At 38.0% G+C, this 566801-nt stretch overlaps 2 protein-coding genes and 2 long non-coding RNA genes across 6 annotated transcripts; 3 read left to right on the top strand and 1 right to left on the bottom strand.

Moving 5' to 3' along the window:
- The first annotated feature begins 111916 nt into the window (after positions 1-111916).
- On the top strand, positions 111917-133416 carry LOC104912268 (uncharacterized). Of its 2 annotated transcripts, XR_014885239.1 has the most exons (4): positions 111917-112045; positions 118627-118745; positions 122993-123323; positions 124121-133416. It is a non-coding gene; the product is annotated as an uncharacterized LOC104912268 (long non-coding RNA). The 2 variants fall into 2 exon arrangements; XR_014885238.1 differs by having other exon boundaries at positions 122993-133416.
- Positions 133417-143855: 10439 nt separating this feature from the next.
- Positions 143856-189899, top strand: PTBP2 (polypyrimidine tract binding protein 2). 2 transcript variants are annotated; one of them, XM_085231703.1, is made up of 14 exons: positions 144328-144459; positions 145510-145540; positions 157655-157730; positions 170054-170226; positions 170643-170786; positions 172948-173112; positions 173185-173295; positions 179747-179942; positions 185345-185499; positions 186927-186960; positions 187408-187500; positions 187845-188061; positions 188158-188235; positions 188385-189899. In XM_085231703.1, the coding sequence occupies exons 3-14, from the start codon at positions 157709-157711 to the stop codon at positions 188515-188517; spliced, it is 1521 nt and encodes a 506-aa protein (XP_085087829.1). In that variant the 5' UTR covers positions 144328-144459; positions 145510-145540; positions 157655-157708; the 3' UTR covers positions 188518-189899. The 2 variants fall into 2 exon arrangements, with proteins under 2 accessions (XP_085087830.1, XP_085087829.1); XM_085231704.1 differs by lacking the exons at positions 144328-144459; positions 157655-157730 and adding an exon at positions 143856-143963.
- A 13575-nt stretch (positions 189900-203474) lies between these two features.
- LOC104912271 (uncharacterized) lies at positions 203475-254763 on the top strand. The gene is made up of 8 exons (XR_014885237.1): positions 203475-205896; positions 213554-213681; positions 214208-214340; positions 217193-217266; positions 220940-221180; positions 226498-226603; positions 228506-228711; positions 240978-254763. It is a non-coding gene; the product is annotated as an uncharacterized LOC104912271 (long non-coding RNA).
- On the bottom strand, positions 248590-566028 carry DPYD (dihydropyrimidine dehydrogenase). The gene is made up of 23 exons (XM_085231702.1): positions 565795-566028; positions 544917-545027; positions 524867-524949; positions 488082-488169; positions 476470-476631; positions 468871-469067; positions 465230-465311; positions 462032-462119; positions 424558-424665; positions 421195-421364; positions 417790-418000; positions 409916-410100; positions 402730-402945; positions 375521-375685; positions 355982-356050; positions 352128-352211; positions 337123-337243; positions 336107-336226; positions 311907-312049; positions 293642-293821; positions 260996-261139; positions 253210-253350; positions 248590-251003 (listed from the first exon to the last, which is right to left on the bottom strand). Exons 1-23 carry the CDS (start codon positions 565831-565833, stop codon positions 250833-250835), a joined length of 3078 nt encoding a protein of 1025 aa, XP_085087828.1. The 5' UTR covers positions 565834-566028; the 3' UTR covers positions 248590-250832.
- Positions 566029-566801: the final 773 nt, after the last annotated feature.

Below are 566801 nucleotides of genomic sequence, written 5' to 3'. Positions count from 1 at the left end.
CCAGTAGAGGAATTTCTATATTACAGATCTGAATACAGTCTGCTTTGTATGCTCATGAACCAGCTCTAGGACTTGAAAAAAAGCTGTCATATATTCTACATTGGTTAATTTTTCATTTCTCTGGCACCTTGGTGAAAAGTAGTCAACACAGTTAACAATATATGTTGTGCAACAATAAATATTTTATTGGATATATAATCTACACAATTTACAAGTTTGGTTTTTCTCTAGGAGTCTGAGTAAATCCATAATTTTGAATATTTGGTGAAAACTCATTTTTACAGTATATTACTCTATGATCACTTTGAAACATATGATTGACTTTTTAATAGGAGCTATAGATATTACTTTTGCTTTTTTTCTAACATTATTATATTCTAATAAAGCTAGTATTTTGTGGAAAGGGTGGGTTGAGCAAGAAATATGGGGGTTTCATCCTGTGATCAGTGTGTAATTCATATTAGTAGTAAATTTCTTACGCAAGATAACTTGAAGTTTTTTCTTTAAATATGTCTCTCAACACATATATCTGTATAATCTATACATGAATTTGATATACAGTTGTTCTATTGTATTTTCTATTTTACTCTGTTGGAATTAATACATTTATTTACTTATGTCTAGTTTGTAGCTATTATTCTTGCTTTAAGCCCATTGTAATGGTGGAACAAATTTTACTATCTCTTACTCCATTATTTCCACTCCATGCTTATAGGTTTGTTTTTGTTCATTGTTTCATGTATAGGAAAGTATGGCTGGAGATTGTTTGCTTTCTTTATATATTAATAGATTAGGCTTTTACCTAGAAACTCTAGTTGATCTGGGAGACAAAAAGATAAATGACTCTGTGCAGAGGGTATTGAACTCCTATCGCTATATTGTGATACATTTATTCTTCTTTAATGTATTTATCCTCACTGTGTGCCTGTGAGATAGGGCAGCTAAGTCATACTTATCTCAAAGATGTGGGATTAAGCCACAAAAAACCCTAAGCAACTTGACTAAGGCTGCTCAGGATGTTGTAGCAGAATAGTGAATGATCATAGTTCTGAGTAGTGATGTTAAGTGTGGGATCATTCATCTTTTGTTTGATAGGTTCAGAAGCTTTGCTTTCTTTTTGATTAAATAAAATTCCATTTGAAATAAAGCAGCACTTGTGAAAACAAGTATCATAGTCTGCCAGCCAAGAGGGAAGTTTTAAATACAGTGCTACTTGTTGTGTAATTTCTCATTGTTTTTTTCCTGATGGTTTTACCATTTTCAAAGGATTGACCAAGTATTTTGATGGTGCATTAGCTCCTATTTGTACGTAAACAAGATTGTGAATAGACGAAGTGGCAGCTGATGACTGTGGATGGGTTTCAAACATGTAGAGAGCAAAATATCCTCATGTCTTCCAAAAGATGAGCTTAAAAAGATGGACAGTGCATATCAGAGAAAAGCCCAATAGAGTTGGCAGTATTTGGCCTGATTCAGAGCAGAAATGAAAGCTCAGGTGCTCAAACAGTTTGAAATTAGACTGTTGAATGTTTTCAGAAAATGATTTGTGATTAAAGCAGGTGTGTGCAGATTCTAATGTTTGTTTCTGTGAGAGAAACTCACTTGTATCTGTTAATGAATGCATTTGTTCCAAAACTGGTGACCTAAATACCAATGCACATTTGAAAAATTGTATTAGCTCATGGTTTAGCATTGCCACATATCACAGGAGCTATCGGTTGTTTCTCCAGATGAAGATGAATGTATTTGTTGTTGACAAAACAACAAGTTGTCTTTATTTTTGTAACGGAGAATTTTAATACTGCTTCTTTTAAATGTCATCCGCCTTCCCAATATTTTTCTTTTCCGGCTTGTCTGCTCTCAAAAACTCAGGATGAAGTAACCTTACTGAACACAAACAGTTCTTGAAGTTTCATTAACCTCCTCTTGCCTCTTTGTGTGCGCTTAGTGACTAGGAGATCTTTACAACCACTTTAAAAGTGATTATTGTTCTGACAGTAATCTCTGCGAGGCTTGCTGTCTCGCTGTTGAACTGAATGGGCTGAGCACAAGACATTATCTTGTGTTTTAGCTAGGAACAGTAAGACGGAGATAAAGGAATTCAATCATCTTGCTATGCTAAATAGTAGAATTTCTTTGATTTTTAGACCCATGGATCTTCATGTAAAACTACTCCTGTGATTTCTTTTTCCTTTGCTACTGCCTTTTTTTGTCTCCCATCTTCTTTTCCCTCTTCTTTCTTTCCCTTGTTTAAATATATGGCTGTCAGTGAGCTGCCCCTTGCTTATCATCCGTAAGCCCACCTTTCAGAAAGATCTACCTTTTTGCCGTGTCTGAAGTCAGTAGGAGTTAGCCTTGTCATCCTTTATGAGAGCCCCATCATTGACTGTAACCCCATGGTTGACTGCTGTGTTATGCAGAACGAGGCAGGCTGCAAGGATGTCAGATGCGGTATCGAGTCTGTGCTTTGACAATTGGAAAAGACACTGAGAATGAGATTTCACAATCCCAGAAGACCTTCGAGTGATCAATGAACTCTGAGTAAGTGAACTAGTAAGTGAACTTCTGCTTGTATAAGGGCAAAATCAAATTAGATCCATCAGCTGTTTCTGTCCTGGATAGCCACTGTCATCTAGAAATTATACAATAAAGAAGTAACTAAATCTGATGCATGAGACAGAGGATCAATGATGTGTTAGAATAAATGCAATGTAGCAGTAAATCAACTACTTAAAACACAAAACATACTGTAAAAATATTGCCAATAAAGAAACATTTTCTATTTTCAAAATTTGTGAATATTTGCAGTACTCAGCAGACTGTTCGGGGAATAAATTCTGTTCAAAGTTCCCTTAGTAAACTACTAATGTTCCCAGTCTGAGCTTTGATGCACTAATATGATACAGGCTCATCACATTACAAGGCAGTGTTCCGACGTGAAAACGCTTGTCTAGTTATTAATAATTGACGGAGCACATGATGTTATTCACTACAGGAGCCTGTTAACTGAGCATTGGCAGCAGAATACAGTTGCAGGGAATAGCCTATTCTTAAACATAAAATAAAAATCATCAACTAACCCATTTAGTTTCCATTCAGCTCCTGAGGCAGTGTCCCCCTAACATAGTGGGAGCAGATTGTTGCGCTTAGTCTGAAAAACGCCATCTCAAAGTCTCATGTCAGATCTTGGGGAACCTCCACTGTACCGGTTTGTTAGAGGGGGGAATTATTGCAGTTAGGACTCAAGTGAAGCCCCTAACAATAACTACCATTTATTAATTTGTGTTGAGATATTGCAGAGAATACCAATCAAGACCAAAGCCGCTTGTGCTTATCTGTACACCGATGTTCATCGATGTGGTGCTTACTTCTCTGTCTACCTGATGTACCAATGACAGCGGTCACAAAACAGTCAGCTGAGTAGGATCTGCTGATGGCTATGGTTTGAGAAAGCTGAAATCCTGGTTTGCCACTCAGATCCGAATTATTAGTTTCACCCACATCCTAAGTTATTATATAGAGAGGCAAGAACAAGGCAATTCTTTTTTTCTAAGAAAAGAAATGATATTCACAACTTAAAGCTCTTTGGTCCTTAATTGATTCACAATCAATCTGCAATTGTTCTTGGATCTTCAGGGACAAGAATGTCTAAAATATCCTGGTTTATCATTAAAATTAACAGATTTATAGAGCTAGTATTTTGTAATCAGTATAGCCTGTTCTCCCAAGTGGCAGGTGATATTGATGTCATGTCTGCAAAAGGGGGGCTAGATGGTACAAAACTGCTGTATTGTAGCAACAGTATTGATATCAGTGAAATGGAGCTTTTTGTGGTAGTAGGGACCTTGGGAAGGGATGTGTTCTTTTTGTTGTCTTTGTGCGTGTGTTCCTCTTTCAGGTTAATCTTATTTAAAAATGATTAACTTTATGCCAACTAACTGGCAAGATGAAATTTTTTCTAATAATAAAACAAAAGACTTGTAGACAGTACTGAGTTGCAGCATCTATGGCATCTCATTATGGTGTGGCAAAAGGTCCCTTGATGCTATAGTATATTCAGACCAAACGTGTTCTTCTTCAGTTCTGTTCTTAATTAGCAACAAAAAGATGAACAATTTTGCTGTCATTGCAACACAATAGCAATCTGGGCAAGGCAATGCCCAGTGAGGCTTGCCTTAAATCCTGTAGCACTAAATGCTCAAGCAAAAAATGCCCCCACCCCCCACCCTTTATTTTGATTTATTAACTTGAGATAAATGATTTGGCTGTCAAAGTCTGTCAGTGCCGTGCAATGAAAATAAAATCAGTGGCAATGCCCTATGTGTGAAGCCACTCAGGGTATGTAGCCTTAGACATTAACACAGGAGCTCCAATCCTAGCTTTCTCCCCACCCCCATTCATTAGCTTTCTAAATCCTCCTGTCTTTGTGGAATCACTGCAGCAAGTTGAAAATGATATATGTAATGAAAAACCCTGTCTGCCTAGTGCAGAGGTGTGGAGAAAAAGCCTGTGCTTGGCAGTCACTGCTGTGCTGATTCCAGCAATGATTAGTACAGACTTTATTCGGAAAGCTCACCAAGAGAAGAATATTAAGGCACAAAAGGGAACCTCGTTGTTTCCGGAGATTTTGTGTTTGCCTGCCTCGTTTTGTTTTCTCTTTCAGTGCTGTGAAGAAATGCACTCGGAGTGGGAAAGAAACGCAGATGTTTTTGATGTTTTGTCATAGTTTGGGGCTATTTTCAATATTATGATACAAATACACCATTATCTTTTCAGTATGGGTACCTGAAGAGCAGAAAACTGTGCAGGTTCTGTTTCAAATGCAGGCAGAAGCAGCAGCACAGCTTTCTGTTTTAATGCAGTTCAACTTGGAAAATGATATGTGTGGGAAAATACCAAAGGATAAATATTTCTCAGATTTTGTGAACTATGTGCACACAACAGTAATTTAAAGAAATGTTTTTATACTCTTCTGCATAATACACAAGATTTGATTTTTCAGGAGGACTAGATTTCAAAGCACCAAGTCAATGAAAATGTGAGCGTTCAGCATCTCTGAGTGCCAAGCTATAATTGTACTTGATAAGCCAGTGTAAGGGACATGGATGATTTAAAAATCTTGTGTACAACAGAGGGCTCAAGCAGATTCTGCCTCTGAGAAGCAAAATCTGTCTCATAACTATACAGCAAGTATTTTCTTGGTAGGAATGTAAATTTACTTCAGATACAGCATAAACTAAGAGGCCAATAATATAGCTTTAGAGTTTGAAGCTCTATGGTCATTTGGTTTCAATGAATGAATCTATGTATACAAGATGAGGTTTGGGCACATCAGGTTTAATGTATTTGCATTCACTCATACTGTGCTAGACTGTTCCCTCAGGTTTCTGGGCCCAATTTGTCCATTTCTGAAGATCTTTTGAGTCACTGGACAAAGACAGATGCTATTCTTGACTACTGGATGTTATAATCAGATTGTGTTGAAGATGCGTTTTAATTGATTTCATATTTGTCCCATATAATGACATACAATAAAATTGTTTATATCCTGATATACCTAGTGGTACAAATGGAGATAAAAGCTTGCTTAATGCCTAACATGCTGGAAACTTGTATTATGAAAAAATCCTTGACCCAAAGTGTTATGTAGTTTCAACTGATGTGATGTGAGAAAGTCAGGAGGAAGGATAATGGAAAGCATAGAGAAATGAAATGAATTGCCAAAGTTCTGGCTGTTGGATTCCAGTTTGTAATCCAGTCCCTGAGCACCGAATCACACTGCTTACCGAAGGCCAATTTGTGAAGGAATGAGCTCCTACTGGGAAGCAACCGGCTAGTACATGCCTATTGACTTCTCTGCCAAATCTTCCCTATCTTGGCTTTGTAGTGTGCTTTAACACTCAGTACAGTGTCCAAAAATGTTTACAGCCCAACACAGAGGTGGCAACAACCTAGGAAAAAGCCACAGTAGGCCCATTTTTTCCATGTCTTCTGGATACGTACATGCATGCTCGTTGAGAAGGCAGAATATAGATTAATGTCTTTCTCAAAATCCAGCCTCAGGTATTAAAATGATAGGTATTATACATATTTTTAGTGTATAAGAACCCTGGACAAAATGTGCCTTTCAAAATGCCTACTCCTTCTCTTACTCCATTGTATGTTTTACTTCTATAATCTCAGCACTGGATTTCCTGGACCCAAAGGCATTGTGCTTTTGTTAGGGTTTGTTGTCAGATATTGCAGAAGAGTGAATTGTTTCTCCTTTAGAATTGAGCAAATATGGATATGTTTTTGCTTCCAAGTTCCATGTCTTTTAAGCTCTTGTGATGTTATTTGAGATTCTTTTAAAAAGAATAATTACTATCAGGGTGGTAAGTGTCAGAATCCACTGTCTGTGCTGTCTAGTGTCCTTATCAATGTGATTACTTCATTACATATATTAGATACTGTAATTTTTTGCTTTGAGTACAAACCTCAGAAATGCTCTCAAATTCTGACTCCTATGTTCTATTCTGAAGACTGGAGGGTGTTCTGCTCTGTTGTCTTTTCCTTTTCTCCCCCTGACAATTATACTACAAATAAGCTGAGAGGAACAGACGACAGCCAAACGGAAAGTCCAGATTGCATGGTGTCCCATCCTCCAGCCCTCAGCTTCTTGTTCCACCAAAACTCTTTTGCTTTCCCCTTTGATTCACACAAATCTACCTTCAGAATCCTTCAAACATTGCAGTGCATTAAGCACTACAGCAGATGGTGCTTTTTGACGATGCCTTTCTACATGAAGTAACATTTTGTAGTGTATGCTGCATTATCAAAAAATCAAACATGTAATTATGCAAATATGTATGCCTTTATAATAATCAAGTTTTATTGTAAATGGTTGATGCACATCAATTTGATCCTGTAGTGCTGCTTTAAGTGCAGTTTAAGTGGCTTTTCAGTGTACCCAGAGGCAACACAAATGCATCTCTGGAATATTAATAAAATTCTGAATCTTTGAGACACCAACTGGTACAGCATTGCTTATACTGATTGAAACTAAATGCTAATCCTTTCTTTTATTTAAAAAAATCCCCTTTGTTATTTAAAACACTGATATTAGTGCAATATGAAGGGCCATTTTATTTTAAATTGTATTGTAATGTAGGTGTTAAAATAATGCCTAATCATACTACATTCAGATTCCACAATGTAAATTTGATGAGACATGAATCCAATCATTGTAGGGCCACGAATGCAGGAGTGTATTTTAATATGTCCAGTTTTTCTAATTCTGTAAATTTATTAAGGAAATATCTGTTTTCAGGTTTCAGTGCTGAATGCTAGAGCTTCCAAGTTACTGATTGCTGAATGCTCACTGGAGACAATTTTGCCTGTGAAATTCAATAAGCTAAATACTCATGGAAAAAAAAGAATCAGCAAGGATTTTGACATCTATAATGAAGTGTAAACTTTATTACTGATCTAATCCTGGCTTTTATCTGTTGGTTAACTTCATTGGTCTAATGACAGCCATCTCTCTGAATGCACACATACGCATTCTGCTGCGGTTCGAGTAAGCAGATGGGCTGTGGCTACAGATAAACCAAGACTGTAAATTACATTTTGCCTTGTTGTTCCTCCTGTTCCGAAAGGCAGGACACAAAAGAAGGAGATTACACAGCTTGAGAGAAGGCCGTAGCTACATGATATCCTTCTTACTAGTTCCGATAGGCTGGATGCTTATTTTTGGGTTGCTAAATATCACGGCTCTGCTAACATGAACGCAGGTTCAGAAGGTAAAGGATGTGTGTGCCTTGCTCCTTGTGATTCCCAGGCTTTCCCCACAGTTAATTTCCTGTGGACTCGGTGGAGCTCTATAGGGAGAGCTTTAGCTCTGTAAAAATTTCTGCTTGATTTTGGATCTCTGTTTTTAATGTACTTTCTTTAGTGAATCTCTTTCCCTACTGATGTTTCCTCTGACGCTACACTTTGTCCATTCCCTTCCTCCTTTCACCACAATTTTTTTTTTTTTTATCTTCCTCTAGTGTTTGTGCTTCACTGCCTGATTTCTGTGTTGATCTTTTTATTTTATTTAGTTTAAAATATTGCAGGAAAAGCTGCTCTTGTGAAATTTCATCCGGATTGCTTTCAAACCAGCTCCTGTCCTGGCATTACCAGTGCTGAGACAATCCTGAGCCCAGAGGAGAGGTGGTCCTTAGAGGATCAAAAATCAGCTTCAGAATACACCCGAAATGTTGGCAAGTGGAACATGGATATAAAGGCACAACCAGCAGCATATGAAACCTTCCCACAGTTCTATAATGATCTGGTATTTTAAGGGTGTGAGTGATTATTTTCTCCTCCTTTGAAAGAAGGGATTTCTTTATCCTTATTTAGCATTCTTATGATACTAAAGAAAGGGAGAGACATCATGCGTCTTCAGAAGGCACGAAGGCCCCTAAAATTTGCAGTACATTTTTGCATATTTTCTTAACACACATCTCATAAATCCTAATTTTTGAAAAGCTGTTGTGAGAAAATTCTGGGTCAATAAACTGCCTTCTCACACTGAGAGAGCAGCTGGCTTAGAGGAATCAGGGAGGCTGAAAAACAGCTCAGAGATTTTCTGAAGTGAAAAAGCTCTCTGGGAACTTCAAATTAACAGCAGCGTTTTCACAAAATTTCAGAAAATGAAGTATATAAAGAAACTGATCTGTTGAAGTAAATGTGATTACCTTCAAGTGTTGCAACTTTGTTCTCGTGTATGCAAACCAGAAAGTAAAATTCATTAGCAACAACAATGAAACTTGCTGACTTGCTGTTTTTATCAGCTGTGAACACTGTGAACCTTGTTTGTTTTTTGCACAAGATGCTGTTTTATTTTCTTAAATGAAATTTATGGTAAAGCTACTTGATTTTTAAAAGCATATCTTTTAACCAAATAGTATCTCTTTAAGTATAAATTCTGCGTGTTTGTAGCATTAAACTACAGAAGCTGCCTGAGTAAACTTATTTGATTATTCATAGATGAAAACATCCAGATTGTTGAAACTCAATGGGCAAATGGTTTTCATCAGTTCCATAAATCTGTTTGTATATGAAAAATCTATAAGTACTATTACCTTTTGATTGCATTTAATATTCAGAAACCAAACAATACCCTGCTCAGCTTCCGATTTTATTTCAGTTGTATGGCATTTCAAGCTTAATTTAAACACAGTAATAGCAAAATCTACATCTAATGCCTTGATTTCAATTGCAAAGTAATTTAGTCCAATGTATACTTTAAGAAGTGTTTTTCCTTAAAGGTTCTATGTCAGGGTATGCTTCAGATATGCTTTTTGTAAGTCTTATTTTCAGCAAATCTTTAAATAGTCCATAATACTTTAATGCAAATTTGCACTATTAAAGAAAGAAATAGAAATCAAAATACATCTTCATAAATGAGAGTTTTAAATATATAACTAAATATCTGTAAACTTGTAAAAGAAAGTATTTTTTGGAAAAAAATCAAAAATATTTTTAATGCCTGTGGTTTGATATATATATATACATATACAACATATATACATGCACACAAACACAAAATATTAAATAATATGCAATATTCTGTCATTAAAGAAAATGTTGAGATTTGAGGTCAATTAATACAGTATTTCATAAAATATTTGAATTGCCAGGCTGCATTGGTCACAAAACAGTGAATAAACCATGAAGTAAATAAAACTCAGTAATTGCCTGGTGTTTTGTTCCATACATGAAAACATCTGATTACTGATGGGGCTAGCAATTTGATGCAAAGTCACATGCAAGCAAAGAGGCTTGGTTCAGGCACAAGGGATTTTAGTTGTAGCTTGTAGGTATATACGGTGTATAGGCTCTCTCTGTCTCTTGTTTTTTATTGGTTTTTCATTTTTCAAATCTGCTTGTAGGCTTTACCTTCTATTCTCCCTGCTCCACTGGTCTGTTCTAGACTGCAGTCACTTATGAGTAACATGTTTTAGAAAGAATTTAAGCAAGGTTTTTATGTATACTTTTTTTATGTATGTATTTTATTTATACCCTGCAGAGCCCAGACCCTGAAGAATAATCCCTCCCTACTTGGCACAGTGTAGAACAAGCTCTTAGATTTTTGGAGAGGGCATCTGGGAAAAAGAATGGTAGAAGAAGACACTGAAGAAATTGAGTCTGGTGAACGCTACCAACTCCCACTTTACTATTTCCCTCTTTATTTTTTTTCCACAGATAAATTGAAGATAAATACAAATTTTCTCCATGGAGAAATTTAAGTGTGGGAATTCATTGCTTTGTACTGATTACTTTCACTCTCATTTTGTATAAGTTTTTTACAGATGCATTATAACAAATCTTTTTGTCACTGAAATGCTATCTACAAAAAACAATGATAAAACTATTTTCTCCTCTTGCAGTTTTCCAACAAATTCTTCAGCCATAGAACTTCACATGAAGTCCTCTGCTGCGTCATCATCTGACTTGTAGCACGACGGAGGAGTCTGGAGCTGATTGTAGTTCATGTCCCATGTGGAAGCCATCAGTGCAAGGCCGTGCCAGGCTCAGTGCACTAATCCTGGAGGATCAGCTTGGCTCAGCTGCTGGCAGTATGAGCAGAAAGTCTTTTCCTTCTCCTATGTAACCTATTATATGAAATAGTTTCTCTGGAGAACAGAATTGAAGCTTGACTTCCTCAAGCCCGTGTATCAGAATGGTCAGCTGCCCAGTGGCCCATGTATTTGTGAGTGATGAGGTCAGGGATGGTTCTTTCAATTGCAAAGGGATGACTTTGCAGTAGTAACACTGCTCTCTTCCGCTTTTGATTTAAAATTGGAAAAGAATGAATTTTCTTCTAAATACCACTCTGAAACAAGTATTGATGTCTCTCTTCTGGAGAAACAACTCTGTTTTCAGACTAGCCCTGTATTGCAAGTCTTGGGTCTGGATTTTTCTCTGACCCTAGAATTCTGATGAACTTTCTAAATGTCTCTTTTGCAGTGTTCTTAAAACAACAAACAACAACAATAAACAGAGGCTGAATTTCAAGAGAATTTTCATTGCTATTTGCTGAGAAAGAATTGTTTTACATGGAATTTTTTTTTTTGTGAACTCTCACTTTGCTTCTTCATGAATTTGGTAGTAGTGTTGTTTTTTTTTTTACCCCTCCCCCCACTATCCCCCCCAAAAAAAGAGAGAGAGAGAGAGCTGTGTGGATGAGCTGATTTTCTTTGTTCCACTCTTCCAGCACCTTCTCCCAAATAACTGTGGAGCTAATTGGCCAATTTTGATCAAGATTTATGCTGCAATACTGCTCAGGGGCCATTTCGTAGCCTGTGCTTGGGTCACTGCAGTGTAATGGCAGCTGTCTAATGTACTTTAAAGAGGACCAAAGAATGTATCTACCTTGGGGTGGCTAAGTTAGCCAGAACTGACAATCAAATGTTGAATAATTAAATTGTTTTAGCTATTAATTGTAAGTGAATGTTGTTTTTAATTGCACTTTAATAATGCCATGCCCTTTATAGCCAAAGTTAATGTTTTCTGTCTCTCTGTTTTTGAAGTACATGTCAGTTTAATTAAACTATTAATGGTAGACAGATTTTTAAGTACTTTATATTCTTCATTAAATTGTATCTGTTCAACAAGCATAAGCAGGAAAATAGACTCAGTTAGGAGCGGATTCACGTTCTGCCTGATAAATCATTCATCATCAGATAAGATGATGAGGCATGCTTGTTTTTCTGTAGGCTCACAATGATAAACAAATCCACTTTGAAATTATAATATTTATTGAGTTTGTAGCAAAATAAACAAGACTGTTTTTTAATATTAACAACAAGCCTGAAAGCTGTTTTTTGTGTTTATGGCTGGTCAGTGAATGGAAAGCAATATCTTGATGGTCTGAGGCTTAGTGATAGTTCATTTTGCTTGAGGTGCTTGTTAGTAGAATATTGCTCTGGTCTAAGATATAGTCTTTGCAGGACCATTCAACTGCAGTAATGATGCATATTTCTATTATTTCTCCGGTGTAACCTAATTGCATCTGAAAAGAATTAACATTTCTATTTGGCAGGAATTATATATTTGTAAAGCAAACGTTGAAGAAGTTTCAATCCTTATCCTTCCAATCCTTCCAATACAGTAAGTGTGATGAAAACAGCTTTTTGAAGATTGTAGAATAGTGAAGTTATGACAAGGTCATTTCTTCTCTGGTGGTGAAGCCTACAAATCATAATGGGCTGTTAATGGGCTAACAGGCAAAAATTTGGAAACAGTGCAGCAACTGCTCATGATACATTCCTGCGCATATTATACAGGCAGACAAAGATGTAACTGGTTATAATAGAGACAACAACGTCCTTCCTTTGTGTGGCAGATCAATCAATAGCCAGGCATGTGATCTTGTTCACTATTATGTTAGTAATGAAACCTTCTTGTGATGTGACAACTGTGGAATAACATTTGGTCACAAAGCTGGTGTTAACAAGCACAACTGGCACTCTGGTAATTAGACTGATTTCTGGTCTACTTTCACAGATTGTCGATAAATGCAGTAAACAACAGGCTGCTTTCTTTCAGAACAAGTTATATGAAGTCGTCATCCATTTGGCGGTGTGTACCGTACTCTCCTTCATTTTTTTATCAGACTGTGGTAGGCTGCAATGTGCATACATTTCCTTATAAAATTGTGTTTCACTGTAGAAACATTACATGTGTTATTCTATCACTATTACATGTAATGATCACCTAATTAACCTCAGTTGCTTTTTTTATCCCTTGAGAAGAACACTAATTTCTCAGTTACAGGTATGCCTGTTAGTTAGACAGAGATGTTCTTCCTCAAATTTTCAGTATTATCCCCTCTGATAAAGCTGTGTCTGCTGTGGACAGCCATTAATATTGTTTAGAGAGAAACTGAAATTTTAGAGGCTATGGATTATCCTTGGTTTTAAAGGTCAAGAAGATAGAATTCATATAAAATTGTAGTATAATTTGATGCATTAAACAAAATAACTAAATTCAGCCTAGGATGTGCTAACCAGCTTTTCCATCATCAAGTTAGGATATATTTTGGCAAATATATTTTGGTGTCTTTTGTTTTTCTTTTATACACAAAATACTGCAATGTAATTTGGTCTTTTTGTCTACGTGGCAGAGTAAGATGGAGCAAGAGCTCCTTCTTTGGGTTTGGTACCTCCTCTAAGCCTGTAGCCTGGCTCTGCACATAGGAAGCGGGTGAGTGCTATAGTTCTACCTGTCTCTTTTTCCTAAGATGATGAACAATGTGTTCTGAATTTGTTTTGCATGGACTGCAAGGCACAGCTTAAGCTGCAGGCACTGTCACAGGTATGTCATAAACCAGCAGGAGTTCCTATGTTTCCTGCCCTTTCAGGTGCTTTCAGGAGCTGGAAACAGTGAGTTGGGGGTGATGAAACAGTGTCAGTGTTGTGGTGTGCCTGGGCACTCTGCTCAGAGCTGTCTGAAGCTGAAGTCCAGCTCCACGCAGATACTCAAGGATCCTTACTGATACTATTTGACTGGGAGGTATTTCTTCGTCATATTGAGCCATGTTTTGACCATTTGCTGTAAGTTCACTTCATAAGATCAAGAGAGCAGTGAGCATCTCATCATGGCTGTTATCAATGGCTGCCAGATCTTAATTCCCTGTAATCAATGGAAAGCGGTAGGGAGGAGCATTTTACAGTAGGTGCTTAAATTTATTCAGGATTGAGGCAGGAAGATGCCTCATTAGCAGTCAATGAACATAAAAGTAAATCCACACTTGTAAACCATGGAGAGGATTTTGGACAAGATTACCCTGCAGATATCAAGCTGCAGATATCAAGAAGTAAGAGAGAATAAGTAATAGTGAACATGGAATACTAATCTGAATTGATGGAGACAAACATAAGCAAACATTGCTCTTCAGAAAACTTACTGTTCTGAGAAACCATTAAGAAAGGACTTAAAAGTGGCTTTTTAAAGCCTAAAAATTTGTGTGGCTGAAATGCCTATGCTCTCCTAGGGTTACAAAAAATAAAATGGAAAGATATGGGATTTTGTCTGATACAGCAATCTATGAGTGTACCAAAATCCCAGGTGCTCAGGTAAGGACAGGTGTAAGTATTGCTTCTCTGACTGGAGACTGCCTGAAGATGGTGGTGTGATTTTTGAGTGAGATTTCATATTGCACAATTACATGGTAAGTTGGTGGGAAGGGACTGCAGGAGGGCTCAGGTTGACATCCTGTTCAAAGCTGGCCGGCAGCGAAGCGAGGCCAGATTGTTCAGTTTGTTCTCATCTTGTCCTGTGAACCTCCAAGGATGGAGACAACACAAGCTCTCAGATACTCTGCTCCCCCGCTGATCTCCTGCATAGAGATCACATTTTTGAAGTATAAATATTTCACCAGTTTCTTTGGCTCCAGAGTGACTTTGTTTGAAGCTAGTGCTTCTTAGAGCTACACAGAGATTTCGATAGCCAAACGTATTGATAAAGGACTGAAACCTTCGGCTGATGCAGCATGGAGATTACATTTATCTGTCAATGGGAGTCCATAAGCAATGAATCTTTCTTGCTGCTGGAAGTCAGAGAAGTCTTAGCTGCTAGAAGAGACTGGACTCAAGTACTTTTTGCAGTAGGTTAGAAGTATGGTAGTGCAGTTTAAAAAACATATGTGAAAGTGGCATGTATTTAGAGAAGCAAGCCATACACTTGGAAATAGCTGAAAGAACTAGCTGAAAGGACAAGGAAAGATTTTACCATTCATGTAATCTAGGCCCAGCACTTTTGAAGAGGTTTTACAACACAAACAACTGTGTCTAAGAAAGGGAACACTGTTTCCAGCTATGTAGCTAGAAAATCTTACCCAGAGCATTGTATATTGAGATCTCACCAGTGCACTGCCTGTAAAAAAAGGTTTTGTTTGGGAAAAGAACAGTGTTCTCCCTTCTTAATCTATATTTCACATACTAAACTGATTTCTTTCATAAAATTGAATAAATTCTATTTCACTAGCTTTGAGAGGAATAGAGTACAGTTAATGACAGTGAAGTTGCTTTGCCATGGAATGTTTATTCACCATCAGCTGCTTCTATATTAAATTGTTCCATTTACAAGCTACTATAATTTTTTTTTTTTTCCTAAGTGCCTGATGCTCTGTCTAGTTGTGGAAAATGAAGCTCAGTTGTTTATGACCTGTATTGCACTTCATCACTAACCTTCAACAAGTGTACAAGTTCTGTAATGAGAATAAAGCTTCACTGGAGGTGACACAGCGTGAGGCAAAATATAATGCATATTACTGTTGCACACCTGTGCTGCCTTTCCCTTGCTTATTTGAGATCAAAGTTTGCCTTTCTAGCAGACAAAATATTAGGTACGGCTTAAGGAACCAATATTCTCTAATTGACATACATTGATCATTTTAATGTTAATGAACAATATGGACGTATACTGACAAGTGAGTAGACACTTTAGTAGGCACATAACCACAGGAACAAGGGTCATTTTTCTGACTATAACACTGGTGCTGTCTGCAACAGTATTCCCCTGGAGAAGCTGGCAGCCCATGGCTGGGACAGGTATACTCTTTGCTGGATAAAGAACTTGCTGAAGGGCCGCACCCATAGAGTGGTGGTGAAATGGAATAATCCAGCTGTGGCATACTGTCATGAGTGATGATCCCCAGGGGTTGGTACTGGGGCCCATTCTGTTTAATACCTTTGTTTATTGGTGATCTGGATGAGGGGGTTGAGTGCACCCTCAGCAAGTCTGCAGATGACACAAAGTTGGGAGGAAGTAATCTATCTGAAGGTAAGAAGGCCATAGAGCAGGATCTGGACAGGCTTGATCACTGGGCTGAAACCATTGGGTTACAGTTCAACAAGACCAAGTGCTGGGTCCTGCACTTCAACCACAGCAGCCCAAGGCAATGCTACAGACTTGGGACAGAGTGACTGGAAAACTGTGTAGAGGAAATGGTCCTGGGGGTGTTGGCTGACACTTGTCTGAACATGAACCAGCAGTGCGCCCAGATGACCAAGAAGGCTGATGACATCCTGGCTTGTATCAGAAATAGTGTTGTCAGCAAGAGCAGGAGAGGTGATTGTCTGTCTGTACTCAGCTCGGGTGAGGCCACTCCTTGAGTACTGTGTCCAGTTTTGGGACCCTCACTACAGGAAAGACATGGAGGCACTGGAGCGTGTTCAGAGAAGGACAACAAAGCTGGTGAGGGGTCTGGAGCAAGGCTTATGTGGAGTGGCTGAGGGAACTGGGATTGTTTAGTTTGGAGAACAGGAGGCTCAGGGGAGACCTTACTGTCCTCAATAACTACCTGAAAGGAGGTGAGGTGGGAATTGGTCTCTTCTCTCAGGTAACTAGAATTAGGATGAGAAGAAATGGCCTCCAGTTCCAGGGGAAGTTCAGGTTGGATACTAGGAAAAACTTACTCTCCAAATGAATGGTCAGTTACTGGAATGAGCTGCCCAGGGTGATTGGGTCACTATCCCTGGAGATGTTCAAGAAATATTTAGATGTGATACTAAGGAGCATATTGGTGGTAGGTGAATGGTTGGACTAGATGATCTTAGAGGTCTTTTCCAGACTTCTATGATTCTATTCCTTGAGCAGCTGTATAATTGAACTTCTAGACCCTCTAAATATAAAGAGTGCAAGTGTTTGTATTGTTTAATAGCAGGCAAAAAATCTCATGAGTAAGGCTAGGTCTGCTCTTGACCTTTAGGAGAACAAATTTTGAGATTCTCCCCGCTCGCTGCTTGTCAGACTTGTCCTCAAAGAAACACTTCTTGACACTTTACCTCACTCTTAACAGTTATCGTCCAGCCTTTATCTTTCCTGTGGAAATGATTAGTTAAAAATTTATTAACAAAAAGATACCTGGACATCTCAGGTATTTTTTCATCTTTTCAGTCTGGTTTTGATGGCTGTAGATGCATGAAAGACAGTGGAGGAAGGAGACTGCTGATCATCAGTTTTCTTATTACAACTCTCCACGTTTTCCAGCAGCCTTCCACATAGCACACCATGCAGCCAGACCTGCTGGCAGAGTAGGTGGACCGTGGTGGCTGGACATAAGGGACCAGCACATGCATTTCAGAGGGTGGTGGGAAGTAGCTCATGGCACCAAGGCCCGTCCCTGGGAAGCTGTTGGTTTGTATTTGTCAGACACATTTGGGATGCATTCAGCAGGTCAAATTCATCACCTGTGGCATGCCCATGTTTGTGAGAAGTCCTACTGCTGTTCAGATGGCAGCTGGGAACCGTTTCCAGGGTAATTTAGACATTTTCAAAAGAAATGATGAAGGTGGCGAGTCTTTCAACACTTAATTAGAGAATTAAACTCTCTTTCTTCAGAGGTACAATATCTGTCCAATTTCCCACAGAGAGTTAAATCCTGAATTTCTAACTTGTCTGGATAAGGCAACTAGCCAGAAGAAATAAGAGATCAGCTGAGGAGGTTTTTAAACTAGGTTTACTGGGGAGCCTCAGGCTCCTTCTGGCTTTTCAGGCTGAAGCAGTAGCCAAGAACATTTATTCCCATTTCCACTTGGCAAAGATTTTTTTTCTCCCAGATATGGGCTTCATTGCAGTTACTTCTTTTCTGTCTTTCCCAAATTCAATTACTGAAAAGCTACTTTCTGGTTGCCTTTAGCTAATACTCTGTCCATTTCAAACAGATGTACAAAGATTTGATATATAACAGCTTTTTGGCTCAGTGATGAACCTGACCCAGTTCAACCTGAATGAGACAATTAAAATAGATTTTTTAAAAGTAAGGAAAAAAAAGAAAAGAAAAGAAAAAGAAAGAAAGCATTTTATTCTACTTCCAAAGAACAAGAATTAAGTATTTTGGGATTTTTTTTCCCTCTTGTTTTAGTAAGTATCCTTATGCCATCATGATGCATTTTCATTTTAGAAAGTTGTATTCAGGAAAAAAAAAAAACACTTTTGTATCTCACTTATAAAGTGCTGAAAAAGTTTTTAACATTCCTCCAGCTCTTTTAGCTCCAGAACAGCAGTGGTTTGTTCTGACAGTGACCATGCCACGGGCCTGGGAAAGGAGGGCCATCTGGTGATGGTTGCTAGTGTAGGCACTGCTGTGAGTGCCAATGGGGCCTGCACAGTCCCACATGTGCTGCTGCTTTGCTCCTTGGCCCCTCTAAATTGATTTCTGACACTTTCCATCGTTGAGATGAATTTCTGTCTATGGAGCTTCTTTGGTTACAGTCTAGGTAGGGCATGATAAAAGAAAGAGGTACTTAGGCCCACAATTTCTTTAATGATTTTATGAGACTCTAATTTCTTTATCTGAAAATATATCTGCGGAGGAAACCTTTGCTAATGTAGCAGTCACAGTGGTATCTGCATATGTGTGCAGCCAACTTGGATTCTAGGGGCTGCTGTGGTGAACCTAAGCTGTACCTGCCCCAGGAAGATGTGCACCATGAGAGGAGCACATTTATATAGTTAAGAGCTTATATATTGCTGTGTGCGTTTTATTTCCTTCTGATCACCTCAGCGTGCTCCTTGGACAGAACACAGATGAGCAGCTGGAGCCCATGAGGGCATACTTGGGCTGTATCTTCCAGGTTAGTTTCACCCGAAATCCCAAATCCCATTTGTGTGCTCCAAGACTGCTCCTCAGTGTGCACTGCAGTGGGGACAACTGACCCCTGCTGTGCCTCCAAAGTGAGTCCCCCCCTCTCCAAATTGGGGCATGAGCATCCCTGCTCACACAGCCTCAGCTGCTTGAGCGGGGGTGTCCACCAGGATAAGGAGGTAGTGGACACCTGCACGGCCCCCAGCCATCTAGCAGGTGGACCACAACCTCCATGTGTCCTCTGGGTGCTTCTGCTAGCAGCTGGCATGGGGTCAGTTGTGCCAGGGAGGAGCATGCTAAGGTGAAGACATGCACTGCTGCTCTCCTGATTCTCCACTGTTTGTCTCAGTCTCTTGTGTGACTGAGGCTTTTCTCTACAGAAGCCAGATCCTACCTTCCTGTTGCCCATCTGAGTTTCACTAACTTTTGGGTAAATTGCAAAGCCTAGTTTGTTTGTAGAGTTTCTGTTGGGAGATGGCTTCATGACGCATTAAAGTTCCTGTATCAATTGGAAACACTGAGCCTATTTAGTTAACATTTTAATTTTTCTTGGATTTATAATTGTTCTCATGTGTCAAGGGGTCGGTTTAAATGGCTTGGTTTAGCTGGAAAAGCCAGCAACAAATCCAATCAAGTGAGTATCTTTCAGTTTCAATGGCTTTTCCTCTCCTTGTTTCAAGCCCAGAAGGAGGCCTTAAAGTTGATGAGAAGATAAATTCAATTATACTTAAAGCTGACTTTGGCTCTTAGCTCTCATACTACCTTTCCCCATCTTTACCATCCATCCTATCGCAATCGTTTAAATTTGCCCCAATAGTAGTTTGCCTATTAGCTTTGCTAATGAATTTACTAGTGCAAAAGACCACTTGCAGGGCTGTCCTAAACATAATGAATGTAATTATTTAGCACAAAACCAGGGCAGCATCTTTTTCTCTCTTGACAAGAATAATTCTTTATTCTCTCATTAGCTATGTGCCTTGGTCTCAGTAAACTAGTTATTGACCTGCTCATTTAAGGAGCTTCACTCTAAATGCTTCTTCCCTTATTTAACTCAGACAAGTTCCTATAATTTCCCCTCACCATGCAGTGCTAGCCTGTAAAATGTAACCATTGTTCATTTGTTGTGAAGAAAGCTGGAAGACAGGAAGCTGTTCTTAGATGGATGCTCAGGCTCCCAAGCCCTGCTTGCTTGTCCCTGGTTATAATGGATACAAAGCTGTATGGGGCTTAGTAGACATCATGTAAACTCTATAGGAAATCTGAGCCAATGAATCATGGAGACAGACCCCTACTGAGTATTGTGTGTCTGAACAGACTGCAAATAGATAGAAAAGCAGCTTAAGCAAGTGGCTTTCATATGACAAGAATGCATAAATTAGAAATGAATTGAGAGTATCTGTTGTCTTAAGGCTGTTGGATTTTTACTTTCAGTGCTATTGCGCTGTTGTGACAAACCACTAATTGCTCTGGCAGCTGATGAAGGGTGTTTTGCACGTGTGTGGTTTCCTTCCCTCTTTACATGTTATGCGCAGGATTGAGTAGGCTGATGCCTTAACCCAGCGGTGCCATTCCCAACTACCTTCTTATCATGGACTGACAGCTGGGGCATCATTGGAGGCACCTGCCTAAAGCATGGCACCTGGAGAAAGCTCACTATAACAATGTCAGAGCTTTCCAGGGACGACTTGCCTCCCAGGCAGGGTGCACAGGTCCCTGCTCTGCAGTGGCTGTCCCAGGATGGAGTAGTCTATTTTCATCTGGCAGCAGGCTCACATCCCCAGACTTGGAGAGTTATTTCAGGTCCTTATGTCTTCCAGAGCTTGACTGAAGCTGCATCCACCACGGCCTCAGCAGCAGCAGAAATTTTCTGTGCTCTGTGGCTGTGGGTGGAGGCAGTCAGATAATAAAACACTACTGGGGTCAAGGGCTCCATGCAGTGCCTAACCATAGATTTCCAGCTTGGGTTTTTTTTTTTTTTTTTTTTTTTTTTTTTTTTACTATTTTCTGGCTTTTTTTAGCCCCATTTTTGTAAACTTCACCATTTCCTAAGAAGAAATATCCTGTCTATAATTGTTCACAGATTGTGATAATCATCTGTGGGCAGATGGCCCATAGTCTGTGGTCCAGCAATTGTATGAAAGAGACAGACAGCAGCCCTCGGTTATGTTTATAAATACTGGTACTGCAGCATTGCTGTCTTTCATGGCTCAGTGTGGGCTGCATCATGTCCTGCTGCTACCATCTCTGTTCTCCTCTGACTCATTTGTGCCAGAAGCCCATGTGAAGTCCCTGACTATGTCTTCTCTGAATGTCCCCAGTGTGTTGGTAGCAGCATTGCCTTGCTTGTGTGGGCTGGTGCTGCTTCAGCCCAAGTATACAGGGGGCTAGAGGGAAGGGCTGGTGGGGTCCCCAGCTTGCCAGACACCTGACCGTGCCCTGCATCTCTGTTGGTGTATTGAGTGTTATGCCTACCATTCCCCCAGCCAAAACACATTTCAGCTTCGTATGAAATGCCCATGAGGCCCTGCAATGTGCAGGCCCTGGAAGCAGTGGTGGGGAGTATGGACAGCTTGAAGTACACATGACATGTGGTGGCTGCAGAGTGTCTGTGTTATTTCACCTGCAGCAAGTCTATGGAAATGGGGCTTGCACAGCATAATATAAAAAAGCATCAAATTTTGTTTTAGAAGTGCATATAAATTTCAAACCTACTCACTGCAGAAATTCAGTGCAAGTTATTCATACTTAAGAAGGGAAAATAAGGTGCTGTATTTTAGCTGCCTCATTTTCTCAAAATTATTCTTAAAAATCTACTGTTTTTAATAGAAAAGCTTTTAGGGCAAGCATTTGCTACGAGGCAGCTTACTTGCAAGATGTTTTTCCATTTCTCCTTGGTAGATTCAGAAAATAACTGCTTTATTTTAGCCTAGCGTTTGTCTGTTTGAATGTAATTGTACTGCAAAAACTTAGCAATAAACACCTTCACCTTAGGGAAAGCTGGTTAACAATTTCATTGCATTTTTGTGTTTGAATAATGATGCTTTAATATATCTTTTATTGACTGTAATTTCCACTATCCTTAAAAGAACAACTTAGCTTCACGGTGAGTGAATTCTGAACTAAAAAAAGAGACAAATTAAGAAAAAGTCTGTTGGCAGTGGAGAACGGCAGCAGGACAAATTGGTGTTACTTAAAAGTATTGTTCAAAGCAGCAAGGTCTTCAGCCTGAGATTTAGAAGGTTTTGTGGCTTAATTTTGTTCAGAAGCGTTAAATCACAGCTTCCTTGGGTTTTGTTGGTGTGTGTAAGGCTCACAACTGATTGTGTGGATGAGCTCTGGCTTCACAGTCACAGCTCATGGAGTTGCCCTGGGCTGTGCGGCTCTGCGGAAATATGGGAGATGTGCACACTGGGCTCTGGATCTGTCTCTGTTGCTCTGAAGGAGCTGGAAAAACAGAGTTGCTGAGGAAATTGCAGGAAAGCCTCATTACTTCTTGACTTGCTGTTCCCTGAAAGGCAGAACTAGTTTTGTATAGCAGCAGATCTGCTAACGGCACCAGGTTTCAGTTGTAACAGCAGCAGCTGACATGAAGGCAGCATGTATGGAATGCAGTCCCCTCCTGCCCTTCACTTGGTGATTGTGATTCTGCGGCACCATGCTTTTCTGGCTTGTCCATACTTTTCTAGTTCTGGTAGCTCTCTTTGCAAATCCTCATTAGTTATGAAATATAAGCAAAGAAAGGAAGCAAAGCGATCACAGTCTGAGTCCTGCCTACAGATCTTTCTTAAGTCACTGTTTCTCTATGAAAAATGATCTGGCAGTGAAATAGTATATTGCAAATTGCAAGGGGAAGATTAATATGTCTATTGTCTTGGTGAGTTTTCTTATTATATCAATAGTGTTGAGACCTTACGTTTAGCTTGTTTTCAGAGATTTGATGTAACTCAAAGAAATATGATGTTAGTTTGATTTCATGAGTGTGGTCATAGACTGGTCATTAATGTGGGTTTATTACATTTATTTATCTGCATTTTGACAAAATCAGCCATATATCGAGCGATCATTTATAACATAGTTACTGCACTCTCACAGAAAAGTAATCACTAAAATTAGGAGTAGGACAAAACGCTGTGTGCGTTAGGAAACAGTGCTCTTATGAGGTCTGTCAGTGCAAGACAGAAGAGTGATAAAGGCAATAGGAAAATGTATTCCCCGAGATTTATATTTGAAATTTGAACACAAAAGATGAAGGGCCTGGAATCATTTTTACTTCTAGAGGGAATGTCCTTTTTGAGGGTTAAGGTGCAAGCTGTTTCTTCATCTCTAGCAGTGGGCTTTGCCTCCCACCCACTAAGAGAAGAAAGTGCCCTGCGACACTGCACAGACCTTTGGTGAAGTTGCCTCTTTCAGTTGCACTTCAGGAAGCCTTTTCTTTTTGCAGCTTGTGAGGCTCTCGGGAAGTCTCATTGGAACTGTTATTTCAGCCTCATTGTCCACCTCTGGCATGGTACCTGAGCTGGGACCCTCTGTACAGCAGCAAACACAGGTGTGTGTGTCCCCTGTCGCAGGCACCCCGTTACTTAGTGCTGAGTGGAAACCGAGACAAAAAGCCCTGTAATCACAAAGGCTTATGCTGTGTGCTCTGTGATAACTTTGAATCTGTGATTTATTTTCTTTTCTGCAGATACATATTTGTATCTAAGCCTATCCTTTCAAGCTCCTCTCACAAGATTGATCATTCCTTGGCGTCCCAGGAGAAGGGGGTCACTGGGGCAAGGAGGAGGAGCCCAAATCACAAGATTATACAATGCATAAACACTTTAAGAGTCAGTAAGTGAATGCAATGTGCTTTGCTCCAATACTCATCAAACAGAAAGAAGAATCTGTCTCAGCATGCCGTAAGATGATCATTAATTTTTAATAGTGTTAATGTTTATTAGTGACAGATGATTGACTTTAAGTGCCTTACAAATAATAAATAAATTATGTGGATTTGGGGCATCTGCCTCAGATTTGTATGCAAAGCCAGTGGAGCTAACCTTAGTGGTTTTAGAGAAGTGTTGCTTTGATTCCTGAACATATGCCATGGCACAAACTGTACGACTTCTCAGATTTTAGCTCTGATAAGTCTGGAAGGCCTCTCTGGCCCCTTTCTGAGCCCACATCGATTATTTGGGGGCTCAGGGTGACAGGAAAGCTACTTGCAGTTATTTTGGCTAATGCGGGACCACTGGAAGGTGCATTATTCACTCTGAGACTCTGCAGGATTTCATAACACTTAAACACCTGTGTCCATCAAACAGAACACACAGGATCTCAGCTAGAGCCGTTCTTGACTTTGTAATTTCATTGACTGACAGTTTAATATCTATTTATTTTCACATCTGACTCCAGTAGAGACAGGCTGGTATCCTGAATGTCAGGATATTATGCTGACAACTGTGTTTTTACATTACTATAACAAAAAAAAAAAAAAGATTCTTCATAAGTAAAGAGGTTCTTTTCAAGCACAGAAACCATAATAAAGACCAAAGACACTTCATATAAAATTGGTAGTAACTAGCAATGTGTACATATTTATAGAGGAACAAGGGCACTCTGGTTTTAGACTTCTGTGCAATCTGTCTTGTATACTGTGAAATGCTATCTAATTATATTGTTTAAATAACTGGAATGACTGCCTTTACCATGGACTCTCATAAATAGCACTATTTTTTCTAAGAGGAGATGTTTAAAATTGGACTCATTTTGATCAAATTTTGTTTGCTTTCTAAACAGAAACAAGTGGTTTATCTCATCCCAATTGTGCAATATTGAAACTCCTTAAGAGAATGTTTCAAGAAAAGAGAAATGTGCATGTTTCACCAATGTTCAGGGAAAAGAGCGGAGAACTGCTTCTATGTTGGGCACAGGCCAAGTGGCTGATGACTCTGTAATAATGTTCTCCAGATGTGAGGCAATGAAACCAGACCAAAATGGCTGTTTCTAACTTACTGTCATTCAGTGCTTACTATATAATCAGAAAATTTGTATTCAATTCCACTTTAGTTCAATGGATTGAGATTAATATTGTAATTATCTTGATTCACAGAACTTTTTAGACCCAACTCTTTTGGGTTTTCTCAGAGCACAGTACTACACATCAGCCCTAATTACACGGTGTATCTGACGGGGAGCTGCTCTGTAATCACACACAGTTGCATTCCCTGAACTACTGGATGTTATGACAGCGAGAAAGGAACACAACAGCATTTGGTAAAACAGTTCCAGACACTGAAATTTAATTCCACCTTATCCAGGGAAAAAAAATGCCCCTTTGGTGTTGGGAGTGGGTTTCTGCATTGGAATCTCAGGAATGATTGCCCAAAGTCCACCCTAATTGAAATCTGGGTGCTGCACATCTCTTGGACCTGCTGTGGACTGACAGCGTAGCTTGTGTTGTCTAGGTGCAACCACCTCATTGTAATCAGACACCAAATGTCTTCAAAACTTGGTCCTCTGGAGAACGTTGGTGTACCTTGCTACCACGGTACTGTGCCAATAAAGACTTATGTGGACTCATCTTGGTGATCAAAGGTAAAGAGAAACATTATGTTGGCATATTTTTAGGCATGTAACCAGAAGGGTGAGATTTTACAACTTGAAAGCAAAGATTTCTGCACAGCTAATCAAAGAGGCAATATATTAAGTGCTGGTAAATCTTGGTGCTCTGCTTATATTTACCAGTGTCAAGAGTATAGCAGGGACAAATGGGAATCTCACATGATCCTAATGTTCCTATTTATATACACATAAAATAGAACAGGGTTTTAAAAGCTAATGCAATTTTCTATTATAACGATACCCTTAATAACAATATGGTTTCACTGCAGAGATATAAACAAATATGATAGAAAATGAGTTAATGCTATAAAACAGATGCATTGTTTTTGGAATTTGAAGGACACTTGCCAGAAAGCATTTACCAACTTATGCAATCTGCAGCAAATGAAATAAAAACTTAGCTTCTGCTGTTGCCTGGATATAATGTATTTATTGTGCGGTTTCCTTATTGCTGTGGATTTCTAACATCATTAGTAGTTTATGTTGTCTGGTGAACAATATATGACCTAGAGTTTACTAGAACTTGCTAAACAAATGTTGGAATCAGAAAAAGGATAATACACTTTTTTAATCCATTGAAAGATACTGCACCGATAAATAATGTGTTTCTACAGTAGCGCTACAGCCAGTGTTAGATACGCTGTGATTATCTCATGCTTTTTATTGAAGTCTTCTGTTCTGATTTTGCATATTCTTTGCTGCCAGCTGAATTGAAATGAACTGTAATATCCAATTAAAAATTAAGTTTGTCTGCCTTAGATTACTAATGTTAAAAATATTGCAGATGAAAGTAGAATTGACCTGAACCTAAAACACATCCTATGAGCATGTTGTAACTAGAATGTATTTATAGAAAATGTTATGGACTTTATTTATGAAATTAGTCTTTTCTTCTTCTTAATCTGTCCTTTCTATCTTTGCTTCTTTAGCTCTAGCTTTACCTGTAGCACACTAGCATTCCCACAAGAGGAGCTGTTTTGGAAGCTTTTGCCTCAATTCTTTGCTGTCTGTGCAAAGAACTGTTCTACTGTTAACCATTTAACTGTATTTTGTTGCATAAATGACCATGTCGTTCTATTTTGTTATGAAAACCTGTAAGAAGAGCCATGTAAACGGGTCCCTGGATGGTGTTTACTACTGAGCTTGTCCTTACCATGTCTTCATTTATCTATATTTTTGATATGTGAGCAATCTGCACTGGTTTACACGTGAGATGAGCTGCAGCTAGTGCGGAGCATCCCTGTGCCTCTGGGGCTATGTCTGCTTTCTGGGACTCCCTCCCTCTGTGGCTGTAGGATGCCTGAAGAAAGAGACTCACCCGCCTATGGGGTGGCTGGGCTATGGTGTGTATTGCCGAAGGGCAGGCAGATCATCATCAGGTCAGAAAATTAGTATTGTCCTGGTTTCAACTGGGGCAGCTGATTTTCTTGTGCAGTGAAGAATTGCTTGTACATCTTCTGTCATGACTGACCCCTCCAGCTTCCTGCCCATTTGAAGGGCCTCAGATTGTGAACTTCTCTCCTCCTTTCTTGTTCTTCTGTTCTGCATGGACTTGTGGGGCACGCTGAGCCCTGCTGCCCTGGTAGATGGCTGCAATAGAGACATGAGAGAAACAGTATGTATATCTGTACTTAAATCCCTCTGGCTTCCTCTCCTTAACGGAATGGATTTTTTTTTCCCCTGGTGCTCCCAGTTGTCTTCATTTCACAGATTATAAAGGCAAAATAGCACAGATGCTCTCCTTATTATAAAAAATGCGGTTAGGTATGTAAAATGTCAGTCTGGATGCTTCCCTTGCCTGTTTGATGCAGGTTTAAATCTCAGGCAGGGTATATGTGATACCAACTTGCCTTGAGTGTAATAAGGAAGTAATTACTCAGCTGTTGGAAAGGTCCTAATATCATTACAGATAATCTGAATGTCCAGGCAATATCTGGCTATTATTTGAAATGGTTTCAAAATGTTTTTTTTTTTTCCAAATCTCACATTCAAATCCCATGGAACTAATATGAGTTATCATAAAGAGTGATATGAGATAATTCTAAATGTCAGTTTAGCGTATTTTAGCCCATTGGATCTTTAAACAGAGTTGAGTAACATCTTTCATGAGGTAAATGTCTTTTTGGTAAACTGAAAGGGACAATAATATTTAAAGGTCAGTTAACGTGGAGAGTTGATTCTAGTTATTGTTATTAAAGATACAACTGTATTACCTTTACACAACATTATCCCACAAATCCTTATTAAAATGTTGAGAGCAAACCACATCTTTTCCTCCCTCCCTCCTCTCTGCCATAACTGCAAGATCTTTGGTTTGACTTTCTTTTTTCTATGTGTTTTTTCTATGAGAAAAAACCTCTCATTTCTACCTTACATTTCAGCCTCCCACGTATGGCATGAGCCACCCTGCAAACAACTGTTTAATAGTTTGAAGCTTCTTAGGAAATGGTAGTTGATTTCAATTTTTTATTTAAAGAAGAAATTGCAGTGTATTGTACAACTGCTACTGCATTTAATTGAAAGCAGGTAGGTTATCTGCCCATCTATCTGCCAATCCATCCATGGCCAGTTGGCATTAATAGCCTGAAAAATGCAACAATTCATGGACGCACAAGCACCCCAGCACTAGCCTGCCAAGGATCTGCTGGCAGAGTGTCCCAATGCCATGGTACTGCCTAAGGAGGGGTCTGTAGGACACTGCTATAGGACTCCTCTGCCCCTAGCTCTGTTACTTTGTCTTGTGCGCAAGTTGTGCTCTGCCCAGGTAGTCAGGCCCCTGCACCTTAGCCACCTCTTTACAGAAACTGTTGAATATGGAGGATGGACAGCTGACTGGACAGAAGATTTGATTTGTGCTGAAGTGTGTGCCCGGATGCTACTCAGTGCTGAACTCAGTCCTCTTGTTATGAGCCGGTCCTGAGCCAAGCAATGGTGCCAAGTAGTTGGTGCCCTGCATTCCCTAATGGGAAATGTAATGTGTGGTTGGTGAGATAGCTTCCAAGAGCAGACTGCTGGCTGGCAGATTTTTTTCCTACATCACCTCAAAAAGAAGTTATAGTTTCTCTTTACATCAAACCAGAAATATAAAACAGTGCAGGCAAAATAGTTCTCTGTGAGTTGTGGCTTTGGTGGGGCATATCAGTGCTGTTTTGTCACCTCTTGCGACTTATAGAAGCCAACATTTGGTGGGCAGTGCTCTCTGAGGTGGGATCTTGAAGGGGGAGGCAGTTCCAGCATAACAACACTGCCTAAAAACTTCATACATTGTGTTGTGTTGTACTTGGAGAAAATGAGTTTGTTCTTTGTTGCCTTTGGGTAGGTACTGTTAAGGAGTGGAGCAAAATGCTTGCATCTCACCAGGAGAGAGAGTACTGCCTCAGAACTGGACCCATGGACATGGCCAGCACCCTGCCCTGCTCACTGGCCTGCTTGTGTGGGCTGGGAGCATGGCAGGACCTCGGTGCCAGATGCAGGCTTGGGCACTGGTGAGAGCGGGCCGTGGATGGGTGGCATGGTGCACACTGGGAGCTGCAGGATCTCACTGCTTCTTCTTCCAGGTAAGTGATCTGCCCCCTGCCCTCTAGATGCGAGGAAGAAAATGAGAATAAAGAGTTGAAATGCTTTTATTTGTGAAATACTAACTTTCTGTAATATATATTCAAAAGCAGATACTCATTTAAAGGTTATATTTAATATAGTGCCGCACCAGTTTTTCTATTTTATTATTATTTTCTTATATATCTTTCCACTTTCTGAGGCAATGCTCCAGTGACTACTGCAATATAATAGCTGCTTTCTCTCTCAGTACACAATTTGACAGCATTTATTCTTTCCTTCAGTGAACATAATTACTTCACATATGGAACCTGTGATAGCCTACAGGCATCTGAGAGAAACCAGAATCATACAATCTGTCCCCTTTGTGAGCTTAATTTACATTCACAAGTGTCATTTTAATAGTGCTGGCAACATGTAGGATAAAAATTACAGGTCAGCTGCAGCATGTCACGGGGAACTGTGCTTAAGTCAATAACATGGTATTATTACATTCTGGATAATTTTACAAGGTAGATCTCACAGGAGGAATTTGACCCCTATTTCTTTAGTTTTCTGCCTTTTGGTTTCCTCCATGAAGTAATTCATTTAGAAATGGATGTTGCAAACCTGCAAACATGTTGACGTGGAGGTTAGTCAGTAGTAGGCATTTCCAAATCTGAATGCAACACCTTTCCCTTACAGTAACTTCTAGCAGCAATTACACCATGCATATGGCATATTTAAAATTTTATACTGTTAATTATTATTAATATTATTTTATCTGTATAATAAAAATACCAAGGGTCATAGCCTTCTGTTTTTAATTTCATACAATTGTTAAAAGTTTTGGTTTTCTGCAGTGGATTAGTTTCTAGCCAAGTAATGCAGCATCAGGCTAGGCATTTTATAGACATTTTATTGGAGAAAAATAAGCGTCACAAAGACATGTTGTGTACAGAGCTATGTAGAACACCTTATTTAAATTATATTTTTATAATGTCTGAAAGTAATATCTAATTACTCATCCTGGCACCTGTAATACAAATACAGATGTGATAAGCAATCTAATAATGCAATAGCTGGTTGTTTTTGATAAAAAATCAGTTTGGGTACAGAGCCAAATCCAAATCAATCTCAATTACCATTACTGATTGCATTTTTTTTTCTTAAAAACCAGCAAACAAAAAAAACCCAAAACCCACACACGCACAAAAACAAAAGAGCAAACACACACATTACTGCAGTTTAAATACATTTTCAATTTGTTTAGAGGAATTGCTCAAAGACTTGCATAGTATGTCTATAGTAGTCTGATATTCAGAAAGTCCAAGTACATACAGACAGGGAAAATACATCTCCAGATGCATCCCTATGTGCGGGCATACCCACACATGCTCACTCTCTGAGTCATGCATTCATTCTCTCCCCTGAAGTTTGCATCCCTTTCTTGCTGTAAGCATTTTTACTGCCTCAAGCAACATGAGGGGAAAATGATCTTTTATTTAATGATGCACTTTGGTATCACCAACAGTGTTGAAATTCGAGTGCAGAACCCTAATTAAAAACCAAACAAATGAAAAACTCAAAACATTTTATTCCTTTGAAGGGGATAGACAGATCATACTTGGATATTCATCTACTAAAAAGTGTGACAGACCACCAGCAAGAGATTGGAATGACCTCCGTGTATTTTCTTGGTGAGCTGTCTGCTGAAGTATTCTGCCCAGGCAAAAGATGGTCAAAAATTAAAGTAGGTTGAAAAGAATGGAATAAATGGTGTGAGGTCTGGGAAATGTTTTTCTGTGAGGGACAGGTCAGTCTATTAACTCGACTATGTAAGTACCTATGTACTGTGAAGATGCCTGCTACCTGAAGACTTGGAATATAGCTAAGGATGTGGAAAGTATGAAGTATGTATAGAAAGATCTAATGATTGCACCAGGAAAATTAAAACTGAAATCACACATCTTTGAGAGTGGAGATAATTTGGCAGTGGAAAGGACTTGTATTGGGACTGGTGAATTACCTATCAAAACTTCATGTCTTCTCCCTGATCACCAAGGCCAGCATGAACAGGAATGGCTCAGTACTCCCTCTGGAATCAGACTGCATATTAGGAAAAGTGGTCAGACTCTGGAATAGGCTTTCTAGATAAGTGGTTCATGCCCTAAATCTTGTCAATGTTCAAGAGACATTTGGGTAATGTCCTTGATAACGTCAACATTTGGTTAGTCCTGAGGTGATCAGGTAGTTGGTTTTGATCATCTTTGTAGGTCTCTTCCAACTGAACTGGTCTAATTCTAAATCCATTAACCAGTGGCTTGAGTTTGGAAACTAGTGGGCTCTGTTTCATTGCCAGTGTTTTGCTGGTCAGACCAATTGTAATCATACCTGCAGGCCTTAGTCCCTCAGAAACTATACAGCCAAACTCTGAAGTATTTGACCAGCCCTTCCTTGGGAAAACTGCCATTCGTGGGAGTGGTAGATTTTCCCCTGTGAGGGCAAACTGTATATTGTGTTCTTCAGATTCTGAAATAGCAAAGTGCTTGCCTTTCAGATACTTTTTACTGTATCTGGAGGTTCCAGTTCTGTTTTCAGCTCTCAGCTGGTGCAAGGGTGCAGGCTAGGGAACAAAGAGCTACCAGAGGCAGGCTGGAGATATTCATTCTTCATCAGGAGCACCCTGCATTCAACACACCTCACTTAGCAAAAAAATCCTGTGACCAAAGTATTAAATATACATATGCATACATGCACATATATTTTATGTTCCTAATGATCTACACACTGAATTGTTCTACCAATGAAATACCTGACAGATAACAACTTTCATACTTTTTGATGATCTTTTATGATCTACAGTTCAGTTGCAGATGTGGTATCTTTTGTTCACCAGTTGCGTGAGTGTATCTTGTCCTCCTCTCCTTCAGATTCTGTCTTCTCTCCCAGCTGACTTTAAGGTTTATTACTTGTTTGATCAATGGTCACCATATCTAGTTTTCCTATTTTGGAAAGGAAAGAAATAAAAAGGTTTACAGGTAAGATTTTCCAGACAGGTGAAAACCAACTCTGAGGCTCTGTCTGCAAGGAAGTGGTGGCATACTGGCCTGTGGGCATCACCTGTTGGTGCTGCGTTAGCAAAGTGAGCTGATCATTATGGTTCTGCTGCCAGCACAGACCCCCTCCTGCACTAAGAGAACCATGTGCTGGGCTGGGGATGCAGCACCCACTGGGGTTTGCCAGGCAGCTCTGCCCTGCTGCTAGCTCTGCCCACTGTGGCAGGCATGAGAGTCCTGATTAGTATGGGCGGTCTTTCATATTGTGTTTTCTGAGAGATGGATCAAGAAAAATCTACAGATTATGCATATGCCATTTTAATTTATCAGAGAGGATGAAGCTGAACAGAGTTTGAAGTAATATACATTTTAAAAAGATGATGAAATGTTTTTTCTCCAAAACTGGCATGCAGTCTTACTTCCCTTAGTTCTCCTCCTCCTCCTCCAAAAAAAACACTCTGCCAAGACCTTGTCTCTGATTTGTTCATAAATATAATATCAAACACCTCTTCTGTGCCTCTGATGTACATTAGAGAGTCCACGTGCCACTGTGCTGATTCATCTGGAGGATGCCCTGCCTGTGAGTGGCTCGGCACAGTGTGGGACAGGAGAGGAATCCGATAGTGAGAAAGGCAGAGGTGACAGCATAATAATGAAGGAATTTTTCCCCTCACACCGCTTCTGGTTATTTATTCTTCTCTCTATGTTGCCTTTGGTTATTTCTCTTCCTGAAATGAAAATAACCTGGCAAGAAAGCAATGTTTCCACTCCCATTATTTTTTAGGCAAGAAACTAGGCATGTTTTGTTGTTGTTTTTTTTTTAAGTGCTAACTGATGGTTGATTATTCACCAATATTTTTTGTAGAAACAAGGCTTGTTAACAATGGTGACATTCTTAGTGATGCCATGATATCCCTGTGTCATCACTGCTTGATTTATCAGCCTCTGAAGGATTCTTTTGCTGAAAAACTTACTATGGCTCTTTTGTTTTGGGGCTGACTTTATATATGAATGAGCTTGCTTGTAAATTTGTATGAAAATAAGGAACACAACTGTTAAGATGCTTCCTCTTTTTTGGGATTTTGACTCTAATAACACAGAAACTCTAGCCTTGAAGTTCTGCGCTTTAAAGCAACATGCTTCAAAGAGAAGTGTTCTAATTAAGAGCAGTTCAGCTACAGACATCCTACACCTTGCATCTATTTACTCCCCTTCAGGTTCCTGAATCACTTCTCTCATTTCCATGTTACTTTCTGCAGTGCAGTTCCTGGCAGCCTTCCCCTCCCAACATGGATGTATGCTGTGGTCCCCAGCCTGCTGCCCAACACTCTGCAGCCCTTGCTGCTGCCCAAGACCATGCCATGAGGCTAACCTTGGAGCTGTTGTCACTCAAAGTGTCCCCATAAATGGTGTTGCTTGCAGCAACATGCCACCAGTGCCACATCTTGTCCCTTCTACCTAAGTCTTTTGGTCTGGTGAACGTACTGCACACAGCCAGCTACGCCATAGAACATTTTTAATCTTACTGCCTTTTGTGTGGCTGTCATGAGTCTGTGAAGGGTTGAAGCCCCACACAGTGCAGTGGAAGCATTGTATTTGAGTCTACTGTGTCACCCTGGCCCTGGGGAAAAGGGGCCAGTGGGATTGATTTAAAAGGTGTCTTTTAAAAAGGTTGGCAGTCCTGCCTCAGTTCAGAGCTGCTGTGGGTGCTTCTGATTCCCACAGGGCTCTTTGGGAAATGCAGATGCTTTCCAGCATTAAGTCCACAATGGGTGTTTTGTGGTGTTAAATCCAGCTCATGAGGATGAAATTGTGTAAATAAGAGGAACAAAGCTTCTTCTTCTTCTGGCTGAATCCCTCAAATCATGTCATCTCTTGAAAAACCACCTTATCCTGCTGTGGTCAGAGGTGGGAAAGCACATTTTAAGGGTCAATTAGGAGCCCTTTATGTGGCCTGTGGCCATTTAGCCATCAATAAAACACGAATGAATGCCATGGCAACCCTGGTGGCACGTGGTGCACAGGCTACCTCTGAGGCCACCAGTGCCTGACATAGGCAGAGCCCTACAGGAAGCCTCACAAGCACAGGCAGGCCTGCAGAAGACAATGGCCTGTCTTGGACAAGCATCTGAGTTCGCTCAGCATGCAGCACGCTGCCAGGCATCACAGTTTGCACTGCTGCGCACCACCCTGACACCCAGACCAGCCTCTCCGTGGGTTTCCCCTGAGCTCTGATCCCTGCTTGACCTGCAGGAAAAGCAAACTGTTCCACAGTGCCTCTTTCCCTTAAGAGGTCCCAGAGGTGCTGAACAAAATCTAACCTTCAGTTACCCCTAGAGCAGACCCATAATCACAAGCAGGTTTTAATCAGAAACTCTGTGGATTTGCCTCCTGCGATGGAGCTGCTCTGCTGTGTGAAACCTGAAACAAAATGTTTATTGAGGAAGCATTAGATAAGTCACAGATTAATTACGATTGTCAGGTATTATTCATCTGTAATAAGAGTGAATTCTTCACTCAAGATTCATAGCAAAATAACATTGTTTTTCAAATAGAAGTAATTTAAATTGAAGTAAGACCTTCTAATGCCACCATCTGTACAAGTAAATTACTTTCAGAGTAATTAAATATGCATATCTGGGCTGTGTACTGTACTGATGAACCAAGTTTTATGGATGCAATATGCTTATAAATCCCCTAGGTATTAAAGATGAAGAATCCATGGCATTTTGCATTCATATAACCATGAATAAGAAAAAAATATTTTGTCTGTTGCATAATTTTGGGGAATATATTTTTATTAACTTTTCCTAGTTAATTAATATTTTTGCCAAATAGCAAGTATGATCACCATATTTATTAGTCTGACATTTCACGGGGACTTAAGGCTCCATAAGATATTTTAACGTTGCATGTGTGAATTTATGATTGTGACACACTCGCTTATCTTCTGCAGGTTCCCAGGAAGCAGAGCAACACAGTGAAACTGAAATCATTATGTTGACTGAATTTGTTACCACTGGACTCGCCCCACCATGAAATAGCTCTGTGCAGCCAATTGGGATTCATGGTCACAGCCCTTTATTGGATCATCAGGGTTTATAGTCCATAACAAATACAAATACAGAAAGGAACAATAACAGTTTGATACATCTGACCTATTATCCCACCTTACCAGACTCTGTCTGTGTCGTGAGTACCAAAATAGCGACTGGCTGAATGCTTTCTAAGGGCTTTCTGTTGTACAGACAGATGGGAGAGTTGTGTAGGAAATAGAAACTGTGCCTCCAAACACAGTGCTCTTGGCATAGTCTTCAGTGACTAAAAACCACCCTTATGCTTACAGCACATTGTTTGTGATTTATGTAAAATAGTGGCTTGTAGGGAAGCTTGGGAACTTTGCTGGAAGCATCTGAACATTGCAAAAATGTTTGGTTTAAGAAATAACTGAAGATTGTTCTGCGGAGTACTTCAGAAGAAATCTGAAATCCCAGCAGATGATCCCCTTTAAAACAGCAAGTATGACTGACTACCTGCCACCAAGACGCAGGAGCAAACTCAAGCATAAAAATTCACAATTGGCACAACCTTTGTTTGCAAGTCAGCCACCCTGTTCTGCGTGACTAGTCTGATCTTTACATATTTTATGTCAATCTATCATTTTTTCTAAAATGTAAAGAGGATCCCTGTAGTCAAGAGATTTAGTCTGTCTATAGCACTTACACAGTTATCTGTTCTGATTAATCTTGGGAGGCTGGTTATAGACACAAGAGTTAAATCAGTTCTTTTTGTACCTCAGTGATAAAATAAAAAATGATGATTTAAAACTCAGATAAACAGGAAATGATGAGGGCTTGGTAATTCCATTCTAAGACTTGTATGAACCATCTAAGACTCACACAAACATGTAGGAAATGGCAAACTGTGTGTCCTCAAGGTCTTCCCTTTGAGAGAGGTTTGTATGTATTTTAAATCATATTTCACGATAGTTGGAGATACATGTTTATGTATGTGTCCAAAAAGAAAACTGGTAGAAAAGTCTGTGCCAGTTGACATTCCTGAAGTTATCTGAAGTTGAACTACATATTTTCTGATCTAGTGCTAAGGAATTATTTATCAAAAGAATCAATTCTATCCGGTATAATCATTCACGCTTATTATACTGAAGGTAGCCACTCTCTGCACATATAGTCTTAATGTTTGGGCGTTGCTGCCATCTTTGTGCCCCTTGGCCACAGATCATGCCCAGCCTGCAGACAGACTCTAGTGCTTCACATAGTCCATTTTCAGGGGTTCCTTTTCTAGAACTGTCACTGGGAGACCAAGCAATTTTTTTTAGTAGGCTTTTCTAGCAGAGTTGAGGTTTGAAAGAAAACAAAGCAGGAATTTGGGTGTGGACGAGCTTGGTGAATCCTTGAGAAATGTGTTTTGGTGGATAGTTGTACGGAATTGCTCCTAGGAGAGCTATATATAAAAGATTTTTATAGTACCTTTGAGCAGACCTGTTTTTCAGGTCAAGGTTTGACCCATAATAGACAATATAAACAATATATACAATCATACTTACCTCTTTAAGGCAGTGGAGTACAGGTTGGAATTTAAAAGTAGTGTAGAACGGCAGCACTAAGACAGGAGAGCATGTGAAAGAAATTCTGCGTATTCAGAAATTGAAACACAGATTTTTGGTTTCTGAATGGTTGCATGTGAGTTACTTCCTTGATTCACATTCAGGTTTATGCTAAAAAATTCTCAGATCAGCACTGTTAGGGTAAAGTAGCACAATTTCCAATAATTTGGAAACTGACCTTTCAGTGTATTTGAAAATGCTGTTGTAGGACAAGAACATAAAAATCTTCATGTCTTCCTCTGTCTTGGGTGCCCCATAGTTCTAAGAGAGGCAGGAGCATTTTTTCCATACCCTTTCCCCCCCATTTAGCTCCTAGGTACTTAGACAAAATTGAGTAAAGAAGCCTTTACCTAAGAACCTTTTTACTGGTTGCCATGCTTTTAAAGCTTTAAAAGCTTTTGCTGAAAAGGTGCCTATTTTCTTATCACTTTTTTTTTTTTTTCCCTCCAGAAAAAGGGCATCATTTGAAGTTCTTTTTTGGCAGCTGTATTTCATCATGATACATTATGTCAGGGCACATCAGTCACATGAAGATTTTATGGGGAAAAAAACATATCCTTCTTAGATGCCCCTCTCTGCAGCCCCCTTCAAAACACAGTGCTTTTTCAAGAAACTCTTCAACTATCAACAACATTATGATACTTGAATCATCATGGGTGTAATGGCTTCATCTTACTCAATTACATAAATGCTACTTAAAGAAGGAATATAGAATTTAATGTGGTGAATTTTGTCATTCTAAAAAAAAAAATTGACCATTTTCACCTTTTACTGCTGTTTACTTTTCAGTGGTGGGGAAGGGCTCCTTCTGTTCCTTATTTTACCATAAAATGAAAAACATTCTGAATTCAAATGAAAATGAGGTACCTTGATGAAAGTAAGCTTCAGGTGTTGCACACTAAGCATTGTACATTTCTGTTTGCTCTGATCCTCCAGCACACATAAGATTTCACCTCTTCACCTTTGAACAAGATTGCAATAACTTTGATCTTTTCAATTTTGTTCAACTCCAGGGAAGGAGCAGCTACTTGAAACATGTTATCATTTAGATGTTCAGAGATTCTTTAAAAAAAAGAAAAGAAAAAAGAAAAAAAAGGAAGCTGTACCGTGAACTAAAAGCTGTAGATTTTTAACTTGAGCAGTAGCTTTTTGTAGCTGACATACTATGCTTTAACATCAAAAGCTGTCTCTATATGTAGAACAAAACCAAACAAAATGCAGATTTTAAAAGCACTCAGAATTATTAAACATGAATTTTATTTTATGTAAACGTTTATCTGCAGACCTGATGATCCTTTCCCAGGTCAAAGCACAAGCTTTGTGTTCTTGCTTCTTTACTTATGGCCTAAGTCTGTTACTGAAGCCTCTGTACTACTGTGATATTAATTCATGATACTGACAGTTAATCTATTTTTATAGCTGTTATTATCTGAGCAAAATAACAAACTCAGTTCTTCATTTTCTCTTCAAGTCTGAGAACATACAACAGTGGGAGCAACGTTAAAGTATGATATTTTCAAGATCTCACATGGCTTAGCAATAGTTCTTATGATGATTATCGCCATGTGGCACTCAGGTAGGTTCTTTTTTGTATTTTTTGTGTTTGTTTGTTTTTTTCCCTATTACAAGCAAATTTTTCACCTAAATACTTAAGAAATTTAAATGACAAACTTTGTTTCAAACTACTTTTCACTTTCTGAAGAACAAAGTGTCTGTAATGTCCTAGGAAGTGCTAAAGATGAATAAAAGCTTGCATTTTCATTTTTCTTACCAACTGTACTCAGACTTGCATTGTTTCATCCCATGTCTTTTGTAACAAGTTTGAAGTTCTTCAGGGCTGTTCACTGTGCCCACTGTAATAGTCAGCTGATGGATCTTTTTGCACAGCAGTGCAAATGAGGACGGTTTCCCTCTTCCAGGACATGCTGCTTGTTGACTTCCATTGACAAGCCGTTGGAGACAAGTTGATCCCACATTAACTTGCTATAACATCTGATTCTTCCTGTCTATACTAAGGATTACTTAGACAAGAGGTTGTCTCCTAAATGTTGTCTACAAAAAGATCTAAAGTCCATTTTAGACCAGTTGTGAGCAATTACTCATGGTTAATATTAGGGATAAATGTAAGTTGAAGTACATGTTGGTTCCCATTATATTGCCCAGGTACCCAAAACTGCAGCATCTGGTCCAGAAATTATCTGCAAGTGAGACACAGGCTGTGGCTCACAAATCTCAGAGCCTAGAAAATCCTCTCATATCTCAGTTTCTGCTAGCTGTAGCTCCAGGCTCTGTCTATAGATAAAGGATTAAGCTGTCTATGGTGTCCTTCTGGAAGTCTGCTGAGGGTATGCACCCCCAGGAAACACTGACATTCCTTGGATGCTCCAGCAGTGAGAGCTGGTGAGAAAAGCTCATAATTTTGAGGTGATTTTGAGGTGTCTGTCTCTGTCCAGGTTCAAACGATACCACTCTACTCTATGGAAATAATGTTCCACTTTCTTTCCATTTTCCTGTTTTTTCCAGAAAACTGCAACAACAAATATTCAGTCTGCAAGACACCTAGTGTAAAGATTATAACAGAACAATAGAATTTTTTCAGTAATATATTATAATACTAATTTTCCTGACCATATGCAGGAACAGTGTACAGTATCTTTTTAAAATCGATATTATCTAGATTTTTTTAAGAATAGTTGGTAGTTAAAAGCTGTCCTTATTGTACTGAGGAAGTAAAATCCACACTTGTTAGGCTCTTATTTCATCCTCTTTCCTAAAGCCTCACCCCTTTGGCCCTGCTAACTTTCATGTCCATAATGAACTCCATTTAGCTTCCCTGCAGTAGGACCTTGTCTTTGTTAATCACTGACCCAGCGGCATGAAGCTGCATGGGAGAGCGGAGTGGGGTTTTTTTTCTGGATTTTCTCCACTTCCTTCAGCAGTTATAACTTCTAAGAAACTGCAGAACAAACAAGTATGAAAGATCAGGTAGACGGCCTGGAAAAAAAAAAAGTTTAAAAGATGTCTAATTCATACTACTCAGTTTTCTGCTGTTGCCAAGTGCAGACTGACATCTGACATCTTAGAAAGACTTTATGAGATTAGCTCTTCAGCGATTGATTGCTCAGTACTGTCTTCTCATTCAGTAATGTCAGTCTTTTTTTCTTCACATTGGTAACCATATTTAAACTTCTCATGGAGATCAGCTGAGACCTCATAGCGCAAATCTCATTTAAAACCACTGGAAATGATTTCACTTTGGCCCAAGTCACAGTATAACACTTCTCCAGCCCTGCTGTGAGTCAAAGGCATTTTCTGGGCTGTTACTTTTCTGTGCTGAGCAACCTCAAGCAGCTTCCCACCACCCCTTCTTTATTTGGCTCAGCAGTCACAGCTCTTCATAAACACACACGCACACGTTCTCCTTCGCAATGTCCCCCTCAAAAGCTGGGGATACCGGTTCCTCCTCAGGCAATGTGATTCATATGTTCTAATTCATAGAAGCTAGTAGTACTTTTACATGCTCCTCATTATGAGGATCTTTTCTACCTGATAAAAAATAAATTATGTCAGATACATGGTACTCAGCTACTGGTATACTTCTCAGGGTCAGTTCCTTTCCGCTTGTACTTGCACACTATATATAAATCAGATGAACAAGTAGAGCAGTGCCACTTTACACTTGTGTTGCTGGGATGCAAATGATGGTAAGATTTGTCAGGTGGAGCAGAGTCAGCTCACCCTGACTCATAACACAAATGCAGTGCAGCTGGAGGAACTTGGTCTGGGCTGAGGTACCTCCCTGCCAACTGGGTAAGTTGAAATGCTGATGATAGAGCTTGTGATCTGTTTCAGGTAAGGTGAAGGTCAGCAGTCCACTGAAATGCATTAGTCCTTTCTGAAGAAGAGTGGTGATGTTCCCTAGGATGCTGTACAGACAATGTTTCCTTGCACAGAGGAGCTCTGCTGGGGAGCAAAGAGCAGGCTGAGTGGTGGGAGAGAGGTGTAGAGACAGCAGCAGTATTAGGGGTGGCAACAGGCTGGCAGACACTGTGGAGCAGAATAGCTACCTTTTTTTTTTTTGTGTGTATTTAACATCTTGGAGATATTCCTATGAAGCAAAGCTGCTCGCTCTGTGTCACTGACTGTCTCCCTGATCTTCAGTCTTCCACTAAAAGGCTGCACCAGCCATTCCCTGTGCAGTGTAGATTTGAGCACCATCTGAAAATAAGAGTGTAAAATTAGGAGAAGGCAATGCTGAGCGCTGTGCAATTTCTAGCTGGTGTGGTGGACCCACTTCTTACATTCAGCAAGGTAATTCAGCACACATGTAACCTAATAGCAAGTTCTGCTAAAACAATGGGGGTTATTTGTGTGTATATAAATACATATGTGTGCTAAAGTGCTCTGCTGGGCTGGGGCCAGCATGCCCAGCAGTGCGCAGGCTGAGCCCTTCCAGATGTCTCTAAAGATAAAATGAAAGGAAAGCGACAGTCAGTCCTGCTTACATGGAACCCAATCCAGCTTTTAAAAGGCTGCTTTTGATAATGAGGTATTTTATGTACTGTAGCAAGATGTGAATTATAAAACCACTAATAATGTAGTTCAGTCAGGGTAGCCTTGAAATTAGACCCCTAACAGAGAGGTTGCACTGCATAATGATAGTACAGTACCATTTGTTTCAACACATTTAGCACTTCAGAATGGGATTTTTTGTTAAACACCAGATGTTCTAATGACCTGAGTGTTGACTTTAAAAGAAGACACAATAGAATAGTGCATCAAGGTCAACAGCACAAATTAATCTGTATTATTGTGCTGTCATATTGAACCGTGTGCCATATATGAGCAAGATCTATGCTAGTGCTTTCCTTCTGTGCAAATATTTTTCTATGTGAGTGGGGAGGCTTTCAATACAGAGATCTCGAGCTCATCAAACCCTCATTTCTCAATGAAAGTACTCTGATTCTTGCTTTGATATTTTAAATTGTAAGCATAAGAACCTTACAGAGGATAAGGAATGTATGGGAATGCAATAGTCAACTAGCAGAACTGGAGAGTGACAGCAACACACTGAAAAGTATGTCTGTCCATTGCAAATTTAGTTTTTAAGGACTTTCAAAAAAATGATCGGTGTTCCTTGGTTACGTCTTTTCCTGGATTTTTAAAAGTTATGAGGCAAAAATGAATAATCATTTACAAACAGTTCAAGTAATGGTTTATCTGAAAGGGACCCTATGTTCCTCCTCTTCCCTGCCCTGCAACTTCTAAGCTATTGCTGCAAGATGGCAGAATGTCAATGCCCCCAAAATTGAACCTGTGATTTGTTTTTCTTTGATTTATGGGCTTGTAGTCAATAAACTTTATAAAGGAAAGTATCAGACTGAGCAATCAATCAAAGATAAGCAGATTCTTGTCCTTTAAAAGCATTTCACCCCAGTAAGCAAGGACCTCATTCATCTTTTACAACCACTCTTGGAGCTTTCAGCAGAGAAGGACTCGCTGCTGACTACAGCCAGTTCTGCTGAAAAGTCCCCTTGTTGCATTTGAGCTGAGATTTTTAAAATTCATTGTAGCAGTATGCTTTGCTTCTGCATTATTTGCTATCTCTAAAATGGTAGATTGTTTGTGCATCATTCCAAAAGGTAGATCTTGCTATGTAGTGAGAAAGATGCTTCTGTTCTTGACTGTCAGGCATGGACTATTATTTTGTGAAAATAGTATGCATTTTCTTTGTTATTTTACAAAACAAAGCAGAAAAAATGCGTACCCGTTTGTTCTCTTAGTAGTACGTGAATTTCCCTTCGAGTAACACAAATGTTATCTTGCATGTTTTGCTTCTCTGAAGCACAGATGGTGTGCATATGCAGATTGGTGATTTTCTAATCAATACAGTGACACTTGGGAATATATGTAAGTATTGTAATAATGCATTAGTCAGGAGTGATGTTGTAACACACTGAGATCATACATATAAATCTAAGACACCACGTCTAGACACCCCGGGGAAGATGGCATGCCATGGGTTCGAGCAAGCATTAAGGAAGTGCAATATTTCAAATATGATGGGAAAATAATGCAATTTGCAGACTTTAATAAAATCATTGGGGAATTAATTTCACTAAGGGTACGCTCTCTCCCAAAACATTCATGTTCCTATGTTTGCTTCATGGATAATCATAACGAGAGACACTTTACCTGCTATCTCAGGCATAAACACAGTGCAATATCTATGAATTGTGCTATATCCTTAATGTGCTGAATATGAAAATAATCCCTTTATAGGCAGTGCAGTAGCAGCGTAAAACTGCATTATGCAAACAATGCACAGGCAGCACAAACCTTGGAGATTCAGAATTTGAAGAGCTTATAAATTAATCTCATAAGTGTTGATTTGAGCATGCTCAGGGAGAGCACTCAGCTGTAAAACTTGACCAACCTAACATTCCTGGCTTTAATTATTAGTTTTTGATGCTCAAATATTAAACAAAGATGTGAGATTTACAGCTCTTCTGCTTGTATAGGTTTCTTTTTTTAAGAAAATATATATTTTAAGAGAATCTTTGCTGCCTTTGGCTGCTTTTGGTTATTTTGTTGTTTTTGTGTAGCTGTGGGTGTATAATTTCAATCAGCCAACCTCCTTTTAAATATTTGCCAGCTGATAACTACTCACAAGCAAGTAGCTTGCAGTACCATGCCAGGAATGTTGTGATAAAAATGCCTGTTTGAACCTGGTCAAGGATGACAATCACAACTATTTCAAAGTGAGAAACTTGAACAGAATACATAACACAACACTGCGTTTAGCTTTCTGCTGGAAGTTGAGAGGTTCCTGTAGCAATAATCCTCACTGGTATCTCCATCAGCCTCATCACCTCTTCTGAAAGGCTTATAGTAGAAAATCTTTAATACATCTGAAGATTTTCTATTAAAATGTAATCAAGTCAAATGCTAGCTGCGATCAATCTCATTAATTCTACAGCTATAGAAGTTAGTAAATGAAGGAGTTCAGGCTTTGCAAATAGTGCCAAAAATTTGTGTCCTAACTGAACTTTGTTCCAGAAAATAAGAGGTGTGTGCATTGAAATGGAGTAAACATTTCTGTATCAACATTTCAGTTTCAATATCCAAAATTTCAGTATTTTCCCCTCCCCTTGTTTATGTATTCCTCTCTGTTTTATAAGGACGCTAATCCATAATCCTGTGTTTGGTTAATGATATAAAATAAAGATACTTTGAAACCAAAACCTGAAATGCGATGGGTTTAAAGGTAACTGGTATTTAAAATGCGCAAGAGATTGTTGGGAGTGGTAGCAGGGCTGTGAAGCCCCTCAGCAGGCAGACGTGAAGATAGCTCCCCTCCTTCAGCATGGTAAGACACCACTCATGCTTGAGCTCTTCACATTTCAAAGGCAGGTTTCATAGTCTAGGACCTTCAGAGATTCTGAAAGGGCCTTAGGGCTTGTTTAGGGGCAGAGATCTCTGCAAAATAATAATAAGGAACAGCTTTCATGAATCTCCATGGAGATTTCTTCCCCCTGAGCATCTTCCAAGGCCTTTGCCACAGTCGGGGCAGAGTGTCTCTGTTTTTAGACTGATCTTCCCATTGCCCTCTGCCTCTTCCCATCTAACTAATGCTACCCCACTATGATTATTATTCTTTATTATATATTCATTTACACAGTTCTCATTAGAACTGTGGAGTGCCGTAGCATATTAATAATCGTTCTTTAACCTTATTTTTGCCCTCACGAAATGTCCTCTAGACTCTTCCTCTTTCCTTCACCTTCTTTCACTCTGACACTTGATCTTTGTTGAATTTCTGTTGTTTTCTTACCAATACTTCATCCACATTGATTACTGTCATTCTTCATATTGCAGTATTCTGAAATCCACCCACTTTAATCACTGTCACATTAAAATGCACTCATATTTTAATTTGGAGATGTTTCGCCAAATGCCAGTTCTTGTGAAGGAAATCACAAGGTTCAATAAACGTAAACCTCACTGCTTTCTAGAGTAGGAACCAAATCCTAGTTCTTTTTTTCTTACAGCAGCTACTGTTGTGTAACATCAACATTTTCTTAAAAATCTGTTAGATGGATCTCTGCAGTATTTCTGGTATGCAGAGAGCTTCCACACAGCTCCTCTGGGCCATGTACATTTTTGTTTACAATCCTGGTTACATCCCACCATGTCTGTTCTTCAGAGACATGCTTGCGCTCCTTCTCATGGAGGTCTGCAGCAGAGGAGCTGGGCTTACCTTTTCTTCTGGTTATGTACCTGCACGTGCTTTGCATCAAATTTCTCTGTGATCCAGATCTCTTAGTGTGAGGGTGTAAATGGTGGTGCTGATGGGGCTATCCGCTGGGGCTCTATGGAGCCGCACCGTGATGAGTGGTGGGAATCTCTCAGAGCCTGCTTACTGCAGCACCATGCCTAGGGAGCATGTAGCATTCACTTGATGGTCGGTCATCATTAAAGCTGGATGTGAAGAATGTCTTGTCATCCTGTAGCAATATCAGGCACTAGGCACTTTAACCTTGCTTGCCCTTTCAATGTGCTCTTTCACTAATTAGATGAATAAGAGTTTTATTGGTGTTTCTTGACCCAGATCTTTTATGTGACAATTGTGTTTATCCATGCATTCTAATGCCTTACATTTTGCTAATCAATACAGCTTTCTCTATTTTAAAAAAGCTGTAAATGTTTTTCTAGACCTACTGTCAGATCCTATAAAAAATGTTGTCAGATCATATAAATAATGCTTGTCCTGAAAAACTACTTGATTCTGAGTTTGCTTTTTTGTTAGTCAAATTCAGTTCTCAGGTAAGTGCAAACATGATTCTGTTGCATGATACCTCTTTTTTTCCTCTGCTTATACACAGAAATGATATAAATAAGTGGAGAGTGGCGACCTTCCGTGCTTACACTGCATCTGAATTTTTCTCCAAATTTTTATCCAGTTTTTCAGGGTAGGATTTAACTGACAAATGCAAGAAAACAATCTTTAACAAGCTGTATATTCTCATTTTACCTCAGATAATAGAGATGGTTATGGAGTAGTGATGGGAATGTCTAACGTTAAGCAAGTCTGAAAAAAAATGTTATATGAATTGATGCCATTAGGATGAAAGTAAAAATAATAAAAAAAAAAAGTTTAAATCTTGAATATCCACTTCTGGTCTCCACTGCAACCTCTCCCTTCCCCCAAATATTCTGCAATGTGCGTTGTTCAAAAAATAGAATTTTAAGACAAGGTGACAAAATATTAATATTCAAGGTTAAGGTCATTGTTCCATCTGTTGTCTTGTTGTCTTCTGTCTTTTACACAACTAATGTTATATTGCATGTGGAACTGAAAAGGACCATAAGACCAGTGCAGTGATGTTCCCTCTAGCCTGACACACTTGTAGAGGCACTTTTCAGTGTAACTTCTGCTACCTTTGACGTTTCCTTGCCATATGTTCCAGACTCTGTACCAGCTTCTTCTTATTTTCCATTCTGAACACAGACAAAAAAAAAAAAAGTAATCCAGTTTTCGAACCCAAATCTGATGAGATAGTACTTTAAAAGACATTCCTTATTAGCTGTCTCAATGTTAAGATTCCAATATGAGCCTTTGGATAGTATGATAGATAAATTTCCATTTAATCTATTTATATATAAGACATGAAATCCTGTTTTGAATGTCTTCACACAGCAAGCATTTGATACTTCAGAGGCTGCATAGCAAATCTCAAGACAGATTCCCTCTATGAAAGTATAAAATCAATTCATATACAAACTCAGGTGTGATAGTGGCTTTGAAGGCTAATTTTTTTATGCTAGCCTTGTACAAATATAGCTGAGAAGGCAATTGGTATGTTTCTCTTTTGAACTGGCATGTTTGTTTTTGAATAATTATTTACAAGTAGCTTTTTTATTTTTACTATTATTTGCCTTTCATTGTTACTGAGAACAAAACATTAGATTGCTCAATTGCATTTTATGTGGGAAGAAAATAGGAGTTACAAGATGGTCAGTCTTTGACTTTTTAAGGAAACAACACACAGAAGCTAAGCAACTTCAATTACAAGTTACAGAAAATGAATATTTAATGTTTTTTTTTCCTTAAATGCAGCATTATCTCATAGCTTTGGTTGACTTTCTCCATGAAAAGTACTTAGGCCTATTTTGCATATAAACTAAACAGAAAGTATTCATTTCTTCTTGTCAAGGGAATATCGTAAGAATTTGTGATAGGCGTCTAAATGCGGAGGTAAGTAATAAGCAGGTATTGACTTCTATTGAGATCAGTATCGAGATTTGTTGACCCAAAGAGGTTACAATTGACTGAAGAGTGGGGCAGTAAATCTTGTTATTGAACAGAAAGCAAAAGTCAATATATGTATTATTATAAACATTTTTCTTTTGGTAGAGATAATAAGGGCGGAGTGGTTTAAGACGCTAGATTTATTTGACCATGATAGCATACAGCTTCTGTTATTCAGTCAAAACATATAAATGCCTTCTTTGTGTGTTGATTATTTTCAGTTTGTTTTACATTTATTTATTTTTAATACAGCTTCACCAATCATGCCAAAGCAGTAAAGTCTACATCAACTTTCACGTCGTAAACCCTTATTCTCATTGTTTTATAACTCAGCTATAAAGATTATTTTCAGATTGAAATTTGGCCTGCAAGCTCTTTGCCTAAGAATCATTCTTTTCCCCAGAAGGGTAAAAGGAATAAAGAAGATCTATTGAACTATTTATTGAATCTTAGAGGAGCAAAAAAAGATGTGTTGTGATTTTTATATAATTCAAAATTTAGATTGTATTCTTTATTGAACACTATTTTCTGCATAAAGCAAGGATTTACTTGACTAGAAAGGAGGAGACTGCAAATTTTATTCCAGTGCTTTCAAACATTTGCTAATATTAATCCAAGCTTTGTACTGTAAACACGTATTTTTATGATTTTTGCTTTTTAGCCCATTCAATTACGGTCTGGTGAGTGCATTATATTTTAGTTTATTGCTTGGAAAAAACAAAGAAGAGACAGCACAGAAGAAAACAGAAATCTATCCAGCTCAAAATATTAAACTTATTAATTAAAATCACGTATAAACCATAGTCAGAGTGTCTGAAGAAGTAAGTGTCGAATTACTAGTTTATAACCTTTATATCTCTTGGTATCTCGGCTGCTAGTAGAAATGATCCTTCATACTTCCAAAAGCCTCTAACAAAAACCACTCATTTTCCATTGAGAAAACCATCTGCCTACTGCCTTCCTTCACTGCCATCCTCTTACATTTCTTCAGGATTCACGAGCTTCAGCTAATTTAGAGTACTTCACTGAATCTCTTTAGCAGCTCAGGCTACAGTAATCATATCAAGAAAATTTTCTGCTCTTTGCACTGTCTTGCTGTGAAATTTAGAAGCAAACCCAAGCCAGCATTCCATGCAGCATTTCATACTGTGTACAGTGCATGGCTCCTCTAGCAGAATGGCACTGTGCTGGGAGCAGAGCTTCCTGATGCAAAAGGCAGAGAGAGAATGACTTCATCCAAAATCCTGGCCCAAGTTCTGCTCTGCTCTATGCTGAGAAATGATTTTCCAAAGTAAGCACATTGGATTTTTAGAAAAAAAAACAGCATTTACCTGTGTTTTGCTCACATTCTTACTATTTCTGTCTATTGACACTAATAAATCAGTTTCCATTTTTATGCTATTATAAAGGCCATTGATTAAAACCCTCTGTGGCCACAAAGTCTCCACCAATTTATTCAAACCTACAGAAACTTCAATGGTTTCTGCTCATAAGATAGTTTGCAAACTTCCTCTATGGATATGCGTGCTGTTTAATGGCACACAAATTAGCATGTCTTCTTGTTGGTACTGATATGATACTGGAGGCAGTTGCTGATACAGGTCATTAGATGGAAAGAAAGGATCTCAACTATATTCATGGTGAAAGATGTTTGAATTCAGCAGAAACAGGTCTGAGAATACCAAATGAACCTTTAATATCAATACCAAATCAACCTTTAATTGAATTTTTGCATTGTTAGTTCTGAATTATGACTTCTTGGGGGGAAATGGATTTTTATCTTTTTTTTTTTTTTGTATTTTTTTTTTTTTTAATTTTTCTTCCAGAAAATCAGCTGCTTTTTGGTCTATGAGCTGTTTAAAGACTTTTTTTTATCTCTGATGGTCTCCACGTAGTAGTTGCTTATAGCAAGTGAAGCTGTGAACTGGCTTTGTGAAGTAAATGAGAAAATCCACCTATGATGGTATTTTTTCTCTGATACTCAGGTAGAGTAATTCCAACCTTTCTGAATGAGGTATCTCTTTTCAAATGTTATAGAAGGGAAGCATTGTGTAAATAAGATAATAAGAATAACAAAAATATTTATGGAAGTGCTAAATAACGGTTTGACTGTCCCATCTGAAAAACAGCTGCTTTTCTAGTTTGAAAATAACATTTATGTGGCTGTTCCCAGGTGCTCAACATGACCTGCTTTGGTCATTTTTTGTTTACAGCATAAGGTAGCATGGTACCAGGGTAGCACTGCACAGATAGAGAAAGCGGCTTTTAAAACAAATGTACTAGGATGGGTCTTTATGGGATTTATTAACTAGGTGCTCACAAAGATGGTTGTTTTGACTATAATTGTTCTTCCTGACTTTTCACTTTGTTCAAAAAGTGCTGTGCTTAAACTAAAGGCGTGCTGCTCTTGCCACTGTTTGCCAGTGTGATTAATAGTAGAATAATGTCAAGTCAGACAAACTTAAACCTGTAAAGTAACTCACTTTTTAAAAAAGAAATGAGAGCAGTGAGTTACGTGGGTGAAAATCTTTCCAGTATCACAAGGCTGGAAAGCCTAAAGGATGTTTTTATTACACTCAGTGGAGGATGTTAGAAAAACGAGAAGTTGAAGAGCAAAAATGTGATTCTAGCTGACTCTTGATCTTGCTGGGTGAGGCTATGCTTTGATTTCTTCCAGACAAGCACAGTACACGTTTGTGCTACTGCATAAAACATTGCGTAATTGTGAGAGTAACACCCCGAGGTTTCTCCCTCTGGTCCTGGTCCAGCCCAGCCATTAGGAAGAATCGAGATATGGCGGCCTTCGCTCAGTTCTGCCACGTGGCCTGCACATGCTCCTATTCTCGCTGCCCTTGGCGCGTATTTTCTGGCATTGCTCTTGGATCTTCTGGGGAGAAAGAACAACAATATTTTGTTGAAACAAATTCACGAGTCAGGCCAGATCGTAGTCTTTTCTTCTCACCTGTGCTTGCAGCCTTATTGTATTTAACGGCACAGTTGAGGGCTTTCCCCTCTCTGCTCCTTGTCACTCAGAGATATTTAAAAAAAGATGTAAAATGACTATTTTTTGTGCTTAATCCTTGATCCCTTCTGTCCTCTGCCCAAGCTCACTTATTCACCAGAAATAGCAACACTATTCTGTATTTTTCAGCTCTGGTTTATAGCAATTTTGTCTTTTGCCTTGGAGAATAAATGATTGTTCAATTCAGACATTCAAAATTAAAGTGAAGTTGCCAGTGGAAACGGGTAACTCATTATACAATGAGTGAGGACAAATAAAAGGTGCCTGCATATAATAATCAGAAGACATTGACTTTTGTTGAGGTCAGGATCACAATTTATTAACCCAAGAGGTAAATATTGAGCAAAACTTTGGGCAGCTTTTTTTCTTTGTAGTTCAGAGAAGACAACACAGGATTGACTAAATAACTTCATCTGCCTGCACAGTGAGACAGAGACTTCTGCATTTTGCCAGCAGTTTTGTGTTCATCTGTTGTTCTGGCTCTCCCAAGGGCAAAGAGATTTATTATGTGTTTTGGAGAAATATTAAAAGTTGTGCTGATTGCTGTTGCTTTGTTGATGATTCTGCTCCTGATAAGGGACAACTCATCTCCTGAAGCAGGTTTTGCTTCCAACCTCTTTGAGTGCTCCAGCCCCAACCTAGCTGTATCTTCCTCTTCCTTTTGCCATCTGTTTCCTTCTCTCCCCCTTCTCTTTCCCTCATCTTGTGTTTTGTTGGATAACTTGCCTTCTCTCTCTTGCTGTCCTCATTGCTCTCCTGCTTGTTTCTTTGCACCTGTGTGTTCCTCACAGGAAGGACTTTTGTTGTTAAGAGTTTGATTTTTACGAGGCAGCGCCAGACAGAAGTGTGTTTCCATACTTCTTTAAACATTACAAAATAACTCCAGTGAGTTTTTAGTGGGCAAGAGCTGCTTAGTGAAAATTGGAAACGTGCTTTGAAAGCAATTTCTACCGAAAAATCCATCTGTGAATAAAGAACTGCACAGTATTAGTATTGAATTTTTATATATGAGAGCAAAGTCCTAATTCAACTTTTATTTGTGGATTTTTAAGGAAGTTTGTGTGGAGTTGGGGGCACCTGTATGACAAGCATAAGCACTGAAAATAATCTTTTCCTTGTTATTGTTGCAGAGTCTTTAGAACAAACTCGTATATCCCTGAGCACCAGTGAGTGGATGACAAGCAAGCAGGAGACAGCCACCGCCAGGTAGCTTAATGCTCGGTGAGTTCTGGGAGGATCTTTCTTGTTTAAGCTCACATTCTATGGCTCCTCTGAGCTGAGGAACACAAGTGGTGACAAAGACTGATTGAAGCATTTTAATCTCTTTGTGGAGTTAGAGACTTAACTGCAAGATTGCTTCTCACTGATATACCTGTGCCTGGTGTAATGCAGCTTGCATCACCTGATCCTGAAACACCCATTATCTTCACAGATGAGGTCCATAAAACATTTTCAAGATCAGATCAAAGTGAAAGGGCCAAGAGAAATAGGTTTAAAAGCCTTAACACATCTGCCAGTGGACACAACAGTCCACACAGCAATATTTATACGCATAATTTAAAATAATTGGCAAATTCAGGAAGCAGAGCAAAGAGCAAAATGAAGCTACTTAGCTAATTATTTATGAGTGCCTTGTGTCTCAGATGCTTCTATAAGGAAAATCTTGCCCATTCAGTACTTCATTAAATGCTAAAGCTCAAATGTGCTGTTCCTTGCTCTAAATGAGGATCACACATTCAGTCTCTATTTAGCAAGCAAAATTTCTGTGTTTTTAAATTTAAATAATTTGTCTCACTTTACTTCCCAGTGCTCAGATGAAGACTCTATCCCTCCCTAGACTCTGCCACTGCTCAGTTGCCCTCTAAGTATTTTGTAAGAAAGGTCATGGTCTCACAACACTGACTCTTTGCAGAGTTCAACTGGTTCTTTTTTTGTAGGATAAAGTCATTCCCCATCTCTGCAGCGAGGGAGATCCCCTGGCAGCAAAACAAATGTGGTTAGTTGTGTGTGGCATGAACCTCAGCTGCATAGGGAGCTGAGGTCCAGATAACATGTAATGGCAATGTATATATGTAGAATTTCAAGGCTAAACCATCAGTCCCTCTCAAGAAATTAAACTATGAAATGTTTTATTTTGCCTAGGGAAAGTCTATTTGGGTCCATCATCTAGTTTCCAGCAAAGTGCAGTAATCCCCCTCCCCCCGTTCCTTAGTAGGATGAATGTCATATAAAGAGGTCAAAAAGACTACCAGTGTCATGCCATAAATCAGTGGTTCAGCTTAGATGAGAGCCCAAAAGGCTTCCGCTCATCTGGTGTAAAATGACTCGTTCAGCTGCAGTCAACAGAGATTTGACAGCAGCTGACTTGCCCCAAGAGCTTCTGAATTCCCACTTTAGATTTATCTAACTGGTTTTTCAGATACTACTCTCTGCTGTCAATTCAGGAGATTTTAGTAATAACCTTCTAAAAAATGTTTTTCAACTACAACTTCATAGGCTATCCATACTTCCCCTCTGCCCACAGATAATATATTACATGTATGCAGTTATAGAAATACAAGTAACCAATTTAGTTTAATTTAAATTTAGATTTTGCCCTAAACAAATACTGATGTGCCCCGTATATTTCTACTGCCAGATCATGATTTACTAACTCCATTTTGGGGGTTAAGGAGAGCATGACCTTGCTCCATATTAATATTTAAAGATTACCTTGCACATGAAATCAGATGCTGACACAAGTCTCACAGGACTAAGAGGTTTTTAATCTTTTGAAGAAGCAGTGCCACGTTGAAATATGTATTACTACATTCAGAGCAGAGCATGTAACAAATGTCCCACTAGCAGGCATCAGAGACTGCAAATTTCGTTCAGCAGTGCAATCTGCTCTGCAAATATCAACTTTTTTCCTAGAATGGAAATTGCCGTGCCACAAAGGCTGATGCTTGACATCACAGCAAAGGCCAGCAGCATAATCTCAGACATTGCAGTAAAAAGGGTTTGCCATCCTGTCCTAAATGCAGGAGCTATTTAGTGCCCTTTTCAAAGCAATACATAGATCTTACTCTTTCAAAAGGTGAAAGTTTACTTACATTTCTTATAAGTGCAATTTAGAACAGTTAAGGAACCATGTGATTTTTGATTTTTAGAGGTAAATAAGCCTAAAATGTGAAAAGCTCCTGATTTTCTTTTAATATGGTTAATTAAAAAGAAAAGCAGAACTGTTTTAATAGAAATTGTAAATAGGTGATGTTTGACATAAATGACTAATTTCAAGACATATTTAAACATTGCTGTTTTCTTAGATTAAGCTTGAATGTTTCTGCTTTTATCTATCAGCATTTTAATTCATTTCTGCCAATATATTTGAGCCTCGGACAAAGCACGAAGTGGCAAGCTGTAGAGGAGATTCACTTCTCATTGCATTTTGGGAGTACTCAGTTGGTATGAAATTGCCATGGTCGAGGTCTTTGATTACAATAGCTCCTGTATTTTGTAAGCATCATGGAGATACTAAAGGACTTGAAAAGAATGACACAACAGCTCTTCTTTTCTCCTTTGGGACAGGGACAGAGATCAGGGCAGGGACAGAGATTGGCAGCCTGCTGTTCAGAATACTCTGCTCCCGGTCTCTTGTGTCCTATTTGATAGGTAATTGCAGAGGGTTCCCAGCTGACTGATGCCTCTAGGAGATTGCTATAGTGCTACTAGAAAACACCAATGTGGTTTGGAAGAAACAAAGACCTTAGATTGACATTCGAGAATTTTCAGTATTAGAAGATTCTAGCCCTAGAGGAATTTAGAGCCCATGAAGATGTCCCTGCACACTTTTTTTCCGTATCACCATCTGAAACAACCTCTGTATTTGCCTGTAAGTTTTTATACACTTTCAGCAGACATTAAAAGCGAAAATAACAAGATCTGCTTGGAAGTTACAAAGGCTGTGCAGATAGAATCTGTGCAAGGAGGGTAGGACCATCCCCCCTGGGACAGGCAGCCCTGCTTGCTTCCTTGTGCTGGGTGCTCCTAGCCCAGCAGCCTCATGGCACTGGCCAGGCTGCTTGTTGAAGGCAGGTTAGTCATAACCTAACCCTGGCAATTGCCAGAGCAGAGTGCATCACCTTTGCTCCCTTTACAATCTCTAGAATCTTGTCACCTTCATTTTCCCATAGCATGCACACCCCAGACCTCTCTTTCACCGTTTGTTCCCCTCCCAGCAAGATAACGAGGCTTGGGAGCAGATGCCACAGAAATGTGCGTGCCTTATAATTGAGTGAGAGCATAAATGGGAACAGTAAAAATAGCACAGACTTCTGCTTTTAGTGCATCCCAAACATTTGATGTTCATCAGCTACCCCATTTTCTTCTAAAGCTAGTTATCCTCTCAGATATTTCTAAGTTATCTTCTAAGATAATTCTTTGGAGATAAAACTTACTACAGGTGAGCTGGTCACAAGAATTTGAGCTATTTTATCCTAGATTAGTGTTTTTCTTGGCATGACTTACTCACAGCGTCATACTGATAAATCTCAAAACAGTTTTTCAGTGAGTCACGAGTGCAACAGTACGGCACAATTCCCTTCACAGAAATAACAACTGCAAATGCATTAAAATATAGAAAGAATTTGAGAATCTGGAGTTCTTTGCAAAATCTGCAATACTTTTATACTCAACGTTGCTGATAGTACAAATGGGACTGAACCAACTGATAAGTGTTCTGTCTGGTCCAATGAATTCACTTACTGTTTATGATCCCTCTAGTCACATTTTTAACTGTTTTGTCATTCCCATTAAACCTTCCTAAATATTCTTCTAAATGGTTCAGTGCTCTCGTCCAGGAAGCTTGTGAGTTTGTGAGGATTTGTACTTGATCATGAATGATTCATGAAATGAGCTTAAAAAACTAAGTTTAACATCTTATTCAACGCTGAGGAAAAAAGAGCATCTTCTCGCAGACTTGTAGAGACTTGGCTGAGGAGGAAGCATCTCAGTGTCTCATTTTAAACACTGAAAATCAGAGCATCTGTTGCCTTTCCAACTAAACTCATATCTACTAAGAAGCAAGAGGAAGCATTTTAATTTGCTGCTGTAGCCAGGCTAAAAATAACGTCATTTTGTTTTTCATTTTGCTAAAGCATTTTACCATACACATGACGACATGGCGTAGTCATACTAGCAGTGTCCAGCTGAAAGGCAATAACTGGTTGTTATTGTTTATTAATGTTGGCACTTCTCCTGCACATTAAATCACCTCTATTTTTCTCTATGAGTTATATGTGATATCAGGTCTTATTTTAAATTGTTTATGGTTGATTCTGCAGCAACATTTCTGTATCTTCCTTAGAACAAAAAAAAAAAAAAAAAAAGCCCATAAGCTGCAGTGCTAGGAGCCTAGTGCCTTTTTTCCTTCTTCTCTTGACCTCTTTGTGCTCTGTAATGCTGCCCAACAGGCACAAATGCCCTGTTCTTTACTACATCCTTTCTAAAATATACATATGGCATTCATATTCTGGGAACATTTCCCTGCTGTGCGTATTCCATATAGATGATGTTCATGTCTTAGTTTTCGCACCAGTGAAATGGGGATAATTGTGTCTCTTTGATGTACTGATAAAAGTGCTTTGTGAGAGCTAAATATTTCTTTGTGGAACGGGAAATAGTGTGTTTGGAAGCTCTGTATAGCAAGGAGTAGGAGGAAGAGACACGGATCGGATATGAAAAAAACAGGAGCAAAGAGAGGAGAGGATTGACTATGGTTGTTCCCTTGCTGTTCTTTGTCTCTCAGCTCTGAAAGAGGATTTTTCCTCTTCTTTTACTGAATGAAAAGAAGAGGCACCCGCAGAGAAAATAAAACACAATAAACATGACCGCGCTACAGTGAAATATATATTTTGCTTGTACAATAGACATTTTGATCCAGAGTCATAAAAAGTTTAAACATAACCCGTGCATTAAAATCAATTCAAATATTTCTGTTACTAAACCTCAGGGATTTTTTTATTTTTTTTTTAAATTGTTGTGCTTTGTATTTTTAAGCTGGAAAAATTCTGATCTCATGGTTAAGAGCATTAAGACAAAAAAGAAATGGAAGTGCTTCTAAACAAGGTCTTCTAAGGTGTCCCCTAGGACTCTGATTTTAAACTGGTCTTGCATTAATTGCCATTTCTCTGGCCGTTTGTCAGACCATTGCCGTGCTGTTTTAAGGTCTTGATGCTTTTATCTAGCCCTCCCCTATTCTCTTTTTGTTCTTTAGTGAGGATGAGAGGAACGCTTACAGTATGCAAATACATACTGCTTTCTCTGCTTCTTTATTTAGAGACATAAAAGGATTTTTTTTAAAGGCAAGTTGAATATAAGGCAATAAAGACGTAAATCTTCAGAAGCAGGCAAGACACACTCCCTTTGCACTTCACAAATGAAGCATGGTTTTTGCAAAGAAAGAGTTTGTTAGGAGAACCACAGAAAGCAGGATTTCAATAATGATTTGCAAGAAAAAATTCTGTAACACATGGCACCGTGCTTCCTTCAGAACTGCAGTTCTCTTGGGACCAAATTCTTTACTACTTAATCACTGCAGTAATTAGAGATGATGTTGGCAAGTGTTCATTGAACGTTGTGTCATTTTACATCTTAAAACATTTTGGCGTTACTTTCCACTTCCTTTCTTCAGTGTGTTCTAGTCCACCCCCTGGCTGATTAGGCACAGATGGCCTTTTCTTTGGTACCAGGTCAGTGTTGCAATTAAGAACTCTGTTGGTCTGCACCGATAAAAACAAAGACTAAATGATTAGGTCTATGGCTTCAACATTAATGTTCCACCAAATATTTTTTTACAATTACTTAGATGTGAGCAGCATGATATGAGACAGATCCCCAAGTGAAATAGAAAATTCCAGCCACAGAAATGGCCTTGTCCTGCAGAGAACCCTGAAAGTAGCTGCAGCAGAAAGGTGTGAATGAACACCAGTCTGAATGAGCAGGGCTCTGTAGGTGCAAAATAATAATGCAGCACTAGCCACGTGTGTGAGAGGCCCTGGTGATGGGAAGCAGCTCCATTGGCAAGTGCATGCTGAGCCTGCTGTATACCAGCCCCACAAGCGGCACCCTCGTGTCATTGTCCCTTCCTCTCATCGCTTCCCACAGAAACCTGACAAAGTGGTATTGGGAGAGGAGAAAGAAAATTAAAAGGATGCTTCACTCAAATCTGCCACTTAAAAATCAGCTGGTGGGCAATGGGCTGGTATTTTTATAATAATAATGGTAAAAGATGGTGGTCTGACTTTTCCACATTTCAGCTCTGTGCCTGTAGCTGCTACTTCAGAAATGTGGGAAAGAATCTTCTTACAGAAAATCACAGCAGCTGAAAACTGGGTTTGTGAAATACCATTCAGTTTTCTAAAGTCCAAGAACAGTTTAAAGTTTTAAACAACTTATCCAGGTAGCAGTTCAGAGTAGAACTCTGGACTATTATTTTAGGTTTAGTGTGTCCTTCTGCATTTCAGCTTGTACTAATGTTTGAAAATGGTGATAGTTGCATTTTTAAATAATCTTTTTGAGGGTGCAGCAACAGCATGGCTGTGATGGGTGGCTCTCCCTGACCCCATGCATCTGTGCATCCTTCTAGTTGGGTACACCATCAAACCCCACTGAGGTGTCATTCACAGTTTGCTTTGGTCTTGGCCAAGCAGTGATCCCTAATTTTCTCTTCTTACAGGTCGAAACAGAGAATCTGTAAAATTTACTATTCAATTTAAATGGCAATCTGTGGGATTAATGACCTTTAATAGGAACAAGGTGGTGGATTATAATGTCTTATAAATACTTTCAGTAGAGAAAAACACACTGTAAAAATTATATGACAAACATTTAAAAAGGGGGAAAAAAAACAAGCTTAGTAACACAAAGAAACAGGAACAGCTATTATACTCTTAAATTATCTCTCTGCAGCCTGCAAATCTTTGCTTTGACTCATGCATACGATGCATCTAGCAAAGGGATAAGTAATCATTTTTTACTGCTCAATTATAATTGATACACTACTATATCATTTTAAATGTATAAAAACTGAAGTATACCCACAAAAACAGCAAAAAACGGTAGTGAGGAAAAGCATATGAAGTGTGGTAGAACTTTCTAAAGTGTTTTTACATATCCCTTGTGTTCATGTGTATGGAGAATCCACCTATTCTATCAAGGGCTTGAAAACTCTGTGTGTGTGTACACTTCTCTCTGTATAATTTAGACAGAATATAACCCATATATTTAATGAGGTATGCCATGAACCAAATAGGTAATGATGGCATAATACAAACACTCTGCAAGACACTGAAACTCTTGCAAATTAACAGCAGTCAGATGTCTGTGAGTTAATATGCACACGTACATACATGACTGCTGACTATGCCATGTGTGGAAAAAACACTGGCAAAGTTACCCAGACATCATCACTGCTCACCAAGATGCAATAGTAGCACTGAGGTCATTCTGATCAGCACATGTCACTGAACAGATGCTATAAGAAAGGAAGAAAGTTTTAAAAAACATATCTGGGAACAGTAAAAGAAAAATTCCTTTTTATATAGGTGAGCTGTGAAAGTTTGGGGACCTGAAATCTGACAGGCTGTAACAATTAATCTAGAATTAACCTGGCACTCTGTGGTTTGGGAGCAGACAAAAAGTCTTAATGAAAATTGGTAACACGTAATAACTCAAAGCTGATTGAAGGAAATTACTGTGCCTTTTAATTCTGCTTACAAGCCTTTTCTGCAATCTCAGTTATATTTCAGAGGTAAGAGATAGCATCTATTCTTCCTGCAATTAATCCATATGTTCAGTTTGCATGGTGTTTTTAGAATTCCACTGAGAACAAGAATTAATGGGATACTGATATCTCCAGAATGAAACTAGCTCTGACAGTTCTGAGAACATTCTGGTGTGAGGCTGATCATTCTGCTACTATGATAAGGACATCTAACAGTCTATTAGTGGCCTGATACACTAGATGACAAGTGCTGGAATTGTTTGAAGCTGGAATTTAGATTGCATCTGGCTGTTTCCTTCCTTTCTCTAACAGTAGATCTTAAAATTCCAGAGCAGTGGGTAATCAGAAAATACGTGTGAAAAAGACATTATTTATGATTTTGTTTTCTACCCTGAAATAAATTTGATTTATATTTTTTTCTTTCATTTTAGAGTTTCTCATAGATATAAATCTTCCTAATAACGATGCACTAGTTTTGTGCTGAAAGTTGTCTCTCTCTCTTTGTTGCATTTAAAACATATGCTCTACTGATGCCAAAAAGGTGTGTATTTTGAAGGTTTTTATGTTACCATTCTTAGTGTCTTTCCCTAGATACCCAGGTAAGGCCCTGGCAAAAGCTGCCCAAAGGAGATGTGGGTGGGTGGCAACCTGCCGTGGGAGGGGGTTGGAAATGGATGATCTTTAAAGTCCCCTCCAATCTCAGCCATTCTATGATTGCTTAAGAAAAGCCTTTCAAAAATGTTAGGTATGAATACCTCATCTTAACTCTGTCATTCATCCCTTGCCTCTAGACTAATTGTACAGCAGGTGGATTTCTGCTCAAATGCAACGTTACAGGCACAGTCCCTGTACTGCCTGATTCTAGCAGGAACCAAGTTCCAGCCAAATTCAGCCACAGAGTGGGCAGCCCTCCCTGGCACCAGCTTCTCCCCTGGAGAGAGGAATAGACTCACACCATCTTCAGCACTCTGCCATGCCGTGTGCTATTTTTTCACTAACAATAAGAGCATCCTTGTAACGCTTGAAGTTTGAGATAAAATATCAGCTTGGAAAGGCGAAAAGTATCCTCTCCTCATTGAAATAAATATATGGCCTATTTTGTCTCTGGAGGATCACTGAAACCCTTCTCACTCTCTCCCACAAAATAGAATTTGGATTGTGCAACAGAAAAGAAAGACAATTATAAACTGGATTCTTCTTTTGGTCACTTTAAATCCACATGGTATATTTTGTATGCTATTCCTTATGCTGTCAGACATACAGGATTCTATCGTGTTGCAAAAATCCATACTCTGTAAAAATGAGCTTTACTTTTTAAGTCATGTCACAGTAAATTGCCTGTGAGTGTGTTATAAAAATTGCCATACTTCCTGCGGGAAAAGTGCCGGAGAAGTAAATTTCCTATCTTATTTTATTTTATTTTTGAATTTCTCTCTGTGGCTTCAGAAGAAAGGAAATCTTCAAAACTTTAAATGATTTTTATTCATAAAAGCAGTAAACTCAAAAGTGTATCTTCTGTATCTAAACGTTTTTTACCTGCAGTTCTATGTTACAGCAGTGGCACAGTTTCCAGATGTGTTTCTTATACACATGGATTAAAGTAAACATAGCTCACTGAGCTAAAATTACCAACTAAAATCACAGTACTTTGGAATATTTGATGTTTTTCCTAGTAAAAGTTTAATGATTTCTGTTTTTGAGAGTTGTATCCAAACTGCATGCTTTTAAATCAGGAGGCCAAGTTCAGCACAATTGAAAATCAGCTATAATTGTACAATGGCTTGTGGCTGTGTTAGAGTTATTAATTGAACCTCTATATGTACTCTCTCAAGAAGTGTCTCTCTTGTTGGGAGTTGCAGCAGAGAGGTCAAGGATTCCATATACAGGGAGGCTGAGTTACCTTCTTGGTCTTTGATGGACCTTACCAGGTCTAGCTCTGTTACCATAGTTTCCATTTTGTTCTCTAGAGGGCAAATAGAAGCATTTCAGTGTGTAGTTTGCAGAAGCCTTGATGTTGATTGACATAAGTTTCCTGCATGTGGTGAGGTTTAAGGGAATGAGAAGTAACTATGCAGAGGTCTGTTGTGTGCAAATAAAAATAATTTGGTTTTTTTTCCTGCTTGCTTTCAGTCATATCACTCTTCAGAGAAGCTTGAACTATACATTTCAGTTACCAGCTAGGTAAATGATATTTTCAGTGCTATTTTATGTCTAGTTATTGCATATTCTGGAAACAGCTGCTGTGTGTCCTTTAGTGGGCTTGTTGAGACTGATGCCTCTTGGCTATGGCCAGTACTGCGCATCCTATAGACATTGTTCTTTTTTCACTGCCTTCCAATGTCTGTTCGCATACTTCCTGCAGGTCCACTTTACAGTTCCATAGCACTTCTTCTTTACTGAGGCACTACGAAGTTATAAAAGCACTGGATGCAGTTAACAGTAATACCTCTTCTGCAGAAACAATAATTGCCTTCAAACATCCTTTCCCTCCTCCTTCCTAAAATCGCTGTTCCTTCCAACACAAGTAAGGCTGTGAGAAATACATGGACAAGTCTTTACTGTCTATCACTCTCCCTATTTCACCATCAGTGGCAATTTCAAATCACTTTATTCTCAAGCCAGTGTCATTCCCACTTCCTTCGCTGTCTCTGGCTAGTGGTCAGGACTTCAGAGTTAATGCAAGTATTATTGTGTAGAAGCAGTATTCTCTATCACTGTTCCTTTTACCTTAATAAATAGATGCTATCTGCAAGAGAACAAAAGCAGTATGTGTTTTCTTTTAATTTATTTTGTAGCCACTGTTAAAAGGTAAGGAACTCATTATGTTCCAGTCAGACAGGAAGTTTTATTTACTATTCCTTACCTCAATGCAGCCATGGCAAATTATATCAGCCTTTCAATTCCTGCATTATCGTTACTTCCCTACTTTCATACCCTTTCCAGAATTACACTACCATTGACCTGATGAACCCATTTTCTTTTAAAATCGCTCCTATTTTATGTTTAGAGATTGCTTGGGAAAGCTCAACAGCAGCAGCTAAAAAAGCAGGAAAGTTTGCCTTGTAAAATCAAAAGGTCAGAGTCTATTTTCAGGTTCTTGTTTGGGGCCACTGCTGAAGAAAGCAGGGAGCCACCTGAGCTCACTTTTCCTGAAGCCAGGGAGAACATCCACTGATTCACCTAAGCCTCCTGTTTCATCGTAGCTGCTGGAGAGGACAGGAGCAGATTTTACTCTCAGGACACATCCGATTCATATTCCACATTCCAGAAGCTGCCATTCAATTTTGTGCAGTGACTTTGAAGTGAAGGGACTCTCATCCTTTCACAAACACTGTCAACTAGCCTGATATATGAAACTCAAGTGAATGGATGACAGTATGATAGGGATCAATGACTTGGAGGTTTATTTACTTCTTCTACAGAGATCAGAACTTTCAGTATGACCTGCCAACAAGAAGCTTCTTCCATTTCAGTCTGCTGTTCAACTATCCCTGTTAACTAAATCCATATGGAGCAATAGCTGATAACCTGCTGAGATACAACCCGGCGTCCCTAACCCTAAATTCAGTACTTGTGAACTAAATCTATTGCCCCACGCCCTAGCCACAGGATTACTTTCCTTTTCTTGAGATTGCTTTGCCTGCTTGCTCCAAAGCAAGCTTTAGCACTCTAAAGCCTCCAACTTTCCAGCTGAGCACAGCAGCATGAGGACTGAAAATTTTGTCTTTTCCTGAGTTTTCAATAGCTTTTCTTCTTCAGCCTAAGCCTCTACCTGGCTCCCTGCATCTCAGGCTTCTTCCCACATCTCTACTCCTACCCATTCTTCTACTTCTCCACTCTTTCTTGACCTTTCTCTCTTCAGCACTGGGCAATATTATCCTAAAGACCGTTATTTTACATGCTCAGCTGTCTTGTGCATGGAGACAAAGAACGGTCCTTGCTGGAACAGGTCAGTTTAGAGCTCATCTGTGTTACCTAACTTAACAAGGTTGCACTAAAAGCAACCTCTCATTCTTTTTCTCCTAGAAAATGACTAAAAGCTTGATTAGCTAATCTTAATTATCTACCCTAACTAATCATGCTGTCAATAAATAAATAGGTTGCTATTATACAGCTACTAATATGATAAATTATTAGACTCTATTGAAAAAATGTAGTCTTCTGTTGAGTACACTCTGAATTGTTGCTGCTCAATTTGCTATGAGTTGTGAATTTGCTCTGAGTTATTTTTACCATTTGTGTACTGCCAGGCTTTGTATCATGTTTTGTGCAAGGACTCAGTTGACCTTTTTCTTTTTTGTTTATAGCTCCCTCCAAGGAAGCTGCCTGCTGTTCCCAGGTTTCTCTTTTCCTCTCAATATCATCATTAGCTATGAGTAATGCAAATGACTGATTTAAATTCTTTATTTTGCAGGAAAACTTTCTGCTGGAACTTGGGTCTGGCCAAGGGATGTCTTTTCTCTCCCTGGAGAAATCCTTTGTCCTTCAGATGATGGCAGATGCTCAAAAGGAAACCTTCTTGGTCTTGCGGTGGTGGTGGAAGAAGTTAGTGCAAGCTGCCATTTGGTGCTACCTGTGAGACCACACATAAATTCTTCATGGTGCTGTCTTTCTTGCAACAGGACAAGTCTTTGATGCAGTTCAAGATGCATCAAGTGATGAGTAGAAATGTGTTTGTCTCCAAAAAGGTGACAGTTCAGCTTTTTGTTAGTGTAGATGAAAGACAATTGCTCTATTTCTATCCTCAAGTCTGAATGATTTTCATTAGATTTGCTGTTAGTCATTCTTTGCTGACCAGAAATTCAGCATAATGGTTTCCCAACACTTGGTCTTTCCTTCACCAGTGGTAACTTCTAGCATGTTTGTGAGTTTTTCATTTGAATGAATTTTCTGTCTGTTGGCAAAATATAGGAAAAATCAATAGCTATTAAGATTTGTAATACTGCGGAATCCAGCTGGAAGAAAAACTGAAGACTGGTTATTTATTCATATTTTTGAGTGCCAGCATTTGTTAGCTGCCCTCACTTCCTCCTGCTTTTCCCCCAGATTTTCGGTCAGATTTTGTTGCCAAAGGCTGAGCAGAGGACCATTTACCCACTGAACTCACTTGCATTCTGCACTAGTTCCTTGTGAAAGTACCTCCAGGTACTTTCCGAGGGCTCACACTTTTTGTTCAAGAACAAGTTAAGGAAAAAAAAAAGAGTTACTGTGGGTTTTAAAACCCATTTTCTTTTTATCTAGTGTTCTGTTGAAGTTTTTCTCCTAAGCAGCTTACGATAATATAAACAACCTGCAGAAAAACTCACTGCCAATCTGCTGCTATAAATTCCTACAGGTCCAGGGGCTTCAGGAGCTGGATATTGCACCTACAGGCCTTGGAGTCAGAGATAAGTATCAGATAATTCACTACTCCAAAAAGTACTGCCTTATATTCAAAATGGAGAGTGGGAGCAGGAAGGAGAGAAGGAGCAGCCAGGAGGCATGCTGGGAGGGTGGCAGGAGTTGGGTACTCAGCATACAGTTGGGGAATGATGATTCTGGGACTTCCAGCCCTACAGATGGATAAGTGCTTGCCTCTCCCCGCACTCTGTAGCTGCACATCTCCTTCCTAACTGCAAAACATAACTTTCCTTCCTTCAGTCTGAGTGGATCCAGGCCATCTCCCCAGCCCCGGGGCTGTTTTAGCAGAGGCAGCAGCTGCACCAGCCGCCCCAGGTGGGTGAAGCATCTTCCTGGCATGCAGATTTGAGTTTCTCTCTCCAGCAGCACTCTGCTCTTAGTGCGCTGATGGCACTGCAGTCATGCTGTAGGAGAGTGAGGCAGCACAGTGCTGCTGTAGTTTTTGGAGGTTTTCAGGAATAATGAGCAAAATCTAATTAAGAAAAGTGAAATACGGTAGGCTAAGCCAGCTGCATCAGTGTGTGAAATGGAGCCATGCAAAACAAAACATTTTACAGTGGCTGAGCTCTGCAGCCTTAGAATGATGCTGACAGACTTCTCTGCCATCAGAGAGCCAACACTCGGGCAGGAGCTGCCAGTACATAGGGCCGTTACTAACCAGGTCTGTGCTGTGCCTGGAGCCCTCTCTCGCTCTAAGCAGCTCCTGCTCCAAACCAGGGAGGGTGGAGCGCGTCTGGCCTGACCATAGTAGAAGCAACAGAGGAAGAATGGCAAGGGGACAGTGGGGCAGCATCAGTGTGACAGAAGGATGAGGGAAGTGAAAGAAAAGCTGGGCAGTGAGGGGGTGAACAGGAAGAATAGGTGGGAGTGAAGCTGAGGGACTAACCAGCTGAGGGCAGAGAGGCTGCTCAGAGCAATCTGTGTTTGTTATCTGAAGAGCTGGGTTTGGCCTGGTCTGCTGGAAATGACTGCTAGAAAGCTGCTCTGCAGGGCACTAGGGGGAATCATGCTGAGCACAGGCACAGGGCCACCACCCCATGGAGCTGTTGGAGTGTTTCAGTATGTGCACATGTGCACTTGTCTCTATAGTGCCACTTTCTGTGTTGCACCAAAACACCACTGTTGAGGGGTTTGGACCAGATGAACTTCAGATGAACCTTCCAGCCTCAACTATTCTGCAATCAACAAGAAGAAAAAAAACTTCAATACAAGGTGATTGGACTTGTTCTTCACGATGCTACAATTTATGAAATGGTAGAAATAATTTTACTATTTGAGTTGTCCTGAAAATTTGAAAAAAATATTTTATTTCATTTTGCTGGAGTTGCATCTTTTGAATCAGGTAAGAGTGCCTGCAAAACCCTTAAAATGTTGTTAATGTTATAATTGCAGTTCCTTCTATTTAAAAGTTGGAGAAAGGATATCCTGAATGTTTGACAGTAAGTTCAGCATAAGTGAAGCTGCTTTCAAGTGTGCTGGAAAAGATATCCACATTCATAGGATTAGTACAAAAAGAACGTATCTTTATATCTAAAATCCTGAGGCTAATTTGTCTTGGTTCCATCTCTCCAACATTTTTTGTAACAAATTGCTTTTGGCAGGAACACTTAATAATGTTTCACTGGTAAAATGCTCACAAGAAATTCCCTGCTAGGAAAATTATCTGCAGTGTCTATCACAGTAAGGACGGATGTGAAATGTCTGAGGGCAACTTTACATCTCTCTCCTTCTTCACACTTCCTTGATAAACTTTCCCGGAGTTTAGTCTACTTGAAGAGCTGAACAACTGTCATCATCACCTGAAGGACAACACCAAAGCCAAGATGGACCTGCTGTTGAGAGCTGCACAGGGAGATCTCATCCCAGATCTCACCACTGCAAGTTATGGTAGGAGGTGGTAAGGGCATGGACGTGTTGGCTGCAGTCCATTTTGGTTCAGTTTTCAGTACTCTGCCATTCCTCTACTCAGGTAAAAGCGTGTTTAAACATTTCAATCTATTGCCCCAACAAAACCTGATGTATTTATTATATTGATCTTAGTCTTAGTGGTACCTCGTAGATCTGCTCCTGCATCCCAAAAGCAAGACACTGCAGAGCCACCGTAAGATTCATATTCAGATTTTTTGTTTGTTTGTTTTCTGTATGGAAGACTTTTATTTTGAATAAATAAAACACACTTAGATGTAAAACAAACTTGTGTTTGATAAGTGGAAATATTTGTGAGTGTGGTTGTTCACATAGGTTGGATATCTACATGTGTTGCTCTGTTACTCACAGAAGGGTTTTGCAGCAATGCAAGCTATGGCTCACAGCTATCCATGTTCTGTGTCTAATGCCCTCTGCTTGAAAGGGATGCCCTAGAAGTCAGTTCAGAGAGGCTGGGTGGCTAAATCCAGGACATGTTTTGTGACATGTCCTGGATTTTTTCGTTGGCCAAGAACACTGGTTCTGATGTCTCATGTAGCATCTTTCCATTGGGAATTGACACAGAAAACCCATTACAAGAGTTTCAATCATATTCAATCATATTCAAAGGGTAAGTTATAATTAATTTGCACTATTCCTCCACTTGAGTATGCTGAACTATGCACTGATGTCGCACAATGAAATACCTACTGTACGTAATTATATCTGCATGCTAAGTAGTTTTGCCCAATGCAATCTCCCTTGGTCAATAGGGTGTTTCCTGTTTTGATGTTCCTGTGAAAATGTATTGTGTCCTATGTGATATCTTCAAAATGAGGTTTATTGGCTTTAGTAGTTTGAACTTGCAGTAAAGACTTTTAAAGAATGAAATTCTTTGCAAAAACCAAAGGCAGTAAAATATATCCAGGTAGTGTTTGATGTGTGCCTCGTGTATGCATGTTCTTACTCACTGTGAATTTATATAACTGATTTCATTTTTAGTAACAAAAGCACAGAAATACCTCCGGACTAAAACGGAACCATTTCCATTCTTTAGGCTTTGATATTGTGTTGACTATATGTTGACTTTCTTAGTGAAACTACAAAAAGCATCAATGACATTTTTGGTTTTCTCCAGTAGCATGTTTTGTAGTAGTTCTCTTTTTCCTCATATGAACTGTTTGTTTTCAGGCGAATACAGTTGTAGCTGTTCTGTTACAGGCCGCTTTCTTCTGTTTTGTGCCATGTTGTACAGGTACAGATTTCTGACAGCTGCAAAACATGCCTCAGATAATTTACTGATTGGTACCTGTATGACAAGCAAAACCCTTGGAACTCCTCAGTGCTCCTGAGGCAGGAACCTCCTTGGTGCTTGGTTCATAAGGGCAGCTTGGTAGGTCTGCATGAGTGTTCTCACAGTAATGTTGGTGGTTGTAATGAAGTATGCATCTTTTTCAAAGTTTGACCTTGACAACATAAATGAATATCAAACTTCTCAGGGACTGATACCTTGTCACAGGTTTTGCTTAATCTGACATTTTCTCCTGATGACTCTCTGCCCCACCCATATGGCAGTTTTCCATGCCTCTTTTTTTTTTTTTTTTTTTTTTTTTTTTTTTTTTTTTTTTTTTTTTTGTGATAAGTGAGCATCTGCAGCTGTTCTCTCATTGCAAAAACCCCTACACAGCTGGGGAAGCAGCTCCCAGCTGGCTGTGTCTTCACTGCTGGCCTGCAGAGAGACCTGGGTCTGTTGCAGGCAGGATGGTGCCCACCTCTGCTGCCCTGTTCCAGCCTTAGAGCTTGGTGAGGCTCCTGTAAGCCACTCTGCTCCCCTATTCCCCATGCGTGATGTAAGGATGAGGTAAATCTGTGGTGCTGCATGGGGTTTGGCAGCCAAAAATGTGGGCTGTGTTAAAATGCGCTGAGAAATGCGGCTTCTTCAGAGGGCTGGGGAAGGGCAAGCAAGCTGCAGGGTAGCATTTCCTTGAAGTAGGATTGTAGTGAGCACTGCTATGGTGGTTTCTGACACGGCATGCTGTTTCCCTTTTCTGTGTTAATCGCAAAAAGAGAGAAGGGATTCTAATAAGGCTAGTGAATTTAACAGCTATATTTATGGTTACTGAAGTGCTGCTGCATGCAGTTCTGCACCTCTCAGAGGACACTGCTGCAAAGGGGAACTTCTGATGTTGTTCTTTCATAATGAACCTTTTACAGCCTTTTCATATTTTTAATATCTGTCAGGAAAGAGCACTGGCCGGAAGCAGTATGCACAGAAGGATTATGCATAGTCACAAGGCGGAAGCATTGTCTCTTGGAGTGGCAGAACAGTGTGCATCCCTCAGGTGCCCCACAAATCTGTGAAGAAAGGCCACCCTGGGAAGGTGGGGTTACTTGCGCTGATTCAGTGCACTGGATGAACTTGAGAACAGGTTCTCCATAACTCTCAGGTGGTCTTTGCCCTTCCTGCTCTCACTCCACACATGCCAAGACCCTCTCACTGGAGAGGAAGGCCTCATGCATGGCTGTGGCATGAGGCAGCTGGCAGCACGCTTTTGACACTGCAAACAACTCAACTGAATGCTTTCTGGATGTAACTGAGGTAATCGAGCCCTAAAAGCAACTGGGATGGGGAGGAAATAACTAAAACAACCTCAAAACCAACTTTAAAATTCTGTCTAGAGCTATTCTCAACCTCGGCGAGCTGAGTTCTCTGACAACAGAAGTCATAGTTGGAAAAATTTCACATAAGAAGCATAAGCACAGCAGGCCTCTGAAACAGTGGGGCTAAAAAAACATTTTTAAAGGTCAGAATTACTATAGAACATTAATTAGCAATCAGATAATGCTCAAATTGCCTTAGCAAATTTAGAAGCTCTGTAAGGATGCATGCTGCATTGAGTGCAGCCACATGCAAAGAATTTGGATACTCTAACCAAAAAATATGTCTTGCTCAGAACAAAAATAGAAAAACATGATGAGAAAACAATATGACTTCCTTGAATTAATTAGGAGGTGGTAGGGAGAGTAAATAAGCTTTTGCAGAATTAAGTATTAATGAACCAAATAGGAGTAAATAAACCGGGAGTCAGATTTTCTGCAAGTGTTGAAAAGAGAAGGTAGATAATTCTTTATTTTAGCAGTGTTACTTCAGGTGTTAGCAAAAGGTAAAGTGCCTTTGAAGAGAGAGGGCATTAGAAAACAGATGAGTACATTTAAAAATTCCTGATCTCAAACGTGGTCAAATCCTTTCCACTGCCAGTAGGGATGTCTTTATTTGGTCCTTAGAGTTCAGGTAGCTTTCAGAGATTTCAGGGACAGTGGATGATGTGCATTTTTAGGAGAAGTGGAAAAGGCTTACTGAAACTTTGCATATGTTTATTCATTGCTCTTAAATTCAAAGTAGAACAAAGCTGGATGTGTATCTGTTGCAATATAAATGTTGCTTTACTACTATCTTTGACAATATGATGTTGGCTAAAGGTATAATTTAATGATTTCTGTGAGTTATTTCTATTTATTAATTATATGTGTATTTTAACAAGACAATAGCTGTTGGAGGTGAGTGATACTCATGTTCTAAGTTTTTCTTCTTATGTGGGGCTGAATGGCAGCAGAACAGAAGCTGAGTTTTGAAGATATTTATGTTTAGTGAGTTGGCCCCACTGGTTGTAGATGGAAAGAACTGAAACAACCAAAACTTAGGATAGAATTTGGCTTCTGTTTCTGGCCTTTCATATTGCAAAAGAGTGCAGGATATCTGAACCTCTTTGTATTTAACCTATGTAAAAAATATAGATGTTTTATAGGTTTTTTGATGCATTTGGTATATTTTGATAAATATATACGCATATAATGTAGTTTATATATTCCCCTAGCGGTATTTGCCAAGAAATACTTTCAATATTGAAATGAAGTCTTAAGCTATGTGTTATAGGGGGATATGGAAACTATAGCCAATTTGTCTTTAACTGTGAGAAGTTTCTAGTTAACCTTTTACTGCAAATACCTAGGAAAAGAGTATAACAAGAGTTGGAAAGAGGGCACATCTTCTAAAACATGGAACAGAGAATTTGAAGTAAACTGTGTCTGTTTTCCATTATGAAGTTCCACTAAATTGGCTTAACAGCCTGAGATTAAAACAGCTGAAGATTTCTATTAATTTTTTTGTTATTTTTGACAGGGACATGTGGACTGAGGTGAGAACTCTCCAAAGATTATCTGACAAGCTTTTAAAGAATCCCATTTGTTTTCTTGACTATGTCTGTTTTTACCCCAGTTTAGTCTTGTCACGAGCCCATTAGCTGGAATTTTCATATCATGGATTAGAAGGGAAATTAGACTACAAAAGTAGCACTCATCATCAGTCAGTTTTCAGTGTATATAATAAAGTTTGCAATATGCAAATTTGAGAACCTGTAGCATTGTGCATATGATAAATTTATACACATACACATATATAAAGCAACGTTTCTTTGCAATGAAATTCATAGATCTGGAAGAGTTGCAAATACCAATTTGGGGTAATAATGTAGAATATCACTAATATATTTGCAGTTGCAATGTTTCTTCAGTAAACTTGCATTTGACAGGATATGTCAAGTCTGTGATTTGTGAAACAGAATTTTCTTTAGAAAGAAATTACTCAAAAGGTTTTAACCTCTTATTTCCAAGAACATAAGCATCCAGAAAGCTTACAAAGCCTTGTGGCCACAAAATACTCAGGCACTCTAGATGTGCCTAAAAACCATGCACTGAGTACAGTGAAAACTTGCACAGATGTAGTAGGGTTTTCAAATTCTTGACTTTATTGAAAACATTGTGAGACTAACTCTTTAGGACATTTAAATACTCCCATCCTTTTTCAGATGCTCTAAATGAAGAGAACAGACTGGACTGAAATGTACTTTTTAAATCATATTTTTCAAATCTCAAGATAAATAATTTCAGCCTCTCCTGGATGAAAATTTAGACAGTGGAATTTGCAGAGGTGCTACAGTAGTATGTCATCAGTGACAAGAGATGGAGGGGATTCATGATTTGATCATTAAGTGATGCCCTGGCATTATTCTGTACTGGGAAACCTCAGTTTGGCAAGTACTTGGAGAAAAAAAAACATTGCAAATATTTGGACGCTATGCTATTACATACTATTAGCCATTGTTTGTCCTCTTCCTGTTGCTTTCTTTATGATATTATAAGTGAGGGCTAATCTGCTAGCGTCCCTCTGTCCCTCTCTCTCTCTTTCTTTCTTTCCACTCCTTTTTTCTATCATCTTTTCTGCAGGTTCTGAAACAAGTGGGATTTTAATCATTCTGTTCTCTTCAGTTAGAGCTCCCAAACCATTTTGTATTTGATGAATGGTGTGAGAAACATCCTGTAATCAAAGAAAAACAACTCCTATCATGTCACTATTCTACTGGAGCTCCCAAATATGCCTTCAGGAATTTGCTGCATTTCTGGGCCCACAGAGTTTTATGGAAAACCAGTTGTTTTTTACAGCTCTTTAAACTATCCAAATTACTGAAGGAAAATCCTTTTCCGTATCCTTTCCAGGTTGTATGGGACACATGAATGCATTTCATACCTAATCAAGTCTAAAAATCCATTTTCCCACTTCATTTCTTGGATGGATAGAAAATAAATATCTTTATAAAACTGGTAAATGACGGTGGCAATATTTCTGAAGAATTATTTTATAAGAAAAGGAAAAGGAAAGTTCCTCTCTCAAAACACAGCTTTTCCAAAATCCTATTGTTTCCCAGTGCAATATTCTCTCTCTAGCTACAAGACTCTTTTCTTTCAGTAAATGTATTATAACCCTTTCAGTTTGTTATGTTTTACGTACTCGACACCGTGAATCTCTAAGAAGGTTAGGGGTGAATAACAATTTAAATCTACTTTCAAATACGCTGAAAAGCCTGTTATAGATGCAACCTTGAACTTTAATTGTATAACAACAGCTACTTTCTTAGCATTCACAGAAGTGACAGAGCTTCTTGCATTTAATTCTGCTTGGACTTCCTGGCTGTGTTGGCAACTGCACTATCTTCTGGCTCTACAAAACTGCAAAAAATAAAAATGCCTAAGACTACATAATATGACATTATAAAATCTATTGATATTTGTATTGCTGAAGGTTTTTAACATATTTGAGTTGGAGAAGTTAATCTGTCTAGTTACGTTTTTCTTCCTGCTATTTTACCAGGCTACACAAGAGGCTGCTGAAATCCAGCATTTGTTTTCAGGTATACATTGATGCTTTTTAAGGAAATGATTGTAAGAAGCCAGGGAATACTTTGAAGCAAAGTTGGTTATGTATTCTCCAGTGTTATCATGAACTAAGGAAACAAGAGTAGTAACTGCTTGTGACTGTAGACCTGTTCAACCCCAGAATAGCTGCATAGAAGACCAAGATTTAATTTTTTTGTTTGCTTTTTTGCTTTATTTTACCAGCCCAAAGCAATGTTATCTTAGGCCTGCTGAGTACAGATACATAAAAAGCTGCCTTCAAAATATTTGATCAAATAATTCACCTCTTGGTTAGATAAGAACATACTTACTGTTCATTTTCATTAAATCAAGGATGACATCTGAGTGCATCTGCCTTTACTGGATCTTTTGCTCAAAGAGACAAGGTGTACAAAGGAGAGCCCTATAATCCTACTAGTTCTCTCTGGAATAGTACTTGAGAGCCTAAGGTGACTTTCTGAGTTGTTGATTCTTGAGTGACAGCATGTTTTCTCTCTGTTAGATGAAAAATCAAAATAAATTTGAGTTCTTTATAGTTTGACACTACCATTTTTGGCTAGGATCACCTAATTATAACTTAGTAGAATATACAGAATAGCACTTGCTTAAAATAAATAAATAAATAAATAAATTAGTACCCAGAGCTACACTGAAAATCTGTGATCTCTAGGTAGAAATTTGAGATCTTTGTATCTCCCTCCTCTTCGTTCAGAAAATGAGAAATGATTTTTAAAAATGAGATATGTTTTGTAAGGTAATTATCTAATTTGGTAATTTAGCTAATGAAATGCAGCTAAGTGAATATGGCACATTGTATTATTTAGCAATAAGATATGTGTCCTCTTTATGAGTTTTATCAACAGTGTCAGAGAAGGAATGTGAGGAGGAATACAGTGGTTTTAGAACTGGGAATGTTGTATTCTATTGCATGCTCCAGTCCTGAATAACTCTGACTTACACCAACTCCTAAGTCAGCTCAGCCTCTTCCACTTACTCTAAACTTCCCCATCTGAAAGGGAGATTCATTTCTAGGAGGCGTGTAGTGAGACAGTCATCATGGCATGGGCTTTTGACTTATTAAACAGTTACATGCTAAGTCCCTTTATGTTGCCACAGAAGGAAGAAAAATTAAGTAGACTACATCTAATACACTACACTGAATACAGTATAGCTTTTCAGCTACCCTATGAAGCTGCTAGAAACTTCTAAAAATGCAAAGAAACACTTTAATTCATTAAATATTTTTCTTTTGAGCTATATTGAACGATTATGCTTCTTCAGAAGTGGTTCATTTTTGTGAGCAGGATATTAATAATTTATAAGTGTGTTAAAGGTATTGATCATACAGGGGTAGAAACATTATGCTTGAGTTCCTCCTGTAATCCATTTAAAAAAAGGAAGCAAATTGCTTCAGTTTACCATTAAAACTTGAGGCTGGCAGACTGTAGTAGGAAACATATGTAAAGTTGTTTTTCCACTTTAACTGCAGTCATACATTGTTGATGTAGTGGTAACATAAAATAATTTGTGGGCCTACGTTGCAGGCATTTCAAACAGCAGGCTCTTCCTCTTCCTCCTGTCCTGTCCATGTGGTTCTGTGGCTCTGCCACTGTCCTTGGGTTGATTTCCATAGCAATGGCAGAAAGTCTTCATTTCTTCTATTTGCAGCCCTGTCTCTGGGCTTATGACACCACATCTGGTAGTCAGCAGGCTCTGTGTGAGTTCTCCTGAGGAAAAGATGAGGATGTCTGCTGAGGGCTGGAGTTCTAGCTGATCTCTGTTGTCTCCTGCCCTGACCATTTTCTCATGTTGAAGCCAGGAATCGACTTGCGTAGGACCTTTTGCTGCATCTGGGACTTAGCATTTTTCTGACTGAATTGTTTCCTGATTTTATCATAGTTGTATAAATAAGGCTTCAACTCTGAGGCCCAGGACTGCAGGATGTTTGTGGCGGGAAGGGACATTGTATTTGACACCAATAAATGCAATTCCTATAATTCTATTCCAGTTCTAATGGAGAAGGAAGAATGATATAAGCCAAAGGAAGTAAATGATTAGTGAATAATTTTATTAATCAGATTCCTTCTGGAGCACAAGTCTCATTATTTGTTTATCAGCCAGGCTTCTACTAAATCTATTCACAATTTAAAAAAAAAAATAAATTACCAAGTGAACAGTATTGAACTGGTCTTTAATTAGGGCAGCTGAGATGTCTTGTATAATTAACTGGGCTTTGTTCATAATTATTTTCTGGTAGTTGAAATTGTTTTCTACAGGTAACCAAGCAATGGTAATGGTCACACCAAGAAATGATTTTTCAGTGCAAAGTAACAGCCGGGCTTTCAGTGCTTAAGTTCTGTGAGACCTATTTGTTCCACTGACAGCTACAAGTAATTTAATCATATCAATTTGTCTTGGCCACAGGAAAGGTTTATTTATTTATTTTGTTTTATAAAATTAGATCTTTGTAGAAGTATGAATCCAAATCTTTAGAATATATCTCTTCTATCTTGTGCTTTGTGATGGTCAGCAGGAGCTTATTCCTTGAGTAGACACGCCTGAGTCTTAACATATAATTATAATGGCAGGCTGTCCAGGAGTTTCCTCTCTCACAGACCTGTAGATAATAGTAGTGGAAAAAGGACAGAGTCAATGGCTCTTACATGCATGCTATTGCCTCTCCCTTCTTCCTCACTTCCAGTGCTGGCTTAGGACACAGCTTTAGAGAGCTGGAGGAAAGCCATGCCATACCTGTGTTTTATTTCTTCAGGGTACACCTAGTCCTTCCTGGGGGGGGTGCAGCCCATTGGAAATAGCCTTTTGGTAGAGCACTGCTTGTTTCCAAGAGAACCAGTATCTGCTCTAATCTAGGCAAATCATAGGCATGTTACAACCTGAGGTTTTCTGGGATTCATTATGAAGCCGCATGAAAGATTATTTGGGTTAAACAGGTTCACCACTAATTAACACCTTTACTTCTAACAAAGTACCTCTTTGCTCCTAGGGTTAGGCAGAATGTGAGAAGAAAAACAAGCAGGGAGCCTTCTGCTGGCTCTTTCAGGGCTGAAGCAGAAAATGAGCATATGCGAAGTTTAGGGAACAGAGCATCAGCCACACTGCTGAGCAGGGAAACAGCTGTAACTCAAATGCTCGATAGTAGCTGAGTACCAAACTCTCAGCACCAAGGAAGCAGGATTGAATTGGTATAGCTAAAATCAGTTTGTTTCTAAAACTCTTGAGTCCAAAGTACCTGCAGTTTGGTTCTTGTACAATTTTCTGTGAGATTTGATTAATGTGAGTAGTCACCCCCCAAGAGATCTAGGACTGTGCTACACAGCTTTCAGGCTAGAAAGTGGAGAATGAAGGTCATTAAAATTATTTATTTTCTCTACCTGGCAATGGATTCTTAAGCTGCTGCTTTATAAGGAGTCTGGTGAAATTGGCTCAGTCTCTCTGATCACTGTGTTGCCGGCAGTGAAGCTGAAGTCCATAAGTAGTAGAAACCTTTCAAAGTGTCAAGAAGATGTGAACAATGCAACTACTTACTCCAAATCTTAATCAAAGGACGTGTGGTACCCCAGAGTGCCCTGCCTGTCATTCTCATTTTTGTCCAGTATATGAATCAGCTGACTCTTATGTATGTTTTGTTATTAAGTAATGACTAATTATTTTTTTCACATTTGAATTACTTGCAGCTCTCTTTAAAGTTTAGTCAGTAAGAAGATTAAAACATAAATGCCATTAAATATGCTTTAAATAACAGACCTATTGAAATATTTCCAGGTACTGTATCCTCTTAAAAAATAATCCCCATTCAAAACAGATAGAAAATGTCATCTGTATGAATGTCTTCTGAGTTTAAGATTGGATTATATGGGGAATTATGTAGAGTAGCTTTGGAAATCTGATAATTAAAAAACTTTGGGCTCTTTTATTTATGACATTTTAAGCTCCTGTAACACTTGTGGAAGTTTTCAGTGTTATACGTGAACTGTTAACCTTGTGTAAAATTTTCCTGGATAACTTCACGTGTATTAAGGGTCATACCAATGGGCCTTTCTGAAAAGCTGGATTTGCTAGGATTTGAAGGTGATATGTGGATGTGTGTGAGGTTAAGGTGGGGGTGAGGGTAGATGAGGCTGTTGCTCTCAGCTATCCCATACAGGATGTTTGCTCCATAGCGCACATAGTCAGAGAGTTGCCAGGTGTTATTGTTAACTGTTACAGATCTCCTCCTGAGCCACCCTGTATGAGAATACTATGACATCCCTAGATAGAAAATCTCAGCACTTCAGTTTTATTAACTTATTCATTAATTTATTAACAAGTATTGTGAGCCCTGGGAGTCCCTCTCAAATGGGCCAAATAGTCCCATTACTTCTACTCTACGTTTTCTACATTTCATTGCAATGGAAAAATGCTTGCAGAGGATCAGGACAGGATTTCTCAGCTGCCCTAAGCTCTGTAGCTCATGCCAGCATGGAATGCCAAAGCATCTGTGGGATGTCTGGGCCAGTCTCAAATACTTCCCCCACAGGGCTGATACCTTAGCAGGAAATTAAGGGATCCTCAAGTCAGTCTGAGCCAGGGATGAGGAGTCTTTTCCAGGAAGAGCAGAATGGATTTTTCCCCAAATGTTGGATGTTCTGCTTTTTGAGAGTACAACCTTTGGACCAGCTTGGCCTTTTGTATCGCATATATCTTTGGAAAAATGCCACATAATGTAGGGAGGGAGAAGGGAGGGCCATGAGCAACCCTAGAGCTGGGGTTTGGGTTTGCCACCTTGCTCTTCCCAGCTCTCAAGATGAAACAAGCACCTTGTTGCAACCCCAAAGCAGAATATGGTGTCTGTCTGTGGTTATCTGTGCAGCCAGTGCTTCAGGGGGCCATTAGTGCATTGCTATCCAAGCCTTCTGTGAGGCAGGACATGAACTGGAAGACATCTGCTTATGTAGAAGTGCTCCTGATAAGTATTGACCAGGGAATTTATCACAAATATAAAACGAATCTATGAACTAGTGGGAAACATTAAAGCAAACATGTTTAGGACAGAGGCTTTCAAAGTAGGCCAGGGAAATTCTTATTCCAGCAAGAGGTGACACACGCCTGTTCTTTCTTCAGCTGGCTAAGCAACAGCGGGAGTGTTTCCTACTAAACAGCCTCATTAGCATAAGAATAACTACAGGGTAAATTTTCAAGCTCATTCCAAGTGAATTCAAGGGGAGGGGGGGAAATATTCTTTTAATATGCGCAACTCATGCAAACAATGATATGAAACTAATTCATTTCATCATATTATCACCATATCATATTAACTTAAAAGAAATAATAATACAACATGGAAATGTTTGCATATTAGAGAGAACTCTCATTGTACCCTATTAGCACCATATCGTATTAGTATTGCATTAGGCTATTATGCTCCAGTGCTAAAATGATGAAATCCCACTGTGAAAACTGATATTGAATTCTTGTAATGTTTCAGAACCATTTTTAGCACTGCATATAAATAATTCATGGAAGCAGATCTAATGAATTGATGAAAACCCCCCATCCCTTGACATTGCGAGAGTATTTATGAATGTAAAGTCATGAACAGGCTTTTTTTTTTTTTTTTTTTAATTATTATTTTTAAAGAAGATGAGCTTGGACTGAACTGTCTGGCTTATCACCAGACCCAGTTTGCCCGTTTTGTCACACAGAGCAGCGGGCTGGGTGGCCACATTTCCCTGTGGAGATGGTGCCCAAGAAGCACCTGTCCCAGGGCTGGCAGAGCAGAACTGATCTCTCCCACACAGAGCTGCAGCCCTGCCATGACACGCTGCAGCGCGTGGGCAGGGAGTCCTGCTGGGCACTGGGGCACCACCTCGTTGGCTGTCGGAATCGTTGGCATCTGAGACTAATGGTAATTTGTTAATGAGAGTTATGTATTTAACTTGGAAGGTTTGTGAGGAAATAGCCTGTAACTAGCACAGCATTTGTATCCTGCAGTGTGACTGTTACGGTATTTATTAATAAATGCTGTGCTGAACTTTGTTTTATATAGATGTGTTCTTGTAAACCATATCTCAATGACTGTTTAGGAAACCAGTGTCTGGAACAAAGGCAGGTGTGATGAACTAGTGAGAATGAACTCAGCTTTCAAAGGTCCCATGAGGAGCAACTGAACCAGACACCATCACCCGGCTCTGTGCCCAGGAATAGGAGGAGTGCTTGTTCTGCTTCTTGCAGCAGATGTCCTGCTTGCTGTTGTCTGAGTTAGCTGCCTTTTTTCGTTCTCTCTCCAGGCTTACACTTCAGCTATCTCTAGCTTTTCTGCTGGAAGCATGTTTCCGTGTCCAATTCCATGCAGCACTGGTGACTCTTCAGAAACCACACAGCTCCCTGGGCTACTGGAGAAACAGAAACACAGGACTTCTTCACAAATCCATCAGCTTCCTTTTCACAGGGGTTTAAGCTGAGAGTAAGAGATGCATGGAGAGCAATGCTGGCTTACTGTTTCCTTTGCTTCCCCAAAAGACATGAGGATGCTGGCCTGCTGTGATTCCTACTGCTAGCCTCTGGGATGGGAGCCCTTCTGGGTCCAGGGATGTTGTGTCTTGAAAGTTTATAGTGCTCTTCAGGACTGTACTTTCTTCAAGATACCTCTGCTGTGCTTGCAACAAGAAATATAGATCAGGCAGAGGGAAAGACAATATTTTTCAGTGTAAGAAGCAGCAGTCTGGGGGAAGTTTCTCTAAAGGTCAGCAGGAGTCATCCACTCTGAATGTTCTTCCCTAGTCTAGAGATTTCATAGGAAAAAATTCAACATAGAGCTATGGGATGCTTCTGGTTTTGCAAGGTACAAGGTCAGCATGTTTTTGACATTGTTTTCAGCAAAGAAGTTGACGAGTGAGATGCCAGGGACAACACTATGCAAAGAAAGAGTAGGAGAGGAGATGTGAAATTTACAGTATGTTTTGACTCTTCACATATATGTTGTACACACAGCTTTTCTTTTAAGACTGAGCTGAAAAAAGAACCAATTCAGGAGAAGTTTGATACTATGGTAGTGGGGAAGTGTTTGTTTTTTCTCTGCTCCTTTTTTTCTCTCCATGCAGTTTTGGTTTTCCAGCCTTTCCTCCAGAATATATGGCTGCTATTGGTGCAGAGATGCTATAAGAGCTCTATTTAATTCTTATTTTTTGTGTCCAAAACTTGAAAAATGAGCAGTGCTTGGAGTTCATCCCAGCTGCTTCAACCATTTCTAGTTTTCACTGATGCTATTAAATTACATGTACACATCACTAGTGAAAATAATTTTAGTTCTTCCTATAGTTGGGATATACACTTTATAAATAACATGCTAAAGAGAGTTATTTTTGGTGTATTTTTCAGTTGAGTACCAGTCTTCATGTTTTTTTGTAGTTTATGTAGAGGAGAGTTCTCCTCTGCAGAATTTCGGAGATGTTTGTATGTTCCCTTAGTACGTACTAAAAGTAATGCATTTTTACTTTGGCACATGAACCACATTAGCAGCACACGCTGGCTCTACTCCAGCATTTATCTCACTGGAATGTTTTTTAAATGCGGATGGGAAGCAGACCTTCAGTTGTCTAACTGAACTGTCAGTAAACTCTTGCACTGTGATGCCAAAGTATTACTTTAAATAATTGCAATAGCTTCTTGTAGCTTACTGAATTTGTTTATATGGGTCAGTATGGCCCGATATCTCCCATTGAAGGTCTTCTCTAACTAAAGCTGTGAATCCTTTTAAGTGAACATGACAATTTATGAATAGTTGCATAGCTACAAACATCCAGTGTTTAGGAAGTACAACTTAACCTCCAAATGCTTACTGCTATAATTACCACTGAATATCACCCTAAGATGGGAACAACTGTTGCTGGTGAAGAACGATACATCTTATGATACATCTCATTCCAAGTGTGAGGGAGAACATTCCTGAGATGCTCCCAGTGCCAGGGGAGCACACTGGTAAGACAAGATGAGGAAACTGTGAACTGTGCTTGTGCATCCACAAGAGTCCCCTCTGTCCTTGCTAGTGGCACCTGCCACATGTTGAAGGGGTGAGTTTCTGTGGTGGAGAGATACTATGTCTTCTGGTCATGATGAACTCAATGCACTGCATGTCAGCCAACAGGTAGGGCAAACGATAAATTTAAGAGATGTTTTTTACTTTATTAACTAAAAAAATTGTATGTGCTTTAATGCAAATCTGGCAGCTTCAGTGGGATATCTAATAGGAAGTGTTATTACAGATTGGACTTGTTCGGTGCTGAAGTTGTTTTCAACATTCATAAGCAACTCTTCCAATAACTTACTGAATCTCCAGTAGAGATTGATATTCCAATATCATACTGTTTTCTGGGCACAAATGTTCAAGATTGTTTGCCTCTGTAAAAACATATTTTGATCATGAGTTTGGATATTGGTCCTGCTCCCCAGTGAATTAATGCAACTGGTGTGATTTCAGTTTTGTCCTTCCTTGAATTTAGCTGCTGTGGGGATGGAAATGCTTGCAGTGTAAGTAAGGTAGCAGGTCTGAAAATTTCTTGGTTATATCAACCTCTTCAGAGCTCCATGGTTTTTACCACCTCACCCAAATACAGACAGCAGGTCTCCTCCCTGCTTCTTCATGCTTTGGTTTCAGTGCAGGTGAAGGATATACATCTGCTTTGTGCATTGTAGCAGAGTATCAGGAACAGCCTCATGGGGCTGTGAAGGAGCCATCTAGGCTGGATTTCCAGATTTCCTCCTTTTCAAGTGGCCTGAGTCTCTACATCACAGTATAGTGCAAAAATACTTCAGCAGTAACTGGGTTATATTTCTCTAGGAGTTGTTCTCTGTGTGTGCTGTTTTTCCTTCATCCTGCCAGTGAGCACTGGGAGACTGGGGAAGGGCCAATGTCCGGGCTTGTTTGGGGTCAATTTTTCTACGAATATCTGTCCTACACTTTTCGTTCTTTACCTCAGATATCTCTGTCCAGAATCCCATAGCCTGTATTTCACTGCTAATTCACATTTCTGACCCTTAGAATTTTAAGCTGGACCACCAGTAGTATTGATCTATGCTTATCTCTGCTTCTAAGCAGAGACAAACAGATTGAAGATATCCATAGCCCCATGTAAGCTACATGGCACACAGCTAAGCTGCAAATTTTTTTTGTTTGCTTTATTCATGTATACCTCAGTGAAACACTCCCTGTTTTCCAGAGCATCTCTCAAATGTGTGTGTGCTCATCACAAGGACAGGCCTCAATCTAAGCTCTCAAAGAAGGACATGGAGCTAGAGGAGCTTGGATCCAGTGGAGCGTCTGTCCTGTCCATCTGTCCGGGGTATGGCAGCACGGAGGTAGCGGCCTCAGGCTGACAGTGGAGCAAGGATAAAGCGTTACTGCCATCCTTTTTATTAGAGAAGAACAGGGTCTGCAGGAGCTGTCTTTGGGCTTTAGAAACAAAAGCTACAGTGCCAAGATGCTCCAGGAATCTGAGCAGCTACTTGGACCATTTGGCTTAGATGAGGAGGAGTCATCAGTGTCTATTTTTTGTGTTAAGTATTACAAGCATACATCTGATGAAACGCTAAATGAGCCATCCCATGCTGCTACTAGAAAGATTTCACTACATGGAAAAACAGCCGGATGCTCATTTACTACACACACAGAGGCAAAATTTATCAGAAGAATGACTGTCTTCTATCGCGCTAATATTTAAAAGAAAGATCAAGATTGGGGCTGTAATAAGGAATGAGTATAAGTTTGTGAACTTATGTGACGAATGGGGATGGGGAAGAAAAAGGGTATGAGAATACAGAGGAATACACCAGCTTGGCAATGAACTGCATGGAAGACATGCTCTACAGAAAAAAAAAAAAAAAAAAAAAAAAACCATGGAGGAGGAAGATAGGGAAGCAGCTTAATGTCTGCAGGCTGTTTAGGAAGTGCTTCTTGGAGGGGGAGCAGAAATGCCATTTCCCTGTTTTGTGTACCATGGGACCCTGTTCCTTCAAGGATACAGGAACAAAATCATGGATATGAAGTGCACATAACTGCAACCAGAAATCAGTACTTGTAAGGGTGGACTTGGTAACACCACAGCAGCTGCATTGTCCTCCATGGACTTGTCACTGGCAGTGTAGCCCAAAAGCTCCTGGGACAGTGCTCCCAGGACAGGACTCCTGGCAAAGTGCAGGGACAGCCCAAGCTGTAGCAGAATCCTGGCGAGCAGAAGATGCTCGGCACCTTCTCCAGCACAACACTCTGCCAAGTAATACTGAAAGCCCAACGGTAGCATGCCTATGGATTTCATATGGATTTCACGCAGCTTTAACAGGCTTCTGAACAGAGAAAACATCCTGCCTTTGGCAGGAAAATAGTTGAATTGCTTGAAGTCCAATTACAATCAAATCTTGTTAATTTGTGCCCATAACTGGAAATTCAGTGAGAATGACAAAACTTTAGCAAGTTACAGAGGAAACGGTACACACATTTTAAGAAGTGTGGCTAATGCATTACAGAATTCATTATCACCTTACAAACTTCTTCACACTCTGGAAAGGATGAATGCTCTTAATTCATTTATTTTGATAAGGTTTGTTTCTTAAACATCTTTTGTTATAGCTGATAAATTTGTACTGTAAAAAAAAGTAATGAATTGTAATTAAGGAGACATTATAATAGCCTTCTCTTATCAAGTCTGTGCCATTTTTTTTACTACAAACTGCAGCAGGCAGGGATAGAAGTGAATGTGCTTCACTTCATTTTGCTCACAAAGGCACTGACTTAGCCAGCGCTTGGCAAATCCTTTCTGCAAAGTGGCAATACCAGGGACTTCATTTGTCATCCTGCTGGGAACTGTTGCTTTTAAAAGAAAAAACAAACACAAAACAAATAGCTCTGATTTGGTGTAATATGTTTAGAAAATAAAACAAAGTGAAAAGGAATCTCTATATCAGGAAAAGGGCATCTCTGTCACACTGAGAATTGACACATGGAAGAGGTTTGACTGTTTATTACTATTCTTAAAATCTTACCAGTTTTTTTCACTGTTAACATATTGTATCTCATTGAATAAGTAATACAGTTTTGAGGAAAATATGTCAGATTTGCGGATCAGAGGTTCTGCAAAAATGGGATTTGAACCTAAGTGCAGTAACCTTGAGGCAAAGCTGCCCTTCCTTGAATACCAAATGTGAAATGAGGCTAATTACCATAGCCTGCACTGTCTCTTTGATTCGGATGGCAATTGAGGCAAAGGTCAGCTAATGGCATGAATCTTTATACCGATACCTGGGCCAGCTCAGGCTGCAGACAGGCATTTTCCTTTCTTGCTGGTAGCACAGTGGCTGTAGATACCTGTATCTGACTGTGTACCACTTGTAAATCTATAATTAATTACCATAGGTTAAACATATTGAGGAAATAACTGGAGTCTTTTTGAGGAAATGTAATTGTCAATACAGCGAGACCCCTGAAATATGGATTCAGCAACGATTGCTATTGCAGAGATGGCGTTAGACGAGTATCATTTTGTCAATTAACCTTTTACAATTCATAGTTTATTATAGCCTAGAACAATCCATTTCTAAAGACCTTTTTTTGTTTTTTTTTTTTTTTAAACATGACTCTTGCTGCTTTAAACACTTACTACCTGCTCTTTAGCCTTTGAACATAGATGGTTATACTGCTTAGCATAATGTATAACCCTAGGTCACAAAGCTAAAGCAAACCCTTTTAATTTATGGAGGATGTCATTTTAGCTGAATATTTTGAAGATGGCAGAATTTCCTAACTTTCTGATGGCACAATGAGCAGACCAAGGATACAAACGTATCTGTGTCCCTGGGTCCAACCACTTTACCCTACTATAATTTAAGCTTTAATTTTGCAACCTACAGTGCCCTGTCTACTTAGCCAAAGAAAAAAACATTCTTGGGACTATGTAATAGAGACGACTTCTGCTATAGCAGATAAAATGACAAAGTAATTATCATAAAAATGGTTCTTTTCTAAAAATACTTAAAAAAATATCTATTGTAGGAAAGGGAACAGACAGTAGTTTTGAGGAAAAACACATGGAAAAATAGTATGCAAATACAATTATTTTTCTACTAGAAATAGCGTTGCTGTATAGCTGCAGAGGTAGAAGGGTAGAAGAGACAAGATTTGAAGAGAGAGGTAATATTTTTTATTAGAACAATTGACAAAGTTGAAAAAAGCAGCAATGCTTTCAGGGGGCTTGTGTGTCTGAAAGCTTTTCCTTCCCCCCCCGCCCCAACAGCTGGTCTAATAAAAGATATTCCTTCTGCCTGCAATCCTTGTTATTTTTGTGTATAGCCATCTCAGCACGAACCATTTGACCACTAAAAGGAGAAAGAATTCTACAATTCTTAAAACTGATATAATTTGGTTAAAATTGACTCTGCAATACTAAAAAATGTAAATGCTTCATTAAAATCCTGAGCACTTGGGACTGACTTTGTGTTTTAAAGAGAATAATTGCAACTTATTAAGAAACCACGCATATATGAGAGAATGTGGTCAACTCTTCCCTTCAGTAGCTTTGAAGCAGCAGTAATCTAACAAAGCACCTTGCTCTTGCTGTGCTGACAATGAGTCCAATGTACAAAAAAGAAATTAAACAAAAAAAGACATTTTAATTTCAAGGTTCACTGGAAAAAAACATGAAAAAAAAATCAATGTTTGCCAAAGAGAAAGACAAACTCTAAAGGGAAATGAAAAAAAATGTATTTACAAGATTCACAGAGAACTTTATAAATAATGGGACAATTAAAAAAGAAAAAAATAAAGAAAAAAAATGTGTTTGTTTTAGCTCTAAATATGCGGTTTGTATTCCCACTAAATCCATTACAATGAGATGACCTGAAGGAATCATCAAATTATACTGTTAACAGCTCCAGAATTTATTAGGAAAAGCAAAAATAAATAAATAAATAAATAAATAAATAGAAATAATAATTAAAAAAAAAACCACCGAACCAAACAATAAAAAAACCAAGAAAACAAACAAAAAAACCCCACAAGAAACAAAAACCAAACAAAAAAAATCCAACAAAAAAAACCCACCCAAGTAGCCTACCAAAAAGCCCTGAACAACAAACATCGAAATCCCCTTCTGTGAAAGCATGAATGATTGAGGCTGAATCTGGACTTGATTTCTCCTCACCCCTCTTCTTGCTCCAGCTGCTTTGTGGCAGTGGCCTCCCCTCCCTGTCCCTTTCAAGGGCAGTGCTCATTCCTCTATCGTGAACATGAGGGTGCTTGCATAGCTTTAATCTCCCTATTGCGCTGCTGTATTGCCCAGAGTGATGGTCCCTGCAGTCCAGTACTTGCCTGCCTTCCACCTGGCACCACAACACCCTGTGAAGGCATGGTGCAGGGCTGTGCCCCAAGTCCAGGAGAGAGAAGTGCTGAAGTTTATTGTCTTATGTATGCTCTAACGATGCATTTGATTAGTTAGCTCCCAGTCTGTCCCCCTCTGTGCCTTTAGTGTGGGCCTGTGGCACGCTCCATCCCCAGCTCTGCTCCAACCTCAGATCCCACCCCAGCCCCAGACCTGCCTTCCTGGCATTTACCAGTCAGGCACAGCCAGGAGCCCTGTGTGTGGGCTGGCTCCTGCTGCTGGGAGCACCAGACTGCTGGCAGGCAGTGGTCATAAATGTATTTCTTTCTCCTAGTTATTTTTTTCCCCTGTTTTCCACCTAGTCGTTCAGTTTTTCATCACAACAGAATGATAAAAACTCACTGCACTGAGACTCTCTTAATCCAAGGCTTTCCAGTGCATGCTGAGAGCAATGCTGAGCTGAATGGGAGAAGATCATGATCCCCAGGAGAAAACCGGTGGGTTACCTGATGGATCAGGCTTTGTGCTTTTGCCATGCTGGCTCTGACTGCACAGTGACTGTGCATGAAGCCTGTAGAGAGAGCTACAGCTTCAGCTATCCATGTGGCACAAGCATGTGCTGCACTATCGCTCCACATTCAGCCAATGATTGGGAGCTCTGAATGGCTTTGGCATTTAATGCTGTATGTAAATCAAACCCCTGCTTCCCAGCAGCATGTCTCTGCAGCCCTGGCGGGGCTGTGGCTGTGGGCCCCTGTGTGTGTGGGGCAGGCAAGGTGGTTCTGGCTGCTCCTGCACCCATTGCCCAGCTGCACCTGTGATGACAGGCTTGCTCACTGCATCAGACTGAATAATGGTCTGCACATGGCTTTTGATTACATTCTGCAGGCATGTGGTTTTCTCCCAGGAACTTGCTCTGGGGTGGGAAATGCAGGGATGAACAGAGTTGGCACAGGATCCTCCACTCCCTGCAGCTACCCTGCACCTCCTTCCTAGGACTATTCTCCTCAGGGGTTAAATTGGTTTTCCACAAGAACTAGTGCTCTGGGTCAGGCTTGTTCTCTCTTCCAGGCTGGTAATGCCTTTCTCCCTATTAGTTTTCTGTTATTCAGGGCTTTCTGTAAGGATGTTTAGGTTTTATATGTACTTTGTCTGATGTAAAAAACACTTTATAAACTTTATCCATTTAATTCTGCTACACTGAGTGCTCTGCTGTAGGAGCATTATCTTCACTTTACAGATAAGGAGATTTACATTCACACAAAGCCATACTGGAATTGGGGTAAGGACCAGGCTCAGGGCTCCAGATGTGACGATAACCTGCTGTGTGCTTAAGGTGGTAGATTGTGCAGCTCTGCACTGCAGGTCAGGCGATGGATTTCCTTCTTTCAGGCTCCTTTTGCTTTCAGATTGGGTTAAACCTCATTGGATGTTTACCCTTCATTTCAGGGAGTAGATCGGGTAAGATTCTTTACGAAACAAAAGCAACTCCAAACTGAAAAGCAGGAATGTATCACCCACCACCCACAACTGCATGCATAGATTAGTTCAGAAATGTGAACTGGAGGTTTTGCTTTGTAGAGTGATGTGTTTATGTGCGTGAGAGGAAGAGAAAAGAAGAGAAAGCTGTGAAGCATAACAGCTCATGGAGGGAACTGTGCAAATGCTTTTCATTAAATTTTCCCATGACCACATCTCTGAAGAAAGTGACTTCTTGGCTAACTGCTGGTCTGTGTGAAGGACTTCAGTAAAGACCTCATCTCTGGTGTTTAAGTAGGTAAGCAGGAATGTATCACACAACTTAAATACTTCATTTGATCTTCCAAACTGAAAAAAAGAACAAAAACCCAAAAACCTTTCTTAGTTCTTTTTTTTTTTTTTAATACTAATTGCATGTGTCAGTAGTGATCACAGTATTTAATTTACAGCCATTAAGCCAGACTGCCAGATCAGCATAGAAAACATTTACAAACTGTGGGCTCATCTAAGCACATCAACTATGCTTTGCTAGCCTCAGCCCTCCCGAGCATGCATTGATGCTCTTGGGTTTGGAAATGATGTAGGTGCTGCTTGGCTGGTTTGCATCTTACTCGAAGAAGGTTTTAAAGAACTCAGCTCCTGAGATAGACAGAAATTTAATGATTTAGGTGAAGCAATGTCTTGTCAGCCGTGGAGGGTTCAGGGTCTGTAAATCTGATCAAATGCACTGAACACAGTTAAGGCTGGATTCACAACTCTGGAAGGAGAAATCATTTCTTACTGGACAAGAGGATTTTATACCCAATAATTAGGCTAAATGAAGCTGTTACACAGAACAGTGGAAAAGAGCCATATTTTGCTGGCGTGCTATAATATCACATAATACATAAATGTGGTGTAGGTGCTGGTTTCTCCTTCCAAAATTTTTGTTACAGCCCTGAATGACACTTCTTTCTCTGCCAATTCTTCTGCTCTCTTCTCTCATGCTGGCAAAAATATAGCAGGACACCTAGAACTGTAGACCTTGGCAGGATGGTGTGAATATGTTGTACGCATATATGCTGATTAATTCATTGCCTTAGCAACTGAAAAGTCTCTGATTATTTTCTCTTGTTTATTGGCCCTTTCAGAACTAATGCAAGGAGTGAAGATCATATAGCAAAATACAGCATCCATTAGCTGCTTGCACACGCAAGAACAAAAAATCTTCTTTGATCCCAAAAGAATACCTTTTTCACAGGAGTCAGGTAAGTGTTCTTTGAAACACCAGCCTAATAGCCCTCCTATACTCACTGAGTACACACTGTTACCCCATTAAACTTTCTATTGCACCACCAGTAGCAATGTGCATCAGCTTCCTGCTGTGACATGGGTGTATGGATGGTCACACAAAGTACAAAAGAAAAAGGACTCTTGCTTTTGGAGAAGGGTATAAAGATGGAGCCTTGAAGGTACATTGTTGATTTCTGTTGAGAGACATCCAGAAATGCTTCTCCCTGACATTCTAATGTCAACCTCCCCCTGTGCAGACAGCTGGGGCCACATCCTAGCAGTGCTTCTCCGGTCTTGTGCTCCTGCACCTATTTACCATTCTTCATTTGCTTGATTTTTATGGCCACATGCAGCACGGACCTCGCAACAACCATGTAGACATGCCCCTCCAGCCCAGCCCTAGCTAATCTAAACAGTACCACACTGATGTGAAGGTGACTGATGAGAGCAGTGCAGAAGTGCTGGACGAGTACTGGGCAAATGAAGCAAGAAGAACTGGCTCATTAGATGGGAATGTCTCTGTTCAAGACCAAACATTATGCTAATGTTTCACTTTTTGAGTTACTTCTCATTTTGCTCAGAAAAGTAACTAAAAACTTTTTGCTGAAATCATTGCTACCAGGTGAGTTCACTGCTTGCAGTTCTGTGGGTATGAACTATGGCAGCTATGTTCTTTCCAATTCTTTTTGAAATATTTTTCCTATTCTTTTTGAAATTCTGCCTGGTTTTCAAGGTAGAGCAACAATGTCCCTCATTCATTTGGTTTTTCTTTTGTTGCTGAGCAAATCCAAAAGTATTACCTGAACTACTCCTCCTGGGTACCTCCCTGAATTTCCGAAGATTTTCACATGTGCATCTCATGTGAGAGACCTAACAGAAGTACTGACAATTTCTTCTGGAAGACTTTCCAAAAAGCCTCCTTTTCTACATCAATTCACGGTTTCAGGCTCTCAGTGCAGCTCTCCTCTGTCCCCAGACACATCACATGGAGTCTTAAAACTTGAAAATGTCCAGGAAAAAAGGTGTTCCTTTTTGCCCTGGCATGTCTTGAAGTGTGCCTGCCCTGAAGAGGTTTTGCAGCCTTGTTTGGGTGAGTGCACCTCAGCAAATGGTCCCATGTCTCCCAGAAAGGATGGGAAGTCCCTGCTGTTTATGCCACCTTCTCTACAATAACTTCACCACCTTTAAAGTAGCTGCTTCTTTATTTTTCTATTTCTGTGCAAACACAAACTGCCTTTTGGTAAACTGAGCTTAGAAACATCTAGCAGTGCTGTCAAGAGGAATCTACACTTGCTTCAAGGAAAATACATGACTCATCCCTGAGTCCCTTCTGAAGCTGTCTAGAGTGAAGTCCAAACCCCTATGGCTGGGATGAAGCCAACTTCCAGCAATACTTCTGCATATATTTTAAGTCCAATCTGAGTGCCTATAGACGTTTCACAGACTGAACTCAGAAATGTACTCCTTGACACAGAGCCACCATCTTAAAGGTGTTGAAGTACACATTGTGTATGCCTGAGGCAATATACAGAATTAATGAAAGGAATGCTGCATACTCCAAGCTTTGTAGATCATAACATGAAATAATATTTGGATTTTTTCACACACAGTTTTTTCACATATATGAAAATCCTGATTCAAATATACTAATAACTAAATAGTAATTCTAATTCTGGTGAGACAATTTCATGCTAAGAGATTTTCTTTAAATTTGCAGCTGTTGGTGATTAGAAGTGTTTTGGGAGTATTGGTTTTGAAACAGACATTCCTTTCCCACTACATATTGCTTGTGCTGCCTTTTCAAAAGATCAGCTGTTTGATGTGAGATATTGGTGAGAAAAAAAGAATAATATTTGAGTTTTGAGCTATGAAAAATGTGTTTTTATAAAAGGAATGCAATACATCCTGAAGCTCAGAGCTCACAGAGCTCTACTGATTGATACCCACAGAGGACTTAGTCTTCTACCCTAAACCACTCCCGTTCCTGCAAGAAATATGGAATAATAAGAGGGTTGTTGGCAGAGTACCAGGTAAACGTTGCCATGGGCCCAAGAGCTTTCCCTGTCCCTAGAGCTCTTTTTTGAAACAAGCAGATGACTATCAAATACAAGCATATTTACTTGATGCAAACAGCAGTATGATGTTTGCAAATGCCTCCTTCTGTTTCCAGCTGCAGTACAAATAACAATTTGCTGCCTGTGATAGATTGATTTCCTCCAAATATATTTTTACCCTTTTTTTGGCTGTGAGTAGTTTCTGGTGGTGGTTTATGTTTATTTATTTATTTTTGGTGGGAGGAGGACTGGGAAGCTAATGCTTTTGAAGATCTTCTTGGTGAGAGACAGCCAATGATCCTAAAAAGAACTTGGGTAACACAAGCTAGCTAATTTTTTTGTCTCCATCTGTCGGTGGAAGATATATATATATATTTCCTTTGGCCTGATCCATTTGGATAGTATTGAAAACCTAGTTCAAACACCTATTTTGGTCAAGAAGCACTTCAGGAAATTACCAATGCTGCTTTGAAAGCCCTGCCTATTTTACAGAGAGGAAATACTTAAAATTCAATCATATGAAACTAACTAGATATATTTGAAATATTGATTACATATATCTTCTGGAATAGGATAATGGGATATTCCTGGATGCTATATGCATGTTTATACATTTTTGAAATGTTTGATAAATGTGCACCCAATCTTTCTTTCTGCTAATAGACCATCATATTTCTTCCTAAGAAATGAATTATTTGACCAGCGATTCAAGTGGCTGAGAGAAGGCCATTTATAATGCTGCATCTTCAGCTAGTGTTTTGTCAGCTAGTAATCCTTAACCTGGAAAACGGTTTCACTGAAAATGACTGTTTGTCAATGTTAATTGTTGCTTTGACTATGCTTTCCTTATGGCAGTCTTATCCATCCTAAAAGATGTATTTTATATAAAATATTGATAAAGCATAAATAAAAAATAAATGAAGGGAAATCCTCATGAAGCAACACCTGAATAGTATTTATGGAGATGCTATTCCTGAATTTCAAATTTGGAAATGCAAAAATGGCGTATTGGCAAAAATAAAGAAAATACTTTAAAAAGTGGAATTGGCTAACCCATCCTATTCTTTGTTCATAAAACACGTTGTCATTCTAGACTAGTGTCGATTTTGCCTATTGTTTCTCTTTTAACATTATCTCACTTTTGACTATTTTTGTGTTCTGCATCACTTGTTTCGAGTAAGGCTACTTTTTTTGTTTCTGCAAATTGCTTATTTAAGAGATTTGACAAATCACAGGTTGTAATAACAATAGTTACTTTCAGCTGGCCTTTCTTGTCTTTATTAGCCCCAATCTTGTTATTTGTACACTATGAGCAGCACTTCTTCCTACAATCACAAAATTGCAGTACTAAACTTTAGAGAACAGAGATGTTCACTGCATTTATACACAGCCAAGAACACCGAGCATTGGCAAACAAACCATGAAAACTTACAGTTGAACTTTGCAGAAAAGCTGCTGAGGGTTAGCTTGCTCCTTGGCAAGTCTTATTTAAAAAAAAAAGAGCATTCGCATGCATACTTTCAAAAGCTCAATAAAGATCAATAGACTGTATAGCCCTATGTCATTGATGTAAATCCAGGCACACTGAGTGTGAGTCACAGCCCTTAATAGAAGTCATAGTATCCAAATTTTCTTTCTAACCAGCAACTAAAAAGTGGTAATTTGGAATTTCCATCCACTTTAACAAACAGCGCAGATTTCTGTTTGTCCTGCATCTGACATTTACAGTCGCTCTAAAGAAGGAACATTTTCAAATGGAGGCCTGCTTTCAAAAACAGAGAACATACACTGCATCCACCTATCAGTAAAATCCAGCCTTGCATTTTAATATGATTTCAGGCTGAGGAAGCCTGAACCTTTTCTGTTGTAGATTTTTCTGGAAATTACATTCACATGAAGTAGCAGTGGGTTGTACAGCATCTGTTGACACTGATGAGGAGATTCTCTGATCTATATTACGGAGTAAAGTTCTTCCTGTTGTGTTAACACTGTATCTTTGTGTAAGGCAGAGGTGAGGAACTTCACCTAAGACACTACTCCTACCCCTAACTCCAGGCTGTAGATTTCCCAAGAACTACTGGGAAGGTGAATGGAGATAAATATTGCTATGAAGGGAGTAATGGATACTATCGGTCCTTCAGTAAGATATGTACTAGAAGCTCTGTTAAAAGAAAAATGAATGGAAATAGCATTGTCAGAAACTGACTGTGTAGAAAGAGCCATCAGGCAAATTATGTTCACCTGATGAACTGATAACTCCTTCTTCTCCCTTCCTTCCCCCACTGTTACCTGAGAAGGTGAGCAGGGTCTCTGGTGGTGAGAAAGGTTAAGAAGAGGATTTGGTTTACTTTTTGAATACATGAATTTGTAACTCAACAACCTATTCCTGAGCTAAAGGAACCGGGAAGGAAAAGCTGTCAATGGAGTAAGTAGACATTATGGCTTAATGTTGTCATTTTCAAGACTGAAAGTACTGTAATTTGCTGCGTGCTTATCAAAGTTGAAACAGTCAGTCTTCTAATATATGGAAAGTTTTATGGGGATAGTTTTTTCTTCTTTTTTTTTTCTTCTCAAAAGCTTCTGCTGAAATAGAAAAATATCTCTTCTGTAAGTGAGAAATATCCACTATCTTTCGCCTTTAGCCATATCACCATCTAAGCTTGTCTGGGAGCCAGGAATGTGTCTCTGCTCTGTATTTTGAAGCATCTTGTTCATTCTTGGATAGAACTGATGAGGATCCACTATAGGTCTATGAAACTTCAGCTAATTGATAAGTCCTGCTGGTGTTTCAAAGGAGGAAAATACGAGTTTTGTGAGTGTACAATCAACAGCTGCTGATACCCAGCTAATTTAAGGAAAACCTTGGAAAACAATGATAAGCTTTTGAGTTAAAAGTCCAGGTGCAAGAAGCAGAGAAGTGCAAATACCTTCAATTTTCTGTATTGCTTAACTACGTGCAGTTTTTCTCTCTGAGCTGTGTTTCACACATTCATATCACCTCCTTGGGATGCTCATGCTCTCCTCAAGAGAGACTGCAAGCCCAATTATACATCTGGACCTCAGCTGTGGGCAGCAGCAGGCATGGTGCAGAGGCTGAGGACTGGGGTTAAAGCTGCCCCAGCAGGTGCCCCTGGCCTACAGGAGCAGCAGGTAGATCTGCAAGGCAGCACAACACCAGCCTCCTGCGCAGACTAATAGACATCTGCCCACAGGGGCGAGTCTTATTTCCTTGGAAATAACAGATTGCCAACATTTTTCATTTCTGTAGGTTCTTTTCCTCTGGTGCCCATATTGATCTGTTCTGCTTGGCTTGCTTTCAGAAATAACATTTTTATGCATGCAGCTCATCACCCTAGGGTCCTCGCTTGTGCCCATAGGGCAGGGTGGGCCAGGGTGGCATTTTGGTGTGTGACATCAGCACTTGGGGGCACAGGTGCATCTCAGACTGCTGCTGTTGAGAATGATCCCTGGAGAATGTACAGACAATGCTTACGAGAGGATAGTTGTGCTAAGAATAATGAATATCAGCTACTCCATAGGGACTAACTTAACTGGATACTTAGGTGCCTGATAATTAAGGAAAATGAAGATCATTAAGTAACTGCTGACACTACCCTTCTCTTCAGTGTGGCTTCACGCAGGAAGGGGGCAGGGGATTCTATGAGCCACCTGCAAGGCCCTCATATGTCACAAATCAAGTTTCTGTCCACCACCCCCTTAGGTAGAAGCTCTTTCAAATGACAGTGAAACATTAGAAGGAGGGAAAGATTTTTTTTATTATTTTTCTTTCCCCTTTCCTTGCTGGTTTCTGAAAAGTGTGGTTTATAAGCTGTCAATCATTTCCAATGATCTCAGTCCGGTGTTTATTCAAAAATCACGTTTGGTGTAGCTGGAAGTGTTGTTACTACCTGATGAGCAAGTCTGAATGCTGAAAATGAAAAATGATTGACATTATTTAAGGCAAAGAGGGAGACTCTTCATCCAGCAGAAGCTGCCACTGCAAGAGATGCTGTTATAGCTTCTGACACTGATCATGATGAGTGGTGTGTAATGTCAGTAAAAGATGAGAGGCTACAACAACAAAGTGAAAAGGAAGCCTCTGAACACGAATCCCATGGCACCCTGGTAGCAGTTAATAGCCATGACTTTCCTAGCTAGAAATATGACTAAAAAGGTCAGGCATATATTGGTTAACTTATCATCTATTCAGTAAATAAACACAAGAACTTGATAATTAGCAATCTATTACTTGGCTCCAGGTTAATTTTTTTATGTTTAGTTCTTATTTCCCATGGCTGCTGGCAAATACGTTATGTGCTTTTTTTTTTTTTTTTTTTTTTTCCCATTTCAGGTTTTCCTTTTGGTTAAATATAGTAGATATTTACAGAGAGTATTTCATAGCAGAGCTACACATGGTCCTGAATAGTTTGAGCTACTCAGGGGTAATACTGCATCTTCGGCATCTTTCTAGCAATACTGAGCAAAAAGTTTCCTTGTGCAGTTATGTACTTCCTTCCTGAACAGTAACATAATTTTAGGTGTAATACTTCCTCCCCCAGTTTGTTATAAATCCCTTGCTAGGTGTACTGCAGCAATGTGAGTCCGATATGGACAAGGCTAATGGGAAGCAGCTTAGGAGACATGCACAGCTGGACCATGGCCCCTGAGCTCCCAGAAAGCCCTTGAGCATGGGACAGCCATGGCACCTGCCTCGATTTACCATGGATGAGAATCCTCCTGTGGAGCAGCCTTTCATTAGCTCACAAAATGTTACAGTTCACATTTCTTAGGTGGTATTTTTCTCATGCTTCCTGGAAGACTGCTTATTTTTAAGCCAGAATCTAATTCTTGTCCTCCCAGTTCTAGTCTTGCAAGTGAAATTAAGGTCCCTATTAAATTGTTTTGTAAGTGGTATTAACATTTACACTGCAATGCTTGAAATAGAGCCTCTAGTATGCATTAGAAATAAAATGTGATATGGTTATATTCACATACTTTCTTGACATGTGCACACGTGACCAGAGTCTAGTGGAAAGCAGACCCAGGAGTGAAACATTAAGCACAGTGCATTGCTGTGCCCCGATTTACAGCACAGCAGCAATCACATACCTATCCCCAAGACATATCCATGGGATGTGCTGCTCTGCTCACTGCCTTCAGGGAGTTGGGTACAAAGTCAGGGATGTGCTTCAACTCCTTCAACTGCTGAATTTACCATTGGGCGATAGGTGACCATATTTCTGTTTTCCTTAAATGCAAGAACTCTCCATGTTGTTCTTTTGGAGACAGTGAGTTCAACAATGCAATATTTCTTCATTAAAGTGCTTTCTCTCACATGGAGAATTTTACATGTGTTTTTCAAGCAGCTACCACAAATCTAGTTTAAGGGTACACGTTTTCATGTGCTCAGAATTTTTTGAAAAAGAGAACAGTTGTCTTCATTTTCTCTTTCCCTGCTTGGTGTCCTTTAAGTGGGATATGTGCCTGTATCTATGCTCAGGGCTTGTTGGGGATGTGGATCTGCTATGAAGGAATGGATTACTGCTTCTGTCACTCTGCTACCCATGAAAGTTGATAGGGAACCGAGTGCTATGCTATTTGAGTATGTTAAAGCATGACTAAAAAAGAAGTTAAATATCTGTAATGAACAAGACAAATTTCCTCTTCCAATACTGTGGATGGCTTGTCACAGGGAAAATATTTCAGAGATTGTGTGTGACTACACAGATGTCCACAGATGAGCCAGGATGCCTAATTCATTTCCTTCCCCCCTGACCTTTCTGGATGCTTGCCTTACACAGTGAGCTCAGCTCTCCGCATCTGCAGAACCACATTGTGATTTGTAAAGCATCTACTCCTGGGTCACAGGAATTGGTGCATGTAGGCTCTTGTAGAGCTAGTGTGTATGTTAGCCAGCATTGTGCTCTGCGTGCCATTAACTTGTCATTTCCAAAGCTATCTGCTGTGTGGTGCCTGGAGGTTACAGTTATTTTAGACCATAAATTCCACATTCCTGTTGTATTTCTGCACTGAAGGTGATGCTCTGTACCATCTTCTCTACTGCAGGAGATAGTAGTAGTATCTTTCTATTATTTGAGAATCGTGGAGAAACCTCTTGCAGAAACCCTGAGAGAGCTCCTTGGTTTCCTGTGAGATGTGACCACCTCCGAACACTGTGCATCTCTGCAGTTTGTGTTGCTTTCTTCACACCAAAACAAGGTTTTCCTTCTTACTCCATCCTTCCCCTTAGGAATTGCCCTCAGCTGAAAGATTCTTCTGCAAGGCCATGACTCTTCAAAGGGGACCCTTCCTTTGTACAACAGCTTTGATACAAATGAACGTGGGAGGTTTAACTGCCAGATAAAAGTAGAGTGCATTAACCCACACAATCGCTCTAATGAAGTCAGAGGTGAAGCTGTGAAGTCTGGGTCACAACTAATGGATGAGCCATTAACACCTCTCAGGCATAACGGCACTTAAAAAATATCAAACAGCAAAAATATCAAACAGCAAATACATTTAGTGACTTTCAGGTGTAGAACTAGTCATGGTGTTTTGAGAGCAAACAGTCACAAAAAGCTCGCAATTTCACTGTGTCTCCCCTACAATGCTTTCTGCATTTATATGTTAAGGTCAACTCAATTCTGGAAGATTTTTGCCATCATAACCTATCAGATGACAGGTAACTTAAAAAAAAAATATTTTATGTGCTTTACATTTTGAGAGCTTGTATTGATTCAGAAACATTACTTCAGAACTCCAGTTCAGATCAGCATTTCCATACCAGTAGGCATTTTTACCAGCATATTCACTGAGTTTATTGCAAGAGGTTTGAGATCCTTACTCTACTAGTAAATCCTTTCCAGTAGGGATAAAGTAATTTCTCCCTCTGATGCTAAAGGACTGGATTAAGTGCTGTTACTTTGCACCGTGAATCTGAGCACCATGGTAGAGAGGCTGGGGAGGTTATTCCAGCAGAAAGTAAGGTTTGTAGATGTTTTACTGCAGAAGTTTGTGTTTCCCTTCAGCTGCTGAAAAGCCTGTGGGCAATGAGCTTGCTTAGGTAACTAAGATGTTGTTGAATTCTGAAGGCCCTTTCAGAGGATATCAGACTCTTACCAGCAGGCATTTGTCCCCTTGGATTGGGCTGCAAGACTTTGTGGAGGAGAAGATCAGCAAAAAGGCTCTGCAAAATTTGTTGAAGTTATTTATTCTCACAGCATCCTCTACAGAAGGCCTGTTTGTGCTGCACACTATGCCCTGACCCACGGTGCTGTGATGACTGTGGCCTGTGCATTTTCTCCAGAAAGTAGGCATGAAACAATATCAACTTATGCTTCCTGTGCTTACCCATGAGGATGTTAGAGGGAACAGTGTCAAAAACCTTGCTGAAGTCAAGGCAGACAGCACGCACTACTCCCTCCTCATCTACACAGCAAGTCATTCCATTCTGGAAGGCTATCAGATTGAGTAAGGAAGATTTCCCCTTGGTGAGCCTCATGATGCTGCATGCGTTCCATGATGCCGCCACTCTTCTCATCTCTGCGGTCCTTCTGTTCTGGGCACCCTGGGACATGTTTCCTTTGTGCATGGGGAGTGCTGCCTGCCCACAGCCAATGGTACATCTGCATCCACGGTCTTGCTGCAGCTCCAAGAGTTCGCTCTGTGCACCTCCCAGCCCTGTGAGCCCAAGGAGCACTTGCAGGTCAGGAAGGCATCTTAGGAAGTTGTGTTTCCATTCCTTCTAGCAACTTGCTGGTCTAAAACTGAAATACTGAATTGCTATTTAAGTCTTCTTTGTGTCATTGTTTCTACACTGAGCAAACACTGCATGCTAAATTCACAAAGTGGGACAAGAACTTAGCAGCTGTAATTCCTATAAAAGCGTTGCATGGTGAGAAGCTGCATTTTGTGTCTAATTCTCCAGTGCTGTCTTGGATTTCTATTGCTACCTGTGTTTAGAAGGAGCTACTGCTGCAAAACTGCTAAGTGTTTAGGCTTCCTGATGAATCCTTAGGGTATAATTTAAGGAAACAGGGTCATGTGTTGGACACTGTGTCTTGCACAATGGTGTCATTATCTCTTATGTATTAGCTTGCTACTAAAGCTGACATCTAATTAGCACCAAGAAACTGATTAACTCTCAGTAGGGTCAAGAGAAAGAAGAAAAATAGATCTCAGGCAAGCAATTAGGTCATTTATTTAATAAATTAAAATACTTGCGATTATAAGCCCACTCTAGCATTTTTTTCTGTATTGCACAGCTGATGACAGAAACAATGACAAAATTCAAAGAGTAAACACAACACTGTGTTAACGGCAGCAAAATCAAAACATGCAGGCAAAAAAACCCACGTTTGAGCTTTCTCTAATGGACAATTTATCATCCAAAACAGATGCATTCATTAGGAGAAAAATTGCATTCAAATATCAGTAAAATAAATGGAGTCTGTTCAGATTTCGTATTCTTGCAATTGGACTGTTTCATGCTATGGAAACTAAGTAGAAGATGATTCAATGCATGCTCGTGACATGGCAGACATTTACATTTATTATGTAGCTTTTGCAAAATAATCTGACCTGCCATTTTTGAGCATTCTGATAGATGTTGAACAGATAATGGTATCTTTTTATATGCCAACCTTGGCAATTAATTTCTACACTTTTTAAAAATAAAGCAAAACTTTTTTTTCCCTGTGACAATGAAATGAAAAACGCATTCATGTATGCTAATGGGTGGTACATTCTTCTCACAGAGCTTGTTGCTTTCTCCCCTCACTGCAGTGCCCCACAAGGGCTTGTTGCTTCGTGCATTAGCACTCTGCAGCTTTCTAACAGGCAAGCCGCCCATACTCCCTTCTTGCATGCTCAGTTTAAAGCATTTCTTAATTGGGTTCATTTAAATGCTAATTTTATTGAATTCAGACTCCTCTAAATCACTGAGGTGAGTTCTTGCCAGGCTTCTTCAGTAATAATAATATTTCAAAACCTTTGAAGTTTGGAGTAGGTTTGGACAGGGACTGGAAGGGCTTCCTGTGCACCCAACATTGCTGTGGCCCACGAGGATTCTCCCGTTGTGCCTTCCCCTGGCCTCCTTCACAAGCCCTTCTCCTCCCTGCTGCAGGCTCACCTGCTTCACCCACTGCTTTAGTGCCGGCACTAAAGGTGTTCTCTGTGGTTCTATGTGGAGGCTTCAGACTGTGCTGGAGACTTGCACACTGCAGTTTCCATTTCCACTTACTTAAAAGGTAAAACTTGTGCGTGCTGCAGGGAGCTGCTGTTGGCTCCCTGTGTTTTTCTTAGCTGCACCAAGTGTATGTTCAACTCTTGCTCGAAACAAGAGATACAAAAGCACAGTAAGAGCTGAAAGGGACATCCAGCCCTTTCCTAAGGCTCTGGGCTGCTTTGGAGCTGGCAGTGACAGGTGAGGGGCCAGCTTTCTATGGGCACTGTGGGGTGGTAGCTTGTGAAATCTGGCAGGGTCCTGCCCCATAAGCAGCCACCCATGGATGTGCTCATCTCAGTGCTGCTGTCTCTATGTTGTAGGTGGTCCTGGCTGAGAGACCCATTGAAAAACACAGTAATCAATGCAGCAGTGGCTCTTTAAAAACAGGAAAATAACCACACAACCTTTTTTTCCTCTCCTTTTAATATTATCTTCTTGTTATTAAAACAAATTTATCAAAGACAGAGTAGTGTATGCAGCATCAGTGAAAAATTCATCTGGTATGTAGTCTTAAACACTTGATTTTTTTTTTATTATTGTTTTTTTTGAGACTGTCTTGAAAAAGTTGTCATAAACACCAACAAATGCAAAGCAGTTTTCAAGATGACTTTTTGTTATAGGCATATTCCTGAACTATTCATCTGTGTTAAATGCATTTTGCCTTGAATCATATGTCATGTTGCCAGAAAAGAGTTGTTTCCATGCCAACTCATTTGCAACATGGGGGAAAAAAATCAAAGCTACTAACATCTGCAAGATGTCAGTACTGATATAAGCCACTTGCAATGAAAAACACAGAGCTGCGGGAAGGTTTGCCAAATAGGCACTATATATAGGGTAGAATGTCATAAACTAATCACCGAACAGTGCATTTCCATTCCTTTTTTGGCTGTATTCTTGAGCTGATCTCTTTGCCAAAAAAGGCTTGCAGCAAAAGGAGCATCAGTGGCTTCCACGTGCATTCCTCCTGTAAAACAGGAATTACTTGGATCTCTCTTTTTTTCTCGAGCCTCCACAAAAGCCACTTAATTTAAAACACATAAGAACTAGCACAAGAAACTGCTGCTTCACTTTCCATACTATTTCCTTTCAATTCTCCGGCTGCGGGGTCTCCTTTCATAAAGATCCTATTCATCAGCAAGATTAATGAGACCTCGTGTCTGAAACTGTGGATTCCATTTCGCAGCCACTATTTCCTCTGCACTCTTCCCACTCCCCCACCCCTCCTTTTTTTTTTTTATAAAATAAGATTGTTCGTTTATTACCTGAGTATTATGAAATGCCAGAGGCTGAGGCTCTGAAGCCCGAACAGTTCAAATATCAACTTATATTTAATTTTGAGATGATCCGGGCATTGCTGTATTGCGTGAGCCATCAGAGGCAGCGATACTTCTCCTTTTTTCTTCCTTGGAGGTATGAGAACTGTTTTAATTTCCTAAACTATTCCATAATACTGATGCAAATCTGTTATTTCTATCTGGAGCCTAGCCAATGCTCAGTGCGCCTGTTGCATGGCATCTGTTGTCCCCTTATCTCTCACTGCATTGTGTCATGGCACTCTTGCAACGATGGATGGGACTGAGGCAGCCTTCCCTAGGTGATGCTTGGCTGTCTGGTGTACTGTCTGGCAGAGGCTGGAGCATCCCCTACCCATGAGCATCCCTTTTGACTCTGGGCTCATGAGCTGGAACCCCGGTTTCCTGCTCAGGAGTGGGGCTGGAGCATTGTCTCCAAAGGGCTGCCTGTGCAGCACGACCTATCACACAATACTTGGGCTTGTGCCTCCAAGTTATTTGTAATTGCTGAATTTCACAAAGGAATATTCATGCTTTCTGAGTATTGCTTACCCCATGAAAGCAATTACCAGAATTGTCACGGAGATGTTATGCAGCAGTGAACGGAGAAGAGTTAATTTCATGGGAGTCATCTTTGCATAAGGGAGATTTGAAATATCAAATTGAAACATTCATGGCAAACCTTTCATAAAGGAAAGGTCCTGTCTTTTCTTACTGGTAAGATGGGGGTGGGGAACAACTATCTGCTGCATTTCAGATATCTCCATAATTTTGCGTCTGCTATTGTTAGAATGATAAAATTCTCACACAGATCATCTTTGTACTTCATAAAGATCTCAATCCAAACTCATCTACTTTGCTTTATTAAAACTCCTCTGCTAAGGCTCTTTAATAGAAAGTTATCACAGGCAAGCAGAGTTGAGAGCAATGTAGGAACAGATTCCTACAGCAGCTTATTTATGTCACTGAGTTTTGCACGATAAAGCACAAGTAAGGCCACTTAAGGATTTTCAAAATTACCCAGATCTGTTTTGAGTGACAGTGAGACGCTGTGAGCTTTGCTGCTACTGAGCAGAAGTTACAGTTCTAACACCACAGCCGTGCAGCACTCACCTGGTAATGTCGTTTTCCTGTGCAACTGAAGTGTGTGCATTGATATGTATGTACATACATACATATCTATTACATACATTAATCTATACATTAAAGTTATTAATAGGCTGGGTAAACAATATGAAATTGGCTTCTGTCTGAAATATATTGTAGTTAAATCTGGGACAAATGTAATTGAGAGAGATTAGAGGCCATTTCCTTTTTGCTCCTTGCAAACCATGTGGTTTGTGCAGCTGGCAGCAGCACCCTGTGATGGAATGGGTCCTTTTCCCTCTGTTTGTACCACCTCAGCAGAGCAGGAAAGCATCTTCAGAAGAGGAAGATATGACTGTAAAATTCTTAAGAGTTCATTGGAACTCAGTCAGGTGAAAAACCTAGAAATGCTATAAATTGGATTCTTTTAAAAATCAGATTTCAGGTTGGCAGTGTCCTGTGCTGTTACATTTAGAATTCTAACTTGGATGTATGTAGCAGTTTGCCTATCTCAACTTTCCAACAAGTGCAGCATCCCTCTCAGTAACACGAGCAGTGAGGTTTGAACACGCTGAGCCTTGAAGAATATCGAGCACGTGTTAAGCTGGGGTTCGGCTCCAAGCTGCAGTGCAATGGGACACCAACTGCAGAAGGGAGCCATGCTGCGGTGGGGCCGTGAAGTGCTGCTGAGGTGCTGTATTCACATGGTGCTTCAGGCCTTGCCCAGTGCCTGAAGGCCAGCCTGATGCAGGAGTGGGGCATCACGGCACAGATTGCCAAGCAGCCCCAGCTGGTGGCCAGGAGCTCCTGACAAGTAGCTCTGCATGATTCTCATTCTGTAGAGGTAGGCAGTGGCAGTCAAAGCAAGCCTGGCAAGCGTGGCCTGGCTGCACACCCAACTGAATGTTCAACCACCTTGTGTTCACCACAGCAGGTTTTCATCTGAATGTGAAATTTGAACTTCTGGCTTAGCTGCTGTGTGTGCGCTGTGGCTAATGTGGAGCACCATGCCCCAGGGTAGCACATTCAGTCTTTTTTCCCTTTTGAGAGCTGTCATCCAGTGTGTATCTGCTATGTAGGAAACTCTCTCTGCTCAGCAGCAATTGTACTCTGCTGGTTTTGTTGCGTTGGAAGCACAGGGTTAGTTGTAAATTCATATCTGTCTGCTACCTATGTCACCTTGATGAAGCCAAGGACTATCATTGGTCCCTCATTTTAGAAATACGAGGGCTGTATGGCACTGATCTGGTAATGTTGCTTTCCTTACTCCTGTACACAGCAGGGTTGATCCAAATGGCCTTTCTATACTTCAAAGAAATAAATAAAAATTTCAGGATCATTTGTTTTTATCGAGAAAAATTATTTGTTTCTACAACTCAGCTGCTGTTCAAAAGACCTGAGTTTGCAACGAGTTATTTTACTGTAATTCTGATAGTGGTGGTGAGGGACCAACCTGCAGGTGGGGACAATTGGTGCCTGTGGGATGTGAGGATGTGTCACGCACACTGCCATCCAGTCATCATCTTCAGTGCATCCCCCAAGACTCTCCTTTCTTAGACACATCGCTGTGATTAGATTCAAGTTGGTTTCTGTGATCTTTTATGTCTTCTCTTTATAATAAGAAACTTTCATTATGCTTTCACCTGATAATTTAGTATTTTTGATCTGTTTTGGAGCTTGCCTTTGAACTTGGAGCCTTTGAGCATGTTTTTCTAACTTAGTTGAACTTTCAGATACACACTTCAAGAAAATCCTTTTCAGAGGGTTTCAAACCGACTATTCAAATAAGATCTTTCAAAACTAATGATTTGTATTTTGATTGAAACTGGCTTTTACATCAGAGCGACTATTTCCATGAAACTGAGTACAGGATGAGCATCCTACAAATATTCTCTTCAGTCTCCTGGTAAGATCACACACTATAGTCAATAGCTTGTATTTCTTTGTGTGGTTTTTCTAATGCTTCAAGTGAGGGAATTGCTCTTTTTCATTCAGAGAAAGCATGCATGGTCCTCAAGTCTCCATGCTGAACATTAAGTCTCTTGGATAAATATACCAGCTGCTACTATTGGTACTAAATCTTGAGCACTTAAATAGTAAAAAGCTCAGATGTCAGGTGCTATCTTAGGAAATCATTACCTTTCCTGTCAATATTTTTTGCTAAATTCTTTTTGAATAAGTCTTAAAAACAAAAACAAAACAAACAAACAAAAAAAACAACCTGAACCATTCCAGCCTCCAGAAATGATATGGAAGTCCTGGCCCTTGCTGCCTTTTTCCTACTAAATCTCACTTCTTTAAGTTTGATTTGATCTTGATGAACTTCAGTGGAAGAGTGCTTCTTCAGACTATGAAGGGTTGTGTAAAGCTCTTACTTAAGTGTCATAAAGATCTCTCTTTATGTCTTACTCTATTACTGGGGAGGGAAAAAAAACCCACAAAAACAGAACAGTAAATCAGGTTGTCATTAGTAACTCTTTCAAAGTTACTGCAGTGAGATTTCCACAGTACTAGTACTTTCTTCAGTTAAAACTTAGTTTTAAAATACAGTAATCAGTTGTATGCTCTTCTTCCAGCTCTTCCTCACTATCTGGATAGCTTTTAAGGACCTTGCATACTATGTTATCTTCATCTTAATTAATTGATTTTACTTTCCATCATTTTGTGTCGTAGGAACCTTACATCTATGTTTCAGAACAGGTTTTCCCAAGTGGTCAGTCACAACTCAGCTAAATGAGGTTTGTAGGGAGATGTATTTAAATATTTTAAAAACAAACAAACAGAAAAGCAACAAAGCAATCTCTGAAGCATTTCTTGTCTGAAGAAAGATTTGTATAGCCAAACTGCTTTTATCAATCATCTCTATTTGCATGTCTAGCATAAGATGCTACTTAGACATATAGGCCTCATTTTGCTTGCATTTTTTAGGTCGTTATGGTTATAATGATTCTCATTGCTATATTTAGGCACTTTGTTTATTTTAGGTCTAACAGTGCCCACAACATGTCATAAAACTTTGCAAACACTTGAACACACAATTGTGAGACATTTGTAATCATCTGTTCCCAGGATCAGCATCTGACACTTGTTTAAATGCCTTCCTGCCCACATAGGGAAATATTTATGCTTTAGAACCACAAAGGCTCTAAAAGTATTTGCATTCCCTCCTCCTTTAGTAGATGACAAGTATCTCTTCTGTGTCCCTCAGGTGTGTTTGCTTTGTATGAAAAGCCGTGCATCAGAGGGTTTGATCAAGCAGTGTTGGTTTAGCATGCAGTCAGTTTCAGATTCTACTTGGAGAAACAATGGTTCAGCCATAATTTCTGCAAAGACTGCCTTTCTGAGATGTTTCTGAGATTACTAAACCTCCGAATACTCTGAGTCAAATAAGTATTTAGCTGTGTCTTCATGAAATCAGGCTTTCACTTCCTGGTGGAACTCCTCATTGCATCGCAAATAGCACTCCTTTGCAGAGATGCTAAAAGCACTCTTTTTACTTTACTCTTGTAAAACCAGCACCATTCCACCAGGCTATCTGCTGCATGTAGGGGAGCCCTACATCAACAATAAATGTTACTCCACTTTTTGCTGGTAATTACAAATGTATCTGCTTCGATTTCTCCAGAATTCTGTGTAAATGCTTTGTTATTCATTGTTTCAGCACAATTAAAGTTCCCTACGCTGTTAGCAATTTAAACTGTCAGGTTGGAGCACAGGTATTATGGAGGAGAATCAGTGGAGGAGGGCTAGAATTAATTCTGTGCTGAAAGAGCTGTTCTAAACAGAAATACTGCTGATGTACTTTCCCTTTTCACCTTACTGAAGAAGATTATTTATGCATCACCTTGGTTTTACTGTAGTCTGTGCAAATATCATTCTTGCAACAACCTCAGGCTATGTATGCCATATTTTAATACTACAAATATGCAGTTGTTATGAGCATGCTTTACTGATGTTAAATGCTTTGATCAAAAGTGCACTAGACATTGTGTCTGAGCAGCAAAGGAACACACAGAACATTAATTGCTATTGCCAGTGTAAAAGAAAACCAAACAAAGCCAATGTTACGTTGCACAGTCAGCTCTGGATATAGCATTCCTATTAAGAGAAGGGCTATTAAATTTAAAAAGACCTAATACATATACTTCTTTTTAAAGTTTAATCTGGTCCTTGAGAACCTTATGAGGCCATTAACACCAAGGAGAAATCTACTGTCAAGAAACAGCAGTAAGGGACTAAATTGAAAGCAGAATGGGAGAGTCTCACTGCTACACTGCACCAATTATATCGCCACGTTGTTTCTTGACTGCAAGACTGATAGGGATCTACAAATGCGTAGATCCCAAGGGGCTTGAGCATGTCTAGTGAAAATTGGAAATCAATAGAGTCTATAATCGCAAGCAAACGGCATCATTTTCATTGGGGTGAATGATGGCACATACCCACAATAAAATGCCATGGATGTTGGTCCATCAAGAGTATTTGTTGAAGCTTTTTGCTAAACATGAGAAGCACAACGACCTTGGTTTTTTTTTGGCATATTAAGAACATACTTGACTCTTAATTAACAAAACAATAGTAAAATATTCACTGACCTTTCAATTCAGATAGACATTTTGTAGCTTAAGAGGAGAGGATTCATTTTCTGGATGTGGATTTTCAATATACTGGCAGTCCTGCTGAGAAGGCAAATGTTTAGTTTCCAGTTCTGTCAGTAGACTGCAAATTCATCTCAGGTATGGCTTGAAACAAGCTTCATCTCCAAAGCTGAAGTAATTTAGTGCCCAGAGTTATTCTGTCCTGGCTTTTGCTTAAGTACAGGCTACCAATTCAATGTGACGATGAGAATTACTATCCACTAGGGGCCAAACTATGCCCACCAAATGCTCGATTTCCTTTCTGAAGTACTTTTATTCTCCTAGTATTGCAAATGCAAGGTTTTCTGGCCTTTTTTCTTTTTTCTTTTTTTAAGCCGACTACTTCATGTATTCAATTCCAGGCTGTCCTTGAGCTTTCTAAGGTATAGTTCACTCATTCTAGAGAAATACGTAACAATTATGAATATTATGACCGTATTTGTCTATGGGGCATGCAGGCAAGGTATAAAAGTCAGGTTATTGTTGATGAACTTAAAAGATATGTCAGTTTTCAGAGTTGGGGAAAATTATGCCTATTGATGGCTCAAAACCATTTTTTTTCCTGTATTGTGAAAGGTCTCATCAGGAGATGATTTGGTAAAGGTCTGATTCAAAGCTCCATGAAGTCTGTGGGCATTCCCTCGGACTAGACCTCCTCCTAGAACATGTGCACCTGAACAACTTATGCTGCCTTCAGTATTTGAGAAAGCTGACAAATGGAGGAGAGCATTTGTTCTGCTGAGACACACTGGACAGCACCTTTAAATTTCTGTTTAAACGTAATGTTCTTTGTGGTCATTTGCAAATAAAATCTAATGCTGTACGCTATTAGCAGGAATTTAGTATGACTGCCATCCTGTATCTCTTCACAGACTCTAAAAACAAGAATTCTGAGGTCATTCTTGAGCTTTTCTTTCTCCCACAAGGTACCAGCAAATGAGCTATTGGATTAGTTACAGCTTTCATTAAAATGTAATTAAAAGATGTCATACTTTTATAGTCGGACTCAGCTGTAGCCAAACATATGGGCACAGTAAAACATTTCACAGAGCTGAAAGATTTTGTCGTCCTGCTGAGAAAATGATAGCCTTACAGCTTCTCTCTTAATTATTCTAAAATTAATAATAACAATTGTTAAGGTTCCCCTCATTCTAACAGAGAAGCTTTTAATATTGCTAGCTGAAATGCTCTGTGGTACAGGTAGTTAGGCTGCTATGCATATAGAGATCCCAAGCAGCTCGGAGTCATCCTGTGTGCTCTGTGTTTCCAGGTGCCTTACTGCATAGAGCACACATATGAAACATTGCATGTGTTCCAGGGGAGGGGCTTGAACCTCTGCCACCCCCAGTCTGAACTAAGTGACCTCATCACCAGCTCTGGTGTGCTGTTTTGATTTCTCACTTTTGGAACTGCTCTGTTGGATGACTCTTGCTCTGTCCAATGACTTAGACTCCAGAGCAGGGAGTGGCCGTGAGGCTGCAGCATGTGCAGTTTGATGCCAGCTTCAGGATGTTTTGTGCCTTGGCAGTGAATGCATGAACACGGGGGCTCTGATGGTGAGGGGGTGTTCCTGCGTTGGATGCCTTGCCCTGGGCTGCTCATTAGCAGCGGTTCAGCTCAGCCGGCTCTGCCCAGCAGCAGCAGTGCAGTGCCTGTTGGCTGGGCGGCTCGGAAGTTGTTCTGGGGACATCGGCAGGCATCCAGCAGCGGGACCCACACATGCATAAAGCAGTGGATTAGTGTTGCTGCTGATCCTGCTTCTCTCTGTAGAGCTGGCTTTAGGCATAAACAAACGGTAGAAGATTGCTTGGGGAAACCCAGTGTTAGCAAGACGTGGGCCTCAAACCTGATTAGAAATCATCTCGTCCTTTCCTCTTCCTCCTCACACTTGGGCAGCTGAGGAGGAGAGTCAGGCAGCTGCTGTCCTGCTTGGCCAAGTGCCGCGGATCATTGCTCAGGGACAGCACTGCCTCTTGCCCCGCCTCTGAGCAAACAGCACCCAGCTCCATGTCCTGCAAAGGGCAAGTATTAGCCCTTTCTTTTCCAGAAGAAAATAACGTTTCAGCTCCTCTGAAGATCCTATCTATATGCAGTGTACTCTGTATGCCTGCAATCCAGTGAGGGTATTTCTGAATTACAAGTGCAGGGGGAGTTTGTTCTCTGAAAGTAATCAGTTGCCAAGATTTGGGGGAAATGCTCATTTCTTCTAAAGGCTTCACAAAGTGTAACATAAATGCAAAAATTTAGCTTAAACATGCATTGAATATTGTTATTTACTTTTTTGACTTACTTGTAAAATTTGTTTAAAAATGAGAAATCAAATAATGAACCCCTAGCAGGTGCGGGAAAAAAATAGGATGTAATAAATAGCCTTAGTGCAATCTATTTGCATGGATTACCTGAACGTTTATAAGTAACTAATCTGTTCAGATGAACCAGAGTCAGCCTGCGTATGTGAAAAGTGCAGAAGCTGCAGAATATAATTTGAGACAGAATTAACGACTCTGCACTAGCATCAAATATTGCTGGTTCCAGGAAAAAAAGACTTTGTGTCACCTTGTGTATAGTGCTGGGATATTGAAAGCACTTGTTCAGCACTGACACCACATGCTGTATGCGGGCAGCATGAAGAGCTCTACTCTCATCGGTGTTAATATGAACTAATTGGTGTCAATAGCTGGGTCACAAAGAGGTGGCGCTGAGGCACAGGGCTCTTCTTGGTGCAGCAACTCATGCAGTGTGGCTGTGTTTATACCCATGCTCTTGCTGTAGAGCAGCAATGTCCCTGCTGCCATGTGCCTGGCTCAGCCGGCAAGCAGCCTACTGCTCCAAACACCACATGGTCACACGGTGTGGGAATGGCACTGCTGCAGTGCTGGGATGAGAGGAAGGTCTTGGTGAGAGAGTGAGATCAGTAGCATTGGTGGGATTTGAAGTATGGGAAAGAAGTAGTATGTTCCTGTGCTCTCTTGACTGGTAAATAGGGAATGTTTCCACTTCACAAGAGCTGCTTTCCCGTAGAAAGCTATCAAGGTACAACCTTAAACAAACTATCTCGTCCAAAGGACTGTACCAAATCCATTTCAACGGGAGCATGCCATCTCAGGAGGCCTGGCTGTGAGACTGGCTCCTTTGAACGCCACGAATTCAGGATGGACAGAGGGCAATGCAGTGGTTACAAAGCACACAAGTGGTGGTCAAGTAGTTTTATTGGCTGTACAAACTCCAGATAAGTGATATAGTATGGGACTGTCTGTTCGTGGACATCTGTCTAGAGATTATTCCCTAACAAAAGAGTCTGAGAAATCATTCATGTGGTTTGTATTCATGTCAGGTTTTGGTCACAGACAAATTCACACATTCAGCAATGTAGTTAATCTCCTAGATACCCACCACAGAAGAATAGGGATTAATACATTTATCTTGTAAAACAATGCAGTCCTCCTCTGAATTACAAGCAGAAATTACACTGTAGTTATCAAATATGCTCAGTGAGGTTATGAATCAAGTCCCCACATTGTTCAAATTCCCAGCTCTTATCATTTGGGAGGCTGCAGACACCGGTGTGCCAGCTGCCAGCTGGGTGTTCTGGAGGCAGGGAGTGCCTCCTGCAGCAGGAAATTCTGCAGGAGGGCAGGCAGAGGGCTGTGCTTTGCAAATGTCACCTAGAAGTCCAGAAAAGATACTGGGAGACGCCCTTGGACGCGGTCATCCATAAAGTCTTCATGAAAGTCAATGACTATTGCAGCGCAGATTGAAGCCATCGCTTACATGGCATGCTGCTGTAATAAATCTGTCCTGTGGATGTGCGTGGGGCTGGCGGCTGTCGTGCTGCACAGTGCTGAAGTCTCTGTTAAATCCAGACAAGCTTCCACTAATCTAAACCTAAAAAATCCCCCAGAAATAGAAATCAGAAGACCAGGGTTACTTACAAGAAATCCACTGGCCTGTAGTTTTGAAGAGGAGAGAGAGGAAGGGCTCTTTCTTTTCCTGCTCATTCTAAATGTATGCGGCACATATATTTATAGATCAATGACACCTTTGAGGAAATGCAAGTCTTGCAGTGATTAACAGAATATTTATTTTCTACAAGCAGTGTTGTAAAATCCACATATTTCCTGCCTCCTAAATTATAATTAATCTCCTTGCACGCGTTGCCCATCTCAAGACTTCCGCAGTGCAACATTGGTGTTTCTCATTAAAATGAATCCTGGAGGCACTTTGTTATTGTTTAGACTGTGAAAACCACTGACAATTTTTCTCCCCTCTCTGTGTGTTTTGTAAGTGCTAAACGCAAAAGGAATTTAACACATTATATAAAAGACTGTACATTAATAATACATGCCAGACCACAAAAAAAAAGAAAGTAAAATTGTTGAATGGTAGTTGTATAAGTCAACAGCATTCAGGAAAAGGCAGTCTTCCTTTAATCTTTGCTACAAAGCAATGCCCTCATAGTAGACAGTATCATCTCGTAGTCGACCGACTCTTGCTTTCTGCGCTGCTCTGCTGTGCCTTTCCACAGTGCTTCAGGGGTTATTTCGACAGCAGTGCAGATGACAAGTCTTGGATTAGTGAAACTTTTCAATTCTATCTTTGTTTTTAAAAAGGCTGCCTGCTGTATGAGAGCGCTTGTATGGCCTTTTATGCATCCCCTTCTCTTGCCATAGGTAATTATTTATTAATGTAAACCCTGCAAGAAAGATTGACTATGTCAAGAGGAGAGCAAGGAAATAACAATCTAATAAAATTCCATCTCAGTGCCCTTGTCTCATTCCAATGAGAGTCAATAGTTCAGGTTTGTGCCACGTTGTATTGGCTAATTCCCAAATTGAAAACCGGTTTTGTTTAATAGTGCTAAGACGACACCAAAACAAGCCTGCTGCTAGGATCCTCTTTCTGCTAATTGATCAGAGTTGATAACATTAGCGCTTTTCTGCATATAAGCCTGTGGCAATTCTGCAGTATTTACACAATGCTGAGGATTATGGCTAGTGGAGCTGATGACTGCTGTCTGAAACCAGCTGTCATGTGATCTAAATGAACAAGGCAATACACATTAGGAAAGAAGGCTGACTTTGGTTATGCATTTTGTTTTCCTCCCTGATGTCCTGGCAGTGCTGTGAAGGTCTTTCAGGAGTCTCTTGACTCTGACATTTTCTGCTTTGCCCCTGCTGCATGCTGGGACTCGGCCAGGCACAGATATGTCTGGGCAACATCTCAAGGCAGCAGTACTGGGGCTCAGAGAAGGCTGGAAGATCAGGCTTTGTTTGAGTTGGCAGCTTGCTTACATTTCTGGCTGTGCATCTTTCTTCTGAGCTGCCATCTTCTGTGTAGGCTCTGATCTATCTGTTTGTGGACCTTGTTCCCCATTAATTCATTTTACTGCTCCTTGCCTCTGTAGATGCGGTCCATCCACAATCCCCTGTGACAGCAGCTTCCAGACACTTGCTGCTCTCTGTGTGAAGAACCGCTTTCTTTCATCTAAGAGGTGAATCTTCTTTATGGCCCACCAGGTGCCTCCATGTTCTCACAGTGCAGGTACGAATTAAAAAAACAAAACAAAACAAAACAGAGTGCAGTTGACAGGTTTCCCCGTGAACTAAATTTGACTCTTACAGTGTCCTGAAAGGTCAGTGTACAGCAGGTTCTGCACAGACTCATGAAAGATGATGTTTGGAGCTATTGGGAAGCTTTGCAAGAGCTCTTCCATTACGTCTACATTCTGTTGGTTTCAAATAACTTCTAATGAGTTTCAAATGACATTCTTTTGGTCATTCAGGGAAGGTTGCTGGGATCACAAATGCAACAGCTCTGTAAGTTTAGTTCATTTTGAAATAGCAGGTCCTCATTTGTGTATGGGAATGGTTGTATAGCCGATCAGGTAACAACATTTCCCTTATGCCAGAAAAACTTTGTGTTAGCTTCTGAGAAAAACTTCATGAATTCCTCCTTGGGTTTTTAATTTTTTTTCCATCCTAATGGCAAAATGCCCAGTGTGAATCAAATCCTTCAATTCAGTTTCCAAAAAAGAAGGAACTATTCTGTATGCCTGAAGTATTAATTAAAAAGAGGCAAAAAAGAAAGATTTGGACAGGTCCCAAACCAGCTCCTCAAATATAAATGTCTGCAACTGTCATATGAACTTCTCAGTAAATGAGACTATAATCCTTCCTTCCTAAAGTGGAAATACTACTTGATTAGCCCAATTAAGAGCGGATTTCTGACAGAATATTACTTCAGGGTACAGTTTCCTAAAGGATGAAAAAGTGCCAATTTAAAAACAACTATGTGTCACTAACATTATTAAAAAATGGAAACAAGGCCTGACATAATAAATTAACTACTAGAATTATATATTGGCCTTCAAAGCCATACTAAAGATACAGAGCAATTAGGCTATTTTTACAGAATGAATTGGTAAATCAATATCCTCTATACAGCTTTTAATTTGCACAAGTAGAGCATGATCACTGATACTGTATTTTAGTTTGTCCAGTTATGTTTTTTTTTTAGTTGTTGTTCTGCTTTTGCTTGTTTGTAAATGTTATTGTAAAGCCTTCTTTTAGCTCACTATGCTTATAGAGGGGCTGAGCACTTGCTGACCTGAGACCCTTTTCTCCTGGCACATCCATTGACATGCTGTTTCTTTTTTAAGAGGTCTGCAGTTTTTTAATTCTGGTGAACGCTGGCAGAAGCTGTTCTGAGCAGATGCCTACCCAGCTATCAGCACTTGAAAGGCTGGGCCTATTGCTGCTCTGTGGTCTCTGCCTTTGGGTTTGAATCCTGGAGTCCCCGTGCCCATTCCCCAACCCACCTGTGGTGTGGGGCAGGTTCCCTCTGTTTAACTTTCTCAAGACAAGGAGTATTAATTTTCCGTGAAGATTTCTGTTGCACAACATCCGTGGGATTTCACATTGAAAGATTGTTTATACGTGCAGCCATGCTTATTTTCCAGTTGCCCAAATTAAGACACTCTATAAAGAAATGTTCGTTTATTAGCAACTAGTGTTTGACAGTTTATTTCATGTAAGCCTCCAGCTTTCCTTGGCAAGCTGATTTGCATAATGTGTTATTATGTCTAAATGGAAAACTAAATGCCTCCATGTGGTCTTTAAATGACAAGTGCTTGTCAGCTTCATGCAATATTCAGAAGTAATAGATCCAAATCACAACTGTGCTCGCTGTGATGTATAAAGAGAAAAGGAAACACAACCCCAAAAACTTGTTGCATATCCTTCCTTGACAAATTTACACTTTGGTGCAGAATTGGCAATTCGAGTTTTAATGTGTTAAACGCTTTAGTTCAACTGTGAAGGAATTTACTACTGTAGCTTTAATCTGTGCTTCTTTTGAGTAATTACAGCTCACACCACTTTTTTTTTTTCTTTTCTTTTCTTTTTTTTTTCCCTGTTTATTTTCCCTCTCAAACAATGCAGTTCAGGGAATAATCTTAGAGTGGCAAGATATGCCCAAGAAATTCTGCCTTAATTACTTTTGCAACCATGAATGCTCTCTGGCAATGCTTATAATAGCTTTGGAATATCTGTTATGAAGTTCGCATCTGGAATAGTCCTTGGGTTTGAAAATTGCAGAGCTGCATATTGAGTTTATGCTGCCTTAAGGTAGGAAATGGGCATGTTTGTGTGTGGGTACAGGCTGCTGGAGGCTTCAGAAATGAAAGCTTTGTGAGTCAGTACTCAGTAAGAGTTCCTTCTGCATATTTTGCTTGCGTATTTGTGGTGTGCTGCTCGTGGCCTTTCAGACTGCCTCCATCGCAAGCACACCTGGAAGGAGGAAGTGCCTTCTGCTGAAAAAAAGAAAATCTTGAATTCCTGGTGCTTGATGAGAAGGGAGTGGAATGGTGGGTCCCCGAGCTGGCTGTGCTGCAGCTGAACCACGGCACTCAGCACAGCCAGGATGGCTTGGGGCTTAGGTGAGGCTACATCCTCTTTGTGGTACTGTTGCTTGTATCTCTCATGAAAGGTTAAAAGGTACACAGTGTTTCACATTTGAGATTAATTTTTAACATTCAAGATGGATGGATATCTCGTTTCCTGCTCATTGAGCTGCAGAGGTTATTTTCTGTTGCTGCTTTTGACATTGGTAAAGGCTTTTAAAGGCAGCATCAATTGATTGCAATGGTTTGGAGCTCGATGTTCAGTCGCAAAAGTTTGGCTTTTCTTTTTCTTTCTTTTTGTTCTGTTTTGTAACAAAAGCCCAGATTAACAACAGGGAGAAAAGAGAACAAGGTGAGAAGGAACTTTCTGTCTGGGATAAACAGGCTCAGTGCACGTAGAGTTATCACCAGTCCAAGCCTCAGCAGAGTGTTGGCATATTTAATTTTTTGCTTCCAACTGCACTTTTTGGTTGCTCGGCATTACAGAATAAGGAGCTAAGGAGAAGTAGTTAGAGGACAGGGACACAGAGGAGAGAAGTATGTGATATATTGTCACAGGAGGCAGGAGAGTGGCCAGGGCTTGTGTCACCCCTTGGGTTGTGGCATGGCTGGGGCATTCCCAGCACTTCCCTTGCTGGGGGCAGGCAGATGGGTGGGTCATTGCGTGCTTTGACCAGCAGGAAATGCTTTGAGTGTGCTCAAATATTTTGAATAGTGTGTATGTCAGCCATAAAAACCCCGGTATTAGCTGGCAGATAGGTGACAATTGGCCCAAAAGAGCTCTGTTTCCATGGAGAGGTATTTCTAGTGAAGGATTTAATGTCTGTGATGACCGTGCAAACAGCACCCTGTGTCACAGCTGCAAGAGGTGCCCTGCATGTGCTCTGACATGCAGCAAGGTGCATGCTCACATTCTGCTGCTCTTCCACATCTTCGGCTCAAAGTAAAACCCGCCCTGTGCTTTTTTGTAGCTTCATTTTTGTGTCCTTTGAGCACAGTTTTTTAAGTAGAGCAAGAGTTATCTCCTTGTATCCGTGCAGAGGGATGTACGTAGGAGAATCGCTGTGTATGGAGGTGTGTGGTTAAACTTGCCAGTGCCAGGAAGTAACAAAGGGCAAAGCTTTCTGTTGCCTTCCTGCACATCTTACTCTTGTCAACAGTTCAGGTGAAATTGTCAGAAGGAGACGGCAATCAGGCTGGATCCCAAGGCAAAGTGTCCAACAGAGCGAACTTTTAAAAGTGCCACGACTGATTTTAAAGCTATTAAAAGCCAAGGCAGTTCTTAAAAACTCCTCACCTTTCTCAGGGTAGCCTTAATTATGTATGTAAAATTGTCAATGAAGAATGCAGCATTTAAGGAACTCACGTCGAGTTTCAGTATTTAGTCCGGTGATATTAAAATGAAACAGGACCAACTTTGCAGGGGGCAATTATAACACATTACGGTGTGAATCGCACACTGTGATTAAACTCATAGGAGGTACTCAGCATCAGCATTTGCTTTGAAAGGGGCACTGATTACCATTTGTGCTATGCATTTTGGTAATCAGAAATCATTATGGAAAGTATTACATCAACTAAACAAATACCCCCTTAGCAGCATGAAATATACAGATTTTTAATTAAAAAAAAGAAAAAAAAAAAGAAAAGAAAAAAGAACAAAAAGCCATAGCTAGCCTTATATATGTAAGGTTTTTTCTGCACAGCTCCTACACTTGCTCAGCAGGCTGGATCCGCACACCATCAGGCTGAAGCAGGACCACGTGCTGCCAAATGAATGATTTGAAGTTAAAACACCTCTAGAGGGGTTGGGTTTTTCTTTCACATCTTAACTTCAGACCACTTGCAATTACATTATAAACCATCAATTACTTGTGATTTATAAAAATAGCCTTGCGAAAGAATTAAACTAGCAAGAGGTGTTAACATTTGCTTTAGAAGTCCTGAGTTACTCCTATTAAAAGGCTTTCCTTAGGATTTAAGATAGAGGAGTCTTAAGGTTCTTACTGTCATAAAATACCAACAGGCCTGTGTTGCGAAGGCACTATATTTTTCTGGCATATTTTGACACCTAGATCTACTAATATTGTCAGGGATTTGGAAGTGAGCCTTTGTATCAGGGCGTTAAGCACTTTTATTAAAGCATTTTTGCTATTGGCTTCTGAGGACATTCCACCTGGGCATGCTGTGCTGCTCCTGACCCACCACACATCCGCGCAGGCACTGCAGCAGCATGGGGCAATGGTGGGTGCCAGGAGATGCCATTGCTCACAGCAAAACTTTGTAGCGAGCCAACAGAAAACAAATAGTTGCTCGCTCAGGGCTTGCTTTCTGCTTTTCTTTGATAGAATGCAATCTAGAGAAAGTGTAATGTTAATCCCATAACATTTCTGGCAGTTGAGCACTCTGTGATTGCTTTAGAGATGCAAACTCATCTTCACTGTATCTTGATGATCTTTCCTCCTTTTCATCCTGCCGTACCGTTTTGATTGCTTAACATAAGGTCTAATGTCAAGTAATAATAAAGCAATTACAAGAAATACAATTCATTCTAAACTGCATTAAGGAAGAACTAAATTAAGGCACATAATTAACAACAACAACAAAAAAGATACATTCGGGACAAAATGTTTTAACCCCTATATTTCTTCCAGTATTAACTACTGTGGTGTTAACTCAAAAATGGAAAAAATATAGATTATACACACATGCACAGTAGGGCTTTTGGTGATTTATGCAGGGAAATTCACAGGTCTTTTATGCATGATTCTCTCTATGTAGTAGTATACTCAGTTTAAACTGTTCTGCTAATTTTTTTTTTTCTTGTCCACTTGGCCCAATTATAAGTGAATTGTACTGAAGGCGGCTCCAGTAAAAAACATGAAACAGCTCAATATTTCAAGTTGCCAGTGTTTCTCTCATATTTGTTCTTTTTAATTAGAGAGCATACCAAGTTCCAACCACAGGACCCAGTCATTTATTAAGTGATAGAGAAGCAGCAGTATTTTATTGACTAATTCCCCAGGCTTTTATTATGTTTCCTAGCAAAATGTGATTTATAGGAAAGTTAATAAAGGTATCTTCACCTGCTGCACCTGGAGACAGGACATCTACAAGAGGAAGACATTTAGACTAATAAGTGAAATCACAAATCTGGGAGATGAAATTGGATTTTATTTCTGGGAGTGTCAGAGGATTGATGAAGGTTCGAGTGTTTAACATCTCCATTCTTTGCTGATTTTGCCTATGAAATGAAGGTGATAGTTACCCTGGATTTTCAGAAAAGTTATGCTGACTGATTATACATTACGTATGAGTTTTTACAGATTGAAAGCTGAAAAGCATCATTAAAGTGCTGTTTCTCCTATATTACTTTCCATTTCCCCCTCACAAATGGTTGAAATAATTATTTTCATTTACCTCACTCTTGAATTGAAAGTAAACTCTTCAAAGCAGTGTTCTGCTTGGATTGATTCTGACACACATTTCTTGCTTTGTCTCCTTCTCATGCCACTCCTGCAGTGTCCCATGCATGAGTGCAGCACTGGGGTTACGGGGCTGGGACCTGAGATCGGTGTTTGCTGCATGCCCTACAGGCAGCCTCAACCACAGTTAGAGTACAACGGGATTGGACAAATGCAATTAAAAATAAATACATAGATTCTGTTTCTTAATAAGGTTAGGCATGCAATTGTGTGATGACTAATTTGTGTGCCTAATTACCATGATTGTATGTGCAAATCGAGTAATTATGTAAGTAAATAACCATAATCAGTTATTTTCATGGGTAATTATTCAATTTTAAGTACAATGGCAATAATTGGGTGTGCAAATTAAGCATGCAATTGTGCATGCATATTCAACACACACTTGTGTGTCTAATCTTTTCATACACTGCCTGCTTCTGATGCTTTTTCTCAATTTCCGTTGGATTTGTGGTGCAGCGTTAACAGGGATGCTGCTGGGACCAGGGTTTGGGAGTGCTCAGTGATCAATAGACGTGCACATGGCCCACTCTCCTGAAGGAGGGCTTTGCAGGTGTGCATTTTGCTACTTGGGCAAGGAAAACTGAGAAAGATTGAATAAATAATTGCATTTGAAATATACATATATGTAATTTTGTAAACTATTATGAACTTTTCACATGTTTGTGCTTCTATATACACAACTAACTTGTTTTTCTAAATGCTAATAACAGTGTCTTTGTTTTCATGCTGTACAGAATGGGAGGAAATGTCCTTAAGCTGTTGCAGAAGAGGAATATGCTGTACCAGCCCACCCACCATACACGTCTGATTTACAAAAGTACTTCATCACTGATCTAATTTGAGTCCATTTAAGGTATGTAGATAGAAATCCTATTGACCTGATTACAAGTAAAGTTTATCACTGCCAGGTGTTTTTAAACACGTCACTCTATTCATAGAATCATTAAGGTTGGAAAAGACCCCTAAGATCATCTAGTCTAACCGTCTGCCTATCACCAATATTGCCCACTAAATCATGTCTCTAAGTACCACATCTAACATTTCCTTAAACACCTCCAGGGATAGTGACTCCACCACTTCCCTGGACAGCCCGTTCCAATGCCTGACCTCTCTTTCTGAGAATAAACTCTTCCTAACATCCAACTTGAATCTCCTCTGATGCAACTTGAGGCCATTGCCTCTTGTCTTATCTCTGTTACCTGGGAGAAGAGGCTGACCCCCACCTTGCCACAATTGCCTTTCAGGTAGCTATAGAAGGTAATAAGATCTCCTACGAGCCTTCTCATCTCCAGACTAAAAAATCCCAGTTCCCTCAGCTATTCCCCATAAGACTTATGATCCAGTCCCCTCACCAGATTTGTTGCCCTCCTCTGAACATGCTTCAGGGCCTCAATGTCTTGTAGTGAGGGTCCCAAAACTGAACACAGTACTCAAGGTGTGGCCTCACAAAAGCTGAGTGCAGGAGGATGATCACCTCTCTGCTCCTGCTGACAACACTGTTCCTGATACAAAACTTTTTGGCTACCTGAGGGCACTGCAAGCCAGCAATGCCAGATTCTTCTCCTCTGTACAGCTTTTCGGACACTCTGCCTCAAGCCTGTAGCTTTGCATGGGGCTTTTGTGACCAAAGTACAGGACTCAGCACTTGGTCTTGTTGAACTTTATCCCATTGGCCTCAGCCCATTGATCCAGCCTGTCCAGGTCCCTCTGTAGGGCCTTCCTACCCTCAGGCAGATCGACACTTCCTCCCAACTTTGTGTCGTTTGCCAGCTTACTTAGAGTGCACTCAATTCCCTCATCCAAATCATCCTAATCAATAAAGATATTAAGCAGGATGGACCCCAATACCAACCCCTGAGGAACACCACTTCATCTATCTTAATGATATGCCCATACATTCAGGTGTTATCCTTAGAGGTATATACTCAGATCCTTCTGGAGTCAGGAGCCAAAAGCTGTTGCTGATGGCACAGCACAGCCCCTGGAAGCAGACCTGGTCATTTTGGTGCTACTGCAGTTCAGGTCTGTTCCAGGTGACGCTGCTGTCCTGGCCCTGGTGGTGTGGTCTGTGGGTGCTGTGTGACTCAACCCAGCGAGCAGCAGCTGCTCTGACACCTTGGCTACAGCACTCTGTGTTGTCTAAAGAGCTGCTCTTGATCAATACCTCTCCTCCCCATCTGTGTGAGCAGCGGGGAGGGAGAGGGAATAATCTACCTCAGAAAGTGTCTCACTGCTCTGCTTAGCTGAGGGATTTAATTTCCATTGTTTGTCTCCTGTGTCTCTTTCTGTTCTTGATAGATTTCCCCAGCCTCACTGATGCTAATCTCATTGTCCAGGAATCAGCAAAGGGTAATTAGCCTCTGTGATAATGATCTATCTGTCACAAGATCATGCCCTCTCATCACACACCATCTCAGATGTTGTCTAACCTAGCACAAGAATATGGAGCACAGCCATGCACAGTGGTGAGCGGCAGCTGCCGTTCTCTGCTCAGTGGGTCTGGGCTGCCTTCACTGTTGAGACAGGGAGAGTTCCTGATAGGCAGAACCTGGAGACAGCAGAAAAGAAAACCAAATAGTACTTTATGGCTAAAAACATGACAGTAACAACAAGAAAAAAGTCATCTTGTTTTGATATTACTGTGGAAAAGTGTTTGACTTTTTTCTTTATTTGTTAGCTATGCTATGAAATTACTTCTCACAGCATGGCGCGCCTTCTGCTTTTGATCTTTCTATTCTTTTAACATAAGAAGACATCTTGTTTTCATTGAAATGAAAGTTCTTGTTCAGGAGCAAAGCATTTCTCCTGGCCATTTCATTTCATAGGTAGTATTTAAATTTTAGGTTTAGAAGCATTGTGAATTGAAAAGATAATGTCTGCAAAAGCAGAAAGGTGTATACAAGTAAACAAACCAGTTTGCACCTCCCAAGCTCTTTGCTCTCTAGAATGGAGGCAGAGGTGCCCAAGTGTTCCTTCAAGTGCCTTCTTTAGCCATCAGATCAGCCTGGCCTCCTACACGCAATGAGAACTCACACACATCAGAAAGGGGCATGCTCAGTCCTTTATTTCATGGCACTGAAAAGCTGAAGAATCCATTCTTTATGAAGTACTGGAAACTTTCTATTAAAAATTCAGTTATACCTTCACAGGAGGGCTTTATTTTTAAATTGCACCTATCCCACTCATAACATAGCTATCTTTAAATATACATAGACACACAATGACTTTGAACTACAATATCTGGAGAATATAGTTTTCCAGATATCTATAAATGAGGATAATTGTGCTGGCCTTCTATGCAGTAATATGACACTGAAGCTGAAATGGGGAGAGAAATCACTAATTATAAACAATAAACATTGGATGTTGTCATTTTACAATTCTGCTGACTTCACAGAGCTGCAGCTGCCTTATGGAAAGTCTTACAGAACTATTCTTTGTGTCAAAACAATTCTACTTATGTAGCCTATATTTTCTATATTTCCTTATTCTGTGTTACTAGAAGCATTTGCATTAAAAAAATATCTTTGTTTCTTAAGAGTTCATCTGTTCTGCTGCTTAGTGTGCAGTGCTGAGAAAACAGAGATCGGCAGGAACAACAAAAGCCATTTCCCCAGGTTAAGAAGTCTATTGCCATAACAAACAGGAGCAACACAAGATTGCACCTGACCTGCTGCCCTGCCTTCTCCTTTCCCAGAGAGATTCAGTCAAAGATATTGCTCAGGTCTGACAGGATGTGACCTTGGGGTACTCCAGAGAATTCAGGACAGGTTGGAATTCTATGTAATTTCTTTGGAGCTAAAGTGTTACTGCAGTCATTCATAAAAACCTTCCATTTGAAGGGATATTGATCTCCCGTAATGGCAGAATAAATAGCTAAGCAGGAATCCTAAGCAAGCCAGCTTTAACGTTATTCTTTCTTAGCAATGTGCAGACACTGTAATTTTATGCACATTCAGGAGCCTTTTCTAAATGACCTTAGTGTGTGGAGGCTGGACCACAGCTGTCACACAGCAATTTGGGGATGCTACTGAGTATAACTGTGCTGCACAAAAATACGATGTGTTGCTGCTATTTCTGTAGTGGCAGTGCTCCCCCAAAATTCAGTATCGTCATCCCTGATGCAGCATCTCCAGGTATCAATGCCTGCCCGAGTGCAGTGTTATGCTAACAGGTAGCAATGCTGCAGTCTGCAGCCAGTGCTGCCTGCAAGCTCCCTGCTGCCTCATGTCATGGGGTTTCTGGTACAATGTAGGGCTTGGTGTGGTGGGAATAGCAGGGAATGCTACGGTCACCTGTGCCTGAGAACAGTCTACAAGTAACTTTTGAGTGCTTGTCTGCTGATGAGGAGATGCTTGCAATGCAATTGGTTTTGTGGGCAGCAAGGAAAGGCAGGTGTCTTCCTGGTGGTGTTGGCAGCACCTTGTGTTTCTTCATGGCTTAACCAAAAGGAAGCAGAAGCCCTTGCTGGAGAAGCGTGAATGTTGCTCCACCAATTTTGATTCAGAAAAAAACCCAAATCATTTGTGAAGAAGTAACAACAATGTTAATTTAGTAGGCAGCTAAAACTACAGCCAGTCACGTGTCTTGGAAATTGCTACTAATCAAATTTTGCCCATTTTTCCCAGCAAAATGCTTTCTGTCCTGCTGTTTGTCATGTCTTGTTACTTCTGATTATACTGTTTGAGACTTATGCCTTGACTTAAATAGAAAAGCACTATTATTGCAGCAAAGCTGTTACTTGTTTCTTTAAGGCCACTTTTAGGCATCCAATGGTGGAAGTTCATCCTTTTGTTTGTACAGTGCTCAGTTCAGCTGATGTGGTATTGAAATGTGAATTGTAAATGAGTCAAGCACCCTGTTTCATACAAAGCCTTGCCCTGTCCTCCCTGCAATGACAAGGTTGCTGGTAAATGGGAACTTGCTTACAATGGTGTCTGAGACAGCAGTGAGCAGTGCGACCATCAGAACAGCACTAAGCCAATCATTCCACTTATTTACAGTGGGTTTCTATTTGAATTTCACACGTGTTTAAATTGTTACACTATCAGCAGGTGGCTGTGTCCCTAATTCTTTTTTTTTTTTTTTTTTTTCATACAGGACTTCTTTGCTTGCAATGTTTGTATTTCACATATGATGAAGAACTTCAAGGAAGAACTTTACCATGACAGAGTACTGGAATAGGCTGCCCAGAGAGGTTCTGGAGTCTCCTGCTCCGGAGATATTTAAGACCCATCTGGACACTTTCCTGTGTAACCTGCTTTAGCAGGGCATTGGACTAGATGATCTCCAGAGTCCCTTCCAGCCCCTACATTTCTGTGATTCTGTGATATCTGTGCACTTCTACATGTGTAGGATGAATGAGAGCTCTGGAACAGGGCTGTAGTTCACCAGGAGATGAGACAAGGCTAAGATGAGAACAAATAAAATAGTAAGAGCAATGCTAGTAATGAGTTAAGATAGAAAACTGGAAGACTGTGAACTTGTTGTTTGCTTGTGCTTATGCTACAGTCTCTGAAACCACTCAAGACGTATGAAATGCGAAGCAATATGAAAGAAATCTGTTTTTTTTGGTTCATCCCAGAAATTATAATTTCAAGAGATAGTAGAATTAATTTAATTTGTTTATGTTGTGAAGAGCTTAGAATATAATGGAAATGTGATTTTTTTAAATTGCCAGGGGTGCATGAGCAACTGCTAGCGTGATGCCTGGTAATGCACATGGAGGATCAGGGGGCAAAATCCCAACCTTCAGCCTGGGAGGTCCTGAGGTAGCTGCCAGCACTGCATGTATGCTGCCCATGGCAGCTCAGGACAGAACTCCTCCCCTGCTTCATACGGATCCTGCTTGCTTCCTTAGGATGCCTTGGGGAACAGCCTGGCTCCTTGGCATGGCAGCTGGAGCATCCTCTTCTTGTTCTGTACCTGTAAAATAATTCAGGGCACCACCTGCAGAGAATCACTGTACTGGGAAGGCAATGAGGAGACTCTCCATGGCCCTTTGCTGGAGGGCAGGATTTGCCTCTGCATTTCTCTCTGCTATCATCTAGCTATAAAACACAGGAAATAATCTTTTCCTATGTCATAGGGATACAGGCAGCTCAATTAAAGTTTATGAAGCGTGATCTGAAATCTTTAGAACTAGAGCATTATGGATATGCAAAGCAGGACTTTAAGTTATTCATTACCATTTATTATACTTTGCATCTATTTTCTTTTTTTTTCTAGAACAGAGGCTTGATCAAGAAATATGCCTGACTTCCTGAGAATTAACATGATTTTGAGGAGAAATGTGGTAATTGTTATTTATACATTATAGTCTCCCTAGCATATCATTTCATCCACATATCTAGAATAAGTTACATTGACTGGATGGTAGGATTGTGTGCTAGGATTTCTTTCTAGTTCCAAAAAAATTTGATGCTCATGTACACTTTTTCTATTGAGATATGCTTAAAGGTATTTTGTGACGTAACATCTATTTTTTCTATTGACAGTGATTTGTTTGTGGTCACATAAAATATCTTCTAGATTGGATCTGAGAACGAACATTAAGGATTTGTTTACTAATGATTTAGGAAAGAAGATTTACTCTGCTTTAAAGGCAGCTAGAGAGACTCATTTGGTTGGATTATAGATAGTAAGAAAGAAATAAAACTCAAAGCCCAATATTTAATACATCAGTGTCACAAAAGAAAAAAGCGACTGACAAAACAGGATGCAATAACCATAGGGCTACTGGTTGCCTGCTTAAATGGTTGAGCTAAAAGAGTTGTAAACAGAGCCCACCTGTCCATGCTTTGCTTTTCAGAAAGCCCAGAAAAGGAAGCTTTGAATTTTGCCAGGTAAAATGTTTTCTGCTTACTTGCCCGCTCTTTCTCATCTCACTGATTTGAGTAGTCCTGCCAAGTTTCATGAAAACAGAATCCTTAACTGTCTCCAGATACTCTGCTGGATCATTTTAGCTCCATTATTTCAACGGAGCTGTATAATTTTGCATTGGCAGAGCATTGGTCTTCTGTATTTATGCTCACCATTAAACCAGGAAATCCTTATCTAACATATCTGGTTGTGTAGCAGTTATGACATTATTAAGAGCAGGTGAAGCATCTCCAGCCTTCTCTCATCCCCAAATCGAATCTGAGCTTTCTGGTTCATTGTTTGTACAGAATGTAATGCTAATGTTCTTTTTCTAACTTGATTTGAGTTGCTATCACGGCCCTGAATCAGCTGTGGAGCCCCTGTAGCAATGAACAAGGTAAAGTATGTACCTGGACTAAAAATAACAAGGTGATACATTGTGACCTATCACATGTTCTTTCTGTATTTGTATGAAACAAAATGCATTAGCAGTGAATAGCACCTTACTATGGAGCTCTTAAGAATCGACATAAAGCATGTTTTGTTGGTGTTGTCACAGTAAGAACCGGGATCACGACAACTTATGTGATAGCACAGCAGAAGCAGTAGAAACGTTCAGGATCCTGCCTCAAAACTTGCTGGCATTTACCTGAGATAAAATAACATCTATGTCTTGAAAAAAAAACCATTTCATTCTTCTTCTGCTTCACATTGATAAGTCCTGATAATGAATGAATAGCTGCTATTTTAATGAAACATCAGGCATTTACAGAATCGGAGGACTGTGTTTATAATTACATTATAACCACATTTTTTCAACCATTTTTTCTTAGATTTTGCATCTAGAGATGCCACACAAAGGAACTGCTAAAGGCACATTGGTTGTAGGCTTAGTGCTGCCTCTTCAGCTTTCTGGCTTTTGAGCTGGGATTTAATCATAAAGCTCCAGCTGAACTTTGTGGGCTATGTACTTAAAAGATGATCAGGCACCTTTAAATCACTTTAGCCCATGGGCCCAAAGGAGAGAAAAGTCAGATCGGGAGTGCATACAGATGCTCCAAAGCTTTTTCATCCACATGTGGGCAAACTTTTATGCTGAAGCTATATTAAATTGCTTAAGGCAAACAAAGCTACTTTGTTAGGTATACTTTTAGGTAGTCTTAAAGTTTATTTTTACTTGATGATGACATTTGCATTGGGAGTGAGGTACAAAGCCCACAAGGGCAGCATCAATAGAATAGATATTGAAAAGAGAAAAAAAATCCATTCTTTTAAAGTCTTCTATACTTGTAGATGCGAGACCTACTCCTGCAATAAATGAAAGGGTGATAAGGAAATGTGCTAGAGGATGGTGAAATGACATAGGTCTGTGAAATATCATACTCACTTCCCAAATTTGTTTAAAAAAGAAATAACAGAACACATTACAAAATAAAAATGAAAATCCCAGGAAAACAGTACAGTCAAATTTGTTCTAGAGCAAGACCTCTCCCCTTCCTTTCCTCTGGAGTAGGGGGTTACAGGCATGATGGTGTAAAGCCACCCCTGCTAGACTTCAAACCTGCAATCTACAAGTGCTCCTCAGGAAGGTCTGCAAGGAATCTCAAGCACCAGGTGGTGTGCAGCCGACATGGCAGGGACCATCTGTAGGATTGCCCATGTCCTGGGCAGAAAGAGTCTCTCACAAGGAAAAGGTTTCATGTGGTTACTGCCATATCCAAGTGGCAGCTCATCATCCCTCAAGTTTAGATTGCTATGGATCAGGAGAGCTTAGAAAGGCCAAGGAGAGAACACAGCTAAACATGACTGGATTTCTTTACACCTTAGAGACTGTGTAACGCACAGCCAGGCATGAAGTGCAATTAAATACTGTAGAAATGCTTTTTTGGGGTGTTTGGGTTAGTGTGAAGTGACAATGTGTCTTAACTTCAGCTGGAATTAAATTGTTTTCTTCATAGTGTCTGGTATGATGCTATGTTCCAGTTCTAGGAGAAAAACAATGTTGATAACACACTGATATTTATAGCTGCTGTTAAGCAATGCTGTACAGAGCCAAGGCCTCTCCCAGCGAAGGGCTCAAGGAGCTGTTGGGAACAGAATTAGGACAGTTGACTTAGACTGGCCGAAAAGATATTCCATACCATATGACATCATGAGAAAGGAATTTTAAATGGAATGGAAGCTCATTTCACTCTCTTCACTGCTCAAGGGGCATGCCGGCCATCAGCTGTTGGGTGGTGAGCCATTGTTTGTGCATCACTTGTTACAGACAAGTATATATATATACATATACTTGACAGGATATATATATACATTATATATATATAAGCACATATATATAGTTATAACTATTATCCTTTTCTTTTTCTCTATCTCAGCAAACAGTTTTATCCCACAAGTTCTACGCTGTTTTCAGTTCTCTGCTCCATCCCACTGTGAAGACGAGGAGTGAGGGAATGACTGTGTGGTTCTGAGCCACCTGTGGGGTTAAACTGCAAAGCAATGATAGCTTGAGGGCAGCAGAAACCCCCACAGAGCTTGGCCATGTCCTCACATCACTCTTCATTGCAGCAGCTACCTTTTCTCTCTGCAGAAAACCTCCAGAAGTCAGCTGTAACATCTGCAGTTTTTCGATCTCCTGAGATGAGAGAGGGATCCTGACTGAAGGACTTGCAGGTATGAGATAAGGCAGGCAGGTAAGAGACAAGGCGGCCACCTCTGTTGATCCCTCATCCTCACGCGTGGTAGTAAGGAAAAAAGCTATGAATTACAAATTATGAATTTTGCTTTGGGTGTGGACTCACTATTGGTGATGTGAGTGAAGACCTCAGGCACTTCCAGGCTGGAAGGGAAGAATGGGGCCAGATGCACATGAGGCAGTCAGAACAGACAAAGCTCTGTACACCCACAGCCTGCTGGTGAGCACTGGGTTTTGAAAATGGAGGAAGGTAAAGAGAGTACGAATGCAGATGGCCGTGGCTGTTGTACACATGGCCATGGTTGGCTCCTCCCTATATTCTCTCTAGCGAATCTTGCTTCCTTGTTCAGCGTTTTCATAATTAATGGCATATTATAACTACATAACCCACTGTCTTTTCTATCCCTGACCCACTTCCCAGAAGCCCCACTCTTTTCCATCCCTTCTGCCCCTTCCTGCCACTATAAGAGATGAGCAGAAGCAGGCTCTCCTTCTCCGCCTCTCTGGCTCAGGTGACCTTCCCACAGCTGCCACTTTGAACCTGCCTCACTGAGGGGGCTTGTGCTCTCTGCAGATCTAGAGGAGTGGGACTTGGCTCCAGCAGGCTTGCAAGTGCACCCCTGTAGAGAGGAGCACGGATAAATGGAGGATTAACTACAGCTACAGGTCTGCCGTCAAAATGTCTGAAAAGCCTGTTTTTTAAACAACCTGATTGCATGTGGGAGAAATTTGAGTGACCTGCACTTCTTAGCTCTTTTTTTGTATTTTGTGGTATGTGTCAGTGAATAGAACTTAATAATACTTCACCCATATGAACCTCTGTGATTGCGTGCAGTTTCAGGAGAAAAACAAAATTAATTCTCTCACTTCATAGTAGTTTTTTGGATAATAGGCTGACCTTTTCTATTTATTTTGTACATAGAAAACACTACTAATTCATTAAGATAGGGATCTGCAGATTAATGTTTTAAGTGATACTGAAAACAACAAATTATGTTATTTACAGAGATTTGAAATTATGCTTATTTGAGGCTGTGAGTGCACAAAATTCAAAACATAAGAATAAAAATATCTGCGACAGAAGAGTCAAATCTTACAGGTTTCTGAAATTTGCATAATATGAAAATCAACAACAGCAATGCTCGTGAAGAAAACAGATAATGTAAAATGGTATTGGTTCTTATTCTGATTGCAAATCAACCATTAAGTCACTATCAGTCTATTGCTTTAGTTTAGAAAACCATTATGTAGATGAAATATACTTGTTTTCAGGTAATTCTTTTAATGATTAAGTTTGCTGGTACATCACCATGAGGTGTCACAGTATGATGATAACCAGCAAATATAATAAAACAGTAGTTACACATAACAAATACTATTGCAAGTAGATCAACACTATGTTTTCTATGAGAGACACTGTTGAGATTTGTCTAAAGATTCAATATAATTTTTAATTTTTACTATTAAATAATTGTTACATCTTGAGAGAGAGAAATTTCTAGGGATGGGAGCTGCATTCATTGTCATAATCAACTCCAAGTGCTCATCAATGACTGCTCTGGGATATTTTGGCTCACAGGGCATTGTTTGCACCATTACCTCAGTTGTTGGAATTCTTTGGTACATCCTTTCTATTAGAAAAGGTCTAGATACACTGAAACATTGCACATTTATAAAGCAGATGAAGAAACTAGTCAGGAAGCTTGCTGACAGCAAATTTCGTTTAGCTAGTTTTACTATAAGCAATTTACTCTGCATGTGCATTTCTGCATTCAAATTGTTCTTTATTAAGATCCTTCCCTAATAATATAAAAATGTGTTTATAAAGCCTGTAAGTGGTTTCTGTAATAAGATTTTTAATGAGTTGGAATATTAAATTAAGTTTTGTAGAAATGCTTGAGGTGTTGTTATAACTAACTTACAAACTGTACACCATTAACTTTATCATATAGAGTAATTTTGGTTTCCATTCAAGCAATATACAGCTCCAAAGTACTAACTGTCAGATACTTTGCACTGCAAATGGAGTTTTGCTGACTATTTAGCAATAATATCTGTGGTTATGACATCTGAACCCTGCTGGGAGAGCAATTCAGCTAGTTGGTCAGCCCAGGGGTGGGCTATGTTGTCAGGTCCTGCGCTCCTTGCTGGGTGGCATAAAGCAGAGCAGCCCAGCAGCACCACAGGCTGCTTAGCTGGCACTTGACTGAGACTGGCTGGCTCTCTGGGGTTTACATTCTCTCCCCTTTGCTTGCATCTGGGTTTCCTTAAAAGTAAGAAAATGTGCAGAGATCCCCAAATATTTATTGTCCCAATGGACAGTGTGCCGCAGACGAAGCATAGCTAACTGTAAGCTGCTCGTGTGTAAATAAAAGTGATTAATGTGATTGCAGAACAAGCAGCAAGCTCAGATTTTTTCAGTTGTGTTTTTGCACTCTATAGCTAATACAAAATCATCTAACATAAGATGTAAAACTTAGATTATGGTTCTTCCTTACCCCCACCTTTTTTAAAAACTTCTACTTATAGTACAGAGAACTCATGCTCCTAACTTTCGAAAGGCAGGGAAACTGCCACTTTGGGGTCTTCCAGAACAACTGATTTTTGCTTGTGAGTTGCTGCCCTCTTTGTTCCTGGCAAAAATGCTGTGCATTGATGCAGATGGTGGTGTAACTAGGACCTGTATAAGTCTTATCATCCAGCCAAATGTGCCTTTGCCATAATGGGCAATATTTTTCATAACCTGGTAGATGAGGGAAAGGATTGTGCAGCTCTTCACTGTTTGGACAAGAGGGCAACAGCAGCTGAGGAGTGAAACAGTGCATGACACCTCATTTGGATGGCAGGAGTTGTCTAAAACAGATGATGTGCTACTTTTCCTAGAGGTCTTTAATCTCATTTGTAAATCTACAGATGCTTTTTGTTTCTTATTCACATTTTACTTCACTTTATATACTCTTCATTTACCTTCTCATTTCTTATTCTTCTGACTTATTCGAGGTTTGTCATATCAAGTGGCAGGTCAGTGAAAAAGCTCCCACTGAGTCGGAAGAAAATGTGTTTTGTCATTATTTTGATTTTGACTTTGAGAAGTTTGAGCGACAAGCTCTGATCTTCCAAACCCTGGTGATGTGACAGTGGGCCAGTCACAACAGCTTATCCTGTCTCAACTCCTTCATCTACAAAATGACAGTAAGGATATGTACCTCTGCCAAGTGCAAGGAGAAGAAAGAACAGCATTATAAATAAAACCAAAGTATTACTATGATCTATTGTGTAGATTTAGCATCCAGCATTAGTTGAAGTTTCTAACCCCAGGGAAGCATGGAGCTGCTGGCCATGTAAGCTGGAAAGTGAAAAGCTATCTGTCACTCTGGCAAATTGTGCATCTCAAGTGGAGATAGCAACAGATAGAAAAAACACTACACGCCATAGCGATGGCAATGACTTTCTTGTTTCAAGCAGAATTTGGTTAAGGTATACTGTTATTACTGCTTGCTTTAAATTAAAATACATTAAACGCTGCCAGTAAACTGAGAGCTGGCAGCATTGAGAAACACAGAGCTGCTGCTGAACATTCTGCAAGGCTAACTGCAGTTATTGAGGCACTTACCATTGCAGCAAATGGGCTGCAACACCAGATTTTAAGATATCGGGACTGTGCTGTTAAGCTGTGGAGCATCTCAGATGTGCTGCTTCTCCTCATGAGATTGATGGGGATTCTGCTGTGCTCTCCACACTCCAGTGCAGAGCACTGCAGGGCATTCTGCATGTTGAGAAAGGTCAAAACAAGACTACATCAGCCTCTGAACCTAAAAACTCTGAACTCTTTTCTACCTATTAGGATGAATGAAGAAAAGCTGTGTTTTGATGTGTGACATCCCAAAGAATTGCTTAAGGCAGACGAGAAAGTTACCGCTACTTAAAGGAAGGAATGCTGTCTGTAAGCAGGATCTCTCAAAGCACAGAGCACAGCCTGGCTCCAACAAGCTGCCTTCTAAACAGGAGCTATCCACACTGATTTGGTAATGAGGTGCTCATCTCTACTGTCATTAAAATGTTTCCGTCTTTTTAATTGGTTAAAGAAAAGTCTATTGTTTATTGTAAGGTATTACAGAAATTGTGTTTAAAGAAACGGAACATGGCGTGTGCTACCAGTAAATGTTACCTTGTACAATTCATAACCTGTAACTTGCATTGTTGCAGCTTGTGGAGGAATATGAGAACTGCTTTTGGCAGAAATAAACCAGTGCAGCTGGGAAGAGGCTGCTCCTGCTACAAGCCTGCACTGTGCCCAGCTGTGCATCTTCAGCTCTCTAATTCAAAGATGGGTTATATAAGCTCTTGACCTGTGCTCATTTGTAAATATTACAACTTGCTTCAAGTCACTAACTGCCCTGCTTGACTTCAAAAATATTATTTCTTGCTTTGTTTTTTTTTTTTTTTTTTCTTGCATTAAGATGGTATTCTAGACGTTGGCTTCTAATATCCTGGCTGCTATGTTATCGGCACTGATATTTTTTAAAAAATAAGCAGAAAAAAGCAAAATATTTTATCTATTTGCTCATGTCTTCACCCATGCACGCTCATTCTGATAACTCTGATACAGTACTTCTGTAAGCTGTAATTTTCTTTTTATACCACATTAAATGAAGGGTGCCCAGAGAAAATGAAAGATGACTTGCACTGATCTGGGAGAGGAAGGTGGTACACAATGAGCCTGGGACTGATCCTCTTAATGTCATGCTGATACTGATGATATACTCAAGTACTGCTTCTCTCTTTATAAGGATGTAGACTGGGGAAAGACAGTAAGGTGAAAGATGGCCATGGAGTGTGACTCAGGGGATAAGCATGTAACTAAAAGCTTGCTGTGTCTCAGCTATGGTCAGCATTGTGACTGCTAGGAATTTCTCCTGGCAGTTCTACCAGGCTGTGAAAACCAAATATATGTAAAGTTACTGTTCTTCTGCTTTTCCTCTCACCTGAACAGAAGTACTGTTGTGTAAATTTAACAGTTTCACAGAGGGGCTTCTGATTCTCTCCTTCTTGCTCTTTTCAGGAATGTTATTTTCTAGATTTTGTTAAAATCTTAGCGAAGGATGAATTAATACAGTATAAAATCTTTTTCAATTCAAGTCACAATTAGAATTTCTGCTGGTCCAATTGGTTTTGAGGTAAGTAAAAACCTGGACATATGACCTGTTTGCCTGATCTCCAAACTCTGCTTACACTTGTGACATTTAATAAGGATCTTATGTATGCAGAATTAAGAAGCCACATTCTGCAGCAAGTTCTGTGTGCCTGAAATGCACCATCCAGGCAACATTTTCAGCTTAATTAAAATCTGAATGCTTTTATTAACAAGCTATGACAATTGCAAACTTAGAGAACAAACCAGAAGATAACTTTTTCAGCTGTTTCCTTTCTGTGTGTTCTGCTAATGCAGGTTGCCCAAAGGTACCTCTTCCATGCAGAGCCTAGCTTAGCTTCTATATAAACTGTGCTGCTCACCTTTCCATAGCTGGAAATAGGTGCTGCAAAAGGGCTCTGGTAATGTGCATTTAAGGATTATTACAGCTGCTGAAATATAATGCTGTGATTTTAGTCACCATTCCTGCAAACTCTCTTAACAGGAGCCATTTTACAATGAAGTATCTTGTTGAAGCCAAATATTAATTTACAAAATCCAAAATTGACAATAGTAAATAAAGAAATAAAACTTCACTTATCCTAAAATAAAATGCAAAAGCTTGTCCTTCATATTCTTGCTTCTCTATATTGTGCTGACAGGCTGTGGGTGGCTACCTAATCCATACTGCAAGGAAATGTGCTCCCTGAGTTCCCAGGCTGCATGACAAAAGAACCAATGACTGGGAAATTGGCCTGCTGGCTTCCCTTCTTCCCCCTTCCCTGTCTTGTGGATTAATCTGTGGGTCACTCATAAACTCATTACCATCTCATTTTGCCCTAATACTTTGTCTTATCTGTTATTGACTCCTAACTCTTTTAGGAGGTAATTTCAAATTTTCCCTTCTGGATGATCCAGCGTCCTTACTTTTTGGGAGATGCTTGTAGATGCGGTAGACTTGGTGCCAAAATCCTTTCTGTCTAATGTGACTACTGAAATCATCGACCAATAAGAAGTGAAATACTTCCTTTGGAAGATGATGTCCAAATCTGCATTTAATCTATAAATGTGTCATACTTCATATAAACCTGTAACTGGGATTGATGCTTGTGGCTTATTAAATCTTCATAGACACTGTATATGATGGTGTATGGGAACTGTTGATCACAGTCTGAACCTCTAATTGACCACCTGAGGCAAGCAATAAGTCAGCTGCAGGAGCACAGGTGAAGGCAATTCACCTGCGCTACTGGAAGGGGTGGAACATGGCTCCACCTCTCCTAGACCCCATTTAAGTGCTGACTGCCACTGAAGAAGGATCTCTTTCTGGAGATCGCTCTTTGTGGAGTTTATTGCGAGTCTACAACATTAGTGAGTGTTTTTCATTTATTATCTTTCCATCGTGATAATCCTGCCTAGCCTAACCTCTGTACGCCTATTGATTGTACAGATGGTAATGAACTATTTTAGGATGATAATAAGTTTGGGTTGGTAGACTCCCCATTGTATTTTTTACAGATACTCTGACAGTCACTAAACAGTTGATGACAATCCTAATATGTATATACTTAGGCTGACTATTCAGCTTGAGTTTAGTAAGGGAGGTTGTGCTTCTCAGACAGCTCGTGTGTTAGGCTGTCCCTACCTCCAGCAGTGAAACAATTTTAAAAGTATTTTTTTGACCAAAATGGTTGGGAATGCTGAGAATATACAGTCGAACACCACCACCACAGAGGAAGGAGACTGTAGCCAATGTGAGTCTAGGCTTTCTTGAATATTTGGGGATTTTAAATATAGCTTTTTAATGTCCTGTAAAATAAGTGTTTTAATTAATTTCTACGTGGAGTATTTTATTGTTGGAGATATTGAATTCAAAGGCATGATTGTCCTGTTAACAAAGAATCCCACTGTCACTATGACAACTCTCAAGGTACTGTAGTGGTGAGAGTGAAACCCTGAGCTGCTGCTTCTTTCTCTGCTACTATGCTGCTCTATGACCTGAAATGAACCAGTATGTCCAAAAATAAAGTACAATGATTACTACGCATATAATGGATTTTTATGAAGGACTTATGATAATTTTTACTGGTTACCACATGTGATATTTGACATATGATCTTTGGATGAAAGCTAATGCTCAAATACATTTGCATCAAGAAAAATAAGGCCTCCTAACATATGGATGCTGTTAACTTGTTAATTCTGGTGAACTCGTACAAGGAAAATAGAGTGAAAATGACTGAAAGGGGAGAATGTAGAAGAGTATGGGTATTACTCCTGCAATTCTTGTTGGCTTTAAAGCTTTGCTACTGTAAAGCTGCACTATTAATGCATTGTCCAACTGAATGTGGTCTTAACACTGTGCTGCATAGGGTTTCACATCTAATTCTGAAAGTGACAGTGTGAGGAAGCATGCTATGAGTAAGTTAAGGAGCTAGGTACTGTGATAGCCTTTTATTCTACAGTTTGCCAGTAATGAAAATATGTGGTCTCTGAACAAGAACATGCTGTATACTGAAATTTTCCCTTTTCAACTGAGCATGTAAGTCTGCTGTTTCTCTAGCAATAAGAATATGCCTTTAGCTTTGTTAGATAATTAAAAGCTAGAGATTTAAGACTTAGGTCTGGTGGTCTCTAAGCTTTAAGCCTGAAGATCGCAGCAACATTTTGAGATATGAATACAGCTAAGAACGAAAACAAATGCAGGGCAATTAGTGTCTGGAAAGAAATAACAATTCCCAAAGCCAAGAAGGAAGTTGAGAGAAATGTAAACAGAGTCTCTACAGCTCTTAGGATCGTGTTTGTGTAGAGCCCTGTTTTGTTCAGCAGTGCGTGTCTGTAACGGGAGGGAGCTGCATTGCCTCAGGTTGGGTTGGAGCTGTGAGATACCTTGTGCCTCTGAACATGCTGCTCATCCCTGAGTGGGGTCAGCAGCCTTGCCTCCTTCCCCAGCCAGCAAGCTCGCGTGCCCCAAAGCCAAGGCTTAACTCTGCCTGCCCCTGTGTAAAAGCCAGAGGAATGTGACTACCCATGCACTCAAGGCCCCCTGAAAACCTGCATCAGGAGCACAGCATACTAATGTTTTGATTGCTTATCACATGACAGCAACTTCTTAGACATTCGGTGCTAACAATGACTGTAAATTTTGCCCTTTTAATATCATTTTTTACATCTACTATGTCACCACATCAGACAGCAAGCATTATATCAGACTGATATCTGAAATGAAAAATAAGTAAATGCTATAGACATGTAAATTTGCCATATAGAAGATTGCTACAATCTAAATCTTGAAGACACTGGACTATACAACTGATGGTATTTGTTGAAGTTGCTGCTATTCATGAAAGAAGTTGGTATGATAGGTAGTGTTTATTCACAAAATGCAAATATCTTTTTTTAGGGTTTAGATATTGCAAAAAGTTAATAAGATATTAAGTCACAAGTGGGCAGAAATTCTCTGAGGTTTACCAGCAGACAGTTAATAATGCAGTGTGACAGGCTGCTCTTGTTCTCCAGCTACATCAGCAGTCCTAAATGACAGCAGGCTACACAGAAGATTACTCCCAAAATTATAAAGTGCTTTAGTTATTGGAAAGTCAAATGCAAGGGCTTTTTTTTTTTTTAATGACATCCATTCTGGAGGTGTAATGAACTTAACTGTATTATTTCAGACTTACTAACTTGTTGCCTTTTTATCCAGCACCTGTTTTCAGATTTTCAGAATCAGCTGATGCACTTTTTACACATTTCTGAAACTCTTTACATCACATAAGAAAGATAGCTGCATCCATGTTATATGGTTGATAGGTAAATTACAAATTTCAAATGGAAAACACCATTTAGTTGAGAGAGCAGCATTTGTGCCCTCAGAAACATTTGGAGTTTTCTATTATTTCCAGATTTCAAAGACAGGGAGGGTTAGACTTGACAAGGAAAATTACTAGGTCAGATTTGCCTCCTATGTATACGTACTGAATCTCCCACTAACACTACAAGAATCACACTTCTGTGAAATTGATATGCTAAAAAGTATTTCAGATGAATAGATCTGAAAGAATAATTTTATCCAGAATATTGAATACAGAAAGATGTTTAAGTGATGCCAGTTAATCTGCTGCTAGGCAAATAAAGGAGTGGGAAGAATGCGTATAGCAAAGCAATTAAAAACCAGTCCAGTCTTACAGTGTGTGACCTCACCTTCATTTTGTTAAGGGCGTTTGTGGTTCTCAAAACCCAAAGGGAGGAGGGTGTGAGGGTAGCATAAGAAAAAGCTGTGGGAGAGTTGGGTAAACACTACAGTATTCAGTATCTACTCTATTTATGATTGTAGAAAGGTAATTGGCACCACTTTAGGTCTGCATGACTGAAGTGGTTTGTGATCAGGATGCTGCAGCCAAGAACCTCATAAGTAAGAGGGAAAATGGCCACTCAGGTGGTCCAATATGTATTTTATCATCTAATTTATCAATAGGGGGGAAAAAAAACCAACAAAAAACCAATTGTCTCTTCAGGCTGTTATGAACTCTAATGTCTTGCTCAGAAAATCATTTTGGCTTACCCTTGACTGTGGGTCATCTGCACCTCACTTACTGCAATAGTGAGTGCCACAGCAGTCTGACCCTTTGAGTGACACTGTAGGGTAATTTCCTGGCTTCGATCAAAGAAATGCTTTAACAGAAATCATTTTAAAGGCCATCATGTTTCAATGTGACACACTGTACTGATCTGTTCTGCACTGGTGCAACCTCACCTCGGGCACTGCGTGCAGTTCTGGGTGCCACAATATAAGAACACAAAACTATTGCAGAGTCCAAAGGAGTGCTGTGAGGATAGGGAAAGGTCTGAAGGCTAAGACATACGAGGAATGGCTGAGGTCCCCTGGTTTGCTCAGCCCAGAGCAGAAGAAGCTGAGGGGAGCCCTCATGGTGGCTGCAACTCCTGGGCAGTGCTGAGCTCTGCTCTCTGATGACAGTGACAGGACCCGAAGGAACCACATGGAGCTAAACACCCTCGGGAGAGGGTGTTTAGAAAAAGGTTCTTCACCAAAGAATGGTTGGCATGGAACAGGCTCGTCAGGGCACGGGTCATGGCCCCAAAGCTGCTGGAGTTCAAGAAGTGTTTGGACAGCATGCTCAGACAAACATAGGTTTGGGTGCCCCTGTTGCAGGTCCTGGTGCAGCCAGGAGTTGGATTCAATGATTTTTGCGGGTCCCTTCCAAACTGGGATGTTGTATGATTCTAAGGAATAAGTTCTGTCATCTTCCTGTTTTGTTTCTAACTTATATCAAGGTTAGATATTTAACTTGCTCTGTTGTGACATCTGTGCTTCTACATAACATCTATGTAAAGCTTTTAACCAGAAATGATTTAATTGGCTCCAGTAGCTGGAAAAAAAAAAAAAAATGGAAATGCATTTCCTTCATGGAAAAACAGTCAAGACTCTAAAAACCACTCTGTTCTCAACTGGGAAATGTACTGAATACCTGCATTTTATTTTATTTTATTTTTTTTACTGTGAAGAATCTTTTAAGAATTCTGTGTTACTGTTTAGGGATGCAACTCACACAAATACTGCCTGTTGGCTCTAATCCATGGACTCCCTTGTGCCATTTTTAAAAATGGAGAAGCTATCTTCAAGTCTGCAATATCTATTAAACTACCTGTCCAGTGATGAAAGAGTATACAACTGCCAATGCTTTTGTTTGAAATATTCAAATAATACAGTTTTGTAACTTTGTCATTACGTTAAGGCTTTTAATGATCTTAATTCCTCTTTTGTTAAAGAAAGGGTTGACCACCTCCATAGTTAGCAACAATGAAGTCATTTTCCCCTTTAATAACACTATATTCTATCAAGGAAATGTTGCCTTCAATTTTAGGAATGGGTTATAGTTTTCAAAGCCTTCATATAGGTTAAGAGATTTCATGTTCGATGATTCTCACTCTGGAGGAATGCCTCTTTGAGGATTTCCTCACAAAGAGATGCCTGCTTTGAAGATTTTCGTTTTTAAAAACAGTCACATTTCTGGGTCTCTTCTTTGAAGATACTTTTCTTAAAGCATTCCCGTTTCACCAGTGTGAACAGTATCAGTCTGAAAATATTTTTCCCCTATAATAGTCTTTTTGAAAATTCACATGTTCTTGTAGGAGTCTATAAAATAATCTCTGTTAAATAAGCCCAGGAACCTAATATTGCTTCTATGTAAGGTGCAAAACGGTTTGGGGGAACTTGTGGAAGATGGGGTGTTGTGAGAGCACAGTTTTGAAAATGTTCTGCAAAAGTAATTCCATTTTCTGATATCAAAGTGTAAAGTGGAAAGGTGAGCTCATATATCACTTGCATGACCTTTTAAAAATTACTGAGAGACTTTTTACTCCTTTTAAATTGTAAAGAGTTCAGAGTTCAAGTTGTGGATTCCTGAAATCAATAGGAAAATTCCCATTTCAGTCCAACTGTGCAAAGTCCATTCTTGGAAATTGCTGTGAGATTTCTTTCTTTGAGAACATATTGCTTTAATTTACTATGTTGCTGGGGATTTGAGCTCCTTTAATTTCTAATGTGAACACTCTTCATTTCTTTTTGTAAAAAAAAAAAAATAAAAAAAAATTCCATCTTTTTACTAATTATAGTTACTATGTTTTAAGTCTATGTGGTCTCAGACCTTGGGACCCTTGAATACATTACATTGTCTTCTGTCTGACACTGGCCTCTGAGTTAAGAGAGCGATCAGAAAATACAGCTAAGCAGCCCATTCAGCTTACATCTATGCGTAATTTTGTGATACAAACTATTAAGCAATTGCAGTTTACTTCTCAAGTATGCAATTATTTACTCAAGCTGTGGCTTAAAGCTCTGGTGAGAGTCCACTCCTGTCAGCAGGAGTACAGACCTAGGCTGGCAAACCACACATCAGAAAGGCAGTCGTTCTCAGAACCTGTCAGTCATACCACCCATACGGTCATGGGAACAATAGCTTTTCACAAATTACTAAATTTGCTTAACATACTTGGAAAGCAATCATTACTTTGGTGTTGGGATATTTCAGCTGGTTCTCCTAGAATGCCAAGTCATCTATCATTTAACATCTATGTGTAATAACAGGGATCCATACATTTAATTAGATCGAGACGCTGAGAACTTCCTACCCTTTGCCTTATAACCTCACAGACATATCTTTGCTTTCACCTGTTTCCATGACAGAGCAAAGTAGTGGGAAGAGGGCTGCAGCCCTTCTTTTCCAATGACACAACCCTCGCACTGCTACCAACCAGCTGAGGCAAAGAACAAGCCACCTTCAGTGTATGAAAGACATGCAATCATCACATATGTAACAAAAACAAAAATTGATCTCCAGGCCTAATGAAAGTAAATGGACATATGTTTATAAACACAAAAAGTGGTGGAAAAAGGTGTATCTGCTCTGGAAATAAATTTCCAGGTGGATATGCTACAAACAAAAGAGAAAGGTGAGCAGGCAAATGATAATCTAATTGCCAAAATCTGATCTTTTGATCTCTATGAATGCTTAGTAAAGTGCAGTATGAACTATCATGTTTTGGTATTTAAGACTGTAGAGAGCAGTAACACTCCTTGCCCTTCCAAAATAATGTCTTCTAGGAGAAATATTGGAAATAAAATGCTGGAAAATATCCTGTGGGACTTGGACCAGTAAGACAAGTTCTGACTTGAACTCAAAAAAAAAAAAAAAAAAAAAAAAAAAAAAGTAAAGCGTTCGTAAGAATTAATTGAGTAGCTTTAAAACTTAGTTCAGTATAAGTAAATCAACACAGACTGTTGGAAAGAAATGTTGATTAAGGACCTTGTTTGCAGGAGTATGAAAAGATGAATAGCTACTAATAAATTTTAGGACTTTGCTCAAAGGCATCTAGGGGATTTATGAATTTGAAGTTGATAAGAACTGATTTAAGATAAGATAATTTGGTTGAATGTAACAAAAACTGGTAAATGGAATGATCAACCTTTCCAATAATATCCAGAGAACAAATGAACTAAGCAACACGCAACACCATTCACTCTTAATATAAGGAAAGCAAAGAGATGATAGAGGTATCTAGTTTTGATCATCCAGACAAGTGAAAAGCTGTTAATGTACAAGTATATCCAGCAGCAAAAGAAATAAAATTCTTCACAGGAGTCAATATGTTTGTGTTTTAGGATTGATTGACAACATGACAGAGTCTCAAAAAAAGAATTTGTTGAAGTTCTGTGCCCAGATCCATTGAGACTAAGGTGATACAAGATTAGCAGGAACGTTCTTTGATATATGAATAACTTATTATTTATCAATTATTAATAACAGATTACTACAAGATTTTATATGAAGGTACAAGAAAAAATAGTGTATACTTTTACAGTAGAGGGAGGTCACTTATAGCATACCACTGGGACCTGTGCTGTTCAGCATATTCTTAAATGATCTGGAAAAAGGAGTGATTATAGAGGTGACCAAGTTTGCTGATGATGCTGAATTATTCATGGTAATAAAAACAAAAGCTGACTGTGAAGAATTGTGGAAAGCTCTCATGATACTCTGTGACTGAATGATAAAACGGCAAGTTAAATTCTGTCCTGGAAAATGGAAGTAATATGCAAGGGAGGGAAGAAAAAAAAAAAAAAAAAAAAAGCTAAACCATACGTGTAAAATACTGGAATCTAAAATGAATGACTACCGCACAGGAAAGAGCTTAAGCTCTGTGAAAATATCAGCTCATTGCTTAGCAGCACTCAAATGTGGAAATCAGATTGGCTTTATCAGTAAAATAATAGAAAAACAAAAATTATATAAAAGCATTTGGTTTGTAACGAATAATGAGGACCATCACAAACTTCTAGAGTAGAATTAGGAAGGGTGTAGATTAAGGCAAGATGAATTACTGAAAATATGGAATGACTTCCAATAGAGGAGAAGTTTAAATTTACAAAGATGCTCAGTATAAAACTGAAGGTGGTATGTGCATTCATGAATGGTATGGTTAGGATAAGTGAGAAAACTACCCATTTATTTTGTTAAGAAAACTAGTAATAGATAATAAAGGAAATTATCAGGCAGCAAGCTTGAAACAAGCAGCAAGAAATATGTTTTACATAGTGTTCAATTAAGTTATGCAACTTGCTGTTGTGAATGCCAAGAGGTATTCAGATAAATGCTTGTAAGAGATATCCTCTGCAAATACAGATGCTGTTTTTCCTCAGCAACTCCAAACTCAGCACTGAATTTAAGACAAGGTACTTGAGACAGTGTCTCTGTGTGCTTCCTAATTCCCACAGTCTTTCTCTAAGCATACACCACTAACCACTGAATTGCTGCAGGACTATTCATTATTCGCTGCTCTTGAAATAAAAAGGAAACAATCAATGAAAGAGAAACATTCAAATGTAATAGTGACCAGAGGAAATTATTTTGGAAAATAATATATTACTGCAGGAGTGTGTATAATCAACGAGTATACAGATGTAGATTCAATAAGTATACAGAGAACTTAGGCTGGAAAGATTATCACATTAGAGAGGGATAATCAGAAATGAATTGAGAGCTTCCCCATGTCCTGGGCTTACAGAAGAAGACTCCAAGAGGAGCAATCTCCGGAAAGAGATCCTTCTTCTTCAGTGGCAGTCAGCACTTAAATGGGGTTTAGGAGAGGTGCAGCCAGGCTCCACTCCTTCTGGTTACACAGGTGAATTGCCTTCACCTGTGCTCCTGCAGCTGACTCAGTGCTTGCCTCAGGTGATCAATCAGAGGCTGTGATTCAGTAGTTCCCATACCGAGTGAGATTAAAAGAATTTAAAAAGTACTGAGCTTTTCTATTGCTAATAATAATCTACATGCTTAACTTCCAGTTAGAATAAGATAAACACAAGGTATAAACCCAAGTGTTTCATAATATAACTAGTAAATGTGGAGGGTTTTGATAGAGGAGTTTTACTGAATGGTTGTCTATTACCAAGCATTTGAGCCTTCTAAAATACTTGGTGCTATGCTCCAGCGGGAAGTTAACAGGGCAGAAGAAAAAGGAGGTGTCTGAGGCAGCTTTTTTTTTTTTTGACCTCCTAAACTATGAGAAAGGTAAAGCAAAGACATATTACAGAGAAAACAGATGACAAACTCATTGCTTCTACTGTCAGTGCTCAAAATGTACTAGACAACGGTGTCCAAAAGCATACTGAAATACTTCTGTAATAAAAAACTTGAAGAGGAAAATGAAATACTGTATTGAATAAGCAACTGAATGAATTAATGCATTTTGATAGTTTGATGTATTTCTTTTCCTTCTAAGATTAAATGCTCTTGGTTAGTTCCAAATCAATTATTTATTTCTTTTTCCAAGGTGACCAGAATTTTGCTCTACAAATTCACATCCATTCCTACCTCTCCCACCTGTTCTTTTGCTAAGTAAACGTTTCCCAATTATTTGCAAACTCAGTTCCAATTTGTGTTCTGCTGTAAACGTTGACTGCTTTCTCTTCCATCTCCATTACGTGGAGGAGCAAATCACTCGGAGGATGAACTGAGCAAGTATTGCTAGCTCATTTAATCAGGTGGTTTCTGCTGGACGTCATGAAAAAAAGAGGAAACTGGAGTATCACAGAAGAGATGCAAAATGGGTTTAAGATGACACTCTTTAATGTCCTTCTATGCTTGGGATCTTCTAGGCACATTAAGGTCATTTTCAAATTTTCCATCACAGATATAAAAACATTTTTTTTTAATGTAATTTAAGACTGTAAAGTGAGTACTGATTTCTAGAAACCTCGCACGCCATATGAAATGGTAAGACCAGACAAAAAAGCGGGCAAAGGAAGCAGGCACGTGCTCTGCTACTGGAGTTGCCGGAGGAGCGCGGCAACAGCAACTTCCGTACAGAGACATCGCAAGGTGCAGCAGCCGATTGGCAAGTTCAACTTTATTTTTGAAACAATACCGGTTGTCAGCTATAAAGGAGACAACGGTCTGTGTCTCTATCAGACAAACTCTCACGCAGGGCAGAGGCTCTCACAAGCGAGACCGCGTCCCGCGCTCCCCGAAAGCCCACCGACACCAGGAGCACCGCCCACTTCCACAGCCCGGCGCGCAGAGCCGCGGCCGCGCCCCGTTCCCGCCCGAGGCCTGGCAGGCTCGCACCGCCTCCCGGTCCGGGCAGCTGATGGCAGAAGCTTCAGGCGCGCCTTCTACGCGCGCCCGGGACTCCGGCGCATGCTCCGTGGCGGCGAGGGACGAGGAGCGGAATCCGGCGCTCGGCAACGTTCGGCAATTTCCGTGCAGGCCCCGCCGCCATTTTCTCGCAGGCTCTCCGTGCTCGTCGGTTGCGCGGCTCTCCGTCCCGCTGGTCAGCGCTTTGTCCTGCTCGGCGATGGACGGGTGAGAGCGACAACTGGGGCTGGCGGGGGGTGGGACGAGGCCCGGTGGCGGCCGTGCCGCCCGCTCGGCGCCGGGACCTCTCCGCGCGCCGGGTCCCGTCGCGGCTGTCGGGCGTGGGAGCGGCCGCTGCCCGGCGGCGCGGGAACGGCCGGGTTCCGGCCGCGGGAGGGCTGGAGCGCGAGGCCCCGCTCCGGGTGGGGAAGGGGAGCTCGGTCTCCCCGCAACGCGAGCTCCTGCTGGGGTCTCGGGTTCACGCGGCCGAGGGTTTTGGGCCGCGCGATCCCGCCCCCTGCTCGGTGCGCTGCTGCCCCGCGCCGCCCTCCGGCGCCCCTCGGCCCCGCCGTTGTCCCCGGGCGCGGGGTGAGGAGCCGCTCCGTGCGGCACGCGGCGTGTTTTGGAGCTGGCTGGGGAGGAGGAGGAGGAGGAGCGATACCGGCGGGAGCTCTTTTGTTTTCAGAAACTGCCCGGTAGCCCTGTGGCTTCCTCCCTTCCCCAGGTAGAGAGATGCCTTTGTGTACGTGGGAGAGGGGCTGTAGGAGCCAAAGAAAGGATCGCTCTGGAGGAGCCGGGAGGCAGCGAGGGCCTCGGTCTGGCGGGCAGCGCGGGTGGGCGGGCAGAGGGCTCAGGGCCCGAACTTTTGGACGCGGGGAGGGAGGGAGCTGCTGGCTGCTGCCTTCATCAGTATAAACACAGCACCTTCCTGCTGCCAGATGCCCAACAAGTTATTTGTTCTGTCTCAAACACAGAAGCAATCCCTTTGGTATGCTTTAGGAGTGTAACCTTTCAACTCTGAGAGTGTTAAAGGCTTATTATGGTTACTTCTGACTGTATTGTTGGGAGTTACAAGTCCAGCTGAAGAAGTCTTGGCACTGGCAAGTGTTATTACGCTGTGGAATGCTTTCACCCGTTCATATTTTGCATTTTTCTTTTTTTTTTTTGGTGATGTTTTCTGCTGCCTTTGGAGTTTTGTTGCATAGTGTAAGTTGCAGTGTTCTAGCGTCTAGGAATCTGCATGTAGGAAGATGGCGTACCTTGGCATACCTGTTGCAGAGTTCCATGGAGATAGGATACCTGATGGTTAAATTTTGATACCAGTCAATGTGTTCTTTTTCCAAGCTCATTTCAAAACCTATGTTTTGCTTTCTTTTGTAAGGAGATCTCTAAGTTGAACTGGATGCCTAGTTACAGGGCTTGTGAGAAAAGTTCTGTGTTTACTTCTAAGTTCTTCCTTTTTTCACCCTGTTTGTAATCTCATATCATCCAGAAACCCATGTTTCCTAACGGTACTTCCTGGTATGTGTTGCATTAGAGTAATGTTTACCTGAAACTTTGAACTCCATAGAAGCCTATGAGTAGGCGGACCTTTTGTAGGTTTCTCCTCTGTATTCTCTGTCATCTTTTTTTTCTTTGGCCATATTTTATGAATTGGTTAAGCTGTTAACTAATTTGATCCCTAATTACTTTGATGTTGCAACAAACCAACAAAAGCCCTTGGTTTTATAAAAACAAATTGGTTGACTTATGTTTCTTTTTTTTTTTCTTACAGCATTGTCACTGATGTTGCAGTTGGTGTGAAGGTAGGATGCGCACTTAACAAATAAGCGGGTACACTGCTGATACAAAATGAACTGCTTTGAGCATGTGTCATTGCAAATTTTAAGGCTTTAAGAAGTCATTGTCAGCTGATATTTAGTCAGCGGTATATGCTTTATTAACAGAAAATCCCTAGAGATAAATTGGAGGCCCTACACAAAAGATTCTTCTAGGCACTAGACTATAAACAGGAGTTCTAAATTAATATAGTGCTATCAGATTCCTATTTTAAAGCTTTATTTTGCAGGTTATTTTTCAAAACAGTGCTTTCTCGTGTGTTTTGTTGATGTTTTCTTCTCCCCTCATCCTCTTTCAAAAAGTTAATGCTGAAATTAGAAAAAGTTGTTCTATCAGTATAGGAAAAAATGAGTCCTAGAATTTACGTAGATAGAGAAGTAAACGTTTTCCTTGCTTGACTTTTTTTCTCCAAGTTTAGTTATGAATTTATCATATTTGTTAAAACAAGGAAGGAGTTTCCTGTAGGTTATTAATTATTTATTTCACTTCTGTATCCTGTTTTGTTGCAAAAACAGGATCAGTACTTCATAAAAACAGCTTGAGAAATAATGAGAATGGAAAGATCTGTGGGAGAAGAGAACTTGTTAATGCATGTAAGAAATCCTATTTCAGGGGTATGCATGGAAGTTTTCTAGTGAATATGGTCTCTCCACTTGCTTAGGGAGTTTATAGCTATGCTACATAGCTGCCTTTTGACCTGAAGCTGGTTTATGTTAACTGTATGTTCTGGACCTGCTTGGGTCCATGTGTGTGTTCAGTATTGCAGATATATCACTCTTGTAGTCATAAGTACAGTTATTAAAGTACTTCTGTGGGAGCTCATTCCATTCAGAAATACAGACTGGTACAATTGTTTCCCCATTACCTGGGAGGACAGTGTCGACTGCCTACAACTGTAGGAGTATATTTGACAGTTAAATTCAAGTCTTTCAGAAATAAACTGCACCATATGAAGAACTTGGTAGCAAAACAATTCATAAAATCACTCTCAGTCATTTCTAATGAAGAAGCAATTTCAGACAGTCTATGTATTATTTGAACATAAAATTCTGATGTTCTTAATTCAGGAGAAGTTGATCCAATATCAGTTCTTAGTATGAGTAACTTAGAATCGTACAAGAATTTGAACATTCCTGAAATACTTCGTGTGTAGAGCAATTTTGGAACCATATTTTCAGGTACTAGCAGGGCAATGAATGAAGGCACATCAAATAACATAACTACTTCTTTTTGCTGAATGTAGAAATTGTAGATGTAATATAAGAAAGGCAAGGAAAGTGTATCAGAAAATGATTAAGTTAAATACAGGGAAATGCAAGCAAGTATATAAAGACGTGATCTTTGTCACATGAAAATGGTATTGTTGATATAAAAGGAAACGATCTGTACATAGGAGCATAGGGAAGAAAATAAAGACAATGGTTTTCTGAAGGAAGCTGTTAATATAAGTGGGATAAGGTGGACTGTCTCCTGGAGCTTCTGTGGCTGTCTCAAGACACCAAGAAGAATGTGACGTGGAATTTCTTACCAATTCATGTTCATGGTTTGTGTAAGCAGTCTAATGTTGGCTCTTGTCATATTTTCTAGAAAGCATCGTGAAACACTTGTGTGTTTCTTTTCTCCGGTAGATGTTCATTGCTGTTAAGAAACCAAATGCTCTAAAGCTGAGGGATGCTTTACCTATTAGTTGGTACAGATGATAGGGAAAATTCATGAGGCTTTAACTTAGCTGTCATCTGTTCTTAGGGGTGTATTGGGAGTGGGTAGAGAGCAGCTCTTGAGTGCCAAGGTCTTGCATCAGCAGATTTAATGCTCTTTTAGTACTGCTTTTAACATGATTGGACAGCCATTAGAAGCAGACAAGGATTTACCTGTACTTGCACATGATCAACTTACCCAAGTTGTTTGTGTGACCTTACACTTTCTTGAGGTTTTTTGTACCTGCTGTATGTATACTGATCAGCTATAGAGCTTATTTCCTTATACTTGGAGAAAAGGACTGTGACACTTCTCTTAGAAAGTACGATTTATCAAAATCATCATCAGTGATACAACTATGGAAATTGTATTAACTATTTTGTGGCAGGCTGCTTTCGTAAGCAGAGAAGCGAGCTTGTTAGCTATGTTTTAAACCCATTTATTAAGACTAGTAGTGGAAGTTAGCAAGTATAGACAGGGAATTGTCTTTGAGTTAAAAAAAAAAAAAGGTTTTCAGCTTTGGGAAGTGTATGTAGGCGAGTATAAATAAAGGGAATAATTGCTTTTAATATTCTCAGTTATATAGTATAACTGAAAATTTCTAATGAGGTTGTAAAATTTAAGTTATTAACGTTCATTTGTGCTATGCACCATGGCTTGATTTAAAGCATTTTTGTTCAACAAACTCTTGAGTGTTGCATTTTTATTTTATTTGTGTGCTGAGTCAGAAGAAATTAATACCAAAAGCTGAGGAAAGCATTCAGCACAAAATGAAGGAGTGGAGAAATGATGAATGTTATCTGAAAGCTTGGTTTATCTGCTGTAAATGTGGTGTTCTGTCTAAAATCAAATGCGTAATGAGAGCATACTTCCCAGCTAATACCTGTCAGAGAAGCAGTCTGCTTATTTTTTGGAAGAATCAGAATATGTCAAAATGCAGATGACTTGTGGCCATAATGTAAAGTAATTCATACTTGGTTTGATATGTAATGTCTTGTTTGGCTGACTTAGAATTCACGGCATGCCTTTGCACGAAGTACACCCCTTACACTACAATTTAGATAGCAATACGAAAATACTGAGTTTTAACTCTGTGTCAAATGTTACTTTGTGAACTCCCACTGTGTATAAAGAGTTGTGTAAAGTTTTTCGAGTAGAACAACAGATTTAAGGGTTCCAGTAGTGACAGTAATACTGTGTCGAACGCTACTTCTTCAGAATTTCTTCAAGAAATGGAAACCTGTACATCTTAAGTTTATGGATTTCTTTGTGCACGTTTTTGAAAATTGTCATGTTGTATAAAATGTTTTTTGACTATACGTTTTAGTTGCTGTGTTCTTATTACGTGTGGTCCATAGTTATTAAAACAAAATGGCGTTCTAAATTTCAGGGAGTTGCAGAGACAAGTTAGCATCTTATGTCTGTAGTTAGTGAGAAATGTCAATTTTGGCATTCTGACATCTGGATCTGACAGCTGTAGTTAGAATTGCTGTCTTGTGTTCTCCTTACAGTTACAACGCTTTGATCTGGCCAAGTAAACTTACTTGGTACTTGGAGTGGTGGAGGCCTTTTGACGCAGTGAATGTAGGAAGTATATAATCTATCTTTTCTCTGGAGAAATAATGAAAATCTTCAGAGATACAGAAGCTATGACGGAAAGAATGTACCTCACAGAGATGCAGGGAATAACTATACAGTGAGCTGCTAGTTGGTATTGATAGTTCTCTTTGTAAGCGTGGGCCACTTTAGCTTAATGTCTCATCTTTCTCCTGATTGGCACGAGTAGCTGTGCAGTGAATGTGGCCTGAACAATTGAGTGACTCATTTGGGGATGTGCATTGCACGTTTCAGGATGGCTACAGTCAATGTGCTTATGACACTCTACCTGATGAGCAGAAAAAGTGGTGGGGGAAAGGTTTTCTTTCTTAATTCTTTCTTCTAATACGTTTACTTGGTACGTAGCATTTGGGAATTTGTAACACTGTAGGGCTGCTTTGGGTTACAGTCTGGCCAAGAGCGGAGCTTCAGCTGCCAAATGTGAACAGCCAGGTTATGTCTAGGAAAAGAAAGTTCATATATTACTGTAAATATAGGTTTGTTTTGAAGATCTGGGAAAAGGATTTTTTGCCAAGAGTGAGAGCATCAACTTTTTTAGAAGGCTTAAGAAAAGAGGAAATTCATTGTGGTTTTAGTTGGTAGTGTTAGGGTTGGGTGGGAGACGGTAGAACATAGCATACTAGTACTTTCTGTTCGCTTTCTGACAAGATCTATCACAAAGGTCCTCTTTTTCCTGATTGCTGAAATTTAACAGTGTGGAGGAAAGGCAGTAGCTAAAACCACCACGAAGTTGAAGGAGAGAAATAAGAGAGCACTGTGTAACAGTGTTTGTAAGTATTCCCTAAGCAGTACTCAAGTTTTTTTTTTTTTTTTTTTTTTAACTCAAATTCAGAGAGATTCTCTTCTCCTAGGAAATTATAGAAAACTGACTAGTTTTTGCTACTAATAATGGAGAGCTTCATTATGGTGGAAACATATTTTGGTCATATTGTGACTTTTTATTTAAGCTGTTTGTAGTATACTTTAAAAAAGGAATCATAGAAATAATAGAAATTTTAACAAGTTAACAAAAGATAAGTTTAGCCTCCCTTTAGGAAAAGAGAAAATGTATTTTAGTAGATTTTTCCCTTCTTTTTTTTCCCTAGATCTACTGTTTCACCTTGATGGTCATCACTCTTAGATAAGAGGAGGGCAATGGGAGCATAGGAAATTGATTCACTTATGCAGACAGATGCCATGTGATGATCTGTTTTATTTTTTTGTAAAATACTACAGTGTTTCTCATACTAATTGGGCTGTTAGTAGGTTAGACCAAGTTTCTGCTAGGGGCAGTGGTATGAAAGTTGTTTGCCTGTGAATTGGAGAAACTGTGTTAGCTGGGATAATGTTTACAATTGAACTTTTATATTCAGCAATATTTTGTTACAGCAGCGCTAGTAAGCAGAAATATTCGGAACATTCTAACAGTGAAGTGGGAATGATGTGTGATTGAAGTTTGTAAGTCTGGAACTGGCATCTGGATTTATTTCTTCAGCAGGAGTATGTAAAGTATGTCCTTGATGGCAAAAGCAACTGAAACAATACAATGAAAGACACCTGCTGTTTATAAAAGATGTTAAAATGGACCCTGATGGAGGTGGCTTTCATATTTGTTCTCAGGAAAGTCTGCTATAATTCCTTCTTTTTAGTTCTGTAACTTTTTTTCTTAAGGTGACAGAATGGTTGGGTACTATGTCAATTAAAAAGAAAAATCTGAAAGTGGAGAGAGAGTAAAAGTATTGAAGATCTATACTGTGAATGCTTACAGAAATTTCCTGTTGTCTGTTGCAAATTGGAAGTCACTTTTCCTTTGTAAGAGAACACCTAGACTTGTGTATTAATTGAGAGTACCGCAGGAAGAGAAATGTTATCATTTGCCCAGTCTGAAGAGCTCGATGAATGTCAACATTAGGATGTCTTCCCAGTTTCTTAGAGCTCTAAGATCTGTTTTCACAGGCAAACAAAGCTGCATTCCAGTTTTTCCTGCCTCTATCACACCTAAGGCACAAAGGTTTGGATAATCATTTCACAAACCTTTCTTGGGAACTTAACCAGGTTGAAGCTGAGCTGACACGCTTATGACTTTCTTTAGTGCTTTGGGGCAAGTCTGACATGGCTGCTTAAGCTCTTGTAGCAGTATAGACTTTGTATGACTTGGGATGGGCAATAGAAACAAACTGCTTAGGGCCAAGGAGAAGGTAGGACTGTTGCTTTTGGTTGTGGTGTTGGTTTAAATGAGGTTGTGGTTTTACAGCCTACTATGGGGACTGATGTTTGATTTCAGGCTTATGTTCTGTGCCTTTTATTAAGCTGCAAATACATACAGCTGTTTTTAGGTTTTCATAGATTCAGTTCTTCCTTGAATACCTAATGTAATTATTGCATTAAAGATTTTACAGTAGCACTGGAACTTTGCATTCATTGTTACAAGTATAGCAGATGGTCAGATAGGAAATACATTTCTCATGGCTCTCTTAGGGTTGTAGAAACTGCTACAGAATAACACTTTACTTCTAGATGCCATCGTGTGTGTTCTAACCGATAAGATAAGAGCATATCCAAACGGTATCTCCTGAGTGAGCTATTCTTGCCTGTTCCAGTTTTCTATCAGTTATGTACATCTGCTTCAGAGTAACTGTTGCTGTGCTGGTGAAAGCAGAATAATAAGTCTGACATGCTGGAATAAATGATCTTTGTACTTCATCCAGGGCGTTTGAAGTGTTGACTGGTCTTGGGCTAGATTTCTGACTGAAGTCTTTCATTACAGTTTCAAAGTTTGAGTTTTTGAAAGCGAAGCTGGGTGGCATGGTTTAAGTGAAGGTTCTTAACACTTCAGCTGCCTGCTTAAGTATGCCCATCTTCCAGATGCTTTGAGAACTTTGGCTCCTTTTTCACATTGTTTTGATTGAGAGTCTGCAGGCTTTTCACAGAAGTGGAGGCTTGTCTCCTTTCGGTTTTAAAGGCTTCACGTTCCCTTGATTGTGCATGCTCAATTTCTGAAAATTCTGTGGTATGTGTTGGGCTTATAGTTGAAAGAAAAAAAAAAAGCAAACTTAGTTTTTTTCCTAGATGCATCCTTACTTTAATATTTGTGGACTCATTATTTCAGTTAATTGTTAGGAGATGTCCCAAGCCAACCATACATTGTTTACAGCATGGAAAAAGATTGAAGTAGGGGGGAAAAAGAATACAGAGGATAAAGTATGGGAACGCAGACATATTTTATCCTGTTACTTCACAGGGAATTTAAGGCCAACGGATGTAATAGGATTCTTAAGCGCTCATGAAGACATACTCCATATATGTAGGGTTCTGATGAAGAGATAATAAGCTTATAATTGAAATTACGTGCTTTACAGAATACCATGAAACAGCAGCAAATTTCTTTTGGGTTTTATGTATTGGCTTGGTTTGGCCTGTCCTGATTGAGTCTTCTGTGATCCTCTATATGTGAGAGGTGTAGCAGTCTATTCATTAGGTAATTTGGTGTATGTGTTTTGATAGCAGTGTGCAAAGGCAGAGAGTAAGGTAGGTCAAGTATTTCCTCTTCACCAGCAGTATTTATGTAGTATATTTATGCAGTGTTGCATTAGAAATGTATCCTATTAAAGAAAAAGACATTCATTACATTCTGTTCATCACGTATAAAATGGAGAAGAAAAAAAAAAGGGCATCATATTTGGGTGTTTAAAGTGTGTTGTCCTGTGCTTTCTAACATCCATGCCCCAAAGTTAATTCAGCTGCTGGATGCTGAAGTAGTTGGCTTGCACATGTGTGTCTTGGAGAGGGATGCTGCTGTCTAGGTTAGAATTCTCATTACAGTCTCCCGTACAGCCAGATTTCTGGCTCTTGCTTTTAAATCGTTCCCAGATGTTGTTAGAAATGAAATATTTTACAGTACTGTTAGAATTCTTTAAATCGTGAGCTGTCTCCTGGCTTGCCAGAGCTGTTGGGATATTCCTGTGCACAGGTTCTCCTTTGCTCCCTCATATGGAGGGGAGGGATGAGGGGCAGGAAATCGTCTTGTCGTTGGGAGAGGTTTGGAACTGCATGTTGTGTATTACAAATCAGAGAATTTGTTGAAGCAGTATTTTTCAATATCCTTTTTGTGTTTTCTAATGGGATGCCAAGAAGTTATTTTAGCTGATGACATCTTAAAATGCAGTTAGTTTATTTGGTTATTCTTTCCAGTATTATCAGTTCAGTGTTTGTGTAGTGTTAGAAGAGGCCTGCATGTTCACACACTTCTGATAAGCCTTTGATAATTCAGAGTTTGTCATGTTATGTGCAGTTGTAACTTCTCACAGGAGCCTTCGTAGCCTTGGATTATTGGAAAAAGAGCTGATAACATTTCTCTTTATAAACAGTTGTCAAAAATACTGTGAAGCTTGAAAGACTAAACCTCTCTGGTGGTTCTCAAGGCAAAATTGAAAAGTTTGGTGTCTTTTTTTGTGGTTTGGTAGCCTTTTTTTAAAGGATGGTGGTAGTGGCTGTAGTAAGGTCTGGGGCATTTTTGAAATACTTAAATCCTGTCTGCAGTGTGAGGAAAATCGTTGGCAAGGACTTGTAAATAGTGTTTTTTTTAATTTGCCTGGGAAGATGGTATGACTGTGACAACTTCCTGAAATGGCATAGGTACTTAATATAACTTGTGATAGCATGAAGTCTCGAGTAATCTGTTGTGGGGGGGTGGAGGGGTTGGAATCTGGAATCCAGCTACGTAAAATTAATTCCAGTAGTGAGGAATTCAGAGTTAACAGTGACTGCTAAAGCAGGGAGCTAGAAGATTGATTTGCTAAGCTAGTTACTTAATGTAATTGTTCATTTGAATTGTGGAAGAGCCGAAGTATATACAACTGTATTTACTGAAAGATTTCCTTAGAAATGAACTGAAATATAGAAATGCTCTCTTCAATTTAAAATATTGAAAGATTTTTATATATGTATATTTAAGTTTCTTTGAAATACATATTCAGAGTCTTGAGTTGACAAGTTATTTTGTCTTTTTCTGAAGACATCAGGTTAGCGTAGTTTCCATTGGTTGGTTAGAACCATAGGTTAACATGCTGTTGCCACACCATGCTGTTAGAAGTACTCAGTGACAGTGGGCAGGGTGTGATAACGTTACACTCCTTGAAAGGGCTTTGATTCTAAAATCTAAAGTTTGCTGACTGTAAGAAGTTAATTTGACAATTCCCCGATTTACTTTGCTACAGTACTTTGGCAAATGTTGAATTCAGTCCATGAATGTCTATGGTCTAGTCAGTGTTTTAGGTTGTACATAAGACCAGCACTGCTTAATGTTTTTCTTGACGTTGGTAGGAATACAGACGTGGCATTGAAAACTTCTGCTCTTGAGGGCTGGCTGTGACCTTTGAAAAGTGTACAATAACAGTTTGTACTTCTTTTGTCCTTTGCAATTTCTTTCCCTTGTGCTAAAATGAATACTCAAGTAGTTTCTATCATGTTGCTATTGTAGGATATTTCCTTTGCAGCCTATGATAGGGAGGGAAGTTGATCTGGTGGCTTCAGTTTGTTTGGCTTATTTATTTTTATTTTTAAACTTAAATTTGGACTTTTTTGTTGATCTGTTTGTGATCTTCTGTCTTGAACTTGCTTGATGCACAGCAGCTTACAAAGATGGGGAAAAGAGCTAAGTGAAAATTGCTCTTGAATCTTCCATTCTTTATTGAATTTGATTCACCACATTCTTCAAAAACATGAGCTTGTTTTCCTTGTTTCTGAAACGCTCGATAGAATTGACCTGAACTTGACGGTTTATTCGCATTAGATGATTTGATGATTGGAAGTGGTGTGCTTGAGAATAAGACTACTGTGTGCACGAGATTCTTGGGAAGTGAGCTGTAATTCTGAAATGCACGTACAAGTGCTACAACTTTTGCCCTTGAAGTAGAGTGCGAGTCCTTTTTGGCCATTTTCTCTCTAAAAGAAAATACACAAAAACTTCTCCAAACCCACAAGTTGAATAAAATCCTACCTTTGCTGAATGGATGTTTTAAAAAATAAAAAATAAAAAAGTTGGCCTCTGTCATAATTTTGTAGGTGCTTATGTCATTATAGCAGTGTCAGTTGGCTTACTTGAAATGCTTATATTAAATTGCTTTGTAAAACAGCTGTCATCTTATGAGACTTTTTTGAAATAAATAGCAATTAACAGCCAGCTAACTGCTTTTGATTTCTGTAATTACTCTGTTTTCAAGTAGATTGTGACTTCTTTTGCTGCATAGCTGTTTTTTAAGTTACATATTTAATGAGGTACAGGGGTTTCTATGCTGCTTAAAAACCAATAAGGAAAAGGGATGATATATATATATCGTAAGATGGTCTGCTCTGCTCGCATTGTAAGGTATATATTTGTTTTACCAAAAGCTTGGCAAGCATGTATGGGAGTTTGCAGAAATTTGCCTCATGCTTGTGGTATCATGGTGAACATTGGTTTATAACAGTAAAATAAATGCTGTCTATGATACGTGCCAGTGTAAGAAACTTGCATATTCTTCTGAAACAAAATTCGTAACTTTTTCAAGTATAATGACAAAATCTTGTAACGGGCTATGTAAATGTTATTGTGAGATGTTGAATGTGTTTCAGAATGAAAAGAGAACTTTTAAAATTGCTCCTAAAGCACAACGGAGTAACCACTCTGACTGTTTAGCTTGGTGCTGATTTTGGATTTTTTTTCTGCTGTGGGTTAAGAAATGTATCAGGCTTCTGTAACATGTTTCTTAGGAGGCAGAAGTTTATGTAGTCATTTTTACATCCTGCTAGTCTGAAGTTGCTCATTTAGGCAACTTCTTGAAGCTGAAGACAGTTGGAATATATTCTAGATTTCAGATTTGTGGAGTTCCTGTAGGGTTTGGGAAGAGCATTCATTCGTCAGTACTGGGGGTGTTTCTGCTCTTGGTGTAGCATCTGTTGTACTGTTGCAAATTAATGACTGGCCTATTAAGGAAAACCAAATCTACCACTGAATTAACTTAATTTGCCTAACACTGAATGGATTCTGTCTCTGCTGCCTCTGCCTATTGAATTGAGCTGTCCAGGCTAGAGATGAGGGCTTTTGAGCAAGGCTGGATGAGTAACTGTGAGCAGAAATAACTGTTGTATTACTGAGTGAGTAGCAGTCCTGGCAATCTTGACCTTCAAAGTACTCTATCTATGTAAATACTAGAGAAATAGGCCATTAGAGAGAAAGAAGGAATGTTTGTGTAGCCATTCGTACTGATTTTTAGTGTATGATACTAACAATATAGAGCAAGATAGGTTGAATGATAGAGTTTCCATAACTTTTCTGACATACGTCTTTGTTATGTCCAGCTACATTTTTACTTAATTCTGTCTGATTGGATATATATCTTTGCACTGAGAACAAGAAGGCCTCTTAGTACTAGCCATTACTTATTTTCAAAGCAAGTCACTTTTTTTTTGGTTAATTGTGAAGAATCTTTTGTCAGCTGTATAAAGGTACTACAGAGCTGATGCTAAAGGTTACATCTTTAATATCTGTGTATGCATACGTAGTACTTAAGTCCTCTGGATGTCAGGTGCCATTTTTTGTGTACATATGCACACAGAACACTGTGTAACAATGCTAAAGGTTTTTGATTTTATGCATCTTGCAGCTATGCAACATAGAAGGACAATATTCTCAGGTTAATTTAGAATTTGGTTTTGAGGTACTTTGCAGGACACTATACCTAGCATGGAGATACTGTTGTAATGCCCATAACTAAATGAGAAGCTTTCACTTTTAAAAAGATGAGGTGCAATTGGTTTCTTTCCTCTTTTGCACTTTAGTAGTGACATGGATTGGTGTTAAGGCTGTTGAGGAAGTACTTTTGAAGTGGGAAAGATCTAATTAAAAATATTTAAAGGTTGTCAGGTTTATTCCTTTTTAATAATTTCTTTTTCTTAAGTGGAAGATAATTTGTGTGTGTGTGTGTGTGTGTGTGTGTGTGTGAAATAAAAACATTGGAGTAGAACAAGAAGAAAAAAAAAAAGAAAAAAAGGGGAAAAGCAGTAGGGGAGAAAGGAGCAAATGCTTCTTCAGCTTTGCCAAGTATTTGTCTTGTAAATAATTTGAGGAAAAGGTTATCTTATAAGTTTTCCATATAAATCCTACTCTGACTGTTTTGCAGCCTACTACTATTCAAAAAGATCATTAACTTGATAATTGTCATATTTTAAAGTTATAGTTGCCACCTGTAGATGCTACCTTTTGCCCTAGGTTTTTAGGACAAATGGATGCCCCCAAATTGAATAGTGATAGTATTCTCAGAAGACAAGTTTTTTTTTTTTTTTCATATAGGAATGTTAGAATTGAGCTGAACTCATCATTTCTATTTGTGTAGATTTCCCTTGTAGTTTAGTCTGGATATAATATTTTAATTTAACATGAAATATTAAAATAACTATCTTATGGAAATAAAGTAAACATTTGATTAAAATGTTATAATTTGAAGTGCTGAACAGAATTATTGTTCAGGACTTCTTATTGTGTCTTAAGGTGGCTGCATTTTGGCGGTGGGTAAAACAATTGTGCTTAAGCTGCTCTCATTGCAAAGTTTGCCTTGTAAATATACTGCTTTGTGTAGACTTCAAGTTGTTGCACTTATTTGAAACGAGAAAGTCTGCCAAATCTGAATAGGTTTGGTTATGCTTGCTTAAGTTCTAAAGGTTTTCCCTGTCAAACTGACATTTTTAATATCATCTTTAAAAATCACAAAATAGAGGAAAAAAATCTCTTACTGTCTCTTTCTTTTTAGAGAGGATCTGACGAACTTCTTTCAGGCAGTGTACTCAATAGCCCGAACTCTAACATGAGCAGCATGGTAGTTACTGGTAAGTGATGCCCTTTCAAAGGAGAAATCTATCATTTATTCTTGGATTCATTTCCTGTTTACAAGGGGAGAACGCTGAAACGAGAATCCATTGTGCTATAGAGGGATAAACTGTTGGCATGCATTAGACTGTAGTGACTTTACATATAGTCAAAATCCTCAGGAATCTGAGAAAGGTAATCCCATCAAACAAAGAGCAACTTTCAGATGTCTGTACAGTACCCCAGTGGTGGATGACAGAATGAAAAACTACACTTGTCTTATACTGCTGCCTTCAAAGTAAGGAATCAGAACTACCAGTTAAAGGTAAACAGATAACAACTCACTATGACTTCTCTTTTTTCACATGTAGCTTCTGTGAGCCTGGGCATTACAGGAAGAATGCTGCCCTGTAAAATGGATTCAAGAAAAGAGAATTTGGTCTGGTCTCATTTAGGCTGCAAAAGCAGTGAACTTCACTTTGCTTCTTTAGTCTGAGATGGCAGTGTTACTAAAATCTCAATGTTTGTTCTTTAACCAATATGGTGTTACTAGATAGAAAGGCTTTTAAGGAATTAGCACATAATAAAATGCCTTTCGTTGCAGTGTATGGTCCTGACATTTGAACTTTCTTTGAGTTCCTTGTGAGAGCTCACCTCACAGTCTTGCTTTTTCTCTCTGAGAACACGTAACTTTTTTTTCCTCTTCTCAGAAATATGGAGGAATTAGTTCATGGTATCAGTGTTCCGTGGTCTTTCCAAATGGTTGCTTGGTTCACAGCTTCAATGTGCAAAAAAAAATAAAAATAAAAATAATAATAATAAAAATAATAATAATTAAAAAAAAAAAAAAATATATATATATATATATATATATCCCATCTATATTTACTTGTTGAGCAGTGCAGTATTAGTACCAGATTTACTACTCTATTAAAAAGAAAGTAAACAAAGATTAGGATTCCGGATACAGTTTCATGATATATTTAATATGCTGTGATGGCAGATGTTGCCAGAGTCGATGTTCTCTTCCTGCATTCCTAGTACAAACAAGAAAAAAACATGCAACTACTTGTGTTTCTGCCCTGCCCAGTGCTGGAGTGTTCATACTCTTGTGAGATAAGCTAATGCAGCACTAAAGTGTACTGCTAAGAAGAGCTGCTTTCCATTGGAGCTGCTTAGAGACTGGTAATATGACTGTGCAATTTCTAGATTGTGTACAGTGTAGAAAAAATGAGTGGGTGTCAGAAGAGAAATATAATGTATTTGTGGTCATTTTAGAGCCCCTGGAACACTTATTTATCTCCTCTGCTTTTTGTGCTTACTTCTATTTCTGAAACAGGTACATCTTCTCATTTCTATTTTCTTGATGTCCTCAGCAGTCCAAGATAATACTGCTTCAGCAATTTGCTTTTCTTAAATGAGAAACCACAATTAAAGGGAGTTTGAGTTGTGAAGGGGGTGCATTTGGGTTTGAGCATTGAGTATGGGGGTGGAATGTCAGTATTTACAGGACAGGCTAGTTTTTCCTGAACATTCTTAAAATTTTTCATATATTTGTAGAGAAACTTGAAAAATCAGGAAAGCTAAATGGAAGTTCACTTATCAAAAGGAAAAAAAAAAAAAAAAGCTAAAAGGGTAAAAAAGGAACTATATGTTTGGGCTTTCAGAAGAAAATTTAGAGAAGCTTTTCTAAGAAGCCTTAAAACTTGAAGTCTGAGTTTGTCTCATCTGAGAGTTCTTTGGAAAAAATGGCTTTGATTTCATAATGTGGATGGAGGAGTTTGTGTTTAATGAACTCAAATTCTCCTACCCTCCACCTTGGTTTTGTTCCTCTCCCTTTTTTTTTTTTTTTTTTTAAATTTTATTTTTTATTCTTAGCACCAAAGAGACAGTTTCCAAACAAACTGATTCTCTGTTTTATACAAGCAAGACCTCTTGATAGGTTTCTAGGCATCCAGAACCATAAATGGTTTCAAAAAAAAAATCTCATTATCAGCTGGCAGTGGTGTGAGATAAGTTCCTGTAGTATCTGTTGTTTTTAACAAATTTTAATACTAACTAAGTATAAAGGAGTATTCTGGGAAAGTACCCGGGGGAAAAAACAACAACAAGAAGAAACAAAAAAACCCCACAATCACAAATGCAGTGTTTTAATTCAAGTCATTCCTACAGAAGTGTGTGGGGGAAGGAGTCTTGGTTTGTGGAAGTTTTCTTGGTTTGTTTTCATGCAGTTTCTTGAGACTGCGTCCAAGCTTCTCTTCTGCCTGCCTTTGTTAAATAGCATACAAAATCTGTAGAGCAGGTTAAATCAGCATTTCAGTATTATTCCTATATGCATATGTTCTTGTATCTGTCTTGTTTATCAGGAACCTGGAAGGTACATTTTCCAGTTTTGCACAGGTTTCTTTTACAATTTCAGATTATAGATGCAGAAATGATTGGGTCTGAAATGGAAACTGGTATGTTAATTTTTTGTACCTGTCTCCTGAAGCCAGATGAGTTGAAACATTCTTTATGTCCAAACTAATGCCTTCCTTTTGCTTCAGCGCTGTTGTGTTTTTTTTCTGTAGATGAATTTAAAACTTCAGTGAAAAGGATTTATCAGCTGTAGCTGAGCCATTGTAGCTTTCCAGGGCCGATTCAGAGAACCTGGAGTCACTGCTTAAGCTCTTGGCAAAGGAGGCATTTCATAGAAACTGACCTACTCTGTAACTCTTTAATGCCTTCTTGAAGTTTGGTGTCATTTTATGAGACCTGTCCATTGGTTTTTTTTTTTTTTCCAATACATAGAAACCTAGTCATTCATCTTTTCAACGTAAGATTCATGATATTTTCTGAACAGAGACTATGCTTTGAGCCTTGTTGGTAGAAGTGTACAATCCAGAAAGCAATTGTGACCAGCACTGCTCTAACAGGCCCAAATTTAGAAGAACTTGCAAATTGTTTCCTTGTTTCTTTTGAAATCCATTCTGGAAAAATATATCAAACTTCTTATAGAACAATTTGCCTCAGACCTGCTGCTGTTAAGCAATGTTTTTAAAAACTCATTTTTTTAAAGAAGACCTATTCATGGAAGTTGGCACTTACTGTCTGATTGAACTATCTTTAATGGCTCTGTGTTTAGAGGTAAGGATAAATGTAAGTTTCTTAAAAATGGTTGTCTTACTCTTTTATCATAGTAATAGTCCCACAAGAATTTTATTAATATTCAACTCTCTTTCAGATAGAGTACTGTAGTTTAATGCTCTTAAGTGTATTCTTGTGCTAATTCTCCCTTAAAGGCATGAAAGGTGTGTACCTTCTTTCTCCTTTGCAGACTCTTGTGTATGAATTCTTCTTCTCTTTTATTTAAAAAAAAAAAAAAAAGCCTTACAAAATTGTTATTTAGGCATTTGTTTTGCATTTGAATAATTGTTGTATAAACATCTATTTGATAATTTGAACCACTGATAAATTGATAAATGGTATGAAATTAAGGAAAGCTGACGCATATTAGACCAAAGAAATTGCTGAAAATATGAGTTGTGATCCTTGAACAATTTCTGAACAGCTTGGTCATCGTTACTCATCTTCAAGACTGTATAGATGAAGAGAAGTTGGGAGTATGTTATATTATGATTTACTGCAAGTTACTAACTTAAGTACTTTGTATATCTCCAGTAAAAGAACTGCCTCGAAAGGAAGACAAACTTGGATAATTGAGCATGACTTAGTGTGATTTTCTTACTGTTTACTTCTGACCCCTTGCGTCTGCAGTTGATGACTGTTCTTACTGATAAGGAACTTCATTTAAACATGTCTGTTGTAAAGTATACAAGATTTTTTTTTTTTTATTACAGAAGAACTTTATGAGCAGCATGAAAGGACATCATTCTGTAATCATCTGAGGGTAGAATCTCATCGTAGATTATTGCTACGAAAAAACTTGGGTTCTTGTTCCTTGGATTCTAGGTCAACAAATATCTGTTTTTTGTGTTTGTTTTTTTAAAGTTATATTTGACTACACATTTTATCATCAGCTGACAAAGATATGTTGAATTTGCAGAATCACAGACCTTGCACTATTAGTATTTCCTTTCAGCTTTTTTGAAAATGCTGTTCAAGTCCATTCTTACTTTGTATCATAATCATGCTCATCTCTCATATCCTAGAAGAGCATAAATAACCTTCTTGTCAGAACTGTGAAGTTGTTTCTTCATGAACACAGCAGCCAGTGACTTGAAGGACAGTTTGATAGCAGGATTCTGAGAAACAAGAGCTGAGCCCTAGATATGAGGAATATCTTCTTGACACCAGACTCTATTCTTCAACTTCTAAGAGAATCAAGTCCCTTTTTCTGAAGAACTACAAAGGTTATTTCCCTTATGAGGGGTTACTTTTATGCCAAACTTCTTGTGTGACTTCTTTCTTTCAGGTGAAGGACTACTCAATGGAAGTTCTAGGAACAGCTAGTATGAAGGTGCTCATGCCATGAACTGTATTTCTGAAATCCACAAAAGAAAAAAATTTTAAAGGGATATAGATAAAAAGTGAAAGTTGAAGAAAGTTTTATGAAAGTTACCAAAGACAAAAGATTGACGAAAAAAGTGTGTTTTTATACTATAGCTACTGTCACTTTTATTATTTGTTTGTATGTTTTAACTTGATTAGTAAAAGCATTTCAAAAATTGTTTTGCAACAGAGCTCACCAAGCTCCTCTAAGTTTAAATGACAGTATTAATCTTCATCTCATTTTTTACTTCGTTAGTAGGGAAGGTTAGCAGCGACTTTTATAGGTAATTCATTGTATTAACAGAAAACTTAGTGCTAAGGCATGCAAGATACTAATGTTCTCAGTGCCCTGCTTAACTTTGAGAACATCTATGTTAATACTGTTTTTGATAGCGCATTAAGTGAAGTTGGTTTTTAGTTAACACTAACCTGAGCACAAGTAATTTACTTCTGAATTTTCAAATTTATTATAATTCACAAAATCACTTATGATTAGAAATACCACTGAAATCGTCTAGTCCAACCATCAACCCGTCACCACCATGCCCACTAAGCCATGTCCCTCAGGGCTGCATCTACCCTTTTCTTGAAAGCCTCTAGGGATGAGAGAGGGAGAGGGAGGTGATTGTCCCCTTATGCTTGGCTCTTATGAGGCCCCTCTGGAGTTCTGCATCCAGGTCTGGGGCTCCCAGCACAAGAAGGACACAGAGCTCTTGGAACTGGTCCAGAGGAGGGCACTGAGATGATCAGAGGGCTGGAGCACCTCTCCTATGAAGAAAGATTGAGGGAACTGGGCTTGTTTAGCTTGGAGAAGAGAAGGCTCCAGGGAAACCTCATTGTGGCCTTCCAGCATTTGAAGGGAGCGTATAAACAGGAGAAGGAATTACTGCTTACATGGGTTGATAGTGATAGGACAAGGGGGGAATGGGTTTAAACTAAGACGAGATGTTTAGGTTACGTATTTGGAGGAAGTTTTTCACTCAGAGGGTGGTGATGCACTGGAACAGGTTGCCCAAGGAGGTTGTGGATGCCCCTAGAAGCATTCAGAGCCAGGCTGGATGTGGCTCTGGGCAGCCTGGTCTGGTGGTTGGTGACCCTGCCTGTGGCAGGGAGGTTGAAACTATATGATATTTGAGGTACTTTTCAATCCAGGCCATTCATTCTATGATTCTATGATATGGTCACCTCTCTGGTCCTGCTGACTGCACTGTTTTTGATACAATCCAGGGTGCTGTTGGCCTTTTTTGGCCACTTTGGTACGTACTCTGGTTAGTAGTTGGAAAGATTTTAAGTGCACCACATGATTGTAAAGTGTCATAATAGACTAAAATTTACATAGATCACTCTTAAAGTAGTACCTCCTATTTATTTGCATGGAAACTACAAAAGAAACTATGAGCACAATAACAGTATTTGATAGAGCAAATTCTCAGGTACAAAAACTACTTTTCAGCATAGTCACCACCACCATTAGCTATGAATTCTCAGCAGTGATGAACAATAGCCTGCATGCTGCACTTGTAAAAATCCCTGCCAGACAATGTGAGTTTACCCATTGCCACTGTCACTACTGCTGAAATGCACCACTGACCACCTCACTGTGCTGACATCCACTGTTTGCTCTCCATAAAAATTCAGCAAGCATTGAGGAGGAGTGTAAGTGGATGCCAATTTTTTTTTTCATGGTGGAATTCAGTAGCACATTCCAGTGGTCAGTGTAGTTTTGTCAGAATACCTCTCTAGTGCCTAGTGTTACACAGCAACAAAATGTACTGGAATATTGGTTGGATGATTTAACCTCTGCTGCCATATCACCAACATAGCAAAAAAGGAGGCATTATTTTTGGAGCAGACTCGTGGGCATTTGTGTGTGGACAATCTAAATTTTAATGCTCGGAATGTTTGAACACTATATCTTTCTGTAAATTAAGAAACTTTGGGAGGTAAACAGCAAAGAAGAAAACAACCACCGAAAACCAACTGAAACCACATCTCCAGATGCAAGAGTGAGAATACAGCTATTAGAATTAATTCAGTTAATTTGTCTGCATCGCTATGCCGTAACTTGTTTTTATTTTATTTCAGTTGCATTGCACTCTAGCCATAGTATTTTTATATTTCTTAAGGGCAAGAGTGATTGATGTTTGTTTTGGATGGTCCTGTGCAACTTTGAACAGCCAATATACCACATTATAACTGTATTATAGTTAGAAAACATAATCAGTGGATTTTGAAACAGCAGCAGACTGGATGCAGATGTGCTTGTTCTAGTTCTTAATTAAAAGCAGTATAGATAATCTTTTATCTGCCTGACCGTGGTTATTTATTTGAACTCAAATTGCTGATGAGCAATATTCTCTATAGTTTAGGATTAATTTAATTATTTTCCTTTGCCTTGTGGCCTGTATCTGGAGTGAGGCTCCAGCTGTTATTACTGATGGGATGCTTCAGTTAAGGGGTAAGATTTCTGCAGCGCATTAGTGGCCTAACAGGACAAGGATAGTAAGATATAACATACTTTTAAGTTTAAAATCTTAGAGAACACGCTCCTCTCTCCCCAGAGACCCTCAAAACAACAAAAGTCCAACAGAGTTAACACAGAACATGTAGCCTGCAATTTTAGAATAAAAAAATGCAAGCTTTACAGAACTTTCTATTCTCATAGTTTTTATCTTTCTTGCATGTGTTATCGACTATTCATTTCAAGCATTCTGAATTCCAGATTTTATCTTTAGCTTGGATTCTGAGCTATCTGTATGAAAAATAAGAATCTGATTTTCCCTTTTTTGGGAACCTGTTGACTCCTGCAGCAAAACTCTCACTTGATCCTAACAAAGATGCTCTCTTTCTATCTTCTGTCATCCATGTCAGGCCAGGTACGTACACTTAGGGGAACCTCAGAAAGGGAGCTGTAGTGGTTTCTTTGTGTTGCAGCTTTTCTGTTTGTGATTTTCTTTCATTGATCAATACAGGTGATTGTTTTCAGTAACTACTGTGATATTTAATGTGGATTATGGTCAGAATCCACAATTTTAAACTAAATATTTTCATAGTTCCATTGCCTTCTTTTAGTCAGTATTTCCTATGCGGATATATGCCTGATGCTACTTCTTAACATTGAGTATATTCAACTTAGGTGAACAAATATTGTTGACATTAGCAGCAACTATGAATAAATCTGATAGTAAGGATCCTGTCTTTTCTATATGAAGTGATTGTATGATGAAGATGAAATAAGTGTTCCAGGAGAGCATGAACACTTAAATTTCTTTCTTTTGTAGTTGGTTGTTGGGATGTAGTGATGATTGTGATCCAGAGTGACTTGTGCAGAAATCAGGTTTATCAATTATTTCTACTATTGCAGGTATAAAAGGATTTATAGTTTGCCTTTTTTTTTTTTTCCTCCTTATGTCGAAGAAATAACAAGTTAAGCGTTATTGTGTGCCAAATCTTTGCTCTGAACAGTTTCTGTACTGGGAGAAATTGTGAACGTGAGAGGAGGGAGCTTTGAGGAAAATTAATGAGGAAGAAAAGAATATTTACTGCTGTAGCTCTTAATTTCTAGAGTAAATATTCATTACAATTATTGTTATAGAAAATTACATACATAAAACATAGGATTTATATATTTTCAAGGTAAAACAATGTCTGTATTTTCCAGCTTTTGTATTTTGGCTTCAGAATATTTCAGGTTGTATTGATGAGTATCTTTGTAGGGAAGGAAGTGTGCAAAGAAAAATTCCTTAGGATGGAATGTTATTAAAATGTTTCCAAAACTAGTTCTCAGCAGAAAATCTTACTTGTTCTTGTGTAGGAGTTACATTGAACTTTAGAATTTGTTTTTCTGTAGAAAAAACTACCTGTGAACATTGAATCTTTATAACTTGAATGATTGAATAGACTCAACTTAGGCTTCATTTTTCTACTCATATATATAGATTTTCAGTCCTGTTTTAATAAAAGAGAAGTTTCTAACTACAAATGTCAGAGGATACAGATTGCTTAGATAATGCCCATTCAATAGGCTGTATCAGCTCTTACGCCTTCAATTTCCATGACTTGGTTTTCTGTGCAGTAGGGATGTAGCTTATGTGTCGATTATGTTTAGACTGCAGGATCCTGCTTAGACTGGAGAATAATGATTTTGAATGCCGTTTGTAGCAACAAGCTTCTGCTTAAAGTTAGCCAACCGATGTTGCATGGAAACTGGATTTTTCTTTCTCTCCTTACTGGAAAACCAAAGAGGACTTTGCAACAGAGCAGTGGCTATTACAGAACAGATCTTATTATTTTAGTGGAATAACTTCTTGCCGGTTAGCTTCCACTTTAATAGCACTTCTTTGGTAGTAATGATTAGCTGGCTTTTGAGATTGCCCCTTCCCAGTTTTCTGCAGTTTTGCCTTTTTCCAGAAGCATCTTTCAGATTGTCTTGAAAACGGACTATATGAATAATGTTCTTCTCAGTGCTTGGGTTTTTTTTATTTTGCTAGAGAATGACGTTGGTGCTTTAATAGTAGTTTACCTTTCAGTGGCTCTGCACAATTTGTGTTTCCATGTTTTGAATACTGGTTTTCTGTACACAAGCATAGTTTAAAGATGTCTCTGAGAAGCACTGCTTGAACTGATACATAAGAGAGTGTATAAAATTAGGGAGAGATGCTTCATGTGATGCCAGAAACTTTACTGCTTGTCCTAAAAGATAATTTCATCGATTGACAAATGTTTTGAAAAGTCATGTCTATGTACATACATGTTTAGTATATGGCAGTGTTTGTTACTGCCCTTATTGAAGTAGTAAGTTTGTGTTAAGCTATGCTGGCTGGATAATTGAAGATTACAAAGAAGTGTTCTTTTCTGTGTTCAAGAAAAGCAAGATAACCAATTTATTTTTTTCCCATTTTCTATCCAATATTAAATGTTTTGCAGTAAATTTTGATGGCTTCATTTTGTGAATTTTATCACAAGTTTAGCTTTCAGTGTCTGAAGTATGCTCCTGCCGATACGAAATCAGTGGCTCTGTCAGGCTTACTTTCATTTATGTAGGACTATTACCAGAGATCCTCAAGTGGCTACCCGTGTTTTGTCTTGCATTCTTTAGTGTAATACTTTGTATATTTTTGTGTGTATTATTTTCCATATTTTTATCTACCTTTTGTCTTCTGAAAGTGAATGTTCCCTGAATCTCCACACATATCAAACCAAGTCGTATTCTTGAGATGTGGCAGCAGAGCAAAAGAAAATGGATCTTATTGCATTCATCCTGTCCTAGCAATGTCTGTTGGATACTACACCCTCAGTTCTAACCAGTTCGTATGTTGTTACGGTTTTTGTAGAACAAATAGAAAAAGACTTAGAAAATCTTCAGTGGTGCAAGAACCTGGAAAGCAAAAACACTGAATTAGAACGGGAACTTTAGCTGTTAGGAAAAGACATAAGAGAGTGGTAGAAATAATTTGTGATGTACAGATTTTTTCTTTTTCCTTTCCTATCATTTCCAGTAGTGAAAACACAGGGAATGACTATTTACTGAAAATAGGAACTGTTTGTAGAGAACTGGAGTTAGCCTGTTTTGATAGAAGTGTTGAGAGGTTACTGAAATATGTTACTTGGTCTGGCTGTTTGGATCCAGAACTGAAATGTGGGTATTCTTGACTTCTAAAAATGAATTCATTCTATTCTGTGTTTTTAATATTGACTGAGTTGTCATGGTGTAGGCAAACTGAGCTAAGACCTTAAATTCTTAATTTTAGTTTAGGCATGCTAAGCATAGCTTACTGTTCCCAACTTAGGCACATATGAATGAAATATTTTCATGCAAGTGATCAGGTTAGGTCTAAATAATTTTCCTGGATGCAAAATCTGAGGTGTATTCTGTAGTTACCGCGAGTGATAACTGAAAACTTCTTTATTCCCTTCCCTCTGGAAATCACAGTCATCGGTTTCTTATGAAGGTGAGGCTTTTGGAGGATTTAACATAAATGCTTGCTATTGATTTTTGCCTCTCCCTCTTATTTCTTCTAATTTTTTAGTTAGTAAATAAAGTTAGTCTTGTTCATAAATTTATTTTTTAAATCCTCATCGACCCATGAATTTGAACCCTAATAATTAGATATATTTTTCTTCTAGTCACAGGGTTGTTTTTAATTTCTTTTTTAGAAGAGTACATAGCTGCTGAGTGGCTTTTTCAAAGATGAAATGAAAGATCTCACTGCATGTTTTATGGCCAGAAATACAAAAAAGGAAGTCTTAATCCTTGTTTTTCTCAAATCTAAATGTGTTCTGATTTTCAACATTAATTCATTAATATCCTTGTATTGTAAGACAATATTGTGCTTTAGCTTTTAATCCTTTCTGGTATTGCTTCAGTGACATTTATAGGCAGTGGTTTTATTATTTTATAGCCAAAGTAAGCAAATATTTCCAGAGCAGAACTTCTTCCATCCAGCTAGCTCTTTATTTCATATGTTCCAGCTTGAGTTTTTTTTTTAATGAATTTTATTGAAATTCTGTGCAAGGAATTCTGGAAAACATTCAAAGCTATCTCCTGGTGCTTTGTACAATATAGTTTTTTTTTTTTTTCTTGTTCTAGTAGAAATATTTGTCTTGCTTTTCCCTCCCTGTTAACTGCATTATATCATTAGTTGCTCTTTCTTATGAATCAGCCCATGGTTCAAAATGGTTCTTCTTAGCATTAATTGCTTCTCCTGTATTTGCATCAGTAAATTTGCTTTGTAACTTTTCTGCTTTGTGCCTTGTACTAGTAATGTTTCTAGTTACTTTATTCCATTGCCATCTGTCTCCATTCAAGGTAAAAACAAAGCAAAAAAACAGAACTGGTTTACCTCTGTCTACTTTATAGTTCTTTTGCCAGCCACTCTGAATCTTAATTAGTATTCTTACACAGCGTTATATGATACGTCACAGAAAATGAGGTGGAAAAAAATGTACTGTGCTTTTCATCTTGATTAGGAAATGAGCTGTCACAAACAGCTGTTGGGGTATCCTTGAACAGTCCATCTTTCAAGAATCGTAGCATCATTAAGATTGGAAAAGATCATCTAGCCCAACGTCACTGCCATGCCCACTAAGCCGTGTCCCTCTGTGCTGTGTCTACATGAAGGCCTCTAGGGCTGGTGACTCTACCTCATCCCTGGGCTGCCTTTTCCAATCCCTCACCACTCTTTTGGAGCATACATTTTTCCCGATATCCAACCTAAACCTACACTACCACTTGAGACTGTTAGCTCTCATAGTGTTGCTAGTTACATGGGAAAAGAGCACTAGTCTCATTTTGCTACAACCTCCTTTCCAGTAGTTTTTAGTGAGCTATGAGGTTTCCCCTGAGCCTCATGTTCTCCAGACAAAACAATCCCAGTTCCCTCAGCTGTTCCTAGTAAGACTTACATTCCAGACCCCTTACCAGCTTTGTTGAATGCGATCCAGGACTCCAGTGACTTCCTTGTAGTGAGGGGCCTGAAACTGGACGCAGTACTTATGGTGTAGTCTTAGCAGTGCTGAGCGCAGAGGGACAATTGCCTCCCTGGTGCTGTGACCGCACTGTTCCTGGTACAAAGCCAGGAAGCCATTAGCCTTCTTGGCCACCTTAGCACACAACTGGCTTGCATTCATCTGGCTGTCAGCTAATGCTGCCAGATCCTTTTCCTCTGTGCATGTAACAATTTCTTCATGTTCTTTTAGTTGCCTCTTCAGAATTTGTTCTAAACACTCCCATTTTCTTTTAGACAAGACAAGGTGGTTCTAAAAAATTCTTATGTTTATAATAAAAAGCATTTTTAAACAAAGCACAAATAATGGCAGTAAACTCTTCAAATAGTCTTAATATGTCTTTCAGCTAATGGTAATGACAACAAGAAATTCAAAAGTGAAGATAAAATGGATGGGGCTCCTTCTCGTGTTCTTCATATCAGAAAACTGCCTGGGGAAGTGACAGAAACAGAAGTTATTGCTTTAGGCTTACCGTTTGGTAAGGTAACCAACATCCTGATGCTGAAAGGGAAAAATCAGGTAATTTGTTACTGCTTTTATTTTTTTTTTTTTCCAAAATATGCTGTTAAAATACTATTGAAATAAGTCATGCTACAGTAATTATTAATGAGGAAAGAAGAGGAGAGTAAAAACCTTTGTTTCTTTCTTTCAGTCAGCTTATGCTGTCTTGTAAATTCTGTTTGGGAATGTGGATTGGTTAAGAGCTAAATAAAGTAGGAAGTAGGATAAATACTGTAAGTTAAATACTCAGTTCTGCATTCCTTCAGATGAATTTTTGGAGGTGGCTTGGCAAATAAAGTTAGTAATTGAGGATGACCTCTTATAAAGATGTGTGTTTGGCAAAATGTGTTCTCAAAACTCTTGTGTCTTCTTTCTTGTGCTTCTAATACAAAGGTTATCTACTTGAAATTTATCTGTTTAACCTGATTTTATAGGCTTTTTTGGAACTTGCAACAGAAGAAGCAGCTATCACTATGGTTAATTACTATTCAGCTGTGACACCTCATCTTCGCAACCAACCTATCTATATCCAGTATTCCAATCATAAAGAACTGAAGACTGATAATACACTGAACCAGGTATATTTGTTATTACATGGTATTAGAAATGTAGGCAGTATGGTATGTGAGAAATATACCACCATCAGTTAAGAATACGTGTTATTTAAATGTACTTTTGTCCACATTCAAACACTACTGTAGTTTTACCAGTGATTTTGGTAATGAAGATTTGTTTTCTCTGTGATCCTGCCATTAGGATAAATTTACTTAGTGTGAAAGGAAAGATTGTGAAGATGTTTTAACTTGAAATTTTTTCACAAAATTAATTTATGTCTTAGTTTAGAAAGTGTAAGATGAGAAAATTAACTTATTAATTCTGACACCTGAGATTCTAAATCTCTTTAAATTTTCATAGTGATAATGACTAACGCGAATGCCTACCTTTCAGTGCTTTGAATGAATACTCTGGTAGCACTGGTGGGCTCTTCTCCTGTGATCTGCTGTTCCTGATGAAGAACACATTAGTGCACAGTGCAGAGATAAACTTGCATGTTAGCAGAAGAAAAAATATCTAGTTCTTGCCTTTGCAGAACCTATTTTAAAAGAAAGATAAATGCGTATACGTTTCTAGTATTCTAGTACAGAAACTTTTGTCTTTTTTCTAATGGAAAAATTAGCAAAAATAATGCCTTTGCAAAATAAGTTTTCCCAGTATGATGACCACTTTTTGCAAAGGGAAAAAAAGATTAACTTACCACAAGTCAGTGATTATTTCAAGATTGTTTTCTTATGTTCATTTTCAGAAGTGGCTATTTATATTAATCTTAAACGTGGTTTTGAACTTTTTTGAAAAAATGTTCACTGTTGTGTTCATTTTATAGATTATCCTTGTATAAGAACGTTGTCACATGCGTTCCTTCATTCCATCATGTATTTACAGTAACTTTAGTGCAGTGAAGCATGATGTGTAAGCATTCATGAAGAGTGCTAGGGTTCTATGTTAAAAGTAACCTCAAAAGTTTTGGTTCTGTAAGTTGCACAGTTCAATGTTTTCCAATCACTTAAATACATGAATTTTAATTGGTGTGCTTCTTCTGTGCTCACAGACGGAATAGGAAATAATGCAACTCAGCCAAATATCTGAACAGCTTGAAATTTGTGTTTCTCATACATTAGGGGGGAAAAAGAATGTCTTTATCAAAAGACATTGCTATAGAATTACAGAAATTATTTTTAAATAGAGTTAAATTTTGTTTTCTCAGCTAGCGTTCATCAGGTCTTTAAATTTTTTTTAATCCTTCCTTAACTCGTTCATTCATTTCAGTTTGAAGAGCATCGTGTAAGTTGTGAGACATGAAATTATGAGGTAGCTCTGATACCTCTGAAATAATGCACTGATTTACTCTAGTGGTTATTATAGTTAGTTTTGCCTGGTGTGTTCACTTTGTTGTTTTGTATTGTTTTGTTTCATGAGACCGTTCTAATGGAAGTAGTAACTGAAACCGTTTTTTTTTTTTTTTCTTAACCCAGTACTTTTTCTTTCTCAGGAAAAAAAATTATCTTTCTGATACTTTCAGTTTTGGCACCAGCAGCAGTTATGTAGATGTCTGTTTTTGTGATGTCATCATAAACCTTTGAATTTCTAAAACCATGCTTTTGATATTTAAAAAAAAAACAACCAGAAGGAAACAGAAGAACCCGTGGTGGAAGAGGATTCTCTGTTTCTCTTTTTAGTAAGAAGGGTAAATAACAGGCACCAGGTTGTTTACCTCTCTCTGGATAATACTTTCTGATGCTGTCTATCTTGTGCATTATTTCTGTGTGTTACACCTGAGAAGCCTGACAGTGTTCAGTGTTATTCCTTCGTCACAGAACTTTCCACGTAATTAAAGTGGCAGTGAAATATTAACTGTAATACAGACTGTTGAAAAAATGAGATTTAAAAATTACTGGCTTCTGCACCTTTTTTCCTTTTTAAGAGTCTGTAAGGAATTTTGGCATCCACAAAATGCTATGGTTTCTTTGTTGTTAATAGTAGAACAATAAGCTTGCTACTAGGAAGATTGATATTTGTGCAATTTGAAGGCTTAATTGAGGTATTTGTTTTTATTTTCTCATAGATTAGACTGCATTACATTTATTCTGCCTCACTTTTTTTTTCTGAATAATCATGTGATTTTCTAATTAATTTCTAGCTATTGTCTTGAGATAGTAAAATCTTTGTAATTTTCTTTTCAAGCGGGCCCAAGCTGTTCTTCAGGCAGTGACAGCTGTGCAGGCAACAAATGCTCCCATAAGTGGGACCACCGTTAGTGAGAGTGCAGTTACACCAGCTCAAAGTCCGGTGCTTAGAATAATTATTGACAACATGTACTATCCTGTAACCCTGGATGTTCTTCATCAGGTAAGACAAATTTCATTTTAATTTGACCTTGTAATTAGCAGGAACATGTGTATAAAACTTTGTTTTTGACAGATATTCTCTAAGTTTGGTGCTGTATTGAAGATAATCACATTCACAAAGAATAACCAGTTTCAAGCTTTACTCCAGTATGGTGATCCAGTGAATGCACAGCAAGCAAAACTAGTAAGTATAGTTTTCTTTTAAGGGTAGATATGTTTCTGTGCTCTAGACATTCATACGATGTTAGCAGAACGCTGACTACTGTAGTTACAATATTCCTCCTCCATTTTTAAGAGTTCATTAAAAATAAAAAATAATTGGGAGTTTATATCATTTTGACAAAGATCGACAACATGTCATCAAGACCAGACATTTTGAATTAAGTGGTAGCGATGTAACTACATTCATGACAACAAGAAAAGTAAACCAGAGGCAAAGACTAGATTGTGTGTGTGTGTGTGTGTGTGTGTGTGTATAATGTATGTTTTATGTATATATTTATATATATAACATTTTTTATTCTAACTTTTAAGGGTTAAATATAATTAATTTATATTCTTTAACATTCACGTGCAGTTTGTGTTTTTGGAAGGTTGGTTAAAATTGATGTGCTGGTTAAGTGTTGCTTGGCAGCTTAGAAAGAATATTATATAAAAGTAAAAAGCTCATGCCTCAGATGAAGTTGATAAAGAGTATTTGGTAGTAGAGGAAACAAAAAACAGGCTTTGCTTTCTACTGGCTTATTAAAGAATGATGACTATTGGGATAAAGACTGTCATTAAAAAGTGGAGGATTGTTATTTTCATTCTTGTCATCATATGAAGTAATGAATGTTGATTAAAAGTATGAGGCCGCCAAGACAGGGAATCGCAAAAAATAAGAGATCTTTTCAAAAGGCAGTGTATAAGTGCTTTTCCTTTTGAGAAAAAGTAATGCTAGCGTAGGACAAGCAGATTTTTCAACTTGTTTTATGATGATCTGCTTTAAGATAGTCTACCTCAGCAAAGTAGTCTGGAAATATTTGTAGACTTTGGAGTCCAATTTTAATTAGGGATATTGTTTACTGTCATGTTATATATAAAATATTAGGTGGGAGGAGTGTGCAAATGTATTACTGTAACTAGTGGGGGAAAAAAAATTTGTGTGGATTGGATGCAGCTGTCAGGTTTGTAAATAGACTTACAATGACATAAAAGCTAGATCTTTAACCTGAAATTGCTGTGGGAATTGACTGTAAGTCATTTGGATTCACAGTTGAGATACGTTTTGATCCCAGTGTTCTTCAGGTATTTCCTGCGGATGTTGTAATTCAGTTGTGATCAACATTTGGGAAGTTGTTTTTCAATAATAGTTGATATGTTTTACTTCATAATCTTGACTTCATTTTTTGAATCTTAAACTGTTATCAGAAGATTTAATGGAAAGACGGCATCTGTGAAATGAACTGTAGCAATTTGAATCAGTATAATTCTGTATTCTAAAAAGTGACAAAATAACACAGGATGAGGTATGTAAAGTATGAAAGGAAATAAGGAATCTGCTGACGCTGAATTCTGATAAATTGATACTAGCTTGCGGGACATATATTGGTCATAATGTTCAAAACAAAACAACACATGTATTTGCTCTGGTTTTGCATGTTTTAACTAGGGTAGCTGTTCATTAATGGCCGCTCATGTGTGAATGACTAAACTTAATTGAATAACAGTGATACCTGCATGTGCAGTTATTGTCAGAGTTATCTTGAAGCCTATCTTAGTGACAAATTGAAACAGGGATAGGTTTATAGCTTCTTATTTTAACTGATTTCTAAGTAAATGCTTTAATGAAGGAAGACTTGATTTTTATTTTTTCTCCTTCCTCTTTTCTCTCCCAGAGATAGAGTAAAATTAATACTGTTGTTACGATTAAATTAATGTGATAAAAGATGAAGTCACCAAATCAAAACTGACAAAAGGAATGGAAGTCACACGATAAGGAAAAAGCCTACAGCTTAAATTCAGCTGGAAATAGTGGTAGAAGCAAGAGGATGTGGTGGCAACATTTAAGTTACATGGCATTCAAAATTAAAATCATGGTAAAAGAGTAAAGAAATTTTCAATTTGTTTTCCATCAGTTGTTACTGTAGAGGATAATGGGGAAATTTAATTTTCCACTGGCACTCTTCACAGGAAATCAGAATGTGGTCTTAATAGAAATTGAAGACTTTATTAAGGAAGTTAAAGAGCAATTTGAAAAACTCAAGTGATGTAAGTACCAAGGAGAGATGTTACTCTTTTGAAGGTTCTGAGAAACTAGTGACACTGGCAAGAATGTACAATATGAAGCCTCTAGCCCTGTGGGACTCCTGCTATCCAAATGAGCAAGTAGTGAAAGATTGCATTCCTGCTCCACTTGCTATGTGAGAAACTCATTTCCTGTAAAAGTAAACTGTGGCTACACTGATTCATGTTTCATCTCCACCTTCAGATTGGGTCGTTATAGTTCATTATATCTGTAACTAAAGGTGAAGACAAACTTGAGGTTATTACTTTCAGTGCAGGAGTCTAGCCATGGTTTGGAGAAAGTGTGAGAATGTGCAGCACTAGAGCACACTGAACTGTTGTGCTTCCTCTGGTAAAACAAAGGGATATTCTGGAGGTGTCTGTATTCATATGGAAATTTTTTGTGCATCAAAGCCAGCACATTTTCACACTAAATGATAGTGCCCTCAACAGAAGCAGAAAACCTGCTTAGGTTGCTATGAAAGTAATGCCTTCTATGTATTTCCATGGAAACAACAACAAATACAAAGAGCACAGTAACAATATTTGATAGAGCAAATCCTCAGCTACAAAACACTGCTTTTCAACAGTCACCACCATTAGCTATGTGTTTTTGCCAACGGTGAACAAGAGCCTGTGTGTTGCACTCCATACAGATCTGTGCCAGCAGAGGTAACCCATTGTTTCACGGGTGCTGTGATGGCATTGTTGCTAGGAAAATGTTGCCTGTGAAGTCTATCTTTCATCGGCTTTATAAGAAGGAGGTCAGAAGTTGCCAAATCTAAACTATAAGGTGGATGTGGTAAGACATGCCAACCAAAGTTGGCCGTGTGCTGCAGGGTCTTCAGACTGCTATGGGCCCTGAAGCTAAGAGTACGGTTATCTTCTTCTCTGGCAGACTCAGAAAGTTTGAGCCTTTAGCTTAGTTGGTGTCATGATGTAATGGTCAGAGTTGATGGTTTGTTCAGACTCTGGGAAATCCAGAAAGATAACCCCTTTCCTATCTTAAAACACAGCCAGATCAGTTTACCTGCAGAGGGCTGCATCTTGATCTTTTTCTTCAATGAGGAATTCAGGTCACTGCTCCATGGACTGCTGTTTTCACTCCAGCTCATAGTGGTGACATTGTGTCACATCACTAGTAACAAGGTGATCCAGGCAAACTGTCACCTTCAGCTTTGTATTGGTTCTGTAGATCCTAACAGGCTTGCATACCGTATTCTTTCTCTTCCTATGTGGGCATTTGTGGGACACACACCTGATGAAAACTGAGATATTCCAGTTTTGCCACTATAGTTTCCAATGCAATTAAGCCAATAGTCAGCTCCATACACAGTTCCCTGATCATATTCTGCCAGTTTGCCTTGATGAGCTGATTGAGACACTCATTTGGTGATGTGACAGGTGTGCATGATTGTCTGGGAATGTGACTTGTTTTTCACTTCACTTTTGCAGCTGCTGAAATGCACCATCCACTGCCTCACTATGCTAGCACTCACTGTTTGGTCTCCATAAATGTTCAGCAAGCATTGGGGTATGTTGATACAATTTTTTTCTGCATGGAGGAATTCAGCGGCACTCCTTTGCTTCATGAGCACTTCCATGTCAGACACCATTCTGTCAGACTGCCCCTCTGCTATCATCTGTCACACAGCAACAACGTAACGAAATATTGGTGGGGAAAGTTCAACCTCTCCTGCCACACTCCATGTGGACCAGCATAATCAGATAGGAGGCATTACTTTTGGAGCAGCCCTTGCAAACATTGGAACAGCACTGATGTCTTCTTTTGGTTTGATACTGGGAGTAATGCTGTGCACGAAAGTCATCTTGACCCAATATGAGTTGAAAATATTGCATATCTACTGAGTATCTGTTGTACTTAGTCATTTGAACATAAGATGGCATGCAGGTGTTCTGGAGTACCAAGAATTAGTTTCTCTACAGAAGTTCTTTTAAGGTCTGACTCCACACTGGAGATGCCTTCTTTCCAGTTTCTTTGAGTGACTGCTTCGTGATGGCTCTTCTGCTAGCAGTCTGCAGAGAAGACCTCTGCCAGGCTTTGTTACCATAAAATCTAATGTGAGCTTGCTGTGGTCATTTTCTAAACAGAAAGCCACAGCATTTCCAGTTAAGATATTTAGCTTCAGGACAGTTACCCTTGATTATTTTATTAAGGATTTTCATGCTCCCTGAATCCTGAAGAAGACTATTGTGCTGAAATGATAGGCAGTGCTTGGATCAACTGAAGAGTGCTAGATTGTGCCCGTTGTGTCAGAAAGCCCAGCAAATGCAGTAATAGTATTTGTTTCCTGGATGCTCCCGCTTTGTAGAGAAGAACGTGATGTGTAAATAGTCTTTCATTAAAAGAACTGCATGCAAGAATCTTAGTTTTGAATAATGGTCTGTGGTTTATATACATTGTTTAGCCACAGAAACTTCTTGTATCCAAGGCATTTGTCTGAAAAGAAACAATTTCCATTCAAATACTTATCCAAAGGATACACTGAGGATACATCTCTCCCAAGAGAGATTTACAGTATAACCTTTGAGCTACCTGAGTTGGAGTATCTTTTTGTGAGGATCACTTTTTCTTTTTTTAAATCTTAAACTACTGTGATATATCCTTTTGAAAACATTGTTTCTAGTTTCTTTTTGTAGTTTCACTGTGGCTTTTGGTTACTTACATGCTTCTGTTAAGTATTGACCTGTTTGGAAAATACAAACACAGGTAGTGTTTTGGCTTGCTACCTTTTTTTAAGGCTAAGGATTTTTAGCAACATCCTTCTAGCCGTAAGTTAGATTGTCTATAGACTATACATGGAGGTGTAATGAGAGTCTTGACTGCGTTTTAAGTACTTAGTGCTTTCCTGTGATCTGTACTTAGCTAAAAAGGAGCTGCCTTTTGGTTCCAGTCATACCTAGTTTTCATTATTATAAGAAAAATGTTTTCTTTATGGTAATTGTGTTGTTCCAGAGTAAACTCTGGTTGTGTAAACTGGACTTAATCCCTGCGTTAGTGGATTTTAGAAGGTATGCTTTGCATTGCCAATATTATTTCATCTGAATTTCAAGCAGAAGTATTTGTTGAGACAAATGTCTAGATTGTCAAGTTTCTTTTTTTTTTTATTCGCTCTTTACTTGTTCTTTTATTTTCCTAGTACCTGAAAGTTCTAGTGGTACTAACTTGTGTTCTTGTACATTGGCTGCTAATGCTGTTAATTCTTTTAAATAGTTTCATAAACCCTGGCGATATATTAGCTGTGATAATACATTTTGTAGGAAAGGACAACCTTACTAATCCAGACATAGTGAGTTGTCTATGGGACGTTCAGGTCCCGGATTCATTGCTGTATGAAAATAGCTATGTTGCTTTCCATGACCAACAAGTCTAATTGTTTTGTGCAACACTTAATTCAAAGTAGTTCATCTTTTCAGAACTTGAATGAGCTGGAAAGTTTTGTAGGTATAACTAAGCTAGCTTGCTTTGGTCCAGAGCTGATGTATTTCTGTGTAGTATTACTCAATTCATTGTATTGAGTAATACTTTTGTATTTGAAAATCGAGGGTTTCTGTTGAATGATCTGTGTTTCTTGGAAACGTAAAATAACTTGCTTTGAAAAGTTTTATTTCTTCTGTGTAGCATTTACAGCTATACGTACTATATGAAAGCATGCTCAAAATTCAGATGGAATTAAATTAGTCTGGTATAGAATGAAAAAGATTGAAACATATATAATTAGGTCTTAATGGAGAACGTTTCCACATAGATGTGGTACCATGGTAAGAGCTGGTGTGAATTCTGTTGTTAGTAGGCATCCACTAAAAAGTAAAAATTGTGAAAATAGGATTTTTTTTTATTATTATTAAGGTGTACCATTAGACTAGCAGGTAATGTTTTTTGTTTTTTTTTTCTTTTTTTCAATTTTGGCACTAATTACCTCTAAGAGGAGAGTAAAAGCAGGCAGGAACAAATACGCTAGTTTGGCACAGAGCCATCTACTTTATGTGAGTAAGCCTAGATTTTTTGATACCTTCTTAAGTCAGCTTTTTGTAGACTTCTAGTGTGATTATTTATTTTTTTGACTTTTTGAGAAATGTTTGGCATTTTGCCTGCATTAAAGCTATACTGTGAAATACAGGTTAAATTATATTCAGCAGAAGTTTGACTGTGCTGACTTCTCTGCACCTTGCTACATGAACAATCTTGATAAGAGAAATAAACATCAAGCATCCTGGAATCATGTTAAGAGAGGTTAATGCATTGTAATCTTAATTGGTTTTAAGCTAGCTAGTAAGAGGGATAAATAATTACGTGCTGACCAACCCATATTGTGTATTATTTAAAATAAATTGTTTCCTTTTTGCAGGCCCTAGATGGTCAGAATATTTATAATGCTTGCTGTACTCTACGGATTGATTTTTCCAAATTGGTGAATTTAAATGTCAAGTACAACAATGATAAAAGCAGGGACTACACTCGTCCTGATCTTCCATCTGGTGATGGACAACCAGCGCTGGACCCAGCTATTGCTGCAGCATTTGCAAAGGAGACTTCTCTTCTAGGTATGACTGACTCTATTGTTATGTGTTGCAGTCACTTGATGAAGATACTAATTAGTCTTAAATTGCAGTGGTGTCCTGAGGCCTATTGAGTTTATGTTGCAGTGTGAATTGTTGTAATACCATTGCATTATCTTTAGAAGCCTTGGAGAAGAGAATGAGAGAATGCATGACAAATGAGAAATGCACAAACAATAAATAAGCTCTCACTCTGAATGCATGTCTTCAACTGCAGTGTTGTCCCTAACAACAGAAAAAATAAAAGGGATGTGACACAAGTAACTTAAACTGCAGTTCTTGAAAGTGTCCTGAGCATCAGTGAAGTCAGTCATATTTATCTTGGTTATTAATGCAGATTTTATATTGTAAGAGAGGGAGGTACCTTTTCTGATTCTGCTAATGACCCGTTGGGTGAGTTTTGTGTATCTTAACTTTGCTTCATCTGGCAAATAGAAATACTCTGATCTTTGTATTAGTTTCCTCTTTAATTTTTATTGCCTCCTGCTTGCCTTATTATCACAGCCTTCAAGCTCTACTGCTGAAAAACTTCACAAAAAGGTTCTGTTAGTATTACTGTTGCATTAGCCAATCAAATAGTTGTCGTAATGGGAATTATACTTGTTTGAATATGGAGGTATGAGGCTCTCTATGTGGGGGGGGGGGGGGAGGGCATAAAATACATGACATCAATATGAAAAGAGAAAACGGAAAAAACTTGAAAGCCTGAATGGATTTATGGCTGTGTTTTTATTCACATACTCAAAAGAAGAAAGGTGAGAACAGCTGTAAGTTCAGAGAGTTGTAAGATGAAGGTTGGGAAACTGTGATTGTGAAGTATGGCAGAATGATAGCAGTGACCTTCCTCCTGCTTCTTTTTTATCTTCATATTTTATATTTTTATTTGCTTTAGAATTGTCTTCTCTAATGTCAGTAGTGATAAAGATAGCTTCAGAGTGTACTTAGGTAGATTATCTGCCATTCAGTATTCACTGATGGTTCCCAAAGGGTGTGCTTCACCACAAAAGAGTGGAGCTCCATTTTGAGCTTGATGTGATGCTCTTCAAGTTCTAGTATGTTTGCAGCAATGCTACTTTGCACCTGTGGCATTCTTGCTAAAACTTTTGCTGTCGCTGTTTTTAGTATGTGTATGAGATCTCTAACAGAAAATGTGGTAAGACTTCAGTTTTGACCTTGATTTCTGTTGCATTATGCTGTTACATAGTGGATTGTTGTACAGCTTTGGTGCTTTTTTCTAAAGTGCATAAAGTAATCCATATGTCAGAAGTGAGGTGTAGGTTAAATATTTTATGAGTAGAGATTTAGTGACAGGATGACACTCTTGTATTAATCTTGGTGCTTCAGTCTGTATGATTGAATATTGTATGTGTGTGTGTTTATACCTCAGTTACCTCCTGCATGAAATTACCCTCTTCTTCAGGAACCGTAACTTCATGATGTGCTGTAATAAAACCTAAAATGTGAAAGTTCTTGGGTGATTAAGCACAGATTTTTCAAAGAGCCTCCTATTGTCCCCCTAAACCCTTTCAGGCTAAGTATAAGAAGGCAGAGAGCAAAGTATCGAGTGCCAGGAGGTAGTGATTACTTGACATAAGGTCACAAAGAAGTTTGTAGCCCAACTAGGGACTAAATCCAATGCAGTCATAGTTTTACATATCTACATTAAGATGATTACTTCTACTACCTGTTGTTTTCACACATAATTTTTAGTATAGCTTTAATTTGCCTATTAATAAAGTATCATTAGTCATTTGTACTTGAGAAGTCACACAAAAAAAAAAAAGCTGGGAATTAGTAATATATGGCATGCTGTCTTGAGGATAAAGGCTCAATGGCCAGGAAGAAGGGCCTAAAAATGTTTGTATGTTTTCATTAATATCCAGAAGAAACAAAGTCCTGTTATTTGTAATTGTTGGAAACTAAAATTAAGTTAACCATAACCAAGCTTTCCAATACAGTGCATTTCTTGATAAAGTAGCAACAGTTTCTAATAGTTGCAGGTAAGTCATTAAATAATCAACAAGTTGAGTGATGATCGAAAACCATAATCTAAATTTTATTCATAAAACAAGATTTTTACTTCTGTTGACTGGCAAATTTTAGAGACCTATAAAATAAACCCATAAAAAATGGAAATCTTGTGATATGTCTGACCCTTCCAGGAAATGAGAGCTGTGTGCTGTATAACCAAGTAGAAAATTTTTGCATGTGTAGATTATCCAGGCTCACATGCATTGTTACTTGTTCATATACTGCCTCCTCAGCTGTGATAAAGCTGAGTTGTCAGAAATCTTAGAAACTGTAAATCGGACATATTTTCAGTGAGTCTTACTATCTTTTGAATGAAGTGCAAAATTACTAATGAAACAAATGGGACTGCTTTCAAATGACTGTCATGGTCATCGTATCAGAATTAGGCTTTCTTTTTTTATTTCCCTGGAATGTGGGGGTTTTTTTATATGTGAAGTAAAGAAAAGTTATGGAAGATCTTTCAGGGAAAAAAGCCTTTTGTGTAAATAGCAGCTATATTTTAATGAACCACTAAATAAAAATGAAATGCTAAATAAAATGCTATACAAAAACTACTTATAATTGCAAGATATATAATAGTTTAACTTCAATTTAACTGTTTATTACTACAGCTAGAAATATGCTGTTGTTATGACTCCTACGGTATTATTTCTTGCTGTCTTTCCTAGGCTTTTTTACTATAACTTTTCACTAATTTCCCCTTCTTAAAATTCTTATTAAATGAATCTGTTTCAGAGGATAACAGTTGAAAACATTTCTGTATGAATGCTGTTAAATTAATCTTTGCTTTTTACTTCATCAGTAGGATCAAGAGAATCCTGTAGAAAGTTTAACGCGATGAAGAATTTTAGCTTTTAAAGTATCAGTTGTGCCACTACATCCAATTATGGAAAAAGCCTTAATAACTTTGTTAGGCATCTTCAAATTCCTTTATTTCTTGATGTGCTGGACTAGCTTAGAGTTTCTAAAGCTATGGAGAGGTGCTTTAGACACATTAAAAGACTTGAAGGACACTAATATTTTGACGTTTTCTCATACCTAAATGGTTGCTGCTAAGCTAGTATAAAGCAAATTGTTAGCTGAAAGTCTGTAGTACTTTACCATCATTCTTCATGTTTGTGTCTCTATGACCTCCACGCTAGCTGAGTGTAAACAAATTCAGTATATGTGATACCAAACACTTAAATTAAATTTCCAAAATATAACTTGTAGAGCAGAACTTCAGTTTTTAAAAACTGTTACTTGAGAATTTGCGTTTTATATTCCCAGATTTTCCTTTGTATCACAGTCTGCTTTTGGCAGTAAGCTGCTTTGTTTCATCTGGAAGAATACTTTCTTTAACTGTCTCTTTTACAAGTAGTTTCTTCTTGACAGTAAAGCCATATTCTTCAGTTTTACCCCAAGAACAAAACAAACATTTGTGTAGGTATATAGGATTGTATTTACACTTTCCTGTATCACAGAATTGGTTTTAGGAAACAGTAATCACTACGTGTTTGTATGGCAGCAGTGGTCTAATTTGATATCCTCTCTCTGACAGATGCTGTTACTTCTATGTTCTCGCATAGAAGACCTAGGACAGCCTTATAATGGACGATCACGTGTTAGCATGCCTGAGAGAAGTACTTTCTTAGACCCAAAGTAGCTAGTGCTTGGCTTATGTGCTGAAGCATATTATATATCACTTTATTTAATATAATTGGCTGCTGTTTCCATAGACCATCAAATGCTGTTTGAAATGCTGATAAGGGCTTTTGTTTCAGTGGAAGAAGGACAAGGTTTTTCTTTCTGTTTTGTGTTAGACAGTTCCACAAATATCACGAGTGATGTGATAAAAAGATTGTATTTATTGCCTCGATTCAAGTAAATTTTCCCTTTATCTTGTTCTGAGAGATTACTAGAATTTTCTAAATATTTTCATTACTTATTACTTTATATATCTGATTTGGTCTATGAGTACTAACTATGCTATTGATTTATCAGAAAGTATTCTGTATCTTTAATTTCCTTTTTTTATTTTATTTTATTTTTGTTTTTATTTCTGTGTGGGCTTTGACAAGAAATGACCAGAACGTATTTTTCGAGTCATAATTGAGCAGTAATTAATTAATCCTTCAGCACTTTAGAAAAATAGGGATTTATGTCCTGTTCTCTTTGAGAAGACATTTGTCCAGCCTGGGAAAATCTCTTTTTTTTTTTTTTTTAATTGTTTGATTTTTCATTGATTTGTTTAGCAAAAGCTAACTAAATAGTAGAAATAAATATAGATGTATTTTCTAGATATTTAATAATCATACAATAACCTCTTTCACCCCCCATGGTAATAACTTTCTTCTCCCTCCATGTTTTCCCTTGTGATACTAAATCTGGGGTATTTGTCATTAATACCGATGACTATATTTACTGTTTTCTGCTTAATATTTGGTCATTGACTGAAACTGAAGAACTTTGCTTTTTCCTGTTGTCTTCCTCTGAAATAAATCTGGGAAGAAAGTATTGTTTGGTGTAAAAGATTATATTTAGGCTGTCTACCTGGTGTGTTGGAAGACTGGTCAGAAACTTTGCTAGCTTAGCATCATCATGCAAACATCTGAAATTTTGCCAAAATGTGAAATTGGAGAAGCCAATTTCAGAAGAGAAAATAAAACACTTTAAGTTCTATTCCTGTTCTTTTTACATATTTTGCTACATAAATATCCTTTTAGTGGACTTTGTGAAATATGCAAATAAGAATTTGATTAAAATATGTAAGGATATTCTTGTATGAGCTGTCTACAGTGCATGTATGTTGCAAAAATCTTTCACAGCTCCTGGAATTAGCATACTTGCCAGGTACAGCAGTGACATCACCATGTGAAACATTCAGATTTCTGTAGGATCTCAGTTTCCTTGGAGTGGTAAAGTGCTTTTTTAGGGAATCAGATTATATAAAACTATGGAATAACCAGTTTGGTGCAGCCTTGTGCCTCCTCAGCTCATTATGGTGTGAGAGATGGATAGGCCTTTTCTCTTGACTAGCTCTAGAGTATAATGGATGAAGCATGAAGTTGAAGTGAGCAATACCTCTCAAAGGGTGATATAAATACAGTGGGGAGCAGTTCTGGTGCACAAGAATGCTTATTTGAAAAGAGGAGAGAGTAGTTTTTATACCTCATCTCTTTGAAGATTTGATTTGAATCATATTTAATATTTCTATCCCTCACGTTCATTTAATTCATTTTACAACTCTCTGGACATCTACAGCAGCTAGAATGGTCAGCTTTGTAGAGTCATATTCAACACTTGTACTGATATAGGTGCTGTTTTCGTAAGCGACTTGTGTGTGTTTCGTAAAATATGCTTTATTTTAAAATTAGGGCTTCCTGTTGCAGCTGTTCCAGGAGCTCTGAGTCCTCTGGCTATTCCAAATGCTGCTGCTGCAGCTGCAGCTGCTGCTGCTGGCCGTGTGGGAATGCCTGGAGTCTCAGCCGGTGGCAATACAGTTCTCTTGGTTAGCAATTTAAATGAAGAGGTCAGTGAAATAATTTGACACTTTTTTTTCCCCTCTTTACCCATACTTCATTGGTCATCATTTTATTTCTTTGTATTTGGCCTCTTATGTTTGGATTTTAAGCTCATAATATTTTTGCTGTTATATTTATTACCTTACTACTGTCCCAAAGTTAATTTTGAAGTCTTCTTTGTTAAATACTTTTGTTTTCTGAGGTAGCTAATGACTTAAAATGTCCTTTGATAGTTGGCTACCTATTTTTTCTTAAAGTATGGTAACTATTGCATGTTTCACATTTGAATTGAAAGTTTTTTGTTTTATTTTGCAGTTATGACCATTTAAACTAGAATTCCTGTTTTGTTTCTTCTAATTGTTTGCTGCTTCATTTCATGCTTGTATCTCACATTGTAAGGTCTTAATTTACGTGAACTACTCTAACACATTTTTCTTTAAAGGTTCTCCCAAAGATCTTGACGAAGCACTCTTCCAGTCTCTCTTAGTAATTTTTTTTCATTGCAGTTTCTCATTTGTCTAAAAATAATAAGGAAAAATTGACAAAGCACTTTCACCTTAACTGTATCTTTCTTGCTAACTTTGAAATCTAAAGGAGTTTGTTTGGTTATGCATCTTTACCGTCCTTTATTTTTATTTTGATGGCTGTGAAAGCTGGTATGAAATGTGGGAAGTTTGTTTCAGTCTAGCTGTTCCATTTTTAACTGGCCTCTGTCACTAGAAATCATTAAGCTTATTTTATCATCTGGTACTATTTTGTCATCCACAGTCTTGCATGCTAAAATGTTTTAGGTCAGAGTGCCATTTTGAAAGATTTCTTTGCCTGCATTTCATAACCAGCCATGCTTACGCAGTTGAAGTTTAAATTTCAAAATTTCTATTGCATGCTTTTTTATTTATTTTCGTGTTGAGATGAAATGCTGTAGTTTACTCTTGATATGAATGTACTTTACCCATATTTGTCTTGGGTGACTACATTTTACTCAGTTTTTCTTGTACAGTACATAAACCAACCATTTTCTGACCAAATTCCTGCATTTCCTATGTACTGACCTATATTTTATTTTTTTGTTCCCCACTTATTTTTTTTTCTTCTGCATTGCTGTTTCCCCCTCCCCATTTCATCCTTTTCCCTTTGTGTTCAACTTCCCTTTCCTTGTCTTTGCCCAAATTCCCATGCCCCTCCCCATTTTACCCTTTTCTCCTCGTCTTTGTCTACGTTCCCTGTCTTCATTCCCTATGTTCATGCTTCTGTGCTTGAACAAAATGTTCCTCGGACCAACTTGCCCCAATTAACCGCCTTGAAACCATGATCCATGACCACCTCACCATTCTGCGGGAACCACCCTTCGTTATGGATGATCTGTTCATCTCCGCTCTTCCTCGACTCTTCTCTCTTCTTGTCTTACGCTGCTTGCTCTTCTCTCCTTCTAAAGATGGTTACGCCCCAAAGTCTGTTTACCCTCTTCGGTATGTTATTGTTAGCACTATACTTTTATTATTGATTTGATTTTGTTCTGTTTTGTTGTTTTTTTTTTTGTTGGTTTTGTTTTATTTCACCTTAATTCTTATTTGTAGCTAGCACTTTGGCTTAAAATTGAGTAGTAAATCTTTTGCTGTTTTTCTTTTGCTGTTTAAAACTCTCCATAGACACAGATTTTCTTTTAATGCATGCTAATATATTTTGCATGGTCTTTAATTTAATATCACTCACATAGCTTTGAGGGTTTATCAGAAATTCTTTTCAAAACTCACTATTCAAAATCTTTATCTCCTTTATTCATTTGTGAGAGTGTTGAGTTCGAGCGAGTGATCTTGTTGCTGTCTGAATGTTCCATTGGTATGTGAAAATATGTAACTTAGTTGACTGGCTTTAAAATAAACTTTTTCTTTTGGGTTACCTTTGACTTTGAAAAGGTGTTTATGGTGATGTGCAGCGTGTGAAGATTTTATACAATAAGAAAGACAGTGCTCTTATACAGATGGCTGATGGAAACCAGTCCCAGCTGGGTAAGATTAGATTTCTATTCATATTCCCAAAAAATTAAGCTATGTAAAATCAGGTGAACTAAGGATGTTTACATCTGAAAGTTCTTGTATCCTAGTTACTGACAAGATCTGAAATCTTTTTTCATCCACATGTATTTCAAAAGCCTGACAGTGTAGAATAATTCAAAAGTTGAAACTGACTTTCTAAATCCTTGTGTACTCTGCAGACCTAGTTTTCGATTAGTCTTCTAGCTCACTGACTTGATTTTCTTGTTTTTTTTTTTTCTTGTTTGAAGGTCTGTGCATAATGTGTCACATACTACTGGAAAGTAATACTACATTGAGAAACCTTTTGTCTCTTTCAGCTATGAGCCATCTTAATGGACAAAAAATGTATGGGAAGATAATTCGTGTTACCCTTTCTAAACATCAAACAGTTCAACTACCTCGAGAGGGTCTTGATGATCAAGGGCTGACTAAAGATTTTGGTAATTCACCTCTGCATCGTTTCAAGAAACCTGGTTCAAAAAACTTTCAGAATATATTCCCTCCATCTGCAACGCTTCATCTATCCAATATTCCGTAAGTCTTGCTTGTCAGGAAGCCTGTAGTATTTTGTGTTAATCATAACACAGTGAATTAATTTGTTTTCTGATTCTGCTTGTTTTTTGTCTGTAGACCATCAGTAGCAGAAGAGGATTTACGCACACTGTTTGCCAACACTGGAGGCACTGTGAAAGCATTTAAATTTTTTCAGTAAGTAATTTTTCTGTATGTAGTTGTAACAAAAGACAGACTAATTGCATTTTTTGCTGTGTGTCTTATGGAAAAGTGCCTAGAGCAAAGCAAACATTAGGAACAACTCCTGTGGTGTTCGACTTCCTAATGCCATTATTTTGTTTCAGAAGAGATCACAAGATGGCACTTCTTCAGATGTCAACAGTAGAAGAAGCTATTCAGGCTTTGATTGATCTTCACAATTACAACCTTGGAGAAAATCACCACCTGAGAGTTTCTTTCTCTAAGTCAACTATTTAAAAAGGCAGATTGAAAATGAGGGTGTATTGCATTGTTTGGTGTTGTCACCTATTGACTGTTCCGGAGAGTGGGGACCAGAGTTTGTCTTCTATTTTTGGATTTTCTTTCTGTTTTCCATGCTGTTATCATTCCTTGGTTGTTTGAAAAATAAGAGAAAAATTTAAGGGCAGTGATACTAACTGCTGTTGTCCAACTGTTGTTTAGATAAACCATCACTTTGTTTGAAAGATTTCAAGTTAATACCACAGTTTTTCAACTTAGTTGACATACGTGCCTTATAAAGGAAAGCTAGTACTGCTGGAACTGCGTAACTAGTGAAAGCGAATTTGGTTGTGTGGGGCACATTGTTACATGATAATTTGAATATGTTTAGGCAGGGGTGTGTAAAAAGGTTAAGCTTTTGTTTCTCCTGCTTGGAACTGATTTCTTTATCTGCTGGCTTGTCACTTAATTTTCTTTTTATTTGGTAAGATACATTGTACTGAAAGAGTAAAACATTGCTATTTGATTTTGCTACTTTTTGCTTTATGCTTTTTTTGTTTAAAAAAAAAAAAAGAAGGCCTTTAGTATTTTATGATTCTGGTCTAGATTCAGTTATGAATGTAGGCATTTGTTAAAATTACCAAGGTGCAGAATATTAATTTCTTAAAGGACAAGAAGTGACTTCTGTGACTTTGAGCCCTGTGTGGAAAGCATTGTGGAATCTTAACCTTTTTGTACACACTCTTGTGGGATGTATCATATAAATGTCAGCACTAAGTAATGTCTTGTTTGTGGCTGAATATTTTTCGTAGATGTTTTTGAAGTTGACATGACTTATGTGCATTTAAATATATATTGCCATCTTTAGTTTGTAATTAAGATATGGAATATGGTTGTGGATTTCTGAGCATGTACAGACTGGTCAAGCTAGTTCAGGAAATGGTGCATGTATTTTTCAATGATAAAGAAAGTTCGCTGCAAACAAACACTTGCAGGAAATTTTGTGGCAGTTTTTTAAAACTGACAACCAGGTGGGACCAAAGTTTATGTGCCTTTAGTCTTAATTTACCTTGCATTGTAATATTCAGTTTTAATAAATCTCTTCAAAATATTTTATATTTAGAAATTAATCTGACTTTACTATAAACATGGCTCAGAATCTACAGATCCAGTTAATTTGAAAGCAGTTCTCTGTCAATCTGAACTGTTACCTTGATTCTGTTTAAATGACCAATACTTTTTGAAATTGATGTACTTAGTTTCAAGATTCATAGATTCTGTTATCTATGTAGAGAAAATGGTCATGTATATTTTCTATTAGTTGAGTTTTTACATCTTTAGAATTGTAAAATTCAGTATAGTTTGAAAGTGGCACAATTAAAAATTAATTTTCTAACAAAGTTGGGAGGTTTGATGGTTGTTTAATTTCATTTTGTGTGTACTCTGCTTACCTCTGTAGCATGCTCAATAAACACTTCTGTAGCTCTGTATTCACCTTTTCTGTCTTTCTCTGCTGCTTTCTCTCTCCTCTTCCTCTTTGTTTTTCACTTCTACTGTGCTTCTTAATTCATGTTTATTCTCTGCCAGGGTGGGAAAAGCATAATAATAAATACTGCTATGGCTTTTAGCCGTAAATCTGATGCTGTGAAAAATACCGGATCTTTCAGAAAGATAGTGACCCTTTTGCAGGCATATGCAAACAAATTAAACATTTCCCACCCTGTTATAACCTATTGCTTTGAAGACATAACTTTTATTGTAGTTTGTTAGCTTTCTCTTTCTATCTTTTTAGTTTTTAAGCAGATGTATGCACTAATAGGTCTCAGGTTTGCCATGCTCTCTTGCTGCAATTTCATTTTTCATTTTTTGTCTGCTAAAAAATTTCTACTAATCATACAGTATACTCATGGGATGAAATAACAAGGTGATAGCTTAGTGGACCATGTGTTGCTAGATCAGGATATTTCAACCTTTTAGAGACATGGATTCCAGTGAATGTAAAAGCAGTTTGGGCACTTTAATAGTGTTTCACCATGCTATTTTGGATTGTCATTCTTTTTTGTGTTCCATGTGGTTGTTTTTCTCAATTAAAAATAGGATTAAAATTTTTGCACAGCCCCCTGTTAAGAGTGAGTGTGCAATCTGGAAGCATTACGGTGGCAAAAAGCTATTACAGTTTTCAATTCAAAGCATTTTTTCCTGTCACTTCTCCAACGCAACTGCTGTAGATTTATTGATGTCCAATTACTTTGACCCGTTGCCTGGCTTTTGGGTTGGCTTTGAAATCGTTAAATAGCTCTCAGCTATTTAAAAGTCACAGTATAACTAAGGGGGGCTTTCATTAGTCTTCACTGTGTGAAACAATGTATTAAGCTCTACATGCTTTATCAGGGATACACCCAAGTTCTGAATTCTGTTTCAGATATCACAGTGATTACCTAATCTGAAATACTGGTAAAATCTGGCTTGTCCACAAATTAAACTTCTGAATCAAAATATCAAGCCTGAAACACCTAGAGGTGTGGGTGCAACTGTCTCACAGCTGTCTTGAGCAGTAGTTGTGGAACTCATGGAGCTGCTGTCTCAGACTTTCCATCTCTACAGTATGATGCTACCTATCTGCTAAAATGTTTCATATTTCAGAGCATGGTCACATGTTTCAAATAGAAATACGATCTGAAACTTAGTATTCTGTGGGTACTCTGAAACATCAGGTCTGCAGTACCTGAGTGTTTACAAATACAGGATGGTGCTTTGTTTTTTTTCCTACTTTTGATAGTTATTTTCTTAAAATGGGTTTCTGTACTTCTTTTCTCAGATTAAAAAGTTCTCTGACAAAGGTCTCGAGAGAGAACAGATGTTGAATTTGATCTCATTTTTTTTTTTCATTTATATTTTTATTTGTATCAAAATTCGTTATGTGAAAAATTGAAAGCAATTATTGTCATGAAAAATATGGAAGAGGTATTTTATGAATTCAGTGAATAAAACCACTGTTTCATTGTTGATACTTAATCCTTAAAGGATATTGTGAAATATCTTCAGAAATGCAGGTTTTATATCCAAACTTTCCAAAGCATGTTGGTTCTTCGTTTTGTATGTTAATTTGTATGTTTTTGTTGTAAAATATATATATACAGTATATTTTTAAACGTTTCAGAATGTGAAAATGCAATGCATCGTTATTAAAATTATGAATAAGGATTGTGAATAACTTAATCCATTCCATGGAATGAGTCTTTAGATTATTACTGGTGTTTTGCCATAGGCATATTGATAATCCAAACTCATTTTCAGGTTTTTAAAAAATGTTTTTTGACATTGAGAGAAAGTGGTTACTGATTTTTATTTTCTTCACAAATTGTTTAGTTTTTGATAATGGAACAATGAAATTGATTAGATCATGTCCAAAAGCGTTAGTCAGGAAATATCCACTGGCAAATACAGCATACAGATGAAGTAAAACAAAACTTGATAGCATTCTGACTAACAATTGTGGTAATTCTAATACTTCTGAGTTAAGTGAATGTAATTTAAAATACTTGTATTTATTGTGATTCAGTGTTTTATTAGCAGGCACCTTTGCCTTGCAGGAATAACAGCTCAAATGACTGTTTGTAGATTGTTGTTTTTAATGTTTTACAATAATGTTGTTTCCTAAGCCATCTTAGGAAAAAATTCTCTTTGATTCATTGTAAGTTTCCTTATTCATTATAGTGTGTCCCAGCATGAAAGCAACAATACTGACGTTTATCTTCAGAGTCTAAGGCACTGTGATTTCGTAATGTAGTTTACTCCAGATGATTTGTTTAATTCTATGCTTAGAAAAGTGGTTCTGATAGAACACTAGAAAAATGCATGGAGGATGTTTCTGTGCAAACAGGTATGTAAATCAACTAGTTCATCTCAAAAAATTGTTTCTCTGGTATTAAATGCTCTATATTGAGTTTCTTTTTTTAAATTGAGTTTGCTATGGGTGAGGCTGAAGTCTGTATGTTACCCTACTCCATTCCACATAATGGGGCAACCTGAAATTGAGTCTGTGTTTTCTGAGGTGAACAAATTTTCTTTTAAATAATTAGGCAGTGTCCCAGCTCTTGTAATCCTCGCTTGTGCAAAAAAGACAGTATAGTTTATGAATGTGGCTGAGATTGTATTTGAAATGTTTCCTTAAAAGTTTTCCCAGGTCTTGGTCGTGTAATACCTCCGATACTTCTTACCTGATTTTGTCATAAGAGGCAGCTGCATCATGCTGGTGCACTTCTCATCCATGCAGGTTGGATCCTTCCTGGCTGGGGAGTTGTACACAACATTAATGGAACTTTTAAAATTTCCTTTAATGTAAGATTTGATGTGGAATTACCTAATCTGAGTCTTGTGAGCTTCACATATCTTTGCAGTGCGTCTCCACGTGAATACACATATGCATATGCACAGAAACACACAGAACGATATGATTTTTATCCCGATGGCTTACAAAAGGAAACTGGTGAATTCCTTTCCTGCCTCACTTCTCAAAGTGCCCTTTTTATCTCATGGTGTGCATTCCTTGTAGCTTTCTCAGTAGGCTGCGGTTTCTTCCAAATTTAGTTTGATGATGGAGCAGTGTGTTGCTTTGTTTCTCCTTTCACACTTGTCATGTTTAAAATGTGTATTCTCTCTTGATCAGTTCTGCACGCAGGCAGTAAAGGAAAAGTAAAGAATTTGTCTTGGAAAACATGAATTAAATGTGGATTGGCATAGACATAACTGAGAATTTAGCTTAAAATAGCGCTCCTATTATTGCAGAGTTCTGCATGTTTTATGAATTCTGTCCCACTTCTTGAAGGAAATGACACTTACCTAATCACACTGTCTCCACATGTGTGTCGTGTTCCCTAAACTCACTGCTCTGCTTGCTCCTCGTGTCCCTACTGGGCAGCTTTTTTTGTTGGCAAGATGATGGTCTCAACTGTGTTGGCATTTCTACGTTTCAACCATTAGCTGGCTTGTAAGATGAAAGTCCTTACTTTCACTGCTGTGGAAAAGAGAATGGAAAAAAAAGCTACTTTTTCCTGTGTTGGCATGTGTCTGTAACTGGTTGAAGCCTGTGACATAGAACATGGCAGGACCTGGGGCTTTTGGGTGGAATACCTGGGAAAATTGGAGGAAGAGTGTATTGCAGGTAGAGTTGCTGGACAGAAAAGAGCTGAGGAAGTTTCTGTATGCGTGTGTTCCCTTTGTGCATAAATAGCTCAAAATCATTAGTAAGGAGAGAATTTTACTAACAAGTCGTGTCTGGACGATGTAAATAGCAGGTAGTTGCTGTAATTTATTCCTTCTTGCCAGCTTCAAACTGCTGGAGGTTACAACTACTGTAGATACTTGTTGATCTCCCTAGGCTGAGTGATCATGGCACCTAGAAGCTGGCAGAACTGAAAGCTCAAAACCACTGGTCATAGCATGGGTTCCATGTTTGCATGGTTTAAGATGATTGGCACTGATAGCTTTCCAGAGGGCTGGATACCAGCACCTAATAAGATCTAGTAAGAGACTTCTCAAAACAGTTGTCAGAAGTGATGTGTTAGGAAACCATTTTTTTGATGGAAAAACTGTCTGCTTAAAAGGTTCCAATTACCTGTACCCTACGGAACAGTGCAGTATTTCCGTATCCTTTGTTCTGACCCAAGCCACTTTGTTTTCTTAATGCTGTGGGTTTACATCTTGTAGCATCAACATCCTTTGAATGTTTTAAATGCAGCTGACATCATGCTGGACTAGTCTGCTCTTCTCTGAAGCAGGAGGAGTTTCTTGGCAGCTGCTCCTGACAAGCACCAGTGGTGTACTGCATGTACTGAGTGAGGACACCAGCCCTGTTCTGCTTTAAAGCATTGACAGTCCTCAGGTAACAATTAACCACAGTACTACACCAATAAAACAGTCTCTTCAGCATGCTCTGCCTTGTAATCTGAATATAACCTTCAGGGGCTGGCTTTAAGGTTACTTGGGTGCATTTTTTGTGAACGACGGTTTGTGTTGATAAGTGCCCCATTTCCTTCTCTCCTCCTCTGGTAGTTCTTATAGAAAGGTTTGCTTGGGATCAGTATCTTTCTCCAGTGATGCTGATTGAAAATAATCTGTTTTCCTGGTTTGGAGCAAATTCTGATAGACCTCAACCATTTTTGGCATAGTTGTCTAACCTGTGTTTTTAAGCTTTGAAAGCAGAAGTTGCATAACTGAATCTGTTAGAAGAAACTTTGTGTCTTAAATTTCTTTTTGAAATTTATATTCATATATGAGTGCCATATATAAATCAAATTCCTCTGTTATAAAGGTGAAGTTTAGATATGTGTGGTTTAGTTACTTCTAAATATATGGTTTATAGTAGATTACTTTCTTTTCTCCTAGGTGGCTCTGTAAGATTCGTAACTTGCAGATTCAGTGACTTCTTGGACTTTCCTCCATGTTTTTTGTCATCGTTCAATGGCCTTAGCAAGTTCCATGATTTCAGAACTCCTAGGGTACGTGCTGTGGAGTGAAATGAGTGCTGTACTTTCTTCTGAGTCTCTGATGCCCTAGAAAAATCTGGGTGCCCTCTGCTCTTTTTTGAGATAGTTTCCGTATTGGAAGTCCTTAGATCTTATTTAATTTTCAGCTTCACTTAATGTTTAGCAATTGCTGGGATTCTGATTAACCAACAACCTTGTACTATGACAGGAACTTTTCAAAGGATGCATGTTACATTTTGAAATGTTTTAGAAACTATATTAAGCTCTGAAAATTCTTTATAATAGTAATTAAAAATCGGATGTTACACTTCCAGTATTTTTGTTAGTATACCTCAGTAATACTTGATGTAGAATTCACTGAACTTTCAGTAGGATTAGAGTTTGGAACAACCATTGTTTTCTGTGCAGGAAAAACTGAGTCTAGACTTCTGCCCTTTAGGAAGTTGTTTCTAGGCAACTGCTTCTGAATGCTGCTGTGTTCTCTTAGCAGATGTCTGTTCTGCTCTGCCAAAAGGAGAAAATGTTCATCCAGATGTAGTGGCTGAGTATGCAAGGGAAAGGAAGAAGAAAGAGTAATACAAATATTGAATTGTTGTACAAGAACTTCAGCTCTCCAGAGGTTAAGCAGTCTTGGAGGCCTTCCCTTCTGAAACATGACAGCACAGGTAGGGTGAGGGGGCTGAGATATGTGGTGTCTCCTCCAATGTCTCCCTACACATCTTTTTAAATAATTTTTTTTCTGTTTTCAAAAATGAGTTGGAATTTTTTAAATTACACTTTAAGTTTTAAAGCTCATCAAGCAGCATTATGAAGGCAAGCTGTGTATCATTATTGGGCCAAGCGATTCAATTAAATGGAAGTTACCTAAAACACTGAACTTAGTTGTGACTTAGCAGACTGATTTTAATAGATTTTTGTATGGATTATTGACAACCGTAAATACAACTATGATCTGGGTTGGTATGGTCTGTAGTACAGACTCTCAACAGATATGTTCAATAGGTTTACAAAGTTATCTGTGCACTGAGTTGCTATTCTGTCAGGTAACTGAATGCCTCTTTACTAGTTTTCTGTTACTCGGAGGCATTAGCTCCTTCCACTACAGAGCTGATGGTTTAATTTGCTTGGTTTGTGTGAAGGTACCAAGCTCTTTACTGACTTCTTCATTGTTCACCTGGGACCTTTATTTGGTAATTTTGTAAGTGTTAAAATGCCTTACGCTTATTAACATTTAACCTTCCTCTTTTGCAATCATTTTAAGCAGTAAGAAAGATGGTACAATTCAAATATTTTGAATGTCAGCTTTGTTCCAAATTTGATATTGCTGCTTGCATTTAGATGATAATCCCTGACACTGCCTCACTGCTATAACAAATTTCATTATTTTGGGCAGATAATAAAGTTATTTTATTATCCCAGGAAATAAGACGTTGCTAAAACCTCTAAGAAACATGTAACAATCCTGATTCTTGCACAAACTATTTTAACACCAATAAGACTTGGAGTTTTATATCCACACGCTGAATATTTAAAGTTGATGTAGGTTGTTTGCAACTAAAACTTTTCAGGCTCCTCCTATAAATAAATGCAGTATGATGTGCTAATCTTTGGTGAGTCATATCCATACGAAGGTGGCAGATTGCTATCACCTGGAACTTCCCAACGTTTTCAGAAAATGCTGATTCAGCGATTCCGAAAAATGACCGGTGTGCATCTTGCACTGGTGAAACTGAAAGTATTCTAGGGACTGATAGGTGGATGGCAAAAGCAATATACTTAATGCTTGTAAAACTGTAATTGGATTTTTAAAGTCTCTAATACGTACAACTACCCAGTTTGCTTGAAAAAAAATGCAATCCTTCAATAAGCAAAATGCGATGAGTTGTATTCTAATAAATCAAATTTAATGAACTGTCCTACATCCTTCTTTTTAATACTATGTTATATTAAATGTTTAGCTACACACAATAGGCATTTCACTTGAAATATGTTGATGCTAACAATATTAGCATCCCCTCATTAACATGGCTAGCAAGGATAGGAAGGTGTTGCAGGTACGCCTTTTGTGCTGCAAGAAGCACACTGCAGCTACCAACAGTATTCTCATCCTAAATTCAAAACACAGTAGTAGGAAGAAAGTGAACTGTCCCAGCTGAAATAAGGGCAAATCTCAACTTTTAAATGCTTTTTCAGCCTTTACAGCAGAACTGGTGTGGATTTTAGATATTGGTAGAAGTACTGATGAGTAGCTCTTGGCTTTAAGCTAATATCCACTGTTCATTGAGGTAAATGCCCATATGAAGCTGCTGAGCTTCTAGACACTAGTAATTACTAAAATACTGTGTCTTACACAGATACAACATAAGTTAACTTAATAAGTGCATCGCTTTAGAGCAGCATCTTATGAAATGGTATGCCATGTGCTGCCAAAATAGTGAATCAGCTTCATGGGCTATGCTGAATACTTTGTTTAAATAAAGTTATTTAAATTCCTAATGCCTTTTCTCCTCTCAGTGAGTATAAAAATAGTTTTAACAATGAGTTAGGGATGATAGTCTTGGGAATGCTGATTATTCTGCATAATATTTTGAAGTTTTTCTCCTACTTTTAGATTATTGTGGCATTTTGACGTGTTACTGCAGCTACCATTCCAGGTCCAAGCATGATTTTTCACGTATAACTTTTTTTAGCCTAAAGAAGTTTTTCCAAGTCCTAATAGCTGCATCTTAAGAGGTCTTAAGTGGACTGAACATTAACTTAACAAATTGTTGCTGGACTCATTTTGTCCTGTCTGAAATCCTGTGTTTTCTCTCTGCTTCACTCCTCCTCGTGTCCTTTCCTGTTTTTCTGTCTAGCTCTGGCTAGATATACAAAACCTTAAGTAAAAATGAATGCTTTTTCTAATACCTGTCATCCTTTCTCACTAAGAAACAAAGGAAAACAACATACCAGTACCTAGAGCGTTTTATGCTGTTTATACTTTGTTGCTTCTATTTATTTTATTCTGGACACATTCTCCTGTTTTCCTGCCTTTTTGTCCCTGAGTACTACTTTTCCACTGTGAACGACCCCTGCACCCTTGCTGTGGGCTGTCTGTGGTGGTTGGTGAAAGTGTAATAGTACTGTGGCAGTTCAGGCTTCCAAGTTCTGCTTTTAGCCATCTGCAAAGGAAAATTTATTAGGAGCTGTTTGGTAGAGGTTCAGAAAATGCTTTGCATTCCTTGGCTGGGATATTCTCCAAATGGGAAGAGCTGAACCCAGAGAGCATTACTTACTAATGTGCTGGTCTTCATCCTGCATGCAGTGCTGGCTCCAGGAGAGCTTACTTGCAAACACATCAAAGATTGTGTGAAGGGAGATGTGAGCAAGACCCAATAGTATGTGTGGAATGTTGCAAGATTCAGCAGGGAGCAACCAAGATAATGCTAAAGTGTAGGGATTGAGAACATTTGGGGTCATGCTTTAAATGTCTGCATATGCATGATAATAAGAAATCTCGAGTTTTACTGTGGTGGCACTAACACTTGAAAAACACACCATAAAGTGTTCTAATCTATTGATGTGGAAAAGCCAAATGAGGCTTCTTGAGGTTCTGCCACCTACCATCATCATTGCCTGGGCCTGCTTCTCAGGCTAGATACCAGCTGGGTATTGCAGATTTAGTGATTTCCTCCGTGTTTTTAGATCACAAGAATGGTATAGATAATACTGAAAGGAAGGGTCAGCAATGTGAAAGGGTCGATTAGCAGAAGGGAGGATGATTGCCTCTGTCAAACAAGGAGGGTGCATGTGCTCCTCCCAGGGTTTTCTGAAAGCAGTTTTATTCAGCATGTTTGCTAATGACCTTGAAGGTTAGGTTAATTTGGTATTGATCAGATTAACAAATGTAAAATGTGGTAAATAAAAGCAATTAATTACAAATACTGGGGGGGGACATTAGCTTACTATTGAATTATAGTGAAGGGAAGTTTAACATAAGGAGCAAAATGCCAGAGAAATGCTCATATCCCAGGATATCTTATGACTGCTTTTTTCTTGTTGAAGAGAATCATAGAATCATTTGAGTTGGAAGAGACCTTTAAATGCCCTCTAGCCCAACTGCTGCTGTGAGCCGGAACACCCACAGCTCAATCAGGTTGCTCAGAGCCCCATCCAGCCTGGCCTTGAATGTCTCCAGAAATGGGCCTTCCACCACTTCTCTGGGCAACCCGTGCCTGTGTCTCACCACCCTCATTGTAAACAAACAGACAAACAAAACCAACAAACAAAACCTTTTCCTTATATCCAGTTAAATCTCCACTCTTCTAGTTTAAAACCATTTCTTCTTGTGTTATCATAGCATACCCTTCTTTATTATAGCTCTGCTTTAGGTCCTGGAAGGCATTTTTAAAGTTCAAGTATCTCATGCTTAGCAAGCTTGCTTGAAATTCTCCTATCAGAAAAGCATAAAGAGGAAGATTGTGGTAAAATGCAGTTTTACATTTCTTGGTGCAAAAACTGGAAACGTGCAGCTCAAGAGGACACTGTTGTGCAGAGCAGGCATTGAAGCTGGCCTGCACCTTCTCTGAGAGATCTTAGGCCTGAAGTCCATGCCACAGCCGCACAGCAGTACTTCTTGAGAGTGCTGCCTTCTGGTCTTTGGGGCTTTATTTAGCAGTAGAAGCTGAAATGATCTTTCATACCTACATTTTAAAAGCGACTATTCTAATTGGTCTGATGTGAGGTCTGCCAGTACATACTGCTATTTGTTGGCTCTTCCAGCAATAATTCACAGTGCTAACAGGAGGAAGTTCCTGTCTGCGTTGGCTCTAACACTTGTGTGGATGCTTTAAGCAAGTCCTTTCTCTTGCTCTTCCTACTACTTACGGCCTTCACGTATATTAAATGACTAACTGAAAGAGGTGAGGCAAAGCAGCCTGTGTGCCCCCAGACCTCTGGTTTTATGCAGCTGGTGGAGACAGCACAGCAGCTCCCCTGCAGTCCATCCTCATCCCATGGCTCCACTGAAGAGCCTTTCACGTTTCCTTATCAAAATTAACATTAGCGGGGAAAAAAAAAAATCTCTGTTACATAAATTGCAGCTGTATCGCCCTTTCCCAGGTGCCTGTTTTGTTTTTAAGGGAAATGATAATAGAAATACTGGTGGGGAAAGACAGAGCACAAGCAATTCCCACTCTTTCCTTTGAAGTGAGCAGTTTAAAAATTGGCTTCTTTTGTTAGAATTCAGGGTAAGTGCTTTTCAATAGATGAGATATACTTTTGCTCAGTTCTGATGGACTCCACCAAATCAACCTCCCACTCAATTCAATTAATTCCCTCCCCCCTGTGTGTGAGAAGCAAGGTTTGGATATAAAAACACCGAATGTAAGATTAAAATGTCTACAGAGATGATCAGAAGGGAGTCTGTTTTAATAACCCTCTCAGATTGCTGTGCATGAGATGTGGAAGTAGGAGGTTTAATCTCAGTGCAGTGCCTTTACAATTATAATCAGAATTGAGCAGGGTATTGGTCAATAGGAATTGTGCTCCTTGGGGTAGGGAGAGTACTGTAACAAGAATTAAGCCTCAAGATGTTAGGGAAGGAAACCATCTGCAAAGAATAATCAGCTGCAGTGGTATGGATCTCGGGTTCATGGAAAGAATTGTTCAAAACAAATAAAAACCCCCCAGCAAGAGCCAGCAGAAAATTCATGGAGACCAAGGTCCTCATAGCGTGAGCGGTAAAGAAACCCTGTTTCCCAGTGCGTAATGCTTTCTTTGGTGGATTTTGACTTTGAGGTACTTACAGCTGGTGTCAAGGTAAAAGGAAGAATTTTTTCATTTTGTTTCCTTATGGCCAAGACTGGTTCCTATAAATCAGTGCAGGGTGCAAAAAAAAAAGTTGTCATTAATTTTAGGCGAGTCATGGAAACATGTAAGGTGTTAATTGAAAATTCTGCAGAGTTCTTTCCTCCTTAATCTCCCAGGCTAAAAGCTTGCTGAGTTGTTTTTTTTTTATTTTTTTTTATTTTTTTGTCACGTAGTGTGTGTTTAGTGTCTTTTAAATTATTCTTGGGCTGCTGCTGACTGAGGTATTACATAGAAACCAGGCTTAAGACATGGTATTAGTTTTTGATTGTTTTCCCTTTTTTTTTCCTATCCACATCTATTATGTGCATTATTTGAAATGAGAGATTAAGTGTGATTAATGTGAGTTCACTGTTCCTCAAGTTGTGCTTTGAGATGGGAATCTTACAGTATCTCTTAAGACTCTTAGAGACAACGGAGATAAGGTGTAACTTTATAAGGTGCTGTAATTCCGTGCTCTACAGGTGCCAGTAACTTAAGATTCTTGCTAATTCAAACTGAATTACCATTTCTTAGGTAATTAGAGTGAATTTGAAAGTTCAACAGAGAAAGATGATAATTTAGAGTTCTGTAATTTATGTTTAGATACATAAGACTAATAAAACGGGGATAAAAATTTAAGATGAGCATTATAAATTCTGTGCGCTCTGTGCTGAGAGGGTGTAGACACAAACTTGTGGAGTGTTTGGCCTTCCCAAATATCTGATTAAGGGTCTATGAACACAACATGAAAAACAAGAGCACTAGGGTGGCTGTCTCTTTATTTTTGAGCTACTGCAAGACATATCTACGCAAACAGATCTTCTTGTATCTTTTTTTCACACTTAGGTGCAGTTCTGAAAGAGAAGATGTAAATGATATAGACGTGAATTTTGACAAAAGATGTCAACTTATTTTTCATACTCAAAAGAGAGGAAATTTTATTAGCAGAGGTCACTTGACGAAACAAAATTTACTGAAGTTACAGTGCATATTTGTGCTTTGCAAACTGTCAAAATGCAGAATCATAGAATGCTTTAGGTTGGAAGGAACCTCAAAAATCACCTGGTTCCAACCCTCTGATATGGCAGGGTTGCCATCCACTAGATCAAGAACTAGATCAGGTTGCCTAGAGCGCCATTCAGCCTGGCCTTGAACACCTTCAGGGACGGGAGGTTTCTGACCCTCCCCTCTGACAATCCTATGAATGCTTAAAGCCTGAATAATATAGGTTATTATTCAGGCTTTAAGCATTCACAAGATTGTGTAAACATTAAAATTTGAGTTTGTTCTTTATGCAAATTTTCTATGGGAGTGTTTTCCTTAATGTCAGATAAGTCTGATTTTTTTTTTTTTAATATCAGTCATTAAATAATGAAGGACCAACAATGATTAAATTTCACAGTATAGATGCCACATTTGTTATAAAGAGAATGCGTATGTACAGTGTGCAGCTTAGTCAGTGTTTCCCTTAAGTAAAACCTTAGTCACAAGATTAAGATACTTGAAATTAGCATTTCAATTTAAAAGTAAATTTTATTTCTGAGAACTGACAGCTGTCATGTCTTTTAAATAATATATATAATCACTTCAGAATAATAGAACTGCTCACTAGTTGCAGTGAAGCAGGATCAGGCCTCCCCGAAAGCTGCCAGGGAATGCATAAGAGGACATCATAACACATCTTACCTAATTTTTACAAGCATGGCATGCAGGCTCTTGTTCATCACTGGGGAAAATACGTAACTTATAGTGGTGACTGTGTTGAAAAATAGTGTTTTGTAGCTGAAAATTTGCTCTATAAAATATAATGTTACTATGCTTTTTGTATCTGTTGTAGTTTCCAAGGAAATCAATAGAAGGCATTTCTTTTGGGGCAGCCAATATATGTATGTCTGTTAGGGCTGCAGGCAAATGACAAGACCTGGTTGTGAGGTTAAGATAACTGAAGCTGTGAAAAACAGTTTGGGTCTGAAGTAAGAGGTTGCTCTATGTGAGAGCTAATACTGAAGTTAAGTAGTAACTGTGAAGATTATCTGGATTTCAGAAGGTGGGAAAGGTATGTTTCTTTCAGAAAAATTCAGAAATGCATGAGGGAGACTTGGCTGGAGGGGAGCACAGTTTCAAGACTGGCAGCAACTAGGAGCTGCATCAGAAATGCCATCCGTGCAGGGCCAGGGTTACCTGGGTAACAATGTCAGAAACACCAAATTGGGGCACAGAGGCTGGTGAAACTGGGACTACTGTGGGAAGTGTCACTAGGGGCAGGTTGTTTATTGTATGGGACAAAGTGGGAGAATGAAAAAGAGGGTGAAATACCAGGACAAGATCTTATAAAATACACATTTCTTGTTTGGAAACCATATGACAGGCTCCCAGTGAGCTCCATCCTTAAGCATGTTGTGCCCATCCCCAAGGCGCCCACCATTCTCTTAACAGCTTAAGATGCCTTTGAGGCTTTTCAGGTGCTGTATTATTAAGATTGCCCTGGCGTTGTTATGGAGTGCAAACCCACACAAGAGCATAAAGCTGTCTCTTGTAGAGCAGTACGTAAACCTGCTGTTGAATGGCAGGATCTGCCTCCAAATGCAGGACTTGCAAGTTGTGGCCAAAAACATGTTGAGCTGAACACAGTGTGAATATTCTGAAGTGAAAGTAATCTAATTATCAGAGTTCAGATTTAGATAATATTACCTTTGTTTTAAAATAACATTGATCTTAATGGAATTCTTGAACTTGAGCTATTTAAGGAATTGCCATATTAGCAAATTATTATTTTTTTTTAAAGTTGCTTTCATTGCAAAGGTATACACTGCCCTTATGTCCCAAACAACAAATAAATGGGTGTAGCAACACAGCCTGTCTGCAAACAGTGTTGCTTCTCCTGCTTCAGCTTTCCTGGAGCCTGAGGGTGCAACAAGCTGTGGTGCCTGCCGGTGCCTCAGCACCAGCTTGAAACACAAATGAAAGATGGCAAGCAGTGCATGCCCCATATGGGATGAGGACTGACTGCAGGTCTCACTTGTCCATCCACCGACACTGATGTGTCTCACTGGTAAGCAGGGCTCTGCTTGCAGAAAAGAGAGCAGGGCTCCTGAGGAGGAGGAAGGACTGAGCGGAGCTTTCAGTTGCTTCAAATATCCCTGGTGGGGGATTATTTGGATGATTGCAGGATCATTTGGTGGCTCTCTCTCATAACACACCTTTGAACCTAGACTGCCTTAATCTAGTGCTGAATAGAAGTTAATTTAGAGCTATTCAGAAGCTAATTTAGAGAGATTTACTGAGCTCTCTTCAAAGGAGCAGTCTTTTAAGATTCCATTTCTAAAACATGATTTTTCTTTTTTTACTGTGATTTCCAGGCTCTGCCTCAGGAGAAGAAAAAAAAACAAGTGCCCTGGTTACTATTGTAACATGTTAGATGATGGTTACTTGATTTTTTTTTTTTTTTTTTTTAGGAGTTCTTCTGGAAACACCAATACTTGAGGCATTGCAGGGACAAGCTATGTGTGACACACTAGTGTGACTTTTGAACCCACCAGTATAGGCAAAGACACCTTCCTGGGCTATCCCATGGTTTTGGGGATGCACTCCGTTCCCGTGGGATTGGAGAAGACCTTCTCTGGGCTTCTGGCTCCAGGCTGTAGTCTACTCTTGCAACCACATCACGCTGCTCACTGTGCCAACCAAAGCCTTTGCATCGTTTAGTGTATTAGACTCTGAATAACCAAAAAGTTTCTCCTTGCTAAAGCTTGGGTCAGTTGAGGAGATTCTGTGAGCTATGCTGACAACCCCCAAGCCATCTGAAAGGAAAATCTCTTCCACTGTCTGTCCAGCCCGGGGAGGCCAGAATCCCATCTGCTGTGGGGACTGCCTTGGCTGAGTCCATAAGAATGTTAAGGCCGGCATTGTTCCGCAGGATGCAGCTGAGGAGCAGTGGCAGAGTGCTGCTGTGAGCATGGGCAGCTCCAGAGAGATGCCAGCAGCAGATGATGGGGCAAGAGGAGCTTGGGTTGCTCGGCAATACCCTGTTGGCACAGCTCTGTGAGCCCAGAGATTAGAATCCTAGAATCATTTGAGTTGGAAGGGGCCTTTAAAGGTTAGCTAATCCAACTCTCCTTGAATGGACAAAACACTGGACTAGCCAGGCTTTTGTCATTCCTTGTACAAAAATGCACTAAACATACGGGGAGCCTTTTCCAGTAGAATTGTAGGATCATAGAATGGCTTGGGTTGGAAGAGACCTCAAGGATTATCAAGCTTCAAACCCTTGCCACAGGCATGACTGCCAACCTCCGTATCTAATACTAGACCAGGCTGCCCAGGGCCCCATCCGACCTGACCTTGAACACCTCCAGGTGGTAAAAGATGGGCCATAATCTTTTTGTGAGAAGTACTTGTAAATTACTTCTTACAGGCAGATTAGTAACTTCTTAGAAGGGAAAAAAATTTAAGAAAATGCTTTGCGTCAATTTTAAAATGCAGAAAACATCCACTTCCTTGTAAACTTTATTAGTTAAGTATTATCTGAAAGAAATGTCAGGCTGACTCTTCACAAATTGTTTGCTGCTGATTCTCCTGTTACTTTATGGATGTTCTGAAAGTCTTCACACCAGCTGCTTTGGAAAATTGCTAAATCTGGGGGCAGGTTTCATTCAGTAGCATCGTTGTTGTGTCAGGTACACACAGTTGAGTGGGCTGGTCATGTGCTTCCTGTCTGTCAGCCCATCACTGTTGATAGGTGCTTGAAGGAAAATTGCAGTTATTTTATGCAGCACTGGATGCTGAAAGTTCATGTGTCAGGAAAAGAGGGACATGGATGAAAAATCTTTCATAAGACTATTTTTTTTTTAATCTGCAGAATTTCTTTTTAAATGCTACCCTTTGAGGGGCAGTTATCTTTTGTGGTCTTGTGTTAATTTGGACATCCTGATGCTCCTTGAAGAGGATGTTATACTCGGTCTGGACAATCTCAGGTGGACAAACTCAGGTGGTTGCTTTTCGGAACTGTTGAAGTCCACATGAAGGCTGGTGGAGAGCTGCGGTGCGCATTTTCCCGACTTCACGGAGGTACAGCTCATTGGTAAGTGCCCGCTGTTGATATCTCTCTTTTAACCACTGTATATGTTGATGTTTCTTAGCTGTAGAGTTGTGCTGCAAGGTCTGGCAGTAATACAAGAGCACTATCCACCACAGATATCTTGAAAGCGGGTTAGAGCTACAGCTCTATATTTTTAATGATGAAACAAACTTCCCTGGCTTTCCTTGCCTGAAAACAGCTCTAACAAGCCAAATTACTCACACAGGTAGCTTCCTTGAATGCAGTTTGTCCAAGATGATAAATGCAGAAAGCTGTGCTAAACCTGGATTAGAGGCATCCTGGAGTGTTTCAAACAGTCAGTACCAAAAGGTTTTGGTATGGTGTGTTACAGCATGACAGTAACATGACTGATTTGCTAAAACGAACAGTTTGCCATTTATAGTGCAGGACTCAAACTGAAGTCGTCTTCCTATTGGCTGTAACCACAGCTTGGTGGGCTCTTTGGCATGATTCATATCTCCTAAATTTAGCTGCCTAAATAGTAGGCATCTCATCTGAACCAGTCATCTAGCTTAGCCTCAAAATTAGTCATCAGAGATAAGCAGCTCAAGGGTCATTCTGACCTGTGCTGTGTTAGGGAGGTTCTAGCAGCGACTGGGAGGTAAGTCAGCTCAGGAGAAAACTGTTTTTCACTTGTGACTCTCAATTCAGTGACTTCTGGCAGCAAGGCGAGAGAAGGCCCATCCTTTGCTCTCTGTTTTCCAGAAACATCTTTTCAGCTATCAATATCTTTCCTCGTAATTGTGAAAAAAAACATGTTTGTTTGAAGCACTGAACTGAGTTTTCTTGCCGTTATTTTTTGATAATTTCCTCTTTTTTTTCTCTTAGTGTTTCTTCTGTGAATTAGAATAATTCCATGGTTGGATGAAAAAGTGGAAAGAGATGTTCTGTACTCTTTATTTAAACACATTTTTCCAGTAATCGATAGCTGAACTAAAGCTATGTGTTTCAGTGCTTTCTCCTTTAAAACATAGATCAAACAGTGCTGTGAACCCATACATCTTCCCTGTCAAACATTTAATTTATTGTGCTGTTCATTTGTAACTTGAGACTAGAGAACTATTGGTTGACAAAAGAGGATGGATGGCTTTTTTATTGAGTCCTTACACAGCTGGCAGAAGATAGCAAATGGAGGAAGGAAATGTGCAATACTCATTTCCAAATTTCTAATAAATCGTGGGTGGATCGCAAAGGGTTTATGCTAACCTGTAACTATCACATTGCATTTTCAAAGGGTTGGGGGTTCATTATCATTTGTCTCGTTCCCTGTGGTTAAACTGAGCATCAGAAAGCAGGTTAATAAAACTTACACAGTGACATACAGCATCTATTATTATGGATATGTAATATCAACCATTTTTAACTTAGTTTTAGCTCTTGTCTCATTCCTCTGGAATTAAAGTAATGTTTAAACAGTTCTTGTTTGGTGCTACTTATCCTAATATACTGTAAGAGCTCCTTTTTCAAGTCCTCAGAGATGTTCAAGAAATGTGTAGATGTGGCACTGAGGGGTGTAGTTAGTGGTATGGTGGTGATGGATCCATGTTTCAAGGATGGTCTTAGTGATCTTTTCCAACCTTAATGATTCTATGATCTTGGGAAGATGCTGTCAGCAGCTCTCTTCTTTGGTAGCAGCTCTTGACACTGAGTTGGTTCCTGCACAGGATGCTGCTGTGGGCAGCACTTGGAAGCCAAGATGGAGCCAAGATCTAACCATTTTATAAAATGCCCAAGGAAACTGGTTCGAGCTAATCATTCCCTGGTTTAAATCTTAATTTCCCCCCCCCCCCCCCCCCCCCATAATGAAATTGTAAATTCCATCTCAGGCCTTGGGGGCTTTCGACTCTGATTCTCTGCTGCATTTGCAAATCAGCATATCCACCCCTTCTTTCTCTGTATAGGTAAGGACCTTAGTTTTGTTTGGTAATTTTACCTATTCATAATGTTTGTATTCCTACCAAACCCGAAAGTATGGATATCCCCACCCCGAATTTTGTCTGCTAGGTCTCTTGCACTCTCAGCATTCAGTGTATGCTCTTACTATGATTCTGAGTGGGGAAAAAAGAGTAATTACCACAGTAATTACTGGATTAGTAATCCAGGAAAAATTTTTAGTGTTTCTGAAGTGAGAATGTTTTACCACTGTGATACTTGAAAAAGGGAAAATCAGGGAATTTCACCCTTAACATACATAAATTTAAAATACATATATTTTTTTAAAATGATTTCTTTACCACAGGCTATCAGTGGGTATAATCCGTGCAATCTGAACTTCAAAGTACTTTATCTCATAACAGTAGAAGACTTGTATCCAGTCACTCACTAAAGGGAGACAAAACCTATTTAGCATAGTAATTAGAGATTGTGATGGGTGTCAAATTATTCATCTTGATGGGTTGATTAGAATATAGATCTGTATTTTACATTTCTCTAACATTCCTGAGGTTTTTATGTTTCCCTTTTTCCTCTGGTTGATCTTCTGTGTGTGTGTGTGTGTGTGTGTGTGTGTGTGTGTGTGTTAAAGATGTTATTGCAGTTTGCACACACGTGCACATGGTATGTAATCTCAATGGCAATTAGCAAAGAGCATCTACTATGCTAAAAGAATTGTTTCAGCAGAAGGTGAATGAATGCATTATATGGTAGTTCTCTTAAGAATTTAGGACAGCGTACATATGAAGCAAGTGCAAAGAAAGGAATATCTGAGCTTTTTGAAAAGAAGTGAAGTTTCTGCTTGGCTATGCCTTAATGAATGAGCTAAGTCATGTTGCTTTTACCTACACAACATGAATGGCCCTTCAATCAAAAAATCCAGTATTGAGGACTAAATGGTAGTCAGTATATGGCTGCAAATGTCAAACACAGTATGTAGTTTCACAGCCTGTAGTCCTCATGTACCACAATGTTTTCTGGGTGAGTCTACAAGCAGTTTGTTACCTTAGCCAAAAGGGAAGCCGAAGCACTGGGGCAGAGCAAAACCATGTGTCAAGCAATATTAAGTTCTCATTCTGGCATGTCAGCATTGCTGGAGCTGATTTGTGAGAAGCCCAAGAATTTGTCTGGGAAGTATGAATTATTGGACAGGTGCAGAAGTCAAGTTCTTCACTTTGATTTTCACCAGATCTACATGGCTCATCCCTATCACCAGTATTCATTAACACAGTGTTAATGACCATTCTCAGTAACTTCTCCAAATTATTCCTGCAGTTGTCTCTAAAGGGGCAGATTAAAGCATGTTAAGATAGACGGTCTGCGCTAATACCTTTTGATGGCTGTGTGGACACCAAGATGTGGGCAGGTATCAGGAATTAACTGCCGAGGGACTGCACCTGCACACAAGGATACCTTGCATCTACAAACACAAGGCTTGCATAGCTCAGTGTGTTAAGAGACTTGGCAGATTCAATGTCTTCACAAGGAAATTCTAAACAAAAATTATGCTCCAGCTACTCCATACAAGCATGTTGCAAGTTACTTTTCTTTTTAAAGAACTGTGCTGAACTTAGAACTAAGTAAATGGGAAAAAAAAAACACATAGTTGGGTAAAGATCTGTTAGAATTAAGTTGCAATTACTGTAAACTACTTCAAATATTTCCAGTTCCCACCTCTTATTTTATTTCTTTCAATACGTAATGGACTTGTTCAAGTAAGTGAAACAGACTGCTACAGCAGCCCATTGTGTACTTTGTTTTTGCTAACCTTTTGTCTGCTTTTACATCTTGTCACTTTAGCAAGGAGATGTATGGGGAAAGCCTTCTTTCAGACTGTTTTTCATTTAGACTTGTTGCAAATTATTTGACAGGCTTTGTTTGTCCCAAGTGCATCTCCAAGTTCATTGTAATGGGTACCAGAGTCCTTGACAGCATTGGTAGGTAAAACATTGGGTGTCTATGGTATATTTAGATATTCAACAATAGGTTTTGAAGTTCCAGACGTAACCTTGGCCACACAGCATTCCTCTTCTCCCTATAACATTTTACAGTTTTACATACATTCTCCTTTTTTCCTCGCAAGGTAATATAAAACTACTTCCCCAATCTTCTAAATGTCAAAGATGCACACTGGGGATAACACAGGAAAAGGTTTTGTTTAAAATAGACTCAGCAACACTGAGGCAACTAATGTTTTATTATGTTGCCTGGGTAAACTAACCCTAAAGCAAATCATACAGGAAGATGAATATGTTTTGAAGGCCTTTGAGAACAATGATTATTCTTCAAATGCATCCTAACTTCAGAAACATGCCTAAAAAATATTTTTTTTAATTTACACAGAGAATACATAAAGTGTTTGCTATCTTTTAGAAAAGTTTCATTGCTTGCTTTATATGTGAGCCAGAAAACCTAGCTCTGTATTTGCACCTGCCTAAATATTTCATGAATATAAAAAGCTTAGGTTGATGCTCATAGTCAGTTTCACTGCTGTTCAAGAACATGCACTTATATGTGGCTTATATGTCACAGCTGTCTCCACGTGTAGGAGATAAAGCAAGCCTCTATCCATGCATTAGATATTGTGTCTACCACTTAAATTTCAGCATGCCATTGCAATGGAGTATCTTAGCACAAAGATGCAAATAATATCCCTTCAAGATGTTTCATGGCTGAGCTCCAATCACACAAAGCAACATATCCTTTTTGTTACTGCTGTCATATTTTCTTTTTCAATATCCATTATGAACTTTTTCCATAAGTCAACATATTTCTTCTCTCCCTGAACAATACAAAAATAGTAAGAGAATAATAGTTTCCGAGGATAAAAAGAATACTAGACTTAGCTACGTGTTTTAGATCTTCGTTGGATGTATGTAGAATGTGTGCTTTTTGTTTAAGTGTTCTTAGTTTGAAAGAGTGAGATGGATTGTATTTTCTTCATTACTGTCTTTTTGGTGCATCTTCACATAGGAATGTGTTTGTCTCTTGGGAAGTTGGCAGTGTAAGTGACTGAAAAACTAGCTAATAAATCTGGGATTAATAGGGCTGTAGACAGCAAAGTACAGAGGCGTAGGAAGGATCACCAGCCACTGAATGCTGCACATCTAGAAACTGTCAATAGAGAGTATGAAAAATGCAAAGGACAAAGCAAAACTAGCAGAAGTTCCAGCTCGTTTTTTCTGCTTGCTGAAGCAATCTCTCACATCAGCGTATCCTGGTTCCCTAGGGAAGAGTTGTTCTTAGAGCTTGATCTTGCTTCTATTCACAGCCGAAGAAAGTCTCCTTTTAACCTAAAGTGGGTAGGATCAGATCATTAATGATTGTCTCTCCTGAAGTAATACCAGCAAAAGTAACAATGCATCGTGATACACTACACTGTGCATACAACGTAGCTCTCTATTCTTGTGTAAAAATTTGTTCAGATTTAGAGATATTTAGAGATTTAAAGCTGATTTTTCTAGTTATTTTAATTAGTGGACCAAATGACAGCTGCTGTGCACTTGTGGTATTGAGGACAAATCCTATCTGGGGGGGAAAAAATGTGAAGAAATTTTCTGTGCGCTGAATTAAATCCCTTGAAGTCGACTGTGGCCTGGAATGTAAGTAAATTAACATGGTGCTCTTGAATTCAGTGGAGCCACACTGGTGGCTGTGATTGATAATCATTTAATAACGCAATGAAATTCCTTGTTTATTAGCACAAGGATAAAACAAGAAAGGGAGAAAAGCTGCTACATTTCTACCAAAACTTATCAAAGAGATGAGAACTGCTAAAGATTTACATCTTTGATGTACTCTTCTTTTACCTAAAACTGCCATAAATAGCAAGAAACAAACCTATGAACCTCGGAAGTCCATGGGTACACAGAATTCTTTCTGGTTGGAAGGGCAATGTGAAGGGAGATACTCAGGATGTAAGGCAAGCATAGCACCTTATTTACTATTGCATAAATAATCCTGCTGATTATAGACTGAATGAAGTGTGTGGTTAAGTGGTGATGCTAGGGTTGGACAGAAAATCTTGACCTGTAGCATCGTCTGAAATAATGCTGTTACGATTTGCTCTTAAGCAAAGCTGAGTTTCACTGATGGACATTGTATTGCCATCTAGAAGAAGGTTTCCACAATGTATGAGGCAGAGTCAGAGCCTTAGTGTGATTCTCCGGCAATGGGTGAAAAAAGATTATCATAACAGAGGTGGTTATGCTTCTTTGCACCCTAGGGACTCAAATTCTGTGACAGGATTAAGATTTGTTTACATCAATCTAATTTGGCACTTGAGTTTTGCTTTCTCACAGCCACACTCATCACTAAGACTTTGTGTAACAAGCAATAAATGTGCTGATCATTGTTCATGCTGAAAAGTATGGCATACATCTTCACAAACACACACTTGTACAAAAAGACCTACCTTTGATTTAGTGGGATATGAAGCTTACTGCTCTGGCCTCATTGGTATTCTGTAGTGGTTCTTTATTTAGTTTTTTACCTGGATGATAAGAGTCCTCACAACGTGGATGTTGGATATGCAAAAAGTGCAACTTCTGATTATTTTCCAACATTAGCATAAAAGGTTTAGACTCCGTGGAGAAAGTGCTAATGCCGGATCTTGCTATAGTTTTCTTTTTATACTTAAACTCTTTCAGTGAGCATCAAGTATAGACCCCTGTGTAAGGAGGGAGACGTATTATTAAGCCCTATTATGGGTCTGAGGCAGCCTGCTCCTTGGCTTTCCAGAATAGAAAAGTCGCATTTACATTAAGTACTGAATTTACAAAAGCTTTTTATTTCCAATATTGCACTAATACTGAATTTATTTATTTATTTAGAATGCATGCTCCCTCATTTCACTTTCACCTTGTGCAGTGAAATCATGCTTCTTGTGGCTGTGACCCCAGAATCAGTTGCTAGAGAAATAAATGTGGTGGCACAGATTAAATCCTGGATTTCAGCACAGAATTGAGTGCATGGACAAAGGAGAAGATAACTGCCTTTCTAAAATAGAAAGAAACATTTATTAGAAAAATCCATTTGTTTTTGTCAGCTTTGTTTGAACAGATTGTTCCAGTATCAAAATCTCTAGTTAATTTCAATATATATATATTTAAGTTTTGCAGCGATTTTGTGCTCCTGGGTCTTGCCTAGTTTCCACTTAGATAAGCTGAGAGGCTTACAGTACTTTCAGTGGACTTTGTTTAAAACCTCTGTTAGAAACTCCTCGCGTCTGGCAATAGTAAACTGAAAAAGCAATATTGATAGTAGGAGTTTGTCATGTAATTCACTTTCAGAGAACCCAGATCCAGAGTGTGCTGGACTCTGAGCTTTTCTTTTCTCTCAGCCTCTTTTAAATGCAAAGGGAGAGAATCTTTTCCTAGAAGCACTTAGAACATGGTTTTAAACCATGTGCTGAGGTATGAGAGTTCCTTATTACCCAAATATCTGGAAATAGGGCCTTCATTGTGAAGTTCCTACACAATTTTAGCACTAATGTAACAATTATATCTGCAAATGAGAAAAATATGTTCTGCAATAAGACTTGCCTGGACTGCAAATTAAAATGTTTAAAGAACATCATTCTTTAATTTTAGGCTCACCTGTAGTGGAATGTGATTTAGTAGATTCCTTATCTACTTCTTGCTCAGCCTTTGCTGTCTAAACATAGGATGTGCTCTGCTCAGGTCCATGTGCTTGCTTTCACTGTTAGGGAGAAGCTGGCAGCTCTGAGGGGAGCAGAGTGAAGCCAAATACTGAACTGCGTGCTGGAGGCTGCTGTTGACTACAGAAGGAGTAGAAGTGACCAGCTGAGATCAGCTTCTAGATGGGTAAAGCCAGGTGAGATGCATACTACCTCTAGCAAATGAGGAATGTGTTTGGAAGCCTTTCTCTCTGATCTTCAGGAAAATACATGCAAGAAGCTGAAGTCCAGCTGTCAGCCAGAAGGTTGCATTCTCACTGAAAGTGGGTTTGATACTTGAAGGGGAGATAGATAATTAAGACTTCATCTTCCAAAATATTAAATATTGATTTGTAGACATTTAGAAGCAGGCTTAAAGCTCTCCTGAGAACTGGCAGCAACTGTAAAAGATTATAAAAGATTTTAGTTTTCCGTGTAGAATTTAGCATTTATTTTTTGTTTAAAATTTATGAAACGCGGGTAAAATAAATCAGGAGGTAATGTCTGGTCCTCTCTGTGCCTACAAGTCCTGCTGCATGTGACCGTACAGAGGCAAAATGGATGTATGTTTTTTTTTTTTTTCAGTTTTGTATTGGCTTTTGGTTTATTGAAGTGTCAGGGGGTTTATAAGCTCTTCAACTCCAATTTTTATTGTTTTATCCAACTACTGTCACTTCTTATCAGTATTAAAGGCAGAAATCAAAGCACAGGACCCATGGGAAGCGACGTTTCAAATGTACACCATTGCTTTTCTTTGTCATTGTTCTGAACTATGCACCCCCTGCTCCTGACAGCGTACCCACAACAAGATAAGGAGGTAAGTTCACACTTTGTTAATTCATTTGTGAATTAAACAAAGGTTTCAAAGGTGTTTTCTTTTTTTTTTTAAGCTAGAATGTTGGTTTTTTTTCCCCACCTCCCTACTCCTTTTTTTTTTTTTTTTTTATGATTAGGGAAAATTGATGTAACGCAAGAGACCCTATACAGGACATCTTTGCCTTAGGCAATCAAACCACTTCCTCTTCAGCCTTCCACTAATTTTCAGTTGGGAATGTACATGCTTGCATCTATTCAAGGAGGCAAAAATAAAGTATTCTAGTGTAGCTGTTTCTTACAGGTGGCTTTCCCTGAGAAAAATGACCCAGCTTTATTAACTGGGTTAGAAAACCTGGCTCTAAGCATGGAGTATGTTGCTCTGAGTCAAGGCAAGCAGGTGCTGAGCTGCTGCATGTGGGACACAGCCGTGTGGAGAGTTCCATCTGCGAGGTTACTTGGATAGCTGTGCCTCTGCAGGAAGGAAATAAGTTGAAAAGGAGCTGTTAAGAACTTTTTTTTTTGCTTTTACCTTTTCTTTTCAGCTGCCTATGTGATGGAAACCAAAATGAATTTTACCAGTTCATTGTATTTGGTTTAACAAGTATATTGAATTTAAGAGATGACATTTTCTGTGTTTTCTTCACAGTAGTTTCAAGTTGATCAAATCCATTTCAGATTGTTTCCTAGCTTATGCAGACTCACTTTAAAAAAGTGTAAACAAAACGTGTGTTCATTTTACCACTGGCTCCATTTATTAGGTTTCAAAGGTTCATTTCCACTATGCCATCAAGTGCAGTAAGGGGGGAAAAAAAGGAAGAGCAATGACAGAAAATCTATTTGACAGAGTAAATAGTCTCTTTGCATATGTGTGTGTATATATGGGTATATAGGTTTATGTGGGTAATGGCAATGGCACTGGTAGAGCAGACGTGTTTTAGCATTACAATGACAAATCAGATGACACACTTCAAAAAAAAAAAAAAAAAAAAAAAGTTGTTTATTGGAGACATGATTATTTCCTATCTACAGCAAATGGAAAATTGACTGAGACGAGAGAAAAAAGCAAGTTAAGGTCCAAATTGAAACACTAAGTTATATCCATGTGGCAAGTAAGAAGTAATTAAAAAAAAAAAAAACTCACCAATTTTAAAGGGGAGAAAGAAGAGGTAATATAATTAAACTCAATGTTTAAATCTTACTTAAAACTCTGCAATTGTCAGAAGCAGATATTTCATTACAAAGATGCTGCAGTGGCATAATCGGGGGGAAAGACATTAAGGCAAGGCAGGCAAATCTATACATTCACACATTTCATATTTATTTTTAAATAAGCATACAGGATATTTTTAAATCCTTGGAATTAAATTAAATTCTTTACCTTCTTTGACTATTTCAGCTGGGGTATTGAGCCAAGAGGGAAATATACTTCATGTTATTTTCATTCTGACATTTTTATTGTCAAATGTTGTGCACTGAGTTGAATTTTGTTGTGCTCAAGTTTAGATATTTGAATCTTGAGGTCTTTTTATTCATCCTGTCATCTGTCATTGATGTAACTGACTTCTGTGACAGCACTGACAGGATTTATCCAAGAGTTTGCTTGATGATACTTTATAAAATCAAATATAAATAAAAGGGCCATCATCTGGGGGATATGGGATTGGAAGCCAGTGGGTGTTGATAGTTCGCAGTTTTACAAAGAGCTATTCAGGAACTCACCCAACCACCTCTTACAGATTTATCTCTTTTTGTGTATGACCATGTTCGTATTCCCTTCAGGTCGAGGTGCAAAATGTCATGTTTTTTCTTTTTTTTTTTCTTGTTCTTTCTTTCCAAAGACTTGCCACATGATCAAATATGTACCTGCATTTTTTTCCATGACATTTCAGAAATACTAAATATTGTATTCTGGTGATAATGCTTTCCCAAGAAGGAAGGAGATGGCCCATTTAATAATGTATACTTCATTTACAGCATGGAGTGTTAGCCAGCTACTTGTGATGATACCTCTTCCGGACATAATACTGTTATGTGCAGAGTTCTAACTACATTTTTAAATAGAACAACAACTGAATGATACATTCAAAATAATTCATGGAGAGGAAATAGAAGTATTTCAGCATGGGAGAATATTTATGCATTATTTAACAGCAGTAATGTTTGAATTCATACATTATGCAAATGCCGTTGTAATCAGGAAAATGAAAGAACTTGGACTGCTGCAACATCTTTAAATCTACCATTAGGTACTTATTTGTGCATATCATTTAATACTGCACAACATTACAGTATGTCACTTGAAGAGAGTTATCAGAGACCAACAGGTTATAAAAAAGAAAACTGATGAATTCCAGATTGCTACTTTGATGCTAACACCTATAAGTTTATCAGCAAACAAAAGTAAAGGTTTTAATGGTAATTTACATAAAACTCCTCTTGCGGAGACAAGTTACTGGGCTTTTACGTACAGTTCACATTTTGCATTGTGATCTTTGCCTGTGCTCACCCACACACAACAGACCAGCAAATAGTGTGGGCTGACACAGAAAGAAAATTCTATTTATTTTCTTAATGTATCAGCAGCTCAGTCCCTAACTATCAAAACCAGCATGCCTGCTCATCTAATGCCAAGTAGCTTTGGCTTAGTCTCCTATTGTCTTCAAGATAAAGTATAAAAATATCAAATAGCCTCTATTTGATGAAAGGCTTTTATAGACCTTCCTTTTTACTACTTAGATCAATTTTATCTTTGCTTAATTAAATATAGAAAGCCTCATGCATACATGTGTGTACTTGATTGCAGCATCCTTGAGTCACTTTTCCTGTATGTACCATTCTTCGTGATTTTTGCAGTTTGAGTGTGCTTACGTGTCTTCTGTGGAAAGAGGAGCAACGGCTTGCCATGAACACTGCCCACCAAATTGGAAGTAAGTGTTGCATCTAATCTTATTTATTTTTCCTACCAAACTTTTTCCATGTTTAGTGTTTTGAGAGGGCAGATGAATGAAGAAGGAGCTTCGTAGCCAGCCATGGGTTCTGCCAGGTGCCTTCTTGCCTTTTACGCCAACTTTTGGGAAGATGCTACTACCAGCAGTCCCAAAGATTCATAGTGATGGAAGGTTTTTCTCTTATAGTCCATGAGTGAACAAAATTTCTTCCAAAATATTTGTTACAAAACCCTTAATTCTTATTAGTATTTCTGTTAATGATAACACTGAGAGCAAATAGAAATGAAGAACATCTGTACAGAAGTGAGCAAACCATTTTCTTAATCCATTAAATGAAAGTGGCCCATCACTTGTCATGGAGTTATTTACAGAAATGGCTAGTGGAGATAAATTTATACTCTGATTTCCATGTTGAATGGCAAGCAAGAAAATTTGCATGCAGATGCCATCAATCCAGCATGTCTCATAAACACTATATTCATGTAATAGCTCAGAAAATACTGAACAGATCTTCCTGCAAGTGAGTGGCATTTGGACTCAGTTTGGGTACTCACCAATTTGAATCCAGTCCACAAACTGGAATTTTCACTGTGCTAGAGTCTTCCAGAAATTATTACTTTTTATGGCAGACTGGATGCAGTACTGTTTGCTCCTCCATCACAAAGACTGTGCCAGGGCTTCTGCTGTAAAATCTCTTACTAAAAAGAAAACACAATTCAACCAATATATTGTGCTCCTGGCTAAGAATTGGCATACAAAAATTCATCCTGGAAATTTTTATTAGTAGCAAACAATAGTAACTTCTCAAAGTGCAAAATAATGCATGAACTCCCTTTTCATCCATCTTCCCTTTTGCGAGCATTAACTAATTTTTATGGCATTGTAGTAATCAGTTGTTGTAAAGCTGGCTTGGAAAATAGAGAGGCAGTAAGATACAGCGGGTACCAATGGTGCAGTAACAACATGTACCTACTCCAGTGCCAACTGGAGATCACCAGCTGATGATAAGGGCAGCCCCAAGGCTGTAGAAATGGGAGTGTCCTCATTTCAGCTGAAACAGAGCTGATTTTTCCTTTGGAGTATCTGGTATGTTTTTGCTTGAAGAGAAAAACAGTGTCAATAGTACACTGATCTTTCAGTTGTGCTGAGAAGTGCTATAAAGGGCCAAGAATGTTCCAGTTACTGAGCTTTTATTGTCCTGACACTGAGGTGTTGGGAGGGGACAGAACCAGGACAACTGACCTGAACAGGCCAAAAGGGTATTCCATTAAGATATGGCATCATGCAAAAAAAAAAAAAAAAAAAAAAAAAAGTACACACACATACATAAGTTCTAACTGAAGGAAGGGTGAGTTTTGCTAAGAGAACATACCCTCTTACTGCAAAGTTATGAGCTATTAAGTATAAGCTATTAAGCTGGGAATACTATATTTCTGTAAATTTAGAAGAGTCTATTAAATGATGACCACAAATTGTACAAAGCCAGAAAAGATTGTGTAACTTGTTTGAGATATTGTTCATAGAATGCCTGCATGTGGAAAAGAATCTCCAGGTTGTCTGCTTTCCTTAGGTCACCTTTTTTTCTTATCTTTTTTTCTTGCTCCTAAATAGTTTCTGACTATTATAGTTGCACTCAGGACATACTCCAAAATCCACTAAAATCAATAGAAAAATTACCTGGTAGCCCCCAAACACAATTTCTGTGATTCCTCCTCAAAATCATCAGTAGCCATCCCCAGTGTGCCAGAATAATTGTGTAAAATTAGCTCTGATATGAAAATTGGCACCGACTTCAAAAGATACCCCAGTGAAATATGGTAATTTTTGTTTAAACTATAATCTTAATGCATTTTAAGTTTCATGCTGATAGCTTACATATTCTTATAGTGAATAAGTAAGTATATTTATGTATACCATGATGTAATGGTAATGTATCTCCCGTATGACCATCTGACATTGTTTCTACTAGAAAGATATAATGAATGCATCTTTTCTGCATCACAAGAAAAAGGCTGCTCAAACTTAAGACAACATTTTTAATCTCAGTCAGAAAGGGGTATCTTCAACATAAGGTGGTCTCTGCAGTCATGGTATGGCTTTCCTAACTTTGCTATTTCCTTTGGGCTTTATTTAGAAACACTTCAGCAACACTTCCTAAAACGTGCAGATGTTGAGGCTCCCATTAACAGCATTATTAAGATAGCATCTTAATTCTTTTGGGGGCAGTATGTTTCTCTTCCAGTTTATTATGGCAAACACTGTCATTTCCACTTCTTTCAGTGGCTGAAGCTTTCTGCTTTAATAAATGCACATATTAGATGCTATTCTTTCTCAGCTTGTTAGGTGTATAGTGTCAGAAAAAAGAAGGTCACAATGATGTTAAATTTACTGCTGAGTAAAGGATCAGAGTGTAAATGAAATCTTGAAAGATGGGAAATGAGAATGTGCAAGTGTAAATAATGTATTAATTATTGACAGCTAAGGGACCAAAGAGTCCTATTTAGTAATGACATCTTCATTGTCACACTGCCTGACAATATCTCAGGTATTTTTACTTCAATAAAAGGTTTTCCCCCCAAGACAGCAAGTATTTCAATTTTCCTGTGTAGCTTTATTGATATTTTTTATTTTCTTTGGCTTTTCTGTATCTTACTGTATTCTAAGTCCTTGATTCAAAAGGGAACTGGGGGAGTACTGAATTCCCACCGGCAAGAGATTTTAGTACAATGCAAAATATTTTTTCGTATAAGAAAAGATCACAATATTGAGGTGCAAATGGAAATTCCTTGTTGGCTGTTTATAGAAGTTAAAATACAGTTTAGGAAAAGATGTGGGTTAGCTAAAGGCTTGGTTTTGTCAACAGGACTTTATGGTAATTATTTGTGCTTAGTATGCTGGAAGCTGAATTGCTTTCATTGTGGCTTCCCACGGTGGTCTGCTTTGCTTCCCCAGCTCACTGGAGCCCACCTGCAGGCAGCCTGGGGCTCGGGAACCCTCTGTGCAGTGCCCTGGAGGACAGAAGGTGCTGCTGAGGATTGGGGTATAAAGCAAAAGAAAAAGTATTTACTGCAGGTGCTCTCCAGCCCACTGATTGCATTTTCTCTGTCCTTTTGGAGTAGAGCTGGATGACATCTTACAGTCAAATCCTATTATCTGATAAAAAAGGCAGATTCTGGTCTATGGAATTATTTAGCACATTTCTATTTAATTAATTGTAAGAGATAAATTCTTGCATGTGGGAGAATGGAAAAAAAAAAAAAAAACAACAATCAAAAGAATTCTAATTCATTGTTTTCAAAACATTGTTTTGATGGAATCAGAAAGACAGCTCATCTGAAGTTCAATTTCTTTGCTTAGCAGATATTGAAGTTTTTACATAAGATAGAACTTATGAAATGTTTGCCTGAGATTTCCCATGTGTCAGTCGCACACAGCCCAGCTGTGTTTCCAGCCAGCAATGCTGCTTACCCATGGAGCAGTGCAAGTGCTCTCCTGGCCCGTGGTTCTGCTGCTGGGCTCTGTAGGGAAATAGCAGTCATGTTACAGGGGTGCTCCCACCTGCATAGCCTGCTTCCAAGGTGTTCCTTACAGGTGTTGACTCCACTAGGAGAAAATATGCTTCCTATTTAAGTAAGTCTGTTGTTTCTTACAGAGCATGTCTCAAACGTTAACCAACACCATATTTGATGCTTCTTCCTCTGCCTAAGAATATAACTTTATCAAAAGGAAATTTCCTGCTCATTTGAGCAGTCTCCATAGCAACAGTACTGTACACCTGTGATGTATGGGCACAAGCCGTTACAACCTATGAACTAGCTGGAGTGAGCTGTGCCCCACCCCCTGCCAAAGCTAGAGTACATCTCCCATGTATCCATGGCACCTGGTTCTCCATGGTACGTATCTGCGGTCTGTGTGTGAGATTGTTGTGTTTGGAATCGGCGCACTTACGTTTAGTAAATAAATACAAACACACCGCTTACATGAAGTTATACACTTGCAAATATTCAATATATTCCTGTCCTGAGGGAGGACTTTATAATGCAAAAATTATACAAAAATAAAAACTCATGCTTACATTTGCTTCTGTAAGAGTTTCCTAATTCAAAAAATTCATAAAATGCCTCACTCTTGCAGATCTGTCAACCTGTTAATAGTATATCATTAAAAAGAGAATAAAGCAACGGCATGCTGAATTATTTAAATATCGTTTTAATAGTAAACTGGAAGTAATTATGCACCTTTGGCTATCAATATTGCAAAGAGCCTGTTGCCGTTCACTCTGTAACTTCGAGTGAAATTGAGCTCACTAGTAAGAAACAAATGGTTGCATTTTAAAGAAACCCAAAATTATTTCCCCAGGTCATTCATAAGGTAGGTCATTACACAGAAACATTTTCTTATGCAAAGGGGAAAAAAAAAAAAAAAGCAAATAGCTCATTAATGCAATGGAAATTGTGTTTGGAGCTTCCTGAGTTTATTAGCTTATTTAAGAGGAGGCAAATCGCAAAGATCTTTGTTTGAAATACATGCTGTAGTATGAAACCCTACAGAATCATGGGTATTACTCTCTGACGTACTATATATGGCTAAGCATAGCGCTTCCTGCCTGTTCTTGTGTTCTGATGTGTGTCTGTGTGTTCTCATTTCATCTTTGCTCTCAGATTTTTCTTCCTTTTCATTCTTAATTTGGTATTGCCTACTACTGAATGCAAGGCAAGCAAGAAGCAAAAGGAGTGAAATATGATGGAAGATATATGCGTATTTTCAAAACTGATAGCAGGCTGCCTGATTTTTTTAATATCAATCTGTGTTGCAGTGTGCTTATTTTTTTTTTTTCCCCTGGTTTTATTATACTTCTCATTTTTATGCCAGTGATTGTAGGTTTTCTGCTCAAAGAACAAAATCTCTTATCCTTGTTCAGAAAACAGAGTGGACAATATTGGTCTCCTCTTATTGGGGAAGAAAGTCGGGGGCTGGTGACTCACATCACGTAGACTGCAGCCACTGAGGCAGTTTGGTTATGGTTGGGGACTGGAAGGGAATGGAGTTTTTGCCAGCAGTTTGAGGATAGGAGACAACTATCTTCTGTTATTCTTGTTTTTTATAATAACTATTTTTTTCCTCAAGTGTAATTGTTTTCAGGTTTTCTACTAGGAAATATGTCTTTTATAAGCTGCTCATACTCTGCTTTAGGCAGAACACAGTGCTTGGAGCTTATGAAGCCTGATTTCAGGGAAACTAGCAGCATTATTGATTTTCATTGGGCTTATTAGGATCAGCGTAACATGCACTTTTGCTATACTAGATTGTATTTGGCTTTCATCATGAAATCTCATTACACTAAAAAGAAATGGAAACAAGTTATGCAAGTAAAAGATTTTTCAGAATACTATAATGAAATTACTTTGCATCTGTGAAAACACACTTCGGATGCAGGTCGTTCAAATGCTGAATGCTTCTGGTTAGATTCTGCTTTCTTTTGCTTTTGAAAATTAAGAGTAGAATCTCCAGCATTAGTGGAATTATTTTAAATTCGTGCTAATGTAAATGAAGGTTAAGCTCAGTCCTTGAGGTAGTCGTGCTGTCTGAATCCTGAGAGTGAATCAGTGGGTTCCCAGGAAAAAGAAGCCCCACTTGTTTGCTTGCAGCTAGGATGAATGTATTAATAGCCTTGTAGAGGTGTGTGAATTGCCTGTAGTGTCAAGTGCATATGCTCCTTGTAAACCCCAAGCCAGGATGAGCAATGGACAATAAGCTCGTTTTCACCCTTTTGTTACAGCAGGGCATTGGCTTGTTGCAATCTGTCTGATGATGGCAGAGGAGGCATGAGCTGGCAGCTCAGCATTGGCAGCAAGTCACAGATTCTACTCCCATTTGCCAGGGCTGCGCTGGGAGATAGTGATGCCATCCTCCTGCATGGGGCGGCAGCAGGCCTGGGGGACATCTCCATGGGCACACCTTGTCTCATGGTATGCAGAGCCAGTTCACAGGACAGAGGAAAGGACTTTTGTTCACTGCTTTCATTCTTTCTTTTTTAAGCACTTTAAATTGGTGAAATGAAAAATATTTCCCCCAAATCTATAGTTGTTCTCTAAGAATGTCTCGAGATTCTAGGTCTGTCAGGAAAAAATATCCCCTGGCATGTTTTGATGGTGTCTCCTAGAATTTCGTATGTTTCCTAATGACCAGGATGATGATATTTTTGGAAATGTTCTAAATTTGATTAAAGGCATGTTCTTTTGAGAAGGCAGAGAAAATTAATTTTGAAGAAATATAAAAGGTTATATTCAAGCTTCCTTTTCAAATTCATTAGCACATTTCAGATCATTGAGAACAGTCTATGTAAGGAACCAAAACCAGCAGTCAGCAGTCAGTTATAAACAGTTATGCAGAATAGATGTCAAGAAGCACAGATTCAAGATACAAAACTGCAGCTTTAAAGTTACCTGGAGAATCACCTAAACTTAGCATCAGTCATTGTATACCCAGTTTTTGGGTAGACTTGAGTCCTTCCCTTTTTTCTTTTTTTTAAACAGAGAAACTTTAGTATCTTTAATATCCTGGGATGAATTCATCATGTCCTAAGCTGGAAAGCTCTTTTCATAGGTTTTCAAACATAAAAAATACATTCCTATAGGAGAAGGTCTCCTAAGTATACCCATGGTTGTCTTATTTGTGAAAGGGATTTTCAGCCTGCTGATCACACTGCTTTATGGAAAAGAGATCTCTTCCATTGTTGTAAATGACACTTTCCTCTAATGAATAGTAATAAAAAGTGCCTAATCCATCTGATTGTCCAGCAATCCAATGGTTTCCTATTGGATTCAGCAGACCAAATGAAAACAATTAGTAAGACATTTTTTCAAGTAGAGACTCTCCTGCAAATACTCACATTCGTGGATTTTAATATTAAAATAAAAGAGAGAATTGCACATCAAAAGAGAAGTCATCTCATTTGCTGGTGCAGCTCAGGGAGACCTATTGCTAATGTGTGGCAGGAGAGATTTAGTTCTCTAAGTGCAGGTAAGGACTTCATTCAGATCTCAGCTTTAGAGTCAAATTAACTGAGTGAAGAAAACGTCATCTTTCTGACCTCTTTCCAAACAAACGTAGCAAAAAGCTGCCTGAAATAAGGTATCTTACTAAGGCAGTGGTAACAGGTGCTATGGGTAGCTGCTGGGATTCTGTTTAATATTAATCTAAAATAATTTAAACACCATCTTAATAGCCTTATTTTATGTCTCTTATCTTGATTTTAAAAATTGGAGCATTCCCCTCAGTGCAGTTAATAGGGTCAGTCTGTGAGCCTGTGCTGGTTACCATGCCTTCAGTCATGTGGAATCCAAACACCCATTATAATTTGTTTCTAAACAGATCAAGAGCTATTTACCATCTCAATGTTTTGTGCACAGCTGGGTGTCTGGCAAACATCCAATATCCATTAACATTTAAAAATTAGTCCCATAATGCATCTTTTCCGTGGCTTGAGGAGTATACACACTGACACATGTTGGGAACCAATTATATTTGCACCACCATTAGTCTGGCTGCATTCAACTTCCCAGTAAATGAGGGCTAATTTAGTTTCCAGAATGGTGTATCTTATATTCATGCAATGACCTTAGAGAAAGCAGAGTATCTGAAGATATAAAGAGGAAGGAAATGTTCAGAAAGAATAATGCTTCCTTTTTTCTACCAAAAACATAAGAGTGTGTTATTATATATTCCCAGCATCCATGCCTGTCCCTGAAAACCAGATTTCTCTAATTCAATACTTCTAAAATTTGTAAGCAGGATTTATGTAAGAAGGAATCAGACCGATACAGTAAACTCCAAGACCTCCTTGCTCAGATCAAACCTGCTAATGGACCTTTTTACAAAAGCAATTGAAGGCCTGCCTGTAGCAGGTCTGACTCTTTGTGTTGCCAACTGGTTTTAAGTGTTCTATTTTCCCACCAGCAAGGGAAAATAAGTAATCCAGGCTCTACAGTAAGTGCTACCTACACTGCTTGTAAAATATATTATAACAATGCCATGAAAATGAAATGACCTCCACAAACAGCAGTTTGGCAAAGAGGTTTAGTCTAAACAGAGAAATACAAAAATATTTCCTGAGAATTATAGTTTGCCAAACCTCCACCGCCATGAGAAACTTCTTCAATAATATCAGGGGTGAAATGGGGTGTCTAGTTTGGCTGGCATGTAAGTGAGAAGAGGGATTTTCAACACCTTTCCTTGCAGTGTGTCTCTGGGCAATCAGGTTCTAGACTGATGGGCGGCTGCTGCTGACTGCTGCAAAGTGCTGCACCAAGCTGAGCTCAGCTCGCTTCATCTGTGTCACGCTGCTTAATAAAACTAAATTGCTCCTGCAAACAGAACACTGCTCTGCAGTCTTTTGGAGTTCAGACATGGATCAAAAATGTAATTGTTCCTCAGAATTCCTCAGAAGTTAAAAACTCAGGAAAACAGGACTTAACTAACTGGGCAGAAAGCATTCCAGCAAAGCAGGGTCTGAGTGATAAGTGTGTGCTTCCTGCTGCAGCGGTGAGCACTGAGGTAACTCTTCTCCTGGCACCACTGTCTGAGTGGAGCAGCTGAAGGAGCCTGGCTAGTGTCAGGCTGCAGGGTTGGTAAGTGAGTTTATGAAGGCTTAATGTGTAAAAATATTCACATACCTTTACAATGCAGTATTTATATGTATAAACAACTTCTCGCATTAACTCGGTTTAGTTCAGAGCTGGCCTTTGTCAGGTACTGCATCAGCACTCTTTTTCCTGTTTTTGGTTTGTGCAAGAAGTAGCTTTTTGATGAAATGTCTCCTTGCAGATACTCTGTTGAAAGCATTCATTGTGCAATTAGTATTTACAGATGCTGTTCATACTGCATTTGTCTCTAAATACATAGCTTTGTATTTTATCGGTTTCAGCGGAACCCATGCTTGTAGTCCACAACAATAATATATTTTCATGCATCATTGGCAATACAAGGCTTCATTTAGACTATTGATTAACATTCTGATTGTATTAGGACTTGTTAGCTGTTCATACCTTTTTATTGTTTGGTGATTTCAAGAATTGACCTTTGCAGATTTACAGTATCTAAGCAATTAGCCAGTAATAGATTAAATTAATAAAGAAGATTCTATCAAATCTGAAGGCTTCACAGATCTATCATTTAATATCCCTGTCTATTTCTTTGCATCACGTGCAGCCACTGTTGCTAGCAGAAGCCCAGGTACGACAAACCCTCCGGGAGGCTCTTCAGATACGCTCAGGAAGATGTTGCTGAGCAGCACGATCAGTTTGCTGTGCAAAAGGTAGGGATGAGGGGTGGCAGGAAGGCTGCCATGTTTTCTTTTTCTGTCTTGACAGTCTCTTTTGTTTTTCATCTATGGATTTAACAAAACAAAACAAGCTAATTTTAATTTTTAATTAAAGTCAATAGCTTATGTTTATACTAATGTGTTTGGTGCAAAGAAGAATAAAAGAGAATACAGAGAGAATCTTGAAAGAGAAATGCATTTCTCCAGCTTAATTATTTAGTTTTCAACTAAGAAACAGCTCTGCAGAGGTTGATTATCCTTCAGGGATATGTTAGAATAAGTGAACAATTAGCTTGATTTTTCTGTTGAATATGTAACTTGTGACTCAGTATGTGATCTATTAAAAAGATGATAATTCCTCTTAAACTATGTGCTAATATACTTTGAGTCTGTTACTGATGGTAAGAACTAGGGAAATAATCTTGTCCCTCATCATAAGACACAGATTGCTGTCTTGTTGCACAATCAGTGGGAATTTTAGGTCTTCTAAGGGTGTAAAGAGAAAGGTAAAGCTTTCCTGTTAAAATGTAAACTGGTGCACTACACAATGCTTCAGTGGCTTGAGAGGTGACTTGGAGATCTGAATGTGTTAAAGGCTGTGAAGGGAGGCAGGAAAGGACATGGCTCACTGTTAGCATTGTCCCACCAGAGGTACACATGGCCAAGACAGAGCTGTTGCTGAGGCCACCAGGCAGAGGTGCAGTGCCACAGACTTGGCCTTCACTGGACATGCAGTTAGCAAGAAAAGCAGGACTGGAAGGGAGATTTAAGAGTTGTCTAAGCACATTTCTGAAATACCACTACTATTGCAAACTTGGTCTGAAGCGTACTGCTCCTGCTTCCATCTTGTGGATGGGTTGTAAATATCCAGACTACTGAGCCATTTTTTTTCATGTCTGCTTCTGTCTTGTGGTTGGATGAACACAGAAATTAACAAAATATCCAAATTTCACATGAGAAATGCAGAACCCAGTTTTGTGGGTTTTTTTCTTTTTTTTTCTGTGGTACTGTGAGATGAACTTTACCACAGGGAGAAGCCAAGATGTTTGAGCTTAAAAATGAGCATTATGTAGGTGACTTGCAGGAAGACAGAGTTTGCAAAAGTACTGCTAAAATTCCTGCATACATCAGTGCCACTTTGCGCACCTCAGTCTGTCAGACTACACTCCTTCAAACAGCCATGGCGCTTGCCTGTGATGGGCCTAAATTAGAAGGCACCTAAATTTTGACGTTGAAGCTCCCATGGTATCTGAAATCTTGCTTCTGGTCGTATGTAGAATCATCTCAGTTCTCTCAGGACTGAGCAGTATGCTACTGAAAGTGTGTGCCTTCATCTGCAGCGTGAGCCCTGTATTTTAATATACCAGGACAGCAAAATCTGGGACTCGTCATTATTTCAAGGCCAGACTAGTCTAAATGCTTCCTAAATCTTCCCAGCAGTCTTATGTAAGGGAGGAAAAAACCCGACCTTTGTTTTCTTTCCTGGAATTGTGGTAGAATGTTAAATAATCCCTCCCACACTTAACTTTTCAATATTGGATTCAAGGTCCTACATTAAAAAGAAGCAGTCACTGCTGCTGGTGTGGGCACAGGTTGGCTCACGGCAGTCACCAGCAATTGGCATACAATGGCATGGCCACCTTTGCTCCAGTTCCACAGTGTTGGAGGTAGCCTTGTTGGAGATGTGCCTCTGTGTAGGGGTCTGGCCAGCCTGCCTGAGAAGCCTCATCCACCTTCCTGTGGCTTCTCCTGGTGCTGAGGGGCCTTTTGGACCAAAAGCTTGCAGGGTGGAGGTGTGCCAGGGAGCTGGTGGCTGCTCCGTGGTCAGGGAGCAATCTACTCCAGCTTCCCCTACTTAGTTTTTTTTTTTTCTTTCTTTCTTTTTTATTATTTTAGCCATCTCATGGTGTCAGGAAGATGCCATGCTCCAGTTGCCCTGCATCCTGCTGCCACAGGCTATGTGCATGCAGCAGCTTTACCAGAGGAGATGATTCCAGAGTCCAACACCTGAGCATGGCCCCTCTGTCCTCAGCACCGCACCCTGCCCTCCAGCTCCCACATGAGGATTTGCTCCCAGATGTTGTCACAGAAGTCATTGGAAGGTAAAAGGCACATGGCCTGCATTTCTTTTCCATTTAAAATGTAGACATTTTAAAGACAGCAGCTTTTTTCTGGTTTCCCTCAAAAGATTCCCTCTGTTACTCAGGGCATGCAGTCTGCAAGGCAGGGGCTGGAGCCATTCCTGAACTACTGTTTGGCTTCCATTTTCTGAAGTCAGCGATAAGGGTGAAGCTTGGAGAGATTCTCTGCACTGGGGCAAAGAACGCCTTGCATAGCAGTACACATCTTCTGCAGTTACAGCTTGTAACATACCTTTTCCTTCGCTGTGGCTGTGCTCACTGACGGAGAAGGGCTCGAACCCCTCCCAGCTGTGATGCGCAGATACTGGCACATCACAAAATGGACACATTTACCCCAAGCATGATTTTGTTTGTTTTGGCTCAACTCCATGGATGGATTAAGCCCTGGTGGGCTAAGCAGAGGCTCCTGAAGAAGTTATGGTACATTTTGGAGACTCACTGCCTCAGATACCTGTGCAGCATGGCACACAGGAGTCTGGATTCAGGCGTGGGGTCTGGTGTGAGATGGCACCGCAGAGCCGCTGTGTTGGCCAGCATTTATTTGTCCATCTATTTCCTGTAAAGCTGAAATTAGAGAGCGGGACAGGGTCAACCTGTTCTTTTTATTATTGTTTTTTCATTTGCCGTGTTTGTTTTCTGTGGTAAAGCAGCACTTGGTTTAGCTTCTGTATCTCGTTGTGCATTGCTGCGGCTTGTATCTCCACTCTTTAACAGTGTGTGGTGAGGTCACTGCCTTGTATGATACTAGAAATTGTACTTGTATGTTTTAGCTTATTCCAGACTGGAATTTAAGGGAAGGCTCTTGCAGAGTATGTGTGTGTAAGTGTGCTGAGCTGAGGGTAGGCAGTTGGAGCTGCAGGACTAGTAAGGATCATGTCTGCCACACATTGGTAATAGCATTCCTAAACAGTGTGACCTCCCAACACCCACCTGGGAGACTGAGTTTGATGGCACTCAAGTCCTACAGCTCCTTTGTTGCTTTTCTCTCAGTCTTTTTGGGCTACATTAGCTCTAGGTGTATGAGAAAATCTAGGAATGGAATTCTCAGGCTAAAAAAAATTGAGTTTTTCACGTCATAATCTCAGCTGCAATTAGACATTGGTTTTCTTGTAAAAACTGAAACTTTTTGAAATAAGGAATATGCTAGCAGATGAATGTGTGAGGTACCCACGAAAGGCTGCAGTGAGCTGCAGAGCAGAGCTGGGATCTGCCTTAGCAGGGAGCGTCAGTAACAGCACTGAAAGCACTGCGGTCAGGGCACTGAGCAATGGGGCTGTGCTAGAGGTCCACAGCACACACACTGCATTGCTTTTGAAAGTCTTTATTTTACTCTTGAGTAGTTAAATTAGCATATAAGCCATTGCTATGTGTTTATGTTGAAATGTTACAGTGGAAATTTTCTGACCTGGGAAAGCTCAAGTACTCATTTTTCTTTAAAAGCTTTTGTGGACGATCTATACCTTATTTCCTGCTGTGTATCTAGGAGGCTTTACAAGAGAGTTAAAATTGAAAAACAAGAAGAATATAGAAATAGACCTCTGTCTATTCAGATTGATTCAGGCTTAAAGATATCTTACAGCTGCATTTTCTCATCAAGCATCTCTTCCATATAGAATAGCAGAGTGAAAAAAGTGCAAGGATCTTTTCAATTCATTGAAAAATATCTTTCTGATGTTTTACCAGAGTATTGAAAGGTGTTCCAAGGCAGTATGGAATTATATAAACATGTGTGTGTGTGTGTGTGTGTGTGTGTGTGTATATATATATGACTTAGAGGATATTATGGAGGAAAAAAGATGAATATAGAATTACTGTAAATAGCACAAATCCATTAAAGCATGCAAGTGCCAAGACGCTGCTTTTGTGTTGAATAAAAGTTCAAAAAACCTAAGGTTGCTTCCAAATACAGAACTAACCTGTGAGTTTGGATTTAGCACTGATTGGGCCTGTCACATTTCCCGTTAATGAGGCTCAGCTCTGAAGAAAAGGAGGGAATAAAAATGGTCTGTGTGATGAGCTGTGCAATGCAGTAATTGGATCAAGCTGAGACATTGGTGGCCTTTAAGAGTAGAAGAAGAGATTAATAAGAGAGTTAGCATATGCAAATAGTTTGTTCTATTGAATTCTTTCAGTATAGTTATTATCTTTTTTTTCAAATTAGGATAGGCAGAACAATCGAGTTACGGACTCTGGGAACATTACCTATTTTACTTCTCAAACTGGTAGGACATTGGTGGTTACACTCTTACTGAAAGAAAGACTTTCCATGTTGATTTTACCACAGAACTTTGGGGGCCATCTCCTGTGTGGCCCAGTGGCTGTAAGAAGGCTTTGAGGGGTCTGAGTTTTGGAGTGAGGTGCCTACAGGAGGAGTTAGGTGAGAGCTGCACAGATTGAATTCTGGCAAATCCAGAACCATCAAGTGGATCTAGCTAGAACTCAGGGCAACATGTGAAGCAGGAAGATTCTCCATGGATGTTTTCCAGCTCTTATCAAAAGTTTACAGAGCATATGTCTAAGTGTAGTAGAAGTCAAATTTGAAAGATGCCAAGGACTAGTTTTTCCTGATGTGGCTTTTGAAGTGACTCCATATTATCCTTGCTTTCAGTGTGATAAATTTACTTTATAAACCATGAGCATCTGGGATGGACCATTCCAGGTCAGCCAAGACAATGCAGTTCTATCTCTGCCTATCTGCAGGTGCCAGTCTGCCCTCCCACAGTTACACTGTGGAGAACCAGTGTCCTATCCTGTTCATTTAGTCTTGTAGAGAAAGTTATCTTCATTAAAAGTCTGAGTTTAACATTTACTTTTCCACACACATAAGATTTCTAAAGCTATATCCTGACTCCTGGCCCTTCCTTTACAGCTCGGCATCCAAAGTGCTACAGGCTGGCTGTACAGGCTAGCTTACCTTATTAACACCATTTCCTATGGGTTTTGCATTCACAGAGACTTTTCATTTGAGTGAGAGCAGAAGTGATCATGTTTTGGACAAGCAAATGAGCAGTTTACTAATCATTTACTAGCAAACTTGTTTTAATAGTAAAACAGGTTTTATATTTGTTTACTGTGTCTATGATATCATGTACTGTTTCTCACTGGTGGTTTTAAAGATTGCAGAGGTTGCACCAGGATGTTTGGCCCCCTGTGCTCTAAGCACTTAAAACATACAGCAGAAAAAAAAGCTCAAAACACTGACAGTGACATTCTTTGCTTTTTATTTCTTTTATTCAAAAACTAAATGTAGTATTTTCCACTGGATAAAAATGATCGACATTCCAAAGTTGCCACCAATGGCATTCTTGAATCCTCAACACTTCTCAATAATTAAGTTGTTCTCACACGGCTTCTTCAGGGATCAAAGCAGTGCTGTTACTGCAGCTCCATTTCCCAAGGAAACGAGAGCTATGTTCTCACGCTACAGACTTGTTAGCTTGCTGCTTTCCCTCTTTTTGAACTTTTCAGCTGTACCACACAATTTCAAATCAACCTGACAGCATAAATACCTGAAAGACAGCAGGCTACTCCAGGCTCTGTGGCAATCTGTAGTGCCACCATGTAGGGACATGGGGATTGGCACTGCCGTGAGGTGGCAGAGGATGCAGGAAGGGCAGAGCCAGGATGGCCCCTGGGGGAGACCAGGGACAGCTCGGGCCACAGCACATGTGGTCAGCACAGCAGCAGCCCGGACACTGCTCCCGCAGGGCTTGTCTGAGAGGGTTTACCCAGCGATGAGATCAAGCAGTCTTCCATGTCTTTCACGTGGCCCATGATGTGTTTGTAAATAAGAACTGAAACCATACACAGTATTTCAGTGGATTTTTATCTAAATTCTTTTTTGGGAAGAATGAAAGTATTATAATAATGTCATCACTTGGGAATATTTAGAAAGGACTGCTGGCTCAAATTAGGCCTTTTATAAGCTGTAGATTTTTATTACTATTTCAATTCAGTTATGACTTTTTGTTTTAATAAGATGCAGTGCAGTCATTCCCGGTGAAGGCAGTTAAATAAATAGCATAACACTTTGCCATGACAGTTTTTTTTATTCCGAATTATTGTTTGGGCCATACTGACAGAAAACAAGATATGCTGAGAGAAACGTTGGGATGCTAGCGGTGCTTATGTATGCCTTTCTTACTGAGATGTGGCCCTGAGTAAAACAAGAAAACTCTTTTTCTATACAGAATTTCTGTTATACCTTTGTTCATAAGCGTTTGTAGGGAAAGAAAATGTGGATGCCCATCTCCATATTATATTATATTACATTACTATAATATTACTCCTGTACTTTATCAAAATTATTTTTAAAGTGGTTTTGCCAAATAAAAAGAACCCCACAACACATGAATCCTTCTTCACTTGTTTGACAAGTGCAGCCTATACCACCTCCAGCAGCACAGGCTCTGAGTGCTGATCCCCTGTCCCCAGATCCATGGCAGCAGAGCACAGCCAGTGGTACACTGTCCCTTGTGTGTCATGTCTTGCTCCTGTGCCTCTTCTGTGTAGGCAGCAACGACGTGCCATCTGTTGGGGACATTAGCATACCCAAGCTGTATCCCTGCAATGCTACTAGACAGTATAAGGAATGTATTACCGTGATGTGGCGACTTCCATTTGCATTTCACACTTTTAGCTTTGCTTCACACATTTTTTCCTCTCAGACATGATAAAGGGAGGAAGCTCTCTATTTCTTGTCAGGGTGGATGGATGGCACCCCTAGAAGAATATGCATTTGAAGCAATATGTTCTGCATCACTGACGTAAGCTAAGATGCTGTTAAGGCCCGGGCAGGTTTGTTTTCCCATTCAGTGCTAGCAAGCAGGGCACTCAGGGACTCGGTGTCCTTGAATTTAAAGAAGATTGAAATGTTGCATTGTTCAGGCTGAAGGGAACACGGATGGGAGCAGAGTGATTTTGGGGCAGACAGTAAACACTTGATTGCAAGTGCGGTGTGAGCTTGGCCTACGTTCTGAATCTCGCTGTGGTCTCTTTTGCTTGCTCCATTCATATTCTCTGGCTCTTTCATCAGTTCCAGATTTGCTCGGCACCTTCTGCCATGTTTTTATTTAGGTCTGCAATGATGAATGTGCATCTCGATGGAAGAACAATCCATGCCTGAGCACTTACGAATGAGGAATGCCAGGGTAGTAGCATAGACAACATCATTTCTCTTTGTCAATATTTTGTCTTTTTAAGGTTGAAAACTCCTCATGGGATTCATTTTGTAGACTCTGAAGTCATCATTTAGTATCACTTTCCAGGTCTCCAAATTTTAAGGTGCTGACATATTTCTGGATTTCTTAAAGCGAAGTGCTATCCTAGCAAGCCCTGTCCCCTGCCCTGCCCCAGCTGTGTCCATCATTTCTGTTGCTGGCCTCTTTCGCCTGGGTGCATCCCAGCTCGGAGTGCTCATCTCCAGCCTCATTTGTCGTGTGCCAGGTCCTCGGCTTCTGCCTATTTACTGCTTCTGTTGGAATAGCTGCCAAAGCCTGCAGAGAAAGCTGTAGTAGAGGTCAATGTAATTCCTTTAAATATCCAAATTTTTCAAATCTGGCACTGGACCAGACCAAGAAACCCAAAAAATCATAGTTGAAGATAAGATGGGTAAAGAAGAATTTTGTTTTTTTTTTTCTTACTGATATTAGACAGGAACAACCAATTTTTAATGCATTGGATTGCTCCTTAATTCCTTGCTGAAGCCATGGGAAAAAAATGGAGACAAATTCAATGCAGTGCATTTTTTAATAGTTTTTTTTTTTTTACATATTCACAGTGCTTATCAAATATTCTGTTCCTGCAGAAAGTCTCCAGAATAGTAAAGCATAACTACGTGCTTAAAGGGACTTCTGTACATTGAAGGGATGAATAGAATGGCAAACAATTATGACTTATTTAGCCTTTTGCCATTTACATGCAAACAATTTAGTCAATACCTTATAGTTTAAGGTATTTGATAGATATATCTTTGGGAAGGATTATCCCTTAAAATGGCACCTTATAAATGTATAAACTAATATTTGTTACTGTTTGCATATAAATGCATGAAATACAGAGCATAAAGAGTGTAAAATGAGTGGTACAAACCATGCTTTGATGTCTTCACTCTTTGAAAATAACAGCATCTGCCAAAGCATCTTTAAATTTCAATCAAGTTCTCTAGGATGGGTTTACAGCTAAGCCATCAGCCCCATGCAATTCCTGCAAATATTTCCCTGCTAATAGTTGCTACTATCACCCTTGCCATTTGGCTGCATAATGTGCAGGATCCTGGAAAAGATTAAAAATAGCTCAGTATAGAAACCATCAACAGCTCTCTGATCTTCATTTCATGTATCTTTCAGGGACTGAAAGCAACACAGTGTTTGCATTTGCCAAAGCTGGAGAAAACATCAAGGCATCTGATAGTGAATTGCAGGCAGAGTGCCTTCAGGCAAAAGAAATGGGAGGGATCTGATCGGTGGCTCTGTTCTCTGGCCATGCTCACACTCCAGAAGTGCCTTTCTTACGGCTGCTCAAAGATGTGTTCAGGCCTATGCAGCAACCCCACACATACTGCAGGCTTGGGGCAGAGTGGCTGGAAGCTGCATGGAGGAAAAGGGATCTGGGGTGTTAGCTGACAGCTAATTGAATGTGAGCCAGCAATGTGCCCAGGTGGCCAAGGCCAATGGCATCCTGGTGTGTATCGGAAACAGTGCAGTCAGCAGGACTGGGGAGGGGATCATCCTCCTCTGCTTGGTACTGGTGAGATCACAGCTTGAGCACTCTGTTCAGTTTTGCACCCCTCACCAGAGAGGGGCCCAGGAAAGCAATTGAGACCTTGGAGTGTGCCCAGAGAAGGACATCAAAGCTGGAGCATAAATCTTATGAGGAGCATCTGAGGGAACTGGAATTGCTTAGTCTGGAGGAGGATCAAGTGAGACTGTATCACTCTCTACAGCTCCCTGAGAGAAGGTTGTGGTGAGGTGGGGGGTCAACCTCTTCTCCCAGGTAACGGCAACAGGACAAGAGGTAATGGTCTTAAGTTGTTTCAAGGGAGGTTCAGGTGGGATACTAAGAAAAATGTATTCATAGAAACTGTAGTCAGGCATTGGAACAGGCTGCTCAGAGAAGTGGTGGAGCCACCATCCCTGGAGGTCTTCAAGAAATGTGTAGACAGTGGGAGAGTGTGCCTGGACAGCCTCCTTGTGTCAAAGGACAGCACTTCCCCTCTTTGGCCTACAGTAGGTGCATCAGGATGACTCTGGAAGGTGCTAGTGGCAACATCACATCTTCCTGCCTCTCCACAGCCAGGCATCGGGGGCAGCTCTCAATGAACCCAAGTGGGGCTGACTGGGAAATGATTTTTTTGATGGAATTAATTTTTTTCATAGAAAACAATAGACTTCTGTTAAATTGATGTTGATTACAGACCTGAACATTCTGATTTAAAATGTTTTGCTTGGAATCTTTCTGTTTTAGAAAAGGAAGCAATGATTTCACTTAAAAAAGTTTATTTAAAACTTCTCAATTTAATATTGACTGCAATCATTTATTTTTTAGGAAATAATATAAACAATCATGTTTATCTTGCAATTTAAAAGTAATTACAAGCTCAGTGCTGAAAGGAAACAGACACTGGTCTAGACAACACAGTGTCTTGCAGTGAGTTCTAAGAGCAGCCATCCTCGCTGCTTCAGCAAGTGATCTGAAAACAGGAAACTTTCGGCAGTTATGTTACCTGGTGATACCAACAGATGATGATGCAGTGAATAGAACATCATCACCTGTTAGGACACCATAACACAAAAAAATTGACAAGCGAAGATTCAAAGTGAAAATATGAAAATAGTCCAGATCTTTAGGAAAATAAATCTTTGTTTTAAATGAGCACAAGCCGCCTCCTGTAAAAATGTTCTGCAATCCTTTATTGCACCAGACTGCTAGTATGGCAGCATGGTCCAGATCAACTGAACTCAAAAGGAGTGTGAGCATTTGATGGCGTATCAGAAAGCACAGCACAGGAGAGAAAATGAAAGCAGAATGCAGAGCAGTAGCCCTGTTTCTGTGGTAGGAGGAAGGAAGTAGCTTCTCATCCAACCACATGGACATGGACAGCAGCTGGCTCTCTCCTTGGGGCTGCACGGGGTACTTCCATCCCACAGGGCTGGCAGCTCCCAACCCTGTAGTGTGTGTGCATGGCCTTGTGGACCTTGGGGGGAGAAACCTCATTGGAGACAACAGAAGCCAGCAGCAGGAGTACTCCTCTTGCATGTATCCTCCTGCAGCCATCTGCAAAAGGCAGAGAGCTGTGCGTTAGGTGTGTTTCTGAAATGGTAATGGGGAAAAGGTTTGCATCGTTCCTTTAGGCAAGGCTCTGCTGGAGCAGAGTTGAACTGTGTTACTAAAGGCATCCAGAAGCCAGCAAGGCTGCTGCTGTCCAGTCTCTGTGGGGCAATATCACGGTGTGAGAGTTTACAGCCAAGACAATGTGCTGTGGGGCTGGCAGTGCTGCAGGCCCCAGCCTAACTGCTGTGAGCACAGAGAGTTGCTGCCTGCCTAACAGGATGGTGTTAGGTTGGGTGGGAATGGGCTGTAACTACCCTGTACAGCCCTTGTAGATATCTTTAAGGGGCTGCTGCTGGGGAGAACATGAGCTAACAGTCGGCAATTGCTTTATGAGCAGTACACATGGTAAACAAGATTATCTATAATAAGATTAGCCTTGGCCAGGCTAAACCATGGCTGAGTTCATCTTGCTCTGAGGCAACCCTAAAGCAATCGCATCAGTAAGTGCGTGTAAACATACACACGAAAAAAAAATTAAAAAGAGGTAACTGGTTGGCAGAGGGAAGCCCCTTGCTTCAAAGGAAACTCTGTGTGCCCACATTAGATCTCTATCGGGATGGATGCAACTTCTTTGGAGGTGCTGCTCACAGGGAGCAGTGCTGAGACGCGAGACCCAGCCTTGCGGTCTGGAAAAGGCTGTGGCCTCCCGGCAGGCTCATGGCACGCAGAGCAGCAGGCCTCTGTTGGTGTGATTGATGTCCTATGCATTTATGCCAAGCATTAGATGTCTATGGCCTTATGGTGGTGCAAATTAAATTAAAATCTGTTTCCGTCATGCTGTTGCAATGAAGGACTGATCTGGTGGTGTTCTCAAGCCGGCATGGTTTGAGCCATCCAATCTGTCCCAGTAGCCCCTGCTGTGAGTGTGGCTCCCTTGGCCCCAAGACCCTGCTACAGTTGAACATGCAGCAAAGGGAGAATGGTTGGCATTTTAGCAAACATCGTTTGCATCCTTGCTGCTGCTGCTTGCAGGTTTTGGACTCTTTATTTCCTTGGTCAAATCTCATTATCGTCCATTAACTTGCTGATATTCAAAATCCAAAGCAATTTGATGATTTGTTTCCCATCAGATATTAAATGGATATTCTACTTCCAGTAATTAGTCTTTTAATGCATATAAATTCTCTTTTTAACAGAAGAAAAATACGACCTAAAAGTCTTTAACGCCAACCTACTCCTTTTTTTTCCCCTGCTTTTTTTCACTAATCACTGTGTCTGTAGTGCCAGACTAAAATTATGCTGCTTAAACTTGGTAGAGTACTGGCTCAACAGCAAAAATGGGAAAATAAGACCGAGGAAAGGAGTGGAAAGCAAAAACCTTACAGTACAGCAGGAATGCTTTTCTATTCCATTTCATATTATGCAGTGTGCAGAAGCATCCAATTTGATAAATTGACTCAGAACAAACTGCTAGCGAGAGAGCAGGAATAAAAGCAGACACCGACCTGCTAATAGACTCAAATTAAGTGAACTTCTTGCTAGCCCCGCCACCTCCCCAGAACAGTGCAGAGCTGAGAGTCAGGCACACTGTCAGGCAGTATGTGTGCAGGGCTGAGGCCTGGCCTGGCCATGGGGTGGGTTGCAGTGCCCTGCCTGGCCACCCTGGCACTGTACCCATAGCTGGTAGTTGCTGGTTGCCTGAGTGGTGCCAAAAAGATACGAAGAGGTAGGCCAGTTGTGTGCATTGGGTTGGCTTAGTGCAAATCGAGTGTGTGTGTGAAGAGGAGGTATTTGCATTGGTATTTGTGATATTTCTCTTTCTCAGAAGCCCTATTAGTAATCTCCCACTTCAACACTTCACTTGTTGGTTAGTCCCCATTCTCCAAATGCTACCATATCACAGAGGGAATATCAGCCCAAAAATAATTAGTGTGGCAATTTGGCACTCACTCTGCAAATTGCATCTAGCAGTTACACGCAAAATTGTCTGTAGATATAATCTGGCTTTTATCAAGAGTTAGTTTTAATAATGGAGCATTTTTGTTACTGTTGCTGTTCTGCTGAAGTTCGTGGTTAAGGACTGTTGCTCTGTTGCTGATGGAAACATCTTCCAGCAAGAGGTAGAGATGTTAAACCTTTTCTACATCTGTTTGTTGGAGTGAGGTGTCCTGACTTAGCATCTGTTCAAAATACAAATGTTCTCTGAGAGTTACTCTCTATGGAGCTCTGCCAAATTCTGTATTTTATGCACATGATAGGTTATCGGAGCTCTTCCTCCTGTAATTAACCATTAATAGGTGCAGAGACAAAAATGAGATCTCCCACTACTAAGGTGGCTGCTGAACCTAAGCTGAATTATAATGCTTCCTGGCGCAGAGGAGCAGAGCTGCCAGGAAAGACTAGAAGCCACTCCTGGAGCAGGGGGCAGCTTTTATTGCAGAGAGATATGGTGCCCTGAACTTGAATTTGAAACCTCTCCATCCATAACAAACATTCTTAGGACAATGATGAGAGAAGGCAGATGAGATTTCCTTCTGCCAACAGCCCCATCTTGGACCAAAACAGTGCTTTCAGCAAATGAGGATTTTGCCCCGCTCTGCAGGTGCTCTCTTCTCCAGCCACCTCACTCAGTGTCTCCAGCCAGCCTGTCCATGGCAGCAGGAGTCTTTGCAGCACATTCTGGCTGATGGGATTTAAAGAGAGGAATAATAGACAGACAGTGGGCTCCTGACCATGGAAAATCCAACATCCTTGTAACATAGGTGGTGCTAAGGTATGAGTACTCATGGATTGAGGTGTTGGTCTAATTGTAATACTTTTCTTCTGGCAGCCTTTAGCTCCCTTCAGATTAGTGGTTCCTATAATAATTATGACTGCCAAATGAAGCCATCTGTAAACGCTAAAACTTGTAAGCTCTTACCAAGTTCACAACAGTCCTGTTTGTGAGATAAGTTCTGCATCTTTCCAGCTGACTGCCAGTAGAAATGCCACAATGACTGGCATGTGCCCTCTCCCCTTCTCCAGAGCAGCCTCTCCTGTGCTGTCCTGGTATATCCCCCATTGGCCGCTGGGCTCCCTAGCACATGCACACTTGGTGGCCTTGGCACGTTGCAGTACACTTGTGCCGGAGCCTTTCTGTAAACATGTTTTGGCAAATACTATAAAGGAGTCATTTGACAACACACTCATTTGAACCCGAAAGGCTAATGCAGAAGTGACAGTATAGCATCACCACTCTGCTACTGCTGGCTTATTATGTTTATTCAACATATGTTGTTATTGAATTAAAGTGATATTTTTCAATTAACAAGTGCAGCAAAGAATGAAACCCTCCTAGCTTGTTCCTTTTTCTCCAGCCACATGTACAGCTGCTGCAGGGTGCCCAGCCCATGGAAAAATGAATGGAGGGGCTGAGGACAGAGCTGGGGCATCACATGTGTCCTGTGGCCCCGCGGAGGGCTCTGGCTCCAGGGCATGGCAGTAAGCTGTGACCCAGGCATCTCTAGGCCTTTCTGGATTCTTGTGGAGGCTGTTGGACCCAGGGGTCATTCTGACACCCTGCTCCGAGACAGCTGCTGGCTTCGGCAATACACAAGGTGATGTTAATTTTGATTTGGAGTGTGCAGTAATGAGCAAGCAGTGTGATTAATGCATAAAGCTGACAGAATGCACAGGCATCTTCAAAGAAGCAGAGTGTACGAGGTCAAGAAAGGTGTGTGGGGTGAAATGATGTTTCAGAAGCAGAAAGCACGCCTGGCTGACTCATGAGCTGAACTGTGCAATAATCACAGGTAATTATTGCATACCAGCCATCAGAGTATCTCTATGCATGCCACACTGACCTGCATCACAGTTCCCATTTTGGCTCTGGCATGCTCTGTTCACAGTGCAGAACAGAGATGAGGAGCCATTTCTATCAGAGCCAATATTCAGGTTTCCCTATCCTGCTCCCACAGGTGACATGGAGACGTGTCCTGCAATGGTGAGGAGAGGAAAGCCACTGACTTCAGAGCAATGGAGAACGAAGATGCCTTTGTCTTCACCCTCAAATACATCTGTGCTACAGTAATGTGCTTCTGAATCAGTGGCAGGGAGGTTGCTTACAGTCATGCTATTTTTACTGCAGTGAAAGCAAAGGAAGGCATGCAAGGCTGTGAGCACAGGTAAGGCAGGAGTTATGGGTTATTGGATACAGCAGGCTGCAGCCTGTGGGCAGAGCAGTGAGATTGAGTCCTGCCCTGGACACCACAGTGGCAGCAGCCTGGGGACTTTGCTCAACCCAGGGGCAGCTTCTGGGGCTGTCTGTGAGCTCTGTCGCAGTGGGGAAGCAGCCTCAGCACCTCTTCTCTTGGTGCACTGAGGGTCCATGTGAGGTTTGGATTTCACCTCATTCCCATCCCTTGGTACTGATGGGTCGGTATTGGTGGCAGTGTGCTGATAAGTGAAGACATCACATAGAGGGATTAGATCCCTAAGGGGTTATTTGAAGCTGGAGGATAGCACAGATTTTTTGTGTTATTTTCAGTCTAGACACAGGCCTGGCCTTGGAAGAGGAGCAGATCTACAAGCTGGTAGTTTAAGGGCAGGAAATTCATCTCGTATAGTGAGTAGGGGATTCCTCAGGCCCTGACAGCCATTCTGTTACTCCCATAGCAGGGCTGCATACAACTTCAAAGCAAAGCTGGCTCTCACCAGGCAACTCAGGGGCACATCCTTTCGTGCTGCTGACACCCCACTCCCCCTTCAAAGCTAGGCTTTGGGCTGCATATGTTACAGACAAAGTATTTGGAGCTAGATCCACAGATAGCTTTTTACCAGTGTTTCAAATGACATGCTTAGAAACACAGCAATGAATAATAATTAACATCTGTCTAGACCTATATGAAATTTGTACTATATGGAACATACATATATAAACATGTCTATATTGCAGATGAGTACATATAAGGCACTGTTTATACACCTAACATTTCATGCAGCAAAATACCATTTCAGCTTAAGTAGCATGAAGTCATCCTCATTCTGCTATAATACAGACATCTCCTATCTATTTTTAGCTCCGTCTGGCCAATTCAGCAGCACTGGTATAACAGTAACACTTTCCTTTCTCTTCTTGTGATGTTAATTTTATTCTGGTATCCAGACCCTTGCTGGCCTCTTGCTTCATCCATACCCATGTGCACTGGAAAGTTCAATTAACATTGTAACCAATGGTCCCACACCTGAGTTGTTGCAGCAGGCAAAGGGGAGCTGCTGCTAAGTCCCAGGTGCTGTGCTGAGCTACCAGGGGGAAACAGTTTGCTTCTAAGGCCTCAAATACTGCTACAGATAACTGGGATGGATCCAGGCACCCAAGTAGAGAAAGAAATCTCTCTGAATTAGTTACTCATCAGTGTGTGCTGCCCTAACCTGGAGGTTACACCTCTCTTCATTACCGAAGGGCAACACAGATGGTGGGGAAAGGCGGTATTCGAACGTTTATGTATGACCGGAGACGCGGTGTCTTGTCGCAGCACAAACGTTAGGATCGCGGGTACCGCCGCAAGCCCTCGGGCTGTTGGGAAAATAGTTAAGCTTGGAAAGTTCTGCCGCACCGAGTGCGCAGGCTTTCCGCGGCACGGGCTACGGGCTGTAAGGCAGGAGGTAGCTTGCATCTCGCGTTAGACTACTTCTGCATCCAACAATTAGCCGAGCCCAGCAATTAGCGGGGCACCGCGCAGCCCGCAGCCGCTGAGCGGGCGCTCCCTCTCCTCTTAGCGGGACCTGGAGAAACGCTGCCCTCTGCTGCGGGAAAAAGAGGCGGCCGTCGGCGCACGCCCGCAGCCGCTCCTTCCCCGGCAGCGGCCCGGCCCGGGGCTGGCTCTGCTCGTAGGCGGCTGCCGGCGCTCCGACAGCGCTCTAGGGCAGCAGCCGTCGGCCATTCTCTGTGCCTGTTGCTGGGCTGTACAGAGTGTCTTTAGCGGCCCTCGTTCTCACCTGGATGTTTGGCTTTGGGCCAGCCACCACGGCTTGATTTATAGAGGCTTCGCGCTAGATGGTGAAATAATATCCAGCTTGGAACAGATGCAGCGTATTGTTCAAGTGTTAATCAACCATACAACAGCCCTCAGGAGAGAGGCAAGCAAGTTTTTAACCTTCATTTTATAGATGCAGAAGGAGGTTAAGAGGGGACAAGAACTGCCAGGTTCCCCATAGCAGCAGTGCTGATGTTGGGCACTGCGGTCTAGGCAGTGCCGCTCCTCAGTCCCGGGGGACCGGAGCCTGTGCCAGGGAACAGGGAAAGGGAAGTGGCTGTGCGGCCCCATTCTTTGGATGCCTTGACTTTAAACGCTGCTATTTCTCCTCTTGCCTGGACAGGAGGAGTTTCAATGGGCTTCAGGTGAGGGCCCCAACCCAAATCACTCTGCCTTATTTGTCAAACATTGGAAGCTCCTATCTGTTATTTTAAGAAGTGCCACATTGTAGTGAAGGATAGGAGAGAATTGCTAAGGTTAAAAAAAAAAACCACACAGGCATAAATATGTCCTCGTGCCACTGCTAGTCTCTGCGTGCAGAAAGACCTCTACTGTTTGGCTGCAATGCTGTTGGAAACCACAAGCTCTTTGTTAACCGCTAAAGGAGATGTTCTTCTGGCTAAACTTACACCAAATCACAGGTTGCCCAAAAGTAGGCTATTGATTCAAAGGCTTATCATTAACACTGCATTCACTCATTCTGATGCCTCACCTCCAGCATCACAGTGAGCGCCGGTAAAATTAAATTAGTGCTGTGCTAGTGGGCAGCTGGGAGAGTGCTCTCAGTGCACAGAGAAACAAAGGCAGGAGGAGGATGTGGCCCCAGTGCTGCCTGCAGCACGCACAGAGCCTTTGTGCTCAGGTGCTGTGTGCAGGGTGGGCTGTGGGCCTTTCCCTTCCCAGCTGCACAGCGTTCTGCTCCAGGAGCTTGGGGCACATCTCGAACAATGAGCCGCATAGGAGGAAGCATTTACCATGTAATTCAGGTAGGGAAAGCAGCACATGTGAGTGGTATAGAACCTACCGGCCCTTGTAGATTATATCATTTATACATTCACTCAAACAGCAATGAATGAATAGTCTTACAGAAGGCAATATGCTATTGTGCAGTTACTTCTATGCCTTGTCTTTTTAATGAAAGGGATTATACATTTAAAGTTAATTAACTCATTTCTCAAAATCATTTACACATCTGCTCTGTTTCCAGTAAAACTCCAGTTTCACATTACTAACTTCAGAAATCTACGAAGAAAAAAAACAAAACAGTAGACAACCAACTAACCCAACCTCCTGCATTAGAGCTACTCTGTTTCATTTGCAATAACTTCAGATGTGGAATTATTAATACTAATGAATTTCACAGGCTGCACTTTGGCCCATGAATTTGCATTGGTCCACAGTTTGGAAGGACAGTCACTTAACTACTAGCCTGGAACTGGTGTCTGTCTGAGTACTGTCCTTACCGTCAAATCGCTGGTGACACCAGCAGGCCCAGTCTTGGAGTATCACTGTCACCCAGCTGGGCACTTGGCTGCTGACACACGGCCAACAGATGTCACCTGGCCACACTGTCACTAGCAGTGGCATGTGCCAGCTGAGGAGGTCTCCGATGGCTGACTGTGCCTTATGTGCCTTGGTAGTCCTACTTTTCATCACTTCTGCTGGCCAGAATCTGAACTGGAAGGGAGTGTGGGACGGGGCATGCCTCAGCACAGCCACACTCATGCTGCACCAGCTCTGCAGGGACGGAACACAGAGGGAGGAGAGAAGTGGCCCTTCTTGAGAAGAGCAATGTAAACACAGGCTGGTGTTGCCTCTGCCATGCCACATGCATGGAGCACTCCTACTTCCTTGTGCTGATGGTGAGCTTACTGTTTTAATTAAGCTATTATTTCAATAACCATCACGAAGTGTGGGCATGGCTTGGGAAACATTAAAACCAGGGTAAACAAAGAGTGTAGCACTCCATCTGCTTCTCACACTGCAGTTCAGCACTGGGAATGTTTGGGCAGCACACATAGCTGAGTTCTGTCAGTATTTGCAGTAGGACTCACCACGCCAAGCCCAGCCTGCGAGCTGCGCGTGGGCAGGGGGCCTTCAGTATTTTAAATGATTTGTTCTTTTCTGTTGTGAAGAACACCTCAGCTTCCTCACGCCGAATGCTGCCTGTGAAGTCTGCTTTGCCACTTAAGGGATGCTAAATGGAAGCTAGCCAATGAAACGGAGGTAAATTTAATTACAAAAATATAACATTCTTCAAAACCAACAGCTCACTCTCTCCCCAATGAGGAAAAATTAAAATAAAAGCCCTTTGGAAACGCTGAGGAAATATCAGGGGCTGAGGTGAAAGGGACACAGCTTGACAAGTATGCTGAAAGCTGAATGTGGATTACCCGTGAGTGCAAAAATGAATAAATGTGTTTTATTCCATTATATTAATGAAATGGTTAATTCGGTTGCTATAGCAACGAAGAACAGCCTTGCTAAAAAGCTAAAGGGCTATACATAATGCCTGCTACAAGGTCTCTCTAATTCTAAAGCTGATTTTCTTAGCTACAATAGAAGTGATATGTGTTTTCAATATCATCTTAAGCTTTTGCATCAAATCCTGAAGCTAATCCAATAAATAGACTGGTAGCATAAAACAGCATATATGTTTGCACCTCATAAAACTTACAAAAGGGGCTTACCTACACACAATCAAAAGAAAAGATCGATAGAGTGCAGAGTGAGGCTTTTTAAAAGACCGTTCTTCATGCGATGGTGAAACAGCAAATATGTACAATGGGAAGTTCCTGCTATTACACATCATGTGACTGTGCAGGAAATCACTGCAGAGCTGGCTGAGACACCAAGACATAATTTTGCTTACCGCCCTGATACATATTTATGTAGAATTTATTTCTATTTCACTTGCATTTTATATTTTTTCAAATAATATAAATAATTCTTAAAGGCTTCAAAAAAGGAATTCCACCGTGCTTGTTTTTGTTCTAACATCAAAGTGATGCAAGGGCTGACCGGGGCAGCAGCGCAGAGGACAGACTGAATCTCATGAAGCCAAAGCAGAGCATGAGGGCCCTGGGCAGCCCTTGCAGCCCCTGCTTGGGGCAGTCAGCACCATATGGCCCTGCTGCTTCCATCGGGACGGGGATGGCCATGCAGCCAAGCGTCTCTGCCCTTCGCTTTGCCTCTCTTGTTAGCGTCAGAGTTGTCAAACATCCTATCGCTCACCCTTCCTAAAAGAAATGAGAATGCGGTACACCCACACGAGTGGCAGAAGGCTCTGACCGTCTCAGACTTACAGATCTCTGTTGTGCACCTGCACAAAGGAAAGGCTGCCTCTTATCTGCAGGCCATCTCATCTGCATGACAATGGGAGTTTGGTTCCCCATAAACCCTATTTCTCAACAATTACATATGGAGACTTCAGAGACAAGCCCTAACCCTGTCTTCAGCGAGCAGAAGGAGGGCTGTGGCTCCAGACCAGGCAGGTGAGAAGTGTGGCCTTGGAGAGTCCTGCAGACATAGACAATGGGAGCTGCCCATGGAGGCACCCAATGTGTTTGCCTCTTCCCTGACTGAAATGCAAGCAAAGATCTCCGGAGGTGGCTGGCAGTCATACCAAGGAGTAACCTTAACTGTGCTGTAATGTAATGTGCTTGGTGTAAAAAAAGATGAGCTAGGGAAGCCCAGACACAAAGGCTGCAGGCACATTCTCTTGAAGAAATGACCACAGAGTGCACGGTTCCTCGGAAAAGAAAAATGGCAACAACAGAGATGAGCAACCCAGATGGCCCATAAGGAGCTTAATTAACTGATAGACCCAGCAGCGACACTACAACTACCAATCCAGCTGCCTACAGATTCTGCCAGGTTGCCAGATGTTGCCAATGAAAACTTATCTTGCACAGTTCATCAAAGAAGTGGAGCATCTTGGTGAAGGAAAACTGTTGCCAATAAAATAAATACTTTATCTAAAAAAGTATTTTTTACTAGGAAATGTTGAAAAGTATAAAAATTTAACAATGTGCCCAACCTCACTGTTACAGTAGATAAATTAGGAAACATACATACAGAACGTGTTGGCAGGATCTTCTTCTTGACAGGAAATATCCATGCTTACCATCATCTCTCTAAGGCTACAGTCTTGGACTGTGTTAAAAAAGGTGGTTTTATGAAGCATGGGGCTGCTGCCACTCAGTTGGGGTTTGGCTAGTTTGCCTGGAACTAGCAAGTTATTTTGCCACATTGAGATAACAAAGCTAGAGGAACCAATAGTGACAGCACTACATACGGGAAGATGGGGAGAGGGATGCAGGGACAGTGAGCCACTCTGGGGCTGCTGGCTGCTGAGCCATCTCTTCCATGGGTGCACTCTCCTGTGTCCTTGAAGAGACAGTGCAGAAGGGCGGTGACTCCAGACAGGTAGCCTGTGTGTTTCTCCTGCCCAATTTTAGGGACCAAGCAAATGGGTGTCTGCAATCGAGTCCTCCTCTAAGAAATGGTAAAGCATCAGAGCAATGCGTAAATACATTGGCTGCAACACTGGAAATACAGGCTGCCCATCAGGTTCGTGCACAAACACTGGTTTTAATTTTGCTAAGAGACCAAATTAATGTTTCATTTCAAATCATGAAAAATACATATTTTAAAAATCCTGTGTAATTTTTCAAGTGCAGCTATTATTGTTGCCAATGCTGTGCCTTGGAAATACTGTGTATGTTCATCCTAGAGGCCAAAAAACAAACTGCCTGTATAGCCTGTTAGCAAGGCAAAACATCTCTTTTTCCAATGAACGTGTACGAGTGCACTGGGATTCACACAAGCAGATTTGGCAGACTTTTCAAGTATTTCTTGGACTGAAGAGCATGCACTGAACATGGGGAGCTTTTTCTGCTCAGGAATATGATGTGAATAAGAATGTGCTAGTGCGGCATAGGAGGATGGGCTGTGGCATTTCTATCATTATTTAATTTGTCAAATACAGTTTACAATATTTTATAACAGTAATCAACAGGACAACGTGTCTAAATGCTGTGAGGGTCAGGGTTGCAGGATCTGGCTCAGTATGCCTTTAATAATACATAATTCTTTAAATGTGCAGATAAATCATTAAAATATATGAGCTTAATTTGGAACCTTTTATGCTTTGAAAATTCATATCCCTTTTTAAATAACTGGCTACAGCACTTGCAAAATGGATCAGATTTTACTGATTTGTTTCCTTGAATGTGCTCAGCGGGATGGACTCCCCAAGATGGAGGCATAAACCTACAAAACCCAGGTCTTTTGTATCTTCCTCCACCCACTGTTAACACCTCACCTGACTGAGGGGTTAAGACCTGCAGGAGACCTAAATGTGGCCATTTCTCTGAGTTCCAGCAACACACAGATATATCACTGACTGTCAGAGGTAGAAATTATCCACATTCCTTCGGGAATGCATTTCCCGAATCTGTTAATGGACTTGGGAGAGGAGGAGTGGAGAAAAGGGTGGGTGGCAAGAAAGAAAACTGAACAACATAACTTGTTATTCCTCTTTTAGTTAAAAAAAAAAAAAAAAAAAAAAAAAAAAAAAAAGGAGGGGGGAATTGTTTCTCATCTTGACCCACGGAATATCACTAATTTTCCAAAGATAACTTTATAGCAATTTAGGAACACTGGATATCCTGGGAATACTGATTATCACAAGAAAAGCTCTGATTTTTTTGCTACATTTGTGATGTAAAAGTTCCTATGTTTAGCCAGTTAATTGAATGAGGTCTCATGGCACTGTTCATGTTTGAAGGAGCCATGCTACCAGATGTGATGTTTTCAGTAGAGGAAGGGACAGTGTCTATAGGATATACAAAGTAAGAAGTAGATGGTAACAGTCTGCGATAGGATAGACATTGTTCCTTGTGTCTGCTAACTGAGCACGTAAGAGCTACCTGCAGAAAATCTGGATTTGATTTTTTCCTGCCCTGCTCAAGAGCACAGTACTTATCAACCAGCTTCTCAGAAAGAAGACTGAGACCTCCCAGACCTCACCCCGAACACTCACTAAACAACTTGTTCTTACTCTGAGTCTCCTATTACTCATGTGAGAGAAGGAGCTACCAGAAGACCAAGAGCTTGACATGAGTTTCAGGCAAATATTTTCTAATCAGTACAAGTATCTGTTACTACTCAAGTGTGAAAAATTCACAACTGTGAGGAAAAGTATGAAGACAAAGCTATTAGTGGAGACTTTGGGCTTGAACCTGCCAAGAGATGCCACAAGGTGAGCCTTAAGTGTGGGAAAAAGGATGCAAAAGGAAGACACGTCAATGGGAGACAAAGAAACACCAAACAGGGGCAAAGAGCATGCTGCATTCTGCACTACAGGCAATTAGTGGAATAATGTACACGTAAATTAATCATTAATGATTCCTGGAGTGCATTACAGAGATCACGAAACACCACCTGACAAGTCTCTGAAATAAAATTCTGCTTTGTAAGTAATACAAAAAAAAAAAAAAAAAACCAACACCAACAAGTTGGTTTCAACATTTATTTGTAATTTGGTGCACAAATTGTAAACCAGGAAAATTAGGGAATATTTTTAATCAAAGCTTTTACCGATTGCAATATAGGATATAAGAAATTGAATGAATAGATCATTTATTATTATTATGAAACTAAAGGCTTTATATTCTTAAGTGGAGTAAAGCTGACAGCAATACATTCATATTAGAAAGTTCCTACTGTGAATGAAAAATGGATTAATACTGAGATGTTGTTCAGTAAGACAGACAAATCCGTACTTCTTTTTGGTTGTGAAATCACAGTAACCATACATAAGCACTAAGTATGAAGAATTGGCAATGGGGGAAATCATCTTGCCAGTTTGCCCTATACACGTACATTTGGCAAACGTGGTTTGCAGGGTGTGTATTCCAATTGCACCTAATCAGATCTCTGACCTGTATCATGTACATTCCGGAACATTAATTGGCACAATTAAAAAGTTATTTAGAGGATGAGCTTGGAAAAAACACGTTGTCCCTTCTTGTCCCTTCTCCAAATCCTAAAATGAAACCCGGACTTTGCAATAAGCTGGTTTAACTGTTTGTAGATAGATGTCACAAGTGTTCACTGGGGGAGAAAAGTAAGGATGATGCTACCCAGGCAACACCGAATCTGAAGAGTTCAGCATGTGTCAGTGCACAGCAAATTTATTCTTATTAAGTGACTGGTGTGAGAAAGAATTAGAAAGGATTATAAAAATACACTACCATATGCTGTAGTAGTTGAAAGTGATTAATCCAGTTCTTAAATCCTATTTTAAATTCCCTTTCATTTCTTCCCATAGAAAAATAGAAGCAACATCGCTTTGTTTGAATGCTGTGTAGTTAATTACATCTTCTAAGAAACTCTTTTAAAACGAAATGTAATGTTTAATTACAAAATGCCTCCTTGAAAACAGTTAGCTTGTACATTGATTTGTAGTTCATTAAAAATGGTTTCTTAATTATATTTGCAGCCAGAAATTACATAGAGATTAAACAGTCTACAGAGGACTTTTGAAATTATGGCACGAATCACAAGGAAAAAGTTACATTTCAGGCAGTGGACAACTGACAGCTACAACCGCCTAATTGCTGCCTTTCTGTAATTTCAGAACCTAATTGTCATAAAAATAATAAATGCAAAAAAAAAGAGAGTTTACTGTAATGACTCCCAATATCACTTTTTTTTTTCCATAAAGGTTGATTTTGAGGTTTAATTAGAAGGCAGATCAGTGGCGGTGAGGCAGCGCAGGACCGGCATGGCTCAGCACGGGGGGCTCAGGGCCAGGGGCAGCCCTCGCCGGGGCTCGTACGGGGTGGTCCTGGGAACCATGCGGATGCAGTCGATGATGGGGCAGACGCTGAGGCACAGGGTGCAGCCCGTGCAGCTGTCTGTGACCGTGGGCAGGTGGGTTTCGGCATCGAACTGGATAGCCTGCGGACAGGAGTGCACGTTATTGATGCCCCTTGCGGGAAAGGTCAGAACCGCTCCCATTTCAGTGCCTGCATTTCCTGCAGTGCAGCTCTTGGAGACATCTTGGTGCGCTCCGGTGCTGCAGCTATAGCAACTGTTGGGCCGGGAGGGAAGAAGCCTCCTGACTCTCTGCAATTAGGAATGCCATCTCAGCCTCTAGGGCAGGCTGTAATGGATGACTCCGGCCCCTGCAGCTCAGGCTCACAGGGACGATGCCCTGTCCAGAGGCAGTGTCAGCCCAGTCCTCTGCCACGGAACACCGGCACACACCGGTAGCTGCAGACCAGTGCTGACAGCAAGTACCTCTGGGCTCTTTGGTTTTTTACTGTCAGCAAAGCACAAGCAATTTAATAAAAAGTGGGGAGAAACACACCATGCTGTGCCTTCTGTGATTATTTTCCTTTGCAAGTCTTCGAAAGGACTATCTGAGTTTTGGGCAGGCAGAGCTTGCTTTCTTTCTCACATTTCCATGCAGTGAATCCTCATTACCAATTAGTGTGATAAGTGAATTTGAATGTGAAATAACAATTGAAGTCTCAATGAAATAAGCTCCCGGTATAATGGAAATGGCAATTAAAAACATAAACAAAAGCATCACAAAACCACAAAAGCTTCAGTGTCTAAGAAAAAAGCCTAGGAAAGTTTTAAAAAAATAAACAGTAGAAAATCTAAGAGTTTTAGGAAGACAAGGTCAGGCCTGGAAACCAAACTCTCATTTATCTGCAAACAAGCTGGGCCTGCAAATGTCCCCAAGTACTGCCAGCAGCTGGGGAGCAAGCAGGTGGGTCCAGGGCATGCCTGTGGCATTCGGGGTTTTGAAGGGGACAAATTGATGAAACGGATGCAGAAAAAGCGAGGGCACAAAGTAGGTACAAAACACCTTGAATCTGCGTGTTTTAATTCAGCTTGAACACAAAGAAAACTTTGGTTTGTATTTAGGACTCCTTCCTTTCTCCCCAGTAACAATGTGCATCATTAAGGAGTTCAAAGAGACGGAGTCCTGGACTGCAGTGCCACCTTCAAGTTAGGGAAAGCTCTTCTGTGGGAGCCCTACAAGATGGTAGCTCTGCTGAGCAGTGTGGATATTTTGAAACAAATATAAGCAGCTATTTTGAGGTGTGAGGGGTTTCTGACTTTGCAATTAAGAATTCCTTCACAATTCTCTGCAATTAATTTATTTGCCATTTCCTTAAACATGTAAGGAAAAATACTTTTTGTGCTAGGAACCTCCTAGGCTTTTACACTTTGGTGCCTTTGGTATTGATTTTATCTAGTTATAGAGAAGTAAGCTGCACTAAATATGGACACGGTCCTTTGCTCTCCAAGAACTATAGTCTCCCTTTTGCTGGGAAATGTGACGCAAGGCAGTGAAGATTGCAGTGTTAAAAAGAAAGTTAGGTAAAGACTACTCTAAGCATCTAATCTTGTAGAAATGCAGCATTGGATTTCTCATATCAATGGAAAAAAAAAAAACATGTCTATCTTTGTTCTGACAGTTGTTTTAATCACAGGAGCTGATTTTAGATGGGAAGACTTCCTTCTTTGGCTGTATGTAGTTAACTAAGTCATCAGACAATATTGATTAAACTGAATTAAGGAAAAACAAAAGGTCTTGGTGTTCTGAGGAGACTCACTGCCCAGTTAAAGTATTTGTCTTTGACAAATCTTTCTTGTAATGTGATGAATGGAAAAAATACTGTAGAAATCATTGTTTAATGCACAATAGATTCCATAGAGACCCTGCTAAAGAACTTGTCCCCTTCTTATAGCCCTCCTTAAGATACTGAAAGGCTGCTCTCAGGTCTCCATAGAGTTTTCCCGTCTCCATCTGACCCTTCTAACACGGATCTCCTTCATTTTCTTCCTCACAGGAAGAACCCCGTTCCCATTTGTGGTTAGGGAGAGGCCAGGAGAGTGACCCAGAGTGAGCAGAGAGATGCGGTCCCATCCCTGTGTAGCCCCCCAGGAGAAGCTGCACTGGGTGCTGCGGTGCAAACGGCTGTGACAGGGCTCATATGGCATAGCCTGGGAGCACACTGGGGCGCAAATGCGGTGTTTTAGACATCTGCTTTTGCCACCTGCTCATTAACAGAAGGTGGATTCTTTCTTCCCAGCAGCAGAAAGATAACTGATTGTGCCTTCCTGCTAATTACAGCTGTGCTCTTACCTGGTAGCCGGAATCATTACAGGTCATGTAACATTTGCCACAGTTGATACACATTTCCTCGTCAATCAGAGCCACAACTTGCTCTGTGTTGCAGAGCTCACCATATGTTCCAATATACTGCAGTGCTTTTCCAATTACATCCTAGGGAAAAAAAAATTATTGACTCATTTAGAAGATACCTAAGCTGTTTCTATAGCTGCACAGGAGCACTCTCTAGTACTTTAATATAGAAAAATTGGCCAGGTATTGTGAGGATGTTTATGATTTTTCTTATAAATTTCCAATTTGTCAACTCTCGCATATTCTGTAAAATACAAAGAAACCTTCATAAAGATACATTTTGAATGTAGGCAGCAGCTTTAAAAGTATATATCTGTATATAAATACATTGTACAAATGTACAAATACATATATGGTACTTTTGAACATACTATTTTATCTGTCCATGTTTTACCATTACTGTGTGGCATTTCAGAAAACAAAACGGTGCACAAAACAGGAGTGACATGCTGCAGACAATCTTGGTCACTTTTCATTAGCACAGATTTGAGAACTCATAGCAAAAACAGTTCGAATAAACAGAATAATAATTGCTTTCCTTTCTTTAGTAAGACAGATGCACAGACGACATGAAGATCATCAGATTATTGCAAATATTGTACAGAAATAAGATATAGGTCTTGCTCTGCAAGTTTGGGTTCCGTTCTTTTAACTACATAGGAAAGGTTTTTTTGGCATCAAGTGTGCACACCTGTGCTGCAAAAATAAACGTGCGTGGAAGACACACACAGTGTGGGTACACACCATAAGAAGAGGGCGTGCCCTCTAAAAGAAATTGTTGGGGATCTAACTGATGCAAATCATTTGCCCTTTATGTAAAGGGAAACTGCACAGTTCAGTGGCAGTTCAAATGTGCTGAATGAAAGGCAGGGAAGGGACAAGTCCCAGTTCTATAGACGATAGATATCCCTCAGTTAAATCAGCTTAACTTGCGGAAGTATAGCACAGATGGTGAACATCACTGCGTTTTACAAGATTCCCTCTGAGGTACACTATTGCTTGCCTGGATATTTTCTGAGTTTGCTAAGTATGCTTTGACAACAATTCTCATGCTGCAAAACAAGCTAGGTTTTAAGTGCAGGGTTCTACATTGTTAAAAAGTTGAGCTCAATAAATGCACATTATGTGATACAAGAATACATTCTACATTTGCTTTAAAAAGGGGCACAACTGTTAGATATTTCAAAAATCATACTGAATTTTAGGTGCATAGACCTGGCTTCAAAGTCACGCTGCTGTAATAAACGAAGAAGTCGTTATGATTTTAATTAGGGAATTTGATAAAAGTCAATCGAAAAATGCTAGAGATCAAGCCAAAAATGAGACACAGACAAGTCTACCTAGAATTACAAGCTTCAAAGTATTTACCTTTGGTCTTTCACTGGCAAGAAACATGATAAGAGTTTATTTTCATATTGTTTCTCAATATTTTTTGAGGAAGTAATATTTACCTTATTCCCATCAGTAAAAAAAAAAAAAAAAAAAAAAAAAAAAGACTACCAACTGTTTTCAGTGTCTTCTAGCATATTATAGTTAAACTGTATAATTTGTAATCATACACAATGCTCGCTATAGTTTTCAATTCTCAAATAGAAAAATGAAGATCTGGATTCCAGTACCTAACATTTTCATTGCATATGTTGTTCTGGGGAGCCTTACTTTCAGATGAACTAAGCATCACTAATCCTTCCTATGCCAAATAGGCATAGGTAATACAGTTATTTCTAAAGAAAAGCTTTGCTACATGGATTAAATATAGAAATTGGTTCAACCTTTTCTTCCTGAGATTGCCGAGAGCTTTGAACATCATCTCCATTTGCCTGACCTTCATCAACTAAATTACAGTAGTGTCTTTACACCATGAGATAAATCTTGTATCTCACTGGATGCAGTGGTAGGATCTACAAAGTTGTTGTTAATTTCTGCTGAGGTAGGAAATTCAGCCATATCCTAAACCCAGGAAGAAGGATAGGGAAAATAGGCTTTTTTTTGTTGCTCCAAAAATGGTCAAATTTTTTCTCTGTGTCAAATCCTAACTTGCTTACAAGTGAAATACCTTGGTTGCATTCAGCCAACGCTAAAAGCCTTCCAGTTCTTCTCTGCAACACGTTAAGAACATTAATGTTCTTCCAGTATAAAATGTCTATGGCATTTTGCTTAAGGCAGCATGAAGAGTGTGGACAGACGACTGCAAGTGAGCAAGTTATCACAGCTTAATGAGTTAGCACTCATCAACAGAGCTGTGCAAGCTGATTATGTGCACGGTCCAAATTCACTGCAAATTTGGAGTAAAATCTGTTTGCTTAAACCACTGTAAAAGGTCAATTAACTACTTTGAAAGTGTTTAAGCTAATACTTTTTGCTTTGCTATTGCAAAGGGCTAAGCTTGAACACACAGCCCTTTCGCATACCTCCTCTGATGAACAGTAACTCAGTCAAACATAATTCCTTAGGAACTGCTCATGCCTCCGTGTTTTCTTTTTCTTTCTCAGAAAAGTGAATGGATTTACTGGGAATTGTTCGGCAGTTTTCAGGTTGCTACAATTCTCAGGTTTCTGCAGTTGTCTGTATCTGCTGAAAAATTGTACTTGTCGAATTCAGCTCCTGTTTGTTTCAAGTCTCATGTAGGCTTGTCTGTACCATACCTCTTAGAGGTTTCTTTGTGATCTACTGCCCTCAGCAATGCTAAGTATCCTATAAGCCTCTCTCCTGTGTATACAGCTCCCAAACACTGCACGGCGTGCCACAAATACATTTGTTGTCTACAAGTACGGGACTGTGCTTCTGTCTTTTGGAATCTGAAGCAGTGAAATAAGACCTGTGCAACATACAGAGAAGAAGCTTTCCATTGCCCACTCACATTTTAAAAGGGTCTGCACCGGGAGATTCCTGATAGCAAAGGGCTTTTTAATCTAACAAAGGCAGACATTTAAACAGCATAGATAATTAACAATTTTCTCAGGGAGTTGCTGGATTCACATTTGTATACTTTAAATATGGTTTGGATGTTACAAAAGCCAAAGCTCTGCCAGGTTGCAGAGAAGGGCTGCTCATATAATCAGGGGGTATAGGGCCTTGCTTACAAGAGAAGACAAAAGGCGCCTAACAAGATGTTTAGCCTAGGAAGATGAAGGCAGAGCAGGAATATGATGGCACTTTATATATACATCAGGGAAGGAAAAAAGCTATTCAAGATAAGCGACAATGTTGGCACAAGAATGCATGATTATAAGCCAGACATGAATAAATTCAAAGCTGGAAATTAGAAAAGGTTTCTTTTAAGCAGGAAAGGAGTGAGGTGGTTAATGGCCTTCCAGTGAAGCAGCTGGAGGAAAGGATGGAAACAGTCCAAGATTTAGAATACCATTAGGTAAGCTCAGGAAATGGTTACTAAGCAGAACATGATCAAAACAGATTTTTCCAGCTATAAACTTACAAAGGGTATAGCAAAAACAATGCATACGACATGGTGATTTCTGAATTTGTAAGCAAGTCTCACTTCTCAAAGCTCACAAAATACTCTTTTGGGGACAGACAAACCCAAACAGGGAGGGTGCTGACATTTTGGAGACTTGAATGTGATTTCAAATGACTGTGTCAATGATTTACTTCTCATTTATGCTTCTGGATGCTGTGTGCACTTCCTTCTCTCAAGGAGAAAGCACATCTTTATCCATTTGCAAAGATTGAAGACTTTATTGACTAAAATAACACTGGTACTTAAAAGATGTTCTGCAGGTGCACTCTTTCACAGCATCTCGAGCTATCTCTGAGTTTCTTGCTCCCACTGAATCATAAATGTTTGGAACAAAATAAACATTGCAGCAAGAAACAATCAGCTTTCACAGTTTAAAAATGCAGTTTCACTCCAATAAGAGTCTGTCTAAAATGGCACTATGGGATTCCACACTTGGTATATCTCAATGGCCTCCAGATCAAATTTGCAGTGTTTACAGTATAATGTTTTTTTTTGTGCCAAATGCCAGACCTGCAAACAGAAGCCAGGTTTCGAACGTCAAGCTGTGCGCTTCTGGCTTGTACATTACCAGCAGCAATTAACAAAAAAATGAGAAAAAATCTGGAAGTTGAATTTAGCCCTAAGTTACACCTTTGCAATCACTGGGACCTAGAGCTCTCATCTGGTTACTGCTGTGCTGTCCCACTCTTCTCAACAAAACTGTACCGAATGAAATGGGAGAGGAATTTAGTCCTGTAAATGGAACTGGCAGGGAATTCAGTTGCTATGGAGAGAATCAGAGCAGAATCCATTAGTTTTATGTTACTAATGAGTACAGAAAAAATTCATTTTGTCACTAAGCTAAGCAGATGTGGTTTTGAGTATACACAAGGAGCAGATCTGTTCTGTAGGATATTACTTTTACAATGCTACTTTTATTACTATAGCTGTATTTCTGATGTTCGTGTATCAAACATTTAATTGAGATTAGCGTTTCATTGGCCATCGTATTAGTAAACCTATATTTGTAAATACAATTCACAGTTTAGGCATAGCTCACCCAGATTCATGCAGACTCCACTGAAAAAGACCGCGTGCTCTGGAGATGCCAAACATCACAGTCCTGCTCTAGTCTCCATTTAGAAGGCCGCCACATAATGCAGGGACTGTGAGCGTCTCACTGAGCAGGTTCAAGGGGTGCACATGTGCTTGTCCTCGTATCGCACATTTTGCTTCAGCACAAAGCTCTTAGCATGTCCCACCACGTTCAGGAGAAATGATCACTCAAAGCTGACAGCAACAGCAGGTAAGGAAAGCAGGGAAATCTTTAGATTAGTAGAAGTAAAGACCTGCTGGTTGTGAGCGGCAGTCTGTCCCAAGGACAGGGCTGTGAAGTGTAAAAGGAATAAATAGTCAGATAAATGGTAATAATAATATTACAGTATTGGCTCTCAAGCACAAGAAACTAGATTACTGAGAAATAAACCACAGAAAGTACATAAGGAAAAAAGATTAAAGAAAGAAGGTGGTAACCTGAGGATGGCAAATACATATGTGGGACCCATGCAGAAGTGCAACAGAAAATAAAAGATCTGGGGCGAATATCCACCATATGAAGTACAGAAAAGCGAGAAAAGAAGAAACAAATCTGCTGAGTGTCAAAGTATGCAGTTTTGATTAATACTGAGAAATAGAGAAAATAGAGGGAAAAGCCATGGGGAAAGCTATCCAAAAATTAAATTAAATTTTGGATAATCACAGAGGGTTTTTAAGTCTATAAAAAAGGCATTTTGGCAGCATGAGGACTTTAAACAAATGTTGGAATTTACATATCACCAACCCAACAGCAGACCAGACAGATGAGGGAGTTCTGGGCAAGCATCAGGAAATCTGCAGCACCCTTTCAAAAATGCAGCCAGCCAAACCAAGGGTCGTAGCTGTTCCACGGGCAGCTGACTCTTAGGTGCTCCCAGCTTTTGGTCATATCACTGCTCCACAGGGCTGTGATTGGGCTGGGATTAGTTATTAGAGCTGACCATTCCCACTCCCCTGATACGCCAGTCTGAACTAACAGAATGTATTCTCCTTGCTGTCCGGAGGGTCAGCCAAGACGGAACTGCTTGGAGACAGTTTGGAATTTGTAATTCTAAATGTGAATACTTCTAGGACAGCTACAGATAAATCACTCAACTCTGAGCTCATCTGCCTCTCTGCAGAGAATCCCTGATCAGGGAAGGGTATCAGATAAGTCACCTTTTTTCAGTAAGCTTCACTCAGCTTCTGTAATGAATATTCTCAATCTTCCTGGCAGATTTTTTCCACAACGTGTTATGGATGGGTCATTTAATAATAAACGTTATCAACGCATCCTTTTGTGGAGGGACAAGCTCCCTAACATCAAGCAAAATCCAGGTATTCTGTTATTTCTTAGTGGATATCTCTCATTGCTGTTTTTCTCATTATGATTAAAGCATACCCTTCTAAGATGCTAAGGCTGAAAGATCGTCTTGAATCAGCTGCCTTCTAATTGCTAAAGTCTTTTTCAGTCTTGTTTAACTTAAATGAAGGTGTGAAAAAGACGCTAACCTGATTTGTTTGGCTGAGAAGCTCCTCAAAGCCACCACATACAAGAGTATACAGTGCCTTTATGAACAAAAGTTTTTGTTTTGGGGAATTCATTTTCCTCTTCCCTGCAGTAAGGCCTCTATTCTTCTTTTTAACCTGTCTCTGAGTGCTTGGCTCTTTTTTGCTTTTGTAGTTGGGACTGGGCATGATAAATTATTGACCTCAACTTATTATTTATGTTTTTTTCAAGTCTTTATGTCTGTTTTTCCCTTTTGCTAAAATTTTTCCATCATTCAGTTTATTTGCTTTTGGACAGTATCGGTTGTTTTTTTTTTTCTTTTCTCATTTTCTGCTGTTTTCAGAAGCACACTATCTCATTGAAAATGCAGTTATTGGCTGTTGTTTCTTCTTTCTCTTTTCTCCTACATCAATACTTTCCTCCAAAGAGAATAGAACCATAAAACCTCTGAGGTCAAGTAAGCTTTGAAAATGTTCGTCATAGTGCAGGGGAAAAAAAGTACATTGCTGTTCTTCGGGACTTTTCATATACATAAAGAAGGGAACCTCTGCACAAAAGGAGGGGAGAGATTTTCAGTAGCAGGACTCATACCAAAATGATCTATTCAAAAGTGAAGGGAGGTCTACAGCAGTGGGAAATAATTGAAATTAAACAAGATGACACAAAAATTCTCCTTAGTTTTTTTTCAGTTCTAGCAGCTAGCTTGGAAGGCTGTGCATGGCAGTAAATGTTGCAAAATTTCCTTGGGAATTATACAATTTGAGCCACTGTTCATGTTGTACGTTATGTCTGGCCTTACTTTTTGCAGGAATTCATACAAGACCGATCATACAAAGTTACCTATCTGTGAATCTGATATTCTTCCATATCTGATAAAGACTGTTAATAAGTTCAGCACATATTTCCACATGGCTTCATAAGAGAGCCTAAGGGAGACTGCTGATAAAAGTTTTCCTTTTGTATTTAATTATTTTTGCCTGATTTTTTTTTTCCTTTTTTTTCTGTTTAAACATGATGTTTAAGTAGGTTTTAAAGAGAGTACCTAGAATGATTAGCTGATGACATTTAATTTTATTGGCTATTTAAAGGAAGGGAAAAGTTCCAATGTATGGACTATGCAGTAGAGGGGGGCACAGATTTTATTTTCATCTTGACATTTACTCATTGCAGAGGGTGGATCACTTCCTTAGACAAACATCTTCCAGCATTAAAGGTTCAGTTTGAAAACCTAGGACTCAGCTCTCATGTGTATCGAACACCAACCTTTTCCACTGATTCTACATGAGAGATGGAATTGTTTAATACATCACAAATAATCAAGAGATATCACACAAAATGAAACTTATACTGTCGTGTTCAAATTAAGAGAAATTTTTAACAATTCAACTTCATTCTTCAAGGCATTCAGAGTGTTCTATAATTACTTTTCCACTGCCTGAATATCTTGATTTTGAAAAATGACGTTTGAAAAATACCTATACATGTACATCACAAATCATTTCCCATCGATTTTGGTTAAAAGCTAGAAAGTCTGCATAAATAGTTGTCTTTGATGCCCTCTAACAAGCTTAAAAGCAGTAATAACTAACTCAAACTGCTAGAAATGACTATGCATGTCAACTGCCTGATGGCTGATCACATCTTACATATAAACATACTTTTTTTTTTTTTTTTTTTTTTTTTACCTTGATTGCCGGAATGGGCTTCTTTGGAATGAAATGCTTTTTTTCAGGAAGCACAGCAGCTGTGCCTTGTTCCTTCAATTTCATCTTGTTCTCAGCTATAATTTTTTTGCGTTGTTCCAGGTAAGGCCCAAAACTGGGTAGTTTCTGAAAAAAAAAATATCAGGAAACATTATTAATATACTCAATAAGAGGGCATAATAAAATGAGTGCTGAGTGAGACTTGCTTCTGACTCAGGAGATTGAAATAAAAATCAGTGGGACTGTACCAGAGTGAGAAGTGAATAAAAATCAACCATGAACTTCAGGCTCTGACTTGAAAGTCAATATTGAAAATTAAAATATTAATATGGTGCAGCAGAAAAATAGCTGAATTGCATGTCAGTATCCAACAGACTTCTATTTCCCTACTGCATACTTTCTTATATATATAAATGTACCACGTTAAATAATTCAAATGTATAACTTCATTTCTATAGAAAGTGGAAAGGTATCACAAGACTATCAGTTTACTTAGAAGGGCTCTAGCTGTGTTTGAGACTACTTGTGTAGCTATTTAGAGATACCTGTTTATTTTAAAAGCATACAAACCTGTATTTCAAGTTCTGATAGCAGAAGGTTGTCTTGCCCTGTCAAAGTAAGGCTCACAAACTGGCTAACCAAAGTAAGACTGAACAAATAAACAGAAACACATTCTAATCTCATCATTTATCTCCATAAACACTTGTAGTCTTTTCTGTGACATTTAGTCCTTGAGCTCAATCAAGCAGATCCTAGAGGAAAATTTCACTAAATTGCAAAACTCACATATGACCCAGGTACATGGAAGTGCTTGTTCAGATTTCATAAACCTGCCAAACTCCCACATTCCTGAAAGAAAAAGTCCCTTTCTTGGCACAGCAGATATGTGAAGAAATCTAGCGGGCCACAGTGACAGATTTGATTCAGGTGGATAAATAATGGTAGAAAATACAGATTTTTTGCTTGATGCAACAGATTGTGCCCTTCCTGCCCTGAAACTAGTTCTTCAGACTGCAAAAAGTATTTTATCCATCTGAGTAGGGCCTGTTCAGAAGCTACTGCAGTACTGCAGAAACTAGCAGGTAGTAACAGGGGATACATAGCCTCAGTAGTTGCTAGCATTAATTCACACTAATAGTACAACCTCAAAGAGCATATCAAACAAGTTACAGTACTGCTGTGGTTATCAATTTTTAAAGAGGGAATTTCAATGTGAATTTTAAAAAGAGAATTATTTAAAAATTTAGAAATTATTATTTTTTTAAATGAAGTAAATCCAGAAGAGGATACACTGCTCCATGAGAGAAAAATTCCTCAATGAGCTGTCAGTCAGGATATCCAACCACGGGACCTCAGGCTTCTTGTTATGACAAATAAGAGCTTTCCTGGCTGCTAGGTTTTTGGCACACAGACCAGAAGTGAGGTCCTTGAAATGTTCCCTGCTTCCCAGACTTGGTCTGTGGCTGCAACAGATTTTTATCTTCAGACCAGAACTTGCAGTCTCATGGTGATCTCCAAAGGACACCTGCTGCAGGCTGGGAATGCCGTATGCTGGGACAATCTCTCAACCTAGGTAAATGCAAGACCAGAACTGAGGTGATGCTGCAGATCCCAGACACCATCTGTCCAAAATCTGACTATAATTATCTGAATTTGCTCAATGATACAAAGCACTTTTTTCATCTGTTCAATGGGAACTTTGTTCCTATATGTCATGTTCAAGGGTTCCCTTAAAGATATCAGCAAATCCTTCTTTTCTGTGCAGTTGCTATACATTTGTGATTCATGTTCTTGGAAATAAAAAGGTCTAGGATAGCTTAAATTAAGCTTCTAAATATTACTGCAAACAGCAGTAACAGAGTGGCCTTATATATCAAAGGAACTAAGTACACAGTGTTTATTTTTTATACCTAAGACTTTTAAAAGAAATCTAAAAAAATACAAACTTTGGTAGAAAACATTCATGTATACCTGCTAGGTTGCATCAATTAGAGACATATTTTGGCTACAATAAAGCAGTAACTGTGCCACTATTTTGTCTCCATGATGTATGCACTGATGCCAGCGAATGCGGGCTTGAGAAGTAAGCAAACCTGATGACAAAGCATATTTGGACTCTTTCCTGCCTAGCCAGGAATTGAACTGCAGAATAGGTAGCAAAGCTAATTTTGCTGAAATTTTCACTAAAGTAGTAAAGAATAAAAGACAGTTGTTCATAGCATGACTGATTGAAAATCAACTTTGGGAAGTATGGCCAAATCTCTGTAGAATAAAGCCTTTATTTTTCTATTCTCTTAATGTATACGCAATCTCTTACTTCCTACAGACACAAATGTTGAACTTATTGAAATAAAATAGGTGATTTGAGGATAAGTACAGAAAAACAATCTATTTGTTTTTTGACAGAGGCAATTCTTTCTTTTTCTAAGAAGCAGATTTTTATATCTGACACAGCCACTAGTTGGAACGCACAAGGGTTGCTCTGAAAGTAATGCCTCCCTATTTGATTATGTTGACCCACAATGTCCGAGGTGGATGCGGGTGGTATGACAATTGAGGTTGAATGTTCCCATCAGTATTCCATTTCAGTTTGCTGCTGTGTGACAGATGGCAGCAGAGGGGCAGTCTGGCAGAATGGCACCTGTCAAGTGCGTATGAAGCAAAGGTGTGTCACTGGATTGCTTCCTGTCCATTGACATTCACTGACGCTTGCAGAATGTTTATGGAAACCAAGAAGAGGATGTGAGCACAGTGAGATGATGGGTGGTGCATTTCAGCAGTAGTCACAGCAATGGAAAAGACAAACCATGTTCTGGATGACCTTGCAAAGCTGTCACATCACAAGATGAAGAGTGTCTCAATCAGCTCAAGTGTGTGAATCAGTGGATTATGACCAGGGAATTCTGTACTGAACTGAATATTGGCTTCAGGGTCTTGGAAACAATGGTGGCAAAGTTGGAATATCACAAAGGTGTGATCCTTTTGGATTTCCTAGAATCTAGACAAATCATCATCTCTGGCTGCTATATTTATTTATATTATATTGCATGCAGGCTTTTGTTCATTGGTGATAAAGTGTACAGCTAATGGTGGTGACTATGCTGAAAAATAGCATTTTGTAGCCAAGAATTTGTTCTGTGAAATATTGTAATCTTTGTGGTCTTTGTAGCTGCTGTAGTTTCCATGGAAATATGGAGGAGGTATTACTTTTGGAGCAATCTACATACCACAGACATTTTGAAAAAGCATCCAACATCATCAGTACCATAACCACATTACTTCAGATGTTTTGTGATGACATGCGTGTTGAATTAAACTATATAAAAACTGTGTCTTTTCAAACTAAGTGAAATGATGATTTATTTAGAATACCAACATCCAAACTGAATTTTTGCTGTGCGCTGCTCTATTTCTATCAAGAAATTGATTAAATGGAATGTAAAATAATGGAACGTCTAGATCCTCGTCCAATCTTGGGCATGCACAATGAGCTTCTACTGTATTAACAGAACATGACTGTGCATCCATACAAATGATCTGGTCATTTTGTGCTTGGAGTCCATTGGTTCACAAGCAGCCAAGCCAGATTTCATCAAACAACACTGAAAAGCAGTAATGTTTTCTATAACAATAAATAATATATGAAAATGTAGCCTCAGGAGTTTGGGAAGGACTTACTGAAGGCTTGCCTTATGAGTAATGCACAGATATAGAGAAAGCTGATGAGACTTCTTGTTCAGACCTGTAGTTTCAACCGGTTTGAGACAAAGACCACATGAAATGGGAAGCAGTATTTTAACAGAGTTACCAGATGTGGCAGAAGTGAAGACGTTGAAACAACTGCTAAAGAGCTAGGTATTTAAGAAATTTTAAATCACCTCTAATCATTGTAGGGGATATCTTCCAAAGCACATGGGGGATTTAATGGCACAGCTCCCAGTGAAAGCACAAGCAAAGTGCTCGTGATTTTAAATCCCTGCTTGTTTTTTAATTCTTTCTGCTCTATGTCTTGAAATTTATTTATTTTCCACATATCTCCACATCACTAAATTCTTTGTACACTGGTATCTTTGTGACATCAACATCTGCCTAGAAAAAAACACTGTGAATATGTGGATCACAGCAAGTGTTTAGAAGATTGCAACAAGCAGAGTAATTAGATAATTCTTGTCTGCTTATATATCTGTATCAATGATGTCTATAGCTGCATTATTCCTATCCATCTGTCTCTATATAGCCATAATTTAATGTGTTTCTATTGGAGAGGATAACATCAATAATGGAGCCAAAATAAATATATTAAGTGGTTTTGTTTCATTGTTTATAACTGCATTATCACAAATCTGGAAGCTTGAAATATTATGCTGAAATATTTTACAGAAAGAAAGAAAAAATCCAACCCTCCCTGCTAAAGACTTCCAAAAGCTGCTTTTTAACTAATGAACTGTATAAATCTTCAGCAACATTGTGATTTTTGTTTCAGTAGTTTCTCCAGGGATTCATCATTGATGAATTTGTTCTCACCAGAAAAGCTAAATCCTACTCATTTAGAGATAACAGTATCTTCCACTAAAACTGTCTCTATCCAGATATAAAAAAGCATTACTCTGCCAATAGAGAACTGACAACATAATGAATCAACAATGAAACCTTAAGCCAGGAGAGCTTTAAGGTGAATAAGTCTGTTTTGATTATAATTTATTCACGGATCAATCTAAAGGTAATTGAGCATATTATGAACTAAAAAAAGTGCTTGTTTCCTAATGATAAAAACTAGAGAGTATTTTTCACTTCAGATAGCTGCAATTTTTATGAGTGCACCAGCAAGTAGTGTAACTGAATTGGAGGTGGAACAGGCTAGTGAACAGTGCAATATGCTTCAGACAACCAAGCCTTTATATCTAACTTTAAAATTGATATTCTCCTTATTCTGGAAAAGTCCAGCTATGTCCCCATGCTGTAGTCGTCATTTCTTTACACAGGAGATGTCTCCTGCTAAGGGGCTGGATGATACCTGCTGTTAGAGAACCCAGATTTTGGCTTGCACAGGGATTCATCATCCTAAACAGTGAGCAACAGTCTCCTACAGTACTCCAGCAGTTCTTGCTCATACATGCTAATGAGATGAGGCACTGAAAAGGACACTGGAAATTAGTAATTTTCATTAAAGGGATTTTCAGGGAGAAGTGATCACAAGGTAAATAAAGAATTTGTAGAAGCAAATCTTATGATCACTGTCACATGGGGATTTTGGATAGCAATATCTTTTAGCCATGAGACAACAGGATTTAAAAATACTATTTTCCTCACAGTTAAAGAATTTCTCGTAGCAGAAATGCAAAGTCACAGCCTGAAGCAGTGATTGAGCACTTGGTGGAAGGCAGGGCCAACCCAGGGGAGCTCAGGTGAGTGACTGGAAGGAGTGGAGTCAGGATTCATCCTTTCCCAGACCACATTTAAGAGTTGGCAGTGGAGGCAAGGGCATTTTGCTGGAGATCCCTCTGTACCCATGGCCTTCTGAAGGTAAGTAGCTCTTTTCCTTCATTTCTGTGCCCACAGCTGCTGAATTTGGGCTCATTCTCATTTGCTGTATCCAAAGACTTTGCCACCCTGCTATTATCATGGTACTTTCCATCCCATTATAGCATTACGCTCATGTTGAATGTATGAGGTATATCTGAGGTATGAAGAGGTGCATGCATTCATTCTCTAAATTCCTCTTGTGCACTTCTAATTTGTAAACAGTTTTAAGAGATGCTGTGATGTACTTGATCTGCAAGTAGAATGGAAGCCAAATTGTCTTATATAACATACTACGTTTTTCAAGTGTAGATGTTTCTGCTTGCATATAGGGAAAATAGGTGAGAAAAAGAATGAAGACTGAATACTGTCTGACAAGCCAAATTGTTAAAAGTTCAAACTGATGTACCAAGATACTCTATGCTCACTGCAATAGTGATGCAGCAAACAAAGGCCCACAGATTATGTAGTTATGCAAATGGGTGGTTAATGAAGCTGGGGTTGACAGGTATACTTCTCCCTGGCCTTGAAAAACTGGGGAAATAAGCAGCTGAGTGGGTAAAAGCTAAGATGGAAAACTCCTGGGAGGTTTCTCAGTCAAGGACTGCCTCAGACACAGTGAGTATTATGAAAACTGCAGACAAGAATGAATAGCTTTGAAGGGGGTAATAGGTGAAGCAGGATCCCTGAAACAGGGAGCATGGTACAGAAAGGCAATCAGATAAGGGAAACATTAACATTTAAGCAAGGTAGGCAGCTGCCCTCACCCAGAAGCTATGAGAATTTAAATCAGGTTTGTACGGGTCATTTTATAAGTCCTCAGTACAAAGGTTTTAGTAAGGCGTGACCTCCATTTGTTCATATGGAAAACTTTCTATATTTGATGTATATAGTTTTTCAGAGAAAGCAGTTTCACTTTTAATGATTATTCAAGTTGCTTCTGAATCCTTCAAATTTGTTTTTTTCCAAAGTCAAATATGCTCAAAATGTCTGCATAAATCTAGAATCCTTATTACGTGCTGCTACATACATGTGCCCTGACTCCACCTTATAGTGCATAACAATTCCCCTTCCAGTGGCCTGCCTCCAGCCTCTTGCAACTTCACAAATACCTTTGCTGAAGTTTCCTGATGTGAGATCTGCCTTCTTGCTCTCTGAGAACACAGCAAAACTTAGCTCTAACATTTCCAGAGAGTTACAAAACACAAAGTCCCAGTACCAAACAACAGCAATAATAACATTGTCACAATGTTATTATTGTCACAATGTCAAGTACCTTGAGCTTCTTCTGGAAAGATAAAGCGAAAAGCCGACTTCTGTCCCAGCAAATGTGAATAACATGTATTTGTATTCGTGGATATATGGGGAAAACATTTTGCACAAGCTTTTCCCAATAATCACATAAACTGTTCAACTAATGAAAATTAACAATGTACAGTAAAGGAGAAAATGAAGCTTTTGGTTCTTATTCTTTTAGATGTTCTTACTTTTTTCGACAAAGCTAAATTCTCTTATATGCTGTTCTGTGTTGGCCTGACAAGTCTAATGGATGGGGCTTTCCTGCACTGCACAGACTTCACCTATGGCATGAAGGAGTCATCCAGATGCATGCAGACTTCACGTCAAGCCCACATACATACTGGCACACTGAGATGCCACACTGTGGCATACTAGCCACACTGGCAAACTCCACTGGGAATCCCACCAGGGGCCTCCCCATGCACACAGGCACGCAGTGTGTTGTAGAGAGGACAGGACATGTCTCTCTGTCAGAGTATCTTGGGCCAGCAGAAAATTTGGCCCTTGTATCAAAGCGCTCTCACTGCTCTGTGCTCAGAGCTGAGTCATTATTGGCATCACTGCCTTTAATTTAATGATGCAGAACAGTCTGCAAAATAAAAGGCAGAACAGAATATTTCTGCAGGAAAAAAAAAAAAAGCCAACAAAAAAAAAACAAAAAAAGAACTCTGCCTTTCAGTTATGTTGATTCTTTTCCTTGGAACTTTTATTTGCTTTGTAAACAGTGTTGTCTCAGTAATCTGTAATTACTGCACATAGTCTGTGTGTGTACCACCACATTTGGTTACTCAACTATTCCGTCCACTCTTTAAGCCATGATTATTTAAAGTGAGTGAGCTAACCCTCAGCCCTGTGGTAATTCTGAAGCTAAGCGCAACGTTAATGTGTGTTCTAGGAAAACGTACTGCTCTCACCTCACCAGGAGATACGTGCTACCATGCTTGATCATACTGATAAAATCATTATTAAAAATAACAATTATTTCTTCTTTCATCATATCTCTACCACTGCCAAAGTTTTCTCTACTAGTTCAGTATTGCCAATGAATTATTCTTCATGTTCTACCTCAAACACCTGGTTTTTAGAAGCTTATATTGAGTGAAAGAAAAGATTTTAGGATTATGGGCTTACTATAGAGCAGCAAAAACTTACATTCCACAAATGTATTGAAGTCTTTCTGTCATGAAATATTCATCAATAAAACAAAAAGGAGTTAATATTTGAAGCAAGCTTAGACATTTACAATCAAAAGCCAGGATGACATAGATGATAAGGAAAACGCTACCTTCTGGGTTGAAGAAAAGATACCGATACAAACTACTGTGCTACTTCATGAACATCTGGCAGTCTGTCACTTAACAGACAACAACATCTTCTCTAAACAGAAGAGCCTTGAATTCATCAGGGATTCCTGTAGTACAGTATGTGCTTAACTTAAGTACCTGCTTTCTGTGATTTCCATACATTACCATATTCATGACACTGTGGAGTGAAAGCATTCTTCTCACTCTCTAACCAGTACATGCAAAAGAAATTAAAACATTGGCAGGCACTTTGTCTCCAGTTTGTTGGACATGTGAAGAAAGGACTTTCCACCCATTTATGCAGATGAAATTCTGTCAGCTAAGCAGCAGGGTAACAAAGATGTCAGCAGAATGGCTATTAGCAAATATCTGACAGCTGAGAAAATACAACTATTCAAATGTGTTTAGGAAATGTGAATCTGTATCAGTTGCCTTAGCACTGGAAAAACTTGGTGCAAATAACATTTTGTACTTCTACTGGTAGAGAAATAAAAATATATCAATCCAGCATTCAAATTTTCATGTGTATGTATATACTATAGTGTTTATATCTGTATTTTCAGATTATGTGCTTCCCATATCAATGTTGTAAATTACCCAATCACCTGAAAAAATGCCACTGCTAGGTACTTACAGCTGCTGGTAATTGAGCTTTTCAGAACAACCACAAAATCACCTGTTTCTTTGGGTTTGACCATCCTCTTCTGGTAGTAAATTTACTGAGGAGATTGAGCTCCAGCAGTACCTAATGGCTGTCCATTTTCTCCATCCTTTCAAAGAAGCTTTAGAAGTCTAGCCAGACTATTAGAAGGAAAAAAAAAAAAGTCTTTCCTTGCAGCTGTGAGAAGGCATATCCTTGCTTGTACAGCTGCATTGGTGGCTACTGACTGGCCTGTCCATCAGAGATGCTGCTGACCCAGCCAAGTGAGTGGAGCTGTATTTAGCAGACTTTGCTAATTCTGGTTGTGTTGGGTACCAGAATCAGCCTAGCCCTGTTTCTAGAACTGTGAAACTGTATCCAAAGTACCTGTACAACCCAAGAAACCTGTTAAAATGTTCCTTGAGTAACCTGATGCTATCACACAGCCCAAGTGCAAAGACACTCTGCAGGGCTTACACAGTGGAAGTCTATGTTTGCATCATGGATGTTTGTAGAAAAACATACCGTTTAATGAGTCATGCCTATGAAATATGTGCTATCAGGGGAATGGGAGACCAGGCAGAGTGGGTGACCAGCACTACCTCTTCCACCCTCTGGAAGAACCCTAGATTTTGAAAGCCATTCTGTGAAGCTCTGAGTCTATTCAGTAAAATAACCACTGTTGTCATAAAGAGAATTATGCAAAATTGTTGCATAAAGAGAGGTGCATTTTCACCATTGTTGAGTGTATTTTAGTTACAGGTTTACTTGTTAAATACTTTCTGCTAGCACAGCTAAACTTGCAAAAGAGGTAGGAGCACCCTCGTTTTCCACTGCTGGAACCACTGCATATTTGTTTCTTTCTTTATTTTAAATGGAAGCTCCAGATTTATTATCAACTTGCCTACTGTAAGCAGAGCATCATTTCAATACATCTACCACTTTTCTCTGGTAAATTACACATCACAAAACTACTCATATATTATTGTATTAATAGATTAATTAAATGCAAACCATTACTAATAATTTCTTCTACCACTTCAGCTTCATTGTAATCCATCTCTTGTCAGAGGAGCTATAGCGCTTATCCTCCTTCTGCACAGATTACAATGCTTTCCCTCATTCATTTCTCACACAGTAATCCTTCCATCTCTACCTCACAAAATCCTAATTTAAATGTAAAGTATTCAGTTCAGATAAATGAGCTCTAGTGAACTCTTGAAGTTAAAACCAAGAAGACCACCACTATCTTTTAAAACCTTCCCTCAACAAAGGATAATCTACCTCATCACTTCGATAATCTAAACTCACTAAATTTCACTCTAAGAGTCATAATACAAATAGTTTTCATATTAATATTAAATGCTTCCACACCTAGATAGTCCACCCGAATCAACTAGAGAAAACTTTGAATGTCCTCCTATGAGGAGTTTGGGTGTTCTGGGTTGAATGACACCTTCCAACAGCTTCTGTGTGATATTAAAAAAAATAATAATAAAATACAAAAAAACCGGAATGTATCCAGATTGTAAAATTGGAATGGTCCACCAAAAGAATCTGAAGATAAACAATTTTGACAATATGAAGTTATTTAAACTTTAAAAAAGATCTGCAAATAAATAATTGGTTAACTATTTATAAGTAATATTGTATCTAACTTGCTGCCAGAATAAAATACCAATAATGTGTCATAAAAGTGATACCTTCATTAAACAGGGATAAATGTTTTATGTATCACTGTCAAGCAGTGAGGAGATGCCAGTGTAAGTACCAAATTGATGCTATATAAAAACCTAAGTTACACAAAGAGAAAAGTACTCATAGAATCAAACTTCCAAGTCTCCTGTAGTGCTTCTCTTGCATGGTTATCTGCCTTTGTAACAGCTAAAGTGTGATATCAAAAGTATAATTATATTCAGAAAATGACATTACAATAGTCATATATTCTAAAATGCTAACTTGATTAGATTTTCATTCAAGACAATTTGAGGGAGAATTTGAGTTTTAAAAATCTAATCTACAAATCATTAGACATACATATAACAGGCATATATCACTGTATTTTTAAAAACCAACTTGTTTTAAATTACTATAATAGCCTTAAAATGAGTTCTGAGCATCTTGTTACTACAAGACTTTGCTCATTTGTATGGACAGTTAGGCTTGCAAGTATATGCATTCAGTTTTCACTCTGCTATTAAAATATAACCACAGTCATATATTGTTTCAACATGCCATCCACTTTTTCACTAATCATGTGATCCTTACATGTATACAACTGATATATAGAACCCTGTTCTTTACATAAAATCTTGCACTGTATTCATTGGGCTTTTTCTTTTCTTAATTTTTTTTTTTTTTTTTTTTGGTCAGCTTAAGAGAATCAGTACTGCACAACAAACGATGTAATTTATATTCACAAAGAAACTCCTATCCTGATCCTAAAACCTTTTGCACGTGGCTGAACTTAAAGCACACAGGGAGTTATCTGGGGTTAATCCCTGGAGGAAGAAGGACCACATCTCACTGGCTGACCATAGTCCACTCCTCTTGGACACACGCAGTTCCACCTGACATCATCACGTGAGCTACAGGCGCCCAATGAAAGGTAAAACAAAATCCCCAACTTCCATGCTGTTTGAAAAAGTCATGCCTTCAGCTGTTCTGCACCCAGATAGTTCCCATAACATACCTCTTTGTGGATAAGAGATCATGCAAATCCCACAGAGCTTCTGTACTCGGAAAGAGTATTTTAACATCACATCCTCTTTTAAATTCTAAAAAAAAATATTCGTTACATTCTTGACATAATCTATCTTGCTAAAGTTATGCCAGATATTTATAGTGATCCAATCTACAGCTCAAAACTATCATCTATATCTAGTTCTACAAAAAAAACCAGAAAGGGAAACAAAATTTTCTTAGTGCGGCTTCTGTACATTAATGCTGCCTACAACAAGGCTGCTGCTATAAAGGTCACAGATGACATAATTTATATTATTATAGATAATCTGGGTCTTCTGTCTGCCCACATTTTTCCCTCTGTATTTTATAGAGGCGTTGTGTATTCTGATGGATAAAGCTCCTAAGAGAGCTTTAGTCTCAGGTTTAGAAGGCAGGTGCGGTCACCACACGGGAGATTTGTTGCTTCTCCTCCAGTAGGATAGGAACATTTCCTGCTTCCAGAGAAGATGCAGTGAATGACCTTGCATGAGCAATAAGTTTGCTCTCAAACATCTTTCTTTTTGTGAAGACTGCTTTAATGAACCACACAGCACAGCAGGACAAGCTGCTTCCTATCATTGGGGGTGTGCCAGGAGTGGGGTGGGCAGGGAGATGCGCAAGGTAGCAAACCCCATGGGTGGCCTTCCCATACTCTTTGGCTGTGGGAAGTGCCTTGAGCACCTGCTGATGGGGAAGGGGAGAGGGAGAAGGCTGTGAAGAAAGAGCAGGAGTCACATAATTGTAGGGGCTGGAAGGGATCTCTGGAGATCATGTAGTTCAACCCCTCTGTTAAAGTAGGTTCCCTAGAGTAGGTGACAACACGATGGCTGGCGGGGCTCTGCTGGGCAGTAGCAGCATCCCCCTGTCCCATACATCTCCTGTGCTACCACAGCCACCTCAGGCACTGCCTGCTCCGATGTGACTTGATAGAGAGGTTTGTGCTCCTCAGCCACCATTTCAGGTTATCTGCAGACTCAGACAAATGTTTATTTGAGCTCAAATGCCAGAAGAGGGAGAGAGAGAGGGTACCTCACTCCAACCTTTAATCTTTCTCCAGATGGATTATTTTTTTTCAACCTCTTATTTTAAGCAGAGTTCTCTAAATTTTCCTGCACACAAATGTGTTTATGCAGGACTAAGAGAGCTTACTGTTGTGACATTCCACAGTTACATTCAGCTGAGATGGCATTATTAAACATGAATATAACCACTCCACATCCTTAATGTGGGAAACATCACAAACAGAACTTAGTACTTATTATTAGAAAAAAAAAACAGAACTCAACTTACTTGGCAACTTGGTTCAGTCTGTCACCATCAATACTGCAACAAATGTGACTTGCTAGCAGCATAAAGTGTGGGTGGGCATTTTTCTGCACAGCCTGCCTCTCACACAGCTGTTGGAGCAGTGTGAAGTTTCACAAGCCAGCTATAAAGATTTTCAATGGGTTGTTCATCAGTTTGTTCCATTCTGCTGCCAAGCCCTGGTAAAGACACTGCCACCTTACCCATTTCCTTTGCCTGCTGCTCATCGTGTGCAGACATAGGTGGTAATACTAGAAAATACGTTCACCCACTCCTACTTTATACAAATCAAAAGATTTCTTCAGAGTGGGAGGTTTGTGCTTGAGTCCATGATTTATCTTCAGGGAAAGGTTTGGTATTAGCAGAGTCCTTGTTTCTTGTGGCTATTAGCCTCTGGATTTCCTTTTTTTTTTTTTTTTTTTTGTTATTCCTTTCACCACTGCCAGCTTCTTGAGGCAACAGACCCTGAAGTATACAAGTGTCTTGACATCAGTACAGCATCAGGTTATTGTGAGTGCCATTTTTCCACTGAAGATGTCTTATCTTGCTCTTTGCTGGTTTCTTGAAAAGATTTGGCAATTTCAGTTCTTGACTCAGTTTTACCATTTGACTTGCTGCAAGGTGATGATAGTGATATCAGAGCTAAGAAGTGAACTAGATTTATATCTCCAGGTTATTTGCATGAACAAACCAGAAACAGCCTATGCTCCACAGTTTCAAAGTGCAGTTCAGGTAGTGGGGAGCCACTCCTTCTGCACGGATTGCTGCAAGATGTTTGTTAAGCCACAGAAGTCTGACTGATACTAAAAGGTCAGGTTCTGAGATTTGCTGTTTGAAAGTCAATTGCCCTACTTTTCCTCACAATCTATTGAGAGCATAATGAGTCTTTATGCCTTTCCCTTCTGTCAAGCCTATGTTTCTCCAAGGGTAATACACAGCTCGATGCTCCCCAGTATACAGTCATGCTTTTGAATGGAGGATTCTGTCCTAGCACAGCTGTGGCAGATGCACAATGGCATTTGTGCTCAGTGGTCGAGGTGCTATAGCCTGAATTCAGTATTGTAGACCTTCACTCGCCTGCGGGGTTGCAGTATTTCAGGAGGCTGATGGGACTCCCCCTGCAAATATGGCCAATGTGAAAGATCGATAGGCGTGAGCTAAATCTCTGCTTCATTCAAGCAGGGTTCTTTGTAGCCCCTGCCTCAAACTGACAAATACCTGGCTTAAATAATATTTATGCTGAATTTGTTTTCTCTATTAATTTGAAAATCTGACATTCTTGTTCAACAGTACTGTTTCTATGCATACCTCCCTCAAACAGCAGTGCCTCCAGCACCCTGCATCCTGCAATAAAATGGCCTCTGCATTTGCATGCTGCAAAGCTGTGCTGTGGGATATTTTGTACAACTCCGTTATATGTGAGAAGACTGCAGGGAATTACAGTGCTTATATTCATAGCGTGGTTTTGTTTAGTAATCACCTCGGGAGATTGTACGGATCTGAAAAGCTTGGAATAGTTCTGTGAGATGGTTTATGAATCCTACTAATCTTCAAACTGACTTATCCATTTTCAGGTGCGGGTCTATCCTGCATGGTTCTTACTTTTTAGGAGCTAGGTAATAGCCTTTGGGAGGTCAGCAATTATCCCAGTGCTCCAGGAGTCAAATGCAATTTCATCTCATTTTATTTCATTTTAGATTTATTGCCTTGGTCATTTCAAGCAGATAGATGAGATTGTAATCACGATCGGCTACAGCTTTTGCTGTTCTGTTTCTGCATCTATACAGCTATGGCAGCAATCTCAGTAAGCCCCGTTTGCTCTTCTTGCTTATATTGGTGGTATTTTTTACAGCAGGTGTGATCTCAGATTACTTTTTCTTCCACCTGTATTGCCCCCAAAAGGTGCTCAGAAGGTTCTGAGGTAGTTACTTTAATTCTTATATCTAATGACACATCTGCAAATATTTCAGTGTTGCATCAGAAACTGACACTTCTTGTACTTCTGTGAGTGGTAACCTGCAGGTCTGTATAATACCTTCCTTGAATTGTTTACGAATATGCATATGTTCCTCTCTTTACTGGCTTGCCTCCCATGTCACCTGCAGCTCTGGAAAAGCTCAGCAATGAGACTTAAGTCCTCCCTACTTACTCCTCTTTCTAAGCACAGATGATGTTCTATAAAGCTAGAGCTCTACTGGCTGCATCCATTTCTAGCTCCTCTATGCCTGCAGGACGTTCTAGACTTTTAAAACACCATGCAAACACTGCTGTATCTTACAGCTTACTGCCCATTAAAGTTTTCTGGCTTTTTGCTTGTAACTTTTATGAATTGCTTGCCCCAGTTTAGCCACATGCTTCATTCATTCTCTTAATTTGGTTGAAAGCAGTGTATTTGTGTATTATTATTTCCTGGAATTTTGTAATGTGTCTACTTCTCTTTGGTATTTTCCTATGGCTATTTCAATTGTTCTGTTGCGTAATGGTAATCTGCATTTGTTTTCCTGCAGTTGTAGATTCTCACAGAAGACCCACACAATCTCGGTTATCTAACATTTACAGATGTTCAATTGGCCAACTGGTGCTCAGTCTTTTCTGTTTTTGTGCTGCTGCTCTCAGTTAAAAGTTCATGCTTGTGCAAATAGCACCAAAATGTTGTTTTTTTTTCCTACTGTTTTGTAGTACATCAAAGCCAGATACATTCAGAAGTACATTTTCTCAGTCTGTTTTCTTTCTACGATACATTTTTATTTATTTATTTTGCTATTGTGAGCAAGCTTTCGTGAAACAATTTTCTTGCTAGTCCACAGAATTCCATATGCGAAACCACTAGCACAGAAGCATGGGCTTTCCTTCTCCGCTTTGTGCTAATGCATTTATGCTTGCACAACATCTTTCCTGGTCTAAACAAACATTTTCTTTTCTGCGTGGTTAACAGCTCATGTCTCTGCTCCACTGCTGGCTGGCCTCGGCTTGCTCACTAATTGCACACATTAGCTCTGCATCGCTGTGGTGCTGCTGCATGAGCTCTCCAGGAGCCACCACATTAGTGGTTCAGTTTAAATCAGGTGTACACTTCTGAAGGGAATGTCCTGATTATCCCCACATACTGCGCTTTGGTTCTCACTGCAGAGCAGTCTCAGAGAGCACAAACTTGGATTTTATTTTGGATTAAATGAAACCTGAGTGTGTGCTGCAGCAGTACTTCTAAAATGAGCTCAAGCTGCTAATGGGCATTTAGCTCACGAGCCCAGACTAGAGCTAAAACACAGCAAAAACCCCTCTGAAACACATATTGTATGGACATCAGTCTATAGCAGCACCCATTTCATTCTGCGACTCCATTCCTACTTGTCTGCACAACTTCTTAATGTAAAAATAGCTTCTGAGGGCTCTCATTTGAATTACTGCAACTTTGTCCTACTCTTACTTACAAACCGAATTCATCCATTAGGATGCAATGAATTCAGGGGTTAGCTGTCTTATTGTATTTAGAAAGGTAGTGAGCTATGGTTTTTCTAGACTATCCATACTTGGATTAGTCACATCATACATAAATATGTGAATTAGTCACACATATACTACATTACATTAAATTCTATTTTATTTCAGATAGCAGATATTTTTGGAATGCTTTTAAAAATTCTCACTGGTTTTCTTGATTTTGGAGCCTCAGGCTGTGAGAGCTCTTTTTCCCAGTACAATTTTCACAAACTCCCAATATAGCTCATTTTTATGTCCATCTGTCCGTTGTTCGTGCCCACTCACATAATGCCATAATCACTGCTCTCTCCCATTCTCCCTCTCTCTCGCTTTAATATTGTTGTAAGAGTCTCAGTAGTAAACAAGTCTGGGAGTGTTCCTGGGCAAAAGGGTGTTGTCATCTATCCTAAAAAAGTATTACAACGTTTTCTTGCCTGCTCCATGGCCCGCACTCACTGCCACCATCCCAGCAATTCCTAGAGAGGCTTTGGAAGTCGGCATGCTCCAGGAGCTGCTCCCAGCAGGCAGCCTGCCTGCAGCCAACCTGCTTTGGAGACTAACAGCTTCTGATCATTGGCACAGGCTGCATGGTGCCAGCTGGCCTCAGTACCCAGGAATATTCCCGGGCACGTTTAATTTGAAAGTACAGTCATCTCTCTACTTTCTGAAGTTAGGTGCCTATAGGAATCTAGTCACTTCTGATGTCAGTGCCCAGGCAGATTGAAGTAAAACACTGTAACATCCAACTAGTTTCAATAAATGTTATTCTTTGTCATTAGGGACTTCCTGGAACCAAACTCACAAGACTTAATTTATAACCATAAAAAGTAAGTCCTAGTGTGGCATTATTTAACACAGATATCACTGCAGTTTTTAACATTTAAGGACACATTTTTTAACTTCAAAAATGGGAGAAGTATAAACACCATTTTCTTTTTTCAAAAAACAAAAAACAAAAAACCCAACAACAACAAACAAACAATAAAATAAACAACATTTCAGCATAAGCCAAAGTCTGAGATATATCTTCAATACAGTCCTAAAGTAAGCTGCTGCTCCAGGTGTGTCCTTGAAGTACATGATTTCTCAATTAACACCAGGGTTTCCTTGCATAATCTGCATAATGCCAGTGTACTCTTAATTTGGAAGCAAAGCATCATCAGGATAACATTAAGTTTTCTTTCAGCCACATTCTCATAGGTATCAGTGACACCAACACTGGCACAGATAGATCAAAAGGTAATAATATTTTAATTTGATCTCTTAAGTGAAAAACAGCTTAAAAAAACATAGTGTAGGTTTCTCCTTCCGTGGGAACTCAGTTTATGTAATATAATTCGCTATTCTTTTCCTTAGAAAAAAGTTCCTCAAAGTCTTTGTATATTTTCCCCTGTAGAAATAAGTTATGGTGGGGGTTCACTGATTATTTTTATAACAATAAAACAGATCTGAGCTATGCCAAACACTTGGCAGGTTCTAATGGCAATACCAGGAGTATGGACAGTATTGGAGCAGTAGCCCTGCCACCTGGTCTGTCTCTTCAAGAATAAGAAATACTTTGAGAATTCTGGTCTAATGTCTTACTTTTTCTCTGAAAATAATACAAATTGAGTGTACACAGAATCAGCCTGGGCAATGGAACTGGGAACTAATTTTCATTTCTTTTCAGTGTTTAATTAGGTTTTTTGAGCCTGCCTCTCATGTCTGTTTCAGAAGACAAAAGAAATGAGATAAAATGGACACTTGCTTCATATTGTTGTCTCTTCTTGCAAAAGTTTTATGCCACCTTCATCATTACAATAGTGTCTGCTAACTAATGAACTCCACCTATCTTACATGGCTCACCTGCTCTCTCATTTCCATTACTCCTGTCCTCTCTCATTACTGGACAGGCCGTTTTGTTTTGGTAAGATTTTACTAATTTTCTTCCTGTAAAAAGAAAAGCAAGCAGCTCCTGCAGAGATAAGGCAAAGTTGAAAATATGCCTTTTACTCTCAGTGTGAAAGGCAAAAACACTAATTGATTCTTAAATTCTGTGGGAGCTTGTGTCACAGCTTAGGACATGCCCTTACACCACCTCAGTCACCTTGGACAGCTGTATTAGGAAAAGAGCACTGCTGAAGATCCAGCAAACACATGGAATGAATGGAGTCATGGAGTACAGTCTTCACCCTGAGTTTTAAGCTAGCATGTAAAAAGCAAAGGATCTTTGGTACTGACTGTGCTGCAGAAAAGAACAAGACCTGCCTTGCTGTTCTGTCCTGGGACACCCCACCAAGGGCTGCCACGTCACCACCATCCCAGTTTCTAGCTTGTGCCGGGAGGTGGGGAAAAACAAACATGCCGAAAAAGTGGAGGTGATAGAGGAGGATAGCACTTCATCTGAGACGGCGGATGGGTCTTCCCTTTAATAGGTGCAGAACCTTGCTGCTGAAGTGATGTGCCAGAAAATGCTGAGAATCCAGCCTAGAAAATGGAGGGAGGATGGGTCGGGTGGGCTTGCTGTAATTCATGCTTTTGAGCATTTGCTGCACACTAAAGTTTTCTAGGAAATAATTGCAACTGCTGCTACTTTATACTTTCTTTTACCTCACAGTGGAAGGTAAATCACAGTCATAAATCCTTCTATATAAATGCAAAACAGAGCTAAAAATGAAATTGATGTCACAATTTTAATTTACCTCTTTCGTTGTTGTTAATTTATACGCAAGCAGTGTGCCATAATTTTCCCTGGAAAACAGTCTAATTCATTTTAAGCATCCTGCCATGAAAATCAGATGCAGGTACTCTGGGTTTCATGCTGTATTTTTGTATATATTAATGGACGTATATTATCTCTCTCTCTTTTTTTTTTTTTTTAAGTTGTGGAAAAGAACATACCCCTATAGTGAGACAAAGCAATGTAGATTTCAATGTTTATCTGAAGTTTCTGATTGCTGTCATATAAGATGAAAAATAAACTAAGTAGCCATCTTAGAGTCTTACTGTCCTTACGTATATGTGCTATCAAGAGCAAAAATAAAATCAAACTTTGGCCAAGCTCCCTTCACAACTAGAAGCTTGGTTCCAGTGAAAACCAATAAACTAAATGTTATCTTTCAAGAATTCCTCTAGAACTTAAGCCCAGACAAACACTGCAACATAACATTTTTGCCTCTCTTTCTAAAGTACGCTTTACATGCAGTGGTCAGGACCAGGACATGAGGTCCACCAGCTTCAGGACAGCAGGTTTCATGGTGAGGTGGGCAGGAGTTGGCAGAGGAGGGCCATGCAAGCTGAGCCAGGAACAGCCACTATGGGTGGGAGAGAAAGCACTGAAACACTGTGAATTCTTTTCTGTGATTCCCAAGAGACTGTTTTCCAAGAGAAGAGTTCACGTGTATTGTGCTCCATCTTATTTTGGAGAGAAAAAATACCCACAATTTGGAATTAAAATTTTGAAGTGCAGAACTTCTACCTGGGAAAACATTGGTAAACTATGCTACTCTAGTCAGCACATTATCCTGCTGCCCACTTTTATCTTTAAAATGATCACATTGTATAATATTCACCTCTAAACAGAAAGATGAGGGCAGCATGACTGAGGCAAATCATGTTGTTTTCTCTGCTGGGTTTCCAGAGAAAGAGGAAAGATTTTGGTTTGAAACTGATTTCACATTAAACAAAATATCCATAATTAGGACATCACCATCACTGTACTTTATCTTTCATTGTGACGTTGCTTAATTAATTAACATTTCAATATATGTGAGTGAAAATTTTCATGTCTCAGCTAAAATATTTTCGTAAAACCATTCAAAACATTTTAAAAATCATCACAAGTCAGATTTATACAGAATTAGCTAATACTAAATAGTTTTCAACAAAGTTCTGAAACTATGTGTATTTAAACAAATGTTTACAGTTACTGTTAAAATCAGATTTCTTCTAAGTTTTCTTAACTCTAAAAAATAACTCTACCTCTTCATAACTGTAATGGCCAATTAGAAACCAAATGCTAGGAAACTATCCCAGCCTAATATTTTAATTCAGTTGCTCAATAATTTCTATTTCTTTGCATTATTTTTACTTTATTATCCTTTTATAATACCCTCAAATATATCTATAAAACTTTACAGCCCTTTTCCAGTGGCATATGGTGTATGTTGTGAAGAGAAGCATGTTTATGAGCTGCAAGAAAGGAAGAAAATTATATTGCCCTTGTGGGGCTGAGACAGGGAGAGCTGACTATAGTTATGAGCAGAGGTACTGTTGTATCCACCACTACCTACCAAAGTCTTAATTCTCCAAGTTTTCATTGCAAGAGAATTGTCTCGGACACTGCACTATGGAATTATCTTGTAATGGACTGATAACACTGTACAATATTCTGGTACTTGAAACTGAGTCACGTTGTGCTGCAACGCAGTCCCTCTCACTGCAGCACCAGGCTAATAGGGCAGAACTTGCCTTGAATGAATTTTAACTGAACTGACATTAATTTCACCAGAGATGAGGAAGTCAACATTCAGCACAACTAGGTACTGTTGAAGAGTCACTTATCACATACCGACCCAGCTCCACTTTCTAAGCAAACATCAGTCAGTAGGAATAGGCTCTAATAGCAGAGGCTTTGAGTTAGATGTGCCTAAATGTTTTGGTCACAGTTCTCAGTGATGGGTTTCTAAAACAAACTTTCAGAATGTATAAGAAGCAAATCATGTTTTTCTAAATGGAGGCAGACTTACAAGCTTTTCAGACTGTAAGTTCATGCTCAGTGTTGTAATAAATAACTTTGCAAACAATTCACACTATGTAGACTAAAGTACATCAGAGATAAACAACAGAAAAATAAATTAAGTCCTACAGAAAACTGTAAACACTAACTTTCTCCTCCATCTGCCTTCTCTTTGTAATTAAGGCCAAAATTCAGCAGCAGGCACAGAAGTCCACCCACAGATCAGACATGGAAGGTCAGAACCACGCTATGACAAACTTGCTAATAAAATGCCTGCAGTCTATCAAATAAATGATTATGACTTTGTTGTGAAGTGAAAGAGAGGAATTCTGGAGCATGCGACAATGATTAAATGTGCTCTGTACCACCCAGAGCAGCACCCCCTAAAGACCACACTCCCTCTTCCTGGATGCTCTTTTATAAATGTTGCTTATGAATACCATGCTCACACTACATTCACCAAAGGATTCTTGGTGCTGTTGCTTTAACAGGTACATTTAGAGGCTTCACAATGTAATTTATGCAAATATAAATGGCATGTGAGTTGTTCATAGCTTAGTGATGCATTCTGAGTAAAAGAAAACATGTAGAAATATTTGTGCTCATAGCGCTTTGTGGTTTACGATGAGCTTCCTGGTTTTCATAATGCAAATGGAAATTTTTCAAATGGACACTTCAAGATGTCAGAAGCCGTCAGCATTTGAAAGAAAGCTCAGTAAAGGTAGTGAAAAAAGGCTGGTGAGCCTGGATTAGACTTCTAGCCTGGAATTGGAAAGGATGCATTTTTGGCGTATCTGTTATATCTTACATGAGAACATGACTATTCAGCAAATAGTAAGTAATGATTAGCATTTAGGATGCAATGCTCTGTGGCGTAAAGATGGGTAATACAAACAGAATTATAATAGATAGGTTCTAGAATTGACTATTTTAAACTCAACTGCAAGGTCTTGGACGAAAAAAAAAAAGTAAAAAAAACGCACTATTTCAGCGCTTTGCTTCTGGGTTTCTTATGAATCCAAACACCCTGTACAAAACAGCAAGGTATTTGATAGTTTTTATGTATAAATAAATCAGCAACTTGGAAGAGATACTACATAGTAATAGCAAAATATGCATTAATTATTCCAAGCAGACAAATAGGAAAGAGACAAAATGTATAACAAAAGAATAGGTATGCAATATGACATATCCTGAGCAATATATGGGCTATACAGTGACTTGAACTCAGTAGTTCCAAATGTAGCAATCAAAAACAGATGTGGCATAAAGAATAAAACGGAGTTATTTCATTAAAACTTGTCTGCTGAGTTGAATGAAGGGCAAACAAGGTCTTACCTATGTGAGGATTAGACCCACCTTCTTAATAATAGCTGGGGGAGGTGTTCTTAAACATCAACCATCGGAGTACCCAAGCGCAATCAGTCTGAATGAGATCCCAGGAAATCAATAAAATTCTTGCCAGGCCCCTTCAAACTGTTATAGAGCCCCAATGTGCTACAGAGCTGCAGATTACAGGCTGGCTGTAATTACTCCCTGGAACAACCCAAACACGGTTCCAGGGCCTTAATGAATTCTGTGCAGCGTGGATAGGTCAGCAAAGTACAGAAATCTCTTTTCTCAACTCCTACATGTAGAAATGGTGTGCCCAATGTTTCCTTTCACTTATTGGAGGCAGTTGCCCTCTGCCAAAGTATGACTAATGTGCAGTGAAACAGAAAGACATTTTTAATCCATTTGTCTGTAAAACCCCAGAAACTGCCGCTCTTGGAACTGAGGTGTACATGTGATTGGAAACAGATGATTACAGAAAAATTTTCACTGTTTTTTTTTTATAGCAATGGAAATAAAATGTGTGGCAAAGATCATAATCAAGATCCTTAAATATGTTCTTAATCTTTAAGCAGAAAGACATTTCAATTGCACGTTGCCAGGTACAGTTGGCTCCAGTGGTTTACACTGAGCCACTGAAACACTCCGTTAGGATGCAGTGGCTTCCAAGGATAGCTGCTAGGGCTCAGCTGAAATGCTCAAAGGGCCATATGCTAGCACGTGCATATCAGACAGGAAAAATCTAAAGCCCAGCACATACTCCTGGCAACCTGAAATGTCTCCTGGCAGGATTTTGCTAGACTTCATGCATTCAAGTCTTAAAAGTCCTCCCTCCCTTTAATCTCAGCAACACAGCATGAAGCCTCCATCACTTCAAAAAGACTTGCCTTCCAATCAGGATATTTTTTCTGCTGCTTTTCCTGAACACATCCTTTTCTTTCAATTCAGTGTTGGCTGAATTTTCATTCTATATCATAAAATTCCTTACTCTCGATTGATTGCAAACTTCAAATATTTGTAGATTTGAGTTCTTCACCTGTTATGTTTGCGTGCATCCCTTAGAAACGACATACAGACACTTTCAAGTTTAGCTTCTTTAGCCTCTCCCCATAAGTCACTCCTGGATTTCTGTTACATTTGTGCCTGTGACTACACTTAGGGCTCCTAAATAAACCTATTCTTAAAACAAGAGATGGTTTAGTCAAGAAAATGAAGTGAGAAGTCATAAAATCTCTCTCAAAACTAACCCAAGAACTAACCCAGTTATTAGAAAACAGCCTGAAAAGCAATATTTAGTCTGCTACAGCCAATTCCACAGATTTTGTTTTGTTCTTTCCTTATGTGAGCATTGTGGCTCACAAAGCACCTTTCTATCTAAGTAGACAGCTTCCACACGTGCTTGAGGGGCAATGTTTGTTTCAGAGTCTAAGATCCCAAGTCTTTGCATGCACATCAATAAGTGCATCTGTGACTAATACCACAAACAAAATGGAACACATAAATAAATGAAGCATTTGCTAATAATAGTTACCTGGAGGTACAGAAGAGACATTTTTGTTTGGCTAGATGTTTCTAAGTCATCTGAATATTGGTAGAATAGAACCTGCATCTCCTTAAGACTACACCTCGGATAATATCAAGTATTTTACCAGTGCTTAATGAACAATAAAGGTAGTTAGAAGTACTGCTTAGAAATACACAATATTGTTAATAAATGGCTTGGCTCACTAGGGGTAGATTGTAGAGGAAGAATTTCATATCATCAGGTCCTCAGACTTGTAATTATAGCTTACATTTTGAAAGGCACAACCTTGCTTTCACAGATGCAATTTGCATCAAAATCTGCACTTACAAAATCAGAGAATGGTTTTGCACATATAAATTAATTGCTGACATTTTCTAGTGCATGAACTGTAGACAATTAGCTATCAGTCACTAGTGACCGGGGCTTTGCCCAGCAAGGATGCAAAAAATAAGGCTCTGCAACTAATACCAATCCCATGAACACTGCAGTGTCCTAAACATCCCCAAACTTGGTGAGTTTCAACTCACAAAGAAAAATCTCTTTGGCTGTAAAAGCTGACACAAAACCGGAGGTTGGAGGAAGAGAGTGGGGGAAGAGGAGAGAGAGACTGATTTGCTTTCAATGAATATGAAAAAGCTGATCTCTGCCATTGAGGAAAATTCTTGCACCAGCAAGTGCTGACTGATTGCCATGAGGAATGCTTTATCACCAGGATCCAGACACCCTGTCATATGGTGATTATTATTCCTGTCATGACCCTCTGGTCATCAAGCCACAGTGTCTTTTGTCACGAAACAACTATCCAATAAGGAATAATCTAGGAATAAGCCTGTGGCATAATATCTTCTACTTGCTTATACACACAGCAGGAGTAGGAAAATCTTCTTCCTATGAGTTATTACCTGCTCTAATCCACTTTGGAAAATAGCAGTATTTCCTTAATTTTGTGAAGCACGCAAACATATTTTTCACAAGCTACAGCAAGCTGAATAACTCAGCCCAGAGCTGAAATCAAATCTCAGCATTCTCTCAGGTAGAGACAAATAATCCAACATCACCATCAGATCCACACGGAAATTATCAAACATTCCCATTAAAACTTAATAAGGACATGCAAAGGCTGAATTGGGCACCATCTTGTTCTGCTTTTAATCTCACTTTGTAGATATTGTCTACAGGGCTGAGGTCTGGCCTAAATCCTGCTTTCGGTGCAACAGTTCTGACACATAGAAGCAATGCATGTTCAAAGCCCCAACAAGCACATGTACCACCTACCAATCTTAGCTCTGTTTTCATTCCTAAATGCTAAGGCAACACTGAATTCTTCCCCATTATCCATTTTAATATTATCCAACTATATAGTTCTGCAGAACTAATTAAAGCTTCCGAGCATTATTTCCCTGACTTTCCTAATTCTGCTCTCTGAGAATGGAGCTAGCGCTCTGCAATCACAGACAGCACACTGCACTGAAAGCATCCCAGGAGGAAGGGCTGGACAGCCCTGCTCCAACAACAGAGAGGAGAAGCCATGTCTGGCCATGCCAGCCAATTCTTTTCATGCCTTTTCTGTCCTTATTGCCTATGTAGATCACCTAACACAAAGACTGTTTTGAACAGTTTTATCCAACCAGCAAGATAAGTAACAAATACAACAATACATATACAACTGTACAGAATAAAAAATTAATGGTGTTAGAGGAGGATGATGCACACAGACATTAAGTGTGACACTGGGGAGGAAGTGGGGGTAAGTGTGCATGGTTAATATGAAAAGATGTCAAAAAAAATGAAGCATAATAATAGTGCAATTTATCCTTGCTAAACGTACTGCGCCGTGCTATAATTAAATATGAAAACCTAAATTTATCTCTATGTTCGGCTGTCATTAACTTAACAGGGAGTGCACATGTTCTAATCTAATGGCTGATTTTTTTCTCCATGTGCAGCATATTAAAATGTATATTAGCCTCAAGGTGCATAAACACAAAATAATAGACCAAAGGTTTTGGCCTGTGGAGAAAAAAATCCATGCTCAAAGGCCGTCAAGTAGCTGGTGATGCAGGGGAGACACTCACTTAGCCTCATTAAGCCAAAGCTCTCTTTTGCTTGTCTTTTGTTCTGCATGACAGCAGCCTCTTTGTTGTATAATAATTCATTCCAAGTTCGTTCCAAGCTACCGAAACTGGTGAACTGTGGCCATTTTAATGAGCAGTATTGGTGGTATGCATAATCTGGAAGCCACGTGGACCAGGCAATCACAGAGCACTGCAGCCAGCAAAATGAGATACTGTCGAAATCACAAATTTGTCAAGTTGTTTTTGGACAGGGTATTATAATAAGCACTAAAATATGCATCTTATTACTCTGCATCTGCCAGTCAAAGATCACTGTAATGAATGCATGCTGCAGGGTATGACCAGGCCATTTTCCTAAGTAAAACAAACTGCAGAGTACAAAAAAAGAATTATGTATTTTTGGCAGTGCCTGGATTTTTTTAAAATCCTTTTGCAACAAGAGCTGGATTTTCCCGGCATGGTGTCTGTTGCCAGCAGTGAAAGCACTAAAACCAACACAGCCAAGGAGTTAATGTGAATACACTGTTTCTTAATAGCCACATTCACTAGCTGTGAATATCAAACTTTAAACTCAGTGCTTAAAGCAAATTTAGCATACAGTACATATAAAACCTACAAAGATTAAACCTCTTACCTTTACCTTAATAATCCTAGTTCCTTTTGTTTTATCAATTTCTACTGAAAATGGCTTCTCTGTTAGGGAAGGTACATTTTTTATAAGAAACTGTGGACTACATAAGAAACAACACTGCAGATAATCACAACATAAACTTCCATAATAGACCCGTTAAGAAAAAACTAACGTTAGATAGGCTGTTTCTTCAAATATTGTTTAGGCTAGTGACTTTTTTCTAGCCTTGCAAACTCTGGGGGATTTATGAGCAACAACAAAGCCACATGACTGGTACAGCAGGGTGCAGAGGGTTGCTCTGCTAGTGCTCCCCAGACCACTCCTGAGGATGCTCCGCAGACAGACCATCAGACTCGCATAGGGAGCCACGTCTGGGGAGGCCTTTCTCCACCCTGGGAGAGAAAGTGAAGAATGGAGAGGGGGGAACAGGAGGAAAAGACTTAATTTTTCATCTGTCTGCAAATACATTTATGTAAAACTGTATTTTTAGTCAATCCAACAAGTATACACCCCTGAGTGCGTTGATGCACAGTCCATTTAATACCCTAAACAAAGAGCCCTTCTTTATTAACAATGGCTTACATTTAGAATCATACAATCATTAAGGATGGAAAAGACCTCTAAGATCAACTAGTCCAACCATCCACATACCACCAATACTGTCCACTAAACCAAGCTGTGACTGGCTGAAATCTATATTTCAGGTGCAAGCATTCATGAATAGGAAATGGAATCAATAGGATCAGCCTAAAATTCATCTATTCTCTGTCTGAATCTTCAGAACTGTTGATGGGAGTAAAGGAAGAAAGGTTTGTTTTGTAATGTGACCTCTAAACCACCATTTGATGAAGTGGTCTGCGTTTCTGGCCAATGACAAGTGCTGGAAACAAGAGGGCAATTCTTCACCATTGTGGAAAACTGTCTTCCCAAACAACAGTCCACAAAGGGCACTTCCAAATATAAGGGGTGAACACCTGTTGGAGGTTGTCAGAGGCCTTGAAGAATCTGAAAGCAGCCAAAACTTAGTGCATGCATGGCAACAGTGTTCTTATGTAGCTGGCAGTTTACTTATACAATAAAAGAGCCAATGTAATATTTTATACGAAGGTTTTGCAAAATTTTCTCTTTGCCCTATAAAAGACTGTTTAGATTTGACTGCAATAAAGTTAAAATTCAGTAGGCTTCTACTACTTAGCTTCTAGTACCCACTGATATGCAATGGAAAGCATGTTTAGTCGTAACAGGAAGTCCTTGTATTTAGAGAACAATTTTGTTAAATTTAAGTTTGTTAAATTTAAGTTACAAGAATTGTCTATGAAGTTCTTACACTGAACTGTGCATATTCTGGATCATTCTCTTTCATCTCTTTGCTGAAGAAATTGTCTATGTTTTTATCAGATAATATGGCTTTTACATTTGTATTACAACACAATCCCAACAGATGTAGATGATCACTAGGATAAAGAGTTTGTTTGGGCTTTGGATAATTCTGAAATGAAGACACTTCGGTTAATTATTTTTCTTTTTATTTTTTTAACCTTTAAATACAACCAAAAAAATGTCATTGGTTTTGAAACTTCTGGTGCTGAAAGAAAGGTATGAAATGTCTGTACATATTTACTCTCTCCTATAAATCCATAAACTGCCACATGTACCTGGCATGTGCAGAGACCACTGTGTTAAGTATGATTTTTATAGCTGACATTAGGTGGAAGTTTATAGAGAAACGCACTACACCACTTCTGTTGTCATCAGCTGACACCAGTGTATTTCTTGGACATAATCACTTCAGCTCCCCGGAGTAAGATCAGTGAGCAACTAATAAAAGATTCCTGTAATAAACAGACAAGGTGAGACAGTGACTACGCAGAGGAGATCAAATTGCACCTCTGGGGAATATTGTACCTTGTCTAGATGCCTAGTGAGAACACAGTTATCTTTATCACTCCTGTTGATATATCTTCCTAGAAAACTCAGAGATATTATTCTAAAACACAATTCAGTTAATTTGGAATTATAGCGATACTGTAAATGTGCCCTCCCTCTCTTATGCAGCCACCCTAATAATTCTGGGTTATAAGAGCATGCTTAACTGACTGCCTCATTGCATCATGCTCTTGATCTCTATCTAAATTCATGATGAGGCAAGCGTGCTTTAACAAAAGTTCTTCCTTGAGGGAGTCAGTGAGAAAGAAGTGTGGTGTCACCATTGCCTTGCCACTCTCTCATCTCACTGTCTATATTTGCAAGCTGAGATTAGAGCTGAGACAAGCTGACAAGGTTTATTTCATGCATTCAATGGAAAGGTGATTCAGAGGGGATATTAATGACAGCCATCTGTGTCAAAGTTTCAAATGTCAGGTCCTCTCAGAAAAAAACCACCAAAATAAGCCATCAGAACAGCAATAAGGAAGGAAGCCCTGAAGACTGGCTTTGTCCACTTTTGTGAGGCTGATGCAACATGTATACTAGGACTGTCTTTGGAACGGCTGTGGATAAGGCTGCAGTCCTAGTAAAGTGTGAAAAAAATTAGTGGAGCTATGGGAAGCTATGGAAGCCAGTGAATAGAAGCCACAACTGAGTTTAGCATTTCTAAGTTGGAATCTCATTGATACGAAAGGTAGTGTAGAGGTCACATCTTGAGACAATGACAAGTACTGACTGCAGCAGCAACTGCTGCATTAGCAAACATAGAACGCTAGTATTATGGAAGAGCTATTGGTAAATATGCACCAGCTGCCTCAAAGACGCATTTAGAGTCTACAGACCAAAAAACAAATTATGCAATGTTGCAAAGCCAAAAAACGGCACTTGAGTTTCCGAAATATTTGTCAGAGCTATGATGTTTCTCATTTGTTAAGGGCTTGAAATTATCAGATGAAAGTGTTTGTACCATTAATGTAAAAGCACGAACAGGTACTGATCAAAATCATTCTCCTTTTTAGACGAAGATGGGTGTGTCTGCTCTTAAACTGCTTATTCACACCACTTAGCACAGCATTTTAGTACTCTTTCTGTTTACAAAGGAAATGATTGTGATAAATGTAACAACCAACAGAGATAACTGTTCATTTTGCCATTTATCTGGTGTCTGCAGGGCAAGACAGTTTCGCTTTGATGTCAGGTGCTCTGCTTAGAAGAAAGTGTTTATCATTTCATTGACTTTGGTCATCAAATACTAAAAAAAATTCATGACAAAATTCTACTGTGTCACTCTCCTGTGGCAACACTTTGCATTCAGCATCTATTTGATGCTGATATGAGGAAAGGACATGAATTATCTAAAGACTAGAGCACTGCTATATAAAAGTATGAACATTAACATTCAGTATCGCACTGTGAGTCCACATAGATACCATTATGAACATATTCAATTAGGAATAGGCCCAGTCCTAATTCTGTAATATACCAAGGACTGGGAAAGGCTTAATGAACTTTTATACAATCAGAAAGCAAGTGGTTCTCAAAGCTTTTGAAAATTATACTTGTTCCACAGTTCCTTATCATTAAATTTTCAATTGCCTGAATTATCTCTATGTTTCCATTTGAAAATCAATAGGAATTTCATCACTTACAAAATGGAGAATCGTTCCTTTATATTTTTACGTTTACTGCAAATAAATCAACATTTTTAAATGGACATCTTCACTTTTTAAAATGCAAAACTTCATCAGTATTTGCTGTTTAGCTTCTTAAGGAGTTTTTACCAAAGAAACTCACAGTACTGCCAAGAGGAATTTGGACATTTCCTTGGAAGTTTTTAAAAACTGGAATGAAGGATTCTGGCTGTCACATTTCAGTGCACGTATAAGATATGGTCATGCACTATTTTTATCAATGAGAACATACACATCACATCAATAGGCTACCTCCTCTTTTTCAAGAGGGAGTAAGGGTATGCTTTTTGGTGAATTTATTTTAGAAAGAAAGTCAGGAGTACATGTTATTACTTGCTGCCAAGCAAGTTAGATACTTGTATTTGAATCTAGATGGAACTGCAATACTTAACTGAATTTGCTAGGCACAAGTACATGAAATCCAATATTGATAATAATTTATGAAGGTAAGAATACTGATTCCTATAGTATTGCTAACTTAGTTTATGATAACATAATTAGTTACACTAATAACACTGCTTAGGCACAGTGCAGCTAATTATGATATTATAAATATTAATGATATCAAGTCTTTGTATTTGATTGCCCCTAGTAGGATCATTTATCACAGTACTTCCTTTTACCCGTCTGGTGTTATTTTTCTTCCTTTTCCCCTTGAATGCTTATTCTTGGACAGTCATCCTGAGCTTCAGTTTAAAAAATATCACTGCTTTATCAATGGTGCAGCTTTACAGTTTATTATTTAGTAGCAATGATCCAAAGATATAATTCTGTGCTAAGGGCAATCAAATACAGAATCGGTTATATTCCGAATATCTTGCTCTTTTTAAATGCCTAAAAAAGCCAGCCAGCCACGATTACATCGGGCTTTGTTTTTCATTCTTTTTCATGTGACCCGTTTCAAGTTAAGATTGCTTTGAATTATTAAATGCTCCCTTAAAGCATCTTTTCACACTACCTTTTTCAACGTTAACTATTGATGTAGTGACAAGCAGAAAATTATAATTTTTTCCTTATTCAAAAAGACATTAGAAACATCTTTGTCAATGGCTGTCTGTTTAGTAAAATGCAAACTTAATTCCAAGAACATAGAGTGCTGCTTTAAAGAAGAATTGCAAAAAATCTCTGTCACATGAATTGAAAATGCTGTATTTCTACAGGTGTTACAGAAAGGAAGTTTGGATATAACCCTCTGAGACTGGCTTAACTGCTTAGCTTAAGTAGATGAAAATGAAACTGCTTATATCTTCTTTTATTTTTAAGCAGTGTATTATTCAGAGCTTTAGGAATGGGATTGTCTTTTCTCCTGAAAGGTAATGTTATAATTTTCAGAGCTCCACAGAGAACAACAATTCCGAAGTCTCTAATCTCCTGCTAAATCCAACTCCAGTCATCAGCAATGATAAGCAGAGATTTGGAGGCATTTGACACTCCAAATCCTATTCTTTTGTAATTCTTTACTTTTTACAACATTTTCAACAGTGTTATATCAGATTTTTAGAAGGATAATCAATAGGCATGATGTATAAGTGAAATCAGTCTTCAAAGGGATCCCCTCTAGTAACCAGAAACAAAAGCTCTGCCTCCCCGCTGTGCAGATATTTTGCTTAAAGCAGTAGGCAGCAGGGCGTCAGTAGGAAGCCAGTTACACCTCCCTGCTTCTCAGCGAGGATCAGCAGGTGTCCTGGTGTAGGGGTGAGCAGCACTGGGGCTCCTGCAATCTATTGTATCTGGCAAAAATCTCCAAAGATGCTTCTGTAGTAGGGAACTACTAGAGCAGAGAGGAGGGACAGTCCAGAGGTTAGGAATTCACACAGACCACAGTTTAAATTCCTGTTCCACCACTGATTTTGTAGATTTAAATGATCTCATGGAATTTATTAAATTATTCAGTTTTTCTGTTCATCACCTGGAACTTCCCTGTCTTGTAGTAGGTATGGGAGTCATTATCCATGACAGACCACGAGGTGCTCAGGCATGATGACTGTAGGATCATCTCCTACCTGATGGAGCATTCCAACTATCAACTTGGTTGTGACAGAAGCTGTCTCAGATGGTCAAATCTAGTGCTAGGGGGCTTTCATATCTCCTGAATATTTCATTATGATGGAACACCCTGGCACAGTATCAGTATCCGTCTAAATAGAGTTGAACTTCACTAAAACAAGCAGTCCAGAAGTTGTTCCAAAGCGTTTGTTATTTCACAACCTACACATTAAAACTGGACACACTACTACAAACAGAGTGGAGACATCATATTCAGAGTAAAAAGTTATCCCATATCAAGGCATTTCAAATCTGCTTCCTTAAGCCTCCCTTAGATATTTGCTAATACACTGAACAAAAAACAAACAAACAAACAAACAAACAAACATAAAGCAATTAGCAGAGACTGCGTACAGTGAAGATGGAAGTGCATAGACATAGTGTTATACAGGAATAACAATGAAACAACATACCTTTCCTATCAGATCAGCAATTCCGGATACTGGTTTTCCTTTCTGATGGCGCATGGTTGCAGGACTCTGTCCATTCCAGTCTCCAAGTTCCTCAATGCTATTCAGGTAAAGAAGAGCTCGTAGTCCAGAGCAGTAGTCATCAATAACAGTGAAATCTTGGTTCTGGATTGCACTGCACACCTATGAAATGTAAGTCTAGTTATCAACAATGTCCATACACAAGAAGAGCGAGCACATGAAGTTAGCAAACCTTTTGGATTTATTGATTACCAGATGACTCTTATTGTAACTAAACTGGTAGAGAACTATGAGAATTCAGGATATTTATTGGCTGCTTGCTCCTACATCAGTTCAGAAAAAAAAAGGACTGTGTAACTCTGATTATGTCTAGGTTTCCTGATGGAAGCCCTTAGACCAGATCTGAAGGCTGTATAGAAGCAAATCTGCAGGCCCTGCCCCAAGAGCAACCATGGTGCAATTCCAGGACTCTGCAGCCCCACACACAGATGCTACCTGCAGATGCTGGGTATTCCCTAGCCTGCTTGTTTGGGAAGCACAGATAGACTTAGACCTCAGACAAGGAGAGATTCTGTAGACCAGCCTTCCAGCTCAGAGAAAGGCCAATTAGAGGAGGCTATCCAGGATTGCAACCAATTGGGTTTTGAGTATCTCCAAAGGCACTCCACAACTTCTCAGGGTTTACTGTCCAATTGCCCTTACAGTTTTTTCATATATTTAAACTGAACTTTCTGTATTCCAACTTATGCCTATTGCTGTTTGTCCTTTCCCTGGATATCACTGAAAGGATACTTTAGGTGCTTTAGAAACACACATAGCAGTATAGCTTTATAAGCATACTAGCAACAATCCCTGATCTGCAAGGCTTAACATTTAGACATAGAACTACTGATAGCATAAAACTGCCTGATAAGTTACAAGGTTTTTTTTAAACTACCCTGTGGATATCGGCTCTGATTGAAAACCACAGAGATCCCAACTAAACTGACAACAAGTGAATAAAATGCTCCAGCTCCTCTCTGAACACATTCTCATTAGCTAAATCCTAACCCACCAGTGGAGAGATACAGGGTTGGTTGACTACTGCTAATTGTCATTCCCTGGAAATGCTCATAAATTCCAGATGTGTCAGTGTTTTCAGATTCTGATTCAGCTTTTATTCTAAAAACTAAGAACAATGCTCCTGATAAAACTGGCATTTACATACACACATAATGAGCATAAAATTGAAATAGCTATCTACCTTTGAATATGAATGTATGGATGTGCTCAAATGCAGGCACACTCTTTGGATATGAAAATATACTTCAGACATGTTTGGTATCAACCTAATAAATAATACAGGGAAAATTAAATGCAGGAACTACAAAATTCTTTTTCACATTTAAGATATGATAATACAACTTGCAAATTTGCAGAAAGGTGCACTTCACGTTGTAAAATACCATACACTATTACTATGCAAGAGAAAAATAAGGACAAACTACAATTTAAGCAGAAGAACATTTTCTGTGCAGTGCATTTACATTACACAAAATCTGTTTTTCTGCAGAAACAGCATGGGCATTAATTAGGTCTGCTATGCCTTCCTCAGACTTCAGACTTTTTTATTATTATTCCAGAGAAATTACAGAGAACATCCTAATAATTTCTGGTACATGATATTTAACTGCAAAACTCAATTGCTGCTTATTTAAACCTCTTTGTTAACCATGGAATTTTCTATTATTTTTGTGCACAGGTACTCCTGTTATTAGCTATGCTTAAAAATACTAAAACTGTAAAAAACAAAAAATAATAAAAAAAATCAGTTAAAAGCTACATTATGTCATTTGAAATAAGTTCAGGCACTGTTGTCAAAATCTTGAAGTATTTTGACAGGATGTATATACATGAGATACACTGGAGGATACCTGTAATAACCTTATAAATAAGGAGGCTTTTACTGTTTTCTATCTTATCGTGCAGTGTTATGAACTGCAACAATATAAAAACGTGCAGATGATGATATCACACTAAGACTCACTGGGATCAATCCAAGTTCCATGTGTGTTTCACTGTTTGTCTTCAGTGGGAAGCCAAGTAGGTTCCAGAACTGAAGGCAAAATATAGTTTTTTTTGTTGGTGGTGGTTTTTTTTGTTTGTTTGTTTTTGTTTTTTTGGTTAAAGAAGGTAAATTACTGCACTGAGGAAAAATATTATCTGAAATAGAAAGTCCTAGAAACTAAATTAGTGAGTGTTTTCAGACAACCTTGCTCTTCTGTAGAAGCCTTATGACTTTGGTGCCCAATGGTGCAGATAACTCCCCAAAGACACGCTTTTCATCGATTTCACTGATAAAAGCAGGGGAATATTTTTACAGGCTTTTCCTGGAACAAGGAATATTCAAACATCAGTGCATACAAAACCAACAGAAAGAGTTTTGGTCATGTTTCTGGAGAACTCCAAAACATTTTGAACTTCAAAATTTCTTAAGCTGTACATATCAGATGATGATAGTTGTGTTTTAATCTTATAGTATCTTCCATTGATCTTCCAGTCAATGCAGAAAGCTTTGTTGCCTTTTAGAAGGGGTTGAAAAAGGGAAAGGGGCACTGCACCATGTTAGCCATGACAATTTCTACACTGCAGAGATAGCTGGCTGCCTCTGTTTAGATGACACTGTGCCCCCTTCTCAGCACAAGAGAGGTGGCAGGGCAGCAGACCAGGTGAGACATAAACTCACACTTCCAGGAAAATCTCAGAACTGAGCTGACCTGTCTCACACATCACCAGTGCACCCGCTTTGGTCCAGCTGATTGCAGTGGGAGCAGGCATGCTTACTCTCCTTGCAAAGCTGAACGTTGAACACTCACCTCTGCTGATATCTTATTTTACAGGTGTGAAGAGCAGCAAAAGTGGTCCAGCTACAGCTGTATTTAAAATGGAACTACCTTTTGATTGCACCCTCATTTAATGTCTTATTAAACCACCTCAACAGGAGATTAATGCAAACAGGGTGCTACCCAGACAGCTGCTGTCAGTGCCTTGTGCTTGAACCTGATGGAGAGCAGCCCTGTCTGCTCCCCCCCTCTCCTTAATATCAAGCTTTTCAAGACCAAACACAATGAAATTTGCTTCCCTTTAGACCCTGAAGTAAAAGCCTAAACTTCACAACTGATCACATATGAATGGTTATATTGCTTCAGACCAGTAGCCCAAAACCTGTGGCCAACAGAAACTGCTTATGGAGAAGAAGTGGGTTGGCTGCTTATTTGGTTGAACATCCCAGGTTTTGGAAAGCAGAAGTGCAGGTAGCAGAGGCAGCATCTGTTCAATGTCCCTTGGTCCTGCATAATACAAGTGAATCAGTCTTGTGAGTTAAGTAACATTCAGCAGTGCACTGACCCAGGCTTTCACCTGAAATGGTTAGGTAGAAAGTAGCCTTTTCTTCTTCAGAAGAGGAAGGCCCTATAAGTAATCAAGGGACAGAAAGTGAAGTGAAGATCACAGTGAAGTCGTCAGCTGTCCATTGCTTATATTTGTCTCTAACATTGGACTAGAATTTGGGCAAGAAAAGAAAGGCACAATTTTTTTCCTGTTTATAAAGGTAATGTGTATTATTCTTATTGCATTTATGTACAGGAGATAATTTTGCACAAGCTTGGTTTTAGTGCATTGCCTGACTATGTGACATCCTTGACAGTAAGATCCCTTCTTTCTACCTAATCCAGATTCCTCTTTCTTTCCAGCGGTTATCCTTTGCTCCCCAAAAGAAATAAACAAGCTGGCATACTGTGTATGATCAGTAATACTGCACCCTTAATATTCTGAAATACAAAACTGTTCAGTATAAGTTGCAATGGTAGGTAACAATTCTAATCTATACAGACACGTCTGAGATACTAAAAGACACACAATGCCTGCTTTGCTGCTGGTAAATCAAACATACACAGCATGATCTCATTGGGGAATGTGGGTGCGAAATGAATCACAGGCTAACGCTCTAAGTGAAACTGCTCTGCAGAATGCAGCAATGGAGGAAGCATTCAAAGGTCCCTGCTGATGTCTTGCATACAGAATGACCTGTCTGCGCTATTACTAAATAAACATAAATACTCAGTCTAGATTTGTCAAAGGATCTAGAGCTATTACAAATCATACTTGAGGAACTGGAGTAATTTGCCACGTTGCTATTATTGTGTAAAAGGAATTTTACAGAATACATGATTTTTTTTTTTAATCATTCACATCAATCTGAAACTTTTAATTTGCATACAATGAAGAAAAAGTTCATTATCAGTGACAGGTTCTACTACAGCAGTTATACAACACTTTAAGTGCCTCTGCTTTTAGCAGATATTACACAACAAGGAGAAAGCAATTTCTGAAGTCTTTCCTGAGACAAATCCCTTAAGAGATCTGTGTAAGAACTTTAGGGTTTAGCCCATAACCAATGTTTCTAGTAGGAACAGGAAGAATATCCCCACGCTGCATTATTATCCTGCCCAAACTCTGGCATAAGCCAGGGGGCTGTATGCAAGACCTGTGCCATTCGCTCAGTGCCCTGAACAAAGCGGCTGAAGCATTTCCAGCCAGATCATCCACTGAAACAATTTTTATTCAGTGCTTTTCTCACCTTTTCAATGGAGGATGTTGCAGATGACAGAATAATTTCTATAAAACTAGAAAGAAGAAATCAGTGTGTCAGAGAATCTGGTCTGTTTAATAATGAGTTGCTTTTCAAGAAGTCTTCTAATCATACACAAGAAGTGTGATTAGATCTGTGAGAACAAGAACACTGCAATGTCTAGCAGCAGTCATGCTCCTATTTGAAACTGTCTCAAGATCACTATTAAATCCCTTCGCATTTGTGGTAGGTGGTTTAAGAGACAATAGCTTGGAGAAAATTTTAATTTTTAAACCCTCCACAATATATACACGTCGCTCTCTTCAGAATACAGGTGTAAAATCATTGTCATTTTTAAGAAACCAGAAGTAACGGTAAGGAGGCATATGGGTGGCACTGACACACAGTGGAGTAAGAAGATTGATGGATATATATTTGTATACAAAAACGCAAAGCACATAGTTTGACTGTTCTACCATATTAGTTTCCATTTGCTGTAACTGTACAACATCAAAGCAGTGATGTCCTCATATAATGCATTTAGTGATAATGTAACAGGCGAGCAATAAACAAACAAACAAACAAACAAACAAACAAATAAATAAATAAAATCAAAGTGAGAGTTTCTAAGTAGTTTCCTGGCAATTGAAACAGCAGGCTCTTTCATCTGTGCTGTAACTGTGGCAGTGCATTGATTTAAACTCCTTCTGAGATCTCAAATGCTTTTATATTCTTAGGTCTTGCTGGCTGCTTTCTTTTTGCTTTTTTTCCTCCCTTCAAATGATAAAATTCTAGCATTTAGCAGAATGCCATCTTGCTTCCCCAGAAGACGGAGACTTATTTCAGCTTTGGTTCTAAACTGCACAGGATCTCTAAATAAAATAGCTCTCAAAATGCCATCCTATTAGGAAATCAGTCTTTGACTTCACAGTTTCTAATATTCTTATCATAGCAAGCGAATAAACAAATATTATTCCTCTTGGATACCCAGGAGAGGTTTTACAATGAATTAACATTTATTTTCTATTAATTTGGCTGTCTTTGAAATATTTTTACTGATACATCCAAATGGTAAATAAAATAATTATATACTGTTTTGATTTTATATTATATATTCTATTTTAACATTATCTATCACCATTTTACAGAAGCTTTCTTTTTCTACTAAAATTCTTCCTGATAACTACTGAAAACATAAATCCTCCTTCCTGTTAGAGAAATATTTATGAATGATTCTAAGGTGTTTTTCAATGTATAGCTTTGGCTACTGATTTTTTGTTGTTGTTCTTTTTTTTTTTGTTAGCATCTAAAGACTAAGATACTGGTGGAAGAAGACTGAAAGCGTAAATGAATGCATGGTGCTTCAGGAAGGATGCTCTTTTTGCCTATCTACCTATCCATATAAATCAACAGCCTTCAGAAAATTAATGTTATTGTTGTGGGCAAAAGCATGATTTTGATCTGGGGAAGGTATACATAAAATTTTAAAATTATTCTCAATAGCAACGGGGAAAAACTGACTCAGCTGAAAGGGAGATCTTACTGGGCCATGGAATCTATCTGCTGCATAGCCCTCGGCTATGGAAATTACAGTGCATGCTTTCCAGCTCCTCTACAAGAATCTACATGTGCCCAGACATGCAAAGCAAAAAGCAGTACACACTGGTTGCCCAACACAGTGCTCAGAATAAAGTGGAAAGAGCTGCTACCTGACAGAAAGGAGACATAAAATCTTCTCCAAGGGGGGTTTCTGTACTTACAATCTTCAGGATAACAAAGTCCATGGAAAAGCTGCCTATGTAGCGGTGGTTCCTCCTCCTCACGTCTCAGTGAGCACTGCCTTAGGAGTACATTAAATGCATAGCCTAAATTATCCTTTCTATCAGTAATTATTAGTTTTGCTGAAGGGTTGTAGGATTAAGAAATATTAGTGGAAGTGGATTATCAGACAATGTGGTGCACTCTCTGGAAAAAAACAAGATTCTTTGTTACAAAGAATAAATTTGTAACTGAGCGAAAGCTTTCCAAATATTGATACAGTACAGATGGAATGATTTGATTCATTCACATTAGCTGCTTAAATGACTCTAGAGATATAGGTTAGCAGATGGGATGTTACTTAACAAGGCTTCAGCTACTGGATCAAGATGCAAAACTGATTTGGATGATGGCTGATAGCCTTTTTAAAACATTAGAATTGAACTATATGAACTAATGAACTACTGTTTGTTCCAAAGTCCAGGACAGCTTTCAGAAAGCAATCTGATGGACTTCTATACTGTATCTACGAATGTCCTGAGTTATGGGAAAAAAGAAAAACAACACAATCTTTTTTACTGAGTTCTAGGTTTAACATCCTAATATGTAGAGGGCTTAGTGGCGGCACTGAAGGGGAAACATTTAGCAGAAAGATTCAAAGATGCTAACTGCTCTGTGATTTGCAAGTAGGCAACCACTCTCACGTGGGCTTAAGAAACCTGTATAAAAAAAAGACTGAATGATAAAACATCATGTGAGTGTCAGTAATGAAATATCTTAGTTTTCTAGTTATGCAGAGAGAGCTCATCAGTGAACTGTTATTCTAATCAAAAGTATAGGCTAATGTCAGTAAGTAATGAAGCTCAAAATGAGCTCAAAGGAGATGAAGGTCTTCAAGAAAACTTGCAGGATAAGAGCTCTACCTCCTCTACAACTCAGATCCTCTCTATAGCAGGACAACAGAGTGCTGAAATGGTGTTGAGCAGCGCAGAGCTGACATTTAATGAGGATGGGGGCAGGAAGCACAGGTAAGGGAAGCAGGCAGCTGTAGGTGGGCAGCAAGAAGATGCACACAGCTCACTGTAAAGCCACAGAAGCCTGCTGAGATAGGCTGTGAGGAAAAACTGCCTTAGCACCAAGATGACATCCCTGAGTACAGGGCACAAACCTTGTCTAGCAACCCTGGGCACTAGTGAGTGGCTAGCAACGTCAGAGAAGAAGGCTAGAATCCACTGATACAGCAGGAAATAAGAGCACTGTAAGGGAGCTATTAGGCATGTTATTCGATGCATTAATTCATAGCCTGCTCCAAAGTACCTTTCCTCCCCTTTTATCTAAATACCTAAACTGGACATTTAGAAGTGGGAAACTGGTACTTATCAAGAGATTCTGAGTGATACAGTTCTGTGTCCCAAATCTTTGAGAAGAAAATTACAGAAGAAATCAAGAATTTTCAGAAGGCTCCCTGTGGTAATTGTATTTTGGATGCTTTTTTTTCCTTCTGTCAACCATCCCTAGAGGAATGGTTATATTTCCTTATCTCACTAGAGCATTCTGTCAGTACTTGGAACAGCAAAGTGGACCTTTATGCAGTAGGTGGGCAAATACACTGATAAAAGTGCTGATCGTGATCATCTTCGCCCAGAAAACAAATATGATTCCACACGCCTTGAGCACTGAGCAGTGTGGAGACAGCCTCATAATCAGCCATCTACAGCAAATTGTATCACTGTACTCTAGATCCATAAAATGAAAGATAGCGTTGAAAGCAGATGAACTAACTCCCCTGTGTAAACAGTGCAATCACATACACAGGCTCTCCATCCTTAAATATATTTTGAATATCACTTCATATTTTGTTTGTTAACACCTAAAGGTCTCACCTCTCTCTTACAAGTTGTGTTGTGGAAAATGAAATCTTCCCTTTCTCCCAGTGGTTCTGCAGCTGCTGGCACAGAATCAGCAGCTGTGCCAGATAGATGGAGATTTACTCAACACATTTCAATGTCCTATATTCTCCAGTTCCTCAAAAGGTATTTCTAAAATAGATACTAGTTAAATTGCTCAGACCTAGAGGTTTGATGTCAAAAGCCAGACAGCCCCATAACACATTTAGTCAGAAGTTAGTAACATTTTTAAAATTATTTACTTATTTATTTACTTTGTGAGCTAAACAACAGGAACTCCATCCTGTCTTGACTGGAGTCAATAAGCTTTTCCATTTTTGGAAATGCATGTTTGTCAGAAGCGAGAGTGGCTCTAGGAAAACACGCTTTTCAGAAAAAAACTGTATCCTGAAAAAATGTGTGGAAAAAGTTTCAGAATTGCCACTACGTGCTGTTTGACAACATGAAATGCAACAGCTCCATTTAGCTTGAAAATGTCTATTTTGCAATCTAAGTTAATTGGAATGAAAAGGTTGAAACTAAAATATGCTGCAAAGAAATTGAAACAAAAATTTGATTCACTTAAATAATATTTTTTCTTCAACAGTTAAAACAGTTATCAGTTAAAATGAAAAATCATTTCCATCATGAAACTTTCCTGTGACAGAATAACTATTTCTTGGTCATCGGCTTCTCCCTGTGCAGCTTTCCTGTGGCCTCTTATCTGCAGGAGGGTAAACACATCGGTAAGGCAGAGGCTCATTAATGCATAGAAAATCCAGGTTAGAGCTTCTGAGTTTTTCAACCCAGGACAGTGAATCAGGCACAGCAGGGACTTGAACCCAGATCTATTTTGATTAAATAAATTTGTCAATGAGGAACAGTTTCCTCAAAGAAGTTTTTAACAAACTCTAATGAGAGCCATCTACTAAGGGACGTCATCCTGTGACCAGAATTCTGAAAGCTTCCTACTTCTCAAAATCAAACAGAAAAGCAATTTTTTCATTTTGGAACCTCAGTTCAGTCCTGCAATGATTAACCCCTCATCCTTGTGAGTCTTTCTCTCTACTACTGTCACATTTTATTTCAGCTAAAATTACTTTCATCCTTTATCAGCTTGCCTGTACGAATTTGTGCAGCAGCTGCTGTGTCCATTGAAGAGTGAGATTCATGTGAATAAAATAGTTCTGACCCTCTGAGTCCTCCGTGTCTGAGATAAAAACCCACTTCCACATTTCCTTGGGGATTGTTTTACCTATCTCTGTCCAAAAAATAAATATCAGCAAGAAAAGCAGTGACATAACTCAGATACTGAAGGAAATTAAACCCTTTCTTAAATGTACTGCCAGCTTCAGAAAAATGGTTTCTCTGTTTGTTTCTTTCATTCAAATTGCGTGGATAAAAGGACTTCTCGGCAGACAGACCAAGCTGTGTCAAGGGGCTTATGTTGTAGCAAGAAAAATACTTCAAAAGGCATTGGGGCCCCCAATCCCAGATTGCTTCCTCCATCCTGGGCAGAAAAAAAGATTTTTCTACCTCTGAGGAAACCAATGGAATGGTCATCTGGTCTTGTTAAACTGCAATCAGCCCTGGACCAACCCAAGCTGGTGCACAGCCCACAGACTGCAGGATCAACGGAGCTGTGACAATACAAAATGGAAAATTTCTTGCTTGCGTACATTCTTTGTATGGCTGATAATGTTTCCCAGAAAAACGTCTCTGACAGCAGAGCTTTGCAATCCTGAATGTTTTGCGTTTTCCCTTGTAGAAAAATCAAGCCCTGTGCCAATACAATAGGTGTAATTTAAAAGAAAATATGGGAAATTCTCTAATTAATAGAGATAGCAGTAACAAGAAAAGAAACTCAGCATTTTCCACTGTGCTTATCTTTCCTTCTCTTTACATTTTCAATATCCAATATGAGTTGGAAACATTTTCAGTTTGATTTCCAGTCCCTTCCATGTTGAAACCCAAGAGTAACTTTGTCTACAACAAAACTAGGAAGCCAAATTTCTTTTGAAAAGTCATCTCCATGTTTCTTCTACTTTTTAAACTTCTAAACAAAATCACTTGACATCAATTCACACCATGTCCTTTTACCTGCAGAGAGGACTGGTCTGTGCTCATTCAGACAGTGGCAGTGTGAATCCACACCAGTAGTGTGTATCCACATTAAAAACAGAAACAATATTGGAAAGAGAAACAGTATTGTGGATCCTTGGGATACGGAAGGAGAGACAGTGCTGCTAGAGCAATTACTATTTGCATGTCTTCAAACCTGAAGTATCAAGCCACCAGACCCGGAGTGGACACCTGGGTAAAGAAGGGAAGGTGAAACTCAGTGTCCCCAGCTGCAAGAGCTGGGAACAGATCCTCTGCAGAGCCTGGGAGCAACTGGGAGCATTTGAGCTGATGCTCCATTGAGACCTAATTGTTATTAAATAATTATTACCATTCAGTGATAGTTAAACCTACTTTGCATGAGAATCCATTATAAGAATGACAAATAGCAATTGTTATGGAATGAGCTTGAATTCATTCTTACAAATTTATGAAATAACAATCCTATCTATGCAGACCTCATTTACTAGCTGGTGAAATGAGCAGAAAAAAAGGAAAGCTAATAGATAAATCCCTTAAGCAGCCCCAAACAAAATGTAAAACTACTGCAAAACTGCACAAAATAAAAGGCGTTATTAGCTTAGAGTTCAGTCCAGAACTTTGACATGGTGGTTCGAACACTGTAACTTTTCATTAAAAGTGGCAAAAAAATAAAAGTAAATATCAATAATGAAAACGTGTTATAACCTGATATTTTTATCCACGACCAAAGAACTTTCTAGAGTTTTTTGTCTGAGAAATTGAGATTTCCACTGAAAGGAATTCTCACCAGCAATTAGCAATTTCCATTTCAAGTATATGTAACAGAGCAAGCATGGCAGTCCTCTAATGACTTATTTTTATTAACAAAAGAAGACAGACAGTTGAGAACAGGTTGAGTTTCTCTAATTAGCAGTGAGCAGAGAAAAAAGCAGAAAATAACGAAATGTTTATTAGAAGGATCACTGTATGTATCTCTGTCCCAACTCCTCTCTCTTCCACATTCCTTTTTCTTTTGATTTTATTTCGACATGTTCAAACAGCACTTTGTTCCCTCTTTTGTTTCTCCATGTACTGCAAATTTCAGCTCTGCAAAGAAGGGCCACTCCATTCAGTGCCACGGCCATTGAAGACTTTTTTAAGCATGCGGCTCTGTGAGCAGCAGAGCTAATGATACCTGGCTTCCAGCAGGTCTGTGTCTCCTGGTTGGGTTCTCTGACGTCTAATAAGGTGTGACTGCCAATTAAAGCCTTTCCTGTGGCTGACACAGCCCTGGCAGTGCTGTCCCATGTGGATTCTCAGAGGTCTAATGGAGGTGAGCCTATAGCATGATCGTTCTTACAGTGAAGGAATGCAGGTACATACTCTCCACTGACTGACTTTTTCATTTTTTCAAAACTTGTTATTGTAAAATAATTTCTATCTTCTGCCAAATTTCAAATAAAATGGCTGCAAAGTTCAAATGTGTCTGAGGATACTCAAAAGGATGTACAAACATATCAAGCTTCTTTGGGAAAATAGGCTTACTATTTTTTATAACTCTGCTTCTACCTGAGGATATTCTTATCTAAATCAAAAGACTTACATGTGAAAGGCGTGTTTGCCTTAAGTGGCATTTTGTTTCCTTAAAATTATTGGCAGACGTAAAGAGCTATTTCTTGAATCTGTCTGACTCTCAGTCATACAGCTCTGGTGACCTGCTACTGCATCCAGCAATCTATTTGTTGGTGAACAGCCTTGTACAGGTTTTGTTCTTCTACCCCAAGCCACAGTGTGCATCAGAAGCTGTGCGCTGCCAACAGATGCTGAAGCACACCTGTTCTCTGTCACCAGAGCTCTCAGATACAAACCTCCCTGCCAACACGACGAAAAGCCTCTGTTCCCCAGTGTGGTGTATGGGTGGCAGGGGCTGAGTGGGGTGGGCAGGAGAAGCCCAGCCATAGAGACTGCATCCTGTGCTTGAGACTTGCCTGCAGCCTGACTTCACATTCCCCACACAGAGCTGAGATTAGACACAGGGAATCACCGAGCCCTTCTGCGTTCAAAGTCACTGTTATTCAACACAAGATGAAATAGTTTTCAAGTATCACTGGTAGAAACTTGGAATTCCAAAACAGTGGGCCTGTTCTACCACTGCCCTGCTCCATCAGCCCTGCGATTATCACCTCTTCTTCACCAAACCACTAACTGGCACAAGCAATAATTCCTGGATGAGATATTTTTGGCCTCAGCTAGTCCTCACTTATCTCAACATCAATGCCTTCACTGACTTGAGCAGACATCAAGATGAGCTTAAAAAAAACCACTAATTAAGTGCACAGAGAACTGGCTCTCTGTTTCACAGTTCTGTAGCCTATAAAGACATGGAAAAACTGCATCAGAGACCTTAAGAATTAAAAAAAAAAAAAGGGGGGGAAATATGGTAAATTATTACAGGATACATTTACATCAGTGGGTTTTTTTTTTTTATTTGCTTGTTTTTTGAGTTTGGGGATGAGAAAATGACAGCATCTAAATATTAAGATATGACATAATGTTTATGACTTTTTTCATATCATTTTAGTGATTACGTTTTCAGAGCCTTGCTTGTATTTTCCGACATCCAGGACACTTTATACCTCATGGAAGGGTTCCTTGCAGGTTTCATATTTGTACAAATAGAATAACACCACCCTCTCGGAGTTCATATCCCACTAGTTTGTGATGGGAAAGCTTGTTTATTCATGCACAAGCGGCCATCCCTCTGTTATAAAACCTCCTAGCTAAAAACTTCAGTAAAATGTCTGCTGAAGAAAAAATAATGATCTAACTGTCCCGAATCCCTTGAGACTCTGGCTCCAAAGAGGTACCAACAAGAAATCTCCTTGAAAATGTTACAAAAAAATACAAGCAGTCTCATAAAAACAACTGTGTTCCACACTGGGGGCAGATTTTATCTTGCAGAAGCAAAAAATGTCCCTAGTGGTTTCCCATCTGGAAAATATTTCCAGAAGGGGTTTTGATCTTGGTCAGACCCCTAAGATGCCATGCAGGGATGGCAGTACGCAGGAGAGGAGGGCACAGGCTGATCCAGCCTCACACAGCTGCCCCAGGATACAGGCACTCCCACAGCACTCCCTGCCTGCAACAGAAGGTCCTGGTGCAAGGAGCGTGCAGCAGCACACACTGCTTTGCTGCACTGCTGCAGTGCCTTCACCCAGCCCTGTTCCATCTGGAAGCCTAGAGCAGGGCTTGGGGTGACACTGGTGGCTGCCCTCTGCCAGGTGGAACCTTAGGAGAAGGCAGTAAATGGGTGGATTTTCAATCTTGGCTGTGCAGAGAGCCTCACAGACATCCTTGCTGGAAAAACTGGGGACAGGTATGTCCTCTGTTTTATAAGAACAGAAATATGCTTGAAAAGAAACACGTATTCTTTTCAAGTTAATGACTAAAATTTGAGATTAGCAAACGTGTTCCATACCAGAATATAATGTTAAAAGACTCTGCCATGAAAAATGTATACTTCAGAAAGTACCCCTTTGTTCTACCTTCTTTTTTTTTTTGTTACAGCTGCTAGAAATAATGACTACAGAATCTCTTTCAACAAAAGGTCATTTATGTCAATGGACAGAACACAGAGGATCAGATCACCTGCGGTAATTGCAAATTAATGCTCTACTGCTAATGCATTAACTACACAATATTGATCTACAATTGAATCATACAGGCTACTGTGAAGTGATTTTTACTTTAATATTTTTATGCTTTTATTGCTTTTTCCATAATGCATTTTTTCTTTCCACTGGAATTTTCTATAATTGTCTCTATTTTTAATTTCCTACAGCAAGATGACTTTGAAAAATGCAAGTCTGCTTCAAAGCCTTGTAAAAATCTGACAAACCATCAATGTGACATGCTAAATCACATACATGACGCAAAAGATGCAAAAAATTCAATATACATCTTATTTTGATTAATTGTGGCTTTAAAAAAAAGCTCACTTATAGAAAAAGCCCATATTTCAGCCCCCTGGAAGCCTATAGTAATGAACTGTACATCAAAAAGTTGCAGCTAGACATCTCTGGAGCTCTGGAGCTTTGTGTATATGAGGAATGCAGGACTGGAAAAAGGAGTGCACGACAGAGTTATTTTTTTATTCCAAGCTTGTACTTAAAAAGCATTGGGGTTTGGGTGCCTTACAAAGAACTACCATCCTAAGGAATCAGCTAAAAAATCACAAAAACATTTCAGCCTTTTACTGAAAAATGTTAAAAAAGTGTTGCTTTTCTTCCTCACTATATCATAATATGGAATAATAAGGATAAATTGCTGTATAAAATTTTAATTTCAGCTACAACTGACTAGAATGATCCAGTTGCTTTAGATATCTGATGCAAAACTTCCTCACATACAAACATTTTGTCAGTAGTAGCCTAAAATTCTGCTCTCTGTTTTCTAAGGCTGGAGACAGAATGCACAGCGAATGCTGACATTCTTTCCCAGAACCATTCCCTAACAAACCTGATCAATACCACTTGAGGCTGTTAGAGCATGCATCAAAATATGGGTTTATCACCTGACTCCTTACTTGCATGCCCATGTACGACAATTTTGTAAATGGAAAATTAAGAATTTCCATTTTGTTAACAGAAAATAAATCCCCATATTTTAAAATAAAAGCAATTGGAAAGAAGAAAAAACAAAAAACAATGGAGAACTGATCACAGGTGGAATAGCTGCAGAGGCAAACCTGATCCTGGTTTTAATGGGGGTACATTTATTATTCATAAGCCTCTTTTCTAAGAGATACCACATGGCAATTAACTCACACAAAGCCTTTGTATTTTCCTTGCTGCTGAACATCATCCTCTCATGGCAGAGAAGACATTGGACTCTTGTCCAGGCAAAACAAAGAGAAGCCAATGGCCATACAAGCACTGCCATCCTGGGCTCTCTAGCTGTCCTCTGCAGATGGATCACTGCAGTCTGTGCTGCTTAATTGCATCAGACATAATGTGTTTAAATGCTGGATGAACTGACAATTTGCACCCCATTAAAACACAGCTAACAGGGGCACATCCACACACTGTTCTTTGTAACAAGGTGGTGGTAGCAGGGCCAGTGGGCAGGTTCAGGTTTTTAGCTGGAAGCAGGTGAGGAGATTCCTCTCATTTGGCACAGCTGGGTGCAGAAAGCATGTCCACACTGCCAAAGCCGTGGCTGTTTGCTTTCTGCCTCTGGAGCAGTCTATCACTTTTGCTGAGAAAGCAAAAGTGACCTGTCAAAGCAACAGGAGTTTTCACTGTTCAAGACAAAAGAACTGAGGCATTTGGTACCAAGGACGTTTTAAGAGAGAAATTGGGATTCGAGGAAAAGTATGTTAGGCAGCTATTTGTATGACCTTGACATCAGAGATAACTTGTTCCAAAGATAACTTGTGAAGAAGAAGTTGCCTTCTTCTGTTTATCACAAAGTATCTTGCCTGAGCAGCAAATGGATGTTTCAGTCTAGCCCCAGAGAAATGTATTCCTTGTATAAATGTCTATACAAATTACCTGTTTCCCTCACTTTTCCATTTGCCCTTCCTTAGATGAGAGAAATTTATGGCATACTCACTATCTAGCATGACGTTTTCTAAAGACTTTTTTTTTTAAATAAATGTAATTGAACTAGTTCAGCCTTTACATACACAGCACTTTTAGAATCCATTTATCTCAGATAAGTTCAAATGACTTCCTTACTTCAGAGAAACAAAAATAAGCTACTCAAACTGAGGATGGGGTTGATCTAGAGGAGTTTTAAATCAGTTCTAGAGCTGATTAAACTGGTGAAGTTTGAATATAGTGAGAGTTTTTTCATCATCTCTGGGAAAGGCTGGTTGGAAAAAGAAATTATTCTCTGAAGCATAGAATACCAGTATAGATCCATTTCTGGAAGCTAGTTCCAGAGAATGTAACTATTAGTTAAAAGAAAATAATAATAGTGTATCTAAAGGGAGGCTAAAGGAAAGAAGGGGACAGATTCTTTAGCAGGGTCTGTAGTGACAGAACAAGGGGAAAAGGCTTCAAGCTCGGGGACGGTAGATTTAGGTTAGATATAAGGAAAAGGTCTTTTACAATGAGAGTGGTGAGGCCCTGGAACAGGTTATCTAGTGTTGTGGTTGATGCCCCATCCCTGGAAACTTTCTAGGGCAACTGATCTAGCAGTGGTGTCCTTGTTCATTGCAGAGGAGTTGGACTAGATGGCCCTCAGAGGTCCCTTCCAACTCTAAGGATTCTATGATTCTATGAACTATGTTGGTAATCCTGTCATAAAAGAAAATTATCTTTGCCATTGTCTCATTACCAATGATGCAAAGTAGAAGAAAACAAAACAAAACAAGAAAATAAACAGCTACACAGTCTATATAAAGGAAACATGCGTAAATGACATTTTAAAACTTCACTTTTAGCCATCCGGAAACAGATGTAGTAGAGGTAGAACAGAAAATCATTTTGCTATGTGTAGTTGAGATCATGTAACATTGTAATTGACAAAGTCATCAAAACTTGAGCATTATTAGCAATAATAAATGAAATACATAGCACTAAAAACATTCCCTTGCCAATCCTACTTTTTTGTTGACAAATGCTGCTCTGTAATTTGTACCATTACTAAGTACTTATATTTAAGAAGCTCTCAGAACATTGTTTAAAAAAGGTAGATATTTTGTTTGTTCATGGGAAGTTTGAAGCATTCTTAAACAAACTTAAAAGATAGGAAATAGTATTAACAAAGCTAAAAAAAATTTAACAAATCTATAGAATACCAGTTGTCTTCCACTTCAGCTCCCCAAAATACTAATTTTAAGCATATTAAAAAAATAAACAAACCAAAATACCAAATTGCCCTAAAATTTCTAATTATTTTTAATTGATATAGTGAACACATGACCATTGTCAGTAGTCACCATAGCTGTGCATAAAGGATGGTCACACTGAATCTAATTTTTAATGTTGCAGTGAATTGTGAGAATGAAACCACTTCAGTCATCCCATGGAGTGACCCAAAGCCAATATCCACAGCTGCTCTTGTCTTTGATGGGAACTCCACATAGAGGGGGACAAGTATCTACCAGAATATAGTGTTATATAATGGAACTATCTAACTTAACTACCATGCGCTCCTTATCGATCTGTCTAACATATGCTGCAGTGATGCCCTGACATACCTATCAGAGCAGATAAGGGGCTGATTTCCAGCCAATTTTCTGGTATCCACATTAACAAACAAGATTCCTTTTCACAACAGGGACTACCTAACTGAGCCAGTTTGTTCAGGGCTTCACAACAACCCATCAGGCAACGTAAACATCTTCAACCACTGTGTGCAATCCAAAACCTTACTCAGTACTATGGCCTGCAATGACAACACCATATGCAGGAGGTGCAGCTCTGCACCTTCTGTTACAATAAGCATGCTTAAGAGGCACAGATTCCCAGATTAAGAAAAGTTACTTTAAATTGACTCCCAGTGGGACTCAAGTAATGTTTTTCGACATACTTCCTTGAAAAGGCTCTTTGCAGAAGACAGAAAAACAAGAATAAAGGATGACTGAACAGCTCAAGCTTAACACTGTGTAGGCCTTGCTTGTATGGAAAGGGAGAGATGTTTGAAATTTAAATCCTACAGATTATAGAAAAAAGTGATAATATACTCATGGACAGCCTTTTCCCAGATTGCTACTGTAACATCCAAAGTTTTCTTTTGGAAACTCCAACTTAAAATGAATGTCTTTAAGCAAGAAATATGTCTAAAACTTGAAAACTGCTTTCAACTGTTGAAAAAGGCCACTATGATAATATTTGAACGGAAGATATATTATAGCTTTAATTAAAGTTGCTTTAATTTTAATGTATTAAAGAAATAAAAATACCTGTAAAACTGATGCTCCACTGTGCAGAAACTGGAGCGCACTTTCAGCAGAGTCAATGCCTCCAGTTGCTAAGATGGGAAATCCTGGAAGAGCACGGGCTATAGCAGACACTGCACGGAGCGCGATGGGCCTGATAGCATTTCCTACAGAAAAACAAAACATTGCGTTAGTAACATCAGAACACCTCCTCTACACATCCCTCATGGTAGAAAAATCAGGAAATAACATTTAATTATGAGATGCAGAGGTTATGCTAATTATAAAATGATATTAACTGGGTTTCAAGTGGTATCACTGCTTGTGAAGTATTATGAACTTGGGTGAAATAAACCAAATTGCAAAAAGATTTGGAAAACATTACAAAGCTGTACAGTATTTTAGCTGTTGCTCAAAACAAAGTTTAGGAATATCTGAGACAGAAAGCAATATTTTACCATACACTGTAGACAAAAGAGATCTATGCTTTTACATAAAGAATCAGTTTGGGTTTTTTTGAACACATATGTTGCACAAGTAAGAGAAAGCATCCCATTTCTTTATGCCTGACTAAAAATTGTTTAAAAGCACCATTTCACTGCACTTGACACTTCATCTGTCATTTAATATGTTTTCCCTTTGAATGTTTGTAGATTCGGATAATCCTTTAAGTAAGGCCCCTTAAACTATTAACATGACAGTCAGAAGCTCAAAAGAGTAAATTCATTTATGGTTGAATCTCCAAGACCACAGCTTACATTTTTCAAATGTTATATAGAGGTTGAGTCAGACAACTCCCTGCCACATTTAGAGGAATTATGATTAAAGTCACAATACATCTGCTTCGGCTACAGCCTATTGATGGTATGCAACTACTTTAAATACTCATACAGATGCTGCTTTTTAATTGATGGATGACGTAGGCAGTTGATACAGTTAGCAATTTATTTTTAGGCTATTTGGGATTTCTCTGAAAAATTCCTGCATTCTTAAAAATTCTACATTATGCATAGAGATTTTTTAGGATTATTTTATGTTATCATTGGAAAACAACACCGTAGTTTAAGGGAGGGATACATTTATTCCCAGAGGAACTGGCTGCCTGTCAACCTACACAAGGAAATGGAAATATACTGTGTCAGGTAACTTGGGGAAATGCTACGATGTAAAATACTTATGAACACTTTTCATGGGTATTGTTATAACCTTTAAAGATTTAACCTTCTAGAAGGGCAAATAACCAAAGGGTAAGAAAAGAAAGAAAACCAACACAATGAACAAAGCAAGCGGAAGAAGTAACCACAATTAAGAAGTGCAGGAAAAGAACAAATATAAGACAATGCATCACAACTCTGCTTTAATGCCTGACAAATGTCCTAGTTTTTTTCAGACAGAACTTTCTTCTTCAACCCAGCTGGTCCGTGCTGACATCGTTTCTCTACCTCTTCTGAAGCACCACACTTTGCCAGCCATTTAGTAAAGGAGATGACTTGTCAAGGTACTTTTCCATAGCAAAAAAATGGAAATTTGGTTTGTCTTAACCATTAAAAATACTCTGTGTTCAGTTCACATTGCCTTTTACAACATACCACTGTCCCTCACTGCAACTCTAGCAGACAACATTGAATGAACAGGTGATCCTGGCCTATTGGTATTATGCACATTCACATTCAAAAGCTCAGCTAAGCAGTCTCTATCAACAGCTGACCTGGATTCAATAACAAATTGCCTTCTTAAACAGTGGTATCTTCTGGCTTCGGACAGACACTGTTCTTAATTGCTGATCTTCCATCAGGACTCACATGATATACTCCAGTGCCCACACCTGTGACCAGAACTACTCACAGACTTTACACAGATAGTTCTTGCTGTTCTAACAGAGGCTACAAAGGGATATGATGTTTTCAGCTTATAAACTGCAATTTTCTTCAACGGGCAGCCTAACCTAACATGAACTATCATTTAGTTTTGGTGGGATACTAGAGCCTAGTTCATAAAAATTACAAATCTTGCCAAAAAAATGTCTATAAGGAATCTAAGTATATAACAGAAAGGATCACAGAAAGGAGCTGGAGCTAAACAGGAACTTTGTTCTGGATGATAATGACTATTTGTCATCATTTGAGCTAGATCAATTGTAATGAGTTTCAAAAAGGAACAGAATGATTCTTTAAAAAAGGATGAATGCTAGTACCCAAACAGCAAATATTACAACAGAATTGATGGACCAGTCCTAGAGAAAGACCTGAGACAAAAAAAAAAAAAAAAAAAAAAAAAAAAAAAAAAAAAAGTAACCTGGGTGCTACTTCTGATGAACTTCTTTGTAAAGTCTTTCAGAGGCCATACATGCTAAGATATATACTACAAGCCAAGAGCATTAAAATAATCTCAGTGAAAAACACTAGTTTGTGAAATTTTTCCATGTTTGAAATTGATGCTACAGATAAGTATTAGACTTGCTATATTGTTTTCAGGCACTGACACAGCTACTCCAGAATCTCACTGTGATGTGGTAGTTATTTTTCACAAAGATGAATGAACGCAGAAACTAGGAACTTGGAAATTATGTATCTACAGGGAAATTTCTTCCCAATCTGCATGAGTTAAAAACTGACGTATGGATTGAGACCATGAAGGATGAAGGTTTATATTCATTTAACTGCAATGTAACTCTAAGAGTTTGCATTCTATCAGTTTTTAAGTCTTACAGATCCTTGATCTAAATTATATCCCATAGAAAAGAGTTCCACAAGAAAACATTTACAGGGTATAATTGTTCCTTTTCTCAGTCTGATTAAATTAGCCACCTTTTCACTTAGATGAAGTTCTCTGTACCATGGTCAGTGAAGAAAAAGGAACAAATGACAGTTTATTTACATTTTCAGCACAATAGATAATCAGAAAGGTCTTCAGTCAGCTTAAAGAAATCAAGTACATGATTTGACAAAGCCTAGTAGATGTGGCAAAGAAACTTAGAATTTCTTAAGGAATACATACTTTTTAGAACTAGCTGCACTTGATATCCAAAACATAAGTTATTACTTACATTTGGTGATTAGTAAGTTGGTGAAAAATTGGTACAATCACAAAAGTATTCCATTCACCTCTAATTCAACTAAATGAATTTAAAAACATTTCAGGAGTGCTTCTGATGAGTGCAAATAAGTGGCCCTACTGACAATCAAAGGGTTGACTAAGGTATCAGCATTCATCTCAGCATTTTTTTTTCTTTAGCATTTGAGTCTACAGAATACAACAGAACATAAAACCATTCTCCTAGAAGTTCATCTTCATCAACAGTTCAGGAGCCTCCTTTCTGTAATAAAAAGAACTGTTCTGAAATACAATGTGGTTTACTTGCAATAACAGATGGCACTGCCTAGTGAAATGGTGAGAAAACCTTCAGATTACAGAAAGAATAAAAAAAGGTAGTGAAGCCAAGCTATCAAGAAAGAAACAAAGAGAAATAAAATAGGTAGTGAATTTTAACCAGAGTTTCTATTTTCCTGCATTTTCATGAGAGTATCAGAGAAAGTGATAAATTTAATTATAGAGATTTGTGGAGAAAGAGTTTTTAAAAGTGAAATAAAGGAGATTTAATGCCAAATTTTAAAGGAGTTGTAAGTACTGGCTGGAATTTACAGAAAGTTATCTGATAAATCCAGTGGTATTTTAGAAGCTGAGATCCAAATACAGCACACATTTGAAACAGACTTTACATAAAAAACAAGCATCCATCACATACTTTGACATGTTGAGACCTGCAATTTCACTAGTTAAGCACCCATAGCAAGAAAACTGCTGGTATGGTACTCTCTTCATAGCAGTGTTACAGATGCTACTAGACACTAGATATGTTTATCATTCGCCTTGCTATAAAATAATGAAATTTAATAAACAAAGTCAATTTATCCAAACCTAAAACAAGGGATGAGATTTGAAAAAAGAAGACAAAATTATGTGGTAGAGATGCTATGCTATTTTATGTTGAACACTATTCTTTCAAGTCTCTCATCTAGAACAAATACTGTTACATAAAGACTTAAGCAATGAAAAACTGTATAATGCAAAAATCCATGATCCATTTTCTTGCTGTAGAACAAAGTAGAGTTTTGTTTGTTCCTTTCTGGTTTTCTTTTTTGGTTTGTTTGAAAAAAAGGTCAGATTTTTCATTACTATCAGGGACTGACATAGAGGAAATTCAAGAGGCAAAACAGACTGCAAAGTAAAAGCAGAACATACAACAGTCAAAAACCTTGACCAGTTCAGCACAGGTAGGCAGCGCTGCTTTTGTCCTAGGGACAGTAGGCAGATGGTAAACTGATGAGAGGTATTCTATGCACTTATTTGTTTGATCATTTAATTTTCCGTGGGAAGTGAAAAAACACTTTACCAATGTCAGAAGACATGTTTTAGTAAGACTTTATAATTCCTTGGAATCTCTGTAGAATTCAGTTCTGTCAAGCACCAAAAATGTTCACTCGATTGAGGCTTGAGAACCAAACTTAATACGTTCTTCAGTGAGAAACCTAGTGTTAGCTTCAAGCAACACCGTAGCTTTGGAAGTTCTGAGACAATTTAGAATTTCTTGACCCCCGTGATTCACCCATGGGGAAAAAAATATCCTCAGTAATCTTCAGCACTGGGCTATATTGTCACTTGCAGTACTCTGAACCAATTTGGAGTCTAAAGTCTTTAGGATAACTGCAACAACTCTGAATAGTTTAGTTAAAAGTGATCTACAACCAACAGAATTGAGGTGAATCAGTGCAGACTAATAAGATGGTGTCTGAATCTTTAAACAGCCGGAATGGTCTTTATCAAACTCTGTATCTACAAGATGGACAGATTTACTGGAAAAGGACACTCTCACACCTTTGACACACTTTAGTAAAAGCAAATATTGTTATCTATGGTTACTAAATGGAATGAAGATTAATTTGGATCATAATTCTCCCCATTCTGTAAATTGCAAAGTGAAATTTATTTTTAATTTGCATTATGTTATACTACAGTTCTGTTTTGCAAATTTAATATCAAATTTAAAACACAAACCATAAATATTACAGAGAAAAATAAGCTGATACAAAAAGCAACATTATTTGTGTTTAATAAATTATCACTCAATTCTGTGCTACCAAAATAATAATAATAATAATAATAATCTGAGCAACATCACTCTCCTTGTTTCTCTAAATTCATTCTCAGAAGACAGCTGATGTTATCTCCCTGACAGATAAAATTGATATAGCTAATGACAACAGAAGCCAATAATTTCAAATACCAGATTTGGGTGAAAATGCTTTACACAAGGGAATTGATATAGGAAAGTTCAGACACTCTAGATGAGCAGTCCAATCCTGCAGAAAGCAACTAGATAAGGAAGTTTGAGGGTTATGAAGTAAACACAGAAAACATAAATCTTTTGAAGAAATTTTGTGCCAAATATGTGGGCTGCCTCAAACTGGTGCCATGTATATATTTATTACCTGTATCTATAAACAGTCAAGGGAAATGTACAGCACATAAAAAATTCATTTGCATGACGTTTCTTCTGATTGCAATTATTCTGTATGTTCTTTCTCTCTCCCACCTGTAGGTGGCCACCATAAGCTACACTTATCAAATAACTCATTAGCAGGGTTTTCAATACTGTCATATCCAGATAATTAGCAATTTATTTAAATAACCAATTTCTGTGGAAATAATTGCCATGGAATGCCCTGAACCTACTTTTTATAAACTATAATAAAAGTGTTAAGATAATCCCTGACATTTGCAAATGCCATTAGTTCACCTTTCCTTTTGATAGTGCTGTGGCATTATGTTTAAACAATTACCCGATAAGGCAGCAGTTTAATGAAACAGTGTAGCAGGCATATTCTTCAAAACGGCCAGTGAATGCATTTACGTAGGTTGCTCTGAAAGTAGTGCCTCCTATTTATTTCCATGGAGTTTACAACAGATGCAAACAGAACTGTAACACTATTTGTCAGAGTACATTCTCAGCTACAAAACACTCCTCAACATAGTCACCACCATTTTCACCAATGCTATGCATTTTCACCAATGATGAACAAGAGTCTGCATGCAGCACTCATAAAACTCTACGTGGCCATTCAGAACATGACTTGCCTTTCACATTGCTGTCACCACTGCTGAAACACACCACCCACTGCCTCACTGTGCCCACATCCACTGTTTGGTCTCCATAAACATTCAGCAAGTATCAATGAATGTCAATGGGTGCCACTTCTTTCCACATGGAGGAATTCAATTACACACCTTTGTTTCACACTCTATTCCACATCTGCTGCCATTTTGTCAGACTGTCCCTCTGCTGCCATCTGTCATATAACAACAAAATATCATGGAATATCGGTGGGAAGGTTCAGTCTCTACTGCCATACCACTATCATCTGCCTCTGATATCATGGGCCAATATCATAAAACAGGAGGCATTACTTCTGGAGCAGCCTTCTTTATTGCAGAAGAAAATCCAATGAATAGACATTTAAAAGGAAAGATGATCCACAAAGAGGTCCCAAAATAGGGCACTCAGTATTCAGTGCACTAAAAAGTACAGGATGTGCCAAATAGCAAGCTCATGACAGACCTTGCCAAGCTCTGATGGTTCACAGCCCAGTGTTTCTTGACTCAGTTTAGGACTAGGAGAAGAGTCCTATCCCTGATCTTTATGTCTTTCACAGTCTATTCAGTCCATTGCTACTTACTCATTGTCATTTGCCAACATCAGTAATAATAATGCATGATTTATTCTGGCTCTGGATATTATCCATTAGAAATTTTATTCATTTAACAAATAGATCATTTGAGATGTTAGTCATTTTATGACACAACAGTAAGCCCCGTCTTCAAATCAATGGCTGCCTAAGATTTCATTTTATTGATAATTTTTGAAGGGTGGTACACCAACACCTCCAAATCAATGGCAAAGGTTCTGGTGACCATAACAAAGTCAGGATTTCACTATTTTTTATATCACTGCCAACTCTGGTTCTAGCATCCACACTGACTGATTGCATTCTACTAGTTTTCAATAGCATATTATGACTATATATAACATTTATGCACTGGGATGGTGCATATTTTCTCCGATAATTATTTCCCTTCTTTTATTTTCCTTTTTAAAAAAAAAAAATAAATTAATTTCAATGCTTCTCATTTGACTGTATTTGGAATATCCTAACAATAGTACTGCTATATAATAATAAAAGTACTGCTGATGACTGAGGTGTACTCCCAGCACAATACAAGGAAAAAGATGTGAATTAGACCAGCATCAAAAGGGGATGGACCATCTAAGGAGTACTGTCCACCGTTACTAGACAAGACCATTGCAACTATCACAGTAGCACTAAGAAGCTCATGATAAATTCTGCTGAAAGACATGTTTCCCTCCAGCACACATTAAGATTTCCAGCCCATCCATCCCAGGGCAGAGGCAGATGTGTTTAACTCAAAGTCTAGTAGAAGTGTTTGTGGCTGTTTACCCAGAAGCTTAGAGATTTGTTCAAAGGCACGGTTGCCCCTGTCAGCCTCAGAAGCAGCACTGCCTTTGTTTGAGACAGCTTTAACCTCCTCAACAAACAACTACAGTGGTCAACATGACCCTGGTGCCAGGAAGCAGGATGTGTGTATGCCTAAGCTCCTGCGTGGGTACTTTAGTGCATACAGAACTCAGGTCATACAAAGGCAATATAGTAAGAAGGTGCTGGCAGAGTGGCAACTGACTGCTGAGCTGGATGTTGAGGCTTATTTTAAAAATAAAGACAATACTGAAAAAGGTAGTAATGACCTTTGCAGCTTATCTACAAAACCTGAAGCATACCTTGTACTGTTCAATATCCATTGGTCCTGAAAGTCCCTTACAGCAAAGAAAGCAAAATGTACAAAAGTATAGCAAACTAAAGAAACTAAGAACACAGAAAGCTTAAATGAGTATTTCCTTCCCTCTTCACATAATCCATTATCGTGGTTATCTCTTTATAAGATTTACCTATTTTATTTCATCCAGTTGGTACTAGCCAGTAACATGAAATTATATGTATGGATGTATTTGTATCTATTTATATACACAATATACACATAAAATATATTTAAAAACCGACGTTGGATGGCACAAACAAAAGTTTTGTTAAACAAGTTACTTCAGTTCAGCTGAAAATACAGTATTTGCAGGTGTAATAGCATGTGTCCATGCACACATCTGCCATATTATTATTACATATCTATATAATCTATGTGAATATATATATACATGCACACTCAGTAGATATATTTCCATATTCACATATACATAAAACAGTGGATGACACGTCCCCTGATAAAACCTGTTATTTCAACACTTCAAGTGAAAAGTGTTAAAATAAATGGCTCATCACATACAATGTGTTAAAATAAATGTTTATTTCAGCACTGTGTGTATCATAGCCATTTATTTCAACACTTCCCTTTTCTCAAGACTCATGCAACCAAAAGTAGAAGAACTGACAGTTATAGCTAAGGTAGTTGAAGCATACAGCCTTAGTCACCTACTTGCCATAGGATGAGTAGGAAGTTATCTGACACTTTTTTTTCTGCTGATAAAAAAAGGGAAACTAGCTACCTTGATTGTTCATGGGGATCTGCACATGTCTGCAAGCAGGTGGGGCACATCATCATTTGGAAAGAAAATTAGCCACACCAGAGTCTGCTGAGATATGTGGAAAGCAAGCTGCTGCTGTCAGGGTAATGTTAGAAAGGAAGGGAAATGTGGTGCCTTTTGGAAATTTCACTTTGCAGCTTTTGAGTTTGACACAAAGTGATTTGGGCAGATAAAAAGTCAGGTGAACAAGAATGAAAACCAGAGCAGTTCATAATGAATGCTGAAGGTAATATGATTTTTGATGATCAAATTATGAGCAAGGAGAAAACAGCTGATAATAGTTCCTTGGAAGGATTCTCCAAGTCTCAAGATTTGCCTTATTCATTTTAACACACAGTCTGTAAGATCTGAGGCAAATGCTTTCCAACTTTTCCAACAACTGCTAGTTTATAAAGTACCAATATAGTCATTGGGAACTTCATGTTAATGTGTTAAAATGAGATCAGCATGTCAACTTGTTCCTACAAGCTGAGCTTGGACACTACATTTATGGTGGTGTTAAAGTAACATTACTTTCCTTCTGTGCCTTAGGAAGGCACAAGAAATTCACATTCCCCCTAGCAGCTTCCACTGGAGCTGGAAGGAACTCTGCTTTTATAGATCAGTTTCGGTAAAGTCATATCTAGGGTGAGGGTGGAAAAATTTTAATTCTTGAGCAACATGCACAAATACTCCATAAACTACCAGTCCCCTAAGAGCAATGCTTTCTTACAGCTTTCCTCTTTTGAATAACACAAAAAGCATTGCCTAGGCTCAAGCAAGACAGCATGGCCTTTAGAAGATAAACACTCGGTGGGGAGATTCTCACTTTTTTTTTTGTCATACATTTCTTTCACTGAAATTGCAGATCTGTGCAGAGCACAAATCACTAACAAAAAGTTAGTGAAGACTTTGCAACCAGCACACCCTGTCAGAAGATGCTTTGCACCCAGGCAACGAAAGAATGACACTACAGTTCCATCAACTCACAATTAAAGTCACTGCCTCAAGTCAAGCCATCCCGCAGTGCTAGTTGCCTATATTCTAACATCTCTTTTCTTGTAAAAGTTGTGTTTGTCCAGTGTCATATTTGGCAGATAAAACACTATAATAACTCAGTAGCAGAACAGTGTACAATGCAATGAAAGTTCTGTAGAATTAAATAAGTAAATAAATGTTTTTTTCACTCTTTCACTTTCTTCAGATGCAATTCGTTCCAGAAAAAGGAGGTATCATCACTCCTTTGAAGGCACTGTAGGTTATGAGATTGGTCCTCAGAAGCTGGCAACATGTAATAAAAGTGCTTTATTCCTAAACATCAATCAGTTTCAAGCGTGGCAGTTGCTCACAGAATGGTAATAATGGAAATATTCAGCTAATAACTACTGTAGACATTAAAACACTCTGACAGATGTGAAGTACTCGTTACACAACCAACACTTTCTTATAATTACAGTTTTATAACTAGGTACATAAGTTTCTAAATATTTAGTTCCTTACAACTCTGTATTTTTGTAATGAAATTTGCATGACAATACTTCATTTTCTGTAGAAGAAAAGGCCCCTCCACCCTACAGAGTGTCAATATCTTGGCATCAGCTGAGACCTTGGCTGTGCATGGTTGACAGCTATAAAGAAAAACTTTTTCTTCCATTTCTTCTTTTTAATAACCTTCACAGTTACAAGAGGTTTCATGCCACTTCTCTAGCTGAGAGTGTACAGTGAGCTGAACAGCTAATGTCTTAATGGAAAGCAAAATAATAGCATGTCCGTGCTGCGTAAACCATCCATGGCATAAAGGAAGCACAGACCTTATTTGCGGAGGCCTTTACTAGCTCTGGATATATAATCAAGGGTTAGTAATTAAAACACGTTTATATCAGTCCTGCCTTTGTATCAGCCATATAACTCAGGGCTGATTTCAAGATGAAATTACACACCTGCATCTTAACACTGCTTTCTGCATTAATAAAAAATAACAGCATTAATAGGCTTAAACACTCATTTGTTTTATGTATTCAGAGCAACAGAAGGGGATGCTAGGGAATTTAGTGTGTTGCTCTGTCAGATCATTTTAATTGTTATCCAATGAGGGCAGCTCAGAGGGTGAGTAAGGGACTTAATTTATGTACTTACTCATCCCCTTGGCTTCCACTGAAGAAAAATGATAGTAACACAGCCCTAAACTGCATTCACTGGTCTTCAGTGATCAAAGTAAAGGGCAATTAATGCAAAGCCAGGGGCCCGCATGCGTTTGTTGATTTTAAATACTGCTCAGAGCACACATGGCTGCTACCAAAAAGAAACAAACAAACAAAAAAACCAACAGCAATATTTGGCACACAGTGCCTTTTAGTAGAGAATATCAAAATATCATACAAAGTTGTAATACTTTTATCTCAAAGGAGAAAAGAACAGGAGGAGACCTGGAGAGGAAATGTGTGTGTGAACAGTAATTTCATCTGGAGAGAAGAGGCAGCATGCATTCCTCCTGGTTACAAATCCTTTGTACCGGGTCATCATATTGCCCTTTTCTCTAAAATTGTTGGTAATTTAAGGGACACTATTTTACAGATAACCTCTCTAAATCAACTCAAGCAGGCTGCTCTTAGAACTAAATTGCATACTAATGTCCTAGACCTCGGTACTTTATTGTGTGCTTTTTCATGGGTGAATTTTTATGCTGACTCAAAACACGACCTCAAGCTCAGAAGGCTACCTGCTCACAGAAGAATGCACGACTGTTGTTGACTCGTATCTCCCACAGAGAACTATGTCCCCCTTCCTTCCTGTTTTCTTTTTAATCTAAAATAAAACAGACCTGAAAATTGATTCATCCTGTGGGTAATATCTTTGGGTAAAACTGCCTTGCTTCCTTGTCCTTCTTGGTGATGGAGAATTATTAGGAATTCTTAAGTTTATTTTAAACAATGAATATAGACATGATAATGAAGAGATTCCATTTGCATGGGCTATCACTGACATAACGCTGAGCGTGGAGTGCTCAAAGAGGAAGACTCACAAAAGCATAAATGTTCCACAGGAAATTCTAACACATCTGCTCAGCACTGAAAAGCCAGTATTTTAGTCCAAAGCACTAGAAAGCATAGACAAGTGCATTTTTGGAATCAAAACAAATGCTGCTAATTTAAGAAAATACTATGAAGCACACAAAGACTGTACAATGCCATATGTTGCACAATGCATCTGGTAATCAATTTAGTCCACATGCCAAATTTACTAGAAGCCCAAATAGGCTTAAGTTCTTTATTCAGAAATTCAAAAAGTAAACCAGAAACATTATAAACATGCTGCACTTACAATTAGGGCGGGAAAAAAAGTGGATTTTTCTTTTCAGTTACATAGTACAAATAAAAATTAATCTCCTAAATTATATCCCATAATGAATACATGCCCAAGCTTCACTTTTGATCAACAGCTTTTACAGCCTCACAGTTTTAGGACATGGTCTGTTACTCAGCATAAAAGAAAAATGTGATTTTGAAATTATTTTACATCCAGTGTTTGCTTCTGTTCTGAAGATTTGAAGTCATGAAGGTTCTATGCTGTTTTTTGTGATTCCATTCACAATACATTACTGAAGATGTCAACAAACACAGATGTACAATGTGTTGCTGTCCTAAATCAAATATGAATCCAAACTTACAGTTTTAAAAATACAGTGGAAATCCCTAATATAAGTGGTCAGTATCACCTATAAAGCCAAAATAAATGGAGTAGGATAATAGTTTTCAGATTTGGGTTACAGTGTCAATGCAGAGACTTGAGCTGTGCTACCTCACCAAGCCAGGTCTTGCTTGCCAGAGCATGCTTGTCAATATTTAGCACCCAGGGAGTGTGTCACGAGCCTTTACAAAAACTAGCTTAAACACAAAATACTACAGCAGCTGCTGTGATCCTTTTCCTAACACCGAGATTAAACTGCTGAAATTTGTTTTGAGCTTTTTAAACTAGAAAATGTGTGCCATATACCTACTGTAACAAGAATATGAGAAACGGCATTAAGGGATTGCAATACTCTTATTAGGGTTTATTAAAATACAGGAGAACACCAGATGCTTTACATTAGCTGACTGAAAGATATTTTAACGTTAAGCACACAAGTATCACTTTCTCTGGTGACATCAGATTATAAAATGGAGTATGCTAAAACCAAAAACATCTGTGTTTTTAGGAAAAAAGTATAATCTGCACGAAAAAATGATGAATCATGAACTTGCTTAAAAAATGGAAGCCCAAACTATCTAAGCCATTTGATGGGAGTATCTAAATTAGAAATATAAAAACCTGATGAAGTCAATGGAGAGAGAAAAGACCCTAGCCCTGAGAATGCCCATCTCCTCCATAGTGATAAGGCAGAAAAGTAAGAGCAGCCTCCCAGACCCATGCATGTTTCCTGGGCTAAATGGTGAACGAAGGTGTTAGCGATCTCTTCAGTCTTTCAGTAATCTTAATTGTATCAAGTAGCAGGCACTCTTAAATTAATTCTTAGGGAACCACCAGCTCCTCCTTAGAGGTCTGAATTCTTCAACTCCCATCTTTTGTGACTTCTGAAGAAGCTCCTTAATTTAAAAGAAAAAGCAGCTGATTCTTAAATAGCCTCATCTGGTAACACCTTCCCTGAAAGTGCTCCTGATAAACAGAACTTATCTAGACTAGACAGAGAAGATTTATCTCAGTATTTGCTATTAAAATCCAAACAGCTCTTGAATGGGCATATATTCAAAAATCAGTTAAAACGCTGCCAAAGCTGCTGTAATCAGTACACAGGCATCTGATCTAACATTAATGGTGTAAGCATAACAATAAGTGACAGGGAGTAAGATAAGCTCAGCCCAGCCAAAACGTGGACTAGAGTAATCATACACACTTTTGAAAAACAGTACGTCACTCAGGAGGGCCATAAATGGCCAGACACAACCATAACACAGTTAACTACATCCTCATTGGCAGGCCTGCTTGTGGAACAAATGACAGTTTTTCCTCTTTTTGAGCTGTCAGAAAAGAAGTTCTTCACAGCATCAGCCTTACCTCTGTGCTGAGTCAGGTGTGATACCACAGGTTTATTCCCAGACTTCACTGGCATTAAAAACACCTTCCCTGTGCTCCTGCCACATCTGCACCATGGATTTGGGCATCTCACTCTGAAACAACGTGTGCTACACTCAACAGTTCTCACTCAGCTCTCACTTAAACTAAATAATGGAGGCTAAATCCCTCATTCAGAGCATCCTTTGGGATTTAAAAAGGACTTAGCAAAAATGGCCATACATTGCTTGTTAATAGGGAAGACATTTGCAATTATCTGGCAACACAGATATTGTAAATTGTTCATACATTGGAAAAACAAATTACTACAGCAGACTTCCTAAAAGATTTTGTAGGAGTCGTTTGTATATACTGTTTGCAAGCACGATATTTGTATATCTCCTATCATGCAATGATGTACATGCATAAAAATACACATTAAAATGCAGATCCTTTACCTGCCTACTATACAATGGTTGCATTCTTTTGCAAGGCAAAAAAAAAAAAAAAAAAAGAGATAGTTGTGAAATACTTTTTTTTTTTTTTTTTTTCATAATAACCCATGAGGGATGAAGTAATGTCCACTGAAATACAAATCCAGGTTCTATTCAGTTAAACAAATCTGCTATAATTTGTGTTCTGTATTTTATATGTGAGGTTGACTTTAGGATTTATTCATCATTCGACTAGGACACTAACAATACAGAATGTTAGGAGGATTTAGATGAGGAAAGATATATTCACTATGGTTACTTCATCATAAATCATAGCGAACCAGCATTGTGAAGGTTTCTCCTATGTGGAAGCAGGACAGCAGCAATAACTGTTTAAGTATTTTGTTGTGTTGTTTTGGCATAGCTGGATGTAAAGCAAAGCCCTGGGTTTAGTTGTTCCAAAGATATACTCCCCTTCCTCAAAATCCCTTGTATCTGATTGTCAGAATATCCTACAACTGGATTAACCTAGGCAAGTGCAGTTTCATGTCACTGAAACCTTGTCTTCTAAATACTTCCTGATTCAATTCTAAAACTCATCAATCCAGAGTTTTGTAGGTAGGGAGAAAAATGGGAACTCCAACACCCTCACAGTGATGCTTAAGACACTGGGGCTACCAGTGGAGCTAGTATGAGGAGCCATGCTGGCAGAAGAGTCAGCACGCAGCATACAAGTTGGGGTGTACTGTCCAGAGCAGTGATATCTTGAGACAGTAGTCAGTTGGCCTTTCTTGATGTCCCACAGGAGGGAAGGATGAACAGCATAAACTTCATGTTAATAGATATTAAATAAGAAGACATTTTACTACTTATTTGTTAGCTCGTATTTTGACATTAAATGTATTGCAAAATCATTATTTTTCAACTAAATCAACCCTGCAACTGATTCAGATACGATGTAGAAAGAAAAGTGGCAGAAAAGACAATTATAATCCCTGCACAATCCAACAAGTAGCTTCTATTACCAACATATATTCACATAAATTTGGAACCAGTTTCCTTTGTCACGTCTTTCCTTCTGCGTCCTATATTGAAACTCACTAAGGTCTCATAACCTGTATTCATATCAGAATCCATTGCGCAGCTAATGCTGCAACAAAGCTTTGCAACTTGAACGCTGCCATCTAAAATAACCTTCTTGTGCCCTAGACCACAGTCATATGTTTAACTACTTCAAATTACTGCTTCCATATAAAACATTCTCCTATACTGTCTGCAGCAGTTAGAGCAGAAGGCTAGACTGACTTGCACGACTGCCAGAGACTGGCCAGCATGCCAGAGTCATCCCTCTTCCCACTTGCTAAGAAGCCACTGAGATATCATAAGGCACTCAGTTCCTGCAAGTTATGCACACTTTTATAGTGAGCAGAACTTTTTACCAGGCTTAGGTCCATCCTCTGAAAGCAGATACGCTTTCCTTTGTATGAAAGACTTTAGAGCTGTATTGCATGCAACCAGAGTCTCTCGACCTTGCTTAAGGTGCATTTGGGAATTAAAATACATTTTGACTTCACTGTGATTATCCATGGAGAGAGGTGAGAAAGATCAGACTGAGAGAGCTGTTGAGACTTACTAGTAAATAAACTCAGCAGTAAGGGCTTTCTCTATTTTTATCATTTTAATTATTATCAATTTGAAATTATTGTTAATATTTTAATGTTTGTGTTAGAATAAACTGAAAAGTACTTAAATGGCAAGTATTTTCCCAAAAAATAATTCATTAGATTTTTAAAATGATTATACTTAAATAACTTTCAATATGAATTGTATTTTTTATGAGAGAAATACATCTTTTTTGTCAATACAGTGATATTCTAAGGATACGGCATGAAAATACCCTGAGAGATATTTTTGTGAGCAATTGCTTAAAACTGGATAAGGTGATGATAAGAGGAAGAGATAACATTCTCTCCAACACCTGGCAGAAACAGAAAGACAATCAACCAGTGTTGACAAAGACTACGCCAACGGGTTCAGTCTTGATATTAGCAGTCCTTACCAGGTCATAGCATGCATGTGGTACATTCATCTCTACACATTACTGCAAACAAGTTTCAACTCAAGCATCTGTACTATCAGCCTGCTTTAAAATGCTTCCATTTTTCTCTTAATTCATCTATTAGCTTCCACTCTTTGTTAATCAGACTGTCTAAATGGCTAACAGCACAAGCATTTTTTGCTTACCCATGGCAATCTCCACGACTATATGAACTTTTCCAATCCTTTCCAGTTGCATCTAGTTGTGTGCAGAATAAAACCACAAGCTCTTTCATCCATGCTTGGACAAGCTAGGCCATAATTTTTCTCTATTTTTGTTTTTTTCACCATATTACATCTGAGTAAAATTTACAGATTTAGCTGAATCATCATCTGCATCAGCCTTTGGTAACCATCACTAAGATATGAAATCCTAATGGTTATCTATTCATAAAAACAAACAAACAAACAAAAAAAACAAAACAACAACAAACAAACACCACAAAACACATTATTTCGGGAAATTAATTGTTTCATCTGACATATTACATACAAGCTTTAATATAAATGGCAAATCCTGTGTGTTCAACAGCAGTGGTTTAATGAAATTACAGGCTATTAAAGCAGCAGAATATACCTGGTTACATTTTAGAACACCTTACCAGCAACAGTTAATGATGATTTGATAGTTTTCTAGGAGTTTTGAACAAATACTGGCTTTTAGACTGAGAGTAATGCTGGACATTTCTGTCTGATGCTCAGGGATTCAGCCAACTAACAGATACATTTGGTGAAGAATCTCATTCTAGTCATGCCCTCCCTCCCTAATTTCCCTTTTCACTGTTTTGTCGTCTTTGCCTGTTCCTCAGGGAACTGAGTGATTGATAGCCTAATCCAATGACTGTATTACAGCTGCCTCAACTTGGACTCTTTTCCTTATCATTAGCAGTTAGCCTATGGTTAAATTCACAGCTCACTGCTTGGTACAGCCCCTGAGATTTAAGGGTCTGGCCTTTAGAAAATATTTAACATAAAATTGAAATCTTGACATACTGAGAATTCAGTTCTCTGCAAGGCTTCTTTAATTAATCCAATGTACTGTACCATTGTTCTATATGAGACTGTGACATGGTGAACTGTTACTGAAGCTCACAGAGATGTGTAATTCTAAATTAAACACTCTCCTACATGTACCTACACTGCATTTGTTTCCCAAGTACACGTGCACGAATATGAAAATTTAAATGCAATTTATAACAATAATAAAGCACAAACCAATTACATTTCAAGAGTAAAGACTTTTCATTCATTTCAAGCTCAGAATGAGAGATTTTTGAAGTAAGAGAAGAAAACATGCTTTGTTTAAAAGCTTTGTATAAAGACCTACACTTCATTCTTTTTCAAGACTCATTTAATCTTTTGGCAAATGAAATCAATTACGATTATTTTTAATCAACTACAAATGGCACCTGTGCTAGAAGTGTAAAGTGTTTTCTTTGTAGGAAAAAAAATTGGCTCAAAAATACTAAATGCAGAGAAAACGTGCTTAGTTCTCTGACCCTATCTGGAAAATAATACTTATTTATAAATAGCTATGGAAGGATGTAGACCTTGATCTATGCTGTAAACCTTTGCCCTACTTCCAGTCAGTCAATGAGCTGCAAGCTTCTATGAAAATGGCAGCTGAGTCCCAGATGAAAAATTATGCATCTCATAAACTGCTATTCTGCTGAAATGTCAAGCTATGGCAGGGCTGTACCTCAAACTCAGCACTTGGCATTTTCCTTCTGTCTGCTTTGTTGCCATGAAGCAAACATGAACAGTGAGGATTTGTGTAGGGCAGGTAGCAGGCGAGCTCCCTGTCAAAAATCTATTATTAGGGCTCTGATCTCTTCTGCACAGACCAGTGACGGCAGAACACTAAGAGAAATCAGACTGCTGCAAGGACACCACAGAAAACAGAGGACTCTTTATGAATACTGACATAATATATGCAAATCAGGGCTTTTAATGGCTGAGCTACATTTAAAAGAAATAATAAACCAAAATTAAAATCGTACTATGATGTATAGTTGTTTTTTTGTTCCCATCCAAACTGTTTTATAAATATATATTAATATAAATAGCATTTAACTCTCAGTAAATATTTACACTAAACAGAAGTGCATATGCACATATATATTTTATTTCCAATGATGGGCAGCTTTTCATTCTCTTGTAGTGACCAAAATCAACAGAGCAGTTACTGAGAGAACTGTGATTATGACAGTGAATACTCTTGGTTGTTGTTTTTTTTTCCTCCCACTTTTCTTTTAAAAAGGCAGCTATTACTATTATATTATTAAATTTACCTCTTTCAGTATGAATCATACATTTCAGATTATAATATATGCTCCTATTAATAATGTCAATTATTCATACAACGTATATATTTTAATTTATGAAATAACTCCAGAAAATATTCCCTTAAAAGTCACAAATGCTGTCTGATATTATTTTTGTGTGTGTGTGAGTTCTTTTTTTTTTTTTTTTTTTTTTTTTTTAAGAGAGCTACACTAACATACTTCAAAGGTAACTGAAATTAACCACCTCTGCTGATTTTCAACAATTATACTTTCCCCCATTTAATTATGGAATCTGCTATCCGGTTATATTCTTTCTGACCTCTCTTGAGGTCAGCTAAGAGAACAGAACACAACTTTCTGAATCTCTCTTGTTTTGGAAAACATACAAACATGCACACATTAATATGCTGTACCATATATCCATGCAAATAATGTCAAAATGCTACAGCACATAATAATTGGACAAATTTATAACAGCACATAGGCAAGAAGTGTTTGAACTATTACTGTAAAATACTGCAACATTTTTGCAACAAAGCATTAATACATAGTGAGTGCACAGCAGAGAGATATGTTTTTAAGCTAAGTTTTTTGCTAAGTCCAGTGTATGGTTTTATAAATTTATCCCCTAAGGATCTGGCTTCCAGACAAAAACAAAGAAACAAACATGCGACAAAGAAGAACAAAAAAACATGGAAATTCACACAGAAGCTCTATTTTGCTTGGAATAAATATCCTATAGTGCTGCAATGTGATGTGTGATATAAAACACATCTGTAATATGGAAGTACAGTATGAGTGCTCACAGAAAAAAGGTTTTTAAAATTAAAATAAATTTAAAGAAAATAAATGTTAGAAAAGCATGTAGCTGCTGACAGTATGTTAGCATTTCTCTGGGAAACCTGGCATCCTACTCTAGAACTTACAAAACACATTTTCAAAATCATATATATCTATACCGATGAAATAATCTCTTTCAGAGATGGTGATCATTGGTGATCATTATTCATTGTGAAGATAAATAACAGTATTAGCTTCTTTTTAAGAAATGAATACTCTGTATTGCATGCATACAAGAATCTAATGTATTATATATTCTCAAACCTGAAATACTGCTGGGTCAATTGTAAAAGCTCCTTAATGGAAATCAAACGATGCCTCTAATTCTGCAAATATGACAGTAATACAGTCTAGGGAGCCATATCTTAATTGCAATGTTTTTCTTTCATTCCAAGGGCTTATTACCATAGCTATGTTTTGGAGGCTTTATCAGGACATTTTCACTTTTTCAGTAAGGAGTACTTCCTGGAAACCTATAAAAAAAGGATGAACACCTGGCCCCTTTACCCGCATTGTCCTCTCATGTAACAGGTTCACAAAAATGAGAGGGGCTACAGTAGCCCTTGGGCTCAGCTGAAGCTCTGTGGTGCCAATTAGAATTTTCTTCAGAAAATACAAATTCGTCAAATTTACTGTGATTTTTTTTCCCTGCAAAGATTTTCTGGCACTAGAAGAGAGGTAGAAAGTGCAGAAAAACACAGGAGATTTCACCATGTTCAATAGTCAGAGGATAAACCTTGTGTCCAGGAGACCCGGGTGGGACACACATCAGGGATTTAAAACTCGGTCTCCCAAATCACACAGTCATACAGGTCAGCAGGCTTTGCTACAGATACTGCGTATCCTGTGAGAGCTGTTTCACTTTGTATTAATAATTCAATATTTGCAGGGAAGAGATAGAGAGAGACTAATTCTACAGTCCAGTAGCCAAACGCTCACCTGGGATACTGAAAACCTCCCTGTCAAAACCACCCAGTACACGGCAGGGTAGGATGGAGGAAACAGCCGTGCTTCTCACAGTTTCAGCTGATCGAATTATATCAGAACAGGAAGGTCACTTCCTGAGCACTGGCTGGGAAGCAAACACTAATTGTGACAACTTTAAATTAATGGGGTTTTTAACAAATCTCATTAAGTCTATGCATCTTTGGAATACTTACATAATATTCTAGAACTTTTTTAAAAAACAGATAAATGAATGTTCTCCCAAAGACAATTCAGAATCTGTCAACAATGCTAATCACTTTTTTAGTTTTTATTGATGTTGGACAAACCACAATAAACGACCTGTCATTTACTCATCTAAAAAGAATTAAAAAGCCAATCCCTTTCCAGGGGCAATCTGTTCTAGGAAGAGGAACAACAATCTTCCTGCATTGCTGCCTCACATGCAGCTGATGAAGAGCGAAGAGGACAAAGGGAAGGCGCACACGGAAAATCTTTGTTCAGTACATCACCACCTATGAGCACGTTTTTAAACAGCGGAAGGTAGGGAAGACTGCAAGTCAAAATGTCAGGCTGCTGCTAGGCAAGGGGATTAACAGACTTTCATTATTTGCACTTCTATGGAAACCTTCATCAAACTCACTAGAGTGTTACACTCACCTGGAGAGGGTAAGCCGCACTATATTAAGAAATGTGTGGCCATTGTGAATTGATGACATGGTGAAGAACAGCTGTCCTCTAAGTGCCCAGCTTCCACAAACACTACACAGCCCTGCTGCCGGCTCCCAGGCAGCACTGGGCACCATGTTGCTCATTCCTCCCAGCAGCCTGCCTCACGCTGTCAGCAGAACCCTTCAGCCAGTGGGCAGCAGCCAGCCTACTGCTCTGTGTCTGAGGGTAGAATGTTGGTCTTCACACTGGGAGCTGAGGGTAACCTTGAGCATTCCATTGGCCACCTGCTGCCACCTCCACTGCAGTGTCGGTGGTGAAGCACTGGCACTGGCACAGGCTGCCCAGAGAGATGGTGGGTGCCCTGTCCCTACAGACATTCAAGGTCAGGCTGAATGGGGCTCTGAGGAACCTGATGAAGCTGTCAGCGTCCCTATTAATTGCAGGGGAGTTGAGCTAGATGGCCTTTAAAAGTCTCTGACTTTTTTGGGGAGTTGGGGAGTTTCCTACAAGTCATGCATAAAGACAGTGGGGAAACACAAGATAAGCTTCTTTTTTTTTAAAAAAAGAAAATCCAGTTCAATCCAGCACCAAAAGTCCATTATGAACCATTCCTCACAACCAGGTGATCCCAAGGGCCACCAGCTGCAAGCTGTGGTGGGTTTCCAGAACGCTACATGTCTGGCCATCTCTTGCAGCCATAACACACAGCACTGGCAGTGCTGCAGCCCTGTAGGTGCAGGACCTCACCTCATCAGCTCCTGCGCTGTAGGTCCCTGCCACATAGGGGCCAGCTCTAGGCTAGAAGAGAAAGAGAATCCGTGCAATTGGAAAAAATCCAGAAAACAAGATACAACTTGGCTGTGCTCTGTATCTGCTCTAGATTTGCACACTGGAAAACATAAAACTGCCGTGCTTTGGAAGAACATGCAGAAAATAACCCAAACTTATCACTTCTGTAACCATATTGACTTTCTCTACACTGACTTTCACTTAAAAATGAATTATATCTTGAGAGGAATTATTTGAAAAAAGAACAAAAGCTCATTCACTATATCAGACAATTCAGTGGAACAAAATAGAACGACAAGTTCAAGCAAACTTGAAGAAAATGGGAAAGCGACTTTCGTGTGAGGAGCACACGGCACTCTCTGGGGAGACTGTAGGCACGTATGTGGTGGTGTTACTGCCATTTAACTGACAGGAGAATGGCGCAGCAAAAGGTCAAGCATCTGGCTGCAGGCCATGGCCAGGGACAGAGCTCAGGACCATGGTCGAATGCCCCTTGATCTGACAAGGCCAGTGCTTTCCCATTTTTTGCCTTCTCACATGCATGTCAGCTCTCCTGATTTAAAATTGCTGTCCTAGTTTTGAAAATTTGTATACTATTATACCCTGATCACTGAGCAGAAAATACTGCGATATGTGTGCAGCATCTATTGAATTTATTGGCTATGTGGCTTTCTTTTGCGCAATGAGTTGTGGGATTGGAACCCACCGATGTCAATTACTAGCAAGAAACCTTTATTTATTTGTCTGCAACTGTACACTCTTTGAAAACAGCACTTCCAATGCCTTTCATATTTTTTAAATATGCAGCAGATTTGCATTATAGGTAATAGTGCATTCCAAAAAGTCATCTTCTATTTCCTTTGATATGTGCAAAACTTCAGGAAGAAAAATACATTTCTATACCTACATACAAGCACCCACATATTATATAAATAAAAGAAATGGAGAACTTTTCCTTGTGTCTCATTTATAACAGAATTACAGAACATGGAAATGCTGAGCATCCAGGTACCACTATAATTTACACTACATGCATGTTTTAAATTCGTGACATGAGACACACTTTTCATAAGGCAGCCATCTTATAGATTTTATTAGACAGACTTATGGTTGGAAGGATTATTCAGAAATTGCAACTTAAATGAGAAAATGTGAATGGTCTTACTTATATAAAATACTACTGCAATAGTTCTTTTATTAATTTTTAATGCACAGCACCCACTGTGACCTCCTTTATTCTTTTCCTGTCAACATGGCAGGCTAGAGAAATTGAAATTGGCTGTAGCCATTCTTTCCTTGTTTCCCTTTTCCTCCCATTTTGCATAATATTAAAATTATAACATCTTATTGGACTGTCACTATGAAATAATCATTATGCAACAGGCATAACTTTTTTTTTTGATTGTTATCTCTTTCTTGCCTTTTAGTGTTCTCTAAAAAATTCCAAATTCCATGCAGTTATCTAAGGCAATAAAGCAATTTTCCAATGAACATACTTGTCTGAACTAGAGTTTGTTTAAAAGGTGTCTTTTGCTGCATTTCTTGTGGTTCTCTAAGGGTAACATCATGTGCATAAAATAAAGCATTTTTTTGCCTGTCTGATTTTTTCTGATTACGTTTTTGGGGTGCAGCAAGAGGTGGGCCTGATAAAATAGCGTTTGACAATCATGAGGACTCTACTACTTCTGTTACATTTATTTACTGCTACCTCTATCACCAAGGAGACTAATCTCCATACCAGTGAAGTCAAGAAGTTCACAGTATTGTCTTTGCAGGGCCAAGTTCATGTTGTCACAGCAACAGAGTGCATAGGGTCAATAGATTAATTCATTAGTGTGCACAAGCACTCATCTGGAGTGTAAAAGTTTTGTTGCTGGTTTTAAAATTAAACTGTGAAGCAGGACTTGGAAATACGGTCTACGCAAGTTCTGAATATATATTTCAAGGAATAAACTACAGAAAATGCATATATTTGCCTAACACAATATATCATTTTTCCCACAGTAGGAAGAGGATGAAATAATCTACTTTGAAGAGGTGCATTCAGTGGGAAGGCAGGAGGATAAGCCAGAGTTCGGGCTATGAAATATACACTGCATTTGGATTGTTGATATTTCCTCCTACAATGCCCTTTCATTAGCCTCTGTCTAACGCGGGGCTTGACAATTGTGACAGAATGAAAAATTTGAGGAAAAGCAAGGGTCACAAGAGAAGAGATTTTGCTCCCTCTCTAGTGACCCTATCACAGTATTCTGATGCAGCGTTTTTACCATTAAGGAAAGGGCAACACAAGAGCCTTCACACTTAATCTGTTCCATCTGTCATGACTATTAGAAACATTGACCAGCAGTGAGCTTTAAGGACTCGGTGCGACTGCAGACATGATATCCTAGCCCACTACAAGGACCTCCCGATGTTCTGAAAGCCTCCAAGGAAGCAGTATGCATCAAAAAGGGCAACATCTACCTGACACGCCACCATATGTGGTCCTCAGTCCTGCACCAACTGCTGGCCAAGGTGTGCCGTCTGCTTTCAGTCCCATCAGTCCTGACACCGTGTTGGTGGCTGTAACACCATCTGCGCCACCTGTGAAAGAAAAGGTCAGTCACTTTTTGTTAAATAATGAGTATAAGAACAAGAGAGGAAAAAAATACAACAGAAAAACTGTGAAACTGTAAAATAACTAGAATTTCAAATAAACAGCTAAAGACAGAAAGCAACAAACTGTACGGTGATGCGCAGAAGGGTCCTTAAAACCAGTCCAGAGCTGACAAATTTAACGTTAGCTTTTCATTAGGCTGCATCAATTGAAAGAGGTGTTAAGGTTACAAGACAGCACCAAGGAAATAGGGGTAGACAGGCAGATCTCTGCCATTCAGCTGTGTGAGTTGGAATCTACTACAGTGGCTGTTTGACACTGGAAGGTACTGCAGCACTGAGGTCACCTCCTCCAAGCTGCCAACAGCAGTTCTTCATTGACCAGCCCTTATTTTAGCTTCTTACTGTAAGAAATACTCAACAGATGAAGAATGACTGTGTTTCTAAGAGATGGATTAATAAATCTACTTTTAAATTAATTTCCTACCCTGCTGTATTTTAAGCTGTAAGGAAGGAAAAAAATATATATACCCTCAAATGTTGCGTCTCTTATTTCTCAGGACACACTATTTTTACCACTAAACAAGAATAAGGGAAGGTTCAGTGGTGTGGTAAACACATATGATAACAATAATAGAAATATGAGTGATCAAACAAATTATGTTTTAATGTTAATCTAATATTATTCTCTTTATATATTGCTATATTCTAGAATAAAATGAACAAAATTAAGAAACATTCGATCACAGTATTCATCTAAGCGTCAAATAATTTGTTTTCATATTTAATTCTGTTATTTGTTATTATCTCTGCAAGTCTCCTATGTTCCCTCCACATCCAGCAAATTAGTAAATCTGCACAGCTTGTGCAGTGGAGTCAGTTACCTTCCTGCGCAGCCATCGCAATATTCACAATATCAGTGACATTTGGGGTCAGCTTGGCAAAGAAAGGAATCTGAACAGCTTGTCTAACCCAGCGACAGATGTTCCGCACCAGCTCTGGATCCTGTTCAAATAGGTCAGATAAATATAGAACATAATTAAAAGTAATATGAACAAAAGGTATATCAAAGCAATAGAAAACCCTGCTATAGGTGGCTGTACTGTGATTTTCTGAAATTACACGTCGAGACCAAACATCATCTCACTAGTTAGCTTATTTAAGACACATCCAGTAACTGCACATCCATTATGGAAAGGTTAGCCCATGAAAAGAAGAAAATTTGCTTTTTTGCACAAGACAACAGCATCACAAAATGCTCCCTTGCAGAGTTGGGAACAATATATTTTGGAGAGAAAGAGTGTGTCCTTATCCATATATTTCAAATATTACTATTCAATTTTAATGGCTTACTTTGTGTAAGGTGAGATCAAAATAATCACTAGCATGAAAAATAATGCAATTCTGAGTATTGGCTGATTGTGCCTTGATCAGAACAATAAGGATGAGTCAAAGTTGAAAGGCTATCAGAATGCAATTCAGCATTTCTGGACTCTTTTCTGTCCAGGCAGACTAACTTGGGACATCCAAGATGTAAATGAAAGATCAAAATCTGCTCTTTTAGAGCACAAAATCAAAAATCAGTTGTTTGCTTTTTATGACTTCCAGGCTTTTAATTCACTTACGGGAAATGTACCACGTAGACAGTAACCAGCTATCCTCTACAATGAAAACACCTCAGTGAAACTGACACTGTGATTCTGGCACATACACAGTTATTCTCCAATATTCTTAGGGTGTGTGTTACTGGCTTTTGTTTTTTCATTTCTCCCCCTCCCCCCCCCCCTTGCCTATTAATGTTTTTCAACAAATATCTTAAAATTAGCAGCACTAAAGCATGTAGAACATGATGCATGATCTGATTCAAGAAAAAGAACTGTTACAAGATTTACTACAAGTATAACCTGTGGGTAGGTTAATTGGTATTGCAGCAATTATTTACATTTGCTAAATCTTTATCACTCTCACAGATAATTAGGTCTGTCATAAAAAGAAAAATTCTCTCCCATTTGGATATTGTAAAAATTCAGAAAGCTGCATTGTTATGAAAATGGGATAAGGCTAAATGAAGTTTAGTTTAAAACAATTCAGTGGACATCAAGAATCTTTTCAGTTTAGTGAACACACAGGAAACGTTCCCTTGCTGTTTTTGTCATTCTGCATCAGCAGTTAAATGCAAACACATAAAACACAGGCTGCAATCCAAGAGAGTACACAGTGCTGGACGTGAATAGTAAAATCTTGAGACTTAGCAGAGCCATTCCAATAAAAATGGTCATCTCCCTACTCATGAGCTTCGATGAAATATGGATGAACACTGCACTGGCAGTATGAAAGTAGTTGCATCTTTGACTTTAATTTCTCTTTTAAGTTTTCTTGAGGCTGAATACAGAAATGAGAGACCCTCTAGAAGATGTGAATTGTATATTCCTTATGTAAATTATTCTCCTCAGAAAACCTCACAATAATGTTGACACTGCATAACTCATTATGCTGACTTCATGATGGTTGTAGCGCTGTCATATAAAATCTTACTCCAACACACATTAGCACTTTAAAATTTTAGTTATTTTAAATCTGCATTCAACAATAACTCATTAACAGACCTCTTTAGTTCATATTAGCCCATTTTCCACCCTAAGACAGTTTAGCCAGTCCATAGGAGTTTATCTTTGGACAGAGAGGGATTTGTAGAGTTCACACTAGAAGGCAGCTTTTGGAAAAGATTTAAGTGATCAGAAAGATAGAATTTACTTCTAAGTGCAATCATTGACTAAAAAATTATCCCAATTTGAAATGCAGTTCTAAATTTAACTTTTCTAGGAAGTTTTATTTTTATCATATTCAGTACAGTTTTAAACTCAGGTGCAAAATTAACAAGGTAAATAACCTGGTACCAAGCGCTAGTTTTAAAGCGGTCATGTATAGACTTAAATTTACTCACATATTTTGCTGATTCAGGCCAATTTACAAAGTCCATTTAGTCATTCTTAGCAGAGACTGGATTTATAAAACATTCAAAGGATGAGAATATAACTTGTAAGGAAATGGACCGTGAGGTACATAAATTATGTTACAAAAATCTCCCCTAAAAATACTTACGTCACTGCTAATACAATATAAATAACTATAAATACTTCTTTTTTTTAAACTCCAATTCAACTTTATGACAATGCCTGCAACTTTTATCATGATAAAAGTGATTTGTGAAGCCTGCAAAGTTAAGAAGCATTTTCTAAATGGCTTGATATGTAAAATCAGCTATATGTACAGCTATTAGCTGTAAAAACAATTGGGCATTTTCATTTGCAAAATCAGCAATTTGAATCAACTAAAACATTATTCTGCTTAAGCTAGTCCATTTTTTTAATGCTTCTATTACACATATTTAGGTTTTTAAGTTTTGTTATTAATGATGATGCAGTGCAATTGATATAGAATTTATACCACAATTTTGCTGCTTGTGTTAATCCAGAACAACAAAATACTTCAATGGGCTTTAACATCCATTGCTACCACCCTTAATTTACCTGCTGCACCTTTATTTTTGTTTGTTTTTTTAATCATCTAAATGAAACTTTATGAAGTTACTGTCAGCTAAGACATAATATTGATTCATGCACTGTATCTACAGGAATCTGTTGGTAATTTAATGTCATACATAGTCTCTTTTGGTAAAAGATGAACATGAGTGTGTTTTCTGTCTTCCTGTTCTTAATCAAATATTGCTTGTTTATTCCAAAGGCACAGGAGATTTTAATGTTACAGAGGTTGCCTTTTTACTTCCCCAAACAGCAGTACAGATTCATTTTTTCCTGAATATTCATTATAGCCTTGGGCTAAAAGGAGCTTTTAATCCTAACTACTCATTGCCAATGGGTAGACATACTAGAGGAAAAACAACTAGTGCCCTTTTTTCCCTAAATGATCACATGATAACTTTAACTACAACTATACCTATAAGAATAAGTACTCAAAAAATTAAAGCAGCAAGTTGCCTTCTGATTACATTTGGCACTGGTAATGAGATGAATCCCACATCCTATTGTCCCTAAGGCAGATACATCCTACATATTTAACAAGGAACATGAAAATGCTATGCAGACAGTATGTAACCCCTCCATGTATTTCATGGAAATAAATGAAACCATGAAGAGATTACAACAGAAATGTCTGGCTGTACTAATTCTAAATTGCAGAGGATTCATCTTGCCTTTGAATTAATTTAACTTCCATGAAGTTGATATGGGTTTCTCATATGCGGTTGATAGCCAAGGGAGGTTGCAAGTATCCCTCCTCAGTGCAGTCTTCTGGTGACAGACTTTCTTTCTGTACTGGTTCTCCAGAAAATAAACCCCGTATTCCTCATACACCTATTTCCACTGGAGGAATTTTTTGTGACGTGAGAAAATATTCTACACTCGTACACTACAGTAGATACATTTTCCAAAATAGTATGGATTGCTACAGGACATGGAAAGAGGCTTTTATGTTCAGGAACGATGACACAAAATGACTTTGAGTAAGAATTTGCAAGATTGGGCTTTTAAATTTGAATCATGTATAATTCTCACTATACTATTTCATTCAACAATAGACTGAAAAGTATAGGCTAAATCTGTTATCAACTCGAGTTCTGTTTGAGAGCCCACTAGGTCTAATATACACTCTCTCAAAAAGAAGGAAGAAGAAAAGTCTCCGCCATCTGCAGTTACCATGTAGATTTTCTTAGAGGCCATGCTATATTTTCCTTGTCAACGTTACAGTGGCACTACCTCCCACAATCTGCAGTGTGAGCACATGTTGATGAGATACATTTGCAGCTTTAATAAGGGACTAATGACAATTCCTATAGATTCCTCACCCATTCAATTCACTCCATAAACTAAAGGTGTAGATCTGGAGAAAAAGCTTTTACAGAGATCACATATATCCCATATATCAAGTCCATAAGATTTGATAAGCTGATACGCTTTTTTTTTTATATGTCTATCACATATTTCTTTTCCAGATCAAAAATGGAACTAGAAAAAATTAGGAAATAATAAATAAACAAACAAACAAATAAATCTCAACACTTTTCATATATGAAGAATTACTGTTTTGTCATTCCTTCAAATATGAAGGAAAAATCAAAGCATTTCAAGTTAGTATCTTTAGCATCCATCTTTTTCCATATTATTCTCACTCTTTTACACATTATATGGAGCAAAGATTGCTTTTTTCCATTCTCCTATGAAATGTCCAACATTGCCTTCATAGAACTGCCTTAAATATAGAACTGCAATCAATCAGCAAAGGAGACAACATTTCTGAATATCCTAGTTAATTTTATTTCTGTTATCTTAGAGAGGGGCACTTTAGTTTGTGCATTCATACAATTCCAAGCAATTAAAGCTAAAAATTTGTTTAAAGACTGTCAATTTAATGGGAAGGATTTCCCAAGATAGAAGACAAATAACTCTCATCTGAAGAAAAAAAAGTTTAATCATTTCTCAAGAAATTTGACAGGTTTTGGTCAACATCTATTGACCACTGCTGTCAAAAAGAAAAAATTGAGGCCAAAACAACAGTTTTCACAGTTGTATGTGAAGATACATAAACAATGAATGCTCCGAAAATAATGCCTCTTATTTTATTATATCAGCCCGTGACATCAGGGCAAATGGTGGTGGTATGGCAATAGAGGTCAAACCTTCCCACCAATACTACATTATATTTTGTTTCCATTTTGTTCTATCTGTTGTAGTTTCCAAGGAAACAAATAAAAGGCAACACTTCTTACCTATGGTTAACATAGGTACACATATATATATGTATACACACACACCTCTTTGGAGGAAGAATTTCTAAAAAAAATCAATGATGAATATAAGAAGAATTAATCAAGGTCCACACTGTCACCATTCTGCTAAACTTTCAGAAAAATAATACTTACTATGACTACTGTTTACTGCTTTAATTCATGAATATATCTATCTTTTTTAAAATGCTTTTTTCCTTTAAGAAATACTCTAAGAGAAGTCTGGTAGATAAATATATGCATTGTATATATACATTTTTCACTTACTGTGTGTTCTTTTTATGATATGAATAAAGCCAACAAATCTATTATATCTTTAAACTGAAGAGATATCATGTGGCTTCTATGAATAAGCTTGTAATGCTAACAAAATAAGCATATATTTGCTTAGAAAATATGGTGAAGAAATATAGCTTAGGAAATTCTTCTTAGGTTCCCAGCTTATGTTCTCTCTTTTTGTTACAAAAATTTTATTTATGCAAAAACATCACCATTTGGAAACCACATACAGGCTCCATTTGTGTTTATATTTATTTCTATTTAATTTTATTTCTATAGCTAAAACTTAAATTCATTCGTATTATTTATTATACGTTTTATCTATCTTTGTATACTGCATATTTATTAAAGCCTCTTAATTTGTATCTGCTTTTGACCATGTAAAATTCTAAGCAACAACCTCCTGACTTTATTCAAAAATTATTTATTTTCTCTTTTATATTCTATGAACTGAAAAAGTCCTCCCTCTTAGCTTTGTTCTTACACGCTAGGACTTCATTACTTTAAAGTGGAGCTGCAAGCATGGTATTGTGATTTTAGCAGCTTCTCTTCAGATCAGTCTGAAGAGAACTACAAGTTCCACTTGAGGGAGCCTGATGGAGATTCTTTTTTTTCCAGTCATACCAGTGTGCCACTGAACAAAATCAAGTCACTCAAGATTAGGTCCAGGCTTTGGTCATGGCTGAGCAGAGAAGTCAAAGCTCTGAAACCAAGTCTACACTAGCAGAGATAGCAGCAGCAGGTATTGAGAAAAGCCAGTGTGAGACACTACTGTATTCCTCATAGTTAGACTACTTCAAAAATTTGAAAAGAAATTTGGTGCATGTAAATAGAAAACAGCTAGCCGAATCAATCTTAAAAGGCTAGCAAAATGTTTTCATAGAATCTGAATTTCAAAATAAGCTTCAACTTCAGCAGATTTCCATCCTGTTCTTTCTTCCCCTCATTTGGCATCACAGTCACCATTTGTTAGTTCTCCAGCTCTTCAATTAGAAGGTTTAAAAGATGTTAAAAGCATAGTAACAAGCAGCCTTTGATCACCTCTCTCTATCCCAGATGAAGAAAATAGGCACAATAAATTGTTACAGCATTTCCTTCTTTTAGTACACTGCTAGATATATACAAATGAACAATGCTTAACAGTATGTTAGGGAAAAACACTCCAAACCCACCCACAGAAAACTGTACGGATGTGTTTAACGTACCTCATCTAATAGCATCCAGTATTAACATAGGTCAGTATCCAAACTCAAAAATACATTATCAAAGGGCTGTGTGGGAGATCCACTTTGGATTCCTTATTAACAGGATGGTACTCCTACACTTCTTTCATAATGTAGCACTTAAGGACTGTGAAGATAACCAACATGAAGACAAGGTCAAAAATGAGCTGGAAATTTTTGATTGACCGATACACAACAGTACGGAACATAGATTTGTATGGGGGGTAGAGAAATGATAAAGAGGGATGTCAAGATCAAGAACAAGAGAGACTGGAAAGGTTTGTGGCTGCCTCTATTCAGTCAGCTTTGCAATTATTCCCTTTTTCAGATCACGTAAAAGCTTTTTTGCTTTCTTCCCACCACTAAGAGAAAGACAACTGAATTTATTTTCTAAACTGAGTCTTATCTTTAAGTGGATGGTTGAACCATAACATTTTTCTTCATTCTAAATTTCTTACTTTTTTTTTTTTTGATACATTAAAAACGTAACCTAAACAACCAGAAGAAACAACATTGTTAAAAAAATATCTACTTTTAAAACAAACTACAAGGCTTAAAAAATGTTACAGGTATATCTAATTGAGATAGGTCACTTAAAACTGTAGGAATCATATTTACAGCTATTGATTTTAATGCAACATAACAGGACTCGGACATAACCATTATTTTTCTTGGTTGCCAGAATAGAGGTTAATAATTGTTGGCCTGAAAGGGTGAAACACAGACTGCCAATTCAAATCAGATTTTGTTCTGATACCAACTGTGTCTAAACCTTCAACGAAATATGTGAAACAGCATACTTACCTTTAATAAGCATCTTAGAGATACTAACCAGGAAGATTTATTTATCAACAGTGGTGGTGTATTTAAAGTGTTGATTAACATGTACAAATGCTTTTATATGCTTGACAAAATATTTTATCTTGGTAGTTTCTACCAATCAAAATATTTTTTCTAGTATCATTGTAAAAAGCAGTACACAGAATGATTTAGCAATATTTCACTTCCTTAGTTCACGCAGAGTTTACCTCCTAGAACGCATAAAGGTTTGATAAGGTTTACATCACACGCAAAAAAATTTCAAAGGAAACCATATAGCTTGAATGTATGAGTGCTGCAGCTACAAGTAGGTCATCTTGGTAAGTTCTTTGTCCCTGTTCTATAACAAAGAGGCAGAAAGAATCAGAAACTTGAAAAAACAGAAAACAAACAAACAAAAAAAAAAAGCAAAAAAAACCTGAGGATTTCCCACTGACTTTTAAAATAATAGTCATATGGGCACTAATTTGATCTGCTGTAAATAGCAAGCCTTCTAATGCACTAACTTTACTAGAAGGTGAGGAAAAATTTTTCAAGTATGAATCTAATCCTGAAAATCTTCCTTGTAGGCAGGGAAAAATCTTTGTTAATTACTTTTATCAAATGGTAGCATAAAACTTAAAGCATAGAAGGAAAAGCTATTAACATGCACGGTGTAGTCAACTTTTATTGTGCACCAAGATGAGCAATCTGAAACTGCTTTGTTTTATTTGCAGATAGGTACTTATTGCTGATCTTTTTCTTTTCCAGAAATCCTGTTTACTGGACACGCGAGTTAGAAACAAATGCAGTATGTTATGCAGCAACCACGTATACAAAGGCAAAGCAGCCTACAGGATCAGTAAAAACACAAACATTTAATGATTGTAGACCATAGACCCGAATTTTCTATATTTCCCTTTTCTGAAACTTTCTCAGTGCATTAAAACACAACTGCACAAATAAGTACAGGTTGCCATTTGTTTTTTAAGAAAATCATGCTTTTCCGTCTTTCTGGAAAGTACCAACAATATATTCGGTCATAGTTAGGCCACTGAAGTGTCATTAAAACAGCCCAAATCTTTTTGATTTCTTTTTAAAACAGTAGTAGCTCACTTATGTTTTGGAGAAACTGACCTTCTTTGTGACATTTGTTATCCATAACTTGAACTTCATCTGAAACGCTTCCATTACAGTGAGACTGAAAATAAGGTTATCCCCAACTTACTATTATATCTTCATGAATTTCAAGAAAATAGAATATTTTTTGCATTTTCTAAGAAAACTGATTCTACAGAGAATGCTTCCCATATGCAAATAAAAATCACTGCACATAAAAAATATGTAAATTTTTTCAATACCCACACCATGTGTTTAAAACATTGCAGTAAGGTGGTAGTGCTGTTAACATTTCTTCCCTGTCTATAATCTCATTTTTATTTTCTATTTTGAGTTTTGAGAAATTCAATTAAAATTTTTTCAAAGTTATAGCAGTGGATTAAATGTTGTCAAACAGTAATGTAAAATTACAGAATGGTTTTCTGATGATGAAGTTATTAAACTATGCATCTTAATTCATTTCTTCTCAAGTGTATGAAAAACAGAAGTCTTAAGACAAAATAGCAATTAACAGTCATAATTCATTATTAAGCATTGTCTCCTTTTATGTGCTGCAAATGCAGAACACATGAGCTCTAAAAAGACATATGGAACTAAAGACGTGGAAGAAATCCATTTAAACCGGGACATTTCCTCGCTCCTGGATCCCATGAGACCAATAGGGAGGGAACGGAAGGCAGGTCCCAAGGGAGGTGGCTGAGCTCACCAACCAGCAGTGACCACACAGTCAGGAAGCTCTTTCTCTTGAGAATCTGCCCACAAAACACACCTTCTGGCTTGAGAAAAGACGTGCATAGATTGAGATTTGCACGAGTTGAAAGAGGCAGCCAGCAGCAGCCTTTCTCCTCACATGTCCCCCACCCCTCAGCGACATGATGCCAAACGCTTTGTCCCTGCAGTGCACCAGGGCCTCCTTGGGCCCGGCAGCACTTTGCTGCAGAAGATCACTTGGGCTGGGTGGCCCTTCGCTCTCTGACCAAAATGCAAGATTGGTGAACAGCTCAGGGAGAAGCAGCGCATGCCATCACCTCTGCCTGCAGTGACAAATGAGCAGCACCGTCAGCACCTCAGTTACAAAATCCTTATGTCTGAGTCTGCACCTGGAGATCTCACCTCCTGCGTCTGACTGAGCTTTCCTATGCTCATACCCATCAGTTAGGGCAGCAGACAACTCTCCTTCTCTACTCAGCTGCCTAGTTTTATGAAACTTATGGAAATGCAGCATCTTTGAAACAGTTTGACTGAGAGATTTGACTGAAACAGGTCACTTGGCTAAAACATGCCCCAAAGCAACAGAGTGGACTGAAAGACACAAAGACAGTAATGCCTTATTCTCTTAAGCCACAAAACTGCTGAGAGCAGCCAATGCTGGAGAACAATACAAAGCCTGAAACCTCATCACAAACATCAACAGTAACTACGGTTCAGTTATATGGGATTTTGGGGGGACAATGCTACCACTGCTGTTACAGCACAGCACAACAACCACCATGCTGTACTTTGCATTAATTTATTGCAGTAACTGATACAAAAGAGGGGGAACTAATTCTGCCTGCAGGACTCAATGAATTATACTTAACCAGCATATTATTGTAGGGTGATACTAGAATGCCACATGAACATAGATATAATCAAATTCTGTTTGGGGCATCATTTATTTAAAATACTTCAAGCTCCTTGCTGGCAGAGCAACAGCGAATTATCATGCTATGCTGTGCACTTCAATTAAGAAACAGCCTCATCTTTCCTATTTCCAAGGTACAGCAGAGCAAATCTAATTGTTCCATGCAGCTAGTTTTCATCTTTCCAGAGCAACCAGGGCTTTTGTTACTCTTTTTTTTTTGTTTTGTTTGCTTTTTGTTTTTAACAGACTTCTCTTCTTCTGAAAGAGGCAATGTGGGCTTTTATGAAACTTGCATCCTAATTGCAGGCAATAAACACAAACACAGCAGCAGAGGCTGTAGCAAGCACAGTTTAAGTAAAACAAAGGTAAGAAAAGATCTACGAAGCAAGTTCATTTTACATGTGATCTGAATAGTTAAATAACCAGGATCTGTATTTCAGTGCTCACAAGATAAATATATGTCTCCTTCAATATAAAATAAGAAAACCAAACAGTCTCTCAAACCTATAGCGTTAATGCTGAGATAGGCAAAGACATTTTATATATTAGAGGTTAGATGGTATGACTAATTAATGAGAAATATTTATTAGCCAGGATGTTATTAGCTTTTAAAATATTTGGTCATAGCATAAAAAAATCTCTGTTCTTGTACTTAGGCTAAGATATTTGATTGTCTTTTTTAAGAAGTACAGAAAGTTCCTGTCTGCTTCGGAAATGCAACTAATGTGTTCCTTTCAACTTGAGATCTCTACTCCATACTGAAGATCTCACCCCAGTGAACAAGTATTTGTGCCTCCCCTTATCCACAAGTAAGTCGCTGTCTCTCATAAAACAATGCAATACCTCTCAATAGAAATTTTGTAGAGTGAAGCCACAGAAACACAGAAATGTTGGTTTGAAATGACTTCGGGAGGTCAGCTAGATCTAGCTCTGTTCTGAGTGAGAACAATGCCAACAACAGATGAGATTAGCCACAGCTTTACTCACCTAAGCCCTGAAAATTCCAGAGATGGTGGTTACACAGCCCTGCTGGGCAGCACACAGCAGTGTTGCATTACCTCCTGGCTGAATTTTTTCCTGATGCCCAATCTGAAACATTCGGGCTGCAATTTGTTCCTTGCTGTATCACCTGCAGTACACCTTGCCTACTTCACAGCTACTCATCTGGCAGCTTTGTTACTGCCTTCCCAGTAGCTGCAGGCTGTTCTGCTCTTTTTCTCCATGTTGTTTTTCACTCTCTGTTTGGCTACAGAGACTTACTGATATTTTCAAAGTATTTGTGTATCACTTGTCCCAGTCAGTTTTGTTGACAATTCTATGTACACGCACAGTGCAAATACTAAGCCTGGGGTTTCATCTGTACAGCAAAGAACAACACAAAACTTAGCAGGAATGCAAAATAAAACCCAGGTTATCGACTCAATTCAACTATTTATTCATTGTTACCAGAACAGCTGCAGGGAACAGTTGACTTTTGGACCAAAACCAAAAAGTCAAGCATTGAAATTTGTAGATTTCACATCAGAGTAATGGTCCTGAATGTTTAATTCCACTTCTTAAGATTAGTAAAAGAAAAAAAAATTGAAATAATCTTTAAATGAGACAAAAAGCACAAATAGAACACCTCAAAAGTTAGACACTGTGAGTGCTACCTTCTGAGGTATTCAATAGATTTATTATTTTTATAATTTTCTGCATTTACTTCAGTAATAAATTATGCTTTGTTTTTTTAATAATCTGCTGTTCACCATATTATCTTCAGGTTTACTATTAAACACATAACGTTATTTGATACACAGAAAATGCTTGCCTTGGTGTTCTTCAGGCTAATGATGGAAATTCTGTTACAATTTTTAGTGATATCAAACTTCTATACAGTTGCAGATTGTTATGAAAGAACACAAACCTTGACTTTATTATCATTAATCAGCATTAGTAAATATAATTGGCATTTTATACAGAACCAGCTTTAAGTAACTTATTGGCAGCGATACAGATGCCTCTTAATATTACCCTCTGGCTAGCGGTGCTGTTTAGGCGCCAGAGTGTCTGCACTAATGACTTGGAATTAAAATCAAATAAAACCTGAGAACTGTAATTCACTATAAAGAACAACCATCCTTCGCACCAATTCTTTTTATATATTATTTGGATATATCTGAAATTTTTAAAATTTACAGTGGGTATAAGCAGTGGAAGTGTTTGAGAGTAGATAACAAAAAAAACAAATCCAATGTTCCCAGATTTCTATGTTCCCCTTAGGCACACCACAGGAATTGAAATGAGGAGAAAAAGTAGACAGTGTAATTAACCTTTCCTTTACCTTTAGGGGAAAAAAAAAAAACAAAAAAAAAAAACCATTTTAGACATTAGAAATAGTAGAAATATGCATGCATGTTTTTCTGTCACTATTCTTAACTAAGTAATTTCTGTAGTTTCCTGAGGATTTTAATGTGCTTAGGCATGAAAATGAACCAAATCCCTTAGAAATTTTCCTATGAGGATGCGGATTATTTTATCAAAAAAATTTAAGAGAATCTGCTTTACTTGAAATCCACTCTATCTCTCAAAATCTCACACCCCAATTTCTAGATATCTCACGTTTGTTGGTGTTCAGAATATATCTGAGCCCCTTGCCCCACACATTACCTTTATATGACCGATTTGACTTCTGCACAAGGGACAAAAAAAATTTACACATGGAGCCAAAATACTTCCTAGCACTTTGGTCTACCCAGGACCCCACACTGGGTAGACCCACAAGAGCTGCCATTCATCCTAGCATTCATTCATCATTATTTTATCTGGTCTATCCTCATCCTTTGCTTTGATAAACTACATTTAAATTTATCTTAGCCAATTTAGTGGAAGAACCTCCATATTTGACCCTCTAAGGATCACTTTTATTCAGTTATTTGTCTAAAGAGCTAGATTCTTTTCTAAACTCTCACTTTTAGTAATACATCTAAAACAGCATTAATATATTTAAGTGATGCAGTGTGTATTAAGCATTCAAACAAATGTCTATATTGTATGTGAAAAAAATATTATTATACAAACACACATATATATAAAATGTAATCTTCTTGCTTTGGATCTGATGTCCTCCAAGGAGAGCCACAAATCCACATCATAGCCCTGAATGCTCAGATTTTGCATTTGGTTCTCTGATTTTACAATAGCTGAAAGATATGTAAAAACTCATGTAGCCAGACAGCTCCCTACTGACTACATATCCAAGCAACTTCACATGCATATATTATTCTAGCCAGTGAAAGAAGAAATAGTGCATGCCAAAAAGGGGAAAAAAAAGAGAGAGAGAGAGAGAGAGAAGAGAGAAGAGAGAGAGAGAGAGAGAAGTAAAAAAAAAAAAAAAGAAAAGAAAAAAGCCCCCATGCTTGAAATGAGCCTATTTCAGCACCTATGTAAATTTTCAGGGCACTCTCCAGCTAAGCTGCAGCCTTCTAGTGAACAGTACTGCAATCTCATGTTGAGACAATCCAAACTACTGGGTTACGCAGTGCAGAGTGAAGGGTGGGAATTGCTTCATAAATTTATAAAAATGACCACTACAGCTGTTTGTTGTTAAACAAGGTTTTGAAAAAAAAATTAATAACTGTTACTCTTTTACTAGTGTGGTCCTTGAGGCTTTTTATAATTTGTTTCTCTCCCGTTTTTAATCATAACTTTGGAAAATAACCACTGGCTATGACAAGCATCCATATTACTTTCATTAAATATAATAATCTATAGCATGGAATTGATTGGCATCATTTTGATAACAAAAATAATAAATTAGCTCCATGCACTGTGTCTGACAGTACTGTTATGATAAAGCTTCAGCTAAAGTGTGCATGCTGCTGCTTTGGAATGATTACAGCTCCTATTGTCTTCCTGCTAATAGTTTTACAAAGTTAATGGTTTAGTTATCCAACCATACCATTCAAGTTTTATGTTTAGCTGAGGAAGTGAGGATGAATTAAGATGTCTACTAGCACAATTTAAGTGGATGAACTGAATAGTATATGTTGATTTTAGCACATGCAATCATGATTTCCAATCTGCATTTCCCTTTTCTTTCTTTCCTCATCTCAAAATGTAGCAAGATGGGAAATTGAGTACTCAAAATTCAAGTCAAGCCAAACAAATGCTCAAATATACAAACTTGTTGTTATTACCCTTTGGAATGCACGCAAAGGTAAACAGACTTCAGACTTGTGAAAATTTAATGACCAAACTCTAGAAAATCTCTCCTGGTATCCTACGCGAACCAAGATTTTTCAGAGAATTTCCAAGTTCACTTCTGAGCATGTTTCTGAACCAAAAGAAATTTCAAACTATGGGCAAAACATGCAAACATCTGAAAACTAGGAAAAGAAATGAATATGGGAATAGGCTTTTGAGCATGTTTGTTTTCTTTTCACGGGCAAAATAACATGTATGCTCCTAAATCACAGGATGTATTAAAAAACTGTATATCATGTTTCTGCATGACAGAAACTTGTGATATGGATAATACCAATCTAAACTGTACACATCCATCAGATCTATAGGTTACACAATGCAGGCTAATAAAAGAGAGAAAGTTAACTGTAGATGGCACTACCAGAATGTATGCTCTGTGATTCAAGAATAGTCAGGTTCAAAAGCAAAACATCGTAAAATGAAATGTCTGTTTATCTCATGTCCTTCAAAATCATTACTGATACAAGCAGTTTGCAGCAGGTTGTGATCTCAAAGATATCTACAGAGTGAAACCAACAAATTCTGCCTAGGCACTTTCTGGAAATTATTTGTTTTTATATTGTTCCCTGTCAAATACATAATGCATTTTTGTTCTGAGCAAAACTAAGCATTTTTTATATTCTCAGTTTTTTTTCTTTTTTTTCTTTTTTTCTTTCAGTGCTAAATATTTAAACACATTCAACCTAAAAATCTCAGGCTAGTAATCTGCTGCTTGTGTCTTCCCCCTGAAGTATAACTTGCAACGTGTTGGTGCAGAACTGCTGAAGAGACACAAAAGACATTGCTGTTGCAACCTACCTGACCACAGGCCAGACCCATGCCTCTCTCCCCCATTCCATGAGGACATGATAGATTTAACTCCAGTGCATCTGCACCAGCAGCCTATGCAACATGCAAAAGGAAAAAAAAACACAAACAACAAAATTAATTTTGAGTAATGTACTCTTTCCTGAGGCATTTACTTCTAATATTGAATATATTTCTTCATATGTTTTATTATTCTCCTTAAGATAGAGAGAGAGAGAGAGAAAGAGAAAGCTGTTGTTGTGATAGACTGAAAAAGAAATATGTTGGCCTTTACAGAGAAAATTTTCAGACATTCATATGGCTTTCCAAAAATACAAACGAAAAATTAAAGTGAAAATAATGTAAATGACATCACCATAATAAAGAGTTTGTTCTGCGTAATGCTAAAAAGGAAATATACTCACAGTGCCTTACTGCAGCAGTAAGGGCAAGGTTTGGGAATCACTGACACAGGGTATGGCTGTGCTCTAAAGAGTTGGAGTTGAGGAATAAATTTCCCCTTTCTGCTTTAATGCATTTTTTCTCTAGATTTTGTGCAGATGACTGCACTGTGCCATACATTTTGTTATTAAGTATTTTTGTTTCTGAAGTCAAGCAAGATTATTGGGAAAAGTGCATGTATGCTGATTTCTCTTATCACCCTCTGTTACCTAAAATAAAGGGGAAAAAAAGCTGTGGTGTACATTGGTAGCACACAAACACACTTCACTGAATTGCACGGGTCTGAGCTAAGGAGCTCTCTGCTTATATTCTGAATGGCTGTAGCTGGCATTTTGCTTTGCATTTGCATTTTGTTGCTGCTTATTGAACCGGGGTGCCTTCTGCCTGCTGCATGGCCGTGGCTTAGGAGTGCCCAGCATGAGGGGTCACAGGAGCAGCCAGAACGCACCTGGGGTCCTTTCCTGCCTGCCCGCCCAGCAGGCCCGGCCACCCTGCAGACCCAATGGCAGCATGGTGACAGGACAACTGTGTGAGCAGGTCATGGTCCCCAGGATACTGCTGTTGTGGAGGCTCCCGCTGGGACAGCCTCAGCATCACCTCCTCCACAAGGCCTCAGGCATGCAATAAAACATGCTGCCCTTTTGAAACTGTGCAGTGCCCAGTGCTTTCTGTGGAGTGGGGGCAAACGGCAGCCTTGCAGCAGAAAGATATACTACATATGGTGCATGTTATTGCGTGCACTTGAATAATTCCTTTTTTTCCTAAAAGGGGCAGCATAAATACAGATGAAAATGTTTGTCTTAAAACTGGAGGGCAGAGGAGCAAGCGGCACAATTCATCTCAGTCAGCTTAGAAGTGCTGGGGCTCGTGTCAAGCACAGATCCCACAAAAGATTTCATGGTCAATTGGGTAAATACAGGTATAATATGGACTAGCGTTGAAGATCACCAAGGCACTTAATTATAATGTTTAATTTCACTTCCCTAAGTCCCCAAAGTGATTTTTTTCCTCATAGGTTTAAAACGCCCAGAGAACAGCGAAGTGTCTTCCCAAATAGCCATATGAGGGTTTGAAACACTGAATAAAGAAGAAATGATGTCCAAATGTATGTGTTCAGCTACATGGAAACAAAAAAATCAAATGTTCAGCACTTACAAGTATATACAAATGTATCCACACAAAATAAATATTATAAACATATAGGTCTCTCTGAAAGTAATGCTTCCTATGTATTTCTATGGAAACTACAAAAGATATAAAAAGCACAAATAGCACTATTTAATAGAGCAAATTCTAAGCGACGTAATGCTGTTTTCAGCATAATCACCACCATTATCTGTGCATTTTCACCAGTGATGAACAAGAGCCTACATGTCAGGCTCATAAAAATCTGTAACAGCAGAGGTGACCCATTGTTTCACAGCTGCTATGACGGCGCTGCTGCTAGGAAAATGTTGCTCATGCAGTCCATCATTAAATGGCCCAAACAGATGGAAGAAGGCAGTACCAAATCCTGACTATTTGGTGGGTGTGGCAGGACAGTCCAGTTCAAGATTGGCAATGTGCTCCATCGTCTTCAAACTTGCACAGGGCTTGGCCTTATCATCTTGAAAAAAAAAGGTCATCTTCCTTACTGGCCTGGCTGTGGAAGTTTGAGCCTTCAGTTCAGTCAGTGTCATGATGTAGCAGCCAGAGTTGATGGGTTGTCTGTGTTCCAGGAAATCCAGAAGGATCACTCCCTTCCTATCCCAAAAGACAGCGGACATCACTTTACCCACTGAGGGCTGCATCTTGAACTTTTTCTTCAATGGGGAATTCACTTTCCCCATTCACTTTCCAGGTTGTAGTGGTGACACCATGTCTCATCACTAGTAATGATGCAATGGAGAAAACCATCACCTTCAAACTCGTATTGGTTCAACTGGTCCTGGCAAACTTACAGATGGTGTTCTTTCTGGTCCTGCATGAGCACTGGTGCGATCCACCTAGTGCAGACTTTGTGATATTCCAGTGTTGCCACCATAGTTTCCAACACATTGAAGCTGATATTCAGCTCAGTACATAGTTTCCTGTTTGTAATCCACAAGTTCATGTGGATGAGCAGTTCATTTCATGGTGTGACAGCCATATGTGGCTGTTCAGAATGTGGCTTGTCTTTCATGACGGTCACCACTGCTGAAATACACCACTCACTGCGCTCACATCCACTGTTTGGTCTTCATAAACATTCAGCAAATGTTGAAGCATGTCAATGGGTCTTCTACATGGAAGAATTCAAGGATATAACTTTGGGTCATACACATCAGATGACATTTTGACAGATTGCCTCTCTGCTGCCATCTGCTACACATCAACAAAATGCAACAGAATATTGGCGAGAAGGTTCAGCATCTACTGCCATACCACCAACATCATACTCTGCCATTGTAGGCCAGCATAATAACATAGGAGGCATTACTTTTGGAGCGTCCCTTGTCTAATACTTACAAAACATATAGATTTCTGCCAATACTATCAATAAATTAAAAAAAGCAAGCAAAAAAAACAAACAAAAAAACCCACATTTTTTCTTTACCTCTACCCGTGTTAGATCTTCACTCTTTTTTCCACTTTAAAGCATGTTTTTATTTCCACTAGATAGTTTAATCTGTAAGGAAAAATCTGTTTCATCTAAAAACAAGAACACTGTGGTACATTCAGATATTGACACCTTTCTGAATGAAAGTATTACTGCATTAATCAAATAATTCTTACACTATTCCCTATGGACACTGGTACATGTTTCTAAGTAGGGTTTTTTCCTTCAAACTGAATCAAGATTTCTGGTGCACAGTCTGTTTCTGTAAGATTGGATTTATATTATAGGAAGAATGCAGGCTGCTATTATATACGTTGGCTTTCTCTGCTATCATTTTTGAAAGTCTGTATTAAAACTAGAATAGCATTAAATGAGCCTTTTATACTTAAAATATTCAAGAGTTTTATATTCAAAATTTCTTTTGGTGCTGTCAAACTAGTGTGCCTGTAGGCACAGTAAGATCAAGTTAGGCTCTCAAAGGTAGAATTAAATTTTATCATGGCATCCGTCATAATATACAGTTTACTTAAAATGCAAATAAAAAGTATATAGATTCAAAGACTAGAGGCTTTCCAGGTACAGCTTAAAAATCCAAGGGACCAGTTTTATGGAGCAGATTTACTTTAAATTTACATTTCCATCATTTTAATGAAAACACAGCATAAACAAATTATAATGGACGTGCTTTAAATTCTCATTTTTCACTTTGAATCTGTTTTTTTCGTTTTTTTTTTCCCACAAATTCCATGTTACAGTTCTTGTTTTTAAGGTGAATAAAGAAAGATAAAGAAAGATAGATTGAGTAACACATTTAGGAAGCTATTACCTCAGCCATTTTTGAAAGTTCAGTCCAGTCGTCCTTACTATAGCTGCACATGATGCTGGCAATCAGGATCTAGAAAGAATATAAAGGCAATAATTTTCAGCAGTGCTATCAGATCTTTTAACACCATACTTCAGCATGATTCTGAACATTAACTACCTACATGTGGTAAATGTTAGCTGCATATACTAGCAAGTATAATGAAATAGAGTTCTATATTTCATTGACAATTAGAAAATGCACAGGAAGTTACATTCTCTTGAGCACACAGAACTTGACAAATCAAACAAAGGCAGTCCTAGAGAAAAAGTGCCAAGCCTACTCATTTCTGAGGTCAGAGCAATTAAGCTATTTATTATTAATACAAGACAAGAAGTAGTTAGGGCTTTTTAGAAATCAGTAAGATGTAAGTGTTGAGAGTTTACTGTCTGAAGTGACAATATGTGACCCAATATTCCAGCTGAATTCAGGAAATATGAACACACCAAAAGCAGCTCTGAAATCCCATGCTATGCAAGTTAAACACTGTGACAGGTAGCTGGGAGTATTTGGTGTAAAGGAAAATGGGATGAGACTTGAGGAAGTAGGGAAAATCTGGAAGGGCCAAGAGAGTGGCAGGGAACTTTGAGTTTTAAACAAAAGGGGTTCCCAGGTTTCAAGGTTTCAGTTCTCCAAGGACAATTTCTGTATGCTGCCCTCCCACCCTGCTGCACACAGCACCTTTGCAGCTGCTGTTTGTAACAATGGCTTATTGTAATACCTTTGCCAAGGTTAAAGTTTTTTGGTGTATCACTCTGAGTTCAAAGAAACTGCCAGAAATGAGAAAAGAGAAAAAATTTGTCCACATTCTTTCCTGCGTATGAAAGATTTGCATGTAAGTTAGATTCACAGCTTTTTACCTACGAAACAGCTTTTACTAGATGCATTCATGTAAGAGATGAGCTTAGTCTTTCAGTCAGTTAAGCACTTTTCTTCTACTTTTCCATAATGTTGAAGGTTATTGACTCAAATTATATAAGGCAAAATAATTAAGTGTGGTTTATGACAATCCATCTCCCTAACTACCTGCAGACTCCTGACCCATTCAATTTTCTGGTTCATGCTTTCAAGATGGGAGTCTTCTGACAAGGAAAGTGTTTGCTGAAGTGTCTGCCTTACCCTTAGGTGCCCATTTGTTGGCGCTTTCCACATAAATATAAGACCAAGTTTTTCATTAAATACATACAATCATTACTGATTATGCTTTTGTACTCCCCTTGACAGAAGAAAATATTGTCTCTTATGTATAATACTTTTGTCTATTGCAAATAGCTCTGTAGGTTATGAAACAGAATTTGCTCTCTGTTACTCTATATGGAATATTTGAGATAATTTGAGTACTCAGAAATAAACACAAATTTCTTTTAAAAGATTCTAATAATTTCAAAACCACAAATCATTGTGAAAAATCAGTTTATGAAAGGGTCTATGAGAATTTTAGAGTTAAAATATGTACTATCTGGAAGTTAGCTAGAAAGTATGTCTTCTCAAATTCACACTTCGTATGCATTAAATAAAGCCAAAAAAAAACAAAACAACTGAGATGCTGACAACATGATAAGGATCTTCACAGATTGCGGACATAATCCAAAGTATATCAGAAATCTACAAAATTGAGCTTTAGTATATACCAAATTTTTCAGCAGGGAAAGTTGTAAGACAAGGGTGACTGTCTGTATTCACAAGTAGCTGAGTTGGGTTACGTCAAGTGTAATTAATGAAATTGGAAAATTCTGCTGGGAGTGTACAAAAGAGGAGGGAACAAGATCTGTGTTGTTTCAAAGAGCCGTTAATTAAGACATGTCTAATTAATATTGATTAGTTTTAGCATTCACGTTGAAGATTAAGTAGATACTTTTGACAGAAGCAGTGGTTTACAACAAAAATAAATGAAAGCAAACATTACATTTCTACTGTGTATGTTCACATGAAAACTATGATCTCAGAGGGAATAATGGAAATTTAAATATGGTAAGAATTTTATTTTTTTATTTTTTTTTTTTCCCCCCTGGTGTTCTCATATCTTGAAATTGAACTCAATTCCTAGGTGGAACACTCCGCATTAACAAGCTGTCCTTCCTCAAGTGGCTGTTCCTCCCTCAAATGCCTCTACAGCCTTTTCATTTGGGATCAGTAGAGATAGTAATAAATAAATAAATAAATAAAAAGACAACTAAAATAAAACAGCAAATTGTATGTAGACATATAGGGGCACTACCAGTGATGTCTGAGGTCAGAACCTATCCATAGATCTTATTCAGAAATTTAAGAAGGAAAAAACAGAATATTATCTCTTATTATTTACAAAAAGAAGTACAAGGCAAGTAACAATAGGAAATGATAAAAATCAGTGGCTTTATTTGAATGTAATAAAGAGAAAATGTATCACATTTCAGTTGATTTTTTTAACAGCTTTTCAAAAGGCATCCTAGCCTGACAAGCCATGTACAACATTAGAACATCTGGAACCAGTATCCCACAGCCCACCAGTGCATGGCCCTGTGCAGGAGGCTCCCAGGCAGCTCAGCTTTCTCTTGCCAGATCTGCAGTGGCAATACTGACCTGAGTTTATGTGCAGTTGTTTGAACCGGTACTGCAAGGCGGAACAATGCTTTCCTGCCTTACAAAAGGGGACTCTGACAGATCTTACATTTCTGCCATTAAAGTGCTGTGAATGGTAAATGAAATGACTAAATTGCAGCTTTGTCATTACTTGAATGAGGGCTGCTGTAAAACTGTGCACTACTGAAGCATAGTGGGATCCCTGGCCCATTCCTTACTCCAGATCTGAAGCTTGTCTCGTTTGTGCTCCTCACCCAAACAGAGAGAGGTGGTCATCACTATACAAGTAATGAGCAGTATCTCCTAATACCTGTAAAGGGTCAGATATACGCTTGTAACATCTGATGTTATTCTCTGGAAGGGAATTTATTAATGAGGGAAGATCTAAAAAAGAAAATTTTTGGTGGAGGGAGGAAAGATGGAAAGAGGAAGGTATATTATGTACCATTTAGACATGATTATGAGAGGAATATACCGTAGCTAAAGCACATAGTAAAAAGCTACATTTCACACAATCCTGTAACCCACACATTAGTAGCTATTCTACTTAAAAGGACATCAACAAGGTACTTTCCACAGTATTTAAAATACTTCTCCCTGTTTATAATAATCCCCTGAAAGCTTAAACTAGAATCTATTTCCCTTGTGTTTTTCTTTTCCATTATCTCTATATAGATGTCTCATATTAATGCAGTAGCATTAAAAAAAAAAAAGAGAGATTCACCATTACGTATATTTTCAAATGATCTTTTTTCCATAACACACCGAATTCACTGCAAGGGGTTTCAAAAACAAAAGGCAAGAGAGAAAAAATAACTGGGCCCACTTTTGATCAGCCGATCTTGAGAACATCTATTTAAAGCCGGAAAACAGCAGAACTCTAGGCAGACAATTACCATTTGTCCTGTACTGCTCTGTAGGGAATAAGGGAGTTTCAGGACATTCAGAGTCTGAAAAACTCTCAAGGGGTTGGATTTAAATGAGAACTCTGGCAATTCCTGCAAATTTAAGAAAACATGATCCTCTATCCTCATGCCTTCTAACATAGGCTCTTAGCTGTTCCTAAAGGCCCACAGCTGTTCCTAAACCATTCTTCTAGGCATGTGCATGATCTGCCTACACTTAAGGGAGCTCAGACACCCTCAGCATTTCTGCTTCTCACTTATACACCAGGTTTGAGCATCAAGTGTCTGCATGTGATCCATTTATACACTGCTGCTGGCTTCAATTGGTGTCTCATTCCTATTGCTCAAACACTTGCAAAATCCCCAGGATTTTGTTTTTGATGTGCACAGTCCTTGCTGAAACAGATTCTGAGCACTTTCATTAGGAGATTTTTCCCCTGAAAGCTGTAAAATCAACAGGAGTTTTGAAGAAGGCAGAAAGATTAGTTTTGAGATGGCTACCTGTTTGGGAGAGAAAGATGTGAAACAAGATAAGTGCTCAGACTGGAGGCTACATGAAGACTCAGATTTCAAATACCCACAGAATTATTCTTGATTGATCTAAACTTCAGAAGCTATTTGTGATTTGGTCAGATGGAAAGATAGCAATCTTCCTTTCAAGACATTTTTCTTATTCCTACAGACCACAGCACAGCCTTGCCACATGACCTGCTCTGTCTGAACAAACCTGTTCTTAACCAGAAATCCCCAGGAGGAAGTATTTACTAGGAAGAAGCTAAGCACTGAACATACTATCTGTCTAAAACAATAGCAAAAATAAAATATTTAATTCATCATTCACCAGAGAAAAGGATACCAACAGCTACACCAGCAAATTAGGACAGGAGTTGTTCTTGGTAGCTGAACTACTATGTCAAATCATTAAAATTCCCCCTGTCTGAATGAGAATATGTGCCCTCATCTCCGACCTACATCCTTCCTCACCCATGCACAGCAACAAGCTGGCACACTTGGAGCCTTTCCTGAAGGTCCAGCATATGTGTAGGTATGTGCTAGAACCTTGGTCATAAATTAACAAAAAACAGTTGACTGACCATTCCTTAGATGTTTCAATGAAACAATAAACATGCTGCAAATATCTAACTGAAAAATATTCATGCTGCATAGAGACTTTTCTCTTTTTTTTTTTTTTTTTTTTTGTAGTTTGTAGTTTGTATTTGTATACTAAAATGAACAAATGAAACCCAGGCCAAACTCTGATCTATCCCCCAGCATCCCAGGACTTTAGGGGTTGGGAGAGATTTTCCACCTCACTGAGACTCGTACTTCTAGTCTATCTTTGCAGAACTATATTTATATATCTATATATAAATCATATCTATATATGCAGAACCATAACTACATTATGGTTGGAAAGACCACTAAGATCATCTTGCCCAAACATCAACCCATGTCTGTGACTGCTCTAAACCACGTCCCTCAGTGCCACATCTACCTGTTTCTTAAAAACCTCCAGGTATGGTGATCACCACCTCCCTGGACAGCCCATTCCAATAACTCATCACTCTTCCAGAGAAAAATTTCTTCTAATATCCAACATGAATCTCCAGTGGCACAAGGTCATCACCTCTCGTCCTATCACTAGTTACCCAGGAAAAGAAGTCAACCTCCACCTCGACGCGACCTCCTTTCACGTAGTTGTAGACAGCTATAAGGTCACTCCTGAGCCCCCCCCTTCTCCAGACTAAACAATCCCAGCTCCCTCAGCTGCTCCTCAAAAGACTTGTGCTCCAGACCCTTTAACAGCTTCATTGCCCTGACTCCCACTCTAGCTCAGTGTCAGAAGTTGCAGCTATGCCACATTTTTGCCAGCAGAGATTTTTAGAGCTTAATTCATCTGCCACTTGCAGCAGTCTGCCGCTTTTCCAAATGGCTGCTGGCTGATGAAATGATCATCCATGAGTTCATCCAACCAGAGGGAGAATGTACAGAACATTTCTAATATATACCTCACAAGACAGAGGATTACTGCAGCAAATATTCTGTATTGCACAAACATGCTTAAACATGCAGTAGTGAAAAACAGTATGGGCACAAAGACTTATGGTTATTAAGTTGACCCTCTTTAAACCAGCTCAATTTTGACGCTTTGTAGACTTAACTAGGTTCCTAACTAGGTTATCTACACTTTCTCGTAATTTTTGATTTGTTGCAGAACTGAAATAAAAATAAGCTTCTTATTAAAAACTACCTAGAACATCAAATCCCATTCAATAAGAAAGTTAACAATTGTAAACCCTGTTGTGTCTCTGAGAAGCAGAGGAATTATCTTGTTATCAATTTAATAATGGAACATTGAAGTAAATGATGCCATCCACTGAAACCAGTAACACTGTCTCTCCTGGGAAATTCATGTCTGTAGAAACTGTCAATCTAGATGGATGTGGACATATTAAACATTGTACCTTCAGTCCATAAATCTATTCTTTCTATGCTGCCTTAGTAAAGATTCTGCATGATGATAAAGACAAGTAATGCGGAATGTCTTGACATTGCTGACCCATAATTCTCTTTCTCTTCTCTCTTTTCAGCAAGTAGAGAGTAAATATTTAACAATTGCTAACCATCCACTGTTTTACTCCTTAACTTACAACTAAAATATATTCAAGATAATTTTAGTAAATGAAAATAAGACAAGTAGGGGATATTAGTATAGTTATTACTTAGATTTTTGAAGAAAACCTCTTGAATAAAGCTCTATCTTTAATATATGACTTTATATTGAGCTCTCCACTGTGTTTTTCATACTGAAGTGAAAGATACAACAGATGTACACAAAAACAGGCCAAACATTATCAGCGGGCAAATACGTTTGGAGAAGCTGATGCTCGGAGTACAAAAATATTATCATTTGCTCACTCTATGACACAGGCGAAGTCAGTATGAAGAGGAAATAACAAAGATTTTCAGGCTAAATGGAGGTGCTCATTTTCAAAGGCAATTATTTTCTTATGATGACTCTACTTCTATACTACCTATGAGATTTCATATATTTAGTTATTTGGTGAATGTTGGTGAGGTAGGATCTAATGTCCTCAGACAAATTTTTAAAAGCCTACTTCTTTGGAAAACAATGGAATGCTGTTGCTTTGACAGGAGCACACACGCAAGCAGAATTGTAGAAGTTGGAAGGGACCTAGAGATATTTGAGTCCAACCACTCTACTAAAGCAGGTTCCCTACAGCAGGTCACATAGGTACAGATTGCCCTTTAGGATTGGCAGCACCAGTAGTAAAACAAGGGAATGGCTTAGGTTTGTAACAACTCTGCCACGTGAAACCTGGCTCTGCATCAGGTGGCACTGGGGCAGGAGTAGAGCTACTCTGCCTTTGACCTTACAAGTACACATAAATGTGTAGACAGAGATACCTCTCGCAGAACTGGCTGCTAAATGAAAGGCTAAGTTTTCATTAAAACGTTTCAAGAGAAGCTTATCAACTTAGAATAAAGCAAAGTGAATGGACAGAACAAAAGAAGATCTGATGCACTTATACTTCTCACGCTTGAAGGTACTCTTGATTAAGACATGGTAATTTTTGAGGACCCTGAAATGTAAATGTAATGAAAGAAAATGTAGCTCTTGTAGAAAGCAGTTCACATATTTTATGGGATTAAAAAAGTATGTCCATTTCATGATGGACTGTTGAAAATTTCAGTGCCCCATGTAAACCCTTCAAATTCCATTGAAAATTATCCATGCAGCTGACAACTTTGCAGAAAATTCAGCAGAATTATTAGGATTTCATTTTGGACAAGGAAAACAATGTTCAACCTTTAGTCTCTTCAGTAAAGTGTGAAATTGAATATGAGTGAACAGAAATTTGCATTACTGAAAGGAAAATATTCAAGTTAACAAAGGCAGAATCCAAGAGAAGACAGATACTCATTTTCAGCCATAGTCTAGCAGAGAATACCTACAAACCCTTGTGTGTCTGCCATACCCCTGCTGTATTTCTGTATTTTCTGCACTGTCTTAATATAAAGGGAAACCTGAGGAGGCCAATACAGTATTGGAGTAGCTAACGGAAAAAGGGTATATCTAATTCTATGATATTTCAGATGCATGGTATGAACTGTAGCAAAAGCTTTACACCAGGGTGCTGACATACTATTTTTTCCTTAAAAACATATGGAAACAACACTCACAAGAGGCAACACAAATTTTTTTCCTCCATCTATAGACACTTTTTTCTCATCAGATTTTCTACTGATATATATCCACAGTCCTTTTTATAACAGTTCTTTGAATACCTCACTAATCGTTACTGTTTATTCTCACAGAAGCATGGACAACTTTCTGCACGGTGCCCCTCTGAGAGGGGAAACCAACTGGAGACGAATATGTTCAAAGGCTGTAGCCTGCTCGCATGGAGGGAATGAGTGAACATTAGGTGAAAGGTACTCCAAGATCCCTCCTCCAGTTCCTCCAGGCTCTGATTCCTTCCAGAGGCATGCAGATTTCATAAATTTCCCCTATTACTTAGCAATAAAGCTGCCTAATTTATTAGAAAACAAATTCAGTTGAAAATAAAAAGAGACAACATGTACACTGAATAACTTTGTTAGAGTTCCCTGACTCCTGCATTAAGTCAGCCAGCAATTCCCCAGGACATATCTGTCTCTTCCCATCCCCAAGAAGTCCATCCTCTCTATTCCCTTGTTCCATCACCCCCAGGGCTTCCTTTAATTCGCTTCCTTGGATTTGAAAGCTCAGGAAAACTAGCAGATTCTGTGCAGGTAGAAGAGGAAAAGGTAGCTCAGAGGAGGAAGAAAAAAACCCTCCTCCTCTTAACACTCTACAGCTCTGTGATCTATTTCATCATGTGACATTGCTAGTGACAAAACAATGCTTGGGAGCAATAAGCGATTTTGTCAGCCTAGTTACATCCTCCCCAGCTCCCACTTTCTCTTTGCTCTATTACTGCTGTAGCAATACTCTCAAAAGCACTGATAATTACCTGATTTTGCACAACCAGTTCTTAAGCTATGCAATTCTGATAGATGAGGGTATGCTCATCAAGAAGGCGCAGGAACAGGTTGTATGTCTTGTCCCCTTTTCAACAAATTATCTGAAGGCTTTGCATGTCAGCTGTGTGGGGGAGACCTATTGATCTCCTAGCTGTTTTCTCCTTTCTGGTTAGGTATCTGACTTCATACAGAGAACTTCCTCACTCCCCAAGATCTGCCTGCTCAATGGGACTGCTCATGAAGGGAGACAGCCTGCAAGTGTTCACAAGGTTGGAAACAAGAGATGTTTTCAATGGCCACAGTGGGACCTGTGGGATGCATCTCCACCAGAAGTTCACTGAGAATCATTTACAAGAAGTCCTTCTGGTTTACTTTCCCACTGAGCAGTACAGCAGAGTGCTGCAATGCACTTAACTACACAACAACTGTTCTATCATCTGTTAGTGATGCTTCATTTTCTTGTGACACTTTGCCTTTCTTCTCCAGAGGCTAGAATAATTCTGCTGAAGATCACTTAAATTTGCACTTCTTTGGGCATCTTCCCTGAATCAGTATTGCTTTCTCTGAATGTTTTGATTCCATAATCACTGCTTTGAGCAGAAAGTTGGACTAGCTCACCTCATTTCCTGAGGCCCCTGCCAAATCTGAGTTTTCAGATGATCCCTCTGCAGTCTTGCATTTGTTCAAACACATCTTTTATGTCTATATTTTGCTCTCTGCTCTCTCACATAAACTTCAGCCTATCATCTCTGCTCCCTTTTGAGGTCTGGTTCATTGCTGTCTGTACTGTTTCACTCTGTGGTCTTGCAAGGCCAGTTTATTTTTCTTCATTCTTACCTACTTCTGGATTTTGCTCTCCCTCTTTTCTGTGTACTAAAGAAACATTTTTCAGTTCTACTTCTTCTGCCACAATCTGAACCAATGGAGATCTGCATTGTAATACGAATCAGCTGTTTCAGAAACAGAGACCCACAACCTAGCAGAAAGGCCACTTTCACAGCCACAGTGTACCATTCACCTCCCTCACACAACAGACAAACCTCACATTGCAGCAAAGCAAAATACCAGGCAAAAAATACCAATACTTCATTCGCTCCTCCTCAGATTTCACCTCTCCAAATGAACAAAAGTAGCTCTCATGAGCTGGAGGAAGACAACCAGTTCTCATTAGACTCACATTAATGGGAACCCTAGGCTTATTTAACAATACACCTGTATCAGTAGAGGTATTCCTGCGGTGCCTTAACAGCGATAAGCACAAGTGAAGTGCTATGAGTTTTAGAAACACTACCTTGAAATTTAGGGCTATGACTTTTTGCAAACCCTAACACCTAACTATTCTGTATAGGCTGAAAAAATACATGTAATTACAAAAATGTTAGGTATAAAGATAATTAAATGAAAATGAAATTTGGAACAGGTTAGAAACAGTCAGCTTAAAAAAGAATAATATGTAAACATAGGCCAGCAAAAAACATTTTTCTGAGGAGCTGAGACTGACAGGCCCAGCAGCAGGGAACAGAATAGAAAAATACTGTTTGTTTCTTACAGTTCACACTGAACTTCAGTGACTCATAACAAAGGATGTATGTTTAGGTCTACTTCAACAAAACCTTGGTTTTACTTGTTTTAAACGTTTAGAAAATAAGTACTTACTGTCACATTTTCCTTTGCAATTAAATGACTGTTCCACCTCCACTAGATCTGCACCCATGGCTTATACATACAAAAATATTTCTATTGATTTAGGAGTTACCTAAATCAGAGCACCTGCAGCAACTGACTACTTCAGAGCTCTTTCAAATTCCATAAAATACCAGACTAATACCATAAGAAAGAAAGAGTTCTGCTTTTTTTGGGCTGGCCACTTAATCTTACTTGTTTACTACTTGCTACCTAACCATAACAATGAGTACAATTCGTTACTTTCAACAAGAATTTTAAAAAGGACTTGAATATAAAAGCAGATTGAATTGATATCTAGAATATGGAAGTGTGACACCTCAAGAAGTTTCATGAATACAGTTTTGTAGAAGTTTATGATTACAATTTTTAAACTTGGTGTGCATAAGAAGTTAAGAGGATATTAACAGTATCCAGGATATAGACTAAGATCAGTTCAGAGCCTTGTAAAAAATTCTGCTTATCTACATCTTTCTCTGAGGATAAATATACATACATACATATATATATGTATATTAAACTCTTATTCCCATACTTTGAAAGGAATTTGACATCTTTTCACAACCTCCCTTTGCTAGAAAGCACCGGGAGCTGGGATAAGGTCCAGCAGCTGTCAGTCAAAGAATGGCTCCAGCTGTGGTGGTGCCTTTGCCTTTCTGGTCTAAGCTAGAACATGTCTGTGCAGAGCTAGCTCTCCTCCTGTAGTGCAGTTTATATTGGTGAAACAAACACTTTACTTGATCCTGAATAAAAATAAACTCTTTGATGGTATAGCTGCATCTACACTAAGGTGCTGCTAGGACAGTAGTTAGATGTGATTTTATTTTTAGTGTTTCTAGCCTACATAAGTATGTGAGCAAGACTTTTAAATATAGTCCTAGCCTTCAAATTTTTCTTCATTAGAGCTCTAGCAGAATGCCTAAAATGCAAACCACATCATAGAAATTAAGTGCAGAATATGGGCTACAGGAACTGCATATACTTATTACTTTTACCAAATATAAATTTGTTTTATTAGCATTGTAGTTTACAGTTTGTAAAAGAGAAAAAAGCAGAATTATCTAAATCATATAAGCTCAGTGCCTCATAAAAGACTAAAATCATATCATAGCCACTAAAAATGAATGTCGTAGCTGCCATGCATTTTAAAAGATCAAATTTTGTAATGTAACCCAATTGTCTTTGAAAAGTTTGAAACAGAAATGAGGAAAAGTACTAGGGGTGGAGAGAGGTAATTGATTTGCACAGGTAATAATGTTAGTGGAAATTTGGCATTTTTGAAAAGTTAAGAATTTAATTTTGATATATCACTGATTGCTAATGATTTTAAACCAAAAATTGTTGCTTAAAAAAAAAAAAAAAAAAAAAAACATTGCCAGAAGGTCATTTTCTCCCCATCCAATGGCAACTTCTACATCCTAATTTTAAAACAATAACTACCCAGTAAAGGGCATTTCCTAGGAAGTAACGACTGGCTGGGATGAGTTGATAGCCCAAGGCACTGCTGAGAGCCATTAACCCTGGCCAGTTATTAATCACTGGGAAATGCCCTGCACCAAGGTTGTTATTGCTATTTTAAGCACAGATTTGGGGGTGTGGAGAAATGGACATCTTAGTGTACAGATTTTTTTAATGCATGATGCAATTCCCTTTTTTTGCTGTTTATGGATGACATTTCTAGAAAGAATGACGGCTCTGCCTGACACACAACCAGATTTCGCAGATCATTTTCAGCACATCATTGTGTGCACAGTAGCCTAAAAACCCAAAAAAAGCACTTGGGGATTTAAGAAGTCTTTCTATTCTCTGTAAATAATAGTTTATACTGAAAAATAAAAGGAAGTTTGAGCCTTAATAAGAAGAATAAAGATATACAACTATTCACGCCACGGTCAGCAGAATTACATTCTAGAATTTTTTTTTTTTAATCATCTTCGCACCTTTACGTTTAGTGCATCTCCTTCACTGAGATTCCTGATTAATGACCACTCACATCTCTCTTCAAATAAGGAATTTTTAGTAATAGCAATGGCCAAAAAACAGCCTGAACCAGCTCCAGCTGATGCTGGCCATTAGGGAGTTTGTCTTTTCCAATAATCATGAAGATTGGGTCATTTTCTAGGAGATAGCTGGTGAAGTATTTCAGAAACTGCTTTAATTTTCTCCTAGTTCTTACCCTAAGGCTAAAGTTTTAAAGATGAGCTCATAGTCCTCACAGAATTGTGAAAATTGTTCTTTTCTTTCAGAGATCAATAACTCACTCTCCAAATCAAAAGGATATTCTTAGCATACGTACAAATAGTTCTCTGCCTTGCTGCACTACTTACTATTTGTCAAACCATAGCTGAGAAGGTAAAACAAACAAAATAATTCATGGCTTTATAACATGCATAAGTAAGAAAGTACAGTTCTGCACAAAACTAATTTGACAGGTTTCTCAACTAAGTGGTCGTTTCCAAGTCAGAACATAGAAGATCTTCTCACATTTCTCCTCAAGGTCCTAATTTGTCACCACCAACATGTACATTTGAATCACTGATTGTCAGAATCTCGTTGAATTTACTGTGAGGTTATACTTTCAGTTACAAATTGCAGTCTGCTGAAGAAGGTAAGTGCTTTATTGAAATAAAATTCACTTGAGTTGGTGGTAGGAATGTGTGTTTCCCATCTTTGCCAGATTAGCAACCATATTCTTAAAAACAGAACACATTTAGAAGGAGATGAATATTGTGGCAGTTGGGACCAATTGATCAGACACATACTGCATGATCAGTTGAACACACACAAACACACATTATTTCTGGGTAAATTTTTAGCAGACTTCCTTGTGTTTCTATACTTGGGATCATTGATGGCAACCATAGCCTTCTCTAAATAATTTCTTCCAGTAGGTTCTTCTTTAATCTCTTCGGCATGAGTAGTGCCCTCTGAGAGCAAGCCCCACAGTCACTGTAATGTGTGGAGAAGCATCTCCTGTCACTTCCTTCCATTTCTCCCTTCTGGTTCCAATCTGGCTGCACCTTTGCTGAGAAAAATAAATCTGAACTGCAGTCTATTCAAAATGTAGAAGTAAAATGAACCAGTACTGTGGCATAGTGAAGGTTTTTTCTTTACTCTCTCTTCCTTTCCTATAAATTCTGTGTTTGATATGCTTTATTTCGATGTTATTGAGCATTCAGCTGAGATTTTCATAGCACTCTCTGCTACAACTTTAGTATAGCTAGCTTAGAATCAATCACTGTATATATAAATTTAGAACTGTTTTCTTCTACGTGCATCACTACATTTGTCTTCATTTAATTTTATCAGGCAGTTCATTGGCCAGTCATTCAGTAATGTAAGATCCTTTGCAATACCCTTATAGTTCAATTCTTATTGTCTGTCTACAAGACTTACCATTACCAGCAAAGTTCACATTTTTTAAATTCTCTCTCTTTTCCAGACTGTTAATAACTATTTTAAATAGCATAGAACACAATACAGATCCCCAGAGAACTTAACTGTAGCTCCCTATTCAGTGTGAAAATTAAGTATTTACTCCTTAACATTGTTTCCTGTATTTAACTAGTTCTATATTCATGTGCGTTTCTTTCCTCCAATCTTATAGCAGCTTTCTTTTAAATCTTTCAGTGAGGGACCCTGTCAGATGCTTTTGGAAACCAAAGCTGCCTTCATCAGCTGAGTCTCTTTCGATGTTGTCAAATCACATTTTTTAAGGTATGGCCTACCACAAAAGCCTCTTCCCCCCTCCCCCCCCACTCCCCCTTTTTAGTAATTCTATTATTTAGATGAGCACTTACAAGTTTGCATGCAAGGTCTGAAGATCTCTCCTGGAATAGAAGGGTCAGGTGACCACTTGCCAGTCCTCCACTACTTTTCAAGCCTCAAGCAAATTTGCTACAGCTAACATTATTGTAAAAATCAGAAATAAATGCTTATAATAGATAAGAATTTTCCAGTTCCTCATTTCTTCACTAACACCTAAGCATCAAGAAGTTAAAGTCTACAGAATCACATTTTGTAGCTCAGTCCCATGTCTATTAATGTTTTGTTCATATGAGGTTTGAGAATTTGTTATGAACTGTGGAAGTGCCTTTCCCAGAAAGCTTCCTTCCTTATAAGAAAATGTGGTCTCAAAGGCCCAATACATCAACATTTCTGTTGCTAGCTTCTGTTTTTGTTCATGTATTTTTGCAAATAGAAACTGCTGTGCCTACAGGAAAAGACTTCTGGTGTAAGCCCAGTGGGTAAACTGAAGTTCTTGATGAATTCCTCCTTAGACTGCAGAGAGGAAAATACGTTCTGCAAGTTCATGAGGAGCTGAACAGGTGTCAGGAGAAACGAGGACAGCCTCAGGAGCTGGGAGAGTGAGAACTCCCAAGGAACATGCAGAGGTGTATTTTTCAGCTCTTCTTTACAGCAGCTCTTTTCTCCCCCTTTTCTAGGTAGCATCTTTCTGTACTATTTTTCATTCTCCCTTTTTGCTGTGGTGAAGGATGAAGGGAAAAAGGGAAGGCAGTTGTATGCTCCATGCTCTGAGGCCTCTTCTCATCTACCCATCATAGTGGTCACAGAATATTGATAAGTCTTGGCCATTCTTGCACCCCACGTTTGCTAGGGACAAGAGATTTAGTCCCTGGGCAAGACAGCTAGTATGAGCACTTTATTGCAACATCGTCCTCCCTTTTCAGTTAGGATTTCCTCTGATGTTAAGGGACTAGGACTGCTGCCAGCTTTCTGTAGTGAAAGGGATCTTTTCCATATGGTGAATTTAACAACTGCTGTGTGGGTTTTTTCACCTCCTACAAAGCATCCATGATGGTTGGCTTTAAGAAATTTAAGCTGCAGCAATAACAACTTCTGGAGTTTTCAGTGTGATTAGTGGACCTGAAATCAGAGAATCCAGGTAGCTGCTCTGCACTGCTGGGCAGTTCCATGATAAGCAGTGGGCATGTTTCTGGGCAGCATGGTTTGTGTCTCCCTCACTCTGTTCTTTCTAGTTGATGTACAAGGGTCTTCTTTTGGGCATTTACACATGGCATTTGCAGTCCTCATTCAGGTCCATAGCACATGGTCGCTGCTGGCACAAGGTGAGGTCCGCATGGGAACAGCCCCACCTGCTTGTTTTCCTCTGGGTTTGTAGATACATCTTCCACAGTTAAGCTTGTCAAGGTGTCTGTGACTTTTCAAGCAGATACATATATACATCCACTGGAGTATAAAATATGGTTTCCCTGTGGGGAAAGCTATATCTATCTATACTAGCCCAAGAAAGAACAGGTATGTATGGAAAAAAGCCAACTGATGATTTGACCTTCATTTCTTCCGAACGTGACTCCTGAAAACACGGAGAGAAGGTTCTGCCTTTCACCTTCCCTAACTACAGAAATTACAAACGTTGTTCCAAATTCCAAATACAAATGTTAAAAAAATTAATACAGTACATAATCCGAACACATCATAGTGACTGCTATGTCAAAATGTAAATAGTGTGTACAACACACAACATCCCACAGACTCTGAACACTCACCAAAAGTAAAAGTCATAACACTGCCTGCAATAATACTCAAATTATTCCTAACATGCCTAGTGAGAAAGACAAGCTATACCTGTTCTTACAGTAAAAATGTGATGCCTATATCTTAAAAAAAAATTCCAACCTATATCCCTTTTATATTTCAAAGAAGAATCATAGCAAAGATTTTTACAGATATATTGGTAAATTCCTCCAAGTAACCAGATTATAGAAGGTCTACCGTTAGTGCAAGACAGAGAGGGTAAAAGTGTAAAAATAATACAAATGTTTTTCATTGTACTAGTTGTCTTGTTTCATATCTGCGTAGATAAATACCAAGTGTAATGTAATATAACATTACTAAGAACTTCAGGATATTTTTTATCTTTTTTTAGACAATGCTGCAAATAAGTCAGTTATCAGCCTGGAATCCAATGATCTGCTCTTCTCACTCACACTCTGGCATGGCTAGTCCTGACAGGTGTTCCTAGGACGTTCTGAACAAAATTGTTGAACAAAAATATATTTTTAACAGTTTCAGCCTTGAGAAGCTGCTCTCTGCTGACTAACTGTCAGAAGGACTGTCAGCAACATTCCGCATGCAGCAGAACAAACATTAGGAAGACAAGATGTTTCAGCTTAATTTTGGGGTCCTAGAGTACTGACTGTTTCTGGCAGAAGAGGTTTCTCAATTCAACACATCACGACACCAATATCTGAATTACAGAATCAGTGTCACAGCTGACAATCTGGTATCCTATATAAATTCCTTAGAATCACACAGCAGCTCAAAGTCATTCATGCTCAGAAAGGAGTCCAAAAATTTACTTCTAGGACTTCAGTATACAAATACAGCAATACTGAAAAATACTCAGTACGGCATCTTCCAAGATCCCAGTTCTTTATTTATCGAATTTCTCAGATATTTTCTGGTTTGTGATGGACTTCTGTCAGCCCCATGGTGAATGACATTTCCCAAGCAATCTATTTTTCTTCTTTAAATATCATTCCAAAGACCTTTATCAGTAGCGCTGTAACCTCCCCTGCATGTGCTCAGACACATTTATGTATTGAAATTTTTAAAATGAATTTGCTTATTTTCGGGTACCAATTATGGGTTTGGGAAGGTGCTGAAAGACTCCCTGGCAGTTGTGCCCACCACCATCTCCACAGTATTTGCTAGATAAGTGTTTTACCACTTTCAGACATTGTCTCCTCAAGTTTTTCTCCCCAGTGCAAATGCTGAAGAGGCTCCAGGGTGTTATGAAGCCCTAAAATCTTTGACTAGCTGCAAGGTATTGTAAATACACAGACCTGCCTATGGGAGTGGAAGAATAGACATCTGTGTAAGTAGCTGATTAACCAACTCAAACGGGCAGGCCTAGCTACGATAAGCAAAAGTTTTGGATGAGGGCCAGTTTATAGGCTTTTTCTGAAGAAAAAAGTGCTACCGGCAATATACCCGATTCCTCTGCAATCACCAAAAATGATTCTCCAGACTTTCAATTCCACTGTGCATACAGCTCCTGGTTTTACTGGCACATAGAGATTTATTGCCATGACAAGTATTCACAGTTCCCAGCCCAGATAACAACTACACTGTAACTGATGTCAAATAGATGATTATTAAATATCAGCAATAAGTTTTCTTGCAAGGTTCTGTAGTTCTTTTTCAACTTTTTCAGCCAGTTTCTACTGATTATTATAGCTTGCAGACTTGCATAAGTGATATTTTGCCCTTCAAATTCTTTGTTTCTGATCGTATCATGGGGTGAAGTCTACTTGTCCAAATTCATATTTCTTAAGTCTCCTGCTTCTTGAATATAAGGTAAAATACCATTTTGTCTGGAAAGTATTCCAGACAAATATCACATGTCCAAGCATGGATGCAAGTTTTTGCTATGTGCAGCTTTTGCCCAGGTCCACTCAAATTGGATTCAGGGTCAAAGAAGAGAATACTGGGAAAGGCTGCAGACAGAGGGGGCTCAAGCAGGAATCAGGCCACCTGCCAAAGGGTAGCAGACAGCGTGTTTGTGCAATGGGGGTGCTAATTCCTGATCTGTAGAGGCAAGAAGTCACAGCTACATGATATTTTCCATCGAGTTCTGCCAGGTGGTTCTCTTTTGCAAAATCCCTTGCAAATTTTACTTTAAATCCTAGGCCTTATTAGGGGAGTTTAAGTTCACGCAGACAGAAACTTCTTTTGGTTTTAATAAAAACAAACAAACAAACAAAAAATCCCAAATTAAATCAAGTTTAAAAAGCCTTTTTAGAAGAGAGAACAGGATTTAGAAAAATAATAATAATAATAATTCTACAAGCTCTAATTATTCAGAGTATTTCAAAAAAAGCACCAAGAGATTTCTACTCGGCAAACAAAATCTGTTTAAATTAGCAACAAATTTACCATTAGAGTAGTTCTTAGTCGGCACATTTTAACAATCTCCATGAGGAAAGGCAAGGTGCAGTGCTGGGTGTTGTGTTCCCTGCCAACACTGCAATATCAGCCCCATGGAATCCACGGCAGCAGCCACAGCAAATGGGAACTTAACGCATGATAATCCACAATCCATACAAAGGGATGATCAGAAGATGTCCATCCTGGGAACTACAGAAGAGTGAGACTTCTTCATCCCACATGCAGAGCTAGGTCTTCTAAAATTAGGACTTTCCTTTTGAAATGGTTGCTAGTGCTTTTACTCATGAAAGAGAAGAGTTTAGTCTAAAGCACAAAGTTCCATGAGAGATTTCTGGTGAAGATTGCAATAGGAGACCATTCCCACAGCAGTCTGCCCACCTGCAATATCTGAGACTTACACAAAGGGTGTGAAAGTCAGAGAATTACAACATTATCCTTTGGTTCACATTTTCACTATCATGAAGCCCAGCCATGGTAAATAAAGTGATGTGAACCTGAGCAAAGCAGCAGACAGCCCGTGTATAATGAAGCAGGACATACTATACATGCAGCGTTTAACTTCTACTGTGAATAAAATGTGTTTAAGCACTCTTATTTCAATTTCAGGAAGAAGAGAAAAATCTGACTGCTTTCATGCCATAATGTACTCAGGAATGTTCTCTTATTTTGTTCGTAGCTGAACCACGGAGGTAATAATTTAAAGACAGAAGATACCCAGGCTGTGGGATTTCAAGCTTTACCCATTTGAGATGATGATTGAGGTGAATTTTACTTTCCACCTTGCTGTTCTTATTCAGTAGAACTGGAGCCTAGCCGGCATCACTGCTCACAACTTTCATTATTACCTTCTAGACAAATATTCCCCATAGCCAAGAAGGCTCTAAAAAACCTCTCTCCATGTAGCAAAGTTAACTTCAAGTCAGTGTTGTTTCTTTCCTCCTAAAGCAGGCAATTACTTATCTTTCATATTTGGATTAACAACGAAAAGAACAAAGACTGCTTTCGTAAACAAATTCAATTCACAATGAAAATGAATACTACAGGTTTCATCTTTAAATATGATCTTAAGTACAAACTTATTCACAGAAGCGCTGATAAGCATCCATACTGGGATCAGCTCTTTCCTTATTACCTACCTGAACATAAACATCAGCCTAGCTGAAAACAGTTGTTCTCTGTTAGTGTAAAAAAGATTTCACAGCATTTGCTGTCATAAAAATTATTTGGATGAGCTTTTCTGGGTTTTTGTGGTTTTTTTTTTGTTTTGTTTTTATAATAACAATCATCAGTAAAGAAATTGGCATTCTATTTACTAAACATTAAATAGATGAGCTTTTACAGATCCACAAACGGGGGTCTTAAATATAATTCACGATTGAGTGGTACTTACTTGTTTTGGAAAGTCACTCTTCAGTTCAGTAATACTTTTACACCAGTATGCTGCTGTTTTCTCGCTGATCAGTTCAATGTTTAGAAAAGAGCCTTGGCCTGGGCCATAGATGGGACCTGAAGTAATTCCACGCACAATCCTCGGAGAAACGTTGGTCACAATATCCTGGAAAACAGCGAGGCCTGATCAGAAGTCTGAATCACAGGTCTGGTCCTCAGCAAACCCGTACACCAGACTTCACATACAAAGTGATATGATTAAAAGAGATCAAAATTAAAAAAAAAAGAAACAGAAGTGGTTCAAATGAAGATCAATGCTGCAATCTACAATATTTCTGAAGGTAAACGTGAGGTTAGCAAACAATTTTGAAATATACAGTAAACACGCAAAATGTTGACTAGTTTAGTAGTCTTAATTAAGATTCAATGTCACCATGTCTATATTTACAAAGGACTGTAAATTCTGATATTATTTAAAACTAAAGAGAAACATATATGGTAAAACATTCTTTTTGCCAATTTCCAATTAAAAAATAATTTTGACTAAAGGTCATTTATTTACAAATGTATTGGAATTATTTGTTTAAGTATCCCTCCTCACCATCTTGTCATTTTTAGTGAGATAACATGAACCTCCATTAGTATATAGCAATTAAGGTCAATTTACATATTTTAATTAAGAACCATCCCATATAAAACAATTAGGGTAATAGGCATACTAACTGGATTTCATAACATTTGGACGTTTTTCCAACTAGATAGACAGGAAACCTTAATTAGCATTAATTAGCACTGATCTGCATATGTTTGATAAGGCATACCCTTGCCACAAAAGATTATTTATTCCTAAATCTGCCAAATGCTACAGTTACAGAGGATAAAGGGACTTTTCTTCACACTGTATGTAAATTTAGGATAATCTTCATTTGTTTATAAAGTTGAATTACTTATTATACAGTAAATATGCATTAATATTTTATAGTGATAGTTAATTACATGTCCATTTACATATGTAGAAATGATTCAAACTAATCTCCCTAGTTCATCTATTTTAAGGCCTAATAACAAATCTGAAACCTGAGCATCACAATAACTCCTAATTTTCCTATTAAAACATTTTCTCTTAATCACAAAAGCTTCACCTCCCTCTCAACAGTTAAACTATATTTTCAGGAAAAAAAAAAAATCTGGAACGTTTTTGGAGTTGATGCAAACCCAAAACAAACTGCAAAGTACACTCCCATCGTTCCCAAAACAGTTTACACAAATTGCAGCTTATGCAGAAGAACCATTTATATCAGTTTGCAGAGGAAATTGCTATTTGACTCCATCCCAGAAAGCTATTCCTACACACAGGCCAGCGCCATCCAGCATGGGAAAACAAGTGAAGCTGATGACCAGAGTCCTGCAAGCACAGCATATGCTAATTTCCAGTAAGTGGATGTTATTCTGACCGTGCTTCAAGTTGCCTGGGGTTCCATTCTCCCTTTCTTCTCACTCTGGATGAGTCAGAAGCTTTGCAACCAAAGAAGCACTAAGTCCATGCCACCAACCCATCCTCTGGGTCAGTGAATGGGACACGATTCCCACCCAGTGGCAGACTTGTCGCTGTGTGTGTCAACAATGCTTGGAGCCTTCTATGGAACTATGGTTGTTATCTTAACATGTGTGTGTTTTGTTCTTCTCTCGCTCTCTCATTTTACTAAAGTTAAGAACTCAAAGATTGACATATTACAGCTTTGAAAAAAATGCTTGTGGGACAGTCACAAAGCCTCATTCTGCTTCCATACAAAAACACTCTGAAGTTCCTGCATCTGCCTCGGGTTTCCAGGCAATCTCTTCTAAGAACAGAGATGCTTGTTGAGACCTTGCAACCGTTGTTGAATCCCTATGGCTTCAACTTGCTTCTTCCTGCAGTCATTGCCAACATCTGAGGACCAATTTATCTCTGCATGACTCCATGAAGCTGAATCAGGTAATGCACAGACTTTGCAAACTGTCTCAAAAGCAGCCACCCTTCACATTAATGACCACAAGAGATGCACAGAACCACATGAAACAGTAAACACACACACTTTTTTTTTTGCCTAGATTTCCTTACTTTCTTGAATTTTCTTTGAGATTCTGTGAGATCCCCTTTGGTGCTCAGAACCCTTCTCCTGCTGTCCCCTGCCAGCTCACAGCTGCTCTTTCAATCAGCAGCTCCCACTGCCTCTGCACCGCCTCAGTCTCACAGGACCCCTCTGCTGTGCCCTGCACTACTTTGTTATCTTTCCTGACCAAGCTGCTTCTGCTTCCAAAAATCCTTCTTGGCTTTGAAATCCAAACATTACCACCTGGCTCTTTTGTCTTGGTCCCTCCCGAGAGGAATGGGCTGTCCTTTTTCAAGATCCCATTACTCATTTGCCTCTCCTAGCTCAGAATGAGCAGGATGGAGAGAGTTTGTAATGACTGACACGCTGGCACATCTCCTGGCTCTTGTTAGCACATGACAGCCCCAGACACAAGGAGACTCACAGTTCAAGGAAACAAAATGGAATTTATAACTTATGTGATGATTCAAGGAATCTGTCTATGTACATACAGAATGAAATCACACAAGTGACAGAAAATTGTCTCCTTGAGATAAGTGTGAAATACCCATACAAAACTTGCCTTACTGTTGTCTTCAGTCTCATGCCACAGCTATGAGAACTAAGCAGGAAGACAATCAGGCAAGGCATCTAACTAAGTTTATTTTGCTAAGGCCATGTTAGATGGACACTCCTGGTGGTTGTCCAATTGTTAGAGTTTGTCTCCAAAACAGCAGGCAATGCAGCTGTAGTAACCACAGTGCTCCAGCACACCAGAATTGAGACATGGAGTCTTTGGTTGTTCTGTTTGAATTCCGATTTTTTCTGTTTGTAGAAATGGGGTGGACAAACGCTGGTGCTCATCGTTATTCTTCTGAAACTTCAGGAAAAAGCAGAATTTTTCCCCAGTTATGCACACAACCCTTTCACTCTTGATATGTGAATAGAAGCTACCACAGGACTGATGCAAGAAACTTGAGAGGAAACACTCTGGCATATAAACCTACAAACTTTTTTGACTTTAAGAAGAGCAGGCTGCTACAGAGATGACCCCACTGATAAATTGGTCTGGACGCAGGTAACAGTATATGTCTGCATATAGAAATAGCAGAATGTCCTCAAACTCCAAAATGAAGCAAATATTTCTTACCTACCTATGAGAACAGAAGCAATAAACAATCCATTGGAAACATGGCATAAAGCTTTCATGTACCATGAAGTCTGAGGATAAAAAACTCCTAATGAAGTGCTACTGAGGGAGAACAAATCTTATCTCTGACCACACAAAAATATGAAGCTACAGGAAAAAAAAAAGACTAAAAAATTAATCGGTATTGGCAAAAGTAAACAGAACAGTCCATAGAAAATTCATTCATTTCTTGGGGAAATGTTGCAAATTAATGTAGATTCCAGGATTAGGAAAATTCCACACTAGATACCAGCAAAACAACTTATTGTTGGAAAGTTAATGCAAACCAGGGGGAAACAGAACAAATGGAATCGAGGGCCAACTGTGACTCATGAATATTTCAGTTACTGATTTTTTTCTTTTGCCTCAAAAGTTGTTTCTCCTCCACAGTAGAGCACACTAACAACTGTACCAATTCCTCAAATATTTCTAGCTCTGGAGATCAGCAAAGCCGTTATGTTAAACAGATCAAAGTGCCAATATCCTTCTGATTCAGAGTCCACTTTTCCGCTTGAGAACAATTCTATTCTGATGACTTTAGATTGTGTTAATATGCATTATACATATATTTTTATTGCTGTTGGTTAATTAAAATGCTAATAATGATCTGAGGCATTTGTCTTAATAATCCTTGAATTCTACAACTGGAGCCTTGAATTCCAAACTACTTCAGTCTTACAATCTGTGAGTTTTGAGACAGGATCTTTTAGGTAAAGCCCAAACACATTTATTTTTTATAAGCTATATTTAAATGAAGATGCAAATCAAGATAGAAGCCCGCACCTTACTATTGCCTCTAAAACTTGTTCTTTTTCACATTTTGTACATATTTATAGTTAACGATTGCCACAGATTTTTGTATTGTCAAGACATAACCATGCTGTTTAAGCATGAAGAGACCTTTATGTTTGGGCAGCAGTGACATTCTGAGTTTTAAGGGACACAGTGGGGTGTCAGGCATAGTGTTAGATCAAGCGATACACACATTTATTGTGTGTTTCTGCTAAAGTGATCAGTAGAGAAATAATTCACATTGTGAATATTAACATTGGCATCTGTAGGCGTGAAAGTTAATGACCCATAGAAATGAATCAAGCCATTCACTCCTCTCAGAGTTATTGTTTTGGGGGAATCAAAAAGACAGCTCTTCATTAGCAGAGTTCACACTTTTTTTCACAATCATCTCTGATAGGAATTAAAAATAAAAGAGTTTGGAGAAAAATGTTGCTTGAAGAGATGAGTTACTGTGGAATATAAAATAAAAGCAGTCTCCCAAAAGGTATAATACAGCCTCATGCCAACACAACATAGCTATATTAGGCAAATATAAGAATCACAGTTGTAAAGCTATATTGTTTTTCATATCAAAGCTCTAATATGTTTCTATTAATTTGCAGATCTTGAAGCATTCTTTTGCATCCATTTTCCCCCAAAATATTGTAGCTACTTGTATTTTAATGAACACTTGATATAATAAAGTAGCTTTAGAGAGCACATGTATTTGTGACATGGAAAGAAAACTAGAAATGGTACCTTAAATTAATATATTACTAGTTGTGCAAATATTCAATCCTGAAGTACACATGGTCAACAGTGCAAAGATCTGCAGTACAATTAAGGTTCCTGGTAAGATTTAGGGATTTTATAAATGCATTGAATGACACTATACCAAGTGTTAACTTTTTTTTTTTTTTCACCCTGGAAGGCTTCTGAGACACAGAAGAATTTGCCTTACAGTGTTGGCCTTCAAAGTCGATGAAAGTCACAAAATAGTTCAAGCATTTTTCAACTTTAGCTTATTAAAGCAGATAGGATTTAGTGACCTTTACCAATTTCTTTTCATTAATATGAGAAAAAAGATTTAATACAATGAATAGATTACTACTTTTTACAAAGTTAATTTGACCTTTCTTTCTTCCAGTGAGCAAGGACATTCTGCTTGTCAAGTGAAGTTTCTGTCTGTACAGTCCTGGGGCTGCAACTCACTTAATGTCAATATCAGCCAGGATGCAGCCACACGGTCCTCATCATGAAAGGAGATCTAAATAAATGCCTCCTTAAGAAAATTGTAGTTGAGTATCTTAATACAGCATACTTAAGGTTAGTAGACAGTAAGCTGGGATATGAATAAAAGCCCATTTGTAAATTTCTGCTTTGTTATATTCAACATAACCTTCACTGTTGAAACAACAAGAGACATTATATGAAAAATGCAGGTATTTAAGCAAATTCCAGTGGACTCCTTTTCCCCACATAATCAAAGAGCTATTAAAAGAGCTGCAAGGATTTCAAAACACAGTACAGGTGAAACATTTTTAAAGTTCATTTGCTAAATGCTCTTATCAGTCCCTCAACGTCAAGTTTTAGTTTTCTCTATAGTTTTCACTAATTACAGTAGAACTCAATGTACAATTTCACAAATGTAAAAATAAGGAGGAGATGATGCCCTTTTCTGCTTAATATCACAGTCGTCACAGCGTTCTGGAAATCTGGCTCACTACTGTTTGCACACCCTCACAGATATGAATGGCATCACATACTTATGTCCTCATAATTCCCTGCCAACTCTCATTCAAGGTCTTGTGATGATTTGCCTCTTCTGTGACTCAGCTGTCTAGCCAGACTGTGTCTAGTATCACCCCTTCTGGAGTTTTAACCATCTACAAAAAGGCAAGTGAAACCTGAAGCAACAATACTACTTCACACAGCACTGTTCCTATACATCCTTTATGAGTTGTTTGCCTTCTCTACTACATCAGAGCTGTGAGGCATGTGATATTTCCATAGGGTTGCTTTTCTGCTTTTCAGGTTAGGGACTTGCTCTCTTGAATTTCTCCATAGTATTTTTCCAGCTGAGCTTGTCTGCTCCTTTTAGCAGAAAGCTAAATCCACTATAAGCACCTTCACAAACAAATTCCATCCATTCTATCAGGTACAACCGTTCAGATTAATGGAGCTCATTAACTTCAACAAAGACCTTACCTGATCCTGCTGGATTTTTATGATGTATTGCCAGACTGGTTCACAGAGCAGGGCAGATAAATTCACTTATGACTACTTCCCAAGGAAGTTAGGCATGGCGGATGGCACCTCGCCATGCACAAACCATCGCTTCCAGGTTATGTTGCACACACAGTGCCACCTGTTGATTTTCTAATATTTGTATGAACTATTTTAGTTTACTTTGGACAAGGAATTAGACAGAGTTTATGCTATCCATACAAGTAAAAAACCTCAGCAAAGTCACTTCCGCACTCTCTTCTCCTCCTCTCCTCAGCGAATACATAAAAAACAAACAAACAAAACAGAAATTGCCTTAACACAAAAACTTATCTCAGAACATCTCACCATGCAGAAACTTCTCTAATCTTTCCACTGCCAGCTATAAGCAATTTAGTGCTATACAAATGCCTCCTTTTTTTCATTACATTTGTGAGTGAAGTCTAAACTTAGCCAGCTCTTTCCTCTTCACTGCTTTGCTTTTCTTCATGATAGAATGATGTAAAATAATTATTTTTTAAGTTCTTCAGTGAAAATAAGATCGGTATTAAAAATCTATTATGTCCTCAACCTTCCACAATCATTTACACTGGTGATTTAAAGCATGAGAGTGCTGATCTCTCTACAAATATAGAAAAGATCTTGAAAAAGAGCTATGCTTCTATTTAGCAATTACACTTCTTCATATTTTACTTATAAGATCAATATGCTATGGAGGAAAAGAATACTTCAATATATTCCTATCTGCCTTTTGATGGATGTTTGTCATGTGCTTGCAACACAGAGTTAATCTGATTCATCATTTGTTGTTGCTGGGTTTTTTTCCCTAACAATGAAAACATGCAAATACCAAAAGTCTGAAGTAGAAACAGTGCTTCTAAATTTTCCTTAATATTACGCTCTATTTCTATACTGAAAAATCAGTTATGCAAACAATGAACAGGAAAAAAAAAAAAGCATTATTTCATCATAAATGTTTTTACAACATTAAAATATGCTATTTATGTTTATTAAACCAATTTAACATTACAGCTACAGCAAGTAAGCTAGCTTTCCAAGTCAATAAGTTAGCAAAGAACACTGGAGCTCCATAAGAGAAAAAGTAATGCATCAGGATTTTGGAACAGAACTGCTGAAGCACTTACATTGTGTGAAAGACAAATGACAACTGCTTAGAGGTTTCATTACCATGCATTTGACATTTTTTATTCTGTCTCATTAGTGCTTTAAGATATAAATGTAAGAATTCATGAGAAACTTCAGAATTTACAGATGTCTAACTTAATTTCAACCTAAGCTTTTGCCATGGTTGCCTGCTCAGCACACCACCTTTCTTATCCTCTGATAACTTGTGATTAAGAAAACAAAAACCCAACCTCTCTGGATAATCTAAACAGACCAGAGTATAAAGGCAGAGTTTACTCTTTTCGTCTTAAAACAATCTCAGGCCAATACCATCCCCATTTCAAGTCAAGTAAGAATCATCTACTGCCCTTGTTTAAAACAGCAGCAGTCTCCCAGTGGTTCTTTAAATCATACATGACAATTTGGCTGGAATTCTTAATTTTATAGCCCAAAGTTCCAAAAAGTGATAAATCCAGTTAAAGTACAAAACAAAACAATTCAAATTATGATGAAAAGTTAAAAACAAACAAACAAACAAACAAAACCCAACAGTCACACACAACCAAAATCAAACAAACCAAACCTGGAAAAGTAACTTGAGCATTTATGTACTCCAGCTGAGTTACATATTTTACATGAAAACATTTTTTTGAATCTTTCTATGCAATTACATTTTCTTGGGTAGTTGTACATACAAAAAAACCTTTTTTATAATGCATATTTGTTACACTGTAAAATTAGTATTTAACTAATATTTAAAATAAAATTTAATACCTTTCTCATTTTTGACATATTTGTTCCTTTTAGACACAAGAATGCGGAAACATTTGTACTGTAACTACAAAAGATCATTTTTAAACTACATTACATCCTACAGTACTTTGCCTTGAAAAACAATGTCTAGATATAGCATTCAACAGAATACAAAAAAGCAATCTTTATCACAAGGTTAAAATTAGTCTTTGAACAAAAGATGCTTTCAAAGCAAACCCAAATTCTCATCAGCTTTGTAGCAGTTTCTTTGGGAGAGACAGAGAAATGAGGGAGGAAGAGAAGAGAAAGAAAAAAAACCTGAAGGACATCTGAACAATTTCTTGCTAATGTGTGCATACACTTTGTCAGTTTCCTGATAAAGGTTTAAGCAATAGGACATGATTAAATTTCTGCTGTCAAACTACACTGTAGTCAAAACTGTAGCTGTGGAAAAGATCTGCAGCTCATGAGTGAGAGTTCAATCTGTATTCACTTGCTTTTGAAACTGTTTCTTTTCGGTGTCTATATGAGTTCATATCTTTTTTGACTAATGATAAAAATTACCCTAAAACCCAAATTTTTCCTTGGTGCAAGTGTTGGATATTTTTTTGAAGGCTTTTGTTTTACTTAAAATCTTAGATCTTTCACAGCGTAGCATTTTATTCTGGGCTGCACTCTGCACTTCCATGAAATACAGTCACTGACAAGAAGTCAGCAGCAGACGGTCAGTGCTGCTTTTGTAATTGAAGAGCAAAACTCAAGAAAGCAAAAAAGTATCACGTTTGGAACTATTTGAAGTAACCACAGCCCCAGGAATATCCCTGCAATTATTTATTGTACTATAAGGATTGTACTGGGATCTACTAAGAAACAAGATATTTGAGAAATCATTCGTTCAGACTCTATGAATTGAACCTACTCATAAGCAACTCACAAATCCCATTCAAAATCAGCCTGGGAAATCTGGAGGCTGGATCACCAAATATTTCTGAATAAGAAAAGTTACTATATAAATAAATATATAAATTTACTATACCTAATCAATGTTGTATGGCCAGTCCTGCATTTCAGCATAGATTTCATTTAGAATTAATGAGAAAAGAGCTCAAGTGCTATAGAAGCGATTGTTAGCTGCTTTCATAGCTGAGTAACCAAGTCAAATGGGTGGAATTCAGGAGAGCAGGCAAAGTTAGCTTAAGGCAGAGCTATTATTTTAGCACCCATGCTGGCATTTGCTGGCTAGGAACATGCTAAAATGTTGATGTGAAGCAGCCACACAGCTGTAACTTTCCTGTTTGCTCACTTTGTCCCAACCGATCAGACACGAACGCAAAGGTTGAGTTTTGCTGATGTAAAGTGTTATCGCCACTTGCTGTCTGCCAGAGGTCTTTTCTGGAGACCATATTCTCTATCCCTCATTGTTTAACTTGAGGTCACCATTAGCTTACAATTACCTTTCCTCAGAAAACTTCTCTGACTCTTTTAGACTTGCAAGATGACATTCTTACGTTACCATAATCATTATTTAATAATGCCCCCAGAGCTTAAAAAAAAATAAAAAAAAATCCATCAAATGCCTCCTTTTGCAGCTGCCGCCAAATAACCAAAGTTTAAATTTTATCTAACTCAATTGTTTGCGAACCATTCTCATTAATATCGATGTCATCCAGATGGCAAAAGTAAAAGTATAACCCTTTGCAAATCCATTTCCAACAGCGAGATTCTTCAGACTATCTACACTAAAGCAAAATGTTATATAATAGCATCACAAATAATCCCTGAAATACTAGGATAGCATAACTTGAAACTATGTAAAAACTCAGTTCACTCTCCTGCAAGTTATATATTTGCTGCCAACAGGCTATTATTTGTATAGCTTGGATGAAGTACCTTTAACAAGCTTTATTGAAAAACTCTGTATCTGTAGCTCACTTTTGTTCCTTAAAATAATAATGAAGTATTTCTGGAAAATAACCCAGAGAAAATGCTTAAAAGCGATCAAATGCATTCTATTATTCAACTGCAAGCAAAGCAAAGAATTGCAATACTAATTTGAAGGGAAATTAATGGAGTAAAACAGGAACAGAAATATCTGCATAGACTTTATCTTTTGAACTGTATCCTTCCATGAAAACTATGAAGCTTCCAAGGCCCTGTGCGCAAATTTTGAAATTTAATGCATATTAATTAAAATATGGTAGTTTGGCTTATGATGCTTAACTTTAGGAATTCTAGACAAATACTGTTGAATGGCCCATGAAATGGGAAGGAAAAGGCAGTCTGAAAAATCTAAGAAACAAGACATCTAATGCTTCACAATGAGATCTATCAGAATTAAAAAAAAAAAAATAGTCTCAGGTAACCTCATAATTCTAACAAAATTTTTGAAAGAAAGAGAAAACATTGAGAAAATAGAGGTGACTATCTATATAAGAGAATATACCACAAGGATTAACAAAGCTCCTGTCAACAACTCTGGACACCTGTATCAAGCTCACTTATTACCTAATAAAATATTAACATGTCCTGATCCAATCTGTGGTAAAATTTTAATTACTGTTTTCTCATAGGGAAACCATATAATCAATGTATTCATAGCTATTCCTAGAGGCTGTTTTGTAAAGCTCCATTAGTAAATTGTGAAAAAGCACTAAAATATTTTCCTCCAGACTGCTTTAAGTAAATCAAGACTATTATATTCTCCTAGGAGGAGGGGAGAAAAAATAATTCCCTTTCAGGGTAGAAAAATATGATTTCTTTACTAAACAAGAGGAAAAATGCTTTACGTACAATCCTATTTAAAGAGGAGTTAAAATTCTGGCACAAAGAATCAACATTGGGGAATTACAGAATACTAAAGTTATATTGAAATTTATGCTTAATCCAAAATATTTTTATTCCTGGATTAAGTAATTAAGAGAAGAATCACATTATTCCCTTGAAGCATGTATTTAAATTATCTGAGCTGAGGATGAATTACAAACATGAAGGTATGTCTTGAACATACATGCAGCACTTTCTTTTTCCACTAAGACTAAGAACGCTTAAATACTATAAGAATTGAGTCATATTTAGCTATATTTAGGGGTTAGAAATTCAAGGAAATTATATGAGTTCTGTTTGGAACATTATTTAAATAACTGTTATAATTATCAAAGTATCCACTCCTCAGGTGGCACTAAATCACCTTTTATATTTTATATATAAGTACACAGGGGCACAGGGGTGGTGGAAGGCTTTCTGCATCTAGGGGAATAATTTATTTTACATTCCAAAGAAAATCTATCCATAGAGCTTCTACTTTGGTAGCACAAGCCCCTTAAATGTAAACTTTTTTTTATAATGTAGTCCTTTCATCTTTTCCTGTGCGTAAGTTCTGCTGAAGCCAACAGATCTTTTGCCTGAGAAGAGGATTGCAAGACTGAGCCATTTACCGCTCTCAGAGCCTGATTAGATGTGGATTTGGACACTTAACATAATTGTGGGGAAAAAGAAATTGTGAAAGTATTAACCACCACTTCAATACCTTGCATGAGATTCAAAAAAAAACTAATTCAGAACTAGTTTTATATAAGATCTTCCAAATAGATTGTGATTTTTGCTAGAATGCTCGGCTACTTTGAAATTCATGAAATAGAACTAGTATTCTTAGTCTTCTCTATGTGTTGGCTATGAAAACGGAGGGGATACATAAGACTACGTGAACTGTAAGAATTTGTTTTTATAGACATAAATGCAGTTGAAAGAGTATCAGAATAGTTTTAAACTAAATAAATGAAACTGACAAGTTGTTTTTTCTAAATTCCTTTACCAATCAACTTGCCAGAATTCTCAACGCTTTTGCTCTGAATTGAACTATCAATCTGAGTTAGTTACACTTTTTTGAATGACTAACAGGCTTTTCCTGACCCCCTGAATGGTGTTATGATTTGTGAGGATGCAGATTAGCTCCAGTCAGAAAGCTGAAAATGAACTCATGGCACCACATATACAGTCCTGGAGGGGCTTTGGGAATGCAGGGGCCAGGTGGGCTGTATTCCAAAGGGCAGATCCGGCATGGAACATGCTTGTTCTCTATCTTGATTATTGATGATTGTATTCGTGACAAATAAGTGTCATATGGAATACATTCCCATCCTTTTTTTCCTATCACAGAGATACGGGGTTTAAAGCACAGCTCACTACAAAACCTCACTGAGGAACAGGAATACTTGCTACTGATACATAACAGACAAGTATTCTCACTCCTTTCCAATGAAACAAAGTTTGCATAAGGACCAACAAGAGCTCCATAATACATAGATTTATAATTCAGAGCTATAAAAAAAATCACTGATATTTGCTTCTCGAACCAAATTGGTATTTGTATTCCCATGTACATAGATTAAAATACACAGTACAACCAGCAATCACATATCTTAACAAGCAAAACAACAAAGTATATAGGCAGGCATGGACTGCATGCTTCTGTTTTTGAAGGCAGTAGGAAATTTATTTTTACATCTTCACTTATCTTAGAAACTTTCTCCTAGATGATGTATTGGCTTGTGAAGCCAATACAGAGCAGGCCAGCACAGACTTCTTTGCACGCAGTGATACAGCAGAAGCTTTATTCCTTGTGGTATTTAAACAGTATTTTGTAAACTGCAATGCAAAATACTCAAGTGCACTACCACAAGAATGTCAACAAATGTTTCAGAAAACTCTTAAATTACAGCCACAGAAACTAGAGTTATTGTGGGTGGTAAGCCATTTGGGCATTATATAAGCTCTTAATGACACACATCTTTTCAAGATGTGCCTTCATATATTTGAATTTTATTTAAACATGCATGTACTATATGTACATGTTTGAAAAATATTTTTCATAATTTTCAGTTTGCGTAATTTGTACTCCAATGAAACATCCCTTTACTATGCCATTCCTTCATCAAAGCATTCATATAAAATATGAGTGCTCCTTGTATTGCTGTTCTTTAAACACAGAAGCCATTTTGCTCTGTAATAACACAATGCATTTGGTTTGTGAAAATACACGCATAAACTTTTTATTTACAGGTACTGCATTCCATACCATGAACTCACCTAATTTTAATTATGCATCATTACCTACGTATATAGACAACAGTTTTCCCCCAACTAGTGAATACCAGCACTTCAAAAGAAGTTTTCTTTTTTTTTAAGTGAAGATAAGTTACAGCATTAAAAATAAATGAGCTATTTTTGTCAGTTGATTGGACACTGAGTACACATAATAAATCACCAAGAGAAATGTATGCTAGTCTGTGTGCTAACCTTGAGCTGCAATTTTTCTACTGCCTGCAATTCAGAAGACAATAAGATGTTTTACCCAATCAGCTGATCAGCTGAAGGAACTCAAAAGACTGAAATGGCTCAGAAATACACAGGCTTTTAGATATCAAATTACCTCTGGAACCCTCTACCCAGAAGTAACTCTAACAAAACCTATTTGAAATACAGCTTCAATATTCAAAAAAATCAATAATTTAAACCACAGGTTGAACATTTTTACTGCTTTCACTGCCGTTTTTTTGAAATGAAAATGCTAATGGCACCAAAGGGAAAGCTCCAGCCAGAAGAAATACATGTGTGCAGGCATGGGTTGGCTAGGAATGCTGGTTTGCCCACCCTCCTCTCAGTTATGTTCACATAAGATCTCTTAAAACCAAAAACTCTCATTTCCATCACTTTGAAAAATATGTTGTACTTGCCTGCATTTAATTCTTCTGTCCATGAGAGTTTAGCTATGTCAAGATGCCCCACAGTAAACATACATGCTGAATACAAATGCTACGGCCTCAATCACGCTATTAAGTCACATTGTTTTGCAACTGTCACTCGTGTCGTGATTTTCAATACTGGAATTGTAAGCTCTTGTGCAGAGACAGCAAAGCAGGAATGTGGGTGATGCTGTGTTCCAGCACCTACATCACAAGTGGGAAGCAGTCCAATGCATCCTGCAAAAAAATCAAGTACGGATGGTCTGCTGCCTGTGATAAAAGCACAGTCTCTGGCAATAATTTTTTCTTAAATTTTGTTAAAGAAAGAATGTAAGAGGATAAAAAAAAAAATACATAAAAAATAATGAAATTTACCCAAGACAGTGCTTATGTATCTCTATGTAGGCAGCTCCAAACATACAGTAAGAACAATTTTTTGTTGCAGTAGCAAAGCATTACTTTTATTAAGAGGTACACAAGAAGTTGCGAGATGGATAGTCTTTGGTTTATAGTTTTAATGCTTTATTCTCACATATGTACTCATTCTCTCCCTAAATACTTTCTCAATGTTCTCCAATCAAAGGGCTATAATGAAAAAAAAAAAAAAAAAAAAAAAAAAATGAGGTAAAGGTGCTCAAGTAAAGAAAACTATGCATTTGGATACATATGGCTTTACTGCAAAGACTAAGTTGGCATTTCCAGGTTAAAATTTCTCTTTCTAGAGAAAAAATTATAATATAACCCTTACGAATTTCCTGGCTGATAAATTTGTTCAATTTTAGTCCAAGATAGATGCAGATTTTTGCCTGGAATAAGAAATAACAACAGTATAACCATTACAAAAATGTGACACTCAAAAATGTGTACTCCAGAACTTCAGAGATGGACTCCAATATTCTGCTGTCCCTGAAGGCACAAAATTTCTCTGGATGTCAAAGAAAGAAATCCATAAGTAAGCAGAGAAATTCATCTGAGTTTAAATATAGCAGACTACAGGAAAATAAGATTTTGTTTATTTATGTGCTTGAGATCTGCATTACGCTCACGTGCAACCACCCATTCCAGTTACTCCTGGCAGGCCTTAGAAGTTCCCTCTTACACAACCAGCAGCAAGCAACTGACTTGAGAACAGTGGCCGTAGCAGCAACATAAACAGAGCACCTGGAAACTCGACATTCATCCTTTTCTTAATTTTGCAAAGCTAAGGAGGAAAAAAGTTCCTCAAGTTTGCACTGGAGTTAACAGCCTGGCTGCTGCAGATCACTCTTGTGCAAGAGCTCTGAGCATATGCATTAACAGTGCTCAGAGGAACTGCCAGCATCTCCTCGCCTTCTGGCCCAGCATAACTGGAACACCAGTATGGGCAGGTAGCATTTAAATTCCCCAGTGAGGCACTTCATATAGCATCAAGGCATGTAATTTGTTACCACCCATAATATTTGGATAGATTTAAAGAGTAGTTCCATATAGCAAGCACTGGGACTAGTTTAATCTTGAAATGCAAAGCATGGATACCTTTAGCAAGGCCTGCATTCAGAAAATAAAAGGGGTTCACTCTTTAGGCTCTTATCTGCTGCTGCAGTTACGGCCTGCAACAGAACTACAATGCTCAGCCGGAAGGACTGATAATTCTCTTGCTGTAGCCTCTGGATATTTCCTCTAACAATCCTAGCATTACTCCTATCTTGGCAGGACTGACTTTTGCTCAGCATGCTCTCAGCCATGCCCCAGTCTCACACAAACACTGAATAATGCAATCAACTGCTCAAGCTAAATCAGCTGAGAACTATAAGGCTGAGTTTCGACATATTGAAAACACTTCAATCAATGACACTTTGCTAAACCTTCTCTATGGCTTAATACACACATTAAATGAAAGGGTAGTGATCAGGAGCCTCCTGAGCCACGTGTGGAGAGAACCCGATGAGCAATGCACCAGCATGCAACACCAACAGTGCACTCGCTATGGGCTCCTCCAATCCCATTGCTTAAGCACCAGGCTTTGCCAATGGACAACAAAAATGCTTCAGGAAAGAACATGGCTGGGAAAACACTGCTTGCAGGTACTTGGGAAACATTTCCTTTTTTGATCAAGCACAGAATAATACACATATAACATAATAAGATGCACCTACAACCGCGTATGAAAGCATCAATAATTTTTGAAACATAATACATCAGAACGTTGCTAATTGCTATTTAAGAATAGCATTATTGTATTTTCTTTTTAAGATTTTAGGAGCTTTACATATGTATATTTTCTACACAATGTGAATTACCTGATGTATCCTCTATGTTTGTGCAGTTTATTACATCAGAGATCATAGTAGCATGTGCCAGAAATTCCTTCAAAAGGATGCAAAAAGGTAACAATTATCCTCTGAACTCCTTTCTCTGTCTTCAGAGAATAAAATGCATTAGCAACATATCTGTTTTCTGTCCCATGACAGACAACGAAAGCAAGTGTGATGGTTGCACTTTGTGCTTTCAGCTCCTGCAGCTGGCTGGTGAAGTGAGCTTTGTTCTGAATGTGCTGTCAGAGACAAAAAGAATAGTTTCTCTAACAGTTTTAAGAAACAATTCTTAAAAAAAAAGTACAGAAAAATGAATTGAATAGGTCTGGTTTTGCACATGTGCAGATGCATATGGAAATGCATGTAAACATCAAATACAAACCTAAAAAATGTTTTATTTGAGAGAAAATTAGGTACGTGTAGCTTCCTTGGATACTTTTGACTTGAATCAATGAACTGCACTGGTTTTATTTTGTTAAAAGAATCTCAAAACCCCATGCAGAGGAATCACAGTGTTCTGGTCTATACAAATAAACACAGAGAAGCAGCATAGCAACTATAATTATAATCCCTTCAGATGAGGGTCAAGGCCCCTTAGATTGGCCTCACTGCTTGGTCTCACATCTTATGACTACCACACTGGAAATCCTCTCAATTGCTCATGATTTTGCTTCATTGTTTTTGAAGGAAAAATCATAAGCAAAGCCACACAATATAGACGGAGCTACACAAAGGCACTGTTAACTGTGGAGGTGAAGCATGAAGATCATGGCATAAAAAAGGCTTCATTAATTCAAAGAAAGCATAATTTACACCCTTACTATTTTATTTTTTAAATATTTGTGTGGAAAGAGATATGTGTTTAACCAGCAATCCGGGTCTGGAATTCACTTTTTTTTTTTTTTTTTTTTTAGTTCCATTAAGATGACATTGTGCCTAAACAAAATATTGCACTTGCTAAAATGTAAAAAGATGGGCACCTATGAAACAGTATATTATTTCCAAGGCTGAAAGTGGATATCATACTTTCCTTTGTTCAATTGACATCAAAGCATTCTTTATGTGTGTGTGTGTGTGTGTGTGTGTGTGTGTGTGTGTGTATACACACTTGGAGATTGTTTAGGATACAGAAAAGAAGAATTATTTTCCTTAGATTTGCTAATACATAGCTCAAATTAAATCTCTGCATTATGTAAAGGCCCAATCCTATGCTGCATTTTCTTCTGATTCTGATAATTAACTTTAGAGAAGCACATATATGAAGGTACTTTTCTGAATTAAATTTAAATCACAGAGAACTGACACTTTTGCTGAATTGGTGTCTACACTCCTTTACTGTCCAGACTCTCACTGTTTAATACTCTCAGCTGTTTCTGTGGTCTTTGGGTCAGAGCCTGGAATCCAGATACTTTCATTAATTGTATTATAGTTTAGCATAACTCACACATATTTAATTCAGAACACCATTATGACCTGTTCATACTCTGTCACATCTAGGGATGGATGCAGTGACTAATGAAGATTTGGGATATCACAGATGATGGTTATGGTGGTTGGTGAGTATCCTTATTAGCAGTCATCCCTTTTCAACATCAGCGTAAAAATGGAGTATGTTCGGGACTCCACCAAACAAATCACAGTGCAGCAATTATTGCCCTAGTCAAACTATACTGTTTGGTGACGTTCTTTACACAATCACTCTGGCATTCTTTGTTCCTTAGCCAAAATTTTAAAGGAAACCACGTAACACCTAATTCTGACTAACACATGAGAAATACATGCTACTGCTTTTAGATTATTACACACTTAAATTGTATTTTATTTACAGCTTCCAGTAGCTTTCAGATAAATTTCACATCAAGCCTGCTTCCATGTAGCTGGAGAAGGCTAACAAACCCCTTGGTGCTCACATGACAACCTTTGTGCAAACGCATCCTTATTCTGTCATCTGCTGGCAGCGTGCTTCCCAGTCCTGTTCCCTGCCAGTCCTTACCAGTTTGCCAATTACACAAGCTGCTTCCCAGACATCAGACAAAAATTCCACAAGACTGCTGTGCAAGTGTACCCTAATTAACCATCAGCTTAATTAGACAATTTACTGTGTAATTAGCAGGCAATTAGTCAACACCTCTCAGATCTTATTGACTGCTGTGACAGCCTTTCTTACTCCACACATTCCAATACGCTCCCACGACCACGATCCCAGCACCATCCTGTACAACAGCAACCTTTGCAAAGGAAGGGAAATCATATTACATAACAAGGGAAATGGGAGAAAATCAATATATAGCCAGTTCATTTATCGAATTGACTTCTAGCCTAGACACTTTTTTTTTTTTTTTTTTAAACAGCAACAGCAGGTCAGCTGCTAATGAAAAAACACTGCTACAACATTACTTTATATCATTTTCATTTTTAATGTGTTTTTGTGATTTTTTGCTTGGAAATTCTTACATTCCACTGAATTATCAAAGAAGTCAGGCAAGAAGAAACTCACTGTCGGTTTACGATACGGTGGAGAACAACTAAAACGTATTCAGAGCTGCTTTTGAAAGCCATAGCTAACATAGCTAACATAGCTAACATTGTAATTCATTGTCTCATAGTCCAAGCTGTGCCAGCAAAGTCAGATAAAAGCAGATTTAGCTTTAATAATAAAAAGTCAAGATTCAACAATAATTGTGACACTAGTGTAATTCAGTAAAAATATTTCAAGTAGCATGAAATCCTTCACGCAAATCTGAAGTTGTATGCTTTTATATTACATGCTGTCAAAATGTACCATTACATGATATCATAATACATATATTAAAAGAGTATTAAAGATGTGTGATCCCTTTTCTGTAGACCAAAAATTGGATTTTGCAATTATCTGTGACAACTTATAGAGCAATAATTCCAGAGTTCATGGGATGGAGACCCTTGTCTTGAGCCGCAGTTAACTCTGCTACAAACACGTAGACAAAAATCCTACACTTTCCTTCTGAAGGATGGAGTCCTGTAAAACTACAGTTGACTATATTCTATATTTAGACAATGACAACACCTCAGCTAATGATAAGAAGCATTATTTAGTATACAGTGACATACATATTTCCACTGATAATATGTATTTTAATAAAAGAACCTCTCAGATTTTTTTAAATATAAGAGACTTCATTCTGTTTTTATAAAAACATCATCAGGAGTAAATGCAATTATATTACTGCTTTCTTAACTTCTTGTGTGGGCAAATCGAGCATTAAACATAGCCCTACCAGTTTCATTTACCAATTGGGAAATCGTGATCCGAGCTAACCTGAGCTTTTAGATGATGCATGCTGCCCACATCCCTAAGAGTACTCTGGCATAAACAAAAATCGCTTGAAAAATGATTAAGCTAAAACCCTGTAAATCCATGTGTGGAAATATATGCTATCTTGCAGACAGTTCTATCATTTCAGCTTATGTCTGCAAGCTTGTTAACATAAGCTGTGTACCTAAACACACATGTTTGAAGTTAAGGTTGTCCACAGAGAGTCAGTTTGGGACCTTATTTCTGCAGAAGCTCAAAGGCTGTATGGGATGCTTCAACTCTCTTTTTCCTGGTGCAGAAAAGTTCTCATCCAACAGCCAGGCTGCCATTTACCATGTGCAGAGCAGACCAAGAAACAACTGTAGTTGGTGCCTGGGGGAGAAGCCATAGTGTCAGAAGTAGGCCTTTCTCAACACATCTGCAGCCTGTAGTATTAGTAAGCAAAGGTGGATCCCCAACATTTGTTTTCTGTTGTTTTCAGTGAAACAATATATAAAAATAGTCTGCTATAAATCTTAATTGAGACTGAAAATTACAGGTAAAAATTCTAAATTTCAGAATTACATTTGGCAATTTCTGCCCTATGCTGAAACTGTCTTTCTGACATAAAATTACATGAAGTAGTGTCAAGATTACCAATAATCTTACAAGGGCATAAGAAATAGCTGAAGAATATTTTGTCTGGATAATATTTGATACAAGTATGTTATGTACCTGATTTTGAGAATCTTGTTTATTCAGGAAGTGATATTCAAAACCACCGAGCACTTCAGATACAGCCATCAGGAGCTGCAGATTCTTAGCAGTCTTGAAAAAAGCGTGCATGTCTGTGTTCTTTGTTTCTCTCTCTTTTGCTCAATATTTGAAAACTTTTTAAGAAGAAAGTAAATAAAGTAAGGGTAACAAAAAGCAAAGCATCTTCTTCACCATAAAAATTAATACTGGTTAGACTTTTAGTTACCTGTCAAACATTCACTCTGTTTTATTGGCTAATAGTCATGCTGTTATTAGAAAAGATGACTCCTCTTAACTACTGGTTACTTCACCAGATGACACATATTATGCAGAGGAGGAGTATTCCCTCCTAACTTACTTTTGATAAGAATTAATAGAAAGGCTTATGTAGCAAAATACAAAGTATTATAGTCTCTATCCTTTTCCAAATTTTACTAAAACTGCTTCTCAGTTGTTCTTTAAGTGTAAAATGTTTCATGAAAATACTGGTTTACTACTATAGACTTCTAAATACGAGTTGCCCAAATTTAATTGTCAAATTTAAACTGTGTTTTGATCCATTGTTGCTATAGTGTTTTAATATATTGTTTCAAAAAAGAAAAGGAAATAAAACACAAAACATCTCCAAACACCCTGTAAAAAAAGCCAAATGGATTAATGGAAAATGCATCCCAGACAACTACAGGTAAGGAATCTGTAGCCTACCAAGAACCAGCTTTAAGACATAAAATTAATTGGCCAGCTTTGTGTTACAGCCTTCAGGAAGGTATGTCATTGCTGGACAAAGGCTCTATGAAACTTATGAAATGAGCTCAAGATGCAGAAGACAAATGTTACAGCCAAGCTCACTCTGTTCCTTGAGCATCAATGAAAGGAGAAGGGAGATGCAGAAAGCAGCTTATTTCTCCACTGTAGAATTCTCTCCTTTAGCATGACTGTCAATTTACTGACACACCTGCTCACATCCCTGTGTGACAGATCCCTCCTTGCAATCCACTCATGTGTTGTCACATTGTGCTCCATACCCTGGGCTAACAGAGTTCTCCACAGAAGAGCAAACTGTGGTGCTCAATGCAGAAGAAATGTATTTCTACCCTATTTAGTGCTACATGGTTAGACATTTGTCCAAAGGTTTTTTGTTGTGGTTGTGGGTTTGTTTTTTTTTTGCTTGTTTTTTTGAACTAATTAAACTCCTTTCATTTATAAACTAATATATTATAGATTCCTGTCACCTTCTCAGATTTATAGAATGGTTTGTTTCTTTTTGCAGCAAAGTAACATATTTTCTGTATAATAGTACTCAAGTAAAATAATAATGTTGGTATTATAGCATAATACCAAAATTAAAAATAAAAAATAAATACACCCAATTTCATTTCTATGGCCTTTTACCTCCTGTGTTAAATTTTGCTAGTTATATGAAGGGATTTAAAAAAAAATGTAAAAATTGGGAAACAATAAAGACGATACTTCTTATTAACATTCCTTCAGAAATACAGAACAAAATAATGGATGTAAAGAATACATAAGAATATTTAGACCATTCATAATCATTTTAAAAATTGTAAAAACAATAAATAATTCAACCTACAGAGCTTTATATGCAAAGGAATCCTGTAAAATGCATATTTTTCACTTCAAATAATGCAGTTAATAAAAGTTGTCTGATGTTATTTAGTAAGAAGGCAAACAGTCCTTTTTATATTTGACATTAACAATCTGATCATTTGTCTCCCCAAAGAAAGCCCATACAGCTTTCATACAGACCACACAATAAAGAATAGTAATATTTCTGTTTACTGAGATATCAACTGGCATTTCGTTGCAAGTCAATGGTCTATCTTTGCTACAGCATACTAGACCTCAATCTGGCACCTACAAATGTCAAGAGTATAAAAAAAAAATAGGTTGGAAATCAAAAGCATGTTCTAAATTTCTAAAAAACGAAACAAAGTTCACCTAAACATATTTGCTGCAGAAATCAGTACAATATTCAGCTGTCAATCTCAAAAAACAATGAGGGAGCGATGCTGTCAGTAGGACAGGATAATAACATTTCAAGCAGATGTTCAGGCAAGGCTCTAATTCTCACTGAACTCCCTTGGTAAGCATTTAATTTCTTTATCATATGCAAGCTAGGCAAATTGTACTTCATCAAAACTGTATTGTGAAATATTAATATTTCATATTATAGAAAAACTCCATAGAATAACCTTTGTCATATTAAGAACATCAGAATTTCAAATGTCATGGTTCTGCATTTTAATGCATCTTAAACAGCATTTTGGCTTGCCACCATAAATTATAACTAGTTTAATCTAAATTACTATGCTGTAATATCATACAAAAATATACATTTTTAAAATACAGATTCACTTCTGTGAACTACTACTGTTATGGAAAACAATATGTCATTGTTTCATTATTTTTTACCACTTTCAATTATAAAGTGAGGTGCACATAGTGCAAATATATTGAGATAACTGGTTGATGGCAGAATCTGCATATTCAAATAATAGCATATAGATATGCTATATATCCTGTGTAAATTAATGAATTCTCTACCAGGAATGGTTTTCATTTAGAAATGGTTCTGAAAATATATTGCAAATTCTGCTTCAGTGATTGGTATAAACATATATTATGACTAGAAAGTTTTCTCTGCTATGGGTTCATTCAAACATAATCTAGTTTTAATTGTAGCTTTGTTTTTAAGATCATCCATGCAATTTGCTTCATATACAATGAAAATACATTAAAGATTAGAAATGAAGTTAGTCTGCATGTTGATTTCTGCCTGTTCTCATAATAAAGGCAACTGCTTCCACATTATTGAAAGCGACAGCATCACAAATCAATGCATGTCACAGCAGAATAAAGACAGATGTATCTGATTAATCAGAATTAAATTTTACAAGTGAAGGAAGCATCTAAAAATCAAAGCAAATATTGCTGTTATCCCATGCTTTTTCCTCTTTCTAAGCAGCCCATACAGTGCACTGAGAGAACGACAAAGCTGGAGTTGAGTTGATAAAACCCAATTTCTTATATAAATTCAGAGTGGTAGTGGAAATGTCTAGAGAAAAGACATGCACAGTTCATATAATCCCTGGCTTGTTTTGATACTGTGTTTGTACAAACTTTCTGATTAAAGGTTTTAATGCAAATTTTATGTACTAAACAGTATTCAATAATAAATTCTAAGTAAATAAACCAGCTCAATACAACAATTCTACTAAAAAACCTCCCACTTGTCGTTACTTGTTTAATTAACACAATATTTCTCATTCTGCAGGTAGTTTTGTGTTCTTCTAAGTTCTAAAAGAGGTAATGATTGATACTCATTTCTTTGCGGACTCTATAATATGCAGCTCCTCCATTCCCATTCAATAGCTTGCCGACAGAATTTACAAATAATAGTTTGTAGCAGAGTTATCTGAATAAGACAGAAGCTCTGTTTGAACCAAAAGAGCAACGAGTTACTGATTCTACACCGAAAGAGTGAAGAAGAAGGTGGGTGTAAAGGGGCATTTTTATTCTACAGTTTTTCTTGCCTAGTGATAGTCCATGTTAAAAGCAGCTATTTTAATTTCTGGAATAAATCAAATCTACTCAGTATTAATGGTGCTATGCATATATGATTGCTTTCATAAATACAGTTCTGCAAATCATGAATCATGACTCCATCCTCTTCTAAAACATATAGACACATACAGGTATAGTACCATGTAATTAATATTTATATTACACTGTAATATCCACTATTTTCTAAAATATTCCCTATGTTATATATCCCCCACATATATACGTATATATATACACACCAAAGCTATGCACTTAAAGACTTACATATGTACACTGAAGACATTTCATGTTTCTCATTAGCATTTTTTCTTAATTTAATATTTCAACAATAGCATATCAGTTCTTAGGAACAAATATTTGTTGAATCAGAGGTGAAATCCTTACCCTGCAAACAGGTTGTCATGAAGGCAATTATGCAGCAAAGTGTGGGGGTTTTTGAAAAGGGAGTGAGCACAGCATGAAACAGTGCTATACTGACACCCTCTATGGCAACATGTTATGCTTTCAAGAAGAGGTCAAGACAGATAATGGTTGGGAAAACTTGGGAAGTAAATTATGGTCCACTAGTTACTATTACTCAGTTGCTATCCAACAGTTGGCTGATATAAGAATGTACAGCCTGTCTTGGGCTGCAGGTACCCCAGCCTACCGTTTTACAAGACTTTAATGTGCTAGGCAATGAAGGAGGAAAAAGAAGCTTATGTGACATGATCCTTATGAGAATCACTCCTCTCCTTTTTATCTCCTTCCTTGGACATCCTTCTTCCATATTTCATCTTGCCTTTCTCTCTGATTTTATTCCATCACACTGTACTTAACGCATGTGTTTCAGCTGTATATGCTTTTCAGTAGTCAAATGTCATTCCGATTTACCTCTCATCAGCCACTTTTGCTGAAGTGCCAAAGGAATAGGGAAGTCATTGGTTTTCCTATCAGTGACTGAACATGGTGGTGAATTCAGCAGTCAGTCCTAGAAGAGGGAGTGTTTCTATTGCTGCTAAGCTCCCACTGTTGCACAAGCAGTTAAACCTAGCCAGGACACATTAAACAAGGAGACAACAGGGATAAAAGCAAAATTGATTGTACCACGTACAACCAAGGCTGAAGTAGAAAAGCTTCAGTTGTCAAAAGCTGTCAAGCAAGCCCCCTTTCTCCCAGAAACTCTTCTTCACTTCAGGAAACCTTTGTTTCTGGCCTTTCTTCACAGTCAGCTTTTACTAGCTTGGAAGGAGAGTGAAATCAGAAATCTCTGCTTCCACAGGTACTGCAGCCCATGAGAACGTACTGTTCCCTTCTAAACAATGCGTAGGATTTGTGTCTGCGCAAGCAAAGCTACGTGGTTTTTGGTTGTTTGTTTTTTAAAAAAGGACATTATGCCAGCTTACATTAATCAAAAATCTATTCCAATTATTTGTTTCAGCATTAAGTCAACAGAGCAGTCTTTGTGTAGTATTTGTTGTTCAAAGAATAACTGCTGTATCTCACTGTGCATTTCTTCTCATTTGAAATATTTATTTTTTTATTTATTTTTGTAGCATTAATTTTCATGATGCTACTATAAACCAAGCAGTTTTATGTCTTCAGCACCTTCCAGCCAAGCATCTCAAATCATTACAAATACTAAGGCTTTACTGCGATAGGAAGACTATTAAGACTACTGGGAACACTACAGTGGTAGAAAAACTTGTTAGTATTTGCATGGAACAGTGTTACTGCACACTGCAACATACAATTCAAGACATCACTTCACTTGAAAGATCTTCTTTGGAATGATACCTCCAGAGCCCGGCATCCAGGGGCACTGGATTTCAACCACTGATTCTGAAAGGATTCTGAGAATCTGCTATTTATTGGACTACCACAATCACTTCCTACAATTGCTTCCTTCTTTCTTTCTGAACTACTACTCAAATCAGTAACCAGACAGTATCTGTTTAGCTCTCGAAATACCCAGCAATCAATGTGTCGTCTGAGAGAACTGCAAGCATATCAGCAATAACATTGGTTAATACATAAATCTCAGGACTGAAGTTATCTTCAGTCTGGGCACTGAATAATTACAGCTGACAGTATGTTATGCACATAAGTCAGTTATAAACATACTTGAATGACATTTATGTCCTGAAAAGTGTTTTAATAAGAAATCCTGTGAAGTAGACTAGAATCTCCATTGCAATCTGTAGGAACGCTGACTTCCTTGGAATACTTCTAGCGTGAGAAGAAGCTACTCTGACATCTTTTACAGTCTGCTCTAGTAACACAGTCCTTTGTCCTTATAATTTCCTCATGTTGGAAAGCTACCTGCTGAGGTAGCAGAGCAAAAAAATCTACCTTTTCTCTCCTGCTAAGGTCTCCATCCACCAATCCTCTTTTACATCTCATACCTGAACAAAGAATAAAAGTCTCTTCCTTCCAAATACATCTCAAAAGCTCTCTTCACTCCACGATACCCTTTGTCACTAATTGACAATGCATTACCACCATTCACACTATTACTCAGACTTTACCTTTGATATTCTTCCTTCCAACATCAGCCAGACTGTATCTATGCCCCAGCCAAAATCTCATTTATTTCCTCTGCAATACATTTCTCAAAATCGCCCTTTTCTTTCACAGTCTAAACTTCTTGCTCAGAATCTCACTTTGCTATTTTGAATACCGTAACAGAAAACTGACTGCAAACACAAATCATAGATCAAACTATCCTTTACCCACTTCAAATTAACACAAAATACTTTGTGTTAACTTTGTGTGAGAATTTGTTTTAGGTGCCACACTGAGCCAAAGTCTTCAAGAATTTAATTCCTTCCTCTTCTGCTACATCTTACTGAAACTTTGTCTCTGAGCTACAAACCTCCAGCAGAACTCCTTGCTTCTCTACAGGCTTGTTTTACAGTGCCTCCATCTTCCTCATCCACTCAGCCTGAAGCTCACGCCTGCATTATTAAATTGCAATTGGAATTCAGTTTCAATGGCTTATCTTGGCAGTCCTTGGCAAAGAAGCAGCCTTTCAGGAGTTGCTTGATAAAGCTGTCATTCACTTCCTCTGAATTCTGATCCCTCACAGAAAACAATTCCTCTGCAATGTTTATGACAGTACCACTACTGTTATTAGCTCGCTAATATTAAAAATGTTGTTGAGTAAAAGGGAAGAAATGCATATTTTAATAGCAAAAACAAACAAACAAACAACAACAACAAAAAGAAAACAAAAAAACACCCTAAAAACAAATCACAAACAGAAATTGTTTTCCCTTTACACTGCAGTGTTGGAACCTTCAAGATAATTTGACTTACATGATGCACTGTTTCCCTCCTTATCCTTACAGCCTAGATTGTGAAACTTCCAAAAGATTTAGACCTTTTTCAAATATACAGAAAAATAGTCATGTGCTAAATATGACTTGAATTATGTTTTTACCTTGTCCAGGGAGAATGTTTTAGTGACAGCAAAGCCCCATCCAGCTTCAAAAGCTCTTCGAATCATTGAGGAACTAGTAGCAGGAGTTGCACTGGCAATGCCAAAAGGATTTGGAAACTTCAGTCCAGCCATTAATACACTGATGTCTACTAAATCTACAGGAGTATAGAAGAGTGGTAGTTCTGGAGTAGTAGAAACTGCAGCACCATATAAGGACTGTAAAAAAGAAAAATATTTTTTGCTGATTCATTTTTATATAATTTACTGTTAACCTTGATAAGAGTTAAAAATAGTAATCATCATCATTCATACATAATAACCAAATTTCAACTACTCTATTTTATATTCAAGTATTGCAAATCAGCAAAATATACTAATCACTTGCACGTGGAACATCTTCTGTCCAAATAGCCCTTATGCTGAAATATTATGTCACATGAAAGTAACAGAACCGTAATAATGAAACAGTTATTTCATATCCTCTACTGCCAGCCTGGTTCAATCCAGAGGTTTATTGTTGTTGTTTTTTTTTCACCATTCAGAATGGCCGGTTCTGTTCCCTACAGAATCAGTAATAGTGAGAATTAAAAAGCAAAAAAAAAAAAAAAAAAAAAAAAAAAAAAAAAAAGGTTCCTTATGGAGTCAGGAGTTGAATTCAAGGATCCTTGTGGATCTCTGCCAACTCAGGGTATTCTATATCCAATGTACAGATTTGTGGAAAACAAGGGAAAGAATCCACAGGCAAGATCACTTTGTAGGCTGTCAATCTGACTCAGCATACTTGGACTTCATGCACTTTCCTCCAGCCCCTATTTAAGATTTTATTTAATCTATGCCTTGGGATACATATCAAAATATGCAAATCTACTACCAAACGTGAATACTTCAAGTGAAAAAAATTAGACTCTGATTCAAGATCAAAGAAGAACATATACTTTATGCCTGTGACACCACAGTCACTTTTGTTTTCAGTTTTAAAGGTGGCATTTTCTCTGGAGAGTCAAAGTGAAATGCTTTCAATGTAAATGTTGCATTTAATATTGCAAAAATTGTACAGAGAAAATCTTCCATGTACAGATGCTGAACAGCATCCTAATCAGGCTGCAGGAGGCAGAATTAAAATCTTTACTCACTTAGAAGTTGGAGCTGATATAACCACAACAAAAAAAGGCAGATATTTTTAGTACATAGAAAATCCCCACACAGCTTATGTTTCTAGGAAAACTCACCACAAGATCAGCAAAGTAAGACAAGAAGTAACAAACACTGTAACAGCATTTGTTAGTGTTTTCTGTAGCAGTGAAAAGCCTCAACTACTTAAGAATTGCTACCTCTGTGTTTTTTGTTGTTACTTATTTACCCCTCTTCATCCATGAAAAGTAATAAGCAGGAAGAGAATTAAGTTTCTTCCATTGTTTTGCTTGATTTTTGTTTTAGCATCTTTTGTTCATCAGACTGTTACCAATCTTGACAGTTAATTTGTTGGTTTTGCCTCAGAAATGCCTGGATTCTTGTCTCAGATTCTGACCTTAGATTTCCTTGGGCAGAGAGTACCCATCTGTGGGTCAAATCTTCCAATGGCATTAAAAGCCACTATGAAAAGTAGTGAGATTACTCTAATCTAAATGATGTCAACCTGCACATATCCTCACTGGTGCCCATTTTGTAAAAAGCTAATTTTTGCATAACCCTACCACTTGGGATCCACTCCCTTCAGTACCATGACCACTACTCCCAGGCAGCAGCTGATGTAGTCACTTTATGATCCTCCTGGATCACAAAACAGATATAGGAGCATGGTAGCACTTTTTTCTGTTATATATTTGCAAGCTGCGATACCTGCTGAAACCAACATCAATATATTGAATTCTTACACTGAACTCTGAATTTGATTCTGGCAGAATGACAGCTAAGAGACTTATGGAAAAGCTTTTGGCCAACTCCCCTGTATTTGCACATTTGAGCAATAAACCCAATTTTCCATTTTGAAAGCAGTCATTTGTTAATTTATTATTATTATTTGTATCCAGAACTGTACACATGTTCTGTGTGGGTATATTTCAGTGGATGATTCACAAATTACTCCATCATTGTATAACTGTAAATATTGATTGCCATAGAGAGATACACAGATAAATAGGTGAAGTGCTTAAGTTACATTGTACCATTTCTTTTCCCAAGCAGGACAGTATAATCTCTAAAGCTGCTCTCAGCTAAAAGGAGTGTTACATGAAAGCAAATCCTAACTAGCAACCTGAGATGAGCATTCTGTGATAAAACAAAATAAATACAATGCAATAGATGCATAAATAAACAAAAATATCTACTAAAGAAGAGAAAGACTTGAGTGAGATGACTGAATTTAGCCATGCAAAAATAGGCCTTTCCTCCTGCATGTAAATTGGTCACAAGCCACTTGCCCAAACATTTCAAACAGGCCTATTCTTCCCGCTGAACTATCCTCATGAAGAGCAAAACCACCAGCAATTTCATCAAGGATCACTGAAGAACCTCAAAATGTGCCTATTTGTTTGTGTTGGGGTGGCCTGAGTCTGCCCAGGTAGCAGAACAGGAGAAAAAAAAAAAAATATGAATCCAGGTCTTCAAAAACAAACAGAGACAGGATGCAGCTGGAGGTTCAGTAGCCAGTAGCTTTATATCCCTGCAGATTTATCTTCCTTCATCCTATCACTTCACTTTTAGCTCTATTTATTTTTGCTGTTTTTTCCTCTCAGCACAGTGCTTATAAAAGAAATAAATTTAGTAAGCCCTGATGTGTTGTTTTCTACAAAGCAAAACTTTTGGCAAACTATAATGTTTTATAGGTTCCTGAAAGCAAAATAATCTTTATAATGAAGGATTTCCCTGACAACGCAAAACAAATAGGAAAAGAAAGCCTGCAGGCAAGAGTTTATTTATAATAACTCTTCCCTTGATTTTTAAAAGCAGAGGACAAAGAGCGTGGCTCACTCTTCCTCTAATTTGATGCCAACCAGCAAAGCTAACAATATTGCAGGTACTTATTTTATTGTTTCAGTCTTGGCAATTTTTTGGACACTGCAAGAGCGTGGTAAAAAAATCCCCAGCACACAGTGTGCAGTGTCCCTGCCCTGCTCTAACCAGGATATGCCCAGAGGCAAAAGCAGCACAGCCTGTAGTGCTGAGCGTTAAACCTGATAGAATTTGTGACATTCATTTTCTTTAGATGGAGAAAATTCTTAACCACAGTGATATGGTCTAACTCCATTTTTGTGCCGTTAACAAAGACAGACTATGAGTGTGAGTAGTTGTATTACTGGTATTTTTCACAGAGAGTCTTCTCTACAAACCCTACTGCTTGAGAGTTTTTTTGAATACTTTCATCTCATTCCTGTTTTCGCTCTCTTTTTAAGTCTGATCTTAAAACACAGCTTTTCTCCCTTACTTGTATGTCTTCCAACCTTTTTCCACTTATCTGTTACATGAATTTGTTTTATACACCTTGGCTTTATGAAAGATGTTTATGTTATTTTACAAAAAAATCACAGAATGATTGGAAGGATGCCTGGAGACGATCTAGTCCAACATCCTTGCTCAAAGAGAGTCACCTTGAGCAGGTTGCTCAGGGCTCTGTCCAGTCAGGGATTTTCTAATGCTCCTTTCAGGCTTTCTCTTTCTGGAACAGACATATTTCTTAGTCAATAGTAATGCAGTTAAAATACCAGGTTCCCTGCACGTGCACTGTGTCCAACTTTTTGAAAATGTTTTCTTACTTGTCTCCATGCTAGTGTTTTACATGGTGTTTTACAAGACAAGGGACATTCATCTCTTTTCTTTCAGTTCTCGTGAATAGAAGCAGACAGTATAATTAACAGCTTCAAAGACAAGTTTCCTGGGAAACACCCATCTCTGGTATCGATTATGAAATAAGGTACTTTCTTACATGCTTGCATGTACATTCTTACATGAGAAATATATGAGAAGGGTCAACTTTCAGAAAAGAATCAACAGCTATACTCTTCAGATTTATATTTTTGACAGCATAGATAAATAAATATAATGATAAGTACACAATACTGGTTCAGAGTTGCACAGAACACAAAGATGTGTTCAAAATTCATATTTCACCTAAGTGAAGTACAATTTATATCAGATGGGATCTGGTCCTCTATTCTTTAAGTGCAGAGTGTACATGGCAGTCTCAAAATGTGAAAGATACTGGTCACACTGGGCCAGTAAACATATCAAACAAATAAGCAAAGAGATTTAAATTATATTAAAAAAAAAAAAAAAAAAAAAAAGGCTAATTGTGGAAAAGAGTGGGAAAATCACTTTGTTAGAAGAATTTTAGTGAGAATAAGATGTCATATTGACAGCCAAATATAGGAAAATGCTTCTTAGGTAAGTGTATAAGTGGGGGAGGAGTATAGAGTCAAGGCTGGTGTCTAAACCTTCCTGATCGAGAAAGAAAACAGTGCAAGAACTGTGTTGTGATGAGAGAGCTGTCTTGCTTTCAAAGCAGGCATAGAAAAGTAATAGTTAGTTTTGCAATAATTGTAAATTATTCTGACTACAGCTACTATGTAATAGTTAATAATAAAAATCCCATTCACTGACCAAGAAGAAATGGAAGAAATGGATGCTAACTGAGGCATAGAACAGAAGAGCAGCCTATATTGCTCTGCCAACTACTATAAAGTCACCCTTGGACAAAAGCAAGGGCCATTGTAATCCCCAAATTAAATTCCCAAATTAAATAAATCACGAAGACTAATTTAAATGTGTTTTTACATCATTCACAGAGTAACAAAAAAGTTTGAATCCTGAAAAAATGGGAGTAGTACATAGTTACATTAATTGAAATGGTTGTGTTTGGACCCCTACTGACCCATAGAGAATTGTTTAAAGGAGACTGCATTTTCAAACAGGTTCTACTTCATCTGCCCTTGGTTAGGTTTTGACTGGTCATCTTTATAGAAACTATGCCAACACAGAGCTGCAGGCAACAATTTCTGAAATTAACCTGTGCTTAGCAGAGTGGGCAGAAAATGTTAAGAGGCAGGAGACATTTAGGCAGCTAATGATGGAAAGTTTCCAGAGAAAGAGCAGCCAAGAAGCTTCTGTAAATAATTCCTGATTTTGAACATAAGGCATTTCTACTGGAGACTTCTTGAGTCTAGATCTCATGCTTCACTTGACCATGTGCCAGAGCTTGAAATGATTGGAGTTTCAGGACACATAGCTAGCCCATCTGTTTGTTTAGCCTTTTGTCTGGAGTAGGTTGGGATAGCAGGAGCACACTGTTCAAACAGGAATTTCTGCAAGGAGTTGGGGTGGTGGGGCTTTGTCTCGAGTTGGTAGATATATTTTATGGAATATTTCTATTTTACTAAACACTGACTGCATCATTTATAGATTCAATTACTGAGAGAGCTGCTGATTTTGAAAATGGCTACCTATTTCTGTAACTAAAATGCAAATGAATAGATGATAACAATGTGTTTAAAACCTACCATACTTAATTCAGACACTCATTTCACACAAAGATTCCTTACCTTAAGAATCTCAAAGTAAAGAGAAAATAAGGTACTTTTATAAGGTACTCTTCATTTCACATGGAAAGTTTTCAGAATATGGGGCAGTGGAATGAACATGCAATACATACAAAAGTATGCACCCACATACATCATCTACCTCTACAAACATGAGGGAAACATTATCCTCTCATAAACAACTTCTTTAAAATACAAACCCTCCTCCAGATCTACCAGTTCCAAGAACTGGTAAAGCAAACTGCCAAATTACAGAGCACTCCACCACAGCAACCAGATTTTACTAAGACTGCACATCCAAATAAATGCCCCTGGGCTACCCATTCATCTAACAGCTGGAAAGGTGACACTTGACATTTGGAAACTTTCCTGTGAAGATTGCTGTAAGGATTTCCCATTAGCTTCCTGGTGAGATTGTAAGGTCGAATAAGCTGCCTTGAAACCTGCAAAAGGTAACGGAAATTCTCTAATATCACAAGCCTGCTTGCTTTAAAATTCTAATTCTCAAGCCAGACTATTCAGATTTCTTGCAAAGCATTCAATACATACCAGGGGAAAAGAAAAAAAGGGTCATGGTTTTTTGAGGAAAGCTTTGAGGAGGAAGCAACACGAAAAAGGAGGGGTTTCAAGTGATATTTGTATTTATAGGGGTTAAAGAGGAAGGAGACAAAAAGGAGATGTCCTGGTGTCACAGTTACCCAAATTCACTGTGAGAAATTAAGCAAGTAGGTTGGGGTTTAAAGATGATTCACACTCAGCATTTTCGAAGAGTTGAAGAAGCCAGGACACAAATAGTGCTTTAGATCAAGTGAAAAAAAATATGTGCAGATACTAACAACAAGCTTTCAGTTGAAGTATTTTTAGGAAGTGAAATCAGACCCCAACAGCATGAAATTGCACAAACATGCAATCAGAGAGGCTCTGAGCAGATGGATGGGGGAGAAAGACATCGAGCTGTTACAGTCCCAACTTCAGTTGTTCAACTCTCTTTTGGTGGAAGAATGAATCATGTATCGTATTTCTAAAAAGTTCCTTACACAATGAACACAGTCTTTGTCAGCTGGCTGTCTGCACACGGGCTGTATCTGTCTCTGACAACTCCTCTACAGTTAGTGCTCTCTCCTCAACTAGAAAAGGAATGGCTAGCAATTACTAGGTTTTTCAAGTCTGTACCCCTTATATTTTCATTACTCAGATAAATTCTCTTTTGTGTTATTTTCCTCTTCGCATTCAGTGACTATTTTGTCTTGTGTTTCCATTTGATCAGCCTCAGTAAAGCCAACTCTGGTTCTCATGTAGATCACGGGAGTTCTCTGTAAACTGTTAATATATACTCCAAAAATGGTGGCAGTATTATTTTTTACTTCACGCAATATTGAGATATTTTACTTTTTTAATAATGATGGACTCACTTCCTTTTTCCCAATTACCAACCAGGACTTCTACTTGCACTGTGTATTTTCTCTGACTGGAATTCACAGCTGGAGTTCAGAAATAGTTTTTTAGAGTTCAACGTTAGGATAATATAAGAGAGCTGGATTCAACTCCTCAAAATCAAGTATGCAATCTAAGTTGAATGACTATGTAATGTGCAGATCACCAAATAACCTAGATTCAAGACTTGCATATTTAACTTATAATAAATAAATAGTTACCTGTATGTATCTGTGCATGTACCAAGAGGCTTGTTTTCCATCATTTACTGATTCCACCGTAGTGTTAGCATGACCACTGATATCACCGCCTGCAAAAACCCAGGGTTCACTCGTTTGCATAGTTTCTGGATCTACTTCAGGAAGACCCCATCTGTTAAACTTGATAGGTGCCATGGCCTCTCTGACTGCAATTAAAATGAAGGACAAATATGTTAACAGAAGAAAGAAAAAAATGCTGCCAGAATCTCTTAAATACATTCTGATTAGAAAAGTGGTTCCAAGGTCTAATTTCTTCACTTAATTAAATGTGAGTTTATGATAGAACTGAAAAATTACTTTCTATACAAAAACATTTATGTTGAGATAGTAGAGGTACATAGTAGCACAACTCAGAAGAATATCATCTACTATATGGAACAGTTCTTTGGTAACATCAGTAAGTGGTCGGTTCCTGTGCCTGCAAAACCAGACGTGTGTACAAAATACAAGTAGACAAGAGTCACAAGAAGTGACTGACTACAAGAAATAATTGCTTTTAGTGTTTTTTTGCCCTCTCCCTGAAAAGAAACAACGTACCCCAGAAGTTACAAAGTCTTTCACACCAGTATTATTTACATCCAAGGGAAAAAAAAATCCAATGCTTCTGAAAACCCCGCTAAGAACAATGCCAACAAAGGAATTTTTTTTCCCCCTCCACCCATAGCTTTGTACTGTACTTTCCACATCAACATGCTTCTCACCTGAAAACTTAACATATTAACTCCTGCACAACTTAACGTACCACATATGATTTTTGAGGTTTAAAGCCAAAGAAGAATGTTTATGGTTGTTAGAAATTCATTCAGGATTTACTTCACACATTTCTTAATGCTCACAACAGAAATGATACACTGCTACTTTTCCACAGGTCATTATCAAACCTGATAGAAAACTTTTATACGCAACATTTTCCCTACCAGGAAATGTTATGCTTTGACAGCTTCGGTTTTGAAAAAGTATATTGATTTAAAGTTTTGTTTTGTTTTTTTTTCTGAAAAAGATACATTATAAAATAAAATAGAAAACACACTGTATTGATATTGAAGCTCAGAACATTCTGAAATTAAGGCTCTATTTGAAGCACACATATATAAAGAGTGAAATTATAGAAACAATAAAAATAAAATGCTTACACAAAGATGATCTTTCCTGGATCATTTTTCACTGAAATTTCTGAATATTTAGATCATCAAGGTACGTTAATTTTTTTCAAACCAGTAAATAGTATATATAAGCATTTTGTGTGTGAACTAATGTTGTCCTTAAAAACATCGTAGATGTAATGACTAAAAAAATCAGACAGTTTGACAAATAGTACTGACTACAAATAAATTATCTTAAAAATAATCTTTCTTTCTTAATGTGATTTTGATTATGCAACTTTTAACATTATTTTATTATCGCTGAGACACTCCAGAATAGCTTCATGAACAGAATCACATTTTCAATAAATATTTTCTGCAGATGTTGATGCCACGTATCAGAGTGAGTTATTTTTATGTGGCTTTAAGTCTAAAGGAACTGAAGATTTTGCCATAAATTGCAGCTTAAAACTGTGCTGTCCCTCAGGGACATACCACTAGCAGATGCAGATTGCCAAGGTCAATTAAACTGATGTTCTTGTGCTGTCATATATGTAAAAGAGAAACCTGCTAGCTTAAAACAAGAATATTTCTCCTACACCAACACAAGGGCAAATTCACACTATTGCCCCAGTGTACACCCAGGTTTACTGCAACCTTCAAAGACATTTTCACACAATGTCATGATGGAATTTTCTTCCCAAGCTCTGCATCTCCCTCCATCTCCAAATCAAATATCACAAGTGTATTTCAAAGAGGAGAGCTGTGTATAATAAGGGGCAAAATAATAAAATCAAAAGCAAGATACAAACATTTAAATCTGCCTATCCCACCTACGCTCTCCTTCTTACCCTTGGCAAACACCAAGTCCATAAGACTCAAACCCAAAATTTCAGATTTTATTTTTTTTCATCTGCTTCAGAAAGCAGAATCACAATTTTAAGCTGAAAGCAGAAGCATTTAATCTATATTCAAGACGTACTGCTTGCACAATCCCTCCTACCCTGCAGAATTTTGCCTTAACTTGGCAAGAATAATATTTGCCTAGTAGCAGAATCAAAAAGTTATGAAATTGCTTCTTTTAAAAATATTTAAATTATTGAAAGGTCATACCAAATAGAACCTTCAGAGGGAGAGACTTTTCAGTCTGGAAATGAGTTTGTTGGGTTGGGTTTTTGCTTTTGTTTTTTTAAGGAAAGTGCCTGTAGTTGTTGACAGTAGTCCTATTATACATCAGTAATATTTATAGATCAATATGTTAACTTCCTCTTTATGTCTCAGACTGTACATCAAGACAACTTTCAATCGTCAATCAGCCATACGTAGGATAACTTACTGACTGCAGTGGTGCCATCTCAGCATGTGGTCTAGACAGTTCTCACAAGTCAAATACATTCAGACTTGTAAAGACATGTTCAGAAGAAAAAAAAAAATCACAGTGGAAAACTTGCCACAGCAGGGTTTGGTACTGGGGTTGGGATAGATGACTATATATTTTTTTTCTCTGAGATAATACCAAACCACAGTCTGTGTATTAGAGGACAACACACTACTGTCGATGTAGTTTTTCCGCAGGGAATTATTTACAACTAAAAGTTATGACTACTACTTTCTTTTCATCTTGGGGGGAAAATGGGTATTACTTCGGCTAGATCCGCTGCTTTTCTCAAATTCATCTTTGGATTGTTTTGTCCTAAAATAACTGTATGGCCATAATTATATCAAAAGCTTTTTGAGTGCCAAAAAGACCAACATGCATCTGCTTGAAACACCTCCCCCTAGGGACTGAGGATTTATCTGCCTGATTTCAGTGTTTCTAAAAAATGAGAAAGCGCATTTCCCTTGTGGTACGGTTGACATGGTATCCAGCAGCTATTTCCTTCTGTTTTTCTTATAATCTCCAAGATTTAGGTTAAGTAAAAATAAGGACATGATTCAAAGGCATCTTATATGAGTTCCTAATGTCCTTACAACGTGGATCTTATATCCAGGACAATTTAAGGGATACTTTCTACACTGCCTTCAAGAAGAAGGGAAGAACATTGGTCTTCCCAAGTGGAAGCTTTTTCTTAGCATCTGCAAGGTGTGAGAAAGAACCTTGGAGCCAATCCTGAGCTTGTAAGGAGATGAACCTGGCAATAAGTTTTCTGAGATGCTGTTTGCCATTGAAAAACAAGCGTTCTGTTTTTGTTGGTGCTCTGTTTGGGACAGAGTAATGAGATGAGTGTCTTTCTAATGCTTTCAATCATACACTCTTTAAAGTTCCAAACTAATACAGCTTTTTTTTCTTCAAAATTCAGAGTGCAATCTTGTGCCTCTGTTGCCTTCTCTGTTATATCCTGATGAGATATTATACATAAGTTCCTCTGAATGTAACAAATCCCATTTATTTCCATGGAAAACACAACAGAGACAAAGAGCAAAACAATACTATTTGATAGAGAAAATTCTCAGCTACAAAACACCAGTTTTCAACATAGTCAGCACCATTAGCTGTGTATTTTTGCCAGCCATGAAGAAGAGCCTGCATTAACCGCTCATAAAAGTCTGCACCAGTGGAGGTGACCCACTATCACACAGCTGAAATTCACCACCCACCACCTCAGTGTGCTCACATCCACTTTTTTGTCTCCATAAATGCACAACAAGCATTAACGAATGTCAGTGGGTGCCATTTTTTTGCGTATGGAGGAATTCAGTGGCACACCTTTACTTCATATGGACTTCCATGTCAGATGTCAATTTGTCAGAGTGCCCTTATACTGCTATCTGTCACACAGCAACAAAATACATTGGAATATTGTTGGAAGGTTCAGCCTCCGCTGTCATACAACCAACATCTGCCTGTGATGTCGTTGGCCAACCTAGTAACATAGGAGGCATTACTTTCAGAACAGCCCTCATCTGTAATTTGAAATAAACTTTCTGGATGAAAACATACAGTTGAATTATTCTAATGCTATCAAATGATGCTAACACAAATAATACCAAACAAAAGGACAGTTCTGAATATATATTCTCTATTTGCTATATTCACAGAGCAAATAAACACAAATGGAAAAGCAGCAGCAAATTACTGTGCTTGCAAAAACAATATTAAAATATAAGTGAATACAGAAAAAATATTTTAATTAACAAAACAAATCAAATGGAAAAGATTCCTCAAATAAAGCTTTAAAAGTGAATCTGTGTGTTTGACTGCCATGACTAATTATGTATCCATGTAATGTGTGTTCAATTTGGGCTTATTTAAATAGCAGAAATGCTCATTAGCTGCAGTATATCTGTGAAGCTTCAATAAACAGTTTAATGGTTTTTATGTTTAACCAATTTCATAAGTTCCTGTAATTTTAGCTTTAGTAGCTCATTAATGTTATTTTTGATATCCATCTTACAGACTTCCTTTACAGTGAGTAGAAGCACTACTTCAGAAAAATACAAATACTCTGTATCTTTCTTAATCTGAAATGTAAAACTGTAACTATCACACACACCAACAGTCTCATTAACTGCTGATGCTGCCCAGTCTGGAGGCCCAGAAGACAAAGGAAGACAATCACACTTCCCATCATCTCTGCCCCACTAATGTACTGAAACAGGAATAAAAGTGCTTGAACTGGTTAAAGCTGTGCCCAAGTATACTGGGAGAGGCTCTTACTGAAAGACTGCTGCCAACTATTTTCTGCCTGTCACTAGCTTGCTGCACAGAATGTATGTTGCCAGTCTCTACACAGTACACTTGTCTTACACTCCATGTTGGAGCACATTCTGATCAAGTGTACTATTTTCCACAATTCTGTCATGGTTCTCTACATAAGGTCCAGGTTCTTCACATAAATATACAAGAATATATGAGAACAAAGACATTTGTTCCAGAGCAAAATTTTGCAGTCCCGAAATGTTGTTCCCTTTTGCTTATCAGAAAACAAACAAACAAACAAACAAAAAGTACTCAAAGTTTAGACTTTAAAATCAACTAGACCTGTTTTGAATAGGATGTTGAGGCTGTATGCACTACTAGGATGTAATTAGCATTACATGTGTATATGTTGATTAGCTGCAATTTAGAATGTTGCCAGAGATATTTCAGTAATACATTGCAGGCCTCCAAAATAATAAAGCAGGCAAAAAAGCTGGAGCATCAGAAAGGGTACAGAATTTTCTTTCATCTGTTATTTATGTTAATCAGTTATGATGGTTGAAGAGTTTGGCAATCTATGCAATAACAGTAATAATAATTAAAAAAGCAGCTTGTGCTTGCAAAATCCTTTTACAACAACAAAGAAAAACTTTATTTTTACTCTATCTGTAGTAAATTGATTTAACCTTTTTTTTTTTTTTAAACTGGTTTCAGTAAAGTACCAATGATCTTACAGCAGCCTAGAGGGCAACACTCCTGCTTTGTCTATTAGCAACTTCATGAGCATAAAACGGATTTACAACTGATTTCTTTTTAGTGAATGATGCATTTATGTGATTTCCAATGGGAGGATGAATATTTACTGAACTGTTGTTTAAAAACACAATTAGCATATTATTTAAGAAAAAAGAAAAAGACTAAGCATCTACTGTGAGAGCATGGAATTTTTGGTGGAAATGTAATAGTTACTACACTAGAGAATATGAAACAGCTTGATGAGGATAATATACTAGAAAAAGCTCTCTAACCTATAGACCACTTCTGCTCAGTTCAGCAGTGCATGCGTCTTTGTGCCGTGTTAAGCAAAACAGGTATATCAAAGAATGTCCTACACTTCTCTGAAAAGGGACTAAGTCTCATTTCATTCCCTTTGATTCTCATAGCACCTTCTTTATTCTTACATCAGTAACATCAACATTAAACATTATTAACAAGAAATAGACAAATCCTACTAGTTTAACCCACACCAATACTATACCACCTATACCAGCATCCATTATTGCCAGAGATGCCTTATAAATTAGATCACTGACAGAACTCTGCATGTGCAACAAAAAACATGCTTATTCAACATGCATACGAGTCATCTAGAAATGGAAAAATTCAGACTGTAAGGGCCCTCTGGAGATCATGTAGTCCAAACTTTTCTTCAAAGTTAGATCAAATTCAAAGCCAGACTGAGTTGAAACTGGACAACGTCCTGAGCAAATATTTCTGGTGTTTTCTCCTCAAACTCTTATTGGAGAAATCTGAATATTTCCATCCCTTGAATACAAAAATATGATGCCTTTTAGAAAGACATTAAGAATATAAGATATCTGGAGGTTTTCATGTGTCTTGCTGTCGTTCCTTTTTGTTGTATATGTCTGAAGATTTGGTTGTAATTCAGCTCGATGGTGAAAAGTAAATTGAACTTTCATTAGACCAGCTTAGGCAAAAAATGAAGGTTTAAAAGTAACTGAAATGGTGTGCTCAGAGTAAGTATTTTATTCCCTCCAGTCTTAGTCTTTTCACTTTCACAATGTACAAAACAAATGCTGATATTTCCTGCCTCTTTCTTTATAATTTGATTTCCGTTTTAATAGCAGTTTCACCAGAAATACATTCTGAAATTGAAGAGTGTTGCTCTTCCCCAAGGGCAACAATTCTCTTCTTTTATGATCAGATTGCTACATGATTTTTTTCCCCTCAAATTTTGTGTTCATATTTAAAAACCTCACATGTCATTTAGAGGGTGAATGCATAGCAGAAAATACAAGGCTGGCACATTATCATGGCTAAGCAACACAATAAAGTTTGCCCTTTTAGATGAAGCAGTTTGCAATGTAGGAGAAAAACAGAATCACTCCTTTATCACAAGTTCTATGAATCACAACGAAACAAACTGATTGCATAGACTAATATTTGATTTATCACATGAGGCTATAGAAACCCTTCCAAAGACTTAAACCAGAGGACTTTTTAAAATTATCAACAACCAAACATTCTAAAATTGTTCATCTGTTTTTACTTTCAAGTCACCTTTGATACATGCATCTGAACTCTTTAACCTGTGTGAGAGAACACAGACTGAGCTTTGCTCAGTTCTCATGTTCTTAGTTGAACTCATTTTCCTCTGCTCTCTTTTGCATCTGAGTAATATGTTGAGACACTGAAAGGCCATCTACCTACCAATTTCTTTATACTTATTATTGAACTAAGTACATGCTTTCCCTTTTTATTTCTTTTTCTTTTCTTTTTTTTTTTTTTAAAGACCAAAGTTTATAAAGTACAAGTAAACAATGAGACATACCGAGAAAAGCACAGAAGAATTTAACAAATCCTGCATGTATGAGAGAAGCCACAGTCCTCTTGGGTATGTATAAGAAGTGAGTGATGCTCGGAGTGGCTAAACCAGAATAACGAATCTGTCTTAATTCTTAACTAATTCTTAATTCAACAGGTTAAAAAGGTTTCAGAGATCAGATCAGTCCAGTCTGAAGTTGTAGTATAATGAGTTTCTCTAAGGTTAATTAGTGAGCCCAGGAGAAATCCCCAGGAGTATTCTTTGTTATCCCTTTTGCACTGAGAGGAAAGCAAGATACATACTGAGCAATTGTACCTCTAATTTGGGTTCCTGTTCTAGTCAGTAACATACAGAACACTGATGTTAATCATACTCTTAGTTTTGTCCTAAGAAGTATAATTAAAGGGCGAACAAAATTCTGTTGAAAGGACTGAGTCACAAGCTTTGTAATCTCCTGAAGACTCATTTCACAAAACCGCCAAAGGACACAAAATGGCTGCAGCTAAAACAACAACTAGTATCTGTGAAATGCATTACTCAGGGTTACCTTCAGCATCACGTAAAACTGAACCAAAGGCACTGATCACCACGTCAACTTTCAGACGAACAACCTGATCCTCATCTTCTTTCCAGTTTCCATCACTGTCCTGTTCAGTTCGAACAAACTCCATTGCAACAATATGTCCATTTTTAAGTACAACTTTCCGAGGTGAGAGGAAAGGCAGAAATTCACACCTCTCTTCTTTTGCAAGTTCCATCTGTAGAGTAGAAGTAATGAAATAAATAAGTAAACATGATAAGTTTTATGAAAAGTTCACTCAAGATGTTACCACACGTTCTTCTTAAGCAGAAGGCACTGAGTATGTTATACTGATAGGCATCCTAATACTGATTTCTGTGCTACTCAATCAATCAGTTTCTAGACAGTAGCATTCGTTAGATTTGCAATGCAAATGGTTTTCTGACACATTTACATCCTTTTTAGGAAAGACAGGCTGGTGAGGTGAGGTGGTGAGTTGCTCTTTATGTGACAGAGGAACTAGAATGTACCAAGCTCCACCTGGGGGTGAAAGTCAATCACATGGAGAGGTTGTGGGTGAGAGCAAGCTAATACCAGTGACACTGCTGTGGGTGTGTACTACGGGCCACCTGATCAGAAGGGGGAAATTGATGAGGCCTTCTACAAACAGCTGGAAGTTGCCTTGTGGTCCAGGGCACTGATACTTATGGGGGATTTCAATCACCCTGATATTTGTTGGATAAAAAACAATCCAGGCATGCATGGTCCAGGAGATTCCTGCAATGTGTTGAAGATAACTTTCTAACACAGGTGGTGGAGGAGCCGATGAAGAGAGGTGTGTCGCTTAGCCTCGTTCTTACTAACAAGGGAGGGCTCATTGAGGGTGTAAAAGTTGGAGGCACCTTAGGATCCTGCAATCACGAGATGGTGGAGTTCAGGATCTCATGTTAAAGAAGCAAAGCAACAGGAAAGATTGCTGTACTTCAGGAGAGCCAACTTTAACCTCTTCAGGGACCCTCTTAGAGATATCCCATGGGCTAGAGCATTGGAAGGAGAGGGAGCCCATGAGAGTTGTTTGACACTCAAATCCTGCTTCTTCTAAACTTAAGATCAGTAGCTCCCTAAGAGTAAGACATTAGAGAAAGTGACAGGAGACCTCCATGGATGAGCAAGGAGTTCACTGACAAACTCAAAGGGAAGAAGGTCCAAGAACAGTGGGAAAAGAGCTTGTCCATTTGGGAAGAATATAGGAATATAGCCAGAGCCTGCAGGGATGCAATGAGGAAAGTTAAGGCCCACTGGGTATTTAATCTGGCAAAGGAGGTAAAGGATAATAAACAGGAGGAATAACCACATGCATCAGTACAGGTTAGGGGCTGACCCGCTGGAGATGAGTTCTGCAGAGAAGGACCTAGGGGTCCTGGTAGATAACAGATTGGCCAGCAACATGCCCTTGTGGCCAAGAAGGCCAATGGTATCCTGGGATGTATTAAAACGAGCATGGTCAGTAAGTTGAGGAAGTTGATGATCCCCCTCTACCCTGCCCTGGTGAGGCCATATCTAGAGTACTGCATCTGACTCTAGCTCCCCAGTTCAAAAAAGACATGGATCTCCTAGAAAAGTCCAGTGGAAGGTGACAAAGGGCCTGAAACATTTCCCATATGAGGAAAGGCTGAGAAATCTGGATCTGTTCAGCCTAGAGAAGAGAAGGCTGAGGGGATCTTATCAATGTTTATAAATATCTAAAGCATGGGAAGCAATTTGACGGGGCCAAACTCTTTTCAGTGGTGTATAGTGATAGAACAAGCAGCAACAGCCAAAAACTGGAACATAGAAAATTCCACACTGGAATCCACAGCACTGGAACAGGATACCCAGAGAGGTTGTAAAGTCTCCTTCTTTAGAGATATTTAAGATCTGTCTGGATGACTAGCTGTGTGCTGTACTGTAGAGTAACTACTTTAGTATGGTTGGACTTGATCTCTAGAAGTCCCTTCCAACCTCTGCAATTCTGTGATTTTCTGATTATCTTATTCTTCCTTGTCACTTTGAATAACCTCTTTGAGGACCGAAGACCTACCTTTTGCAACTGTCTATGCTTTAAGAGGCATAGCATTAATTAAGCACATGATCCAAATTATGTTTTCTATGATTGTGTTTATTATCAAATGCCAAATACCATGTGTATATAATAGCACGACAGCCAATACTTAATATTCTCTGATGTGGTAAAATTACCAAAGTCTAACAGCATGCCTTAGTAGAGACTTCAGTATTTGATTGTCCTTACTTGACAAATAATGTAAATCTATATCTTTTACATGTAATATCTTACAAAGTATTCAACCTGACATCATTCTAGCATGGCCATTACTAGCCAAAGCTATTTTTAATATTTTTTTTTTTTCAAAACTGCTGTATGATGTGATAACATGAACATTGATAGCTTTTAGGAATTGACCTAGGCTGCTAATAAAGATTTGGGTTCAGAGTGACAGCTGATTCTTAACGAGGAAGAATCTGAATAGCATGAATCTTTGCTACAATTACTTCAGTAATTTCACGGTGTTTAGATGTCTTATTTTAAGTGCAACAGAAACATAATTATGCTTCAGAACATCTGTTCTTTGTTTTTCCTCTTCCATCCACTTTGCATAAGATCTCTAAGATGTCCACCTTCTTGAAAAGAGATTATCAAATTCCAATAAATCCTTTTTTAAAGACGCAACTGAGGTACTACTAGGTAAAATCTTTCAAAAGTATGAAGGATATACCAAAAAAAATTATAATGAAAGAAGCATCAAAATAAGTAAATCTAACCAGAAAAAAAAAAAAAAATTCTTGCTATACAGATAAATTGAGGAGGTGTAGTCAGTTTCAGAATTTGCAGATGTCCTGATAAATGCCACAGTGAAAAGCCAAACTAAAAATCAGTTTGAACACTGAAATATGTGATTAATGTCATCTCTCTACTGCCATTGGCAGTGATTCAAACAAAAAATCATCACAAGTAATTTCCTTACAAGAATTTAGAGACTCCCTGAGCTATGTCAAGATCACTGAGATTCACTAGGTAGCAGCCATAAAGTCCATTCCTTGGACCTGAAGAGCTACCTATAATACTCAAATGCCACATGGATCTCTCTGGGGTGCCTCCAAGATTTTCAGACCTTTACAGATTTCTACTTTACAGGAAATTTTACCCTTTTTAGGCATCTCTCTGACTTTACAGGGTACAACAGAGAAGTGACTTCTCCAAAGAGTACATAAACTGAGCTTTAGAGCTTAAATAAATGTTTATACACATTTTAAGAGCATTTTTAAAAACAAATATTTTAATAGATATCTTTTAAGTACCCACACCGCACTTTCAGGCTCAGCAGAAATAACAACCATTATTCCTTTTTATAAATAGTGCTTTTTAACTTTTACCTCTTCTGGGACAGCCCTGATATTAGTGAAGCCCTTTCTGAAGACCACAAACACACGACGAGCTCCACAGCGTAAAGCAGATGTTGCACAGTCAAAAGCAGTGTCTCCTGCCCCAAGTACAATCACAGTTCCATGTATTGATGGCAATGGAGAGTGACAGGCACACATCCCTGAAAGATGAAAGGAAAAACCCCATTTTCAAGTATGAGAAACCATTTCTGCTTGACAGCTCAAAAGGTACTTGTACTCAAAGCAGTGTAAAATTGCATCTTACAGTTTCTAAGCATGGAGTGTCACTATCAAATTATTCTGCTTCACTGAAAGACAGTTTTACTCCCATTTTTAAGATACGCTCATATACATAATTTTATAGTCAGAACTTTAAGGAGCAGCACCTTTCTATCTGGAAAGGATACAAATGATGCAGTTCTAGTTTTGTGAGTCCTTTTGGGTAGAAATTGGCATTGTAATATGCATTTATTCAAAAATTAAGCTTCTCATATATCAGACTCAGTATCATGATGGCTTAAAAAAACCCAACTCATTATGAATATCACTTGGTTTTTTTTTTTGTTTGTTTGTTTTTTTTTAGAAAACTTTTCAGTGGTTGATAGATTTGGATGATAGCTTCTCAGAGTTAGCCCCTTAGTCACAGTTCTCTGTAAGGCATTTATGCTGATGTGGTTCTCAGAAACTATTCCCTATGACAGCTGAACATCAGGCAGAAAGATTATTATTATACTAATTTCTAAAAGTTGCACTGGGAAAAATAGTTGATCTACAGTAGTTTTCACAAAGTCTTTGCAGAAAGTTACATGCAGAGAATGTTGACATTGTGTATTTGTTACCCATAGCTTGTATTTTAGGATTCACTCGGTGTATTCTTTGCATTAAATTCCACTTTGCTATCAGTTTAAGTAGAACTATTTATTAGGGAAACTACTGCAATTTAAAGACAATGCCATAAACAATATAATGTTACATTCTCAACCAGCCTGTGATAATTTCAGTCAGGAGAAACTAACCGTATAATCATTGCACTGTGACTTGAATATCCTGCTACAGCAGTAGCAGATTTCCAACATTCTCAGTTGTACAGAAACACAAAACTACTGTTTTATTGAATAATTTGTAATTTAAACACAGAAATGGATTAGAAATATATATCCTCTCTCCGCTTGTAAAATGCTTGATATAAGGCAAATGCTATCATTTTCCCCATGTATATGGAATTGCATTTGCCATTTACTTAATAAGCTTCCTATTCTAAAATTCTCTCTAAACTTTTTTTCTCAGGTTTATTTTTAATGAATTTAATCCTCCACAAAAACTGCACACAGAATAACAGAAAAAAAACAAGTGCAAGAGTGGAATGGCAGCTCAAAATGCCATGGCAAACATAGCCTAGAGTGGAACAGTTGTGTTTGTCCACTTTGTTCTTTATTTCTCCAATAGCCCATGTCTCAGTTTTCTGAGTATTTTCAGAAGGCTGGAAGGATGCAGTGAAACAAGAATTTGAAATATAAGCTAATGGTAACAAAGCCACTCACAAGTTAAATGACTGTGTATTTACCAAGGGAATCTCTTTGGAGGAAAGTATAACAAGCATGCAGAGTACTGTCTTTTTTAAAGTGGGTAAGTTTATCATTCAGAGAAATGTCATAGTAAATCTGAGGACAGAGCAGAATATACAATACATATAAAAATATATTATATAAAATATTATATTTTAAAAGTTTGTTCTTTAGAGAGCAAGAGTTGACTACAGCAGCAAACAGACTCTAGGAAAATTAAGATAGAGAGACCACGTTAACAAACCACACTAAATAGCAATCTATTACTGCTAGTCAGAAAAAAGTTTATTCTTCAAAGTTTATCTTTTTATATTTATTTTAGACTTAATATAAAAAATATAATTACATATTCTGGTAAATTGGGAATGCTACATTGCAGCATTTAAAAAGATGCAGATCATAGTTTTATAGACCCTCATTCAGGCAGATACCTTTGAGTACACTATTTGTGTGTATGTATATAGAATTCTATGAAGTATCTTTAGTCATATTACTATGAGGGGGAATTGTTTTTAAAGACTTGCTTTGCTTTTGTTAATCAAAAAATGTTTTGAAGTGTATATTCTCAACCTGTCTCATTTTTAAACAACCCTTTCAAAAAAAAAAAAAAAAGGGAAAGGTAAAGAAAAAAAAGCAACTTTTTCTCCCAACTCATTTGAGCTCACTGAGCTTAAGAACATACATAGAAAAAAGCATTTGATCGAAACAGCAGAGAGATAGATGGGGATAGGCACAGAATTTCCCTTCCTAAATATTTTGTATAAAATGGAGTAATAAACTTTACTTCTGCATGCAGAATACTTTGCCACAGGAGGCATATTCTTTAACACACTAATAAAGTCTTCTAAATAAGCAGGCAACCCTATTTGATGCTAAAAGAAGTTTCAGAATGGCTCAAATAAAAACGTTTTCCAGATGAAAGTGGTATATATGTGGTTAAATATGTGGTCACCTGCATAAAACCACATACTACACTAAGAACACACACACATATATATATAACCAGAAAATTGTATGTGAACTAACTTTTATTTTTATCAGCATACTGGAGAATCTAGACTGAGTGAATATCGCATAAAAATCACAAGTCTCATGTCATCCATCCTTCCAGAGCTTATGACATCACTTTCAGAGCCACCAAAAGTATCTATACTCCCTGGGTAGAAAAATCAGCCATTTCTGCACTCGAAACAAATCTGTAAAAGCATAAAAGGCTGCATTTGATGCCAGTATACCTGTCTAGCTCCTATCATACTAAAGCTGTCCTGAGTTTTTTTGGGTAGGGAACTACTGACCCTTTAAATGTGATTGCGAACATTCAGCACATGATTGACTTGGGATAATGGTGCTACAAGTAAAACAAATTATCAACAATGTACAAAGTAGCTGTTTATGTGGGTCAACAATGCTTAAATATCAGTTTTCAAGACCATCCTATATTTACCATGTGTTATTTATTTATATCAATACATACAAATGAGAAGCTTATTATATCTATAGAATACAATTCAATATAACAAACATAATTTATTGTGAGTAATAGATAGCCAGGTTCATAGATTTTTATATTTTATATGACTATTTGCTTTACAGTCTCTGGAACTGATGTTAGTTACCACACTCTCCCGAGGTTGCAGCTCACCAGGAGAAAACCTTGGCCCAGAACTTTTTACAGGGAGGTGCTGTGTAGGTGGATGCGATGCTGTATAATCACCTGTGCATTTTGATACCTCAGGAGCTGCTAATGACTTACTGAATATGTTTATAACAGAAGCAAAGTATCACACACCTGGCTTACTTGCCACAGCTACCAAAGGTAGGAAGTCTTTTGATGTGTAAAACCCTTGATCCATTTTCAGCCCTTGGAATATACTGTCTCTGTTTGGTTCTGGTAAACCTGAAACAGATATCTTAAGGTAGATCAGAACTGTCAGGGAAATTTCAATAACAAAAAAAATTTCACATTACATGAACACTCTCAAAAGTAAACACAATACAAGTAGTCCTACAAAACCTCAGATGTTCAAACAAACAAAGAACATCACAAATGACAGCAGCATCATATTTGTTGTCAGCAGCACACAGAATGGTTGATCTGTTAATAGAACCGGCATTAGAAAACAGGGTTGTTGAATAACCTGTGCACTCAGATTAACTCATACCTAAATAAATGCAAAGAATAGGGTTAAAGAAAACAGAACATACTAGATGCAGAAGGAGAGAAGCTACTGGGAAAACCATGATTCTCATAAACTTTTCCTACATAGCTTTACTTGCATGCACAACTCAAACTCCTGGGTATCAGTTCTGTTCCCTTTGTTTTGAGGTATTATTCAATACAGCTAGTTTCCAGGTAACACAAGCGAGGCAATAGTGAATGGCCTAATTTATTTGTAATGGGGCATGAGTGGTGATGGTGTTTAAATTTCTTATTTCTGACTACTTGTATATCATCATTTTTTTTTGTCGTGGTTGACTGTATTCTCCAAACCCTGAAGTCCTTATTTGCTGACATTTTTTTGTAGTTAATTAACAGCACAAATTTATCCAAAAGCAGTAGGATACAGACAGTGATTCTCTTCACAACCAATGAAAGAAACAAATATCTTTTGATTAAAACAAAATAGCAAAAAGTATCTTCCAATTGTCAAAGACAGGCTTTGTGCTGCTGTTTATACATTTGTTTATACATTATACAGCACAGAAAACTGTCCAGCCAGCACAGAAGTTAAAACTTTTTTTCTTGCAAATGGAATAAATTAGGGTATTTTCAACATAGCTTTGTCTTTCACATTTAAATTTAAAAAAATCATATTCCCATGAAAATATGCTAATTAATAATTACATATTGAAGCGGAGTAAATGTCAATATTTCTTTCTTGGAAAACACAGAGTAACCAAGGAGCCCTTAGAACCAGTAGGCAGAAATGGAGTAAACAAAGTAACGTACTTCCCTCCATTCCCAGACATGGATGGCAGCACTGATCTTTCATCGCTTGAGATATATTGGCTGCTGGTAGAAAACCTCAATAACACTGCTTCAGCACAAACTGCAAAGCAGGATTGTACTTTGAGGAATGCTATTTTGAGTACGAAATGGTTAGGACCTTTTTCTATTACTGAAGTACCAAAAAGATGCCTCATTACTGAAAGATAACAAGACTCAGTTGTAGGAACCCCAGGATTTTCTCAGGAGTGACCTCACGTGGGGTAAATTTTTCTACCCTCCACATCTTTGAATGAAGTTAGTATAAGTCAAGGGAAAAAAAAAAGTCTATATTTAGCTTCAGCAGCTTCTGTGAAAAAAATGAAATTTGACTTCACTGAATTCAAAAGGCAGGCTTACAAACCAAAAAGCATTTCAAATATCTCATGGTTTTGAGTACTTTCTTGATCTCTGCTGATAAACAAAACTATGAATCAATTGCTTTCTAAACAGTGCTGCTCTATAGCAGGATACTGAGAAAAATAAGGTTAAAAAATATATGCTTCTACTGAACTTCAAGAACTTTGAATGCTGTACTTCCTATGTAGACTGGAATATCAGCTAATTAAGAATGAATAATGGATATTTTAAGAGGCTGACAGAAATACTTCATGCTACTGAAACTCTAAAATGCAAGAGCCATTAAATAAATTATCTTTAAAAATGTACAAAACCTGTATATATTGCTAAAGTACTTATGACAAGTGCACCTTGGCAAAAGTTTTCTGTGCCTACTACAGGCAAAGGACAGAGTAGTGTATCTACTACAATTGATATAAATATAGACTACCACAGTAATCTCACTTTGATTTCAGGAGAAAAACTTTTGTCACTACTGGGAGGTGCGGAGTGAATTAAAGATATTTTCCATTCTATCTTTTGTCTACCCTCTTTTGAGCACAAGGAGAAAATCTCAAATATTTTCCCACTTATTTCTGACATTTATATAATCCCCCTAATAAAAGTGATTCCATCTCTAACAACATCAGTAGTTCAGCTCCCACTGGTTGAAGAAAAAAACAGAATTAAAAGAAAGTTACAGTGTCCAGGGTTCAGGTTTATCTTAAGTGCAACGCTGCTGAAATCAAAGAATTTATATTATGAGTGTTCTCGATCAAACAACTTTTAGTCTGGCTAATATAACCAACCAACAAAACAAAGCTCAGACAGTATCCATGGCATTTTCTGCTATTTATTTTACTGTTTTCATTTTTATTCTAATAACATGAAAATCCATTTTCACTTTTCAATATCTATATTTGAAGGAAATGCTGGGAATTTTCCTCTTCTTCCTACAAACACTTGGCACAGTTTCACTGCAAGTTGTACTGAATTCTGATGTATCTTATACTACTGCTTAGTACTTGCCTTTAAAGTGACAGCATTTAGTTCTGTTAAAATAGAGATTATGTATTTTTTTAAGCTAAGAGCTAAAAAAGCTAAAAGTCAGGCAGACAGAAAGAGATCAGAAACTCATAAGATTCACTTTTGAGAGATGTCATTTCACAATAAACAGCCACCTTACAGAAGTGTGCTTTACAGAAGGATCAAATATTGATAAATAGTCAACAGCCTCCCAGGAGAGAGAAGGTTTGATGTAGAAAAAAAGCTACAGAGGAGAAATACTGTTTTGTGCAAATAATTTTGGAGAAGAAATAAAATTTAAAACCAAAACAAAACAACAGTCGTCTATGAAAGACATAATTTAGGTCAAAATAATGAAGGAAGATAAATACCCTTTGAAGAAGAATCAAAGAAAATCTTTAGCAAAAGGGAATTTACGCATTACAAAATAGCCAAGAGCCACTCAAGAAGAAAAGCTTGCAAAAACATGAGGTCTTTCCTTTAGGTTTTAGGCTAAAACCAATGTTAGTAATTTCTCTACTCTCCATATCCACCTGAAAGCCATCTAAAAGTGTTTATTTATTACTTGATATTTCTTGTACTAAAATGATCTTTTGCTGCTCTAGATCTGCCTGTAAATAACCTATACCAAAATCTAGTGATAATAATTTCCCTCACTGAAACTGAAGAACAACTCTTCTGAAGGGTAATCAAAAGAAGGTAGCCTGGAATTACAATTCCATTCTGGCTTTGCTCAATGTACTCTGCAAAGGTACAGAAGCAGCAGGCTACTGCCCAGCTCCCTGCCTACAGCAGCCAGAGCTCTGGAGCTCCTGCAGCCTCAGTCTCTTTACCTGCTGATTCCAGGAGACAAGCTTCTGAAGCAGCCAATATCCAAACCACACACAGGCTACAGGAAAACGTCACGTGCTAAGAAAGCACAAACATTGTGAAAATAAAAGCTAGCACGGTAGATCTTGTTCAGCTTCTCAAAAGCTAATCTAGACAGTCCCAGTGTGGTTCAGGTATAGCATAGAAAACAAATGAACTCCACTCCTGACCCTCTGGTATTCCATGTCCTGCCTTCTCTCTCCAGGTTCTCCAGCTATCTCCCAAGAAACATCACTCTTAGCACGAAAAACCTCCCCCCTTCTTTCTTCCCTCGAAACACCATAATCCCTTCTGCAGTGGGCTGTACCTTAACTCTTAGTCCTTCTATCAAGTCTGACCTATTATATAATTTCTAAAGTCATACTAGTGACGTTGTAAAACACAGGCTTTAACCATCCACTTTTAAAATCCTTTATGTATATACATACATATAAACAAAAAGGTAAATATTAGAAGAAACAATATCTACTACTTATCATTTTACTCTTTGTTCTCACAATACAGATACATGCTAATTTACTTAACTGTAGGTGTCAAGTTCTTCATCTCTATCTGAAGAGATACAATATAGACCCTTTTACAATTCCCTAGTCCAGATGAAATATGAATTACAAAATTATTAGAGTCAATCTGCGAGATATACAAAGGCAATCTAAAAGAGTGATGCATACACAATGCAGTGGATTGGCATGCAAAGAAATGCACCTAGTCCACTTGGTTGCTGCACTGAATAACTCAAGGCATGACAACATATCAGTCAGCAAAGTCTAAAAAGGAAACGTACTGCTGCTATTACTGCAAGCGTTAGCCTGGTCTGGAAAGGAAAACTGATGTGGGAGTAGAGGCACAGCATGTATCTCTTTCCTATTATGATCAAATCCCCTCTCCCCAGAAACAGGAATGCCTTCTGAACCTGAAATCACTGTTTGAATTACTTAAATCTGACATGTTTGGGCAGATTTGCAGTTTCATATGAACTTCTCAGCCAGTCTTAATAACTGACATCCAAAATAAGTCCTGTTCCTTGGAAAGGGTCAAGTGTAGTTTTCATTGGCAGCTGACTGAAAACAAATCTCCAGCCAAAAAAAAAGAAAAAAAAAAAAAAAAAAAAGTAGCTGAAGTTGAAGTGTAAAAATATATAAAAGCCTATGAGAAGCAAATTTACTACATCATTGTGAAGTTTTCTTTTTTTTTCCCCACACCAGGCACTGATGAGTTTTTGCTTCATTTTTCGCTGCATTAATACAACATTCTGGAATAATTTAGGCTGCATCACGTAAACAAATGAGGAACTGGGCTCTGTCAAGTAAAGTTCCCACTCATTGTCTTAGCTATTACTGTTGTGAGAGTTGAGAGTTTTCAAGCAGAGAGCTGGTTGAATTGTTTTTACCAACCCCACGTTTTAGGTAAAAATGTAAATTCATTTTGGCTAAAGCAATTTGTTTGGAATACACTAAGAACTTTTTTTTTTTAAAGCAAAGATGCTGAGTTTTAACATTTTTAAATGAATCTTTCAACTGCTTCAAAATACATTACATTTAGAAATTCATCCAAATTTATTTCAAAAGAAAACAAAGAAAATTGGATGTATGCACATACTTTTTTTCTTCCTTTTTAAAGCAGCAAACCAAAACCAATATCAAACTCCTTTCACCAGTTTGTAACTTCTTTTTAAGTGTTTCCATGTCAAACAAACATGGAATATTAGATAGAAAATCATAGGATTAAGGAAATCTTTGAACCTTTTGCCATATCTATGAAAATAGAGATGTTTCTGAGCGAAATATGATTTTAAATACATGTTTACAGGAAGAACTCTGCCAGACAGTAAATAAATAAAGATCTCTCTTCAGTACACGCCCTATCCTTTCTGGCAGGGAATATTCTGAAGAATAGGGGCACAGAAGATCCTAGGACTAGGTGAAACTGTCAGAATCTGAACTTGGGAATTTTATAAGAAAGTGGATGCAATCAGAAGAAACATACGATTAGTTTCATATCTGCTTTTATGGCAATACAAGTCTGCTGAAACAATATCTGAGAGGCCAAGACTAGACAAACCAAGACCCAGCCTGCTAACCAGCATAAGAAACTTGAACACAAGGAATAACGTGTCACAGGTTTAGCAGTAGCAATAGCTCACTTTCAGTAGACTGACGAATAAGAGCAAGTTCTGGCCACTCATGTGCCCTGTGGAAATGAACAATGGAGTTCTGGTGGAGAAACTGACACAAATATCGGAAAGGAATTAACATGGTCTGATGAGCTATTCATTAAAATCATATAGCATATTTGTGTTTCTTAAAAATGCTGTACAGTAGATACAGATCTAACAATCACTCTCTGAAAGTAAGTTTCTAAATCCACCATTTCCCTCCTGAAAGTGACCTTTTGAATTAACAATAAAAGTCTTTGGTACACATGTTGTCTCATCTGCCTGCTCTTTTACCTACTTAAGTGTTCCAATTTGCTCCTCGTGTTTCCATATAAAAATATTTTAGGCGTAACACTTCTGATAGCATTTCTCGCTTCCCAGAGACTTACAGCCACAGATCCCATACAGTCAGAGGGACCATGAAGGGGCACAGCAGAAAAGAACACGAGTAAATTCCAAACACACAAGCATCCTTCAATATTTCTGAATGTTCTGTTCTTCAAAAAGTCTGGTTTACATTCTAGGGACATGGAGATCAGAATCTGTGCATAAAAAGCACTTTTATTCTACATCTCACAATTCATGAATTGCATAAATTGGACCATGAATTTTAAGTATCTTTAAGTAGTCACTTAAAGATAACATCAAAACAGTAGATTTATAGTCAAATTTATAGTATTCCCCTGACATGATAGAACCTAGTTGTATTCATCATCATACACACTATTTATGAACCATATTCATTCATATCAATATAGATAAAATTACTGCCCATGGATCAATATTAAACAATAATTTAGATATGTGAACTCCACTAAAACACGCTATACAAATATGGTACCAGAGCTGTGCCACATGCCTGATTAGAGCAAGCACACCGTTACAATTCACACTATGCTGTTCATAAGAAATGGAACAGAAAGCCATCGGTATCTGAAGAGCTGCTTTCTGTACATTTTAAAGGTAGTTCTGAAAGAATAAATGCCCAATAAAGTTGCAAATGCTCTGCAGGTGCTCAGCTTCTTTCAAGGTCAGTCCATTAGTGATTAACACATTAGTAAACGCATTCAAGGCCTCTACTTTTAAATGATATCTCTCTCATTTTGGTGGATGCTTGGTGCTTTTTCTTTTTGGTGGCAGCTTTGTTATTTCCTGTTGTGAGGTTCAATAGAGTACGTTTCCTAGGTGGTTGGGTTTTTTTTGTTTGCTATGTATGTTGATGGAGATAAGTGTTTTAATTACTTTTTTAATGTCTATGCTTTTGTATTTTCTTTTTCTCTCCATTTATTTCCTACTGCTGAGATTACTGCCTCATCTCCACAGCAGGTGGCTCTTTCAAATTTGTTTTCTTTGTAAGCCTGGTAGATTTATTTTGTAATTTAACTTCTTTTTACTGTTTATTTTTTTAAAAGTTTATTATTAATGATTTCTTTGCTTTGGAATAGGTGCTCTAGCAAGGTCTGTAAGAGTAAATCCCCAATGATTTCTAAAGGCCTCATAGAACGGTTCATAGAAAATAAAAGTAAGGATAGAAAAGCAAAAGAACTACAGGACACTTGAGTTAGCATTTTCTTACCCTCACATTAGAATGAGTAAATGTGAAAAAAAATCCTTCACATTTATTAGCAAAATCCCTATACAATTGTTGCAATGCACTGTCAGTTGAACAGCATTGTTCACACCGCAGTGTCTTCTAGAAATGCCTGAATAAATAGCTGAACCTGTAAGTAACACAGTCCATACATCTGATATCTTACTACATCATTAAACTGCAGTAGTATCTGAACTCTTACAAGTGGTACTGAAAAAAAAAAAAAAAGGAATGGAATAGTCAGACCAGCAAGAACCAAACCTATTTTTATAATGTAATTGATGTGCGAACCCAGTTGTCCTATCCCAGTTTAGACATAGCCAAAATTTCACAAGATGTAGCCAGGAATCAGAAACTGCATACAAGAAGAGCAGATAGTTTAGAATTAATCCACGAGTGATGGAAATTAGGATTAGTGTTGTATTTGTGAGCTTTGGTCATAAAACACTGCAAAATTATGGTTTGTGCTCACAGCATGAAGTTACACTACAGTCAGTTTAGCTTGACAACTAATGTCATAGATATGTTAAAAGTGAATGAAAACACTTTAGCCTCCATTAGATATAAACTCCACCCTTAATTTGGCTTTATGATCATCAATTCAGATTTTCACCTTTAGTCTAACCCCCCATAACCTATGTCTGAATTGCTTTTCTTAGTTTTATCATAGGAAATATAGGGGATCTGCATTTCGAATATTACTGGGGTAACAAACAAGTGTGGCTGAGGTAATTTTTCTAGTGAAAGTCATCATTGTCTCAGGATGATTTAACAAAGGTCTGCAGAAAGAATACGGCAATTTTGCAATCATAAATATCTGGGTATTCAGTTAAGCACCACAGAGATTTTCACTTCACAGTTTGACCTGAGAAATTATTCTCCAAAAGATTTTTTTAAATGCACAACTCAGAACTGAAGCATACAGTATCACTAGAAGTTTTTAAAGGACACTAGAAAATCAACAGTAAGTTGGACAAAAATATTCAGGGTCCTAAATTAACAGAAGATAATTGCATGAGGGCTGCTCCAAAAGTAATGCTTCTTGTTTTACTATGTTAGTCCACAATGTCAGAGTTGGATGTTGGTGGTATAGCACCAGATACAGAACCTTCCCACCAATATTCTGTTACATGTTGTTGCTGTGTGACAGATGACACCAGAGGGGCAGTCTGACAAAACAGAGTCTAACATGGAAGTGCATATGAAGCAAAGGTGAGTCTTTGCATTCCTCCATGAGGAAAAAATGGCACCCATTGACATTCATTGACACTTGCTGAATGTCTATGGAGACCAAAGAGTGGATGTGAGCACAGTGAGGTGGGTGGGTGGTGCATTTCAGCAGTGGCAACAGCAACAGTGAGCACCTCCACTGGTGCAGATTTCTATGTGAGTGGTATGCAGGTTCTTACTTGATAATGTACAACTAATGGTGGTGAATATGCTGAAAAAATAGTGTTTCATAGCTGAAAATTTGCTCTATTAAACAGTGTTATTGTGCTCTTTTCATCTGTTGTAGTTTGCATGGGAATATATACAAGGCATTACTTTCAGAGTGACCTATATAGCAGTTCTTCTCAGATTAGAAAGCGATATTTAATGTAACTCACATTTGAAGTAATCGTCATGCTAAGGATTCTAGCAAGTTAAATAGTAGTTCTGGTGAAAGACTTTCTGAAATATGAAGATTGCTATGAAGTAAACCTCATCACAGAGATGGACGAATGCAGAAGTCTGCTTACCTTGCCTCTGGTTCTATTCTGCCTTGTATTGTTTACTGCAGGTCTTAAAGCACTGAAACAGTTTGCTATGCATCTTGATTTGCAGAACATAAGAATTCTGTAAATTCCAGCACAAAGTAACTGAAGAAACATCTTCTATAAAAATAAAGTAGAATATTGCTGCTAACCTTTCTTATGTCATCTTGGTAACATTTATTATACTGGCTACAAATCTGAAAAGGTCACTAGCTAAAATGCATTTAGTAGTCTCAGTCAAATCCATCTTTCACATAAGAATGTGCCTTTCCATCCAGGAAAAGAGCTCTTTCAAAGCAGCTTACAACACAGCTGAATTTGATTTTTAGTCTTGTCTGGAATTTGGCCACTTCACACCACTGGCACAAGCTGTCATTATTCAGGAGCATCCTTGAACTGGCATAGCAGGGATGCTGAAGTTTAAGATTTGACATGTTAATGTTGTCAGTTCCTTTCTCTCTTCCTTCGACAACCATGTTCCTAGCACTAACATGCCAAAGGAAAGACACAGGGGGCTGTGTTTCCTCCAGACACTAGCCAGATACTATTTGTCAGTGTGATACGCTGCAAAACACTAGAAGAGAAGAAAGCCACAAAGGTTCCTCTCACTTAGTATACACTGTTGAAGAAAACTGGCTGCAAAAGCAAGAAGCTTTCTTCTTTTGGGGTAAAATTGCAAGGATACAAAAGTAAACTTGAAGGATACAAAAAAAACACCCTAATATCTCAGAGACTACGTGTCACACTAAGGGTGTTTAGACACAATAGAGAAAATACGTATATGTACAAGTGAAAGCAAAATAGTCTGGATGGAAAAGAAAGAGGATATAGGAGCAGCAGAGTTCTAAAAAGTAAAGAAAACAGAAAATAATAAAATAGTTGTTGGTAATAGAAATTATATATTTCCTCCACAATATGTGCTCAGTATTATAGGCAGTCATGTTGGCACACTGGAATAATCATATCCAATAAGAATTTACAAAGAGAAAATAAAATTTATTATTTGCATTAAGTTTTGACATTAAAAAAAAATGGAAAAAAGATCTTGGAAAGCCAAATTGATAGAAACTGCATATGGAAATGGGAACAATTCTCCAGGAAAATACTCAAAGAAAAAGCTACAAATAGTTGGCATCAGATAGAAAATGTTAGGCCTCTGCAAAGGAACAGTAGAAAATCCATTACAGACATATGGTTACATATTTCCTCTGGAAATACGAGGAATAATTCATTAATAACCTGGAATAACATCTTCAGTCAGATCTCATGCAGTGTACGGTAAGGAAGCTGCAGTGAGGTTTACGGAGACAATTTGTACCAGCTAAAGTCTTTTGGTCTCCAACAGTAGTATAATAGCCAATTGGTATTTAAGTGTTACAAATACAGACTGATTTTTATAATGTTGTTTCCTGAAGCTGAAAAAAGCTGAATAGGTGAGGATTACAGAAAAATCTAACCGCAGCCATTCCTCTTAAACTCGCCGTTACTACTACTGTGGCATGCTACTTCCATAAGATCATTGCTATGTGAATGTAATGAAACAGTAGGCTACATGAGTGACATGTCTGCACCCCTTATCACAAGAACTGTATCTTCATGAAATACTGATAAAATCCTACTTATCTGGACAGAAAATCTCCCATGCTAAATATTAGTTGCAAAACATAGGTCTTTCTGGTTATTCCTATTTTGGAAATGTAGTAAAGATTCATTCAAACTTTTAATTTTTATTGTTAATTCAATTAGCCTTCAGTGTAAAACAGCAGTGTCTTATAAATGCTACTGAATAATAAAGTTCTATCTGAAAATTCAGTATAGGAAACAAATGCTTCTTCCTAGTTCTTTTTAACATGTTATATCATCTTATCTTAAGTCTCAGAATATTAACAGAGTGGTTTTGTCCACACGAAGGAACAAAAAGATGCTATAAAGCTTATTCAGTAATTACTCCCATATCATCCCGCCCACGCCGCATTTTCAAATCACTTCAGGTAAACCATCTCTACATATATTTTAAAGTGATGCCTCATAAAAAGACTTCCAAACACTATTCATTTTTCTGCAGTGCAGATCTACAACTGAAAACCTATCATCAGAGCATTCTGATGAATAGGTAATAATTAAATCTTTTTTTCCTCTTCTTCTACAGCACGTTATTTGACCCATGATAAAACAACCTATCAGACTTCCATTTATTATTTCTACTTGAAGGTCTTTGCCAGCTCACACAAACATAAATCTCCATTTGTCAGATTTAAACTGTACCTATCCCAGCTGCTATGAGGGTTCATAGCTCTTGTCCCTTAAAAATTACCAAATAGCATCAAACAACATAACCTCCCTCCAGCCTCTGCTGACCCTTGCAATCAATAATATTTGTAACCTCTACGCACACAGTTAAGTAGAACAGAAGCCATGCACTATCCCAGTTAACCACATTGAGCTGTGATACTACAATCTGCTCCCTTGTGTCTTGTGTGATCAATTTTAATCTCTGGACCAAGAATAAAAGAATGCAGCTCCTTGTTTCTGAATTCATCTGAAAAGGATGTTATAGATTTGCAGGGAGCAGTGGATTTAATACAACCAGCAGTTCAAGGAAAGAACACATCTAGGTTATCATTCATTCTCATTATCCTCGGTGTATTTCAACTCTTCACAAGACAACACAAAACACAGAAAATACACATGTACCGACTCAAAGAAAGCTCTCTTTGTTATGATATCATCGGGCAACAGTTATTGTTGTAGCTGTATCCATTACTGCTGCTGTGAGCGAGGTGAAGGTCAGTGATTACATTATGATCGTTTTGGTTAAAGATTTATAAACAAACTGCCAATATTCATTTCTTCTCGAAAATGTCATATATAATAAATTAAACAGCCTCCCTCCATAAAAGTTATAAAGCCTAGTTCTGCTCTGTTAAAAATAAACAATTATTATGGAAAGAAAGAGCAATTCAGGTTTCTGATGATATTTGTTCTCTCTCCTCCAAACTAATTTCGTTTAAAAGGAGGAAAATTTGCCAACCAATTAGTCTAATTAGACAACTGTATCTGAATGTATAACAGAAAGCAACGTTAGCTTTTGCGGTAGAAAAAGTGCTTTTTGAATCTGTCGCACCACCAGAATACGCTTCCAGAGTTCTCAAAACTGCATATTTATAGGCTTGGCTACAGTGGCTCCTTGACAGCAGCTCAAATGCAATGAATCATCTATCAAAACATTTGAGAAGACTTTCTTACTCTTTTTTCTTCTTAAAGAAACATTCTGAAAAGATACTTTTAACATGATTATGCTCCAGTGTTCACTATCAATTAAAAAAATAGCACACAGTTTTATAATTGATGGGGAATAGTAAGTGTGCATTGTCAGAGGCATTATCTTTTCAGACTGTCACATGCTGCGTACCAGTATGGAGTACACTGCAACAAATATGACATTCCTGTAGCATGCTGGAAGGTCAATGAGCTTTCTCTCTCAGGTCACTTACCCACTTCACATGTCCTTATCATTAAGCACATATTTATCTGTCTTTCCTTTTAAAAGCAGCTGTAGCAAGGGGTTTTATGTAAATACCTTGTTAATGTAGCATTTCCTTATGCAAGTAGATTGCCTCAGAAATATTAACCAACTACAGGTACCCCCTGCGCACTTCTACATACTGGAAATAACTAAGCATGAGTTTACAATGTCCAAACCATTTCTGAGTAAGGGTCAGTGAAATAAAGAAGTCATAAGTTGTCTTTTAGTTTTATTTAACCATCAACTAAATCTGAATTCCTTTCCTAACATCAGCATATGTTGGAAATTTATATGAAGTTTGAGCCCATGACTTTTTTTTTTTTTTAAACTAATTGTACCACTCTTGTCAAATGCCTGTATTTTTCTTGGTGTTTCTCGTATTGCCAACAGAGCACTAAATTTGGTGCTTTGGGTCAGAAACATATGGGGTTGTATTTCAGATGTTGTAAGGCTAATATCTGGAAAGAAGTAAAAGGGAAATGATGAGGATCTCCAAATGTCTACACAAATCACAGAATGGCCAGGGTTGGAAGGAACTTCAAGGATCATGAATCTCCAACCCCTTGCCACATGCAGGGCCACCAACCTCCCCATTTAATACTAGAGCAGGCTGCCCAGGGCCCATCCAATCTGGCCTTGAACACCTCCAGGACGGAGCATCCACAGCCTCTCTGGGCAGCCTGTTCCAGCACCTCACCACTCTCTCTGAAAGAACTTCCCCCTGACATCCGACTAAAATCTTCCCTCCCTCAATGTAAAACCATTGCCCTGCCAAAGCTTAATGTTAAAGCACATGAAGTGAAACTTTATCACAAAAGTACTTGGCTTGTGAGGGCAAGCACTCTGCGCATGTCACACACACATTCATTTTTAGCCCATACTTTAAGATGGCTAGTATGAAAAATTGAAATGGAAAAATTTACGCATCAGATATTAAGCATCTAATTTTTGAGATACTAAAATCATCGAAGAGGTAGAAGCCTACGTACCATTTTAGTCCACAAAGCAGTAGTCAGATCCAGAGAAATGACTATTACAAAAAGTTAAAACTAGCTGCTTAAAACAGCCTGCAACAGTGTAAATACTCCCAAGAGAGCATATTCTTCCCCTGACACAGGCATTTGACCCAGGCTAATGTCAGGCCAGTCACATAAATGTATCAAGGAGTGAGCACAAGTCCTTAATGCCTTCTTGGTGCATAATTTTGTGTTTGTGATACCACAGCAGGAAGATTCACTCCCAGTGGAGCTACAAATGGTAACAAAACCAAGAAGCATCTGATCAATAAATAGAAAATCAAGTAACACGGTCCCTGTAGAGTCCTCTAACAAGGATTTCTTTCCAAAATGTTCCTGCTTGTCTAATGCTGCTGATTTTAATCCTTTCATACCAATGGGTCCTACACGCATGCATTAGTACTAATGTAAAACAAATGAACATTTTATACAAGGATATCCATTCTCCCCAAGTAAAAGGGTTAATACTAAAGTAAGCTTTAGGAATGTAAATTATTTTCCCCATGTGGATGAAAAACAGCATGAGTTATTCATTTAAAAATTATTAGCATATAAAATCATTATTATCTCTACAGTTAATGTACAGTTCACTGACAACCTTTTGGACCATTACAATTAAGAAAGGCAGCATCCCTAATGAAGTTACAAAACATATTGTTTATTAAATAGAAAATTGCGTCTTTAATTACTTTAAATATTATAATCTGATGAAAAATTATTTCATAAACCTCAAGACAAATTATGTCAAAGATGGAGTATGCATTTTGATCTTCTATGAATCCTAAACAGCACTTTCAATTTGCTTGCAGGTTTCTGTTGTATGCAAATCTACTTCTGAAATTGCTTTCAAGTGCCTAAATACAATGCCACTAGCAGAAACTTAAGAAGCAGTTTGTGTTATTCTTTCTTTTTAAACAGATTTAATTTTTATCAATTGTAGAAATTTGCATTTCTACTAAATGCGGTTTTTGTATTCAACCCCTAGAAGAAAACTGAAAGATAGGTTTCTGCAAGGGTCCCAAAATCAGGTTGACTGAAATAAAGGCAATTTGGGGTTCTACTATATTTTATTATATTATTGATCTACTTTGAGCTAAGAGAGAATTTTTTTTCAAAGGCTTTGAAGCTATGCTGTAGCACCAACACGTACATACTAATTTTTAAATATTCTATCTTCTTTATACAAAGTAATCTCTATGCATTGTCAAGACTTTTGCTGTCTGGCTGTCATAAGACCTACCTATTTAATGTGCTGACCAAGATTGGAAAAGGGCTGAGCTGCACTTAAACACTTAAACAAATGTTTATTGTCAACTAAACTTAGGACATTAGGCCATCCATCATGCTTTAGATCAAACCTAGACAAAAACCAGTATTAAAACATGTTGATTTCTGTAGCACTAAGATGAAATTAATGTAGCCGTGTTCACTTACATCAACTTGCTATTGAATATTTTGTTTGGAAGCCCTAAAAGTTATTGGGCTTTCTCAGACTAATCAAACAAATCAGAAAAGCACAGAGATTTTCAATTCCTTTATGCTAAAAAATTGTTAAACCGGGTCCATGTCTTTTTGAGAATAAATATTGACCATGCAAATCATGGCAAACAAATATTCTGTGTAGTGCTATAATAGTAAAAAGAAAAAGAATAACTGAAAAGGACAAGTCAGTGGCCTGTAATTGATATGCATTTTACAGAAGTATAAAATGCATTACATAGCTATAAAACGGCTAACACAGTTTAGATTTAAATATACATATATCCTAAAGATATAATAATGATAATAAGCACATTCACTTGTGCAGTTAGTACACAAAACTTGGAATAGTTTGTTCAGAAACATACTCAGCAGTTTTGGAGCAGTACCTGCGTGCCAGAGAAAAATCTAGCTGGGATTTTCAGGCAAGTAAGATAGTAAAAGTCAGGCACATTTGCAAAAGTATTCAGAACAAAATTAAGTTTTGAAAGAAGTTTTCCTGCAGAGATCTGTTGTTAACTGTAAAATAGCTAAAGATGTGGAAAAAAATAACTCAGGACTTGAAATAAACTCCTTCCTGAGTGCACCTGCATACTCTGGTTGTTTTGGGCACAAGAATCTCTGAGGGTACATTGACTTCCAAAAGATCTGTCTGACTCTACGTTATTGACATGCAACTCGGCAGAAAGACTGCCTTGGAGGCAAAGGACCTCAGGAGCACAACATTTTCAGAGCAAGCCTTCTTACATATTCAAAGATGTTCAAAATCTGACTAGATACAGTCGTAGGCAATCTGCTCTAGCTGACTCTGAGCTGCAGGGTTAGACTAGCCAATTTCCAGGGGTCCCTTCCAACTTCAACTCTTCACGATTCTTTGAAATACTCCCTGTTGACATCCTAAGCCACTGAGAGATTTCTGAAATTTTTATTTGGGATTGGAAGAAGAAAACCTACTAATATACTTAAGTGAAAGAAAAGTATTCCCTACTAGAGAATAGGTGCCAGACATTCACATAAAATTGAGAGAAATTTGCAGGTATGTGCCGGCATTTCTTTGCTGCAAGCCCCGTATGTTTCTATTACAGAGACCTTGTAGCCAGGGGCAGTGTATCAAAAATCACACCCTTCCTTTATCAACCCTCGCTACAAAGAAACCAGGCACAGGGAGTGAGATCTAGGAAATACGGCTTTCACACAATGTTGCAAAGCTAATTTTTGAAACTTCGTCAGTTCAAAACTACCTTCCATGCCTTCACTTCATAATTCACTGACTTGTTTTCAGACACCTCATCTTAGCACTCATAGCCACTTTCCCAATAAGTAATGAAATTGAGCTTTGCCTTACTCATCAAGAATACCCATCCTTTGAGACAGGAGTGTACAAAATGGCCACAGGCTTTAAATTAAAACCTAATTACAATTCCATTATCAGATGATTAAAGTATTACAATATAAATGCTTATTTCAAAATATTACTACCTATAGTCATTGATGTTGCAACATGTAAAAGTAATTCTCACTATAAATCAGAATAATCTTTTGATGTCATTTTCTAACAGGTCCCAATTGTTTATATAGAAAGTTCATGAAAAATCCCACTATCCATTAGAAAAACCTAATATTACACATCTTTTGCCACATCAACAAAATTATGTTTCAGAAATCCAGCATCACCAACTGTTTGAATCAAATCAAGATTTTCACCCTAATACTTTAATGACAACTTTGACCAGTTTTACTATACGCACAAAACCAGATCATGCCTGCTTGAACACTTCCTACAGTATGACTTCATTTAACTTTAGCAGCAACAGTAGTTGTACGAGAATGAAGAAACGGAGTTAAAAAGAATCCTCTGCTAAAAATAGAAACCCCACCCTCTGCATTCTGATAACCACCAACTTACAATATACACATATGTAGAAAACAAGCATTCAATTACGTATTCATGAAAAATCAGCTCTGTATATTAAAGGCAGAGTGTGTGTGGTGAAAGCTACTGGCTTGATAACCCCGTGCTAACAGTCACATCTCCAAGCACATGCACAGATGCATCTCCTTACCTGTAAATACAGTTCTAAGAGCTCATAGCCTCATATATTTGAAGGCAGGAATTAAGATTATTACATCTCTTAACTTTGCAATCAAATGCTGAGCAGATATGTATTTATATATCAGACAGACACTTATGTCACAGACACGTCTATAATCAATTTAAGATAAAAAAGACATTTTCAGAAACACATAGCCCAGGAACAAATTAAACTAATGTTCAGAATATCTAAATGAACAAACAGTAGAAGAGGCATGGAAAAAAAAAAAAAAGAAAAAAAAAGAAAAAAACAAAACTATTTCTAAATGCAGTTTTCTAAGATTAAAAAAAAAAAAGATTACTCTTGAGGCACCACAGGGGAATTTTGGGGGACTTAACTATTTACTTATTTATTCACTCAATCCTTGCACAAACAGTTTAATGCACTGTGCTGAAACAAGATTGCCAACTACATAGATTTTACAAAGTAGAGGAATATTAATGAAATTTTATTCATAAATCCAAATAAGATTGCTTGAAAATCTGAAAGAGATGAACAATGATACACTCAACAAATCAGAAATATCTCATGAATTCAGTGCTACTGTGACATTGAAGAAAGGAAGAAACAATATTTAAACTTTCCAGAGCTCTTTCCAAAGACCCTCTTAGACATTGCCACGTTCACTGCTACACAATCATCTGCTTTACTGAGAATGGGACACACATTCTCTGTCTCACTATTATGAGGGCTTACCTGAAAGCAATGCCTCTTATTTTATCATGTTGGCCCATGATGTCAGAGGTGGATGGAGGTGCTGTGGCAGTAGAAACTGAACCTTGCACCAGTATTCCATTACATGTTCCTGCCATGTAGCATGGCAGCGGAGGAACACTGACAAAATGGAGTCTGACACGGAAGTGCATATAAAGCAAAACTTTGTCGATTAATTCCTCCATGCAGAAAAAAAAAAGGCACACTCCAACATTTGTTGATGCTTGCTGAACATTTATGGAGACCAAAGAGTGGATATGATCACAATGAGGCAGTGGGTGGCGCATTTCAGCAGTGGCAGCAATGGATCACCTCCACCAATGCAGATTTCTGAGCACAGTATGCAGGCTTTTGCTCATCGCTGCTGAAAATGCACAGGTAATAGTGGTGACTATGTTGAAAAATGGTGTTTTGTAGCTGAGAATTTGCTCTATTAAATACTGTGATTGTGTTCTTTGTATCTGTTGTTTCCATGGAAATAAATAGGAAGCATTACCTTCAGACTGACTTCCATAATTATTTGTAAAGTGTTGATTTTTGAAACCTTCCTTGTTTTAATGAGCTGAATCTTATCTACAGACCACGTGTAATTCTCATGCTGGTAACCTGCACACAGCAGACACAAGTAAAAAGACTCACACATATCAATGGACAGCCACAACTTCTGTCTTTAGGAGTCACATGCGAACACCTAAGAGTGATACACTGTCAAAGAGTTCCTCAGAGAATAAATCAGAATTTGTACCTAGCTAAAAGTCCTCCTACTTCAATTGACTCTACCTAGAGTACTAGGAGCTCAACAGCAGAAGCAGTGCAGGAGGTGACTATTTAATGAACTATGTATTTGAATGAGATGGTTGTTTGATGTCACCACAGACAATAGTAACCTTCCTTCAGGATTACTAGTTTCCACTATCTTTTTTTTTAAAAACAAAAACAAACAAAAAAATTCCTCTTGCCTGTCACCTAGCAACTTTAGCTGTGATTTAATTATGTTTTGAAATAAAGTATACAGTGACTGGCACAATAAAATGCTTATTCTTGGAGTTGACAAAGTAATATAATGAAAACGTATGTAAAAATCCTTAACATGTGTACATTTTCCCCGTTTTCTAATTTACTACAGCTGAAGGAGAAACATTCATAATACGTACTTCCTCAACTTTAGCTGTTACTTGACACTGGATTTATGTAACAAAAGAAAGAAAATTGTTAAAAACATGGATAATTAACAAGTATTTTGCATTATTTAAAAATTCAATTTTTTATTGTTTTTTTGGGGATATTTTTCATGTCTTCCAGCTTTTAGTTCTTCTATTTACTTTTTTGCATACAATTTTTTTCAGCTTACGCATTCTAATACATCAAGTTTTTCTTCCTTTACATTCCTGTTATTTTCTTAGTCCTATGTCCCTGTGATTTTCTTGTTTCCCTCCTCCACTCCACTCGTGCTTTCCAACTCTCCCTCACTCCCTTTAAGGTTTTCCCCTTCAACCTTTTCTTTCCAGGCTCACACCATCAGCATCACCTCTGGAGCAGCCCCAAGCTAACAAGACTCAAGCACCGCTTGCCTGGGGGCTCAGGGGTTTGTCAGCTAAAAGATGCTTTGGCAAATGTACTTTCTTATTCCTTATTTATATAACTGCCTTAAAAAAAAATAGCCAGTAATACTAGAAGCATTTCAGATTTCTACTTTGTAGTATCAACAATGTGTATTAAAAAAATAAAAATTAAGACCAAGGAAAGAAAAAAAAGACATAGCTTTGTTTTTCTAGCAAAGCATGAAGACTAGGGCAACAGTAATACCTCATGCATATGATTTTGAACTTTCTCAATCTGTAGATCACTACAAAGGCTTGATAAAGCTCACAGAACTGGCTCAGAAAAGAAGTTATGATGCTGTAACAGCTGCATATGGCAATATCTGTCATTGAGTGTTATACCGTAGGAAGTGTAGAGATGGCACGAACATACTCGATACAAGCAAAAAATGTCATAAATGCTTTGGCAGGTGTCCCATTGGCTTAAAATTCTACATAAAAAGATGTATAGTTTATTATTATTTTCATAAAGCAAGTTCTTTTAGAAGTTTTATCCGTCATTTTTCTGCAGTAACATAGGCACCGCTACTGCAAACATTTACAATTCATACTGAAGACTGTGTACTGTATGCTTAATTGTTCTATTGACAGTATCTGCTAAGGTAGACCTTTAGTCAAGACCAAGTTTGATCCCCATGAAGCAAACGTAGTTCACATAGCCATCATTCAAATGGGACACAGTGCATGACATGAGTACAACCTCTCCAGTTGCTATATCAGTGCTATGTAGACATAGCCATCAATGTCAGTGGAACTACCTGCATTGTAGAAAGTGAAGTGTGTGCATAAGCTTTTGTGAAAACAAGGTCTAACTTTGTTTTTCACATAAAAAAAACATTTTACATGACTCCTCCCACACTCCTTAGAACTGCAACTAATTATGGAGCATGGAAATCTACTATAAATGATTGATGTTGTTTTGTATGTTGTTATGGAAACAAACCAAGTAGAAATCTGTGCTTTGCATATAGAATTTTGAGACAGATTTTACAGTAAATAACTAGGCTTTCCACTGTATAAGCAACAACACCATATGGCCATTAATCTCCACCCAAATACTATATCCTTATGTGCCACTTTTTAAAATTAAGGGCTTTCCAGTAATACAGTAAAAATTAATGGATCTGCTCCATTCTGTCACTGGTCAGTGAGGAAAAAAAAAAAAAATGTGGTTATCTCAATTAAGCATGCTTTAAAACTGCAAATATTTGACAAATAAAAAAAATCATACAAATAAAAAGATTCATTAAAAAAAATGCTTAATTCAAACTCTGTAGCTCTCACAACAGATCATCTGCCCCAAAGATGCTACAACCATACACAGGAATCATAGAATTTAAGTTTTCATTGGATAAAGGATATTTCTACATTAAAAGATATTAACTCATAAAGCATTTGTTATTTTTGTATTCAACATGTGAAGTGGGTACCTCCAAAACAAAAAGTAGACCAATGTCTCCTAATGAACTTACTACATAATGACCAGTTATTCAAAAAGCTTGTGAATTAAAGGTGTGAGACACATGAAGAACAAAAGCATCAAAGGGGTGGAGCTGAAAACGAAAAGAACAAAAATACTTCTGCTTCTGTTGGAGGTTAAATAACTTGGACAGCTTTTAACACAATTCCTGTCCTCATCATTTTCAGTTTGTGGGTATTGAGTTAAACTTCAGCACAGCACATCTAAATCCAGAATTGACCTCCTCTCCCTGCACCTGATGTCTCACTTTTGTTCCTCCTTCAAAGACTACTGTGATCTCATAAGAATACCAGCATTGGGATTATCATGAAGACACTGTCTTAGCTCTTAATTTGTGTACTTCCGGCTAGGTTCCCAAGCAGATAAAAGTCTCTTCTCCAGTATCAACCAAAAAGGGACACATCATCCATTTCCTGATGCACTGTGGTACCAAATAACTTGTTTGTAAAGATAGTGACAACCAGGTCATACATCAATGGAAATCCAGTAATAATTTCCTGTCTTGCCTATCCTGTTGTTCTTTTCTAGAATCACACTAGGAGCATTTCTGAGTGGTCCAAAGTGATCACTGTCAGCCCTAATGTACAATAGCTATTTCAAGTGGCTGTTTCCTGTCTGCTAAGCAATACCATAACGACTCCACTCGGCCTAAGAGACACAACTTGATCCAGTTAAAACCCATCTTCCCTGCAAGGCTCATCAGTAAAATCCTATGGTGACAGACTGCCTTGTTTGGGTCCAATGAACAGTCATAAACACATCACAAATCCAAACATTTGCATTTATAATATGACATTGTTTCCTTGCCAAAAAGTCATCCACTGCACCCCACAGAGCATAATCACTTCCTTTACTTCCCAGGGATCTGCAGGAGAGAAATGGAAACTGCTCCAGTCTCATTCCACAGCCATCTTGTTCTGGCTCTGGTTCTACTGCTGGTCCTAATTTTTCTTGATCATATTTTTGTTCTGAGGAAGTGTCATATCACTCTGGTTATGGTGACAAGCTTCCTCACCCATTCCTGACCAAGAGACCCTTTTGCCTGGAAAAACACTAATAACAAGTTTCTTTTGACACTGGATATTTATGCTGCCCTAGCACCCTTTGCTTCATCCCTGGGTGATTTCTAACCAGCCTTTAATGTGATCCCATAAGTTATCCTGCAGCTTCAGGGACCTCTAATATACACCCTGCCTGAGTACAGCTACAGATGTAAACCCTATGGTTCTCTGATGCCTACTTCTAAATTTTCTTACTGCTAATTCAGACATCAGGTTGGAATCTTCCTTAAAGACTGGGCCTTAATATATTTCAAGGTGCACAGAATAACATTTAGTCCATCACCTGAATAGATTATGCAAAATGTTTTTACAGTGAAGCATTCAAGAGGTCTAGGCAATATAAAGAGTTGCTTTTTGTTCAGGCTTGTTTGTCTGAGCAATGTTTTACAATCTTAGGGCCAAGTATTTCTTTTTATATTAGAAGGGAAAGCATTGCCTTTTAGATGGCACAGGAGGTGAATCATAGGACTTGTAAAATTACAGAAGGCATGTAATAAGAATATTATAGGGTGTTTTATAGGTGATATAATTGCAGTTATTTTTGATAATAAAAATCCACTGAAATTAGGATTTGAATTACACATAAATGTAGCCATAGGGCCGTGCTTCTAAAATCTCAGCTGAGCACTCAATTCTCATCTAAAAGTGAAACCAGGATTAAATAACCAGCAGCTAATACTATTTCCTCTACAGTAAGAATAACTAATACAGAGGGAGTGAAATGAAAAGAGCTAGCAATGCATTTCCCCCCCAGCATATCAAGCAGGTTTTCATACGGAAGCAGTGGTCATCAATCACTACCTCATTACCAACCTGTCATCTGGGTTTAGGCTAAATGTATTCTGGCTTGCTGCCATACTAAATGTTCAATGAAACATCCTTAAGGCTCTCTACAAGTTCAGCTGAAGTCGCACATGCTATACATCAAAGAGGAACATTAGCGTTATCATAGCTTAATAAATAGTGCCATACTGGCAGTGCAATCCTGTGTTCTAGAGCTATCTTCCATTCCCAGTATTATACTGCTTAAGTAAACAATCTTGCTGTCTTGTGTGAAGTTTATTTAGTGATAAATGCATGTGAAGATAATTAGTCATATTGTTATAGAATACTTCCATCCTTACTGAAGAATGTAAGCAAAAATAGCATAGGATTTTTAAAAGCAACAAATGATGTTATTAACTTTGTGTTGCAGCATTAGCTCATAATTTTTGCATATTGTATTTTTGTGTCCAGGTTTCACTGTGTTGAGAAACCATGATGACAGTAAGAAGGACCCGAAATCATTGTCTTTTCAAAATAATATTAGCTTGAATACTGGGAACTTCTGCATACTTCTGGGATGCAATACAGCAAATATGACAGCAGTAGAAATTCCAATATCTGTGAATGATACTTGCTTTGGGATTACTCCAGACTTCTGTAAGGATACTCATAATTATTCATTCATTTCCATGCACACTTGGAGCACTAAATTCTGAATTTGTTTTCAGATTTTAAAATGTCAGTAAAAATACATAGATTTTGAAGCGGCAGAAGCTTCAAGAGACTCAGTAAAAAAAAATAACCCTGAATATCCTCATTTTTATGTGAACCAATTTTGCCACTAAGAATTATTTTAAAATAATGCAAAATGAATTGACTCTGTGATAGAACTAGATATGAAATACTTCAGAGTCTCAATTCTTACTATTGTGGAACAACCATTAAAAGTATAACCCATTTGAGAAGTGAGGAAAAACATTATTGAGATTTATTTCTTTTCTTTCACCTTCAGACTGCAAATAATATTTCCATGTTCCAAAACACAACTGAGGCTTTTTATTTTCTGGCATAGACAGTGTTAAACACTCAAGAGGGAATTGTATCAAAATCAACAGTCTGTTCTTTTCCATCCTTTAGGAATGATATCACACCAAACTGTAAATTCTTCAAGGCATTGTTTACCAATATCAGTTTCTCATTATGGAAGGTGGAGAACTGTGCTAAGCTTTCTACACATTCTCTTCACAAAAAAAAGCTTTAAATCGGTTTGCACTCTTTCTATATCACACAGCTTATAAACTTAGCTGCCTGACCAAGGAATCTGAATCCAGGTCCTTCCGTGCAGAATCAGATACTTCATATCAGATATACTATGCTTCAGACAGCTTTTGCTTCTCATATTGTCTGTTAGACTATATTACTGGAACATCCATGTAGCATTGCTATAAGTTCTGATCACTTAATTCTTTGAGTTTCTTTCCTCCACATGTTCCCCTACTCCAACACACATGCAACTCGGGTCAGGATCCTCCAAGAGCTCAAATAATGTCCAGCTGTTCTTCCATATGTTTTCTAGGCCAACAATTGCTGTAGAGATACTATCAAGACCTCATTGTTGACAAGCTGCTCTCATTCCACTTACAAGTAAGTTGAAAGGTCACTCCTTTGATGTACTACATTTGTCGCTTTCACATCAATGAGAGGGAGTTGCTATCATTGCTGGAGCTCTGTTTCATGAAATCCAGTGACAGCAAAACCAGATGCCCTCCCTTTCATAATTCCCTCACCTGCATAGTAAATCTTAGAAAAATAACTTCTAGTACCTGATGAGAGGATGAGACTACATCTGCATCAACAAGAGAACCTTCTAACTCAAAGCTATGACATTATGCATGGACCCTAAAAAAACTGCTGCCTTCAGTCGTCTGAAAATTTCCTTATGTTATTATTTCAGAGTTACCATGAAAAGAGAATTGCAGATAAGAGGCCCACTATAGAAGAACCTGTAAGATGAAAAGAAGATGAATAACTGAGTAGAAAAGGCTCTGACTGAAGAAAGTACGATGAATAGAATCTACCAGGATCTTAAACAAAGCTATTGATAAACAATGATGACCCTAAATATCTAAATACAACGTGTCACAGAAGATGCTAAAATAGGAAAGCAGGCTGTATCTTTCTACTGTCCCACCTTACTTATTTCCAAAAACTAGAGGAAAGACTCAGGGCAGTCCAGTTTGTCTGAACACACTTTGTAGTTGCATGGAGGTAAGTCAGAACCATCATTAATTATCTGTGTGTGACCCAAACTCCACAGCAGGTCTGAGCAGAACCAGGGGACCTGGCAGCAGATCAACACACATGGAAACATACCACAGAAAAAGGAAAACCACTTTACAAACCACTGCAAGATTAACCTGGAACTGTAAAAAGTAAAATCTCCATTTACAAGTCACTGTTTGGTTCCAGACACAGAATTAACACAGGCGGAAGAGAATTACACTCTTGTTCTTAGACCCTCATAGCTCAAAAAAACAACATTAATGATACTTTCTTTTAATGAAATTACAGATTGATCAAATGAAATTTCCTGATTTCAATGTTGAAATCGCATCTATACAGTTTTAAGCTTTTACTGTATTTCTAAGAAATCAGCCTTTGTGCTCATATGCGCAGTTTAAACAGCTGTATACAATGCAAAATGCAAACATTCAAGGGAAGTTCCAGCATATTAAGCTTAATCCTCATTTCTGTCGTGAGTGATAGATGCAGGGATTCCAACTAGGTTGATTTTATGAACCAGTTAAATAATTTGTATTCAGAGCAACATTAAAAATCCCCATGACAAAGTGTACTTGAACAAAAATACCCTGCTTGTGACACATCCTTTACAACTAATGTGTTTTCATTTTTCACATGTTGCATCTCATTTATTTTATTCAGGCACACACAGTTAAATCTACAAGATACGGTAAGCTTCCAATACCTTTGAAATAATAAATCATTTCTCACAGACGTTTTCACCCACTGCAAGGCTGCTGCTCATTAATCAAACATTATCAGTATATATCACTGCCCAGTGCTAAACTGGAAAGGCACCTCATTCTAAGTTTTGACTTTTATTCAGTGGTTAGTCCCTGACCCCTATACTACTACATACTTATTAGAAATATGGAACTCTGTATTGTATAGTAGATTTTACTACAAGGGATTTTAGAGTTTTACGTAAGAGGCTTTTTTTTTCTTTCTCTGAGATCTGGAAGAAATAAAGTCAAGCTGCTCTTCAAATTGGCAACATAAATGCAGTTATATTGACTCCAATTATTTTTTTGACAAGTGAGTAAAATGCTATCATGCAAGCAAACTGATCTAGATCTTTTCATATTCGAAATGTTGAAATAAATCTGTATTAGACATTATGTAAAATGTGTTCCATTTTAAATTATTAAAAATTATTTCAGAAAACAACGAGTTAGACAATCTCTAACAGAATGGTGCTGAAGGAAAACAAAATTGTGCAAAGTAAGAAGTTGTCAGATAAAAATTTCAAATTCCTCATAATCATTCACAATTTGCCAGATTTGTGCTCATTTATCAAATTTGTGCTCCCTTTATCAAACTAAGTTTATATTGACTAATGTATGATTTCGATTGCTGTGCATCTTTTTTAAAAATACTGGAAAATAAATGAAGTTTTAGCGGAACAGCACACATTGCAAATAGCTATGAATGGTTTGAATGCTTGATTGCAAGTATACAGTCAAACACCTTATTGCACTTCCAGTGCTGTCTCACCATTCCCGTTAGATAGCAGAGAATGAAGAACTGAGCCTGCCAGGAGGCCAGTAGCTGACAAGGAAACATAACGCCAACAGGCTGAGCCTAAGTCTCATGCTCAGTAGAGCACTACATCTCATTGCTTCTCTCTGTCGATCCTCTGTAGTGCATGGTTTATATTTTTGTTATTAACCAAGTGAAAAATTAAAGGCAACAAACATGGCTTCCAGTTAAAAACCACCACCATTGCCTGCCACAGCTGCAATTCACTCAATTCTCTTTAAACTAAACATTTTGTTTGCATATTCTGTAGCTTTCTGAATGAACACTGAACGCCACGCTTGTATCTATGATTATTCACTCTGCAAGGCTGATTAAACACATTCCGTTCTTGCAAGCATGGCAGGTCTACAGAAGTGACTGAGCTACAATGTATTTTCTATGCTTCAATACAATAAAGGGCACATTCAGCACATGCAAAGACCCATATTTGCATCTGAAAAATAAGGAACTGACTTGCCAGTATAGTGGGTGTATTAAGACTCCACGTCCCTATGATTTAAAAAATGCTAAGATTTCAAAATTTCCTTAATTTTTGGGGGCTTTCCAGAGAAAGCTGTGCACAAAGAAGGCATGTCTGGTAACAATCAGGGTGATTTCTTTATATTCTATGTACTGGAGGAAGGAAATCAGTTTTTTTTAATGTAAATTAACTTTTAAGCTTTAGTAGTAGCTTTGAGAGCAATAGAACAGGCAAGAACTTTCTGCCAGACACAAGTACTGACACCACAGCTGAGCACCTCCTGCTTCCTGCACAGAGCAATCACTGTGTCCCTCAGCCCTACAAACTTCTTTCTGCTATCAGAGCAGAAACTCTGAATACAAGAAAATAAACCAGCAATTTAAAATTCCATAACATGGGACAACTTCTGGATCTGTAGTAGTCTTGAAATCAAGTTCATCACATTCACCCCTGGCATGTAATGCCATTGCCATGTCTGTGGTTCTGTGCTGAAGCTGCAGAGGCAGCTGCTGGCACTGAGTATCCATGCTGGAAGAGCTCTGACAGCTCCCAAGGCCATCCTGAGCCACGCGTGGAAATAGCCACCTCACTCAGGGCAGGATGAAAACACAACAAGCAGTCTAAAATCTTTTCACAGCAAGCATCACAATGCTTCACATTTTGGACTTTCCATTTTAACATAGCTGCCAATTATTTCTTCTACAGTACAGTTGCAAAACACCAAGCTGAAGAGCTAAAAGCAACCTACAAATGTAAACAGCTGTTCTTTAGTTGGCCAAGTATGTAAACACTTCTTAGGAGCATTTTGCTTTGTTTTTAAAGCAATTCTTACCGAGGTCTTTAAATGTTAAGAAACCTTCTTCCAGATTAAAAATTTAACTATCATTTTTCTTATACAAAAGATTTGTATTAGTCCACAATAGGGGCATCAACTCTGTTTGCTAGTGAATTGAAAAGCAATCATGCCTAAATCACTTGTAAATTGATATAATGAATTGCAATGATTTACAATGACTAAATGCTATGCAATATACTAACTATAAAATTAGAATAACTTTCTGTTAGAAGACGTACTGTTCTCATGAAAAATACAATAATTTGAGAAAAACCAATACATTGTTATTGAGAAATGGTCTTTGATGATGGCTAATAATGTCAACTAAATTTAAATAATAACCAGGCTCTTAAATTTCACTGCCTATTAATTGTTGGATCTATTTAAAAATATACATTATATTCGAGTAAACAACCATCGTTAGTCAAAAAACAACAATGAATTGTTGCTAACAGGAAAATCTTAAGAAATCAGCAGTGAGTTACACTGTTTTCCATTGCATTAATGAAATAGCAACAAACAAAACCTTGACAATTCTTAGAAATGTAGTAATACACCAAAATTTCCTACTTTCTAAGTAACTGGCAATAACCGCATAGTGGCAGTTGATCGCTAAGTTCTCATTACCAGTTATTTCTTCCTATGAAACTAATCACCAAAGATCGTTAGAGGGAACACTGATTTGTCTTACTATCTAATGCTGAAATGCATTTTTGCTTTCTCTAATGGTTCATGTTCATCTTTCTACATTTTTAGTGCAAACGAATGAACAATAGCCAAAGGATTGCTTGTGAATGAAAATACTGTCAAGGACAATGTTGGGAAAATATTTCCCTTGTCAGACAAACATGTAATTTAAATTAGCATTATCTGTACACTCTGAGTATTTAGTATGCTTATTTATGTCTTCTAATCTTGTAAATATTTTATAAATATAGTTTACTGTAAGTTTAACTATAAAAAGTGCACAAAGGACTATGTGATTTACAAGGGACATCAAATTTGGTCTCAAGGCTACAAAATACCCCAGCACGTTACCCAAACCCAGAGAAATATTTACATACATTAAACTTGCTTTTAAAAGACTTGCCAGGTTACACTTACTACAGTAGTTATATGTGCTATCCTAATTATATACACAGCATTAGTATTCATTATTAACATACGTATTCACAATGTCTTTTAATTTCACAGTAAAAACAATTGTATGGCTGACATCTCTGAACAGTATAGATTAGAAGAGCAAAAAGCGATCCCTATCCACTCAGAATTCAGGAGGCAGCAACAAAAATTCTTGCATAGCTTCAATTAAGATTATTTTCTTCACTGAACATCTAAAACTTTCTTCTCAGATATTTGTTACCATTAAAATTTTCCATCCCATTAAAACCAAAGTGACAACATACAATGCTGGCAGGTAATGGACGTTCTTTCCCATAGTGGTAGAAGCTATACACGGTAGCAACACTTAAATAGTATTAAGAAAATTACAAATACTTACGGCTTCTCATGAGATGATTTTGAAGGACAGAAGGATTCCCACTGGCCCAGGCTGATGTGAAGGAAGCTGCAGTTCACAAGATGCCCTGTGAATCCCACCCAGACAAATAGATTCACAAGGGAACACCCCAACCGAAGGACCAAAAGGGACTTCAAACACACCAACATGTCAAGAAATTGCCTTGAAACAATTTAACTGCCTTAATTATATCAAACTGTTTATGTACCAGCAACGGCTTGCCTAGCAAGAGGTGATAAAAACCGAAGCAGATGAGTGAAAAGTGCAAGACAATCAACAGTCAGATGGAAGCTAAGTGCCCTGTCCACGCCCAGCAATGGATGCCTAGGAATCAGTTGCCCATAGCAGAGAAGTGGTAGAGCAAGGTGGTTCCCCATGACAGTTTCTAAAAGTACACCAAGTATCACCACAAATCCAAGTTTCATCTAAACTTGTCATTTCAATCCAATGAGCAAATATACCTCTTGTGAGTGGACAGAGAAAAGAATGTGAATACAGAAAGACTACAGTTGACACATAATGGTGTTCTAGAAAGCTGCTTAAAACCTTATTCATTAACATCAAGAAGTGTCTGCCATTTTTTCACCAATTAAACAAGTGGGACTGATATACTTCCTACTTCAATACAATCCTACAAATAAATGCTAAGATTGCAGGATTTATCTAGCCTAAACAAAATGAAGTTAAAGGATTTCTGAACTCATTGTTTAAATTTTGTATTATGTCACTTCTCACACAATGCAAAGAACAACGTTTCACAAGATGTCTGCTTACATTTCTATTGGACCAGATACATACTTCTTCCAGGGAAAGAAAACTCAATCAAACTAAATGGGTATGTATCAAGTGACATCTGGGTTGTATTTTGGTCATTAATTCTTCATCTGGAAGCAAAAGTGGAAGTAGATGGCAGCATAACTAATACTTCTATCATTTAGATATACAAGTAACTGTATTGCCCACATGGAATCAACTTTTGGAAACAACAGATAAGCAAACATTTCTCTTCATATATGAAGCAACGACAGGTATAATATCAAGAATATAAAAATGCAGTATCTAACATCACTGTTTTCTTCAGCAATTTTTTATGCATTTCTCAGATATAGAAATGCATAGAAATAGCTGCTTGACTAAATTCTGCAAAACTACTAAATAATCACAATTAATCTTCCCATATAGTTAAAAAATGAACTACTCAAAACAATATGTACAAAATTGATTTTGTCATATTTAGATGAGCATTTCTTCAGGGAAACAGTCTGACATCCTAGGAGGAGACAGGAGAGAGTTTTGTAAAACATGTGCAGCAGAGATTGTTATGCTAAGTAGTTTTCTTTTGGTGGGAAAGATAAGCAAATAAGAGCATGAAAATCTGCGTAATTTGCAAGTGAATAAATTAAGGATGCCCAAGGGTAGATTATTAGTATTTTTTGAAAGTTTCCTAAGATTATTAATAATAAATAAGCTTTTTGTGCATCTGAGCCCTAAAAGCTTTCAACTGCCTACTGTTTCCGATGTGTATTAGGAACATTCCACCAATAAGCAAAGCAGCAGTAAAGACCACAGAACTGGAAGAACAGATTAATACAAATGCCAACAGTAGAAAAAGATGCCTCAAGCATAAAAATTCTTGGATGTATGTACATCATTGGACTCCAGGAAAGATGGTGCACTGGGAATAGAAGCATGTTCAAACATCTGTTATAAGCATGTAAGAACAGGTTCTTTCACAGATTTCCTTTTCTAATGTTCGTTTCCTTTTCTATATTCGTTTTGTATTTTAATAATCTTTTTAGAGCCAAGAGTTACAAAAGATGAGAACAACACGAATATTGATGATAACTTTTGTATTAGGAATGATTTACACTGCAATTCACTTATAATACTCTTTCCACAAGATATGAAAACTATTAAGAATTGCAGTATTACAGAAAAGTGCATGCATTCTCCAAATCTGTGAGGCACCAGCTAGGGTTCTGCAGGAGGTGGACTACAAAGAGTTCTTATACCTGACTGAACGGACTTGTGCAGACCTTATTCCTTCAGAATTTGTTTCATACAGATGTAGTTCAATGTGCAGCTTTGATTCTGTTTTCCACTAAACTGCAAACGCATGTATCACTAGCCTCACATTCTTTATTGAAAAAAGATTTTAAAATTTCTTCATCTTATAATTTACTCTCCTCACTGTGTGGTAGTATTAAAATATTTCAAATTGGGTTTGCCCAGATCCTGCCATTGCTATCTTTGCATCATTGCTCTTCAAACTGTTCAAAATTCACTCTCTGACTTCATGACTCAACTTGATGACTTGATTCTTATAGCAAATAACAAAGTCTCACTGCTTTTTGCAGCTAAATAGATTTGAATATTTGCTTTTCTCACTATTTGAAAGGAGGTTGTAGCAGATAGGGATTGGCCCCTTCTCCTTGGTAACTAGCAATAGGATGAGACAGAACAGCCTTACATTGCACTAGGGGAGGTTCAGGTTGGATATTAGGAGAATTTCTTCCCCAAACAAGTGGTTAGGCACTGGAACAGACTGCCCAGGGAGGTGGCGAAGTCACTGTCCCTGGAGATGTTTAAGAAACGGTAGATATAGTATTAAGTACATGGTTTACTGGACAATATTGGAGGCAACTGGATGGTTGGACTAGATCTTAGAGGTCTTTCACAACCTTAATGATTATGTAAAAAATGTAACTTTAAGAGTTTACCCTGGTTCTGCAGCCTGTTTTATCTTTTACTGAGTATGGACAGTAAGGCCTGTAAGGCCACTTTCTCACCATTTAACACTGAGTGAGAAACTCTGCTGTAGAAATATTCTGAAGCAATGACCATACTTATCTACAATTGATATTAAAATCAAAAACCATCAGCACTACCTCCAACATATTTTTCTTCCCTGCTTGTTGCATTTTATTTGGTCTTTGGGGTTTGGTTTTCTCACAGCAAAAACTGCATCACCTACAAAGCATCAAAATACTTCTGAAATTATAAAATGCTAATAATCAACACAAAAAATAATATAACCAAAAATCCTAGAATGCTAAGGCCATGCAATTCTCTGTACTACAGATCCATCTTTAAATAACATGCATTACATTTTGCGACTTCCTACATTACTGCTTTGCAAAGAGGCCTAAAAGCATAATTTTGGGGGTCTCTTACATTCTAAGAAACAGAAAACAATTTTGAAATACAAACAATCAACAAATAAATTCTAGATATAGTTTCTAAACTTTACCCTTTGGAGTTGATAACTGAAAAAATAAGACTCATGAATATAAGGTAAAACAAAAAACAGAGAAACAAACAAAATTCTGTTCATAACCTGAAATGAGACCCGTTTTGAATATATTTCGCCCATAAACATCTGTGTTGGCCATGGGCCTATGGGCCCCATACAAAGATTTCACGTTCTCCAAATTTAGTTTATGAATCAGGAATACGATGCACAATTTTTTCCTATAGCACAAGCAAAATGAACATCTGTTCACTTTTTGCCACGTAGGTTTATATCTGTGTGGGTGGGTGTGAACAGAGCTCTTGATGTGTAATATTCTTCCCATCTGCACACCAGGTGGCACTGCATAGTTAATCAGAAGATAATAACAGGCATGAAGAGATTACTTACTTTTTTGGGGAAGAGGCAGTAAATCAATCTCAGAAGTCTTTATTTATTATTATTAAAAACAAGGTACATCAATGCTTGACTTTTAATTTCTTTGTGTGTGTGTGTGTGTGTGTGTGTATGTGTGTGTGTGTGTGTGTGTGTGTGTGTGTGTGTGCAATTTCATTCCAATCAATGAAATCATCTGATTATATTATTGTTTGAATGCTATGTTAATTAAGTATGAATGACTGCAATTATCACAAAGGTTCTTTCCACAAGGGATTTATTTATTTATAGCTTTAACCCTTGCAAGTAGGAGATACAATTTAGGATACAACCTAGTAACAGTCATTCAGTAAAATTTGTAAATATCCTAACAATAAAACTGACTATAGCAATCCAAATTGACAAGATGGAGGAAGAAACAAGACAGATTTGTTACTAGTTGCTATTTGCACTATAGTGAAAAATTAATTAGAAAGTTAAGTAGGGCTTCCTGTTTACTTGTAAGCCTACAGATACTAGAGTGTCTAAGTAAAACACCTATAGCTTTTTTAATATATTTTAAGTAATTTAAAAAAAAATTCTTGAAGATACGGTTTTATTTGATCTCTATAAAGAGAGAATATAAACATTACATAAAATCTCTACATTATGACAAAATGCTACAGAATATGTACACAGGTTTGTGTAAAAGTATGTAGAGAGTATGTTTGTAGTGATATCATTTCTACGTATTTGTTTTGAAAGTTACATCAGACATTCTTCAACACATTAAAGATTTAGGTCACTCGTTTTCACTCAGTTAAATAACTGTACAAAGATTTCACAAAGATTACACAAAATGCTTTGTGGTGTCTTAAAGGAGAGCCACAGAAATCTGTTTTGCAAACAACATAGTTGAACTTCAAGGTGAGCAATAAAAAAAAAAAATTCCACATTTGCTCCGATAGCTAAGCGAAAAGCATATATATATATTTTTTTTTTGGAAAATTTAGGTTTAACCTTGAAATACTTCCCCTCAGTTAGTGATTATGAATAACAACAGAATATCGAAAGACATAATAGGAAGATGAACTGAGTTTTAAAAAGATAATTTAAGGACTTTAAGAATCTCTTATCACTCTTAAGTTATTGTATAAGAAACAAGATAATGTCTGCTGCCAGATGTTTCTTAAATATATGCCTTTGTACAAGAGGAACTGGGAGGACACAAGAGTAAATGATAGACAGATGTAGCAATTGGACAGATCAATACAATGGAAAAGGCATTACAACAAAGTTGTGATGGACTGGCACAATAGAAAGGTGCTATAAAGGAAGGGAAGAAGATCAGTCACCTGTACCAGAAGATTCCAGGTTCACAGGGGAATGCTTTACCAAGGAGGGATTTTCAGAAAGAGATCCTTCCCAGTGGCAGTCAGCCCTTCAATAAGGTCTAAGAGAGGTGCAGCCAGACTCCACCTCTTCTGGTCACACAGCTGAATTGCCTTCACTGTGCTCCCAGGGCTGACTGGGTCCTTTCCCCATGTGCTCAACCAGTGGTTCAGGCCATGACTCAATAGTCCCCTCACAAAAGGGAAGAGGCAATTAGCATATTGGTCCTCTAGAAATTTACAGAAGTACACTGTTAATAACTAGTTGGATGGAATACAGTTTACGTAAGGTAAAAAAAAAAACTGAAGAGACTGAAGGTAAGAACTTAAAAAAAAACTAATCAACAAATAATTCTATAACTGAGGTATTTGCCAACTATTTGTGCTCAGGTTCTGTTATGTATGTTGGCTCCCAGTGTGCTATTGCCCAGACTTGATCTCTTTCATTACCACTTATTCAGTTAACTACTAAAGCTTCTACTCACAGCTAGTCATCTGTCTTTGGAACCCCAAATTCCACATCAGACTCTACCACCTTATATACACATAGCTGCAGCCCATTTAGTAAGTTAAGATGGTGCAAAATAAAACACTGCAGAGGTAAGGCGTAACTGTCAAGCAGAGACACCAGAAGTTTGGTGGCACGCACTGGTCATCTGATCCTCTTCAGGTCTAGTACATGAAATTTTTCTGAGCTTCAGACCTACATCCTGGAGAGAAACTTTCACCTCAAGATAAACACCACTGTAGTCTCAAATGCCATCATAACCAAGGGCATGAAACTATGTATAACTTTATATTATTAAGTATGTTAGAGCAATGCTATTAATGTATATCCTTTAGGGAACTATTTGAGAACTCTATGCTTTTCAAGTCTGACGAAGAGAAAGTATATTGACTTCAGGACACTTTTAATACCTTTCTAAATTGCATTAACAACAGAAAGAAGAAAACATTTCACAGGAAAGCGGGCTGCAGAGTTTTAAGCTACGCAAGTCACATGGCTCATATTTCATTAAAAAAGATATTCTCTGTTTCCTTTTTTTTTCCCTTCACATTAATTTCCTTTATTTTCAATGCACACACTATATCTAGAGTTTTGGAGAGGTGCTTTTGTTATTTTTATTATTATTGTCGTTGCTTTTTCTGACAGTGCAGAAACATAACTGTAGTGAAGAATAGTGAAGTTGCTGCATCTGTTCCCACAGAAATCCTTTGTTCATTTATCCTCAGTGACTTGACTCAGTCACCTTGACTTTTATGCATGTATTCTTTTTTTCCTCTCCTCCACTATTAGGGAAAGCTGAAAACTACTACATTTATAATTCATCAAGTTACATATTCATTCAGAACCAAATCTGCAACTTCTATTTTATGTAAATAATATCCTTTAATTATGTCACTTTTAAGATTCTGGGAAGTCCACAGTGGCATTGTCCTAAGTATACATGTTTCAGCAGGAGAAAAAAAAAAAAAGAAATAGGAATAGACTATGGACTTACTATGGAATAACAAGTGTCATGGGGAGTCTATAAATGCTCTATTGTTAGTGCATTTGATCTCAAAAATCCTTTGGTTGGTCCTCCATCTTTCACTACTAGAATGCAAGACCACATTAATGGCCAGTATCATACAAAGTACTGTAAAAGAGATGACACACATGGAGGTACATGAAAGGACCAGCTTTATCATGGATACAAGTTAGCTTCTCATAACAAAATTTTATATCCTCTATTAGCATTTTTACCTTCTGCTTACTAATTACTCTGGTGAACAAACGGTTTACGGGAGAATTATGTTTCAGATAACTTCTCTAGTTTAAAGCTCTGTCTCTGCCTCTTTGCTTAGCATTTGCATGGCACAATACCTACATAAATGGTTTCTGGTTAGAAATGAATATTAGGATGACTTTATTAAGAAAATAAAGCCACATATATAATACAGTCCAAACCTACGCACAAAATTCTCTTTTATCTATTTTGCTAACCCTTAAATAAAACATTTTAATGTCTGAGTCATAAATTTTGGGTAAATCATGCTCAGATTCCAAAATCTGGTTCAGAAAGCAAACATTCATCTGTAATTGGTGAGATTTCAGAAAGCAGTTTAAAAGACAGATTAAAACAATAAAGATATACTGGATCCATTGCCTTGCATGCAATTACATCAAAACATCACACAACAAAAATTCGTCCACATAGATTCTAGCAATGTGAGGATTTAGGATTAAATAAACTGCAACAGTCTGCAATCACATGACAGAATAGACCTGCAAAGCTTATACTACATACCCAGATGGTAAACAACAACAGTTGTCGCTGTACTAAGAATTACATCTCTGTAATCAATAATAGGAAGGAGGAACAGTTGGACAACTTGTTTCCTATTATGTTCACTTAGGCAACGTCTAGATCAATAAAGAGCATTAAGCCTCATACCAACTGCAGACGATGCCTGCTCAACATTCCTATCATATGGTAGCGGTAGGTCCAGCTGTACTACAAAATACTTGTAAATGGATAACAATTCTAATTTAACATTAAAAAGAAACAATGGTTCAAACAGGAGGCAGGTGCAAGACTTCTTAAGCATATGAGAGAAGACAGACCTATCATGCCAGTTTTAGTATAACTCAAAGTCAGCTTATTTTGTCAAAGTATCCCATAATTACATTTTGCTACACTACAGAATATGTAGAAGATGCCACATGTTTTATATAAATGAAAGAAAAAGCAATCAAGCATGGTATCACTGCCTTCCATATAGTCTCAGTAATTATTTGAGCATAGTAAGATGTTCACAGAAATTGAAAACTGAACTTGTATATCACTTTTTTTAAGCCAATAAGGCAATAAATTACAAATAATTTAATTTTTCAGTTTATCTATTTTTGAAATATTTAGATTAAAAACAACAGGGCGTTCTACTAAATTCTTGACTTACAAACCAATCATACACATATGAAAATTAAAACAAAGTGCTATATTAAAACCTCAGCTTTAGCTTCTTTGAAAGACAAACAAATCTACTAAACAATATACTGTGCTTTCTTAATGTATCAGATTAAAGTAGTCTAACATCATGTTGTGAGTCTTAATTTATTCTTGGACATTCCTTCAATTTAAAGAGGACAATACAGAAAAATTAGTTGTTCTTACCTATTCCAATGAAGACTGCTTCATAGCCATTTTCTTTCAAGGTACAGAGTGTCATTCCATCAACAGCAAGGCCTTTACTAAAAATTATCTGAAAGAGTTAAAATTACTTGCTTTTTATTTGATAATATGAAAACAATTTCTACCATGTCCTGCATACTGACATCTTACAGAATCTTCCAGTGAATAACATAATTTTTATTATTATTATTTTACTCTAAGCCAGGCTCAAAAGGACAGATCAGCTCTGATTTAAGTGGCCCAAACCAGATCTGGGCAAAATACAACTTTCAATCGCCTTCATATGCAGCCAATGTAAGCTAGCTTGGTTTCTACTGTAAGCTAAAAGGGATAATAAAGCAATCTAAACAAACAAAACCTGCCCACGGAATGCAATACTGAGGTAAAGCTGAAAATGGCAGTTTTCTACTGTGAGTAAATAACTCTATTCAGTGTTGACTACAAAAGGTAATATTTCTGAGTGAAAATCAGAATTTAAGAATCATGATGTTGAAGCAGGAACCCAGCTTAGGGAACGTGTGTGCTAAGTGGAACAATCACCCTCTACAGCAAGCAAAAAACCCAAGCGATTTAAGTTATTGCAAAAACAACAGTAAAAGTATGAGTCGCTTACAGAGAAGAAAATAAAAGGCACCACTATTCTGTGTTAACAGGGTTTCTGAACAGAAAAACAAGTTGTGTTTTCCCACACAATATCAGGCACTTGGCATTTATGCAGAATACAGCATCAGTCATTTCTTTGTGCTGTGCCCTGGAAGCTCACGGCCTGAATTTTGCTCTGAGACCACTAGCTAGCTAGAATACTTTTACGCCAAGAAAACACTAGGCAAAATAAATGGTGTTTTGCAGATTCAGACCTGAAAAACTGGGCCAGAGATGGACAAGTCTGAAGAACATTCTGAGGAGACTGCAGCACACCCTACTTACTAGCAATGATGCCGGCTAGTCTGTGCAGTAAGCTAACAAAGATTTTCAAAACTATAAAAGAAATCAGTTTGGATTTAAATTGACAATTGTTTAATTCTAATTTAGCAAATAACAACACCTAGACTGTAGTCACTGACATTCATTTATTGAATAACTGCAAAGTAACCTTCCACTTGCAATCTTGCCTTGAGCAGCCGCTGCACAGGTGGTTGAGGGTCTTCAGCTATTTTGAGAATGAAGGGGAGGAGTGTTTGTTGTGTGTTTAGCAAGGCAACTATAGCAGTCACCTGTTGGAGGTCATGCAATTAGAGATGCACAAACCTACTGTACATTTCTGTCAAACCAAGGGCTCTTGAGTGCTTGTGATTCCTCTTCTGATACTTTGTAGTTTTTGACATGGCTATGTGTCTTTCTCTTCCAACTTCAGACTCTATGACTTGAATGTTTCCCCCAAATTTTTGATATATCACTTATGCATTCTCTTTATCAAAATGCCAAGCTCCATTGTATAAGATCTGTGCTTTGTGATGAGTTCAGTCTTCATGTCATTGCATATTTTGTTTGATGTTGAATCTACCTATATTCCATTTAGTGTACTTTTGAAAATGTGCTTTCCTCATAGCTGAAAAATGACAGATATAAGACACAGCATAGCATACCTAAAACACAGACTTTTTTTTTTTTCCTTTTGTAAACTAATTTCTATCAGAACTGAAAAAGCCAGGTACAGTTGTAATCCTTTCAAGAATACAGGCTACAAGCTCACTGGCAACAAAACGCATTCCATAAATTGTCATTACATTTATTTTTTTTTTATCCTATTGTGTACATATGTTATGAAAATCTAATGAAGGAATTAAAATAGCAATATTGTTTTATGTAGGACTTCATAATTCTCCTAGGGCCCAGCTCTCTAATCCTTATTCACCTGACTAATTCTTACTAATTTCAGTAGAATTACTTGAATAAACAGCACTGTTGAGCATTTAGACAACAGAGCACTTTCATTTGAAATGCTTTAAATAAACACCAGAAAATATTTCCAAGCTTGTAGAGGAATAAAGCTAGAGTACTTAACCAGCTTGCAAAAGGGTCAATTGCAAACCAGTGGCAGAGCTTGGAAGTAAATTTATATTGAGATGTTCTGCTGCATCTCAGAACAACAAAGGACTTGCACATCAGGATGACAAAGTGGCTCACCTTCTGGAGACTTTGTCATAGAAGAGCACTCTGGGGATCTGAGTTTTGTAGAGGCTTCCCAGGAAACAACACCCAGCAACTTTATTTAAAATAGTCTCGCTGCTTTGGTTTTACAGAATTCCTAACTACATGTCTAGTCTGTCAGCCTTTAAAGTTTGCTTTGTAACCCAGGAAGAGTGAGAAAATGGATCTGTAGCATTTAAGGCATTTCTTTACACCTAAACTGGGCACTATGAGTTTCTCGCTTAGGTCGTGGGATAACAGTTTTTATAGTACGAACAGCTTTTGCAATATGAAGATTTTTACAATATTTTCTTGCTTGACTGAATGCAATATTATTATGCAAAAAATGTTTTACTCCTCCTGCTACTCTAAAACTTGTTTTAGTGATGTATTCTGTGCTCCTATTAAAATGAGCAGCCCTCGTACGTATTATCTAAAGTTTAAGCTCAAGCCCTACATTAACAATAGAGTAACATACCCATTATTTATAAACAATACTCATTTAATAAAATAACGTGCAGGAATTGCTATTCAAAAAGTCGAATGACTGCTACTGTTTATAATAAATGATCACATTAATAATTTTATAATAAAATGCATCAAATTAATAAATTAACTCATATACAGGACTGTATTATAAGCCATTAAGGAAAGAAAACTCGGGAAGAGGGAAAAGAAGGGAGAAGTATAAAATATGAATGTCTTAAGTAGTGCCAAACTTGCATGAAAAAACTCGATTAAAAAAAATCAAATCATTCCAATAGCTACATTGAACCCCTAAAGCAATTTAGGAATTTGTTTCTTACAGACAATTAATCACATGCAGACATGTCAGATGAGAACTATTGATTGCCCTTTTCTAAACTAGTGGCATTCAGACGGGAGACAGACAAATGCCCTGAGCAAGAGGAAGCATCTTCCTGCCTCTGTCTAGTGCAGCTTTTAATTGTTCTTTACTAATGTGCATGACATTTTGCTGTTAATCTTTAGCAGACTCCTTGTTCTTTTTTTCCTTTGAGCTATATGTAGGCAGGATATATTTTTCATTACCTTCACTCCGAGATCCTTCATAAGCTCAGCTTCAAAATTCACTACGTCATATGGCAATCTGAACTGAGGGATTTCAGATGCACTGAAATAAATAAAGAAAGCTTGTGATACACTTCGAGCTATAAGGAAGAAAGGTGAGTGGTGTTTTTTTTTTTTAGATGTTAAAAAATTAATATTTATACCTTAGTTAATTCTGAGGTATTTGAATGGTATTTGAGTCTTGGCTTTTTTAAATCTTTAGAGTGACAAAATAGCAGTTTTCACACAATACTAAAAATCCAGATCAGAAGCATTAAGTTGAGGTCAATCCTGCACACATTTGTAGATCATTACTTAATGAACATTAAACTCTGGAACAAAACAGCTTCAGCTCCACACCTTCTGTTCACCAGTGATATTTAACAGTAGATAAACTTATATCATCTTTTTAAGACGAGGTCTCGTAGCTAGAAAAGTAAGGTGAGTTCCTAGTAATCACTCACTAATCTATGCAAAAAGAATCAAATTTCCCCTACCTAAAAATAGTGATATGTTATTTTGAGCAATGGTACTTAAAACTGTACCCTCCTCCACTTCTGCTTCATAACTTCTACAATCATTCAGGAGATTTTCTATCAGCTCTTAGTTTCTTGTCTGCTTTTTTTATTTTTTTTTTTATTTGACGTCTATTATTAATTGGCTTTTTTCCTCTTGATCAGAATTAGGTATGACTTTAAGGTCCCAGCACCACAGGTCTCCAGTAATGGAAAATTGTACTAACACAGAATCCAACTTCACATTTGTTGGTACAGATCTTTATCTCCAATGAAATGACACATAAGCACATGCCAGTTCTCTCTTATGGAAGCAAGTTATAGGTAAACACAGTAAAGCCCTATTTTAGATATTTTTCTTGAAGGAGATAGAAAGAACATGGAGAACAGTGAAATTTTCTCCCTAGATATTTCAAACCTTTGATTTAATCTGATGCCAAATTAATCAATAATTATCAATAACAAAGCATGGGTTCAAGAGATAGATTTCAGTTTTATTTTACATCTTGCTAGTGATGACCCCATGTTGATGATCCAACATTGATGGGCCAGAAGGATTTATTTAGTTTCAACAACTTTAATTATTTTGATAATAAATTAGTGTTCCTCCTTATTGTTTCTAATGCTGACAACCTTGCACCTTTTCTGACTAAAGTGCAAAAAAAAAAAAATGCTCTAAATATTAAATATAATGGATATGAAATGACAATGCAACTTTGATAGGTCATGCTAAGCAAAAAAAGCTTTCTGAGGAGGAAAATAATGCATCAGTATGATACAATCCAGATTGAATTAAGAAATCTAATGAAAAAAAAGGAAAGTTGTATTTTATCAAGTTGTCTGTGCTTTTGTTGAAGGCCTGTCATATCTCTAACTCTTAAAAAACTCAAAACAGACCTGGCTGTGTTATGTCACTGTCACAATTTGTAAATGCTTTCTTGCTCTTAATAAAAACTAAATTACAGTTTCATTCTATGGAGTATAGATTTACATATGCCTGTCCTGTTTTCAACTGGAGTTGGTTTTATTTTTTTCTTCATAGTGTCTGGTGTCATTTAACTGCTTGCCAAGTTAAACCACAACACTGTTCACAGAAATATGCCTATATGCAAATACACATGATCCTGTGGGGACCCAGGCACGCACATTTATCATGAAAAAAACATCTCATGAAAGTCAACTTTTAGCAGAATTACTGACATACAATCTCTTCCAGCAGACAAAGACAATCTCTGCAGTGAAAAGGCGGAGATAGAAGAAAAAAGCAAAGATACAGGAGGATGAAGAACAACTGTCTTGGATGGGAACATAGTCCCATGAATTCATCTCTTCAGCAATTTCATCTAAGAGGAACTTGGACAGGTAGTTGGTATTTCTCACAAATCACAATTTGCTTTTGTCTAAAGGACATCTTTCTAGTCTAGCAAAAGCAGGATTTTCTCATGTTGCAAGCGAGTGGCTTAACTAGGAAGAGTAGTGAAGTTTGTTCACTGTCTCTAAGCAAGAGTATGATCTGCTCATGTATTCTGTAAAACATAAACTTTACACAAAGTAATGAAATGTAGGAAAATCTGCCTATGAATGTGAAAAACTGACATGTCCAAACAACCACAGAGTTGTGCTAGGCTTAGATACAACAATACTGAAACTGAAATCACTAAACAACTTTTCTTTATTGAAATATTTGTAAAACTATAATCTGACACACACACACGAAGGCACTTCCTAGTTAAAAACACTCAAAAGGGCAGAACAAATTTTAGAAGGACCAAGCGCTGCCCTTCCCTAGTAAGCTGATTCCAAATAGAAAATTAATTTGATCTTGCTGGCAATTTGCAATTTACAAAGCCTTGAAAATATACCCATCATTAACCTAAACTTCTCAAAAGATGTACTGCAAATATATACAACTCCAGCAATGGATGATTGCTGCCTCCTTTGTGTTCCAATATTAAAATCAAGATGAGTAGAAGTGATGCCCTTAACCAAGTTATGAAATTTTCTGCAATGAATGGAAATAAAATTTGATTGTGACTGCTACATGTTCTTATAAGTAAGATAAAGCAAAATGCACTGCTTGACCATAAAAACACTCAAAAAATACAAAAAAAAATAGTTAAGGCTCTTTTTTCAACAGGACAAAAAAATTAAGATCAATTTTAAACTCAAATTAAAACAAAGAACAGATGAAAATTAAGATAACATTCCTTCAAATATGAAAGCAGCAGGAGATTGCAGAAAGTACTGCATTTTATTCTTGAGTCCAGCATAAGTCTAACTTGTCATCAAGTTTCTTTTTTTAAAAAGAGTTCATTATTCACTATCACTTTTCAGCAACAAAACTGATTTTAAATCCAGTATTTATGAAATATTATTTGCTACCTAACAGATGAATAGGTACTTCATGTACTAAATATGAAATCATTTTATGGCAACTAGTTCAAGTGAAAGAGCTTCACATAGTTAAATGCCCATGCATTAAAACCTTGATAATTACATAGCATACTTTTGAACCTCACTGTGAAAAATGTAATCGGTTCAACTTTTCCAGCATTGATTCTCTATCTTCCAGAGCTCTGAATAAGTATTTGACAGTATGACATTATGGATCAAATTCATTAACAGTGTCAACTCTATTGATTTCAGTAATGCTGCAATGAGAGAAATGTGAGTACATCACCCTACTTTCTACTTTTAACATGTTTACAGAATAACAAGTAAGTGGCTCCATCTTCAAGGTGTAAAATTTAATTTTGATTTTGAATTGGTTTCTCAATGGCTTCTGAAATACTTTCTCTCTTATTTAGCAGTTCCAACAAGCTTGTAAGATATGACTTCAACTATTGTTAAAGTGGTAAAAATTCATCTTCTGGTACAGAGAATATGATATTGAACCTGAATCATGCAATTATCAGCCAAGTGCTTACCATGTAGGCAAAATGCAAAGGTGCCCTCCTTTGTGTTCTTTACAATTTGTTGAAGGTTAAGAATTGCAGGGGGTTGATTCGGTCATTTGCATTTTAAACAACTACTAATTATTTCACTAAGTAGAACTACAAGTACTTGTTTTCAACTTTCTTTTTTTTTTTTTTTTTTTTTTTAGATTACCTTAAGCCACCGACATATTCCTGCTTTTCAAATATGGTGATGTTTGAATAGCCCAATCGAGCCAAAAAGGATGCACAACTTAAACTTGCAGGCCCTGCACCAAGAAGTGCTATCTTCACATGATAAGCTTCAGGCATATCTTCTGGAGAAGGTAAGGAAGGGTTTCTGATCTGAGGAATGTTCATGGCTTTGAACACCTGAAAAGCAATACATTCAACAGGTTACATACATACTTCATACTCCCTCTTAAAATTTTGAGTAACGTGGAGGAAGTTTCACTAGTACTGTCACATGGACATAATATTTCAGAATGCTTCATAAATCATTATCAAGACTCTCATCTTGAGACATGACAGTTTTATGAGGAATGCTATAGAGTTTTGTACTTCTATGGTGGTTCTTGCCTTAAAACAGTCTGAAGTCAGCTCTTTCACTACCTAAAACTTTAAAAGGAAGATGGAAGAGTCTGACAGCAACAAAAGAATAGTAACACGAAGTCAGTCAGATGGCAAAGAACATCTAGAATATCAAACATTTCCTTCCAGAAGATGTTCAGACTACTCTTTTACCTACTAAGAGAATGTTATTTGAATAATGAAAGATTGCCCTGCTACTGAAAGGGCTCTGCTTCTTCCAGATACATTCTCTGTAATCCTGCAAAATTATTTATGGCTTGAGAGATGATAGGCAACCAACACATCACCAGGTAACTTGGAACTTTTATTAGAAAATGTCTTTTGTCTTCAGCATTGTATTTTCACAGTTAACCCCTACTGTAGATTTGTCCTCCTACATAATTCTAACTTTCAGATTAACTGACCCTCTAATTCAGATATCAAACCACATTATAACTGAGCATCCAATGGTTGTATGCATACTTGAAATTTAGGCTGCTCCCTCAATGCCTCAATTTTTCAACTGTTAAACGGAGATGATCTCCTCCATTCTACCTTAACTACTAAAAGTACTTGGAAACAGTCTCTGACCACTTCTCTGCACAAAATTCTTCTTGCAACATCACATTTTATTTCAGATTTGTTCTAAATCAGTTCTTTACACAGTCATAAAGGTAAAAGGATAAGGCAGAGGTATTCTGGCAAGATTTCACTGTCCTCTGCATGTACATATATCAGCAGGGAAGGAATCGAGTCTCTACCTTGTATAACTTGCAAAAAGTACAGAAAAGTCTCACGGCCCTTATAGACTACTAAAGATCAGAAGTATGGAAGAGTAATGTCTTCATTTTATTTTAGATATTAGTGAAAGTATACAGATCCCAAAGAGTATATCTTTATAGCAGAAGCACAGTATTATACCAAAAGGATATAAGAGTTCATTGCATTGGGATTTTGAGTCCTATCATAAACACTTCAAGGCTGCCCTTGGATACTACCAGACTTTTTCACACCTACTTCAATGCAGGAGTGCATTATAAAAGAACTAACTAGCCCTTTAAAATATATAATTTTTATTTGTCATATTAAATACCTTAAATATGATATTAAGTTTACCTAGTTCTTTTTTTACTATCCTTAGAATCACAGAAGCAGTTAAACTTTCAGTTAAACTTTGACAATTCCTCTCATGAATAGAATTTTTCATTTATGTTTTGAATCAATGTTCATTTTCTTCATGCGCACTTGAGCACCCATGCTAGGTAAACCAATCATTAGTTTCTTCTCCCCACTAAACTTTGTGTCAAATTCCACCAGTATTAGTAAATTGACATAGCATTTCAAAAAACTGCAAGAAACAAGAGACAGATAATTGTTTTTAAAAAAGAGTCATTTAAACCTGACAATTCATACACTATAGAAAGGTTTAATGTGGTTATTAATGGAATTTACAGCTGAAAATCTTACATTACACTGTGAAACTAGATAGCGATAACAAAAATGTAACAGGATAGTTATAAAATGTCTGCTTCATTGTATTCACATAGGAAAGGCTTGAATTATACCGAATTTCCATTAAAGTCTCATGCAATTGTTTTAGAAGGTTACTCAGTGATGCAAATTGCATAACTCGCATATTTAATGTCTACATTGATCACTATGAATATGCACATAGTTAATAAATTTTGTACTGAATTTGCATTGTTGATAATATTATTTTTATATTTATTAATGAATAGTCATACCTAACGACTAAGTGTTAAACTAAGGCCCAACAGTACTGTAATACAGTGCTATGCTTCAGAACCAAGCACTCATGCAGGAAATGCTGGTAGTTCAGGATGAATGCTCAACTTTAATTCTGTCTATTTGGAAATAGGTTGAAACTGCCTTTATGTAGCAGAGCCAGCTTGTGTGGCAATATCTTGCCATCTGGAATTCAGTGGCAGTTTTGCATATTAAGGCTGGCAGGGTAACTGTGTGAAAATAGCAAACTGCTTCAGTGCATTTCAAAAGATTTTTACTCACCTCATGGTGAAGTTTCACTACACTGTAATTAATCTAATTAAATATCACTGAATTCTTCAGTACAGTACATTTGGGTACAGAGTATGTCTTGCTAGTATGTGTTCAATACCACATTACATGCAATTACATGCAATTGCCCTCTCCAATTCTTTTTATCCTATAGTCAGTCAATTCTAATCCTTTCATCTCGCTTGTCCAACTTCCTCTCAAAAATGTGATTTCATTTTTGTTTGGATGAAGCTTTTTGGTAGTTTTTTTTTTTTTTTAATATTTCTCTGCAATCAAATCACTCAGAAAAATGAGACTACACAGTGAATTTTAAAGATCAGCCTTTCAGTAAGAAGACTCAGACATCAACCCCATATCTGCCTTTCCTTCCAATTCTCTCACACAACCAAAACAAATTAATAGCATGCTGTAGAAAAGTTTATATAACTTGCCCAAACATCAGCAAGTCTTCCATGCTTGGCCTAGAAAGCCAAAACTCCTCAGATTCATCCCTGAATTATCATGCACTCTCCATCAAAATAATAATAGATTACAATCTGACTTACAATAGGAAATAACTTAAAGATATGCTACAGTAGAAGCTAATGCCAGGAAATAGATCTGTCTTTTTGTCTGTCCTGCTGCCTCAGCTCTGCAGAGCAGTTCTCCTCAGCCAGGGCAGCGCACCCACCTCTGCAGGCAGTGCTGAGGGGCCTGCGGCCATGTCAGGAGTCACAGCATCCTGGGTGCAGCATGGCAGCAGCCCAGAGCCAGCCAGCAGCTGGAGCTCCAGAACGACCACCTCATCTCACTTACATTAAGACTCACTAAAGGTGTCAATGTGCAACTAAGAGCGTCCCTGGGCCTATGGGTACAGTGCACCCTCTGTCAGGGCGCTCCCTCTGGGCAGCCGCTGCCCCCTCAGCTGCAGTGGGTGAGGGAAGGACTGGCCCTCAGCATAGCCCTCCAAGCCCACCACCCTGCTGAGGTGCCCCAAAGGTAAAGGCAACAGGAGAAAAAAAGTATCAGATTTCCTTCTCCAATTGCTTTCTGCTGTAACAAGAGCCAAAACACATAGCCAAAGGGGAACAAATCACCAGAACTGTAGCTGGTATGAGCCACAGTGCTAAACGATCTAGTATTTAAATTGAGTGTGCAAAGATTAAAATAATACATTTTTTTATTTAGATTGTGCTGCTCACTTCAGAATGATTAACCAGAAACACGGGAGGCACTTTAGATTCAGTAATACCTTCAGAAAAGCAAAATTTTGAGGGCTTCTTAATAATAATACTTCAGAATGCAATAGACCATGTTTCCTTTTCTTTGACAGTCTTACAAACTTGTGTTCCAGTAACCAGTAATTTCAGTTTATTTTCTGGAACTGACAGTCATATAGCTCATGCCCACATGTATTGTCACTGCAGTTTCAGTATATTTTCTCTGAACTTGTGTTCCAAAAAACAGATGTTTCCTGATTCTAAAGTACTCAGGCAAAGGACACAGATAAAGACATTAATATAATTTTGACCTGTGCAGCAGCAGGTGTAACCTGCGCTTGACACTCATCATTTATAATAGTGAGCTTTTACTCCACGTTATTCTCTAGATGCAACAGTTACCTTGGTAACTGCATCCCAGTGTACACATTCTATATCACACATACAAAGGACATTTCCTTTAGTATTTTTGTTCCTTTTTCAACATTTAATTGTCAAAATCCACAATTTTTCAGACTGGATTATAATTTATCCTGAAAATGAGGTTAACATAGTTACAAAACTATATGAAAGAGTAGAAGGAAAAAGCTCGAGTATAAGGTACCATGTTTTTTGTTCTACCATGTGCAAGACTAATATTTAACAATTAGGGAGTTTTATCTGCAGTATGAACAGATGATCAGTCATTGTTCAGAAGCACAAAGGAACATACGTCATACCCATATATTTTCCATTTTAAACCTATATTCCTGCTTTACTGCAATTTTATCTTTTATCTTAGCTAGCAGTTGTGCCTTCTTATTATTGCTCTCTTGTAATGCAGCAACTGTTAGATCCTCAGACTAATTCCAAGGGAAAAAAAAAAAACTAAAATTGGCTTTATGCACAATGGAGTTTTCAGTAAATAAGTCCCTGTGGGACAAACTATTACACAGTGCATGAGAATTATCATGCAGCTCTCATTAACAGTACCACATGTTGCATACCTAAATCACACAATTTGCTAAGTTACTCATATAGGTAAAGCAATGAACATGCTTCATTCACCATATCTAGGACAATTTCTGTATTAGCAGTTACTAGTACGATTTTCTTTAGTATTTAAATCTGTATTTTAATAATAATTGCTTCATGGAAGCCCTCATGCAATTGGATTTCCTGCAATTATACATATACTCAGTGTAAAAATGAACTGAAAGCTAAAAAAATATTTACTATTAAATTGACTGCCTATTATTTCTAACTACAAGCGCACTATGTATAACAGTACAAAAATGGTAAGGAGAGTAAAATTTACTAAAGTGTTATTTGTGCTAGAGTGCTAAGTAAAACTGCACACCGATTTTACTTTGCTAGAACTGTTGACACTGATATATCATTTAAAGAAACTTGGTACATCGTGAGGAAAGGAATTCTTAGCTATTCATCCTTTCCACCATTTCATATCAATCATTGTGCGAGCAATGAGCTTTTTTAATAGATTTCTAAAGATTCTTGAAGAAAAATGGTAGATATTTAGCATTATCTATCAAGCCATAATTCCTCTCTATTAATCATAGCATTGGGCTTAATAGGAGACACAAATCAAGTTTTACCAGATATTACTTGCATTTCATTCCTAAACAGTAATATTTCAGTATTATATTTATCATCTACTTGACAAATGTTTAATTTTTTTCTTTATAAGCTTTCTGCTTTTCAAAAAACATTAAGTTTTCACGTATATGGAATAAAAGCCATTAGAAGCATTGATAAAATAATCTCTTAACTGACAAAATTCAATATATAGGTCTTCAATATATAGGTAGAAAAATATAGTTCAATGTCTACAGCCTCATTCCTGCAAAAAAGAACTCTGATTCAAACTATACTGATCCTTACTTCTGTATGTTCAAATCCCATGTACATTTAAGTAGATAAATACTTAAGTAACAGAGGCTACAGAAGGTTCAGCTAACAGAAAAGTTTAACAGGTGCTCCAGAAGATTTACGATCTCCTGGCAAGAAGAAAGATCTACAAAGAGATAAAGAAACCTGCATCAGGTAGGAATATTTGCTCGGCGAATCACAACTCATAGTCATTGAAAAGAGGGTGTGAAATCTACAAATGACAGCAGAATAAAAAACTGTTCTTACAGAGTATCATCTGTTACTTCCAGATTAATTTACATTTCTATTTTGGTCTGTCCTACAGACGTTTTTGCAGTCTTTGTAAAGGTGACTGGCATTTTGTCATATGTTTGTAAAAATGACCAGTCAAATGGCTCAAGATACAGAAGAGGAGCATGATCATTAGTTATGGATTGTATAAAATCTGCTATTTTAATATATGCATATGCTTTTTTTTTTTTTTTTTTAAACATAGCCAATTATGTAGACTTCTTCATTTACACGGAGATCAAATGAGAAATTTTACACAAAGATACTTCAGGCAGATCAGAAAAGGTACCCACATGAGGCCATGAGTTTGATACAACCTCTCCATACCTTCAAAAGAACAAGATGTTGCCTCCATCTTCTTGTAAATCTCAAGCACTAAAATCTGTACAGAGGCATAAACTACACGCACGTGCTCCTAGCAGACAGAAACCCTTGAAAAGCACCTTATCAAGTGGCAAGTAATGACCTCCTGTGGCTAAAATTGTAGAACCATAGAATTGTTAGAGTGGAAGGGACCTTTAAAGGTCATCTAGCCCAACTCCTCTGCAATGAACAGGGACACGCACAGCTAGATCAGGTTGCTCAGAGTCTGGTCCAGCCTAGCCTTGAAAGTCTCTATACATATTTACATTTACTAACTTATAAATATATATGTATATACATGTGCATCTACATATTTCTAAATAGATAAACTCAGATGTATTTCAGGCCAACCTGAATTTATTTACAGAGTAATTGGCAAAACAGGTCAGTAAAACGTCTAAATCATCTGAAAGTTTTCCTTTGCCCAAGAGAAAATACAAATGCACGCTAATCCTGCACTTGGAGGAGAGGGAAATGACAAGAGAATAGTTTCAGGAAGTGCCAAACTTTTGTCAGTATGTACCATATTACATACTACATACTACAGCATATATATGTTAAGGAGAAATAAATGACACCTTGTTTTGTCTGTACTACTAGCAGCACCTGAAATTCCTAAAACATGTCCCTTTCTGAGAAGTAAATGAAACCAATACTTGGGCATGGATATCTCTTTTTATTATTGATCCTCATTGAAAACAGCAGTCTTGGGGTAAAATTTAAATTGATTTCTCTTTTTTTTTTTTTTTTTTTTTTTTGACTTTTCAAAAGCATGCATTAAGTTATATACAGCAAAGCTTTGTACATATATAATAATAAAAACCTCTCAACAAGAAAAGATGTCAAAACATCATATCCATATGCAACATTAAAACAAAATGAAAGTTTTAATCAAGGAGATGACAAAGCCAAGTACTTCTGGATAGTAAATAATACCTACGAATTCGTAGTGGGAGAGCAGTTCTCCCTTTACCACCAGACTAACATTCTTGTAGAGTGTGAGGCTTCATAGAGAAGGGTTTATTACAGTCAGAAGAAGTTAAATTCTGTTGTAGGAATTACCATATGCTCAGAAGAGTGCTGCAAGTACTTACTGTGCAGCTACAGATGCAGGTACATTTGATCCTTTTCCCATTGCAGCCTACTTCACTAAGATCCATGTTTTAACCTGGTTTATATAAATCTTCCATTTAAAATAAATTAACTCAACTTCTAGTGCTTCTTTTTCACAGCTGATGTTCCTTATGTTCCCATAAAGTGTTCCATTAAAAAAGCAGTTTTAAGCTTCTGAATGTGCGGTTAGATAAAGGATAATTATTTTAACTTCCTACGTCTTTATTTTATTAATACTTTTTTTTTTTTTTTAATAATTAACAAAGGCATTCAGTTTGACAATATTATTTGGTAGATACAAAGCATTTCAGGAATTTGCAAGTCCCACCTACCTCAGTAGCAAACTGCTGCAATCCACCTATATTAATTGGCCCCTCCTCAGTAGCATACAAATTACAGCCACCAACGCAAAGGTCTGATGTGGGACACACCATTCCACACGTCAGACCAAGTGGATTGTCAGAAAAAATCATTTTGGCAGCTCCATAATAGTTCTGGAGAAAAGAAAAAAAAAAGAAGAATCACACATCATGGAAAAGAAAAATCAATCAGAAATACAAAACGTTTCAACTGGCTAGTAGAATACTACATAAATATAATAAATAATGCTGACATTATTTAAATGCGCCACATTACACAGAATTTCAAAGGTACTGCAAAAAAAAGTCAACAGAATTGTTGATTATGCAAAGAAAACACTTTTCTTTTTAGCTTGCAAAATTATCATAACCATCTTCAGACTTAGGTAGTTGTAGGATTAACAAATCTGTGTTAGATAACTTGTAAATACCTTCGCCATTTCTAGGTTAATTAGGAAGCAGCTGAGTTGTAGCCTTTGTTACCAGGGTCTGACCAGACAGCACTAGTTAGACTATCAGTTCTTTATGACACAGGGAATGAAAGGTTTATTCTACACATCTGTGCACGCTATCTCTGCAGATGTGTCTACATCACACCAGATCAGTAGCATCAATTGTCCCAAGCCTGTGATTCCTATGTAATTGCCTGCAAATTTGAGCTACTGAATTGTTTGAACTCTTTTTCCTCACTCACAGGCATATAAGAGCAAACGCTTATTTTCCCATTTCCCTAAGCAGCAAAACAGGGGACTGATTAAAGATTCCATGTAAAATTTACAATTTAACACATTCTCAGTATTCAGTGAACAGCTTCAGAAAAGGAATGGTTTCCTGATGTATATGATAACTAGTAAGTTTTGTTCCCACAATAAAAAATAATGAATATTCACAACCTTATAGTGTCTGATGTAGTTACAAAACAATTTTATTATTATTTTTTTTTAAACACTGAATAATTCTCCTAAAAGGGAGCATTAGACAAAACTTCAGAACTGAAATGAAGTCTTACTGGGAGGGAGAGAACTACTGATGAACATTCTGTACTTATATTACATTTATATCATTGAAATTAGGGTGTAATTAAAGCAAATATTTAACATCTTTTCTTCTATATGGTAAATATAAAACTTAATTTAATTGTAGGCTCTGCTTTTGTCTATATTTTACCACTTCTCACCTCCCTCTAAAAGCCTCACCAAGGAAAGCCCATAAAAGAGTTATTAATTTCTTAATACTGGAGTTTCTTTTAAAGGCTGCTGCAGTTCAGAAGACTGTAACAGTATTTCTTAGAATTAGCACACAGTTGAGGTTCCACAAAAGTTTTTTAGTTGAGAAATTAATGCAGGGATCTCGTTCCAGCTATTTCCAAATCAGTAATAACTGAGGGATGAAAGAACAACGTGTATTCTTGTTCCATCCATTTCTTTCTCATTCCAATCTTCAGTAATCATCACTATCATGAAACTGTTCTTACAACAAATCACTTTATCACTCTGTCCCAGGGCAGATGATGCAGAATCCAGGTGTAGAATTCAAAGGACATGAAGGACTCAGTCAAAACAGATCCAATGCCTCAGTCCTATGGTGTGCCACGTAAGCCAATGTACTGAGAAGCATTTAGTAAAAGTGAATACTATACCAAGGTGAGCAAGAATTCAGTTATGAATAAAAAGAAGCATCGAGATCTGACAGTATAACAAACAACGGGCAACAGGACTTCAGGTAACAGGAAGCTCAAATTCACCAAAGGGCATATCAGAAGACTGAATGTAAATTTTTTGAAGTTAAATCAGATGCTAAAGACTCCGCTAGAAATTCCCAAAAGAATGCCAATTTTTAAGAAATATACTTAGACAGAATTGGAACTTTTGCTTATAGATGCACAGCATTAGAGCCTGTCCATCACCTGGAAACACAAAACAGTTACCCAGTTGTATTTTAATAGTGTCTGAGAAAATCCTATGAAAAGCCATTGAAATTCTAGTCCTAGCTAAACAAGCAAGCCCTTTACAGGAGTGTTCTGGGACAATTTCTTTCAATCATTTTGCCTGTAATACCTGTGGGCATTACCATGCCCAGTTCTCATTTATTCCAAACATAAAGAAGCATTAGATAAACATACATTCCAGATATCAGCAAAACCTTTTGCTCTGCCAGATAGATGTTACCAGTTTTGATACATCAGAGACTGCAAAAGCTGCTAAAAACAACAAGTAAAGACATCATAAGCTCAATTCATAAGCTAAAACACAGAAGTCTAGTTATACTGGACATATCTCTGACATAGCCACGCAGACAACAGAGGTGACAGTCAATGTAAGAGGCCCATGCCTTTTTGAAGCAGCACTCAGAGGCCAGCCAAGACACCATAGGGCATCTCAAACGGCAATAGATTCCTGTTTCTCAAGCAATTACATCTAGTCATTCCTTTTCCACTCCAAAGGGAAAAATCACAAATACTGAGGATTTTCCTTACCAAATCAAAGAAGAAATAGTTTTCAAAGAATTTTTAAGTTTGTTGTCTCCTGATGTATGAAGATCATGTTTTTCCTTTCTTTATTGTTAAGGATTATCATTTTTTATTTTCTGATCCAAGGAAAACAATTATTATCATATACATTTTTATTTAAGTAACCTTCATTACAAATGTCCTAAATTTTTAGATTTTGTAATTAAAATCAATATACAAACCTAGTCATTATACCTAAAAAGCAAATCTGCTGATTTAATTCTATTTAAAATTAATTTATTATATATCTGTTAAGTTTGTAAGGATGTCACACTTGAGCTGTGCCATTACAGGCAGTGTCAACACAGCTGGCACATTTTACTTGCTCTGCAAATCCAAACTGAAATTTAAGTACAGCTATGCCACAGATTAGATAGATAGGATCAGGTTCATTGTGGATAGAGGACTGAGATCATGGCTTACTAAGGGAACACCTACAGAAACCTGCCTCAGGACTTCGTGTAAGTTCAGCAAGCAGGCTGAACTCGAAGTAATGGGACTTAGGCCAACTGCTGCTAGACTCCTAATCAGGAGGAAGCATGGTGGAATACAATAAGGCAAGGCTCTAATTTGGGGAATTATGAAGAGCTGCTGCCATGATTGTGAGCTACTGATGCTACCACTAGTAATGGCATCACCTGAACAACCGATGCTTAGGAACCCTCACCCCTTAAAGAGATTACTGAAATATATATAGTACATTTTTATCACACTAAATATAACAATCGCACAATCACAGGGGTTGGAAGGAACCTTTGGTAATCATCTAGCCCAACCCTCCACTAAATCACATTTCTTAGACAAGTTTGCACAGGAAAGCACACAGGAGAGTTCTGAATATCTCCAGTGGAGATTCCATAGCCTCTCTGGTCAGCTTGTTCCAGTGCTCTAGAACTGTCAATGTAAATAAATTTCTCCTTCAAGGTGCTTACAGTGAGAGCGGGGTAGGTCTCTTCTCACTGGTGACAGGTGACAAGACGAGGGGAAATGGCCTCAAGTTGTGCCAAGGTAAGTTTAGGTTGGACGTTAGGAAACACTTCTTTACAGAAAGGGTGGTTAAACATTGGAATAGGCTCCCCAGGGAGGTGGTTGAGTCACTGTCTCTGGATGTGTTTAAGAGCCGTTTGGATGTGGTGCTTGGAGAAATGATTTAGAAGAGGGTTGCTAGAGTTAGGGTACTATGGTTAGGCTGCGGTTGGACTTGATGATCCTTGAGGTCCCTTCCAACCTGAGTAATTCTATGATTCTATATGGAACTTACTGCGTTCCAGTTTGCTACTTGTCCTGTCGCTGGGCAGCACCTAAAAGAGCCTAGCCTTACCCACTTGACTTCCATCCTTTAGCTATTTATAAGCATTGATAAAATTCCTTCACAGTCTTGTCTCCTCCAAGCAGAACAGTTCCAGGTCTCAGCCTTTACTTATAAGGGCTCCAGTACCTTAATCATCTTTGTAGCCGCCCTCTGATGCACACTCTAAAAGTTCCCTGTCTTTACTGAACTGGGGGCCCAGAACTGGACACAGTACTCCAGATGGGGCCTACACAGGGCAGAGAGGGAGAATCACCTCCCTCAACTGCTGACCATGCTCTTTTTAATGTGCTCCAGGATACCACTGACAATAGGGGCACACTGCTGGCTCACAGCTGACTTGCTGCCCACCAGAACACCCAGCGCTCTGCAGAGTTCATCTCCAGCAGGTCAGCCTCCTAACCTATACTGATGTATGAGATTATTCTTCTCCAGGTGTAGGACTCTAGATTTGCCCTTGTTGAACCTCATCAGCTTCCTCTTCACTGAATTCTCCTGCCTGTCCATATCTCACTTCTGGCATGTCAGCCACTCCTCCAAGCTTTGTAACATCAGGAATATTAAGACATCAGGTAAGTGTATCAAAGAGTCTCTCTCTTCTAGTCTTACATCTGAAAGGTTTTAATGATAAATTAATTAAAAGGCTGTCACAACTTAAGTTCAAAGCATTCCACTTATATTTTGGGAGAAGGGCAATACTGACAGCAGGGCAAGTCTTCTGTACTACTTCACTCACTGTGCTAAGGGGGACACCTCTAAAGATGAAGGGGAAGTACAGATTAAGTGCTGACTGATTTCCACATCTGCCAATAAAAAAGCCACCATGTTATGTATGTGGAAGAGCTGTAGCTCCCTACCTGTCCTACTTAATACCCTGTTCCAGCTTCCACCTTCCAAACTAGCAGTGTAACTGCTATTCCCACAGATATTGTTCACTGTCAGTAACAGAATATGGCCTCATGCTGCCATTATGTCTATAAACAGTGGTTTGAGAGTGAGCCTGTCTGCAGCCTTTGTAATGCTCACACAGGGATAAGGCAAGGGCAGGACTTCAGGAGTTCTAATTCACTTCATTTCTTTGTCCTTTCATTCTATTTATTTATTCTGCTTTCACTGTGCTGATTTATTATCCGATGTAGCAAAGTTTATTTAAAAAAAATGGTTTGCAATACTTTGCAAAAATTGAAGAAATAAATTCTAGAAAGTTACACTAAATGGTGTTATATAGACTGTGCAATACCACTGCAAACCATCATTTACTGCAGTAAAAATGAGTATTTTCAGAATATGCACAATAACTTTAATGTTTAGTTTATGAATATTTTGAGCTTATATATTTTTACCAAATTGAAAATATGTACTAGTGATCATTGCAATTACTAGTGACATTTAAGTGACATTCATTATTGATCATTTTATTTTCAGAAAAACAGGGTGTTAGCTAGGCTGCACACAAAACAGATGCGAGGCACAAACACAGCAAGCTGGTAACTACACACCACATGCAGTACACGAGAGCAGAGTTAAAGGCAGGCAGAATTCATTAAAATCACTAAGTTACTCCAGCATATGGAATGATGCAAACTATCTTAATAGTTTGGAGTGTTTTCTTAGCTTCTGAGACAATGACTTAGTTGGCTAGCTTCTTACACACATCACAGAGGAAACAAGCCTAAAACTAGAATGAAACTAGAATGTTTCTGAATTCTTAAATGAGATAAATGTCTGCTCATGCTTTTGTTCATAGAATTTCTTTTCCTGTGCACTTCCATACAAATAAATTAATCTAACTGGATAGGATGTTTTGTGGTTTCCTACATCAAAATGTCAATAAATACTACACTGCTAAAATAGGGAACAAAAACAAGCCTTAAACAGACATCAATAATCAGTAGAAACCAGGCAGAGGAGGATCTCAACATGTATCATTTGGAGACATTATATAATTTGCATGCAAATGAGACTGTTTTTTGCTTGGAAAAAAACTATTAAAACACATAGGATCAATACACAGAGAGACCAGAAGAAATTGCATTTACTATCAGGAAATGCTTATAGCATCTTTTCTTTCATTTAATTTAAGAGCTTTTTCTATAAATTTCTTCTGCATCAGAGTATTTTGATATTGAAGTTTTCTCAAAAAAAAAAAAAGATATACATTATTGTGCTTTTTGCAATAAAAATGAAAACATTGACTTCATCAGGATTATGGGATAGAGTGAATATATTAAAAAAAGAAAGAAGTAATTTCCTTTTCTTCTGGGTGAAGCTTAAAAAAAGAGGCATACAAAAAATGTGGGAAAATGCCACCTCCATCTCTATCCACATTCATGCTTCATGATAGCCTTAAAATTTACTCAAACTCTACTGGATTAAAATATGTCCATGTACTGAAGAACCACTATTTAAAGTACATTGTTGTATAAATAGTGTTTTTCACATTGACACACACCAGTTCAAACGTAACAAGAAATGCCCCCAGTCTGTCAGCTCCCCACCAAAATATCTTTCCAGAAGAATGAACAAAACATAACAGCTAACCAAATCATACATATTCTATACAATAATGTTGATGATTTTTAATCAATCCAGAAATCTTTCACATCATTTGACTTATGTCATCATAACAGGACTGTAATTTCACACAGTGTCACTATCTTTTTATAAAAAAGAACGGAAGAAATATCTTGTACTGTCATTTTGTCCTTTGTAGTCTAGAATGTGAGAGATTCCTTAATTGACATAGTGTCATCGCAAAAGTCTATTCTACATAATTACACTATGGCAACTGAAACCAGCTGTCAGCCATTCCATTACACTAAGTACAAACAGACATCTCAAGAGAAGTCATTGCTTCAAGTACATCAATTTAACACCATTACTACTTTTCCTTTTAAATGTTTTGTGTATTTGATGACCTGAAATATACAAAGATTAACAGAGAAAGCTGAACAAAACAGCAATTTCAAAAGCCAGCAGAATCAAAGTAGTACTTAGAAATTAATTGTGATGCATATCTGTATATAATTATTACCAATCATCGAGCAGCTTTCTGACTTTTACAATATTTCACTGTATTAACAGTATCCCTCGTACAGTATTTTACACATAAACTCATGATCTTCTACAGTCTTTCCAATAGCATATAAGATGTCCTTTGTTAATTTACCTTGGGTTCCTCTAGAACAGAAGAGCCGTTATTCCGTTTCTCTCAGCTGTCATACTACTAAGTCCTACCACCCTTTCTCTTCTCCTTTCATTTTCCACTAATGATCCACAGTTTTCTGTCTTTTGTCTTCTTTTGTCAACACACTTTTCCTTCTTTCTCATTTGAGATATATTACCATGTACATTTTCTCCTTTAATCCCTCAATCTCCCAAACTTTGGATTCACCTTAACCCCTTGGGTATCCATCTTCTAGTCTCCAGTTTATTTGGTCCTCCATTTCTCCTTTGAAAATATTTCTTTTCTTCAGTTTCATCTTAACCTAAATGTTTGTCTTAAATCTAAAGACTTGATACTATCCAGAAGGTAATGTGGCTTTCCCCCCCCCCCCCATTAGTATTTTTTTTTTATTTTAAATGATTGCCAGAGGCTTATATTTACTTATGAAGCCTGTTAGAAAATGGTTGATGTGTCAGTTCTGACCACATACAGGAGATGGTCCTCTTGAACAAGGAGAAAACTGCTGGATCAACATCAAGAATCAAGATACTACTGTAAGACCTGTGAGAGCTTGTAACATGGGGGTGCAGGGACAGGGTGGGACTTTGAATACTCGTATCACAAAAGGTAGTTCTGAATCCCCCGTTCTTCATTATAGACTCAGACCACAGAGGCTGAGTCTCTCACTCCTTATATCTGACACAACCTAATATCCCTATGTCTGAACTGCACTATCAGTTTTTCAATGCAACTACCCAACCATGAAGGTGTCCAGTAACAACAAACTCTGAGACCGACTCCCTGCACAGTACAAAGTTAGACTGGTAAGCAGCTGCTGGCAGCTTCCTCTGGCACTCTCCTAACAAAAGGAGAGCTGGACAGGCAGTCAGCCCTTAGCCTGAGAGCTGTAGGATTTCATGCTGCTATAAAAAACTTGGTTGTACTAGCCCTAAGGGATAGAGGCTGTTGGAGCTCCATTTTATCAAGTTCTTCTTGCTTTGATATATCAACATAAGGAAAGGAGGGTAAAAATTCTTAAGTTCTCTGCCGATACTATTTTAGAGGAGATGAAGCAGGGGAAGCTTCCTTCTGCAACAGTTAAATGCATGTTCTTTTTCCTTAATTTTTTTAATTTTAAAAGATGGCTCTTGTCCATTGCAAAACAAAGAATATTATCTTTGCTATGTGAAGGTTATACATAAAGGCAGGACAGCACATCACCTTCTGATGTTCAAAAACAAACATAGTGCATACATGGGGAATTTGAAATTTGGTCTCTGAGAGAGACACAAGCAAGCAGTCTGCAATGGAGAAAGGATAACTGGGAAGACACAATAGACTAGATTAGACCTTTATAAAGTGGGGTTGTAATCCAGTTTGTAAGGAAAAGGAGAATGAAAGTTGTGGCCTCAGCTCTACTGAGTCACAGTGGCCTAGCACAATGCACCATAAGTGACATCCTTTTCTCAAAAAGGCTCAAGGCACATTAAGCCTGGCAACTCAATTACCCTCTCAACCCAGAAACAACCATTCCTTCCCTCTCTCTCTTCTACTCTCGAGCTGAAGTCTAACGACAGAACAGCAAGGAATGACTGCATTGTACATGGTCTGTAAACATCTAAAAAGCTGCAGGCTTTAGAGAACAAGAATCCCTGACCTTTTATGATTACTAGAGCAGTTTGCCAACAAAGCAAACTGCGTACAATACAGCTCTCAAGTACCTAACAAAGTAATTCATTTTTAGTATGCTGCTATCCACATACATATGTATTAATAATGAATAATATTTAAATACCTGAGTACAATACCGTTTCCTGCTTAGACACATAGGAGGATGAGGAATTCATTGAATTGCATCTCCTCTAAACAACTAGAAGAGTAACCTGCTGCAGGGAGTTTCCTGAGAGAATCAAGAAGAAAGATTCAGAGGTGGGAGAGAAACTACTTGGATTCCTTGGACATATTGACCTCAGATACCTAAATATTGTACTCTTCAACTTTTATTTTGTCTATATGTTTGTAATGTATTGGATGAAAAAAGTATACTTTCAAGGTGAAAACAACAAAAAAAACAACTTACTTTGAAAACTATGTTCAAGGACATTAAACAAAATCTTGACAGTATTTACAATAATACAAAAATATTCAGCAAGCATATTGCTGAATGATATCTGAATGATCATTTAAATAAAAGTTTAGAAAAAAATACATTGAACTACTGAATAATGAAGTGAGAAATTACTTTGTTTCCACTATAAACTTTCAAAATCATAAATCAGAAGTTTCAGCATGGTTTCCAAAAATGCACTGCTCTTGTTTTCTGTCTCCTCGAATAGCAGATGATGCAGGTACCTCAAATACTACAGCAGTAGAATGAAATGAGGGAGAGGCCAATCCAGTACGAGCCACACCAGCAGGCTCTCATGTCAGCTCAGCCAAGGCCAGGACTTCAAGTGAATCATTTCAACTTTCTGTATCTCCCTCTTAACTTCCACCTTAACTCCAGCAATTAGCAAAAAACATAGTATACTTCTATTAAGAAAGAAAAAACAACACTGTTTTAAACTGGATACAGAAGCTACTGCCAGGGATGAGGTCCAAAAAAGAAAGGCTGTGATTACGTTTTGGTAATCTGAAACACTTGGGTTTTCCTTTAAGGAATGTTAAGTCTCCCAAAAGAATAGCAGTATATTGCAATTCTTTTCTAAAGCAGGATTTCCTGATAAAACAGCAACTGATCGTACCAAATGCTCAGAGTAAAAGCACAGGCTTACCTAGAAGCTGAAGCTTCCAAGATGCTTTAAAAGTTATCAAAAAGCCCAAATTCTATAGGGTTGACCTGATCCACCTACAAGTAAAATCTATCTCTATTAAAATCCTGAAGAATGAGTCCATTGTTGGTAGTGTGATAAAGACTTCACATCTTTAAGATAGATTCTTCTTAATATTCCAGTATATCTTTGCCAAAATCTAAAATTCCAAGCTCTTCAGTCAACCCATCTCAACCTACTCTGCTCTGCAATGGATTTGCAGAACTCAGAATGAATCAGCTATTAAAATGACTTGCCCTTTCTGGCACATTTCTGATGGCTATAAGAGTTTAAAAGGGCCACCAAATCTCATTCCAGGATGATGCTGGTGCCAGTTCTTATATCTCCTGCTGTAATATTCAGTTTGCCTTCCCTGACTTTCTACTCCCAGCTTTCTTATTTCAATTATCAGGCCCCTGTTTTATCTTAACAACACATCACCCTACCCTATTCAAGACAGTAGCATAACTAATCCTTGATCAAGTACGACAACTCTGGTAAAAAACACTTTCATAAAATTTGCTTTACACTTCCTAAACAAACTACTGCACAATTACAAGGCTAGAGCTTTTGTTACTGCCTTGTACCTTCCCTGTTCAGTTCATCTGCTTCACAATGCCTGGAGGATATAATAACAAGCAATATGGCACATATTATACTATGGATGCAAACAGATGCTGACATTCATGGAAAACAATGCCATGCTGACAAAGTATAGACACTATAAGGAAACTGCCTATTTGCAGATGCTGATCATAATGCCAATTACTGTAAATCACATCAATTCTACTTTATAATTTATGCATGTATCCTAGATCTCTTATCCTAACATTTCTTGTGAAGGTGCAGTGCCAACAAGGCAGCTGACAACTCATGCATGGCCACACTGCTGCCATTCACTTCTCTCCAGCTCCACCTGTACAGCCACTTCCAGCTGCACCCAACAGCCAGGTGGGGCACAGCACAATGTGGGGCCACACACTCTTCATACCACCTTCAGAACATTTTGAGTTTAGATAAAAAAAATTTCTGATAAATCACACTGCAGCTAATGATTTCACAGATGGAAGAAAGTTTTGAAAAGTAAGATGCATTAATATCCAGTCCTCTTTAGGCTGTCCCAGACTGCCTAATGAATATTTTATATCAATTTTGCAGGCATCTTTGTTTATTCCTAGTTCATATAGTTAAAAGTCATTTGTAAAACAGAAATATAATATATATTTTTTAGGATTTTCTTATGATTGTAGTAAAAGAAGGCGGCACAATACTCAATTTATTCCTGTAATATTTTCCTGCTAGTCTACGTGACAGACCACATTTGCATTAAGCGGGAATTCTTCAAGTAAAATGAGAAAACATTGCTCGAGACAGCCACCTTCATGTCATATTTCTGCCCAAAGCCAACTTAAATTTTAATAACTCATTCAACAACAATAACAACATCTTTAATGAAAGAAAAGTTTGTACTTGTAACAGCTCAGGTAAGAGCGAAGTTAAATTCTTATATTGTAGTACTCAGTTTTCTGAATACAAGTACACTTGAAAACCATTGAAAGCAAAAACCTTCACAGCAAAATTGACACAAAGAAACTGATTTTCAATATATGCTATCTCTATTAATACAGAGCTGCTGTAAAAAGTAATTAAAAATTATGACTTGAATTTTAAAGCATCTGTTGTAAACACTATATTTCATTTCTAAAACTTTACAAAGATAAACCTTGTAATACAATAGCACTAGGAACTGCTGCTCTCTGCTTCTATGTACTACTGCCAGTATGATTTTACCTTGTTTGCAATGCTTGTGATGAATGACTTGATGTCCAGATTAGTTGGGCAACTCTTCTGACAGGGGGCATCTGCACACTTCAAGCATCTGCAGGAAGAAAAAGAAAATGTGTCACAGAGATATGGAATACCAATGCTGCCAACAGCATAAGGTTTTCAAGTGAGCGTAGTAGAAGATAAGCTGCAAATGAATAATACAGAGCATATTCATAAAATTTCTGTTTAAAAACTCAAAGTGTTACCTTGTTATTCTTGAATTAATTTGCACACACATTAACTGCAAGAATCCTACAAATAACGCACACAAAGAAATGAAAAGTAAATTAAAAAGAACAAACGAGATTGAAATACCTGCAGTGAAATACTGGACTAACTTTGTCAATCACATACATTGCTTTTGCTTTTGTTTGTTGGCGTGCTCTGTTTTTCTTTCAATTAAGGGTGGAATAAGTGAAAAGGCAAAGTCTGTTAAGTAAAAGATTAATTAGCCTTTCATCTTCCTATTCATTATCATCTAGATGGGTATTGCAGACACCATGGCACTAGCAATACTGTGGTTGAATTTGAAGGCAATTTTGGTAGTGCTGTTTGATTTTCCTCATAGATCTACTCATGCAAAAAGGGTCCCAAAGGAAACATTTAAAGGCAAATAAGTCTGACGGATGGCAAAGGCTGGGAAATGTGGTAAAGCCAGACTTTTGGTTCAACAGCATGGCAGTTCAGCTAGCCAGGATGTCATAGGGCTCTAGCAGACAAGTACCAGCAGATTTAACTGTGTCTGTTACATGCACTGCTGCCCTGCACGACAAGCATGCGTTATAAATGCCTTACCCAGAAAAGACAGGCCAGTGGGAACCTCAAACTGTTTGTGTGCCCAGAGACTAAGCCAGGATGCTCTTAGCATTCCAAAGAGATGAAAATACAGAAAAGCACTAAGACTAGAAGCCAGGAAAACAGGAGTTACACTAGAAAAAATATCTGACTTGATAAGGGCTTGGATAATCATTTTGTCTATGTAGGAGTAAGGAAATAAGAAGGGGAAAAACCACACACTTAAAAAAAAAAAAAAAAAAAAAAAGCAAAGATTAGGCAAAGATTTCATTATGACTTTTGGCTCTTCACTTTCCTGAATGTGGTTTCCTTTAAAAATGTAACAGCCCTGTACCCAAGATCAAAAGAACTGCATTTAATATAAAATACATTTCTATGGATATATATAGAAAAATCTCATGTCAAAACTGACTAGAATGGCACATAGCAGGATAAGCAGTACAGCGGTTACCAGTTGTGGCTATTAAGCATCTTTGTCAAATTGCATCTTTTTTGAATTTTGAGCTGCTTCACAAATAACAGCTGTTGAAAATGTCAGCTATTTAATAGAGAGCGGGGGAGGCAACTCCAACTTGAATGCTAGCTTTTGGGGAAGAGGGGAGAGGGCCATGAATATGCCAGTCCAGACTTTCTCTTATAATAATACCATCTTCCCATTCTCTGAGCACTCTGCAGACTAAAGTGCACCAGGCTGCCATTAATCCCACTTATCACCCTGACAGCTCTGTAATTACACTCCTGCTATAGCTAGGTACTGTAAGGTACTGTAGTCCTAATAAAACATCAAGCACTGTGCAAAATGCATGCTGGTGAGGTGTTTTATTAAACTTGGGGGGTTGATCATCAAGTGACATTCATGTTGACCTATTTTTCTATTTGACAATAAATTATGTTTTGACCATACCATAATAGATATTACAGAGTGCATTTGCTGTACCAAGGAGCAAAGGTACTGCATTCTAGTGAGCCAGGCAAAACGTGTAAATACAATTGTAGAATCATTCACCACAAAGTTATTACATAAATTGCTGCAAGTGATTGATCCTTTCAAAAAAATCACAGACAAAATACCACGCTGAAGGGAATGTGGCAACAATTATAATGAGCTTCAATTCAACATGCACATTCCCATATAAAGAAACATTAAGTATTATATTTCTTTACTTTTCTTTAACTGCTTTCCCATTCTATGAAATCTCCCCTTTCATTTTAAAAGGTTATTCCATAAGTATGTTTTTAGCTGAAAATAATGTTAAGAATATACAAATTCTTTTTTTTTTTCTAAATCACCTACTAATTTTCACCAAATATAAGTGAAGAGCTACATGCTTACCAGCAAAAAAAAAGTTATTTTTTAAAATGGTCATACTATTCTAGACTGCATAAAATTGCTGAGCATTGGACAAAGCAAAATCTATGCTAATCTCTGAGAATATTTATGTCAGCATTTGTTAGCATGAAAAGAAAAAATAGCTGTCGATTATCAGAGAACACCCTATTGTCAATTGCTTCACCTTCATAGAATAGAATCTCTTTCAGAAATGTATGAGTTATACTGAGTCTTAAAAGATATTGCATTCCCTTCCGACTTCTGCAAGGTCTTTGACATTGTCCTGCAATATATCCTCATCTCTTAATTGGAGAGAGATGTATTTGAAGGATGGATAAAGAGTTGGTTGGATGGTCATAGGCAAGGGGTTGTGGTCAATGGCTCTATGTCTGTCTGGAGTCACATCCCCTAAAGGTCAGCTCTGGGACCACTGCTTCTTCAGTATCTCTATCAACCAGATAGACAGTGGGATCAAGTGCACTCCCAGCAAGTTTTTCAATGACACCAAGCTGAGTGATGCAGCATACCATCCAAAGAGACCTGGACAAACTTGAAAAGTGGGCCAATGGGAACTAATCAGGTTCAAAAGGGCCATATCAGTGCAATCTCAGGTATGAATACGGACTGGGAAAAGAGCTTATAATAAGCATCCCTATGAAATAAAGGCGGAATGGCTTTAAACTAAAAGAGGGGAAGCTTAGTTTAAATAAAAGAGGAAATTGTTTACTCAGAGGGTGGGAAGTCTCTGGCACAGGCTGCCCAGAGAAGCTATGAATGCCTCATTCCTGGAGGAGTTGGAGGCCAGGTTGGATGGGGCCCCAGGCAGCCCCTGGCGGGTGGCAACTCTGCCATAGAGAGGGGCTGGAATGGGATAAATCTTTAAGGTCCCTTACAACCCAAGCCATTCTTTGATTCTGCCACATTTCATTTATTTCCATGCAAAAGGCAACGCACTCTTTGTACCACTATGCCCCAACTTCAGAAACTCAAAGAAAATTAATATTCTTCATTTTGGAAGCACTTACCTGTTGGTTCAACTCATTCTTATTGAAAAATGGTAAATTAAGTTAGATATAAAACTCCTAAAAGTGCTATGCAAATGTTTTATATTCTTATATTTATGCAAATATCATTATTTGGCAAAGCCATACAGACTTGCCCATGATTATATCATGACAGAAATTTGTTTCCACAGATCTAAATTCAAAATTACATCTCTTATTGAAAAGTGTTAAATTATACATACATATCCACAGTGAACTTAACATCTTGGACTTCTTGCTTTCAAAAATGTTGCAACACTAAGGTTATTTAATTATTTAAGGTGGGCATGCTTGTAAATCTCTATCAGGAACAAAATTCCATACATGAAAGATACTTATGTAGTAGCCCAACATTATCAGCTATCAGGTTTGTACCTAACAATTTTGTCAGTGCAGAATTGGCACCAGAAATTGTCCTCACACACAAACTCATTCAATCCACCTCTAATAGCATAAGACAAACAAAACAACCCACAACAGCAACAAAAGCAACACCAAGAATAGTAGATTTCAAATGTCTAAAAGCAATAAAAGGAAAAAAGCACTTCAGAAGTAGTGATTTTTGTTTCAAAGCAATAAAAAAAAGAAAAATGGAATAGACTGCAGATTTCTGGAACAAATACTACTCTTTGGGGAAGAAAAAAGATGCAAGAGAACTATGAAATGTGTCTCGTATTAAAGAAAATGAAGAGAAAACAAATGAGGAAGAAAAAAGAAAAAAGTAACTAATTTCTGTACCAAATTCTTTCCTCTGGGACATAATGACATCAGAAAATAGTTCTATATTTTTGTTTACAGAGGGGAAAAGAAAAAAAAAAAAGAAAACCATAGCCAAAGCTAATTTTCAGTTTATTTTCATTTGTCTACTTGCTGAAACATTCCTAAGTATTTTATTTTATAGCCAGAATATCTGATCAGACTAGCCTTTAACATGTCTTTGCTTCTAAACAAAGATGGGCAATTTAGTTATTTCATTACCTGAAATTGCAGCGAATAGTTATCTAACTGGCAATAATACATACTATCTGAAGTACAGTCATGTTTGCTGAAAGGCCAGGGTGGAAACAAATATTCTGGAGTAATATTTAACAATGGATAATAGCTAATAACCTATCAAACTTTCATATGTCACAAAAAAAAAAATCCAGCTAAATAGTGTATATCATGGTTACTGTCGGCAGACACTTAGAAGCATATTAAATCCTAATCCAATTATGAGTTCCAACAGGACAAACACCAATTTTGAAAAAGAGCTTCTAGCTCTATTTGGAGAAGTTTCTAAAACTTTAACTGCTAGTCAAGAAGATAGTCTTGATAGTCAAGACACTTACAGAGATATTTATACATCCTTTAGTCGGCCAGTTCTAAGAGAATGGCAGAGGAGTTGACTCCACTTAACAAATCTGAGAGCAGTTCACATTCAGAGATTTGGACATATATTAATTTAAGAGAGATGCTGGGATAAAGATCCATCAGGTTTTTCTACTGCAATGAAAAGAGGCTGGTAAGAACCTACTTTTGTCTTACTTTGCATTTCACAGGGCACAGAAGAGCAGAAAGATTATAAAGCAGCAGGGAGATTCTGTTGTCAGGTATAAATACTGAAACATAATAAAAATTGATAGCAAAGTTTGATGAGTACCAAAACAAATGAGACTTAGAGGAATTGTGTTTGTTCAAAATCAAAAAGCAGAAAAAGAGCCTAACATGTAACACTGAGAATTCCGCTGTGTACGTGCACTTTTAACAATGAAGACAAAATGATTCCAGAGTCAACTGCAAGTACTTAATTTTGTATAATGCCTCTAATTGTAAAGAGCATTAGAAACCGTACAGAAAAGCAATTAACATAGACTATTCAAAAAAGTATTGTGGTTCTGGATACGTAACACTGGCATCCCAGAAAGACAGTGAGCCTCAAAGGAGTGATGCAGACAGGCAGTAAAATGCCACACCCATGGCAATTTACTGGCTACCTAAAGACCTAGCAAGACAGAACTCATAAAGAAAACAACATATTAGAAGGAAATATATATAAACAGGTACAGAACTTGCAAGGAGACTTACAGACTGCAAGAAGGAGGGATTGCAAGAAAATAATAGAAAAAGTAGCTTGTGTGCCTATGACTGCTGACTTGCGTTTCAATAATATATTTTTTTCATAAATAGAATAGCATATTTAGAAACACCCAGGACACAGTGCCTGCCATGGCATAGGACTTAAAAATATTCAGTACTACATAAGTTGGTATTAAGACTTCATATCTAAAGAAAGAGAAGGAAAGTTTCCCACATTATCGTTGTCTCTTCAGCAACCTGTGGATTCTATGAGCTTTCTGCAGAATCACAGAAAAATGGAAAGACTTCTGTCTGCACATTAAGATGACCAAAGGCAGCAAATTTTAAAACAGGCTGTCTACACAATCACAAACAGGTAAGATGTTGCTGCTGGCAGCAGCAGGAGGTGTAAGGGAAGTACTCTCCATTGAAAGGACAAAATGCTAGTTGAGAGTTAGCCTTGAGAGAAGAAAACCTCCTACCCAAGTACAGCATAATGGCACTTACAGACAAAGTTATTTTCAGATACATAAAAGACAGTGAATTGTATGGACATATATTCCAAACCATTCAATTCATCAGTGACTCATCTTTCTTCCTTGGTCTCCACAGATGACCGTATTTTCCTCATCTACTTCTGAATCTCTCTTGACAGCAGGAACCCTTCTCGTTATCCTGGCTGTCTTCTTGTTTTCTGTATTCTTTTGTCTACATTCATCTGAAACTCCTTCACTTCTGTTCTACAACTTTTTAATCACTGTTCACTACACCTTTATCTTAATGGATGATGCTAATAAAAAAAAAAAAGATCCAGTATCTGACAACAGATGTTTCTGACAGTTGTGTTAGAGAGCGCTTGCACCAGCTAGTTTGCATCTTCTGATTTCAATGTTACTTCTTAAAATTTGTGTTCAAGTCCCTGAAAGCAGCACTTTATTTGCCATCCTGAGCACTTGTGGCTCAGCCACACCTAGTCTTAGAAGTGTTTTAAACCAGTACATTTCCATTCACCACAATAGTGATCCCTTTCACATAGAAGACAGCTGTTACATGATGTTCAATATCCTTTTAATCCTCTATAGACCTTAGACAGAATGGGTTGACAGAACTGACAGTTTTTATTATAGCTTGCCCTGTACACAATAATCTTCTTTCACCTGGACTGTTCTCCCAGAAGTGATACTGACTTTTTGACTTATATCAAGGATTACCTCTAGTCTTTATAAGAGAGAAGAAATTATTTTTATGTGACATGACTCTTATCCTGTGTAAGTTACCTTTTCAAAATACGGAACACTTTGTTTGTCTTAATGTCAATGAAACTCTTTTGGGTTCATGTCAGGAAAAATACAGTTCACAAGTTAAGTTACAGATACTCTCTCACAAAACGCTTCCATCACCTACATCCATCTTACCAGTGGCACCATACAAGAGATTGTTAACAACAGGAATTCAGATCTGACACTTATTTGTACTGAAAACTACTAACAAAAATATTTAATAAAAATAAGGATGTATATAAATAATCATTGAAAGTAACTGAAGTATAATGCATACACTGGTAATTAAATAAAGTGTTCTCAGTTCAAAACTATAAAGTCAGAAGAAACATTCATTCATTACAATGCCACAGAGATCTGAACAATTAGTCCAACAGTGCTAATGCTGATCCATCTTGCTATTTAGGCACATCAACAATTCCAGCACAGTTAAAGCAGAGACTTAAAGAAATTTTGTGAAGAAGTCATCATGGGAAAGGCAGAAACAGGATAAGCTAATATTATCATTACTTTTAAAGATCTGATCTCCAAATAACCTTTGACTCTTTTTTGTTGCCTTGCCAATGCAGAACTGATACCATGTTAAGACTGACTCTGGCCTCTTCCAAGGCACACTTCAGTGCTCTATGCACAATGAATTCCCACCATTTCCAAAGCCATGATGCCATTAGCAAATGGTAGGAATCATGGAAAAGGAAATAGGGTAAAAGACCAAGGAGATTTGCAGAGACTTTGCTGATGCTATCACCTGAAGATTTGATCCTATGTTGAGCACAGTCTGAAGCAGACAAGAGCAGGAATTACCTCACTGAATTCTGTACTCAAAATAAGAGTTTCAGTTTGCCTTGTATCCACACTTGGAGAAAGATAAAACATTTTTAGCTAGCACTGCAATTCGTAACTCCAGAAAAACTACATGTTCAGCCATATTTCCACCATGAACTTGATAGCTTCTTCCCACGTAGGAGGTATTCATCATCCCCAGTCAAACAGTTTTTCCTATTTTTTTTTTTTTTTTAATTTTTTAAAGTGCTAGAGAATCCTCAGTAAAAACTCACTCCTGAAAGACAGCGAGCACTCTAATTCATTATCTGACTGCTTAACTGTTCTTTATTTTAATATGACTGTTGTCCCCAGTGGAACTCAGACCATTCATTTGCCTATAATTTAAGCCCCTAAGGGATTTGTTAAACCAGCCTAGCACAAGACTTCCAGAAATGAATTCCCAGAGCCCAGTCTAGCAGAAACATCTCCAGCATCCTCACCCTTATTCTCACCTGAAAATTGAAACAGCTATATATTTGAGAATGACATACTGCTCCTCATGTCCATTCCCCAAGAGGATTCACTAATGTGGAAACTGCTACGATTCAGGAGAAATTCTAAACCTTAATATTTTTGATACAAATTGCATGTGTGCAACCACAATCTTTCATTCTCTTCTGCAGTTAAAGTTTTCTCATGCGACACCTCACTAAGTGACACAGAGTAGTCATGCAAATTTTTTATTCTCATTTCCCAAACATCATTTATATTTTTTTACCCATAGAAAAAACATATCCCTGTTTAAAATATATAAACATCTTAAAAAATGTGGTATTTTCTTGTATGCTTTGTTGTTACAGAAAATATTTTTTTTCCTCTCAACCTTACATTTCTTCAAACAGTAAAGATTCAAAGCAAGGGTCCACTTAGTGGATTAAACCTTCATGGCAGAAATCACATAAGCAAACTACAGAGGTCAGCACAGAGCAAAAGAAGCCCTTTATAAGGTTACATAATAAATGTGGCATTCAAAATACCCAGAGTTTAAAGATAAGCAACATTTCACAGTATATAGTTTTGTTTGCCATAAGTAAATACTCTGGCTCATTAAGACTGAACAAATGGCACACACATGCTACATCAAGATTTTGCTATGATCACCTTCACTGTGGAGAATTTTACAGTATTCACATTACGATAACAAACAAAAGACAGTCAACAGTCACTCTTCAGGCTGTTGGCACTTAGATGAAAGAAACAAAAAAAATTAAACGTGAAGCTTTTTAATTGTTTTTTTGTTTGTTTGTTTTTTAACTGAAAACTGATGGAGAGAGCAGTGGTAATATGAAGGTTGACTTCCTATGAATCTGATAGATCAAGCAGACTTGCAACCTGATGGAAAAGCTGATTCACAGAACCACCATACTGCACATTTTCTCTCCTGTCGCAGACTGATTTGTCAAGAGTAGAGAAACTCCTACACGCAGTCTACTTGATCAGGGCTATAAGATAGGTGGCCAATCTTTAATCCTCACCAACCAGGGTTACTGTAAAGTTACCTGAACAGAAGGCTGGTAATGATGACCTAACAAGTTTAGACTATCTTTACAGTTTTTTCCAGTATCAAAGAATGGCCTTTTAAAAGGGCAAATTTATGCCTGCTTATCAATCTGCAGTTGAAGTTCTGCACAGAAGTAAACTTTACAGAATATAAGAGAATACATATTTCAAGTTATTTAGTATTACAAGAGTGACAAGTAATATTTTCCATATACATTAAATACTTTTTTTTTTTTTTAAACCATACAATACAAAATTAGGGGAAATAAGAGTTAAATTGTAGTTAAAATAGCAGCACCCAAAGGATCTAAACAGGTGGTTATTATACACCAGGATTTTTAGATACAATTGCCTGAAAACACTAAATTGTTTGATTTCGAAAATTATCACAGATTTTAGAGGGAAATATATCAGAAAAGAAAACCCAATTTAGTGGCTAAATATAGAATAGGCACTGGCCTACTAGTGTCAAGCTTGAGTAGGTGTGAACCAGATCACAATCAGCTGATCTGCATTTGCAACAGTAGTATAAACATTTGTTGCTTTAAGGAAAGGGAGAGAAAATTCTTCCACCTTAGGTTCTTACCTTTACAACCTGAGTAGAAAGAATTTTCACACCCTCTTAAGAAGATTATATAAAAGAAAGCATTGGTCACATTTCCTCCCATGCCAAAGGTAATGGCACGAGAATGAAGACATTTTCTGGAATGGTTCAGCACTCATTTTGGCAAATATTTAAGAGAAACACAGTTTAGAAAAAAAATTAGGATGGATTAATAAAAACAATTTGTTAATCTGCCATTGGTTTGATATATCACTTGTTCTTGACTATGGGGCATTAAATCACTTTGTGAATTCTCAAATTGTTAGTCTCGTGTCAAATACAGCAATCCCAGGACTGCAAATGTAGTGCAACTGAAAAAGTGTACTTTTCCCATTTCACAAAGGCACTGCATTTTCAAAAATCTGCTGGAAGGATTTAAATATTCTCCTCTGATAGTGTCTTTTGCTACAAATGAGATGATGTCTGCCTTTAGGCAATTCTTTTACATAGTTATTTGAAAACAATTACAGAAAAACATTAAAATTGATTTATGTAAAAAGTACTCCTCAAAGATCCAAATAATATATTCCTCACACAGACAGCTGAGGAATCAATATAAAACACTGCTTCTTTTCCACCTTTCCTTATTACCTGCTCTCTCTACACAAAAACACATGGTACTGATGATTAGCAAATTCACAACTGCTCCTAGAACCTTAGCTGAGATACTACGGTTTTAGCATTTCTGTTTTCTAGTGTAGAAGCATTAAAGTTTCAGTGACTAGATGTGATAATTTCCAGTATATTCATGCCTCAGGTTTTTAGGAATGCTGTTATACATTTCAGTCCCTGGCATCGTGGCTCAGGAAAGTCAACAGACAAGCCTAATGTTCTCCTCCTCCTCCTCTACTAGAATCCAATTGCATCAGAATATATTCAAATCTTGAGTTAATGTAAGAATTTAGATGGTGAGTGAGGCTGCAGCTTCACCAGATTACTTTCTCAATCAGGACATGTCTTGCTAGCAACTTCAAAAGCAGTTTGCTCCCCTGCAGGAAGGCATCTTGATAACATCTTCTAGATTGTAAGCAGTAGTATTTTCTGTTAGAATTCCATTTCAGCTACCTTCCAGGTATATTGCGGGGCTATATTTTCATGGTATGCACATTCTCATAGAAATTCTTCAGTCAAGATAGGCACTGGATCCAAACTCAGTTATGTAGTTCAATGAAGAACACCAATATAAATTCAAAAAAAATACTGTTAAATTATTTATTGGTTGTGCCATTGATATATATTTGGTTATGCAACAGGAAGCAGTAGAAAAGGAAAGGATAAAGTAGTGTAAATACACTTAGTCAATAGTAATTCAGTCAATGAAATTTGTTTTTCCTTCGCAAGCCTGGAAGAGCAGAAAGATGCAGTTACTCTTTAATTACCCATTTCACTACAGGCTTAAAATGTACTGGATGTGCATCATGACCAGTAACGTTTTTGGAAATAGACCCAGCATATTATTTTAAGCACTTATCTGACTGAAACAATTTTCTTCATAATCAGAAGACGGTATGTTTTAGCAATCATCATAGATATTTCATTCTGGATAAGAATGGAGAACAATTTTTTCTTCAAACTTCATTTTCATGACTAACTCCTATAAAGACCAGGAGATTTACAGAGAGAGGAGAAGAATTTGACTGCTCTCTCTCAAAGAGAAAAAAATCAAAAATCCTCAGATGTCACAAAACTTACAAAGAACAAAAAAACCGAGAAGATTGAAACAAAAAAGAAACAAAATTATTAACAAAATTTGTTTGCATTTTTGAAAAATCTCTCCACAATCAATTTTGGTGATTTCTGTGTACTGAAATCCTAAGGAATTCTTCTAATTTTTGCTTACAAAATACCACTACACAAAGCTTAATCCACAGTTTCAAACAGAAGATAAATATGCACAGCATTAGATAAGGTAATATAACCCTCCAATTTTTTAGCAGAGGAAGCAGTGACACTGCTCTGTCGATGTTCTACCACCTACAGTGCATGGTATTTATTGAAATACTTGAGTATGCCTTCCAGGTTTCGTAGTGCAGTGCATGACGATGCACTACCATCAACAATTAACACTGAACAACAAATGTTAAAACAGATTAAGTACATTATATTGTGCATTATTCTTTTTTGTTTGTTCACTTGCTCATTTGTACAATTCAGTAATTCATAAAAGGGTCTTCCTATCATTAGCGTAAATTAGTAATTTTCTAGAATGTAATTAAATTTACACTTTACAGTGTTGCCTTTGTAAATATAAAGCACATCACACAGTCAAATGAAACTAGGGTGATCATTCTGAACCTGAAATCAGCTCTAGATAAACTTCTGACATATTTCTCAATATTAGCCTGATAGGTGTACAGTATTAACACCAGCAGTTTCCTGATTGTCAGGAAAATATAATATTATTTTTATTAATTTCTCCTGAGAGTGCCATCTATTCACGTATTTTAAACTGAAGTCGTTCCTACTCTAGGTGAATCCTATTACTTTCAGACCACTAAAATTTCATCTGTTCTACTCCTTCTCCAAAACAATCATTCTATAGTTAAAGCCAAAGTCACTTGCAGAAATAAATCTCTAGGATCAGTAGGTTCCATCAAAGAATTTAAACTTCAAATTTGAAGATTTGAAGATTTTTAGAGTCAGAAAAATTAATCTTTCAACTAGTACTTCACATCACTGGTTTCTAAGAGCAACACGGCAAATTTCAGAGGGATGGGTGCTATATTTAATGCATCTATCTCGTTAATAACAGTTCATAATACAAATATTACAAATATTAATGAATAATTCAAGCAACTTTCACCTATAAACAGAAAAAATCCAACTAGTTTTGAGATATTGTGATTTAATTTTTCCTTTCTAGATATTATGACAAAAAAATCATGAATTCCAGTATTTTCTACATACTCACAACGTAAGCAAGGTAAGTTACAGAATACACGTCATCTTAACTGGAGTTAAAAATCAGTTCATTTGGTATCTGTGTGATAAATGCCCTCAAGTACTACACTTTCGATCTAAGCAGTTCATAACTATCATAAATACATCATATTTAATAATTTAGCATGACTATAAATGACAACCAAGGACTAAGGCACAGAACATTTTAGCATCTTTCAGCAACACCTTGAAAATCTCTTGTATCCAAGCATCTTAGCCAATACCAGAACAATTTCTGGGTATTTCAATGGAGCATTTTGCTATATACTGTTTTCTTAATCAATTTAATAAAAGCCTCCTGACTTTTTTTTTTTTTTTTTTAAGCTACCATGAATCAACAGAAAAGCCCTCACTCTGCTGCTGCATGTAAGCAAAATCATGGCTGCAGTGAAGTTTCTAACTTCACTGTACCTAAGGTGAAATTACGGCAATATTTTCTGCTCGTTTTTACTCATGCTTGTTCTGAAGATTGAAGGCAACTTAGCAGTTACCTTGATTTTAGAGGTAAATCATTGATCAAAAGAAAGACTGTTGAGTTTCAAATAAGCAGCCCTTACTGAGAGCACTAATGATGATTAAAAAGCAGTTTTAGAAGTCAGTGAAATTCAGAGTTCCTCGATGACACATTTTCTAAATATCTTTTCAGAAAAAGAATACTGCTATAATAAATAACATCAAGTAACATCAATTATTGTTTTTCATATCATATAATTGTGAATGAACATTGACCAGACACCAAAGTAATTGTACTGATTTTAATGCCTGCAAAAGCAAACTGCATGCAGCTGTTAAACAACAAACAAATGTTAATGACAAAAGAAAGTTTGTTTCTAGTACAAAATCCTAAAGCACTGAATACACCATTTTTCAGATTTTGCTAGAGATAGGTGTAGACTCAACAATGAATATCATTGTAATGACAGATGATAACATACTTTCTATTTAGAGTGACAGAAGTGTTATTTGTGAAATACCTCATTAAAAGAAACTTTGGAAAATATTTTTTTCTAATAGTTCAGACAACTCTTATGACAATCACTGCTAAGATTCTCTGACAACTTCAAAGATACACAGAATAGCTATTGGTATTAAAAAAAATTAGTTTATTATTTAGCATATTTCATTTTCAGAAAACTAAGAAGTCTTTTTTCATGGACAAGAGGTTTATTTGCATTTTAAAATGTATGAAGCAGAAAGTATGTTTGAAATTACCAATAATGAGGAAAGACTAGACAGCTTTAAATTGTTCATAATATTCAGTTCACTCAATATTGTCTCCAGTGCATCTAACTACAACATTAATTATTGCAAAAAAACAGTATGTTCACACACTAATGAGAAATCCTACAGATTAATTTTTAACGTATCTTTCCCTAAATGACTCTCCTATCAATTTGATCTGTTGGATCTAAATATCAAAATAGCAATCATACACAAAGGTTCTCTATTCATTTCAAAAAGAAAATAAGGTGTAATTTAGCATGTACACATACTACATCATAACACTAAAGAGCCATTTTATTTTACATCTAATTCTGTTGGCTTTTTTTCCTAAAAATACCAGAAGGGTAACGAATGTTGACAGACTGCATTCAAAAAATGCTGAACAAGAGACAGTGATTTGTACACTGTGATCACCACATGGAATAACATAATTTAACCCACTCAATATGTTACCAAATGTATCGGAAGCAGTATTAGCATAAAATTTTATTTTTCTTCTAGTTAAATAGGAAAAGAAACAGGGTATGCATATATTTATTAGAGAAACAAAAATTCTTTTCCAATTGTACAGAACACTTTGAAGATGTGCTCTGCATGGTAAAATCTCACTGTTGTATGAATTCCATGTTAGTTAATTTTCTACTCAATTTATAACACTTTGTTACAACATACTACTGTTTTAACTGGTATTCGTTGCACACTGCAATAAAAGAAATAAGGATCCTTCTTGTTGATAAAATAAGGTGTGATTGAAGACAGCAAGAATGTGCACATTTGTTTACAATAGAATGCACAAATCTAATGTTTTATTTGTATTGCGGCTGGCACAAATCACTTGCTAACAGAAGCATTAGTGCTATCCTGAGGCTGCAGTCTGCAAATAAACAACTTTGAAGAGAAACTATCCTGAAGGAAACCTCTACTTTCACATGTCATATAAAGCATCCGTCTCATGCAAACTTAAAGAAGTGTGACTGTGCTATCCAGTAATTCTATTGAATAGCTTTGAAGGTATTCAAGAGAAAGGGAGTTTGTAAGTAGCAAACAAATCCCTTCTATCTAAGCAGACTTTTAAACTCAGTAAATTCGAAGTACAATTTCGAAATTAAACAAGCTATGGTATTTCCACAAAGAGAGGCACAGGAACACTAGACCTTTGAGTTTTCTTGTTTTCAGCTAATATGTTAACAAAAAGATCTTGACTGAGCTTACCCTAAGAATAACTAGAAAACAGTGTGCCCCAGAGAAGACTGCCCTATGTGTGCTCTAAGCCATCAGTCCAGTCTGAAAGCTGAATTTAAGGGTTACTTAGAAGTTCTTCCAATCAGGGGTAACTGAGCAGGAAAATAGACAAATTTTTGCAAATTACATCACTAAGTGAGCTTCAAACTCTGTGTTTTTAAGAAATTCTTTACTCAGAGATCATAGAATCCTTAGATTTAGAAGGGAACTTTAAAGGTCATCTAATCCAACTCCCCTGCAATGAACAGGGAGAGATACACAGCTAGATCAGGTTGCTCAGGGCCTGATCCAGCCCTGCCTTAAAAGTCTCCAGAGATGTCCCCACCCTGGGCGTCCCACCACTTCTCTGGGCAACCCGTGCCAATGCCTTACCTCACTCACTTAAATGTCTTTTTCCTTATATCTAACCCAAATTTACCCTCTTTAGGCTTGAAACCATTTCAGCTTATTCTATCACTACAGACTCTGCTAAAGAGCCTGTCTACTTTTTTCCCTGTAGCTCTCCTTTAGACACTGAAAGGCCACTATCAGGTCATCTGAAAGCCTTCTCTCCTCCAGGCTGAAGGGCCCCAACCCTCTCAGCCTGTCCTCATAGGAGAGGCGTTCCATCCCTTGAATCATTTTCCTGGACCTCCTCTGGATGCGCTTCAACAGGTCTGTGTCTACCCTGTACTGAGGACTCCATCTGGATGCAGTACTCCTGGTGAAGTCCCACCAGCGCAGAGCAGAGGGGCAGGATTGCCTCCTTCGTCCTGCTGGCCATACATCTTTTGATGCAGCCCAGGATACGGATGGCTTTCTGGGCTGCAAGGGCACATTGTCAGCTCATGCCCAGCTTGACATGCACCAGTACCCCCAAGTCTTTTTTGGCAAGGCTCTGCTCTATCCTTTCATCTCCCAGCTTGTATGGTAGTGGAAAAAGTCTCCATGGATGTCCATACAATGGCTAGTGTAAGAATGACTTACAAATGTATTGAATTTAAATATTTTTCAGCAAATATTTCTAAAAGTAGAAATATTTCACATCAGATTTTCTGAGTTCCTACAAGTAAAACAAACAGCTGATTTCTTTTAAACCTCAGAGGTAGGAGAAGGCAGAAGGAAGCTGTACACTAAGTGAAATGTCTTTTGTACAGTCACAAGTAGTTTTGGTTAATTACTCCTAATGTGTTAGACTACTGAAGTTTTAATCAACACAACCCTACTCTGGTGCAGATGTTGACATCTGTAAAAGTTAGTGCAATTTTACCTCCTCAAGGCATTGTAGCACCTGGAGAAGCCATAGGGAAGGCAACATGGATTCTTACCGAAATTAAAGCGGCAGCTGTCAGCTCAGGAGGAGGTACATATCAATGCGAACCAGAAGGCAGCTTTGTATGAACCCACTCTCTTCTTAAATACACTGGGAAAAGCATGATGAGAACACAACTTGCCAGACAACAAAAAACTAAGGACAAATATACTTAAAGCTTTTAAATTTGCCATGCAGATATATAAACATCAATTTTGTACTTGCACAAATTAATATGACAGATACATAATAATGCCATACACAGTTTATGGCAAAGAACTTATGTGGAATGATACAATATCTTAAGATTCAAGAACTGGGACTTCAACATTTCCACATGGTTGTTGTTTAATATGACAACTAGTAAGTAAAAAAAAACCCTCCTTTTTATCCCCTCTCTTTTTTGAGTACCTAGAAGCAATAAATGAGGAACTATAACAGACTCAGAGAACATGAGCGCAAGAATCTGATAAACATGTTACTAGATACTACAGAAGCTGTTTTCCCTCCTGCAGTCCAATCTTGGAGCAAAGAACTCACTGACAACCTACACTTCTATGGCAGAAAGGAAAAAATGCAAAGCTATATCACCACTTGGCCTTTAGTTTGTCTTTCAGGTGGTTATGCAAATACTTTCCAATGAGAACAACTGAAGTAGGGATTCACAGGAAGGCTAGCATCATCAGCTCTGTGCCCTAGAATGCTTGAAGTTTAAAAAAAAAACTTATGTTTTCCATAACTTCTTAATATTGGAATGCTACAAAATAAAACCCAGCAGAATACAATGCTGGTCATTTCAATATGCACCCTATATCCACCTCAGTAAAGGCACAGCTCACGAACTTAAGGTAACCTTGCCATGTATCAGTGCAAGAAGAACAATATCTTCCTTGCTTTTACAGTAAGCTTCTGCCAACCTCTTCCAGCTTCTACAAAAATACTCTGTGAGCATTTTCATTACACAGTAAATAAGCAGAACTTTAAAGCTAAGAGATGCAATAAGTTTTACTTTTTTGTTGCTGTTGTTAATACTCTCAGTCTACTTTTGCAGGGAAAAAACGAAACAGTTTCCGGACTACCATTTTGCAGACATTTGACACACTCGGCACAAGGGTTTAGAAAATATTTCCTAGAGATCAGACTGATTTCTCAGATTTAGGGCAGCACTACAAAAATTATCATGCAATGATCAACTTCTAGTCTTAATCTCAATCTATGAAAACAAAAGATAAAAGTTGAAAACTGTCCATCTACATTCAAACACCCACTGATCTCAATAGCATGCAAAAAAAAAAACAATAAAGAATATTACATAGTATTGAATTTACAGATTATCCTCATTACTTGTTCAGTGCTTACTTAGCATCACTTGGGAGGAAGCATACTCTTCAATTTGTTAAACGATGCTTAACTCTACTGTGCCTTTCACTCATTTTTCTGCCTTACTTTACTGTTTCTGAATTTCCCAGCTACAACTTTGGGGGCGTGTGGCCCCAGAAGATCGATTTACTAAACAAATGCATACACTGCATATACTGCAATCTAAAGAGATGCACACTCAATATCATTAAGTGTCAGAGATGATCATTCCAGTGACATCAGCATGGAAGTGTTGTACACACTCCTAGCCATTTTTTAAGCTGTTTTCCATGCAAATCTCCACGGCAGCATATAAAAAAGATGACACTGGGATGGCCTCTATCATGAAGGCCCTCTCTTGTTGTCCACGCCAAGTACTGCATCCAGATAATTTATTTTTAAAACTTAATGCTAATGGCTTAATGAAATTATTATATCAAAAGAGTGTGTTCAAAGATGTCTGTATTCAAGTTTCAGAACACAAAACAGCATCACGCTTTGACTTTGGATGAGGTAAAAATGAGTTTACCCAAAGTTCTCATTCTGCTATCATTTGAAGACTTTGAACTGAATTCATAAACAGAAACAATGATCAAATACAATCATGTCTTACGGACATAAAATTAATGCTTCTCTTACATTATCTTTGCTTCTCCTTTCCCTTTTGACAGGATCAATAGGGAATAGGAAGACCCTTAGTTTGGAAATTCACTACAGAGTTCATTCAACCTTTAGAACATGGGTGCCCAACTTTTTTGCTTGCCTGCGCCATATTGAGTGAAGAGGAAATGTCCAGGGATGGATCTATGAAGGTTGTTCCAAAAGTAATGCCTCCTATGTATTTCCATGGAAACAATAACAGATACAAAGAGTACAATAACACTTAACAGAACAAACCCTAAGCTACAAAAAAAAAACAAAAAAAAAACACAGTAACCACCCTCAAATATGTATTTTCAACAGCAATGAACAAAAGTACGCAGGCTGCTCTTATAACAATCTGTACCAGCAGAGTTGACCACTGTTGCTACATTTGAAACACACCATCACCACCTCATTGTGTTCACATCCACTCTTTGGTCTCCAGAAATGTTCAGCAAGGGCCAATGAATGCCACTGTGTGCCATGTTTTCCACTTGGAGAAATTCAGTGAAATACCTTTGCTTCATATGCAGTTCCATGTCAGACACCATTTTGTCAGACTGCCCTACCACGGCCATCTGTCACACAGCAACATGTTGAACCTTTCTGCCAGTGTTCCACTACATCTGCTGCCATACCACCAACATCCACCTCTGATATCATAAACCAGCATAATAAAGCAGGAGGCACTGCTTTCATGACCAGCCATCATAAAATATATACTATAATTAATGTATATAAGTAACAATTTAATTTAATTTCTAATGTTTTCGTTATTAAAACATTAAAAATAGAATAACAAAACCACAAAACTAGTTTTACAAACGAGATTAAAAGATCCCACCAATGCATCAGTCAGGTTGATGACAGCAGTTGCAATTCATAGCGAGTTCTCAAGGTGTTCAGAGATTTTGGATGAAGTTTTACTTCCCTTGTGTTTCATCCTTGAAAACAGCTGTTCATAAATGCACAGACTGCCAAAAGTGACGACATGAATAAGGCATGACTGTGAAGTGAGAGATATTTCTCTCTGCTAAGACAGGGCTTATACAAGATTGGAAAAGAGACATGATCAAATTTTGGCTTGCAACTCTACACATTCCATTTGAAAATTCACATATAACGTAATATCAACTGAAAATGGAGTTGCAAATAAGCCGAGAAATTGATTTTTTTTTTTTCTTTTGCAACTTAAAACCTGTTCTCAAATGTATTTATCGCGACAGAAAGTAAAGCTGCATATTTTTTGCTGCTTACAGGTCTGCCTTTAGGCAATGTATCAAAATGCAGAAATATAGTTGCCATCACTTGAGTTAGCACTGCACTGCACCCTCCCCATGCCCTGGTTTCAGCCCAGAGAGGGTTAATAGCTCATCAATGTTAGGCTAGGGTTGAGCGATGGCTGTGCACCCAGGCCGGGTCACTTGGTAGGGCAGAGCTTCAGCCATGATGGCAGCATTGCAAACTGCGCCAGGCTGCATGCAGCCTGTGTGCTGGACATGCTTGCTCTTACATGGCAGGTAGCATAAATGCCCTGGCACACATTACATGGTTTTAGAAACTTGTAGAAGCAACACATAAATGGCTTTAATTACCACCAGTCTCATAACTGCCAATTATTTTTGACACAACTGGTCATCTATAAAAGTATTCTCATGTTAATAACTTACTCAATTACTCAATATAAAAATCAAATAATTGGCCTGTTTAATGTCAATATTTTTATTGTCAATAACTTTTAAAAATACATATATTCTTCTGAAGAAATGTATATTATCTCAAAATCAAATTATCAAAGGAAAAAAAGGTCCAAACCAACACTTCAAAAGATGCAAGCTAAATGTTGCATTCAGTAGATGTATCTATTTCTACTTAACATGACATGAAGCACTTTTAGACACTGTTTTAATGCTATATATATAGTACATTACTCATTCTGAGAAATACTTAGCATAATATTTTACAAATGGAAGAAAATAGCTACTTGCACATACATTTGTGACTCAAAGCCTTCATTTAAACAATGACACCCATCCATCACAAGTATGCCATGGTGCATGCTTTTTACAATTTTTTTTCATGAAATGAGGGACTCTAAATATCGAATATGTTCATGGCACATCAGGCATTCCTGCCTGCACATCAAACTGGTGCTGATATTTGACAATTTCTTCAAAGTACCTCAACTATTTCATTGTACATTAATATCTCTACGGCTTCCAAAAAGAGATGAATAATCTTTTCTTGAAGGCCAATACAAGACTGTCCTGATGAGTGCCAAATTTGATCTCTAAACCTTGGGTGAGCATACCCCAGTAAAACACAAATGAGAACTGATTAAGTATCTCCTTTCTTTTAGAGCACCATGGAAGACCAATAAAAATAAAAGCAAACAGAAAAACAACCTACAACTGCCTGTATGTGGACGGACACACACACACACAAAATGCAGTTTTGTTAGATTACATTTTTTAATGATTAGTTGCAACTATTTGTAGTTCCTTCTCCAGTTAGTTTTTCTTATGTTATTCACCTCTGATAGGTACACTACTTGACAGCTAAAGACAGATCTTTTCTGAACACTATGAAATTTGACATAACTCCATTACTGACGGCACTCAAAAATTCCATATGTCCATGATCTAAAACTAGGAGTAGAGAGGAATGTAAGAGCCATGCAGGTTTTACATTCGTGCATGTGAGCATATTTTAGTTTTGAAGCATGGATAAAACATGCTTAGTCTGATTTGAATTATTGCAGTGTTCTTGTTAAAAACTACCATCTGTCAGAGATTATCCTATTTTACACAGAAGGGAACATACATTAATTATTAATCCTATTTCTTAGAGAAATGTACTTACAAGATCAGGACTATCCTTGATGTGACAGCAGTATTTGTGTTCATACTGGATAGTCTCTGGATGAAGCTCAGGATGGATCCCTTGAACCCTCACAACCCTCACAAAGAAAACCCAAGCTGTGTCAGGTAGGGCACTGGCCTCACAGCAGGGCATCATCACACAAGAAAAAAAACACTGCATTTCCAGGAGCTGAGTTTATTTTTACAAGCCAACATAAAATCAACATGTAATATAGATATTTCACTTGCAGAGTTAAGTACTGCAGCCCTACATTATACATACACTGAAGCATTTGTTTAAGTTTAAGCATTTGGCTTAAGCTAAAATTAAGTGAAAGAACTAGGAGCTCTTTTGTTGTTCCCCAAAGTGCTCAGCACTTTCCTGATTCTTCCACGTGTGCTGATGAAAGAGATTCATATCTGCAAGTAGCACACCGATGTGCAGATTTAATTTATCCACAACAAGAACCTGATGATTATTAAAAATAGAAAAAGAAAGATCTTCAGTGATCTCAGTGAGGGACAACAAAAAGATACCTTTTCCTCCAAAGAATTCCCTAATCACGTATTTTCTAGAGAAGCTGTTAAGCTTCAGGTTTCTGCTTTAGGGCTTTTTTAAATGTTTTGTTTAACCTATTCTCTACTGTTTGAGTGTACAATGTCATATATTACCTTCAATTAAAACTTAATTACCACTTAAGTATGTTTTTTTGGTCAGAGGGAAATTGTCCAAAGCATTTTTGCAAATCAACTTCTTGGAGGCTTAAGTATTTCCATGAGAAAATACTATTTTCTGCTCAGTTGTACAGAAAGTGTACTGAGCAAAGACATTAACAAAGAAGTGTGACAAAGAAGTAGCTGATATTTAAGAACAACTCAGTCGTAGATGAGTTGTTCTTATGCCAGAAGTTCTGTCTATTAAGAACAAAACTGAAAGTAGTGATTCCTCAAACCCAGTTCCTCAAAACAAGAAAATGGAGAATTCTAGATGAACAGAAATTATAACAACATCCATAGATCCTGAAACTTCCTATTTTTGAAGCCATTTCCTGTACTATAGTGCATCTTCCTGGGCAAGGAAGAGGTTAAAATCTTTCTAGAACCAGAAAATGTTCCCCTGAAAAGGTGCCTAAGCTGCCAAGCATGGAGGGATAGTATTCCAATTGGAACTCATTACAGAGACAACATAGGAGAACCAATCCAGCTTTTTACAGTAGAGACAGAAATGACATGAACATCTTTCTATGTAGACCTAGAAAAATACTTTTGCCCTGAAGCCAAGGATCAAAACATTACCAACTTTATCAAAATGTAAAAGATCTGGTTTTGCTTGTTGCTGTTTGGTGTTGGCTTTATTTTTTTTTATTTACTAGGATTGAGGAGTGGTGTTTGTTGGTTTAGTTATTTATTTTTAATACTGATTTAGAGAATTTCCCCTGGAGAAGAACTGTTACATTCTTCAAAGCACAGATAATGTTTAATTTTCAGCAGCTCAGTGTATAGAAATAGCAGGCTTATCATAAAATGAGAGGACCACAGTTTTTAGTCTGGTAAAGAGAGACAATTTCAAGTAAAGTCATTTTTAAGTTTCATTTGGTAGGCGAAACTTAAAACAAGAAGTGTTTTATCTACATAAGCACATATCTATATCCCTCAGAGACACGGGCCATGATAAACGTGAAGGGACATGTAAGTCCCATGTCAAAAGTTCACATTCCATCAAGAGAAGCACAGCTAAGGACTTCTCCCATTCCTACATTCCGGTTCATTTGCCATTTGGGTACAGCTAGAACACAATGAAACAAATGATGTCAATTGTAAGAATAGAAAAATAAGTGTGCTGTCCTTAGACAACCTGTCCCTTGACACTGCTGAAGAATGATTTTACTCACATGTCATCATTCAGCCACTGTGCACACCCTTTGGTACTTACAGTACACAATATTGCTCAGATTTAGATTGCCACACCAGTTTAGGTTGCCTATATTTCTAAAAGGAACTATGAGAACCTGCTGAAAGACCAATCCAGGGCTCTGCAGAGGTTTGCACTGACTACACAGCAGGAAATCAACTCCGTTTTTATGTAGGTTTTGACACCCTCTAAGTAACTAGGTATGAATCTGCTTCCCTAGTAGTCAGATCTAGGCTTTAGTTCTCAGTATACTTTTGCTGAGCACTTTGAGCTCTCATTACTAGCTAGACACTGGAGGGTGAAAGATCAGTCCAGAAAGTCACAGCCTTTATGACAACTATTCCATAAACGAAGGTGGCTTTGTCCCTCTTAATGAGTGAAGTTATAGCTGGCCACATCAATAACAATAAAAAAAAAAGTATACTGGAAAAAAAGGACAAATGTAGGTAAGCAAGAGTATCATAATTTTACAAGGGCAATCCAGAAAGAGATCGAAGTGCTTTATCTTAAATGTGGGAGGTGGTTTTCTTATCCAGATGGTTAAAACAAAAATAAAACCCACTTCTCCTTCCTGTTTCACCACCAGGGTAATGGAAACAGGTCATTGAGCGGAAGATAGGAGATTAGAAATCCACGAAAATATGAAAGGCTAAGACAATTCCCTTACTTGAAAACCTGAAAGAGGACATGTCACGTGCAACACAGAATTATCACTATTAGTCCATAAAACCTATGAAACCATAAATAAAATACACCAAAAAGCATACAATCATGTCTCTTTGCAAGTAAATTACTCCTAATTATCAATGCACAGTTTGCCAGGCATTTTTATGCAAGCAGTTTTGGAGATACATTGCATGTATGTAATAATGAAACAGTCCATCATATAGTTCAAATTTATTGTTATTATTCATTAATATGAATATTGGTAATATTATGAACGATTATATTGATACAATATTAATATGAATAATAATAAGCAACAGCTTTATTATATTTACTTCCATTAAGAAAATCTTCTCATTATGCAATACATATACCTGAGCAAAACTGCTTGTTTGGATCATCAGGCCTATTAAGACAACATTTGAATTTTATGAACCATTTGAGATTCTTGCTCATTACTAACAGCAGTGAAAGTTCCCCGCAGTACGACAACAACACTCCCTAACCTCCCTGCTCCATCCAAAACTGGGCCAATGAGCACACCTCTGGTGGCTCTAAACCTTTAATGACTTGCTTCCACAAGGTTGACTCTTAAGAACAGCATGCAAGGATTGCAGCAGATTTTCCAGAAGCTCTTAATTAGAACAAGCTGTTTCTTCCAAATGAAACTTATATGGGTTAAACAGCATCAAACCTGAGCATTACTGTGGTGTTAAATATTGGCTTAGCTCTTGAATAACTAGAAGTGACACAACAGGAGGGTAAAGGAAAGGAATTTTTAAAAAGTAGATTTTTAGAGTACTCTCGCAAAGTCTCGCTAATATCCACATTAATTAGTGACCTCCTCACACTGCAATAAATATACTTGTCAGCAAATCTCTAAAAAGAGTGATATACAATAAACAGAAGTCATTCCATGAAGCCAGTCCATTAATTACCATACGCTTTTTCACCATTATTCATCGTATAGACAATAAATGAGCAAGATCATAAGGTTTATTTATCTTTTGACTATTTCCTCCTAGATCATCAATTGTAGGATTTACATTCATGTGCTATAGTCCATCAGTGAAAAGCCTCAGCAGGTTGTAACAACTCAAACAACAAATTCATAAAAAGGGAGAAAATGGAACCTTGCTTTCTTAGTGAAGAACACACAACTAGCAGATTACTGAAAAAACTACTGCTCTAAATGATTCTCCACCAGGTACTAAAACTCAAATATCAGTAATGTCTTCATCAGTGTATGTGTAACCTACTGAAAAAACAATGTTTTGATGGGGGCCAATATATTGCTTTGTAATTTTGTGATTGTATAGTTTTTCAATTGCCTTAGAGAAATGGCATCAGAAAATTGCTTGTTTGAAAAACACTAGTGTACATATGTTGCTCCAAAAGTAATGCCTGCTATTTATTTCCAAGGAAACTACAAGAATACAGAGCGCACAATAACACCTTTTTTTAATATGTCATCACCATTCATTGCACATTTTTGTCAGCGATGAACAAGAGTCTGTGCCCAATGGAAAGCAGCCCATGGTTGAAAAAGCACCACCCACTGCCTCACAGTGCTCACATTTGCTCTTTGGTTTCCATAAGCATTCAGCAAACATCAGTGAATGCCAATGGATGCCATTTTTTCCCCTCATGGAGAAATTCAATGACACTACTTTGCTTCATATGCACTTCCATGTCAGATGCCATTTTGTCAGACAGAACAACCAGAACTGCTGCCATCTGTCACACGGCAACAAAATTTAATGGAATGATGGTGGGAAGGATCAGCCTCTACTGCTATACCACCTACATCCACCTCTGACATCATATAATAAAGTAAGATGTGTTACATTCAGAGCAGCCCTTGTATACTTGAAGACTGACATACAGAATGTCTATTTCCTTTACACTCCGTTATCATTTGGGTGTTCCTCCTCATGCTGCAACAATTTATCTACAATTCTTTTTGTAACTTCAAAAAAAATATATAGGTATCTGCATTGGGAACTGCTGAATCATGGCCTGAACCTCTGATTGATCACCTGAGGTGAGCAGTGAGTCAGCCACAGGAGCACAGATGAAGGCAATTCAGCTGTGCTGTGGGAAGGGGTGGAGCCTGGCAACATCTCTGCAGCTCAAATCTTGGTGATTCAGTACTGATATACTTTTTGGAAATGCTGAGGACATAGTTCCTTCATAACATTGTTCATATTTGTGTTCTCACAAACATGCTTATCAAGCTCTGCTATACTTCTGTCAATGCAATATAGCACAAAATAGGGAAATCTAGCTTGCAAGCTAGCAAAATTTGAAAATGCATCAAATTTAATTTTTCATTTTTGTTTACTATAAAATATAAAATAAGAATTAAAACTCAAAATCTATCATTCTATTATTAGGATTATTTTTCAATGAAAGGTCATTGAATACTTGAGTAGAAATAAAGCTCCCGTCTTCAAAAATCTTGTACTCTAATGAAATTTACCTTGCACTCAATTTTGATAATTGGAAGTTATCAATATCTATCCAGATTTTTACTTGTTACTGATTATTTAATCAAGTGCCCATTCATTTCATATAATTGTAGCTTTGTTATTTTTTTAAATGATTTGTCTCTGAAGTTTCCTTTCTTCTTTAGGATTTAACTATTCTCATCAATTTTGAAAATCTGGTCATTAGCCACTTATTAAAATGGGAATTTTAAAAAGCAGTTGAAGGTGAGATATCCATACATAACTGCAAATTGCACATCTAAGCTCCCCATAGGAATTTCTGGAAATCCCAATTGAAGGATGAAAAAAAATAAATCACTGTGATGTCTTTCTGAAATATGTAACCCAAGCTGTAGTCTCCCAAGAAATTCTTAATCGTGGTTTAAAGCAATACAAGGAACACCTATGCCAACTCCACCACAGTACGTGGTGGAAGACAGAAGAGCTTGTCTTCTGTCATTATTATGCTGTAGGCGTTACTTTATTGCTGTTATAGTTGTTTTTACATACTAGGACAGTACCTTAATCTTGCTCCAGTCATATTTTCCTACCTATTGATATAAGAATATGCAATGTAATAAAAATGATCTATCCCTTCCACCAAATAGTCTCCATAAAGTGGCAGCAAAGAAACCTGAAATCGTCCCCTAATAAAAGTAACTATCACAAAGCTCCCTTCTTGAAGGAAACGTCCCAGTTCCATGCTGGAAATAATGGAAAACTAGAAGCTTGATTATTATTTTGTTAGATTAGCATACAATGCAGCTATGATTCCAGATGAAAATAGACAGCAGGGGACTTGGGGGTGGAAGTAGGTCTCAAGTATTTGTGGGGTTTTTTGGCTTTTTTTACTTGAACATAGCCATAGCCATGATCTCAGTTCAAAATTCAAAGCACAGCTCTAGTACGCAGTACATAAAGATGTCTGTAGCACAAAGTACTGAATCAGAGAAAGGAAAGCACATCCCATCCTACAGTGGTGACATGAGTTATTTGCATAGTTGCCACAAAAGTAATAATTACACTGTAACTCAATGGGAACAATGGTAATTTCACAGTAGCTTGTGTTGTTGTTATCACCCTATATCCTGATAACTGTGAAATTAATTTGTGGCACCACTGTATGTGTCAGCTTTAAGCTGTTCCCTAGGTAACATTACGCTACCATAGAGAAGGAATGCTTGGCAGTAAAACGGGTAGCAGCAGATTGATTATACAAAAAGAATCTTCTCTCTACATACAAATAACTTGGCAATCAGTGAAGATGAGAAAAATCCTTCTTCTAGAAAAAAAAAAAAGCAATAAATGTAATTCTATTAACTGACCATTATCCACTAACTGAAAAAATGCAAAGGTAAAACAAAACAAGTAGATTGTATTTAGTGCCTTTGACCCATTGTTCTAACTGCAGCCAGGAAGCAGAATAAAAATGCTGAACATTTCTTCTCCCTTCTGCTAGCCATTTTCCACATTAACCACTAAATGACAATTTAAGTGCAAATACACAGCACTAAGTTGCATACTCAGGAAGGCAACAACAGCAGAGGTTATGCTTTCACAAATAATTCTAACTTCAGCTAGAGAAGCACTGTCCTTTGACCTCCTGAACACTCCATGTTATTATGCTGTGCTACTACTACAAAAATGGACTTCCACACTGAGTATAAAGGATGACTTCTGCCATGCATGGAAATGATTATAAGTTTGCTGGTGAAAATTCAGTGCATTAAGGACTGAAGCTCAGGAAAACATTAAATTACGGGATTGAAGGAGGGAACATATTACTATTTCATAACAATAAATAAAATGCAGAGTTTAATCTTTCAAGTCTGCTTGGTGATGCAGTAGATATGCATGACATTGGATGGAAGATTGATAATACTTTTACAAAGAATTTGGATGTTTCTTGCTTTTAATCCAGGCATGTTTACACAGCCTTAGAAATCCATACTGTAACACCTTCTTCTTTCACTGTATTTTTGGCCATAAGAAAAAGTGGCAAAAAAAAAAATCACAGCATGTTACATACACAGATGCAGTGGTTCAACTGGAGTTTAGTGACAGAAAAAGCAGCACCTCTGTGTCAGTGCCAGTCATCAAAGCAAACCAAGGTGTTGAGCAGACACTCTGATCCAGGGTATCCAGGGACAAGCATGTTTTGTTGCTCTGTAGTTTTGATCTTTATCTCTGACTGATCCTCCTTTTGTGATTGCTACCACACAATACTGTCCCCAAAACCCCTGACAGGTGATGTACAAATGTGTTATTTTGTATGTGTGGGGGGATCTTTTACCAACCTGAAATAAAGCTTCCAGAGTTCTAAAAGCAGCTGTAGGGGCATCAAGCCAGCTTGGAAGGTCTCAAGTGTGTATTCTTCATTAAATGTTGGCACATGCCATGCCAAATTATGTCACTGCTGAGAGGAAAATTTTGACCAACCTATACTCAATTATTCATCTGGAAGGCATTCTTGATCACTGCTGCTACATACCAAGTTCAACCTGTATTCTTGCCAAATCAGCACGTGCCCTCAATCCACTCAGCTCTCACTCTTCCGCCCCTCACCACTGCGTGAGCCAATTCCAGTGAACAAGGACCCTTCGACCCAGACAACATTCACAACACACTTTTGCAGCCAGCAAGCTCGCTACATTAACTGCATGGACAGTTGGCTTGTGCTCTTGATGCTGGTAGGAATTACTGAAGGATTCCCTTTAGTACTGATCCCTTCTTCCAGTCCCATTAATAGCTGTCTGCAGTTACCTCTGCTTTGTTAGCCCAGTGCAGAGCCTCGATGCTTGGCTAAACCACTACTCACTTTTCTCTCACACACGACACTATCTCTTTAAAGAGCATTGGCCAAGACATTGGATGTTTTTTTGTTATAGTTCTTTTTATTTTTAACCTTGTGATTCTTTTCTGTTCTTTTTTTTTTTTTTTTTTTTTTCTTTTAACATACTTATACATCAGATGTCAGTGCTGAAACTACCCCAATCAGCTGAAACAAATATACTTCCCGTAAAGATAAATGCTGTCAGTGACAAACAGTCTTGCACTTGCTGGATCAGTGCTGTCAAAGGCATGCAGAAATACTTCAGAAAAAGACACATGTATGGAACAACAGATCTCTGGAAAGCTTTAGAAGCTAGTAGCAGTTACTGCTTTTACTGTAAACCAAAACTCAATATTGTAAAGAACATTTCAGTAAGATATCAGATACTCTTCTTAGAAAAATGATTGAGAAAAGTAGTAGGGTTTCTAAAAAAAGTATCTAAGATTAGAAACGTTACCTTTATAATAAAATACAACCAGACAAGTGCAGAACTGGTATTATTACCTATAGCAGCACTCAAAAACCTGTTCAAACTAAATGATATCCTCAATCTGGTGCTCACAAAAAAACCCCATTAGGAGCGATTTACTAAAACACCTTTAAGAACTGGTTGTTCCACATTATGCTTTAAACATTCTGGGAGATAGCAGGGAGGAGCTTCTAGAATCAGTCCCGTGCTATTTAAATGTGCGTGTTTTCCTGACATATGATTCTTCAAAAATGTAAATAATATTAACATATCTGCATAGTAAAAGGTGACAATGACAGTGTCTTCTAATAGGATACAGACACTACAGAGCAGCAGCAGGTAACAAAGAAGGAAAATTGTTTCAGCCTTTCCAATGACCAGTGACAGTTCAAGAGGAGTGCAATCTCTATCCAGAACAGATGCTGCTCCCTCAGCTGCCAACCCTTAACTGAGCCCTCCAGGCTCCACCCCTTCCAGTCATTCAGATGCATTACTTGCCTGCCTTCTCACCTGATGTTAAACCATTGGTTCTGGCTGTGACCTGGCAATTTTCTGTAGCACCTTTGAGAGAATTGTAGCAGGTTGACTGCTGAACCCAGTACAACAGTAACATCGTCTGCCTTGAAGTTAAGTATTTATTTGGGAAATAGCTCTAACATGATGGAAAAATTAATAAAAATTATACCAAGAGCAAAAATTCTAGGAGATTATCTAACTTTCAACATCTCAATGGTAAAGTCGCTACTGAGAAAGATACCTCACAATCTCTGGTTTCTTCCTACTTGTCAAATTGCTGATTTGTTACTAGTTCTCTAAGCATCAAGAAGAAATGAGACAGCCTGTTGACATTTTTCTGAAATAATTTGACCAAATTAATGGAGCAGTTCTTTCAAGTTTCATCAGGCTACTCGAAAAAGAATGTATGTGAGCTCTATCCATATATAAATTATGCTCAATCACTAGAAGTGCAACACTGTAAATGCATCATCTACAGAGACACTTGTTCAAATACCTCTTAGAATACTTTAATGTCTCAAAATTAAGATACAAACTCTTTGCAATGAAACATCAAATAGATTTCATAAAACAATTATCTCACACATTCAACCAGAGTTATTAGCCAGCACATGAAGTCTTAGAGTAACTTCCATTGCACTTCCAGTCAACTGTAAACTTGATGCATTACCTTGGAAGAATGCCACATTTCCCACTGTGCTAAACTTACTGAAACAAATAGAAAGCAGCATTTCTGCGTTACATCCCTACTCTACTATTGTGTAATTGGACCACACTGCAGGAACAACACTTTATTTTACAAACATTGAGTTACCATTATCAACTCCTGGTTTCACACTCTCAGCACAAGAGTAATGAATTCTTATCTTACACTGAGAATTAAATGAATATGATAGAAAAAAATACCAAGAGTTACATTTCAAAGCTCTGTTTGCAGCTATAATTTTAAGAAAAAACACACTTCATATATTACATCGTTATACCAAGTACACAGTAAAATGTTTAGCATCACCAACATCAAAAAATTTCTCAGGCCTTTCCAGTTTAGGGGTAAGTTTTCCACTCATCTCATACCTGAGTAGAATTTTTAAAAATTATCATAGAAACGAAGAATATACAGCTTTATATTCACTGAAATATATCTATTTCAGCTAGAAAAGAGCAAAAATATTTATTGTGTAGCTCCTGCTGGATAAAAGTCTTCCTGTATTAGAAAAAAAAAAAAAAATCGGGGATTTTATCTGCAACTAGATGAACAGTGGTCCTTTCCTAGAGTATTTTAAGCAGCACTTTGCCATGACTTAGCCAGCTAAGGAAGGTACCTCTGGAGTGGCTAGGAGTCTGGTGACACCGCATACCCTAGAACAGCTATACCCACATAAGCAAGCTATGTGGCACCTAAAGCAGTTCAGGGCTTACCTGAGTGCCAAACAAAATTTCAACAGCAAACTCTGATAGAAGACGTTCTCCTTTCAAGTAGCTCCTTTTCAGCACTGCAGATGGAAAGTGTTTCCCCAAAATTTTGAAGTCAAATAACCAATGGTACAGTACTGATGTTAGTTTAACATTTTATACAACTAAATTATTGAAAAAAAATAAAATAGGGTCTCACTATTTAAATTTAATGTTCCACCAGAACATTGTTTCATGAAAAATCTCTTCTTACTCTCCTGAATAGCCTCAAGTATGTAAACAGGATTTAGGTTCAGAAGTCCACAGGGGAAGCAGAGATTAACTTCGATGAAAGCTAAGTATCTTGGGACACACAGTTGGACCCAATTTAATCTCTGAAATGCCTTCATCACAGTACAGAAAACATTTCTAAGAAAATGAAGATTTGTTTTTATCTCCAGAACCTCAGCACCCAGTATGGTATAAAGTAGCAAAAAAAAAAACAAAAAAAAAAAAAAACAAAAAAAAAGCATAGCTACTAATTTTCATTATAACTAAAGAATTCTAAACAATTATGATAACTATGATCTGGTGACAATGAACACACTAAGATATCACCAGATGATCAAGCATTTCTGAATGAAGACTATTTTATCCTTAATACCAGCTCTGCTTTGTATGCTGAAGTTCAAGGAGAATACAGTCAGAGATGCCCAAAGCAATGCAAAGCCCAATGACTTTAAACAGGCATGATGAAGATAAGAAGAGGAAAAACAGATTGTATTTTTAGAGATACTTGAAAACTACAGTAAATGCCTGGAAAGAACCCAGAGCAGATATTTAAAACAGTATTTGTAATGACGGACTGTTGTTTTTTTTTTTTTTGAGTACGTGTGTAGACTGACTACAGTAGTAATTAAATTCACGACTTACAGATAAAACAGCATGAGCTTCGACAGCTTGAACTGAAACACTAGGCTCCTTTGACAAAGTTGTGACACACTCAGCTTCTGTTTGTGTCCCAGACATTTTTTTTTTTTAAAGGTCTAAAATGCCATAAGCCACTTTCTAACTAAATTGCCCAATGCTCCTCAACATGAAAGAACAAGTGTCAATGATCTACAGAGAGCCATTGTTAATGGTAGCAAAAAAAACAAATCTAAGAAATATTCCTAAAACCTTGCATTTTAAAAGTAGCAAAAAGGGAATTCGTAGAGGGAACTCAAGATTCTCTAATGCAATTTTCTGCTCTAACAGTTTGCAGATGAGTGACTATTAGTCACTGAAAAAGGTATGACACTGCACCCACTGCAAGGCATCTTTGGAGTCTTTGTGGTGAGCCATCTGCCACAGTGGTTTTCAAAATCTCTTTCAGAACCAACATCAGACAACATCTCCTGCAGTTTGCTAAAAGCAAAATTTTTTGACTGTCACCCATTTTTTTCTTTAAATTATAAAACTAAATGGCTCAAAAGCAGAAACAGGCTCCCACTCCCTTGAAGTGACACAAAAGTGAGGTCTATTTTTCCCTCCTCTCCCCCACAAAACAGTTTGCAGGGACAGTTCTGATGTGTTTGCTGTGCAGAGCACATGCAGAAGCCCAAACAAGCAGGTTCCTCAACATTTTGTAGTTTGCACTGCATACTTGTTTTTTAAATCCCCAGGCTTTAACTGCAAACCAGTGTGCACTCATTAAATCACGGAACCCCTTACAGTGCAATTTCTTTGGGTTTTGCCCAGCCATAGAAACTATTTGTCAAATACATCTGAGAGTCTAGACCATATTAAAAGCAGCTTGATTATTACTAACCCCAGCTTACACAGTTGTCAAGACAACAGAGTGAATATCATCATTAACAGAAACTGCTTCTATAAAACTGGAAATCATAGCTGAAGCTTCACTCCCATGCTCACATTATCCAAAATATGCAAATATACGAATGCAAAAGAAAATTCCAAATGAAGTTTGATGCCTTTTTAGACTGATCTAAACAGACAAGTAAACTTTCTCTCTCTCCTTTCCCACTTGTAAATATGAAATGTGTTTAAATCTTCCTTTATTAACACAGAGTCTGTACAAAAATATTCAGCTTTAATTTTCACTTGCAAAGCTTTCATGCATACTAATTCAGCCAATGTTCACAAGACAGATCGCACATTTATGCACCTACAAGGAAGACCCATTCACATATATAACATCTCACCAGTCTCACTGATGGCTCACTGCCATAAGCCACCACACTGCCAGACTCACAGGAGGCTAGCCACTGTGGCTTCAGCTGTCTGACACCAAGTCCATGCAACATACACTAGAAGTAGGCCTAAAGCATATTGCCAGTAGAGTGTTCAGGAGCAAGGTACCATAATTTAAGATGCAATAAAATATGCGTTGCCTGTCATGCAGCCATGCCCCTCAGGAAGTCTACAAATGTACAATACTATGAGGAATGGCCGATACTCTGTGCTGCTCTTCAGAGGGCATTCACAAGCTCACAGAAACAAGCTAACAGGAATCTCATGAAGTTCAAAGAAAAAGAGGTATGTTACATCCTGCCCCTGGGAAAGAACAACTCCAGGCAGCTGGCATCTGGAAAGCAGCTCTGCAGTCAGATCCTTCTGGGCCTGGAGGAGAAGGTGAAAGTCAGCCAGCAACACCTCTGCAGCAAGGCCAGCAGACCCTGTGCCATGCTGGTCAGTACTCACCAGCAGGCCAAGGAGGGGGATTTACTTAAGCTTTGTCATTACATTAAAATATAATAAACCTTTTGGACTATATTAACAAAAAAAACACTCAAATTCAATTGAATGCTTTATAGAATTACCTGCAAATAAAAGTAAACTAAATTCTTGCAATACCACTCTATCCTAACTAATCTCATTATTTCATTCAAGGTCTAAAATATCATGAAGTAAAACTAGAGAAATTTCACATTTTATGATTTTCCAGAAAGTTTATTTTTGTATATATTTAAATATAAACAAGAGCAATTATTTTCCTCTACTCCCTAATTTGAATATCATCTGAAGAGCTGGAAGAAAATAAGACCCCGCTAGGTTATTGATGTTTATGTGAAACACAGTAACATTCATAAGAGAGAAATATACTGAAATACATATTAAATTGACTATTTTTCTCAAAGAGAAATTTAAAGTGGAAGGTCTAGTTCCAAACAGGAGCACTAGGGAAAAACGTTCATTGTCTCTCTCATCAGGCCAAAAAGTAGTACTACTCTGGGAAATCAGAGAGTATTTGGGCAGACTGCCCACTAAACTTACGGCTCATCTGAGATTACATATATCTGCTTAGCTATCCAGCTAGGATTATCTGTTGTTGTTTTCATGTCCATATGACTCCAGCGCTTTTATGCAACACGGAGCCCTCTCTGCCTTCTTCCCTAACCAAAAGGAGGCAAGTATCTCAATACCTGTCTCAGCAAATCTATATCCTCCCACACCAGCTCCAAAGTCCACTACAGCAATGGGAAAGCAGAGTGAACTTTCATCTCTAAAAGATGAATTGCTGGACTAAAGTAGGTTACAGGTAATCTTGGATCCAAATAGGAAAAAAAAAGCATCCATCAAAGTACTGTGGTTTAACCTGGCAGGTAGCTCAGCAGCACACACTTGTTTGCTTACCCTCCCCTTCCCAGTGGGATGAGGGAGAGAATTAAAAAAAAAAAAAAAAAAAAAACACAAAGTAGAACTTGTGGGTTGTGATAAAGCTATTTACTAAGATAGAAAAAAGGAATACAATAGTAGTTATGACTGCATACTATCTACAAACACATAAGCAATGCACAAGCAATTCCTTACCATCCTCTGATCAACAAAGAACTACATTACATTGAGGGCAATTAAGAGAACTCCAGTACTACACAATATCTTTCAGACTTTAAAATCAATTACTATCAGAACGGTTTGTAAGCTACCAAAAATGACCAGGATACAAACGTAGGGGTTAGTAGTGCACTTTCTATTTTGTGTGATGTAGAAAATTCTTGTGATCTTACATGCTCCTTGTAACAGATGCATGACCTTTGAAACGATAAAGATCCCTCCTCTAGTGAATGTTTATCACCAAAGAGCTGTCAGCTACCAAGTTTTAAAATGATTAACTATGCTGAGTCATGTACTGCAAAACACCACAAACCACCCATGGAATGTTGACCAGCGACATGAAATCCAGCTTGGGGAAAATACTAAAAGTAGCTTCACACACCATATGTTCCCTAAATCCTTATTATAAGTCATTTTTCATTTACTGGCACTACAGGAAAGATCTATGTATACAGAGGACTGACCACGCAGTCAGTCTTTTAAGTGTAGGAAACAAAGAGCAAGAAATCAAAATTAGAAAGGCTAATGACTTTCAGAAAGGAAAGAATATAATTGGAAGGTAATAAGCAAGGCTTTTAAATAGGCAAGTTACATTTCACATCACAGTACCTTTACAAACAGTTATTCATAGCAGTGTTCATAAGCCAAGAGCATCATGAACATCAAGTCATTCACAGTCATGAAAATAAAGTCATTCACAAACATTCATAAACGTAAAGGGATTACGAACAGAATCAAAGAAAATGGCTTTAATTAGTTTTTCAAGCTTCTCCTCAATATTATTGTTGTTTGTACTTTTTACTGTGCAACTCTGAGAAGTTAATCATATCGGGCAAGTGAAATGATTTATTGTATATTACTACCCAACTTTCAAAACTTAATAAAACATGTTTGTCCAATTTTATCACACATAGATAATACTAAAATTAAAAACCTTTCTGAATGTACTTAGCAAATTATTTTAGAAACTCTTTCTCTATTCTGCCTCCTTTCATCCACTGATCATTCCCTATTTTGAGCACTATAGCTCATGAGTTTCTTTGGAGTCCTGTAACAAAATACTCTGCAATGCAAATAAGGGCAGCAAGAAAAAACTGACTTACTGACAACTTTTAACCCCCCTCTAATAAGTAGTAGATGATATGAGAGTATTAAACAGAATATGCATCCGTACAGTATATGAAATACCAGATGCATTTTAAAATTCTATTAACAAAACCAAAATCATGTAAAAACAGTGATCTGAGTACGTAGGCCACCACATACTTAAAAATCAAATCCGATTTAGAAGCAGACACAGGTTTTGTTCAAGCAGCACTGTAGAATTTCTTTAACACTTACAGAATTTAGATGAACAATATTTTCATTCACTCACAGTTTAGTATAAATATAAAGCAAGGCACCCCTTAAGCATTTTAAATAACAAATTAAACATTTACGTTTTTTACTGTGCAGTCAGGCTTAACATTTATGCAGCTTCAAAACCAAAGTACAGCCTCAAGGGAAGCCTCTCCACTGACAAATTAATACCTTAGAGAATAGAGCTGAATGGTGGCAATGAACTCATTTGTTCCCCCAATAATGAAGAATGACTCTTTCTTTACCACATCTGTGACTGTTGCTATGGTGACCCAGACTTACCTCATTGCTTCTCGAAGTGCTCCTCGCTCACTAAGAGTCGTGTGCTTGATGTCATCAAAATTATTTTCTAGTTTCTCACAGTTCTGCAACAAATGCAAGAACCCATGTAAGTCTCTGCAGCAGTATATTGTACATGCATTACCATTATCCAGCATCATGCAAACAAAACTGATTTATATGATGTAATCTCACAAATTATGCATTCTGTTTTAATTATACAGTAGTCATTAAAAAGGCACTGAGAACTCAAAGTAAACACGAATCTTCTTACATGGTTGTCATGGAAATCATCTTATAAATGTTCCATAATTAAATGTATAGATTTTACACTTAAAAAAAAAAAAAAGAAATTAAAATTCTCCTTTACAAGTACACAAAGCAACACAGCATGCAGAAAAGAATAAAAACCTAAATGTGAATTTAAAATAAGTTATAAATTCTGTCCCAATGAAACAGGCAGTGTTGTTAGAACAAACCAAGCTTTATTAACACAATTTTGAATATGATAAGAACTAAAAAGATTGTTTATAGAGACCTCAACCATTTAATATATTTTCCAGATTAGAATTCACCAATACTTCTAAAGCTGATATGAAGACAAACATTTTGTGACAATAAAATAAATAAAATCTCCCTATCTTCTGTTATTTTTAACTGTGCAAATGGTTACATTACTTCAGAGTGCTGACACTTTCCTTCTACTCCCATACAGGCAGTAAAATTGATTCAGAAGATGCTGGGTAATACAGAAATTTGCATCTGTACAAAGTGAGTGTGAAACACAGCAAACGACTTCTCTGATCATCTGCACCATCCATAGGACTTTATATGCTCGAGGCTCTGAGGTATCGCTGTCCTCTGCAATACTTTCTGCCAGTACCAAAACTTACCTCTGGGAGGCATAACTTTGCCACATGGGTTGAGAAGCAACACAAGTTGCAAGCACCATTAACAGTTATTATCACTAACAACTAGAAAGGCAGCATTATCAGGCTCTTTAAGCAGGATCTTTAGATAGAGCATGTGAACTGTTAGTTGGTTATATGCTTTCACTCGTCTTAATATCTGAATTAATTTTGAAGTCCATATCTACAGTTATAATAAATACAGTAAATTATCTATTATTTCTTTTGTGTATTGATTCTTTATAGTTATACTCAATTAGAAGTTACAAGAGCATTACTGGAGAGGAAATAATTAGATATTTGTCAATGACCTAAGAAGGCATCTTAATTTGTCCAGTTATTTCTAAATTTAATTGTAGATGTTTTAATACAAAGTTTTAATTCTTCAACAATACGCTTCTGAACAGTAGAAATGAAGAAGTCTACATTCAGAACTCTCCATTCTTCTTCTCCAGTACAAAAATGAAATCATAGAATCATTAAGGTTTGGAAATACCACTAAGATTATCTAGTCCAACCGCCCACCTACCTCCAATATTACCAGTAAACCATGTGGTTAAGCACCGCATCAACCCTTTCCTTGAAGATATTGAGGGTTGGTGACCCCACACCTCCCTGGGCAGCCTGTTCCAGTGTCTCATTAATCTGAGGTGAAATTCTTCCTAATGTCTGATCTGAACCTCCCCTGATGCAACTTGGGGCCATTACCTCTTGTCCTACGATTCATGACTTAAGTAGAAGTAAATCTTATGGCTAATCTGATATTTTTGTTTATATTACAATCAGATGTCCTTTGTATGGACAAATCCTACTCAAAAACTTAAAGGGATTTCACAAAACAGGGAAGCTCATTTAAAAATATGCAAAAGAAACCCAAACTGACAATGCTAATATAGAACAAAATCCAGATTTATCAGTACTAAACTGAGAGCATCTGTGCAAGCATACAATCAAATTTCACATCCTTCAGGAAAACAGATCAAGGGAAACAACATATGGAATATTGCTCCAAGCACTGAAAGACTAAAGCCCGTTTATTAACATTCTTGTGCCACTGGCAACTCACCACAGGTTCAGGAAAATCTGAGCATCATGCAGTTCATTTCTCTTGACGTTATGATATAAAGCATGTAGAGAACTGACAAAGGATCGAAAGCTCAGATTTTATCAAGCAGAACTAAATCCTCTCTATATCCCACAATCTAAAATAACTGATGGTGTTTAAGTGGGAAACACTAAAATAAGTCACTGAATCCTTTTCAGTTGGTGTTTCTCATTTGCCTATATGGACCACTCTGTATTAATCAGTTGAAGGGCAACAAGGGTGGCCAGTACCTAAAGAAAACTCCGTAATCACATACATTTGCACAAATATTCCTTAAAACAAAAAAAAAAAAAAAAAAAAAAACACGTAAGAATGTGGAAGTAAATAGAAAACCCAGAACAAGCAATGGAATATAGTTTAAAGATTCAAATAGTAAATGTTATAATAGTTCATTTGGCAAGATTATGAATTTTTACCAATTTTACAAACTATTCTGGACAATATCACATTTACCTTTCTCAGCTACTTTCACCTAAATAGTTCTCATCCGAAGTACAGCAGCTGGAAAACCTGTAGTTTTGCTGCTAGGAAAAAATGACCTAACCACTAAGGCAGATGCAAACCCTCTAAAGGAAGATGACCTCACATTACAATCACTTACTGCTTAAGTACTGAAGAAGTAACTTCTGATAATAGCTACTATTATTTTCCAGTTACAGGTGCAGTAATACAGTAATCCAGATCTCTTAATGATAAGAGAAGTCTGAAAGACTAAAAATAAGCACAGCTACATGTCTATTAATGTTGTTTATTCACGGGTCTGAGCATCAGTTTGCACACTATGTTTCTAGACCCTCTTAAAAGGATATCAGTCAATAAGAAAGGTCCCAATATGTATGACATTCTGAGCACAATAATACACTGAAGAACACAAATGGTGAAACTTCAGTAGACCATGACCAAGATCAGTTTTACATTACTAAATTTAAATCAGTAGCAAAACCTACACACATTCTATTATCCATGTGTAACATGATGTAAAGCGTAGCAACGGCAGCAGAGTAGCAAGGCTGCAGCAAATGAGGACTTGCTCAAATGTAATAGCCATGAGCTCAGAAATAAAGAAGCTGTTTACTTTAGGAAGGCTTTAGATACAAAGGGATCTCCAGCAAGATACCTTTACCCCCACTGCCAGCCCTTAAATGAGGTCAGGGAAGCAGTGGATCCCAGCTCCACCTCTTCTGGTCACCCAAGGGCATTACATGTACCTGAGCTCCCGAGTTGGCCCTACCTTCCACCAGGTGCTCAATCACTGCTTCAAGCCATGACTTAGCATTTCTTCTACACCATGCTACTAACTAGATTAATATGTGTATATATATATTGCAAAGGGAAGAATGTTTTGGTCCGTCATACTTTACAGATTTAAGTATAATGAGCAATTAAACCTCCAGGTGTTTAGTTTCCAGCAACAATTCAAGTAGAAAATTCAAAATACAAACAATGAAAAAATTGATTTTAGAAGCTTACAGCCAATTAATTTCTTTGGGTATAGATAACATCTAGAAATTTTAACTCTGCAGTTGAATAATTATTTTACTCTATACACCCTGTATGCTATCACTGTTGGCAGATTTATAGTACTGTATGACACTAAACTAAATAATACCTTTGAGACGTTCAGGATGAAAAATAAGTAGACAGATACAGTTAGGGACACAGCTATCATAAATCAAACTATCACTGCATGTCAAAAAGCCACAAAAATCTAAATTCTTTTTTTCCTATAGCATAAACACTTTGAGGTTTTCAAATGAGCCAAAAATCAAGAGAGAGGGGAACAGTTTTGATACATATAAATGAAAAGCTTATTGATCATTTGAGATCTTAACTAAAGCTACATGATAACTAGTTAAAAAGGCAGCTGTGCACTAAATGTCCACAAGTATGTGGCATTTCACACAGTGTACTGGTGGAGCATCTAATCAGAAATCGGGAAGATGAACAATGAGTGTATGAAGATAATGAAATAAAATTAATGCACAAATTGGAAAGCTTCTTTTACTATAAACATAAAGCGATGACTTTTTCCTTACTTCAACTTATTCTTGTTAAAAAAAAACAGTAAGCTTTTGGAGGAGGGACTATGTGCTCATAAATGTATTTTCTCAGACATGGCAATTGATAATTGTAACATCCTGGTATCAACTTAATAGTATTCTGTTTTTAAAAGTCTGAAGACAGCAACTACCAAGTTGAAAATACTGATACTTTTTGGCACTTGTTGATCTAACCAGTTAGCTCACACAACTGGAAAATATAAAGAATCACTATTTCTAAATAAAATTCTAGGATTCTGGAAAAAGTGAAGTCATACACTTAAAAAAAAAAAAAAAAAAAAAGACTCTAAATGTTTGTCAGATTAGTTTCCTTATTTTCCTGTGTTTCTGCAAAGCCCTCTTTGCTTGACTGTGTCAGAGAAAGACGATTGTTGATTTGGGGTAGTGGGTCTAACACAAAACTCAGAAACCAAAATCAGTCTATTGCCAGGTATCACCAATGAGGATAAGCATGAAACACAAAAACATTGCTGTGACAGGCCTAAAACCTTCAAGATGACCACAATTTAAACTCACCCATTCTGCAATACAGCTCTGATAAAAATGACCCCACTTCCATCCAAATCAACTACAAATCTTCCATCCAGCCAAATAAGAGCAAGATCATACTAACCCATATCCTGCTCTATCCTGGAATACTTCATATAAGACTTTCAAAAGCATTAGTATTACAGATAATGTCTTGGACACATTTCTAGATAGTTGAGAAAAAATCTTTTGATCTGACAACAGAATAAGACCTACTCTAAGACAGCCTGCAACACCAAAGTAGAGTAGATCTTTTATCCTAGTTGATACACTGCCAAATCAGAAGCCTTACTTAAAATACACACACACACACACACACACACACACACACACACACACACACACACACACCCGCTCTCTTTTCAGACAGAAGTTTTTAGGTAAGCAGAATTGCCAAATTCTTAGAATTTACTGCTTCCACATGAATTTAGGAAAATTTCTAAGGAAGCTTATTTGTAAATATAAATCTCACATTTTCACTGTTGAACTGTTTTATTGTTTGTATGTAAACCATAAGGAATGAACAGCAACAAAGTTAGAAGAGCAGAAGAGCTCTCACTTGTTTTGTTCTTTCTATTGGTACTAAAACGCTTTTTTCCTCTCATTTTTTCATTTTTCCTTATAATACACTAGAAAAGTTCTGACAGAGTATAGTGTATCAATTTTCTAATGCTCATACAATCAGTTTTTAAAATCTTGACATCAAATGTCTTCATATCTAGACTTTGGATTGCTTAAAATGAAACGCTCTGATTCAAATGGTGAAGAACATTGCCATCTCTCTCTGATGTTTCGGTTGGCTTCCTTTAAAGGAGGTAGGCTGTAATGACAGATTTCCAGAAAAGAAAAAAAAAAAAAAAAACTACACACATCACAAATTCTGGCCATGTTAGCTTGCTCCTCTGAAAATATTGACTATATTGTAGAAAGGATTTCTTTTTCAAAAGCTGACTTTTTTAGGGGCAGTATAAAAAGTGCAGAATGGTTACTTCCATATTGATCTTCTTATTTATATATAAAATGTTAATACCAATAGATCAATATGGAAACTTGTGTTATTCTGGAAATCTGAACTATCAGCAGAAAACTTTAGAAACAACTGTCTTGTGTTTTATAAACCTAAAGCAACATTGTAATAGTAATCTAAACTGTAATATATTGCAGCAAGGATAATTATTAAGGGAAAACACAGCTGACATTTTCTGATTTACACACACAATCAGAGATGGAGTCCAAGGACTGTGACAATTATCTCCATGCTAACAATTTTTGTAAATCTCTTGACAGAATTTTAGCTAATTTTAAAATGCCTTCTGAAGATTAGCACTTAAAAGTGTTGGGGAAAATAGCACAATTTATTAGCGAGGGTATAATTGTAAACCTTCCAAATACTCATTGTGAATATCATTTAGACAGTAACTCCTGCTTTAGCAGCTGGTATATAAGACTCCTGTTTATCGAGTCTTGAAACAACAGATAGAGTAGAATCTAATTAAATAGGATTACATGGAAAAGAAAAATTATTAAAAACAGACTAATATACAACTGCTACAAATTTGGAACAGCACATCTAGTTCTTTTGATGTGAACTCATGTAACATTGTGCTTTATTACAATAAAACCTTATGAAATACTCTTACCAGACCTCTCTTGATTTGGAACAGACTGTCTTTCTACACTGAAGCAACACAAAAAGCTAAATGGTTCCATTGATCTCCTCTCACAGACTTAAGCACCCATCTGCTATAGGATAAAATGTCTTTCTGTTGCATTTATTATAACATTGGTACAACAATTCATTAAAGTTATTCAGTAGCCAATAGCAGAATTTCACATAGGAAGCCCTTTAAACTATCTCTGCATTGAGCAACTAAACAAAACAGATGCCAAAGGGTTTCCAAAGGGTTAATAGCATTTGTTTCATCTACGGAGCACTGTTGAAAGCTAAACAAGAAAGGAAAAGGACTGATTGATTCTATCTAGAAGATATTAGAGTCTACACCATATCACCTAAGCTCCTCCATTCCATTTGTTGCAACTCATTCTCAAAGGGTTCAGCCCAAACAGTGATAAAGCAACTTAAAACTGATACTGAGCACTTGCTTACAAAGGAAAGATGTGTATTTTTAAAAAACATATATTCTTAATATCTGAAGTATACTGAGCGCTCAGGTATTTACATAACATTGACAGCATGCCATTCATAATATATGAACATTTGTTACAGCCATTTTTTCCATCATGTGACATAGACACATTGGCCAGACAGGCTCTTTGAAAAATAAGTATATTAATATACCAAAAATAGCAGACTTCCAACAGAAAACCATCCCTAAGTGTTAGCAATCAAATAAAAATCAATCGAGAAAAATATTAAGTAGAACTGTGGGAGGCTGTAATCAATGCCTCCTTAGCATAACTATATTAGTTCTTTTCTGTTTCTTTACAGGAATATTTTTGAGACACACAAAAACATAACACATTTTCTCCACAAACAGAAAAATACTGGTAAGGCAGGATTGAAACTCCAGCGCATGTGGTACTTTCTGAAATTCTGCAAATGTATTTTGTTATTAATTACGAGAAATACTGCTCACATAATTTTGAAGTGGAAGCTAACAATTTCAGAGTTTGTATTGTTCCCTCAGCTTAAGAAGTGATACATATAGTCCTTAAACACAGGTAATTATCTGGAAGATTACTTACTAAACATACATGACTTTTTAGTTTGCAATGTTATTGGGACTATGAAAGTTCTTCTGATCTGAAATGGCATTTTGCAAACTTCCCTTTCATGCTGTTCCATGCAAAATTTCAAGTGGCAAATTTGTAACAGCCTTTGTGTTCACATGAGGTATGGAATCTTGTTTGCATTCAACCTGCTGTTTTCAAAGCAGATACAGACCCACGTGTTTCGACAATAACAATACATCTGATAAGAGCAATATGGGGAAGACGAGTAAATAAAGGGAAGATGAGTGAAGACATAATGAAAGCACCAACCACACAACACAGAATAGCCTACGAAAGAACTCAAAAAGGTTAAAAATCTGGAGTCATGCAAGACAGCAGAGGCACAGCTGGAAATAACAAAAGAAGCAGAGTGCAGGTGATGCCACTAAAGACATTTTGTAATGCTGCTCCCCCATGACTCAGCTTTAAAAGACAAAACTCTGAAAATAAAAAGGAAAACACCTCTCCCACTTTTTTCCTCCTCTTCCTAGAAGAAATGATAAGTTGCTCAGTAGTGGAATGGGAGGACTTGGCCATAAGCTACTCGTCCTTCTGCATCCAAACAGATGCTCTTACGAGTGCTTCCCTGCGTGGGATGCGGTCACAAAGCAGGGAGCAAAACACATCTTCTCTTAGAATATGATAAGATCTTCGTCTGGACACTGCTGTCTAATGAGACTGTTGCTCTGCCTTCTTCCTATTGGAAAGGCTGAGCACCTCATGAGGGCCTTCACAGAAGCTGTTCGAGATGCTGCCTGGGACCAACCCTTGACAGTTGAATCCTCAGGTTTTCCAATGCTTGCAGCATGAATTTACAATTTAATTCTTTTAGGGCTTGCAGGCTGCCTTAGAGAGACAATCTCTACACAAAATTTCTAAATACACTATTTTCAATTGACAATGAAAACTTAATAAAATTTATCAAGAAAACAAATACCTAAATACTATACACCCTCCTAGTATTTTCCTGTACCTCAACAGATCTTGCTTTTCCTTCGGCATTCTTTATTCTGCTTTAGCAAATATTGTTCCCCTGATTTACAGAGATTAAATAAGGAGCGTGAAGAGCAGAATAATATTGAGGAACAATATTTACAGAGCTCATAACATGGAAAAAAAGAATCTTAAAAATGTAGATAGAAATGCACAGAAACAAATTGTGCTCTTGACCTTCAACAAAGAGCACAAGAAAAAACACATACTCAAAAGCCCAACTCCTTTTTATTTGCTCCTGTTATTTGTTTTTAAAGAAATGGAATGACCAAGAATTTAAGGAAATAATCCCACCTATAAGAGAGACTCCGTAAGTTGGTACTCTCATAGTTTTTATCCACAGCAGTGGAATTATTGAATATAAAAGCTTTCAAAAAATTAAAATTATTATTCACATGGCACTTGAAAACACCCAGGATAAGTATTATAGCCTCAGGTCTGAAGTCCACTTACCACCTACAGCACCTAACAATCCACTTCAATATTACGCTGTGTCCTCTTCAGTTCTGTGCTCCATTTACTGTCCTTCCTTTGGAAGATTTCATGTTGCCATCTAAATAGCTTTCCTCTCCAAACTGTTCTGGCCTGCTTTTAGACACTCAGTATTCCTGTCTTTGTTAGTATCTTTAAAACTACTGCATTCAAGATGGGGTGAGCAACACCAACACACCATGCAGCACTGCGCAAACCCTCTTCCTTCAGTTCTCAGGCACCAAGTGCATCCATTTTACAGAAGAGAAGCCTAGAGCAACACTCCCTGCTATAAGCACTGTTTGGAGAAGTCCAGTTCGGTCTCACCTTCAAGACACAACAAAACTGAACAGCTGGGTAGGCAGCACAGCTCCTGCTGGGGTCTCTTCGCTCTCCCATAGCATTTTCCTCACACAACTACGTTATTTTCAAGTCTAGAAGCAGGGCCAGCTATTGCCAGAAAGGGGCTTTCAGTTCCCAGAATGCTGAACAGGACAGAATTGTTGCTTGTGTGTTTAACTTGGGGAATTTGAGCACGCCATTCCTTTCCTGCAACCAGAGCTTATCCTGGTGCCCTCAGTGCAATTACCCACATTTTACAATAAAAAGCAATAACCTAGTTTTGAAAATGCTATTTTCAAACTTACACCACAGAATATTTTCTAAATAGCACAAAATCTTAATATGAAGTATTTTTCCTCTCTACAATTAATATTGGACCTATTAATCAACCTCTTGCTCCTGAGCATCTCCACAACCATTGCACATGTGCTAGCAGAGCAATAGGAAAGATCAGGGCAATGGCAAAGCAAACAAAAATTATCCTCTTAAACATAATTACCAAATTTTTTCTTTTTCTTCCTGAAAACATCTTTACGTTCAATTTTTAAGTCTTATTCTTATGCAGCATTTTTCCTATTTCCCTCATGTATGCAGTGTTTGAGCTTTCAGTGTTTAATTTTTATCCAGTCATTTTCTTTTCTTCTCTTTTTCTCCTCCTTCATTACTTGGATTTTTTGGATTTTTCCCCTACTGCTCTATTTTCCCTTGTTTAAATTTTCCCCAGTCCCTTCTAATTATTTCACATCTTCTGTTCTGTTTCATTATGTCACAGCTTTCCCTTGCCTTGTTTTCCTTAATGCATTCTTTTATCCCACTCCTGTAGCTCTGTGCTCCCTTCGCCACCATAAAACAGCTTCAAGCAGGACACACAGCTGCAGAACAACAGAACCAAATCACTCATGGGGCACCTAGAAAGGCCTGGTGCCTCCTAAAAGCATCCACAGAGGGTCCCACACCAACTGCCACTCATGGGTGCAGGTAAGTGCAGAAAGAGCCTAAGTAAGAAGGAAAAACTCCCAAGAGTGAACAAACAGCACCACTTGTGCTGCCACAGAAAACCACAATGAATTGTTGGGGGCTGCCTCCTGCTTTCTCAACTATGCTGCAATGCACTCATAGATTACTAATACCACCAATGGTACAACAGTTGTGAAGAAGAATGTAAATATTTCTCACAGAATTTTGCGATAGATACACTTAAGCTCTTGTACAACTCCTGGGAAAGCCTTAGAGGCTACAGCTCATTGTCTTCTTACACTCCTGCATAGCTTTAGCTGAAAGCTTTGCACTGAAGAAAGTGTGTAATTCCTTTTGTACATGATGGGAAAGTGGCCTAGGCACTATAAAGCCTGAAAATAACAGTGAAATTATTAAGGAAGTGAAGTCTGTCCCTAGAGCTGTTAGGAAGAATCTTAAAAGCCATTCAATATCTTATTTCCAATTACTTCAGTTATGACAGAAGTAAAAGTTAAGCTTTACTTTTTATTCTTTCTCTCTTCCATTCAAAAAAAAAAAAAAAAAAGTTTGCTGGGCTCAGTCTTCAAAAGATAGAAACAAATGCTCTTTAAGTACTTTTAAAAATGCCAGTGGTTTCAGCATCAGCCAAACAGAGGATTTCAAGGATAGGTACTAAGTTTCCCTGTCCTTTTGTTCCACAGCAGTGCAAGGTTCCATCCAGTCGGTGGCAACTTCTTAGAAAGAGAAGTCTTTAATTTTGGGATTGAAATAAAAGTTTTTCCTAGGAACTAACATTTTAAGGGTATTAGGACTTCTGGAATGGGAGTCATGGAATAAGAAATGCTACGGCAGAAGATAAATGCATAATTTAGCTGAGCACCCATCTGTGATGAAGTCCTAAAGAATGGCAAAAAATATTCAGCTAACATCCATCTTTATGAAGGGCATCAAAATCGGTGCTATTTCTTGGGAATTTCTGACATAACTAAATCTGCCTCAAAGCAATTTGATGTCTGCATAGCTGAGTACTGGTAGATATTTAAAAGAACATGAATTGGAACACACATCTTAAAAAAACATTTAACAGTATCAGTCTACATCATACAGCTACAAATCATTACATAACAAGTAGAAACTTCAAGCAAAACAATTCACACAGGACAACCTAACATTCAGGTAGAAAATTCCTGTTTATTAATCTTATTCCCACAGCAGTGCCTGTAGGAATTCAAGGCTGAAGGCTACACGGAGCTGGATGAAGAATGAAGCAAAACTCTAAGTGATACAGGCCATCAAAAAGCAAACTGTGTCAATTACCTAAATTCAAAAATAGCTTTAAAGTGTTGTTCTTCCAAAACTTGCTTTGGCCCCTTCAAACACATGCTTTAAAACAGAGGGTTAATTACATGACAAAATGCTATTTAACATAGAATTGCTGTCTGACTAGGAACAGTGTTCATCTCATCAGCAGCCCCGCAGCTTCGTACTTTACATGCAGCCTTTTTGTGCTGTGTGTGGCCTTATTAATTAAACACCATTCAAAACCATACTTGAAGGCAGAACATATTTTTCCTGTGATTGTTTCAATGGCACTCGTCACTTTGGTATCTTAAGTGATTTAAAAGCCATTTATTCATCTGTATTCTACAGATATCCTCTTTTGACAGATAGCAATCAGCACAGAAAAACTATGCAATAACCGTGAGCATGCCATGTCAGACATCTATGGTACAAAACTCTAAAATACGAGACTGAAAGTGACAACTTGTGCTAATGGATTTACTCTCCTGCTTTCGCGTTCAGTTGCATTATGTCATCTTTTCCACGTGCAGTTAGATGTCTCTTCACCATTACCACTACAGCGAGGCCACAGCACAGCATACCTCTGCTCTGAACATTAGCAACATATTCACCCTCAGCCTTTATTTTCTGGCAGCAAAAGGGTATCTTTGTGTTATTATGCTAATGTTACCTACAAATCATAAAAAAAATCCATAATTCCCTGAGCACAGCAGTGTATAGTTTTGTTCTGCTACACTATCCACACTCTTCTAATCTCATCTCAATAAACAACCCCTGGATAACTTCGACAGTTTACTGGGATGACTGAAAATAATAACTTATGTGCCTAGCACCACCAGAAGCAGTAGATCTGATTACCCCGACACCACACTTGACTTTTTTGCCTTCTCATCCAGTTGATGGAACAACCACCCTATAATCAACTGGTATTTCTAAATCACCTTCTCTCTTAATTTCAACTATTAACTCCTAGTCATCCTTATCCTCAAGCGCTTGGCTGCACAGTCTCCTAATTGCACTACAAAATCTATTCTTACCTTTTATTATTATTATTATTCTAACTCCAGTGTTACACAGTTCTTTTCCTATGATGTTCTACTTCCTTTGTATTGACAATTCCTGTCGACTTTTTTTGTAACGTGCTCCTAATATTTATGTCAAGCTCATTAATAAAAATATTAAACGATATGAATCTGAAAACCGATCCTTCAACAAGCTCTGTTAAAAGCCCAAGAGCAGCTTTTTCAGCAGTAGACAGTGTAATTTCCTTAAACCAGGTCCTTATCCACATTACTATACTAATCCAAGCAGATGATACTTAAAATGGCAAAAAAACCCATCAGCTTGTCATTGCGTCACATTCTACCCTTAAGAGCCAAGAAAGCAAAATGTATTATGCTTTATCTTGCATTTGATTCTAATACAAGACTAATGGAGCTACAGCTGCCTGTCAATTCTTTTTATATAGAGAGATACGGTTGACTATTCTTTAAATACATGCAAAAGCACACAGCTTGATTTATTTAACAGTCTCACACTTAAGCCTGAAATTTCAAATGTTAATTTTTCTGTGATTTTTTATGGTCATTTTTCTGTCCTATTGAATTCAGAGATTAAACTTCTCAAGTTTTCCTCTGGCCTGCTTAGGGTAATTTCCATTTCTGAACTTGTTTGCCCATTAGCCATCTCTTGTTTTAGTCTCATTTTATTGGAAATGGGACAACAGCTTAAAAAGATTTCAGACAATACTTAGGACATATAATCTTATCTTCGCACAGGTTTTCCTTGTTCTTTCAAATCATATAGCTTTAGAACCTTTTACTATTTGTTTTATATAGCTGAATAACCTTTTACTATTTGTTTTAATTTCTTTTGCCAGGTGTGAATCAACTTGACTTTTCAAAGTTATCACTTTTTCTTCAGTACTTCTTGCTTTGCCTATCAATCCCATTTTTCCCCCCTTGACTTATCATACTCTTAATATTCTTTCGGAAACTGCTTCCCACATTAGTTTGAAACTCTTCCTTACAAGTTGGGATGCTGATTCCAAATAATTTTTTACATATTTCACAAAAATAACAACCTTCTCAAAATTCATGCCCTTAGTTCAGTTCAAAGATCTGAATAGATTCATCTCCTAAGTCTTAAAAAATAATAACTTAAAAAATTTGCTTATTCTGTTTAAAAAGCTTGATTAACATTGTTTTGTGTGACTGTCTATTCAGAACATTAATCCTTGCTAAATTTAAGACTACAGTCCACTCAGCTTGACACATGACTTTATCTTTCTGATTTAATGACTGAAGTTTGTCGGTTATTACATCAAGGAGTATCTGCATCTTACCATTATTAGAATGTGTGTTGTTTTTTTTTTTCCCAGACTGAATATAGAAAGTTCAACTGTCTTACAATAATTTGCCTCTCTACTAACATTAAGCATAGAAGTTGTGAGGATAACAGGATGAAAACAGTGGACTTCACAGATCATCTTGGATCAGCTGAAAGATATACTGATTGATAAAAAAAGCAAAATAAAGGGCAAAACCCAAAAGACAAACTAAATACACAAAATTATCTCTGAGCACAGTTAAGAAAAAAAAAATGTGCTTAAGAGACTTTTGTGACGATACCACACCTACCCTATGGCCTTAAAATCAAAATCATGAAAGCAGGGAAACTAAGATACGCACTTAAGTATATACATTTCTAAGCACAATTGAACTGCACAAGGACTCAAGGAATAAATTCAGAAAGCTAAGGCACTAAGAAGATTTCAATTAGCAAAGAATGAGAAATGAGAAGAATGTTCTATATAGATGAGAAGTAAGAATTAAACTAAGAGAAGTAATTTACTTAGATTGGTATTTAACTTATGGCTTCAATGCTAACTCCTCAATTTCTGTTGAGTTTTAAATTCTTATCTCACCTTTTAAAATGTTTGATATTTCCTCCTTCTCCATTTCCCTGACCCCACCAAACATTACACTAGTAGATTAGTATATTGCTTTCCTCCAGATATCCAAGAACGCTTTTCGGCAATTGACAGAAAAGTAGGTTTTTTTCAGTAACCTACTCGTACACTCACCGGATATTGCTTTTAAATAGACTAATTTATTATTGGCTTATAACAACATAGTCTAGAATAATTATTTTAAAAAGTTAAGATTTATAAAATATATATAAAACGGAAAATTCAAGGATTATAATATGCATTTCTTTGAGCAAGGATAAATGTTATCATATATAAACATGTAAACTACTTTATTCTACTGAAATGATTGCAAATGCCAGCATATGGTATCGATACGAGGAAATGCAGAGTAATTAGTTAATCTAAAAAATGCATGAGCAGGAATTTGACTGCTAAATGATTAAACTGGTACATTTTAAAATGTGTATTAATATTTAATTATTGACACTGTGAGAAAAGAGAAAATCTCTTGATGTTACTTCTTATCTCTTTCTGATACTCAAAGTAACCCATGTATTATTCATATGAATAGTTTGTGCATATACAGTCAATCACTAGTTATATAAAAGAATCATTCTCAAATTCCCTAATCACCTCAATAGAACCTAATGCAATATTTTCCACATTTGGGAATCAGAGCATTTTATTTAAGAAATCAGCCTGGCCATGATGAATACAGTGCAGTCTGAGCAGACATCAGTTCAAAGAATCAGATGTCAAAGTGCTCCCTCTAATGTCCCTTAATCATCACACCAATTAGTGGTTGAATAGTGATGTGATTAAAAAGACTGCTGCTATCCCATACCTATTCAGACTAGTAGATTTCTACATATGTTCTACCAATTAATGTTTGAATAGAGCAGCGATTAGAGAGACATCTGCCATTGTATATCCATTCAGAAAAGAGCTAAGCTTACATATTCATACGCAATGAAGACAAAAATAAATATTTGCGAAGGTAAACTACACATTTAGATTATATATATAATTGAGTTGATTTCTGTTAATGAGTGTTCTCTATTTTACAATATGTGAGATTTTTTATTTATAAATATATACGCTTTCATCAATACAAGTCTAGAAATGGCCATATTATTCATTGAGAAAGTATTTATTCATTAAGGTTCCTGATTTTAGGCTCTGATGAACCAGGTTTCATATCTGTTTGCAATTTGCACTATTTCTGCTTCCACCCATCAGTTACACAAGAACTGCTAACTTAATTATTCAGTGATATCTGATTGGGCACAACAATCACATGACATTTTTCCATCTAACTGTAATGCAATACTTAAGGGTAACAAATTGATTATAGTTGTGAGATAATCATTTACATCCATGTTTTCCTACACAAGTACAGAAATCTGTATAGCAAAAAACTTTTTTGTACTTTAAATAAGGTTGTTGTTTTTTTTTTTTTTTTAACAGATTTTCATATGCAACAGTGACAGCCACTGAAATGCTGCCAAAATTAAAAGTAGTTTGAAATTTTACCCCCTAATTATTACTGTTTTAAAGGGAGTAAACATCCTCTGAAGTTAAAGAGCAACATAATCTGTTACATCTTACAGCTAAGCGCAGGTCTCAGCACAAACCAATCTGATAGCTGCATCATAACATTGCACAGAAGACAAGGCAAAGAAACTGGTTCTCTTTGATGACTAGAATGACCTACAGAACAATGAGAGAGTCTTGCCCCAAAATGATGTCATTAAGGAAAAAAATCTGAGCTTAAAAGTTATTTTGTTCAAAAAAGAAAAGCTCATGTTCCAAAATGTTGATCAGGCTCAGCAAATGTAAGGACAAAGAACAATGCTACTACTGCCAGAAAATCAATACTGTTACAGGCTATGGCAATTAGCTACAAACCAATTTAAACCCCATTTCCTTTTTGTCTTTTTAGTTGAAATACTTCCAACTCTTCCATCTGGAGCAACTTCTACTATTATTTTTTAATGCAGAATCTGAAGAAATTCTGAATATATAGATAGATTTGTACCATCTTCTACACTAAGTAGGTACCACAAGTTGTCTCTTAAAAAAAAAAATGCTGCAATACAACATCCTACTGAATTATTCAGCAACAAGTGAATTTATAACATTTCTGTAAAATTGTACAAAAGCCACAAATCTGCGCATGTACACATACAAGCAGACTTTAGCCCATAATGCTTAGAAACCCTAATCACAAGCAAGGACTTAAGCATGGTGCTAGCTGTAATGCAAATGGGCACAGTAAGTGCCCTGCTAGCTCCTGAGTAGTCGTCAAGCATAAAATGCTTACCAGAATTGAAGAACAGCAAGATGGCAATCATAAATAGAAACATAAATCTGATATCTAAAACAATCCTGAATTCCTGAGGAAAATCTTGAAATTGAAGTATCACCAGAATCAAAAACCCACAGCATCCACAATTCATTCCTTTGCTCAGGTTTTATCTATGAAATTGATGATCTGATGTGACCTAAATTTACCATCCTTTCCAAAGATCTACTGTCAGTATAGGCACCTCAGAACTTTTCTGCCTTGAATTTCCTCTGACAAAGTGATCTTTTTTCCCCAGACACACTCCTGAAATTTATGCCACCTTCCAGCATGACTCTGAAGATGCCAACTCAGAGCTAATGTTTAGGTTTAGCATTGCTACCAAGGGTGACCCATGTACTCTGATCTAAAGTTGACAAAATTTCTGAAGTTGAATGATTGTGTATCTACAGCAATAAATCACTTTCACAACAAAATTTGGTTGCTAAACACACTAAATAAACAACAGCACTTACTGAAAGTATAACTGGGCCATCCTTGAAGAGTACTAATGAAAAACACTGACACTGTTTCCTCTTCAAAACTCATTTAATGGGCAACAGTGTCTCAGAGCAGATGAGGAGTTAAAATTTCACTTGTATAATTATTCTGAAGAAATATTTAAGTCTGCCATCTGGAAGTACATTAGACATTACCAAGTCACTGTGTGCATGCCTCAGCAGATGCAGCTTTTGTTCAGAGTTTTGAGAGCTGTTAATTTAATTAGTTTTGTATTTTCATACTCCCACCTTCCCTCTCACAGTAATTCTGCTAAGACAGCATCAGCCACGTTTCAAAAGAATCCAAAGCTGAAAGACAAATTCAGATTTTAAGGAAATGCAAAGTAGTACACTTCCTCCTGTGGTCTTTCAGAAGAGTCTGACCTGTCCATTAAGAGGTGCAATTGTTACCGCCAATAGTTCTTTAGACTATAACAAGAATTATGCTCTATATACCCTTTCCTACATTATAGTTTTCATACTTTAAGAAGGCCAGGAAAGCATTTTATTGTTTTTGCCTACTTACCAGTGATGACCTGGAGAATGTAAAAGTGCCATTGCCCTCACAGATCTCCACGCAGTAATGCAGAATTCCAAACCAAATTGCTTCTTATGAGGGCTGCTCTGAAAGTAGTACTTCCTATTTTATGATGTTGGCCCACAACATAAGAGGAAGATGTTGGTGGAACAGCAGGAGTGACTGAACCTTCCTACCATTATTCCATTACATTTTGCTGCCATATGACAGATGGCAGAAAAGGAGTAGCCTGAGAAAGCAGTGCCTGACATGGAAGTGCATATGAAGCAGAGGTGTGTCCTTGAATTCCTCTATGCAGAAACAGGTAGATGTCCCATTAAGTGACGTGGTGGTGATGGATTGACAGTTGAACTAAACGATCTTAGTGGTCTTTTCGACCTTTATGATTCTATGACATAAGAGTCATTGCTTTCAGAGCACTCTACATAGATTGTAAATCAATTAAGAAATACCATCTCTATATTTGAGAACATTCAGAATGTCTTCTGAATCAAATTCAGCCAAGACATACAAACTAGTTACGAACTCAAGATCCATGCTGTTTGCATGGCCCAATAATTTCAGGCCTTAGGGCTTCAAAAACTTTTAAGACAAGGAGGTACACATTAATAAAAGTAGGAATGTGGGAAGATAGGGAGCTTCTAAAAAGCTAGGCACTTTCAATTACCAAAAAAAAATCTTTAAATATCCAGATTTTATGAACTGAATGTACAAAGATCAAATGGAAAAGTCAGAGACAGTAACAAATTTAAAAGCTAAGAGCTTTAGAAAATGTGTGAACAAAACATCAGAAAGATATATATATGTGCATTATAACTGGAGCTTTAACCAACTATGTAACGAATAATTTCCATAGGAACAGCTGATGAGGTTACTGCAGAGGTGTCTGTTCCCCTACAGCATGGATACCTAAGCCTCTTATCAAAGTTTCTGAAAGCACAGGAGCTCAGTATTGATTTCAGATCATCTGAAAACATCAGTATGTAAACTGCCCAGGAGCTGCTTACTGAGAAGCTCAACTACCTGCACAGCACAGAAACAGTTGTGGGCAATAACTGCACTGGACATCTTAAAGAAATCATCCCTGTTCACAAACCCAAGTGTTATGTTACTGTTGTAACAACTGGGAAAAACCTAAACTAACAAATAAGAAAATAGGAATGTTAGCTACAGTAACACAGAGATTCATGTAATTGATTTACAAAGCTGGAATAATTATTAATAGAGGAAGGCTGGAATACTAAGGATATCCTAGGTTGCTTCTCCCCACAAATATTTGTTGGATTTCTTTATTTTGAGATTTTTTTTTATTTATACTGGATTTATTTTGAGAAAATTTTATTTTTAAAAAAATTAGCTTCAAGTTGACCCAAATTAGTCACAGAAGGTTAACACTATTAAAACACATCACAATTCTGTACACGAGGGAAACAGTTTAGAGATGCAGAAACAGTACTCTGGAAGTAGGACTTTACTCCTCTGAATTTAGAGGATTATCTAACAGAATCTGTAGGAAGACCGTAAAAGCCCTGCAAACCTTCTAATCAGTCAAGAGATCAAAGAGACAACCATGTCTGATTGGATTAGCCAAATATCACACTGAGACTAGGAATCTAAATACCTAGAAAGAAAAAGGTGATATTTAATGGCAGAAATTCTGAACATTACAGCCATTTTATAATGCAAATACATTTATTTCAATACCTATTTTCTGAAAAAATACAAAGTAAAAAATTTAAAAATAGAGAACTGTGCTTTAATACCAGTTTCATATATTTATAAAATATATACGTCTTCATGTACATATATGGCATGTTTATATATACACATACATAAAACTGTGTATTGTTTCCCTATTTCTGCACTGAATGAATAGTTATAACTCATTAAAAAAAAAAAAAAAAACAGAAGTACTATTCTTCCTGGAGTTATTCATGGGAAACAGAAACAAAAGGAGCAAGCAGGCAGCAGCCACGCAGAGTGGGAAGAAGGCAGCCAATGCTGGCAACCCAGGGCAAGCAGTCCTGCAGGGCTCAGGGAAGTGGTGAGCTGGATGCCACAATCACAGGTGCTCAAGACTGATCTGTCTCCAGAACAAGAGGGAAACAAGTTGCTTCAAAGATTACACCAGCTCCCCAAAAAAGAAAGATGTATGGCATGTACTAGTTCTGAAGAAGGAAATTGCTCATCAGTAACAATTTATCTGCAGGAGCAGAGCCAGAAGACAACTTTGGCTACAGAACACCACAGGAAATTCAAGTTTGAATTTCCCACACAACTGAGATTTCAGCCTCAATAATTTGTTGCATATTTCAGATGCAATAATAAATGTCTACTTACAGAACAACTTTTGTCAGAATTCCTTTTCCAATGCTTCTTGACTAGTTTCTTTGTTACAGTTGAATGAAGAGTCGCATGAGTCTGCGTTCGGGGGTTTAAAGCCAACAGGTTCTGCAGAAAGAAAAGAGAAAATACAAAAAAAAACAGATTTGAATTTCTAAAAATGAAGCTTCTTAAATCACACCAAATACTCATTTACACTGCTATGTAAAACCAGAACAACAGTATTTTAGCATAATATCACAGGAATCTGTTTAAATTTTCATTTTCCACAAAGCTTAGTTTCCGAATGTTTAAAAGGTATTCCTGGGATATCTATAAAGCAGCATTACACCCAGCAGCCAGCCATCCCTATGATAACAATTTCCACCTCCCAATGTTTCTAACCTAGGCCAAATGGAAACGTGATTCTGCTTCATTATAATGCTCCAAAATAAATTGTTCAGCAAAGCGAAACATGTAAAAAGATTTTAAAGCACTCATGCTGTTTTTACACATTTTATCATGTCAGTATGACCTCTAGCTTTTCCTTCACAAGAACTTGCTTTTGCACATGCTGACCTGATGAGTTACCCTCATTACAAATCTTCCTTTCTTCAGTGTTTTCACTTGCAAGGACACAAATGCTGGAATACAGCAGTACTTTTAAGTGACAGTTGTAGTCAGAAAACATGGGCAAACTGAACTTTGTAAAGTCTTTCATTAGAGACTAACTCAAAAAATTAAGTCAGCCTTTTGGAACTCAAGCTTTTCTTCAGCTTAGGCAAATGACAGGTTTCTGTAGCAAAACTGACCTCGTACAATTCAAAGGGCAAGTGTGAACAGTATGCAAGTGACAGATCAAGAATCAGATCTGAGATAGAGAACCAAAACAGGCATATTCTTTGTGGTAGCTTTTGAAATTGTTTTTTCTAAGATTTCCTTTAAAAAAATTCCACATTAGCACCATACAGCTACGCGGCAGTGAATAGGGTGTACTCACAGTTGCTACGCATCAGAGACATGCAAGACTGACTTATAGAGCTAGAGACAGAAACTGACAAATATGATAGGTTACGTATACCAGAATGCTTCCTGATTTTCAAAGTTCACTTGAGTACATCTGCTTGTGTGGGTGATAAAGATGAAAAAGCAACCCGCATTGCATTTAGCATTGATGTTTATGTGGTTTGGGTTTTTAGGAGTTTGGGGTGTGTATTTTTTCTCCCTGTGTTTGGGTTGTTTTGTTGTTGTTGCTTTTTAAGGCAAAGAGGTAGCATTCTAAGAAGGTGCTTACAGGGTGTAAACAGATGCAGCTCCACAATCCCAGCAGGATAGGTTCTGCACCATCTCAGTGTTCCCCAGCTGAATATCTCAGACAAGATGTGGCAACCAACTGCATTCAGTGGTGGTTTATGCTAATTTCTTTCATTCTTAATTAAAACAGAGCAGGGACATTCACATAAGGGATGTCACTTACAGCATCTCTGCTGCTACATTAATTTCTCAAGCTGATCAAACTCAGTTGTCAGAGCACATCTGACTCACTGCTGATAGGCCAGTGAATGCCCAAATTACCCAAACTGGACAGTAGGTCTTGAATCACGCATGCACTTGAGCAAAATCTTGCCTACTATCTTTTGTAATTGCTTAATGCCGTACTCTTGGCCATGAATATTATAATTATTTTAGCAAGCTCTGAAATGAATTGCAAATTTCTAGTAATAAACCGTAACAGATGTACTCCACTGGGTACAGCACCAGTTGGTTTAAAATGTGGAACAAATGGTGGGGCAAGCCAAGGACGGAAGAATCCCCATATGTTTGCTCCTGTTGGAATTCTGCAACAGGAGTATGGCTCCAAGAGCAACAGTTGCAGAAATCCAAAAGGACTGCATAGTCCAGTATGTTCCAGAATTAAATCTGAAATAAATTTGGCACACTATTAAGAACATACTAAATCACATATACAACATAAAAATTGCTTATATTCCCGCTACTTAAATAATATTCTGCCTAGATCTGGGATTGCTGACCTAGGTAACTATTTCAGCTAGAAGTCCCTGATGTTTAAAAATAACTCAGAAGTTAACTGCTTGAATGGAAAAGTAATGCAAATGCTTTTGAGTCTTTTTAACTGTCAGAAAGGAAAATTAGTGAGGGTATTTTCTTCCTATTCATTTCAGTTCCCTGGTTGGCTTTCAGCAGCTTATGGCTAGTCAGACATTTAGTAAATTTAACAAATACATTCAGGTAAGTCAGCCAATAAGTGGAAAATTACTGAGAAGAAAGTCCTGGAGGGACTGTTGCAACTAACACTTAATATATGCACCTAGCTAAACAAAAATTGCATATGCAAGAAAAGAAACCCGAGGCCCTGATCTTTCAGATACACTGGCCATCAAAACAGGGGAGAACTCATTGGTAAGGATAATTATCTGGGCATCTCTGATCTTGCTTGTCCCAATCCCACAACTTATTCTGCTACATAAATTCTCTCTCTTGCCAGACGAGCTGTCATTTGATCTTTCTGGATGTTGAAAAGGCAATATTCAAACTCCCAAATGGAGCTGGTAGGTAAATACTACATCCCTTTTCAGAGTACTGTGAAGTCTGGACCTCACCTTAAGATGCTATTTGAATAGTCATTGAGTACCAATAAATTATATATTTATTGTTAGTGTAGGTGATCATATTGATTAAAATAAAAACAAAGTAGGTATAAATCCATTTTCATTAATGACTGCTAATCTGAACATAATGCTGCTGCATTTTTGCACAAATCTTTTTAGGTACTGTGTTGATGAAGAAGAAACAGGGTTGTAAATACACAGAAATAAATTTGGCTCACGTTGCGTACATCCTCTTGGCACAGCTGAACACTATGCATACTAGAGTTAAACTAGCAGCCTTGTACCACAGTGATAGTCACTGGCACCACCACAGTATTCTTCTATTGTTTACACAGAAGAGTTAGAATACTGCCTCTACAGATTCGCCCAGTACAGTAAGGAATTTAATAATCATCCATGACAGTTTGTTCTTTCATGCCTTTTACAATACTAAAATAACCTAAAAAATACTAAAGAATAGTTTCTTTCTCTAATATATTCTAATATTTTTTAATATATTCATTTCTAGAATGGAAGGTATTTGTGAATAATATAAACTAACTTAAGTTGCAAGTACCCTAAAGTGCTATAAACTACTCATATCTAATGTAGATGTGGTATGTTTAAGTCATAGCTACAGTTTTTAAATTTTGAGAAATTAACAATAAATGGTTTATGTTGATCTGTGCCAACACTGCTTCAGAGAGAGAATAAACTTGCCATAAGCTATTCGTTAGATGTTTATTGCTCAGTTTCTACTTTAAAGGCTATGATTAACAAGTTAACGCAAAAAAAAAAAAACTTATCTTCACTATCATCTATTAATGAAAAGGCTGTAGAAGATTTTAAAACAGCACGTTATATTACAGTGAGTAATTTTTCAAGTCTCTGATTTAGTATTACTCCAAAATAAGTGATTTCAAGGCAGTCACTTGGAATAGAAACACATTCTGTTGTTGGGAGTCTTATTTCCGGTGCAGCATTTCCAGATAATTCAAGACAGATCTCACATTGTCCTGCAGTAATCCAGCGTTAATATAATTCTCTATACCAGATATTTATTTCATTAAAAAGCATCATAGCCATTTTATTTCCATTTTATAAAGTCATCCTTTTAGTTGAAAATCTTAAGAAGCTATTGCAATTAAATTTGATCTTTAATTAAAAGCACATTCAGAAAAATAAAATAGAAAGTTTTGGAAGCATTATGCTTATTAGTAATGTTTCAATGCCAACTAGGGAAAGGTAGAAAGGGATTTGACTTCCAAGGATGATGTACTAGCATGGCATTAGGAGAAAAAAAAAGATTTGAGCAATATTTTCCTGCTTTCTTACTGAACTTCCTAACTGAAGGATGGGAAAAACAGTAAAAAGTAGAAAATGGTGAGTGAGAGAACAGAGAGGCCCAGTTGTGTAGACATTCATATGTAATAGGAAATGCTCTCCTTAGCTTGAACTCCTGAGCTACACAGAACACATTGAGTTCTGCCATGAACAAACACAGTGCACACACAAAGGCAGACTTTCTTCCATATTATCTTAAGATAAATTCCTGGAAACTTTTTTTCTTCTTGCTTCTGCTTTCAAACTGGATTGCGGTCTTTTGTAGAATGACACCACTTCCACTTCTAAGGCATACATTTTCTTATAGCATTATATTGCACTGAGGCTAAATAGCCTTTGTTCCTGACAAGTTAACACACCAATGATAAGCATGAAACACACAAGGTTCTTCCATCTTCCAATACCCACATCCTAAGATTGAAGTCTGTTTAATGGGCCAAATTCAGACAATGATGTTAAGAAAGTACAGTTTACATCATCAATGGGACTGCAGTACCTTCAAGACAGTCTTAGAGAAGTCCTACTCATTTAGTGCAGTCTTTAAGATATATGGGGTTTTTAAAGCTTTTCTTTACAAATTCAGCTTTGAAGTATTCCACATTTTTTTCAAATTAACAACCCTAGCAAGACGTCCCAGGCATCTGGATCTTAGCTTTCACTAAAAACAGAAAGCCTGGTTAAAAATTGAACACTGAAGGTTACTCTCCATCTCTGGAACAACTACAGCTGACACCAGTGAGTTACATCAGGAGTATTTATTCCTAAGTAATCCTCATTTTTGCAACTGGTAAATCAAAGGTAGAATAGGGATCAGAAAAGACCTCTTCAGGCTCTGGCACAGGTCACAGTATTAAAACTGTATAAGCTTATTGATAAGATAGAATTATTTTCATGGCTTCTGTCCACTTCCCCCAGCACACAGGGAAGTTTCTTATTAACAGCCCCAGAGCACCTGCTGAGGTTCACCATAGATCAATGAGCATACAGCCATAACAGAGTCACTGAAAAATGCAACTGTTCATATACAAACCATGAATATAAATGCAATCTCAAGCATTATTTGGATCATTTTACCATAAAGTAAAGTTCAGTTCAGACCCTGCAATACATAGGTTGTATCCTATTTTACTCCAGTTGCTTTACTGAGCATCCTTAGCTAAACTGTTTTATATGAGGGATGCTCTGAAAGTAATACCTCCTATTATGTTGGCCCACAATGGCAGAGGTGGATATTAGTGATATGGCAATAGAGGTTGAAGCTTCTCACCAGTATTCCATTACATTCTGTTGCTATATGACAGATGGCAGCAGAGGGGCATTCTGATGAATTGCAAGATAAGGCCCACAATGCATGAAATGCTGTGCACTGTCTTTTGGGGCAGAAATGGGGCAGATTCTTCTGGATTTCCTGGACAAGCCATGAACTCTGACCACTATACTGTGACACTGACAAAGGTGAAAGCTCAAACTCCAGAGTCAGATGAGGGAAGACAACCTTTCTCTTGCAACATGATAACGCTAGGTCCCATACCGGTTTGAAGACTGTGGAACACATTGCTAATCTTGGCTAGACTGTCTTACTGTACCCATGATACAGTCCAGACTTGGCACCTTTTGTCTTCCATCTGTTAGGGCCACTGAAAGATGGACTGTATGGGCAACATCTTCCTAGATACAACATCCTCATAACAGCTGTGAAACAGTGGGCCACGTCTGTGCTAGTGCAGATTTTTATGACCACAGCTTGCAGGCTCTTGTTTATCACTGGTGAAAGCGCATAGCTAATGGTAGCGACTGTCTTGAAAAATAGTGTTTTATCACTGAGAATTTGCTCTATCAAATAACTATATGTATCTGTTGCAGTTTTCATTAAAATAAATAGGAGGCATTACATTCAGAGCAGCCTATATGTATATATATCAATTAAAATTCAGCACTGGGCTAGGCATGCTAGGGAATGCATGTGGAGAGCAATTTAACCCACCCCATTCCATTAATCTACCCAATTTCCTTAAAAAGAGTTGTAATCTTCCTCACAGCAAGTAACATTAAATGTATTGCAAGGTACATATGTTCACCAAGTGAGCATAATGAGAACATATTTATTTTTTCTAAGAGTAATGAGCATACTAAACAATTAATTTCAGAGCTATGCAAGTGTTGAACTACTGACAGAAGTAACTAGAGTCTTTCTCCTGTTATTTTCTAGTACATGAAACTAATTTTATTAAGTGCTCGTCAGTGAAAGACCAAATAACCTGAAGTAGAAGTATTTGTTTTCATGAGATTGGATGACCCAGAATAATGATGTTTAAGAATTCTGTCAGCTAACAAAAAGATGACTCTATCCACTAATACCTCATTTTGCATTGCTTAGTTTACTTTATCTTTCACATCTGTTAGGCCTTCAGGAAAGCTGCATGAAGCACTAACAGATGCAGCACTTCAGCCATCATGCAAAGTCCCTAATGGCTACAAGTAGAAATTCCACCACCAAATGAGCAAGGAAACATTCTAGTTCAAAAACAATTCAAAATATTAAAAGATAATCAAGATTAAAAAAAATAAATAGTCATGATATTATGTTTTTTTACAAGCCAATTCTATGTCATTTTTCATTATCTGAGGACATGGGGAAAGTTGGGAGTTTCTCTATCCTGCTATTAGATAGGATCATAGAATGGTTTGAGTTGGAAGGGACCTTTAAGATTAAGAGTAATATAATAGAGTGCCTCAAACAAATACTTGTGTCAAATTTGTATTTTTTTTTTTTTACTGAAGTCTTGAACCAATGAGAAAAACGTTATAATCTACTTAACATATAGGTAATATACAGCTTAGACATCTTTGGATGACTTCCTGAGATATTTCAAAAAAGAACAGTGTGCTTTCACATTAGTCAGGCCTGATCTAATTGTGAGATGACGAAGGTCAGAGAAAGTAAGACAAAATGGAAAACTACAAAACAACATGGGAATAACATGGTCAACCTTCAGACATTCCTAAATCTAGAATCAAAAATTATCCCAGACAGCAAGGAGTTTATGAGGAAAATTCCCCAGGATTTTTTTTCTGTGTGTTACTGGATACATTTCTGTTAAGTCAAATGGCTGCAGGTACTGACAAAGGCACACACTGGCTGTGATCCCATTTATATTATAATGTATCACAGTGTGGCAAGATACAATCCTCTCTATAAACAAGGATAAACTCCTCAGGTAAAATTTTCCATGGCCAATGATTTACATTACCACTCTATCTTCAAATAAGAGTGGCCAGCATCCAGAAAGTTAGAAGAGGGATTCCCTTCCTGGATGGACAAACAGCTTCTGACCATGAAAACTGCCAGCAAAGCAGACGCGCTGCAGGCAGATGAAGCGAGGCTGCGGAGGGGCAGGGGCTGGGGTCAGGCACTGAGCCCTGGGGCACACTGGGCAGGGCAGTTAGGCCATACCTGGGAAAATATCCCACTTTGAATCACAACACTTATTTCTTCTCTGAGCCTCATGAGTTCAGAGGATCAAAAAAAAGATCAAGAACTTGGTGTCAGTGCATTATCTTATGGTAAGCATGTTCTAGCTCTGCTCTGGTCACTGGCTTAACTTAACAATTAGATGCCACATTTTCCTCTTTACATTTCCAAGTAGTTTTACATTTGCCGAGGTGACTGCTTTTACATCAGAACAAACTCATTTCTGGCATCTTTCTTTCCTCACACAGCCTGTGGTATGTAGTGAGAGTAAAACTACTTGTTAGCAATAACATCAGAGCGTGCAGTCACCTTTGAGGTGCAGTCCTAGATTCAGTTATGTAGAAAGCAGCATTACCAAAACAGTCTTACCACTAGATCTTTACCTTCCTCAAATGTACATTATGTAAACACCGTCTCTTTAATTAAATAGTTCTCTAAATCACCATCAAAAGTCAGTGAAATCTTACTTTTGCATATACCTATGTTAACAAAATGTTGAATACCTCCAGAACTTTGTTATAAGACCAAAGTTAATGCTTTAGCAATTAACAAAGAAGAAATATACACAACCATATGCACAGTTTGCCTGAGTTTGCAGATACCTTAATTTTCATATTAAGAACTTGATTTCTCCACCTCAGCACTGTATTTATGCTAGGTACTACTGTAAAATATAAAAGGTTTATTAAAATGGGAAACCTAAGCATTACTTGCTTCCCATAGATAACAAACACTGTTCTCTATTAGCAGAGCTCTGGGTGGTAAATTACTCCTTTGGAAGCTCAGCATGCGCTTGCCTTGACATAACTCATCTCTGCAGAAGTGCCTTGACCCTCACAAAGAAAACTGAAGTGCATACTCACCCTCTGTGCTTGAAGTTAAGTATCCAGGTAGTATCCCAGCATTCAGTGAATTATTCATATACTCAACGCATTAAAAGCTATGCAGATTAAAGCGGGCTCAATGTTATAGCACCACAATCCAAAGTCCTCAGTCCTGAGGTCACTCCAGAACACCCTGCTCTGTGATAAGGCCTCATTTTCACATCATAAACAATACAACATAGCAGAAGCTATTTGTGTTACCACATCAAATTCAGAGAAGGCATAGCTGGGCACAGTTTTCAGAGCTCAACATGACATTCTGTATTCATCTAATTAAATATATTATTTACTGCCTTTAAAAATAGGTTTAAATTTTGGTGCGGTTATTCTTCTAAGCCTACATTTAACCTTTTAATACATTTTATCTTGTGAACTGTATAATCTTGAATCATCCAACTGATTGAATAAGTGCAAAAAAAAAAAGTACATCAACTTATCATCAGAGCCAACTGGCTCCTTCACTGACATTTCTTTCAAAGCAAGCACAGGCATGGTGGCCACAGCCTGCTACCTTCATCTTCCTAATAAAAAATATCTTCCCTCTTTACATTTTTTTCTGAAGCTTTAAGTTTACTTCAAAGATCTAATAGAATTTTGTTGTTTCCTCACTGTATTTACCTACGTCTCAATCACTAGCACACTGAATTATGCAACTGCTGTATTTATTACTCAAGGACTACTAAACATTTGTAACTGCTCACTCATATGGAGAGTCATTTTAAGTCCATAAGATCATCATACACATACATCTACATTCTACTTTCATTTTTCTGCAAGATGACAAACCAACTGAAAGAGAAGACAAGCTCAATTGCCTTTGTAAATAGCTTTAGTGCCAAAACCAAAAATAAGCCATTGTATCCCAACAATTGAACCCCTCAGATTAAACCTCCACTCAACTGCAATTACAGGTGTTTGTTTGCTTAACCAGAGAGACCAAACTCACATTGGAGACATGTCAGTTAATGAAAAGTGAATGCTCTGCTGACTTTTGATCATAGGAGAGAAATTAGCATTAAAGTTATTACTGCTTTAAATTTAATCATTGGCAAAAACAGCAGAACTAATTTTAGCTGAGAGAAGTAATGTTCTGAAAACTTTGTTAAAGGTGATTTTCAAAGTCCAATAAATGAACTTGAAATGCAAGGATGATGGTGACAATGCATATGCAAAAGATCTAGTACATTCACTGCTTGAAGCATGTGTGAAGAATTTTTATACTTATACCAATGTGCCAAGCATATCTATATTGACTTTCTAAAGCTGTTGCAACACTAAGAAGCAGCAAATGAGAAAATTTCAGTGGCAACTGTTTAATGCAATGGTAAAATACCAAACTGATGCTTTCAGCTTCACTACTGTAGTTTCGATACTGATTTCCTGGTAATCTTGTGCATACAAAAGAGTACCTAGCCAAAAAGGAAATGCTAAGCCTGTAGAAGCAAAGTCTAAACATGAAAAATTTTTTAATTATTTATTATAAGGAGTAAAGGATTGATACCTGAGGTTACAAATTAAAATATTTTTCACTTATCAGACATTTGATAGCAACACAGTTTTCAAGGAATAAAAACTAGCATTCGATGCAAGTAAGGCAGGAGGATACTGTGGCCAATTTTTCCTTTTTTAATATCTCTTATCCTATGCAGAGCTACAGATTATTCCTACGGAGTCACCTTTAAGCAAAGAAATCCCATATGACACTCCATAAATAAATAGGGTGTCACATGCATTTCAGATGACAACAAAAATGTATTGATAATGGGAAAAATGAAAACAACTCCTTGGAGTTCTTCACTTATGTTCAACAATTTTGATTTTTAAATCTGACATTAAACATTACTGAACATGTGGGCCAGAAGCAGTTGTGATACTCTTAAAAAAAAAAAAAAAAAACAGGATAACCCGATTAGGGTGCTTAATCTTAAAATACAACAGCAAACATTTGGGTTCTGATCTACCCTACTTTGTCTCGTTCTTACAGAACAAAATTTCAAACATTTTATGAAGAGCATTTGATTTTGTAGCATTATTTTTCAATTTTACTTAATAAGCCAGATTACATTTGTGTGATGACACCTCTGAATGGGGAAGAATTATCACTTTTATCATTTCTAAAGGTTTATAATCAATTATCCTATAAATGTACAGTAATGATTCTAAAGCTTTGAATTTCTAGTTGCCAAAAGGCAGACTTTAAGCACAGGATCTTCAGAAAAAATAATTCCTCTCTTTTTAACTGGACAAAACCCTCTCCCCTAGACTACTCTAGACTATAATATACCCCAAAGCTGCATTCATTCATTTAGAATGGAAATGTCTAGGAACCCTTGTCTCAGATCAGCATCGCTTTCTTTGTAGTTTGGTAAGAGCAACAGCAAATACTGAAGAGTAACAGAAACAGCTGCAGCATAAGCAACGATACTTAGTGGACTAGGAATTATACAAATAAGAAGTACCCAGGTAACCATTAGATAAATGCTTTAGGTAATTTCCTGTTCTTTACCTGACAGAACCTCCTCTCCCAGTCCCAAGGTTTGAAAGCAGGCAAGCAACTGCCTCATTTGAGAGTAAATAATTCACAGTTCTGAGAACTTCTTATCATACCCTACCAACAGAGTTGGCCCTTCAGTCAGTAGTGTCAGTTACCCCTGCCACATCAAAATGCTGGCATCTACTCAGCCTGGGGGTTTTCTGAGCAGATAGTATTTTTGTTTTATTCTGCTCTGCTGTATTTGTTCCTGCATTTTAATCACCAGTGTTCTAGACCAACTTCTGCTGTGGTTATCTCATTGGATTTTTTCTCCCTCCCAAAGCCTTTTGTTACTATCACTTCCATCTGTATAGAAGAGCTATGTACAAGCTTCATAAAATTGTTATAATTTTGAATTTTTAATTGGAACCAAAGAAAAGGCATTATCAAACAAGGTGTTAAAACAGAAGTGGAATTAATAGGTCTGGGAATAATCTCTAATCACTCACCTCAAAATGTTCCCATCAGCATGCACACACAAGTGCGTATTCAAACTCATACAAGAAGATGTTGCCCCTCGGAGTTTGAAAATTGCTCCTATTAACAGGGGTGGAGTTATTATATCCCTAAAACTGATGAATAAATTTATCAAGGTTGAAATCAGATCCTGTATTCACATGCAGTCATATTCCAAAATACTACACCACATGCAATACACAGATTCTCACACCAATTACTGAAAACATTCCTCGAGAGTCAATACAGGGACCTAAAATGACATACCAAGAAAAATAAGACCAGCCAGTTTGAAATCCATCAGCACTAAATCAGTGGCAAATCTGGTACTCACTCCCATTCTTGCCCTGAGCAGTAAGTGATGGAGCGCTTCTTCAGTGCTGATTTAATTTACAATTAGGGTGTAGCCATTGCATTTAGGAAAATTCTCTCTCAAAAACTTCATTTCTAACCTTAATATGTGACATAATATGAAAACTGCTGACACAAATAATTGACTGCTTCGTTATAAATAAGAATACTAAGAATTTTTAAATGCTTCATAAATCCATATTAACTCTATGCTATTGATTTCAGAAAAGTTCATTTTCACAGCAACATTCCATGATCCGAGCACTTAAAAAAAAATCACTTTTCTCAGTTTTAACTGTCATTGAAATATCCTTTATTTCAAAGATATCAAGAAATTATCACTATTCATTTTCAATACAAAGCCTCTTACATTTCAGCTGTCATTTTCAAAAAAATCATACTGAAAATAGTGTTTCTAAGCTGAGTTCAGTTGCAGCGTAATAAGTAATAATTTCATCAATTAGCAGTATTCAGCATCCACTGAGAGTTCTCTCACTATTATTTTATTCATAGAGTCCTTTGTGGAAGTAGCATACTAAAAAGATCCATTTATCCTTCAAGGTTTTTCATAAATGTGTCATACATCTTAGAAAACAATTGGTTATTATTCTCACTCAATCTAAATAACTATAATAACTTCCAGGTGTAAAACCTCTTTTTATACCTCCAATCTTCTTTAATCACATTATGGGTCTACATTTTTAATAGCCTATTCTAACACTTCTACCTACTTTTACACACTCATTCCGGAGTTGTGCATAGATGCTAGACATGCCTGGATGGGAGGGGAGCTGTCTTATTGTTAAGAGGAGAATAGAAAGGGGTTTTGTACAATGCCCTTCAGAATCAAGGCAAAAACAGGCATTTTATAATGAGCTAGATGGTAGCATAGATGTTAATGGTGCAAAGGCTGTAGAGGAAAATGCTGCAATTGTTAAATTCTGTGATAGCTCGCTTGCAGCCTTGCAGATAAGAGCCTATTTTATTTCTCCTTCTCCCTGGATCCCTCCATGCATCAGTCCATTTCTCCACACCCACAAAGACGCATCCTGGCTTCTGTCCTTTCACCTCAAGACTGAAAAGTTTCCCCTTCAAAGCACAGCACCATTCTGTAAGGAATGCTGGAAATGTGGCTGAGCAACACAGTGACCTCTCAGGGCTGGAGGAGAGCACAGTACAGAATAGCAGCTGTAGTTGGAAGGAGCAGCCTAGAGCCCAGCAGTGCTGCATTCACTCCAAGTCACTGAGATGTCCTAGCAGCTGAGCAAATCCTAACCAGGATAGCTCATTCCAACAGAACGTTCTATTTAAATAAAACCTGAGAGCATACTTAAAGTCACAAGAGCATAGGAAAAGCATGCAGTAATATATTAATATACACAGCACCACAACAGTATAACTATTTGAAATTGGCACCGTCCAAACTCCATAATAAATATAAAGCAAATTATTTTGCTCATTTGCCTAATACTTGAAGTAAGAGCATCGCTGGGAAGAAGAGATTAACTAACATAGTTATCAAAGTTGCTTTCAATTTTTACACTTCATTTCCACATTCCCAAAGCAGCATGCACAGGTACATCTGTTAAAAACCTGTACACACCAACACAGTGCGTGTAAATCAGACAGTCTGGCTACCTGGATAGTTTTCCCTTTAATTACATACGTAATTGGTTTTGAACCCAAAATTAAAATGTCGGAATGCATCATGATTGCTTTTAACTAATGACTACCATCCCATCTACATAGAAATATTTAGATACAACAGAGATTTTTTTAATTAGCTTGAAGTCACAGGCAAGCATGTCCATCTTCCCCCATTTGCGCTGCCGATGTCAAGTCAGACTGGAAAGGCCAACCATTTCAATGAACTAAAGGAAACGTAATTTTAAGGTCAAGCCACTTGTAATACTTCAGGCAGCAAATGTCATACTGAAAATAAAATTGAACCTTGGCTTGAGCAAAGATGGTATTTTCAAAGACTTCATTGTGTTTATCACTTTAAATTTACTAATAAAACAGTCATTGCATGTTAATATTTATTTTGCTATTGAAGCATTCTGGAGACATGCATATAAATACTGGAAGCATTTTTAAAAACACAAAATACTTTTATGCATGGGTTTCATCCATTTTCATATCATGAAATCTCTGCAGGACCTAAAAACACTCAATTTAACATCTGCTTAGACAAGCATCTGTGACCAGAGTAAGAGACGAGGTATTTCATACAGCTAAGTATTATGACAGAGGGCAGAAGTGAAATTGCCCAACTCAGTCTACAGCATAAGAAAACAAGAGGTTTATTTTGTTTGTTCTGAAGTTACACACCAAAGGTCTGGGAGTATTTGTCCTGAGCAGCACCACCCAAGCACTTACCTCTCTACAACTATAGGGATGGGGAAAGTCACTCCAACACCCTTACTATGCAGGAGTCAGGGATGCTTGAGCCACTTGAGACTTTTCATGCCTTTGCCTGAGGCTGACCACTGTTTAAACCATTTACTCTAAACTCAGAATCACCAAAGCTGGAAAAGCCCTCTAAGATCATCCAGTCCAACCACCCACCTGCCACCAACATGTCACCAGTAAAACATGTCCCTCAGTACAACATTCAAACATTTCTCAAACACCTTCAGGGACAGCAACTCCACCATCTCCCCAGGAAGCCCATCGCAGTGCCTGATGTCACTCCTGGGGAATGTTTTTTTCCTAATATCCAACCTGAACCTCTCTTAGCACAACCTGAGGCATTCCCTCTAGTCCTATCGCTTAGTTATGTGAGAGAAGAGGTCAACTCTCACAAATGCACTTATTGGTTTGACATAGACAAGCAATTCATTCAGATGATGTGGTTGTCTAGTGTTGTAAGGCAGCTGTGAAAAGTTAGAAAGTGGTTTCTACACATCGGAATTGCTTTACAAAGATTTGCGTTCCTACTATTTCCAAGAGTAATGATTGATCCCTTTGGGCTGAGAATGGTGATTCTACCACAGTTTAACTCTGTAATAGCTTATTGTAAGGTTAATATTAAGAAAAAAACTATATGCATCTTGATCTGAATAGTCTCCAGATGTACTCGGTTTGTCATTTCACCCTTATTATGTATTGTGATTTTTAGTAATGAAAGTGTTCTCTGATATTTAAAGCAATTTGTCAACTTGAATCTTATGTTCTTTGTCATTTGCAATAGCAAAAGAGATTTGGGCATTCCTTATAGTTGTACCTGTCTATGAAAAGAAAAACAAATACAGAATTTGAAGTTAAACTTAAGACCTAGTCTGATTCACCTCTAACTTCATAAAATACAACCAAACAATTTGAAGGCAAAATGTTCTTATTTCCTTGTAAGAAGAGAATCGGAAGATTTAGTTCATTTCCTCCACTCAATTCTTTAACTTCATCTTGAATTATGGCACCACATTTGAACTGCGTACAGACCACCAAGATCTGCATAGATCTCTCTTGTTCTTTAGCAAGCTGATGCTCTCTATGTTTAAGGATGCCAGAGATTTATGCTGTGCTGATCCACAAGAAGAATTCTGCCCTTCACACAAAAATGATAGCAAATGAAAATGAATAGATTTTGAATAACACGCCCACACAAATGCCACTCTCTGAGTTTGATAAGACATCTGTAGCCAAAGGTTTCCTAATTCCAAATCATCCTTGCCCAAGTCTTACATAGAGGCACAAATCCTGCTCTTCACAAAGGCAACAGTGCAGGGCAGGGAGCAGCGCATGTAACACTGCACTGACGAAATAAAAAAGGCATAGAAATCATATGCTAATAAGAGCCGGGAGGTTGCCAGGCAACCAGAGAGGCAGAGAAAGCTGGTTTGATGTGAGCCCTGTGCTGCCAAAGGGTGAGTGCAGCACAGCAGGCAGGGCACGCGCAGCCCCATTCTGCTGGCAGCAGTGATTCCAGCTCCTCTCAATGTTTTATGCAGAAGCATGTCCCCAGGTCAGTGCCAGCTGTTTGTGTTCCCAGGGTCATTTTACAGACATGGCCACAATGGTATATGATACGATGGACAACGAATTTTTAAAGACACGCACTTCTGAAAAGCAGCAGCATGTGCTTTTGGCTAACATGGATTGCACAGTGCACACATACTGGCTTGTAGGATGGAGACAGCCTTGGGTGCAAGCAAATGAGCTCCAAAAGCTCCACAGACTGCCTGCACGACAGCCAGGCTCCTCCATGCTCCTCCCCAGCAGCCCGCACCCTGCAGCCAGGCACAAACTCAGCCTCACGCACCACATCTTCCTTGACATCAGAGTTCCACTTTCTTAAGAGATGCGACAGCTCTGCATGGTTACAGAAACACTGACAGAGGAAAGAATAACACTCATAACCAGTCTACATTAAACCATCAAGAAGTCCATTCATGTAATAAAAGGGAAAATGAATTTGTTCCTTTTTGTTTTCAAAATTGTTCACGACAGCAACAACTACCACAAGTCTCACCAGAGCAAGCACTTCTCATCCCAGCTACAAGAAAAGGTGGAAGTAGCAGGTCTTTTTTTTAATGCTACCATATGATCATCTTACAAAGATGACAATGTTTAAAATGTAGAAAAAAATTGAAAGTTTACTTCATGAACAACAATAAAATTCAAAGGCTAAAGAACAACAAAAAAGCATGAGGCTTTTTCTTTCAATATCATTGCTTCAGTGGGCCTGAGTGAATTTCAACACCGAAATTTTGCAGACTACCTGCAGTGGGAGGCATGAATTTACATGTCTTTGAACATCAGCAGGATTTGAACATACGGCATGAAAGGACAGCAGTGCCACTTGCAGAAGCCTCCTTGCCACACACCAACCCAGGCTTTCACCTCAGGAGTACATTGTGTTGTTCAAGACATACCTGATCACGGTGGTCTGTAACTGCCCATGAGGCCATCATGCAGTCATTACTGTTCCACATAGCTAAGACTATTACAACAAAGCCACTCAAACAATGGAAGCTTCAGAGAAACTCATCAAACAAAAAGGAAGTTTTGTTTCTTCACTGAATGACCCTCAGCAGATGCAGCTATCAATCAAGAACAGCCATCTGATCATGATACCGAGCTACAAAGCATTTACCTAAAAAATAATTTTATGCTTTGAAAATTCATTACGGAACTTCAAACAAATCACAGGTATCTCTAAAACAGAGAGACTGTAACAGTTGGTGCTTTTAAAATAAAAGTCTGGCCTCGATCAAAGAAAGCTTCAGCTATTTATTCACATAACCTTTCCCTAGCAGTTCTCAGGGCCATGCTGATGGGTAGGATTCCCCATCTTACTAGAGGCTTCCTGAATTTTATTCTTACACTTTTCTTTATTTTTCAACCCTTACCTAACTCATGGTTTACAGGACTTAGGGCTTAGCTCTCAGCTGTAGCTTCATTTCCTATGCTACACATAGTGTGCTCACTCTTCTAGTCCATCTATCCTTGGAGAATAGACATGTCAGGGGAAACTTGCTTAACTTGTTCTCAAAGTGAGTACCAGAAGGAACAAGCTAAGTAAATATCCCAGCAAAAGAACCTTCACTGCTGTCAGGTCTGCTGCTTCAAGCAGTGCGGGGACTGCAGGTTGCAAAATAAAGCCTCCTTCAGGCTGAAGGGCACCTGGTAGGTAGCAGCACAGACCATGGGACCAGCAGGCCATTTCCCACCATTCTCAGCCCTGGGACCAGCTGCAGTCCCAGAGTTCAGGGAGTGCTGACTGCACAGGCCATGACTTCGTACAGCTCCGTCAGCAGCTCTCAGAGGACAAACAATGTGCACCTAGCAGCTGAGCAAGATCACAGCCTACCAGCCTGGACACAGAGCCTCGTGTCCTCCCTTAGATGAGCATCCTCAGGAAAATCTGCCTTTACCCTGAAGCTAATGCATCTTGTAAAGCTCTGGTTCCCAATGGGCAACCACTTATTTATGACACCACCACAGAAATGGAAGTACACTACAGCAATAAGTACAGCAAACATCAGCTAACGTAAAGGCAAATAAAACTATGCAAATGAATTTTACAACAACTTTTCAAACGGGTGTTATTTAAAAGCTATCTACACTTTCTAAAGCCAAATGAAGAGAAAGCTAGAAAGTTATAGGGATGACATTTGTTACTTTACACATGCCACAAACATATCCTGGTAACTCTCAAACGACCAACAGAATGCTCTCAGAACACGACCTTAGCAAGAGATTACAACTCTGCAACACCCAGCCCCCCCTGCATGTCAGCAATAGATGGTTCAGTAGAATGCTGAATTTGTGGAACTCCAGTATAGCCTCTCTCCACCTACTGCAAGAATGATAATGCTGTTTCATACTGAGGTATGTAGTAGGGTGGTTGCTAATTTGCTGTCAATGCTTTAGATTGGTGAGGACAGTGTGACAGTATTTCTACTGTCGTGAGGATGAGCCTTCACCAAGGCTTCCTTGCCTTGGTCCTGCTCCAACTGACTATAGAGTGGTTGGCAAAGACCCAGGAAGGTACCTAGCACCCTAACATCACCAAATGAGAGGACAAAGAGGAGTGCAGGGACCAAGATCTGCCAGCCACAGACAAAGACTGCCCAGAAGAGCAGGCAGTCATCCCCTGGGGGATGTTTGATCTTTCTATGCATCCTGCATGAAAATGTCTAGAACTCATCTAAAAAAAGCTCATTATTGTGGTGACTCTGGACTTTGACTGGAATGCAATCAGGAAAACATATGCAGTTGTGTCATCTTGCTCAAATTCAAGAAACTGAATTAAGATTCTAATCAGCATTTTGTAGTTTTAGCATTTTGTAGTTTTAGCAGTTCACTAATTCCTGAGTGCTTGATCTGACAACTTTAAAAAAAAAAACCCTCAAGTTCCTAAAAGAAATAATTGTGAATGGTGTGCACACACTGAAATAGCTTATAAAAAGGAAGGTATGCTTTCCTAGAGTATTCCTGGAAGAGGTATGCATGAAGCCCATAAATAATCCCTGGATTATTTGCAGACACTGACAAGAAAGGAATTTTTGGGTTTCATGGGTTTTTTTCATTGTTGGTAGTTTTTGCTTTTGGATTCTGTGGACAAAATATATACATATATATTTTTAATTGTAAAGTTCCTAGACTTACACAATTCAGAAAGTAGATCTATAGAACAATATCTTTGTGATTTCTTTATCTCCTTCAGTAAGACAGCAGCCAAAGGATTTCCGGGACAGGATGCAGCTGAATCTACTCACTAAACCAACCAGGGAAAAGGAGATTCCTCAGGGACAACTTTCTGGATTTATGTATTTTTAATAATTTGAGAACTGGCTGTGATTTTAGCAACATCTAGCACAGCTTCTTGGCTCTTCTTGAGCCAGTGATATCAGTCTTTTTATATGGCTTAAGTATATAAAAACATAAAGTAGTATCAGTACTACAAAGGTCATATTTCATATGTTAATTATATGAATCACTGAGATAAGTAATCTTAGAGCTTTAGTTATTGTGCAGAGAAGTGTGTCAACATGAGAAGCAGCACATCCTGAATGTTTTGATCACCTTCTGGTCTGCAGCATAACAGTTGAGCAGGGTATTTTATGAAAATTATTTCTCTACAATATCAGTTTTACTAATACACACTTTCCCAACTTCAAAGAAAAAACATACTACATTTTTTTATAGAAAATATATATTAATACACTAAATGTACATTCTTTTTACCCCAAAAAGTCACATGAAGGAAAATAAATAAGAGTTGCAAATGGACTATTAGTAATTATCGAAATACTCATCTGGGAGACAAATCATGTAGTGACTAAATTTAGTCAATCAGATGGGGAAAGGACAACGCGTTTGGTTAGAATTAGATTGCCATCATTTTCTTGGCAACTGAAATGAGCACTGAAAGAAAAGTAACCCAGGAAGAGCTGATCAAAGTTTGTAACTGTAACCTGAGAGCAAAGAAAACACTGGTCTTTCTCAATATCCACCTTCTAAATCAAATCTAAATTGTGCTGTATACCATTATAAACATGTCATCCCACATCTCATTATTCTTTGAATGAGTTGTACTTAGCTAGAAATGCATAGTAACAATCCTTGAAATACTCTGAATTAAAAAAAAAGTAACCTAGAAAAGTATTCAAAAGCCTTTACTACTAAAATCAAATGGAAAACTGAACTCCAGTACAAAGAAAAATCACAGATTAGCTGCTTTGAAAACACTGAGCTGATAGAGCAGCACCAACTTCACACCACAGTGCCACCTTCCCATCCAGGAGGTCTTCCACAAGTTTGTTCTTCCTCTCATTCCACAACTCAGTTTGTCAGATCGCCTGTATCAGTTTTGAGTATGTTAACAGAGATCTGAGTAGGAGCTTAGTTAGAGGACACACTGGGCACAAGAATTCAGCAGAACTGATAATACAACTGGCATACCATAGCCAGAGGTATAGTCAAACCACTGACTCCTCAGCAAGCAGAACACCATAAACCTAATGTTTTAGAGTTCAAGATATGCCACTGTAAAAGTTGTGTCACACAAGAGAGGATGAGACTGCCGGCTGCAAGTTGTAATATTGCAGCTGCGTTTCTGCTGGACTCCCTCAGGCAGCTGAAGCCCACAGGGTGCAGCAGGCAGGAGCAGAGGCAGCTCCCACTGAGCCACTCACCCCACTCGGCCTTTTCCCTATCTCGTGCTGGACCACGTGCAGGCCCAGTTCCAAAGCTACAGGCTGACCCTCGGCAAACTCGCACACAACTTCAGGGCCCCAGTCTCAGAGCACGGATGCCGCTGCGGTCCCGCTGCCCGCTGTGCCGCACACTCAGCCTAGCCCGCGGAAGGGCACCCGAGGGCAGAGACCCGCGGGCACCGCAGCGGCCCCCCCGAGCCGTTCCGCCTCGCTCCGCCGCACCGGGGCGGCTGACCTCCTCCCGGGGACACGAGCCCGACCCTGGAGAACGCGGCTGCGGGAAGTGGCGGGCTGGGAGGAGGGGAGGCACCGCCCCCACACGCCCATCGGCTCGCAGCCGCCCCGTACATCGGGCCGAGCCCGGACGCCTCTCGCAAAGCGGAGCGGCGCCGCCGCGCAGAACCGGAGCCGCCCCGACGGGGGCTGCCCCGGGTCGGCACGATGAGCGGAGCCGCGGAAGCACGGAGCTCACAACGGCGGTGAGACTCTGCCCCCCGCAGCCAAACTTTGCCGGGCGCTCCCGGCCGGGCGGACCCCCTTCCCCGCTAGCCGCAGCCGCCCGCCCCGGCAGGGCGAGTGGGTACCTCAATGTCCACCGGGTCCCGGCTCAGCACCCGAGCCATGCTGTCCGCACCGCCACGGCCTTCCCCCGGCTTCCCGCAGCTCCGGAGTGGAGTGGAACGCGAAAGGAGGCGGAGCCGGCAGCCCGGGCTGCAACGCCCCAGTGGGCGGGCGGCCACCCCGCAGCGCCACGCGCCTCACGGGGCGCCCTGAGGGCAGGGTCCGCGGCGGCCCCCGTGAGCAGGTTCACCTCGAGGCCGCGAAGGGAGGAGGGGCCCGACCCGCCCCCGCCGGAGCTGTGAGCTCTGCCGCCGTGCACGCCCGCGCCTTCGCCCTCGTCCTTCGCGTTTGGAAAGGAAAGGAGGGGCTCCCCGGACAGCAACCACCTGCCACCGGCGGGGTCTGTCGAGGGCCTGTTATCTCCACTCCATGAGAACGTCGCAGCCAACAGTGCTTGAGACGACCCAAGACGAGCCTTCCCTCCTGAGAGACGACTAAACCGTCCCTGCACCCTCGAGAACGGCTCCGGCCCGCAGCAGCAGCCGTGCCCCAAGTGTGCCCCAGGGTAACCGGGTGCTGTGCCTGTGTGCTCTGAAGCATTCTCTTCTCTCCAGTGTTTTGGCGGTTTGACACCTTAAGGACAGTATTTAGTATCACTAAAAAAAAAAAATTCCCACTGTAACATTGTATGCAAAGGTGTTTGTCTTCCCTGCTACCTTACAACAGCAGAAGTATTCAGCATTAAAAAATGCTGAACAGCTGATCACATCTGTTTCCAGACAGCACATCCAGGCACCACGCCTGTGATCTCAAAGCACTCCAGAGCTGTTTTCTCAGCTTCACAAGAACAGAGGACCTCAGTATATACCCAATCTTTGATTTTCCTATTTGTGTGCCAAGAAGTTTACCACATACTTTCTCCTTGACAATCTCAGATCCAACTCTCAACATGTTTTGCAGCACTCATATTATCCAGTTAACTTTCAACCCTACTTTTCTTTATTATAGCATTATCAGTCTTTTTAAAATT

Source organism: Meleagris gallopavo, chromosome 10 (assembly GCF_905368555.1).
Source record: "Meleagris gallopavo chromosome 10, MGAL_WU_HG_1.1, whole genome shotgun sequence".
NCBI lineage: Eukaryota > Metazoa > Chordata > Aves > Galliformes > Phasianidae > Meleagris > Meleagris gallopavo.
The sequence above is the reverse complement of the archived record's forward strand: the minus strand, read 5'-3'. Positions and strand labels throughout refer to the sequence as shown.

Bases quoted from the DNA above. Each gene is read 5' to 3' on its own strand.
- PTBP2 (XM_085231703.1), top strand. From the start codon at position 157,709: ATGAGCAGCATGGTAGTTACTG. The intron at 179,943-185,344 runs GTATGACTGACT...TTTTAAAATTAG, and splicing joins AAAGGAGACTTCTCTTCTAG to GGCTTCCTGTTGCAGCTGTT. The intron at 188,236-188,384 runs GTAAGTAATTTT...ATTTTGTTTCAG, and splicing joins AAAGCATTTAAATTTTTTCA to AAGAGATCACAAGATGGCAC.
- DPYD (XM_085231702.1), bottom strand. From the start codon at position 565,833: ATGGCTCGGGTGCTGAGCCGGGACCCGGTGGACATTGAG. The intron at 545,028-565,794 runs GTACCCACTCGC...TTCTTTCTGCAG, and splicing joins GGGACCCGGTGGACATTGAG to AACCTGTTGGCTTTAAACCC. The intron at 410,101-417,789 runs GTAACCCTGAGT...TTTTAATTGCAG, and splicing joins AGTTTTACGTGATGCTGAAG to TCAGAGAGGCCATGGCACCT.